Source organism: Cavia porcellus, unplaced genomic scaffold (assembly GCF_034190915.1).
Source record: "Cavia porcellus strain 051 isolate PalLab524CR breed Dunkin Hartley unplaced genomic scaffold, mCavPor4.1 scaffold_7, whole genome shotgun sequence".
NCBI lineage: Eukaryota > Metazoa > Chordata > Mammalia > Rodentia > Caviidae > Cavia > Cavia porcellus.
In genome coordinates, this window is record NW_026947490.1 from 95,305,325 (window position 1) to 95,844,998 (window position 539,674).

General features: G+C 43.1%; 3 protein-coding genes and 3 long non-coding RNA genes across 15 annotated transcripts; 3 read left to right on the top strand and 3 right to left on the bottom strand.

The window, feature by feature from the left end:
- Window positions 1–6,977: 6,977 nt before the first annotated feature.
- LOC134477064 (uncharacterized) lies at window positions 6,978–15,858 on the bottom strand. The gene is made up of 2 exons (XR_010048981.1): window positions 9,961–15,858; window positions 6,978–8,249 (listed from the first exon to the last, which is right to left on the bottom strand). It is a non-coding gene; the product is annotated as an uncharacterized LOC134477064 (long non-coding RNA).
- LOC134477065 (uncharacterized) lies at window positions 7,065–19,733 on the top strand. Of its 2 annotated transcripts, XR_010048982.1 has the most exons (5): window positions 7,065–7,192; window positions 14,434–14,469; window positions 14,795–14,904; window positions 15,814–16,040; window positions 19,605–19,733. It is a non-coding gene; the product is annotated as an uncharacterized LOC134477065 (long non-coding RNA). The 2 variants fall into 2 exon arrangements; XR_010048983.1 differs by lacking the exon at window positions 14,434–14,469 and having other exon boundaries at window positions 7,067–7,192.
- A 3,244-nt stretch (window positions 19,734–22,977) lies between these two features.
- Window positions 22,978–302,523, bottom strand: Pdss2 (decaprenyl diphosphate synthase subunit 2). 7 transcript variants are annotated; one of them, XR_010048980.1, is made up of 10 exons: window positions 301,948–302,519; window positions 194,670–194,804; window positions 162,830–162,934; window positions 135,701–135,899; window positions 112,662–112,736; window positions 82,029–82,202; window positions 80,929–81,060; window positions 58,704–58,736; window positions 29,433–29,645; window positions 22,978–24,303 (listed from the first exon to the last, which is right to left on the bottom strand). XR_010048980.1 is itself a non-coding variant. In XM_063253956.1 (10 exons), exons 1-9 carry the CDS (start codon window positions 302,226–302,228, stop codon window positions 32,058–32,060), a joined length of 1,281 nt encoding a protein of 426 aa, XP_063110026.1. In that variant the 5' UTR covers window positions 302,229–302,521; the 3' UTR covers window positions 29,526–29,645; window positions 32,037–32,057. The 7 variants fall into 7 exon arrangements, 6 of the variants coding, with proteins under 6 accessions (XP_063110025.1, XP_063110027.1, XP_003466080.1 ...); XM_063253956.1 differs by lacking the exon at window positions 22,978–24,303 and adding an exon at window positions 32,037–32,204 and having other exon boundaries at window positions 29,526–29,645; window positions 301,948–302,521; XM_063253955.1 differs by lacking the exon at window positions 22,978–24,303 and having other exon boundaries at window positions 28,883–29,645.
- A 33,460-nt stretch (window positions 302,524–335,983) lies between these two features.
- On the top strand, window positions 335,984–487,686 carry Sobp (sine oculis binding protein homolog). Of its 3 annotated transcripts, XM_063253970.1 has the most exons (7): window positions 335,984–336,168; window positions 348,134–348,272; window positions 350,017–350,202; window positions 372,847–372,998; window positions 422,218–422,313; window positions 466,930–468,891; window positions 485,764–487,686. In XM_063253970.1, the coding sequence occupies exons 1-6, from the start codon at window positions 336,073–336,075 to the stop codon at window positions 468,886–468,888; spliced, it is 2,628 nt and encodes an 875-aa protein (XP_063110040.1). In that variant the 5' UTR covers window positions 335,984–336,072; the 3' UTR covers window positions 468,889–468,891; window positions 485,764–487,686. The 3 variants fall into 3 exon arrangements, with proteins under 3 accessions (XP_063110040.1, XP_063110041.1, XP_063110042.1); XM_063253971.1 differs by lacking the exon at window positions 422,218–422,313; XM_063253972.1 differs by lacking the exons at window positions 335,984–336,168; window positions 348,134–348,272 and adding an exon at window positions 371,059–371,272 and having other exon boundaries at window positions 350,045–350,202.
- Window positions 487,687–519,434: 31,748 nt separating this feature from the next.
- On the top strand, window positions 519,435–528,795 carry LOC134477066 (uncharacterized). Its single transcript, XR_010048984.1, has 3 exons — window positions 519,435–519,663; window positions 519,856–526,671; window positions 526,811–528,795. It is a non-coding gene; the product is annotated as an uncharacterized LOC134477066 (long non-coding RNA).
- Scml4 (Scm polycomb group protein like 4) lies at window positions 525,183–536,176 on the bottom strand. Its single transcript, XM_003466011.3, is given in 6 exon segments — window positions 525,183–525,549; window positions 527,232–527,359; window positions 532,591–532,603; window positions 535,914–535,945; window positions 535,948–536,016; window positions 536,019–536,176. Coding segments are annotated over 6 exon segments (510 nt in total). The 5' UTR covers window positions 536,161–536,176; the 3' UTR covers window positions 525,183–525,423.
- Between the last annotated feature and the right edge of the window lie 3,498 nt (window positions 536,177–539,674).

A 539,674-nucleotide genomic window follows, 5' to 3' on the forward strand; every position in this document is an offset into this window, starting at 1 on the left:
TTCTAGGAATCTAGTCTGGGGAAATTCTCAAGGAGAGATAGATGGATACGGATGTTCACTGCGAGATTCTGTGTGATAGAAAAACCGGAGAGAATCTGGTAAACACATAAAGAATACGTGCTAAGGCATACTAGGTAGGTGCTACGTGTGTAAGTCAGTATGCGTCTGTGATCAAACCAGGCCAACTCTACCAGCTCCAAACTTTGGGGTTGTTTTGAGACAGTCTCACTATGTAGTTCAGGCTAGCCTTGAGCTTATTATGCTGCCCAGGTTGGCACGGAACACGTTTCAGCCTCCTGCCTCAGCCTCCCAAGCATCTCCAGCCCTTTCTATGTTGGCTTGTTTTTTAAATTTTTTTCTAGTACCTCCATTTTACCCAGCAGTAGGAGGCCCACAGATCTGCCTCCTCTCTTCCCCCCTCCTCTCCTCTTCTCTTTCTCCTCCTTCCTGTTTTTGGTCACTTGTGGCAGGTATGAGTCAGTAAGGAGCTGCTAGGCAGCCTGTTATAACTCAGCCATAGACCACTCAGGTTCCATGCCTGCACCGAGAGTTTAGTGTGCTTTTTCCCTCATGTTGCTGGCTGTTTCTATGCTCAGCTTTCTCCCTCTTTTGAGAAGAATAGTTATTGGTAGTTTGGTCTTCTGCTGAGTGGCCTTCTGGCCCACTTCACCTCTTCTGTGCTCCCCTTCTTACCTGCACCCCCTTTACCTCAGAGCATCCTCCCTGTTCTCTCAGGGGCTTGCTCCATCCCCGTCCACCCTTCCACGGTGACTGGCAGCCATTTGGGTTCATTATGTGAGTCGGTCACGTGGCTCAGACATTTTGGTTCATCCTGTGGGTTGGCAGCGTGGATGTGTCCACGTTTGTTGGCCATTTTACTTGATTATGTGCATCAGTTACACGGGTCCACCATGCTTATTTGCCTGTTTTTGTTGATTTCTTTTTAAAGTTGGCCTCGTGGTCACCAGGAAACCCCACCTTGGTGGACAAGAGCTGAGCTTCCAATTGTAGGGAACGCATAAGCCTTCTTCCCTTTCTGGTTTTGAATTAGATCCCTTCCATGTTTCTTCTTTCTTCCTTTTCCCCCGTGTTTCTTCTGACAGAAACTCAAGTAAACATAACATCTGCCTGGTAGTCTGAGCAGGACAACGGGGCAGCCAGTAAAGCTCGTGTCAAGTGACTGTGAATTTTATTTTTATTTTGATTCTGTCTTTGTCTTTTGAGACAAGCGCTCAGTATGTAATTCAGGCTGGCACTCAGTTCAGTCCGCAGTCTGAGTTGGCCTGGAACTTGTGACAATCCTCCAGCCTCGGCCTCCCACGTGCTGTGACGTGAGAGCAGAGGCACGTGCCACTGCCACCTTTTCTAGTGCTAAATGTAAGAGATGAGTGTATCTCAAATGATTCCACTATAACTGTGTCCTCTTTGCTTTTCTTCTCCCTTTTCTTTTGAGAGAGGATCCACAGTGTAGTTCAGTCTGGCCTCAAACCCACGATGCCCCCCAGCCTGGTCTTGAACTCCCAGCAATCCTCCTGCCTCAGCCTGTGGAGTACGGGGATCACAGGTATGCATGCACCGCAGCAGCCATTCTGCCTGTTTCTAAGGGAAGCCAGTGGGGCGCTCCACCCAGTCTCTTAATGGTGTGTCTCAGCTCGGTAAGACAGTCTACAGTTGAGAGGGGGCTCCAGCGGAATCCCACAGAGTCTCTCAGGGAGCCAGTAGAGGGCTTCCCACCGCTCCCTGAGGAGTTAGTGGGCCAAGAGAGCAGCAGGGCTCCGCTCTTCTGGGAAGACACTGGAATTGTCCCGGCATCAAGCAAAGACATCTGCTTAGTCAGCACTTGAGTCTCTTAAGGACCTCTCTGTGGACTCAGCAGGTCGCCTTCAGCATGAGGTGCTGTCTGAAGGATCTAAGACCTGGTTCCTCGTGGTGGCCAGTGTGCTCCCGGCAGTAGGGCCTGACTGTCACTACTCCCACAGAGGGGTCAGGCAGGCCCAAACCTCCCCTCCCGCCCTGGTGAGGACCGGAAGGCCCAGAGGGGCCTGGACCGCTCTCTCCACAGACATCTCCATCTTTTGTGAGAGACCCTGGTGACACTGGAGGTCATGGCCAAGCAACGCAACTCTTTCATCTTGCATTTTACCTGTCTTCCCTAGAAACCCTCCTCCACATCTGTAGCCATATTTGGGTTGAGCAAAGACCTATCAGTGCCTCTTGACTCCTGTTCTGACGTGTCACCTTAAAGGTCACAGGTTTAACTGTGAGTGTTTAAGTGGCTGACAGTGTCCTACTCCCTTATAGGAAGGAATTTACTAGCAAAATTAGGGTCAATTCCCAATGTCAGCCAAGGCCAAAACAAATGGGACTATTCCTGGCCATGCTGTCAGATACCCCAACTTTACAATACAGACCCAGAGTACTCTACCTCCTACCTCTTTGATGCTGCAGGAGATTTCCAGGTAGGAAACCTGTCCCTCCGAGACCCCAGAAAGGTGGGCTTCACTGATGGAAGCAGCCTTGTCCAAGAAAGACAGGTCATACAGCTGTCAGTTTGCAGCAGACCATCAAGGCCAAACCCCTACCCCCAGAGGCCTCTACTCAAAAAGCAGAGCTCGCACCTTTTACTTGGGCATTGATATTAGGAAAAGTCAAGAAGTAAAGTATCTGTAGAGACTGTGGTAGTCAGGGGTTGCAAGGAAAACGATTACATACAGGACACACAATTTGCAGTATTATTTATAATGGTCACCCAAGGAGTCCGATACAATGACAGTGCAGAAAATCTGTCCACATGCTAAGCTTAAGGAATCCAGCTGAGGGCCTGGTCCTGCATGAGTCCAGCTAAGACTCAGAGCCTTAGATTTCAATGATCTGTGCTGGAAAGGCCCAAAGGTCAGCAGTGGAAGCTAGAAAGTCTGTGCCAGCAGAATGAAGGAGCTGTGCCAGCAGGTGGAGGGCTTTGCACTGCAGCCAGGAAGCAATGCTCAAAGGAAGGACTAGAGCTCCCCGGAAAATGCCACAGCCACCCTCAGCCACACGGAGGTCCTGAGCCCCTCTGAAAATGAGGACAGCCGAGTTCCCATCAGGAAGCCATCGTGACAAGCTTCTCCAGGAGACTGAACAGCACACATCGGAGCCGGGAAGCAGGAACGGAAGGACGGGAGCCCCCCCAAAATGAACCGCAGCCATTCTCTGACAGTAAGGCCCCAAGCTCCTCTGATGATAACACACAAGCTGATAGGAAACAAGCTGGACGGCCTCCGCCAGGAGAACCCACAGCAACAGGAGAACCAATGGCACCAAAGAACAACACCTGTACCTCTGCGGGTCTCCTTTCTATGCTGGCAGCAGCCCTCGGGTGGGCCATCCACACTCAGCACCACGCGGATTGAGTTCAGCCGGTGTTTAAGCTGACCATTGGTTTTCAACCCACCACAGACCCTAAATGTCCCTTTCTGGTGCTCCGTGACCATGCAGCAATCCAAAGTGAGAGGGGCTTCTAAGTAATCATCATCCATAAAGCACAGGCAGGGAACTCCACCCCTCCTGAGGCAGTCTATTTTCTCAGGCAGATTGCTGTCATTCATTGTAAGGGACGCCAAAGAGACATGTCTAAATCTAAGAAACCAAAAGGCTCATAGAGAGGAAAGGACACATTTTTGAGACTGGATACTACTAGGCAGCCCAGGCTGGCCTTGAACTCACTATGTAGGAAAGGTGGCCTCAAACTCTCAGCAATCCTCCTCCTGCCTCAGCCTCTTGAGCGCTGGGAATACAGGCTGGTGCCTGGCAACACGGGCACTCTGACAGCCTCTTCAGACCCTGGCCTTTTTGATTGCCAGTCTCTGAGCAAGAGAACCAAGGTCCTTCCTCAAGGAATGCAGTGGAAAGCTATAAAAACCTCACCTGGACAGTGGTCACTAGAATTTTCACAGACTAGGAAGAAAGTTCCTCCTATAAACCTCTCGAAGCCCTGGGCTGCTGCTTCAAAAAGCGACTCCAGTGCCGTTCTGGATATAGGTAAGTCAAGTCACTAATAACCTCAATTCACCACAGTTCATCCATCCATTCATTCAGTTAGTTAGCTTTGTTTTTTGAGACAGGGTCTTGCTATGCAGTTCAGGCTGGCCTCAAACTCATGATGATCCTCCTGCCTCAGCCTCCTGAGTGCTGGGATGGTAGTCGTGTGCACCGTGCTGGCTGATTCACCATCGTGTAAACTGGTACCCAGGTTAAGGCTCCTGCTTTATCATTGACCCATACTGTGGATACCCCTGCTCAGGCCACAGTTCTCGGGCTCTCTGTAATGTAGCCAACACCCCTCTTCTCCATGCTTGTTCCCTCACCGGGAGCATGGAAATCTGAGCTCATGTTTGGGCCCTGCATTCCCACTCCACACTCAACGCACCTCTCTTTTCTCGTTGTCTTCTGACAGATTTCTTTTTCCTCGGCCACTCAGTGAGCCACAACACCCCAAGGCAGGTGGAGAGCACACGGTCCCCGGTAGGCACAGCCCGCACCCACTTTCTGCAGGGAAAGGCTACACGAAGTGAGAGAAGTCCACCCCCTCAGCGTCCCATGATGAACTATGGGGTATGTGTGTCTCAGGGGAAACTGAGGCAGGAGACCTGGCCATGGCAGACTAGCTAGGGAAGTAGGAAGGCTCTATTGATCACAAATTCCAGGACGCATGTGCAGAACAATCCCCAAACTTTGCACGGACGTCCCGAGCAGACTGGCTGTGGGATGCCCAGTGCCAGGCCGAGGGGCAGGAGCTATGACGGGGTGGCCGCTCTTACCCCGTGGGCTGGGCTGCTTTTACAGTGTTACTTGGCCCAAACTTGCTCTGCAGAGCTTGCGGTTTTTTGTGGGTTTCTTTCTTTGCCTATCTTTAATAAATGTAAAACCTTACCACTGTTTGTACTTGTCTCGATGACCAATTATTTGCCTAGGCCAGAAAGAACCTAGAAACTACTTCTAGAATGAGATGCTAACACCCAGTAACACTACAGGACCGTAGGAGAAAATTGGGACTGTTGGTCTTTCTCTTATACATTTTTTTTTTTTATCAGTACCGGGGATCGAATTCACAACCGCCTGCTTGCAAGGCAGGCGCTTATGCCGCTGAGCTAAATCCCCAGCCCTCTCTCATACATTTGTGTGGTTCTCAATTCTACCTCTTCCTGTGAATATCTACTGCTTTTGAGGCCTTTTTCCCTTCTTAAGACTACAAACAGAATTATCAGGTCGGCTTTAAAGAGCCAAAATCAAAGTGGCCCACACCTATAATCCCAGGTACTCAGGCAGCTGAGTCCCTTTTTATCCTGAGCAAAGAATCGGCCAAGACAAACTGGAGGCTAGTTTGGACAATTTAATGACATTTGGTCTCAAAAAGTGAAAGCAGCTGGGTGTGTGGCAAACACCTATAATCCCAGCTCTCCAGAGGTTGAGGCAGGATAATCAGCGAGTCCAAGGTCAGTCCAGCTACATTGTGTGCTCAGGGCTAGCCTGAACTACACGGTAAAAGCCTGTCTCAAAGAAAAGAAGGAGCCGGGCGTGGTGACTCCAGCTGTCACCCCAGCACTTCAGAGGCTGAGGCAGGAGGATGGCTGCAAATTCGAGACCAGCCTGGGCTAGAAAGAGAGCTCACAGCCTGCCTGACCTTCAGAAAAGACCTTGTCTCAAAAAAGGAGGAGGAAGGGCTGGGGGTTTAGCTCAGCGGCCTAAGCGCCCGCCCAGCAAGTGTGAGGTTGTGAGTTTGATCCCTGGTTCCAAAAAAAAAAAAAAAAAAAAAAAACGAGGAAAAGCAAAAAGAAGAGGAAGAAGAAGGAGACAGGAGAAGAGCTGAGGCGTGACTCGGCGTTGGGACGGCACCAGGCTCCAGCCCAGAACTAGCACAGGTAGCAGCCCCACTGGGCCCGGAGACCGTTCCCCTTCACCTACCTGGATTTGGGCCTCACCCCGGGGCCAGTGCTCCTCCCACTGCAGAAATAAAGACAGCAGAGATAAAAATAGCCGAGACCCAGGAAATCCCAAACCTCCAGAGCAGAGGCATGCCTGCTAGGTTTTGAGGCCTGGCCACCAGTAGCCTTTTCCCCCGCCTGGCACTTAGCAGGGAGTCACACCAAGAGACCGGGTCTCACGTGTGTATGATTGAATCAGTGGATTCTGGGAGAGACACGGCTGTCCTGGTGCCCCAGGTGGCTCAGCGGCTTGTCAATCACTCTCATCCAGAGAACCAATGAGTGGGGCCTGGGAGGGGGTGCACATTTTTAAAAATCTCAAAGCCAGACTTTTCTGTCACCCCAGTATCACTTTTTTTTTTTTTTGTCTTTTTCCTTTTTTCGGTACCGGGGATCGAACTCACGACCGCCTGCTTGCAAGGCAGGTACTTATGCCACTGAGCTAAATCCCCAGCCTCCCCAATATCACTTTTCTGTTCATATTTTTCTCGTTTTTTCCTTTTTTAAAAAATTTATTTTAGTATTTTGAGACAGGGTCTCTGTGTGTCTAGGGTGTTCTGGAATTCACTGTGCAGCACAGGCTGGCCTTGAACTCTCCGCCATCCTTTTGGCTCGGCCTCCCAAAGGCTGGAATTGCAGGCGTGGGTGCACCACCACGCCCAGATTACACCTAATTACTGCAAGCCTGATACACACCAAGAGCTGCAGAGCTGCCACTAGTCTCTCTATGCTGCCCCTGTGGGCTTGGCCGTTTGTGTCCCTTCTTCTGTGTCCTTCCAGCCTGCCCCAGCTCGGGTGGCCGACCTGCTGCCCTTGGTGGCCGCTCGGCCCAGCAGCAGGAAATCAGGCCGACTTGGTCTGGGCCCAGGTGCCCACGAGGCCTGAGTGCGGCTTGCAGAAGCTGTCTAAGCTCTGTGCTCGCTTCCTGCTGGAGAGCAGGGCGCCCCACCCAGGGCGGTTAGCAGGGCGGCCCTCGGCGCAGCCTGTGCAGAGGTTGGCATGGGGCAAGGTCAGTAAAGGAGAGCCGTTACTTTTATTGGTTACACAGGAGGCCAGGGAACTGGTCAAATAACCAGCCCACCCGCATGGCAGTTAGGGCTGGACAGTTTTTCCTGCTCATGCACACGTGCAAACCCCAAAGGCTTCGGGTTTAGCAGTAAAAGCACGCAGGCTAATCGGCCCGTTTGTAACTTACTTTCCACTTCATGGTATCCTTTCGGAGGCTCAAGGTAAGGGACTTCTGGGGACCGCACCTTGCAGGGCCCTGGCAGCCTGGCTCTCCCCGGAGGTGTCTGTCCTCAGCGCCCTGCGCCCCACTGCCACAGGCAGGGGACAGGGAGAAGGACAGACGCCGGACCATCCTCTCTGCAGAGAGCCCCCAGGCCAGCCCTCACGCTGCAACTCGAGCTATCAGGCCAGTCCGTCTTCTTTCATTTGTTCCTTGTAGTGCTGGGGTTCAAACCCAGGGCTGCAGACGTGTGAGGCCAGTGTCCTACCACTGAGCCACATCCCTAGTCCTGTCAGTCTGTCTTTTGTTTCTACATGGGTGGAAAAAATCTTAGGTAAAGAGAAGCATTCCTGCTGGCCCTGGTGGCGCACATCTATAATCCCAGCACTCAGAGGCTGAAGCAGGAAGATTACATTGAATTTGGAGGTCAGCATGGGCTCCATCGAGAGTTTGAGGCCAGGCTGAACCACGAAGTGAGATCCTGTCCAAAAAAACAACAAACAAGGAGCTGGGGATTTAGCTCAGCGGCATAAACACCTGCCTCGCAAGCAGGCCATCTCGAGTTCGATCCCCGGTACATATAAAAAAACAAAACAAAACAAAAACAAACAATAGGAACTTTCCTCTACTGTCTGGAAAACAGCAGCGCGAGTACTTTGATGAGTGGCAGCCAACCCTTGGACTCAGAGCAGGCGGGATGGCGGCATCCAGAGTTTATTCCTGCTGTGTTCAGATGTTGCTTAAGTTTGTCCCCAAAGGTTCACGCATTGCAAGTCCGTCCCCACTGTGATGACGTCAAGAGTTGGAGCCTAGAAGGAGAACAGTCTCTCTGGTCACTGGAGAGAGGCACCCTCAGGGAGGATTAAGGGAGTTTTGTGGGAACTGAGTTAGTTCTTGAGGGACTGTTTTCCTGTGTAGTCCTATGTAGTCTTGAATTCATGGTGATTCTCCTGCTTCAGCCTCCTGAATGCCGGAGTTACAAACGGGGCTGCATGATCTTGGGCTTCCAGCCTCCAGAAATCTCTTCCCTTCTTAAGCGTTCAACTTCAAGTGCATCACTATAGTCAGGAAGAACAGACTTATGTAAGTAAACCCAGGATAAACCCGGGAGAGCCAAATCTGCCATACTCAAGAGAAGCAGAAATGCATATTGCTAGGTAAAATCACCTAGATTTTTAAAAACTTATTTTTGGTCCTGCAGATCAAATCCGGGACCTGGTGCATGTCTGTGTACTCCCTACACTGAGCTTCAGTCCGAGCCCAAATTGCCCAGATTTTAATTATGAAATGACAGAAATTCACAAGGTTCGAGCAGGCCTTACCTGGCCCGCAAGTCTCCCATTGAGACAGGGGACAGGGGACCGTGGCAGCTCACAGCCACCTTTCCCCAGGCACAGCCCTGCCCTGCCCAGCAGCTTGGGGGAGCTGCCAGGACCCTGCTCTGCCTGCCATCCAGCCAGGGTGACTGTTTCTGTCTGGCACACTTGCTTAAGGCACAAGACCCATCCCTGCTGAGCCCTAAGCATTTAGAAACAAAAGCTTGAGGGCTGTGGCCACACTCAGCCCCATGTATCCCCTCACCAGGACAGTAAGCCAGGGGGACATGTCTGCCTGCAGGCAGGACAATCAAAGGACAGATTAGTGTTTAAAAAAAAAAAAAAATATATATATATATATATATTTAAATATGTATATATAAATATATACATATTGCCCACATAGTTGGTGGAAAGATTAAGTGGAGATAAAATTTTGTGGATTTTTACACACTGTAACCCCAAGGAAGCCTAGGAAAATGGTTTGCGGTCTGTGTGTCTGTGTCATAAAGTCTCACTATGCAGCCCGGGTGACCTTGAACTCGTGGTGATCCTTTTGCCTCAGTCTCCCAAATGCTGGAATTACAAGTGTGTGCTGCCACACCCAGCTACTAGGGAAAAAAAATGGTTTTTTTTTTGTCTTTTTCCTTTTTATCGGTACTGGGGATCGAACTCACAACTGCCTGCTTGCAAGGCAGGCGCTTATGCCGCTGAGCTAAATCCCCAGCCCCTGAGGAAAAAATTTTTGAGGAAAGAAATCTCAATTCAGCCAATTAACCAATGGTTTCATTTTATTTCACATGGCATCAACTTCATAGCGTATTATGATATAACTTTTGCTTCTCCTAGTAAAATACCTTGTTTTCTTGATTCTGCATGGACAATTTCTGAATTCACTCACAGGTATTTTTCTCATCCTTCTTGGTGTTGGACTCGGGGTCTCGGGCATGCTAGGCAGTGCCCTGCTCCTACAGTAGTACAGTTAGGAACAGGAGCACTAAGGGAGCCGCTCCCTTCCCCCATGTAATCTGTTTGTTTGTTTGTGATGGGAGCCCATTCCTCAGACTCACTATGTAGCTCGGGCTGGTTCTGAACTCTGGACAATCCTCCTGCCCCAGCCTCCCAGGTGCTGGGCTGACAGGGATGCACACCACACCCAGCACTGCATCGGTTTAATTTTAAACCGCACCTTGCAGTCATGATTTCTTCTACTGTCCTAAGAGAGGTCAAAATCACAAATAACTTGAGGGTTCTGATGCCCTAGGCATCATATGAGTTGGATCCCAGCATTGCATCCTACTCAAACCTCATGCACAGATGAATACTGCCATATACACCATGCATATAATTAAGACCAGAGTGAATTCTGGACAGGAATGTGCCCACCGCCCCGAGATGAATCAGGACCCTGTCAGTCATTCTGTCAATCACATCTGGAGGCTGGGCTGCATACCAGTAAATTCCAGAAGCCGGCTGTGGCCGGGTCCAGCGCTGTGTGCAGTCACCTGTGCCAGTCACCTGTGCACGATGCTCTTGCTCTCCTGTCCCTGGCCCTGTTTTCCGTTCATGCCCTGTCTTTTCCTGGCGCAGGTTTGCCCTAAGCACCACTTGCCGTGACCCTCCATCCATGTAGCTATCAGTTGGGTTGTAATTCTCTGAGTGTCCCGAAGAAGAACCTGGAAGCTGTCTGCTAAGCTCACCACTAGGCAACACTGCCTCTGGTGACAAGCTCTTGAAAAGACACAGAATAAGGTGCTCCTCCAAAAGGCGTTTAGTACCTTGGAGGGTTTATTCACTGAGTTAATGATAAACAGACGTCCTGGTTATTACTGAGCCCTCCGGCGCGTAGGTTTTCACTGAGGTTTAAAGCGCTGTGCTCCGGAACGTGACAGATTTGGGGGCAGAAGGGCATGGAAATTACCTTTGTTCACCATTTCTTTGGTGATGGGAGACAGAAGCTGGTCTCAGTGCAGCACTGACTTAGTGGCCAGGATTGGGGCAAATATGTTAGAAACACACTGGGAGAAAATGGTTCAAATAAATGACTCGATTACCCTCCTGACCTGTGTAATCAGCAGAGAGCAAGGCGGGCAACTAACCTTTGGAACCCGTCGGGTTCAGGCCGGAGGAATCCGATAATCCACACTCACCTGCTTCCTTTCTGTCTCAGTGGTTTACATGAGACATTTTAAGTTCATTAGTCTCCCTTCTCCAGTAAAATCAAAAACATTTTTAAAAAGCAACTAACAGCATCAGGAGAAACGGGAGAAACTCGAAAGTTTTGGTTTAGTTTAGACCAGTTTTGTGTTGTGATTCTCCAAGTCTCAAACATCTAGTACATGCCGAATTCTCTATTTTTTTTTTTTTTTTTTTTTGTCTTTTTTGACAGGGTCTCGAGCTATGTAGTTCAGGCTGGCCTTGAGCTCACTTTGTAGCCCAGGTTAGTCTCGAACTCGCAATGATCCTCCTGCCTCAGCCTCCTGAGTGATGTGATTACAGGCATGAACCACCACGCCTGGCTTACATGCTGAATTCTCTTCTGGAGAATTCTGGAGTTAGAGTCCAGGTTTTTGGTCAGAAGCACGGGTTGCCAAGAACCAGAAAGCAATGAAGTCCAGGGTTATAACAAGGGAGGTGACCAGCAAGGTGATAGTAAACCTCTGACAACTTCTGCTCTGATCTGTCTGGAAAGCTCACTTTATTCTTTTATGTATTTATTTATTTTTGTCTTTTTGAGACAGGGTCTCACTATGCAGTCAGGCTGGCCTTGGGCTCACCTTGTAGCCCAGGCTGGTCTCGAACTCACAACAATCCTCCTGCCTCAGCCCCTGAGTGCTGGGATTACAGGCGTGCACCACCACACCTGGCTATTTTGTCCTTTCTTTCTTTTTTTTTCTCCACATCCTTGGAATAAATATTTTGTCCTTTCAATGGGCCACTTGCATAGGACAGAGGCTAAGAGGCACCCGCAGAGGTACAGGTGCTTGCTATGTGCCTTGACTCCTCTCGTGCCCATTTCCTAGTCCTCTAGGTTGTCCGTCATCTACACTGGTGCTCGCAAGCCTTTTAGAGACCTAGTGCCCCGAGAGGGCTCCTGCATTCCTGGGTCCAGGGTCCTGGCAGACGAAGTGAGCCCCTGGAGCTGGGCATGTGTGTGGGCCCTGTGTGTGCTGCCGAGACTCTGCTGCTGGGGTGATGCTGGGCGACTCTGGTCCCCACCTCTGGTTTCCTCAGAAGCCTCCCAGCTCTGGTTATAAACCTAGAGCAGCAGGGTGTGGTGGGCACGACTGTGGTCTCAGCGCTTGAGTGGTGGAAACAGCATCACTGTGAGTTCGAAGCCAGCCTGGGCTACATAACGAGGCTTGGAGACTCAGAGTCCCCAAGGCAGCAGCCACTTCTGGGTCCCCTCCCTAACAATGTGACTGTCTCCTCTCTTCCTGACAAACAATCCTCCTGTCTACTTCCGTTGTCCTTAATTTAATTATCGTCAGAAGACGTGGACGTAGACTATGTCATCACAGTAAGAAACGGATAAACACCACACACGTCAGTACAGACCCATCATTCCAGCATTTGGGAGGCTGAAGCAGGAGGATCGTGAGTTCAAGCCCAGACTGGGCTACACAGTGGGTTCAAGGTGGGCTGACTCTGCGCTGAGCCTGTCTCAAACCAAGAAACAAACGGGTAAGCGATGTCCCTGTCCTCCAGGGCTGAGGAATCCATCAGAGCTCGGAAACTGGAGTACGGAGGAGGCAGCCCCAGAGGAGAGGTTCCTGCGAGGCCGAGCAGGGTGTGGAGGGGCTGGGTAAGGTTCTGAGCCACAAAGCCAGGAGAAGCACGTTGTGAGCAGGGCAGCTGGTGCTTAGAGAGGAGAATAGCCCTTCGCGAGCCCTGGGGAAGGCGGTGGCATTGAGGCCTCCCTGCAGCCTGGCCTGCCACCAGCACCCTGGTGCTTAGCACTTTCACGGCACACAAAGCCACCAAGACCCTGCTCCAAAAGCTGCAGCTACCTCAGTCCACCTCGCTCCAGGGGTAAATCAAGGGGCCGCGCTGCCCAGAAGAGGGTTGGGCACAGAGACACAGAAACATAGTACCTGCTACCTGACCGCTTCCCTGGGCAGCCCTGAAGGGGCTTTCCGAGGGGTTTGTGGGGGGCAACAGTAGCAGATCAGGTGCCCCACCCAGTGCACCCTGAAATGTAACCAAGAATTTCCCAGTCTGCTGAGCCGCCAGGGATCACTCACAAAGGCAATTTTATGAAACGCTGATTTAAAACTCCGTGGCTTTCACACCGTAGGACTCATCTTCAGTGGGCTGAATTTTTCCACTTTGTGTGGCCTGTGCCCTTGCCGTCTGGCAGGGCAGGTACCCCTGGGGGCTGGGATGGGGTTAGAATTCCATTTTTGTGGTGCATAGAGTAGACACCAAGGCCGTGAGAGCTGGGCAGAGGCCCCTGAGCTCCCAGGAAGACTGGGGAGGCTGGGCCTCTGGTGCCTCCTGCCCTGCCCTGGATGTGGCCAGCTCGCAGGGTCACTGCCAGTCACCCGTGCTCCCGGGCTGTTGCTGCTGGACTCAGAATTGTCTCCTGGTATTAAAAATGGGTCCGCCACTACCACCAGGTGGCATCAAATCACAACGGAGTCTGGCACAAGTCCAGCCTGGGCGGTGGGGCACCCAGAATTCCTCAGCACTGAGCGGTGAGGTGCAGGCCTACATGGGTGGTCCTGTGGTCAGGCCAACAGGCACCGTGACCCTACACGTCATGTCCTGTGCAGTTTTCTGATATTAGTTGATAGTCACTAACAACTGAAACAACTATTTTTAGTAGACAAAAAACTTTTATTGGCCAAAAAAAAACGGAGACCAACTTAGATATTGTGCTAATTATCTGATATCCTATAGTTAATTTAATGCCTTCAACAAATAAGTCATAAATTGGGCATGGTGGGCACATGGTGGTAATCTCAACACTCAGGAGGCTGAGGCAAGAGGATTGCCACAAATTTGAGGCCAGCGTAGGCTACAAAGTGAGTTCAGGGCCAGATTGGGTTATATAGTGAGATCCTGCCTCAAAAACAAAAACAAAGCCAGGTGTGGTGGCTCACGCCTGTAATCCCAGCACTCGGGAGGCTGAGGCAGAAAGATCATTGTGAGTTCCAGGCCAGCCTGGGCTACAAAGTAAGCCCAAGGCCAGCCTGAACTGCATAGCAAGACCCTGTTTCAAAAACAAAAACATGTAAGCTATAGATTGTATAATATGAAATGATCATTTTTATAGATCAAACATTGATATTTTCATTATTTAATCAAATGGCTAATTGAACAATTCTTTGGTTACAAAGTACCTCATTTAACTTATGTGTGCTACTAAAACTTTCAATGTATATACATTTTATGAATGCTTGATTTAATTTCCTTTTTTTTTTTTTTTTGTCTTTTTGAGATGAGGTTTCGCTGTGTGCTTCAGGCTGGCCTCAAACCTCCCAAGTGTTGGGATGGCAGGCGTGTGGCATCACGCCTGGCTCTTAAATCTGGTATGAGGGCCCAGGCTGGCCTCAACTCCTGATCTTTCCGCCTCAGTCTTCTGACTGCTGGGATTGGAGGTGTTTGATTTCTTGCCCAGAATTCAGCCACATTTTTTTGGCATTGAGGATCAAACTCATAACCTAGAACTTGCCAGGCAGGCACTTGGGCCGCTGAACTGCATCCCCAGCCCGCAGCCACGGTTTTGATGGTTTTATTTCCTCCTTTTTTTCCTCCTTGTTGGCTGGTTTTATCTTCTTGCTGTTCTGCTCATCAGCAATGTGCTCCTCTTTGTCCTTTATGATTTGTTTTTGTCTTATGATCTGTCTCGTCAGGTATTAAGATCTTTTCCTCCTCTTTTTGGTTCAAATGTTCTAATGTTTTCTCTCATTTTTATTTTCAGATTTTCTGTGTCAGGCCAGGGATTTAGCTCAGCGATGTAAGTACCTGCCTGGCAAGTGGGAGGTCGTGAGTTCAATCCCCAGTACAAAAAGAAAAATTTCTGTGTCATTTTTACTTATGTTTATGTTTTAGGTAACTTATTACTGGATCTGTTTAACCCAATGTGAATGTCCTTTTTTTAGACAGGATCTCACTGTGCAGTTCAAGATGGCCTTGAACTTAGTATGTAGCCCAGGTTAGCCTCAAACTTGCATAGATCCTCCTGCCTCAGCCTCCTGAGTGCTGGGATTTCAGGTTTGCTTGACTGTGTCCATTCTTAATGTCTGGTTTTTAAGAATGTATTTATTATCTCTTCAAAACAGATTGGGTAGGCTGTGGCCGCCCCAGGGGAAGAACCACCAGCAACTCTTGAGATCTGCACCATGTTGGAACTTAGGGTGCTGGGAAACCAAGCAACCCACTCACCCCCCTGGTAAGCGGTAGTGAGCACGAGGGCTGAGAATCAAACATCCCACCCCTCCCCCACCATTAGCAAATGGGACCCAGAGATCTGAGCATCTCTTGGGAAGATGACCATATGCAATATAGCAAATATCCTTCTTTTTTTTTTTTTTTTTTTTTTTTTTTGGTCTTTTTCATTTTTATCGGTACCGGGGATCGAACTCACGACTGCCTGCTTGCAAGGCAGGTACTTATGCCGCCGAGCTAAATCTCCAGCCCTGCAAATATCCTTCTACCATCTCTTTGAAGGCAAATATTTTTATCACTGTTTTGTTTTGTTCTGATTAATGGTATTGCTCTATTCAATATTCTACTTTGATAAGTTCTATAGTGTTCTGTATTTCATTTGATTTTTCTATCCCTGATTGAAAGAACAACTATTGTGAACATAACAAGATCTACTGTGACACCTATTACTGTGATCCCGGTAACCTGCTGTGAAGTTCTGTACCGATTTCACTGCACGGCCTAGGTTGGCTTTGTTCCGTCTTGTCCTGTTGCATTTTACTACCTTCAAAATAATAAAAAATTTAGAAAAAAAACAGATCGGGGCTGGGGATTAAGCTCAGTGGCATCAGCACCTTCCTGGCAAGTGCAAGGTTGTGAGTTTGATCTCAGGTACAAAAAAACCTAAAAATCCCTGACACAGATCCGGCGCGGTCTTGGCTGGCCTCGGCTCAGGCTGCCTGCTTCGGGGCTGCGATGGCGCTAGCTGAACTTCACTGCTTCACTTCAATGTGCTGCTTTCTGCCTTTTCCTGCTACGGTTTTCATTCACTACACATTTTATCCTCTTTCCCTCTCTGTTTTCCGCGGGACACAGGTTTTTCCCAGCTCACATGTAAGTGTTCTCTTCTACCTGGAATCTGTCTTACTTCCAGGATGTCTGTTGCTGCCCCATGAAGAGTCAGACGTCGGAGGAGCCTTAGAAGCTTATCATCCTCCGGTGGATCCAACCCTGGAGTCCGCAGGAGAACTGCCCGAGGCCTCAAGACACTGCAGACCCTTGAGCCTGTGTGGACCGCCTGTAGTCTAGCTACTCAGCTCGCTGAGGCAGGAGAGCTGCGGGGGCCCAGGAGCTGGAGGCCAGCTCCAGAATGAGACCCTGGTAAGACCCATTTTCTCTCTGTCTCTCTCTCTTTTAGTCCTGGGATCAAACTCATGACCTCACACTTGCCAGGCAGGTGCTTATGCTACGGAGCTAATTCCCCAGCCGAGACCCTGTCTCTTGAAAGGCCAGAGGTGCTTGCACAACAGCTATCATGCCAGCTACTTGGGCTGTAGAGTACAAATTTGATGCAGTTTGACAATTTAGCAAGACCTTGGCTCAAGAAATACAGACTGAGGAGGCAGCTCAGCGCTGCCAGGGGTCAACCCTCAGCACACACACGACAGTAGATTCTTGGGCCTTACCTAAGGAGATCCCGGGTCTACCATCTAGCCCTGATTTTGGTACAGGCAATCTCCTGGCCACACTGTGTGCATACCATTCCCATCCACACCAGTAACTTTTCAGACAGCGAGCTTTACACCTGTCAGTCATCTTCTAAACGTTGCTTTTGAAATCCAGAGGTTCCTTGATCCTTGTTCGTTGGTTCCAGAGGCACAACCAGTGCCAGAAGTGGCGACCATTGCACAAACCACTACGGCTAGAAAGGGAAACAGGTCCCAAGGCAGAGGGTGCCACGATGTTCTCAGCGACAACCAGGGAGTAAGGGACACTGTTCCTGAGTGCCAACAGGTGGCAAAGCAGTTGAGTACCAAGGACGGACTGTGGCCCCCGTGGGGTGAGCTCTCCTACCTCCCCGACCTTTCGCACTGTGTTTGGACCTGTGAGGTGAAGGAAGCCTCTATGTCTCTTTTATAACTTGTCTGTGAATTCCAGTTGGCAATCCATTGCTCTCACTTTTACTCAAGGTTACTTGCTTGCTTCACTGCTATAAAAACATTCTTTAACAGCATGTTCTGAGTAGCAACTGCAGTGACAATCGTAGTGTGCAGAGACTTGGCAGCCACTTTAGCAGCAAGAGGGCAAATGCAGCAAGCAGTTTCTAAGAACAAGGAGCCGCTGGGTCTGTAGCTCAGCGGCATAAGTGCCTGCCTTGCAAGCAGGCAGTCGTGAGTTCGATCCCCGGTACCGATAAAAAGGAAAAAGACAAAAAAAAAAAAAAAAAAAAAAAAAGAACAAGAAGCCAGCTACGGTGGCTCAGTGGGGGCGCCTGGCTAGCACAGGCCAGGTCCTGGCCTCAATCCCAGGCACCTCAACACATTGCACAGAGAAGGGTTTCAACCCAGCTCACTTCTATTTGTCATAGTCCACTGCTGTCAAAGGTGCCTTGGGCCCAAGAAGCCCAGGGTATGGTAGGGAGGACAGCAAATGCTGTGGTACATTTTTGTACCTAAGACTGCTCTGCACATCATAACACTTCATAAATGCTGGGAACCAAAGGCATGAACTCAGTGCAAAGAGGGCATGAGCTCTTCCTGGTTTCTTTCTTCTCTGTGGATGATTTCAGGTCAGGGGAATCACAATCTGTAGACAAAGAAAAAGTAAAAAAGACCAGGCAGCAAACTTGGAGACAAGCGGAGAGAAAGACCTGCGTCCCCGCCTCTCCCTGGGAGGACTCCGCGCATGCCGTCGGAGCGCATTTTGTGATCCTGTGCATTTTAAACTAGGGCTCCTCTGGCTTCATACTCTTTAATTTCTTTTTCTAATTAAATCAATATAAGTCTTTTTTTTTTTTTTTTTTTTTTTGGTACCAGAAATGGAACCCAAGGCTTGCGCCTGCCAGGCAGATGCTGTCACTGAGCCACCTCCCGCCACCGAAACATGACTTCTTCTTTCTCCATGCAGTTTTAATACGTTTTCTTTTTCATGTGCTCCGTTGTGTAATGCGGACGTTGAGCATAACGCGGCCAGCAGGCGTGTGTCACTGCAGAAACCTGGGCTGGGAATTTGCATATGAAAGGGACACCTCTGCCTGCCTCCCTGGCTTGTTAACCGGGTTCTAAATAGCACATCTGACACACTCACAGCGAAAACGCCTTCTGATGGGCACACGCTACGGAGGGAAGAAGTGTTCAAACACAGCGTTTGGGCTGGCAAGCCTTCATTAGGACTCGCCAAGGGGGAACGCGGTTTATTTCCTAATGATAGCCTTGCTTAAGAATCCAATCGTATGGAAAGGCTTACGGTGGAGCTTTCTAAAAACAGACATTTATGCTACCATTTGTGTAAACAAATGATATGTTCAGTCTATAAACATTCTGTGATAATTTTGATGGGCACTTTTAAGAAAACTGAGCTGCTCCTCGTGGATTAATCTACCATATAAATGTGGAGAGGAATCACACAGAACTGAAAAGTGCTGTCCGTATTTCTACCACTTTAAAAAGGTAAAGCTCGTAGCGGGTCATCCCGCTGAAGCCGTCCATTGGGATTTGAAATTTTATTTTTTATTTTTTATTTTTTATTTTTATTTTTATTTATTTTTTTTTTTTGTCTTTTTCGTTTTTATCGGTACCGGGGACCGAACTCACGACTGCCTGCTTGCAAGGCAGGTGCTTATGCCGCTGAGCTAAATCCCCAGCCCCGGGATTTGAAATTTTAAAAACCAGTGGAAAAACTTTAACTTTTGAGACAGGACAAAAAGACGCCATTCGTTTTGAATGGATGCACTTAGAAATTATAATTAATGGGGCCATATTTTTGCTGCTGCTTTATATTGCTAGAGGGTAAAAATTTAATAAATGTTTCTATGCAGGCTGTTTCAGTCATTACGAGGTGCAGGTACAAAGACTAGTGATGACTTTTGTAAAAGAAAAATATAAAATTTGCAGGCTGCATTATATTATTATGGGATACACTAATTTGACTGTCAAGCCTGTTTTGCTCTGTTAGCAGCAATGACACGATTTAACACTGAACCATTCACCCAGATGAGGCAGAGGGGAGGGGACCAGGGCAAGCTTTCCTTCCTACACATGTTTTTAGGCACCTATATTTGCCCAAGGTGTCAATACCACGATGCTTAGCAACAGCTAGACACACACTCAGGTGATCTGTCACGGAGCCTCTGATCATTAGGAGACAGCAGGTAGGACACTAGGGAGAAAAATGGATGTTCAGTGGATTTTAAAAAGAGACTTTCTAAAAAAGAAAAAGAAACTTTATCCACAGTGGGCCACCTCACTGTCTCTCATTCATACTGACAGACAAGGGGGGAAAGTCTAAAAGAAACCCCAAATCAACCCCAGTATCATAATTGACTGTGTTAAATGAAATTTACAGCTGCCCTTCCCCAGTGCTGGGGATTAAACTCAGGTCCTTCACATGAAGCTGAATCTCCAGGCTCTTCTGTTCATTTATTTATTTATTAACGGGATCTTGTTAAATCACAAGCGGTCCAGCATGGGTTTAACTGGTAATTCTCCTGCCTCAGCTTCCTTAGTAGCTGGCATCTGTCACCAACCTCAGTTTACCCTTTCTTTGGTACTAAGAATCGAACTTAGAGCCTCCCGTTTGCAGGCAGGCACTGTGCTGTTGACTACATCCCGGGTCCCAGTTTATCCTTCCTTGAGCACGGATTAATGAGTATAAAGAAAAAAGTGTTTTGTAAAGTTCAAGAGGATTTTCCCTTACTACATACTCTATTCTGTTGATGGCTTTTAGGACAACAAAGTTGCACAAAATACAAAATACTTCAGCCGGGTGTGGTGGTGCATGCCTGTAATTCCAGCACGCTGGAGGCAGAAGGACCATTGTGAGTTTGAAGCCAGCCAGGGCTACCTGGTAAGGCCCTATCTCAAAAAGGAGGGAGGGGGAGGGGGAGGGGAAGGGGGAGGGGGAGGGGAGGGAAGCGGAGGGGAGAGGGTGCTCACGCATGCCCAGTGCTGCCTGGCGCATGCCTTGAGAAATATCCTGAGCAAAACCAGAGCGAGTGATCAGCCAGCGTTCACTGGGCTGGGGGAGTTTACAGGGGAAAGATTTGGCCACACTCGGGTACAAACAGTAAATGTGCTTTGTTCCACATATGCCATTAAAATGAATCCAAAACTTATATCCAGTTCCGTACCGTGATGGGTATGCCATAAACATTATTTTGGGAGGGATTATTTTGTTTAGCTTTTTTGAGGCAGAGTCTTGCTGTGCAGCCTAGGTTAGCCTCCAGTGTTTAGGTGTCTCCCACCATACCTGGCACATACTGTAAAAGTTTTTTTTTTTTTTCTTTTTGGTCTTTTTGAGACAGGGTCTCTATGCAGTTCAGGCTGGTCTCGAACCCGCAACGATCCTCCTGCCTCAGCCTCCCGAGTGCTGGGATTACAGGCGTGAGCCACCATGCCCAGCTACTGTAAAAGTTTTAAGAATCACCTGTAAGCCAGGTGCTCTAGACTGTGCCTCCAACCTCAGCATCTGGGGGGCGTGGCAGGAGGATCTGAGTTGGGAGATAGTCTGGGCAATTTAGCCATATTTTGTCTTAAAATAACAGAAAGGAACCGAGTGTGGTGGTGCATGGCTGTACTCCCACACTCAGGAGGCTGAGGCAGGAGGATCGCTGCAAGTTTGAGGCCAGCCTGGGTTACACAGTGAGTTCAAGGTCAGCCTGAACTGCAGAGTGAAACCCTGTCTCAGAATGACAAAAACTAAAAAATAAAAAGGGCTGAGACCAGTTCAGTGGGAGAACACTTGCCCAGAATGTTGAAGGCCCTGGGCTTGATCCCGGGACAAGAAAACAAAAACTAAACATACAGTCTACATATTGTGGCAAGCTGCTGAAGACCTCAGGAACCCGCAGGTCTCAGATCCCACGTGGTGCAGCCCATGCCCAGGACGAACAGAGGGCAGAATGTGCCCATGGGTGCGTGAGAGCTCAGGGTTCCGAGGAATAAGCAGTTGGCTCCCAGTGACAGCTGGGGTGAAGACTCCAGAGGTCCAGGGTTCTGTCTCTGCTCCTCCACAGAGCATCAAAGTCTCTCGGTTTAGGGACCAGGGACGTAGCTCAGCAGCACAGTGTCCACCTGGCAAGAGTGAGGCCCTGAGTTCGATTCCTGGTACCAAAACAAAACAAAAAAACCCAAAAAACTCCCAAAAACCAGTTTCTTGGTTGCAGGGTTTGGCCCTACATTCCAGATCTTCCAAAAGACATTGAGGGGCCGCAGGGAAGCTCAGTTGTGGGGTGTACCCTGGGCACTTCGTGTGGAGCCCTGCGTGTGCACACCCAAGGCGGGAGGAGGGAGGGGAAAGGAGAAGAAAGGAAACGAAGGCAGGAGTCTGGGAGCAATTATTTGCAAACCATAGCGCTGATGAAGTCGGTTCCAGAATATATAAAAACTGCTTGTAATTTTTCAGGTGAGCACCTGTAACCCCAGCACTTGGAGGCCAAGGGGGGAGGATCAGAATGAGCTCAAGGCCAGCCTGGCTACATAACGGGTCCCTGCCTCAAAACCAAGCCAGGGGGAGGGCTGGGGATTTAGCTCAGTGACGCAGCACCTGCTTGTCAGCGTGAGGTCCTGAGTTCGATTTCTGGTACCAAAAAAAAAGAACAAATCCAACCCAACCCAAGCCAGCCCAAGAAAAACCAAAAACCAAAAGACAAATGTTTATAATTTAAAAAGACAACCCAACAAATAGGCAAAAGATCTAAACAGACATTTCACCAACGGAGATGTACATAAATACCTATTACGCATATGAGCAATGCCTGGCATCATTATTTATGCAAATACAAACCATAGGCTATCACCCACTCCTACAGAGGAACTGTAACAATAAAAAAATGCATAGCAGTGTTGGCACGGATGCAAAGAAACTGGGGCCCTCTCCAGTGCGGCTGTGGAAATGTGAAATCATACAGTTACTTTGGAAAACAGTGTGGCAACTTCTAAATAGTTAAGTTGCTAATATGTTCCAGCAATTTTACTTATGGAGATCTACCCAAGAGAAATGCCAAACAAAGACCTCGGAATATTCACGGCAGGTTTACTCATAATAGGCAAAAAGTAGAAATAACCGCAAAGCATTTAAATGGTAAGTGGATAAACCCAGGGTGGCCTCGAACGCAGGGAGTCTCCTGCCTCAGCCTCCCAAGTGCTGGGATTACAAGGGTGTCCCACTATGCTCATCTGGATCTGTTAATTTTAAATTTTGCATTGTGGCGGTGCATGGAGGCACACTCCTGTAATCCCAGCACTCGGGAGGCCTGAGGCAGGTGGATCGTTGCAAGTTCGAGACCAGCCTGGGCTACAAAGTGAGCTCAAGGCCAGCCGGAACTGCATAGAGAGACCTTGTCTCAAAAAGACAAAAAAAAAAAAAAAAAAAAAAAAAAAAAAATTGCGTTGTGACTGGGCAGTAGCGCGCTTTTGTGACCCCAGGCTTTGGAGGCCGAGGCCAAAGGATTGTGTTTAAGGTCAGTCTGGGCTACACCGCGAGGGCCTGTCTCAAAAACAAAATAAAGCCAAAAAACCAACCTGCACTGTGAGGCCTACAGCTTTGTAAATTTCCTAAAGAACAACTGAGCTGTGAAGTTAGATTTCAATAAAGCTGTTTTTAAGAAATGCAATTAGAACCAAAAGACCAAAAAAAACCAAAAACCAAGAAATGCAATTAGAACAAATCTAAGCTTGAAGACAAAAGAGGGCAGAAGGCAGAAAGGTGAGCACGCAGGGAGGCGTCAGGGCCACGCGGGTCACACCCACGGGCCTGGGCGTGAGGTGAGGGCAGCCCGCAGGGTGGTGTGCAGTGAGCCGGAGAGGGCAGGCCGGGTAGGCCACGGGGCTAAGGAGCTCTCACTGGAGTTCACCGAGTCAGAGGGAACTGGATTCATTCTCATGAGAGTGGGTGGCACCAGTCTGCAAGCCCAGCTCTTGGGAGGCTGAGGCTGAGGCTGAGGCAGGAGGGTCGCTTTGAGTCAAGACCAGCCTGGTCTGTCTAGGAAGCTTAAGGCCGGCCTAAAGTGCTTATTGAGAGCCTGTCTCAAAAAACCAAAACCAAACAAAAAACCAGGAACAAAATCAAAAGACAAACACAACAAAACCATCAAATCAAGTAGGATGAAATATTTTTTTTTTTAATCGGTACCAGGGATCAAACTCTCAACAACGTGCTTACAAGGCAGGCACTTATGCCGCTGAGCTAAATCCCCAGCAGGATGAAAGATTTGAGTCACAGATTATTTCGGTTGGGTGTGGTGGTGGGTCCTGTAATCTCAGCGCTCCCGGCAGACCGTGAATTCCAGCCCAGCCGGGGGCAGTTTGGCAGGTTAGTTAGCTCTTATCACAGAAAGAATAGAGAGGTTTGGGAATGCAGCTCAGTCTCAAAGGCCCTGGATTCCATCACCAGTACTGCCAAAAGGAGAAGAAAAAGATTGTTTCCCTTGAACAAACCCTACCATCTCCCTTCCCCCGGGGCTTCCAAGTGAAGAGGGTTTCTCATTTTACAAAACAGTTTCAAACAAAAGAGAAGCAGCAGTTGGGTTTGGAGGTGACAGGCCTATAATCCCAGCCCCCAGGAGGCTGAGGCAGGACAGCAGGCTCAAAGCCAGCCCAGCAATTTAGTGAAACCTTATCTCAAAATTAAAACAAACAGCCTGGACTGGTGGCATATACATGGCTGAGGCAGGAGGATTGCTGCAAACCAGCCTGGGTACAGAGTTCAAGGTCCAATTTAAACTAAGTAGTGAGACTTAAAGCTCCAACCAACCAAACAAACAAACAATCAAACACACAAAAAACCTAAAAAGCAAGGGTTAGGGATGCAGTTCAGTGTGAAGGCCTTGAGTTCAATCCCCAGTATTGCAACAAAACAGAAGTCAAGCTGTGACAATGACACTGGAGTGAAGGGGGGACTGTCCTCACTCTGAGACACTGAACTTCAGGGTCAGAGAAAAGCACTTCAGCGGGCTGCAAGCTTGCAGGGTGCGGCGTGCGAGATCTGCAAAGTGCACAGAAGCACGAGGTCCCGCTGGGGCTGCAAGCTCGGGCTGGGTGAGCCGAGGACCACTCGGGAGGACTCGGGGTCATCTGCTGTGCTCTGTGCTGGGAAGGAGCCAGGGCCTCCCGGGTGCAGGCAGGCTCCTCCGCTGAGCTGCAGGCCCAGCCGGAGGTCATCGCTGCTTTCACCTGCACCGTGAGCCTTGAAGGCGGTTCCCAAGCCGCGGTCTTTCTTCAGTGGCTTCAGTGGTTGACTCACGCAAGCCTCTTGTGTGGACTGTACCTGTCACCAGACACACCGCGCAGGAACAGACGGCGCCTTGGCTGGCTCACGAGTCATAGTGACGGCAGTGCCACGGAGAGCAACCTTACAGCGCGTTAGATGAAGACAGGCCCCCACGTTGAATCTACGCCCTGGTTAGAACCGTGCAGAGGAAGATGGGCTGGAGGAGACAGAAATGAGGGGGTATCACAATTATTTCAGGGTAGTGATAGTGAATGGCCCCTCTCTCTTTTCCAAAGTTAATGTCTTTCTTTCTCTCTTTTTTTTTTTTTGAGGTAAGGTCTCACTATGCAGTTCAGGATGCACTTGGGCTCACTTTTTAGCCCACGCTGGTCTTGAACTTGTAACAATTTGCCTGCTCAGCCTCCTGAGTACTGGGATTACAGGAGTGCACCACCACCCCTGGCTCCAAAATTTCTTTAAATTGGTTATATACTTAGGTGTGTTTTAAAAGGTGAAATAGGCCAAGTGTGGCGGGGCATGCCTGTGATTCCAGCACTCTGGAGGCCGAGGCAGGAGCATCATGGAGACTAATCTGGGCTACACAGTGAATTCAAAGCCAGCCCGAACTACATAGTGAGACCATGTCTCAACAAACAAACAAACACACACACAAGTAGAAAAGAAATGTGGAATTAAAATGTAAAATCCCAGCTACTGATACAGTGACGGCCATGGTGGTGGGAGCCTCGGGCTTCTTCGGACAGTGACGGGCTCACGCCATCAGCACTGCAGGCAAGTGGCTCAGGCTGAGTGAGAGAGGCACGGTTTTCCATGAAGCCCGGGTGTCTCCATGAGAAGGGAAAGCACACACACTGGGGAAACGTCCTCTGCCTCCCAAGAGGATGCAATCTAAGTGGACCAGTGCTCCTGCAGGTGAGGCCTAACATCCCTCCAGAACACAGTCCGGGCTGCGTCTGGGGGTTCACTCCAGGGCCACGGCCCCTAGGGGACACCTCCTTGTTGGGTCACTGTTAAAATTCGGCCTGTGACCTTCCTAACAGAAAAGCAGGACTCATTCTGAAAGAACCAAACAGCCAGTGAGAAGAGATGGGGACAGAAGGCAGGGAAAGACTGCGGATTAGCTTGCCGGGTGCCCTGTGGCTCGGCTGGTTTTCCCCAGCAGGGACTGAACCCGGGTTCCCAGAGCGATGCTGCTGTGTGTTTCCAGAAGACGGCAGGCGACTTCACTACTAACAGTATGTGGTTAACAGCTGTGGACATTATCAGTAGGAACAGAATCAAACATTGTTAAACCTTTACCATTGTTAAAAGATGATGGCCAGCCATGGTGCACACCCCCGTAATCCCAGCACTTGGGAGGCTGAAGCAGGAGGATTGCTTTAAGTCTGAAGCTGGCCTGGCCTACATAGTGAGTTTAATGCCAGCCCAAACTATTTGTTTAAAACACGAGAACTTGTCTCAGGAAAAAAAAAAAAAAGATGTCCTCAGGGACACCAACTACATTAACTGTAAATCGGCACATCCTCTTAGATTGAGAGATCCTGTTTATGGTTCTAAAAAAACCCCCTAGTGCTCAGTGGTCAGAGGGTGATCACAGCCACAGCCCAGGGGGAACCAGGGCCCCTCTTCCCTGAGCTAAACCCCAGGCCTTCTCATTCCATACCTGGAGAAAGCATTTTGCTAAATTGTCCAGGGAACTTTGGTTCCTCCCACCTCAGCCTCCCGAGTAGCTGGGATTAACAATAGTGTTTCTGTTTCTTTTTGTACTGACACTCGAACTCCGGACCTCGAGCTGGCCAGGCAGGCACTGTGCCGCTGAGCTACATCCCTAGCAGCAACAGCATTTCAAAGTGCCAAACATCAGCCGCAGAGGATCCTCCAAAGCTGTGAGCTCTAGGAAAATGCTTGCAAAGGGTTTTCTGAACAGTTAGTCGCATCTTTTTTTAAAAAATACTCTTTAGCCACCATTTTGTTACCACAAGAGACCCAGAGACCCGGGTGTGTAGATCCCTGCCTGTTTTGAAAAGTCGTCTAAAGCTACTGGGATTCCTTTCTGGTCACTGGGCCTAAAGGGGGCCGACGTCTTTCTGGAACATGTTTGCTAATCCATTTGCCTGCTGGTCACAGTTTACAGATGTCCTTCACATCTCAGGCCACAGCATAGCACTGTCACAGATAAGACAGTCACCAGCTTTTGAGGACAAGGCCAAACCTACCCATGTCGGGCTCATTTATGTACAGGTGTGCCTGTCAGCCGTGTTCTATAAACAGGAAAACTGGGGAAGAGTTTAGTGTCACCACCAAGCAAACATAAGGGACGCACTTAGTGACGGTCGGCATCTCTGTCTTTCGAGGTCACTAATCACAACGGTCAGCAGGCTGCTATCTAATCGATGCATAATTAATATGTTTCTACACCAGAAAACAACTTCTCTAGGCTGGAGAATTTAAGATTCTGGGGTGTGGGGTGAGCTTGGCGTTAAACGCTTGCCTAACATATGTGGGGCATGGGTCTGCTCACAGGCACCTCAAAAATAAAGAAGATAACGGACTTGGTGGACAGGAGACTGTGGTTTCTGGGGAAGTAACAGATGTTCAGGGAAAAGTGATTCTGGGGTGCTGGGGAGGAGGAGAACCGGAATGGCCTTGCTAGGGGTGGGGCAGAGCTGGGGTAGGGGGACAGGGCCTGGCCTGGGGGCAGCTTCGGGACAGCCCAGGGTGCCTCACCAGAGAGGGGGCGGGAGCAGTGCTGGCCCATTTCCTGGGATCCCAGCCCTCTGGGAGGTGGAGGCCGGGGCACGAAGATCAAACCCTGGGCAGATTAGCGATTTAGTGGGACCCTGCCTCAAAATAAAAAATAAAATAAGTGGCTGGAGACGAAGCTCAGTTCCCTGGATTCAATCTCCAGTCCTGAAAAGCAACCACCAAAACCTAAACCAAACCAAGTCAACGAACCCTCAAAAAACAAAAAGTTCTAACCAACCAACCAAACAAAAGCACAGAACTCATCACTAATGGACCCTCTGTTACACTTAATAAAGCAAAAGCCTGTAGCGGTTTTCTGTCTCAAACATCCAAGTTAGTCAGTCAAAACAAAGGGAAGCCTGGCAGAGGGGAGAGTTCAGGGGGCCTGAGGTTTGAGCGGAGGAGGTAAAGGAAGGTAGGACGGTGGCCTGGCGGTTTATAAGCTGGTAATCCCAGTGCTTGGGAGGCTGAGGCAGGAGAGCCGCTTTGAGTCTGAGGCCAGCCTGTACGCTATAGCAAGACTGTGTCTCCAAACAGTGAATAACAAGAGAGCAGGACAATGCCTGGTGAATGAGCCCTCTCCTCTAGGGAGGAGCTCGGCCAGGGACAAGGGGACTTCTGGCCTTTTCTAGCCATACCAGGAGCAGGCTGAGAGGCAAAGCCACACCTCAGAAATAAAGAAAACAAAAGGTTTCCTGGGGCCGGAAACTGTGGTTTCTGGAAAAATAGAACTAAACTTTTAGGGAAAAAGTGGCTCCCAAAGAACAGAAAGATGGTGGTGAGCACCGGCGTCCACGAGGCCGGCTCAGGGAGGGTGGGCGTGGACACTGCATCGCCAGCTGGCCGTTTTCCTGCAGTCCTTAGAGCATTATTTTGGTTTCTGCCTTCTCTCCTGCTCCGGAACCTCACAGGTTTGCTATGTAAATAGCAGCAACGTAAACTCAGAGGAGATAAACCCCGGAAAGGGACCGGGCCACTGTCTCACGGTACGGATGGAGGAATTCCAGCCCAAAGGCAAGTGACTGGCTCAAGGTCTAGCAACCAGCTGGGACCGGAGTGCAGGCGCGGGCACAGAGCGGAGGCCGCACTCCCCCTGTGACTCCCCTGTGGGCGGTTAATGATTACACCCTGGTCGGGAGCCAAAGCTCCTCAGCCCCGGTTACTAATTAAGCCAGTTTCAGAGAGAAACTCAGGGTTCAAACCCAGAATGGAGCGCTCCTGCCCAAACCTATGGGCCTGCAGACTGTACTGGCGTACACTGTACACTGACAATATTTCAAGGATATATAAAATATTTCATAGTCCAATGCATCAGCCTCTCTAGCGTTCCATCTTCTGTGCACTGCAGTCTGCACGCTGGGCTCTGATAAAACTTTTAGGGGGAGGAATTGAAAGTAACTTCACTTAGCGTTGAGGGAAGCAGGTAATAAAATCTGTTTGCTGTGTTCGCTGTCTCCAGATAGGGCTGTAATTACACCACAGAAGGAAGCCAGGCAGCTGAGTCTCCATCGAGATCATTTATGTAAACTCAGCCTTCTTGTCCACCGCTCTCATGTTCTGTGTGTGCAAACCGCAAAGCTCATCTCCTGCGGGCGGCGCAGACTGCCAGGTCCCACCGGGACCGCCGGCCGGGCCTCGCAACTACTTGGGTTCCTTGTTGGATGTCTGCGGTTCAAGACCCCAATCTGACATTCTGAGGTTAAAAGAAAAGTCTAACCAATGAGCTCTCCGGTACAATTATATTTCTGAAACTTGTTAGAATTAGAGGTTTCCCCTAAACCAAAGTATTACAATGCATTACATCTCACCTGAAGAAAGCACCCTTTTCTGTCTTTTTTCCTTTTTTGTGGTACCAGCGATTGAATGCACAACCTTGTGCTTGCCAGGCAGCCACTTACGCCACTGAGCTAAATCCTTGGCCCAAAACAAAAACATTTCAGTGGAAGAAAAAAATTGGTTCTTTGAAATGTGTTTGGAGGAAAAAAACCTGACCTTCAAGAAAGAAAAAGACTATTTCTAATATAGCCACGTTAACATTTGATAGCCTTTTAATGTATTTCAAATATTTGGCAACTTTTCAGCAACTCCCCCACCCCCAAATCTTACAAAAAACACGATGCATAAAATATATTCACATTGTATCCATAAAATCAGAGCCCCCATGGCAAGACAAAGGCAGGTTCCCCCAGATCCAGAAGCCTCCTCGGGCCTGCGGCTGCCCCGGACTTGCCCTCCCGGTTGGTAGCCACAGTATTTCGCCAACACCTGCAGCTTCCAGCTTGCTGTGGCCACCGCCCTGGCGCCACCGGCCGGGCCAATCAATAAAGACTTATTTCCTGTCCATTTGCTGAGGTCACAGGAGGGAATCTCATTAATTATTTCTGCCACTGCAGCCTCAAGTGTGCTTCTGGCCTGACAAGTGAAAACCGCTTGACCTTTTTTTCTTCTAATTTTGTTTGCAGCCGATTCCAAAAAGAAGGCAGTATTCATTTAGCAATGTGATGAACAGAAGGAAAAATGTGTGTATATTCTTAAAGTTATCAATACAGTTAGCTATTTGTGACAAAGTGCCTCCGTCACCTTATTCCTCAGGTTTTCCAGTTAAGGAATAACAGTGTCTTTTGAAACTCAGTGTCATGAAAATCTGGTCACCGCAAACACGATGTTTTCCAAAGCTGATCTGGCCTCCGAGGGAGGGAAGCTCTCCAGGGCCGCCAGGGCCTTGTTTCCATGGTAACGACACAGGTCAATAGCTGAAGTCACACCTTTGCCAGCTTTGATTGTTTCTCGCAACTGTTAAGAAAAAAAAAAAACGCACAATAAAAATCAAGTTTTTAGATTTCAGTAAGGGTCGCAATTAAATTGGGGGCCAAGAAGGGGAGAAGCTGCACACTCCGTCTCTCGGCATCTCCCCTAAGCAGCTCCGGGTCTGGCTCTTGCAGCAGCACAACAGGCTCCAATCAGCCTAATTACACCTCCGCCTGACTCCCTCTCCGGAAGCTCGGAAGCTCTGAGATGCACCCCAGGGCGCAGGGTGAAGGTGGGGCGGTCACAGCTCTGGCGCCTCAATCCACAGCCTGGCCTGTGAGCAAGTCTCACTAGCCGCTCAGTCCATAACTTGCTTTTAAAACACCATGCTTTTGTCTTTATTTTACTTTACATTTTTTTCAAGGTCTGGATTAGTAGTTTCAGGCTGGCCCAAGTGGCCGTCACATCTCGGCCTCCCAAGTGCTGGAATCACAGGCGTGAGCTACTGTACCTGGCTCAAACACTGGACACTGATGTAATAATCTATATAAAGACTCAAGAAAGACACACTCTCTGATCCTAGTTTAAGAAAAAAAAAAAAAAAAGACACACACTCTTACACCCAACTGTGATGGATTTAAAAGTTTTATTTGAGAAGAATGAACCAAAACACCCTTTCTAAAAAAACACTCTGGTGCTGGGGGTACAGCTCAGCAGCGCAGTGCATGCCCGGCAAGTGCAAGGTCCTGAGTTCGATTCCAAAATAAAACAAATCATGACAGGCTTGCTGACAAACTAGGCTGACTTTTCACCCTTCTCCGGGCACAAGAAAGGATCAATAAAATGGTCACTCTTCAGAGCTGTCCGCTTTCCCTGGCTCCCCCTTCTCTCTCCTCCTCAGCAAGTGTGTGCCTTCTTCCTGAACCAGGAGTGGGGAGTCTCTGCCCCCCAGACTGCAGCTGGGCAGAGCCAGGTGTGAGTTGCGTTCTGTGGCTTGTGGACCCCGAATGAGCTTCACTGTGGGTCGCAGCACGATCGGTCCCCAGGGTCCCTGTGGGCTTGGAGCAGCCGCATTGGAAGTGTCCTTCACCTGCGTCTCTGAGTGGCTGCACAGAGTGCCACAGGCCTCCCTCATGTGGCAGGGGGGTGACTGTGCTGGGCTCACCTGCAGTCATTCTCTGCGACAGTCAGCGTGGCCGCCCTGCGCCCTCACGAGGCTCTCCTCTCTCATCTCACCTGGGTTCACTTTTGCAGACACCTCCTAAAGAGTCTTCCCCCTGTTACATGGCCAAGCTCCTGATGAAGTGCAGACAGGGTCTTGTCCGAAACCCTTCAGTGCCCCGAGGTAGACTTTAGAGAAAAGCCTGAAGTCCTTTCTCCAGGCAGCTGCTAACCAGCTCCATCTGCGCCGCTGCCTCCTTCCAACAGCCATGCAGCGGGACAGCTGCAGTTCTCAGAGCCCACCTGCTGTCTCCCTGCCCTGTCTAGTCCTCCTGAGCTCGCTGTCCCCTGGGCACACCTGCAGCACAGCATTATCATGTAGTGCATTTAAGTTTCCTACTCACTCTCCACGAGGCCTTCACCTGCGGACTGCATAATGCGTGAAACACATGAATTCGATGGTTTATGCTTCTGGGATCGGGAGAAACTCAGCGAGTGAGGACCCCAAGGGGCCAAGGGCCTGCTATCGTGGCCTTGCCCCAAGCTCCCTAACATGCAGCCCCATCATCACCCTCCCCGACGTCTCCTCTGTACTGGGACAGGAAACCATCTGCGCTTAGGTTTTGCTGGCCTCCTGTTGGTCACTAAAGGCAAGAAGGCACTAAAATGGTGCTGGGCAGCAGAGGTTACCAGATTCCCACTCCTACTCCGGCCACTTACACTCCTCGTTCTGAGGACAATCTCGGTCCTTTGGGGGACTACGGGGCTGCTGCGTGTCTGGCAGACTCGAGTCACTGTCCGTGCTCAGTGAGGCTGTGAAAACCAGGCACGGATGACACAGTTCTCTACGCTCTTAGCTGTTGCCAAGAAAGCCAATTTATCCATTTAGATGAGTCCTGAGGACAGACAGAAAGAATATTCCCCTTGTGTAATGTTTTCCGTTTTGTTTTTGTTTCTGTGGCACTAGGAACTGAGCTCAGAGGCTGTGCACGGAGCCGCGTCTCCAGCTTTCCCTCCCCTTTGCGAGGCAGAGTCTTACCAAGTTGCTAAGTTCCCTAGGCTGGGTTCGAACCCACAACCCTCCTCCTCAGTCCCAGAGTACTGTGATTACAGGTGTCAGCCACCACGCTCAGCTTGATTTATTATTTTTAATCTTCCAAAACAGATCAGGACAAGCCAGCATTCTCCTGGTCTCCACCGTAGGTATGAGCAGGTTAGAAGCTTGGTTTTCAAGTACTAGCTGAGCACCTACTAGTTATAAAGAGTAAAACTCACCTTCTTTGCTTGGATCAGGAACTAATTAAGGATCAACTGAGAAGCCGCAAAAGCCCGTGGTACCAATGTGGGCAGGACGGGAGCTGCTGGAAGGGAGCCTTGCCGGATGGGGTGGGAGGCAGGTCCTGTGAGGGCTTCAGATGGACATGGGGTCGGGTGGCCAGTGCACTGTGGGGAAATAGGCACCACGTGGGCCACAGCGCACAGTGTCCAGAGAACAAGGGCAGCGTGGCCCAGCTCGCAAAGGGCCAGGGGTCAGGGGACCCCGAAAGGCTCTGAAGGCCAGGCCAAGAAATGTGTACTTTCTTTTCAATTTTTTTATTGTAACGTATTTAAAAAACATAGGGCTGGGGATATAGCTCAGTGGCACAGCACCTGCCTGGCAAGTGCAAGGTTCTGAATTCAATTCCCAGTACAAAAAATACAGAAAAGTTAGCCAGGCACGCTAGTGTACACCTCATTGCAGCACTCTGGGAGGCTAAGGCAGGAATACTGCAAGTTTGAATCTAGCCTGGGCAAATAGTTCAACACCAGCTTGAAGTCCATAGTAAACCCTGTTTTAAAAAATACAAAGTAAATAAATGAATACATAAAATAAAAAAAATATAAAAAGAACTGGGAATGTAGGCTAGTGAAATTCCTCAGAAGCACAAACAAGCAAACAAGCCAGACAAGCTAAAAAAGCAGAAAGACTATGGCCCGGGCCTAAAGCTGTTTCTGTCCATAAAGTCTGGTTAGAACATAACCATGTCCACTCATGGTGGCTCGTCTCCGGCCTTTCCCGAGAGCCAGCTGCTCCTGGGCTGGCCCGGTGAGTCACCACATATCGTCAGCCTGGCCCAGCAGGTGTCATGCTTCGGTATCTTGTGCACGAAGGTCCGTGAGTCTCCGACGGTCAGCAGGGCTCAGGGTGCCATCGATGGGCTGGGTGGTGGCAGTTTCTGTGGGGTAACATTCTTCCCATGGCTGATTTCAGGCTGTGGAAGGTCATGGTGTCCTAAGTCCCTGCATCTTTAACAGGCTTGGCGTGGCTGGTGCTTGGCCTGGGTACATCACTGGCTGGGGATACCGTGCTTTGCTTTGAAGTGCATCTCCTGGGACAGGAGCCCTGCCCACACAGTCACGGCACTATCCCAGGGTCAGGGAGGTAAACTAGACAAGTCTACCTAGTCCGTATGCAGACCTCCTCAAGCGCACTGAAACTGTTCTAAGCCAGTTTTTTTTTTCTTTTTTCACAGTACTGGGGATGGAACCCAGGGCCTTTGCACTGAGCTACACCCTCAGGCCTTTTTATTTTTATTTTTTAAAAATTTTTATTTATTTATTTTAAAGCCAGTCAAATTTAGCAGTGGGGGTGGTGGTGGTGGTGGTATACCATTTATTTTTATTTTTGAGACAAGGTCCTGCTAAGTCACTAAGTTGGCCAGGCTGGGCTTAAAATTGTAATCGTTTTGTGTCAGCTTCCCAGGATGCTGGGATTACAGGTGAGCGCTGCCATATGCAGCAATGCTTTCTACCCTCAGCAGAGTAGGTAAGACTTTTTTGCTAAAATAAAGGATGATACAGTGGACACATGGAAAAAATGTTCATTCTGATTTGTCAAGAAATGTTACAGTTATATATTTTTATATCTTGTTTTTCCTTAAAGTAACAATTTTAAAACTTCAAAAACTTATTTTCACAAAATTGGATATCCTTTTATAATGTGCTTTAAATCTTGATTGCATACTGTGAGTTTATTACTATAAAATTGAGATATATATAAAATATTAGTGCCAACAAAATAAATAAGGAAATAAATTAAAAACGTACTTTTTTGGTACAGGAATTGAACTCAGACCTTGCATTTGCCAGGCAGGTGCTGTGCTGCTGAGCTATATCCCCAGCCCTAAAAGCTTATGGTTATTTTGCACAGATGTAACTCTCTATACAGCGAAGGCTTTCCTGGCTCAGATTTATTGGCTCACTTAACTCTAGTCCTCTACTGCAAGAGGAAGGGAATCTCCTATCCTTGAAGCTAAGCCAGCCGTTTTTTCAAACCATGATCAGTTCCAGCTGATCGTGGAGGCTACTAGAGTATTTAATCCTATGAGAAGGTCACAAACCCAGTATTTGGGAGGCTGAAGCAGGATCGATTCAAGTCTGAGGCTGTTCTGGACTACATATGTAGTTACATAGCGAGACCCTGTCTCAAAACCAAAACCAAACCAAAACCAAAAACCCTGGCTCAGTGCTTGCTTAGCATGTGCAAGGCCCTGGTTTGATTCCTTAGTACTGGGGAATAAATCTAATCCTATGAAGGGACATTCAGATTAGTATAAAACAGCAATCAGAAAGATGAGCTCTAAAGAGTCCACTTCTATCACATAATGACTATACCGAAGTCCACGAAGATACAAATAATAAGCCATAAATGAAACCCATTTTTTCTGCAAACGAGTACAGGTGATAGGGTTATCTTGTTAAGAATGACCATGTCCCTTAAGGTGGTGAGTGTTAATCCGGAGTGTCCCTAATCTCCTCTGGCCATGAAACTCACACCTGGGAAGCTTCAGAGTGAAGATGCCTAATCCCTCTTCCCTGAGGTGATTCAGCATGGTATGAAAAATGATTAGCCAATTTCAGAGTACCTTGTGTGTTATGGTTTGTGTTCGGATGGCCCCCCAAGCCTCATGCAACCATGGATGCAGCTGAATCCAGTGTTCGTGATTGGTTCATGGTCTAGCACTGGGGCTGGTGGTGTGAGTGCTGCACCCGCCCAGAGATGGAACCAGCATACAGCGTAAGGGCAGGAAGGGGGCTTGCATTGCTTTTTCTTTCGCACTGTTCACACTTGCTGTTTGCAGTGGCCATGAATGGTGGCCCTACCATGCCACTTTGCCTTGGGGCCAGCTGAGTATGGACTTAAACCCCCAAAATTGTAAGAAATAAATTTTCCCTTTCCTAGTTTTGAGCATCAGGTATTTTGTCTCAAAAACAAGAGAAAAGTAACCAACCAAGACACTGTGTTAAATTAAATGACTTAAAATTCCCTTTTTTCTAGCTAGGTGTGATGGTGCAGGCCTAAAATTTCAGTACTTAGGAGGCTGAAGCAAGAGTATTGTTGCAAGTTCAAGACCAACCTGGGTTACAAAACGAAGGGCAGCCTGAACTGCGTAGTGAGACCTGTCTCAAAAAGACAAAAATAAATAAATAATTTTTTTGTGTTTTATTTGAGAGAGTCTCACTAAGTAGCCCAAGCTGCCCTCAAGCTCACCGTCACCCTACTTTAGCTCCTGAGTGCTGGGGTACAGCATGGGCCATCCCCCCAGGCTGGCAATTTATTTACAGATGAGGTCTTGCTATGTTGTCCAGGCTGGCTTTGACCTCAAATGATCCTCCTGCTTCAGCCTCCAGAATATCTGGGACAATAGGTACATGGTACTATACCTGTCCACTGTTTTTTAAAACAGTTCTGTTGGGCTTATATGATCTTACCCACACTTTTGACTCCCCTTTGTAATGATCAAATTCAACTCAGCAAGCGTTTATTGGACACCTATGTGACCTGGGCTTACGGTAGGGGCTGGAGATACAGAAACAGTTGCTGTCCCTCAAAACCAGCTGTCTGAAGGGACAGAAATAGGCCTGTAGTTCCAGAGGGGGTTAAATGAGCCATCGAGCGATTAGACCCATGATCCTGTCCTAATTTCTCCAAGAGAAAAGACAACAATGAAATAAAAGCATTCTATTTCTTGCTTCCCTGAACATTTTTGACTGGAAAAAATTCAAACTTATGGAGAGACGGATCTTTCCGTTCAAGTATGCAGCTGAAAGTGTTAGTGTGCCCAGCTTGGCTCTGATGGCTGGATGAGTTTTCTTTCTTTTTTTTGTATCAGGAACTGAACTAAAAACCTCATGCTTGCCACACAGGCACCCGCCACTGAGCTACATTCCTGGCCCTACTCTGGTGGCTTGAGGATCAGCCACAGGACACACGGCACAAAATCAGCCAATGAGCCAACCAACCAACCAAACCAACCGAAAAACAAATATAAATAAGAAACACAAAAACATGAATTATCAGTCTGTGTTTTATTTCTCTGACACGTATAGCACTTCAGGCACTAATTAAGCCTCTAATTAAGTCAACTGAATAGCTGTATAAGTGCAGTATCACTTGAAATAAATTAAGTACAAATCCCCTGTTAGAGGATCCAGTTAAAGATACTAACAGAGAAAAGGATACAAAGTACTCAAAATTCAGTGCATTTTATTTAACATTTATTAAATATCTTTCAAATGATAAATCATTGAAAACATTTTCTTTTTTTGAGACAGGGTCTCCTTATGTAGTTCAGGGTGGACTTGAACTATGTAGCCCAGGCTGGCCTTGAACTCATAGCAATGGTCCTGCCCCAGCCTCCCAAGTGCTGGGATTGTAGGTGTGTACCACTATGCCCAGCTCTGAAAACTACTTGGATCAAAAGTCCTTTTAATACATTACAGAGCTAGGCCTGGGATTTAGCTCGATCGTTCAAAAAGCTTGCCTGGTGGGGCTGGGGATTTAGCTCAGCGGCATAAACGCCTGCCTTACAAGTGTGTGGTCGTGAGTTTGATCCCTGGTACGGATAAAAAAAAAAAAAAGAGCTTGCCTGGTAAGCACGAGGTCATGAGTTTGATCCCTAGTATATAAAAAAAATTTGTGCTGCTATAAACATGGGTGCACATCTGTCACTGTGGCATGATGTTTCAGCTGGGCGTGGTGACACACACATGTAACCCCAGCACTCGGAGGCTGAGGCAGGAGGATTGTTGCAAGTTTGAGGCTAGCTAGGGCTACTAAGTACACTCAAGACCATCCGGAGCTGCATAGCAAGACTCTGTCTCAAAAGACAAAACAGTCATAGAGCAGTCCTTGACACAGGTGTGAGGAGTTAGAAGAGAAATGGAGGCAGCAGTCAGAGAAAGACTTTAAGCGTTGAGAGACACTTCCGCGAAGCCAGGCCCATGGCACACTATTGCTCTGGCTCCCAATGACCCCCCATATGAATCTGTAAGCTCCCTGCACATTCACTGCCTTATTCCGTCTCCAGCACTGGAAGCAGGTGGAGATGACTCCAGTGCGTGCAGAGAAAGGTGTTGCAGCTTGTGTCTTGACGGCTCCCCAGAGCCTCATGCAGTCATGGAGGCAGGCTCCTGGAGTCCAATGCTGGGATTACGCGTGTGAGTCCTACACCCACCCTCGGGTGCGCAGCCTACACACAATATAAGATAGAGACGGTCTCCTCATGTGCTTTGCCCTTTTGTGCTCTTGCTGCTGTTGCTGTCTTTAGCTACCATGAACGGGCTGCCCTCTGCCACACCACCCTGCCTTGGAGCCAGCTGAGTATAGACTGAAACCTCCATAAACTGTGAGCTAACTAAACCTTTTGTCTTTCAATTTTGGGCATCAGGCGTTTTGTCTCAACAATGAAAAAAGTAACCAACACAAACAGGAAAGTGCAGATTCACCTGCAGCGCAGAGCAGCCCCTGCTTGGAGGAGACAGTGCAACGGGAAGGCAGGGTGCAAAGCAGCTCGCCAAGGTCTGGGTGGCAGAGGGGAAAGGAAAGAGGTAGCCTGTCACAGGCGGGAGCGACTGCGCCCCTGACAAGGCCAGGGCTGGCAGAAAGGCACTGCTGGAGACGTGGGTGCCTGCATGCTGGAGCCGACAGGTTCTTCCCGTGTCTGTGGGTAATCTTATTTATCAGAAGATAGCAGTGGCATCTTCCACGTAACTGTGACAAGATAGTTGGGTATAAAGATGGTCAGAATGTTGTCAAAAAAAAAAAAAAAGAAAAGAAAAGAAAAGAAAAGAAAAAAAAGGAGTAAAGGAAAATAGGAATGCACCTGCTTGATGTCAGAATCCGGGAAAGAAAGTACTAAGCGGCATGGTTCAGACACCCACACAAGAGGAGAAACGCACAGTGAAAGGGGGTTTAATGAAAGAAGTTCAGCTCTGAAGCAGAAACCGTTCCAGATGCTCTGCACCTCCAAGAAGTGACATTCCCCTGGTGGTCACCAGTCACATGAAGGCACAGACAGGGCGGTGCAGAACCAGTTCCTCTGTGTGCAGGCTTGGAGGTGCTCCCTGACTGAAAGGGCACACAAGGCAGGCACACGCAGTGTGCTGGAGGCTGGGCACCGTGCCACATGCCTGCACTCCTAGCACATGGACAGCTGGGGCAGTAGGGTCACCAGTTCAAGGCTCTGGATTACTTAATGAAACCTTGTTTCAAAAAAGCAAAACCAAAAACCAGTGATCTGCTGGGAATCCACTTTGCAGTCTGTGTAATCACCAGGGCACTTGCCATGAGCATTTAAGTGCTATTCCTACCCTGGTATGGTGGCACATGTTTGTAATTCCAGGACTCGGGAGGCTGAGACAGGAGGATCATCATGAGTTCAAGGCCACCCTGAACTACACATGGAGATCCTCTCTCAAAAAACCAAACCAAAGGGGCTGGGGATTTAGCTCAGTGGCATAAGCGCCTGCCTTGCAAGCAGGCAGTCATGAGTTCGATCCCTGGTACTGATAAAAAGGAAAAAGACAAAAAAAAAAAAAAAAAAACCAAAACAAGACAAAACAAAAAATCTCCTAAAAGTGCTGGTCCTAATTTTTAAAGAACGTTCACAAACTACCTTGTCAGGAAGGCCAAAACCCAGAACCTGATAAAGATCCACAAAGGGGGAGAAAAGTCCTCTAGGGGTGGAGGTGAGTAGGAAGGGTGGAGGAAGAGGGCCAAAAGATGAGGATCAGGGGCTTAAAAATGTAAAGGCTAGCTGCGCACACTGGCACAATTCTGTGATCCTAGAACTCTGGGAGGCGGAGGCGGGAAGACTGGGCAACTTCGTGCCATCCTGTCTCAACATAAGAAAGGGGAGGGGGCTGGGGGTATGTCTCAGTGTGAAGGCCCTGGGTTCAACCCCAGTAATGCAAAGAAAAAAGTAAAGGCTGTAGGCTAAGTACATCCAGCATTTGCAAAAGATAATAAATGGATGGAGAGGCCAAAGACGGAGCAGAGTAACTGAAGAATGAGCTATACCAAAGACTAAATGAAATTCCACGAGAGGAGCCTCTAAGGACAAATCGTGCACTCACACAGCGGCTCACAGGCTGTTAGGGAGGCGCGGATGCAGCTACTGGCTGGGGAAGGGCTGCCGGGCTCCTTCAAGGGACAGCATCACTCTCTGGGCGCATTTCTTGCCGCCCCCCTCACCGTGCTGCCCCTCCCTCACCAGGCATTCACCCCCGCCATCCTGTTCCGCCCAGAAGCACAGAAATAAATCCCTCTGCTGTGGAAAGGGCCCCAAGTGTGGCAGGTTCCTGTCTTGGAACACAGGACCAAGGACGAGGCATATTCTGGGACGCACAGCAGAGGACTTAGGGTACTTTTTTTTTTTTTTTTTTGGTACCAGCAATTGAACTCAGGACCGGGGCTTGCCAGGCAGGCCCGGTGCCGCCGAGCTACATTCTGGGTCCTAGGGGGTGCTTTAAGGCAGAATCCAGCAAGGGTGATTCCCCAGAGGGTGTGCCGAGGCGGTGGTGACGGGCCCTGCAGAGGGGTCACCAGGAGCGGGCCATGACAAAATGTGCTTTTTTTTTTTTTGCAGTACTGCTAAGGATTGAACCCAGTACCCTTTGTACACTAAATATGTACTATACCACTTAGCTACACTTGTGGTTTTTTAAGGGAAAAAAGAATTCTGGCCACTTGGCTGTTGGCTTCAGAAACAGCAAAGGTCTATAGGATTTTGGAAATGTCCTTTGGATGGATAAGGCAGAGGAATCAGCTCTGGGTTAGGGCACAGTAGTATGGATTTGAACACGTAGGCAACCACTCCTAGAAAACGTCTATTAGTGGATTTACACGGAACGGGAAAGCACCCTCTAGCATCACACCACCAAGGCCCAGTGTGTGCTTTCCCCTTATCACGTCGCTCCGAGTTGCGTGAACGACATGAAGAACGAATGCACATTAAAATTTAATTTTCAAATGTCGTGCAGCCAGGAGAAATAGCTAACCACGGATAGCATCAGCGTTTGCATGGTTTTGACATGTTGAACAATAGACTGACTGCAGCCAGGAAATTGTAACAGTGATAATTGTATAGTCGAGCATCTGGGTTTAAAAAATTAATTGTAAAAGAGTAAGCTTTGGTTTGGCAGAGACTCAGAAAAAGTGCTTAGAATCTTTGGTAACCACTTTTTTGTTTGTTTGTTTTGGTACTGGGGCTTGTACAGAGCTTTTACGCTGAACCACATCCTCAGCCTTGCATTTTTTTTTTTTTTTTGAGCCTGGTCTTCCTAAGTTGTCTAGGCTGTGCTTGAACTTGTGACCCTTCTGCTTCATCTTCTGGAGTGCTGGGATTATAGGCATGCGCTATCATGCCTGGCCAAGCACATGCTTTACATGTGCAAGAGTACGCCGGGCTTACGAGCAAAGGCAAACTTGGGAAGCCCTGGCAGCCGCACACGTCCGGAACCCCCTGGGACAGGCCCACTGACTCTCCCACACTCGGCTCCTGCTCCCTGGCTCCTGCATCTTCCAAGGTCTTGGCATGCCGAGTGGATCCAGCGTGAGGAGGAAGGAGGGTCTGGAAACGTGTGACTGAAGGAATGTTCAACCTAGAGGGGAGATCTGATAAAGGGCGAGGAAGTCATACTCCCGGCAATTACGTGGGGGAAGAAGCAGCAGCTATCTGTATGCTTCAGGGGCCAACAAACAGCAGCAAGGTAGATTTCTGGGAGGCAGATTTCAATTACAAATGAGAATGAGCTTCCAAATGACTAGAGTTGTCTAACAGTAGAATAATTATTTTTGACAAGCTGTGAGCTCCCTGTTACTGGAAGTACTCAGTGACTGGGTGATTGCACGTCACAGAAAACATCCCTGAAGCACTCAGCGCTGTGTACGGGGGAGCTAGGCTGCTTCTACTGGCCTGTGGACCCCAAGATTCTAGGTGAGTGCTCCACAGCTTCTGAGTGACTAGGCTGCCTACACACACACACACTCACACACACACTGTACACACACACACACACACACACACACTGTACACACACACACACACACACACTGTACACACACACACACTCACACACTGTACACACACACACACTCACACACACTGTACACACACACACAGACACACACACACACACAGTGGCTTTTTGGAGAGACAGGGTTTTGCTATGCAGTCCAGGCTGGCCTTGAACTAACACTTGACCTCTTTCTGCCTCAGACTCCCAAGTGCTGGGATTATAGGTATGTGCCATCATGCCCAGCTAGACTCGGTACAAAAGGAAAAAAGTACAATTAAAATAGTTCTCTAAGGGCTGGGTTTATACAGTCAGTTGTAAAGTTTAGGATGTGCAAAACCCTGGGTTCAAACCCCACCCCCCAAAAAAATAGAAATGAAAAAAATTAAAACTATTCTCTAATATAAACTTTTTTTTTTTTTGCTGAGAATAACCAATTATTTTCTTTTCTTTTTTTTTTTTTAACCAATTATTTTCAAGAGTCTATAGAGAAGAAAAATACATAATTTTTTGGTTTTTTGGTGGCAGGAATTGACCTCAGGACTTTGTGCTTGCCAGGCAGGCACTGTGCTGCTGAGTGTAGCCCTGACTTTTTTTGATTTTTTTTTTCTTTAGCTAAATACTTTGGCAAAAATAGAAGACAGAAATAAGGTAATTTGTAGTTATGTTCTCAATCATATGAATTCATATAGAAAGACGCACTAAGAATGGCAGTGCTAGCCGGGCGTGCTGGCTCACGGCTGTAATCCCAGCACTCGGGAGGCTGAGGCAGGAGGATCGTTGCGAGTTCAAGACCAGCCTGGGCTACAAAGTGAGCACAAGGCCAGCCTGAACTGCATAGCGAGACCCTGTCTCAAAAAAAAAAAAAAAAAAACAAAAAAAAAAAACCGAATGGCAGTGCTTCTTAATATTAAGATAGCACTAATAATGACAGCATTACCAACAGAGATAATTCTATAAGTGGTACTTACTGTGCAGCCAGCCCTGTTCTAAGAGGAGATATTAGCAGAAAATATGGTGAGTGCTCCCACTATCTTGTTTTGACTGATTAGACTCTGTTCCTTTCTGTATGATAGTATCAAGTTTGAGGGTATAGGCAACTACTTTGAAGGCAATAAGATTCACTAAGATGCCCATTCTGGTTTGACTATTGTCTCCTTAGGAAGTCCTGTAATGTTTACAATGCTTAAGTTTTATTGGTCTTGTTCTCTACTGTTTTGTTCAACTTTATAATACCCAATGAGATAGACAATTCTTTTTAAGGAAGCAAGAGGCATTATGGTAACCATCGTCGATAACCTTGTACTTTGTTTTTACATCATGTGCTATGTCTATCCTTGGTTTTGACTGACAGCTCTGTTTTGCCATATTTGACTTTATTCTCTTCCAAAAAAAAAAAAAAAGTAATAAGAACTAAGGAGTAATAAAACCCAAAATGTGTAAATTTTGTTGTAAAAAAGACAGGGGAAAAGAAGTGCTCTAAAGGATACAACTGCAAGTGTGTTTAGGGGTGTTAAACAGCTGACCATATTAATGTTTTTGGTTGGATCATTGAACACAACTGTTTGCAGTCTCACTGTTTGAATGTCCACTTTGTATGCTTTGATACTGTGACTTGAGCAACTATCTCTAAGATGATAATGTGTAATCTATTAACTGGTGATTTCTTACTGTATTTTTTTTTTTTTTTTGTAGTTCTGTATTACTTGTACCCTTACACCACTTTGTTTTGTTTTTCTCTTTTTCCTTTTAAATAAAATTAAAAAAAAATATGGTGAGTGCTGTTTAAATTATTGCAGTAAAAGACATACCACCCTTAAAGGCTGCCCTTTTGCCTACAATGTCCTCAGGCCACCATGCCCAGCTAGACTCGGGGTAAAAGGGAGAAAGTACAATTAAAACGGTTCTCTAAGGGCTGTGCAGCCCCTCCGAAGCAGCCCTGGAGTCCTCTTTGCAAGGGTCTTTAGTTGCACTGTCAAGCCCTGAATCAATTCTAAATATTTCTCTCTCTTTCAGAGTTATTTTGACTTGGGGGAGAGCCGGCAGTTGCACAGTGTCAGGCTGGGAGAGTACCGGGCACAAAGACACACGGTCACGTAGAATTTAACAGGAAAATGAGGAGTGCTCAAAAAATACGGTGAGGGTTAATTTAAAACCTATTATGTTAAAGGGCATCTTGCCATTCATCTTCTTTAAAATACTCTTTCACTTCACACACATTTGCCCCATGGTTCTTGGCAATGTCTTTTTTGGTCTTTTTGAGACAGAGCCTGTGTAAGTTCCGACCGGCTTTGAACTCACCTTGTGCCCCAGGCTGGCTTTGAACTTGCAGTGATCTTCCTGCCTCAGCCTTCCCGGCACTGGGATTATAGGTCTGTGCCACCATGTCCAGCCATGCAATATGTCTTTTAACGCAATAAGTTAAAACATTTTTTAAAAATCAATTTTTGATCACCCTGTGTATACTATCAGTCCTTATAACATCCCTAACACGTAGGCCCGGTTATAAAAGTACTATTACTTCATAAAGGAACAAACTTAGTTGAGTGTAAGTTGTCTAAGGTAACAGGGGAAATGCTCAAGTCATGATTTAGAGTTCTTGTGCTTTGTTTTATTTTTCCTGGGGTTCTTGTTCTTAAGCAGGGCTCTGTTTCTTTTTTCTTTTCTTTTTTTTTTTGTCTTTTTCATTTTTTTATCGGTACCGGGGATTGAACTCATGACCGCCCGCTTGCAAGGCAGGTGCTTATGCCGCTGAGCTAAACCCCCAGCCCCAGGGCTCTGTTTCTTAAGCAATGTACTATGATATCTTTCTTCCAGCCCTAAAGCATTACAAGTTCATTTAAAAAGTCAACGCCTACCTATTTCAATAATGTCCTATGCACAAGGGCAAAATTTTCAAATAAATATCACAGATTAAAATATGTATCATAGCTGGGAGTGGTGGCGGATGCCTATAATCCCAGCACTTGTGAGGCCGAGGCAGGAGGATTGCTGTAAGTTTAAGGCCAGCCTGAACTGCATAGTGAGTCCCTGTCTCAAACAAACAAACATCAAGTCACACAATCATATTTACAGAGATGACAGGAAACTGAAGCCATCATCAGAGTATACATTTCTACAACAACACGTACGTTTCCCCCCTACACTAAAAGTGCCACACGGTGGCAGAACAAATGCCAACAGGAGTCGGAGGCAGAAAATACCTACACTTTTCCTTATGGTAAACATCATACTCTGCCTGGGGAGATGCCTTGGTGGCAGAGCAATTTCTTAGCGTGTCAGAGGCCCTGGTTTAAAGCCCACACCAGGAGAAAATCAAAAACCAAAAGCACTCTGACTACCGCAGTGGTATTGTGGTTTCGCACAATGACAGGATTGAATTCTGCCTAGGTTGATTCCACTACCTTATTTTAGTTTGTTTTTTTGGGACAGGGTCTTGCTGTGTGGTTCTCTCTGGCCTTGAACTTGCCTCCTGCCTCAGCGTCCCTCAGTGGGATTCCCCGAGGACACACCACGCAGGGCTCACTTTCATGATTTTTAAATCCAGCCTCAGAACTGGTTCATCACACAGTATCTGAGTGGCTGGTAGATGCTATCAACTTCCAAATGCAAAACACGATCTGCGCCGTGCTTTAGCGTTTTGCTGTTCTCTGGTTTGTGTTTGTACAACAGCCTGTAAAATTCCTGCATCGCGGAGTAAGGCGGTCATGAGTCCCATTTGCCCTGTGCAATGCAAATCCTGCGTGTGGGTGGGCGGGATGCGCCGGGTCTTCTAGCGGGGCCCACCAGGCGGCGGTGGGTGACATGGCACCGGGAGGGATGCGATGTCCCTGCGCCTTTGGGCTGCTCTCCACGGAGGGTACAGCTGCCCATAGCTCACTTCTGCGTGGTTCCTGATAATATGAAAAGCAGTCGGGGGAGGCCATGGAGCAAGCTGGGAGGGGACTCGAGCTCACTGATGTGACCCTGGCCCAGCAGCTTCTCCAAGTCCAGATTCGCCCATTGGTAAAATCAGAAAGACACTTAGGCCACATGACAGTATCATAAAGAACAAATAAGATACAGTGTAACCCCGTGGGACATCAACGCAGTGCTCACAGCCCAGCAGGATGAGAAGGGTGGGGGCCGCGTCGCTGTGGACCTCGCATGCAGCGTTTACGTGGGGCGCCGGCTTCCCCTAGACACGTTCACAGACCGGCTCACAACGCGCTTCTGTGAGGCATTTTAAATAGTTCACGTCTCTCTCTGTCAGTGAACTGGAAACGGGCCTGGTTTTGAGAAATGAACTCCCAAATCATCTCAAATGTGTTATTTTCGGTTTTGTGTTGCTAGGATTGAACCCAGTGCCTCACACGTGCCAGGCAAGTGCTCTACCACTGAGTACATCCTCAGCTCTTGACCATTTAATATTCATCCTAATTTCTCTAAAAGAAAAAAGAAAGAAGGAAAGAAATGATAAAGCGTATTTGGTGTGGCTTTTTCTTGCCCTCCACACACGCCTGGTAGCCTCTGCCTGGCTGGGTTGCAGTCTCCTGTAGAAATTATTTCAAAGATCTCTGCCATGCATGTATGAGAGCATCCATACTCTCCACTGTCCTACTGTGCCTACTGTCCACAAAGAGCTGAACATAACCTATAATTCTTTTAATGCAGATTATCATATCTGAATAATACCCCTAGTAAATACACAGACCTGATGCATGCATGGATATATACATGGCTGATTTCATATACATCCATATACACAGAGGTGCATAACATTTTCACTGGGGTAATACAGATTTACCCAATTTGTTGGCACCATGGAAGAGAAGAATTCAGGCAGGGTGGTACTTGCTACTTTGAGGAGCAAAGATCAATTTGTAGCTCAGGGCATGAACAGACATGCCTGATTTTTGAATATAATTAAATGGGACAAGATGTGCAGTTTAATCCTTAATTTATGAACTGTCATCAACATTTAATAGGCTGGGCATTTGAGGTTAGTAATACGGACCTATATTAAATTTAGGATTAATTCTAAAGCAATCATTGCTTCTTGGTTATGTCTTCAAAGGAAAATTTGATGATTTTATACACAATCATAGATCTATCCTTATTCTAACTTAATTTCTAATTTTATTATCATATTCTAAGGGGGAATTTAATTCTACACATTGAAATTCAAAAAGCAAAGCTGGGACTTCTAGCTTTTTAGTAAACTAACAGAAATTCAAGAAGCAAAACATGTCATTCATAAGCTTAGACCGAAGCAGTGAGCTTGCTTTTGCCTTTAGCTTTTTAACAAGGGATCAATAAGTCGTCAGCTCCAGAACCTCATGACAAATTACCATACAGTTTACTTAATTAAAAAGAATACTCTGGGACAGAAGCTCTCATACCTTGCAGGTATCAGACAGTCTTGGGGGATTATCTGAGGAATTCATAAATTTTAGTTTACAGGCTGCTGGAGTGAACACATGGAATACATAAATAATGTAAGAGTTTGGGTTTCTATGATTTTGCTTGTGTTTGTATCTTTTACTTATAAATATGGTATATATATATATATATATATATATACATATATATATATATATATATATATATATATATATATACATATATATATATATATTTTTTTGGTCTTTTTCTTTTTTATCGGTACCGGGGATCGAACTCGGGACCACCTGCTTGCAAGGCAGGTGCTTATGCCGCTGAGCTAAATCCCAGCCCCCACCTTATACATTTCTTATGTCTTCTCATGTTCCCATTTCTCATCGGTTTTAGTACTTTTTTTTTTAACTACTGATACCTGGGGACCACTGGCCCCAAACTACCCCCCACTATCCCTCCGACCTTAGATTCCAAATACCCTAACGCATATCTTATGCAAGATGAGCTTAAACTATGTCTGTGACTTTACCAGAAGCACCTCCGAGAACAGAGAAGCTGTCTGCTGAGTGTACGGACGGTGCCATGAACGTGCCTCGCCAGGACTCAAGGAGACCGCAGGGGCGGGGCAGATGCGGAACAGCGGGAAGGGCCTCGGATCCATGGCCACGCCGTCCGGTGAACGGCTCCTCCAGGGGAAGGGGTTCCTGGACCCCTGCGTACCGCAGCTGGGCCGTGACGAGGACGCTAGTGTTTCTCACGTCGGCTCATCCCCTCCCTGCCTTCCGTCCATGCAGGGGACTGATCTAGGGCCTTTGCACTGATCTATATCCCCAAACCTGCCTTTTTTATATTTTTATTCAGAGACATGGGCCCATGAAATTTGCCCAGGCTGGGTTCAAATTATCCTCTTGCCTCAGCAAATAAAGTGCTGGGATTATGGGCATGTGTTATCATGCTTGGCTTTATGATAACGTTTCTGTTTTGTCTTTTTGGGACAGGCTCTCCCTATGTAGCCCAGGCTGTCCTCCAATTCAGTTTTCTTCCTGCCCAGCCTCCCAAGTGCTGGATTGCAGGCATGTACCACTACGCCTAGCTTGTGAGAATTTTAAAAGGCCATATCTAAAAAATTTTCTTGCTAGGCATGGTGACGCATGCCTGTAATCCCAGTCCTTTGAAGGCTGAGGGAGGAGGATCGCAGTGAGTTCGAGGCCAGCCTGGGCCCTGTCAAAAAATAAATACGATTAAAACAAAGACAGAGTGAAGGATGCTTACCAGTTTAACAGAGTCACAACAGTCACTACTGTGGCTCAGCAAACACAGAGCCAGTCAGCAGGCATCACATGTTTGAAATGAGAACTACGGCATGTTATAGAGTGACGCACAGTGTTTTCTAGATGCTCCCAAGACCAGAGCCTGTGCACAGGAAGACCAGAGCCTGTGCACCAGAGCCTGTGCCCGGAGCTCCCTGCCAAGCACAGGCGGTAAGGAACACAGCCGTGGAGTCAGCCGACTTGGGAGGAATCTCTGCTCAGAGCGGACAGCTAGCTGAGTGCTAGGAAGTTCCCTAAGTGGGTCCAGAAGGAGAATCTGAGAAGAGCCTTTGACAAAGTGACTTAGTGTATCTTGAATGCAGTGCAGTGCACTCTGCAAAACACACACACATGCAGTAGCATGTGACTTAGAGGGAGCACAGCACGAGAAAGGACGATGACATTTCCCCAACAGGAGCCCACAGAATCCTGTCGGAGCCACCGGACAGCAGGTCAGCCGAGCTCCTCGGGCTGGGTCAGGGAGACCTTCCACAGGGGGCACCCTTGCACCATTCAGGGCTCTGTCTGCGGCTTTATCGTGCTCTCCTGGAGAGACCAGGGTTTTCACCAGGCCAGAAGTCAAGGCTCGGGAACAGGGCAGGGTCTGCTTACCCACAAGCCCTGGTCAGCACTGACAGGTTGTTCAGCTCTGTTTCGGGTTCCCTGATCACTAGACCTCCGTAATCTTACTCCAAAACGGAGAAGCATGGCCCCGGCTGTCACAGGATAGAGGCTGAGCTTGCTGCCAAAGATCAATGCTCTGTCTCTGCTGTGCTAAGTGGGGAGCCTGACAGTGCCCGCCACGCTGTGGGAACACCCGGGGAAGGCTTCGGGGCACCAGGCAAACAGACCGAAGCTTCTGGTGGGCCAGGCAGCTTGAAGTGGCACAGATCCTCAAAACTGTGCAAAGTCAGACTGAAGGATTAGTGTATGCACTAGCAAATACAAATCTAGGTAGTTACAGAGACTTACGAAACCTACATTCAGTAACAACGTAGAAGTGTCTCTTTCTTTTCTTTCAAAAAAACATAGTTCTGGAAAATCCATGCCTCTTGGCTGTATTTTAAGATGAGTACAGAGTGCTACTTTTAAAAAACTGTCCTCTCAGGGATGAAACAGGCTCCTCTGGGCTGAGAGGCTGCATCCTCTGCATGCGGTCACGCGGCTCTCCCCGGGCACAGGTGGCTCTGGTACCACAGACTGGGAGCCATAATTGAATCCAGGGCTCCCACAGAGAACTGCTTGCCACGGATGCCCTGCAGGGCCTTCTCAGTCACCCTTCTAGATCTAGTCGAGTCTTTGTTTCAGCTAGGTGGTGCAAGGCATGAGGATACAGCTGTTTGATTAAAAATATACTTGGGAGGCACGGATAACAGGCACAAAGGTAGAGTCAAACACGCCTTGTGAACAGGAAGGGAGCAGGCACCACCAAGGGCCACTCCGAGTTATTTATTCATTCAATCATTCACTAAGGAGTCGTTCAACACACGTTTACTTGGTACCTATCATACTCTGGGCATAAGCTTTCAGGGCACAATGGTAAAGTCCAGACATGTTCCAGGCTTACAACAGGAGTTAGTTGCCGTCAGCCATCTAAGTTTGCCTGGCTTCACAATAAAAATTAGATATGCAGATATATACAGTAATATTTTAGGGCTCAATAATTCGGTGATAAATTTAAGAAATGAAATAATTTAACTTTTTTTTTTTTTTTTTGGTACCGGAGATCAAACTCATGACTTTGAGCTTGCCAGGCAGGTGTTTATGCTGCTGAGCTAGATCCCCAGCCCATTTTATATTTAATTTGGTAAAGCAAAGATCAACAGTTAGGAAAATGATGTGAAAATAAAATAGACTTCTAGCTGCCTATATTCCAACAGTATCAGGTGGGTTTGGGCTGAGAACTGAGAGTGGCATATTTTATGATGTCATAAAAAGGCTTATCATTGAAATTGTTTAATAATTTTATTCATGATTCACAAGGGAACAGAGATTATAATCATTAAATCTGTTGGTGCCACTGAGGTGTGTGGGATTGCTAACACCTCAGAGACAAGAATCTAATTTTAAAATAACATTAAGAAATTAGAGGAATAGATCATCAAAGCAAGATGAGACTCCCTGGGGACACATGCTAAATAATATACTCAGAGGCTTAGAAGGGAAAGCTGAGCTTGTTGAGGAAGGAATGCAGGTCCAGAGGGCTCAGAAGATGCGGCTCTGTGAGAAGAGTCTGCGTTTATGTCACGTGTGATTAGAATTTATTTTCAATAAACAGTTTCACATGGTTCAAAACCTTCTCTTGGCATCAGGAGTGGTGTCACATGCCTAAAATCTTAGCACTCAGGATGCTAAGGCAAGAGATCACCCTCAATTTATGGCTAGCCTGGGCTCCACAGTGAATTCAAGGCCAGCTGGACTACATAGAAAGGCCCTGTGTTGCTTTTTTCTCATTGTTGAGACAAAATACCTGACATCCAAAATGAAGGAAGGAAACGTTCATTTAGCTCACAGTTTATGGAGGTTTCAGTGTAAACTCAGCTGGCTCCAACGCAGTGACACATGGCAGAGGGCAACACCTCATGGCAGCCAGAGACAGAAAGCAACGGGAGCAGACGAGGAGGCATGCAGAGAGGAGACTCTTCCCGCCCCTTACTGTGTATGTAGGCCACACACCCTGTTCACACCCATAATCCCAGCACTGGACACGGATCGATTATAATTCCAGAAGCTGCCTCCATGACTGCAGGAGGCTTTGGGTGGACATCCAGACACAAACCAAAACAGGCCCTAGTCTCAAAAAAACAATGAAAAACTGAAACCTTCTCTGCTTTGCTATGGACAGAGACTGGTCACAGACTTTAAAAAGAAATAATGATGTTTTGAAGGAGATTTGGAATCCAAGCAGTAGTTGCAAAAACTGACTTGAGTAATAATGGTTTACTTCTCTTTTTGTTTAAAGACAGAATCTATATAGTTCAGGCTGGCCTTGAACTTACTATGTAGCCCAGTTGAATTTGCAGTGATCTTCCTGCTGGGATTACAGGCATGGACCATCACACCATCACACCCAGACTGAGTATTTGTTTTGGAAAACAGGTTAAAGAGACTCTATATGTATTGCTACAAAGGAAAACACTAGAAATATAACTGACTTCAGGAGACAAGGAGTGTGGCCTTCAGGACTTTGCTGTGTGTGCCGCATGGATTCTGCCCCCTCCTCGTGCTAGGCTGTGAGGTTGGCTCCAGGCACTCGCCTTCCTCTCCCGCAGTCCCCACTCTCCTTGAGACTTCAGAGATTTACAGTATACAAAGATCACACCTTCCAAAGTGCGTTTCTGCCTGTTGCCAAACCAGCAAGCAATTCTTGGGAGTCTAGCATTAAATTTTGGATGCCTCACTAAAACATGACTTCAATTTATTTTTCAGTTCTCAGCAGTTTGTCATAATTTGAAAAAAATCAATCAATCAAATCAGTCCTACAACAGAAATCTTTTAAAAGTATAATATATTTACTTATTTAAAGCACATTTAGGGCTGGGCATGGTAGCGTATGCCTGTAATCCTATCATTTAGGAAGCTGAGGCAGGAGGACTGCTGTGAATTTGAGGCCAGCCTGGACTATATGGCAAGACTCTAAATAAAAAAAAATCAGAATCAAACTAAGCCACAGACAGGCATGCTGGTGTGCACCTGGAATCTAGCACTTGGGAGGCTGAGGCAGAAGGATTGCTGCAAATTTGAAGCCAACCAGGGGTACAAAGTGGGTTCAGGGCCAGCCTGAACTGCATAGTGAAACCCTGCCTCAAAAAGACAAAAAAAAAAAAAAAAAACTCCAACCAAACAAACAAACAAATCCAAACCAAATCAAATGGTGGCACACATCTGTGATCTAAGCACTTGGGAGGCTGAGGCAGTAGACCTGCCCAAATTCAGGCTGGACCAGTAAGTTTAAGGCCAGCCTGAACCACATACCAAGATCCTGTTTCAAAATAAAACAAACACAAAAACCAAAAAACCTCAAATCAAACCAAACCAAAACATAAAACATGATTACATGTTATCAGTTAATGTCCTTATTTACATATTTACATGTTGTCTTCCAATATTTATAAAGCATTAAAAAATTTTTCAGAGTTGCATCCATGCCATAATGGTATTTGGAATTTTTTTCTCCGATTGTGTTATAAACATCTTACTGCCTATATTACAAGTTCTATCTGTCTGTCTGTCTGTGTCTCTCTCTATATTCTCTCTGGCATGAGGAATTAAATACAGGTCCTTTGCTCTGAACGATACCCCCAACCCATTTGTAAAATCTTTTTTTTTTTTTTTTGAGACAGGGTCTCACTATGTAGTTTAGGCTAGCCTTAAACTCACATTGTAGCCCAAGATGGCTTTGAACTCGCAGTGATCCTCCTGTCTCAGCCTTCTGGGATTACAGGCATGTGCCACCACATCAGGTTACATTTCTTATTTTGACACAGGATCTTGCTAAATTGCAAAATTGCCCAGGCTGTGCTTGAACTTACAATCCTCCTGCCTCAGCCTTCCAAAGTGCTGGGATTATAGCCTATACCACTAAGCCCACTTTGCTAGTTTTATTGAGACAGTGTCTCTGTGTAGCCCAGGCTGGCCCTGAGCTCCCAATGTTCCTGTCTCAACCTTGGGAATACAAGCCTGTGCTACCGTGCTCAGCCCAGAAATTCTTTAGGAACAAGATGGGACAGGGGAAGGCCACTACCTCTACATAATCTCTACTGTTATCACTAAAGCAGAAATGGTAAATGTTAAGACATCCTCAAGAGGCTGCAGGAGAAGAGCAATTCAGTGCCCACAATGATGCTGTATGGAATGTTTTATCAAGGAGCTAAAGTCAAGTCCCAGGACGGGAGCAGAGCATCTGCCCAAGGAAAGAGACGGGGAAGAGAAAACACAGCAACATCTGGTCTTGGAATGTGCTGCCAGGTAGCCAGGATTGTGCAAAAGTGCTGCAAATATTAACGGCTGGAAAATGAAAGAAGGGAAGGAGGGAGGGGTCTGGCTTAGTCCCGAAAGGAAGAACAATAACGTTTGTAATTGTTTTCCATATTAGAGGATCAAAAAAGGAAGCTTTTATACTCAACATGCAGCAAAATAGTTGAGGCATCTATGTCTGATAACAAGAAATAGCAATATGGAGGCACGGGCGGGGATGCTCTTCTGTTTCTTTGAGAGAAAGGAGGGGAAGGGAGGCGGGGAGGGAAGGGAGGCGGGGAGGGAAGGGAAGGGGAGGGGAAGGGAGGCGGGGAGGGAAGGGAAGGGGAGGTGTGTGATCTTGCAGGTGCAGATGTCTGTGAGCATCACTGCTGCTGAGAAGAGAAATGCACTGTGTGCTCTATGGGAATGCACTTTACAGTAAAACAAAACGTGCAAGGACTTCTGGAGGTGGGGAGGGCAGAGCAGAGGGCAGGAGCAGCTGCTAAGCACTGAGGTTGCTAACCACCGGCAGGACAGTGCCCAAAAACCAGCCCGAAACCCTGAAGCAGTTCTAGGAGGAAGTGCCAGTCCCCAACCTTGTCCTTTTAAAAAATCCCTCACACTGGCCTGGGAGCTGGACACTTATGGAATTATCATTTTTTGTTTGTTTCTTGAGACAGGATTTCATATGTATTCCGTGATGGTCCTGAACTCACTATGTAGCGCAGGCTCGTCCTGAACTCCAGGCTGCCTCAGCCTCCGGAGTGCTGGGATCACGGGCACGCGCCCCGACTGGCTGTGCTTACGGAACTGCCGTCTGTGAGACTGTTCTTTACTGAGTGCTTCACTTTGAGCTGTTCTCTATGCCTAGGGTGATCCTCCTAAGATGACATTAAGAAAACAAGAAAAACTTTTCTGTAATGATCATGGGGCAAATGACACGAAACACCAGGTAAAGAAGAGGTAAATATTAAGCAAGCTGTTCATAAACCATTTAGAGTGTTTCAAAATTAGCATGGATGTTGGGGACTAGGGATATAGCTTAGCGGCACAGTGCAAGGTCCTGAGTTCGATTCTCGGTACACCCTTCCTACCCCCAAAAGAATAACCAGAAGGCAGACTCCGCAATGCTCGTACAGTCTGATTTTGACCAAACGATATTTGTTCGTGTCTGTATTATCTGAAGCAATTATTAAAAGGAAGTTGGGAGCAAGTCTGGCTGTGTGTAACAGAGATATTTAAACAAGCCATTTTGAAAATGTTAAAAAATTAAAATTGCAGAAAGTCGATCTATAGGTGCCATGTATTGCCTGAAGTGGCAAAAATACCATCTGCCTCAGTCTTTTAGCAGCACGCTGATTTCAAGTCGCAGTGGGCTGAACTGCAGGCAGACGCTCAGCTCTAGCTGGGGAAAATACACAGACGCTTGTAGATGTTTTTCTAAGCAAGGGGAGTCAACACACTCATTTTGTTCTAGACATACGTATTAGTTACCATAGCAAACCAAGCGCGAATGTGTCCGAGAGCCTTCTCCACCGTCTCCACGCATGCCCAAGAATTCCTGCAGCTCAACAGGTGGCACTCTTTTCTCTAGCTCAGAACCGGATCCACTGTGCCTCCCCACTGGGCCAGCAGCTAAGGATCCGGAAGAGCCTGAGATTCACTCGCTGGAGTACAGACCTACAGACCGGGTGTGATTCAGATCTCACAGCACTATGCACAAGAGCAAAACTATTAGCACTAGCTGCTGGGGCGCGACTCACTTGTGGTAATTTGTCCCATTTAATAAATCCTTTCTGTGTAGTTTTTACTAGGTAAGTAAGATGCTCTCTGCTTTCCCATCCTAGAAGCTGGAACAGCGGCATATGGTTAAGCAGCCGCATCACCCTGGTGGCTGGGCCTGAGCAGGGGGCAGAGGGACTCCTTAAGAGGAAGGGAAGGGCCTACGGAATTATCAGCTGTCTAAGTGCTTGCTGGCTTAGCAGGAAGAGCACCACTCACGCACTCACACTGCGTCAGGCACCGCCACATGGTGGCCTGTGACGAGGAGGGTGATGGACAGACAGACGTGTTAAGTGTAGGATTGTGTAGTATAGTGAAGAAGGCAAAGAGCAAGCGACGAGCGGCTCCCCTGGACAGCAAGGCCACAGTCCAGGGGTTGTGATGCGAGGCCCACAGGAGGGCCGTTTGCAGCAGCGGTCACCTTAGCAGGAGCAGTGCCTCGGATGTCTTCTGCATCCCAGAACTGCTGGGTGGAGAAGGGAGTGAACTGGTCTCAGCACCACACAGGGGAGAATGGTCCCTCCCAAATTGGAGTGGGCTGAAGAGCAGGAGAGCATTATTCTAAACTGGTCTCTCCACTGAGAAGCCGAGGGCCCCGCGTCAGAGTCTGCAGTGAGCTTTGCACTGCAGGGTCCGCGGCACTCTAACCTGCTTGCCTTTTCCAATAGAAACCTCTTCCCCGTCCGCGTGCTTCTGTGATACGCAGCCCAGAGCATTCTCTGTGTCATGAACAAGTGTTGACACTCCATAGTCACCCTCCTCTGTTTCTATTTGCATGTTTGCTTTTGTTAACTGTCACAGAAAATCCCAGCCTTTATCTTCAAATCAGTTTGTGACTACTTAACCCTGTTTAGACCTGCAATGTGTCAAAAACTTTCCATTTCCCGCTGCACTGTGATTAAAAGCTTTTCTCCTGCAGTTTACTTCTTCCCAAATTACTTCCTGGGTCTTCTCTACTTCTTTTCCTTGTGGTATGAGGATTGAGTTCAGGATTTTGCATACTCTAGGCAAGCATCCTGCCCTGAGTCACACCCCGCAAACACAGGTCTAGTGGGTAGGCAGCTGGTGGTCAACTTAAACACCTGCTGAACTGAATCAGCATGGTGCTGAGTGTGGATGGCCCCTGAGAACTGCTGCCAGCATAAAGAGGAGATGTGGAGAGGAGCAGCAGCAGTGTGGGCTCTCCTAAGTGGTGGTGTTGTTTGGAGCCGCTGGTTCTCCTGGAGGAGCTTGTCATGCTGGCTTGTCTGATATGAATTCAGCTGTTATCATCGGAGGAGCCCGGGACCTTGTTGCTGAGAGTGGCTGCGGTTCCCTTGGGGGAGCTCTGGTCCTTACTTTGAGCATCGCTTCCTGCTCTGGAGGGGAAGACGTGTGCTGTTTAATCTCCAGGGGAAGCTTGTCATGCTGGCTTCCTGGTATGAACCTGGCTGTTCTGATTGCTGGAGGAGCTCAGGACTTCACTGTCGCTGAGGATGGCTGTGGTACTTCTTAGGGGAACGCTGGTCCTTATTTTGAGCATCGCTTCCTGGCTCCACTGCAGAACCCTGAGCCTGCTGGCACAGAGCCTTCACCCTGCTGGCACAAGCTTTCTAGCTTCGACCAGTGACCTCTGGGCCTTCCCTGTGCAGATCCGCAGGATAGACCTGCAGGGGTCATTGTCGTGGGCTCTAGGTTTGCAGCTGAGCTCATGCAGCCATGGGGTCCAGGCCCTCGGCTGGGTTTTCTAGGCCTGTAGTGTTGTGAACAGATTTCCTGCACCTTCTTTGTATTTGCCTCCTTGGGTGATCCTTATAAATAATACCATACATTATGTGTCCTGTCTGTAATTGTCCTCCTTGAAACCACCACAGGCTTATAAAAAAGAAAAAACATTGTCTCTGCCCCCAAGAGCCACCCACATCTACAATCTGCCACCTAAAGATCACTGTACAACGAAGGAGAAACTGCACTCCCTGAGAGCTGCGGGGTGCAGCCTGGGAAGGAGGAGAACACCTCGTCCAGCTGGGGAAGCCAGAGGACCCCCCCTAGGAGGCCAGCAGCGAGCAGGGGGTGGCAGACAAAGCAAGATGCTTCCCTAGGGAGCAGCTGGTCTAAGCAGAGGCACAGGACGGAAATGTTGTGTCCTATATTCTGTGGTGCCTGGGGTGGGAGACGAGGCCAGAGGGTCCCTGGGGGCCTCTCCTGGTGGATGAGGGCGGTGCCAGCACTGGGAGGAGAGAAAGCTAAGCGGGGACTTTGGGTGTGGCAGTGTAGGCTCACTGGCGAGCACAGCGACAGTGCTGCTGGGACCTGCTCCGTAGTGGGGCCGCGTGTCCGTGTGTGGGTGTGAGGGGTGTAGAGGATCCTTCTTGCTGGGCTGTTTTGCCGAGAACCTAAAACCGCTCTAAAAAATAGTCATGAAATGATGACAGCACAAAAGCAAAAAGGTGAGTGTCTCCAGGGGAGGCTGAGCTCGATTTCAGAGGCACCCAGGCTGCACACATGTGCAAGGCCCGAGCGGCTGCATCCACAGCCCGTGTGGGTAGAGGAGGAGGCGCAAGCAAACGCGACACAACGGACAGGGAGGCTGGGACACTCGCCACCTAAGGAAGGGGACAGGATGGACACCACTGTTCACTTGTTCTTAAAAGAGGCAAAAGTTTGGGGTGCACATAGCACAATGATGTATGTGCACCCATGTTTGTAGCGGCAGAATTTGTAATAGCCAGACCTTGGAAACAACCTAATGCCTACCAACTGAGGATTGGATAAAAAGATGCAGTACTTTTATTCAATGGAGCACTACTCAGCCACAAAGAAGGGGAAACTGGAGACTTTCATAAGTAAATGGATGCAATGTGAGACCACACTCATAAGTGAAATAAATTAAGACACATGTGTAAACATCGTATTGTCTCATTAGTGTGAGAAGCTGAGAAGCAGAACATATGTGTATGTGTATGTATATAAAAATAGTTAAGATAGTTAAAAAAAAAGTTCAGAGGCAGGTAAAAAGGAGGGATGGACTTTGGGCAAGGAGAACAAAGGCGCCGAGCGGTGGAGGGGTGGTGTGGGCTGGACAGCGGCCCTCCAGGCTGTCGCATCCACCACGCAGCGTGCTCCGGCAGCCAAGCAATGGTGTGCGTGTCACAGACCTGCAGCATATCCTCGAGTCCCTGAGTGGGAGATGGGACCGAGTATGTGGACAGGCCGCACTGTGCCCTGGGCGGCCAGCTCCTGCAGCAGCTTGTGGTTAGAACTGTGCATCGAATTATCAACACACAGCTTGACCCGCGCTGCTTCCCCACAGGGCACTTTGATCCTGGGAGAGGCTGTGATGCAGTGGTACCCAGGCAGGGGTATTTATAAGGCTCCGCAGGTGACCTGCTTTGTACAGTGTTCCCGAGATGCTACGGTTTGAATCTATCCCCAAAGGTCCCCATGCTGGGAACTTAAGCCTCCAGGTCAAGGGGTCATGAAGTGGGGCACAAAAGATGGCATAGAAGAGGCACAGCTGGCACGCCTCATTGCAGGTGGTCCTCTACGTGTGACAGAGACCAGAAAGGTCCCACTCGATGTTGGCACTATTCAGGGACTCCCAAAGCCTCCAGAACCATAAATCAGATAAACTCTTTGTTTGGTCCCAGGAACTGAACTCAGGACTTTGTGCCTGATAGTCTCTGAGCTATCTCCCTGGCCCCATGTAAACTTCTTTCATTTGTAAATTATCCACTTCTAGGCATTTTGTTATAGCAATAGAACACGGGCCAAGACACCTGCTATTCTTTAACAGTGTTAAAAGCTGTCTTATACTCACAGGCTGCAGGCATCTTTCCAACAGTGGTCAGCAATCCGGCCTGTTTTATTTTTCTCTATAGAACTTGCTGCCACTGACATTGCATTATCTGTTTAGTTGTTTATCTAGTTATCTGTACCTCTCGATAGATTATAAACGTCCTGAAAGGGAAAACTCCATTTGCTTGGCTGTACTCTGATACTGTGGTATCCGGAATGAAACAGCCACTCTCTGATAAACACACTTACAGCTGAAGAATGTCTTTCCACCTGCTAATGACTGATACTCAATGGGAAATCTCCCCAGCTTTAAATATGACTCCCTTTTGGCCTTTCAAATACAAACAGAAATTAAACATCACACTAACATTTTAAAAGAGCATATATAAAATCTACCTACCTTAGCATAGTCTAACCTTCCTTTTTCTTGAGCCTAAAATAAAAGACAGAAAATGAATTGTGTTAGTTCTTTGAAAAGTGTTTAGAACTCACCCTTTCTCCTCCTCCTCTTTATTTTATTTTATTTTTTGTCTTTTTGCAGGTCAGGCTGGCCTTGGGCTCACTTGGTAGCTCAGGCTGGTCTTGAACCTGCAGTGGTCCTCCTGCCTCAGCCTCCTGGGTGCTGGGATTACAGATGTGCACCACCGTGCCTGGCTCTTTTTTTAATACATACTGAGTCTTTGTTATATTATATCACATCGTATCATGTTCCAAGTAATCTCTCTCTGTTTCAAACAAAAAGACAATTGAAAGGACAGTACAATGAGCGAACGCCCACTGGCCCTGGATCTGCCAAGGGCAGGCATCATGAGTCCCTGCACACTTCAGCACACACAGCGTGTGCCCAGGGGACATCTCAGACACAACACTACACAGCGGAGACAGAAACAGTAATGCCACACAGTCTGACCCTCGGTCCCTATTCACCTTCCTTAGTTCCTACTCCCGCACAGAACACGAGCGCTTTACCTTAGGAACAGGTTAGGGCTTTTTTATTGGTATCAGGGATCGAACCCGCTGCCTCACACTTGCGAGGCAGGTGCTTGTGCTGCTGAGCTAAACCCCCGGCCCAGGTAGGGTCTTAAGAGCCCTTTTTTCTGAATCTAAAGTGACATTAGCCACGTAATTAATGTGGGTAGATGACCTCCACGAGAGAAAAGGAAATTTTATAATGCTGTTTTTTTGTGTGTGTGTCTTTTTCCTTTTTATCGGTACCGGGGGTTGAACTCACGACTGCCTGCTTGAATGCTGGTTTATTTTTAACATTGGTTTTCTAAAAATTTTAAAAACATTTTTCTAGGGTCCAGGGATTTAGCTCACCTGCCTGGCAAATATAAGGACCTGAGTTCAATTCCTAGTAGCAAAAACCAAAAATAAAACCATGGAAAAAACGTTTTTCCAAAGATCCCTGCATTTTTTTTTTGCCTTTAAATAACAAAGGGGCTGGGGATTTAGCTCAGCGGCATAAGCACCTGCCTTGCAAGCAGGCAGTCGTGAGTTCGATCCCTAGTACCGGTAAAAATGAAAAAGACAAAAACAAATAAATAAATAAACTTGTAACAGGTCTCTTCCCAGAGATAGCTATTGGTACCACCACAAACCACTTTAAAATTATGAATTGAATTATTCCTGCCCCGTTTTTTGTAGTGCTAGGCACTGAACCTTGAGCTCAATGCATGCTAGGCCACGTGCTCTACCACTGAGCTATTCTCCAAGTCCTTTTAAAATAATTTTGTTTTAAAACATATCTGAGATATAGTCTCACTAAATTGTCCATGCTGGCCTAGAATTTGCAATCGTCCTGCCTCAGCCTCCTAAGCAGTTGGGATTACAGATGTGAATCTGTGAGTTTGTCTCCAATGAGGCAAAATGTTTGCAACTAATACACTATAAGAAAAAAAGACAGAATTCAGAGTCTGTAGTCTACTCCTCAAAGTTTATTATTATTATTTTTTAAACAGATCTAGGATTCCTAGTATACTAAGAAGAGTATGAAGTTGGTATTGAGATACTGTAGAAATAGAAATAGGAATCGCCTCTTGAAGAAATTTAAAAACCAGACTATTCTCTCTGCTCAGATAGTTTACATTTGTCTGGGCATGGGTATCAGTTTTCAGGAAAAAATAGTTTCATCTACACTGAAAATCCCTTTTTCCCCCAGTAGCTTCTGCTGGAGATGATTTGCTTATGACCCGGTCACTCATTCGGATAATGCAAGGCGGTGGCTTCAATCCTACCGTAACTACCTTTCATTTCTTTGCGTCTATCTATTTATTGTTTGAGACTGAGTTTCGCTACGCAGTGCAGGCTGGCCCTGAACTAGCGGCGATCTTCCTGCCTCAGCCTCCTCCGTGCTGGGATCACAGGCGCATGCCACCATCTCCAGTTACAACCATGTCTCAGCAGTGTCACTTTCCCAGCAGGATGGATCTTGAGGTTCTCCAGCCCTCAGCTGTGTCTTGGATTCAAGCTGGATTAAAAGGCAGGTGACATCAAGGGCGACGCGGGAGCCTTCCGCTTTCCCCACTGGCAGTCCGTCCGTGCCCTCACCTCCTCCCGATGACTGCGGATTGCTCAGGCACAGCACCTGCTGAGTGATGTGCAAGCAGGGGTCCTAGGGAATTGGCCCAACCACCAAAAAGCTCACCCCAAACCCACCTGCCGTCCCCTCCACCAGCGTTGTTCTTAGCATTTGTCATCTCTCAGCGGCTGATATGCGGCAGCGTTGAGTGTTGCAAATAGCACTTGCTGACAGGTGCACATTGAAGAAGGTTTGCATCTTAAGATTGCAAGGTAAACAGTGAGAAACTGCACCTGTATCATAATTGAGGGGTGGTGTTTGCTTTTGGATGTACTGAGGCACTTCCCAGTTTGTCTAAAAACATTCAGTAGCAGATTCTTCTAAACTGAGAGACTTCAACGCTGCCACAGACAAAGCCATCCAGAGCAGCCCCATTGCTAGTTTTTGTGAATCCATGTTTCCTGTCGCTGACGCCTCCCACCTGCACCCCGTGCCACTGGGGATGGAACCCCATGTCTTTGTACTGAGCTACATTTCGAGGCCTTTTTAAAATGTTGAGACTACGTTGCTAAATTGCCTAGGCTGGATTTCAATTTTCTTTCTTTTTTTTTCTTTCTTTTTTTTTTTTTTTATTTAAGGAGAAAAGAAAAGAAAGAAAAAAAAAAACAGTGAAGGGGTACAAGTTATACAGATTTACAGAAGAAAAAAATGCGCAGTAGGAAACCACTAGTTAATGGGTTACATATTGCCATCTTAGAAATAATTGTTCAAGTCACAAAATTAAAGCTTGTAGAGTGGACATTCCAACAATGATACTGCAAACAGTTCTGTTCAATGATCCAATAAAACTCTGTGATATCATTTTCTATCTTATACATTTAAATATACATGCAGTTATATAGTTTAGAGCACTTTCTTTTCCTCTCTTTTGTACAGTGACTATTACACATTTTGGGTTTCATTGCTCCCACGGTTCTTATTGCTTTTTTGGAAGAGAGTAAAACCAAATGTGACATAACAGAACAGAATCGGTCAAGTCAAAAGGGTGGATATAATAGATAATATAAAAACATAATACAAGGTGATCAACAATGGTCACCATAATGCCTCCCGCTATCTCTAATAGAATTGCCTATATCATTAGTTGTAATACAATTGAACAAAACCGTAAAGAATAAAACCGACAAAACCAAAACATTGGAGATATTGTAGGTCTTCAAAAGTAGATAGAAGTCAACGAGAATGGGCGTTATAATGAATCTCATTATCTTCTCAGCTGATGCCTAAACTTTCGAACCTGATACTATCCAGCAAAACAGAATAGAGGAACCTCAGTCAAAAACAACATGGTGAGAGTAATACAGGGCTTCAAATCGAGATAATAGAAAGTCAAAGTGGGTTACTATATTATATCCTGCTATATTTTTCCCTTTAATTAAATGGATAAAAATTAAAAAGTAAATAATGGAGTGGAGATTGAGAAAAAAGAGGGCATAACAGCGAAACAGGGCAGATCAAAACATAACCATTTAAGCAGAATAGTGTTTCACCACCAGATATTTCCGACCCAAAAATAGTTACCATATTGACTCCCTCCCTGAAGTCCTTGAGTACAACTTCATATACTGTAGCATTAAGTATATCAAAACAATGTAAAACCATTTAAGAGAATGACAGCATTATAGAGTATTTAGAATCGACTAACAGAAAATGAACAATGGTCTCTGTATAATCTCCTTGTCTTTAAAAGGTTTTTTCTTATACTATCATACATAACAAAATCCAATTAAGATACAACCTGTTTAGACCATTGGAGACAGAAGAACAAAAGCTAGATGAGACTTCAAAACAAGATGGTACTAAATCAGCATTACCTATTAAGATGTCATTTTCTCCAAAATAGCTGTTCCTATCATCCAATCTTCTCTGTCTCATTTCTGTTGAGCTCTTTTTCCGTCAGTAGCTGTCAGTTTGTCTTCTTCATTTTGTTCTCTGCTCCATTCGTTGTGGCCTCCCTGCCACTATTTCTGGGTTCTTTGTATTTTTCTTTTTTTAGAATATCCTGCAATACTTTCTGTAGAGTTGAATTGGTGGTTGCAAATTCCCCCAGTTCCTCTTTATCCTGGAAGCACCTCGTTTTTCCATCAATTTCCAGGGACAGTTGTGCAGGATATCTCAATCTTGGCTGGAGATTATTATCTTTCAAAGCTTGAATTATTTCCCCCCACGCTCTTCGTGATTTGATGGTTTGTGCAGAGAAATCTGCTGTAATTCTGATGGGTGTTCCCTTGTAAGTGGTCTGTTTCTTGTCTCTTACAGCTTTTAATATTCTGTTCTTGTATTGAATTTCTGGAATTTTTATTATTATATGCCTGGGTGTTGCTCTGTTTGGGTTGTAGGTAGCTGGGGTCCTGTATGCCTCATACATCTGAGTATCTTTACCTTTTGCTAAATTAGGAAAATTCTCCTGGATTATTTCTGTGAGTAGCTTTTGTAGTTCCCTTGTTTGTGTCCCTACTTCTTCTTTTATGTTCTTAATTCTTAAGTTATGGATCCTCTTATCATCTTCTTGTCTTTGTATTATTGCTGTTTGTTTCTTTGTTATTTTTAAGAAGTTTTTCATTTCGTTCTCCCATATTTCAAGTCTGCCCTCCAGTTCAGATAGTCTGTCCTTAGTTTCTTTCAAGCTGTTATGCCAGTCTTGGATAGACTTCTTAATTTCTTGATAGTCCCTTTGAACCTGCTTCACATACTCAATGCTTTCTCTGTTTTCTCCATCAAGCAATTCTCCCCTCTTTTTCTGTTCTTCCATTCCACCATCTGTTTTTTCCTGGGTGGTGCTTAGCATTTCTCTAACTATTCTGCATACTTCTAGCTTCAGGTCGTTGATAACTTCATTCCTGAATTGGTCTATGAGGCTCTCTAAATGGCGCTTAATGTATATTGGTGCGGTGTCCACTATTGCCTGATTCTCGGGATTGGGGGTCGAGGAGCCTTTCTTGTTGCTTCCCTTCCCCATTTTTTCCTTTCCTTATAAAATGCAAGCTTACATAGGAGGCCCGGCTTCCCTGCCCGTCAGCCACAGCCTGATCAAATTGCGCTGGCTAGTTGTTCCCGCCCACCGCTGCACACCAGGGAGTCGCGGAGGAGGCAGCCTACGCGGGAGTCGGTCGCTCCTCCGGGCCACCGTCAGGCTCTGGGATCTGGGTTAGGCCAGCCTAGGGAGTCCGCCCGCAGCGACACGCAGGCCAGGCACTTTTCACCAATCCCGCCCGAGAGGGGAATGTGTGGCTGGAGTCGCCACCGCGCCCTGCTCTTACAGGACTGCCCGAGCCCAGAAAGTCCTCTGCTGGAGTCAAACTGTGGTAGGGGGTCAGTTTCTCACTCACCTCGCCACCAGTCAGTTTTCGTGTACGCCTCCTTGTCCGTCCTGTTTCCGACTCCGTTCGCAGACTCCCGTTCCCAGAGCTCGGCGCGTCTCTCCTTGCCGAGCCGCTGTGGAGGCAGCCAGCCGCCGGGCGGCGGGAAACCCAAATCGCGGTTTCCAATGGCGCGGGGTGGAGCCTCTACACCGAGTCTTTTCTGTTCCTATTTTAGCGCCAGGACTGTATTCTAAGTTGGTTTCTCTCAGCCCAGTTCGTTCCTGAGTCAGCAGAGCATATCTCTACTGGTTCGTGTCTCCTTAGTCCGCATCATTCCTGGCCTCTGAGCCGAGCCTTTCAGAGAGCCTCCGGTAGTTGCTGTTGTCTGTCCACCATGTTCTCCCGGAGTCCTGGATTTCAATTTTCAATCTTCCTGCCTCAGCCTCCCAGAGTGCCGGGATTACAGATGTGCACCTCCACTCCCAAAACACATTCTGTTGACAGACTAACTGCTCTGGAAAATTCTAGCTATTTTCAGATCTCAAACCCTCATGACTTTGTAGTCCCAGCTTGGCTCCTGCAGTTTCACCTGATGGAAACATGGGGCTGTGGACGGGGTCAGAGAAATACACTGTGTGTAATCTGTACCTGCACAGCTCTGGCTCCGCAACGCTTTGAAAGCTTGAAAGAGTAGCATCCTACATAAAATGACAGCGCGATTGATTACCATGGTCATTACCTAAACAGACCACAACTAACATGCAGCCTGCCTAGATGTCCCTTTTATCACAACACTTGAGTCCTCTGAAACCATTTCAGCCTTAATTGCTTTAGCTGGTACATAAAACTCTCATTTATTTTAGAAAACAAACATGGTAGATATTTAAACATTTATATAAATATGTATATATTTTCAACTGACCTATGGGTATCTACACATATGATATATACTCTTTTTTTTGGTGCCAGGGATTGAACTCATGACCTTGTGCTTGCAAAGCAGGCGCTTATGCCGCTGAGCTAAATCCCCGGCCCCTATGATATATACTCTTGAGAATAGACTTTTTTTTTTGAGACAGGATCTCACTGTGAAGTTCAGGCTGGCCGTGAACACACTATCTAGTCCAGCCTGGTCAACCTCTCAGGGATCCTCCTGCCACAGCCTCCCGAGTGCTGGGATTACAAGAGCGCACCACCTTGCCTGGCTGAGTAGATACACATATTTATACATAATATTTTATAAAATATTATCATACATATTTTCCATAGAAAGTTTAAGAGCTTATGGAAATATAGCAAGTTAGAAACAAATGCAAATAATTTAGTTCTCTACATAAGTAATATTTCTTATTAAGTAACACTTTGTTTTTGGTGCTGGGGATCAAACTCAGTGCCTCATGTACAAGGCAAGTGCTTTACTGCTGAGCTACATCCCCAGGACAACACCATCTATTAATGTTTTAAACATATTTAATTTGAGAGGTTTCTATGACGCCTACTGGTGGTTCATTCATTTACCAAATACTCTCTGAGCACCTACTTACCGTCAGGCACTACTCAGACACCAGAGACATGGTCATAAACAGGGCAGAGGGACCTCTGTCCTCCTGGAGCTCACACTGTGGAGTCTGCACACTGGTATTAGATGGGCTTCACATGAATCTCCCCCAGGAACTGAAGCTCTGTGACAGGAGGGAAATGTTTTCTCCTGCTCACACCGTGTTCTGTGTTTAGATCAGCCCCTGAAAGCCTAAACGGACAGATACACACAGGCAACTTACAGACCAAAATTAATTTTACTCTCCTGAGTTCTAGGAAAGCTGGCTGTTTTGTTCAGAGCAGGTATAGAGCTAATATGCATCCCTTTGCTGATGATGCCTCACAAATAACACTTCCTACACAGAACAATGCCATGCTTTTGTTTTCTTGCCTGTTTGTATTTATGAGTAGATAACGAAAGGGAATCCAAGCTTCCAACTATAGACAGTAACCAAAGATGTCACAGAAACTGAACAACAAAACAGGATGGAGGAGAATGATCTCGCAGCTTTAGTGCAATTAAAGGCTCCCATCTTGAAAGCACTGGGTGGAACATCCCAGAATGAAGTCAGGAAACCTCCATTGAGAATTGCAAGATGGGGATCTCTGAGCCTCAGGCCTTGAGCCTTGTGTTCTGAGGAAAACAAGTGACCTAAGATGTGAACTGTGATCATTCTCAGGGGCCCTGTGACCCGGGAAGCCAAACATACCGTTTCTGAATCTTGGTGGACTCAAATGTTTTTTCCCCCTGCCTTGGTGTTCAGATATTGAATATTCTTTTTTTTTGATTGAAACATTTTCCTTATTTGCAAAGTAAGAGTGCTGGGCCACACCAGAAGCTCCCAGATGCTGGCTCTCTGATGCTGCACAGGCTGCCTTAAATCATCTGAGTAGCTTCAAGAAATGCAGGTCCTTGGTACCCTCGCGGTGAGATTCTGACTCGTTTGAAGATCTCTGGTTTGGTCTGTGTGTAACGCCCTTTCCAATTTATGCTTCTGTGTGCACCAGTGCTGACTTCAAAGGCTAAAAGAGAACAACTATATAAATTCCTTAGGTCTCAGGAACAGGGTGCTGTAACATCCCCCTTTTCTGACGTCTGCCACTTATCATGCATATTTCTAGCACAGCGAGATATTATTAAAATATCTTTCTTACTGGGGCCCGAAATTGACTGATGCAAAATAAACGTAGACCGTGTCCCAAGAGCCACATCCCGAACCTCGCCCGGCTCCCGTCCTCCTGGAGAAGCCCCTGTAAATTCCAGCATGTGAATCCCTGAGGGCTTCATTATGAAGGTCTTTAAAAGGACTCGATCTTCTCTGGGCCGCCTGCAGGTACACTACTTGTCAATCCAGGTCACGAGAAAAGAAAGTAATTTTCCCCAGTCTTTAGCAGTTCACAGAGAATGTATGGCTTGAAAGTTGTTTCATCTTTTAAAAACGTGAGAATAGACAAGAGTGTGGCAGTGCTCAGGGCACGGGGGCCCTCAGACGCGGCGTGGAGCACTGTGAGACAATATTCACAGCAGAGCAAAGAGGCCAGCGCTCCGATCGCGAGGCTTACATACCAGTCTCTACAGACCACAGGCAAACACAGTCCCCGCTGGTAAGTAGTGGATGTACAATGTGGGCTTTTACTTTAAGAAACAAATGCTTTTTTATAAGTCAGGTAACAAAGGAGGATTAGGTGATGTAAATGAACTGTTTCCAATTTCCAACTACTGTTATCTGGACTTGAAAGCTGGATATGGGGACACCTTTTTGTAAATGCAGAAACTAATATTCTACAGCAGGAAGTCTAGGAATTGTTTGAGACTGATCATCTCTGTTTACTAGATTATTCTTCCCACATGTTACTGGCTGTTTTGTAATAAGTCATTTTTACAGATTTTCTTTTTTAACCTTAAAGACAGCCATCTCCCTTCTTTTAGTTGAGAGACTATAATGAACATTCATTTGGCCTCCACCTAGGTTTCCCAGTTGCTAATATTTTTAACACCTTTGTATGCTTGATCTTTCTCTAGATATCCATTTGCTATTTGAAATTTGCAGACACCATTAATGATCATCCCTAAATATGTCAGTATTTATTTCTTTCTTTACTGTCTTTTTTTTTTTTTTTTTTTTTTTTTTTTTGTCTTTTTCATTTTTATCGGTAACTCGGATGGAACTCACAACCGCCTGCTTGCAAGGCAGGTGCTTATACCGCTGAGCTAAATCCCCAGCCCCCCTTTACTGTCTTTTTGAGACAGGGCTCACTATGCAACTCAGGCTGGTCTTGAACTCACTTTGTAGCCCAGGCTGGTCTGAAATTTGCAAGGATCCTCCTGCTTCAGCCTCCTAAGTGCTGGAATTACAGGTGTGCATCACCATGCTCAATCTTGTCAGCACCTACTGCCTAAGAACAAGATATTCTTTCACAGAGCCATAAATTTGCAGTCACATCCAAGAAGCTCGTCATATATAATGACATCTAAAATACAGTTCATATTAAAATTTCCCAAGTTGAACCAATAGCGTCCTTTAGAATTGTTCTGATCTTATTATAAGACCAAATTAAAAACCAAGCATTACTTTTGGATATTAGCTTCTGAATCCCTTCTATTCTACAACAGCCTCCATGCCACTGCTTTTCTTTCTTTTTTTCTTTCTTTCTTTGTCTTTTTGAAACAGGGTCTTGCCATGCAGTTCAGGCTGGCTTTGATCTTACTTTGTAGCCCAGGCTGGTCTCGAACTCCCAGTGAGCCTCCTGTTCAGCCTCTGAGTGCTGGGATTGCAGGAGTGTGCCATCATGCCTGGCTGCCAGACTTTCTCGTCTTTCATAATATTGACATTTTATATAAACATAATGGCCAAGATCCTGATTTGATGGATAGTTTCTCATGATAAGATTAGTGTTAAACAATTTTGGCAAGACAACTACACAAGAGATGCGGTATCCTCCACGGCAGGAACAGTCACCCCCGCTGGTCCGACCCATTACCACTGAAATTAAGAATGCGCACGGCTTCCCTACTTGTTTTTTGTCCTGGGAATCAAACTCAGGGCCTGGGGCTTGTCAGGCAGGCAGTGTGCCGCTGAGCTGTATCTCGGGCCCGCTATGTATTTAATAAGTAATCTGTTGGGTCTTTTTTTTTTTTTTTTTTAAATGGAGATTGAACCCAGGGGCTTTGCACTGAGCTACCTCTCTACCCCTTTTAGAATTTTTCTTTTTAAATTCTGAGACACAGTCTAGCTAAGATGCCCAGGCGGGGCTTGAACTTGCAAGCTACCTCTGAGGAGGGATTATGGGCATATGCCCTTATGTCTGGCTGTTAGGTGCTGTGGGTCCATTAAATGTTTAGTTCTCTACTAACTACTCATCTGATTATGTTAACTGATCACCCACTGATGATCCTTCTTTGAACAAAACATTGCCATGAGTGTTGTAAACATAAAGTTTTAGAGGTCTTTTGCTTTGGCCCTGGAAGAAATATCATTAGCTCCTGTCATGGTTTATGTATGTCCCCCAGGCCTCATGCGTTTGCACTGTGCATTTGTGATTGGTTCATTGTCTAGCACTTGGATTGATGGTGTCAGTGCTCCACCCACCCAGGGGGTGGAGCCAGCATACAATGTCATGGCCAGAAGAAGGTGTGTCTGTCTCTCTGCCTTGCTGTTTGCAGCCACCATGAACTGCGGCCCTGCCATGCCACCTGCCTCGGAGCCAACTGAGTATGGACTGAAACTTCCAAAAACTGTAAGAAATAAACATTTCCCAACTTTGGGCATTAGGTATTTTGTCTCAGCGAGGATAAAAAGTAACTAAGACAGCTCCTTTCCAGAAAACAGGTCTACCTGAAATATATTTCAGTGCATTTCCACTGGGATTTAGAGGCAGAGTTTGGTTTAACTTTAAAGGATTTTGAGGGAAAAGAGGAAGATACTTTCATCATCTTTGAAGAACAGTCTGGTCAGTGTACGGGGCAGCAAAAACAAAGATCACAAATCTGAAATCCACTGGGTCTCCTTTCCCAACACCAGAGCTGCCTGCTCGGCTTCGGCCTGGGAGCAGCAGGTTTTCCATCGGCAGCTCCCATTACCAAGCGAGAAAGGCACCGCATCAGAAAGGGACAGGCCGGGTCTTCTCTGCTGTCCTAATGACAGACAGCACAGAAGGTGTCTCCAAGGCACCAGCCCCACTCACACCCGGACTGCTTGGCTCTCTGATGTTACTCTCTTTCACTGGGGAAAGCTAATCCACTTTTGGAGGGAAATGTCTATGAAATTAGCTGTTTCACGAATTCTTTTTTTTTTTTTTAGTTCAGTGGGAAAAGAGGAAATGACGGATGAAGAAGGCGATGGTACCTAATTATTATTTTCTAGGTACCTGGGATCAAAGTCATGACATGCGCTTGCAAGGCAGGCACTCATGCTGCTGAGCTAAATCCCTGGCCCGGATGGTCCGTGATTTTTAAGAGGAGGGCCTTGTGCTTTCCCATTAGAAATCTCTCTGCCCAGAGGTCTTGTTACGCCTCTGTAACTTGCTTTGCTTGTTGCACCGTCTTGGAACACAGAAGAGACATGAAGTGTATTATTTATTTACTTTTTGTCTCTGTGAGACAGGGTTTCACTATGGAGTTCAGGCTGGCCTCAAATCTGCAGCGATCCTCCTGCCTCGGGCTACCAGGTGCTAGGGTTACAGGCGCGAGCCACCACACCCAGCCACCATGTGGACTTTAAAGGTGCTCATTTAGAAGCTGGTTCAGTGCTGTGTGCCTACGATTCCACTACAGTACTTTGGGAGACTGATAGAAAGATCCCACGTTTGAGTTCAGCCTGGCCCCACTTAGTAAGACCCACCTCACAAAGTGAAAGGACTGTGAATATGGAGACATGCAAAAGCCCCAGGGTTCGGTTCCCGTACCTAAAAAAAATTACAAAGTACAGTTTTGACCAAGAGAAAAATCTACCCAGGCCTCAGACATAAACAAGGTGGTCAGGGTGTCCCAGGCCATAGCCAGCGTACCTCAAGCTCCCATGCTGACAGCTAAGCTGACATTAGCTTTTCCACCTAACTCTCTATTCCCATTGGAAAATTCTTCCTACTACGCAAGCTCAAAGTCCTGGCTTCGGTCTCTGATTGGTCCCCAGCCCACACCTGCCAGCTTCTCTCTATCCTATCGGTTTTCAGGTCCTACAGTTTAATCTCCTCACTGTGCTAACCCCAAACGGGACTCTTCCTCCTCACTGGTGAGCAGGTCCCCCAAACCTCTTGTCTCCAGGATCTCCCTGCTGCTTCTGTCCTGTGGGACGCAGCCAGCCTCTCTCAGACAGTTCAGACTCTGACACTGCCTGGTTTAAAAGCTTTGAATGTGTGCTTCATGACTTTTGAATTAAGCTTGTTCTGCATTTGCAAACATTTCAGGTTTTTTTTTTTTTTTTTTTTTTTTTGTCTTTTTGAGACAGGGTCTCTATGCAGTTCAGGCTGGCCTTGAGCTCGCTTTGTAGCCTAGGCTGGTCTCGAACTGGCAAGGATCCTCCTCAGCCTCCCGAGTGCTGGGATTACAGCCGAGAGCCCCACTCAACATGACTGCATGAGGCTGTGGGGGCGTCTGGATGCACCCCGGAACATCACCTCACGGCTTCCTCCACCTCGGAAGCCCCCCATTTCCATTCTTCTAAGGACTGTCACAGATCATGCACCTCACAGCCCCTCTTGATTCTCCCAGCTGGACACAGATTCTTTTCCCACGGAGCTCCCTAAATGTCATTAACTGCAGGACTCCTCATGCGGGACATGAAAATATGATTTCTTACATTAAAAAATTATTACAATAAAAGATCCATTTCCATTAGTTTCCCTCAAAATACCCTGCCTTGTTTTGACCACTGATTCCATCATTCTTGCCACTTCTTAAGGCATCATTATTTTTTTAAGTCGTTAAAGTCCTTTTTCATGAGTATCTTTGGTTAAACTGTCCAAGCTGCCCCAATGTTTGGAATCAACTCAAACACTTATCTTTTTTTTTAAATCGGTACCAGGGATTGAACTCACGACCGCCTGCTTGCAAGACAGGTGCTTATGCCGCTGAGCTAAACCCCCAGCCCCAAACATTTATCTTTCATGGTCATTTTGACTTGGGGAAGTGCCAGAGGTGCAGATCTGATGAATAAGGCAGATAAGGACGCACATTAAGGGTGTTTTCATTTTTGGTACCGGGGATCAAATCCACGACCTCGTGCTTGCCAGGGAGAAGTTTATGCCACTGAACTAAATCCCTGGCCCACTTTAAGGCTTTTAAGGGTACTCTTTTCCCTTGTAGGATCACACCTTATAAAACAGGAAAAGGACTTCCACTCCTTTAGAAAGTGATGAACAAGGATGTTTGAAGCAAAAGGGAAAATTTTGAGGGAGATTAATGTCAATGTGTCTTTTACTACAAAAATTTTTTTGAGACAGGTTCGTGAATTCACAAGGTAGCCCAGGCTGGACTCAAACTACCATTTAACCCTCCTGGTTCAGCTTCCTGAGTGCTGGGAGGTGTTTTAAATTTCAACATCACTGTGTATTTGGATTACTCCTTGTATTTGTGTATTTCTCCTTTTTCCCTGATGAGATCAGACAGCCTTCAGACAATTTATTGCTATATCTTTTTTTAATTTTATGGTTCCAGGATCAAACCCAGGGCTTTGTGCTTTACAGGCAGCAGCTCTATCATGGAGCCACATCCCCAGCTACTGTCAGATATGTGGTCATGTACTTTGTTTCTTTAAGTGCAGCAGAAAAATCTTGAAAAATTTTTTGACATGCAGTGTCATTTCCTAGTCTGTGGTCAAACGCCCACACTGTACAGCTTGTATGCTAGAGGACAGCAGTATTCTCACTGAGCGGACTCAAAATATCTTAAACCCAGCACCTAGAAAACGGCAGCGTGTGGTATTAGTCAGGACTCCCGGGGCATTTTCCCTTTTGTTTAAGCATCTGCATGTGTTATTTCATGCCCACTAGCCTGGTCTAGCAGGCTCTGTTTTATTTTTTGAATAAGAAGTAGGAGCAGGCCATCTAGGGACAAATGAGTTACAGCTTAGCAATGGTAATACGTGGTACACTTAAGGTGTTTTATGGCTGGTTTGACAGTGTCAGAATGTCACAAGCCTAAGTGACATTTCAGTACTTTCAGGAATAGCCAAGAAAATATAATCAAAATTCTTATTTCTTCAGGTGACTTATAATGGCAGCAGAAAACTAGAGGGATCATTAAAAATAAAGCTCACTGACCTGCAGCAGCCCCTGGACCCCCTGAGAGTCTGAGCCCCGTGGTTCTCTGAAGGATCCTACTTTCTTTTATTAGAAATCAAAATGAAAACTGAGTAATGACTTCACCTCCCCAGGGTGAATCACCCATTCACCAACCATGTTTTCACCTGATCATTATTTTTCAGAAGCTGCAAATTTAAATTTAAAATTAAAGCAGGGAGGGATTTGTTGAAATTAGTGTGGAGACAATGCACAACTGATACTCAGCTGTTCAGGAGCCTGGCCTTGTGTCCTTAGCTGCCTCTTGGAAAGGGGGTGCGTGGGGCCCAAGCCTGTGGCTGTGACAAACAGGGTTAACCAAGCCTTGGTCTGGGGAGGCCCCTGGAGAAGGACAGCAGGGCCAGTACGGAAGCCTAGCGTGCTCTTCCTCTGGGCTTACAATGATGTCCAGCAGCACTGAGAGAATGTGAGCTCCTGTCTTCCTAGTTGGGTCACTAACTCTCTCCAAGCAGGAAATCAAAAGAGCAGAAGGGACATTAACCTGTCTGATAGAGCAGGAAGTAATTTTCATCCTGGAGACCACTCTCTGCATACTCGTGGGATGATTACTCCAAGTAAGCCCTTACGCCAAGTATGATGGAGAATTCAAAGGTGAATTTGCTAATTCCCAATGAACGTACAATCAAGTTCAAAACTGGGGGAGGAGAGGGTCACAGAAATAGTCAGCAGAGGAACTCACATGAAAAAACCAGAAAGAGAACAAGAGTAATTTCAGGATTAACACGCAAGTGTTTCACAAATCACGTCCCCTATTTTTGACTCCAAACAAGACCATTACCTTACAGAATTTTACATAAACATGTTCAGATGAAATTTAGAAGATAAATCCAAGTACAGAGCCTTTAATCTAAAGATTAAGACTGCTTCCCATATACAACAGAAAGGAACTTCTTACAGGCTTTAGATGAATTCCCCTTCTTTTTAACCAGTGATCCCTTCTGATTTGGACAGGCAGTTATAAACAGAAGACCTGGAGCCCTACAGCAAATCAGAGCATCCCAGCAGGCATCAGGACAAGAAGTCAGCTCCCAGGCTTTGCTGAAAGGTGAGGTTTTTATTTTTTTAATTTTTTGAGGCAGGGTCTTGCTATGTAGTCCAACTGGCCTTGAACTCATGGCAATTCTCCTGCCTCAGCCTCCTGAGTGCAGGGATTATAGGTGTGTGCCTCCACGCCTGGGCAGCGTGAGGATTTAGAAATGGCCACAGTGGGTCTGGTGGGAGAGTGGAATGGCTTTTGCTCACATCATCTCAGGGTTTGCTGACCTCTACACCAGGTCGCTGACATACTTGACTTACTGCCCTTGCAAGAGACAGGCTTTTTCAAAGGCCATCCCTTTGAATCTAATGTGCAACAGAAAAAAATGACTTGGTATATTTCACCAACTATTTAGGAAATCCTGGACTATTTTAGTTATCTGCACTTGCGACTCTGTAGGTCTGTAAAGAAATTTGAGTTAAAACATATACTTTTTCTTTAAAACTCATTTCTAAGTTACTTCTACATGTGTGTGAATATGTGTGAAGATTCTAGAGAGGTATTAGCTTTCATTTAACATATCCAGTTGGATCTTTTCAACCAAAATGTAAATTTGCAATGTATTCTAATACCACCCAATTAGTTACTAATGCCATATGTATATATATTTTCCAGTTCAGCTGTCCAAAAACACACAAATACACCCCAGTAATATATATTCAATAGCTCAATGATTTTCATTGTTCTATACCTTTATAATATTTTTAAATGAGTCAATTTTCATTTTGTTCCTTTTATAATTAATTCTCAGTATATATTTTAATATGTAAGTCTTAGACCACATATTTGCTATGCTATTTTTCTTCGGGTTGACTCATAGAAGTGGAATTATATTATATTTAAACTTTATAAATTAAATTAGTAATTTTGACAATAGTAGGGACTGGGCCTAGGGCTTTGCATTAAGCCCCCACTCCCCCTTTTTCCTGTTTCTTGTTTCCAGTGACACAGGGTAAGGAACCCTGGCTTGGGTTTGAAGTTTGATCCTCCTTCTGCAGATTCCCAGCTCTCTAGGATCACACTTGACTTACATTTTGGAGGGAGGGGAGACAGGGTCTCATGAAGTAGTTCAGGCTGCCTTGAACTCACTCTGTAGCCCAGACTGGCCTCAAATGCATAGTGATCCTCCTGCCTCAGCCTCCCGAGTGCTGGGATTACAGGTGTGTACACCCCCCTTGGCTTTAAGTTTTAAAATAAAAGCAAACAGGGTAGTATTTAAAGGTCGAGTACTACAAGACTTCTAAGAAAACAATACAGCACACTCTAGCTCTTGGTGATGCTCTACTTTGATCTTTAAAGTTAGACAGTGTCCATTGTTGCTACATGAAAGGAATGTTCGGCCAAATGCTTTTAAATCCCTTCTTCCCATTCTATCATACTTTTTTGTTAAATCAATATTCAATTTTTGAGCTCAACCTTTTGTGACTTCAAACTGTCTCAAATACTGCAAACCCACTTCCCATGTACTGGAAGACGATGTCTTCTCTGCTCCTCAAGGAGCTGCAGAGAAATCAAAAACAAAAACAGTACCTGCTTCCCTCCCTTCCCACCTGCAAGGATGATGAAGTCTAGGTGTTTTTTATTGTTTTTGTTTGCTACTTAGTGTGTTTTTGAGATGGTCGTGCTCTGTAGCTCAGGCTGGCCTTGAACTCACAATGATCCTCCTGTCCCAGCCTCTGGAGTGCTGGGATCACAGCCATGTGCCACCACGTCCATCTAGTCCAGGTGGTTTGGAGACTCTACACAGTCAGCAAACTGGCAAGGTAGTCCAGGTGGACAGAAAGGTACGTGTCATCTACACCCAGCGAGGCGACCTGGGAAGGCTACCAGAACAGCTGTCCATGGCACTCACCTGAGCAAGGAGGCAATGGCTACAACAGTGGTGGCACACCCAGGGCACAAGTGCTGCAGTGGCTGTTTGCTATCACTGGAAACTCTCAAAGGTGTGCGGTAGTCTGGGCGTGGTGCCGCACGCCCGAATGCCAGCTCTAGGAGGTTGAGGCAGGAGGATAGCTGTGACTTGGAGGCCAGCCTGAGCTGCAGAGCAAGCCACTGTCTCTAAATAAATAAACAAAGTAAAAGAAAAGGCTCGCCATTACTGGACTCAACGGCACCCGGACTAGACTGGAAATGCCACCTTGGAAAGAGGACAGCAAACGTAATGAAGCACGTGCCGGGCAAGCGCCACGGTGAACGGAACCCGCTGGGCAAGCGCAGGCTGCTGCAGACTTCTCGTCTGCTGTGTTCTTCTTTGGAACATCGCAAGATGTCTTTGGAATGTTTTCCTGTCCCTTGAGTTTTGGCTGGATAAACCTGCTTTTGTAATTTTGATTAATAATTTTGTGAATAAAAACTGGAAATGTTTCCTAATTTCAAATGGTATTTGGATTGCTTTATAAATAAAATGTACTCATTATAAAAACCCAGAGTTTGCATTTTGGTTACATAAATATTATTCTCTATGCCATAAGGAGTCTTGTGATTACATCTCCCTTATAGATTTTTAATTTCTCCACCGTAGCAAATACTGACTTCATTCTGTTCCGTCAATGTGGGGTGGCTGTTTTAAAATGTGCCGTGGGGAGGTGAGGTCTGTGATCCCTGGCCTTTGTGCCGCAGGGCCGACGGGTGTTTTGACGGACCAGGAAATGGCCTGGCCTTCCGGGGGGGCCATGAGGAAGATGCAGGCCTGTGTTGCCCGTGGGAGAATCTACACAGTGTCCTGAGCAGTCTCCCTCTAGGAGGCTCTAATGAGGCCGCGCTGGAGCAGGAATGCCTGCCTGACGGAGGGCGCATGTGTGAGCTCCGCGTGGTCAGCACCTGGTCTTCCGAGGTCTCAGGCTGCTGGCAGGAGTGAATGAATGAAGAGCCTCTGGGGGGGCAAACCTATGGCACGTGTACCACAGAACTGCTACCGTGTCTAGCAGCTGGGTTTTCTGGGTAACGGCCAGACACCCCCGAGCAGGTCAAGTCACCCCACTACACCCTGTCCATACTCACAAGCCCAGCATCTAGGCACCTAATAATATGGTTATTTCTAAGCAGCTAAGTTTTGTTGTAATAGTTAATGAAGATTACGTTTTCTATGTACCTGTAATTAACTCATCTCTAATTCTCCAGCAAGCATATTAGGTGACCTAACATTCCATCCCCTCCATCTCGGGGTGGAGGTCTCTGAGCTCTTATTCCAGGGTAGCCTGGACACAGCCACCAGTCTAGGACTTGCTGGATGGCAGAGGGGCCGTGTGCTGTTGGAGGACGCGGCCCCGCACGCGGGCTGTTTGGATTTGCACACTGGGTCCACCACTTGCTGGTTGTGCGACCTGTGCACAAGCTTCATCTCGCGCCTCAGGCTCCTCATGGGAACATCACCTGAGTACAGGGCACAGGTGCGTTCCTGGTGCCTCCACGTTGCCCTGGGATTTCCCACCGCTTCCCACCTGTGTCCGGGCCTTGGTCCCTAGAGTCCACTATATCTCTCTTGTCAGGATGGAATACATGACTGTCCTCTGAAACAAAGCTGTGTGGAAGGGAAGTTTTGTGAGGTTTATAGATCTGTTTGTTTGTTTATTTATCTTTTTGAGGCAGGGTTTTACTATGCAGTTCAGGCTGACCTTGAACTCACTTTGAAGCCCAGGCTGGCCTCAAACTCTCAGTGATCCTCCTGCTTCAGCCTCCGGAGTGCTGCGATTACAGGTACATGCCACCATGCCTGGCTTAGATCTGTTTTAAATTGTCTTTAATATTACATTTGATGATATGGCTGACATAAAATTATCTGTAATTTTTTTTTTTTTTATGGGTACCGGTGTTACGGGCAGCTGAGCCAGTTAGAAATACAATAGGCAGTCAGACAGGGCTAGGCCCTCAAACCGGCACAGAGGCCAGTGTCTGATGACCTTGGAGGGGACACACCTCTGGCTGTGGGCCAGATCTCAAAACAGAAGGCAAAACAAATGCAGCCACACCCTAAGTATAACCCCTAGGGATTAAATCTGGGTCACCTTGAGAAGCGCGGAGTCACCATCCCAATCCCCACAGGAGGAATCACTGAACTCTAAGATCGCCTGCTCCCTATGTGACTTGCTTTCCCATTTGTCCCCAATTTAATCAATTTTACCTAAACTATTGATCTTATTGGCTAACCGCAGTGACGTCGCACCTTGCCCATCTGCTTTGTGAGTTCCCAGTCTCTTCCATCCTTTGAACCCATGGTTTTGCTCTTAAAAGTCCCTGGAAAAGACAGTCCTTGGCAACCTGCTCAGGACCCCTTCTGTCTCTCTCAGACAGAAACTTTATTTCTCTCAGCAAATTTACTCTACTCTTCACCTCTGTTCCTAAAATTCATTCTTCAATTTCAGAGAACACAAGCTCGCAGATGTACCAGGTTGGGAGTCTCATTCCCCTGTATCATTAGGTCGGGAATTTCATTCCCTTATACCACCAGGGATCGGGGATCGAACTCACGACCACAGGCTTGCAAGGCAGGCACTTATGCCGCTGAGCTAAATCCCCAGCCCTGACATGAAATTATAAACTGGAAACAATTTTCTCTTTGACATTTGGAGGCATATTCCACTGTTTTGAATCTTTCAGTGTCACTAGGATGTCATTATAATTCTTGGTTCTTTGTATGAAACGTAACGAAGACTGTTTCAGACTTTGATAAACACGTGATCTGGAGCAGGTCTTTCTTTCTTTTTCTGTGATGGAAATGGAACCCAGGACTTCTTGAATGCTAAGCACATGTTCCACTACTGAACCCCACCCCAGCATGGTGCAGGTCTTCTAAAATTTATTATTGAGGTCACCATTTCTATCTGGAGACACACATCTTTCAGATCTCAGAACTTTTAATAAATTTCATGATTTTTTTACCTCAATTTTTAATTTTCTCATAGAATTTTAATGAATCTGTCATTTTCCAAGTCTTATTTTCTTATCTTTTCTATTTTGTTGTTTTATTCAATTTTCTCATTTGTATCTTCTATGCTTCTGATTCAAAAAAGTTCCTGTGGTTGGCCTTTTAGTAACTATTGAAGGGATACAGAAGCATAACAGCAAAAAGGCTAGAAAGAGCAGATAGGATGAATATGTTTTCATATCTCAGGGGAAGAAGACAAAAAGCATAGCATTTTAACATCATCTAAAGGATGAACCGATTTGCTCTGTATTTATGTAAATTATGGAAAAACTGATAAGATGTAAATTGAAATTCAAACCCAGGCATGGTGACCCACATCTGTAATCCCAGCACTCGGGAGGCTGAGGCAGGAGGATCACTGCAAATTGGAGACCAACCTGAACTGCACAGTAAGACCTTGCCTCAAAAAAAGAAAAAAAGTTTCTGTGATTATATTTTCATATAATTCTCATTATACACACATATATACACATTATACACATATATATGTGTACACACACACACACATATATATTTTTTTTGAGACAAGGTCTTGCTATGTAGTCCTGGTTGGCCTCAAGCTCACGGTGATCCTCCTGCCTCAGCCTCCCGAGCACTAGGATTACAGACATGGGCCACCTTGCCCAGCAATTCCAATTGCATAATCTTTTTTTTTTACAAGGGGTTAAACTCTTGCTGAAGTGCTTCTAAAAACCCTTCCCTCTCCTCACGTGGTCTGTTTCCTTTGAGTCTCTTTTCTGTTCCCTGGTGGCGCCCTGAGCTCTTCTGTAACTCACTCTCCGTGCCACATGGCGGTTACGTGAGTGTCCACACGCTGAGACCTCTGGGGGGCAGGTCCCCCTGCAGGGGACAGCTGCAACAGGGCATGTTGACTGTGAGCACCCTGAACAGCCCTGCCTGCAGGTCTTTCTCCTGGCTTGATAGCTCCCTAAGAAAAGGCTTCTGTGCGTTTGTAGGTGGTGAATAGGAGGGATTATAAACTGGCCGTTGTCATGGTGAGAGTCAGTATAGGAAGAGGGCTGGGGAGCAGGAATTTCTCCTCTTCATGATACCTACTGTGCTCTGCTGTGAGTTCCATATCTACCCCCACTTCCCCAGCTCCTCGGGGCCCATTTTCCCCAGTTCCTGGGCTTTGGGTTAACCCAACCCATCACAACCACGAAGGTGAGGAAACCCATGAGGCTCTACGGAGAAAGGCAAGAGTTTTTACACTGGAGCTTCTGAATTAAAAGAAAACCAGTGCCAGGCGTGGTGGCACACGCCTATAATCCCAGCATGTGGGAGGCTGAGGCAGGAGAATCGCCTTGAGTTTGAAGCCAGCCTGAGCTACATGGTGAGACTGTGTTTCAAAAAATAAAAACTGTAAATAAATAAAAGGAAAACAGAAAGTTTCCTCTCCTACGCTCTCCCATACCTCTGAAAGGTAGATTTACCCAACCCAAGCCCCTTTCCCCTTCTCTCTTCATGCCGGTTTTTGTATTTTTTTTTTTTTTTTTTAATAAAGCCTCGGAATGAGCGTACAGGGTCCAAGTTTGTTTTAAAATAACCCAAAGAGCTGACAGACGGAGCTCCTGGAATTCTGCAGCTTGTGCTCGAGTCCACAGATGGGAAATTGCCGTCAGCTAAAGGGTGGTGCTATTACCACAGCCCGATGGCTGAAAGCCTTCAGAAAAAAATACCATCGGAGTTAATTAGCATTGGCCACAGGCTCTCGTGCTGTGCTGCAGGATTCGAAGAACTCAGATACTAAAAACACAATAAATAGTGCCGTGTCTAACTGCTAGTATCACCTTAAAAACGCAGATTATAAGGAAATAATTTTGCCTGTTAAATGAATATGCTTCGATGGCTGATCTACAGCCTTGAATCACTATGAAACATGAACGATGTTTTAAAATCAACAAAATACTGATGGCGCTTGAAATAGGAGCGATTTCATTTTACCTCTCTGATCTGCTTCATCCACAAATCTCTTCCAAGAAATTCCTGATGTAAAACCACAGGTGCTGAGTTTAGATTAAAAGTCGCGGACTCACTGGCCTTCTCTTTAATAAAAGGCTGGAGGTCAGAATGTATCTAGAAGGAGCAGTAAAAGAGTTACATCAGCGACGTGTGTGCACTCCAGGACCTGTTAGCCATGTTCACAAAGCTCCAGTTAGCACAGCGAAAAGTGAAGTTGTAGGAATGCAGCTTTAAAACGTATTTTAATAAACAGAGGACACTTTGGACGACTGACAGTCATCTCCAACGTTCTTCAGAGTTCATTTCCCTTCCTCCTCCTCCCCCTCTTCTTTTCTTCCCTCCCTCCTTAGGTGCAGGAGAGCAAACCAAAGGGGGCTCCACCACTTAACACATCCTTGGCCCCGTTCTTTTCTTTAGTTGATATTTTAAGTTTGAGGTAAGGATTTAGATAAAATGTAACAAATATAATTACTTAACAAACTATTATTTAATATAACATGCAAAAATTCATGCAATTATGTATATATTCCCGCTTATCAGCTATTAATGAATATTGGGAAAATAGATACTATTTTTAAAAATTTCAGATTATAGAGACAGAGAGAAAGAAAGACAGAGAGAGAGAGACACACACACAGAGAGACAGAGACATAGACAGAAGCAACACCACCTTTGGGCACTGTGTGTTATTTCATATGCCATTCAAATGAGTCAGTTATTAGAATTAAAGCTTTCAATTTTATTCACTATATTTCTAAATTTACTAACTTTCCATATTTATTTTACATAAGGGAATCCTGATGAAGATAACGGACAAATATTTGTCCGTTCCATGAACAGCAATATTACCTGTTGCTAACTGATGTGTATGCATGCCCTCAGGAGCCCTTCAGGTGGGCAGAAAAGGCAGCCTCCCAAGCACGGCTCACGTAGGTTGTGGCTTTCTGTCGCAATCGCACAGTACTGACCACACATGCTGCCTGCCTTACCTGACACTCACTGTCTATCACGCACAGATGTTAAACACATCACAAACACTTTCTGAGCCCGCAGCGCGGTGACAGGAGGGTGTGCACACGCACCTTGTGGCTCATGGCCACGTGCTTGCCGTAGCGGAACGCCGTGCCCTGCACCTCGGCACCGTGCCGCGCCAGCTCCATGGCAGCCTGGCAGCTCTTGGCCAGCAAGGCACAGTGGGAGAGAAAAGTCTGCTCCTTCCACGTGGATATGCCAATGTCGTCAGTGATGGCCTTTTCCTGAAAATGGAACAAAAGGCAAGACAAAAGGCTTGGTGGGTAATCTGTTTCTGTTTTTGGAGAGTAAAAGTTAAGAAAAGCACTATTCACACAGGTGGGCTCCTGCAACAAGACACAACTAAAAGATGCCAACCTTAGCTCTCCTTAAAAGAATGGGGAAGGCTGCTTTTTTAGGGTAATGGGGGAAAAGTGTGTTTTGATCTCAGGACCTTCTATTAAAATATATTCTATAGGACAAGCCAAAAAGCAGTGGCTCACCCCTCTAAATTCAATCACATTTGTTTTCACAGTAGTTCTTGAATGCTGAGTGGTATTTCAAAACACAAGAAGCCAACTGTGTTTAACTTACATGAAAGTGAAGCAATGGTCTTCTCTTATGCACAGCTAAACAGAAGAATCAACAAGGAGGTAACCCATTTTGATGGAATGATTGGCTTACAGAAGTCATGAAAGTTTAATCTGTTTCCCCCTCAAATCCATTTTATTTCAAAGAGAAAAATGGTTTATTCTGATAAGAAACAAGGTGATAAGGGAGGATATAAAATTGTAATTTAATTTTTTAAAGTATGAAAAGCACTGTAGTATCCATAAATAAGTATATACAAACCCCCTACCTCTAGCTTAGTGCTGTCCAACAGAATGTAGCCGGGCCTGGTTGCCCATGCCTGTATCCCAGCACTTGGGCGGCTGAGGCAGGAGGATTGTTGCAAGTTCGAAACCAGACTGAGCTACAAAGTGAGCTCAAGACCAGCCTGAACTGCAAAGTGAGACCCTGTCTCAAAAAGACAAAAAAACAAAACCACAACAAAGAAACCCAAACCAAACCAAAAAGAAATACAACGTAAGTCACATGTGCAACCTAATATTTTCCAGTTAAAGGAGTAAGTGACAGCAATTTTTTTTTCCTTTCCTGTGCTGGAGAGCAAATGCAGCGCTTTGTACATTGTAGGCAAGCACTCTGCTGCTGAGCTATACTGTCGTCTTAGAGCTCTGAATCAGCTCTCGAGAAGGATCCATTTCAGTCAGGCGTGAGGCCTGGTCCTGCAGTTCAGCACTGAGGCCAGCCTGGGTTGCACAGTGAGTTCAAGGTCAGCCTAACTGCATAAGAAGACCCTATGATGGGGCTGGGGATTTAGCTCAGCGGCATAAGCGCCTGCCTTGCAAGCAGGCAGTCTCGAGTTCGATCCCCTGTACCGATAAAAAAAGAAAAAGAAAAAAAAAAAATTAAAAAAAAAAAGAAGACCCTGTGTTTCCTTTTTTTCTCTCTCTGTTTTTGGTACCGGGGATCGAACTCAATGACCTCACGCTTGCCAGGCAGATGCTTACCCTGCTGAGCTAAATCTCTGGCCCAAGACGCTCTCTTAAACAAACAAACAAAGACACATTTTATCTATCCTAATAATCCAAACGATATCAACATCTAATCAATACAAAATTGTGAATTATTCTACGTTCTTCTTTGTACTCCGTTTTTGAAATCCGTGTGTATTTACAGTGCAAACATCCAACAGCCATAGTTCAAGTGCTCAACCCTGGGCAGTCGGCTGTACCCAGTGGGCTCTCTGAGGCTGAAGGATGGAACAGAATTACAGGAAAAGGTTCTCACAGTGTTCCTTTGAAACCGGAAACCATCTAAGACTCACCCAGAAGGGTTAACTGACCCCAGCACTTTTCTTGTTGTGCTCATAGGATACATTTTTTTCTTCTACCACTATTTGAAGACAAAATGCCACATACTAAGGAGAATTTGGGCAGGTCCCACTGAAAGGCCGCTCAGATGCAGCCGCGCTGCTCTAGCCGTGTGGAAGGGAGTCTCCTGCCTGCCAGTCAAGGGCAGCTCTCAGCGCAGTCCGACCAAGGCTCTGAGCACAGACACAGTTCCACTAACAGCAAGCAACGGCTGTAAATAGGTAAGGTAGCGCTGGAACAGTAAGCCATGAGGGAGAGGAACGGTGCAGGCATTTAAGACCCACTTTATGGAATAGGAGGTATAAATGACAGAATGTTGAACCTTAGAATTTGAGAATGTACTTTAAAGTATTACAGTAATAAATCCTATTAATAAGCTTTAGGAAGGCCATATTACCTTTATACTAAAGATACACTTAATAAAAATCAACGCCTACTCTTTTTTTTTGTTTTTTTTTGGCTTTTTCGTTTTTATCAGTACCAGGGATCGAACTCACGACTGCCTGCTTTCAAGACAGGCACTTATGCCGCTGAGCTAAACCCCCAGCCCCTCAACACCTATTCTTTATGAGAAAAAAAGAGTAAAGTAAGAACCCATGTGTATTTCTTTAACATGAGAGGAGGGAGCGAGAGAGAGAACTGAAAGCCAGCACATATTTTATTAAGAAACGTAAGACCTTTTCACTAAGATAAGGAATAAGACAGAGGTGCACACAACACCTGTGCTATTTAACACTGAAATGGAAGAGCCAGAGAGAGGCAACGGAGATTGGCAAGTTCATCTCTATCTGAAGGCACACGACTGCACATGGGAAAACCAAAAGATTCAACTAAAAAACTACCTTAAATAAGAAAGTGACCAAGTACAGCGTGTAACTCAGTAATTTATAATTAACACCAAAACCATATTAACCTAGCTTTCATACATAAAGACTAATCACAAAGTTGCCACAAACAGGGTCTTCTCTTCCATTTTTTTTTTACAAAAAGAAAGATTAAAAAGCTGAGAATAAACCTGATATATGTAAAACTAATATGAAAAAATATTAAGACCTTGGAGGAACAAACCATCTTGATAGAATATCATGTTCAAAAGACAGTAAGACCTATCCCAATAAAGTTACTCCAACAAAACTAACACCTTCCCCCCAAGTTGGGTCTAAAGTTCATGTGGAAAAATAAATAAGAATAATAGAGAAAACCCTGGAAAAGGAGGAGCAAGGTGCTACACTGTGCCTGGGTGAAGGGGTGGGTACGAAGGTCCAGTCTGGCCCAGCCTGTGGACACTGTAGACTCCACCAAGCCCTGGACGCTAGCCGGCTGTGGGGTGCACCCCTGTGATCCTACGCCCCGAGACTGAGAACTTGGTGACTTAGTGTGCCCCTGTCTCAAAATGAAAACAAGGGGCTGGAGATTTAGCTCAGTGGCATAAGCACCTGCCTTACAAGCAGGCAGTCGTGAGTTCGATCCCCGGTACCGATAAAAACGAAAAAGACAAAAAAAAAAAAAAAAAAAAGAAAACAAAGGAAGGGCTGGGGATGCACCTCAGCGTAAAGGCCATGGGTGATCGCCAGGACAAACAAACAGCCCTCCCAACCAACCAGCCGAGCAACACACAAAACAAAACGAAAACAGAAATATACTTGTAGGCCCAGTGTGGTGGTGCAACCTGTAATCTCAGTTTTCAGGAGGCTCAGGCAAGAGGACTGCCATGAGTTCAAGGCCATCCTGAAATGCATAGCAAGACCCCGTGTTAAAAACTACACACACGGGGTTGGGGGTTTAGCTCAGTGGCATAAGTGCGCCTGCCTTACAAGCAGGCAGTTGTGAGTTCAATCCCCAGTACCGATAAACACACACACACACACACACACACATTTCATAGACAAACAGTGGAACAAAACAGAAAGTCCAAATAGATATTATAATAATGAAAGGGAAAGAAAGTACTCAAAAGGAGAGAACAACTTGTAGGCATACACACACATTTATGTGTGTTTAAATGTGCAAGACAGATAACCATACTACTAATGCTCTGTTAGTTCATCAAAAAGAATAGTTTGTGCTGTCATTGAACAGTTTGACTGTTCAATTTTTATGCTTTGATTTTATAACTTGAATAACTACTTCTAAGATAACAATGTGCAATATATTAACTAATGTTGATTTCATACTGTTATTTTTTTTGAAATTCTGTATTATTTACTTTTTTTCTGTTTTACTTAAAAAAGAAAAAAAAAAAAAAAAGAAAATCCAAAAAGCAACTAAGCTACATATAGGAAGATACTATATTTTAGGGAAAAGTGGAACACTTCAGTAAATAGGGCTGGTACTGTTTCCTCGAAAGACTTGTGTGGAAACAAGTAAAATCTGATTTGTGTTTCACACTACTTACCAGGAAGAACTCCAAGCGGCAAAAACAAAAGCAAAACCACTAGTCAGGGGTGGTGGCTCACGCCTGTAATCCCAGCACTCGGGAGGCTGAGGCAGGAGGATCGTTGTGAGTTTGAGACCAGCCTGGGCTACAAAGTGAGCTCAAGGCCAGCCTGAACTGCATCGTGAGACTCTGTCTCAAAAAGACAAAAAAAAAAAAAAAAAAAAAAAAAGCAAAACTACCACAAAGCCGTAAGCAAGGTTAGGAGATTATCATAAGAAAAAAACAAAAAAATACCCACCCAAAACCCCAAAAACCAAGCGAGTGGCCCTCCCTGCACTCCCCTTCACACAGAGGTCCACATTCTAATCCTGAGACCTGTGACTGTCACCTTTATGGCGAAAAGGATGCAGCCGGTGTGGGTAAACTCAGGATTTTGGGATGAGGGAGAGACCAGGTAAGCAGCAGATAGTCACAGGGGTCTCTGCGAGAGGCAGGCATCCTGCCGAGTCAGAAAAGGTCAAGAACGACAGAAGGAGGAGGAGTTTGACGCTCTGCTGCTGGGTTTGAAGAAGGGCAGAGGAATGCAGGTGATACCCAGGAGGAGGGGACATCCTCGGAGTGTTTCCAAAAGGAACACGACCCCGCCACCATCTTGATTCTGTGACCTCTGACCAACTGGAAAAATCCCCACTTCCCCAAGCTTCATTCTTACTGTAGGGGCCATGCAGGGACTGGCCTCTCCAACCTGGCTGGGGAAGGGGAACCAGGTGGAAATTTTGCCATATGCATAAAATTATAAACGCATCGCCGTTTGACTCAGCAATCCCACATTTAGGAATTAAAGTCACAGGTTACACACGGTGAAATGGAACATGCACAGGGTTAGTCTATAGTTCCTCCAGTTTCCAGAGCGATCTTTTAAAAACATAAAGCAGAGCTGGGCGTGGCAGGGTATGTCTGTAATCCCAGCATTCGGGAGGCAGAGGCAGGAGGATTGCTGTGATTTCGAGGCCAACCTGGGCTACATAGTGAGACTGTCTCAAAAAAACAGCAAAACAAATAAAGCCAAACCAAAACAAAAAACAACAAAGAAAGCCAGAACCACACTGGCCTCTAAGAGGTTTCTCCAGCATCTGAGGCACTTCCTCCGTGACCCCCCTGTCCCCTCTGGGGAGGCTGCCAGGCCCTCCCAGGGTGCTAACACAGCAGGAATCCCATGGCTTTCCGGTCTCTCTGCAAATTTCAGAGCATCTTGGATAGTCGGCTTCCCCGCTCCATTCTTTTTCCTGTCTCTTCATCTTGCTTTAAACATTTCTCCACACAAAAAACTCTCATGTGTCTGTTTAATGGTTTATTGTCTGTCTCCTTCACTAGGATATAAACTCATGAAAACCAGAACTTTAAAACAAAACAAGACAGCCCAGGGCTTTGTTCTGACCTCAACTGCATGGAGGCCGTGTATTTAGGTGGGTGTGTTTTTGTGTCTTTATTTCACAGGCTCATATTCCTGGGCAGAGCTGGCACCCAGCCCAGCACCCCAGCTCCCTGCCCACCCCACCTCTGGACCGTCTTCCCCTGCCAGGAGGCTGAGCTCGTGCCTCCCTGTTCCTGTTTACTTTAGGTGACTATATCAGCAGCAAACACAGTGCGCTATTTAGGCAATATTTACTGAACGTTTTACCTTCTGTTCATCTATGTCTCTTCTAGTTCCCTCTATGCTATTTTGGTTATAACAAGTAGTTGAAATGACTTTTTTCTTTTATTTGGTGGCACTGGCCCTTGCACATGCTAGGCAAGCACTCTACCGTTAAACTCCATCCCCGGCCCGAAATCACTGACCTTTAATGCTTTCTCCTGCCCACGGAATAAGATAAACTTTATAGCATATTTAAGGTCTTCTTTTTTTTGTAGTACTTCTGGGGATTGAACCCAGGACATTCCCACTGACTTATATCCCCAGCCCCTTTTAAAATTTTTAATTATGAGGCAGGGTCAGGCTCGGTTGTTAAATTGCCCAGGCTGGGGTTGAATTTGCAAATTTTCCTGCCTCCAGAAATTTTCCTGCCTCCAGAAGGCTGGGATTGCAAACGCGCACCCCCATGCCCAATCGAGGCCTTCCTTTTTGCAGTGGCAGGCAACACGGTTTAGCCCCATTTCTCACCTAGTATATCCCACGTGAGGCCTGCATTTCAGTTACACGGGACAATTGGTTATTTGTTGAATAAAATACGTGCTATCATATTATCGTGACTTTAAACTTTCTCTTAGAAAGGGATATTGTTTCCTTGTATTCCCTATCCAGACACTGTATATAACCACTATCACTTTGTTTGATAAATATTTTCCTTTTGACAAATGTTATTTCTATCTCAACATAGCCCTTCGTTGTCTGTGTGGCGAGATCTTTATGCATTTCTCTAAAGGCTGGCCTTACTCACTTTTGTATGTTCTAATTACTTAGGCCATATTTAAGTTCCAACAGCTGTGTGCTAAATGAACATAACCATGCTTACCCATTGTTAAGTAGCTGTGTGTTTTCTTCTGGTAAAATTTAAAAGCGAATGTGTAGATATCTCCATAGAATGGCACGCTGTTTATTTATTTTTGAAGAGAGTATAGTTCAGGCTGGCCTTGAGCTCATGGTGATTCTCCTGCCTCCGCCTCCCTGGCGCTAGGATTACAGGCTGGATGGCACGCTCTTTAGCAATGCAAATAATGGACTATTGATACGTGCTACGCCATGGGAGAACCTCAAATTATGCTAGTGAAAGAAGCCAGTCCAAAAGATAAGGTACTCTGGATGATTCTACTTTGATGTCACATGGAGATTAGCGGTTTCCTAGGGCTACAGGTGGAGACTGTAAATGGGCATCAGGTACAGGAGTGTGTGTGAAAATGTCCTAAAAATGATTTACGTTGATCACTGTATCAGTCACTTGATAGCTACTAAAAATGACTGAATTATATAATGGAAGATGGTGAATTTGATATCTATTATAGTAGAGATCCAGAATTTCCTCAAAGAGCTCACTGTGCTGATTCTCGGCTGGCAGTGGGCTTTGGGGAAGCCACTGGGCCACGGGGGCTCCCACGTCATCAGCGTGTTCAGCTCTCCTGAGGTGCCCGTGACGCTGTTACCGGGAGCCGGGTGGAGGACTCTACCTGGCCCCGGGCCCCTGGCTCCTGGTCTTTTCTCCTCTCTCTGATCCCTGGCTGGCATGTGTGAGCAGCTGTCCTCCCCCACGCTTGCCACAAGGATGCTTCTGCCTCCTTCGGGCTCCAGATCAGTGGAGCCAGCTAACCATGGCCTAACAGCTCTGAAATTGTGACCCAAAATGAGTTCTTCCTTCCCTTAAAGTGTTTTTTTTTTTTTTTTGAGACAAGCTCTCACTATGTAGTTCAGGCTAGCTTTGAACTCACTATTCAGCCTACATTGAATTCATAGTGATCCTCTTTTTTTTTTTTCCACCAGGGATCTAACTCATGACCACGTACTTGCAAGGCAGGTGGCTCATGCTGCTGAGCTAAATACCCGGCCCCATCGTGATCCTCTTGTCTCAGCCTCCCCAGTGTGTACCACCACACCCAACATTTGCCAGGTATTTTGTCAAAATAACAAAAATCTTAACATAATGCATGAACTACATCTCAATCAAGTTGTTCAGAAAGAAAAAACTAACGGGGATAGAGTTTACATTTCTTTATCTCAAATGCTTATACGAACATTTAAAAATTTATAGGTCTGTCATTTAACTTTTGATGGTTTATACACTATTCTCATGCAAACCTTCGCTGAGGTTCTACCGTGGGTCAGGGTCTCTGAAAAAGAAATTTAGACCCAAAGATTAATAGATAATTTATCCTCAAGATGCTCACAGTCCAGGGGAAGAATGTGTATGTCAACTGTCAAAAGACAATTATCAAAATTAACAAATGTATCCAATTATCAAAAATTCAATTTTGTTCATTATATATTTCTTACTGAGATGTAGATATTTTATTACTCATCAGTCTGACATTTTAAATTATACAAGTAATAAAAAAATTAGGGAATTCAGATAACCAAGAAACAATTAAATTTATAGTCCCCTGAAATCTACTGCCATAAGTTAATTTGACCATAAATTAATAATTCTGTTCCTAAGTTAATTAGAAACATTATTCCCTCAACATTAAAACATTACTTATTATGAACTTGGCTATTAATAAAACAGAATCCCCCTCATTTCTGTGTGTTTCCCACTATGAGAACACGTGTGGTAAACTGAGACCACACTTGATTACAAAGGAAAAGCTGAAGTACAATTGTAAAATAGAGAAGCTGGTATAAAGCCACACTCATGCCTCCTGTTTTCAATAGTATTTGAGATTTTTTTTGGTACGGGGATCGAACTTACAACCACGCACTTGCCAGGCAGGCGCTTACGCTGCTGAGCTAAATTCCTGGCCCCACTTGAGAATTTTTTGACAGGTTCTTACTGTGCAGCCCAGGCTGGCCTCAAACTCATGGTGATCCTCCTGCCTCAGTCTCCCAAATGCTGGGATTACAGGCCTGTGCTACCACGCTCAGCCAGTGTTTGCGACTGAACCCACAGTTTTGTACAGGCGAGGTAAACAGCCTACCACTGAGCTGCATCCCCACCCGAGAACCACAGCTAAGGCTCTATCTTTAGATGTCAGACACTATGGTGTCTTGGTTCACAAGCTTCATGATTCTCAAACCGAACCGGAGAACTGAAGCAAATATCCCATAAGGTCAACACGGAGCCTGACCACGGTGTATAGAATCGGTGGGCAATGGGTAAATGCAGCCTGACTAAATAGGATTTAGAAAGAGCACCCAGTTATAAGTGTGCAGCTTTTACTGAAGATTTTTTTGTATCTAAAAAGAGGGTGCATTCAATGACTATTTGCTTTTGACAAAATTTCCTTTTTTCAGGGACATAACATATATGACACACTTGTATGTCAACATACTTAACGAATCATTGTAGGAGAGTATGTTAATTCAGAAAAATGTAGCTGAATCTGTCTTTTTTTTTTTGCTCAAATAAGATGGGTTCAAGTAGCCCAGGAAAAACTCTGAAGCCTCTAAAGTGACGTCCTCCTGACACAGAGGCCCTGGTGTTAACCTCAGACCCAACACGCTGCTCTATGGTTTCACCGTCTGGGAGACATGTACTTCGTGGTGCTTTTCCGTGGTGGGGAGACATTTGTGCAGATCTGTTCAGAAGAGACGGAAGTGCGTTTGTGTCAGTGACTGTGTGAGATTAAAGGCCACGGACACACAGACAAACTGGCCTGGGAAGATGTAAAAAGCTCAGCAAGAGCCTGCTGGACCAAACTGCTGCTTTCAAATGAACGGAAAGGAAGAGTTACAGAAACTCAGCCCTGGGCTCTTGGCGGACTAAAATGACCTTTTAAAAAAGTATACAGGCCGGGCATGGTGGCTCATGCCTGTAATCCCAGCACTCGGGAGGCTGAGATGGGAGGATCCTTCCAAGTTCGAGACCAGCCTGGGTTACAAAGTGAGCTCAAGGCCAGCCTGAAGCACATAGGGAGACCCCGTCTCAAAGAAGACAAAAAAAAAAAAAAAAGTATACAGATGGGCCGGGATATAGCTCAGTGCACAGCACCTGATTGGCATGTGCAAGGTCAGAGTTCAATTTCCAGTACAAAAAAAGGTATGTAGCTATGTTCTGTAGTTAAAGTAAGCGTGTACCAAGCGTGTGAGGACCCCACACATACACACAGTTTGCAACTTCCTGTTTTCACGCGCCCTACTTCAGATTCGTTTTCTGGGCCACTATCTTTACAAACACGTCCAAAATTTGGGCTGTGGAAGTGAGCAGATCTCTTCAAGGCCATATATCAATCTGCCCTAGCCCTTGCTAGGGACTGAACCAGGGGCTCCCACAGGTAAACAAGCACTCTAGCACTAAGCTAAATCCCTAGGCCTTGCATTGCATTATTCTAAATGCTTGCTTTATGTTGCCATGTTCAACTATTTTGAGAAGCTAAGCAAGACAGCCAATAGAGTTTACCGGCCTTATTTAAAAAAATAAAAAGATAGTACAGAGGCTGGGGATGTAGCTCAGCGCGTTTGGCAAGTGCAAGGTCGTGAGTTCGATCCCTTGGTCCACACACACACACACACACAGTACAGAACATTTTCTTTCTTTCTTTTTTTTTTGTCTTTTTGAGACAGGATCTCTCTATGCAGTTCAGGCTGGCCTCGAACTCACAACAATCCTTCCTGCCTCAACCTCCCAAGTGCTGGAATTATAGGAGTGAGCCACCACGCCCGGCTTGAAAAATTTTCAATAAATCTATTTAGGGATTAGGAGGAAGCAAGGAGAATGGAGTTTGTATTTCCTGGAAGCTAATTAACGATACATTCACATTATTTATCACACCAGCCCCCACCCTGAATCTTAACATTTATGGTAGTAGGTAAAGAGATTTCAAGAACATATTGTAACTAGGACGAGGCACTTGTAAGTGGCAAACACTAGTCTTTGATGTATAGGAAGAGGATTCTACTTTGCTTAACACAGAAATACATGCAATGCTTACTATCTTTCATGGTTTGAAAAGTAGGTTATGTTTATGAATAAATGATGTAGGTTATAATGTATCAAAGAGCATTTAAGGCAATAAATTAAGCCTTTTAGTAACAGCTATTGAAGAGACACAGAAGCATATAAGCAAAAGGACTAGAAAGAGCAGATATGCTGAATATGTTTTCATATCTCATGGGAAGAAGACAAAAAGCATAGCATTTTAACATGATGAAACAGGATGAAACGATTTGCTTTGTATTTATGTAAATTACGGAAAAACTAAAAAGATGTAAATTGAATAATGGGGCCAGGTATTTAGCTCAGTGGCGTAAGCACCTGCCTGGCAAGTATGAGGTTGTGAATTCGATTCCTGGTACCACCACCAAAAAAAAAAAAAAAAAGATGTAAGCTGAAATTCAAAGCCGGGCATGGTGACCCACACCTGTAATCCCAGCACTTGGGAGGCTGAGGCAGGAGGATCATTTCGAGTTCGAGACCAACCTGGGCTACAGAGTGAGCCCAAGCCAAGACTGCATAGTGACGCCTTGTCTCAAAACGAGAGAGAGAAAAAAATTGAAATTCAAATTGTTTAAAAAATACTTAAATATATAGAGCTCTTAAGAGTTACATTACCAGTTAGACACAATTAAAAATGTAGAAATTCTTTGGTGGAGGCAAGTGTGGCTTCTCCCTGCCCTCTGAATTAGTCAGCTCTTGCCGAGATGCCCGTGAGCCACCTCACTGAGCAGGTCTGGGATGGTAAAGTGGCTGGACAGCATGAATCCTTCCTACCACAGCAGGCACTGTGCCCGGGACAGGGAAGCTTGGGAACAGCTAGTGGGTGGCAGGCAGTGTTAGGACGGATTGCAAGCTAAGGGCAGGAGGGAATTTGCAGTAATTCTTGAGATGAACAAATGGGACAGCACCAACGAGAAAGCTATGACCTGCTGCGACGCCCAGGGCACACTGGTGCTTGGCAAACCATGTAAACGTGCAGTAGATTGTCGCTAATTTTTGTGCGTGCTTATTGTATGCCAGACACTGTAGATTGAGAATTATTAGCCATTACCCTTGACCTTTCAGAGAAGTTCCAGCAGGGAGAAGGGAAAATAGTAAATGATTCTAAAGCAGTTGGATATGTCAAAATTTCAGAGTAAAGAGTGAACAGTTCAGTCAAGGTAGGGCTAAAGGAAGCTGTAGTGGCTTGACTTTTAGCTGAGTTGGTTTGGAATAATAAATGGCAATTAGCTAAGAAGATAGAGTAGAGGATAAATTCAGGGCGTAAAGATTAGTTCTGTTTTGTTGTTATAGAGTGCTAGATGAAAGAGACTAGCCAACGGGTGGGAAGCCCTGAAACTTAGGTGCTGGGGAACTGATTTCCACAGGGCAGGATGTGAGCACCTGTGCAGGGCAGCTGGGCTAGGGAGGGCTGTATCCCAGGGCAGCAGGGATGGATGACCCAACAGCTAGCAGGGTTTAGGAGGAAAGAACAATACATGCTGCTTGCACGCCAAAACACGGTTGCTCCTTATTGTGACACACAGCTGCTTACCAGGATTGATCCTCCTACCCCCAGCTAGCACAGCCCTCATTTTGTTCAGGTATTCACTGATCGAGCCAGTGATAGGCTTAGGAATGAGTATGTGGTCCAGGTGGAGCAAGTGGGACAGGAGAGAAACCTTTCAGAGATCTAAGAAGCAGGAACTGCTTTCCCTGGAGGTCACTGCTCTGTCTTGATAAGAAACACCCAGGACTGCTGTAGCCAGACTGCTACCATCCTGATAATAAGCATAATGTTAGGGCGGCAGAGAGACAGACAGCACCCTGATGCCACGGAGTTGTTAACTACCCTGGATGCCTGACTACCTCTGTGTGTTCAGGTAGAGTAAAATACATTTTCAGGTAGAGTAAAATACATTTTCTTACTCTTATGTCCATTTAGTTGAGTTTTCCATTTTTGCTGCTGAAAGCATGCCAGGGAATGCGCTACCTTCCTGTCACCCTGCAGGAAGTCTATATACACCAACATCAACTACTGAAACATTTCAGGGAAAATTTCCTTAGAATGGCGCATTACTTGGAAAATTTCTCGAACACTTGGCATCTTAACATAACATTATTTCACTGTTTCTGAAGGTCAGGAATGGCCATGCAAGGTGGTTCCTGCCCAAGGCTTCTAAAGGCGGCAGTTACACTGCTGAGTGGGGCGACAGTCACACAGAGGGGCAGATAACCTGCCCCAGGATCACCCTGGTGGCTGCTGGCAGCAGGCGTGGGCAGCTGTCATGTGGGCCACTCTGCAGGGCTGCTCACATGTGACAGCTGGCTTTCCCCAGAGAGTGAAAGGACACCTAATCCTGGAAGTGACAAGCCACCCCTTTGGTGCATGTGATTGGTTCCTTGTGGGAAGACATCTGAAGAACACGAGGAGCTGGCACTCACTGGGGATGACATCGGAGGCTGCCTGCTGCAGACGGAGTCGCAGTGACAGTTACTGGGTCAACACCGCAGATTTGAACATTCTCAAGTCTCTTAACACATTTGCCAGACTGCTTTTCTTAAAATCCACTTGATACACATATCGATAAGTCAAGTTAGAGACTGTCTTACCACTGGGTAAAACCATTGCTTGGCCTGTGATAGCATCATGAGTATTATTACTTGGTTGCTGGAACAAACACCCGACACCCACAGCTTCAAGGATGAGAGGTTTATTTTGGTTCGTGGTTACAGCCCAGGGTGGGCCAACTCCGGGGCAGAATGGCACTGCGGCAGGGCTCAGTGGAGGAAGAGCTGCTCACGAGATGGTGCCAGGAAGCAGCAGCAGAAAGGGAAATGCACCTCCCTGACCCGGCGCTTCTGACCAGGCAGACCTAGCAGCCAGTCAGCCCTGCTGCCACTGCCCAGGATCCGATTAGCTTCCTATTAGCACCCAAGGGCTCTGGGGGACAGGCCTGACCAGAACTCTGACATGTAACAAGTGCGTATCTGGAATACTGCGTAACAGGTTCATTCACTGGGAATTCACTGCTTAGTCTTCTGCTTCCTCCATCTCTTTCCTTGTTAAAGAGTCACTAAGTACAGCGTCTTCTATGCACAATATATCATTCTAGGTGCTGTGCCAGTGGGAAAGGCTGGAGCCCAGGTTCTCAGTTATCAAGGTCAAGAAAAGAAGCCAACTGGATGACCACACACGCCAGGAGATGCCTGCAGTATATGATGACTCCATTTCTTGGGGGTCGGTACATGCCCGTGTCAGGTCTCAGCTCTTCACATCCCTTTTCTCTGCCCTTCCTCCCTGTTCCATCTCTTGATTCCTTTCCCATTTGAAAAAGCCCTCCCTACTTCCTAGCTTTTATTGGGGGGGGGGGTTCTAACTGTTTGAGTTCTTTATGTATCCTGGATATGAGCCCTAGCCCGTAAAGATTGTCTCCTGTCACGCCGGCTGTCTGTTCTCTCCGTGTGTCTTTTGCTGAGCAGTAGCTTTCTGATCTGACGTGATCCGCTCTGTTGACTCTTGGTGCAGTTTCCTGTGCGACCAAGGTTCTGTTCAGAAAGTCCTTGCCCATGCTCAGGGCTTCAAGAGTTTTACCCGTTTCATCTTCCAGCAGATTAAGTGTTTCTGTTTTAACATTTAAATTTTAGTTTAGTGCCTGGTGAGAGACAGAAGTCGAGACTCAGTCTTCTGCAGAGGGATAGGCAGTTTTCTCAGCACCATTTATTAGTTACATGGGCCGGGGGTTTAGCTCAGTGGCATAAGTGCCTGCTTGGCAAGCGCAAGGTCGTGAGTTTGATCCCCAGCACGCGCGCGCGCGCGCGCACACACACACACACACACACACACGTGATGAGTGTCTGGGTGCACTCCCAGTCTCTCACTCAAATGTCCAGACCTGATCCCCAGGGTGGCTGCCTTTGGAATGAATGAGTAAGTGTTGATGTTAAACTAAGTCAAAGGGTGGAGTGCTGATAAAGTCGAGGGTGGCTTTATCTGACGTCCTTAATTGCTTCTGACTCCAAAAGCCTGCTAGATCCTTTTGCCATGTAAGGATGCAGCCAGAAGGCATCTTGTCAGGAAGACAAGCCTTACCAGAAATCAAACTGCCTCAAACCTTCATCATGGACTTCTGGCCTTCAGAGATATAAGAAAATAAATTTCTGTTGTTTATGGAGCCCAAGCTGACTAGTCCAAGCTGGCCTCAAACTCATAGCCACTCCCCTGCCTCAGCCTCCTGAGAGCTGGTATTATAGATACAAACCACCATGCTTAGCCAATTGGTGAAGTTTTTGGAAGTATACTGTTTCTTTTGTTCTTTTTCTTTTTGGTGGTACTGGGGATCGAACTCACAACTTCATGCTTGCTAGGCAGGCGCTTATGCCACTGAGCTAAACCCCTGGCCAAGTACACTGTTTCTTCCAGCCTTTTTCGCAGCATGGTTTATAAACAACTGTCATGTTAATGAAATCACCTTGCAATATTTTGAGGGGACAGGTAGAGGAGCACACACCTGTAATGCTAACTACTATGGAGGCTGAGGCAGGAAGACTGCAAGCTGCAGCCCAGCTCCAAGACTGTCTCAAAGTAAAATAAAAAGGGTTGGGGAATGTAGCTATGGTGAAGTGCCCTGGGTTCCAGTCCCAGCACGCGTGGACACACACACACACACACACACACACACACACACACACACACGTTGAGAACCCAGGCATACTGATTCATGCCTATAATCCCAGCACTCTGGAGGCTGGGAGGCTGAGGCAGGAGGATCGCTGCAAGTTTGAGACCAGCCTGAACTACATAGCAAGCCCGGCTCCAAAAAACAATAAACAAATGGACAAACAAAGGAAAGATACATTTTCTATTTATCTGTTTTTGCATAACAAGCTATCTCCAAACTTGGTGGCCTATAATAACCACCACTTCATTATGGTCGCAGAATTCAGAAGAGCCAGGGGAGACAGCGTATTTCTGCTCTACAGAATCCGGGGCCCCAGCTGGGAAGACCAGAAAGCGGGGGTAATTCAGAGGTTTGGGGACAACTTGACTAGCGGGGGTGTGGAGCAGGTGCACAGGGATCCATTCCCGGTAGGATGGCTTGCTCAGGCATGCGCTGCTGTACCTGCGCCCTCCACGCGGGTGGCTGCCGGCCGGGACTCCCAGTGGCCGCGCAGTGCCCAGCCCAGCTCTGAGGGGCGCCGACAGAGGGAGTGGTGAGAGGGCAGGCAGCACCGGGCACCTGCGGGACCTGGTCTGAGAAGCCACCAGGCCCCTGCTGCGGTAAGCTGCCGGCTGAGCTGCAAGACTCGAGGGCAAGCGCCGCAGAGCCTCCCACCGATTGGAGGTGATGACGAGAGCCAAAGGGTCTTCAGCTTCTCCTCCGTTCTCAGACTCGGTCTGCTTCTGAATGGACAGCCCGGGAGAGCACCTGCTTGTCTGCTGCCTTTCAGCAGGAGTGAGGAACCCCGGGGTGAGGCTGCTGAGGGGCAGAAGCCCAGGGAGGACCCCTAAGTTTTCCTCCAGCAGTGCTGGATGAGTGGCCTTGCACTTGAAGAAGAGCGCGCAGGAGATGGTTTAGGAAGGACACCGCATACGTCCTGCGTTAGCTGTGCCGAGTATGAGCTGTGCGACCTCCCAGAAGAAACACTGCGTGAGCAGCTGCCCGTTTAGCTCTAGAGGTCAGGAGCGGTCTGGGACGGAGCCCATGGGCGCTCACTGGCACACAGACAGATGGTAGCTGAAGGCTTGGCTTTCATTTCATTTGATTCTGTTTCTTTGATCAGAAGGGTACTGTTGTAAAGAATTTTCATGATTAATGGTGATGTTTCATCTCCCAGGCAAATCAACTGCCTTTTAAGATGTTTCGCCGAGATAGGCATCAGTGAGTGACCCAGAGCAGTTCCAAATGATGCACAAATTTGATTTAAGCTCTTAACAAATGAAAACATGCACCAAGCAGGCCTGCTCAGGGCTGGAGGGCTCTGATGCGTACTAAGTTTTCGCGGACAGCTTCTCTACCTTCCCGAGACCCGTGCCACTTCACCCCACCACCGTCACGTTTAACCTCTTACTCGTATATTCAACTGCTGTTATACTTAATTCTCAGCATCTTTTTTTGGTTTTGATTTTTCACTGATGACTGAGCCCAGGGCCTCTCACTGAGCTGCACCCCCTGATCATGTTTTACGTTTGGAGACAGGGTCTTACGAAGTTGCCCAGGCTGGCTCCAAGTCCAGCTCCTCCTGCTAGGGTCACAGGTGTGCACACCACGCCTGGCTATCTTTGGTGTGTCTGAGCCTCCATTAAATAAAAAAGAATGTTTATGGATTAAAGAAATACATAACACCACTTTTTAATTTAATTTATGTAGTGCAGGCTGGCCTTGAAGTCACGCAGGCAGCCCAGGTTGGCCTTGAACTCATGGCGGTCCTCCTGCCTCAGCCTCCCTCCCGGGTGCTAGGATTACAGGTCCTTCTCAAGGCGGGAGACGAGTCCTGTTTACACCTGCCACATACACTTTTATATACTTAGTACATTTCATAATTAAAATGAATCATTTTAAACTGCTCTCCGCGGACTTCAAATTGGAACAATTTAAAACCTTTTATTTGGAACAAGTGATTTTAAGACTATTTCTATTTGGTAAAAAAAGGATGCCAGTAAAACGGTGGCTATTTATTATCATCGCTGCCCTAAGTGTCTTCAAAGACCTGGCTTTGTGAGTGATAAAAGCCGAACAGATGTCCAGTAAACAATAAAGCCTGACAGGGCATGTTTTATTAGCTCATTAATATTTGCCTGGGGCCCAGTGTGAGGGCCGGGCTGTGAGTAAATGGACCAGTGAAACACAGCCCAGTGTGCCTCACGCTTTAACACGGCGCTCGCTGCTTCATGGTTAAGCCTCTTAAAGCAAGCGTTCTTTTCCCAATGGCTTTTACATATATAGAAGTATTTTTAACTTCAGAACAAGGAAAACCATCGCTTCCTTTTCCTGTGAATATGAACTCTCTGCCGCGTCGGCAGGGCTGACTGTCTTTTTTTGACCCCCCACTCGTCCGTTCCTGCTCTGCCTCCATCCTTTTTTTCTGGGAACAGTCTGCCAAGCCCTGGACTCGCCCTCAGTATTCTCCTGTGCCTCTGTTTGCAGACGTGTACGATAATGGCTACATCCAGAACACTGCGGTGTGGCTGCAATGATACCTAAGACGAATTCAGGAAAAGTTCACAGAAATGTCAATGCAGACAGGCGTGGTGGCGCACACCTGTGATCCCAGCACTTGGGAGGCTGAGGCAGGAGCATCACTGTGAGTTTGAGGCCAGCCTGACCTATCGCAAGATTCTGTCTCCAAAAATGCCCAAAATAAAAACAAAACAGTACAAAGCCACACAGGATGTTATCTTTATATTTGGATTCAGAATCTACACTAGTGGTGGCAAGGCAATTTGTTTTGGCCTGACTTATTGTACTTTGGATTAAAAAAAAGAAAACTGGGAGCAAACACAAGTGAAAGGCACGGCCTGTATGTGAAGAAAAAGCCTCAAGAAAACAGTGAGTGTTCACTTTGGCAATACACATACTAAAGCTGGAATAACACATGGATTGGCACAGCTGTTGTGTGAGGATGACATGCATGTCTGTGAAGCAGTCTGTATTTTTAAAAGCAGGCAGAACTGCAATCCCCTCAGATTTCAAGTTATACTACAAAGTTATAGTAATAAAAACAGCATGGTACTGGCACAAAAATAGACACGTTGACCGATGGAACAGAATCAATAAAGAAACAACCTCCTGTATATTCAACCATGTGATTTTTGACAAAGGGACTGAAACCATATGCTGGAGGAAAGACAGCCTCTCAAACAGGACTGAGAAAACTAGTTGTCCACATGCAGAATAATGAATCTAGTCCTGTATCTCTCACTCTGTACTAAAATCAAATCAAAATAGATCAAATACCTTATATAAAAATGAAAATACAGAATCTTCTGGAACATAAAATAGGTAAAATTCTTTTTTTTTGTCGTATTCAGACAGGGAGTCACTACACAGCTCAGGCTGGCCTTGAGCACTCTGTAGCCCGGGCTGGTCTCCAGCTTGCAGGGAGCCTCCTGCTTCAGTTTCCCGAGTGCTGAGATTACAGGCGTGCATCACCATGCCCAGCTTAAAATAGGTAAAATTCTTGAAGGCATAGGCACATCAAGGGCATTCTGAGCAGAACCCTAATTGCACAAGAAATTACACCAAGAATCAACAAGTGGGATTATATCAAATTAAGTCTCTATACAGCAAAGGAAATAATGAACAGTAAAGAGATAACTTACAGAATTGGGAAAAAATTTTTGCCAGGTACTCCTCAGACAGAAGACTGGGGTATAGAACATATGTAAAAAACTACAAAACTAAAAACTAGGGGCTGGGGATTTAGCTTAGCGGCATAAGCGCCTGCCTTGTAAGCAGGCAGTCGTGAGTTTGATCCCTGGTACCGATAAAAACGAAAAAGACAAAAAAAAAAAAAAATTTGAAAAAAAAAAAAAAAACTACAAAACTAAAAACTAAAAAAAATAGGCGTCCTAAACGAAAGACCCAATTAAAAAAAAATGGCCTATTGAAATGAATAGATATTTTCCAAGGAAGCACGAATGGTCAATATATACATGAAAAAATGTTCAATACTTTGGCCATTAGAGGAATCAAATCAAAACAACACTGAGATTCTTCTACTGTATTCCCGTAAGAACAATTATCACCAAGGTCTGAAAAAAAACCCAGGAAATGCTTGTGAGGTTGTGGAGAAAAAAAGAGACCCTTTTATATTGCTGATGAGAATGTAATTAGTATGATCACTGTGGAAATCAGTATGGAGATTCCTTAAAAAACTGCAAATGAAAATTGTGTTTCACCCCACTATACCTCTTCTGGGTACCTTCTTCATGAAGGAGTCAAAGTCCTCGTGTTACATGGGTGATACATGCACATCCCTGTCAGCACAGCACAGTTCACAACAGCAGTTACCGAAGCAGCCTGTAGGCCCATTAACAGCTGAATGTGTAAAGATAATTTATATCCATAAAAGGAAGGATAAATCTGAGTTATCTGTTGGAAAATGGATGGATCTTGAGATCGTAACACTGAGTGAAATAGACCCAGAAGGCTAAATATTGCAGCTTCTCTTATACGAGAAACCCAAAATAATTTTTTTTTTTGGTCTTTTTCATTTTTAATGTACCGGGGATCGAACTCACGACCACCTGCTTGCAAGGCAGGTGCTTATGCCGCTGAGCTAAATCCCCAGCCCCTAACCCAAAATAATTTAAAAAGCAAAGTAAGAGAAGAGAGGAACCGGGAGGTAGGTTTTGCGGAGTGGTAGGCGATCTGAGTGACGCGAGAGTGGAGTTAACCAGCGCCATGGTGGGCGCGCCAGAGTGGGGACAGCCAGCCCCGGGCCTCTCTCCGGGAATCAGCGCCATTCACAGACTGCACAGGGAGAGAGAACCAGGCCTCACCAGGAAGGGATCCCCTGGAAACCGTATCACTGTCAGTGTTGGGGTGGGTTGGGGCTTATTCTCTTTTGTTTTCCCCACACAGCAAGACATATAATGGTGGCCATTTGGGATTTACTATTGGCTTGTTTTGAAGTCCTTTATTGCATTCAGTATTTTGTTTTTATTGTTTCTATTTTATTCTGTTCAATTTTTACTAGATCTGAAGGTATCTGCCACTGTTTTGAAGACAACAAAAGGCATTATGGCTGATTTTGTAAGGTTTTGAAGTCCTGTATCACTTATACTGGTTTATTTTGATTGGTTTTATTTTCCTTCGTTTAATTTAATTTATTTGTCTTTTGAGACAGCGCAGTTCAGGCTGGCCTTGAGCTCACTTTGTAGCCCAGGCTGGTCTGGAACTCACAACGATCCTCCTGCCTCAGCCTCCCGAGTGCTGGGATTACATGTGAGCCATCACGGCCGGCTCTATTCTCTTTAAAATAAAAAAGAAGTCAAATTCAGTACACTTGAAGCCACCCACCCTCCAAAACAAACCCATGCAAGAAGTACAAGAATAGGGTGAAGAATTGTGAGGGCTGAAGGAGGAGTAAAGATCATACAATGACTTTGGGAGCTTGTGTAGATTTTTCACGCGAGGATTAATAAACTACAAACATATAAACGGACGCCTCTCTCTTGAGGGCCCACACTCTAATCTGAGTGGGTACTTTAAACATCCAAATAAACCACTCGGTGCTTCTTTTAAAAGGACTCTAAGTGCTTCATGAATATTATAAGATGGTTTTCTTGAAACTCTAAATCTTGGCTTTCTCCTGACTGGAGAGGACACTTTTCCCCAGAAGGCAGCACTTGGGTTACTCCACAAGTTCCCAGTTCAGCTCCCTGAACCAGCTCTCTCACCAGACCTGGCCCCCAGTCCCCATCCGCATCCAACTCCAGTTTACCATGGTAAACGCAGCCGCACTCAGTGGCTTCAGACAGAGTCACTTACTGCTGCTCCAGTCCCTTTAGATCAACTGAACCAGCAGCTAATCTACATGGGCTCCGCAGCTCACTCGGCCGGCTGGGGAGGCCCTGCTGTAGTGTCTCCTTCCAGGACCTGTGGGCTTGGCAGGGCGTGCTCTCTCCTGGCGACAGCAGGGGTCCACGGGGCGGGGCTCAGATAGCTCAGCCCGGAGTTAAAGATCGGGGATGTAAAGCACAATATATGCTGATGATGGGCGGGCATCATGTCTTTGATGCAACAGTTGCCCATCGCTGCATAACAAATTACCCCAAACTCAGTGGTTTAAAGCACAATAAACCTTTTATTATGCCTTATGACTTCCGTGAGTGAGGAATTCAGGACGGCTCCGCTGGCTGTTTGTTTGGGATTCTCAGGAAAGACTGGAAAGGCTACATTCTGCAAAGATAGGGAAATGGACCTATTCAAATACTGTACAAGTTTACAGGCGAATGCTGTTTAGAAGGTACTTAGCACCAAAATAGAAGGCTGTCATACCTAAGGCACACGTTAGGAGATGGTGAACACTGGCTCAATCCCCAAAACACACAGTAAGCCAGTAATAGAACAGGAGACACCACTGCCAGGCACTAAGGAACCGAGAGAGGGGAGCTGCGGAGCCGAGGCCCCTGCCCTACAGCCCGGGCTGCTGCTCCGCTCCTGTTTCATTTCAAGTTTTCCAGCTGATCTCTGCATCTAATTTCTTTGGCTTCCAAGTTTTCCTATTCACAGGTTCTATAATAACTTTTTTTTAAATCGGTACCGAGGATCGAACTCACGACCACACACTTGCAACGCAGGCGCTTCTGCCGCTGAGCTAAATCCTCAGGCCCTTATAATAATCTTTATTAAAGATATTCTCACCAAATAAGGTCCCGAGGTGATTTCCTACTGCCTCGTACGTTAAATCTAACCTCCTCAGTACAAGGCAGTGTTGAGGGTCTGCCTGCTGGTGTGTTTAATCCCTTTGAAGCGACCGCCCACAAGACCCCAGCATTAGCTCCACTGGATCTGTGTCCCCATCTCAGCTCTCAGGACTACACACCCGAGTTTCCCAGCACAGCTGAGGACAGAATAGGTACTCAGTAACATTTGTTAAATGAACATCTCTTGAGGAATAATCAGGTAACCCTGAGAGCTGCTCTCAGCAGGGTTAGTGGAGCCCCGTTGGCATCCATACACCTCCTCACACCTGCCTGCCTCTCCGACTCTTCTCTAATCGCGTCATGTTCACCTGCGACGCTTCACCTGGACAGGTCTCCTTTCTATTCCTGTACAAATCCGGCCAGTTCTCTGCTGAGGGCTTTGCTTCGATTGCTTCTTCTTGAAATGTCTCTCCCTCCCCTCACCCCTTCCTCTACAGGGAGCTGGTTTTTTTTCATTCAGATCTCAGTTTACAGGTTATGAACATCTAATGTAAAGAAAAACGTTTAATCCTTCAGCATCTATTTGGGGTTCTGTTGCACAGTTATCAAGGTCAGTTTTCTCTCTTGATTTGATGTGATTACTCATTTATATTGGTCTTGGCCCCAAGATGTGAGCTCCATGAGGGCAGAGAAAGCTTGGCTGACTGAGCACTGGTACTCTAGTGCCTGGCACACAGCACACGTTCAGTAAACAAGTCTGACTCCCTAGTCAACGCTCAAAGCCAATTTTCTAACACCAATAAACTTCAACGTTTTCTCTTATTTCTCCTAATTCCTCTAAGACTCAACTTAGAAACCACTTCCTCCAGGAGGTGCTTTCTGAAAGTGACTCAATGCTGTATTTCTTCTGCATACGTGGCCCACCTTTACATATAATTTTGGCATATTTAGTGTGATATGAGGGAGTAGAAGACTGTTACAATATCGCCTAGTGTAAAAAGAAATAAAAAGCATCTAGTTTTTAAAACTAGAGGAAGAGACACACTTTTCTTTATCCACAGAGGTCATAATTGTCTTTGTAGAAATTCCAGTGGCGCCTACAAAAGAACTAAAAACTGCTAGAACTAATAAATGAGTTTACTAAGGTTGAGGGATGCATCCTCAATATGCGAAAATCAACTACGTCTGTATACAAACAACAAAAGATTAAAAACTAAAGTTGTACCACTTGTATAGTAAAAAAAAAAGGTATCTTTACAGGTAAATCCGAGACAAGATGTATAAGCTCTTTATACTGAAAACTGCAAAATGCTGTGAGATAAATAAAGAAAACCTAAATAAACAGAGAGCTATTCCATGTTCATAGATCAGAAGCTTTAATATTAGAATATTAATTCTCCATGCATTGGTAGATAGAATATAATTCCAGAAGCTTTCTTTGTAGAAATTTCAAGCTCACTCTAAAATTCATACCAAAACAAAAAGGACCTAGAATAGTCACAACAACTTTGCAAATAAAGAACAAAATTTGAATATTTATACTATGTAAATTTGACTGATTATAAAAGCTACAAAAATCAGAATAGTGGTATTGACTTAAGGATGGATAAGCAGGTCAACAAAACAGAATGGAGAATCTGTAACCGACCTTAGATGTAAATATCCAACTGAACTTTCACAGATCAGAGGAGATAGATCAGTTTTGGGCAATTAGTGTGGGATAATTAGATATTCACATCGCCCACCGTACACAAAAGTTTACTGAAAATGGGGCAGAGATATTAATGTAAATCTTATACTTTGAAGCTTCTTAACAAAATGAAGGAAAATCTTTGTGAACTTAGATTAGGCAACAAATTCTTAGGTATGATACCAAAAGTTGAATACATAAAAATCAAATTAATAAATTAGACTTCATCAAACTTAAGGAATTCTCTTAAAAAACACTGTGTAGATTAAGCAAAGTCCAGACTTGGAGAATATATTGCAAAACACATATCTGAGAAGGAACTTTATCCAGAATTTATTTATTTATTCAGAATTTAAAAAGTACTTTCAAACTCAATCATGTGACAGCAGATAACTCAGTTAAAATGGGCACAAATGTTTGAACAGACACCTAGCAAAGAAGATATATCAATGGCAAATGAACATACGAAAAGATAGATGCTCAATGTTCTTACATACTGGGAAAATACAAAATAAACCACATATTAGAATAGCTAAAATATAAAAAATGGATCATATTAAGTTGTAGTAAGAATGTGGAACAACCAGGACTCATTTGTCATTGATAGAAATGTAAAATGGTGCCGGGGTGGTGGCTCACGCCTATAATCCCAGCACTTGGGAGGCTGAGGCAGGAGGGTTGTTGCGAGTTCGAGACCAGCCTGGGCTACAAAGTGAGCTCAAGGCCAGCCTGAACTGCATAGGAAGACCCTGTCTCAAAAAGACAAAATAAACAAAAACAAAAAAAGAAAAGAAGAAAAAAAAAAAAGAAATGTAAAATGGTTTAGCCTGTTGGAAAGTGGTTTAGCAGTTTCTTAAAATGGTAAGCATATACCTATCACATGACGCAGAAAGCCTGTTAGGTACCTAATCAAAGAAATAAAAACTTGTGACCCCTCTAGGTGTTTATCGGAAAAGAGTGAAAGTATTCTATTCCCATATGAATGTTCACAGTAACTTTTTTTTTTTAGTTTTTAGGGTTTTTTGAGACAGGTTTTCATTCTGCAGCTCAGGCTGGCTTTGAACTCACAGTGATCCTCCTGCCTCAGCCTTTCAAGTGCTGGGTGACAGAGTGCGCCCAGGCGTTGTGGTGCCTTTTTGGATTCCTTTTTCTCTTCTCACTTTTCCCAACAGGCAAATGTCACCTTGCTCACGTTTTTATTATATTTTAGGTGGTCAAAGAGGGTTCTGCGGGGAGGACACAATCTGAAACTTGCTAATGGACTGAAGTTTTAAATTTTATTTGAAAGGTGTTTGATATCCAAGGAATGACAAATAAATTGACACGTTATCTTGCACCACAAAAACGTGACATTCCTCACAATTTACTGAACAATCCACTGACTAATACTGAAAATATAATCTGTGCTTTAAAAACACAGAATGGCTTTCTAATTTCAGCGACTGTTAAAAATAAACTATTTGCCAAGAAAATTGTCATTCTTCTAAAACTCTCTCACTCTCCTGGGTCACAGCCAACTCCAGGCTTGGTGGTGAGGATGATTTACATGTATATGTAATATAAATATGTACAATGTGTACATATGTACAATGTATACGCTAGGTACCATATATACATTGTACCATAATACAGGCACCGTAAATACTATCAAGTTATACACTGTAATTCAACCAAAAGGCAAAGAAAAAGAGTCGCCTTCCATGAAGTCTGGAGGAAAGCAGGCAGAAAGCAGTGGCCTTAGGCAGGCTGAGCCTCCTCCTCCCACGATGATGCGTTGGGAGGACGTATGACTGCTGCCTGCCAGGGAGCCTGCTCATGGTCAGTGCTCTGGGTATAATGGGGGCTCTTTGCCTGCCATGTCCTGACGTCCTGACATGGCAGAAGGAAGCACTTCTAGAAGGAAAGAGGTGTTTAGCATAAATCTCTTTATGCACAGAATCAGGTACCTTGGTCGCTTTTTGTTACTGCAACAAAGTACCCAAGGAAAATAATTTCAAGGAGGAAGAGTTTATTTTGGGTCACGGCTTCTGGGCTTTAATCCATGGCTTACCACTGTGGGGAACAGTATGGTGAAGCAATCCTGCTCCCCTCAGGCAGCTGGGAAGCAGAAAAAGTGAGACAGCCAGAGAGGAAGGGCCAGGGAAGGTACGCTCTTCAAAGGCACGCCCCTGGGGGGCCACTTCTTCAGGTGAGGTGCAAGGTCCTAAAGGCCCCACGTCTGAATAGTGTACACTAGAGACACGAGCTTTTTGGGGAACATTTTAGATCCAAACTATCGCACTGCAAACTATTCTCATCAGTTGGGAAAGCCAAGAATACTCTTCAAACTTAGGTCTCCAGATGATAGCTAAGGGCCAACTTTTTTATTTTTACAGTTTTGTGAAATTTTAAGAAATATGTAGAAATATCTAAAACTCAACTGAGTTATCTTCTGTTCTCAAAAAAAAAAATTTTTTTTTTTTGTCTTTTTCCTTTTTATAGGTACTGGGGATGGAAACCACGACTGCCTGTTTGCAAGGCAGGCGCTTATGCCACTGAGCTAAATCCCCAGCCCCTGTTCCCAAATTTTATTCCATTCCCCTGTAGTCTGGTCTTTCCATTTTTCTGTTTTTCTAAGTTTTTTTTTTTTTTTTTAAACTTCCAATTATTTATTTACTTATTTGTTACCAGGGATCGAACTCACAACCTCATGCTTGCCAAGCAGGCGCTTATGCTGTTGAGCTAAATCCCCAGCAAGGGCCAACATTTTAAGCAGGATTATTGTCCTTTTGCACGGGGATACACTGCAAATAATCATACGTTTTGATTCATGAATGTCATTTTCAGGAAGTTTTAAAGCAAACAGTATAAAACAGCAATATTATATACACTAAGATATAACAGCAATATTAGTTAAGCTAGTTAAAAGATGCAAACAGGCATCTAAGAATTGAAGAACGGTTCATTAAATTACAGTATAATACTGTGAAGAATTATTAAATAGTTATTAAAATTGTCTTTGAATACTTTCAATGGTGAAAAGATAAATTAAAATATTAAGTTATATATTTCAACTCAACTGAAAAAGAAATGCAGAATGAATCTAAAAAAGAGTACCCTAAAATATCAGGATTCATTCCTGAGGGACAGGTATATAAAATAATTTGTATTTGCTTTGATCTTTTCCTGCTTTTATTTTTTATTTAACGAACATATATTTGCATACAAATGGTTAGAAAATACGTTATAATAATTTAAAACTGTGTTAAAATATTTTAGATATTTTGGTCTGTGGATCGAGTCACCTTTGTTAAGATGAAATACAGGTATAAAATGTATTACACAGCACATGTAAGGCAGGGCTTAACTGAGGACCTCTTAGAATGGCAATATCCACTTGAAATGCCACTTGTCTACTGAATATGCTTCCGTTAGCCATCACAGGAAAAAGATGGAGGGAAGATTTTTCTTCTATAAACCCTAAAAAAGGCATAATGACTAATTTTTATTATAAAGAAGAGATGCAACATGAACTAGCAAGTGCAAACATTTCAATGGTCACAACAAAGAATGGATTTCTTAAATTAATTTGCTTGTTTTCATGATCACAATCCACCTACTCTGTGCAATATTAGTAATTTAACTCATTCGCATCTGCATGGGTTTAAGCAGAACTACGTAATCACAAATTTTTTTTGAGAAGGTGATTTCTAGTGTATCTTAGTTATAATTTCTCTCTCTCTCTCTCTCTCTAATCTCTTTTGTCTTTTTGAAACAGCGTCTTACTACGCAGTTCAGGCCGGCCTTGAATTCACTTTGTAGCTCTGGCTGGCCTTAAACTTGCAGTGATCCTCCTGCCTCAGCTTCCCAAGCATCGAGATTACAGCTGTGCACCGCAATACCCAGTTCTAGTTTGTTTCTTCAGCTTTGGTTTAATGCGTTCGCCTTTGTCACACAGACACCACTTCATAGAAAGCCAGGTCCCACTGCCTGCTCCCTATGACTGCATTAAGTTGCCATGTAGAAAAATTCAGACATTAATTGCATTCACTTGAGACGGGTGAAGTGGTTTGTAGCTTATTTTCAGTCACAAAGCTTTTGCGTATTGAAATGGCCCAGGGCTATGGACACTGTACAGCAGAGATCTACAGAGTCCACTTTCCTCCCTGCACCACCTCCACTGGGGCTGCGTCCCTGTCCTGCCGGAATGCGCAGACCTTGCAGCTGCTAAGCGTTGGGCAGAATGCGTGCTCGCTGCCTCTTGAGGGGTTCCTGGGCCACACTACAAAAAGCCACGTCAATGGCCCCTCCACTGGGGATGGCCTGGGAGGGCACGCGGTAACCTACACTGGCCTGGGCCACAGAGAGGCCGCAGGAAGCACGCTCGCTGCTGCGGTTCAACCATGCATGTCTGTTTCCACCGCTACGAAGAGTGACTCTAAATGGTTAGGTGTACTCAGAAACTTAATTGCTTAAGAGTGAAGTGCCTTAAAGGGCCATGTGCAGAGGAGGAGGGGGGAAAGAGGCCAGGGGAACAAAGCATTGCTACGGGTTACTTTGGGTAAAGTTTTATCAGCCAGTGAGAAAGTCCACAAACGGTGGCGGCTCAGTGGCTGTCCCAGAATGAGCAGCCCTTCTTCAGTCTTGTTTGCTTCGCCTTTTCTCTAATATAACGAAGCAACATCACATTGTACTACTGAAAGCATGGAACTTGGTATCCAAGACTTGGGTTCAGTCTTAACACGCAAACGTTCATTAACGAATTTCAGAAGCGATGCTTTTCCTAACCCTAACACTTACCCTAATTGTAACCCTAGCACTGGTCCTAACCCTACGTGGAAAGCATAGTATCCGTCATCTCTGAATTTCAGGCTTCTCCTCTATAAAATGGGGATACCAAAAAGGTCACCCTTTTATAGCCTACGTGACTGTGAACACAAAATGTTTAAGTAAACCGTAAAGTGCTATCGAAGCATGTATTACTGCTGCTGTTAGGGCTGCCTGCTCTGCAGAAAACACTTAACAAGTGCTCACAAAGCTACTAATGAACTGGTGAAGTTAAGGTAGACAATTTGTAAGACTGGATAAATTAAGACTGTAAACCAACAATAACACTTTCACCTATAACATTTACAGATATTTACCTGTAAAATACTGATATATGGAACTAAGCTGAACCACTTGAAAATATCCTGGGGGAAAACAATGCCTTACTTGCACAAACAGGTCGCCGTAATCCTCATACGGGAAGACCTCAGGAATGGCAGCTGGATGCTACTAAGTCAGGTTTAAAGTACAGAAAGAGTAGAATAAGGGTTAAGAACTGAAGTCTCCGCTAACAAATTGTATGATCTTGAGAAAATCATTTAATTTTTTCTAATTATTTTATTACTTTTCATATTTCTAAACAGGAATAGCAACAGTACCTCCTCTCAGGATTTCTATGAAGATTAAATGAAGAGGGGCTGGGGATTTAACTCAGCGGCATAAGCACCTGCCCTGCAAGCAGACAGTCGTGAGTTCGATCCCCGGTACCAGAAAAAAAAAAAAAAAAAAGATTAAATGAAGAAACAAATCCTTAACCACAAGGTTCGGTACTTAGCTATTATCAGCACCATCATACTATAGACAAGATGACTTTCTGTGAAAACAACTAGATCAGAAATTACCCGTTTTACAAGTTGAATTCACCGCTAAGTCTGTCTAGAGAAACATGCTTCTCTCTGAAAAACAGCAAAGCACGTCCACTGTGGTGCCACATCCGGGAGGTTCCCGCACACCAATGTGCTGCTTGGGCGAGGTCAGCTGTGCCCCTGGGAACTGTGGCTCCCAGAACCAAACGTGAGCAGATGTCCAAGGTGCAATTCTTCATATTCAACTAACCATCCTCTGAACCATCCAGATTCCCCAGGTTACACTTTTAAAATTTAACATTTTTAATCAAAATTGCTCGTGTCTTATATTTGCTTCTATTAAAATTTGTCTTTTTCTCTGATGGAAATGTTAATGCTTAGGCTGTGCACACATGCATATTTTTTCTAATTTGCACCGAGTGAAATCTTGTTAATACAGAACTTAGAATAATGAAGCCCTGAGAGAGGCATCTCTTGTAACAGTATATACCGTGGTAAATGATGGTGGTGCTCAGTGAAGCAATTACTTCCCATTTAATCTCCTATGGAAATGAAATAACTGCATTTAAAAGAAATAAAACCTAGCCTTTCTTGAGATGTCCTGCCAAATGAGTCAAAAACCTTAATTCTAGACCTATAAAATCAATCAAAATAATCCAACTGTGCAACTATACTATGTCTCATCACAGAAATTCTAATAAGGGGTAAATTCTGGATCGCGGCTATAGGAGACATTCTTCTCCACCCCCGCAGAGCCATGTTCTTGAGCTCACGGTCCACTCCTCAGGGCCCTGGGGGGTCCCTCCCCTGGGAAAGGCTGGGCCTAGCGGCCCAGCAGGTGCTGTCCTCCAGCTTGCCTGCCTCTCTGCCTCGTGAGCACGCTCACTGCCAGCCGGAAGCAGCCCGCTGTCTCCTGAGCTGCTGCAGACCGAACAGACTTAATCCAGCCAGAGGAGAAGAGGTTGTTTTAATTGGCTAAGTCTGCTGTGTACTAAGCGTATGGCCATAAATTTGTAGCCAAACACTAATCTTTAAAAAAAAAAAAAAATCATGTACAGTTTAAATACAAAACAAGAATGACATTTCTGCTCATCAATTCTAGTTTTGCCATGAGCTATTTCAACCTAAGATTTGACAGAGAATCCAAAATCCTGTACCTTGGCTGAAGTCGAATTTTCATGGTATACGCCTTGTACCAAGTCCATAAGAGCACTTGCTAGAAGTTCTACGACCTAAAAAAACAAGAAAAAAATTATCCCCATTTTTTTCTCACAATGCTTCAGAAGGCAGGATCTGTGCTTAACAACAACAACCAAAAGAGTTCTATGTGCAAAGATCCTGGCAAATGGCATTGCCCACCTGGATATTAAAGCTGTGATCCAATTTTTCTCAGTCATAACTCAAGCCAGAATATCTTATAAGCATAGCATTTAACTAATACACATGAAAATCCAGTAATAACCATTTTGAATATGTTTAAATTTCAGCTACTGAATGAAATCTTAATTTATTTGCTGCATGTTTATTTCTGTCAGGTGGGTACTTTTTCAGGATTCTCATTCTGGGAGCCATTACGAGGCTAATCTACATACTTAATGCAGAAGAGAAAGCAACAGCAAGAGAATGGGTAATCTTTCAGACGTGCTCATTTTGTTGTCCTTAACATGCACGGTGGGTATATTTGATGTAGGACCCTGGGGTCAAATGTACCATACACTGAAAATTTTTACAGAACTGCAATACTGAGATCATAGTCACAAACCTGTATTATTTTCAAGGCTCAGACTATTTAAAAAAGAAAATCAAGCAAAATCAAAAGCTTTGAACGTGTTCCAGAACGTAAAACAAGCAGAAAACAGTAAATGGTCTCTCTGGAACTAACGCACAATTTACAGTTGTTTGCATAAAGTGTCTTAATCCAAGAAGATAAAATAGTGCTATTAATGATAATGTTCCAGGCAGCATTTCAAACAAGGATCCCTCAAGGCAAGCCATTCGCTTCTTACACAGCCTTAATATCTGGTATATTGAACTTCCTACATTATGCAGTCTTGTATCTGATTTCTACTCTGCTTCCTAAAATTTAGCTTAGTCCTGATTAAATTAAAGGATTTTGTTTCAGCTTTTATCATTCGTGTAACTGAAGACATTATTAAGCCAAATGATACAGACCCAAACAACAAGATACTTTAATCTTAGGTAGCTGTTATTTAATAAACATTTTCCTAGAGGCAAATTATATTAATTGGTAGAAACACTTGCTTTAAAGTTTAACACATAAGCATTTATCTCCGATTTTCTATTTACATTCATACTGTGTAACATACACACGGCTGCTGATATGGAAATTTTTGCTGATTAAAGGTATGCTTTTTTTCTACCTCTGTAGATGGGTTAATTTGTAAGATCTAGTGCAACCTTTTTTTTTTTTTTTTAATCACATTGTCCTCTAGGTAACTAAATACTTAAGAAATATTGTAGCAATATGAGCTGCAGAGGAACCAGAAGGACAATGACCCTACAGTGTTACCAGATGTGTTGAGTTATTTAAGTGGGGAAGAGAGAAAAATGAATGGATTTTTTTCCCCTGAAGGTATCAGATAAGCCCTATTCCCAAATCCAGGAGGATTGAGTATCACCAACAGGGTCTATGAGAGACTGTAACTAAATGCCCCGCATTGGATTGGATTACGGTTTATATGAGCAACATCCCAAGATCCCCTGATGGCTGGACACATAATACAGATCAATCACTCACTAAGAAAAGTTATGGTTTTGAAACAGTTTGAGCTCTGAGAGTAGTATCAGTAGAGTGAGGAGGGATTTACAAAGAGCAAGTCCAATGTGAGATGTCAAATGATGGCATGAACCTTTACGCGCAGATCGGACTCTGGATAACCAGAGTGTTCCTTTCTTCCCTGAAATTCCAGACCAGGTAGAAGCAACAAAACCATTTTGTTCTCTGACTCTTTTTCTCTTAATACCATTAGCAAACATCGGCAGGCCTGACCTACAAGTTCATAATTTTTTTAGTGGGGGGGGGGCGGATACGGGGATCGAATTCGCAACCTTGCGCTTGCCAGGCAAGTGCTTGCACCACTGAGCTAAATCCCTGGCCTTAGAAGTCCACATTTTATAAATGACCCATGCTTACAAGTGACCATACTTTCCATACACCTCCACAGCCAAGCAACCATTAACATAAAGATTTGGACTTCTCTGGGTAACAAACTGAAAAGGGAGGTTAGGAAAAACAGAAATAACCTAGGAGAGCTGCACAAGAAATTCCTCCCACTACCAGAAACGTTTATTAATTTTAAAAATTGTACCAAGGAAAGATGTGTTCAAGTATATCCCTTTAAAATTGCAAGTTCTTAGAAAGAACACAGGGCTCTCCGCCACTCACAATCATACTCTAGTAAGACTGTTTAATGAGCTTTTTTGAATTACTTTAGCATCAAAGACAGTCACCTGTTTAGTTACCTGTTGTATTTAAAAATAAGAAAGCTCTTACTTAATAACATTTCTCCCACTTTGATTCTTGAAGAGTGACTTGTTCAAGCTACCAAGTGCTGGGAAGGGTAATGGCAGCCAAAGGAGAATCTAGAGACTCTTGGCGTACTGGACCAGAACAACCACAGGAGGATTTAAGGACTTCCATTCTGCAGGCCCAGGGGAAGCAAACGCTTTCTACCAGATAGGAAACAGGACAAGAGCCCCAGGGTCAGCCACCCTGGAAGCCCAGCAGATGGGAACTGCTAGGAAAGAATCCCAGGGCCCAGTTTTAGGGCCTGCTACTAATTTTTGTTGAGAGACTTGGCGAAAATCAACTCTGACCTACGGTTTTTCTCAACTATAAAGTAAGAAGAGTTGTAAAAGACGATTCCTTAAGTTCACTTCTAGTTCTAAAGTTCTAATCTATTAGAAACGCAATCTTACTATTTATAATTAGGTATGTAACCTTGAAAATGGGTTTCTTGTAAACCTGGATGAAAAATTTTGCTCACCGTGTTTTTATTTGCCATCTTCACGTGGACCTTTCCCTCCTTCTGAAATCTACTAATTACTTTGTGGAATTTTCTGTACCTGATCCATCTTCATTCTAGTACTTACTGTGACGGGTAGACTGGTAAAGGAATTCCCATTGAGTCAGTTTAGGGCAACATTAGTGAGCTGTGATCCTTGAAGGGCTCTCGTGGTTAGAAGATACATACTGAATTCAGAATGTTAGGCTTAACGGCCAAGTATTATCAAACAAATAATGGCGCTAGTTTGGCCATTTTCATCTCTAATTAGGAAACATATAGAGCATTTAAAATTTTTAAATTTTTACTAATACATGCTTACAGTATATAATGACTATACTCATTAAGGGGAATTGATACATATACATAATACATCTTTTTTCCTCTTACTCTCTAACTTTTATTTTAAAAAAGATTTTTTGCAAGCATCAGATTCATTTTATAAATCCTTATAAAATTAATTATCATAAACACAGATGAACAGCTAGACTAACATGCCAAAAATCACATAAAACACATAAAACGATCACAGTAAATCAAAATACACTTTTAGATACATTGGCCATGCGGGATTACAGTAACTTTTCCCTCTTTGTTTTTCTTATTGTCTTTTATTTTGCATTTTATTTAGTAAATATAGAGAGCATTTAGAAGACAATCTGAAACATAATAAGTCTCAGTTGGTATTATTCTTTTACACTTCTAGATTATTACTCTAGATTCAGTAAAAGTCTTAAGTGGATAAAGGTCATAACATGGACACCAAGATTACAGTGTCTTTAAAATTGTGTGCCCACAGCACCTGCATGGCAAGTGCAAGGTCATGAGTTTGATTCCTGCTACAAAAATAAAAATTGAGTACCCAAATATTTTGCAAGAAAACAAGCTTTAGTTTAGCAATAAGCACATGAAAGACTATTTTAAGCACAATTAGAGATTTCCGAAACATTGAATTCCTGTATCCTGAAACATAATGTCCAATTATATGACTGTTCACATCAATTTTTGTAAAGTTTACTTTGGCTGCCTTTAAGAGCAATTAAACAGGAACAAAACTTGTGCATTTCTGGCAATCGTCACAGTAGCAGCACTGCGTATTTCCATATGCAAATACAAAAATGCTTTCTTCAATTTGTGTCATGGTTAAATTGCACTCTAAGGCAGCGTCGGACACTATCTCTCAATCTAAAAGTAACATCCTCAGAATCCAGAGAACTGCACAGGGCAAGCCTACACTGTTTTGCGGTGTTAGCTGTGAGCTGGCTCTTCCTGCCACCTTCTTTTGGGGGGGGTGTCGGTGTACGGGGAGGAGGCTGCAGCTCAGGGAAGTACACAGACAGTGCACTCCACTGCTGCTCTCATGGCCCTCTCACTGAAGGGCAGGAGCAGGCAGGACCCAGTGCACCCCAACCTTAGCACGCTTACAGTGCTGCTATACTTGACCTTTGCAGTGAGTTTCTGAACTGGTTCACTTAAAGGACAAACTTTAGCAATTTTAAAGGAATATACAAGTACTTCCGTTTTGTACCTTTTGGCAAGAGTAATTATAATTCAGCGATTTTCTTTTTGTTGTTGAAAAACTATGATGACTACTCACATAAAAGTATTGTGATGACTCATCCCTGGGCTATACTAAGTTACATTCATAAAAAACCAGTCGGGAGCCATAGCTCAGTTAACAGTGTGCCTGCTTAATAGGCAAGAGGCCCTGATTTCGATCCCCAGCACTGCAAACAAAACAAAACAAACAAACAAAAAAATAGAAATTCAGAGAGGTAGGCAGTGGTTAGAGAAGAACAACGACCAAAAATAACCTCCTGCTGCAATATAAAGACATTTGTAACAGATTCTCCCCCCTTTTTTTGGTACTGGGGATTGAACCTCGAGTTTACCCCAAAAGCTCTTGAACCACTGAGCTAAATCTCCAGCCCCTTATAACATATTCCCAAGGAAAAAAGCTGATTACAAAACAAAATAGTATAAGAGATATTTTTAAAACAAAAGTGAGATAGTTATGCTTTTTTTAGATCCTGAGAAAAAAGGCTGAAAGAAACTAGTATGCCAGTAGTGATGATACGCACGTGACAGCGTCTGGATTATTTCTAATTAAATCATTTTTCTTCAACCTTTCTCCGCTAGCCGCTTTCTTCTTATTGGGACAAAGTGCGTGGCATCTTCAGCAGAGCGGGGCTTACCTTGGCTGTGCTTTTAGCCCACTGCCGGCCGGCTTGAAACATCACAGCAGAAGTGTGACAAGTGCTCCCTGGATGGTGGCTGGGAGGCAGGGCCACAGCGCCAGGTGGAAGGGCCGGGCCAGTGACCACCCCAGGGTCAGCTTCCATGACCCTCGCAGCTACACAAGATGGGTGTGTGAATAATCCCTAGCTGGCTCCCAAGCCACTCAAGTTGCCAAGGAGCTTTAACTATCTCACTTTCTGAATTGCTTAAATTCACCACAGCTAGATTTATAACTGCTTAAGTATACTGTGCCAGGTATTACCTTTTCTCTTTTTTATTGTATTGTTTTTACAATGAGATAAAACAATAAATCTGTTTCCCTGGAGGATGAGGAGGAGCACTGACTGGTTTTAATCTCCAAGAGGCTTCCAGCTAAGCTACACCCACAATTGACTTTAAAAAATAGCTCAGTCAATCATCTGTGGACTAGCAAAAGTGAGACTGTAAGTATGGTGGTGAGCATTCTGCGTAAACGAGCTGTGCCTTTCTCAATAAATGTGATTCAGGAGTCCTGTTAGCATCTGACAGATGGACTCAATTCAACAGTGCTGTAGATGTTTAAGATCCTAGACCATTTTGGTTTCAACAAAAGAGTTCCTATCCTAAATTAAAAGTAAAATACAACTAGATCTTCAGAAAAAAAATCATAACTACTGTATAAACTAATGTGGCTCAATTAAAGCTCGGTTCAGTAGGAGTTGATTCAATAAGGTGGTATGGTTGAATTTTAATTCACTTTTGAAAGATTGCTGAGTGACAGCAGTCGTTTGCTATATAAATTTTTGGAAAACTGTTACAGATCGATAATTTTCTCTTGAAAATTTGCCCTCAAAGGTTATTTTAATGACAGTTTTTACTACAATAATGAATAGTAAAACAACACGTGATCATGCTATTTACGAGAAGGAACACAGGCCCATCCGTCTCTCCCGCGAGCCAGGGAAAGCCGCGAGTTTGCATGTGCGCATCTGCACTGCTGATGGCATTAATTACACACTAATTTATTGCCCTCCTTTCTCCACCCCCAGGAAGAGACGGTGAGGTAGGGTAGCAAAGGTTAGAATACTCAGAGAGCAGTAAATGTTCACATACATAACAGATTAATTTAGTATAAATACGTTCACTTCAGAGACCTTTGGCATTTGAAGGAATACTGTCAGGATTTCTTTTTAATCCTCAAGAAACATGTTATAGGGGAAATATCTTCTAGAACTTCAGTTAGCTCCTCCTTGCACAAGTGAAGCACAGGATACCTGGGCAGCGCACGCAGCGATGGACAGATGTGCACCACCAAGGGACAGCGCCAGGAGGTGGGCAAGCAATGTCTAACATTTGTAAGCACTTCATCACTTTCAAAGTGGGTTTCAGCAAACCGTCTCTGGGCAGGTAGGTTAGTCCCCAGGACTCAGCCAGAGCTTCCGGCTGGCAGCCTCAGCGGAGCCGTGACCGCCGAGGAACACGAGAACAGCAGTGGTGGCCAAATCAGGGGGAAATCGGCTCTGCCACCACATGGGCACAGGCTGCCCAGATGAGCCCTGCTCTGCATGCTGAGTAATATAAATGAGGGCTTTGGTAAAGCCATGGCTGAAGTCTTGGGAAAGAAGAGCTCTCTCCTCCTTCCTAGCAGACAGGAGCTGGGTTTAATGAAGACAGTGATGACAGGGCTGTAGCAATCAACACACCACTAGTGCACAGCAGTTCTGCAGGACGCTGCTCGTCGGCTGTTTGAAGGCAGCCTTTTCAGCACTGCCAAATGTGGAAGGCCTCGCGCATTTGTGGGAGGGAATGGCAATCTGTTCTAGGGAGCTGGAAGTTCTTTTTGGCTAAGCGGGGACAGCAGAGATAGAAATGACACTATCACTAGGACAGGTGCAGCAAAAACTAAGCAAATTGATAATCTTAATTTTTAATTTAGAACAGCTGATACACGCGCTTATCCGCTAACTACTGGTAACATTTATCAAAAAGGTTTCAGGAAAATTCAGTGAATTAAACAAAAGTATTAAATTGCAACTGATACAACTTCAAAAGGAACAGGCACGTAAGTTCAGTAAAATGGCTTGAATAGAAAGTGCTGAGATTTAATTTTAGGTTGCTTAATGCATTCATTCCGTAAACACCTACCAATAGCCTCCAATGTGCGTGGCACTGCTCATTAGGCTGGCGTTACACCAAACAAGGGCTCTCAATGATAATTTCTTTAACCAATGACTACATATAAAGATGTAGGTGGTTAAAACTCTACACCACGGGGCTGGGTGCAGGGGGGCATGGTTGCAATCTCAACTATTTGGTAAGTTGGGGATTGCAAGTTTGAGGCCAGCCTGGGCAATTTAGTGCCCATTAAATTAAAATTAGAAGTTTTTTTAAAATAAGGACTGGGGTGACAGTTTGGTGGCTAAACACTCCTACGTGTCTGCATCACAAAAGCAAACAAACAGCAACAGAACAAAAAGAATCCCAAACCATTATAAGACCTTGTCTAAATAAATTCTAATAAACAAGTTTATCACATTTTACATTTGTACAGCTTATTTTTATTATACTAGTTGTTCTTTTCAAAGGACACATTTATTGTTTGGATGAAGGACCTTGTAAAGATAGAAAGACATTAATGTGTCTTTTCTCACTTAGGAGGTTGACATCATGAGTTGCACGACCCCAGGCCAGCTCCATCACCTTCTTGGGCCTCATGGGTTTTATCAATAATAAGCTCTATGATCAGAAATGGCTCAGTGTTCAGCTATATACACTGGTTTTTGGTCCCGGGCATCAAACTCAGGACCTAGCACTTGCCAAGCAGGCACTTAAGCCACTGAGCTAAATCCCCGGCCCTATACACACTTTTTATTCATAATGATTTTAAGATGCAGTAAACTAGCCAAAAATAGGGATTTATTTTAGTAACAATTAAAAAGTAATCCAAAAAATTGGGTTATTCTTTGAATGAAGATACATTATTTTTGGCCTATTATTTGCCATTACCAATTATTTATTAATGTAAACAATAATTAGGTTCCTGAAAAGGGGGCAGATAATTTAAAATGCTTTAGTCAAGAGGAAGATACGACTTTTACTAGGCTTCACAAGACAATGGCCATGTGACGTATTCTGCATTACTACAGACATTGTCAAAGCCATTCTGATATTGTTATATAGCACTTAGCCGATTTGTTTTCTGCCTTCTCTACTGTGAGAATTCCTGAATAGTATAAAGTTTGTTATATTTGGTATATCACACTGTCAGTATGTTGTAACTTAGTGGCAATGTTACAAGTTGTTCTAAGTAATTTTTGGCAGAATTACCATTTTTCCCCCTCTCCCCCCATCCCCTCTCTTCTCAGTTCTGCGGACCCAATCCATGGTCTCATGAGTGCTAGGCAAGTTCTTCACCACTGAACTAGACACCAGGTCCCCAGTTTTAAATAAAGCATGGGCGGTAGCCTCCAGTTTGCTTTCCAGTCTTCTTCACCTGGAGTCCTCTCAGTGATGTCAATGGAAAGGCTGCTGTTGGCTACAACATTGCCTCGGAGAAGGGGCTTGTAAAAGTGTGAAGTTGCAAACCACATTAAGTTTAATTATTTCTATACAATTAAAACTTTCATCAAATGCTTAATTATACCTCTATGTTCTTTTGCATTCCAATTTTAGAAAGCACTGATAGTGATTTCACCCTCACCAATGAACAAGTGATCTGCAATCTGAAATATTATCCTAAATTAAGCAAATATGTCATGGACAGCTCAGATTTTGATTAGTCATATAAGTTGCATGTAGGTTCTCTACCTTTTGCACAGGCAGTTTAAACATAGCTATTCTGAAATTGTTTTTTTTTGGTTTTGCTTTTGTTTTTTGGTACTGGGAAACCAACTCAAGGTTCACGCTTGCCAGGCAGGCGCTGTACTGCAGAGCTGTATCCCTAGCTGAATATACAGTATTTTAAAAGGTGCATGATGGTTACGTGCAAATGTGATCAGCTTGGAGCTTGGAGCTGGGTGCGTCTGGGTGGGCTCTGGAGACTTAACACTGGCGTCTCTAGGGCTCTTCCTCCGGCCTTGCTTTTTGGCTGCCATGAATGAAGCAGGTTGCTCTGCCAAGCCTTTCTGCCATATGTATCTGCTTTGGAGCCAGCTGACCATGGCCTGGACCTTTGGAATTCTCAGCCAAACAGACCAGTCCTCTCTTAGGCTGTGTTGGATGTTTGGGCCTATCAACCAAAAGCTACCACAGGTTGTTAATTTCTTTATCACTGTATCACTAAAACATGTAAATTAACTGACAGTAAACAGGCAAGATAAAAATGGAGTCACTCTTGGGTACTTTGGGATATATTCTGTTACACGCATTTCAAACTTGTAGGTTTAAATTATTAAAGTTTACTCTTTTTAAAAATGAGATCTTTCTGTCTGCCTGTCTGTCTGTCTATCTGTCTGTCTTTTTGAGACAGGGTCTTGCTATGCTGTTCAGACTATCTCAAACTTGTAAAGATCCTACTGTCTCAGCCTCCTGAGCATTAGGATTATGGGCAGGTACCAACATGGCGGGCTAATGCTGATTCTTAGTTTTGATCCAGTACAGTCATGGAAATAAATGGGCTTCAGAAACATTTATCCAAAGGGCTAAAAATTTCAATAATTATCTAGAATTCAAGAATACGTCTTGCAAGTTCCAGGACTCATGTACCTTTTGGGTAGCAAGGTTCACTTTTCAGTTCAATCAATTCCTCTTCAAGTTGAGCTACACAAAAGGCAGATGCTTGCAACTCAGATACCCCAAGGGTTGTACTCTAGACAGGCACAGAAATAAAAGCATGATTCATGTGCACCACACTCCATGCATCCTGACTAAAACTGTAACTGTATTTCTTCCAAATACCTTTGCAGCTCTTTGAAATCTATGATTCAACAGAATTCTAAAAGTAACTGACCCTCCTGGTACTGTGTTGTAGAAAATCAGGTAATCCTTTGTCCCACTTTTGAAAAAAAACAAAGTAGTAGAAATTTTTGACTGGATGTATTATAACCTTGGATCAAATAAGGGATACCCCTGGGCCATAAATTCTTCAAAGTATGCAGAAGTATAATCAGCTTATTCTGTATGCGTATGTGTTGAGAATTAAACCCAGGGCCCTGTATTTGCTAAGCACGTCTACCACTGAACAACTCCTCTAGCCCTGCAATTGGTTTTTAAGCTGGTATTTGTGCTGCACAAGGCACACAAAATTTATTGAGTCACAAATACCATTTTAATATACGGATTAGTGGTCCAAAGCTCAACTATTTCACAATAAGTCTGAACAATCATCATTGGTAACCTAATCACTATTCCAGAAACTTATATTTGCATATTACCATATGGTTTTCAAAGTATTTGAGCAGATGAAATCATGTAAGTATCTAAACACAAATCTGTTAGGAAGGCAGTGAATTCACTAATCTGAAGTTGCTTTTGATTGCTGAAATAGGCACATAAATCTTCGTATCTCTGATATGTGTAAAAGATTTTTAGACTCTCTATTGTTGATTTGAGTACTTTGTTTTTCTTCAAATATCATGCCATGATCTGATTCTATGCTGCAGTTTTAGACTCTACGACACTCAGAATTGTAAAATATAGAACTGGGAAGAATCTAGGAGATTAACATGATGTCGCTTTGATTTTACAGTCAAGGAAACTAAAAACATCAAGTTGCTCTTGCACATTAGTTACTTTTCTAAAATGTTTTATGCAGCCCCTGCTGAGGTTTATATTAAAATATTTACTCCAATGTTTAGAAACTAATATTTAAGATAGTATGTAAGTTTCGGGACTGCTAACTGCAAAAGTGTTAGCAACAGTATATCGTAGTCCTTTGTTGATTTATTAGTTTTCTGCTTTAGTTAAGCAAAAGAATTGTGAAGCCAAGTTGCCTGACACTAATAAGCTCATAAGCAGTGTTACCTGGAGGAAATTACCCTTTGCCAGTCCTCAGGAAATATTGAATGAGTAAATACACAAAGTAGCTTAAAATAGCTCTTACCGTAAAACAAACATTTGAAAATATGTCATTATTTTAAAAATGTTTGGCAGTAATTTCAGGAAAGATTACACTTTCTATGCTACGAAATTTCCTATTTAGATTTCATTTTAAAATTGGGGTACCGAGACATGAGCCTGGTGAAAAAGATTCATGAATGATTGAACTTGGAATCTTGAGAGGTAAAATGAGGGGTTCAGTGTTCAATGGCTAATTAAGAGAAAGAAAGAGGCCAGGGGGAGACACTTCAGGGTTCTTTCTACTTCTCTTTGTAGTATTGTGTATCATCTCTGGACTATAAAAATGCTAAGTGCTATATAGCATGACATTATGAAAACAGAAGTCATCAGCAAGAGTGTAGCTTAAACTGCTACTGGTAATGTAACAGTTAATCTGATACCCTAAACAGGGAAGCTGACCTTTAAAAATCAAACTGGACACAAAACATTTGGTCTGTTCCGATTTCTGGTTCAGTTACTATGCAGGGTGAAAATGGTCCCAGAACAAAGGCAATTAAGCAACATCAAAGAGGACAAGTAGTTTGATGCACTTCCCAAAATGCTTAAAAAGAAATTTACTTGACACAGCCATATTTCCCAAAAAAATCCACTTTAATGTTTTCAATTTACAATATCAGAAATGACCTCAGGGTCGGGCATTTGTCAGCTAATGACCTGTTGGGCTAATGGCCCTCAGCTTCGCCTTGGGCACACAAGTCCTCCAGTCGGTCATTAGCTGTCAGAAAAGGGTTCTCCCCATAACCACTGCTAAATAAATAAAATCTGCTCTCGGGCTTGGGTCCTGTAGAGCCACTTTGGCTTGGAGTGTATTTTTTCCTTGGCTGTTCACACCTCTAAAGAGTGAAGAGGATGGAAATGCTGAGACCAAAACCCTATCAACAAAAATGAGCTACATGTGGCTATTCATGAAAAGTTGTCTCATGGATCTTTTAGAATACTCCTAAAGCTTCTTTTGTGCACAGGTTAGAATTCACTATGAGTTTATTACTGTAGGCATTGTAGTTTATTACAATGCATTACACATGCGTGTACTTTGGAATTTCATCTGTAAGTCAGGTTTTGCTTTTTGAGACAGGGTCTCACCATGCAGTTCAGGCTGGCCTTGGGTTCACTTTGTAGCTTAGGCTGGTCTTGAACTTGCAATGATCCTCCAGCCTCAGCCTTCCAAGTGCTGGGATTACAGGCGTGTGCCAGCACGCCCGGCTGTAAATCGGGTTTTTTTGGAGTTTGTTCCACATTTTCCCAATAAAGCAAGGTCAAAAATGGTAGCAATGAAGCAAGATCTTAAAAAACGTTGCCCACAATAGCTTGGTGAGGTGAGGCCTGGGGCTTTAGCTTAGCAGTATAAGCATCTGCCTGGTCATGAGTTTGATCCCTGGCACACAAACACACAAAAAGAGACATCAATAGCTTGGTGAGTTCATGTTAGAAATACTGTGTATTTTTGTTGAAAGGATGACAGTAACACAGTCTTTCTTAGGCCTACTCCACTTCGTGTTTTGTTTTGTTTTGTTTTTGTACTGGGATTCAAACTCAGGGCCTTGTGCTTACCAGGCAGATGCTGTGCCACTGAGCCACATTCCGGTCCTGACCCTCTCCACTGTACATAATTTTCCTGTTTCTTAACACAAGAGTATACTAAGCATTACTCTGATGATTTTTTTTTTTTTTTTGGTCTTTTTTCGGTACTAGGGATTGAACTCTTGACTGCCTGCTTGCAAGGCAGGCGCTTATGCCGCTAAACTAAATCCCTAGCCCCTACTCTGATGATTTCTGACCCCCACTAAATGTTCTTGGCTTGAGAGAAGGCAAAACTGTGCACAGTGATTTGTTTGAAATAATAAGAGGACCCAGAATGAAACATCGGAGGGTTGAAGAGTGCGCAGATGTGTAGGGAGGCAAAGTGAGTGGGTCATGAAGAGCAGGAGGCGGCGGGCGCCAAGCCCACCCAGGTGTGGGGCAGCTCAGGTCCCACCCTGAAGAAGCAGAGGAAGGAGTCAGCTGGCGCCTAGTACGGCTCCCGAATCAGGAAGTCCCTGGTGTTCAAGGACACCAGAAAGGCGAGAGGAAAGAGTTTTACTCACAAACAGGAGCCCTGTCCATGTGCACCCAATCCCAGTTTTAGACAAACAGCATGGATGTCCACGAAAATGGAGGGGAAAGCTGCCTTAATTACATTTATTTCTGCAGAAGTAATGGGATTTACAAAAAATAGAGGTTGCTAAATTTCTTTAACCAGTGTGGCCAAGAATTATGTGAGATTTAACTCTACTTATATAAGAAGATGTGATTTTGTATAATACAGAGATTTTATAAATATTTAATTTTTGTGGTGCTGGATAGTGAACCTAGCGCTTTCATACGGACCTACATTCCCAGACCCTTTAAAATTAAAAAAAAATTTTTTGAGATAGTCTTCTTATGTCATTAAGTTGCTGGGCCCACACTTGGGAGTTCTCCTGCCTCAGCCTCCCAGAGTGCTGTGGATTACAGGTATATGCCATCAAGCCTGGCTGGTTTGTTTTTAAGGGAATTGCTGAATGCAAGACATGCAGAAGTAAATGCAAATTTCTCTTGCTCTTCTTTGTTATATTTATTTTTTATTTATACAGACACCCAGATACTGTCCATTTTGAACAGTGAAGCATTTTCCCTTCTGATGCCAAAGAGATACTATATTGTTTCTATTGTTTTTTAGCATCATAATAGGCAAAGTTTGAGGTTTTCCTGAGACAATAAAGACATAATACTTGTCTATTTCCAGTATACTTTGTACACACTAAATCATTTATCACTCATAATTACTTTAAAGATCAGGGAAACAGACTCAGTCATATAGTCTGTTTATATGTGACATATTGGTAAATGATAAGAAACTAGAGATACTAGCTTTTTGGAGCATTTGAAAATATTAATTTTATATTGGCATTCTGGTCTTTTGTATGGAGAAAGTAACTTTTATTGTTATGACACCCCACTTCTGGACCTATTTACCTACTCATGAAAATCTCACTTTAATGGGTTATATGTAAAGCACATTAATCTTGGGCATCAAACTAAAGAGATTAAAAGAGCAGTGTTGGATCTATGGCAGGCATACTATTTGTTACTCTCTTAAGATAAAAGATGTATGAGTTCTTTTCTAACCAAAACTTTAGCATTCAGGTTTAACTGCAGTGTTAGTGCTTTGTGATATGTTGGCTTTGGGGTGCAGTTTGGTCATTCATCTCTAAAATTCGTTAATTCCTGCAAGTAAAATAGTGCTAGAAAAACTATGAACACGCTGTCATAATGCAATTGACTAAGACAGAGTCCTACTATGTAGTCCAGGCTTGGCCTCAATCATAAACGATCTTTTTGCCTCAACCTCTGAGTGCCAGGATTACAGGTGTGGGACACTATTTTAGGCTTAGAGTAGCTAACTGTCTGTCTGTCTGTCTGTCTGTCTGTCTATCTATCTACCTATCTATGTATCTGTGTACTATCCCTGGTTGGTCCCCAACTAGCCCCGGTTGGTCTTGAACTCATGGTGATCCTCTTGCCTCAGCCAACTGAGTGCTAGGAATACAGGTCTGGCTCATAATGTATAATTTAGACAAATATGACAGAGAGAAAGTTCTGTTCTTAAGGATGTCGTATGTTTTTAAGTCACTGTCAGTGAGAATTGGAAAGAAAAATTAATAGATAAGACAAACATCAAATAAAAACAGCCTCTTTATTAAAATGTATAGACAGCATAAAAGATTTATATGCATAAATTGAACATATTTACACAAACAAACCTCTTCCTTGTAAACAACATATTTATGCCTCTGGGAAAACAAAGTTAACATAAGGAAATACATCAGCTATGTACGGAGTACATCTGTGCTAGTGGTTATTTAGAAATATAAATCACTGATGCTTAATAGAATAGAGCCCAAGAGTGCCATCATGACAGCATCTGGGGTGTTTAGATAAGACTCTGCCTCACTCCGTCTTCTGTCTGATGTACAGTGAAAGGTCCACTAAATGAAACGACTACACAGATTAAAGTCAAAGTAACATGGTGAATTTAGTCCTTTGGATACTAGGCTTGTCACTATATATATAAAATAAAAGACTTTTTAGAAGGCTGACAAGTAGTAGTGCATTCTTATTTGCGTTATGACTTAATCCTAGAATATAAATCTAGTCTCAATAAATCATTATGTACTGCAAATATGTAACTGTACAATTTAAAACAATAAATATGAAGACTAGAGAAAACCTGCAATGACCAGGCAGATTAAATTACAGCCCTTTCCCACTTTATCATTTTTTCTTTCAATTACTTAACATTGAGAGCTTGATATTCAAAACGAAAAGTTCCGGCATGAGCACATCATTAGAGCACTGGATGACATTCTACACGAACCCAGTGCTCAGCAGCTCATCTCGGTGGAGTTAGGAGATTTATGGCTTAGAGATGGCATTCTGAGGTCGCTTAGTCCAGGTCTCTAAACGGTAAAGGGCTAAAATGAAAAGTTGCCCCTTTGTTCTATAATTGAAAATGAAAAACCCATGCATTAATTTTTAAACTCACTACTGAATTCAAATGTTGTTAATCTGCACTTATATGACTCTAGTTATTACACCAAGAAGACAATTACCAGAGGAGTAATATGCCAATTTCTACAGTTGGAGATATTTAAAAATCTAAGAGTTACCTAAGGCAATTACCTTGAAGACCCCTAATATCTTTAGGGAAAAGCCTAAAGGAGAATAATTGACTTTGCTAATTTTACCCTTGGCAATTACAAAATAGCTCTGAATTTCATCTCAGGGAAGAACCCTTCATCTAATGGTCTATCCCTGGAGAAGTACAGAGGTAAACATGTCACACAGAAATTCAGACAAGATTCCAGTAGCACTGGAAGATGGTAAATTGGTAAAATGACTGTCATAAAATATTAAAGTTACTACAAATATGCCAACTTTAATTACCAAGTTAAATAAGCACCTCAAAGTGAAAGCAGGTCGTCACTGTGAAAAATCAGTGACATATTAAGCTCTGCCTGCTGCCTGATTGCTTTGGTGTCCATTTATGTGGCCCTAACTGATGAATTTTCTTTTTGATAAAGCTAAAACATCAATTATAACTTAACTACAACAACAAATTAACCATGTGTAAATATAAAACTTGATACTGTCCAATGAAATATCTATTTGCTACCTTCTTTTTTTTATTTTTATTTTTTTGTCTTTTTCCTTTTTACCGGTACCGGGGATTGAACTCAGGACCGCCTGCTTGCAAGGCAGACGCTTATGCCACTGAGCTAAATCCCCAGCCCCTATTTGCTACCTTCTTTAAAAAATACAACACAGCAAAACAAAAAACTCTAAGGGGGAGCATTACACTTAATCAACTGAAACTTCTGGGGGACTTATTTAATAAAAAAATCCTCTTCTGAGATACTGGTATCCTTTCCTTTAAAAAACCTACTCTGAAAAATTTTTTTACATTGCTGGAAAATACTTTGAAGCATTTAAATGAAAGGATCTGGTTTGGGATAGGGGACTTGTAGCAAAGTGCATTCATGACTTTCAAATATCTTAGTTACCTTTCACAATTTCCTCTGCTTAAAATATTTACACATGGTTTGGAAACTATCTGTACTGCTGAAAAGGGCTACTAAACTCCTAGGTTGTAGACAATCAATCGTAGACCCCTGGAACTGGCACTCCAGGTCTTGAAGAAGTGGGCTGGTGAAGCATCTTTTGAAACTTACCTTTCAGAGCCTTCAAGGGCCTTTTAAAGAACAAAAGATCCACGTTTTGGGTGAACAGGAGGGTTGCACAGGATGAAACAACGTACAACTGTGCAATTCAGAAAAAAGAAAAAACTACCACGGCCCAAAAAGGAAACCAAAATTCCTCACCAGAGAAGCCTGATAAACTGCAAAGATGAAGGGACGGGGCTTCCTGGAGCAGAAGGAAGGGCCCCCGATTCTCATGTCAGGAGGAGCTCCAGGCTGAACTGCTGCTTGGATATGCTGCTTCCCCCTTTGTAAATCACGCAGTGCTACTGAAATCCAGTGCCTAATGGAGCAGATGGTGCAGGTCTTAGACTCTGGAACATTTACAGTGATGCTTCTGAATGCAAAACAGCAAGAGTGGATTTCACGGCTGTGAATCTGATTTGATTTTGACGGGAGTAAAGCCTCCATTTTCACTAAACTTGAACCACAGTCAAAGAAAGAAAGTGTGACTGACAGTTATTTAAGGGGGGAAAACACATTATATATTATTCCCTTAAAGGGAAGTGCTTTAAGCCAGTGGTTATTTGTGTCACTATAGTGTGACTGTCTATGAACATAACACCATCTTAATCTTATGTAAGATTTCACCAGAACAGCTCAAAGTAAGTTCAAACTGATCACCAGAGAAAACAAACAAATTATTTATTAGTACGTGTTTGCAATCCATAAAGAGTACGTCCATTGTGGGTGTGTATCTGGTACATGTACATGTGACATCTTCATTTATTTTATTAAACAAGTCTCTTGCCCTGCTTCCCTCCCTTCCCTCCACCTCTGGGTGCTCAGGCCACCTGCAGCAGATCTACCTCTCTGTTTTCTTTTATTTATCTTTTATTTTGCCCTTCACTGTATTTATACTTTGGATTTTTCATGAGAGAAACATACCATAGAGTATTAGGCATGCATATCTGACTTATTTCATTAACAGTGTGGAAAACAAGTACGGTTTGTCTAAAGGCACCAAGCTTTGTTCCCTTTTCAGAGGTGGGGCCATGCTGGGCTAATTCCTGAAATGTGGACTTGGCTACCATGAAGCAACGGGTACAAAGTATCCCCTCCCTCAGGTGCGTGGTGCTCGGGAGTGCGGCTAGACTTGGTCACCAGCAGCTTAAGACCCCCAGAAACTCCACTGGACCTGCAGTTCTGGAGGCCGCCACAGATACAGCAGAGAGCAAAGATAAACTATACAGCCAGCGCCTCCCAGGGGAAGCAGGAAATTAGGGCACAGGCAGCTGAGCAAGTGGGATGACCTGGCAATCTCAGAGGTCCGGGACCCAGGTTCGCAAGTCCTGCACCTGGGACCACCCCATTTGGCCACCCCATTTCTTCAGCGTTTTTCCCCATGGATGTAAAATCAGTAGGTCTATTTGCATGCTAGCTCAAAATACAAAATGCTGTTTGTTTCCCAGTACATATTTCTGTACCTTCCAGAGTTTCGGTACCTTATTACGTGCAATAAAAGTTACATTTCCTAGCCTAAGTGTGGCCAGATCACTGAATTCTGGACAATGAGATATCAGCAGAAGGATCTTGTGTGACTTCTGAGAAATGTCTTTCGCTGTGGACACTACATAACTCATCAACCAAACTGGACGTTAAGAATAGAAAGTATTGCTCAAATAACTTAAAATTGTAACTCCTAGAAACATGTACTAACTGGCAACTGAACCTGGAAGACTCAACTCATTCTATTAAAAAATTCTTTTTTTTTTTTTTGAGACAGGACCTCACTATGTAGTTTAGCCTGGCCTTGAACTCACTATGTGATCCAGGTTGGCCTCGAACTTGTAATCTTGCCTCAGCCTCCTGAGTGCTGGGATTACAGGCCGGCATCACTGTGACTGGTAAAAAAATCTACTATCAGGAATGAAATTTCAAAAGAAATAAAAATAAAATATACTTATACATTAAAATGAGGAAAAATAGAATAAGGAACTTTTAAAATATGGGTTTTCCTCATTTAATGATTTGTTAAATGAATTTCAGACTTATGACCCACTGTTTGAGCTTAAGACCTATTGTTTTTCTTTTTTGTCTTTTTGAGACAGGGTTTTGCTATGCAGTTCAGGCTGGCTTTGAACTCATTTTGTAGCCCAGGCTGGCCTAACGCATGGTGATCCTGCCACCTTGGCCTCCCAACAGCTGGGCTTACAGCACTGTGCCACCTTGCCCAGCCCCATTTTTTTTCTGTCAGTGTCTTTTTTTTTTTTTGGTACAGTACCTTGTTTACACAGTAGTGTAATTTTTGCTGATTGCACTGTACAATGCAGTATAGTCTTACGTTCTGTTACATCTTACAGTACTTTCTGTAAGCATTATGAAAAAACCAAAGTCATCAAGTTGGAGCTTCCTTTGATCATTTCTTTGTTCTGAATATTGTAATGCGCAAACTATATACATTTTCTCATTCAGCAACAACTTCAATCAGTGACCTAGCCACAGGAACAGGACTCGGTTGTTAAATGAGAGATGTCTATATCGATCATCTGAACCCTAAAAAATGAAAGTACAAATATGGTTCTGGTGGGGCTTTTTGTTGTTGTTGTTGTTGTTTGTTTTTGTTTTTGAGGTAGTGGGAATTGAACCCAGAGGCTTAAACAGGACAGGCAAGTGTGCTACCACTGAATTATGCCCCTAGTTAATTTTTAAATTTTAGTTTGAGACACGGGTTTTGAGTTGCCTGGGCCGGCTTTAGACTTACAACCATCCTGGCTCGGGCTGCTGTAGCTGGGACTGTAAGCATGGCACCGTGCCTGGCTTCACATAATTACCTGGACGTATATACACACACGGTGGCCCATTTCCTTTTTCTTTCCCTTTTTTTTTTTGAGACAGGGTCTTGGTCTTGCTATGTAGTCCAGGCTGGCCTTGAACTTGCTTATGAGCCTAGGTTGGCCTGGAATTCACAGCAATTCTCCTAAGTGTTGAGATTATAGGAGTGTACCACCACACCCGGCTAAGGTGTGATATTTAAAATCACAACTACAGATTTAAAAATTTTAATCTTGTATATGATTTGTTCAGCTGCTTCCTCTGTTTGTAGGGAAATTTTCTAATGGAGGACTTTTTTCCCCAAAAATCTCATTTGGTGTTGTTTGTTGTGTAGTTAAGATTCCTAATTGCTGGTACAAAAAAAGTCACTACTCATTTGACGACTCATTTAGGACAACGTTCTATACGATTGCTAGACACAGGCTGATTTATAGAGATTTTCTAAAATCTGATTAATATCTCACAAACAACATACATACGGCTATGCTGACGTGTATTTTTGCACTCCACCCTATCTGCATCTCACAAAATTTACCATCAGGCACTTGGACTCTAAGATACTTGTAAATGTTAAAGTGGCCACAGCTTATATTTCAGAAGAATGTTGTTGGTATTTGGATGGCATAATAAATCATACGTGTGCCACAAACAATTCCAACTACTACACAGATTTCTTACGGTAGTAAGGATATTGTTTTTACCACAATCACGTGCTTCACCAAAATCTGTACTTGTACAGTTATCATAAAGTAATAATTTCACTTTCAATGTTGCACTTTTAAACAGAATTTTCAATCTCACTTGTAAAGCTTCCAAAAGCTTTTGCTTGATCCCATTCATACTCTTCTCCCATTCAGGTAGAAGAAAAAAATTCAAACCAATTTTAGGATTAGCTTGAATGAGTTGATTATTTGAAGCACCTGATGGCACAACTAAAGCTGTGCTTTATGGTTGCACAGTTCCACTCATGGGTCCAAAAGCACCGGAATTACAGCCCCCATTTCCTTGTGTGACATGAGGACGTGTGGTTCCAAGTGACTAACGGCAACTTACAAGAGCAGTTATGCCTCTAAGTAAAAGCCGTTTCACAGAGCGGCGTGTATGTAACACACACATTCTGCAGCTGCATGTGTTAAGTCATGATCTTTAGTGAGTTTTCTTAGTTTAACTGCTAGATTTTGAAAAAGATCCTGATACTTTTCCAGCAGATTTGACTTCCTGTTTTTATGCAGTTGGTCAGTGATACCGTAATGGTCTCTACCGTGGTTAGCAAATGTCAATAAACATTTTGGGTAAGTTACACATTTCTTCTCAACTCTCTTGAGAAACAAAAATTAAAAGAAAATAAACATTTGAATTTTTTTGACTTATGGCTGCCAAATGGATTAACTGCAAAAACTACAGTATTGTCAGCAATACAGTTGTTACGGATTTACATGATGCAGGCAAGCGTGCTCAGTCCACTATCCGCTCTACGGCAGAACTGACCAGTCCTACTTTTGCACACATCAGTATTTTACAAGCGTCAGACCTGTGTGTCCCACGAGTGTCGCTGTGTGGCTCGCTGGCCAGGCACGAGTCGCGTTCACACCAGGTGGGCTGCAGCGTCCCCGCCTCCCGATAGGGCAGTGCCAGCTGTCTCCGGGAGCCCGTGGCGGGCTGCACGCCGCGGTACCAGCCACCGCCTGCGTTCCTTCCTTGGCTAAGAGGTAGTCACCCTGTGGCCAAAAGGGCTAGGAAAGGGCAAGTTATTGCTGGTTTTCTTTTAGATTTAACACCACCTTAAAGTGAGAACTCTCCCTGCATAAGGGCCTCACAATTCCATTAGAATACACTAGACAAAACTAAGGCAGAGGCCACAAAAACAAAGAGGAAATCTGTCAAACCTGTCCTCGTTATTCTAATGTAATTATTAGTAATACGTCTTTATTAAAAAAAAAAGAAAAACTGGAACAGAAGCCGAGTCATGTGGGACTCAGACCCAGCCGGTCTGCACTGAGACTGTCCTTCACAAACTAAGCTGTGCCTCGGCTGGACTCAGGGAAAGAGATCTGCCCTTCTTTGCCCTTTCTCCTCCTTGTGCCTGGTGACCGGAGAAGACTTGATGGCAGCATCTTGGGCCATGACTGGTGAGACTAGCTGGCAGAGCGGTAAGGTGGGAGCTCAGGAGAGGGACAACGAACTTCTCCCTTGGTTAGGCCAGTGCCGCCTTATAGCTGACATCAATCCTGCCGGATGAGGAACACTCTGTAACTTTTCCAGAAATCAGCTTAGCAAAATGCGTCAAGGATGTTAAACCTGTTTAAATCCTGTAGAGTGCTCTCAGGTACTTCTTTTCTACCCTCTCCTTGCCTTTCCTTGTGGTGCTGGGAGTTGAACCCAGGCCTGCACAAACGCCCTGACACTGCAGTGCGCCTCCAGCCCTCAAGTATCTCTTAAATACATTAAATAATCTTCAATGGAGAAAGCCTATATATAAAAATATGTCTTATGAGTCTATTTGTGATAGTAATAAATATGAAGCACAATAAATGTTGGACAATAAGGAATTTGGTTTTTTTTTTTTTGTTTTTTGAGACAGGGTCTCACTATGCGGTTCAGGCCCGACCGGAATTCACTATGTAGCCCAGGCTGGCCTTGAACTCCAGCGATCCTCCTGCATCAGCCTCCTGAGTGGGAGGAATTTTTTAAATGACGTAATATCTAAATATCACGCAGTCACTGAAAAGTGTATGAAAGTTGGGTGTGTGGCGCACACCTGTCACCCCAACACGGGGGGGGCTGAGGCAAGGGAAGCGCCCCGAGGTTGAGGCCAGCCGTGGCATCAGTGACGTCTGTGGTCAGCCTGAAATGCAGAGTGAGATCTCCAAAAAAAAACTGTATGAAAATGCTACTACTATGCTGTGGGAAAAGCCCACATCGTAGCATGAAGTGGGAAAAATGAGACAGAATAAAGCAGAACAGAACAAAACTTTAGACATAATGAAGCGCTCACCCATGTTACAAATGTACCCCTATTTATAAAGGTGTGAATGAGGCACAACACAAGCCGAGGGAAATACATCAACATATTAACGAATCCACTGGCTAGTGAGGTTATAAATAAGACTTACTTATGCAGTTTAGCTTTTGCATATTTAACATTATCCTATAATTAATAAACAATTTTACCCACAATGAGAAAAAAAATAGAAATTAAATTCCGAACTCTTTTCTAGCATTTACAACTCCTCCTGCCAACATCGTCTCTATCAGGGCTCTCCTGAGCGCCTTGCCAAAGGGGAAGCGGGGCAGGAGGCAGCAGCCCTGAACCAGCCGGGCGGCGGGAGCCCGGTCCACGTTTACCTTGCTGTTCTGTAGCAGAGCCAGTCCATTGCAGGCATTTGCTAGAAGAAAGTCTCCACTCAGGATAGCTATTTTATTTCCAAACTGCATGTCCTTCAGGGGTCCATCCGAAGACTGCAATTCATTTAAATTTACTATCCCGCGATGCACAAGGAGAGCAGTATGGATGAGTTCTGTGATCTCTGCCAAACTTCTCTGACTAAAACATAAAATAAGACCTGTTTGGGTACCAAGCATATCATCGGTGGTGGTGGGGCGGCACTGGGATTTGAACTCAGGACGTCATGCTTGTCAGGCAGGCGCTGCAACACTGAACAAACCCCTGGCCCCCAAACATTTATTTCATCATTAATGTCAGCTTTCAGTTTCTAATAATAAAATATTCTACAGGTTCTTTCAGGGGGATTATTTCTTTTCAATGAACATTTTTAACAGAGGCCCCCTACTGAGTATTTCAGATCTCCAAGCAGATCCTGACACCTTTCTCTCTAAACATGCCCACTTGCTATCCCCCGTGTCACCGAAATGTCCTCGAGGGGCGCTGCCAGTGGAGTCACCCTCCACGGCTCTATGGAGACACTCTGCCCTCTTGTAATGTCAAGATTTTGGGGACTCTTTGATCGTATCTAATGGAATACCAATTCGAGTGGAATTATCATCTGTCGGACACAAGTCCAAGTACTTTATGTACATTATCTCTTTTAACCGTTGTGTCAGATGGGATTCCAAATGTTTGTTCCCCTTTTTTGTATTTTTCTACAGTTCATACATTTGTATAATGACAAAAGTATTAGTTTTATAATCACAAAAAATCCAATGACTAAAGACTTAAAACCTTATAATAACCCTCCTAGAGGTATTATTAACCCCTTTATAGGTGGGAAAATGGGTATGCAGAAGTCAAATGACTTTCCAAGGACACCCAGCAGTGCAGAGTTGGGAACTGATGGCACCTAACATCATATGGCGCCATATGCAAGCTGTGTCTCTGGACTTCCATGCTCCTATGTGGCCCTCTCCACACTTTTGCTAGGCGGGGCCACGTGACTTGTGCAGCCCTGGGTTCAGAACAAACCAGGGACATGGCTTGTGGGGCACGGAGAGCATTCCAGTCAGATGCCTAGAACTCCTAGAAAGTTTTAAAAGAAGTCGTATGAATTTGGGCTAAACATAACAGAACAGCTTAAAATAAGGGGAAAAAATGCTTCTGGACCCCTGCCCTGCTTACTAAATATAACAAGCAGGTTGAGATTGCCACTAACCTGTATGTTTGAACCATTTTTCCTTGCAAAGGAAGAGAGCTCAGGCAGCAGTCAGAGCTGGGAGAAATGGGCCGTAATAAAAAAACATTTTGTGGAAGGCGGGCATAGTGGTGCCACCTGAGGCACCAATGAAACGGCATGGAGGATGCAGAGACAAACTCAACACATCTGACTGTGCTTTAGTTACTTTCTCATTGCGGAGACAAAATAACCCAGAATTAGAGGAGGAAAGAAAGGCGAATCTTACTTTTTAGTTTGTAGAGATTTCAGACTTCACAGGGCAGAGTGGCGGGGCAGAGAGGCATGCAGAAGAGGCTTGCTGTGGGCAGGGAAGTGCCAGGCAGCAGAGGAAGGGAGGGGAGGGCTATACACACACGCACCCCTCCAGGCCACGCCACAGTGACTCCCTGCTTCCCACCAGGCATCACCTCCCAGCAAACATCACCGAGCTCTAAACCCTCAGTAGACGACCCAGTGGCTTCCCAAGAGCCTTACCTGTGAGTCTAAAACACTCTGAGGGGACACCTATTATAAATCATAACAAACTATTTATCTTTGACAAAGGAGCCAAAAATATACACTGTAGGAAAGATAGCTTCTTTAATAAATGGTGCCAGAAAGACTGGCTATCCACATGCAGAAGATTAAATCTAGGCCCATACACTGTACCTTACCCTGAACTAAACAAAAATCAAAATGGATTAAAGATCTAAATATTAAAACAGAAACAATCTGCTAGAAGATAAAACAGGCAAATAGCCAAGGATTTGCTGAACAGAAGGCAACTGCATTAAGAAATAGTATAATTAAGAGATATCAATCATAAATACATGTGTATCAGATACCAGTGCACCCAACTATATAAAACAAATATTAATGGACTTGAAGAATCAAATAATAATTGTAATACATCTGAAATACTCTACTGTCACAAATAGGTCAACTAGACAAAAAAATCAACAAAGAAATAGAATCAGAGATGAACACACCTTTGAACAAATGGCCTCACTACAATGGGTCACAAATGAAATTAAGGAAGAAATTAGAAAGTTTTGAAAATTAAATGATAATCCAACAAGACATACTGGAAATCATGGGACGTGACAAAATCAGTCCTATGAGGGAAATTTATAGCAGAGAATTATCACATCAGAAAAACTAAGTGAGCTGAAATAACCTGATGTTGAATCTCAAACACGAAAAACAACAGCAAGTTAAATCCAAAATTCATATGAGGAAGGAAATTAGAAAGATTAGAGCCAAAATTAATGCAATTGAGACTAAGAAAATAATACAAAGAATCAATGGATTGAAGTGTTGGTTCTTTGAAAGATTAAATAAGAGGGACATACCCTTAGCTAATCTTATTTTTTAAGAAAAGGAAAGCAAAGACTCAAATCTCTGCAGTTTGGAATGAAAGGGGTGAAATCATAACAGATCCTGCAGGGGTCCAAAAAATCATCAATCCCTGCTTTGAGATCTGAGTTTTAATAAAATGGAAAATGCCTAAGAAATGGATGGATTCCTTGATACATATGAATTACCAAAGCCAAAAGATACACAAATTCTAAATAACTCAGCACCAGTAAATAGAACTAAAGAATTAAAAAGCCACCAACAAAGAAAAGCCCAGATCCTCACTGCTGAACTGTACAAGAAATTTAGAGAAGATTTAATACCACTGTTCCTCATACTTTTTAATGAAACTGAAAGGGAAGCACACTTGTAAACTATTCCTGCAAACAAGCACTACCCTGACACCAAAAACCAGAAGAGGATCCAACCAAAAAAGAGAACTATAGGCCAATCTCCTTAATGAACATAGATGCAAAATCCTCTATAAGATACTGGCAATCAGAATGCAGCAAGTCATCAAGATTATATACCATGACCAAGTAGGATTCATCCCAGGGGGGATAAATGTAATAAACATAACAAACCCCATTAAGAGAACCAAGGACAGAAACCACCCGATCGTTTTTTTCACCTGATCATCTTAATAGATGCAGAAAAACCATCTGACGAAGTCCCAACATCGTCTCACAAAAACTTAAAAAAATTGGAATAGATGGTCAATACCTTAATCTGATCAAAGGCATCTATTACAAACCAACAGTCAACATCAAACTAACTGGTCAAAAACTCTAAAATCCCTCTAAAATCAGGAACAAAGACAAGGACGTTCACTATCTCCACTACTGTTCCAAATAGTTCTGGAAACAAACTACAGCAATTACACAAGAGAAAGAAATAAAAGGAATAAGACTAGGAAAGAAAGATTTGTTATTGTTTTATAAGAACTAGTCACATTAGCAGCTTTTTTTTTGTCTTTTTCTTTTTTATCAGTACCAGGAATCGAACTCACGACTGCCTGCTTGCAAGGCAGGCGCTTATGCCGCTGAGCTAAATCCCCAGCCTGAGCAGCTTATTGTGCAGTTCAGGTTGGCCTTGAACTCACGGTGATCCTCCTGCCTCAGCCTCCTGAGTGCTGGGATTACAAGCGTGTGCCATCACACTGGGCTTTTAAACCTATTCTTTAATTCCACTACCTAGTGCTGTTTGATCAACTTCTCTAATTTCATCATCAGATTAAGAAGTCCAGATCAACGGAATGGTGACAGGGAAGTGGTAACAGAATGAGATGTCTGGGACACTGCACCTTATTGTTACTTTACTAGGAGTCACAGCCATCTAGTAAACTTTCCAAGAACTGGGTCTCAAAAATTACTTCAAACAGAAGTCTTCATGCTGTTTTATGCACATATATTTTACTATTCTTGGATATTTCTCATGCTCAGTTTTGAATGGGAAAGTCACAAAAATACTGTTTATGAAGCAATTACCACATTGAAAGAAGCTCTAAGGTTTGACTGATGTTTTTATAATCTTTTTGGTTTATGTCTTGTACTCATCACAACTGCTTTGAATACAATGATGCACACTGTGCTATTCTTTTAGTTTGATTTGATGCATTATTTCATGAAATAAAAAATAAATCTCTAATACAGTATTTTTTGGTTACCAAATCACTTTCTTTCAATAGAGACAATTTCTACTTCTCATCTGGTCATTTTCTTTCATTATTTCTGCACAGACTTTTGAAGCATCCTAAGCTTCAGAAATACACACAGCAGCCCTCGCTGGCTACCTGCTCGGTCTGCCCTCTTTACTGACACTCCTGGCTGTGTGCTCACTTAGGAAGACCCCCCTGCACCTTGTGCCGCTAGGGGTGACCGCAGGACACCGTCAGGTCCGGGAAGAGCAAGCAGAATCATTAGGTGGGGTTTCTGAGAAATCTAAGTTCTTAATCTAAGGAGGCAGATTTAGTTGGCTATGTGACTTAGGCATTTTGAGTTTACTTCTTCTGGGATACAGAACTTCCCAGAGGCACAGTACAGACTTAAGGGTGCTAGAGAGCCCCCAGCTGGGGATGATGGGCAGGCAGGCAGGAAGCTCCAGCCCCTGAGAAGTTTTGAAGGCGATCCCTATTCCCATGAGCACAGCTGTAGACGTACCGTTTTTCTTTTCTCTTCCTGTGTGTGTATGTGTATGCACACGCATGTGTGCTACAGACTGAACTGGGCCCTTGTACATGCTAAGCTCAGACACCACTGAGATACACGTTCCTTCCTTAACCTCTTGAATTTTTTTGGAGGGGTAATAATTACAGTATTCTCTTATGCTACTCTTTGAGACCTGTTATATGTAGCTAGATACATTCCTGAGTCAAGAGAACTGTTCCACCCAAATGGTCAAGACGTTTTATGTTCGTATTTCTGACTCTGATTCTATTCATCTAGTGTTACCTCTTGGAGACAGCTCCACATTATTTACCTTATTGCTCTATCTTATATCTCCACAGAGGTCCACTGTCTGAAGGTGCCATGTAACTTTTGCTGCTGTACGGTGAGTAATATATTTTTGTTTTGTGAAGGTTTAAGAATCACCCACATGTCACTTGTGTGAAGCTTTCTTTTTTTTTTTTTTTTCATTTTTTTTTAAAATTTTATTTAAGGAGAAAAGAAAAAAAAAAGCAGGGAAAGGGTACAAGTTATACAGATTTACAGAAAAAAAAATGAACAGTAGGAAATCACTAGTTAATGGATTACATATTGTCATCTTAGAAATAATTGTTCAAGTCACAAAATTAAAGCTTGTAAAGTGGACATTCCATCAATGATACTGCAAACAGTTCTGTTCATTGATCCAGTAAAATCCTGTGATATCATTTTCTATCTTATACACTTAAATATACATGCAGTTATATAGTTTGGAGCACTTTCTTTTCCTCTCTTTTGTACCATGACTATTACACATTTTGGGTTTCATTGCTCCCATGGTTCTTATTACTTTTTTGGAAGAGAGTAAAACCAAATGTGACATAACAGAACAGAATCGGTCAAGTCAAAAGGGTGGACATAATAGATAATATAAAAACATAATACAAGGTGATCAACAATGGTTACCATAATGCCTCCCGCTATCTCTAATAGAATTGCCTATATCATTAGTTATAATACAATTGAACAGAACAGTAAAGAATAAAACCAACAAAACCAAAACATTGGAGACATTGTAGGTCTTCAAAAGTAGATAAAAGTCAACAAGAATGGGCGTCATAATGAATCTCATTATCTTCACAGCTGATGCCTAAACTTTCGAACCTGATACTATCCAGCAAAACAGAATAGGGGAACATCAGTTAAAAACCAGATGGTGAGAGTAATACAGGGCTTTAAATCAAGGTAATGAAAAGTCAAAGTGGGTTACTATAATATATCCTGCTATTTTTTTCCTTTAATTAAAAGGATAAAGATAAAAAAGTAAATAGTGGAGTGGAGATTGAGATAAAAGAGGGCATAACAACAAAACAGCGCAGATCAAAACATAACCATTTAAGCAGAGTAGTGTTTCACCACCAGATAATCCTAACCTAAAAGTAGTTACCATATTGTCTCTTTCTTTGAAATCCTTGAGTACAACTTCGTATACTGTAGCATTAAGTATATCAAAACAATGTAAAACCATTCAAGAGAATGACAGCATTACAGAGTATTTAGAATCGACTAACAGAAAATGAACAATGGTTTCTGTATAATCTCCTTGTCTTTAAAAGGTTTTTGCTTATACTATTGTACATAATAAAATCCAATAAGATACAGCCTATTTAGACCATTGGAGACCGAAGGACAAAAGCTAGGTGAGACTTCAAAACAAGATGATACTAAATCAGTATTACCTATTAAGATGTCATTTTCTCCAAAATAGCTGTTCCTATCATCCAATCTTCTCTGTCTCATTTCTGTTGAGCTCTTTTTCCGTCAGTAGCTGTCAGTTTGTCTTCTTCATTTTGTTCTCTGCTCCATTCATTGTGGCCTCCCCGCCACTATTTCTGGGTTCTTTGTATTTTTCTTTTTTTAGAATATCCTGCAATACTTTCTGTAGGGTTGAATTGGTGGTTGCAAATTCCCCCAGTTCCTCTTTATCCTGGAAGCACCTCGTTTTTCCATCAATTTCCAGGGACAGTTGTGCAGGATATCTCAATCTTGGCTGGAGATTATTATCTTTCAAAGCTTGAATTATTTCCCCCCACGCTCTTCGTGATGTGATGGTTTGTGCAGAGAAATCTGCTGTAATTCTGATGGGTGTTCCCTTGTAAGTGGTCTGTTTCTTGTCTCTGACAGCTTTTAATATTCTGTTCTTGTATTGAATTTCTGGAATTTTTATTATTATATGCCTGGGTGTTGCTCTGTTTGGGTTGTAGGTAGCTGGGGTCCTGTATGCCTCATACATCTGAGTATCTTTACCTTTTGCTAAATTAGGAAAATTCTCCTGGATTATTTCTGTGAGTAGCTTTTGTAGTTCACTTGTTTGTGTCCCTACTTCTTCTTTTATGTTCTTAATCCTTAAGTTATGGATCCTCTTATCATCTTCTTGTCTTTGTATTATTGCTGTTTGTTTCTTTGTTATTTTTAAGAAGTTTTTCATTTCATTCTCCCATATTACAAGTCTGCCCTCCAGTTCAGATAGTCTGTCTTTAGTTTCTTTCAAGCTGTTATGCCAGTCTTCTATAGACTTCTTAGTATCTTGGTAGTCCCTTTGAACCTGCTTCACGTATTCTATGCTTTCTCTGTTTTCTCCATCAAACAATTCTCCCCTTTTTTTCTGTTCTTCCATTCCACCACCTGTTTTTTCTTGGGTGGTACTTAGCATTTCTCTAACTATTCTGCATACTTCTAGCTTCAGGTCGTTGATAACTTCATTCCTGAATTGGTCTATGAGGCTCTCTATATGGTGCCTTATGTGTATTGGTGCGGTGTCTGCTATTGCCTGTTTCTCAGAATTGGGGGCCGAGGAGCCTTTCTTGTTGCTGCCTCTTCCCATGCTGCCTCTTCTTCTCTGTTCCTTATATATGCAAGCTTATATAAGAGGCCCAGCTTCTCTCCCAGTCAGCCACAGCCTGATCGAATTGCGCCAGTTAGGTGTTCCCACTCACCGCTGCGCACCAGTTAGTTACGGACCAGGCAGCCTTCGCTTCTCCCCTCCCGGCCACCGTCAGATTCTGGGATCTGGGTTGGGACAGCCTACCAGGTCCGCCGGCAGTGTCACGCAGGCCAGGCACTTTTCACCAAGCCCGCCCGAGAGGGGGATGGGTGGCTGGAGTCGCCACCGCGCCCTGCTCCTGCAGGACTGCTCGGGCCCAGAAAGTCTTCTGCTGGAGTCAAACTGTGGTAGAGTGTCAGTTTCTCTCACTCACCTCACCACAAGTCAGTGCACACCTTCCTGCCGTTCGCAGATTGCCGTTCTCAGAGCTTCTGCGCGTCTCTCTCCTTGCCAGGCCACTGTAGAGGCAGCCAGCCGCCGCGCGGCGGGAAACCAAATCGCGGCTTACAATGGCGCGGGGTCCAGCCTCCACACCGAGGCTTTTCTGTTCCTGTTTTAGCACCAGGACTGCATTCCAAGGTGGTTTCTCTCAGCCCAGTTCGTTCCTGAGTCAGCAGAGCATATCTCCACCTGCTTATGTCTCCTTAGTCCGCACCATTCCTGGCTTCTGAGCCGAGTCTTTCAGAGAGCCTCCGGTAGTTGCTGTTATCTGTCCGCCATGTTCTCCCGGAAGTCCTTGTGTGAAGCTTTCTCTCTTCTTCAGAATTAACTCATTCAGCTCATGATGATGTCTGAATAGAGCTCGGCCATCGATCACACTTTTCTAAAATCATTCTTCAGCCATTTATTTCCCTCACTGCGTGGTAAATTATGCCATCTACTTGCTAGACTGCCTATAAATGTTTGTCAAATGACTAACTCTTCGTAATCAGTTTTATAAAGACTAGAGGGGATTGTCATCATTTCTAATGGCGTCTACCTAGATGTGTCCCCAAAGTCTTGTGCTTCATGGTGGGGCTTTCAGGAGGTGGCTGGGGCCAGGGTGTGCTGCTGGGATGAGGGATGTGCTGCTGGGACTGATTCACGGTGCACTGCGAGGACTACAGCTGTGCCATCTTGGGTGCGGTGCGACCTGCCCCAAGCGTAGCCTGACAGGATGCGAGGGAGGACGAGGGTCGCTGCTTGTCACTTGCAGTTTGTTCCTGGCTGCTTCGTTGTTTTGCTACTTTGCCTCCTTCTGCGCACCATGAATGTTTCTGCTCTGCAGGACCTGTCTGCCGCGCCCCCCTCTCCGGGAGTCACTGACTGTGGACTGAAACCTCTACACACTGTGAGCCAGCTAAATCTGTTCTCTTTTAATTGGAGGGCTGGGTATTTTGTCTCAACATAAGAGAAAAGTAACTGAGAGACATTCTTACTTTCAAAAAATCAGGTTTACAGACTCAGTTGGAAGTGATCACAGAGGTCAACCTGGCCTCCAGTTAGCTGCCTTCAAGTGTGAGCGAAACTGTCTCACAGACGCCATGTCTGCTGATGAACAGTTTTAATTACTAAAAACTATCTTATCTAAGAAGCGGAAATCCTGTATGTTTTACACTGAGGTTGGTATAAAATAGTGGATATGTCAATCATGTTTTGTCCCGCCCACATGAGATACAAGACAGCGGAACCTTCCTTCTCTCTGAGAGGTTTGTTTTAAAAATACAGACTAGTACAGAGAATAATATTTACACAGTCCTGTATTTATAATAAATGTTGGCATGCTGTCAATTTTAACAGCTTCTAAAATGCATTTAAACAAACTTTTTGAGAATTTTCAAACGTATACAAGTGGAAAACATGCATGGCATCAAGAACCACGTGGACACATACTGGCTTCAAGCATCTCTAACCCAAGGCTGACCTTGCTTCAGCTACACCCTTCCCTTCCTTTCCGGTTATCCTGAAGTAAAGGCTAGTATCATGTCATTTCATCTGGAAATAGCTCAAATCTTCCTTTTAAAGACGCCTCGTGGTGATGATGGCTAGCACTTAACTAGCTACTTTGAGCCAATTAACTATACTGCATGCTGAACGCTACGAATGAAACGTTTCTGGAAGAATAAATTAACTGATTAATAATATAATGGAAAAGAACAGCTCTTTGAAGTAAGCAGTACCCAGCTGTACAGAAGGCAGCTGGTCTACTACACTAAAAGGAACTTGCTCAAGTTCAACAGCCGATAAACAGCAGAACTAGATTTAAGGGCTCTCGGACCCTAAAACCCTGGTTCTCTTTATAACAATAGAAATCTCATCAAAATCTCAAACATAACATGCTCAAAATTTAGTGTCTTTTAAAAGTATTAAAATGGGGCTGGGGATTTAGCGCAGCGGCATAAGCGCCTGCTTTGCAAGCAGGCGGTCGTGAGTTCGATCCCCGGTACCGATAAAAAGGAAAAAGACCAAAAAAAAAAAAAAGTATTAAAATGGTAGGAAAGAGTCATTTATTTAACTTTATTTTATTTCAATCCAAAACTTTCTTTAAATCGGAAAACTGATTTTTATGTTCATGTGGAAAGAATACATTTATAAACTGAAAAGAAAATAACTGATATCATTCTAGATTTCAAAATTTATTAAGGGATTAGGGATACACCTCAGTGGCACAGCACTTCCCTGGCAAGCGCAAGGTCAGGAGTTGATTTCCCCAGTACCAAAAAACAAACAAACAACAAACAAAAAAACTAACAAAAATTTATTAAGAAGCTGTTGTAGGTTTTTTTTTTAAAGGTAGGTTCTTGCTCTGTAGTTTACAGTGGCCTTGAACTCACTAGGGAGCCCAGGCTGGCCTCAAACTCCAGGTGATCCTGTTCTAGCCTCCCGAGTGCTGGGAGCATAGCACACCACCACGGCCAGCTACTGCAGTTTCAAAATGTGCGGTAATACTACATGAGGAGACTAACAGTGGAGCGGAATTCAGAAAGAATCAAATATATGTGGAAAATTATTTATAACAATAATATCCCAAACCATTAAGGAAAAGATGGACTACACTTAGAAATAACCCTGGGGCAACTGGCTATCAATTAAAGGAAAAAGAATAACTAAGCTAATCCCTACCACACACCATACATAGAATTTCTGTGAGGTCTCAGGAAATAAAATATATTTAAGTGAATTAATGATCAAAATATTTTTAAACCCCATAAATTATGGCAAATATTTTTATAGCCTTGGCATGAGAATTCCTTGCAAAATGAGACGGATGTCAGAAGCCATAAAGAAAATACGGGATAAATTTGAGTGCTTAAAATATAAGTAAAATTTAACAGTGAAATATAATATAAAAAACTAAGACAAATACTAACCTAAAGTATTTGTAAACGTACAACAGACAAAAGATTGACATTCCCTGGGCATGGCAGTGTGTCCCTGCAACTCAGCACTTGGGGAGGCTAATACAGAGGACTGCAAGATGAGGTCCTGTGTGGGCAACTCAAGGAGACAGTCTCAACATAAAAAGCTTAAAAAGTGGTCGAGGATGAAGTTCAGTGTTAGCGCGCCCTTGGGTTTTATCCCTAATAATACACACACTCAAAAAAAGGGGGGGATTCATATTCAAAATACATGTAGAACTTGTTCCAACTGGACAAAATTAATAAGAACAAGACAAACGGCTCAACAGCAAATGGCAAAGGGCACAAAGTGCTAGTTTCCCCCCAAAAGGACAAGTGGCCAAAAGCTATGCAAAATCATGCTCAACCTTACCAATAAGTGAAGAGGATGATAACGGTAATAATATTTGTAGTTGATTAGCTTTGCAAAACTAGATTGAGAAGACAGAACTTCTGTGAGGTCTCAGGAATGCTCCAAGACACGAACGAAGCCCACAGGCATATGATTTGACTGTCAGCATTTTCAAAATAAATTGGAACTCAAAGATTTTAGCAGAGCAACGCTCATCATTTCTACCATTTCCTACGCCTTACTACATACATTTGCACAGCCTGACTCTTAAAGGAAATCAAAAGGGAAAAATTTCCCTGATGCACTATTGAAGTTTAAGTTGCTATAGCTCATGGCTGTGGTGACGAACCCGCGGTACGCTCGCCTTGGTGAGCTGTGACCATCGAGAGCCCTAAAAGGTTTGCCATCACTGACCTATGCTAACCAAAACTATGGTCTCTGAAAAAATAAAAAATTTCAATTCTGCTCGATCTGTGATACCCTGCGGAAACACCATGAAGATTTACACATGTGTTTGTGTTTAACATCACGCATTACACAGGTTAGTACGGCAAAATGGTCCCTGAGTGCAGTTCAGTTCAAGGTGGCAACTACACAGCCGGCAGATCTACCCTCACTTGGAAAGCTGCGTCTGGTGCTTGGTGAGAGTAAAAGGCAAATTCCACGGGAATGACATCTTATAGTTCTTTTAAATGGCTGTTTCTCAAGCACCTGGATCAGTGGCTGGCATTTGTGAGTGACGAGCAGCGCGAGTTGGCGGAGAGGGGAGGACAAGGCGCAGGCAGGAAGGAGGCAGGCAGGCAGGGGCTGGGACTGCGAGCTGTATCAGCATTGTGCGTCTTTCAGTAGTTAACCTTTGAAAGTGGAGGCACGCATCAGCTGGTGAATGGGTAAGAAGACGGGGTTTTGGACAACACAGCACTCCTCTGCCGTCAAGGATGAACCTGAGACATTTCTAGGAAAATGGATGCATCCTGAGCGCATACTCTTAAGAGAAATAAATGGCACACGTGAATACTGCATTAATTCTCTGCTGTGCGAAACTGCAAGTTTAAATAGTGACCGAAGTATATTTTGAAATAGGAGGAAAATGTTTAAAAGGGGAGCAGAACAAGACAAATGGGACAGGGAAAGGAAAACACAGAAAGGGGAAAAAAATGAGAAAGGAAGGGAAACATGGAAATGAAGCTTTTAAATGGGAGGGCAGGAGGGGCTGAAGGCCGGGTAGGGGAACGCAGGAGAAAATCCAAGTCACATCATGTACAGGTGCAAATTCTCTTCAATGAATGCGGTCACTGTGTGTATCTCAAGTGAACCAATAATATCTAATTTAAACAACACAGTTGCAGACACAGAACAAGCAATTGCATGTCTGCTAGACAGCAGGTTAAGTGCGGCTGTAGAGAGACGTACAGATGAGGAGGACTCACGGACTAACGGGAGTCTTTAGTACAGCGAGCAGCTCAGGTTTTCTAAATCATAGTGCAATTAGGGAACTGCTGGACAACATAGAGATGCTCAGAGGACAGAACGTACCAGAATAATCCGCCAAGCCAAGACTGTCGAGAAGGCTTGGCTACCGAAGTGTGGTTTCAGAGAACTCTAGTTCAGTCCTACCTGAGGACTCACTCAGCTTCTGTTTGGCTGTTTTCAGTGTCAGGAGCTACTGATTTCTTCCCCGCCCCAATCCACTTTATTCAGGGATTAAAAAGGGGGAGGAGAAGGAGAAGAAGAAAACTACAACAAAATTTCAAAACATGTCAATCAGGGGGCAGCAATGACACACACATTGCGCACTTTTTTTTCACATTGTGCATTGTTATCCCCAAATCATTCACCAAAGCACAAGACATCTGCATTCAATTGTCTGAACAAACCAGCACAAATCTTTCTCTTTAGTGAACCCAGAGAAATCAGTAGCACAACTATCTTAACTATTTTCTCTATACCTACACATATACATGTTTGTTCTTTCAGCTTGTCACACTAATGAAGCAATAATGTTTACACATGTGTGTCATATTTATTTCACTAATGAGTATGCTCTCAAGGTGAATCCATTTATCTATAAGTGTCCAGCTTATTCTTCTTTATGGCTGAGTAGTACTCCATTGTAGAAAAATATATATATTTTTTTACCCATTCCTCAGTCGATGGACATTTAGGTTGTTTCCAAAATCTGGCTATTACAAACTGTGCTGCAGTAAACATGGATACACATATACCACTGTGGTATGATATTTTTAACTCTTTTGGGAGGATACTCAGAAGGGGAATAGCTGGTCTAATAGGCCCTGTAGTCCTAGTTCTTTGAGGAATCGCCACACTGATTTCCACAGTGGTTGTACCAGTCTGCATTCCCACCAACAGTGGAACAGGGTTCCCCCACCCAGCTCCTCCAGCATTTGTTAGTGCTTGATTTCTTGGTAACAGCCGTTCTTTCTGGGGTGAGGTGGAATCTCAGTGTTGTTTTAATTTGCAACTTCAGATGACAAGTGATGTTGGACATTTTTTCATGTATTTATTTTCTGTTTGTGTTTGTTCATCTGAGAAGTGTATGTTCATCTCTGCTGTCCATTTTTGGGTTGGATCTTTAAATCTGGGAGGACTGATTTTTTTTGAGTTCTTTATATTTTCTCAATAGAAAGCCTTTGTCTGAGGAAAAGCTGGCAAAGATTTTAGGAGCAATGATTTCATGAAGAAACTTGTTTTATTAAAAAGGCTTTGTAGTAAGATTATTCCTCATCTTTTTTTTTTTTTTAATTTTTATTTAAGGAGAAAAGAAAAGAAAGAAAAAAAAACAGTGAAGGGGTACAAGTTATACAGGTTTACAGAATAAAAAAATGCGCAGTAGGAAATCACTAGTTAATGGATTACATATTGCCATCTTAGAAATAATTGTTCAAGTCACAAAATTAAAGCTTGTAGACATTCCAACAATGATACTGCAAACAGTTCTGTTCAATGATCCAATAAAACTCTGTGATATCATTTTCTATCTTATACTTTTAAATATACATGCAGTTATATAGTTTAGAGCACTTTCTTTTCCTCTCTTTTGTACAGTGACTATTACACATTTTGGGTTTCATTGCTCCCACAGTTCTTGTTGCTTTTTTGGAAGAGAGTAAAACCAAATGTGACATAACAGAACAGAATCGGTCAAGTCAAAAGGGTGGACATAATAGATAATATAAAAAACACAATACAAGGTGATCAACAATGGTTACCATAATGCCTCCCGCTATTTCTAATAGAATTGCCTATATCATTAGTTGTAATACAATTGAACAAAACCGTAAAGAATAAAACCGGCAAAACCAAAACATTGGAGATATTGTAGGTCTTCAAAAGTAGATAAAAGTCAACGAGAATGGGCGTTATAATGAATCTCATTATCTTCTCAGCTGATGCCTAAACTTTCGAACCTGATACTATCCAGCAAAACAGAATATAGGAACCTCAGTCAAAAACAAGATGGTGAGAGTAATACAGGGCTTCAAATCGAGATAATAGAAAGTCAAAGTGGGTTACTATATTATATCCTGCTATATTTTTCCCTGTAATTAAATGGATAAAAATAAAAAAGTAAATAATGGAGTGGAGATTGAGAAAAAAAGAGGGCATAACAGCGAAACAGGGCAGATCAAAACATAACCATTTAAGCAGAATAGTGTTTCACCACCAGCTAATCCTGACCCAAAAATGGTTACCATATTGACTCCCTCCCTGAAGTCCTTGAGTACAACTTCATATACTGTAGCATTAAGTATATCAAAACAATGTAAATCCATTTAAGAGAATGACAGCATTATAGAGTATTTAGAATCGACTAACAGAAAATGAACAATGGTCTCTGTATAATCTCCTTGTCTTTAAAAGGTTTTTTCTTATACTATCGTACATAACAAAATCCAATAAGCTACAACCTGTTTAGACCATTGGAGACAGAAGAACAAAAGCTAGATGAGACTTCAAAAAAAGATGGTACTAAATCAGCATTACCTATTAAGATGTCATTTTCTCCAAAAAAAGCTGTTCCTATCATCCAATCTTCTCTGTCTCATTTCTGTTGAGCTCTTTTTCTGTCAGTAGCTGTCAGTTTGTCTTCTTCGTTTTGTTCTCTGCTCTATTCGTTGTGGCCTCCCCGCCCCTATTTCTGGGTTCTTTGTATTTTTCTTTTTTTAGAATATCCTGCAATACTTTCTGTAGGGTTGAATTGGTGGTTGCAAATTCCCCCAGTTCCTCTTTATCTTGGAAGCACCTCGTTTTTCCATCAATTTCCAGGGACAGTTGTGCAGGATATCTCAATCTTGGCTGTAGATTATTATCTTTCAAAGCTTGAGTTATTTCCCCCCATGCTCTTCGTGATTTGATGGTTTGTGAAGAGAAATCTGCTGTAATTTTGATGGGTCTTCCCTTGTAAGTGATCTGTTTCTTGTCTCTTACAGCTTTTAATATTCTGTTCTTGTATTGAATTTCTGGAATTTTTATTATTATATGTCTGGGTGTTTCTCTGTTAGGGTTGTAGGTAGCTGGGGTCCTGTATGCCTCATACATTTGAGTATCTTTACCTTTTGCTAAATTAGGAAAATTCTCCTGGATTATTTCTGTGAGTAGCTTTTGTAGTTCACTTGTTTGTGTCCCTACTTCTTCTTTTATGTTCTTAATCCTTAAGTTATGGATCCTCTTATCATCTTCTTGTCTTAGTATTATTGCTGTGTGTTTCTTTGTTATTTTTAAGAAGTTTTTCATTTCATTCTCCCATGTTTCAAGTCTGCCCTCCAATTCAGATAGTCTGTCCTTAGTTTCTTTCAAGCTGTTATGCCAGTCTTGGGTAGACTTCTTGATTTCTTGATAGTCCCTTTGCACCTGCTTCACATACTCCATGCTTTCTCTGTTTTCTCCATCAAGCAATTCTCCCCTCTTTTTCTGTTCTTCCACTCCACCATCTGCTTTTTCCTGGGTGGTGCTTAGCATTTCTCTAACTATTCTGCATACTTCTAGCTTCAGGTCATTGATAACTTCATTCCTGAATTGGTCTATGAGGCTCTCTAAATGGCGCTTAATGTATATTGGTACAGTGTCCACTATTGCCTGATTCTCAGGATTGGGGGTCGAGGAGCCTTTTTTGTTGCTTCCCTTCCCCATATTTTCTGTTCCTTATGAAATGTAATCTTACACAGGAGGCCCGGCTTCCCTGCCTGTCAGCTACAGCTTGATCGAATTGCGCTGGCTAGTTGTTCCCGCTCACCGCTGCGCCCCAGGGAGTTGCGGAGGAGGCAGCCTACGCGGAAGTCGGTCGCTCCTCCGGGCCACCGTCAGGCTCTGGGATCTGGGTTAGGCCAGCCTAGGGAGTCCGCCAGCAGCGTCACTCAGGCCAGGCACCTTTCACCAATCCCGTCCGAGAGGGAACCGTGCGGCTGCAGTTGCCGCCGCGCCCTGCTCTTACAGGACTGCCCGCGCCCAGAAAATCCTCGGCTGGAGTCAGACTGTGGTAGGGAGTCAGTTCCTCGCTCACCTCGCCTCCAGTCAGCCTTCCTTCCTATCCGTCGCGTTTCCGACTCCGTTCCCGAGCTCGGCGGTTGCGTCTCTCCTTGCTGAGCCGCTGTGGAGGTAGCCGGCCGCCGCGCGGCGGGAAATCCAAACCGCGGTTTCCAATGGCGCGGAGTCGAGCCTCCACACCGAGATTTTTCTGTTCCTGTTTTAGCGCCAGGACTGTATTCCAAGTTGGATTCTCTCGGCCCAGTTCGTTCCTGAGTCAGCAGAGCATATCTCTACTGGTTCGTATCTCCTTAGTCCGCATCATTCCTGGCCTCTGAGCCGAGCCTTTAGAGAGCGTTCAGTAGTTGCTGTTGTCTGTCCGCCATGTTTTCCAGAGTCCGATTATTCCTCATCTTAAATCACAATTTGCAAATCTATGTCAAAGTTATTTCAATCCGTCTAGTATTTGAGAGTGACAATGTGGACTTTAACGTGACACGGACAGACAGGCAGTGACATAGATAATCTGATGGAGGAATTACAGTACAGTAATACCCTTTATCCCGGGGATATGTTCTGAGATTCCCAGAGGAGATATCTGGAAGCAAGGATAATATTACACCCTATAAATACGGTGTATTTTCTGAATTTGAAAATACAAATTCTGACTTTTAAAGTGATGTGCAGTGGATTGAAAACGGATGGGTCAACTTAAATACCAGCTGAACTGTGTCAGCATGGTGCCCACCTGAGGTTTATTTTTGCCAGCATCTAAAGGGAGACCTGGAGAGGAAGAGTGCTGTTCGTTGGTGCTGTTGGTTCTCCTGGAGGAGCTTGCTGAGCTTCTTCCCTGATTAAAAACTTGGTTGTTCTCAGAGGAGCTCGGGACCTTGTCTCTGAGAATGGCTGTGGTTCCCTTTGGGGAGCTCTGCTCCGTACGCCGAGCTTCGCTTCCTGGCTCTGGAGGAGGAGACGTGTGCTGCTCAATCTTTTTTTTTTGTCTTTTACATTTTTATCAGTACCAGGGATCGAACTCACGACCGCCTGCTTGCAAGGCAGGTGCTTACGCCACTGAGCTAAATCCCCAGCCCCTGTGCTGCTCAATCTTGACAAGCTTGTCATTCCGGCTTCCTGATACGAACTCAACTGTTCTCACTCAACTGTTCTCACGTTGGAGGAGCTCAGGACCTCCCTGTCGCTGAGGACGGCTGTGGGACTTTACAGGGGCGCTCTGGTTCTTACGTTGAGCCTGGCTCCCTGGCTCCAGTGCAGAACCCTCAGCTTACTGGCACAGACCTTTCATCCCACCAGCACAGATTTTCTGGCTTCCAGCACTGACCTGTGAGTCTTCCCAGCTTACATCTGTGAAACACACTTCCATGAGTCATGGGCTCCGGGTCTTCCGCTGGACTCCTGCACGTTATTGCCATGGGATCCTGGCCCTTGCCTGGATTCTCTAGGGCTTTAGTGTGCTGACATATTTCTTGCACTTCTTGTATTTAACTCTTTGGGTGACTATTACAAATAATTCTGTAAGTTGTGTCCTGTATGTAATCATTTCCCCTGCAATTGCTGACTCCAACAGTGATGACAGTATTTCCCTTTCAAATACTCCCTCTTCATCCGGAGTAGGTGTCTGTCTCTCTCCTCCACCCTCAAATAAACTGTATGCTTTTGTTTAAAAATAAAAAACAAAACAAAAAATGGGATAAGACACCAAATCACAACCATTAACATCACAGTATCTGTGCAGAATTCTACAGAAAACTGACAACCACAGGAGACATTGTAAAGGAAAAACGTAGCGTGTTCATCTGTAACTCACGCTTAAAGTAGGTCGCTGGGATACACATTTGTATATTCACTTTTAAGAATTAATGTTATGCTGACATTCTGCTTATGTATGCAATAATGCTGGGATTTAGTATTAGCTTTTAAATCAGTTAAATGTTGTTATTTCTTCATTTTGCACCATGAATGAATTGAAATGTATCTCTTTACATGCCGGTAGGCTTAATGTTTTTGTAGCACTATTCTGTTTCTTTTGTTTTTAGAAACAGTTGGGTAATAGGCCATTAAAAACTGAATTTTTATTGTCATTTTCTCTCTAGATCCAATGTAAATTCAGTGTGTACACTACATTTTTCTTTCTAACAAAAGAATTCTTAAATTGGAAGTTATATTTTATTGGTGTATATACTTTACAAGATTTCTGTATAAGTTTTAGACAGAGTTTGCCTCTTCAAACACATAGCTTATCAAATATTGTTTTCTATATCCTGTGAATTATACTCAACATAATTATAGATTACATCCAGTAACAAATCAAATCACAACATCAGGGTTATAGGCTGTAGTGAAAGGGTCCCTGTGCAGTGATACAGGCACTTTGAGGCCGACAGGAGCAGCAGTCTGAGAAGGTCCAGCTCCACCACACACACTAAGTTGTCCCTGAGGGCACTGAGGCCGTGTCTCCCTCGGGAATGTTCACCCCATGCTTGAAGCCAGAAGACACAGGAAAGCAGCAGAAAACCGTCTTTGCGGCTGACCCCATTTCCAATAGATTAGATGCTGGCGTCTACACTGGAATCTTGCCACCTCATGAAAACACAAGGTATAAGGCACAGACAGATAAATCAAACGAAACACAAATTCCTAAGTACTACTTTGATAAAATTCTTTAAAACAAATAATTCCCCACTTAATCGTTATTTAAAACTACTTGTACTTTTGCAGAAATGTAAGTTTAAAATAACCACAGCTTCACGCAGAGACTTATGTTTATTCTCCCTTGATTTATTTCCAAAAAAGCAAGCCAGTATTGACGTGTTCTATGATTAATTCCGTCCATACCCACCACCAATACACGAAGAGGCGAAGTGCCTTAGGTGGCAGCAGTCATACCTGAAAGAGCAGAGCGATGTTGGCGCCAGCAAGGAGTCACTACATGCATCACTACAAATTAGCTGACCAGAAAGAAATCTGTATTACATTGTCTCTTTAGGGATGACACAATACATTTCTGCTTAGTGATCAATGGATATACCTATGAAACTAATGAACTAAAAAGAAAAACAAAGCTAGGTAATTTTAAGAATATTTTAAAAATATTTTTAATCACTTAGACATGAACTTGGAACTATCAACACGTAATTATCCTACAGATCAACTAGATGCTTATTATGAGGAGAGGGAGAAGCAGCTCACTAACAGGGTCTGGATTCTGGAAATAGTTAAAATGGGGTCTTTTCTGCCAGATAGGCAAAAACAAAGCCTGGCTCAGCAGCTTTCTCAAGGTCCATATAAATCTGGGTTTGGGTATCACAAAGGGGTTAAAATACTTGGGAGAACCAAAAGCCTAATGAGACCCCGGCTGCTCGGCTGTCCCTGGCAGGCAGCCCTTGGAGGGAGTACCACATCAACTCGGTTTATCCGATGGACAGCTGATCAACACTAAGCAGACTTGCTCTGGGCAGACCGAGCTGAGCTTCCTGACGTGAATTCCAATGAGAGCCCTCTGCTCTCTGCCAGTGAGCACTGCCACTTTTCACCGGTGCAGCTCCCTGGACATATGGGAATCCCAAGTGATGAGCACATAAAGCTGCCTCTAACTCAAGTGACGGCTCATTTCCCCTAGCTGAAGGCAGACATTAATATCCTGAGGAGATCAGCCCGCCTCTCTGACCCCCATCTACTGAAGCAAAACCACTGTCCTATTTCTTCATTTAATAAGCTTTTAATGAAGAAAGCCAAACCGCCTTCTCTGACTGCAGCACCATCCACATGAAAAGGTTATACAAATACATCAGATTCTGTGTCAGAGTTTTCCAAAATATCTGTCTCCTGCCCCACCAGAGAGTAGCTTCTGTCACTCACCCACCCAGGGAGCTCATTCTTCCCCCTCGGAGCAGGAGATTCAGGGCTCTGCTCTGATAATTACAAGGCTTCACCATGGCATGGCAGGTGGAGGATTAAAGAACTGATTACAAAGAGCACGCTGGTGTTTCCATTTTATTACAAACCCCTTTCCTTCAAGGGTTTGTCATTTCGCTATGAAACTGCTTCAAGCTCAAGTCGACTGGGAGAGCTGGCAGTCCAGCGACAACCCAGACAGTGTACCAGAAAACACTGCCGGGCAAAATCTGAACACCAGCAAGCTAAATATATGTGGGGGGGGTCAGAGCTGGCTGCTATGACCTGAACCTGACATGTCCCCCCAAGTCCCATGGGCTTGAAAGGTGACTGGCTCATGGGCTCACTGTATTCAGCTGGTGGACTGCTCCGCCAGGGCGTTCATGGCTGAATGTGCGGTGAGCAGGTGCAGGCGCCCATCAGAGGGGCTGGTCGCTGGGTGTGACTAGGAAGCATGTCCCTCTCCAGCTCTTCCCTTGCCTCGCTCCACTGCAAGGTGCCAGGACATGAGTCTCTGCCCAAATGCTCCCACCCTGCCTTTCCTGCACTTGCGTCTGCCAACCATGAATCGAGACTTGCAAACTGTAAGTCAAAATGAACCTCCCTGAAGTTGTGGGTGTCAGGTGTTATTTCCCAGAGAAGTACCTAAGACACTGGCATACACTGGCTTTCGTAGAAAAGATGTGTGACAGCAAATGAAGAAGACGAGCAGATTTTTATCTGTAATTTTAGAAACTGGTCAAAACACGACAGAGATCTGAATCATCACTGAAGTTCAGTGCTGGGCTCCGTACTATGGCCAGGGCTCCGTGTATGCCGAACAGCTTCACGAGAGGCTGGGGTCAGGATGTTCTGGCCTTTAGAGGCCAAGCAGTGGTGAGGAGAGATGTGCAGGCGGCGTGCTACGCAGCCACGTTAAGCACTGCAGGAGAGTAATGTCATTCTGCAAACCCTCTCAAAATAAGTAACAGAAGTGGTGATGGACCGAAGAGGGAACCTTAGCAGGCTCCAGTTAGAGCAGAAAATCTCCCAAGACTGGGAGATGCGGGAATAAAAGAGGAAAGATCTGTTTCCGATAAAAAAGAGCATTGAGGTTTTACATGGTAGGCTTTAAATTAGACTGTACTGCTTCCTGAAACCATGGCAAGTATCTAGAGACACAAACAAGCCCTAACTATCCCCCAAAATGTTTTACCACATTTCCTGTACAAAAGTACAGTAACACCCCATCACGTTTAACCACGGACAGGTACTCTGGGTACAGCTTAATGCACAATTCATAACCTATTGTGCCCAGATATTGTGATGTTTTAAAAGCTACAGTTTTTCATTTAACCAGCACCAACTTTAGTTATTAACTGTGTCTTACACATGAAATAAAGGAATCTCAGAGATGCTAATTGATTTGCCCTGGGTCTTCTGATGAGTAAGCTATGGGGCTAGATTTTGATTAAAAGACCTTTTACTGTGTGACATACAATTTACCTGCTATCTATCCAACTCCACTGACTCCTAACATGCAGTTTTCTTTGAATAACAGAATAACTGGTAGCATCTACAGTCTGTCGCTTAAACACACGGGTCCTGTTCTTAAACTGTTTACCCATGGGTTCCCCTGACAGTCTAAGTGAAGCCAGGGGACTATGCTCAGAATAATGCCTTTAAATACATAAGTAAGAGCTTGACAGAAGCCACTTATGTTGAAAATAAAGACGTACTTACTTTCCTACCCACGTTCACTGAGCCCGAGTCCCACCTGGGGATCCCCGTGGGAGTGCTGTGCAGCCGGCCATGTGGGGACAGGGCAGGGATGCAGGATGACGGTCCCCACAGCGGCTTTGGACTGCTCACACAGGCTGTTTTACTCCCTGTCTCCACCACCTGATAAAGAAGGTACGTGGAAACCATGGAAACTTTACATGGAGGTGACTTAAGCTGACAGAGGAGAAGCTACTTGTCCAGCACCAGCGACTACCAGAGCAGGTCTGACCTGTGAATACACGCCCCTCCATCTCACCAACCTGGCAACCAAAATGTTGAGAAAAGAATACGGGTATGCGGAGGCTTCATCTTTGTCTTTTTTTTAAATTCTCTATTAAAAACTTTTAAGACACATATACAATATCCTCCCACTTTGTAAATATTTCCCAAAAGAATCAAGAAAGCATATATAAACAGTATTTCAGGAGGTGGGTGTGGGTTTAAGGCTCACGAGGGGATAAAATTGAGATAAATATACACTGCAGGTTGAAAAAAAAAATCCCAAGGAAATTCGTATGAGGTAAAAGAAAATATGGGGAAAAAATGGGATAGCAAGGGGCTGGGGATTTAGCTCAGTGGCATAAGCACCTGCCTTGCAAGCACGTAGTTGTGAGTTTGATCCCTGATACCGGTTTAAAAAAAAAGGGATAGCACAAAAGGAAGTTACAAAACATGTACAACTTCTATTAAGAAATAGCAGGAAAGTAAGAGAAAGACAAGGTCTAAAAAGAGACACAAACACAAACACGTGCGCGCGCACACACACACACACACACACATCTCCATGCATCCTTGGTGAGATTTGGTGAAGGAACTTGAAATTCATAAGATCTCAATTTTCTCATTCTAGCAAGTGGCCCCTCTCCTACGTGATCTGACTGCAGTAAAGAGGGACTGGTGTACACGCACAGCAAATAGACTGATGAGCAGAAGTATCAAATAAGGCAAAAACAGGAAAATAACACGTCAGAACCCTTTTTGAGTTCTGTACCTAGATTCAAAGTGTGTTTTTAAAAAACAAAACAAAATTGAAGAACAAATCACTTAAACATAAGAATTATTATGTTCAAGGCAGAGAACCACAGCGATCTTTCTACTCAGCCCAGGCTTCTCACTGTTTTTACTATACTAGTTTTTTAGGATAGTAAAGGTAGAAAAAGTTAAAAAAAAAAAAAAAACCAACAGCTGCATACACTGGCATCCCGTGAATACACACACAGAAACAGACACACGAGGCGCGCACACACACACACATGTACATGGTGTATCTGTGTAGGTTTTACACCAGCTTGCAGTGGGTACAGCAATACGATACATTCCTACATTCCCCGACAGGAAACTGCTGGTAACTACATCCAGGGAGGAAATCAGGGCAAGCAGTCACTAGGAAATATTACCCAGGAGAGAGAAACTCTAAACATAAAAACGGAGTTAAGATTTAAGCTCAAGTGACATTCCTAAATATATTTTAAATAATCAGATCTTACAGAACACTCGAGTTACCATGTTGAAATTATTTTGAAGTTACAGAGTGGCTATAAAAATTGGGAGCAGACACTGAGGCTATTTCTTCTTTTTAAAGACAGCTTTAATGAGACATTACCTATATATCATAAATGTCACCTGTCTTTAAGCACATGATTAATTTGAGAATATTTCTGGAGCTGGGCTGAGGACATAGCTCCATCATAGCATGCCTGTCCAGTTTGCATGAGACTGAGGTCTGAGCCCCAGAAATGCAAAAAGAAAAATACTCCATACAGTATTTAGGCAGTTGTGGAATCATCTCTGTGATCTAATTTAAGAGCATCTCTATTACTCTCAAAAAATTAAGTCCATATAAAGTCATTCTCTAGGCTATTTTATTTAATGTTTATATTCCTTTTTGGAATTGTTAGTGAGATTAATTATAAATAGCAAAAATATAAAATAGAAATACCAACATATCTTTACTGAAAAAAATACTATAGTCTGACAAACAGTAAAATGTTCACACAATAGGTATGTTCTTCAAAGTGTTAACAACAGATCTATTAGGTGCCTGAGAATAATGCTTAACTTTTTAAAAACAAACTATCAGATATTTTAAAAATAGATACAATGTATTCAGCACTTCAGGCATCCACATACAACTTTCATGGAAATTACTCTGAAAGCTAAATATGTTTAATCACTAAATTATCTTCTGTCTATATGGTCACACTGCATACACCAAGTAATCCTTCAGATCATTTATTTAGCTGGTTTTTAAATTTATATCCACACAACAACAACAAAATGTTCAAAGAGCTGCCACAATCAAGCAAGAAAAGGAATAATACACACACAATTATGAAAGAAAAAAGTCTGCGAATCACAACTTCCTTTTTTTTGGTAGTGGTGGGGGGAACAGTCTTGCTATGTAGTTCAGGCTGGCTTTGAACTCACTACGTAGCCCATGCAGGCCTCAGATCCACAGGACTCTTTCTGCCTCAGCCTCCTGAGTCCTGGGATTAAGGGTGTGTGCCACCATGCGCAGCTATGAATTACAATTTACACGCTGTAAAAAATTTATATACATTTTTCAAACTGTATCACTGTACTAAATTCTAATATGGACTTAATATGTATCCACTAGGATGAAAAGTCATGAAAGCTTATTTCAAGGAGAGAAGGGTGCTATATGAATTTCTTTTATATAGAAAAGAGGATATAAGATTAAAAGATGAAATTAAAACTCACTTGTAAAAATATACGTATTGAATGATTTACTTAAAAATGTATCATACAAGTCAGGTAAGAACATATTTTTACTGTGCTAAATTAAACGATATAAGGTATACAGAGCTCAGCTGTTTATTATGATAGGCACTAAGTTCAAGTAATGGCTAAGCACTAAAAAGTCAGCACTTACCTAAATTCAGGTGCTGTCCAAGCATGGTGGTGCATACCTAAAATCTCAGCACGAGGAGGCTGAGGCAGGAGGACTGCCCTGAGTTTGAGGCCAGCCTAAGCTACTACTGAGTTTTAAGCCAACATGAAGTATACAGTGAGACCCCCCCCAAAATAAAACAAATATTTGGTAATTATAAGATAGTACAAAAATTTAAAATGTCAATAATAAATGCTTTCTATTGTTTACATGTTGGAAGATAATTTTAAAATTCATTTAAATAAAGTATTAAAATTAATTTCACTTGTTTCCTTTTGAATTTTTAGTATGGTTACTGGAAAATTTTAAACTATACCATACTTCTTTGAACAGAGACATAGTTCTCACTCCTACGGGTCCTACGAGATTCACATCCCTTTATCCTTAATAATGTAGCATGTTTTCCTTTAGAATTTTGCTGTTTTTAACATATGCTTACAAACACAGTGAGCGCTATACATTTTCTCATGAAAATGTGTATTATACATATAGTACCATAACTTGCTTACGTGACTTACTGTAGTTGAGACTATATCACCATATTTTTTTTTTTTTGTCTTTCTCCTTTTTATCGGTACCAGGGTTCAAACTCACGACTGCCTGCTTGCAAGGCAGGCGCTTATGCCGCTGAGCTAAATCCCCAGCCCCTTGTGTCACCATATTTAAACTAATCTTTTTCTTTTCTTTTCTCAGTACTAGGGACTCGCTTCATGGCCTCTGCATGGGCTACATCCCCAGCCCTACTTATTTATTGAGGCAGGGTCTTGCTAGGTTGCTCAGACAGGATTCGAATTTGTGATCCTCCTGCCTGCCTTGGCCTCCCAAAGTGCTGGGATTACAGGCATGTGCCCCCACCTTACTTATGAATTTCTTTTATATAGAAAAGAAGTAGAAGATTAAAAGATGAAATTAAAACTCACTTGTAAAAATATCATATGTATTGAATAATTTACTTAAAAATGTATCATACAAGTCAGGTAAGAACAGCTTACCTCTCTTTCTAATGATGGCTATTCTACACAGGGTGATGAGCCATAATATGCTTCAGAGGCCATTAATACATATTTAGGTTATTTCCCACATTCTACTGTCATAAACAATACTGCCAGGAATACCTCCCACACACATCTTTGTGCATATGTGAGGGTACTTCTTTTGGACACACTACAGAAGTGAAATTACAGGATCTCAAAATATGTCACCTAAATTGTGTCAGACACTAGTAAGTAGATTATTCTATTTCCAATTTTTTTTTTTTGGTACTAGGAATCGAACTCACGATCTCATGCTTGCCAGGCAGGCATTGTGCTGCTGAGCCACATGCCTGGCAATTATTCTATTTTTGAAACAAGAAGATTCTCTCCGTTTGAATGTCTACTTTGTATTCTTTGATACTGTGATTTGAGCAACTATTTCCAAGATGATATTATGTAATCTATTAACAGGTGATTTCTTACTGTTATGTTTTTTTTTTGTAGTTCTGTATTATGTGTAACCTTACACTGCTTTGTTTTGTTTTGTGTTTTTCTCTTTTTCCTCTTAAATAAAAAAAAAAAAAAAAAAAAAAAAAAAAGAAACAAGAAGATTACCTTGTGGTTTGTGTGTAATTTTTCTATGTGCCTCTGACAAAACAAAAATACAAGCTTCATGTCCAGGATTCAGTGAATAAAAACAATTCTAACTTACGCCCTGAAGTCAGCCCTGAAATGGCCCCTGCTGGCGGCTGGGGGTGCCTTCTTGAGAAACCCTCGATGAGGATTCTCTTCTCTGGAAATACTGTCTCCCTTTACCCTGCAGAGATCAGAAGTGAGTAGTCACTGGTGTATCTATTGATCCTCAGTCTCCACCCTGGCTGGGGCTCAAAGCCAAATCCCTGGGCCAATCAAGGGCACTCAGATTCTTTCTCCAGGGTTCTGAAATTCAAGATTCAGAGAGCATTTAAAACTAGTTATTCACATATCATTTTGCATTTCTGTACATGTCAGTTGTACTCTTCTATAAAGGTTTGTCTGTGTTTGACAAAACAAAGTCAGGTAGCACAGAACAACCAAATCCTTTTATTATGCTCAAATTATATTCCAGAATAATGTATGGTGGTCCTTTAGGTACACAGCAAAAATAGACTTATTTGTTTTTGAGCCAGGGTCTCATTATGTAACAAACTGGCCTTGAACTCTTTGTAGTCCAGGCTGTCCTCAAACTCACAGCAATCCTCCTGCCTCAGCCTCCTGCGAATTGGGATTACAGGTGTGTGGCATCACACCTGGCCCAAAATACATCATTATATAAGGACTTTTAAAAAAAGAACTATTACACTAGGTATGTGACACTTAAAAGTAAATAAACATTGGTTACACACTATTAAAATAGTCAAAGATGACAAAAAAAGTTTTATAATCAAATTAGTGATGTCTTTTTCTGCATAATAAACAAGAAAAGACTCCTGTTCACCTTGAAAACGTAGCAAGTCTACAAAGAAACTTCCATTTGCCAATTTTGCTTCAAATTCCCAATAGTTACAAAACATTAATACCTTATTTTAATTAAACATTTATATTTTAATTAAAACATTAATACCTTATTTTATAAAGACCGCTAAGTCCACCCTATTTTCGGTGGCAGCTTCTTCTCAACAGCTGTATTTCTCTTTTCCTGTGTCTGACCATGATTTCTGGCTGTGACATTTTGGATCCACAGTGCTTACCATATCCTGGTGACATAGCTTGTTAGATGTGCACACATTTTGAGAACATACATGCTTAATAGATAAACTATTAGAATGCACTTCTGTACTCAGAAGATGCCCAAACGTGCCCTGGGTAAGTGCCTGTGACGTGCTTGGTGAGGCTGTAACATCACAGACCCAGCAGAGGCCTCATCTCTGACGCTTAAACAACCGTAAGGACACAAAATTATACACAGAAACAAAGGCATCGGAAAAGGTTCCTCGTTCTCCTAGAACACACATGAACTTCACAAGGGTTATAAAAGTACCCATTCAGTTAGCAAGTATTCTACTCATATTTTAAATGAAAATACCAGGTATAGATGCTTACAAAGTCTGGATTCAGAGTTCCATGAAGAAACCGAAGCTCACCCAGCACACTTCCGACACACAGATGCAAGCGTCTACTCCATGAGGCTTCTTCTGTAAACAGGCAAGTGGGACTGTGCTCATCCGATCAATGCCTGTAGTTTTCCAGGTAATCTGACCTCTTCTCACTTCTTGTGGGTTTTATATTGCATTTCATGCTTTTATGTATGTCCACATCTAATCACCTTGGCACTGTCTTTCCTATTCACTATTTCAGTTAACTTTCGTGTCCACAGTATGATTTCTTTAAAGAAAAGCAGTTTCCTCTCATGAATCTGCATTCTTAAGACTTTCCTCCAAGCAAGCCCACTCATTTATTTATTTACATTTATTTTTTGTCTTTTTGAGACGGTTTTGCTATGCAGTTCACGCTGGTTTTAAACTGCCTTCAATGATCTTCCTGCCTCAGCCTCCCAAGTGCTGGAATTACAGGTGTGCGCCACCATGCCCAGCTAAGCCCACTTACTTAAAGTATAATCAGAATTTCAGTGCTCTTGGAAGACAAGAGAACTGCAACTTTTGAGATCAGTCTGTGCAATTTCTCAGTAACAAAGAAACAGCTTTGCAGCCCTGCTTCAGTGCACTCTGGGTTGAATCCCTCCTCCCTCCCCCAATCCCAGCTTATAGTAATTATCCTGAAGATAACTGATGACTCCTCTCTTTACAAGTATGTCTGACTTAAGCCTTAAAAACAAGACCATAAGGATTAAGACAAGCCTCAAGGATTTGAGTTATAAAAGCCACCAACTGCTCCTTTCACAAACCAATTTGGAAGTCAAAAGTCAGAATAACATAAAGAGAAGAGAGCAAGCCTCATTTAAGGAGCGCTCAGTGCGGATTGCTGTATTACCATTTACACCCTCGTCTGCAGTTTCGGAGGCCAGCGGGGAGCATTTTCAGATGTTTGGGTTTCTGTTTATTTTTATTCTAATATAATACAATCTAAAATATATATAAAATAATATAATACAATCTAAAGTAATAAAATCTAAAATATATACATAATATCATGACCACGTGAAATTGCTGATTTAGGGAGAACACACACTTCTACTATGTGTCAGATTCTAGAAATACAAAGAATCAAATGAATCGTTTTGCACTATCAAACCGTATATATCAAGTATGAGCCTGTTTCCTTCTTTTAAAGTAGTTTAGAATATGGTTTGGGCAGTCAGGGTTCAAAGTTTAGCTAACGATACAATGACATAAAAAAGATTTAGCAAGAAAACTACAGAATATATGAGTATAAAATGTAACTACTGTAGGAGTAGACGATGACAGTGCCTAAGGATTTGGGTCACATAAGCAGGTCCCGCAGGGAGGGAGCCAGGAGAGCTGGGTCTTCTGCGATGGGGGGCGCTAGGGTCACTGATGTGGGTGCTGCCTACACGTGGCGTGGCTGCAGCTCGGGGGAATCCAGGTGAGCAGCAGTTGCTGGTCCCATCAGGACTCACTGCCCCCGCCAGACAGTCGCAGCTGTCACGGAGCAGCCTGAGAGCGGCTGCAGCCAGCAGCCTGAAACTGAAATATGGGGGGACCACAGGCTTAGGACAAAGGCTTGGGTGTCTTCTCAGATAGGGCTTGCGAGGAAAAGAAATGAGAACAAAAGAACAGAAAAGCACAGGGACATCGTTTACTGTCTGGCCACAGCTACAAATGACTAGGACACATTAAAGAGAACAAAATGATTGAGTTAATACTATTTGCCAAAAAGTCATTTCCATGCAGAGACAAAAGAAAATTAACATCCTTATTTTATCTTTCGCTTAAGTAAGGTTACCTAAACTAAAGAAATGTGAGCTGACAGTCGGGCCTTAGATACACAGAAGAATACGCACTGCCAGTTAATTATCAGAATGTCAAGTCATTATGCCACCTAATTTCAGCAGCACACTTTCATCTGGGCACAAGTATGCCACTCTGGTCCAAAACAGAGGGCTGCGTATTAATCAGAGTGGCTTGCACAGTTAGCACAGTTTGGGAAGAAAAATCAATGAAGCTAACTTAGCTCTTTGTCTTTGTTCTCATTCTGAAGACAGGCATGCGCACAGACTGTAGGAAAGGAGGCTACAGACACACTGGCAAGCCTACTTCACCTCAACAAATAAACGTGTTCTGTCCAGCTTCGCTTGACTGTAGGTTTAAGTAATAATTTAGACGGCTCCTAATTAAACTGTCCCTCTATCGTACAGCTCTTGCCCTGTCATACGCGTCTCTCCTAGAAAATACTGAGCTAGGAATCCTGACAGCAGAGATCTGGGGAAGCCACAGGGCCCCTGTCCTGGGAAGGGACAGCTGCTGACCGGTTCCTCGAGTGGCTAAGGGCAGGTGGTTGTCAGGTGGGATCTCTAACGATACAAGCAATTCAATTTCTCTGTGTTTCCACAGAATTCTCACCTGATTATTCTTATATGATTAATGACATATCAAACTGTTATATAGTGCTTCCTATAGCCGGATATGATAGTAAGTGGTCAACTGTAAGCATTCCTTCAAACATTTGATTTAAATCCTAAAGTAAGAACTCGGGGATAACCTGCTATGCTAGACTGCCTGGTCCCCCGTAAAAAACCAGACTTGGGAGGTAGCTTACCAGAGACTTCACACAACGCTGGAAGCTAAGAGCCCATGTTCAAGGTGCCAGAAAACTCGTTTTCTGGTGAGGGCTTTCTGCCTGGTTTACAGACGATCCAAGTCCCACCGCATAGATAGGTCCTATGTCCAAACAGCTCATGAATGCCATTAATTTCATGATTCTGGTTGTGAACTGAATCAAATTTTCCTGTAAGGTTCAATGTAAATAAGGTTAACCATTCTGAGCCATATGCATTTTTTAATCACAGAACTGTGAAACAAAGTACAGTGCAGTCAGAATGAAGAGAGAACCCTGGCCTGCCTGGTCACTTTGTCACCGCTCTGCACCTTCTTTTTTTTTTGGTCTTTTTCTTTTTTTATCGGAACCGGGGATTGAACTCACGACCACACACTTGCAAGGCAGGCACTTTGTGGCTGAGCTAAATCCCCAGCTCCCCACTCTGTACCTTCTTTGGAGCCATGAAAAATACTAGATGTGCTAAAGGACGCAAGGAAGCTTCACAGCAAGTGTCCACAGGTCTGTCTGTGGTCATCATCGCAACCTGCGGAAGCCGCAGCCTCATGGCAGAGCGGGGAGGACGGCAAGCCATGTTCCTCAGGATGCAGAGTTCTGGAAGGGAGGCAAAATTTTGCCTACTGCTTCTGTTCTGAACCGAACTGTTTGTGAACAGGGTATTACTGTACTCATAAGGAGTTAGAGCTTCCAAATACAAATTTTGAGGGATACAACCCAGTCCATAGCAACTATCTGGAAAAATCTGTATATGGTTTTTACTGTTTGATAATATAGCAAGTCAAAAGAAATTATGTTAAACCTCAGCCCATTCTAAGAAACATCTAAAATTCAAGCACATTTAACAAAACAGGCATATTTTGATGTGTACGCTGTTTCTTTTTCCTCCTGAAGCACAATTTTGATAGGATCTGGAGTAAAAAATTAACACAATACAGTGCAGTCCTTGGGGGGAGTTTGGAATCTCACACATAAAAGCAGGTAATATAAATAAAATATGGCACATATGCTGCAATTATTAGTATGGAGAAGAGAGAGACCAGTTTAGGCTTTAGATCTATTACAAACTGGCTAGAGCTCTTGGCTCAATTATTTAACATCTCCAAGATGCTACTGTATTTTACTGTCCATACAAAGGGGCCATCATGACTGACCTTGCAGGAGTACCGTGAGACATAAACGTGATAACATGTGAGGTGTTTTCAGCACAATGCCCTGGTGCAGGTCTGTGCTCAGTACTCGGTAGCTATTACTACTATCATGCCTAATGTTTGCAGACTTATGCGCGATGTGCTAGGGGAGCCCGGAAAAGGGTACATGGATCAGACTCTGGGTGGGGGAAGGTGTCCTGCAGAGACCACAGCTATCTCTTAAGGGATAGATAAGGGCCACTGGCATGAAGGAAAGGCGAGAGCGCTGCCCCACGCAGAGGCAGTAACACAGTGGACACAGGGCTCTGAAGTACTTAGCACTGACCACACCAAGTCTAGGGTAGGGCAGTTATGAATCAGCTCCCCCTTGCCCTGGCACCCGGCAGCACAGGCCCTCCTTCCTCAAAGGTCTACCAACTATTCTCCCAGAAATTCTTGCATACCTTTGACAGCTATGTTAGAGTTGTCTCTTAGGACAATTCACCCCACTGAGGAAGGCAGGTGGGTTTCTCTGGAACCCTACAACTGTGTTCTTAGAACATGGGAAGGTGGGATAGTCAGAAGGGAGCCCTGCAGAGATAGAAGCTGTGGCTTAAAGGATGAGCTCCAGAGTTACAAGTGCACGGGTTCACGTTTCAGCCCCGCGGTTCCCACACTCGGGCAAGTTACTTCCCCGATAGTGCCCAGCGGTCCCTATCTGTTAAACGCCTACCTCTTAGTGGGGGTGTGAGGATTCAGCGAGTTAATCCATGCAAGAGAAGCAGAAGAGGGCCGGGCTGCTAGTAAGCTTTAGTAATTGTTACCTACAAGAACCGCTTCATGGACAGGAGGTCTTTGAAAAAATAGAGAGTACGCTAGGTTAGAAATACGGTCAGAGAAGGAGGGAGAATGAAAGGCAAACAGAAGAAAATTAACACGATTACCTGCCAGACATCTATGTACTGCATAAAGCGCGTCATATCCGGGCTTTTAAACACTGATCTTGACCACAGCTCTGCCAGAGATCCGGTGCTCAGAGAGACAGGAATCTGGAGCAGAATCAGGGCTCAAAACTACGAGTGGATGAGCAGAGTCCTGCCCTCCCCAAAATACTTCCCATCTCCCTGAGCCTCCACTTTCTTAGCTTGAAAACCACATCTGACTTCTAAGAAGAAACCTGAGTTACCTAATATTTCACGATTTTCTAGGAATATAAATACGTATCCATGTTCTAGTTTTATATGTTATGCTAAGGATTCCACCTCATCAAAATTATAAATTCTAGTACATAAACCAAGAGTATACTCACTTTTCCAGGAGTGCAGGAATACATTACAGTTATATACCAGGCAACAGAAACATTCTTAGGCTTCTGTTTTCAGAAATTATAAATTGACTAGGTCCAAATTTGTTTTATAACATGTGGCAGGGTCCAAGTACTATATAAGATACTCCGTGTACCTTTAATATGCTTGTGATTCATATTTCATAGTAATTAGTTTGTCAGGTATCTTTAGTTCTCTTATTAAAGGACATAAGATTCTTAAAATGAGAATAGAAAAATACAGTTAAAGAAAACTACGAGAAAGATTAATAATAAGAGACAGTCGAGACCAGCTTTTTTAAAGCCTTAACTTTAGCTCAGTTGAGACACAGAAACAAGTCCTATGGATCTCACACATGAAGGAGCTTTTCATGTTGCTTCTTCTTTGCAAAGAGATGCCTCCTCCTCTCCTCTTCTCACACATACACAAACAGACACATGTGTACACACACAAATACGCACACAAACCTTGTCATGTGTTGCCCTCTATACCAATAAAAGACCATCAATCCCTAGGAGAAGCTTCAAATTCTGTAAGACAAGAAGCTAGGGAGAAAGGGGGTAAGACAGCAGACAATCTTTTAGAGAGACTATACATAAAAATACATATCCTTTTTTAAACCTAAAAATATAATTTTTCCTGTAATTACAGTTTCTCATATATCCATTAATAGGTTCCAGCGATGCAAGGCATATTTATCAGAGGCAGTACGTCAGATAGGAGTTGACAATTACAGTCTCTATCAATACATATTATGCCAGACGGTAATGAGCCATCCACAAAGGGCTAGCCATCCAAAATAATCATGCCGCTTTCCAGAGAAATGTCGAAGAGGTTATGGTTTATTACACAGTGCTCATTAGATATACAGTGGCAGCATTAGTAATTTTTCCTTCTTTTGCGTCTCATTTAAGGATCTGCCCCCACAAGCACAGTCAAATTAGTACACAAGGTTAAAACCATTATGCCCAGAAAAAAAATTAAGTTGCATTTTATGTTACAGTAATGGTAGATCAAAGGTCTTGGGAATCCATTATTTGAGAACCCATTATCTAACACAGCATATTAACAAAGGGGATAAGAAAGGCAGTGCCCTGCCAGCGTAGCTTTGACAGGCACAAAGGCACATATTTTGAAATAAGCAAACACCACATTACTTAATTAAATACCCCTAAAAAACTATTTTAAAAATAACACTAAGGTTGTGACACCAACTGACAAAAGTCACAAAATTAAAGTTAATGATGAGCCACCAACCTATACTTTGAAATGCCTCGTTTACATAAACTTATTTTTATACTGCCTTTGTGCACAATTTGGTTATAAATTCACTGATTGAAAAGAAATAAATATTTATTTTCTTAAAAAGACAACCTGGTTTCTCACCTTTGTGACAAACCTACATTTATTAATATTTAATAAATTGTAATTTGCAGATATAACAAGTCAAGAAGGCGGCGGAATAAGTTACAAATGCTACAACGAATACTGCTAAATACTAAATGCTTATTGGGTTCAACAAGACAAACAATTATAACAAAGAAATCTTGTGAAGAGATTTCTGAAGTTCAATGGGACCACTTTAATAAAGTTAAAATTTATTAGCATTAGAAGGACAACATTCCAAGGACACTTCCTGGGTCTTATTAACAGACTAAGATTGCAGTGACTCTTCAAGGCTCTCTTGCTTTCATTCATGAACAATTACTGAGTTTGAGTCCCATGAAGACCCTCCGATAGGCTCTGAGCATTCACTGGGAGCGGCCAGGGGCAACAGCTCTGTGCTCTGGGAGCCCACGGTGATACCCGGAAAGGACTGGGCAGGAACCAGGGTACAGCAAGGAAGCACAGTGACACCTCCAGTGGGACCCAGAGAAGAATCCTACCCCGTGAAAACCACGGGAGAAATACACAGGAGGGAGGAGAGGCAGAAACAGTCAGCTGAAAAGGGATCCTTAACCCCAGATTATCAGAACATACAATTGTAAGGGATTTCTTGGAAAAGTTTATCCAAGTGAGAAGGAAACACATTAAAATTGGACTTGATAGGCATTATGAAATAATGTCAACAAGGAAACTCTAAGAGTTCAGATCATACTTTAATCTTTTGAAAAGGTATATTAAGGAGACCATTTTCTGGTCAGATCTACACATGGTCAATCACATTTCAGAGTGCATGAATGTATCATCCATTTAATGGTTATTTTAATTACCATTGAATAATTTGCCATGACTAAGATTTGAATTTTGATGGTTCCCTCTCTTAATCTTTACCCTGGGAAATGAGGTAAGGATTTTTATTCCTTTCCCTTTCAACTGACAGAAGTGTTAGCTGTATATAGCAGAAACTATTTAATTTTTCTACTATGCTAATATGTCTAACACGTCTATCTTCAAAACACCTGTTGCACTTTTAAAGGACAGAGTCATATTGGTTTAATTTTTTGGATACAGTATGCGGTATAATCCAGGTGAAATAAAATAAGATGCAAAGGGCTTTTACAAACAGTATAAATGGACTGGGGATACAGTTCAGTGGTACAGCGCCTGCCTGGTTAATGCAAGGTCTTGAGTTTGATTTCTGGTGTATATATATCTCCCCCAGTATAGCTAACTTATGATGGCTTGATTGAGGTCATTTTGACTCTACCATGGTCAAAAGATACACAGTAGAATTCAGATTTTGAATTTCAGTTTTTGAGCAGGAGACAAGGTTTTACTGTTTTTAAGTGGTTCTGAATTAGTAACGATTATCATTTCTATAGCATACACAACCAAAGTAAACCCTTTTTGTTTATTGATACTGTCTAGATCAATGGGTTTCCAGTTTGGGCTGCGAAGAACTTTACAGAGTTTTCAGAGTAAATGAATTCTCCACACAGATGAGTTGTTCCCCCTTTACAAAACAGCTAAGAAAAGCCATTCTCTTTTGGAAAAAAGTAAATCTACAAATAAAACTTTCTTGACCTGGTAAGATGAAAAGGCGGTTACCTAATGGTCATCAGATGCTCAGGCAGGTAATCACACCACATAATACAGCAGAGAAGGAGCTGTCACTTACACTAAGTGCCTGGTAACAGACTGCCTTGCGAGGTGGGCAGGAGGAGGCCTGCTGTCAGGGAAGGGAAGTGACCGTGAGAGCCTGCAGGGCTCACTTCTGCCCCTCGCCAGGCCACCTTCCCTCCTGACCACCAGCCCTCCCTTGCGAGGAAGCGGCCTCCACGAAGTGCAAGAGCCGGCCAGAAGGGGTCAGTGGAGAGCAGCGCTCCGCAGCGTCCTCCGGCCAGCACGGGGAAGAAAACGCGGTCAGACCCAGCCTTCTACCCTGATGCAATCTGAGATGACTGTAAAGTCGTTGGAGGGTTAAACTTAAAGAAAACTGAAGGAGGAAAATGCTCTTGTGTATCTGTTAAGGATACATTTTTGCTACAGAAAACTCTTTGAAGTGGACAATGACAATAAAAACAATAGTCCTTTGACACTGACATAAAAATTCTTAGTTTCCCTGAAAAGTAATTATTTATTTCTCAAAAACATATAAAGAGTTGTCAGTGCACAAAAGTTCCCACATAAATGCACTCAATAAATCGGGCGTGGGGGTGCACACCTGTACTCCCAGCACCTGGGAGGCTGAGGCAGGAGGCTCACCATGAGTTTGAAGCCAGCTTGGGACACAGTGAGTTCAAGGCCTCCCTGAACTGCATAGTGGGTCTCAGGAGACCAAAATAACTTGACCAAGTGCTACAAATTCCCAGATTTTCTAAATTAATTATAAAACAAATAAGAGAACAAAAATTTAAACACTTTTGAAATGTTGTAAAAGTTGAAATACAAACTTTTTCTTCTCTTACCTTCAGGAAAGTATATACAAACTAGATCTCGCACACCAGCACCACACAGGAAGTTAAAATTAGGAGGAAAAAGACTAAAAATACTAGCTGTTGAAGCCCAGGGTAGGTATGGCATCTAAAAGCCAGTTTAACTTACTTTTCCACCAAAGTCTGATGGAAGGTGCACATACTCACTGAAGCAGTGTACCAGGTAGGGAGGAACAGCGATCACATAGTTAATACGTGGCTTTCAGGGCTTTATAAACCTAGTAAGAGAATCCATACAGTTAGAAAATGCTAAGGACAGGTTTGAAATGGGAGGACATAGTCAGCAGTCCACAGAGAATTCCAAGTTACCTCGGCTACCATCTAATTGTTCCTGAGGAGGATTAACTTTCAGCCAAAGTACTTTGGAAACTTACCAGTGGCTTATAGACTCCAATATGTCAGAAACACAAGCAGGTTTTACAGTGTTGAAGCCATAAATTAAACTGAACCCTAACCATTTAGTCCTGGTCCATTTTATCTCCCTGACATTTCTGATTTTCAGCTTACTGTCTGTTGTGGTGGTGGTGGTGGTGATCAAACACAAAAGCGTGTTACACAAGTGCTCTACCACTGAGCCACCCCAGCCACAGCTTACTGTTTTTGTGAAATTAAAATTGTGCTGGCCTAATCCACAGAGAGAAAAAGTCCGTTTCTATTTTCTAAAGTTTCAAATTGAATGATATAAAATCAAACATAGAAATAGATTTTAAGTGCACAGTATCTGTCTTCTGTTGCCAGAAAACAAGTAACAAAGGGGAGTTAAATAACTTCGCAGTCACATTTTCTCACTCTCCTTCCCTGGGAACACAGGCATTTGCATGGCATAGTAAGTTGTAAATTATAAACATTTTTGCATAGCCTGCCGCAGTGGAAATTTCTACTATACTGCGTAGTCCTCAAGAGATTAACTACAGCTTTAGAAAGAAGGGGAGGAAAGCTGCTTTGTGCCTCAGGTTGTTTGTATGTGCAACCTCTAAGAATTTGTCACATCCTTACTTGCAATGAGTATGTAAGTAATTATGGTACTTGCTGCATAATCATCCAAGTATTGCCTTGGAATCATGTCTCCAATGAGTACGAATGTAACAGTTTTTAACCAAAATCTGTAACAATGAGCATTTCAGTACTAGTGACAAATGACATATACATACTTAAGTCTTTGTAAGGACAGTCCACTAAAAAGATTATCTGCTTAGGGCAGAAGCGCACTTACAAAAATTGTTCCTGTATCAAAGAAAATGCACAGGTATCAGTAATTGTACAACAGATCAAGAATCAATTAGTGAAAGGAAATGTACAGTAAAAGAAACATGACCTATGAACATAAAAGGCTTAACTTTAATTTTATAGAGCCTGACCATGATCCACGTTCAATCCCATAAGGAAACTGTGTCTCAATAAATCAACAATGGTAAGTAAATAGAACTCTATCTCAGCTCCCCTCCCTGAAGCAGCTGTGGTGTGGCAGGCTGTGGCCCTTCGGGGGGGGGGGGGACCACCAGCGGCTCCTGAGATACACGCCATGATGGAACTTGGGACTCTGGGAAACCAAGCAACCAGCCTGCCTCCCTGCTAAGCAGTAGTGAGCCTTCTGGTGCGCAGGCTGAGAGTCAAACATCCCACTTCCCCTACCCCCCTTTTTCTGTCCCCCCGTTAGCAAATGGGAACCAGAGATCAGAGCATCTCTTGGGAGGCTGACCATAGCAAATAAGAGGGACTTTCTTCTACCATCTCTTTCAAGGCAAATATTTTTATTATTGTTTTGCTTTATTCTGATCAATGGCACTGCTCTATTCAATATTCTGTTTTGATAAGTTCTATTCTGTTCTGTACTTCATTTTATTTTGCTATATATGACTTAAAGAATAACTAATATGATGATAATGAGGTATACTGTGATACCTATTACTGTTATCCCGGTAATCTACTGTGAAGTTCTGTACCAATTTCACTACACTGTCTCAGTTGGCTTTATTCTGTCTTGTTCTGTTGTATTTTACTACCTTCAAAATAAAAAAAAAAAATTTTTCAGAAAAAAATCAACAATAATGCTTAGAGCACTAAAGTGTCCATCACAGTCCTGGGGCATTGGAGACCAAAGAAAAAGTCTGTAAGTTGGTTTCTACCCACAGATTTTTAGATGAGTACAGCTCAGAGTGACTGAGATACTTGGCTATGGTCAAATGACTAATTAGCTACAGACCTGGGAGAAGAGCCTACACTGCTGGCCTTTACCTATGCCTTTATTACAGTGTACTGCTTACACTGGTGTCATGGTTTATGTGTGTGTCCCCCAGGCCTCAGGAGCTTGTATTGTATATTTGTGATGGTTCATTGTCTAGTGCTTGGATTGATGGTGTCAGTGCTCCACCCACATGGGGTGGAGCCAGGATGTGATGTAATGGCAGGAAGAAGGTGTGTTTTTCTCTTTGCTGGTCTGAGCTTGCTGTTGACGGCTGCCATGAACTGCGGTCCAGCCATGCCCACCTGCCTTGGAGCCAACTGAGTGTGGACTGAAACCTCCAAAAACTGTAAGAAATAAACCTTTCCTTTCCCAACTTGGGCATCAGGTATTTTGTCTCAGCGACGAGCATAAAGTAACTAAGACAACTGGGGTATCCTGAGTTTGGGTTTAAAGGATCAGATTAAGTTGTGAAGCTATTAAGCAGACTCTGCCTTTAAAACAATAATTTTTTTTTTTTTTAAATATGGGCTTGTTATGCTGTTCAGGATGGCCCTGAACTTGCAATTCTCTATCTCAGCCTCCCAGATGGAATTATGGGTAAGAGCCATGTTAAATATTGCTAAGTGACTGTGGTCCGAATATCAAGAATTACGCACTGTTTAAAATGTAGAATTAGATACTGAGCACTGCCTCTGCCTTTGGCCTCTTATTGCTGATCATACAGCTCTGCCTTAAGACAGAGACTTTTTAAAAATGTTAACCATTAAGACAATTCACACAGCTTGGTTTTTGCTGTACTACAGTGAAGCAGGCTAATCTATATCAGATTATTTATATACAGTACACTCAGCTGAGCAGATCAGTAGCTTAGCCCACCTACTTTTTGTAGTTAATTACACTTGTTGTGGAAGAGGCTGATCTTATTTTGTGTTTTCCCGAAAGCTCTGGTGAGGAATGACTGTGATCTACAGCACGTGGAACACACAGAGCCTTGCTCTCGCTCAACATATAATTGCTGCATTTGCGCATGCTGCGTAGTCGAAAATGACAATAAAAAGTTAATGAAGAAAATACGTACTGGTTGTAATGAATTAGCAACCTGCTAGACTTGATGTGAGTTAATTTTTACTGTTGTGAGGGGAACACGATCCTTAGGGGTGTGCAATCAGACCACACGTGCTTTCGTCTCTCGTGATCTCCCGGGAAAGCAGCTGACAGATCGCTGACGTTATTTTCAAGAGCTACCCTAGGATCACTGTTCAGTGCGACGGTTTGAAGTCACTGTCAGCACGCACTCATTCATCAGGTTTTCAAGAAGGAAAAGATGCCTTTCTCAGATAGGTTTTATTGCTTTACAGTTTATAATATTTTTCTAATACAAAATTAATTTTAACTTTAAAAGATTGTATATTCTTTTATTAAAACACTGAAGTCCCCCACAGACTATTCCCATATACTAGTTCCCGAAGCAGTATGCCCCCTTTCCCAAATATTATTATCAGGCGAGTGAGTTTCTGTCCAGACTCTCTCCTGTGCATTCTCATGTGATCTCAAATAAAACAGCGCTTTTAAAACTGTTTTTTAATGCTATGTCTTTCAATGCCACTTATTTCATATTTATGTAACTGAGCCCTTAAATATATAATGTGTTTTTACTTAAGCCTCATTTCTTTTTCCTTTTTTTTTAAAAAGTAAGGTTTCCTTAGTGCAGGCTGGCCTTGAACTCGTTTATGTAGCCCAGGTTGGCCTCAAACTCATGGCAATACTCCTGCCTCAGCCTCCTGAGTGCTGGGATTACAGGCGTTTGTCACTACGCCCAGCTAATCCTCATTTCTTAAAATGTTTTCTGCACTCACCAATTCTCAAGGTAAACACAGACTGTTAATACCATCTAGCATTTAAAGTGCCAGAAGAATTCCAATGTGTAGAGGGAATGTGGGGAATGGAGGTCACATTCTATTTTTCCATAACTAAAAGTCATCAAATGCTAAGTAGTACCACATTAAAAGGACACATTATAAACTAAAGTATTTACACAGTAGAGACTAAGTCCAGTTGATTAAGTTTAAAGACTTACAGAAGTAAACATGAACAGGCCTGTTTCACAACTTTTTATATTTTCTATCTTTCTTAACATGACTTCACACGGGCCTCTTGATGTGCTCCTCTAACACAAGCAGATCAATTTTTCACTTAAAGGAAATAGCAATGTTAAGATCAGTAATTTGATTTTAAGATGTTTTCTAGATTTGACTTAGTTATGTTTATAATGATTTCAGTGATAAAGTTGTAAGTCCAACAATTACCTCAGTACACCCACTATTAATTTAACCTTAATCAATTCAACAATATACTGAGTGAAAACTTAATAGTTGCGGGAAGAACATGGCAGATAGATAACAGCAGCTATGGAGGCTCTCTGAGAAACCACACTTAAAATCCAGGAATGGTGCAGTATGAGGAGTCCTAAGCAGGGGGAGATACACCCTGCCAACCCAGGAATGAACTAAGCTAAGAGAAACCAACTGGAAATGCAATCCTGGTGCTATAACAGGAACAGATAAAATCTCAGCACAGAAGCTAGAACCCGCCATTGGGAGCCGCGATTAGAATTTCCTGCTGCTATTGCTGCTGCTGCATCCAAATCTGCAGGGCAGGGAGAGAGACGCGCGAAAGCTCTGAGAGCGGAAATCTGTAAATGGAGTTGAGAGCGGGACTAGCAGGGAGCCCTACATCGACTTGTGGTGAGTGAGCGGATGGGGACTGTTGGGAGCCGCAGCCCCGAGCCCGGTCGCCTCACTTGGCGGACGTGAGGCCTGTAGTAAAGAGTGAGGCCTGAGGTAGATTACCCCTCCCATCGAATATGTTAGTTTCCTGCTTACCGCGTAAACAACCCGCTCAACAATATAGTCTGCCTGGCAACTGATGATGTTAGCCAATCAGCTTGCCTTGCTTACTTTAACATGATTGGACACTGTACCCGTATATATACCGGTGCCACCCCTGGGCGGAAGTAGAAGCCAGATAGAAGCCCGGAAGTAGAAGCCCAAAAGGAGCCGCGGAGAGCGGACCGGTAGAGGCTTTGGGGCAGACTGAAGCACAAAAGGAGCCGCGGGGAGCGGACCAGAGGAGGCTTCAGCTGGGAGAACCCAGGGCAGGCTGTACGGAGAAGGAAAATAAAAAGAAAAGGTTGTCCACTGCCAGACTTTGTCGTGTGTCCTTCCTGCCGGCCGGGAGCGGACATCGACATTTGGAGGCCCGCCCGGGGACTGATCACCCCCGCGACGTGGAAGTGGACAACGCTCCAGTACAGAGCTGCGAGACAGGTGAGTTGGGGATAAGCCTGGGCTCTGGGTGGCGCGCACCTACAGGGCTTTTAGACTCCCCTCAGGCTCACGCGTAAGTGGCGGATTCCTTGGGCCTCACGCGGTGAGTAACATATTAAAAAATGGGAAACATGCTAGGTAGCGGCACTAAGAGCGAGGGTGGTTGTGGAGAAAGCTCTCAAGAGCTTACAAAAGTACGCAGGGTATCTGAGCAGGCCCAGTCAGGGAGCTCCCGAGAGGGGTCCGTCAAGGGGAACAAGGATGCTAAGGAGGAGGACGGGGCTCTAGCCTCGGAGTCGTCTGACTCCGAGGACGAGGGAAAGTTGAATGGCAAGGAGGCCAAAGAGACCAGCTGTCAGGAGCCTAAGTCGCTCAATAAGGAGTCGCAGGGTTCTTTTCCAGCGTTGCCCCGCGAATTGCGCTCTGCTCAACCTGGTCTGCGGAGGAGTGGAGAGCTCCTGAGCGCTCCCCGGCGCGAGAGGGAGGCGAAGCCTTCCGCCCCACCTTGGGGGCCGTTTCCGGAGGCGATTCCTCGCCACGAGGCGGCCGCCTGGGAGCTCTCTCCCCTTTCGCCAGAACAGGAAGTGATGCACGGGCCCCCATTTTCCGCCCAATCACGGCCGCTGTCTTATGCTCCGCCGCCGGCGGGTCGGTATTTTTACAGGCGGCTTTGGCAGGGGGGACGCTTGTCTCATGAGGTACATCCACCTGGGATAGATAGTGGCCCCTACGAGATATTTCCTGTACAAGTAGCTATGGGCCAGGGACGCAATGCATGGGAGCCTTTTGAGATAAAGCAGATTAGAGAACTTAAAAATGCAGTTACAACCTTTGGGCCGACTGCGCCTTACACCATTGCCATGCTGGAGAATCTGTCTTCTGGGCCCCTCACCCCCGCGGACTGGATTCAGCTGGCAGAGGCGTGTCTGCCCTCGGGCAGTTACCTGGATTGGCGAGCCTGGTACGCAGAGTTCTCTGCAGAGCAGGCTGAGAGAAACGCCAATCGGGGAAACCGGGGGTGGAACAAGGAAATGCTTATGGGAGAAGGTCGGCACGCTGATGACCAGACCCAGTTCCCCGGCGCTGTCTATGAACAAATCAATGCCATAGGGCTCCGCGCCTGGAAACAGGTAAGTGGTGCTGGAACAGCCTCCTTGTGTCTTTCAAAAATAATTCAGGGTACCACAGAGCCATTTGTTGACTTTGTGGCCCGAATGCAAGATGCTGCCGATAAGATATTTTCTGATCCGGGAGTGGCTCGACCGCTGGTAAGGCAGCTGATTTTCGAACAGTGTACAAAGGAGTGCAAGGCAGCGATAGCTCCTCATAAGAACAAGGACCTCAATGCCTGGATTAGGATATGCAGAGAGATAGGGGGGCCGCTCTCCAACTCGGGAGTGGCTGCTCTCCTGGCCGCGGCTATACAGCAGAGGGGACCTCGCGGGTTAGAAGGGGAATGTAAGGCTAAAGGGTGTTTTGCCTGCGGGGAGCCAGGACACATTAAACGTCACTGCCCAAACAATGCAGATGCTAGGCCTCGCCCTAGGAATGAAGAACCATATGTTTGTGGGCGATGCAAGAAGGGATCACACAAAGCTGAGGAGTGTAGGTCGGTCTTTGATGCTCAGGGCAACCGTATTTGTGGACAAGATGCTAGAGAGCCAAAAAACGGCCAGAGGGGGCCCCCTTCGCAGGCGGGCCCCCGCCCCAGAGACAGGACAGCTCAGGATGGCAGCCTTCAACAAGGGCCACCCCTGGGTCAGCAGGTGTGGACCTCAGTGTCGCCTCCAGACTTATACAGAAGGTCACCATTAGGACGGATGGCGTTAGGACCCTAAATGACATGCAAAGGCTATTGGGAGACATTAATTGGATTAGGCCATATTTACATATACCAAATTCAGATCTCAAACCCCTGTTCGACCTTCTAAAGGGAGACCCAGATATAGCCTCCCACAGGAGGCTCACTCCTGAGGCAAGAGCTGCCTTACAGAGAGTGGAAAAAGCCTTAGGTGGGGCTACCTTACACAGAATTGAACCAGGGCGACCCTTTGATGTCTGTTTGCTACAGACTAGTCTACAGCCCACAGCGGTGATTTGGCAGAAAGGACCACTACTGTGGATACACCCTAAGGTCTCACCTGCAAAAGTCATAGAGCATTACCCGGAGGCAGTCGCTTCATTGGCCCTTGAAGCGCATGATAGAGCTGTCCAACATTTTGGCTCAGGACCACAAGCCATCCGAGTACCCTATACCGCCAGCCAGATCAAGACCCTGGCTGCCTGCATAGATACTTGGGCCATTCTGAGATGTGTTTTCCATGGGGATATAAACAATCAATACCCTAAAGACCCTATCTTGTCATTTGTCACTCAGCACCCTATAATTTTTCCAAAGGTTACTGCCTCTGAGCCATTAGTCCCAGCAACTACAATATATACAGATGGCTCCAAGACGGGGATAGGCGCCTATGTGATCCTAGGCAAGCCCCCGGTTACCATACAATTTGAACCAGATCAGCCTCAGGTGGTGGAACTGCAGATCGTTAAAATGATTCTTGAACGGTTCTCAGAAGCCATTAACATTGTCTCCGATTCTAGGTATGTGGTCAATGCTATGCAAGTGCTTGAGACTGCCAGTTTAATTAGATCCACTTCCACAGTGGCTGGACTGTTCCTGTCTATCCAGACATTGCTTCAGAACAGACACCATAAGGTCTTCACCACCCACATAAGAGCACATACATCCCTGCCAGGGCCTATGGCACAGGGGAATGCGGCTGCTGACACTGCCACTCGCCCGTTATGGATTTTTACCTTACTAACACCAATCGAGCGAGCCCGTGCCTTCCATGATAAATTTCATGTTAATGCCAGGACACTAGCAAACCATTTCCATGTTTCTAGAGCAGATGCACGAGATATCGTGCGACTATGTGACTCCTGTGCCACATACAAACCTGCCATACCGATGGGAGTAAACCCTCGAGGTTTGATCCCTGGTGATGTTTGGCAGATGGACATCACACATATACAGGAGTTTGGGACTCTTAAATATGTTCATGTTTCCACAGACACCTGTTCTCGCGTCATATTTGCAACAGCAGAAACAGGTGAAAAAGTGTCTAATGTGATCAATCATTGCCTGGCAGCTTGGGCCGCATGGGGCAAACCAAAAATATTAAAAACTGATAATGGACCAGCCTATATAGGCAAAGCTTTCAATGAGTTCTGCAAAATGATGGAGGTTCAATTAAAACATGGTATCCCATACAATCCCCAAGGTCAAGGAATCATTGAGAGGGCTCATAGAAGCCTCAAAGAAATTTTACAAAAACAAAAAGGGGGAGTAGGCCAAGGCCTGGCCCCAAAGGCACGATTATCCATGGCACTATTCACACACAATTTTTTAAATTTAAATAATGATAATCGCTCCCCAGCTGTGGAGCACTGCAACCCTTCCCCCAACCATAAAGGGTGGGTGAAGTGGAAAGATGTCCTGACAGGACAATGGATGGGCCCGGATCCAGTGGTCAGCTGGAACCGAGGCGCGGTTTGTGTTTTCCCACAGGAATCGGGACGAGAACCACTGTGGATACCGGAGAGACTGACACGGACAACAAAGCCCTCGACTAAAGATCAGACCTGCCCTACTGGAGATCCATCACAGACCAACCAACAAGATGAATAGAAATAGCGGTAGCCCGAAATGGACAAGAAGATCCTCAGGCATATGCATGGCTCGCTCGCCTAGCCTACGACCGAGTCTAGGGACGGTGAGCTTCCCACACTCCTCCTCTAAAAAATTATGATATAGCAGGGTAGATGAGTCAATGACGGGTAAGAGCGTGCCTCCCCAGCATGACTCGACCTAAGCCAGGCCCTACCCCATCCTGCACGTAAGCCGCTGGACTGTTAGATGCTGCCCAGGTCTAAATTTCTCTCCGAGGGGATTTCTTTACGGAGAGAGAATGAGTGCAAGCTTGTGTGCATCCAGGTTCTGTCCAGTTTGTGCCTGGCCCTAGAAAAAGGACGAGGGCCTCAGGGCCTTGGCAGACCATGGGACGGCCGACCAGGGTCTAAGCCAAGGACCTACGGTGGGCCTACGCATAGGGCATAAGCCTCTGCACCCAGTCCAGGAAGGGCTACGATGCGCACATTCATAAAAAATAAAAAAGGGGGAGATGTTGGGAGCCGCAGCCCCGAGCCCGGTCGCCTCACTTGGCGGACGTGAGGCCTGTAGTAAAGAGTGAGGCCTGAGGTAGATTACCCCTCCCATCGAATATGTTAGTTTCCTGCTTACCGCGTAAACAACCCGCTCAACAATATAGTCTGCCTGGCAACTGATGATGTTAGCCAATCAGCTTGCCTTGCTTACTTTAACATGATTGGACACTGTACCCGTATATATACCGGTGCCACCCCTGGGCGGAAGTAGAAGCCAGATAGAAGCCCGGAAGTAGAAGCCCAAAAGGAGCCGCGGAGAGCGGACCGGTAGAGGCTTTGGGGCAGACTGAAGCACAAAAGGAGCCGCGGGGAGCGGACCAGAGGAGGCTTCAGCTGGGAGAACCCAGGGCAGGCTGTACGGAGAAGGAAAATAAAAAGAAAAGGTTGTCCACTACCAGACTTTGTCGTGTGTCCTTCCTGCCGGCCGGGAGCGGACATCGACAGGGGACCCTTTCATAGAGTAGGAGGCTCCAGCAAAGGACATACTGGAACCGGGCAGACTTGCTGGAACAGGACACTGCAGTGACATTAGCCGCATATTCCCCTCTCAAGCGGGATTGGTGGGGAGTGCCTGGCCTAGGTGATGCTGCTGACTAAGACCCAGTAGGCTAGCCCAAACCAGGTCCCAGCGCCTGGAGGTGCACCCTAGCAGTGAAGCCTTTGGTAGGTTGACCTGGAGGGGCGGGTCCAGCAGAGGCTGCCCAGGTCTGCGTCTCCCTAGTACACTGCAGTAGGCAGGAACACCTAGCCGGCACAATTCAAACAAACTGTAACTGCAAAAGAGAAAAAAACTGGGCCTCCTATATTCGCTTGTATGGAAGGAACAAAAAGAATGGGAAGAGGAAGCAACAAAAAAGGGTCCTCAGTCCCCAATCCTGAGAACACTGATCCAGGAAAGGGAAATGCAAAGGAAGACAGAAAACATGCAATATCAGACACAGCACCAACAGACATAAAGTGATATCTCCAGAGCCTCATAGGCGAGTTTAAAAATGAAGTATTTAACGAAATAAAGCAAGATATAAGTAGAATAGTTAGAGAAATGCTAAGCACCGCTCAAGAAAAAACAGTGGAATGGAAGAACAGAAAAAAAGGGGAGAATTGTTTGATGGAGAAAATAGAGAAAACATAGAATACGTGAAGCAGGTTCAAAGAGATTACCAGGAAACTAAAAACTCTATTGAAAGCTGGCATAACAGCTTGAAAGAAACTAAAGACAGATTATCTGAACTGGAGGACAGATTTGTAATGTGAGAGCATGAAATGAAAAACTTCTTAAAAATAACAAGAAAAACAGCAATAATACAAAGGCTAGAAGATGATAAGAGGATCTATAACTTAAGAATTAAGAACATAAAAGAAGAAGTAGGGACACAAACAAATGGACTACAAAAACTATTCACAGAAATAATCCAAGAGAATTTCCCAAATTTAGCAAAAGGTAAAGATACTCAGATGTATGAGGCATACAGGACCCCAGCCACCTACAACCCAAACAGAGCTACACCCAGGCATATAATAATCAAAATTCCAGAAATCCAATATAAGAACAAAATATTAAAAGCCATCAGAGACAAGAAACAGATCACTTACAAAGGAACACCCATCAGAATTACAGCAGACTTCTCCACACAAACCATCAAATCACAAAGAGCGTGGGGGGAGATAATTCAAGCTTTCAAAGATAATAACCTCCAGCCAAGATTGATATATCCTGCACAACTGTCCCTAGAAATTGATGGAAAAACAAGGTGCGTCCAGGATAAAGAGGAACTAGGGTAATTTGCAGCCACCAATTCAACTCTACAGAGAATACTGCAGGATATTCTAAAAAGGAAAAATACCAAGATTCCAGAAACAGTGGCAGAGAGGCCACAATGAATGGAGCAGAAAGCAAAATGAAGAAGACAAACTGACAACTACTGACAGAAAAAGAGCTCAACAGAAATGGGGCAGAGAAGGTTGGATGGTAGGAACAGCTATTTTGGAGAAAGCAAGACATCATAATAGCTAGTGCTGATTTAGTATCATCTTGCTTTGAAGTCCCATCAAGCTTTTATTCTTCTGTCTCCATCGGTCTTAACAGGTTGTATCTTACTGTATTTTATTATATGTGATAATATAAACAAAAACTTATAGACAAGGAGATTATACAGAAACCATTGTTCATTTTCTGACAGTTGGTTCTAAATACCCTGTAATTAGTCATTCCCTTGAATGGTTTTACATTGTCTTGATATATTTGATGCTACAGTATACAAAGTTATACTCAAAGATTTCAAGGAAAGAGACAATATGGTAACTACTTTTATGTCGGGATTATCTTGTGGTAAAACACTATTTTGCTTAAATGGTTATGTTTTTTTCTGCGCTGTTTTGTTGTTATGCCCTCTTTTATCTCAGTTGCCTTTTTTAACTTGATGTGAAACCCTGTATAGCCCTCACCATCTTGCTTTGACTAATTTTCCTCTTTTTTTTTTTTTTTTTTTGTCTTTTTCTTTTTTATCGGTACCAGGGATCGAACTCACGACTGCCTGCTTACAAGGCAGGCGCTTATGCACTGAGCTAAATCCCCAGCCCCGATTTTCCTCTATTCTGCTTTGCTTGATAGTACCAAGTTCAAAAGTATAGGCAACAACTGTAAAGACAGTAAGATTCATTATGACACCCATTCCGGTTGACTATTATCTTCTTTTAAAGTCCTGTAATATCTCCAATGTTTTGGTTTTGTTCTTTACTGTTTTGTTCAATTTTATTATAACTGATGATATAGGCAATTCTTTTTAAGATAGCAAGAGGCAGTATGGTAACCATTGTTGATCACCTAGAATTTTGTTTTTACACTATGTATTATGTCCATCCTTTTGATTTGACTGACTCTGTTCTGTTATGTTACATTTGGTTTTACTCTCTTCAAAAAAAAGTAATAAGAACTGTGGGAGTAATAAAACCCAAAATGTGTAATTGTCATTGTACAAAAGAAAGGAAAAGAAAGTGCTCTAAAGAATATAACTGCATATATGTTTAAGTGTATAAGATAGATAAGCATATTACTGAGTTTTGTTGGATCATTGAACAAAACTGTTTGCAGTCTCACTGTTTGAAAGTCCACTTTATATGCTTTAATTTTGTAACTTGAACAACTATTTCTAAGATAACAATATGTAATCTATTAACTAGTGATTTCCTATTGTTTATTTTTTCTGAAATTCTGTATAACTTGTACCCTTTTTTCCTCCTTAAATAAAAAAAAAGCAAAAAAAGAAAAATTAATAGTTGCCAAGAGACTAATGGTATCAATTTCAATATGGAAAATAAACTTAAGAGAGGTAAACTAAAGGGACCAGTTGGCTTCACTGTTATTGTACTACCAAAAAAATATTTAAAATTTACTATTTTCACAAAAATCTAAAATTTACAGATTTTGATCCTGTCAAACAGGTCCAAACACAAAATTTCAATTCAGCCCTGGGACTCTAGAGTACTCATTCTAAAAAGTAGGACCCAGTTCCTAAGCTAACAATGTGTTCATGCCCTTGGTTCCATGACCTTGTGTTGTATTTTCTTATTTAAAAGGTCTTTTTTTTTGGGTTACGGTATCAGGGATCAAACTCATGACCTCACACTGGCCAGGAAGGTGTTTGTACCGCTGGGCTATATCCCTGGCCCCATTTATAAGGTCTTCATCTGATGTATAAGTTATAATTTAGCTGTTGGTCATGTGTATTGAAAATGGTTTTGTAATTTTGGCATTTGCTCTTTGACTGTATGGATTTTTCCACTGAATAATTATTATTTATGCAATCAAAAGTGTTAATCTTTTCATTTATAATTTCAGAATTTGGGAGTTTTCTGAGGAAGTTCTTCCTTGTTCCAAGATTAAATATTTAATAATCAGGTACGATCAAGTCACTGACTGCCAACCTGTGTGGTAGGAACATACTGAATGCTGGGCGATGCGGATATAACAGGCCTTCTTAACAACGTTTGGGAGAACAGGCACAGTCTTCTTTTATCAGTACTAGAAATAAATTCAGAAAGTTACTAGTTAAAAAAATCTTCGTGTGAGACTGGGAATCAAACACAGGATCTTGTGGGCAAGCATCCCACCACTGAGCCACACTGCCCCGTAATTTTGTGTTTATCCATCAGCTCACCTGTTACTCAGAAGTGATAGAAATAACAGGATGAAAGTACCTGTTTTACAAATACACTCAACATTCTGTAAAACCTGTCAGTGTCTACTGCGTATCCCGGGGAACAGGCCCCTAAAGGCAGAACACGACCCTCACTTCACTGCTGACTCACTTCACGTTCTTCATTCTGGCAGATTCTTCGCCTACCTGAACCAGAGAAGACGGAGAGACGGAGCAACACGGGCAAGAGGGCGGGCACCTTCCCCAGGTGAACTCGTGTGCCGTCTCTCACCACCACCGGACCTCTGATTAAACTCAGTGGCATGCTCAGAATTAGCAGGTGTGCTTTGCAGGCTGCTGCAGGCCAGGTGGTCGCCCGGGAGCAACTCTGTGGGCAGTGGGGCCAGCAGCTCCACACGGCCGGGCGCAGCACAGCAAGCTTCTCCTCCCTCTGCTGTGTAGTAAAGGAAATGGGGTCGAGGACAGCACAAGCCCCAAGCAGTCTAAAGCCTGCAGGGAAACGCCGGGCCTTGCCGACACCAGAATGGAAGCTGCAAACTGAATAGTGTGCAGGCTTTTCTTCTGTTGTTATGGTGTGTGTGTGTGTGTGTGCACGCATGTGTGTGTACGCATGCTCATGCATGTGTGCATGTATGTGATAGTCCACTAATACTTTTCTTTTTTTTGTTCCTGATCAGGACACCCTTCCTTAATAGCTTGGATGAGTTTTCTGTTGCTGTTACTCTGTTTTGTTTTTGAGACAGGGTCTTCCTATGTAGTTCAGGCTGGCCTTGAACTCAGGATCTGACCCAGGCTGGCCTCACACTCACAGCAATCCTCCTGCCTCAGCCTCCTGGGTGCTGGGATGATAGGAATGTGCCACCACACCAGACTACTTTTCCTATCTTTAAATGTTTCATTACAAATTATGTAACATAATGAAAAGGTCTGTTTGTCTAAAAGGTAAAAAATGTGATTCCAATGTTTGCTTTTATCTAGAACATTTGTTATACTGAAGATACAGTCATTCAAACAAAGATTTGGGGAAACACAAAGCAGTACAAACCTAAGTGGCTGCACTGAAGGAGTGATCAGCTGATAAGGGACATAAAGAGCATGACCGGAGTCTGGAATGACAACAGACACACCTGCTAAGCACATCTATGTTCACGGTTTTGTACATGTCACCTTTAACCCACCGGAGCACAGAGAGACTGCTTAACTTGTCCAGGGCCACATAACTAGGAAACGACAGAACAAGAATTTGAACTCACGTAATTTACAAGCAGTGAGACACATTTCTGTCTCTGTTTGGTCACCCTGTACGCGACCTTACAAAGTCATTTCCCTTTTCTAAGCCTCAGTCTTCTCACTGATGAAAGTGTGTTTCTGCCTCACTGACTTCCCACTGGGATTCACAGTTAGGCACCTTATAACTGAGCAATGTTTACGAAACATTTGCAGCATTCTGCTGCAGGGTTAAAGGGTTTGCAATTGCACAATGGGGACAGGGGAGCCCTTCTTAGAGCTTCATACTGGGAACCATCTGCACACAGCTCATCCTGAGAGTTCTGAAATGAAGGGCTATTTTAACTGTGCCTCTCACTTGGCACACCCATGCTTACCTGACCACAGATCTGCAGTTCAACTGAACACCCACTTACGCGTGGAACAGACTGGGAATTACTGGCAGGAAAGGCAGGAACTCAAGAGCATCTAATAGGTTTGAACACTGGTCCACGAATTAACCAAGTATTCTGGGTCATGAGGTCATCGGGTAGGCCTCGTGCACCATAACTAGAGTCCTATAAAAGGGCAATGCCGTGATTCCATAACCGTGAATTTTTAACCAAGTATCCCGCGGCTGCTCCAGGTCTCCACCTTCCCTCTCAGCTCTTGCCTAGACGACGTCAATAGCCCCCTCGTAGTTCTCCATCTCTTGGCGCTCACTCGCACGGTCACTTTATAAACACCAGCTAAGCCCGTTCCACAGCCCAGATCCATGAGTGTGACCCATGCAGTGCTTCATTCACTCATTTGCGTTTTTCAGTGTCGGGGCTGAACATGGCTAAATGCTCTCTCTCTCATGTCTACTGCCGGTCCGCTCACTGAAATGCGGAGCCTCCCCTGAGGCACACGGAGGCTGTCAGGGCTGCGAGTCGGGCTCCGGACCCCAAGTTCCCTCTGCAGCCTCTCAGAGAAAGCAAGACACAGCCTTACTTCCTGAGGCCCTTCCCACCCTGCCCAGCCTTTCTTTTCCACCTCATCGCCTCACTTCTGTTCTTTATCGTACAAGGTTGCTAGTGTTGTGGGCAAAGCATCTGCTCCAGCTTTTTCCTCTTGGGTCATGCATTTCCTCTTTTTCTGAGGACTCCAGTTATGTTGCACTGGGCCTACTTGAATGACCTCATTTTAACTTGATACTTCTGCTAAAAATCCTACTGTCAACTAAAGAAACACTGTGGGGCACGGGGCACAGGATTTCAAAGTTATGGATTTTGAGAGGACACAATTCAAGTGCTAACGCCTGCACACCTAACACTGAATCTGTTCCGTAAACTCACACATTCGTGTAACGGCAGTACTAAGTGCCCACCACACAGAGCGCACTGTTCTGGGCACTGGCTGGTACTGCCGGTTCCTTGCTTCCTCTTCCTGCAACACGACCAAGCCCCACTCATCTGCTTTCCTACGACTGACGACCTCCTAGCTGCCTTCAAAGCTCACCAATAACCCTACTTTATAAGGCCCCAAAGGTCCCCACTAAACAATCTCTCTCTCCTTTCCTCCTCTAGTACCCTTCGCTCCTCCACAGGACTCGTTCCCCTCTGCAACACTGGATCATGGGCGGTGAAAACCTGCACATTCCTTGGCTCGATGCTAAGAGTACTAAGGGCCAACACTATGCCCTCAATGTTCAGCTTATATCACCCGCAATAGGCTCAGGGCTTGCACCTAGTAAATGCTTAATAAATATTTATTTTATGAGCAATGAAAGCAGGACTTTGGGGTGTTCAATCAAGCAAGACCTAAGAGGTAAAAGTGGGTGGGGGAGCATCTACAGACAGGGAGACCAGAAGACAGCTATCATTAAAGTCAGCACATGGAGTAACAGAGGCCTGAATTGCAGAGGGAAAGCGACTGAAAGAAAAGGAGACCTGAAAAAACTTGTGAGTGGATGCTTTACTGTGATGGGAAGTAAAAGGGTGGGAGCAATCAAAGATTACCAGACCGATAGGGAAACAGGTGATGCAATAGCAGCACTAACAGAAACAGTAAAGGTACAGTAAGATAACATTCACCGCTGTTAACAGATTAAGCCCTCTGCAGGGAGTGAACTCATGGCCTTTGCACTGGGCTATATCCCAGACCTTTTTATATTAAAACAAAGCCTTGTTAAGTCACTAACTCGCCCAGGTTGGGTTTAAACTTGCAGACTTTCTGTCTCAGCTTTCTAGAGTGCTGGAACCTAAAATTTAAGTGGCTTAATAAAAATATTTTCCCTGTCAAACATTAAATCAACATTGATGACCCTGATGGGCAGGTGATTCTCTTCCAAGAATGACTTAGGGATGTAAGCATTTTTCATCGTGAACAGACCACCTTCAAGATCATCCACTTAAGAAGAAACATGAATGCAAGAGTTTTGTGGTTAGGAAATAGAAAACACAACCTCTGCTCATACTCTGTTGGCTAGACGTCAGTTGTATGACCCAAGGGAAGCTGGGAAACGCAGTCCAGTCGGGTACTCAGGAAGAAAAGAAAATGTGTTTGGTATATTTGCTTTGGTTTCTCTGCTACAGTTCAGGCATTTGGAATTTCAAAGAATGAGGGTAGAGGGAACATGTATTCAGTCTGTAGTCAGCTAGGGAAGAATGAACTCAGTCAGTTCTTGTAGAACAACAGAGAAGATTGAACCTTAGTCAAAACATTCACCTGAACTTCTTTGAACTTAATAATCATATTACATTCTCAAAGTTTGTATTTTTAATATTATCTGTTATTTAGATATGTTAACAATCTATCTTTTTTTTTTGTACCGGGGATCAAACTCGCAACCTCACAGTTGCCAGGCAGGTGCTTATGCCACTGAGCTAAATCCCCAGCCCTAACAATCTATCTTTTATATATGTGCCAAAATATTCTATGATCAATAGGATATTGTCTATTGATGACAGAATATTTTGGCACAGAGTGAATTGTTTTATCAATTATGGGTAGAGATACTTGTAAATTAAATACTTGTAAAATGTAATACATGTACTAAGCGTATTTAATACTTGTATATTTAGTAATAATACAGTATAGGTTGGTGGACTAAATCCTAAGCCCAAGGTCTTGCTGGCCGAAGGCTATGGTGGGTAAGTGTAGTACGTGTTTATAAATGTGTGTCTCCTGTCTGTTTTTCACAGTGCAGTTCTTACTTTTGGCCTCAATTCTGCCTCTCTTGGCCATCATGTGATAGGTTCACTGGACATATCCACAGCACCAGCTAGGTCCTTAGGCCAAATTAAACAGACCACCTCACTCATTTTAGTCCCTGAGGAAATCTACACAGGTCCCCTTATCTGCCATCAAAGTCGGGTTTATGAGAGCACAGCACCAACGGTCTAAATCCCAGCGGTCTGGAGGAGAATGACAGAGCTCCCAAATCACTATTTCTCTCAACTGTTAAATAATTCACTGTGGCATTTTAGGTGCAAGCCTCCAGCAAAAGTTATACTGGAACAATTAAGGAAGCAAGAGCCAAACAAAAGACTTCCAGTAGAGAAATCAATTAACGGCTTCTCCAAGTCCTGTAACAAATGACCTTTTCACATTCACAAGTGTGCAACACACTCAAACACACCACTGGCTGACTATTATATCAAGTTTGATTGCAGAAAACAACTTGGAACTATGTGACAGAACTATGCCCTAACAGTGTGTGTGGATTTAACACATTTGAATGGGAAACACACTGACGTTATTTAGAAAGTTTTTATGTTCATAATGCAAACCTTCTCCCAAAGTTCCTGTGCTCAGATTGCTCGTGTTACAATGACCATCTATCAAACATGTTACAGGAAGGATCTGAAGCAATGCAGTTGTTTCTTAGATAAGAAATTAGAAATATAAAGTGACATCATAATATAGCATGTACACACAGACAACAACACCTCAACTGTCGAATGACTCCATAAAAATAGGACATAAATCCCAAAACTTCAGCTGGAAGATTTTAAGACAAATTTTAACTTTGGAAATGGCTCTCTCTTCTGAAAAATTAGGATGATTCACTTCTGCAACAAGTATCAAACACCGACTAGGTACTAAGTAATACTTTCCAAGGGTTATTAAAACAAAATACAACTGGCATTCATCAGGCATGTGTAGTTACCCAAATTTATATGCAGATGATTGACAAGCCACAGTCAAAGTCAGCAGGCTGACCAATCAATGGACTTCCTAACTGCAACAGAGGTACACGGGATATTGGATAATGTGAGGGTCACTTGCTTTCCAGGGACTCCTGTGGTCAGCAGTCACTTCAAATTGTCTCCAGTAATTTCAGCAGAATCCAACCATGAATTTCCTACCGAATCTGTATGGTAAAGTTCTGAGATGTAATTCAATAGGTTTGGGGGAAAGATGTACATTTACTAAAAACTTTCCAAGTTGATTTCTGTTTGTAAGCTTTAAAAGACATTCTTATAAGGAGAAGATTTTTTTTTTGTATACTAATTTAATAGCTAGTCAGATCTACAAGAGAATAAATTCTTTGGAAGATACAATAAAGAGGAAAAGACACATTCGAATTGAAAGAGAGAAGATTTGAAAGAGAGAGGAGATCCCAGTTAGTGTTACAACTTTCCCCATTTACTAACTGTACCACCTGAAAAAACTCAAGGTTTGGGAATCTCAACTTTCTCACCAGTAAAGTAACAACTGTCACCTACGGCATTATAAGGATCAAATGAGGTAACTGTCATGAAAAATGACTAGTAACCCAAAAGGATTAAGCAAATATAATTTTTTTTTTTTTATCTTTTCCCTTTTTATCGGTACCGGGGATCGAACTCATGACTACCTGCTTACAAGGCAGGCGCTTATGCCGCTGAGCTAAATCTCCAGTCCCTGAGCAAATACAAATTACAGGATGAGTAGGAATGGAAAATGATTCCAAGATAGCCCTCTGCGTGAAGCTATCTGTATGGCTAATATACTTGTATGAGGTATAGAGAAAATGAGAAAGGTAGAGGAGCGGTCTGCAGCCATGACTGTAATCATTTTTACTTGTTTGTTAATGAGGAAGGATCACTACACTTTAGAGCTGGCAAGCAAGAGTGATCTCAAAATATTACAGGAAAAAATATTTATCGACAAGACTGCTAAGAATAAAAAAAGATTAAGATGGTTATATTACTAATTTCTCTTAGTTTTTGCCGTTATTGTTTGGGTAATTAAATGCCTATATCTTGTACTCCGAGTAATTAATGTAAAGATAGTAACATACAATGTACTAACCATTGGTACTTTCCTATTATCTTGTTTTGAAACTTTATTTTTTTTCTCTTTAAAATGAAACAATATGCCTGTAATCCCAGCACTTGGGAGGCTGAGGCAGGAGGATCGTGGTGAGTTCAAGACCAGCCTGGGCTACAAAGTGAGCTCAAAGCCAGCCTGAACTGCACAGCGAGACCCTGTCTCAAAAAACCACACACACACAAAAATAATAAAAACTTAAAAAAAAAAACTGAATGTGGATTAATTTTTCAAGTAAATCAATAAAATTGATTAGCCATAAGTTAAAGTTTCTAGAAATACTTTTTATGAGGAAAACTTCCTTGTCATCATATTTTTAGGGTAGTTGTAATTTCTTTTTTTTTTTTTTGTCTTTTTCCTTTTCATCGGTACCAGGGATCGAACTCACGACTGCCTGCTTGCAAGGCAGGCGCATATGCTGCTGAGCTAAAACCCCGGCCCCGGTAGTTGTAATTTCATAAGCCAAAGTCCACCTGCAGATAGCTACTTGTACTCAGTGCCAACCAACCATACTGGTAGGACTAAACCAAATTATTGCTGATATACTGTTACAAAAAATACATACAGTGATTTTTCAAAATAAAACTGAAAATTTTAAGTTCATTATAAAATTTAAGTTCATATGAATGATGCAAAAATGAGTAATACTTGTATACTTATGAATTTACATTTATGGTACATAATGATCACATTTATCACTGAGAGTCGATACATGTACATAACAAATCACTATAATTCTTTTTTCTTTATCTCCTACCCTGCCCCTCCTAACTCTTAGTCTTCTGTCCAAGTAGAAATGAAAGTATTTGACACAGATGTGTGGAGAAATGTATCAAGAGGATGCATGAACCAACTAAGAAAAGGAAAAATCTATTTTCAAAAATCAGCAATAAACTTTAATCTGTTATGGAATCAGAAAATGATAAAGAACTAAACAGTGATTCCCACTGAGCACTGTAGTGTAAAAGTCTAAAGACAGGGCTGGGGATGTGGCTCAGTGGTAGAGTGCTCGCCTAGCACGCACAAGACCCCGAGTTCAACCCCCAGTACCACACAAAGCAGCAATGGCATAGGCTAATTCGTTCTTACCATGAGTAGATCCCGCTGACCATGTCATCGTTCTGACATGCAGTGTCCAAGCCGCTGGGCCCCGCTGCTTTAGAGATCAGGAGCACCACCAGGCCCCTGAGCTGCAGGTTATGCCGGCTCTCGTGTACAAATCCCCTGCCAACAGGTCAATAGACAAGCAGGTTAAAAGGGCTCACAGGCTCAGGCAGCTCACATTGACGTCAATATTCTTCGGCTTTGTTTCTCATTCTTTTTCTCCTGCACTCTTCTCTAGTTTCCCAAAACTTGGGTAAGCATCCTGTGCCCCCCAGTGTTGCTTCTACTATACTTCTCCTCCTCCATCTCTCTGTTTGTCCTGTCCCTCGTCACCCTACCCCCACGGAATAAAAATCACTCCACTAAGGGGAGGCTCACTGCACACAAGTTGCTGGTATGTAGAGCTTGTTCCTGGTTACAGGCACCACATTAATGGTTAGTACAGTTTGTCGGCTGCGAGGCTGTGCTTGACGTTATTGCTGTTGCAACACCTTAGCTAGGATACTGGACCTGTTTAATCAGTTTTCTCCTTCATATGACAACACTGTAATGTTCTGGGGCCATAAGCATCATCATATTCCAGGATCAAAGCACTGGGTGCTAGGTGAAATACATAGCAATGTCTCATCCTTAATAAATTGGGAAGGTAGGTTCTTGGAATAGATACAAAGACCAAGAACCACCTACACCTAGAAAACATCTCTGAGGAACAGACACTTCCTAAGGAAGCCTCCAGACTAGTGATAAAGCTACCATTAAAGTATCAACACACACACACACACACACACACACACACACACACACACACAAATTAAATTAAATTAAAAAATAAAAATAAAATAGAAAATGAGAATATACAGAAGAAAAATGCAACTCAGACTTCCAGCCTACCCCAGAAAAGTCCCGAGTGTAATGAGATAGAGGAAATCACAAGCTATGAGCTGCAATTTGCTGAAATGATAGCTGCAGAAATGAAAAAACAGGGGCTAGGGATTTAGCTCAGCGGCATAAGCGCCCGCCTTGCAAGCAGGCAGTCATGAGTTCGATCCCTGGTACCGATAAAAAGGAAAAAGACAAAAAAAAAAAAAAAAAAAAAAAGAAAGAAAAAACAAATGGATGAGGTTATATAGAAAAAAAAAAGTCTCACATAAAAAAAGGTATATGATCAAAATGAAAGATATGCTCAATGAATTTAGAGTAGACACAGAAAAAAAAAAAGGAGTTTAGAAAAATGATGAAAATCACTAATGTCCAACAAGAAAGAAATGGAATCCATAAAACAGATGCAAACAGATATTCAGGAGATTAAAATCCCCATTGAAGGTATATGCAACAGAGTGAATAAAGGTGAGGATACAATGTCAGATCTAGAAGATAACTGTGGGTAGTCACCATGAAAAAGATGTCTTTAAAAAAAGCAAAAGACCATAAAAAATTAATCCAATAGCTGCAAGATGAAGCAAAAAGAACCACCCAAGTCTGATGGGGGTCAATGAAAAAGCCAGAGATAGCATAACCGCCATAAAACACTTCAAAGAAGCAACAGCAGAAAACTTCTCAAACACAGATAAAGAATTGGACATGCAAATAAATGAGGTATTTGGTCATGATCAAAATGAATCTACACGAAGGAATATAGCAAGATTCAAGAAATTCAGCATCAGAACTGAATTTAAACATGGTTTGAGAAAAGACAAATCACTATATTATAACCATCACTGGACCACAGTGCAAGAAAACGAACCTCAGTGGCAAAACCACCACCAATTCACCAGCTGCAAGAAACAGACTGGCAGAACAGATCAAGAAGCAAAACCCAACAATATCTTGCACACAAGAGACACATTTAACTCAACAAGAAACTCACAGACTAAAAGTCAAAGGCTGGAAAACAATGTGCCAGACAAGCCAAGACTGATCAAAAGAGACAAAAAAAGGTCAGTGCATACTTGTTAAGAACTATGAACTTACACACTTGTAAGAAGAAGAGAAAGCAATCATAAATATATATACAGCAAATACTGGTACATCCAACTACATAAAACAAATATTAATGGAAATGAAAAAGCAAATAAACACTAACACAATTGTAATGGAGGACATTAATACCCCAGTTACAAACAGACAAAATAATCAACAAAGAAATATCATAACTAGGGGGGCTGGGGATTTACCTCAGCAGCATAAGCGCCTGCCTTGCAAGCAGGCAGTTTTGAATTCAATCCCGGGTACCGATTAAAAAAAAAAAAAAGAATTTTAAAGAAATATCAGAACTGAGCCAAAACTTTTAACAAATGGACTTAGTAGATGTTACAGTGTTCCACCCCATAACATCAGACTTACATTGTTCTTCTTAGCTGCATATGGGATGTTCTCCAAAAGAGACCACATACCAGCCCATAGAACATGCTTAAGTAAATGCAAAGGAACTGAAATTATCCCATGCATATCATTGGACCATACTGCAATGAAAACGAAAATCAAAGGCAAAACAAACCACCAAAACTACATGATCACATGGAAATTAAATAACAGTCTCCTAAACAACCATGGGTCACAGATGAAGTTAAAGAAGAAATTAAACAGTATCTACAATTAAATGATAATGTCAAAAACATACCCAGAACTTACAGGATGCATTGAAAATAGTTTTAAGAGGGAAATTTATAGTGGTGAGTTCTCACATACAGGAAAACAGAATGAGCTCAGATAAACCATCTGATGCTAACTCAGTATCAATGAAATTTAAGATGTAATTAAAAATCTACCAACAAAGAAAAGGACAGGCCTGAAGGATTCACTGCTCAGGAAACCGAGAGACAAGCTAAGGCTGCTATTTCTCTAACTCGTTAATGGAACTGAAAGAGAAGCGATACTCCCAAATTCATTCTTGGAAGCAAGTGTCATGCCACCACCGAAACCAGAGAAGGAGCCCTCCCCAACATCGACAACAACAAAAACACCACAGGCAAATCTTCCTAATGAATATAGATGCAAAAACCCTCAATAAGATCCTGGCAAACAGAATGCAGCAAATCATTGAGAAGATTACATACCATGACCAAGCTGGAGTCATCCCAGGGATGCAGGGATGGTCCAACATTCACAGACTAGAAAATGTAATATACCATATTAATAGAGCTAAAGACAAAATGATCAGCTCAATAGGAGCAGAAAAAAAAAAGATCATCATCCCAGTGGTCAAGGACTGCCCAGCTCCCAGCCACACTACGCTGGACTCAGCAGATTTCAGGCCTGCCTGGGCCATGTTCAGCAACCTTCTTCAATCAGGGGAGTAGAGGGCATGTGAAGTGAGTTCCAGGGCACTGGTCCTTGCCCAGGGAGGGCTTTAAACCATCATCCACAGTGGTTAGGTGCCTGCCCAGCTTCCTGGAAACTGGAGGTGGCACGGGAGGGCTTGAGGGTCTGACCGGACCACACTCAGCCACCTCCAATCAGTCCTAGGAGCCCAGGGCATAAGAGACCATTTCCAACACACCCAGGGGAAGCTTGGAACAACACTTGAAACATGGAAATACAGGAAAATGACAAAACGAAAGACCAAAATGCAATCTTAAACCTCCAGCCCATCCCAAGAAAGCCTAGGAGCCATGTATATAGAAGAAAATATATGCCATAGAAGCAGAAAAAGCATTTGACAAAGTCTAACACTCATTCATGATAAAAACCCTAAAGAAAATTAGAACAGATGGTCTTTTCTCAATCGTCACCTATGGCAAACCAACAGCCAGGATCATACCAAATGTTCAGAACTAAAAGCTTTCTCTCTAAGATCAGGAACAAGACAAGTATGTCCATCATCACAATTCCCAGTCAATAAAGCTCTGGAAACATTAGCCAGAGCATTAGAAAAGGAAAAAAAAAAATATGGATAGGAAAGGAAAAATTACCATTATTTGCAGATGACATAATGCTCTCCATAGAAGACTCCAAAAATTCCACCAAAAGACTTGGAAATTTATTCAGCAAATTCAGTATTGTAGCTGAATACATAGTCAACACTCAAAAATCAACAGCATTTCTGTATACAAACACATTGAGAGAGAAATTAAGGAAATAATACCTTTTATAATAGCATCAAAAAGAATGAAATAGGAATCAAACTAACACTGGACGTGAAACATTTATACACTGAAAATTACAGTACTCTGAAAAAGGAGATCAAAGAGGATATCAGAAAATGGAAAGACATCCCTTGCTAAAGGACAGGAAGAACCAAAATAGTGAAAATGGCCATACTCTCAAAATTGTCACACAGATTTAATGCAATCCCAATCAAAGTAACATTAGCCTACTTCACAGAATTAGAGCAAACAATCCTAAAAGTCATCTGGAACCAGGAGGGACCTAGAATAGCAAAAGCAATTCTAGACAACAAAGGAAAGTCAGGGGTACCACAATCCCTGACGGGAAATTATACTACAAAGTTACTGTGATTAAAAACAAAGCAAAACAAAACAAGCATGGTACCGGCACACACACAAAAACAAAACAAAACAAAACAAAACAAACAGGCTTGAAGATCAATGGAATAGATTAGAAGATGCAGAAACAACTCCAAATACACTGTCACCTTATTTTTGACAAAGGAATCAAATACCTTCACTGGAAGAAAGATAGCTTCTTTAATAAATGGCCCTGGAAAAACCGGCTTTCCACATGCCAAAGACTAAAACTAGACACATATCTATCACCATGCACTAAATTAAAATTGAAGTGGACCAAAGATCTAAATATTAAAACCAAAACACTAAATCTTTTGGGAGGAAGAACAGGTAGAGCTCTTGAAGATACAGGCGTAGGCGGGGACTTCATGAACAAAGCCCCGATCACATGAGAAGTACTACCAAGAATCACTAACTGGGTTCTCAACCTACTAGAACATTTTTGCACAGCAAAAGCAATTGCCAATACAGTGAAAAGATAACCCACAGTGTGGGAAAAAAATTCATCCAGTTGTCCCTCAGACAAAGGACTCATATCCAAGACACAAAAAGAACTGAGAAAAATCAGACCCACCCCAAATTTAAAGATCCAGTTCAAAAAAGGGCATCTGAGATGAGTACACTCTTCTCAGATAAAGAAACAGAAACAGCGAGTACGTAAAAAAAACTGTTAACGTCACTTGAGAGGTGTCACTCGAAATAAAATAATGTTGAGATCCCATTAGGAAGATGGTTATTATCCAGAAATCAACCAGTATCAGTGCTGGAGGGGCTACGTAGAAAAACCCTTCTCCACTGTTGGTGGGAGTGTAGACTGGTGCAACCACTGTGGGAATCAGTGTGGAGACTGGTCCCATTCAACCCAGCCATTCCATTCTAGGTATCATCCCACAAGAATTAAAAACATCGGGCTGGGGATTTAGCTCAGTGGCATAAGCACCTGCCTTGCAAGCAGGTGGTCGTGAGTTCGATCCCCGGTACCGACTAAAAAAGAATTAAAAACATCGTATCAGTGATATATGTGCACTCATGTTTATAGCAGCACAATTTATAACAGCTCTATCTTGGGAACAACCCAAATGCCCATTAACCAAGGAGTAGATAAAAAAGATGTGTTTTATTTTTAATACAATGGAGTACTATTTAGACATAAAGAAGGATACGCTTGAGATACTTCTGGGTAAATGGATGCACCTTAAGATCATACTCTTTAGTGAAATAAACTGGACACAAGTATACATATCACATTTCTCCTTGGTGTGTGAAACTGAAAGAGTAAATAAGGACCCAAAAGTACAATGTATATTGTGAAATAGGAAGAGATTATTCAAAAAGGAGGAGGAACTAGGAAGGAAGGGAAGGGGAAAAGAAAAAATGAAAGAAGGATAACATGGAAAGAAAATTTTGTAAATAAGGAGGGGAAGCAAGGCTGAAGAAGGGAGGGGATTGGGGATAAAAAGCGGAATAAGATACATCATAAAGGTACAGATTCCCTAGGGTGACTATGATCATTATGTGTATCTAAACTGTACCAATAAACTGACTTTTAAAAAACTATGTGTCACGGTTTATGTCTATGGCCCTAGACCTTGTGAGTTTATGTTGTTCATCTGTGAATAGTTCATTGTCTAGTGCTTGGAATGGTGGTGTGAGAGCTCCACCCACATAGGGGCGGAGCCAGGATGTGATGTAATGGCAAGAAGAAGGTGTCTCTCCCTCTTGCTGGTTTCCGCCTTGCTGTTTGCAGCCGCCATGAACTGCAGCCCGCCATGCCACCCTGCCTTCGAGCCAGCTGAGTGTGGACTGAAACCTCCAAAAACTGTAAGAAATAAATCTTTCCTTTCCTAACTTTGGGCTTCAGGTATTTTGTCTCAGCAATGAGTAAAAAGTAACTAAGACACTATGGTATTTACATACTTTTATGGCTAGTACCTAGAGGTCCCCCCAAAGCCTCCTGCGGTCAGTGGTGAGGCTTACAGAGGTGGCTTGATCTAGAGTGTGTGATCACTAAGTTGTCCACTGAGTGGTTTGGCATACTTCCGGCAGGATCAAAGATGTGATGCTGGGATTGATTCATGGTGCAATGCTAGAATTAAGGGTGTTAGGATTGAGGGTATGAGTGCTATCCACACTAAGGACAGGTAGCCTCCATAAAATATATGAAATACATATATATTTATTATCCAGCAATGTGAAGAGAAGGCCTGAATCAGTATATAATTCTAGAAAGGGAAAAGGTGGTGGCAAGGCTGGGTGTGTGCATGTGTTGGTAGCTGCACTGGTGAGGATACAGGATATGATGGACGCAGAGTAAGACCCTAACAGGCAGTCCTGGGGACAAGTGCGACCGTGTCACACTGAGGAAAACACTCTGCCAACGCTTTGACATGTTTCTCAAAATCCTCCGAGATGTGACCTTTCACAGGGGATTAATAACACCACCAGCGGTGAACACGTAGCTGCTGCTTTATGTATTTTATAATGTATTAACTAAATGAATACACAACTCCAAGAGCAAAGTGCCTCAGTATTCTGATCCAACAGATGAGGTGAATCAGGCATCCAGAGAGACCCAGTGAAGGCTTCAGGTGCCACAGCTGCCAGAGCCAGTTTTGAGGCAGGAACACAGCCTCTCAGGGTCATTATGCTATAGTGAATCTCACCTGCTTCTTCTCTTGGACAAACTATCTGCTAGTCCACATTAGAACAGCAGGCTTTATGACCAGATAGGCCATGTCTGAAGATTCTTTTGTCATTCATTAGTTACAGGGCTCGAGAGGCCATCTGTAAAATGGAGCAGCAGTTTCTACTTTGGGTGGTTGCGGGACCCCCAGACTCCACGGGGAACGCGTGGCTCTGTGGAACGCTACGCGGTAGAGGATCGAGGAGTCGGCAGACGACAGTCAGCCTGTCTCTGCCTGCCACCCCCTCCCTCAGCTTCTACATCTGCTTTCTTCTCCTGCCCCTGTGGCCTCTTCTCAGTCCTCTCTACTTCTAAGAGCAAATACAATCTCCTACAAGTATTATTTTTCTGCCTCCCCAAATAATAAAGGATATGGACGTTTCCAACCTGCCCTGGCAGCATCATTCTCATTAAAACACTTTCTCCTTTCAGGACAGACTCCAGAAAACATCAGTATACAGTAGGTGTTAAAATTACAAGTCTTATACTGTCATTAAAGTATCATGTCTGAAAACGGCAAACACCTATGATCACAGCACTTTGGGAGGTCAAGGCAGGAGGATTCTGAGTTCAAGCTCAGCAAGGCCTTATCTCAAAATAAAAAACAGAAAGGATTGGGAAGTGGCTCAATGCAGAGGCCCTGGTTCCATCACCAGTTCTGCCAAACAAACAAATATCTGTGTAATCACTACAGTTCTCCTGAACTGTTTTCCTTTTAGCTGACATAAACAAAAACATCATCCATTCTTTCACCTAATATAAACTAAACACTCGCACACATCAGGCACAGTGCTAGGGACAGATGCAACGGCAGGCAAGGCCAGGCCTGGAATTTGTGCAACTTATGTATATTAGGAACACACTGTTGCTGATAATTAAACAGCCCCCACAAATGTAAAACAACAATAAATGGTGCGGAGGAACAGGGAAGCTAGTAGTGTACAGTGAGAGTTGACAACAGAAGAACTGTATTGGTAAATAGAGGCTTGAAGAAGTGATTACTGGGCTGGTACCCACAGGAAGACCAGAGGGCTTGGGGCAGAGAACAGGCAAGGGAGGTCTTCGGGACCAGGCACAGGAGTACGCTGGACCAGAGCACCACAGGAATGAGGCTGGAGGGCGGCAGGCTGGACAGGCCACGGCAAGGACCCCGGGGGCCAGGGATACAGCTCAGCAGCACAGCGTCGGCCTGGCAAGTGCAAGGGTCTAAGTCTGATTTCCGGTACCAAAAAAATAAAAATAAATTGTTCTTTATCCAAAGAATAATGTGGAGGCATTGCAGTGTTCTTTATCACTGGCGTGGAAAAACTTAGATGAAAAGAGGAGGAAACTGATTAGTAAAGGAGCCCAGATATTAAGCTTTTGCAGTATTTGGTGACAAATATGGGGCTAACCTGGTGGACATCTAGAGATATGCTAAGCCTAAAATAACAATCCCGGCTGAATTCAAATAGAAGCCCTAAAACACTAGTTAATATGTGTAGATGTATCATTCATTTTAAGTCACTTTATTCTGAAAATCCTGTGATTTGAATTTTAAAGGCCAAAACCCGTTTTGCTTCTTGTAAGACTCTGCTTTAGAAGTGTAACAGTAATAGTAAACCCTAGTGGCTAACAACCTTCCTGACCGAAGACGGACTAGGCGAGGCCTGGGTTAGCAAGACAGCCCGGCCCTTCTCACGGGCTGCTTAGGACGCAGCTGCAGCCCTCATCTCGGCCCTGCGCTCCCCTCAGCTACTGACTGATTTTCCTCCAAAACTCAGGCCTATAAGCATCTCAAACCCTCAGTCACTGCCATGACACTTTATACTACCCCGTTCAAATTCCATTTCAACACAACTGCACCAAGTGCAAGGCGTGAACAAGGAAAGAAGGCAGGCGTGGTGGGGCTGCCCTCGGCCGCAGCACGGAGGGCAGGAGGAGGGTCACACGCTGGAGCACGGCTGGCAGCACGCGGGGAGGGCACCGATACCAGCGGTCAGCGTGCTTCAGAGGCGCGGGGCTCAGCGGGTGCTGCTACTCCGCGGACACCCAAAAGAAAGCAATTCTAACAGTAAGCTCGTAATAGATTTGAATATACACTGAGCAACGTAAGGAATATGCAACAAAGACGGCAGAGTATTAGTACAGGAAAAAAGAAAATGGCTTGTGCTCTAAACTATATAACTGCATGTATATTTAAATGTATAAGATAGAAAATGATATCACAGAGTTTTATTGGATCATTGAACAGAATTGTTTGCAGTATCATTGTTGGAATGTCCACTCTACAAGCTTTAATTTTGTGACTTGAACAATTATTTCTAAGATGGCAATATGTAATCCATTAACTAGTGATTTCCTACTGCGCATTTTTTTCTTCTGTAAATCTGTATAACTTGTACCCCTTCACTGTTTTTTTTTTCTTTCTTTTCTTTTCTCCTTAAATAAAAATTTAAAAAAAAAAAAAAGAAAAAAAGAAAATGGCTTTTTGCTAGCGGTGGCTATTTTGGTAGCCCTGACAGATGGTCGGACTTCCTCAAGTTCAGAATGGAGAGAAGTGAGGGATGCCCGGAGGTTACAGAAGCGGACAAAAGCCGTACTGCAGGAAAACAAACACACGGTGGCAGGAAGGCCTGAGAACGGGGACGGGTTCAGGAGCTACGAGACCATCCGCTCGAGCAGTACACACGGGTGAAAAGCCCAGAAAAACAGACACTATGATGGACGGAGAGCTTCAAGCCAGCTTCTGCAGGCCATCGAGAGGACTAGACGGCTTGTTAGCAGGAAGAGGTCTGGTAGGAGATACGGACTCAACTGTTACTCCGGCACAGAGGGCTTGGGGCCGAGGAACGGCGGGAGGCTGAGTCAGGAGACACCTCATCCCGCGGCCCGGGTGGGAGATGACGAGGGTCTGCGCGAGGGTGCTGGCCCGGGATCGGAGGAAACAGCTGCAGCAGGACTGGCAGCAGCCTGGAGGTGGAACAGGCAGCCCGGCCAGCTCAGAGGGTGCAGGAGACGTTGGGAAGGGACGGAGAAGCAAAGGGCTGAATTAGGACTCGAGCGGCTTTTCAGGAGGGAAGGATTCAGTACTGAGCAGGGACTGGAAGGGAGAAGAGAGCTAATGGAGAATTAATGAGCTCAGTTTTGGACATGCAAATTTTGAATGCGAGAAGGACTTCCAGATGGAGTTGCCCAGGAGGAAGCTGGAAGAGCTGGGGATACAGATTTGGGAAGCGTCTTCATAGAACTGATGGCTGCAACAGCAGGAGCTGATAGATGAGGTTCTGAGGGGAAAGACAAGCGGAGACAAAGGAAGAAAGGGAGGAAAGGAAAAGAAAGGCAAAGGAAGAAAAAGAATTCCTGTGCTTAGGGGCCTGACGACGAGAAACAGCACAAAGGCCTGCATTGTATCCATAAACAAATAAAGGTCTCCTTTGGTGCTGATTAGGAAATGCGTGCGCAATGATAAAGGGATGTGTGCACACGGAGGCAGAGGACTCCAACAGCGCAGTGGACAGAAGCTAAGGCCAGCACTTGCCTCTTTCCACGGGACTTCATGGTACTCATCGTAAATCTCTAGCTTGGAATTATCACACTGAACAATAAAAACAGTAATAATGACACACGGTCAACAACTATAACATACTATGATGCCAGGCGTCTGCTATTTTCTCACAGAAACTATGCAAAGATAGTAGCGAACCTCTTCACAAATGAGGAAAATTAGCAAGAAGCCTTGGAAAAGTTAAATGATTATTAGTTCTGTTAGTCAGTCAGTAATGGAAGCGTCAAAATGTAAACAGAATTTGGACTTGATAGCTCAGGCTTGCTTAATGCTTTGCAGTCTTGCTATTTAATTATTGTCCAGCGGACTCCCTCGTGGGGCGGTGAGAACCTTGTGCTAAAAGTACGTCATGTAAAAATTTAAAAATAACCTACTACCAAAGGGTAACACATGTTAATCTCCATCTTACTTACTTTCCATCAAACAGATCACCCCACCTTTTTTTGGTACAGGGGATCGATGACCTTGCGCTTGTCAGGCAGGCGCTTGTGCGGCTGAGCTAAATCCCTAGCCCCCCTCAAGCAGATCTGTTAGTGTGCTTCCTCCTCTCTCCTTCTCAGCTCTTTAGTCTTGAGTTCCTGGTGCTAATTCATGACTGCTTTAAAATAAGTGACAGCTACACACAAGAAAAGCACTAACTCATTCTGAAAAACATGCTGGGATTTGTTGTTTTAGTAGTATACTAGGGGAAAAAAAGTTCCCATGAATAAAAATTAAGCCTCATCTAAGGACCTATTCTTGAGGTTTTAGAGACAATTCAATACACCGAGTGCTTCTGGGCCTTGCTTCTTCATTTGGGAGAAGAGAAGTGACCAAAACCACGGCCGCATCAGTGCTCTGGAGAGAGAGGTGTCCTCGCTCTGAACAGAGGCGGAGGTTCTCCAAGGTGGAGGACGGAGGTGGGAGGCAGAATGGGGACATGGGAAGACACTCTGGAGACCTGGCTAAGAGCTCAGAATTCCAGCTTACATCCGTGACTTAAATTACAATCTTTTGATAAACTTGTAATCTAATATTAAAGAAACAACTCACCACTTCTTAGGACCATTACCTGTAAGGAGGCTCAAAGCCCACTCACTGTGAAACCAAGTAGGAAAGTCACCTCATGAGAAAAGCCCCTCCAGTACTAAATTCTATAGATACTGAGTGTTTTACAATTTCATTACCCTCTTTTCCATATATCCAATCCTCAAAATCTACCTAGAAAAAGCATCAAAGATAGATCTCAAATCATAACAAAGGTGAAGTAGGTGGATTGATAAAGTTCCTAACAACAGCTACACCTGTGACCTCCAAATAAACTCTTTTAAAAACATATATATACTACTGAAACAAAAATATGGACTATCTGTACGGTTCTTGCTAAAAAATGCATAGGAATTTTTTTATTAAAAAAATTTTGACTTCAACTTGCTAAATTGATTTTGTGACCAACTAGTGAGGTGCATCTGCAGTTTCTGAAATATTGTCTTTTTGGGTACAGAAAAATCATATGTTTATTAAGAGAACTGGAAATGTAAAATAAATGTTAAATTAAATCATAATAGAATCATTGCTTTTTAAAAAGAGAAAATCCGGCATAAGCACCTGCCTTCCAAACAGGCAGTCGCGAGTTCGATCCCCGGTACTGATAAAAAGGAAAAAAGACAAAAAAATAAAATAAAATAAAAAGAGAAAATCTGGGCCAGGGATTTAGCTCAGTGGCTCAAGCACTTGCCTAGTAAGCGCAAGGTCGTGAGTTCAATCCTGGGTACCAAAAAAATAAAAAAGTAATTACAATAAAAAGAGAAAAATCTGTTCATATGCTTGCACAAATTTAGTGCTGCAACAAAGCATTAAAAGAATTTCATGGGCTGTGAATATACCTAAGTGGTAGGGTACTTGCCTGTGTGTAAAGGCCTTACAGTCTAACCCCAGCGCTATGGAAACAAAAACAAACACCTATCTTAAAACACATAAAATGTTCAACAAAAATAATATAGAACTGTATGAATAGTATTTCAATTTTGTTTCAAAATAAGCTCACACATATAAACAAGCCCAAAGACAAAAACTAGAAATAAATATGGCAAAAAACTAACACTTAAATGTGAGTATTCTATGTAGATATCTAAGACACAAGATGTTACTGCATTTTTCTGTGTGCTTGAAATATTTTGTTTAAAAATGAAGAGAAACATAATAGGCAGAAAATATTATCAAATAGTAACAAGTGTTAATCAATGGATTTCTATATTATTTCTGTATTCTCCAAATTCTATATAAAAGTAGATCTCTGTTTTAAATTTGGAGAAGAAAACAACAGAATTTTTAAAAAAGAGCTGAGCATTTCTTTATTTTAAGAACAAAAATTTAACTCATATTTAATGAACCCCAGAGCCTTATGTTGGATACTTTTTGAGATCTTATACTTTGCCTTTAATTTTTCTAAATTTAAGCACAGGGCCAGCGTTTAAATAGTATTAAAGAAGTGATGTTTAAAAATACCTATATAAAATATATAACATATATTATACATATACTTAGCAATTTGATGGCAGTAATATTACTCAATTGTAAAAGGAAAAAATAACACTTGTGAAAATTGTTTTAAAGCACTATAATTTGAGAGGGACTAAAAATAACCTCTATGGCACAGATTTTTATGTAAAATTAGCAGAACTGGAGGTTAATTTCCATTGACAAAGTGACCCAAATTGTGTATTACTGCCATATTATCCTGAGCGAAACTGTCCTAACCCCGAAACAGCTTAAGGCCCGAGGTGAGCAGCCTTCAGACTCCGGGAGCTGTGCAGCCACCTACATGGCTCGAGGGCCGCGCGCACAGCCCACCCGAAGGGAATCCCTGAGGACACCTGGGCCCAGGAACCATCTCGCCAAAGCCTCTGGAAGCTGCAATTAGGTTTGATGGGCATTTGTCAGAAGACAGGCACCTGGGGGAAAGAGGAAAACAGAAAGCTGTACGGGGTTGGGCACAGGGGTAGGGCACAGGAGCGGGAGGAAATCAAGACAGGAGTTTTTTACAAAATAGTTTCTGACCACCAGTAGCTTACTGAAAGAAATATGATTGAAATAAAAAGTCTAAAAAGCCATTACTGATCACATCTGCAGCTAGAAATGGCCAGCTACCCTGGAATTAAATATACTGCCAGAAAACAAAGATTTCCCCATGGAAATGATAAAGATTTACTTAAAATACTAATGAAATAAAAGTTTAAAATAATCAAAAAAACAGTATTTTGGTCACATTGAAGACTCTTAAAATCATCTCAGACAAAAATTATTGTATGCATAGGTCCCTTTTGTTTACATTTTAAAAAATAATTTAGTGTTGAGGCAAGCAGAAAAACTGAAAGACGGAATACAGACATCATCATACCACACAGACACACAAGAGTCATGCCACTGCTCCAGCAGTGACACTGGCCAAGCGCTAATGTGCTGTCAATTACATTCCTAGTACCACAGTCTGTCTGCACAGAGAATAAACAGCCGGACCTAAGGAAGTGTTTTCCAAATACGGCATGCTTTTCTCAACACTGGGGTCTCTTATTTCAACAGACCCTGCCACTAAGAAAACTTGTCAGATTCATCTTCTGTCACTCTATGGCTTTACTTACTTTTGCGTGTAGCTATGTTTTATCAAGGAGAATGTCTAATGTAGGTAACAAACATTCAGTGCTTGCAGACCAGTCCTGTTTGTTAGGAAGGAAGGGATGACACAGGGCCCAGGCGGGGGCCCCGAAATGAGCACGTGCACAGGCCGGGTTCAAGGGCCACCGTGCTCGGTCCTCCCAATGGTCCACCAATGCACTGGCAACGCGTAGAACGTTTGTACTTGAAAAAGATGAGCGAGGTCATTCGATTGTTATTTACATATTAGTTAGAGGCCAAAGCCAAATATAAAAGATACAACAGCAGATGGCAGCGGCCAGTAACACTCAGGAAGTGCGGAAAAAATAGTGATATACGTTACAGAGAAGTAAGTAATACCTCAAGGGTAAACTAGAGGGAAGGGCAATAATAGATGGATAAATACAACAGGTTTTTAGCGGAAAAATATATTTACAAATGATGGGAAAAATAAAACATAAAATTATATTATTGTAATTTGGTGGTTCAGAAAGGAAAAATTTTTAGGGAAGTTTCATTTATTTTCCAAAGTCAAGACTAACTCAACTGTAATCCCAGCACCCGGGAGACTGACGCAAGAGAATGATTACAAATTCTAGACCAGCCTGGGCTACAAAGTGGGCTAAAGGCCAGTCTGATCTGCATAGCGAGACTCTGTCTCAAAAAAGACCAAACAAAAGAAAAAAAAGATTGAGTTGAGATACAGGAGACAGACATAGGGAAATTTTAAGTAACAAGGTGGTGGGACTCAGACTGGTTGTATTCATTTTCCATGAAAAGTTTTCACCACAGAAAAAGATCTCAAGACTGGCTGCCTAAACTAAATCCATCAGCTCTCATAATCACCAATGTTGTCCCCCCAAAACAGTAAGACACTACAGGTGCTTAAAACAGCTACCAGCAGAGAGAGTAAACAAAAGTCAGCGGAAAAACAGGATTAAATTTTTAAAGTTTCATTTACATCTTTAACCACAGTTTACCCGTGCGTCACTTGGGTAGCACATTCCCTTATGCACTATCCTGAGTGTAGCTGGGAAGCTGTGATTTCAACCAGTTGATCCAGGTGTTTTTGTTTCTGTTTTTGACACAGGGTTTCACTATGCAGTTCAGGCTGGCCTTGAGCTCACTTTGTAGCCCAGGCTGGTCTCGAACTCGCAATGATCCTCCTGCCTCAGCCTCCCGAGTGCTGGGATTACAGGAATGAGCCACCACGCCCGGCTGAATTTGTCTTTCTTAATTGGAACATGGCATGTTATGGCATTGCAACTTGCCTACAGTTGTATCTCCACTGCTTAGAACAGTGCCTGGCACATAAAGACATTCAATAAATACTTGCTTAATGAATTAATAATATATCCTGCCTAAAAGCTCTGCACATAGCCAGTAAGTGAGCTATCCAGGATTCCTTCGGGGGTCTACAGCTCAGATACATCCTAATGAGGGAGATAAAGAGCGCAGCAGAATTAAAATACTGTACTGAGAATAAACAGCACGATGGCTTGAAATAAGGCCTTAAACACTGCGCTATAGCTAAAAGGTGTGAAAAATGTTTTAAAGTTTATTTTCTCTGAACACCTTGGGACAGCTTTTGATTCCAGTCTGGGACATTGCAAGCTGGACCAGCAGAGGGGTGCAGTCCCCTCCTTCCAGGCAAACTCTGCAAGGCTCCCGGGCAGCACGAGCCAGAGGACAGGCGGCTCATTAAACACTGTGCCTGGGAAGTGTTGAATAGACTCTATTCACACGGAGGCCGAGAGAGACAGTGAAGGCGCTGTCCAGGTTAAAACCCAAAGCTAAGAAAAACAAAAACAAAAACAAAACCTGACAGACTGCAAAACCAAGAGGGTCTCGGCCCCGGCCCAGGCGGGGGCCCTGAAATGAGCATGTGCACAGGCCGGTTCACGGGCCACCGCGTTCTGGAGGCTGCGACAGCCGGTCCTCCCCAGTGGTCCACCAGTGCACAACTTGTGGGGAGGGCGAGAAGGCCGTGGTGGTCTCTCTCTCCTCTGTCTCCCCCTTCCTTCCCCTGTGCCTTTGTGCTGAGCTCTACGCCCAGCTGTTTTCTGCTATGTTGAGACGGGGTTGCACAGGCTGGCCTGCAATCGTCTCAATAATCTATATACATTCTTTGTTTTTTATATCCAGGAATATATGAAAATAAAACGAAAAACCTATACCTGCTTTTAGAGATGGACATCTCAGCACGCTACCTAAGATGGTTTCAAATTCCTGAGCTCAAGTGGTCCTCTCCCCTCAGCCTCCGGAGTAGTTGAGAATTCCGTCCTAGGCCACCACGCTTGCTTAGGAAATCCTACTTGAAACCCAGTAACTTACAAACCTTAACTGTTCTAGTTGACATCAAAATGATCCATTTTTAAAAGGCAAAAGGAGTACAGGACAGCACCAGCGCTCTAAACCTTAGAAAACTGTAAATTCCGTGAATATTAGGTTTTGTTTCATCAGGATGCCATGTCTCTCTCACAGTTTTTCTTCTCCAAAAGTTGCTGGGCATGAACTGAAAATGACAGTCTTTATTTCAACAGAAATGAGAAAAAAGTAATAGGGGGTGTTACAGTTGGTAACACTGTGTCAACTTGAAAAGTTTACAAGTTTAATTGAGGGACTCAGCAGGGACCAGGTTCTCACTTTGTAAATATCCTCATCTTGTGCAAGAGGAGGGCGCAGAGATGGTGTGAGTGCTACACCTGCCCTGGAGGGGTGGCGGTAACCTATGTACCTCCTAAGGCAGGGAACCGGGCTTGCTCTGGCTGCTTGGCTGGCTGCTGCCCTGAAGTGTTGCCCTGTGCCACGCCACTGGGCTGGAGTCAGCTCATTATGGACAGAAACCTCCACAAACTGTGAGCTAAATAAACCTTTCCTTCCTTCATTTTGAATATTGGGTGTCTTCTCCCAGCAATGAAAGAAGAGTAACCAAGCCAGCAAAGTCACAGATTCTCCCCTAACTCACAAATAAGGCAATGGGACTTAGGGCATCTTCTACCTATCCTCTGAAGTGACTTTTTTGGAGACAAAATGATGGGCAATAGAGGGGTGGAGGAGCGTAGGGCACAAACTAATCCTTTTATGATGCATTCTTTATGTGCACACCACAACTAGCCGTCTCTACAAGTGATAGCTGAGGCTCAGAGATAATACTTTTGTTGTCCAAGGCCAAAGGTAAGTGAGAGAATCAGGATTCACAGTTGAGACAATTTGACTACAAGGCTACTAGTGTAACTGTGGGCATTTGTTGAAGTTCTTTGGCTCCCAGAACCAACAACACTGAGGCACAGATGCAGTGCCAATGCGAAAAGGCAGATAGAAGGCAAGCTAAAATAAGACAGCTGCTGCAAATAGTTTTTAAATTCTACAACTACCCCTCCATCCGAGGTCTACATTTATTTCAGTGTGGTGACCTACACTGTGAAGGGACTTTTTTTTTCTTTTTTTTGTCTTTTTGAGACAGGGTCTTGCTATGCAGTTCAGGCTGGCCTTGAGCTCACTTTGTAGCCCAGGCTGGTCTCGAACTCTCAACAGTCCTCCTGCCTCAGCCTCCCAAGTTTTGGGACTACAGGTGTGCACCACCATACCCCACTTTTATTTCATATTTCTATCTGAAATGTTTTCAACAGTACAAATGCCACTTTATTACAACAAACACAACAAATAGTACAAGATTCTAAATAACATTCATTGATTCATTAGAGACCCAGTCTTGGCTATTTTATTCTGAAAAGTTAAAAACAATAAATCCAAATAATGTAACAGTCAAGAGCTCCTTGGCACTGTTCTCAGCTTGCCCTTCCTGCCCGCCACCCTCTCTTCCTTTCTTTTAAGTGTACTCTATACAAGCTTCTATGGTACTGTCTTTATCCTAATTTCAGAGACAGGGAAATTAGGATCCAAAGAACTAGTAGGTGGTAGAGCCATGATTCTAATCTAAGCACGGGGAATCCAGAACCCATAGCTTTCCCCAGACTCCTTTTTGAAAACAAGCACAACAACCACAACAAAACCCTCAAACTTACAGAAAAATTGCAAGTACAGAACAAAGAATTTTTCTCCCTCAAAGCATTTAAGAGTCAGCTGCTAGCAAGGAGTGGTAGTGTATGCCTGCAAAAATAGTATCCTGGGAGGCGAAGACAGGAGAATCTTAAACTCAAGCCCACACTTGGCATCCTGTCTTTAAAAAAAAAATGATTGTGGAGGTAGCTGGGTGAGAAAATCCTGAGTTCAATCCCGTGTACCAGGGAGAAAAAGTTATCCTTAATGTGCCATGTCCTGCAAATAAAATAAACATTCTCTTAATAACCACAATGCAACCATCAATATCAGTAAGTTAATAGGAACATATTATCACTAAGTTACCGATTCAATTTTTACAAATTACTCCAATAAGTTACACACTGTAATTAGTTGCCAGGTCTCTTCGGTTTCCTTTTATTTTTAATGGTTTCTTGGTGACACCTTGACTTCCATAGTCTGACAATTTTATAGTTTCTAGGCCAGCTGTCTTACAGACATTTCTCATTCTGGATTTGTTGATGCTTCTTGGTGATTGGTTTTAGGTTATGCATCTTTGGCAAACACCACAGAAATAAGGATATGCTCTTTCCACCTCAAGGTCACTTTGTAGGAGCAGTTTGTTTGTTTTTATTTTTGTTTTGTTTTATTTGGTACTGGGATCAAACTCATGACCTCACACTTGCCAGACAGGCGCTTACACCACTGAGCTAAACTTTGGCCCCAACAGCAGATTTTTTTTACTCTGATCATTTGAAAAAGGTGATGTCACTTTCACATATTTTGCACTTAAGTCAATGTTTAGTAAATGGTTCTAAATGTTCCAAATTATTGAAAAGCTAGAGTCCTCTGTAGCATAAAACAAGCATAATTCCCAGCTTGTATTCTGGTTTCCATTCAATACGATCTCAAAATATATAAACATGGTGCAAACCACTGCCTATATAAAACATTATGGTAGTTAAAATTTCAGTGTAATTATTTTACACAACTTCTGAAAGGTCTAATATCTGAACACTTCTATAAAAACCTATTATTCTCCACATTTACATTCTTCCAAAATGTTAATTAATATTAGTGAGTCTACTAATTACCTACCAGACAGCATTAATAGCCATATACTGACATACACTTCTTTTTTTTTTTTTTTTAAATCGGTTCCAGGGATGGAACTCACGACTGCCTGCTTGCAAGGCAGGCGCTTACGCCACTGAGCTAAACCCCCAGCCCCTGACGTACACTTCTAAAATGATATCAGATAACAGAAAAATGTCACATTTTATAAGATTTCAGAGGCACTGACAAGTTTTGAGAAACTTCATAGATCATAGAACTGACTGCCAAATTCAAGAGACCTGCTGAATGCATTTCACAATATCACAGTGTTAAAATGTTTCCATGAAACGTCTTGTTTTAAAACAAGACTTCATAAGAAAATGCAACAAAGCAGTCATGCTTTGCAAAAAGAGCAGAAAATTAACTTTAAGATTAAATTGCCATTATTAGCTCATCTAAAAAAGATTCTTTGAGTTTTTTTTAATAGCACAGATAAGATTCACGCAAACTATACTAATATTTTTACCATAAGCTCATAAAAGGAAAAACAAAATAACCTTAGTTTGATATTATAGATAAATATGTGTAAATAACATTGGTTCACTCCTATTTTAAATAGCAAAACACCGAATTCAGTGGATTATGAAATTTTCTTAAAAATTCTTTTACTCATAGTATTTTAATCCAATTTACAGTAACTATGCCATTTGCTTCATCATGTGGTAAAAAGGTACAGCAGGTACCACGCTAACGGGGTTGCTTATTCCACTCACCAATGACGGAGCGAAACTGGACCCGGCAGGCATCAGAAATGACAGTAACACGTGTGAACAGCAAGAGTGAAGCACAAACTACGTCCACCAGGAAAACCAAACTGACTGATTCACCTAGTGCAGCGGTTCTCAACTGGGGCAATTTGGTAATGCTTAGAGATAATTTTGACTGTTGAAACTTGTGGTTTCTAGAGGGCAGAGTTCAGGGTTCTTTTTGAACAGCCTACAATATACTTGATAATCCCCTACAACAAAGTGCCAAGGTTCAGAAACTCCGATCTAGAGTCTACACGTAATTCCTGGACTCACACTGTAGCACGACTTTGAAGCTTAAACATAAACATATACAATGCAAAGTGTGCTCCCTATTGCAAACTACTGTATGTGCTCAGTATGCACTAGTTATCACTGTTATCAGCAAAGCTACTGCTAGCCAAACAGTCACAGATTTTGGTGTTAGTAAAAGGTAGAACAGATGCAATCTGGCTTTACCTGCCCCAGTGCAAAAATATCAAGGATAACTTTGAATACATTGAAAAACAAGGAGCTTTTTGAAGACCATAGTAAAAAAACTTATTGAGTCTATGTAGTCACAAAGTTCGTATAAACAAAACATGTGGGTGTACACAATCATTTCATATTAGGAAAAGTTAATTCTGCTTTAGTGAGAACAACCGTAAATCATACGTTTTCTACTTTCTTCTCTAGGTAAGATTCCTGGGAATAGCAATTTGTTTTATATTTAGTTCTTACAACAATGTATTTTTTTAATGGCAACTCTCCTCAAAGTCTAAACCATCCTGTTTAAAGTCCGTGCTGGAGTTTCCCCGTATTAACCAATATGGCAGCCATTGAGCGCTAGCCATTGTAATCATATTTCAACCACCTTCCCTCCCCAGACGCCCTGTTACTATATTCCTTACTTCTTCAGATTCCTTTTTACTGTTGTAACAGTGAAAAGTTGTTCTCAAGCAAAGTCTCTGAGCATGAAAAGAGATGGCAGCTCTCAATAGGACAGTTCTCTCCCTAGTTCTTGAACATACAAAGGATTCTCAAGTTAAGGCCCCCTTAATTTAATTTATGAAATCTTGGGACAAAATATTAGCCTAGATATAAATGAATTTCACAGAGAAAAGACTTTTAGAAAACAACTGAAAAATTTTAGATGTATTTTTCTATTCTTTTTTTTCTCAGTAAAAGCTTATGACTTTAAAAGACTGGAGAATTTAAGCAAACACTCAGTGGTTTTGGAAATGTAGTTTCCATAGCAACCAACATGGTCTTCTTTATATAGCATTATAAACAGATGGTAAAGAGTGGTCATGTTTGTTTCTTTGCCAGTATATCAATAAAACTGCTGTAACACTGTATTGAATACATTTAAACTATTTAGCAAATTTAATATACTAACCACAAGATGTAGTAATTCGAATGAATATAATTAACTAGTCTTTGGGGTTTTTTTCTTTTAATAAACACATGAAGATCTTGAACAGGGAAGTCGTTATACTCCATATATCGACAGTCTTCCTTGGCACGACGTTCCACAAATGTTTTCTCAGCACTTGGCATGCAGGCCATAGAACCACAAACACGACCCTGACGAGGAGCAAATAATGGGCTGAAATAATAAAGCTGAAATCATGTCTATGTTTATGTTCCTTTGCCATCTCTTCTTCAAGAACAAATGAGAGGTTCAGAAACTTAAGAAAGCAAATGGCAAGACTGTTGTGTGAAAATCAGACTCCATTCGTGTACATAGTAGTTGCTTGCAAAAATACAGGTGGTTTCTGAATTCCACCGTGGTAACTGGCAAGGTACTACTTGCTAGGAAACCAAAAGCAGCCAAGAAAATATAAATGTGATTAGTCTGGCAGTGAGAGTCTGAGTAGCCAATTCCTGCATGTGTTAATTAGAGGCGGCGATCCTGTAGGAAGGCAGGCAGGCAGGCAGTCAGATGGGGCTGTACTGGCAATCTCCTCAACAAGCTCACCTTAGAAATCTTTTCTTTTTCACGATAGGCTGAAGAATCTTTAAAAAGCGGAGATAATATTGCTACTTTCAATTAGGAAATGGCCATTTTTATAACACTTTAAGAAGTTTTTGATAAATGGTATAGTAATTGTCCTAAATTCTCCTTTCTATGAAATCACATTTTCATGTACCTATCCCTAGCTTGCTTTTTATTTTTGAGACAGGTTCTCACTGTGCAATTGAGGATGGCCTTGAACTGATGATGGTGATCCTCCTGGTCACTGTAATCTTTTTTCCTTTTTTATCGGTACCGGGGATCGAACTCACGACTGCCTGTTTGCAGGGCGCTGAGCTAAATCCCCAGCCCCAGTCACTGTAATCTTCTTGAGTGCTGGAATTACAGGCATGTGCTACTATGCCCAGATTACATTCTTTATAAATTCTTAACACTATATCAAGATCATTTGAAGTGAGATATATCATTATGTAGGACATTACAATCCATGATGGGAAAGTAGAAAATAGATAAATATATATTGATATATTTATAAAAGGAATAAATTAGAGTAAGATAAAAAATAAAATTTTAGTTAAAACATTTAAGACTGACAAGAGACTTTTCTGGCTTTACATAGGATTCAAAAAAAGGGAAAATGCTGGCATCTCCTTCAGGATCCTCCTGTTTCTTGGGAGTTACGCCTGTTCCCCACTCTGTTTTCCCAAAAATTTTATACCAAATAGGGGGGATGCTAGGTTATTTTAGATAAATTACTATAAATTTTATAGTTTATGAAACACTACTGCCATAATGCTATTCCTAGAAATTATTTAAACCTGAAAAATTTGGGAATGTGCTCCTATTTCATGAGTCTAAAGAGTCTCCAACCAGGTGTCAAGCTCACCTGCCCAACCTACCTACAGCGAGAGAGCACAAATACAGACCCTGGTGCCGAGTCTTCAGTCCGCCTCCTTCTATAGAATTTACAGGGTGGAAAGGATACCAAAACTGCCATTTAGCTTAAATGCTTGGATGCTTCACTTAAGAGGTGCCCATCTAAGTTTAGTTCTTAGCAAAAACCAGAATGACCAAGAGAGCTTTAAACGTAAAAAACTGTACTTACATCCCAGAATATGCTGGTTTAGGAAAAAACTCTGATGCATGAGTACTCCTTTCATAAAAGATTTTAAAGAGAGAAAAAAAGAAATTTCAAAGGAAGATAATAGGAGAGTAACAGGGATTAATACATTGCATATTGTTATCTTTAAATTAGTTACCCAGAGTACAAGATACAGGCATTTAATTGTCCAAATATTAGCAAAAGACTTCATTTTTAATGAATTAAGAAAAATTAGTAGTGTAACCGTCTTAACTCTTGCATACACACAAACATACTTGCTTTTCCCTCCCTTTTCTGTCTTCCCCCTCCCAGTTTCTCCTTCCCTTTGAACAGTTGCTTCCCACTTCACAGTATCTGCTGCACATTTTGGATCTCATTTATTCTGTCAGCGTCTCACACTAGGAAGACTATACGCTGCATACATGTCATCTGACTTATTCCACTGTATAAAAGACCACATCTTTTCTTGTCCATCCGTTGGTGGATAGGCATTTGGGTTATTTCCAAGAATTAGCTACTATAAAGCTAACAGCTATAAACATGTGCTGCTATAAACATGGGTGCACATATATTGCTGTTGTACAATGTTTTTAACCCTTCTGGGAAGATAGCCAGCACAGGAATAGCTGGATTGAAGGGGACCTCTAATCCTAGTTTTTTGAGAAATCACCACACAGATTTCCACAGTGGTGGCACCCACTGTGGCTCCACCAGCAGTGGAAAAGGGTTCCTTTTTCCTGACAGCCCCTCCAACATCTGTTGTTGGCTGATTTCTTGATGACAGCCATTATTTTCAGGGTAAGATGGAACCTTGATGCTGTTTTAATTTGCATTTCTCAAATGATCACTGATGTTGAACTTTTATATTTATTTGCTGTTTGTATTTCTTCATTTGAGAAGTACACATTTATCTCAGATGCTCATTTTTTAACTGGTCTTTAAATTTGGGAGGTCTAATTTTTTTTGAGTTTTTTATACGTTCTTGAAAATAATCCTTTTCATGAGGAAATGCTGGCAAATATTTTTTCCCACTTTGTGGGCTGTCTCTGCACTCTGTTGATGGTTTCTCTTGTTGTGCAAAAGCTTTTCAATAAGATGAGATCCCAGTTGTTGATTCTTTGTGATAGCTCCTGTGCAATTGGGGTTTTATTCATAAAGTCTTTGCCTACAACAATGTCGCCAAGAATTTTACCTAATCCATCTTACAGCAGACTTAATGTTTCTGTTTTCATATTTTGATCTTTGATTTATTTCAAATTTAGCTTACTGCACAGTGAAAGATGTGGGTCCAATTTTAATCGTTAGCATGTACAAAGTCAGTTTTTCCAGTGTCATTTATTAAAGAGGCTATCTTTCTTTTATCTTCTTCTAGTGAATATGTTTGGCACCTCTGTCAATGAGAAGGTGGCTGGGTGTGTCTCGAGTTGTTTCTGTGTCTTCTAATCTGTTCCACTGATTCTCAGTTTTTGTTTTTTTTTTTTTTTGTTTTTTTTTTGCCATTACCATGCCCTTTTATCATAGTGCCTTTAAAGTATAATTTAAGTTGGGGGTTGTGAAGCTCCTTGCCTTGCCTTTGATGTCCTGAACTGCCTTTGCTATTATAGGTCTCTTCTGGTTCCAGACGTTTTCTCTAACTCTGTGATATGTACTGTTGCGATTTTTTTTTTTTACTCAAAATTGCATTAAATCTGTGTAACAGTTTTGGATGGATGGTCATTTTCACTGCGTTGGTTCTTCCTACCCAAGAGCAAGGGACATCTTTCCGTTATCCGATATTGATTCCTAAGTATTTTTTTTTTTTGATACTATGGTGAAAACTGTTTAGTGAATTTTTCAATTCAAGTACAGGAAGGCAATTGATTTCTGAGTGTTGGCTTTGTATCCAGCTACATTATTGAATTTGTTTATTGTATCCACCAGTCTTCTAATAAACTTTTGGGGGTCTTTTATGTAGAGCATCATGTCATTTTCAAAATAATAATATTTACCTTCTTCCTTTTCTATCCTTATTCCTTTCCTTTCTCTTGTCTAACTGTTCTGGATAGTTTCCAGAACTATATTTAAAAAGAGTGGAGGCAAGGGGCTAGGGATTTAGCTCAGCGGCATAAGCGCCTGCCTTGCAAGCAGGCAGTCGTGAGTTCGATCCCCAGTACCAATAAAAAGGAAAAAGACAAAAAAAAAAAAAAAAAAAAAGAGTGGAGACAATGGATATCCTTGTCTCGTTCTTGACTTTAAAGTGAACGTTTTCAGTGTTTGCCCATTTAGTATGATGTTGGCTATTGGTTTTTGATAGATGGCATTTATCAGATTGAGATAAACACCACCTATTCCAATTTTCTATAGTGTTTTTATCATGAATGGGTGCTGAACTTTGTCAAAAACTTTTTCTGCATCTATTGAAATGATCATATGGTTTTTGTATTTGGCTCTGTTACTATGGTACATTACATTTATTGATTTGTATATGTTGAACAATCCCTGTATTCCTAGGATAAACCCAACTTGGTCATGGTGTGTAATCTTCTTGACTATTTGCTGCATTCTGTTCACCACTATCTTGAGAATTTTTGCATCTATGTTCAAAAGAGGTCTGTAATTCTTTTTTGTTTTGTTTTGTTTCTTTTTTTTTTTTGGTGCCGGGGACTGAACTCACGACCTTGTGCTTGCAAAGCAAGCACTTATGCCTCTGAGCTAAATCCCCAGCCCTGTAATTCTCTTTCTTAGTTGAGCCCTTTTCCAGTTTTGGTATCAGGGTAATGCTTGCTTCCAGGAGTGAATTTGGGAGTATTGCTTCCCTTTCAACTTCACTAAGGAGTTTGAGAAGTAATGCTATCAGGTCTCCTTTAAATTTCTTACAGAATTCAGTAGTGAATCCATCAGGGCCTGAGCTTTTCCTTTTTGGTGGGTTTTTAATAACATCTTTGATTTCACTTATCGATACTGGTTTATTTAGGACTTTTATATCTTCTTGATTCAGCTTTGGTAATTCATACATATTTAGGAATTTGTCCAGCTGCATTTTCCATCTTATTAGAATACAAGTTCTCTAAGTACATACAGATGATCTCCCGGATTTCTGCAGGGTCCATTGTGAGTTCACCCTTTTGATTCCTGATTGTGTAGTATTTGGGTCTTTTTACTTTTTTTTGGGGGGGGGGATAAGATTAGCTAAGGTTTTCTGATTTTAATCTTTCAAAGAACCATCTCTTCAATTCATTGATTCTTTGTATTGCTTTCTTGGTTTCCATGCATCGATTTGTGCTCTAATCTTTGTAATTTCTTTTCTCATATAAGCTCTAGGCCGGGCCTGCTCTTCTTTTTCTAGAAGTTTGAAGTTCAACATTAAATTCTTTGTGTTTTCTCTGTTATCCTGATATAGGTATTCACCACTACACATTTCTTTCTTGGGACTGCTTTCATTGTGTCCCATAACTTTCAGTGTGTTATATTGTTGTTATCATTTAATTGTAGAAACAATTTCTTCTTTAATTTCATCTATGACCCATTAATTGTTCAGGGGGATGTTCTTCTAATTTCCATGTGTTTTAAAGTTCTTGTAGTTTATTTTGCCACTGATTTCCAATTTCTTTGCGCTATAATAATATGTATGGGATAATTTCAATTCCTTTGAATTTACTTAATCATGTTCTAGTATGTAATCTGTTTTGGAGAATATCCCATTTGCTGTAAGAACGTGTATTCTGATGTTGTGGCGTCAAACACCCTGTAGACATCTACTAAATCCATTTGGTCAAAAGTGTGGTTCAGTTCTAATATTTCATGATTAATTTTTTGTCCAGTTGATCCGTCTTCTGTGACAGTGGGGTACTGAGATCCCCAAATACAATTGCATTTGTGCTTTTTTGATTTTTCGTATCAATTAGTATTTGTTTTATATAGTTGGGTGCACTGGTATTTGTTGCATATATATTTATGACTGCTTTGTCTTTCTCTTGGATTGTTCTATGTACAAGAATGCAGTGACTTTCTTTGTCTCTCTTAATCTTGGTTTAAAACTTACTTTGTGACTAGAATAGCTACCCTCACTTTTTGGGGGGTTATTATTGCATGGGATATTGTTTTCCATCTTCTGACTTTCAGTTTATAAATTTCCTTTTGAATTAAATATTTCTTATATGCAGCATATTGTTGTGTGTTGCTTCTTGACCCATTCTGCTAGTCTGTGTCTTTGGATTGGTGAGTTGAGGCCAGTGACATTGATAGTTATAACTGATACGTAGTGACTTATTCTTGTCCTGTTTTCCTGTTGTTGGCTCCTACCTAATCTGTTTGTTTGTCTTGCCTAGTGGATTCCTTCTGTTGGGGTCCATGGAGTTGTAGTCCTTGTTCTTTCTTTCTAGAATATTCTACAAAACATTTTGGAGTCAAGGTTTGGAGGACATAAATTTCCTCAAGGTGTTCTTAGTTATGGAAGTATCTTATTTCTCCATCAATTTTGAAAGACACTTTAGAGGGGTACATGAATTTGGGTTGGAGGTTGTTTTCCTTTAGTGTTCCAAATACTTTACTCCAAGCTCTCCTTGATGGTTTGTGCTGAGAAGTCAGCTATGATTCTGATGGGCTTCCTTTATAGATGATTTTTTTTTTTCCCTAACAGCTTTTAAAATCCTATTTTTGTGTTGAATTTCTAGAATCTTGACTATGGTATACATGGTTGTAGGGGTTTTGCTTTATTTGTGTTTTGGTCATGGCTAATTGGAGGTCTATCACCTCACTTATCTGTATGTCAAATTCTTTTTCCCTGCCATGGAGGTTTTCTGCCATGGTATCTGTGAACAGTTTTAAAAAAAATATTACTTGTGCCATCTCCTGCTATTTATTTCATTGACTCCAATCTTCAGTTATTCTTCTTTGTATCATCTGGCAGCTGCTGCATTGACTTCTCATGATCCCTTGCTATTTTTAAAGTAAACCTTTTTTTCATGATCACTAAGTGCAAGCCTATCTTGCTTATCTGAGATTCTACCGTCACACTGGCTGATTCTGCTGCAGATCCTTTCACTGGAATTCTTGTTGTCCTGGATATCAGCTTCAATCTGTCTTATGGATTCCAGTTCTTTCCTATGCTAAGCATTCATGACATTCATCATTTTCTTAAGTATCATTTCTTAAATATTTAATTCAAAAATTATTCTTTCTTTTTTGTATCAGCTCTAGAGTCACTAAGCATGGTTCTCATTGTGGACACCATCTCTGCAGTTGTCTGAGAAACTATTTCTTTTTTTAAAAAAATTTATTTCATTTTATTTCTAGGAAAAAAAGGAAGAAAATTAAAACAAAATTTCAAAACACATCAGTCAGGCCAGGGATTTAGCTCAGTGGTTTAAGCGCCTACCTGGCAAGTGCAAGGTCATGAGTTCAATCCCTGGTACAAACAAACAAACAAACAAAAAAACCATCAATCAGAGGGCAACAATGTTACATACACTGCACATCCCTAAGTCATTCACCCAGGGTACAAGACATGCTTACAATTGTCTGAACAATACAGGCAAAGTCTTTGGGAAATTATTTACAACTGGATTTTTTGTAGAGCGTCATTCAATTGCTTTGTTACAATTACAGAGAGGCCAGGTGAGTGGCTTTCGGCCTGACCCACCTCACTGTCCCCTCGATTTGTCTTTGGTGAGCTGGATGTCTAGGGTTGCATCTTGTTTAAGTGTCTTCTCATTTTCTTTTCCTTTTTTCTTTTTTTTTTCTAAGTTTAATTCCTGTAAATTGCCTCTGGTGAGCTGCTGTACTGCTAGTACTTAGAACTCTTAGGAAATAACTAGCGCTCCAAGGCATCTTCCAGATGTAGCTTGTTTTTGGGCTGCATATTTGTTGGGGATGAGAAGTTGCTACATACTTGGCCCTACTCCCTGGTTCTCTGGAACTGTCCTGCAGTATTTTCTATGACCGTTAGTCGCTCTCAGTCTTCGAATACAGGAAGAAAGGCTGGTTAGAACAATTATGTCACTTTTGGCTAACGTGGTACTATTAGCCCAATAACATCAGACACAGCCTAGAAAATGACAAACTGAAGTAATCATTAATTTGTCACCTTTAACTGTATGAACTAGATTTGTGGTTATATAATAAAATCTAATAAACAACAAAAATATATGCAGTATGTGTTCCTTATTTAAGAGGGATTAGGGAGAAAACAGAAAAGTAGAAAAGAGGATGAGATTAGAAGTCAGGCTGGAAGATAAAGGGGGATCATGCACCAGGTCAAGTGGTGCCAGAGACTCGAGGGAAAGACAAACGCAAAGAGGCTAAAACCAGGTTGACAGCTATATAAAAACAAGATCAATGAAGGAGGAAGAAACCCAAAAAACTAAAACAAAACCACCATAACAAAAAGCAAACAGGAAAACAAAGGAAGAGTCCACTTGCAGGTTTGTCTCTGTGGTCACTGGTAGATAATGTGTGGGGACTTTGTTGATTTATCCCAGAAAGCCTGCAGTAGCTTCGCGGCCGGAGAGTGGATGATCCTAGGCAGCCTGCACCTTTATTTCCCCTGAAGTTCAGTGTGTCTCCGGGGAGGCCGAGGCCAGTCCCAGCCTGCAGCCCTTGGCACACCTGCTGTGGCTCTGAACTCAGCTGGGAGCCACTAGATGGAGCCGGCAGCCGCTCTGAGTTCCGAGCTCAGCCAGCCCATCTCTTAGATGGCTCCCAGCCAGCAGGTCTCTGGTGGACACCAATGGGGGCCTCAGACTCCTCCCAGCTAGTGCAGTCCTTCAAGTCTGCTGCTCCCTGCCACTGCCGCATCTCTCTGGAGGCCTCTGGGTTTCCAGGAGTGCAGTGTGTCTGCAGGTTAGAACCCTCCCCCTGTACGGTGAGTCTCGGCTCAGGGCAGCGGCTCTGCCAGCGACCTCCTCCTCCTCCTTGGAAGTTTCCCTTTTTACTCTCTCCAGGGGCTTCAGTCTCACTGCAGATCCTTCCGGGGTCCAGGGCCCCACTTCCCTCCTCCTCACCTTCCTCTGTTGCTGTATTCCAGCATTTGGATGGTGACTCTCAGAGAGGCTCTTTCTCTGCCGCTTGCCTCTCTGACATTTGGTGTTTCCCTCACCGCTCAAGTGTCCTTCAAATAGTCCTCAGAGGTCAGTGGAGACATGTTTCCCCAGCATGTGCAAGGCAGGGAGTGCAGCAGCAAATACATACATAAAAACACCCCCGTTGTGATTCTAATATAATATGTAGCCAGAGTTTTAAAAAATATCAGAAACTAAGGCTTGTGTTTTTCTTTACCCATCAAGAGGAAGAGATCTCACATTGCCACTTCATCTGTACACGACACACAATTCAGTGTCAGATTTGCTTTTCAGTATAGAGAAGTTTAAGGCTGAAGAAAAAGAAATTGTGCTGAACTAACCTGATATAGTAAATTTTATTTTTAAGGAGTTCAACAAAATACGAGTCAGAGGTGTTAAAAAAAAACTTTCCACATGAACTACCCCAAATACCCATTTGGTAGAAAGATCATCATTATCAAGAAGACTTGTGGCAGTGATTTATTTCATTCCTTTCGGGATGCACACACAGTGTCTAAACTGACTATGACATATTCTCTCCACATCAAAGTAAATCTTTCCGCTTTTATAGGGCAATTAATATATTCTGAAGTACTGGCTGAAATGACCAGCCGTATAATTCTCAGTAATAACTTCACAAGAATCATAATTCCCTTCTTTGAGAATGACCTTTATCATCAATAGTAATGAAAATGAAAATGTTTGCAAAAAGTAAGAGCTCCAGATGAGCAGGAGACCTTATACTTTAAGCTCAGCTATGCACGCTTAAAACATGCTGTTGAAAACCTACTAATACACTGAGCCCTGAAAAGAGCAGAAATGGATGATATTTCACATCTTTCCAAGTTACACATTCATAATAAAATTTTACCACATAAAAAAACTAGTATCTGGCAGATTGCGATACTAGCTTTTCTCTATATGGTTTTCTCCTTTCAAATTATTTACAGGAAGATCAATGCACTATTTCCTTGACATGAAATTGTGAAGAGAAATTGAGAAATCTGATTTGGCTATTTGTGTATCTGGTGCTATTAACTCACCATGATTTTTACATCAAATCTTCATAACAACCTGATTGAGGTTTAATTCTTAAAAATTTCAAGACACACAAAACAAGAAAAAAATACCACCCTAATGCATTTAGGAAGAAATAACCTATTAAAGAGAATAAGTGTGTCTGGCAGAATTCTAGAGATGACAGAAAACAAGAGGAAACAACATTTCTTAATGTCATTTAAATATGCACACAGGAGACAGGGAGATATGCTAGGACAGAGAATCAACAGGAACTCCTGTCTTCCTGCACACATAATTGAGTTTCATTAACAATAAAGGAACAGGTGTCTTGGGACCCATTTATATAGGCTATTAACTATTATGAGCTGCTGATATCCACATTATTTTAGTACTAGATAACTGATTAAAACTAAATACAAATTTAAAGTCTGTCTATTAGCATATGAAAGCAATACCCTACTTTATAACTCTAACCTAAGACACAGGTTATGTTTCTACGGTTCTGGTGAGAGGAGGTTACTGAATTCATACACAACATTTCCAAGTTCCAAAACAAAGACCACCTTACTAAACTTTACTTGAAGGTTAAAAAAAACTTATTAAAAATAAACGTCGTTTTGTCTTGATTTGAAACTAAAAAACTTTATTAGGAACTGAATTTTTATTCTAATAAAAATGACACTAAGGGCCGGGGATTTAGCTTAGCAGCACAAATATCTGTCTGGCAGGCTCGAGGTTCGATCCCCGGTACCAAAAAAAAAAAAAAAAGAGATACTAATATGCATTATTTTAAGAAGTAGGGGAGGGATCATATAAACAAACTTCCTAGTCTAAACTCAATGTCTTTCACCACAAACTATTCTGAAGAGCACGAGTGGCAGTGGCTATCCTCTGGTAGGTTGTTAATGACTCATGTATAAAAAATGTCTAAGAAATTGAGTGTTTGAACTGTTGGAGGGAACTTTACATCTTACTACATTTAGAATGTTAGAAGAACACTAATCTAGTCCAATATATTTTTTTACAGGACAAGAAAATAAGGAACAGCACGGATAGTTTATTATATTAAACAGCAATATTTTGACCACACCAATTATTAAAATATTATTATCATATAAAATCAGTATGGGTTGGGGGCTGGGGATTTAGCTCAGTGGCATAAGTACCTGCCTTGCAAGCAGGCAGTCGTGAGTTCGATCCCCAGTACCAATTAAAAAAAAAATCGGTATGGGTTAGTTTTAGTGATGTCATTTCAAACTTATATTTACCTGCATCTAGTTTTAATTTTTCAACTTGGTCACTTAATGTTCCGATATTGACATTTTCTACTATTTGTAGAAGTATGAAATGATATGCTTCTTTGTGCCATACTTCATTGAGATTAACACAATACCCTAGGAGCTCTGTGGTGAGTGGTTGTGTACCATGGGCTGTTAGGTTCACAGCCTCAACCTGTATCTATTAGATGACAGTAACACTCTCAATTTAAGCAACCAAAAATGTCTACACCCATTGCCAGTGTATCCAGGAACACAAAATCACCCTTTCTGGCAATCACTGACTAGGCAGACAGTTATGCTTGTGTTGATTCTCAAACTAATGATACCTACCAAACTAGAAGCAAGGCAAATTAGGAGCTTTATATTCTTTTAAAAGGCTTCAGATCAAAGGCCGAATTATTATTATAACCAAAAAGAAAAAAATTATGAATTCAAATTAAATTTTTTGCTTTTGACTTTTATGGTTTTGTGTCAGTAACTGCCAAAAAAGTTCAAAGGAATGTAAAATCAGGAACATGGGTTCCTAAGGAGAGACTGGAATCTCCTATTAAGGCCTGTCAGATTAGAAATAGCTTCTCCAGGGCCTGGGATGTAGCTCAGTTGGACAGCACTTGCCATGCTTGAGGCCCTGGGTTCAAATCCCACTACCATAAAAGAAAACAAGTAGCCCCTTGTTCACCTAATGTACTCTTAGAATTCCTTCTCAAAACTTGCTATTTTGCTTATGTACAAATTTTAAGTAAGTACAATTCTAGGTTGGTGTCCAGGAGCAAAACATTAGTTCATGTTTAACCTATCCAATGACCTAGGTGCATTAAAACAACATAGTTTTGATTTGTTCTCTGTGTATGAATTTGTGAGCAAAACAAATTGCTTTAAAACCATTCTCAAAGATACATCCCAAAGACTACAAGACTATCCAGGCTTATTATGCTGGAGATTGCTAAAATGTTAAATCAAGGACCAAAAAAATGAGGTGGCAGGCAAACATCAGGTCTACCTAACACACAAAGGGGAAGAACTGGCCTCTCTCTCATGCATGTTCCTCTGTATTCTCTCTCCTCTGTCTTCCACATCTGCTGAGTATGAAGTGCTGAGCACTCGCTTGTTAATGGGAATGCCCATTAAAAATGGGGTGGGGATGAGGCACATGGAGTACCACACAAGGAAACACCAAGAGAAAGGACAGGAGTGTTTGAGGATGACTGATCAAACGTGTTGGCTCACGATCAAAGTTAAAAGAATCAGGTGGGCTGTAACAGGCTATGAGACAGATTTGCTCTCCCGTTTCCTTTGTATGCACTTTGAGGGACTTACAGGCTCTGCACTGAAAACAGGTAAAAGCAGACTGGACGCGTGATCAGTGCGAGGGTCACAAGCATCGAAAGGCCAGTGTTGCTCACTTTGGATCTGCCTTCACTTGAAAAGTCACCAAGCCATCTCAGGTTCTTACACTCAGCAAATGTTGTTTCTTCAACATTGTGAAAGGAACAGCGATCTGTATTTTCACAAAAGGATGCCTACAGTGTTGCAAACTTCTCAATACTGTTTTGTTTTGACTCTATGTGTAACAATGTTTCCAGCATTAGGAATTTGGACATAACTTGCTACATCTAAATTTACATACCAGGCAGTTTTTGCTTTAACATGAACAGCATTTTATGGTACAATGAAATTTAATTTCAAACATTAGAGGTTACAAAGATATCTGATTTATAGAAAGGACAATTTATTTTTAGTTGGAAAAACTGCAATGCCAAACTATTTTGCATTTAGTGCGATAATTTACATATATTATAATATTCATGTGTGTGATAAATACCCAAATCCTATTTGGAAAGCATTCATTGTGCGAAACTTAGAATTTTAACAAAACGGTGCTTCACATTTTAAAGAACACTCTTAAACTGTAAACATACCAATTTCCAAATGGTATTAAACTGTTCCTAATAAATTCTGTTTATATATCTTGAATAATTTGAAGTATTGAAAATAAATACAATATAAATGCAAATGAACTTCTAAATTTAACACAGGTACAAGATTAATCTCATAATGGAGTCTTTAGTTGTGGGTGTCAATGTGCTGCCGCAAGCTTCAGAGGAAAATAGTTCTGAAATAATTGATGCTGATTCATTTCATTTTTCAATTTGTCTCTCAAGGAAAACTTTTAGTTTGATATTTTTGACTAGATCTAACAAATATCTTTTCTCTAAAGTGCTATTTCACTTTAGTAACAAATTACCTTATTTCTACACAATGGAAATCAGGCTTCCAAAGACTAATCAATTGAAATCTCAATTATAAGGAATACAAACATAAAACTTAGGCTAACAAATGCAAAACCACTCAAATCATTGATGCTTTTAAATAGTTTCCAATCATCATCATGATGGAATAATAGTTGACACATTTTCCCACAAAAAAGCTTCTAAAAAACTAGACAAAACAGTCAAAAGCAGTAATTTTTGGCCCTGCAATTCAACCAGAGACATGCACTTTGGGCAAAGTACTGGACTGCAGATAAGAACAGAATGAGTCTATGGAATCCTTGCCCTCACTTGTCCATGAAGCAGTTCAATGTGGCTCGGCAGGCTGTGAAAACCAGCACTCTGTCCCCTCTGCCAGAAGAGGCTCAGTGGATTTGGAGGACTGTTAGCTAAATAACGATTTTTTGTGGCAATCAGAGATGACCTGTAGCTCCATATATCAAAATAAACAAACCTGATGGGGGCAAGCAGCAGACTAACAGACTAGCCAGGGACTTAAGCGGGAGTTTCAGCAGCCAGAGGGAGGCCGACCCCCACAGACGGGGTTGACCAGAGTGTCTTGCCACGAGACCAGGGGAGACTGCAGGCTTACTGCTAAGTCATGAGAGCGCCCGAGAGACAGCAAACGCCACAGCTGCTCCCCACCCCACACAAGCATTCATCAGGAAAGACTGGAAGCCTTACTGGCCAGCAGAGTGTCTCAGCATAACTTCTGATCCATCTTTGACGATCGCTAAGCTATGCAGACACAGAGGCAGTAGGTAGGAACACAGGAGGAAAAGGGAAGGAGAGACGGCACAGAGAACAGAGATGCTGCAGCTGTCCACCAGCCAGCAAGCAGAAAACAGACAAACCAACGGAAACTAGTGCTGCTACAGTATATTATCTAAATGTCCAGGGTTAGTACTGAGGCATGAGTCATGCAAGAAATAAGAACGTGTCTTTAAAGAAAGCAGTCATTAGAAATGTGTTTCTGTTTCTTTAAGATATTATATTTAGGAAAGATTTCCAACTAGCTATATAAATAAGCTTTAAAAAACCAAAGAAAACCATGTTTAAAAGAATTAAATGACTCAGTGAATACAGAACCCTAGTGTAAGGACAGACATTACTTTTAAAAGAACCAAATGGAAATTATGCAGATAGTATAATAATTAAATGAAAAAATCACTAAAGGAACTCAACAGTAAGTCTGAGACAGCAGAAAACATATTAGTGATCTTGAAGACAGAATAATAATAATGATTCAATCTCACGAACACAGGGGGATAAAGGACTAAAAGAAAACAGTCCCAGACATTTACAGACAGTATTGAGTGTATCAATATATGTACCCTAAGAGCCACAGGGAGGAAAAATAAAATGGCAGAAAAATTCTGAAGAAAAAGGTAAAAACTTACTAAACTTCATTTTCAAAAATTCACTTCTAAATCCAAATTCAACTGGATTTTGTCATATACAAACACAAAAGATACACACTTGGACATATCATAGACAAACTACTGAAAAGAGATCTTGAAAGCAAGAGCAAAGTGACTTCTCATGAGAGAGAAATAACAATATAATTAGTGCTTGATTTCTCATCAGAAACATTGGAGGCAGGAGGCAGGGCAATGGGGCGCTTAAAGCGCTGGGGAGAGGGCACTTCACTGCCAACTGAGGGCCGCACATCCTGCCAGACTCCTTTAAAAATAAAAGTGAAACACAGATATTCTGAGACAGAGATGGAGAGGATCTGCTGCTACCAGACTCTATAAAACACTAAAGGAAGTGCTTCAGGCTGAATGGAATTGATACTACATAGCAATATGAGTTCACATTGAAGAAAAATGCACAAATGTGAGTGTGTGAATAAATGTAAGAGACTATACACAATTTTCCCACTTCTTATTTTTTATAGAAGAAGTGATGTTAAAAACAAAAATGATATGCATTGGTGGGCTTACAACATAGAGATGCAATGCATTCACCAATAAAAACAGAGTCAGGGGGCTGGGGATTTAGCTCAGCAGCATAAGCACCTGCCTTGCAAGCCAGTAGTCATGAGTTCGATCCCTGGTATCAATAAAAAAAAAATTTAAAAAAATGTCAGAAGTGGAATCCTATTGGAGTAAATTCCTTATTTTGCTGAAATTGAAACAATTGTTACATTGAAGCAGATTGTGATAAATGAAGACACATCTGCTATACCTAAGAACAATCACTAGGAAAAAAAGTCATGTGGTTTAAAAAAACAATAAAATTACAATGGCACAGTAAAATATCTATACACAAAAGAAGGGAATAAAGGAGGAATAGAAAAACATAAAACATGAAACAAAAAATTACTAGCAAAAAACGATAGACACATCCCAACTGCATTAATCATCAAGTCAGGTGTGAATGCACTGAGTGAGCCACCCAGAAGGCAGGGACAGTCAGGCTGGCTTTATGATGCAAGACCCAACTACATATTTTAGATAAAAAGATTTTAAAAATTAAAAGAATGAAAAAATTATATCCCAGGCAGACACCACCTTAGAGCTGGAATGGCTGGCTATATTAAATTGGACTAAGTAGACTTTAAAGTAAGAAATATTAGCTGGGTGTGGTGGCACACACCTGTAATCCCAGCAATGGGAGGCTGAGGCAGGAGGATCATGGCGAATTTGACACCAGCCTGGGCTACAAAGTGAGCTCCAGGCCAGCCTGCACTGCATAGCGAGACCCTGTCTCAAAAAAAAGAAAGAAAGAGAAAAAGACGAGAAAGTTTTCAGAATGAAGACCATTTCATAATCATAAAAGCATATCATAAAAATGGAATAATTACAAGTGCATAGATACCTAACAAAAGAGGCCCCAAACTAAATAAAATCTGAAAGAATTAATAGTTATATGAAAACTCAACAAGGATACAGAATATTTCAACAGCACAACTAACTAGCTTCATTTAATATACTTACAGAATAATAATTATTCTTATAGAATAAGTGCAGAATACAGTTAGTATTCTTTCAGGTAGAAATGGAATATTTTCTAACCCTGGAACACAAAAATACCTCGATGAATTTACAGGATGAAACCATAAAAAGCATATTTTCTGACTAAATAGAATTATGGTAAAGATACAAAATAGAATATGGAAAAACCCAAATATTGGAAAATTAAAGAACATACTTCTAAACAGCCCAGGGATCAAATGTGAAATCATACAGAAAATTTTAAAAAATATTTTAAATTGAATAAAAATGAAAATGTAATATATCAAAATTTATAAGATATAAATAAAGCAATGGTTAGATAAATTTATAGCATATAATCAGAAGTCACAAGTCAAAAATCTAATTTCTGTTAGTTCATCAAAAATAACAGTTTGTGGGCTGAGGGTTTAGCTCAGCAGCATCAGTGCCTGCTTGGCCAACGTGAGGTCGTGGGTTCAATCAATCCCTGGTTCCAAAAAAAAAAAAAAAGAATCGTTTGCACTTCCATTGTTTGATCATTTCTTCATGGCTATATCTTATGATGTGAGCGACTACTTTGAAAGTAACAATATGCAATATATTAACTATTATTAATCTATTATTTTGTTTTGAAATTCTGCATCATTTTTCTTTTTTCATTTTAAAATTTAAAAAAATACCTGAAGAAACTAGATTTTTTAAAAAAAGTGAGGTAGGCCTCAAAGAGGAAAACAGAAAAGTTTAACACAAATATCAGTGAAACAGAAAACAGGAAAACAACAGAAAAAAATTTTTAAAAAAACATGAAATGGCTATTTAAAAGATTAATACAATTGGCAACTCCTTAGCTAAACCAAGATACAAAATAGAGGAAACAAATTACCAAATTTAGAAATGAAGAAAAGACTCAAGTACTGTGCCAAAAGGAATTAAAAACAGAATAAGGGAATAGTATAGAATCCTTCTCCCAATAAATTAGATAAACTGGACAATTCCTAGGGTCATTAAATTTTCAAAATTGCCTCAAAAAGAAATATAAAATCTAGACAAAACTATAATAAATAGAATTTTTAATTAAAACTTTCATACTAAGAAAAGCCCAGATCCAGAAGATTTTGCTAGCAAATACTACTGAATATTTTTAATACAGATCCTTCATAAACTCTCTTAGAAATGGAAACATTCTAACTTATTCTATGAAGGAAGTGCTCCCCCAAAGCAAAGCCAGACAAAGACAGCACCAAAAAAAAAAAAAAATTAAAAAAAAAAAATAAAAACAAACAACAAAACTGAATCTAGCAATGTACAAAAAGGCTCATACACTATGGCTAAGTGGGATTATCCAAAGAATGCAAAATTTTATATTAAAAAATCTAATACAATGGTTAAAGGATTTTTAAAAACGACTACCTCAAAAGATACAAAAAAATCATTTAACAAAAATCTAACAGTAACTCACATATGATAAAAGTTATCAATATACAAGAAACAGAAGGCAATTTACGGTACCTAATAAAAGATTTCTAGGAAAAACCTGTAGATATAACATGAAAGATGACACACTCCCCTTAGGATTGGGAACAAGACAGAGAAGCCAGTCCCTGCCAACTCCATCCAACACTGCACTGAAATTTCCAGCCAGGGCACTTAAAAAAGTAATGACATCTACTGTATTTCCATATACTAGAAGGAAAAAAAATTGAAAAATAAAATTTAAAAACAACCCATTCACACTAGCAATTTAAAAATAAAACAGGAAGAAACTTTAAAGAAACGTATGTAATATTTGACACTGAAAACTATAACATTTTATTAGGAGAAATTAAAGATCTAAATAAATTGAAATATATTTCATTTTTACAGATAAGAATATTCAGTATTATTACAATAGCAGTTTTCCCCAAACTGACACGTGGTATAATCTGTCCTAGAATCTCAGAAGGCTTTGTGTGCGCGCGCGGCACTGGGGACTGAACTCAAGGCCTTCCCTGCACTATGCCCTCAGCCCTTGTTAAGCTTTTTTTATTTTGAAACAGGGACTCACTACATTTCTAAGTTGACCGGACCAGACCCTGCAGCAGCCTCCTAGAGGCATACAGGTAGGTGTACACCACCCTGCCAGGCTCCCTGCTCTGGTTGCAGCTGAAGTTTGATGACTGAAAACTCAAGACCTGCCTAGGCAAATCAGTAAGACAGTCTTAAAAAGAGAAGAGGAGAGGAGAGAAATAGAAATCAATAGGTGCAGAGAAAACACTGGCAAACTACACATTCGATAAATCATCCATATATAATTTTAAAAGACAAATAATACAATTAAAAATAGGCAAAAGATCTGGCTGATAGGGCCCTCATCAAAAGACATAGCAGTAGCTAATAAGCATGTACAAAGGTATGTAGCACCATTAGTTATTAAGGAAATGCACGTTAAAACTACACGAGATGCTACTAGAATAAACAAATGGCAGATATTCGGTGAGGGTGGAGACACCTGGAACCCAGAAGTGTTGCAATGGAAACGCACGATGGTATGGCTGAAAACAGTTCAGTAATTTCTTAGCAAGGTACACTTAAACTTACCACAGCAATCCCATCCCTAGGACTCTGTCTCCAAGAAATGTGGCTACGTCTAATGAAAACTGTGTGCATGAAGTTCACAGCAACATTATCTATAATAGCTAAGAAACAGAAACCATTCAACTGTCCGCCGACCTGGGGGACACAGAATACTATTCACAAGCAGGAAGTAAAGCATGCTGACGTGGCCAGATGCAGAAGCCTGCGCGTGGTTCTTTTCATAGAAATGTTAGAGACACAATCTGTAGGGAGGAAAACAGGGCGGTTGCTTGGGGTTGGCGGGGGAGCAAGGAGGCGACGCCAGCGGGCTGGAGGGGACTCAGGGGGTAACGGAAACGTTCCACATCTGCATGCTAGTAATGGCTACACAACTGCAAATTTAATAAAAAATCACTCAACCTGTGATAAATAAACATACTTCAAAGACACTATTTTTAAGAAAGTAACCAATACAAAACTGATGCTGTCCTTCCCAATTAAGAGCAGGAGCTGCTAACTCTGAGTGCCTTGCCGGTAAGCAAGGTGGTTGGATCTTACTGTAGCGTGGTGGTGATCAAATCACTCAGAAGGCACTACTCTTTTAAAAGAGACTAACAATGATTTTTGCTCCTAATTCACTGAAATAAGAATGTAAAATGGCCACAGTTCTCTCACTTTTAAGTTTTTCCACCCATAATGTATTTTTGTAGTATAACAACACTGTTTTATTTTGTTACCTCTGCCACTAGGTTATTTCACTATCTGAGGGAGGGACGAGGGATTTGAGGGAAAGGGGATGTAAAAAAAAAATTACAATATGTTATGATACATGTATTTTCTCCCTACAATGAATGTAATCAATACATACTACAAACATGTACTCATAAAAAAATAATAAAAATCTAAGAGAAGGTTTATATTTGTAAAGAGCAAAAAATTATGTCAATATTTATTTTTACCTTGATTTATTCTATAAAGGATTTATTAGGCAGCTTTTAATAGTACTATTTAAGAATTCCATTTTTTTTTTTTTTTTTTTTTTTTTTGGTACCGGGGATCAAACTCATGACCTCACATTTGCCAGGCAGGTGCTTATGCCGCTGAGCCAATCCCCAGCCCCTCCATTCTTCTTAAGTAGCTAAGGTATAATAATTGAACATGACCACTGGGAAATACTAAAAATAAAGGGCTGTATCAATATAATTACCAATAACCAAATTGTGTATTGGTGAGTTCTTTTTCTCTAGTCTCAGATAAAATCACAGCTTATAGATCTCGAACTGCTTGATCTCCAGGCAGGCTCAAGTTGGTAACAGCAAATCTGAAGAATCAGGGTTTTCCTGATTAAAAGAAAAAGTCAAACTGGCAAAAAACTTTTTCAGCGAAATATCTCCCTATATTCCTCCATAATGTTTTCTTAAGATGTTAATACCTAACTGCAAAATAGACCACAACCTTGAATTTTTGAGCCGTGGAACTTCTAAAGATACAGAGTATGAAGGAACAAGAGAGACCTTTATGAACATCACTACACAACCTGTTCTTATATTTTAGGATTATGCTCAAGATTTTGCTAAACCTTTACAGCAGCAGCATCTTAAGGTCTAGGTATTTTCAGCACACATTACTGGCAGGTAATTCAGACTCACCATTATTAAATGGTATGCTTCAGGGAAAGCATCGGCAGCTTTTCACTGGACCATTTACACAAGATCACCTTCAAAAGTGATTGCAACCAGAAGAAACTAGATCGTGCCAAGATCAAAATACACTACCAGACTCTGATACCCACAAAACAATCTCATCAGTCAAAGTTTCTCGATCTGCGGTTTTCACTTGGGAATTTTATTCAGTAGCATCTGCAAAATTAAAGCATCTCCGAAGATAGCCTGGTGTGGTTTTCAACACTGAATCTGAAGTCTGCGTGTAAGCACAGGTGGAGTGGATTTCAAAGACAAGGAAGTGCGTGTTGAAGAACAATGGAATGTTAATTTCTCCTTCTCCAGTTACAATCAGAGTACTCAAGTACCAATTCTGTTCTTTCCCCATTTAGCAAACATCAATTCTAGACATACAGATAACAACTCTAGAAGAATTTATTTTGTTACTCCCTCTCAAGTGGCAGAAGGCAAGACAGTTCTTGATGATGCTAAGAAAATGTAGGTGCTTTTGAGCTGCAGTTTCTAGGTCACCGTTAGAGCAACCTTCCTTTCTTTACCTGTTTAAGTGTAGATATAGTAAATACAGTAAGAAAATGTCCATCACCAAAAGTTAAAGAAAATCATAAACATGAGATCTGCCTGAAAAAACATCAGTAAGAAAGGCTTATCTTGTAAATAAGTTGCCAGTTACTCAACCCAAGGAAGTGCATCGAATTCTGTTTACAAAGGATTGAGGTTTTACAATTCGGGTTTATAGGAAAAGAAAACCGAATATTCTAGGTTTTCTCTTTAGGGTCCCATAATCAGAAGACAAGGTGTAAGATGAGTGGAAGGTCAAGGTTCACCTCTAACACGTCCCGAGGCGTGCAGCTTTGCTCTGTCATGCTCCTCTGCCCCGGTGCTCCTACCTTAAGGCCAGGTGACCGTGAACTGAAATGTCGGAAGCATGAATCGAAATGAGTTTTTCTACCTACAGGTGGTTTTTCTCAGGTGTGCAGTCAGAGGAATGAAAAGCTAATTCACCACAGATTGAAGGACGGTCTGAAAGTGGCACAGAACTATCTGTAGGTGACACGCTCCCAGGTTTTCACTTATTTCAAATGATGGACTGATTTCAGGTTTCCCACGTATACCAGTTTTTTTCTTAGAGTAAATATTAAATTTTCCCCTGCATATCAAATTGTCGTTTTAAAATGAAAATACTCTTCAGAAATATAAAGCTGACAACATATTAGTAAGCATGAAAGAACATGGACAACTCCTAGAACAAAAAAAACCTATCTGGGTCTTAAAGCATCCTAGGGCTACTGCAGAATTATAAATCAATCATACAGTCCGTCAAAGGCTGTAACAAGAAATAGATCTAGTATCTGTTGACGTCCTATTCTAATGCAGGCATATGCTAGAAATATATTCTATACTATGTAATTTTTATAACTACTCTGACAAGCATTTTTCTGACTTATAATAGATTTAAACAACCTGATATCAAGAAGAACTACATAACTTGCTGATAGCTGCACCAAGGCAAAGCTCAAACCATGAATGTAGGTTTTATTATTATTTACTTGCAACTTACTACAACCACTTAGCGTATTAGGAATTTTAAGATTTAATTAAGAAGAAATAACTATCATTTCCTGATGGTTGCATAGAAAGTCAGGAAGGGCAGTCAACAAACTACATGGGAGAAGGAAAGGTGCCCATGCCAAGCTCTCAGCTTGCTCTCTTCTTCTCTTTATTTGGGGGGCTGGGGATTCACTCTGGTTTTTCATTCTCTCTCACCGTTGTACACTGGCTGTTTAAAAAGAACCATGGTCAGCAGGGGAAGTGAGTCACAAGCTCTGAAGTACGGCTACTCCAAGAAGTTCTAGGCAGACTGCTTTCAGAGAAGCTCACAGCAACTGCGAGTGACCCTGAGAATAACGGACGGCGGGCAAAATTTTTTTTGTCCTTGGCAGCAATATTTCATCAGTGTCACACAATTCATGCCAATCCCTAGTTCTTCTATACTTGCAAATGAGAAAAAAGTGAATTATTAGATTCTAATCACACAAATAAATTTAAAGCAAAATGCAAATTACCTCTTGCAAATTGCAGGTTTCAATGTTTCACATTTCCCAATGCATCAGTAACTGTAAGAGTTCCCAAACTAAACTTGCACATTTGACTTTTTTGCCTGACAACCCTAAATACAATTTATAAGTATGTTGTTGAGTAATTTGATCTTTGCGGCAGAGTGAAAATAACAGGTCTTCAAAAGCTTAAAAACTAACTTAAATGAGCTGAACTTAAGAAAAACACTTCCCTTACTTGTAGTATTTTACACTGTCAAATCGGTGTTAGCACTAAGCAGGAAACGAGTGAGGTCCGTGAGGGCTCACGGGGCGTCCCAAGGTGCCCCGGCGACCTCAGACTCACAGGGACTCTTCTGCTTCAGCTTCCTGAGTGCTGCAACTATGGGCATGTGCCAGTATGCCCAGTTTAAACAACTGTTTTATAGTTCCTTCCACATTTCTCTGTATTTCAGGTTCCTGAGTTGCTAACTCTCCTGTTTACTCATATTTATGGTAGGTAACGTTCTCATATATTTATAATTTCTGTTTGGAGTTCCCTGTTAAATATGATTTCTCTATGTGAAGTCATCTTAGATGGCCTAAAGAAATGTGACTCCAAATCCCTTTTGCCTTTGTTAACACTGGAATTCCAGGAGACCAACTCTGTGGTTATACAGGAATCCCCACTTCTGATATGCCACCCGGGGTAAAATCAGACTGAAAGACATTCATTAAGACACAGATTTTGAGGATGGCAGTATTTCTGAAATTCAGCTTTATCTCCCATCCCAAATGTTCTTCGCCCAGATACTCTTGGCCCTGATATTCCTTCCATTACTTGGTGGACTCTACTTCCCCTTGAGACTACACAGGACTTACGATTGCCTCCACAGAGTATGGTGGGAGCACCGCCTGGGACCCCACAAGCCACATCATAAAAATGCCACATGCATCTGCCTTGCTCCTTTAGGATAAACGCTCATTCTTTCAACTCAGACAAAGGCTGCGGAGAAGTCTGAAGGGTACCAGGAAAGGCCTTTTGGGGAGGAACTGCAGTCTCAGCTGAGCTAACAGCAGACAGCTGCCAACATCTGTCAGCCATGTGAGGGAACCATCTTAAAGGTGAACTGTCCTGCCTCCTGTGATCCACACCGATGACACATGGGGTTCAGCACCATCAGAATTAATAGTCTGTGAGCAAAATGTCCATTGTTATAAATCACAAAGTTTCAGAGTGGCCCACGATGTTAAAAACAGATAATTGAAACAGTTTCCCTTTTTCACAGGAAATCAACCCTCCTCTAGTACTGACAAGCAATGCGACTTTGTTCAAATATTTTATCAGCTCCATACTAATTTATCTTTTAGAAGTTTCTAACTTATGACAACAAAGTTCATCTTACCTTTTCCATGGACCTGTGGCAAAGTCTTTCTATTTTCCACCTGAATGTCAGAGTTTCACTCAACAGCTTTTGACCATGAGGCAATTCCTGAGGTGCAGGAGCTATCGTCAAAGGTACTTATATAACCAAAAGCCAATTATTTTGATGTATTCAAGAGCCAGACTTCAGAATGTATCAAAACTGGTGATGTTGGGTTTGCAGCTTTATTAAGGTCTAAACTGTTAGTTTCTCCCAGTTACTATTTTTCTTTTTATAGTCAAAAATAATCTTTTGAGTAGACACTTTGAAACTATCAAACAGTCTGTTACTTTTGTAATTAAAATAAGCTGTTGAGTGGATACTTTGAAACTATCAAATAATCTGTTACTGATCAAGCTGGGACATGCTAGTTTGAATATCTATTAATGACTCTTGCTTAAAATAATGATCACTTTAATGGGTCCAAGTGATGATTTCATTTCTGTTTTCCCTTCTACTGTAATAGCTGGCATTACAGTTTAACAAAGAAATACCTCTTCTCTCATGATTTATTTATATCAATATGAATGTGGGTTCTTATTTGGTTCAATGAACTGCAATTTGTTGTTTTTACTATTTTGATACTCAACTTTTTCGAGATTTGACCAGTAACAATTCATTCAATCTGGCGCCTGTGTCTTTTGGACACAACCTCATCATTTTTTGAGCGCTCCCTTCTTTAGGTCACTGAAAGATGTTCCCAGGTTATCTTGTCATTTCTCAGGGACTTCTGGTTCTCCTTAGTGAACGAGATATTTAAATATCAATATCTGGCATGAAGTGTGATCACTGATACTGGTGTATCACTGTTTCTAAGCTCTCTTTGAAATATAAGTTAGAAATAGATGTGTATATACACACCCACATGTGTATATTTATTTATACATCTATATCTATGTATCAGTGAAGCTAAAATATTTTTTATGAATTATCTCCACTTCCAAACTCCTGAAAATGGTACAAAGGAGGATAAGTAAAAGATTTTATTCTTATAACCATTCAAAAAGAAAAATGAGAGTCCAAAGCAAAAAGACAAAACATAACAAAAGACAACAACACAATGTTATAACATTTTAAATTTGTATCATATATATAAAGTAAAATACAGAATAAAATAACAAAAGATGGACTGAGGAACAGAGTGTACAGCTGTAAAGCTCTTAGACTATATTAAACCTACAGCAGCACAAAGTTGTTTGGAAGTAAACTATAGTCAGTTAAATAGAGAACTTCCAGCAAGACAGTAGATTGAGTGTGACTATATCAACAATTAAATGTGAACAATCTAAAAGACACAGATTACCAAGACAAGATTAAAAAAGCAGGATTCAATTATATGTTATTTACAAGAAACTTACTTTACATTGACAGACTAAAATTAAGAGTAGCACATGCCTGTAATCCCAGTACTCAGGAGGCTGAAGCAGGAGGATCTTTGTGAGTTTCAGGGCAGCCTAGGCTGTATAGTGAGTTCAAGGCCAGTCTGAAGACATAGTGAGATCCTGTCTCAATATTTAAAAAAAAATTTAAAGAGTGGAAAAATATATTATCCAAAGACTAATACAAAACCTGATGGCTATATGTTGATTTTACATGGATATTAGAATATCCTTTAGATAATAAAAGACAATTAAGAAAGATATAATAATTCTCAATGTAGATGAAATCATCATTTGCTTCAAAAGATATGAAGCAAAAACTGGTAAGGATTGAGACAGGAAATATCAAATCCAGAATTTCAACAGAAGAACTAGACAGCAAAATCAATAAAGATACAGAAGACATGAACATCATTATTGATACATTCAATCTATGACATATGTACAGAAACTCCATTTGACACTAAAAGTATACATTGTTTTCAACAGCGGATGGAACATTCGTCACAATATACCTCATTCTGGGCCATATGACAAGTCTCTACAAATTTAAAAAAACAAATCATACAGAGAATGTTTTCTATTATAGAACTAAAGTAGCGATCAGTGAAAGAAAGATATCTAGAAAATCTCTTAATATCTGAAAATTAAACAAATTTCCACATACCCTAGGGACAAAGACATTGTGGCCAGAAAATCAGAAAATACTTTGAATTGAATAAGAATGACTGCAGGTGGGCGTGGTGACACACACCTCTAATTCTAGCAACCATTCAGGTACCACCCAAGTGTTCCTGCCAGCTGGTAGCTTATATTTCTAGTGAGCTTCAATTCTTTGAACTCATCTGTCTTTCCAGTATTCCAGAGTGGTAGACCTGTGGCTTCAATCATCTGATAAATCTATGAAAAATCAATTCTTAGTTTGTGTTTTTCTTGTTAGGAGAATGAGAGTGACAACTTCCTAGCTCTTTCCACGTCTGAGCAGGAACCAGAAGTCTCAAAAAGGGCAGATTTATCTTTTCTGCTATTCTTTCTCCAAAAGTCCTTACTCAACATTAAAGAATGGACTGCACTTTAAGGGAAAAAGGACAGCTTTACCAGTTTATTCTGGTGAGGGAGGAACATCAATCCCTGGACTGTATCTCATGTCTGCCTCGCTTCCGGGGTCAGTGTGTTGACCAACCCTGGGAACAGCAGCCGCAATCACCCGGCCACACTGCATCTCCTGTGCCCAGAGCAGTCCCGGGCCCACGGCAGGTACCCGAGTCCCATCTCAGACGAGAGAGCCCAGTGTGAAGGTGCTTTTCTTGACTCTCAATCATCACACAACTCTGGAAAGCGCCCAGATTGAGTCATCACCCATGTTTTTCATGTTCATCACTAGTTGAAAAAGAAAACAGTTTTAAATCAAAGCACTTTTAAGTGGATGCGAAGAGCTTTGAATTCTAACACAGAATTTCTTTACAACAGAAAACTAACTCATCTTCTTGGTGATTTTGGAAATGAGAGGTGTTTTTTTTTTTTTTAATTCATTCATAGACAAGTTCCATTTTGTATAATGATACTTAAGGTTATCTAGTATAGTCAATAAAGTAAAGAATTAAATTCATTAGATATTGTTTAAACAAGCCAGGCAGTATGGACAGAGACATGATTTATTCTTTTAGAATATCTCGCATATCCCCAGACCAGAAGAAGACTATTCTGGTTAGACAGGTTGCGATTCAGTTTCATGCCAACTGACTAGAATACTTTTACCATCAAAGAGCATCTCAGCTATTCCTATATTGAGATGCCAATATATCCCTTTTAATATATCTTATCTCACTTATAAATATTTCATTAAATTGACCTTTTGTAAACGTATATTACAATAAACAAGCCAATATTAGAAATGTGCAAAATATGTTCAATATAAAGACAACTACTAAAAATCCTATAAAGCTATACTGTATAAACACTATGTGCTTTATATGCCACATTAGTAAATACAGCATATACACCATACATCGTATACACTACATATACCATGTGTGGTATAGATATTATACATACTGCCTGTAGTATATATACTACACACACATACATCCTACCTTTATTAATGAAAAGCATCTCACATATAGAAAACTTCTACAGCAGAGTAAAAGCAAAAATACCCCAAACATCTTGCTATTCTCTTGAATCAAAGAATGGAATACTCTAGTTAATACCATAGTGCTATATAGGGCTAGCACCAAGAACTGAACAAAATACACAATAAATTGAACTGACCAAAATGTTCTTTCTTGGATAAATCAGAAAATCTTTGGGTTCCTGCACTGGCGCAGGGTCACTGTTACAATCAATGATTTTCCATGTTGGACTATTTTTGTGAATGTATTCAGTAAGGAAGTTTCAGTTGAAATAATGTCAAGCAGACCAACTTCTCTACAGGGCAGTAAAACCAGCAGAATGCAGATTTCAAGTCTGAAAGCCAAACATTTTAAACCCAATGCATTCCTAAATCATGACAGAAACAAAAAGCTGAATGAAAGCTTACTGAGGAATGCTGGCATTTAGGAATTCTTAGAAAGGGAGGCACGGAGGGAAGGGTAGTTCATGTAATCTTTGAAACATGCAATGTTTCTGGGGGAAAAACCAGAAAAGGCAGAAGGAGCTCTGCAAATACTGGTTCGATGAAGACAGAAGACAGGTCTGTTTGTGTCCGGGGGCGTTCAACAGCTCTCTCTTTGTTCATGCAAAGAAACAGACACCACAGTGGGTCAAAAGCAGGTAGAGTGCGGCAGCAGAATGCTCCCGTAGGGGTAGGGGTAGGTCAGAGCAACGCTCCCGTAGGGGTAGGGGTAGGTCAGCACAATGCTCCCGTAGGGGTAGGGGTAGGTCAGCACAATGCTCCCGTAGGGGTAGGGGTAGGTCAGCACAATGCTCCCGTAGGGGTAGGGGTAGGTCAGCGCAATGCTCCCGTAGGGGTAGGGGTAGGTCAGCACAATGCTCCCGTAGGGGTAGGTCAGCACAATGCTCCCGTAGGGGTAGGGGTAGGTCAGCGCAATGCTCCCGCAGGGGTAGGGGTAGGTCAGCACAATGCTCCCGTAGGGGTAGGGGTAGGTCAGCGCAATGCTCCCGTAGGGGTAGGGGTAGGTCAGCACAATGCTCCCGTAGGGGTAGGGGTAGGTCAGCGCAATGCTCCCGCAAGGGTAGGGGTAGGTCGGCACAATGCTCCCGTAGGGGTAGGGGTAGGTCAGCGCAATGCTCGCGTAGGGGTAGGGGTAGGTCAGCGCAATGCTCCCGCAAGGGTAGGGGTAGGTCGGCACAATGCTCCCGTAGGGGTAGGGGTAGGTCAGCGCAATGCTCCCGCAGGGGTAGGGGTAGGTCGGCACAATGCTCCCGCAGGGGTAGGGGTAGGTCAGCACAATGCTCCCGTAGGGGTAGGGGTAGGTCAGCGCAATGCTCCCGTAGGGGTAGGGGTAGGTCAGCACAATGCTCCCGTAGGGGTAGGGGTAGGTCAGCGCAATGCTCCCGCAAGGGTAGGGGTAGGTCGGCACAATGCTCCCGTAGGGGTAGGGGTAGGTCAGCGCAATGCTCGCGTAGGGGTAGGGGTAGGGGTAGGTCGGCGCAACGCTCCCGTAGGGGTAAGGGTAGGTTCACAGTACCCAGTTTATGCGGCCTGATGCTTTCACTGAATCTGTGAGTTTCCAAGTGCCACCAGCTGTGCTGATGCAGCCTGAAGACCCAGCCCTGAGGAGGCTGAGGCAGGAGGACCACTGTGGGTTTTTGGCCAGCCTGGGCTACACAGTGAAAACTCCATCTCAAAAACAAACAAATAAAGAAATAAATCCTCAAAATCAAGTACTGCTAATTCTACCTGTAAGAAGGCACAACTATACATCAAGAAAAATACAAACTATAGTCCAAAATACATAATAAGATCGCTCAGTGGAACAAAGGATATAATAGCAATAAATCTACAAGAAGTCATGCGCGGGGTTTATACATGATTATACAATGCCATTAATGATATAAAATAAATGTAAAACTAGCTTCCTTCTTTCTCATCCTCTTCAGTTTTCCAGACTGTCCTCTAAGCTTGTCTGTGCATGCATGCATATATATATATAGTACTGCAGATAAAACCCAGGGTCTTTGCATAGAGTTACAGCCCTTTTTATTTTTCATTCTGAGACAGGATTTTGCTAAGTTACTAAGTTGCCCAGGCTGGGCTCAAACTTGTCATCCTCCTGTTTCAGTCTTCTGGAGTGCTAGGATTACAGATGTATATTACCATGCCTGGCATCTTTGATGGAGGGAACTACAATTATTTCCCTTCAAGTATCAACCCAAGGTGGCATACACCTGTTCCCTCCCACAGGTAAGAAACAGTCATGGGAGAAAGTCATGAAGAGGGTACAGGCCAGACAAGACCCTAAGAGTAGTTTTGAGCTCAGGCCAGGCAGGCCCAGCACAGGTGGCTTTCAGAACAGACTGGATCTGAAGGTGGTGTCATTAAGGCCAACAGTCTGCTTGAACTCCTGCCCTGTGGCCTGCATACTGTGGAAAGTGCTGATCTGACTGCTCCACCCATCTAGCAACATTATAGGGACAACCCCGGGCTTGGGTGGGGGCCGCGGTACAGGGTGCACACATAGAGGGTCTGGGGGGTGGATGGCCATGCTGGATTCCGAGCCTGTAGAGCCTAGGAAAAAGGCACTCATTCAAAAATATAAAGAAATAGTCTTTTTTACTTAAGTTTTTTTTTTCTCTTTTCTTCATTGGTTTTACTAAAGTTTGGGATTTTTTTTCTCCTTTTGGTTTTTTTCTCATTTATCCTTTTAACTTTTTTTCTTCTTACGTTTCTTTTATTTTGCTTTTTATTGTTGTTTTGTTCTTTTCCGTTACTTTTATCTAATATTATTACCATCTTTTTACTTCTCAGTAGAGTTTTTTGTCTCACTTTTTTCTCTTCCCTCTCATGTGCCAGATTGTTCTAATTTACTTTTTCTTTTTCCAGTTCCCAAACCTCTGCATCTTTAAAGTTTGGCCATTAAGTTTTATGAATCTTTAGATACTAGTTAAATCTATAACTATTACTGCAAAATACTGTCTGTTAGTGAAGGACAGTTATTGCATTTAGTAGATATTTACTGTATGTTAACACTGGGTCAGTAATTTCAGATCTCTTATCTATAGTTAAGGGTGACACATTATTAGTACACATTATTAGGGTATGTCAATATCCAATTTGTCTTTGATGCTATTATTGTTGTTGATTTTAATGCTGTTTAAGGCACAGTCATTGGTACTAATTGGTTTTCTCTGTATATGAATATCAGAATTTCTTTTGTATCATTAACTACACTGTGGCCCAGAGTGGGGAATATAACTCAGTGGCACAGCACCTGCCTGTGAGTTTGATCCCTGGTACCAAAAACAAAAAACAAGTGACGACAATAAAAAACTATGGCTCACTTCAGACAACTGGGTGCCAGGCCAAACATGCTGCAGTCTCCTCTCCCAAATAAATAGAGGTAGTTGGATTTTGGAACAGAGACAAAGGCATATAGTTAGCGATGCCTAGAGCTCATCACTAAAAAGGAGACAGTGAAGAGGTAATGATACTAACAACAAAGTCTTCTCCTGTAATCAACCCATAAAACTCAACATAAAAACGACAGGAACAGGAGACGACAAAGCACTAAATTGTCTCTGAAAACCTTCCAATTACTTCAAAGCTGATCCATCAGGGCTGGAATTTAGCTCAACAGCCTAAGTGCTTGCCTGGCAAATGTGATGGTCTTGAGTTTGATCTCTGGTGACAAAAACAAAAATAACAAATTTGATCCATGGGGCACTGTGAGGACGTAAATTAAAAGCCACATGATGATATTACTCAAAAGGATAACACAGATTTAAAAAATCAATTATGTGTATCATACACTCAAAGAAGAAGATTACTAAACAATGGACCAAGTAAACAAAACAATCATCACGGTTACAGAAGACAATAATGAAAAGCTAGCTAAGCTAAACAAAATAATGCAAAACATAAATAGGCAGTTTTAGAATGAGTCGATGAAAAGGTATCAAACATAAATCTTGCAATAAAAAATTCTATCGAAAATACAGACAGCAGAAGTGACCAGCGTCAGGACAGGGGGTCAGAACTAGAAGACTGGGCTGATGCTGGCAACGTTACAGAGACACTTAAAAAGAACAAAACAATATGAAAAAAGGACCCAACACCTGGTAGATGACACAAAGATTAATCTAAAATTAATCTAAATAAGTGAAAAAAGCAGAAGGCGATACAAAAAGCATTTAAAAATCTGTTTACAGAAATACAACTTTCCAAATATAGGGAAAGAATTTAACATACAGATAAACGAGACCTACAAAACCCCAAATAACAACAATCAGAAAAGAACCTCTCCACAACACAACATGGTCATAATACCAAAGTCCAAAGAATGAATCTTAAAGGCAACAAGTCACATATAATGATAAACCCATTAGAATTACCGCAGATTTCTCAACACAAATCTTAAAGACCAGAAGCCCTTGGAATGAAGTGTTTCAAGCCCTAAAACAACTTTCAACACAGATAAATATACATATGCTGCAAAATAATCTTTAAAAATTTAGGGAGAAATAAAGTATTTCCATGACATAGAAGACCTGAAAAATTCATTACACAAACAGCATTACAAAAACTTCTCAAAGACATCCTAGAAAGACACAATAAAGACAGCAATGCCAGGTGGACAGTTAAGTAGAAGAGTATGCGGTATACAAGAAACACATTCAACTGAAAAATAAACTCACAGGCTAAAAAGGATGCAAAACAACATTCTATGCAATGTGAACTGAACACAAACAGGAATAGCTATCCTATTTTCTGACATAATAAACAGGCCAAAATTGATCAGAATAAGTACAGAAGGCCATTATATATTAGTTAAGGAAACAATTCAATAGAAAGAGACAACAATTATAAACATATATGTACTCAATACTGGCACACTTCAATTCATAAGACAAACACTACTGTGGACTTCCAGCAAGATGGTAGAGTGTTAAACAGTAGCAAATCAGCATCTCTGAGATTTGAAATCAGACATTACAATATAGCAGTACGTGGAAAAGAAGGAGGGAAGTGGGTTCTTGGGCCTCAGCAAGCATCTAAAGTCAGAATTGGAGCCCATGGGGAGAGCAAAAAGGGACTACAACATAGAAGAGGGAGGTGGCAAACAGCACTTTCTCCCTGAACCCCACTCATGGCTTGAGAGAGGCGGCTCAAATCTACAGAGCACAGCAACCAGGGGTGACTGCAGAGGCCTCCATGGAGAAATGCGTGAGTGGAATGGAGCACTGGCCACTGTGGGCTGCAGTGTCAAGTGAGTGATTCCAACTCAAATGTCCCCAGGACAGGGCAACCTTTTTTTCCAAAAGCCCCATTTTGGAAAGGGGCTAACTGAATCTGAGGCTCCGAACAGCAGAGAGTTGGCTCCACGTCAGGGCAGGGCACTGCCTTAGGAGATACCCAGGGTCAGGGGTCAAGTTCAAGGTGGCACGGGGCACCTAGAGTGCTGCGAGTTGAACAACTCAGGTTCCAGCCTCAGCGCCAGAAACCAGAATCAGCCTGGTCTTCAGTGGAGTTGAAAGCACAGGCTTGCTGGGATTACCCATCACGGTGCTGTAATTCTACTGCAGGCTTGCTGGGATCAACCCACACAGCTCTGGGCTCAGTCTGCCCTTTTTGTCCACCAGTGCAGCAGAGATATTCCTAAAGTGGACTTTTTTTTTCCCTTTCTTGATTGATTGCTCTTATTTTCACGAGAATAAACATTTATTTTAGTTTTTTATTGTTGTTTTGTCTGTTCTTGTTTCTGTTTTTTCCTTCTTCCCCTCCTATCATTTTCCTATAGATTAGATAATCTTTCTTTGTTCTTCAGCCTTGTTTCTAATCTGTTTCACTGACAACTGGAGAGAGCTTGGTTGGGGTGAAGTATATCAAGCCCTAAAAGAAAACAGCCTCAACCCAGACTGATGTACCCTGCAAAAATACCTTGCAGAATTAATGGAGAAATAATTTCCATGACAGAGCACCTGAAAAAAAATCCATCACCACCCAACCAACATTCCAAAATATTGTGAATGGAATTACAGAAAGACATATTGAAGACTACAATTCCATGAAACACAACAGCATGAATCTACCAGGCAAGACAAACAGATGGCAAAGAACAGGAAACAACAGCAAAATTATATGACAAGGACAAGTCAATACAGATCAGTTATATCATCAATGTAAATGGTCTCAATTCACCAGTTGAAAGAAACAGATTGGTAGAATGGATCAAGAAACAAGATCCAACATGATGCTACATACAAGAAACACATTTAACCAGCAGGGGGACAGTCTTTCCCAGTGAGTCAGCACCATTTGCAAACTGCAGGGGAAAGAGAACAAGAATTTACCAAGAAGCAAGTCCTCCCTGTGAACTGCCGCCATGCATGGGTCACCATCACTGCAGGGGCAGCCAAACCTCAGCTCCTTGCAGCATGCAGGCTGGGAAACAAGAAAAGGCAAACTCACCGCCACCCTGACCCCTATAAGTGACCAGCCGATCTGGAGAAACACAGGCTATGATAATAGCTACTGATGTGAAATACAATTTGATGTTGTGGTGTTTTGGTGTTTTATTGAACTTGCAGGTCTAGGGCCAGTGGTCTGATCATCTATTCAGAGGGTAACGGTATGCAGTGTGGCATTTATGGGGAATCACCAAAGATGGTAGCCAATGTTAAATTCCCTATTATATTATTTTGAAGTCCTTTATCATTTTCATTGTTTTGTTGGGTTGGGTTTTATTCTGTTTTGTTTTGTTTGATTTTGTTATACCCAATGGCATGGGAAGCTATTTCAAAGACGGCAAGAGATATTATGGTAGTTATTTTGGATTTACCTATGGTCTTGTTTAGAAGTCCTTTATTACATTCATTGTTTTGTTTTTATTGGTTCAATTATATTGTTTTGTTTGATTTTTACTATGTCTGAAGGTATCTGCAGCTATTTTGAAGACAACAAGAGGCATTTTGGTAATCATTGTTGATTTCCTATTGTTTTGAAGTCCTATGTCACACTGGTTTGTTTTGATCGGCTTTATTCTATTTTATTTTGCTTTGTTTTGTTCTCTTTAAAATAAAAGAAACACATTTAACTCAAAAAGAAATTCACAAACAAAGTCAAAGAATGGGAAATAATATTTCATGTGACAGGAACCCAAAAAAGCAGGGGAACTATTCTATTTGGAGACAAAATAAGATTTCAAGCCAAGATTGATCAAGAGAGAGAAAAAAAGGTCACTACATACTTGTTAAGGGAACAATTCAAGGGGAAGAGATAGCAATCATGAATATATATGCACCAAACACCAGCACACTCAACTATACAAAACCCATATTAAGAGACATGAAAATCAAATAAACACTAATATAATTGTAATGGAAGACCTCAATATTCCAATGTCATAAATAGCTTAGAAAAAAAAATCAAGAAAGATATATTAAAACCAAACTTAACCTTTGGACAAATGGATTTAATGGATGTCTATTGTGTTTCATACAACAACAGAAAACACATTCTTAGCTGCATGTGGGATGTTCTTCAAATAGATCACATACTAGCCCTTGGAAATGCTTAAATTTAAAAAAAAAAAAAACTTATAAAAAGCTGGGAATTTAGCTCAGTGGCCTAAGTGCCTGCCTGGCAAACCTGAGGTTGTGAGTTCAATTTCTGGTGCCACCAAAAAACAACAACAACAAAAAAGCTTAAGTAAATGCAAAAGAATTGGAATTATCCCATACATGTTACCAGATCAAACTGCAATAAAATTGGGAATGAATGCAAAAAGAACCCACAAAAACTAAATAAACACATGGAAATTAAATACTCTTCAGAACAACAATAGGCCACAGATGAAAAAGAATTAGACAGTTTCTATAAATAAATAATAATGCCAAAACAACTTAACAGAAATTATGGGACACAATGAAAGCAGTCCTATGAAAGGAAAATTTATAGTGCTGAATTTCCACATCAGAAAAACTGGGCAAACTGGAATAAACAAACTAATGTTGAACCTCAAGCTTCTAGAAAAAAAAGGACAAAGTCAGGCCCAAAGTTTCTTTGAGGGAAGAAACTAAAAAGATCAGTGCAGAAGTTAATGCATTGAAGACTAAAGAAACAATACAAAGAATCAATTAAATGAAGTTGTTTTTTTTTATGAAAGATTGAAGAGAACTGACAAAATGTTTACCGATCTTATCAAAAATAAGGCAAAGAAAAAACCAAATCAAAATAGGAAGAAAAAGGGTAAAATCACAAAGACCTGCAGAAATTCACATGATTATCTATACCTACCTTGAAAACCTGCATTCTAATAAAAAGCAAAACACAGAAAAACTTGATAAGAGTCCTAGCTGCACAAGAATTATCAAATCTGAACCAAAAGGATACAGATTTTAAATAACCCAGTATCAGCTAATGAAATTGAATATATAATTAAAATCCTACCAACAAAGAAAAACCTAGGTCCTGACAAAAACTGCTGTTTCCTAGAAGAAATTTAGAGATCTAATGCTACTACTTTTCAAACTCATTAATGAAAATGGAAGAGAAGCAACACATCCAAGTTCATTCCTAGAAGCAAGCATTACCCTGATACCAAAATCAGAGTAGGAACCAATCACAAAAGAGAACTACAGGCCAATCTCGGTGCAGAAAAACTATTTGACAAAGTCCTGCTTTCACAAGTAGGTCAATAAGGCAAAAAACAGAGAATAGAAGAATTGATCAAAACTTTTGAAAAAAAATGAATTTAATAGATAGCTACAAATATTCTACCCAACAACAAAAAAAAAACTTTCTTTTCAGCAGATGAAACTTTTTCCAAAATATACCACATACTAGCCAATAAAGCATGCTTAAGTACATGCAAAAGAAACTGAATTATCCCATACATATTATCAGATCATAATATAATGAAATTATAAATCAGCAGCAACAGAAATTATGTAATGCATATAAATTAAATAATACACTCGACTAATCAATGGATCAGAAAAAAAATCATGCAAAAGATTAGACAGTTCCTAAAAATAAACAATAAAAACAGTCTAACATATCGGAACTTATGGAACTCAATGAAAAGTACTCTATCAAACCAGCACTCACATAATTCTCAAGGATCTCCTAGGGACACTGCAGGTGACAATGCTAACAGGTTTAACAGAATTAATATATTAGGGCGTGTGTATTTACAGCTATGAATGCTGACAGAAAAACAGAGCCTAAATAAATAACCTGATGTGTAACTCTAGGTCCTAGAAAAACAAGAACAATCCAAGTCCAAAGAGAGAGACAGAGAGAGAGAGGAAAAGAAAAGAAAAAAGAAATAGATTCCTAGGTACATACATTACCAAAATGTACCCAAAAAGATACAAAAACCTGAATGATTCAATAATCAATTATATTGAAGCAGTAATGATTTTTTTTAAACTACAAACTAAGAGTATTTCAGGACCTGACAGATTCGTTGTTGAATTCTTTAAGAACTTTGAGAAGATCTAACACCAATACTTCTCAAACTCTTCAAGAAATTAAAAGTGAATGAGTCATTCCTGGAAGCTAATATTATCCTGATTCCAAAACCAAAGATCCAACAAAGAAAAAAGAAAGAAAGAATTACAGGCCAAATCTCTAGTGAGCACAGATGCAAAAATCCTCAACAAGTTACTGGCACATAATACAACAAATGACCTAAAAAGGTTACACATCATGACCAACAGGTTTCATCCAGGGATGCAAAGATGATTCAACAAACACAAACAATAAATGTAAAATGTCACACAAATAGAAGCAAGGCAAAAATTCCTATTGTCACCTCAATAGATGTAGCCAAGACTTTGACAAAAACCTAACATCTATTCATGGTTTTAAGAAAAACCCTGAAGAAAATACATAGAGTGACCTTATCGCAATCTGATAATAGCCATTTATGACAGACTCACTTGCCAGCAACATGTAAATGGGGAAAAGCTGAAACCTTTCTATATTCAGAACAAGAGAACACCACCCGCTATCATTACTTCTGTTCAACATGGTACTTGTTCATTGGCCTGTGCAATCAGGCAAGAGAAAGAAATACAAGGGATACATACAGGAAAGGGAGAAGTCAAATTCTCATTATTTGCAGAGGACATGACTCTCTACATAGAAGACCAAAAGAATTCCACCAAGCAAAGCAGGAGACATCACAATTCCTGTTACTGTACGAAACTACTATGCTTAAAACAGCATTGCACAGTCAGGCATGGCGGCAGGAGGACTGCTGTGGGTTAGAGGCCGTCCTAGGCTCCACATAGAGTCCACGGCCGGCCTGGGCTACATGTGAGACGCTCTCAAAACAAACAAACAGCACAGGACTGGCACAAAAACAGACAGGAGGGTAAATGGAACACAACAGGGGATGAAGAGGTAAACCCAAGTACATTCAACAATTTGAAACACACACTGGAGGAAAGATAGCCTCTACAGTGCTGCGGAAATCCACATTTTAGCAGAAGATTGACTCTAGACCCATATCTCACAACATGTTTTAAACTAAAATCAAAATGGATCAAAAAACTAATGTTAAAACAGAAACACTTGTACTGGAAGACCAAATAGGCAAAATGCTTGAAGTTACAGGCAAAGACTTCCTGAGCAGAATCCTAGTTGTACAAACAGGATCATATCAAATTCAAAAACTTCTACAAAGTAAAACTAAATGTAAACCAATAAAATAATCCACAGAGTGAAGAGACAATGTTTAGAATGGGAAAGAAGTTTTGTAGCCATTACTCAGGCATGGGACTCAGTGTAAACTAGCACTGTACAATCATGAAAATCAGTGTGAAGAATGCTCAAAAAGCTGAAACCAGAATTTCCACTTGATCAGCTATTCCCAAGAGCCATCATATCACAGTGACACACATGTCTATGTTTGCAATAGCACAATTCATAACAGCTACATCTTGAAAGCAGCCTTATATTGGGAATGTAGATCTCATGTTTAAAAAGTAAAAAAAAATTACTGAGCTAATCCTATATTTAAATGTCATCTGAACATGTCACACAACACTTTTCTACTAAGATGCTCATAGTAGGACTAGGTTTACATTTAACTCGACATTATTTGGTAGGTATTCATTTTCGAATAAAACCTATGTAGAGTTGGAAGGTACTCAAGAACCCATGAATTCAATATACCTCTCTTCTATAAAAGAAGAAATTATGTCTACAAGAAGTTAAATGCCCACTGATCTCACAATTAGTGCAGAGCATGCCTAAATTATATTATTTTATTTTTATTTAGAGAAAAAAGAGAAAAAAAACACTGAAAAGAAAACCAAAAAACAAGAAACATACAAACAATAACTACAAGAACAACAAAAACCAAAACAATAACAGAATCGGCTTTCAATACAAGACAATAGGAATTTAACAATGGTTGAAATGTTATATATTATCTTCAAAAGAGTTGCTAGATTACCAGATATAAACATGCAAAATTGATTTAATCATATAAATATTAACTGTTCTTTCCCAAGAACTAATAGAATTAGGATAGTCACCTTAGCATTTTATGTAGATGTAAACAAGTTTCTATCTTCCTCCTTTCCCTACCCCAGTTACTCTTCCCCTTTGAGCAGTTTCTTACCCTTTTACAATATCTATTAGAGATTTTGGATCTTACTCTTTTAGTTTCTTATACGAGGGAGCAATACGGTATTTACACTTATGACTATGGTCTCAATTCTCATCCACTTACCTATGAAAGTCTCTCTGCTTTTATAGTTATATTGTTTTAATGTTGAAACTAACTGAATCATATTTGAAAGGGATATTTTTTTAAAGACTTAAGTCAGTTATGATCTTTCATCAAAAACTGATTTTCTGAATTTGGGACAGAATATGAAGACTAAGAATCACTTTTGAAAAAGAAAAAAAAAAATTAAAAAAAAAAAATAAACAAGGGGGCTGGGGATTTAGCTCAGCGGCATAAGCGCCTGCCTTGCAAGCAGGCAGTCATGAGTTCGATCCCCGGTACCGATAAAAAGGAAAAAGAAAAAAAAAAAAAAAAGAATCACTTTTGGTAATAAAGTAAACCTTAAAATTATTCCCTTCATACCTAAAGCAACACGAAGTTAAACCAGGAAATCCCAATACTAGGATTCTCCTGTCTTTCTCCTATGGTAGCAAAATACAAAATGATTACGTTCAAATTTCATCTAAGGAAGGGAAAATCACACATGGAGCACCAGAAAAATTAAACCCACGAGCTGCTTTTGTTGTCAAACCCGACAGGTTTGTCAATTTTCTGCCAGTCACTGTGCTCTGCTTTGATATTCTGACCACTCAAAGGAGACACTCCCGAGGAGGGTGTGCCTTGGCCTGCTGAGACCCTGACATCTGGCAAGTTCACTTTCCTGGCTTCTCCCCGCCACCATGACCACGACACGGGAAAGGCACGGAGCATGACAGCAGGGTTGGAGTGCACTTGTGGCCTCTGATGTGTCGGGAGAGTTCACAATTGCAGGACTAACGGAAGCAGCAGACCAGATTTCTACAAATATTCATAGTTTTCACTTAGATGAATTTACTCTGGAGACCCATCTAGGGGAGATGAGATGAATGCGTGGCTCAACAATGTCTTCAGTTAGCCTTTCAATTCTCTTTCTGGCTACCATCTTTTTTTTTTCTTTTGGTATGAATGAGATCTCAGAAATAAAAGGAAAAAATTATCAAGAAAGAAAAGCACTATTTGCTGTTTTTTACTTCAAGATAGGCAAAAAAGATCAATTACCCCAGGGCAATTTGTAGCATGTTAAAAGTATAAATATTTTCATTGTGGAATCCAGTGAATAAATATGAAGATTAAAATAACATTCAGGTATAAAGATCTGAAAGATAAAGTTACCCATGGCAGGAAAGCCTAAAGATAAGATGGCTTTCTAGCACTACTGACCACTCCTAAATTTTGTTGGGAAAATACATTAGAAGGTGCAATGATTTCACTTCCTCCACCTTTTGAAGTACTAAGAAAGGTCCAAATTGCAGTTTTAGTGCTGTTTTCAAAAAGTACAAAATTACTTGTCATGTCCCTGAAGAACAGCATCAAAATAAGTAAACTCTCAAAGACTGGCGCTCACCTCATGATGGTCAATCCTACTTAATTAACTGAATTATTTTGGTCTGATTTCCTTGTCCACCATTACTGGAATTCAATTATCTAAAATGCCTTTAATGAGGAAAATCCTACTTTTCAAAAACAAAAACAAAAGCAAACCCTGGATGACAGACACAGTACATAGGAAGAAAGAATGAGGCCGTATATTTACTCGGTACGGCACGGTTTAGCCTCAAAGCAGGACACTACTGAAAATTACAGTGGAGCAGACACAGAGCAAGCAGAACTGTCTCACTGCTAACAGAAATGTGTAAATGTAACAGCCACTCTGCACGCAGGTTAGCAGTTTCTTACGAAGTCAGACACAGATTCGCCGTACAACCAAACTGCTAAGTGTTTAAAGGAACTGAGAACTTGGATTCAAGTGAAACCCTACATGTAAATTTTTATTACAGCCTTATCAATAGTCACCAAGAAAGGAAAACATCTGAGCTATCTTTGAATGGAGGAGATGAAACAAACTGTGGCATCATATATCCGTTCAGTAGAACTATTTAGCGGTAACAAGGGGATGAATCTTAAATGCATTTTGCTAAGTGAAGAAATGCCAGATTAAGAGGTTACATGTTATATCATTTCTCTCATATGACATTCTGGAAAAGCCTAAATCAAAGGGTCAGAAAACAGACCAGTGACTGTCGGGAAGTGGAGTGGCTACAGTGAAGGAGACATAAAAGGCAAGTTTACTATTTGGTACACACTAAGGTTGTGGATATATGACACTATGGCTTTGGCAAAATCTAAAGAACTTATTTTAACACAAAAAATCAAATGTATGCAAAGTTTAAAAATCACCCATGAGATTGGAGATCCCAAGATGAAATACAGACTGCAAAAGAAGAACCTAACTGCATTATAAATGAATGATATCTCACTGGGCTGCACAGGGAAAAAAAAAATGAGAGACTGACCTAAATAACTCTGGAGCATCACAGGAACACTAGAGGAGAAGGACTTGGACCTAAACGTGGTTTTCTAGTTGCTAAGCTGTTTTTCACTAGGGTGTGAGTTCACATTTCTCAAACTGCTTTACATGTATACTCTACTCACACAAATTAGTAAATACAGTTTAAATCATAGTTCTGAGTTTAAAATGGGTATTTACAGATAAATTAAGGAGGAAGATTAGCAAGGATCCTGCAGTAATGCATTAGAGGCCACATCATCGATGTGAACTGGCAGATTACTACAGCAATAATTACAGATATGTGCAAGTTAGTATATACACATGCCTTTTCTTGTTCTGTTGAGAGGAACTAGAAATGGTGACACTCCAGTAACAATTCACATATCCACCACCCAAAATCAGTTTCTAAAAAGCATCAAAAACAGGAACCACACTGTGCTTGCTTCGTAAGGGATCCTGGAGACAAACCTGCAGAGCCCAGCTTCCCCCAGACTGCCTCTGTCAGCACCAGCCACACAGACAAGCAACAGTGGCACAGAATTATGTTATAATTCTGTTATTATATATAATTCTATGTATATATTATATATAATTCTGTTATGTTATAATTCTGTTAGGGACCTCAAAGATACTTTTAAGTGGTTTATTAGGCACACGAGAAACATAAACAACATGTGAAATTAATTCTAACAGTATATCTTCTTTAACCCATTATGTCCAAAGTATTTCATAATGTAACCAACATCAAAAATGACTAATGCGGGCGGCCTGGGTGTGGCTGAGTGGTGGAGCATTTGCCTGGTGTTTGGTAGGCTCTGAGTCCACGCTGAGGGTGACAGGCATGGCTTAGACCGCTGGGAAGAGAGGTGTGGCCAGGTCCCAGAACCCAGCATGTGCAGCTTCTTATGGGTTCCCACAGGTAGGGACAAGATCACAGGCCACAGACGCCACCCGTGTCCCCCAGGGTTTATTTTTATTTTAATTTCTGATTTGCTCCTCTCTTCCTCAGCCCCACGTTCAGTCTGCAGAACCAGTTTCTCACTCATCCTCCACTTTTACTTTCTCAAGTAAACTTTGTCACAGTTAAACATAAACATACAGAGACAGAGGGAGACAGAGAGAAAATAGGGCATTTTATTCTTATGGAAGAGATTAAAGACAGCTCCAGCACACTGGAGCAACATGGCTTACTTACGATCACTGGTGAAATGAGAGGCCAGCAACTCTGGGAGATAAGAACGAACCCAAGAGGAAGAGTTTAAAAATAAAACCACTACGGTGATAAGGGGGCGTGACAGAAGACACTGGAAACTGACCAGCCTCCTTCTGTCTTGGCAGCAAACAAACTGCATTTTTAAATTAACTCTGTGTCTAACAGTCTGGTGCACTAAAGGCGAACAATATTCTTCTCAGAGTTCCTGCTGCGTGGAAGTTTCTGTTCCAGTGAAGGGGGAAAGTTACCGAGCGAGCGGCACAGAGACCATTTGAAAGCAAGTATTTTTCTTAGTGCCTCTCCCCTCTTTAAAGAAGAATGGCGAGGGCTGATGTTTTAGGGAGTTTGGGGTTCTTCTGGAATACTAACACGGTAGATGTTTCCTTTGTAGGAGGCAACAACCTAGAATTCCTGCCAAAATCACCTTCTCATATGTTTAATACATCAATGAATATTATAAGTGAATAAATATTACCTTAGTTTCTTCACAAATCCATTTTATTCATCCATTTATTCAATAAATACTTGTGTTTCAAGTGTAAGCACTTTCCGTAAGTTTTTAAAAAATGATATATTCTCATGAAGCTTTTGTTCTTCTGTCTCCATCGGTTTATCATGTTGTATCTTATTGGATTTTATTATATGTGATAGTATAAACAAAAATTTTTATAGACAAGGAGATAATATAGAAACCACTGTTCGTTTTCTGTTAGTTGGTTCTAAATACCCTGTAATAGTTGCATTCTCTTGAATGGTTTTACACTGTCATGTTGTTTTTGATGCTATAATATACGAAGTTATTCTCAAGTATTTGAAGGAAAGAGACACTATGGTAGCTACTGCTATGTCGGGTTATCTTGTGGTGAAACACTATGTTGCTTAAATTGTTCTGTCCTGACCTATGTTATTATGTTGTTATGTCCTCTTTTAATCTTAATCTCCTTCTTTCCTTTTTTTTTTTTTTTTTGTCTTTTTCTTTTTTATCGGTACCGGGGATCGAACTCACAACTGCCTGCTTGCAAGGCAGGCACTTATGCCACTGAGCTAAATCCCCAGCCCCCTTTTAATTTTTTTTAATAAAAAATAAAAATAAAACAAATAATAATATATTCTCATTATTTTAAAAACTCAAGCAATTCGTCTTTTTTGCCAGGAACATTAATAAATATTTTATAAAAAAGCACTTTAGCTACTTCCCAAAGAATTAAAAAGATATCCAATTTTAAGGTCTGAATTTTATAACTATTAATCCTAGATCTTATTAAAAAATAATCTGGGAATTAAACTCAATTACTTTACTTCACCTGATCATATACTCTTTTCTAATTACAAGTCTACACCCAAGATGAAAATAAACGCACAGGTCTATTCTTTAATATTGGCCAAATCTGTAACTCTACGTGAAGAAGCTAAGCACAAGGAGTAATTCTGTCTATACTGAAACAGATTTTAACCGCTGCCTATTTCTCCTGAGCTCACAGGAAATAAACCGGCCATCTGCTGCCTGCAGCAGTAAACGGTAACAGTTAAAACAAAGACACTGCTTCAAGTTACCTTAAAGGACACGCTGGGGGTCACATTCACAGTTGCATGTTTTTCCTGATGTTTCCATGTTCATTTTCAAAATTCTCAAAAGAAAAATTTTCAACCGTTTTCTGAGTGAACACAATTTTAAAGTAACTTAAAACATGACTCAGTAGTTCAAATCTGAGAATGCAAAATGACAACATGTGCAGCCCTCACAGTCAAAGACTTTTTCTTAAGGGAAAGCAAAGGTTGCTTCTTCTAGGTCACCTCCGTCCTCTGTTTCATGCTCAGTTAATCAATAATGATGACAGAGGAGGCGCTGATCCTTCTGACTCGCAGCCTGGGCTCCAGCTCAGCTAATGTGAGAGGTCCCGGCACACTCTGGAGCCGCCCTGAACCTGTCTCCGGGTCCCCCGGCTTGGAACCCCTCTCCTTCCGCTTAGCCAAGCCTGCCTTCTTTCTGTCCCGCACCTCACATGCCCCACAGGAGACCCCTATGCTCCTTCTTTGTGACAGCGATGGCTAGCAATCTTCTTTTTAACCAGATGTTGGTTCTATTAAATTTTTTCTCCACGGCTTATCCATTTTCTATTTCACTGATTTCTGCTCTGATCTGCATTACTGATTCCCTTCTATTTGCTTTAGGCCCACTTTGCTCTTTTCTACTTCGAGTAGGCAGAAACGGCCCATTATTCTCAAGTAGCACATTTCCCTCTAGCATTGCTTTAGCTGTATCACAAATTCACAGTCTGCCTGACTGCTAATCCTCATATTTTGGTGGATTAAGAAGTGCCTAGGGCGTTAGTAAAGCCTGCTCTTGGGTGCGTCTGAGTGGACATGGAGGCCACCGTGTTTAGCCTCTCACCTCTTCCCTCCTGGCACTGCCGCTCTGTGCTGCTTCCCAGCTGCCACCAGCTAAGCAGCTTTGTCCCGCCACCCACTTCCACTGTGAGATTTCTGCCTGAAGCCAGCGAACCATGGACTAACTCCCCTGAACTATTACTAAAGTGCTCCTTGTTCAAGCCGCGGGGCTCAGTTACTGTGTACCAGGGACAGGAAAGCTGATTCACAGATGGTATTTCTCATTTTTATTTGAAATATTTTTAATTTCCCATGTGGCTTCTTGCATTACTCATGAAATGTATTAAATGTCCAAATGTTTGAACAGTTTTAGGTTATCTTTCTGTTAGTGAATTCTAATTCTGGTTTTAGACATGGCATATATTCTGTGATATAAAAACTCTTAAATTTGAGCGGCTTCTTTGGGCAGGGGTACCGGGGACTGAACTCTAGACTTAGTGCTTGCCAGGCAGGTGCTGAGGCTGCTGAGCTAAATCCCCGGAAATCTTGGGTTTCTTTTTGTAGTAGTCAGTTTTTGATCCATGTACTTTGAAGCTCAGGCATCAGGTATATGCCAACTCAGGATCGTTGTAATTTCCAGAGGAACTGACTCCTTCTTCATTTTTAAATGTTCTTTTTTGTCTCTTGTAATTTTCTTTGTTTTGAAGTCTGTCATTAGGTTAACACAGCCAACTCTCTTGTAATTAGTATTCAGTACATATTCTTTATTGTTTATTTAAAATTTCCTGCAGGTGACAGGGTTTTCATGCTCTTTTTTCCCAGGCAGCCTGAAAATCACTGCCTTGTTAAGTGCAGTATTTCAACTACGTACAGTGCTTGTAGTTAAATTATTGTTGAGCTCTACCAATCTTTTTGCTGTTTGCTTATTTGTCCCACTCGTTCCTTGTTCTTTTTTCCCTCATTTCTTGCCTTCTTCTGGATTAATTCAATATTCCATTTTATTTTCGCCATTAGCCTTATTTTTTCCAAGTGGCTGTTCTAGGATTTACAGTATGTATTTTTTAATTTGTCACGATCTACCCTCAATAATATATTTTTTTCTGTATATTACTCTTTAAATAGTTCAGTATCCCCTCCTTATGTACGGGAGAAATAGTCCAAGATATCTGAGACCGTGGACAGTACTAAGCCCTCTATACCTGCAACACAACACTTCAGCGGGAAGCCTGCTAACTGAAATGACAATGAATTGCACACGGCGCTGTGCAAGCAGCACACAGCCTGGCTAATGCACACAGCCAGATGAGTCAGGACGGGGCAGGAGGGCAGGAGATGAGACCGCAGCACAGTTCTCCAAACGGTCCTGATTTAAGACTTCTGAGGTCTTCCTGGAACCTCTGATCTAGTATTTCCACACTGCGGTGGACCACAGGTACCTCCTACAGACATCAGGCTGTCAGAGAAAGACAGTATGCTTCCATTTCTTTCCTCACATCCTTTGCTCTCATTTCACACATTTTACTCCCTCAAATGTTAAAAATCCCAAAGCATGTTGTCAATATTTTTGTTTCAAAGAGTTAATTAGCTTTAAACATTTTAATGAGAAAAAATATATGTAGTGTTTGCAGATTCATTTATATGTGTAGCTCAAATTCCATTTGGTATCACTTTTCTTGTTTAGAAAACTTGGTTTAAACTTTCTTACAGCAAGTCTGTAAATGATGCCTTCTTGCAGCTTTAATGTATCCAAAAAAGTATTTCATCTCTATTTATGACACATAGTTTCAGTGAGAATAGTAACCCAGGTTAGTCAAATTTTTTTTTTCTTTTTTAATCGATACCAGGGATTGCACTCACAACCCCCTGCTTGCAAGGCAGGTACTTTATGCCGCTGAGCGAAAACCCCAGCCTCCAATTATTTTTTCTTATGAAGACTTTACAGATGTCAATCCACGGTCTTCTCATTTGTATAGTTTCTGGTACTTGTCATAATTACTACCCTTGTTCTTCTTCACTTAACGTGTCAGTTTTTTTCTCCACCTGATTTTAAGGTTTCTGTCTTTATCACTGACCTTCAGCAATCTGATCATGACACAACCTTCTGTTTATCGTCTTTATCCTGTTGGGAGTTTTTTGAGTTCTAATGGTTGGGTCTAATGGTTGATGTTTTCTATCAAATTTATAGATTCTTTTAAAATTTTTTCTGTCCCACTTTTTGGTGTTTCAATTATTCATACTTCAAAGCAGTTAAGGTTGACATAAAGATTAGTGAAGTTCTGTGAATTTTTTTCAGTATTCTTTCTATAGTTCTTTCTAGAAGTTACTATTTTTCAAAATCACTTATCTTTTCTTTTGCAATACGTAACTTGCCTATAATCCCACCAAATGAAATTCATTAAATGTAACTTACATTTCATCTCTGTAAGCTCCATTCGGTTCTTTATGCTCCCATTTCTCTACCTATAATGTTCATGTTTTCCTTTAACTACTGAGGACATTGAGGTACTTACTGAGATTGTTTCAACATCCTTGTTTGTTAATTTTACCATTTCTACTATTTTTGGATCTGTTCTCTTGATTTATTTTATTTTCCTGTTTCTTGGCATGTTAATAATTTGCCGAATATCTATTTTATTCTGTTGACTGCTGGATTTTGTTGTATTCATTTAAAGAGGACTGGACTTTGCTCCAGCTGGCAGCTGAATAACATGTAAACCAATTTGATTGATGTGAGCCAATCTGATCAATGCAGGGCCTGTGCTTAAGGAAACCTAAAACTATCTTCTGGAATTCAGTTCACCTAGAAAGGTATGACCCTTGCTGAATATTTCATTTATTTACTCTGGTTGACAGGAACTCAAATGATTTCTAGTTTTGCATAAGCTTTGGGAATTGCTCAGCCTATTATTTCCAAATTTTTCACAGAAACTTTTGCCCTCCCAGGCTCATGGAATCTTACATACCCACGTGCAGCACACCAGGGGATTCATACAGCTACGCAGAGCTGTTGGTCTCTGCTCTTTCCAGCCTCGTAAGCTGCCCTGCACACTGTACTCAGCAGGAGCTTCTTCAACTGTTTATTTAATGTTCTTATTTATTTATGGTACCGAGGATCGAACTCACAACCGCGCGCTTGCCGGGCAGGCACTTACACCGCTGAGCTAAATCCCCAGCCCTCTTCAACCCTGATCTATGCCTCACACGGCTCAGCAATACTACAGAGTGCGCCTTGGGTTTCCTTCCCTGAGACTGGAAATTGCTTCTAGGCAGTGAGCCCAGATAATCAGAGTCACCTTTTCTGTCTCTCTTCTCTCAGAAACAGTGCAGTGCTGCTTGTTATCCAACACACAAAAACAAGCAGTTCATGTTTTTTAGTTGTTTGCTGAGAAAAGGCAATTTCAGATCCTGATATTCTTCTATGGCTTGAAGCTTAAAACCATTTTTCTAAATATCTGATTGCATGTCACAGACTACTTATAAAATAACTGTACAGGCCATCGTTGATGACGAGGCCCACAGATATTGTTCTTTCCTCTGTTAGAAAGAAAGGAACTAAGGGTGGGACTGAAATGCAACTATAGATTATGTTCATCTCTATTTCCAAATGCCTCAAGGGTAAAGCTGTTAGTTGTGCCAATCTGTTAGTTGTGCAAATCTGTAAGGTGTATAGAACTCAACAATCTCGGACTTTTTTTTTTCAGGTGATCTATGAAATAAAAACTGTAGTAATACAAAGTGTCATTCTCCTGTCGAAACTGAATCAAGGCAGGGAACCAACTGTATAATTATATTCTTGGTCCTATGTACTCACAGAAAGAAGAAAATAGTTTTACTTCACGTCCTTGATAAAACATTAATTTACTGACTCTTGGCCCCTGCGCCCATGTCTTCTAAAATCCAACCTACAAAATGGGAAGTATTTACAAAGCATTCCTCTGCATGCCAAGGTAAGGCTGTTGTCTCGAGGAAAAGCATTCGCGAGTCTTTGAATGGTAAGCTGAAATACTTGTTCAATGTTTCAAGAAACACATATGAAAGAAAACCAATAGACAAATTAGGATATTTCAGCTTGGATATTTAACAGGCATGTTCTCAAATGGGAATGCAGTAAGCCTCCCACTTCAAGGAGAAAGTAACGTTTATTGCCAATGCTAGAATATTAACTTTTAGGCAAAAGTTAGAATTGTGGAAAATTTTAAATCAGTTGCTATAATCATGGCTGCTCATTCTCTAACACTTAATTTTTTTTAAGAGATCAGCAGTGACATTAACAAATGTGATTTTAAAAAGTATCATATAATGAAACATACCAGTGTTCACAAGATCCACGTACCTCAGTATTTCCAACTGGCCAATGCATTATGCAAAATTATGACCAGCTAGAAGGCAAATATAAGATAGAACAACAGATCTAAATGCAAGAAAGTACAAAAAGTTTACTGATGAAGTTTCAGATTTCACGCTGCAACTAACCTTTAAGAAACGACTGTGGGCATAGGATCAAAGAAGGATATTCACAATTATCTGAAAAGTTATTAAATTACTCAGTTTCTTTCCAACTACTTATCTATGAGAAGCTGGATTTTCTTTACTTACTCCAATCAAAACAACACACTGAAATGAATGGAAGGCAGCAGCAGCTGGCAATTCAGATGACCCCTGCTAAACCAGACGGCAAAGAGATGCAAAAATACAACACAACACTGTTTCTTAGTAACATCTTTTTGTTTGTTTGTTTAGGAAATCTTGTATTTTTTTAAAGTTTACTGATGTCAATATACATGGTGCTTACCTTTCTAAATTAATAAATTATTTTACTTACATTTAGTTTCTAAATTTCTTATATCAACAGATATAAGCCACAAAAGCAAAATCTGCTTGGAACTTTCAGTAGTTTTAAGTTTGAAAAGGAACTATAAAATCAAGACATTTGAGAATGTAGTCTCTCACCGTCATGGAACTGCAAGAGACTTTTTTCTTTACTGTTTTTCCAGCTTAGACCCAGCCTTCCACACAGTCACAAAATACTTAGCAAATGCCTAAAGGGAAAAGCATGTGTATTCTGTGCTTCTTTAGACTTACATATGTCAAATAAGTCCATACAATGTGAAAAGAAAAAAAAAAAAAAAAGAGTTTTTCTTCCTTTTTCCCTGTTGATTCTCTCCCTCCAGACAAACCTGGCAACTGCTCCCAGGATACACAGCTGGTCATCTCAGTTAACATACGGGTTCTTCCCTCTCCAGGGTTTGAGATTATCTCCTCCTCTTTGCTTTCACTGTTCCCTTGTAACTTTAAAACACTTTGGACAAGTTATGCATATTCTGCACAGCAGCTATAGTCTGATAGTACCTACTACATACTAGCCAGGGGCTGAAGTCTTTCAATCCACTATCAAATAACAAGAGCCAATACATCCGTTACTCACCACCTGTCCCACAATATTCTAAGCATATCACATAATATTAACTCATTTAATTCTCAAGGCAATATACGTAAGCACTATTACCGTCTTGAATAAAGTGACACAGCTCGTATGGAAACCAGGACTCACACCCAAGCAGCGTGTTTCACAGCCTCTTCCCTTAACCTCTAACAAGATGCCTTTTGACTTCTATGTCACACATTCCCACTGAGGAGCGCTGGTCCACTTTCATAATTAAGACCACCACCTCAAGGCTGAAGAGGCTGCAGGCCCATGCCTCGTCCCTACACCAGGGCTTCACATATGCCAGGCAAGTGCTCTACCTCCGAGCTACATCCCAGGCCACGGGGTCTAACTCTTCATCTCCAGGGCTAACCTCTCTGTTTGTCAAACTCCAACCTGCACATGAGCATCTCTCAAACCTTTGCATCTTCTTTGTTTCCCTGAAAACCCCCTTTCTAGAACACTGTCCTGAGCCCAACACCAATTCTTCCTCCGTCCTTCCAATCCTTGGCCAATAGGGACAATCAGAATTTTCGCTTTTGGTAAGGTGCAGAAATGCATCTATCTATAAAAGACTTGAGTCACAACCAACTTTACAATGGTGAATAGAAACACGAGAAAATGATAATACCATGTGCTGTTCAATTTTTTTTTTAAACAAGGTCTCACTGCATAGCTCAGACTGGCCTTGAACTCAGCTATGCTCCTGCTTCACCTCCTGAGTGCTGCGATTATAGGTGTGTGTCACCATATCAGGCTCAATGTTTTTATAGCATTGTGCTTAATTCTGAGGTAATTTCTACATCTTTTTGTTAGAATAATGGTTTTTCCCTTTTATGAAATAGGAATTATACATAATATTATGCTTTTAATTTTTTTCTTGATAAACTAAAAAGTCAACATCATTATAATGATTCCCAAAGTTGGCTGACTGATTTGGGAAATATACCGAATCAGGAAATTCATTTTATTTTTTGTTATTGTGATAGTATGTGTGCTTATTTAAAAGAGTATAAATGTATGCAAAAATCCTCCTCCCTTTTACAAAAGATTGAGAATTTTTTCTGCCAAGTAAAATATTGAAGAATTAATATTTTAGAGTCTTTAGATCTGAAGACAATAAGTCAATCATATACTTGTTCTGTAATTAAGAATTTTAAAACATTTTTGTGCTACATCAGGTACACTAATTTTTGATAAAAGGCAGTAGCATAAAGAGATGGGTGCAGAAAACTGACAACCTCACCAAAAATACATGGAGGGACAACTTTTTAAAAGAAATATTGTATTTGAGTAGGTATCACTATTAATTAGGAAAGAAACAACTAAACACTTTTTCCTTATTAACTAACAAGGATGGATACTAAAATCAATGTGGTTAGTTCATGTAAAAGATCAGCCACCAATTACAATTCTGCCTGATTAACTTTTCCAATGCTAGGGGCTGGGGATTTAGCTCAGCGGCATAAGCGCCTGCCTTCCCAGCAGGCAGTCGTGAGTTTGATCCCTGTTACCGATAAAAAGGAAAAAGACCAAAAAAAAAAAAAACTTTTCCAATGCTAACCCAAATTTTCAGACTTTAGGCTAGCAGGAAATAAAAGTTGGTTCAATGCAAACTTTACATGGGAAAAGTTTTACATGAATATTGCATTGCTACTATACCTCTAAGGTACAAAAGATCAATAATTTTATCTTCCTTTAAATATATTCTACATTCTATTATGAAAAACTCACAAAAACAGCAAAGAATGAACAGCATGAATTATATTTTCTTTCATAACACAAGTTATTTTTAATAGAAGAAAATACTTAAACTGCGTCCTCGATAAGGACAACAGAAATATTTTATATGTAAGTTGTGACAAATTACTGAAAGCAGAATTCTTGAATCAAATGGAGAAATTAATCACATTACCTGTGCGATAGTACACAAAACGATGATGAGAGCGATCTGCTCAAAAAATGAAGAAGAAAACAAATATCACCCAATGAAGAAAACGGACAGAGTACAGTTTTATAAAAATCTGGGAAATGCTTAAAAGGAAAAAAAAAGTTTGACTTTTAGGGATCTGAAAGAAATGTGGGTCTTTCTGCCTTAAGAACAACACACATGTTAAAGACGTACAAGGATCGTCTTCTTGGCTACTTTAACATACAAGCATTTCCAATCTAAAAGTCAAGATTCTTGAGCTCCTCAATCAGGAAATTAAAACTCCACGAACCATTGGTTTACACCAGCTACACTAACTTATCAGGAGCTGCCCGTGACACCCCCCCTCTGGGTTCCTGCTGAAAAAGGCCCAGCTGAAAGGAATCAGAGTAATGTTTGTGACTCAAGCAATGGGTTTTGAAATGCATTGAAATTGTCTCCAAATGTTATCAATTGACTTTCCAAAATGCTAAAAACAACAACAAAAATTCCTTGCTTACTGTTGGAGACCCAATCAACCACTTCTACAATTACTCCTGCCTCGCTATTCAGCAGCTCCTAACTAGGAAGGTATTAAGCCATTCATGCAAAAGCTTCGAGGAAGGGAAGAGTCTAACTGCCCAGAGCGGCCAAGAGGAGCACGCCAGAGGAGGAACCAGCACTCAGGAGTGTCCAGGAGCCAGGAAAACGCACTGGTATTGGATCACTCGCAGCCATGATAAGATCATTCTTCCCAAGCACTTTCTGATGCAGACTTCCTTGATCCACATACTCTTAAACAGATTTTCAAACATGTTTCATGCTTGCACTGACCTGATAACAAACAGCATGTTTTAAATGGAGAACACAGACTTAGATGGAACTTGAAACATCACCTGCTTCAAACTCTCCATTTCATGATCGAGAACAGTGTAGCTGAAAGCCACACAGATACTCAGGGAATGACACAGCAGAGACCAGCAAGCCGAACCCTTCAGACATGGAGGGCTGCACCAGGCAAGTCTCATCGTAGGAAAGCCACAAGCCAGACAGAAGTAAATGGAAATCACTGTTCTCCAACTCGGCAGGTGAGTATTCACAAGCAGCTTCACTCACGGCTACTTGGGTTCACAATGACCATCAAATACGCAAGGCTCCAAGGGAAACTTGAGAAGACTCAAAAGTTGATGGCAGCATTGAATCCAAAACACCTCTCTTATTTACCTGCTGATAAGGGGTACAGTGCAGATAAAAGACTACAGTTTTGGGTCATCAACACCGGACCAGATAAAGAAAAAGTGGTACATCCATACAATAGAATATTATTCAGCCATCAGAAAGGAAACAAATTCTGATATACGCTACAACATGAAATCTTGAAAATATTATGCTCCGTGAAGCCAGGCATGAAAGAACATTACATAATTTTGCTTATTTGAAGTAACTAGAATCAGCAAATTTATAGAGATAAAAAATAGAGGTTATAATTTTTAAAGGTACAAAAAAATTGAGTTTTAGAGATGCGAGAAATTTGTTTTCTATGCTATTTACTAATTCATCAACTTGTTAGTTATGAGTTATTTCTCCTCTAAATTTCTTTTTAAAAATTCAAACATTTTCACCAAAAGATGCCATCTCTGGACACTCGTAAAAGAATTATATGAACCCCCAGAAAACAGTCTGGGAAGTTTATACCAGTCCTAACTGGGGAGTACTGTATTCTTATTCAATGGCTACTTAACTGTCCTATACCTACTTTGAAAACACATCCATTATCATTTTATAAATCTCATTTACCAGGAGAGGGACTGTCTTAGTTACTTTATGCTCGTCACTGAGACAAAATACCTGATGCCCAAGTTGGGAAAGGAAAGGTTTGTTTCTTACTGTTTTTGGAGGTTTCAGTCCACACTCAGTTGGCTCCAAGGCAGGCGGGCATGGCTGGGCTGCAGTTCATGGTGCTGCACACAGCAAGGCGGAACCAGCAAAGAGAAAGACACACCTTCTTCCTGCCACTACATCACATCCTGGCTCCACCCCTTTGTGGGTGGAGCACTGACGCCATCAATCCAAGCGCTAGACAATGAATGGATAACAAATGCACAATTCAAACTCATGAGGCCTGGGGGACACAGACATAACCCATGACAGGGACCATGCTTAGGGGTAGAGCTCCTCAGAGCCTTTTTAACTGAGTCAGTGCAGCAGATCACTGACTTATGGCTTCCCTACTCTTAACCTGGTAGCGTTCCGTCTCCATATACTAGGGGGTCACAATCTCACCTCTCTAAAGAAGTCAGAGGCTAAGTTAAGAACGTAGGCAAACAGAAGGATGCATGCAGAGGGTAAAGATACCAACTATGGAATCTAGGATGCTTTTGCCACATCTACAGAGGTGCTGCCAACTGCTGCCATGTGGTAAAGCTGGGTTGTTTTTTTTTTTTTTTTTTTTTTTGGTCTTTTTCTTTTTTATCGGTACCAGGGATCTAACTCACAACCGCCTGCTTGCAAGGCAGGAGCTTAAGCCGCTGAGCTAAATCTCCAGCCCCGGTAAAGCTGTTTCTTCAGTGTTAATCACGTGTCTTGAATTTTCCTGCTATTACTATCCCTTCTCAATCAGAAGCTCAAAATGCCTATTTTTAGCATAGTCAATAAGCCAAGTGAAATGGGTCTGAGAACCTAGGTGGCTGACAGACACCCAGGCTGTGCTTTCTGTCCCTTGTACCTTCTTCAAACTATGAAGGAAAATGGTAAGAAACAAAATTTTCTAGTTATACATCCATAAACCTGATGGCTCCAACGCACTGAAAATGAAGCAGTAGGCAACATGTGTTACGGCCCGTGTGTTGATGTCCCCCACAGTGCCTCATGTGGTGACAGTTGACCTGTTCAGAGGTGACCAGGTCCAGGGTGTGTGATACTGAGATTAAGGGTGTGATGCTGGAATTAGGGATGTGTAGTTACTAAGTCCACTCGCTGATCTGGGACAGGTGTAGGTGTGGATCATGGAAAGGCCCACCGGGGCTTGGCTGGGACCAACCAAAGGGCGGGTAACCTAGACAGATGGAAAGGAACGGAAGCAGGCAGGCCTGCGATGCTGCCACTGCCTGCCAGGAACTGTTCGTCCTCTGCAATGCCCCTCTTAACTTTGGGTGTCACGTGTTCTGTCTCAGCACAAATAAAAGTAAAATAGTGACCGAAAATATAAAATAAAGATCAAAAGAATAAACTGAAAAGGCAGTTTTAAAGATACCTGCTTAATATATAAAAAATAAAATATGGAGTGCACAATAAAGTAATCTACCAACTTTCAAAATGCCAGGCACCAAGACTGAGTCAAGCAGCAACAAACTGAGCGGAATATGTAAAAAATCATAAAAACCCACCAAAAGGCTGAGCAAGATGTTTCCTAAAAGACAGAACATGGGCAGAACATGGGACACAAAATGACTTCAGGCTCATGGCTGCCGAGCACTAGGGGCCAATAAAAAGATGCTACTTTCAGCCCTTCATTTGAATACGGCACTGCTACAGGACCAATCAGCAGGCAGTATTCTCAACCCTTCATCTTTATGTGGACACAACCAAACAAAAGACAGGGATTCCAATTCTCATTTACATTCAGAACATTTTTCAGTAAGATAGTTCACATCTGGCCTGAGGCCAAGTGAGTTTTTAATAGGACAAATGTCTTAATGACTTATTTGCATGAAGGGGAGCTCAATCCAGGTGTGTTGGTTACAAAGCTCGCTTCTGCTTTACTCTCCAACTGATGTGAACCTTACATCAGCGCGCTCTCACCCTGCAGAGTGTACTTCTTTTCAGTCTTAATAAATGTACATTTCCAGTGTCTTTTCTGTGAGCCTTGTGCAATTCCTTGTTCAAGACACCAAGGACCTAGCAAGAAGCTTCTAGGATTCATCACCTAGTAACAAGATGAGGCCATGGTAACTGGAGAATGTTAGAAGAAACCATTAAGCTGCTAGAATATAACTTTTAAGACCTCTTTGAAGCCATCTACAAGCATGACCCCTGTGAGTTACCCAGTCCTGTTTGCTGTGCCACAACACAAACTCTCCTGGATCATCTTAGACTGCATCATCTTAAATTTTACCTGACATTTACAACTTTGGTTTACATGACAAATATAGATTTGTACTTGTACGTTTTAATTTCTCAGATTCCAACAGAAAACTTCTATTTGAAGCTGCCTATTTGATTAAAAATAATGAGAGAAACGCAATAGTAAAGGAAAAAATATCTTTCAGCAAAAAGCTGGTTTCTTACAGTTTGACTTAGAAGCAGAAGCAAAAAAAAAAAAGGCAAAGCACAGGAGCAAAGCTATTTTCTTTTTCTGCTCACAAAACAAGACTAAAGTAATCCTTCAAAGGCAATTATTTTTCCAAAGATAATCCTTTCTTTGACTTAAAGTGTCAGAATTCTTCCTTAAATTTCATTCAGTTAAGTCATAAACAGCACAATTACTTTCTACTAAAAAAAAATACAATCTAGTTCACATTACGTGTTCTACACTTGGCTAAGCACTTAATATATCAACGCATGTGACCCAATGAACGAAGGGGTGCTTTTATTTCAAAAGTAGACCTCATCTCCCCCTGAGGCTTACATTCTATGGGAAAGACAGACACAAAGCAATCTTTTGTTTTTTTTAAGGAAAAAAACCAACAAAAACAATGTTACAGAATTTCAAACAGAACAATAAAAAATTAACAATAGTTATTACTTATTATCTTCAGAGTAGTTGCTCAGATTACAAGACACAGGCATGCAAAACTGATCAAATAATACAAGCAAAAACCATTCTTTTCAATGAACTGAAAGAAATTAGTATTATCTTAGCTATCTTGTATATATACGTATACATTTTACTTTTTTCTTTCCTTTCCTTTTCCAATTGCTCCAATTCTTCTCCCTATTCCAATTGCTCTTGCCTCAAATATCTGTTGTACATTTAGGATATTAACACTGAGTTTCTTACACTAGGGAGACAACACAACACATGAGTGGAAACAATCTTAGTGAAAATGCACAACTGCATTTATGACCACTGTTAGAACGGAGATGAGGGCAGGGACAGAATTCAGCAGCACAGCGCCTGCCTGGCAAGCACAAGGTTGGGAGTTTGAGCAGGACATAAAAAGTCCGATGACATAGTTCAAGGCAGAGATAATAGGCACAGTCCCACCTTGCTTTCCCTGAACCTTTCTGTTGAGTTTGAACATCTGGAAGCCCCAGCGTCTCCCTCGTTCTCCTCTCTATCCCCAACATTTTTCAGTTCATTAATCACTACTTTCTTCAGTATTTTTATTGGGAACACTCTGTGAGTTAAATGAAGGAAAACTGATGTTTTATGATATTGAGATTTCCTGTTCAAGAAAAGGGTATGTTTGGGAGATGTTCATGTCTTCTGTGTCTCACAGATTTGTGGGGAGTACACGGGACAGAAGATGGGTGCATGAGGTCAGACTAACACAGACAATTCCTGATAACTGAGGAGCACGGAGGGGATAAACAGGGAAGGAACAGAATGGAAAAGCCCATTTCAACACTCACTCACCTGCCCGAGAGGCAGGAAGGAAGGGTAGGATGTGTGGGGAGAGGGAGGAAGAATGTTTTAAGAAAAATGAAAACTGTCAGCCATGCAATTAAAATGAAGACAGAAATGAATCAGTTAGGTTTAGTGATGTGAAAGTCATCAGTGATCTTAGTAAGATCTAGTTGGGGAGAACTATAAGGCTAAAAGCCAAAATGAGACTGACATTCCAGCATGGCCAAATACGGTTATTTGGCCCTTCTGTGGTTCTAAAAGGGATTTTTCTGAAGGTCAAAATGCCACTAATTTCAGAACATAACTATATAATAATCACTCCTAAAGTAAAGTTAAACATATTCTCAGAAGGCAGTTCCTGACTAATTCACAGAAAGAACACACAGACCCAGAAAATCCTGTCCATAGGAGGACAGATCAGGAACCCAAAGCTACAAAGCAAGGGACTGGCAAACCGGAAGCAGATTTCCTCCAAAGCCAAAAAGCAAGGAGGTGATAACCGTGGAGAAGGACCAGTTTTTGGTGTTGGTCCTCCCAGGCACACACATTCCCAGCACAGCCAAGGAGCTAGAGAGAATATGCGCTCCTAAACTGGAGGAATAGTAAGTCTGTCCTTCTGCCTCTGGACCACACACCACGCCCTCGTCCCTCCACGGATGTCAGTATCCTCATTGTGGTTTCTTTCTCATGTTAGTCCTGGAAGAAGCATTGAGCTTCACCTGAGAAAGGAAAGGTACTGAACATGGCCTGGGCTTATTCCTCAGTGCACAGCACCTGCCTGGCAAGCACAAGGTCCTGAGTTCGATTCTCAATACCAGAAAAAACAAACAAAGACGGAAAGGTATTGAACAGTATCCCCTGACCCTTGCTGATATTCAGATTGGACAGAATGCAGGATACAGACTCGAGGAGGCAGCAAGAGAGAAAAACAGAAGCATCTTAAAAAAAAAAAAAAAAAAAAAAAAACTGACAATGCCTTGATCAGAACCAAATGCCCCACTGCAAATTTTAAAAAAAACCCGGATAAACGGAGCTTGGCACCCAAGGACACTATTTACAGGACTGTAATTCAAAGACTGAGACTTTAGATGTTACCTTGTAAGGAGGCAAAGAGGTGATCTTCATATCACTCAAATTTCAGTCAAATAAAACTGTGACTCTCAAATGGAACTGATTAATAGAACAAAATATAGACTGAAAAAATCTTAAGCACAGTTCCTGCTAAATTCTTCAGAATGGAAAACTCTAAGCCTGCCCAAGTCAATTTCTTAAGTGGAAAGTGAGGTACCATGGATCAGTATCTTTTTTACCTTCCATTTTGGGTCATTCATGGGCCAGGGAGTGAGGGACAGGCTCACTGTGCAGTTCATGGCCGATTCTCCTGCCTCAGCCTCCTGAGCACTGGGCTTACAGGAATGTATCACCATATGGGCCTGACTCTACCTCCCATTTTAACACCATTTAGAGCAAGAATTAAATCACTATATAGCACTAAAATCCAGACAAGCTACAGACCTTTCTACCACCTACCAGCCACATGGCTATAGGTACTTATGTTATGAAAGCATAATGTAGAAACATTTGTGAGGTTCCTTCTAGGTGTAAGATCCTGCTGCATGAAAAGCACAGATGCTCTTGGACCAGGATTATTATCCTCTGGTTACCACAGATAATAAGCAGAATCAAATGATTCAACTAAAATCAGGGAGGTAGCAGTTAAAGAGAAGGGGAGGGGAGAAGCGTCTGCAATAGAGAACCCAACACACAACTCCTCATTGATGATTCAGCTAGGAGACTGGTTGTAGATTCGATTTGTTCTATATTACCTTGTAAGGGACTGGGGATTTAGCTCAGCGGCATAAGCACCTGCCTTGCAAGCAGGCAGTCGTGAGTTCGATCCCCGGTACCGATAAAAACGAAAAAGATAAAAAAAAAAAAAAAATAAAATAAAATAAAAATACTTGGATCAATTGGGAAAATCCAATGCCCTAATTTCTAAATCATTCTGTGGAAGTCTGTGGGGGTCTGTGGGGGTCTGTTCACCTGTGGGGGTCTGTTCACCCCGCCGTCAGTGTCGCGCGGGAGCATTATCAGCGCTGTGCAGAGCCTGCCTTCACCTACAGCATCCACTCCCAGGGCCGCTTCTTTCCAGGAGGGTGGCAGGCTAGTTTCATACTTTAAACTGCATGTCCTTTTTTTGAACCAGAAGCAATAGGGAATGTGAAAGGCTGTGGTGGCTGTTCTCAGGGGCAGGGGCTTTACTTCTTCATAGAATTAGAGCTGTGCTGCTTCTTGCCAGGGCAGCAGGGAATAAATCACATATTAGTTCATTACGGTGACACTTTATTCTATTTGCTGCTGGGGGTGGCGTCTTATGCCTGTGGTAAAATGTCAGAACTATGCTCCCAGGCACTTGCCTAACCCTTATTTGGAGGGGAAAAAAAAAGAAAAGAAAAATGTATAAGCACACTATTCCAACCTATAGCAGGATGGAGGCCCACGAGCCACGAAACAGAAAAAAATAAAGTAACAACAGGAAAGAGACTCGGCACAGGCATTTGAGGGTAATAAATATGACAACAAATCAGAAAATGAACAGTTCATGTTGTTTGTGATTACAGACCAATTATTCCTCTAAGTGCAAAGGCTAGCCAATAAGTCATATCTGCGCTGATTTGTTAGCAAGGTACTTTCACCAGATAATAAATTAGAATGTAATTAAAGTGCATTCTGTCTGTTTATCATGGACTAGGATGGCTTACTGTAATTCTCAATTATCTGCATGAACACACATCATGACAGCACAGAGAATAAACCTTCTAGCAAAAGGCAACAAACATTTAGGGTTACACTAAAATCGCTAGATTTCTTCTCCAGTTCCTTTAGAAAATTGTTTCCAACTTTGACAAACTGTGTAAATGGAAGGCAATGATTTTGATACTTGCTTGTCATACAGTTCTGCACCTATAAGTTCCCAAACTTCTTATCTTGTTAGTAATTTGCTAAGAACAGTGCCTGAGTTTCAAAAGCAGGAAAAGAAAACAGAACTGGATATTCCCTATGAATCTTTGTTGAGTGAAAAAACTATAACGTGGAGAAAAATAGAAGAATTACAAAGAAAGCATCATATCGATATTTAAAATTAAAAACTTGTGTTTTAAAGAGGTACCTGTAGCATATTAGACAATAATTTCACTACATAAAGAGCTTATAAGGATTAATTTTAAAAACTGAGGTCATAAGAGACAAAAGATTAAAACACAAGGAGAAACTAATAATCACAATATTCAGTAAGTCACATTCAATAGGGTAATTTTTTAGCCTAATTAGTCAAAGTCTTTTTAAAATGACAATGACCAACATTGGTAAAGACACAGTGACACTGCACTCTCACACTCTGCTGACAGCATTTTTAAGTTGGTTAAAGCGCTTCAAAAACCCAATCTGCCAATTTGAATTTTTTTTTATTTTATTTTATTTTTGTCTTTTTCTTTTTTATCGGTACCAGGGATGGAACTCACGACTGCCTGCTTGCAAGGCAGATGCTTATGCCGCTGAGCTAAATCCCTAGCCCCTGCCAATTTGAATTAAACATTACAAAAGTTTATAATTTTAGCTCAGTACTCCCACAACATGAAATTTATCTAATAAAATACTTATCACAGTATTTTTATCTAATAAAAATACCCTCAGTAGTAAAAACCTGAAACATACCAATTAAAGAGGGTAAAGATATGTGCAATATAAAATACATGTGATATAATCATGGAAGCAATGTTATATAACTATTTAAAATGGTGGCTAAGGAAACTAAGTAGAAAAGGATAGAAAATTGAACACAATAATTACATTCAGGTAAAAATGCACATATTAAAAAAGATGAGGAAGGGAAATGCCAAAGTGGTAATCGCTGTGTTATGGTCAATAACTGGCACTCAGAGATGCCCCATCCAAATCCCTGAAACCATGGACCCACGGAACATAAATGTTACTTTATGTGGCAACAAAGGAGACTGAGGGCTCTGCCTAAGACACGTGGAGGCGCCCCATCTAAGCACAAGGCCCCTTATCACGGGAAGCAGGGGGTCAGTGCCAAAGGAAGCTGCAACAGGTAGACCCAAAAGGATGCGGCTCTGCCGACCTTGTTTTTAGCCCCAAGAGCTTCATCTCTGGCTTCCGAACCTCAGAACCCAACATCATAAACTTGTAATACCCGTGTGCTGTTTTAAGCCACTAAAACTAAAGCTGTGACAGTCTGTTACAGCAGCAACAGGAACTAATACAGAACCTGTTTAAACTTTTCTGTACTATTTATTATTTCCATTGGTTTATCCTATATTTACATGCTTACTAAAATTTAATAATAGATGAAAACACTCTCTGCTGCAGTGTAAATAAGTAGCAAGCAGTTAGCTGGGAGACAGAAAAAGAGGGGACAGCAGAGAGACTGAGGACAAGTAGACACCAATGCGTCAGCTTCAGTTCAGGCCGAGAATTGTGTCCTACTTTAACTGATACTTTGGAGAAGAAAACATGAAATCACTTAGTCTGCTTTCTCCATGTTTTTCATTCACGGAGTTTAGGACTAGTTTTCTAAGAAAGAAATTCTTACTAGCCGTTACACCGAGGATCTACACTGGCATTACAGCCGTTCACAAGAATAAGTGTACTTCGTTTACTTTTCTACCAACGACTGAGCTCATTACAAAGCTACTAAAATTCTGTGAGACATTTAGTCTTTGAATTTTGACAGTGCATTTTTGAAATGGTACAGACAGGCCAAGAGAAAGTGAGCTAAATGCCCCAAGTAAAGTGGTTTTTAGCATCACATTTTTTAGGTATCAAACATTTACCAAGAAAAGTACATATTTTAGTATGTTTGCGAGCAAATGTACAAGGTAAAATTTTCAAATGTGAATCCTGAACCATAACAGAAGAACTGACAATCATACGCATCTCTTGCCCAATTCATAGCCTCACCTCATATTCTTTCCGCAGCAAAATCCACATAAGAAGGACACCGTTATCAACCAAGTGTGTGCTAGACTGATCTCCATAGCAACTGTAACTCTGCCACACGTGGTGGATAAGGCATCAGAGTTAACACCACATGCACGCAAAGTATTGGTATTATGCAGTCCAGACTGTGGTTGCTGTAGAAACAAACCTAAGTCCCTGATAGCGGTGGGCAACATGAAAACAGAGGGTCCTTGAGAACCTGTCCATTTGCTTGTTAGGTTTCAAGCGGGACAACACGTCCTAAAACTCTATAATACTTGCATTGACAGTCTGGAGAAAGACTTCCTACAAAATGACTTAAAATTGGTAAGTCTTTATCACTAGAAACCACTTCACGGTCCCTAAAAACTCCCTCATTATGTATATGCTGCATAAGTTGGTAATTATATCCTCATCTAAAATTTATGGTGGAAACATTCAACATCTTTTCCTCTAGATACATACATACACATGTATACTTATATACGCATAAATACACAGATCTGTATCACTTATTTTCTACAGTCACCCTACTTGTGCAGAACACCAGAATTTCTCTCTTCTAACCTCTCTTCTAACTTAGTACTCACTAAGCAATCTTCCCCCACCTCTCCTTCCCTGCTATCTTTTCCAGCGATGGTAACCACCATTCTATTCTCAGTTTCTATGAGCCCAACTTTTTTAGAGTCCAAAGATCACAGGGCACTTTTCTTTCTGTGCCTGGTTTATTTATTTAGCATAATGACTTTCACTTCTATCCCTGTTGTTGACAGGATTTCAACTTTTTTCTAGTTGAATAGCATTTTGCTGTGCATATATGCCACATTTTATCTATTCATCAAATGATGAACACTTACATTGTTTCAATTTCTTGGCAATTACGAAGAGTAGTGTAATGAACATGAGTGTGTAGATGTCTTTTTGACAGACTGTCTGCAGTTCCTTTGGCTACACAGCCAGCAGTGGAACTGCCAGATCATATGGTTGTTCTGTTTCTAGGGTGTTCCACAATTGCTAATTTACATTCCCACCAACAGTGTGCAGGGTTCCCTTGTCTTTACATCCTCATCCGCACCTGCTTTGTCCTTTTAATAATGAACACTCTAACTGGAGGAAGGTGATGTCTCATTATGAGTTTAGTTCCATTTTCCAGGTCATTAACAATGCTGAATATTTTTTCATGGACTTCTTGACCATTTGCCTGTCTTCCTCGGATCTTAGATTTATTGCCCATTTTAAAAATTGTATTATGTGCTACTGGTTATTAATTCTTCTTTAGATGCATATTTTGCAAATATTTTGCAGATTTTTTTATTTTGAAGAGGAAAAAACAAAACCCCAAAGTAATAGCAATGTAAGATTTAAAACATGATGATAGGAATTTAACAATGGCTGTTATAGTGCATATTGGTGTCATCAAAAGAGATGCTCAGGTCACCAAATATAGGCACTGCTGATATTTCTAAATCCTTGCTTATTCCAATATGCTGAAGCATTTTCTCTGATTTATTCTAGTAGTTTCATAGTTTTAAATTTTACATTTTGACTTTTTTTTTTTTTTTTTTTTTTTCCTTTTTGGTCTGTTTGAGATAGGGTTTTGCTATGCAGTTCAGGCTGCAGGCTGGCTTTGAGCTCACTTTGTAGCCCAGGCTGGTCACATACTTGGGACAATCCTCCTGCCTCAGCCTCTCAAGTGTTGAATTAACCTTTGTAGATAATGAGATAGGGATTTAGTTTAATTATTTTGCATATAGGTGGCCAATTTTCCTAGCACCACTTATTAAAATGACTGTCCTTTGTCTAATGCATGTTCTTAGGTTTTACTTCTACTGCAGGGTCTTGAATCTATCCCACTGTCCTGTGTGCCAATTTTTATGCCACTGCCATCCTGTTTTGAATAAGTTAATCTTATTGGTTAATTTGTTAATAACCATATTAACACGTATACTTTCTACTTGCAATAAAAGTTGAACAAGAAAAAGCATAGAGAGAACACAATGTCAACAAATGATCTTTCTTAAGGTGATCTTGAAAAAAATAGAATTACTTTGGTTCTAAGGCTAAGGAAGAAGGAAAGCATACAGAAAATCTGTTCCTTTCTAAATTGGAAACTCACATTAACATCAGAATCTCCAATGGTTTAGACAGACATCAGTTACCAAGGCTTGTCCTGTAGTTAAAAGTTCAGGTTTCTCTAATAAAGACACATGGTTTCTTTGAATTTCTTTACTCAGTTAAACTGCTCAAAATGTCTAAGTTTAATAAAATACTGCTGTTTTGGTATGAATATCTTAGACTGTATCAGTTTCCCATCTTTTCCAGCATTTTCAAACATGTTTTTGTTTATGGGCCTCAATCAAAGGGACTTCCAACATGCTGGATCACCAGTAGATGTCCCTGGGTTCACTGGATTAAAAATTCTTCTACATGATTAATGGTGACTTGGACTCAAAATTAAGATCACACTAACTCTCATCCTGACTTCCACACTTGCCTTTTTAATTATTAAAGGGAAAAGCAGAAGCAACTTCTTCCTAGTTTCTGCCTTTCCAATTTTTACCAATCTTTCAAGCAGCTCCCTACAATTCCTTTCTGCCCTTGGGTTAGTTCTCCTACAGTTGACTACCTTGAACTGCAATGTTTAACTCACTTGGCAATTAGTAAAAATCAAAATTGCTTCTATCTGGTAACATTTAAGGCTTCAAGTGCGTAAATTATTGTTTCTAACTAGATGCTCCCCCTCCCCAAGACTCATGTGCTGCCAGGCGGGGCTTTGAGGAGGTGACTGGATCATGGGAGCACGACACGGATCCGTGGATTAGTGGCTCAGCCCACTGATGAGCTCACAGCTGAATATGATGTTGGGAGGTAAACACTGGTGAAGGCGTGGGTCTCTGGACATGTGGCCGGGAAGGGTCTATTTCCCACCCCCCAGTTCACCCCGCATTTCTCTCTGCGTCCTGCCACAAGCAGTCCTCCTCTGCTAGATAGCTCTACCATGCCACCCGCCTGGAGCTAGCCAACTATGGACTCTACAAACCTCTACAAACTGTGGGCCAAAATAAGCCTCTCCTCCTTTATATTGTGTCAGGCATTGTGTCTTTCAACAAGAAAGTAATTAAGGCAGCTTGTATCTAGTTTTCTTAAGAATAAATTCTATTACAGAAATCCTTTTTTACTTCAACATATCCCTAACTTGCTTTAATACACCACTGAGGTCAATAAACATTTGACTCATTGCAACACAGATACCCCTTTCAATCACATTCCTTAACTGATATCAAAGCTACTTCCAACATCTGGCTACTGTTCTTCCCACTTACAGTCCAAAAGAACAAAACAAAGGACAGACTGAAGTTAGGGGCTTTGGGGCATTGCTTCCTCTTCATCTCCCTGCAGCAAAACTTATTTAAACACGTGAAAAGAGAATAAAAAGAAGTCTATACCTTTGGCACGTCTTTCAAACTAAACCACTGTTTATGCAAAAACTGGCTATTTTATTGGAGAATGTTCTAAGTTCCCTTAGGGAATAAAACTTGTAGACTAATGGTCTACTTTCTTCTCAAGGTATGTGAATAACTCAACTCCATCAGTCTTGTTCCCTAAGATACCCAAACTCCGTACTCATGATGAGTCTTTATGAATTCTAAGACATTTTTACCAACCATATTAATCTATCTATTTAAAAGCATTTTTTTCATTGCCATAAGGAGCTTTATGATCAGGAACCCATTCTTTTAAGCCTACTTCTGCTGCCTAAATAACTCCAGATGCTGTGCTTTGGTTTTTGGTTAGTCAGTGGGAGCAAGACAGCAGAAATCAAAGTGAGAGCCTCCCAGTTAGAAATGTTTGCCATTCCACCCCAAATAGGTCCTTTCCTACATTTCCTCTTGGAGGTTCCAGAATTTACACTTATCACACTGATGCAAATGCCAAAATATGAGGATTTAGATAAGATCGTTTTTTGAAAAATGATTTGTGGATAGGTTACATGTAAATTGTTTTTACAAATCACAATTATATGAACCAGAAATTGTATCCTGCATTTGTAATGAATTTGCCAAAAGTATGAAGCACTATTTAGAGACAGCTGTTTTTTTATAAAGGAACAAATTTTGAGATGTCATTTCTCCGTTTTTGTGTACCTGCTGATTAGAATTTGCTCTCAAATTCTAGCTATAATATTTTTCAAGTAATATATTTCTATACTGTATTATAGTCAACATTTTCTGAAACACTTGGTTTACTGCAGAGATTCATAAGGAATTTTATGTTACTTTCCCCGTGCCTTCAAAGTGTATGGCAATAGCATAGAAGATTTCAATATCAAGGGACGCAACAGCATTCCATTCCTGTTATTACTAGAAAAGTTTCTCGACCAAATTTTAATCAGCCCACTATACTTTAAGTGCAATTTGTCTTTAAGAAGCTGATCTCTATCTTCACTGCATAAAGAATATGTAATATGAACACCATGATCTAATTAAAGTAATGACTAAGCAGAGGTCAGGAAAAGGGTAAGAAATTCTGTTCAGGAAAGATTTTACTTCACTCATTTTGACTCGAGAAGTCCTTACTGATGACTTTGTGTGTCAAGTATATGTTGAGCAGATAAAGATATACAGAGAAAAGCACCTTTCTCAAAAAATTCAGTCTTGGAAACACACACAAAGTTGGCGATCTCAGCCAGGGGGCTCAGGTGACCTGCGAGGCAGTCAGCTGTAAGTGAGCAGCTCCAATTGTGACCTGCGGAACTCAGGCCCAAGTGCAGCCACCGTGTGACGCCAGCAGGTGGAGGTCACAAGGGAATGGAGAAGTCAGAACTTAGAAGGATGAGCAACTTAACCTAGAGAAACCAAGGAATGCAGAGAGAAATGCAAACGCCTGAATTGAGTCCCAGTCGGTGAGCAGAGCTTATTAAGCGCGAATCTAGATGGCTTAAAATTTCCAATGGCAGCTTAACAAAGAAAGTGAGCAAACAGGGAAGCAAGAAACAAGGAAGAAAACCTTGCACAAACCAAACTGCATCCAAAGAACACGAGAAACCCTGAAGCGTCACATAGCTCCACACCACTGAAGAGAATTTATCTATCTACAGCAAATTTTTTACCCAACGTTCAACGCAACAGCAACCTTTCAAGGCACTTTGCTTTTAATGCATGAAGCTAGACTGAGTACTCCCCTCTCTAAACAATCTCTTAGGCCCCGATCTATTAGACATTTAAGTGCCTGCGTGGTTCCAAGAGCCCAAGGGGCTCCGGAAACAGCAGCCGATGCAGCTTAAAGAAAGTACCCAATTTAGAAAGACTGAGCTACCACCCCCAGAAGTTTCCCCTCACACTAGACAAGGGTGAAAAATGTGGTAATACCTTATTCATTACTAGAATAACTTGAGAATTTACAAAACCTTGGGATATAAATTATCCTTGCCCATTCGACAGACACTTAACTCTGTTTCCTACTTTGTCTATATTAATAACTGCAGTCACATTTTGAATTCCTTTCTTTATACTAAGTCACTTTAACTTCCAAAGTTCAAAAATCTAATCCAGGGCCAGATGCTAACCAATACCCTTTTCTTCAACTTTCTAACTCATTAGTCAATATTGTTTTACTTGAAATTCATTAATCAAAATATAATCAACTTTAATACAAAATTAATCTGTATTTTGCTTCTAAAAAGGTGACTGGGTTTACCAAGGACATTTCCTTAGCAATAGGAAAGGATACTTCCCACTCAGGAAGGAGGAAAGAAAACTATTGGCCCTTATCACCTAACTGTCATTCAATGAACCTCACAACAAGATAATGTATTATATTCCACAAGACAGGTATTATTCTCATTTTTGTTGATGCGAACACTGAATGGTTGACTTTTCCAAAGAGCAGGTAGTAAATGACATACGCCAGGTGTGATGCCAGACCTGCTACTTCCAAAACTATATCCTTTCCACTACACACCCAATTTTTAATACAATAGTGGTTCCTCAGCTATCTTCAAGAGTTCCTAAAACTGGGGCTGGGGATTTAGCTCAGCGGCATAAGTGCCTGCCTTGCAAGCAGGCAGTCATGAGTTCAATCCCTGGTACCAGTAAAAATACAAAAAAAAAAAGAGTTCCAAAAACCATCCTCAAGAAAACTTAGGAAAGGGGCGTGGGGATGACTAACTTCAGATCACAGAGAAATGTCTTTTAGGCACACCTAATACCAGCTATGTTTATGAGGCACTTAGCTCAATATTTCAAAATACATTGTTTTGTGCAATCCATGTTACAATCCTGTAAGATAGGAATGAATCACTATCGTCTCTTTTAAAGATAAGGAAAACAAGGCTCCAGAAATTTTGAAGTTGACACCACCAGTAAATAGCAACATTAGAATTAAAATTCAGGCGTTGGTAGGCTCCCAAAGCCACCCATCGTCTTAAGCATCACACAGTACTGCCTCCCTAAACCACAGTGCTCTTTACAATGTTTTCACCGTAATTCAGTTAAACTAAAATTAGTTACAATTTCAAGTTGAAATTACAATCAGTCCACATTCTCGTACTACCAAATGGAACAGTGCTGGAACTAGCAAACAGCGGCAAGATAATAACTACTAGGAAAAAAAATAACTATGAGGAATTTAAAACACATTTTTCATTGGGTAAGAGACAGATAATCAGGAAGATAAATATGATTACGGGGAAATTAAATCATCAGGATGCTAAAATTGTCCTCTCTAGGACAAGAGAAATTACTCTGACCATTTAAGAAAAAACTCATTATTCTAGCAAACATTCAAAATTTAAAAAAAAAAAATCATTCAACTTACCCTGTGAAATAGTAAAATGATCCAGAACAGAAACTCTCAAGCCCACTTTTTTCCTAAGTTGACCTGGCATATTTTTAAGTAATTGTGAAGTTAGGTTAAAGTGCTAGGGTCAACACCAGCAACTTTCACATGCCCGTTTCTAGAGTTCTGTTTCTATCTACTCATAAAATTATACCATGTGTACTCTGTTATCACAGTTAGATATGTTACACCTCGCTTTAAACATAGTTACTATAGAATACAAGTGTGTCAGAAAATAAGATTTCAAAATAAACTACATGGAATGCTTTTAATGGAAGTTATGTATATATTATAGTATCAGTCAGTGAAAGTAGGTGCTACTCCCTTAGACATGCACTAATATGAAGGCAACTGCTAGGCAAAGGGTTGCATGGAGCCGCGTGTTTAGGAGCCAGCACTATGGCAGAAGGCATCAAGGCCAAAATTAAGACACAAGATTTTCAGCTTTGAAGACTTCCGGGAGAACATGGCGGACAGATAACAGCAACTACCGGAGGCTCTCTGAAAGACTCGGCTCAGAAGCCAGGAATGGTGCGGACTATGGAGACATAAGCAGGTGGAGATATGCTCTGCTGACTCAGGAACGAACTGGGCTGAGAGAAACCAACTTGCAATGCAGTCCTAGTGCTAAAACAGGAACAGAAAAGCCTCGGTGTGGAGGCTGGACCCCACGCCATTGGAAGCCGCGATTTGGGTTTCCCGCCGCGCAGCGGCTGGCTGCCTCTACAGTGGCTCGGCAAGGGGAGAGACGCGCAGAAGCTCTGAGAACGGCAATCTGCGAACGGCAGGGAGGCGTGCACTGACTTGTGGTGAGATGAGTGAGAGAAACTGACACTGTACCACAGTTTGACTCCAGCAGAGGACTTTCTGGGCCCGGGCAGTCCTGCGGGAGCAGGGCACGGTGGCGACTCCAGCCACACATCCCCCTCTCGGGCTGGATTGGTGAAAAGTGCCTGGCCTGCGTGACGCTGCCGGCAGACCTGGTAGGCTGTCCCAACCCAGATCCCAGAGCCTGACGGTGGCCGGGAGGGGAGACGCGTAGGCTGCCTGGTCCGTAACTCCCTGGTGCGCAGCGGTGAGCGGGAACACCTAACTGGCACAATTCGATCAGGCTGTGGCTGACTGGGAGAGAAGCTGGGCCTCTTATATAAGCTTGCATATATAAGGAACAGAGAAGAAGAGGCAGCATGGGAAGAGGCAGCAACAAGAAAGGCTCCTCGGCCCCCAATTCTGAGAAACAGGCAATAGCAGACACCGCACCAATATACATAAGGCACCATATAGAGAGCCTCATAGGCCAATTCAGGAATGAAGTTATCAACGACCTGAAGCTAGAAGTATGCAGAATAGTTAGAGAAATGCTAAGTACCACCCAAGAAAAAACAGATGGTGGAACGGAAGATCAGAAAAAAAGGGGAAAATTGTTTGATGGAGAAAACAGAGAAAGCATAGAATACGTGAAGCAGGTTCAAAGGGACTACCAAGATACTAAGAAGTCTATAGAAGACTGGCATAACAGCTTGAAAGAAACTAAGGACAGACTATCTGAACTGGAGGGCAGACTTGTAATATGGGAGAATGAAATGAAAAACTTCTTAAAAATAACAAAGAAACAAACAGCAATAATACAAAGACAAGAAGATGATAAGAGGAGCCATAACTTAAGGATTAAGAACATAAAAGAAGAAGTAGGGACACAAACAAGTGAACTACAAAAGCTACTCACAGAAATAATCCAGGAGAATTTTCCTAATTTAGCAAAAGGTAAAGATACTCAGATGTATGAGGCATACAGGACCCCAACTACCTACAACCCAAACAGAGCAACACCCAGGCATATAATAATAAAAATTCCAGAAATTCAATACAAGAACAGAATATTAAAAGCTGTAAGAGACAAGAAACAGACCACTTACAAGGGAACACCCATCAGAATTACAGCAGATTTCTCTGCACAAACCATCAAATCACGAAGAGCGTGGGGGGAAATAATTCAAGCTTTGAAAGATAATAATCTCCAGCCAAGATTGAGATATCCTGCACAACTGTCCCTGGAAATTGATGGAAAAACAAGGTGCTTCCAGGATAAAGAGGAACTGGGGGAATTTGCAACCACCAATTCAACTCTACAGAGAGTATTGCAGGATATTCTAAAAAAAGAAAAATAGAATCCAGAAATAATGGCAGAGAGGCCACAACGAATGGAGCAGAGAACAAAATGAAGACGACAAACTTACAGCTACTGACAGAAAAAGAGCTCAACAGAAATGAGGCAGAGAAGATTGGATGATAGGAACAGCTATTTTGGAGAAAATGACATCTTAATAGGTAATACTGATTTAGTATCATCTTGTTTTGAAGTCTCATCTAGCTTTTGTCCTTCTGTCTCCAATGGTCTAAATAGGCTGTATCTTATTGGATTTTATTATGTACGATAGTATAAGCAAAAACCTTTTAAAGACAAGGAGATTATACAGAAACCATTGTTCATTTTCTGTTAGTCGATTCTAAATACTCTGTAATGCTGTCATTCTCTTGAATGGTTTTACATTGTTTTGATATACTTAATGCTACAGTATACGAAGTTGTACTCAAGGATTTCAAAGAAAGAGACAATATGGTAACTACTCTTAGGTTAGGATTATCTGGTGGTGAAACACTACTCTGCTTAAATGGTTATGTTTTGATCTGTGCTGTTTCGTTGTTATGCCCTCTTTTATCTCAATCTCCACTCCATTATTTACTTTTTTATCTTTATCCTTTTAATTAAAGGAAAAAAATAGCAGGATATATTATAGTAACCCACTTTGACTTTTCATTACCTTGATTTAAAGCCCTGTATTATTCTCACCATCTGGTTTTTAACTGATGTTCCCCTATTCTGTTTTGCTGGATAGTATCAGGTTCGAAAGTTTAGGCATCAGCTGTGAAGATAATGAGATTCATTATGACGCCCATTCTTGTTGACTTTTATCTACTTTTGAAGACCTACAATGTCTCCAATGTTTTGGTTTTGTCGGTTTTATTCTTTACTGTTTTGTTCAATTGTATTATAACTAACGATATAGGCAATTCTATTAGAGATAGCGGGAGGCATTATGGTAACCATTGTTGATCACCTTGTATTATGTTTTTACATTATCTATTATGTCCACCCTTTTGACTTGACTGATTCTGTTCTGTTATGTCACATTTGGTTTTACTCTCTTCCAAAAAAGTAATAAGAACCGTGGGAGCAATGAAACCCAAAATGTGTAATAGTCATGGTACAAAAGAGAGGAAAAGAAAGTGCTCCAAACTATATAACTGCATGTATATTTAAATGTATAAGATAGAAAATGATATCACAGAGTTTTATTGGATCAATGAACAGAACTGTTTGCAGTATCATTGATGGAATGTCCACTTTACAAGCTTTAATTTTGTGACTTGAACAATTATTTCTAAGATGACAATATGTAATCCATTAACTAGTGATTTCCTACTGTTCTTTTTTTTCTGTAAATCTGTATAACTTGTACCCTTTCCCTGCTTTTTTTTCTTTTCTCCTTAAATAAAATTTAAAAAAAAAATAAAAAAAAAATAAATAAATAAAAAATAAAAAAATAAAAAAAAAGATTTTCAGCTTTGACAGCCACTGTCTCAACCAGAGCCAGGCCAGAACTGCTGGCAGAATTACATGAACTTCTGCTTAAGAAAGTAACAACCATGAAAGTCAGTAATGTCTCAACTCTCTGCCCCATATCCTGTGTTTCCACCCCGCAAACACGTGGCAGAAGGCACATTTCTGGGAAGGTCTGCACCAGCTCCACTGCCCCTCTCGGCTCTCCTGTGCCCTCCTCCCAGGGTGGTAAAGGGCGCATGGCACACATGGCAGCTCCTACCCTAGAACCCTAAATCATGACTTGGAATAAAAACTTCCTGGAAGAATCAGATAAGAAATACTGCCAGGCACAGTGATGCACACCTATAATCCCAGCACTCAAGAGACTGAGACAGGAGGATTGACTCAAGTTCAAGACCAGCCCGAACTGCACAGCAAAACCATGTCTCAAAAAACAATGAAAAGAGCTCAAAGTTAGAACGAAATCTCAACAGTCAATTTTCATGACATTTTTATTTGAAGAATAAAGTAAATTTCATTTATTTGGTGATATTTAACAATTTAATAGAAATAACCTGTCACAAAACCTCCATAACTGTTAAGTACTATAGAGTACGATATGTTCATACAAATTATCAATGTTTGAAAAGCTTTAACATATCACTATATTTTTAGAATATAACTTTTTTTTTTTTTTTTTGAGACAGGGCCTTGCTGTGTAGTTTGGGCTGTCCTTGCATTCACTATGTAGGCCATATTGACCTCAAACTCACAGTGATTCTCCTGCCTCAGCCTCCCAAGTGCTGGGATTACAGGCATGCATGACCATGCCCAGCTAACAATATTTATTCAGATCTATCTGTAGGCTCACAACACTAGAAATAAAACTAATTCGGTTCACTTGATAAAAAAAAAAATCTTTGCAGCAAATGAAGTAACATTCCAAGGAGATTCCGGGATAATAGTAATTTTTAAAGCTATTTTTAAGTATTTGTTAAAATTAAGTTTCAGTACACAAAAATAGAAAAACAATGAAAAGCTGAAGAGCCTTTGGTGAGTCACAGGAAGCAAAGTAAATCCAGCTGCACTGCATGAACTATAGACTTGTACCTAGAACTTCTGATGAGCATTAAGTCAGAAACGACTGTCTGGAGGATTAATACCTCGTACTTATTTCTAAAAACTATTCTAGGGTGACTGTTTTTAGAGAAAACAATCATTGAACTTTTCTTTAGACCACCAGCATAGATGTTTTGTTGTAACTAATGGACCTGTAAGGTGTTTTTGGAAAAGAGAAAAGTGTGACTCTTAGAACCACTAAAAAAAAGACGATTATATAATACAGCTTTGACCTAAAGTACCTGATTTAGGTTAACTACTTTTCAATACACTAGTAATGAGCGAGATAAGAAGAAAAAGATGTCTGAATTCTAACTCAAGAATTAAGTTTTAGGTGTGGTGATGCATGCCTGTAATCCCAGCAGTTGGGAGGCTACGTCCAGGAGTGGAGTTCTAATTCACCGTTTTCACAGTCGTTACCATAAAAATGCACACACTTTGCCCAGTTTTCAGACATTCCCAAATGTTGCCAGAATCTCCACAGTGGCTTCACAGTTCATGAAGAATGACTATTACGGTAAAATGTCCCCAGCAGTACGCAGTCAAATTCTCTTCCTTACCAATGTCACAGCATTTCTAGAGAAAATCTCATGAAGGAAGAGTGAAATGCTGTTAGAAGACGAAAGCCTGACGAATTCTGGGTGGGCACCCCTGCGTCTGTACCTGCTGCCTCCCCGGTTTTCTTCCTATATGGGCAACTAAAATACGTTCCAACCTAAAATGATTCTGGTTTGCATCTATAGTGAATAAAGGCCTTCCACGCTGTTTTGAACCATTTCAGCGAGCATCTGAAGTAACGATTTCCTTAGGAGAAGGAGCTCCTGGCCTGCTCCTTCTCTAGACACTCGTAAACACTGAACAGAACATCTGTGGCCATGCAGTCTAGCTGTCCATCATTAGCTGTTATTGGATGCGTTTAATTCTACATTCCACCAGGCCCAAATGGACACTCTGGCTACAAATAAAATTACCATCAGGTCACCCCCCCTGAGCGAGGCTCCTGAGAGCTGTGGAACCCTCAGTCTGTTCCTGGCTTCATGTGCATACTATGACGTGGCCTGAAGGCAGGACTAACTGGTGGCAGTTTCTGGCAGGTCTGATAAACTGGCTTGTTGCAGTGTGTGACGATGGTAGCGGAGAAAATAACTTGATTAGTCGGAGATGAGACATAGTTCAGTCACCAAGAGACCCCAGAGGGGCTCCTCAACCACAGTGCCCAGCACTAGCCAGACTCCCAGGAGAAGCCCCAAAGCCCAGACCGCTCCAGCTTCTATTCAGAATATCAGTGTAAGGATAAGGAGGTATCTCAAGGCAAAACAGTTCTGCTCGGGGAAGGGGACAGACAGTGGTCAGGTGCAACACCCTTCACTCTCTCTCGTGGTTTAACCATTCACTCCTCCCAGGCCGGTGTGCTTTATTTTGCCTCATAGTTTACCCCTTCACTCCTTGGCCACGTCCCCCACACTGGCTGAAGGATCACAGTTCAGAAGAAACAGCAATGTCTGGACGATGAGTGGCAGGGTGGTGGGGAACAGACGTTTGGCTAAATCTCTGAGAATGAGACAGCACCTGAGAATATCTGTGTCCTGCAGGACTATGAAACTGTCCCCACCGAGACGAAAAGAGCTCTTAACAAGCAGGTGCACATGGTAGCTATTAGTGACAGAGCGGGCCATTTTTCTGCTGGCCAATCTAGCACTTGGCTCAGTGGTACTGGTGACAGGAACTGGTGGCTCCACATATGCTCCCCAAGAGGGACTCCCTCTAACCAAGGCTGACTCGAGGGTTTCGCGGCTAATTATCCCCATAACTTACCAATTTCTAGATAACCCATTCACAGTACCTCACAAGGGATGCACTGCTGTGACCTCTAATCCTAGAGAGGTCAGTAGTTTTCCTTCTTTAGAAGAAACTCATATTCTGTGTTTGGAGTGCACACAGTAAACTATGGATGTGTTTGCTCACATCATAGGCTGTTCGACAATGCTGTGGATAAATAAAAGTCATTCCCAACAAAAGACAACTGGCCAGTGACCAAGCATCTCTTTGTCCTTAAAACTCTCCCATCTTCCAGCGCAGAAAGCTCCTGCTGCCTCTGACAACACAGCCAAACCTCCGCTGAGAGTGTCCACAGTCCCAGAACGCAACCGATGAGCTCCATCGGCACTTTTCCAATTGGGTATTGGACACGGGAAAACCACGGCTAATGGCTTCTCAAAACTTTGTTTCCTGTCTCTAAAATCGGGAGCTTCCTCGGTTCCTGTCCTTCCTAAGGCCTGATCCCCCTTGCTTAAGTGATCCAAACCAACTGCTTTGCCTGCAGCTAACGATGCTGGTGTAATTCTATACCCTCTCCCTGAGAGTTCATAAAACCTACAGCTTTCAATCCTATGTAGACTCCCCTGCGACTCCAGCTCCCGTGTCCACCTCCTTTAGAGTACCCACCTCACTCCTAACTGCATTTTTGGCCATTTCTACATGTCACAAAGACGGCAAACTGAAAAATCTACAAAATTGGCTCCTACACTCTGTACCCCAAGATACTTTCTGGTATCAAAATATTCAACAACTCAGCTTTGTTCAAATTTGTTCTCGTGGGGGCTGAGGAAATAGCTCAGCGACATAAGTGCCTGCTTATCAAAACACAAGATTGTGAGTTTGAATCCCGGTGCAAAAAAAATTGTTCTCTCACTCATCATTACCAAGTGCTGTCAATCTCATGTCATGAAACCACCTTGAATCCATTCTTTCCGCTTCGTCTCCACCACCACCACCTAAGCTCAAACCCCACCTTCCTCATCTCCCTAAACCCATGAACACCTCAATTTTCAATACTCAACAATCTCATGGGGGCCTCCTGATTCATCAGCGTCTGCCCCTGAACCGTTCAATGGTATCTTCACAGTACGTAGCAATACTTTTACCAAACAGACTGCCATGTTTTTTGAAGTTACTGTTTTATACAAGTTTCCCTTACTTGAATATAAATGCTGTTGAGAAGGAGGGGGACGAGGCTCAGCGTCCTTCACTAATCAGCTTAGAACCTGGACATCAAGGCACACACTTAACTGCGGAGAGAAGAGTGAATGAATGACAGCAGCCTTCTGCCATCGATTGTTCCTGGCTTCGCTTTTCCTTTCTGCAATTCGTAACTTCCTGAGCTAGCAACGTCAGCTTTCAAAAAGATGCCTATGCTCTATAGTAGCCATTGACTTCAAGATAAGAATAAACCTTTTTTTTGTCCAGTATTGGAAAGTGAACCCAGGACCTTTCTACTGACCTACATCCCCAGCCCTTTTTAAAACTTATTTTATGGTGTTGCTAAATTGCCCAGGTTGGGCATGAACTTGTGATTGTCCTGCCTCAACCTCTAACTGTTGGGATTACAAGTGCACATGACCACCACACCCAACTACGATTAAATCTTCCTAATATGACTGTGGCATTGATTTTTTTTTTTTTTTTTTTTTTTTTTGGTCTTTTGGAGACAGGGTCTCACTATGCATTTCAGGCTGGCCTTGAGCTCACTTTGTACCTCAGGCTGGTCTTGAACTCCCAAGGATCCTTCTGCCCCAGCCTCCTGAGTGCTAGATTACAGGTATGTGCCACCACACCCAGCTTGTAGCATTAATCTTGATATGCCCACTTCATTGGATAAGACACTCCTAGCAAATTAGTAAAGTAAACTCCTCAGCATATCGGGAGGGCCATGAAGTGTGCCCTTGGGTACTACTTATGGTCCCTCAATCATCCTTCTCTGTCACTCTTCTGCTCTGCTTCCTGGCCATCAGGAACTAAACTACTGGCTCCACCATGACCTCTGCCTTGGAGTCATCGAATCATGGCCTGAACCCAGGAGCAATTAAACCTCTCTTCTGTTGAGAGAGGTGCTAAATATTCTCTCTGGAATTAGAAAGCTAACACACACAGAATTCTTCAAAATTTGGCCCCCCCCCAAAAAATTTGGCCCCAACTTTTCCTTTCATCTTTTGAATCAACTCCCTTTATTTTATTGTGAAGCTTTATTCACAGTAACCAAAAACTGAAAAATATCTAAACATTTAAGCTGAATCGGTAAAGAAATCGCTCTACATGGAATGCCCATTAGTAATAAAAGTAAAGCACAGCTGGTTTCCTGTATTTTGCCTAGTTGTCCATCCCTTTACCACGGAGGGATAAGCCTAGACTAGTTACTCTATCATGGCAGAATTGCCAACCTATGCTTTTGCCTCATCTCATCCCATCCTAGCCCATCACACCCCACACTCTCCCTACACCAAATTACAAATATCCAAAGACTCTGCCAAGCAATTGCTGTGCCTTAATTTCTTTTCCTCCCTCGGTCATTTCCTTCTCATCCAGAATGACCCAACTCACACATCTCCTAATCTTTGGATCTCTTCAATTTCACCACATAGATCTTTTTCTCCTTCTCTGTCTCTAGAGCACACTGTTCACAGATGCTAGTATTTTTCTCAAATTACCGTGACTCGGTGAATGTGTCTCTCCTAAGGCAAATTTTTAACACTAATAATAATAACTGCTACAATTCTGGTTTGCTATAGGCTAGGTGCTTTTCTAAGCACTTTGTCTATGGCAACTCATTTAAAATTCACAAAGCCTCATGGTTTGGGTACAATTATTACCCTTATTTTACAAATAAGGAAACTAAGGCCCCAAGAGGCCGAGTACACTTTCTGATATCACATAGCTCAGTACTCCATGACGTGAACCCAAACAGTGTGATTGCAGACTTCATGCTCAGTACACCCTCTCATTAATTCCTGGATGCCAGGAACTGTGTCTTAAAGTCTTATTTGTATAACCCATGCCCAGAGCACCTCAAGTATTTGTGGAATGAATTAAAATTTATAATTTTCTCCTACTCATGTAAAAAAAATTCCTTATAAGTAATGTAGGTTTCCAGTCAGTAATTACAGAACTGAATCTGGAAAGTTTCTTCCATAAACATGGACGAGACTAACATTAAATTTCTAATAATAAATTCAAACGTTCTGAAGAATTTCACCACATAGAAAAGACTGACAAGATTCTTTGGGTACCCACATAACTGCTGTGAACCCAGAAACAAGAAGCCTCAATGAAGGAATCAATGCTCCCTTAGAGAAGAGACTACACGTCACTTTGTCTCCTGTGACTAGCTGTCACTACCGAATTAATCCCATCTACCGATGCTGAAACAGTGCAGCGTGTTCTGAAGGCAAAAGCAAAGACACAATGTTCAAATAAAGATTTAATCTTAAGAGCCAAATCTATGAAAAATAACAAAAATAAATAAAATCACTGCTCCAAGGAATTACCTACGTTTAAACAACAACAGAAATTTAGCCATTCCATAGTGGGAAAAGTATTAGTCATCATCTTTTAAACAAGTATCTTCCATATATTAAAAGCATTTAAGTTCTTACCAGTAGGTAGTACATGAAATGATTTACAAAAGCTAAAGCATTTAAATTGTAATGATCTGTACAGAAATAAAAGTGATACACAGTAAAGACGGAGTACTATTCAGCCATAACGAAGGTAAGTTAGAGGCAGATGAAGGACAATGGGTGCATCTTGAGACCATAAGACTAGGAGAAACAGATCAGACACTGGGATTAAATATCACAGTTTCCCTTCTATAAAAACCAAGATATGAATAATTTAAACAACAAATTAAAAGATGCTAGGAAACAGGGAAGTAGATTTTGTGGAGCTAGGAAAGGGATCTGAGGATGGGGGGGGAGACTAGGGAGAGACAGACAGACAGACAGATGTTCATACACAGGGGATAATTATAACTAATCACGGAGGTTACAATGAATCCCCAGGTACAGCCGCAGCGGAAGGAAGCAGAGCCGGAGAGCCTGGGGCCCCCTCTGCCTTCCCCCATACGGCCAGTCCAGGTCGGGTAGTCACAACCTCCGCACGAGCACCCGCTGGACAGACACACATGCCCTTATCCAAAGCCCTCGAGCCAAACACCTTCAGAACTTTAGATTTTTGAGTCTAAGAGGGTGCTTTCAAACCAGTACTCCCACAGGAACCAGGACAGCACCTTGTACTCAAGCACATCACCATTCCTACAACCAAGTGCATGGGTGTTCACATTCAGTGGGATAAACAAACGCTCTAAGTGGTTTCACATCACGTCAGACTTGGCGAAAAAATTCTGTTTTCTAAGTTTTTAGGACTAAAATTGTAGAAAAGAACTGAGTTGTGGGACACAGACTTGCATTTCCACATGCAGCCACGCTGTCACTGTCCCCCAGGGGACTGCCAAGGGCTTTCTCACCGCCGCCGTGCTCAGCACACTGATTGTTAGGTAAGACTAGACCGGGCAATACAAGGAAATCACCTAGCCAAAACTAGAACACAGGCCTCAGGACATCTGGCCCTACCGCTCTCCCTCAATTTTACAGGATTTAATTCTTCTGGGCTTTTGGAAATAATGACGTAAGTACAAACAGCAAGTTACAAAAATGTTCTAGAGTCCTACATACTCGAGCTTCACTCATTGGTGCCAAAAATCTGATGTCAGTACACTAGTATGGACTAAAGTGTGGGCCTTACCTCATTCTCAGCATTCCCCAATCTGTGCTCGCATGTAAGTGTGTACCGTTCCAGGCAACTTTCGCTCTGGTCCAGCTTCTGGTGAGCACCATCCCAATCAAGACCTCTAACTGCTGCAAACCACAGTACACCTCTTTGTATTTACACTCCTCCCACCCCCTACACTGTCCCTGCCTCTAGAAACCCCCTCTATAGTTTGACATTTTAAAAATGACTTGAGACTTTTTTAAAAGTCGTGGTAAAATATACACGCATTAAACTTACCATCTTAACCATTTTCAGGTGAACAGTGTTAAGTGCATAGTGTTAACTACAACCACATCACTAAGCAACTCATCACCAAAACTTTATCTTGCAAAATTGTAATTGTAGACCCATTAAACGAGTCCTCATTTCCTCCTCCTCTCAATTCCTTTGCATTTCTACATGCTGTTTCTCTGAATACGCCTACCCTGGATATTCACCTAAGTGGAACCACACAGTTATTTGTCTTTTTTCTAAGTGGCTTATTCACTGATGTCCTCAGTGTATAACCTGTCCCCACACTATACTATGTGCCAGAATCTCTTCCCTTCTCAGGGCTGAATATTCCATTTAATGTACACTATAGCCAGGTGTGGTGGTGCACACCTGTAATTTCAGTACCCAGGAGGCTGAGGCGGGAGGATATCCGTGAGGATCACCAGCCAGGGCTACATGAGCAAGTCCAAGGCCAGGTTACACTACATGAGACTCTGTCTCAAAAAAAAAAGAAAAGGAGAAAGAGAAACACACTGATGCACACCTGGGTTGCTTCCACCTTTGGGCTACTGTGAGTCCAGCTGCTAGGTACTTGGGCACACTCTGTCTCAGCCTTTCAGATACATGCTCCAGGGGAACTGCCAGATCACGTAGCAAAATTCCATTTTCCACTTATGAAGGAACAAAATTAACTTTTTCCAATTACTATAACTCCTTTGAGACTCATCCAACTTCCATATACAAACAGTTTATTTCTTTGTAACTGTCCAGCAGTATTTTATTGTTGTGCATGTACAAGTTTATTTAACTGTTTACCCACGAATGACACTTGAGTTGGTCAGTTTGGGGCTGTTACAAATAAGACTGCTGGAAATGTTCCTTATGGGTTGTGATATAGACAAAAGCTTTTTATTTCCTTAAATGCATGAGAGTATGATTCCTGGGCTGTAAAGCAAGTGTATCTTTCATTTTAAAAGAAACGGCTAAGCTGCTGTCCAGAGCATCTGTATCATTTCTACTCCTAAAGGCAATTAGGAGAAATCTAGTTTTTCTGTATCTTCACTTGGACTTCAGCACTCTAACAGGCACCTCAAGGTGGCTCTGCACTGCCCTCGTGGCTAGAAATGCTGCACAGCTTTTCAGAAGCTCACTGGTCACCCATCTTCTTACTCCGGCGCTTAGATGGATATAAATTCTTCAGATATGTGACTTGAAAATATTCTCTCACGGTCTACAAAGCTCTCTACAAAGCTTTCGATTTTGATGGAGTACAATTATTATTTTATTCTATCAATTAAGTTTTTGCTGGCAAGTCTGAGACCTATTTACCTAGCCTGAGATTCTGAAGATGCTCACCTGTATTTTCCTTAAGTTCTATGGTTTTGTGTATCCTATCTAAATCAATTCCATGATTTTACAATGACTAATTTAAAAATATGTGGTGTGAGATTTCTTTCTTTCCATTTTGTTTTGTTCTTTTTGATACAGGGTTTCACTATTCATTTCAGGCTGAACGTGAACTCACTTTGCAGCTCTGGCTGGGCCTTAAACTTGTAGCAATCTTCCTGGCTCAGCCTTCCCAGTGCTGGGATTACAGACATGCACAACACACCTGGCTATGAGGTGAGTTTTAGATCCAGGCCTTTTTTTTTTTTTTTGCCTATGAAATTCAACTGTTCTATTATTATTTGTTGAAATGATCCCCCTTCCACAGAACTGCTTTTGCTCTTTGTTAAAAATCAATTGGGGAGGGGGGCTGGGGATTTAGCTCAGCGGCATAAGCACCTGCCTTGCAAGCAGGCAGTGGTGAGTTCGATCCCTGGTACCGATAAAAACGAAAAAGACAAAGACAAAAAAAAAAAAAAAAAAAAAAGAATTGTCCACACCTTAAGAGACAGGTCCATGTTTTGGACTTTATAGATTTTTTAAACATTGAATCAATTAATTGAGAATTAGAACATGAGGTAGTAGAAAATCTATAAAAACAAGGGTAAAAAAATGAACTAATTGCTCCATTGTTACCAGTAATAGAATCATCAGCTCACTAAATTTCAAGATTTTTAGTTTACTTTTTTTTTCTCGACAAGAACTGAACCCAGGACCCTGTTCACCCTAGACAAGTATTCTACCATTGAGCTTACATCCCCAGCCCTACCCTGACTTCTGTTGAATTAAAGAGTATATTTCTAGACTGTTTTTCCCCTTTTCTAACAGGGTAAGTTAAAGAAAATAATGAATAATGAATCATGCCAATGTTTTTTTCTTCTCCTATTTGTCAAAAGTATAACAAATTTATTTAAATTTTAAGGATATTAAGCATTATTCATCCTAAACATACAGTATAGATTTACTCAAAAAGCAAACCATCTAAGGCATTAAAATTCTGATTTAAGCAAATAACAAGAATTCAGAATATAAAATGGATCATTTTATGATTGTAAAAGAACTGCCCAACTATAATTTCCTAAGGTTCTAACAGGGGTCTTTATGCTTTGGATACCATGCTGAGAGTATCTTTGCTGACAAAACTTGGAATTATCATGCACAGTATGTAAAACAATATGGCTGCTTCACCTATGTTTTTATCCCTAATTTATAACAGCTGTTACCTGAATCTATCGATCAAATGCCTGCTCCTTTGCTAAAACAGATGTAGAACTGTATATATATCCTAGATCCCCTCCCCAAATGTTTTCATATGGGTTTAGAAGAATCTAAGAAGAAATCTCACGGTTCTAGTGTCCTGAAAACATGGACTCACCCTAACTCAAGACAATGCTTGTTAAAGTAGTTCATTATGTATATATTTAATCGCTTTGGAAAACAATTTAGTATTGTCACCTAAAAGAAACAGTTAACATCATGACATATGCCTGTAATCCCTGTACTTGGGAGGCAGAGGCAGCAGGACTGCTGCAAAATCGAGGCCAGCCTGGGATACACGATGAGTTCAAAGCCAGCCTGAACTGCACAGTGAGACCCTGTCTCAAAAAAAATCCCAAAATAGGGGCTGGGGATTTAGCTCAGCGGCATAAGCGCCTGCCTTGCAAGCAGGCAGTCGTGAGTTCGATCCCTGGTACCGATAAAAACGAAAAAGACAAAAAACAAAACAAAACAAAAAACCCCAAAATAAATTAATTAATTAAATTGACTGAAAAATAGGAGGAAAAAAGATGGCTTTTGTCCTGTATTTCTCCACATTGGCACTACTGACATTCTCAAACAAAACTTTTCTTGTAAGGCTGCTCTGCCAACTGTAAGGCAGCACCCCAGGCCACAGATCTCTAACTTGTGATAAGCACAAACACCTCCACACATTGCACAATTACTCCACCATTCCTAGAGGGCAACGTTGCCTAAGTCGAGAAACGCTCCAGTCCTAAAGACCAAGGAGAGTCACAGAAGTATCCTAATGAAGGCATCTAGAGATAACAAATGCAATATCTGATTCTAGTCTGGATTCTACACTGCATGGTAAAGATTGCTAAATGGACATGTAAAGTATTGTATCAATATTAAAGATAAACCTGAGTTGATAACTGCACTTTCTTGTGTAAGGAAGTATCTCTATACTTAGAAAATACATACTTAAATATCTAGGTAAAGGATGTATACAATCTACCAAGTGATATAGCAAAACATATACACACACACACACACACACACACATCGACATAAAATGTATGTGTGAATCTGATTTAAGGGTATATAAGTACGTTCTCTGTGCTATTTTTATTCTTGTAACTTTTGTGCATGTTTGAAATTGATTATAAGTCAAAAGGTGCAGGGTTTGTCTTTTTTTTTAAGTGGAAAAGAGGTTTATAATACTGATGACACATTTCATAGCAGTAGTCCAGCATAAGTGATAAAAATTTCAAGAGGACAATGACTACCACCTGGATGAATTCCCACTTCAAGCATGAACATTCGTTGGCAAGAACCATTTCACCCCATTTCTCCCTCTACTCTTTCTGGAGAGGACTCCTTGAATAGTGCAAAACTGAAAATTAATATATCTCGCTTTCAAAGGCCGTGTCTATCAAGTGACTTAATAAACCTATATCCCTGCTCCATTTCTCCATAAATCACTGAAGCATCTTCACTTTCAACAGTTAAGCAAAAAAATCTCGAAAAGCATAAAAGTACTCCTTGTAAGGAAACCATTTATCCACTCAGCTGAGCATGTATATGAAGAGTATGTGAACCAAAAAGCAGAAAAGCAATGTGTAGAAGGACGGAGAGAAAAAAAAAGAAATAAAAGACTGGCGGGGAGCTAGTCTGAGCGAAGGGGGGGGGGGGTCCTAGCCAGGAAGAAGGATTTTAGTGCATCGGATGAGTAGGAGGGAGACGAGGTCGCTCACCTGGCAGTGGTAAGCAGAGGGTGTTGAGTCCCCACCAGCTTCCGCACCTGCATAGCGATGTTGCTGAGCTCGTCGCTCAGCAGGCAGCGGAGGCTCATGAAGGATGTGGGATAACCCACGATCTTCTCCGCCTCTGACACCACCTGGTTCCAGTGACTCTGGGACCTGGAGGACTGAGCACGCCAGGACCCCACAGTAGACGGGAACCACAACGGGCGACGTAGGAGGCCCAAGGGCCCCAGATAACAGGGCAAGGGTATCAGCAGCTGCCGAAGGCTCATAGTCTGAGTCTGGGAGGGTCAGGGTCCTGGGGTATCCGGAGGTGACTCCGGAAAGAAATCAGGGGCCAAGAAGAAACTTGCAGGAACTAAATGGAAGTGGCAGTTCCTATCCCTCAGAGGACGGTGGCTTGTATGAACCGTAATCCAAGACGAACTTTAACTGCTGTTAACTGCAGCCCGAGCTGAACGGACAGTAACCCGCGCTCACCTCTGCCCCTGACCACCTGCGATAGAAACCACGGCCACCTTCTATACGGGGGACGCCATATTGGCGGCGTGGAATGCGGCTTGCCGTAAAGAAGGAGGCGGGCTCTACGTCGGAAGGCAAAGCGCGCTCCTTACTTTACGGCGATCCGAGACCTCCCCAAGGGGCGGAGCTTTGTGGGCGGGCTCCGGAAGGCGAGGGTGGGGTGAGTGCCGCGGCTCGGTCTCCCCCAGCCCCGGCGTGACAGGTTAGGCCGTGGGGAGAGGCGGGCCGCGAACCGGCGGCGTGCCCTTCGCAGGGCAAAAGATCGGATGAAACGTGTCCACCCCCGGAGCCTCACCTCTCATTTTTCTCTTGTCCTGTTCTTGGGGCTCCACTTACCACCCGGGATTGCAGACTGAATCACTGGCCCCAGTGCTTTTTCACATATTAGCTCGTTTAACCCTCGGAACAACCGTATTGAACAGATACTAGTATTATTCCCCGTTTGAATGAGGAGACTGAGGAACAGCCCGTTTGTGTAAATTGCCGATTGACCACAATAGGCAAAGGTGAGAACCTAGCCTGGTTTTTGAACCACAACATTGCACTACGAATCTAGTAGTAGGCTACTATCTGTTCTCTTTACTACTACGGGAAGGCAGGCAATGTGATTATTTCAGTAATGCTACCTATTCGCTTCAGGTATGTCTAGCATCTTGGGCCCCTTTCCTTACCATGCAAAACAAGTGTTAATAAATCCTTGTTGATAACAAAGATATATTGCCAAGTCAGTACAAATAGCTTCTAAAACTCCAGATTTCAAAATTCAAATTCATGGTTGGTTTTTAAAATTCTTATTATACGTAATATTAGACTAGACATTTGGTTACCTATAAAAATTGTGACCTCGCATCTATGCTCCCAGGTGCTTGGGACGGTGAGGACAGAGGGGTTCTTGAGTCTAGGGTTTGGGCATCCAGCTGGGCAACATGCAAGATTTAGAAAAAGGGCAAATTAACTAGAAATTCACTTTTTAGAAAATGTGCTCTTGGGCTGGGGATTTAGCTCAGCGGCATAAGCGCCTGCCTTGGCAAGCAGGCAGTCGTGACTTCATCCCCGGTACCGGTAAAAAGGAAAAAGCCAAAAAAAAAGAAAATGTGCTCTTACATGGCTGACCTGAACCTGCTTCATGCCAGAAATACTCCCCTTTTAAACTATAACAGCCTGATATGTCTGCAAACAAGATGCATCTCTCTGCAAAAGGTTTAGCCTCAGAATCCCTTTGACGAATTTCTCTTGCGGTTAAAATTCCATCTTATTCACCAAAATTTAATATAATTGTTTAGGATACATTTTATTTTAGGTAAATTATGCTTAAAGATATTAAAGAACATTCTCTGTCCTCAAAATAAGTAAACCGAAGTTTGAAAATAACGCTTGTGAAAGAGATAAGCTGGCAATAAAATTCAACTCTGTTCCTAGATGAAAATAAGTACGAAACACGAGATATTTTACCATTCCAAAAAGCTCCAAGCCCTGAGCTTCTGGGTTATCCAAGGGGAAATAAGCCATGAAAAGCCAAAGATTGATTAAGGTTGAATGTGATATACTGGGCACCGGAGGCTGTCTCTTCAGATTCATGGCACCTTAAGAGTAACCTTCATGCAATTTCTTTAATACCAATTCACAGCATGTAGTTTAATTTCTCCGCAGAAGCCAAATGCATTATTCTCTGGTCATACTCTATTAACCAAGTTTTTGATTATTCATAGGACTTTTGGTCCCATTTACCTTAAATAATCTGCACTTTCCTTATACTTGGATTTAAAAGGTTGCATTATACTTAATGATAATCAGTTTTTAGAAGGTTAAAATGGAATTTGCTCTTTAATCCTTCAGATAAATATGTGATTCCTTTTATCTTCATGATCAGCGAGGTTCCAAATTGCTAATGACTTATGGTGGCACAAGAAAGGATAGTATCTGTGATTCTTCCCTTCCCCTACCATGGATAATAGTTATTTTAAGGACATAAGTGACTGTGTGTCTAAAGCAGGAATACAGCATGGTTTTGAACCTTGGAGTTACTGACATTTTGGACCAGATTATTTGTTGGAAGTACAGGGGAGACTTCATAATTACTGTAAACTGTTTAGCAGCATCTCGCCTACCTACTAGATCCTTCTAAATATGACAGCCAGATATGGCTCATCACTTTGTCTGGGGCCAGGGGCAGCCCACTGGCCTATGAGAAATGCTGAGAGAAAAAACAGTGTCCATGCATGACATTACTCCTACAAAGCAGCAAAAGAGGTCCTAAATGTTAGACGCCCTCTTGAATTTTAAGTCATTGTACAATCTGTAGAAACCTCCGGGCATTCACAGGGACTTAATCCTGGGGTTGCTCCAGAGACCAGGTAACAAGAAAAGGTTAAGATTCCTCCTCCACCTTTCTCAGCCTCTTTTCTCAGTAAAGGAGTTGTGCTTTCTTACCTCTTTGTAGTCTACTGGTCTTGGAAAGGTCATATTTGATGTCCTTATATATTTGGCTGGAAACTCAAGCCAACCTTTGGAAACGCAAGGTCTTACCTAGGACAGTGATGCTGTGGACTTTGGCAATTCCACGTTTAGGAGAATGGAAATAGAAATGTTTCAGCCCCTCTCTTCCCACTCCTGTCAACACAATCACTTATTGTTTATCCTGAGAGAGTTCTTCCAAAAGCAGATGAAATCATCTTACTCTGCCGTGGAGCAGAATGATAATGGAATATTACTCAGCTATAAAAAGGATGATCTTGAGGTTTTTATAGGTAAATGGAGGCAACTTGAGACTATTCTCATAAGTGAAAAAAGACTCTTATTTGTAAATATCACATTGTCTCTCTAATGTAAAAATAATAAAAACTGAAGGAGTAATAAGATCAAAATGTACAATAGATATTGTAATAATGAAAGGGAAGGAAAGCGCTCTGAAGGATATAGCATGTATGTTTCAGTGTATAAGACAGATAACCATACTACTAAGTTTTTGTTGGATCATTGAACAGCATGTTTTCATTGTCACTGATTTTTCACTTTCTATGCTCTGATTTTGTAACTTGAACAACAATTTCTAAAATGAGAATATGTAATTTATCAACTAGTGATTTCTTAGTGTTTTTTTAAAAATTCTGTATTATTTCTACCCTTTTTTCTGGTTTGCTTTTTTTCTCTAAATAAAAAAGAAAAGGAAAGGAAAGGAAAGAAGTAATCAGATTAGCAAAACTCCAAATGTTTGACCACCTGTTTGGTTGGCACACTGTGGGGAACAGGGGTGGTGCATCATGCCACCGAGAATGCACAGTGCTACACAGAACCTACACATGAGGTTGATCGGATAATCATTAGTGAATTTAGATCGGATAATCATTAGTGAAATTAGACATGCATTTTCTTTTTGACACAAAAATCCCAATTCTAGGAAGTTATTCCAAAATACAAGATGACTTATGCATAGGTTTTTCTAAGAGAGGTGAACTATGAATATATATATTTGCCTATGTTTGGGTCAGGAAAAAACACATAAAGGAGATTAACATGTAAGCTAGACTATTCTGAATTAACACAGACTATAGAATCATGCATATACACACGATTATATATACATATATATATATATATATATATATATTGCATACTCAAAACAATTTTAAATCTAAATGTCATTTTTTTTTTGTCTTTTTCCTTTTTATCAGTACCAGGGATCAAACTCACGACTGCCTGCTTGCAAAGCAGGTGCTTATGCCACTGAGCTAAATCCCCAGCCCCCATATGTCATTTTTTAAAATCGGTACCTGGGATTGAACTCATGACCTCATGCTTGCCAGCCAGGCACTTATGCCGCTGAGCTAAATCCCCAGCCCAACAAATGCCATTCTTAGAATCTGAAAATAAATTGAACCAAAGAGTCTAACCATATATTAAGTTGATAGCACAATTACATCAAGTAAGTAATTAAATGACAATAAAATACTGTGTTCACTATTCATTTGTAGTAAAATATATACATATTTTTTTTTGTCTTTTTCCTTTTTATCGGTACCGGGGATCGAACTCACAACTGCCTGCTTGCAAGGCAGGCGCTTATGCCGCTGAGCTAAATCCCCAGCCCCCGTAAAATATATTCTTAAGATAAATAGTTTTACAAAGATCTTAAACTTCACTCAAGAGTCTTATTGCTAGTAGAACTATAGATACTATTACTCTACTTTTAAACCCTTCCTGTGTGTTATAGGTAAAAACAAATATTAGGGTTATGAGGAGCAATAATTTTCATCCATATAATATGAAAGTTGAATTCAAAATATTGTGAGCTGATAATATTTTTTTCAAAAACAATTTTTTATGTCTTGATAGTTTCATATTTATTGCAAAGAAGAAGTATTTGCTTTCAGTGTCCCTTGAAAAATCTTAGAAATAATGGAAGTATTATAGTAATAAGCAATTTTAGTATCACTTACTTTTAATACATCATTTTCTATGAAAAGGTATGAAGCTCTTTGGAGGAACGGCAGATTTCAGCACATCCCGGGCTAGACACCAAGAATATTCTATTCAAAGTCTCAAGTCAAGTGGGACAGTTCAAAGGTACAGAGGGGTCAGCATCAAAAGCTCCTGACTAAAAAGGGAACAATATGAGATTTAAAAAACAGAACTACAACAGACTGAAATGCACTGGTTCCATATGAACCTAGGAGTTTGTGATTAGTTGTAGCTAAGCAAAACTCTGAATATTTTCACTGTAACTGAAGAATTGAGCACTTATCCTGCCTTTCCTGTATGAATTATGTTTAATGGTGTCTTTGCCTGGCTTGCCCCTTGGAAACTGAACCTGACAACAAGGGCTTACTTTTTAGGTAGTTGACTTTGGACAGTGATCGCGGGAAACAGCAGTGGATGCCTGGGGAATGCAAAAGAAGGAAAGTCAATACAAGATTGTTCTCAAATTAGTCATCGCAGTGGCAGTGCGGCCTTGAGCCACGCAGAATGTACACAGCACTCTGTAATTGTCAGCTTGATGCGAGAGCTGGGCACTTTTTTACCACCATTTTCCACCAGTCCAGGTTCCTGTCTTGAGGGCTCGGCTTCCTGACATCTCCAAGGTGTTACTGAGAGTGCAGACATCCCACCCTCCTGGGATGAGAGGACCAGGGTGGGGGACAGAAAGATGTATGAATGCATTTGAGGAGAGGTGCCATCAGGTTACACTGCAATAGCTGCAGTAAAAGGGGGCTCCCAGAGGACGTGAAGTAGAAAACAAGCCTTTGCATAGGGTAGCCATCCTGTGTAGGCTGGTGAGGGAAAGTTCTTTTTTTTTTTTTTTTAATAAAAAGAATTCTATTGGGGGCTGGGGATTTAGCTCAGCAGCATAAGTGCCTTCCTTGCAAGTGTGCGGTCGTGAGTTCGATTCCTGGTACTGATAAAAACAAAAAAGACCAATAATAATAATAATAATAATTCTATTAAAAAGAAAAGGTGAAATTAGGAAATCACTCATTGGTAATTCCTTTTGAATTAATGGATTCAGGTAATGATCACCAATCTAGGGGAGGCTGCTGCGGGACCTCACCCGAACTACTAATCCATCCCTACACCACTGGGAATGGAGTCACACACAGAAGTCCCTTCTGATGTGCTGCACGCTGAAGCATACCACATCATCTATAAAATTTTGTTTTGTTTTTTTGAGACAAGGTCATACTGAGTTCAGTACATTGTGAGTTCATGCTCGAACTCAAGGCAATCCTACTGTGTCAGCCTCTTGAGTACTGGGATCACAGGGGTGCACCAGCGTGCCCAACTTCATTTACAAAATATTTTAACTAAAATAATTCAATCTAAGTCTCAACAAGCCGTTAGGACTAACTTCCAATCTTCTAGAAAACAAGATGGGAGTGAAATATTATCCAAAGAAAGCTAACAAGTGGGACATTCTATAACCTGCCTGGGTTTCTCCAACAAAGTAAGAGGATAAAAAGGAAATAAAGTGACTCCTCTAGACTGAAAGATTTTAAAAGATATGAAAAATCAAGGATAATGTGTAAATTTGTTTAGATTTTCATTCTAACAAGCCAACTGTAAAAAGTAAGTTCTGAGAAACTCAAGGAAATTTGGAAATAATTTTCATAGATTAGATATTGCAAAGGAATTCTTAATTTTATGTATAATTTTATAAGAAAATGTCAATTTTTAAGTGATACTAAAATATATAAGCATAAAATAACACAGTGTCTGGAGTTTCTTTTAAGACGTTTCAGGAAGGGTAAACAGGTGAAACATATGCTACAGTGTAGGAAGTTACAGCTTTGGGGTACAGCACAGTGGGTAGAGGTGTTGGTTGGGACCCATGGAGCTCTGGGTTAATTCCCTAGCACCACCAAACAAACCAGGAAGTTGTAGATTCTAGATCCTGGGCACACAGTATTCAATATATTATTCCATTTTGTGTATTACGAAATAAGTACGTAGAGACTGCGGCCCTTCCAGGGGGAGAACCAGCAGCAGCTCCTGATATCCGCGCCATGTTGGAATTTAGGACGCTGGGAAACCAAGCAGCCAGCCTGCCTCCCTGCTAAGCAATGGTAAACCTACTGGTACACGGCCTAGAGTCAAACATGCCACTTCCCCTACCCTCTTCTCCTGTCTCCCGATAGCAAATGGGAACCAGAAATCGGAGCATCTCCTGGGAGGCTGACCGTAGCAAATAAGGGGGATTTCCTTCTACCATCTCTTCAAAGGCAAATATTTTTATTACTGTTTTGCTTTATTCTGATTAATGGTACTGCTCTATTCAATATTCTGTTTTGGTAAGTTCTATAATGTTCTGTATTTCATCTCATTTTGATATATGTAATTGAAAGAACAACTATTTTAAAGATAACGAAATATACTGTGATACCTATTACTGTTATCCTGGTAACCTGCTGTGAAATTCTGTACCAATTTCACTGTACGATCTTAGTTGGCTTTATTCTGTCTTGTCCTGTTGTATTTTACCACTTTCAAAATAAAATTAAAAAAAAAAAGAAAGAAAGAAGTACGTAAGTTCATCCCTATTTTACAAGTGAAAGAAGTCAAATGACTTGACCCAGGTCAAGGTCCCTAAATTGGAGCATGGGAGAGCCAGAATTAAAGATGACTCATCTCTTCCCATGCCCTATCACCTTTCCACTAGATGCATTTTATTTATTCATTCATTTGTTTTCCAACCTCAGGTATACACAATTTTTCCTTGCTTCTGTTAGCATCAGGCTACACATTGTTCTTTTTCGTTGTATTACAGGATTGAGTGACCCCTCCCTCCCTCTAGTCACATGCTGAGTCCCCTTCACACTGTCCCAGGCTTACTCTTTGTGATCAGTAGTATCCACTGAAGTGGTTGCGTGGCACCTCCTGTGTTAGCTTGATGGGAGATACTGTTTCTTCAATCTTGGGCGTTCTCTTCCTACGTCTGTCTTTCCAATTGCAAGTTCTGGGAGAAGTCATGTCCCCAGCAGCCTTGGCACACAGGATGAAGACGAAGCTTCATGCAAACAGCCATATGAGTGAGCTGCATTAGAAGTAAATCCTCTGTCTCCTTCAGGGACTGCAGTCCTGCCCGGAAACGGGACTGTAACCTCAGGAGGTACCCTAAGCCAAACCACACGGTAAGATGCACCTGTACTCCTGATCCTAGACACCGCACAAACATACAGGTTGGTATGCCGTAAGATAATTTGTTATGCTGCAATAAATAACTCATGCAATTTAGCCACTGATCTCTGAAATGTAGTATATAAAGTAAGCCCACAACTAATACAAGCAGTCGAATATCAATCATAGCTTACTTCTGTGTGATTTTTTTTCTATCCCTTATTTTCCAAACATGAAGTTGTCTTCTTCCCACCTTTTAAAAAAATCATTTCATTTATACATATTTCTAAGCATGTGTCATTTAGCTTATTTTTAACTTACAGGGAAAGTGCCGCTTTTTTGCTAGGTTTTTAATTTACTCAACATTATTTTGCTGAGTTTTACTCACATCATCGTACGTAGTATCATACCATTTGTTTCCACTGCTGTGTAATATTCATCACGTGAATATGCCACACTTCGTCTGTTCACTTGTCACTGGACATTTGGATTGCTTCCAGATATTTTTCTGTTAGAACCATGGTGTCATGATCAGTTTCACAAATGCCTCCAAACGCATGTGCCAAGAAGGTCTATCTATTACTAGAATGATGCAATTATAGGGCTTGTGACTATTCAGCAGCTTTATAAAGTGGCTCTACCAGTTTACAACTCCAGCAGACACCTAGGAGAGATTGTGATGATCATACCAGGTCAATACTCAATGGTGTCGAGCTTCTAAAAATTTCTAATAAGTGAGTATAAAATGGACTCTAATCATTGTAAAGACCTGCATTTCTCTTCTCTCTAGGAAGATTATTGAACATCCTTTCCATTTTGGAAGTTAGTTTTCAAAGTGGACATGGGAAGGTATATATAACTGTAATATTTCATTCTAATTTTTTCTTTGGTTTAATTTTTAGGTCTTGCTTTCTCAGACCCTCACATTTACAATTGTCCTTCTTTGCCATTTCCTTCCAATATTCTAAATACTTGACCTTATACCAACTGTAGTTAGGAAGGAATTGGACCAAGACTTGTGCTTTTCTTCTAGCTGCTCTGCCTACAGGGCAGCAGTGTGGAATTAACACTGGTGCTAGTTAATTTCACACTAGGGTTAGCTCCACAGGAGAAGTTGGTCCTTTTCTTTTAGGAAGGCTCTTTCCAGGGGGCTATTTTCTTTCAGAAACTTGAAATGAAAAAAAAAAATCCTCTGAGGTTTTTACCTGAACATAGACAGTATTATAAAAGGTCAACCATCTGCATTTTACAGCTCTGTCCTGAATAATTACATGATCGTAGGCTGAGTTTAAAATCACTCATCTATACACAAAGCAGGTGATCGTTTTTGTCCTCTCGGTCTCCAGAATTAACCAGGAGACTGATTGGGCCTTAGGATCACTTCAATCTGTCCGTTCCTCTCCTCCTTCCTCCCCTTCTCTATTAACCTAATTGATCCTGGTGTTAACATAGGTTGAAATTTGAGGTCTGCAAAGAGAATTGCAGAGGGGAACCCTACCACGCTGCTTTTGTGGGCCACTGCACGCCAAGCACTTACCACCGCATCTGTTGAAAACAAGGCTACATAAATAAATCTCTATGAGTCTGGTGAATAAATATTAAATAGACGAGCTGGTTCTTCTTCTTCTCCACCTCATCTTCACTCTGTTAATTCAGTTAATTCAGAAGTTGAATTCTTTTTACATAGGTAGAGAATATTTTTGCCACTGTGAGTTTTAACTGGCTCCCCATTGCTCCTTAAATGTTTCTTCATGAAGGCCAAGTTTACTACATTTATTCAAATCAAATTGTCTGGGCTTGCAGAACAGGTATCAGCGTTTTTCAAATACTCCTGGAGAGAAAACATCTTCCAAAGTAAAAGCAATCCTATTTGAAGTAAATTAAAAACAAAAAATTTTTTTCAAAGCCATGTATCTGGAAAGAGAGAAAGAAAAATTTTATTATTAACTTTAGCAACATAAGAGCAGAAATATTAGCTTGCTGCGCTGCAAAGAATTTGCTAGAGATCTGAGAAAATTAGATGATCAGGGAAAATCAAGTAAAACTATGTCCCAGAAGCTGACACCCGCAAAGGAGACATAATCTCAGAGCTATCTCTCAAAATTGTCCTGGTTTAAGTCACCCAGAAGAGCTTACTCTGATGTATCCTGTTCTTTGAAATCATGCCTTAAGTAAACATCTGTATTAAATCTGTTTGAACATTATGGGGCCTGTAGGACTATGTTGGTAGTAATAGGTTTGAAGTGCATGACAAAATAAAAGGAATATGCTGATGTCAAAGTCACTAAGACTTGCTTTATTTTTCTAAGAACAAAGAACCTGAGTCTCCTAAGTCTAAACAAAGAAATAACTCCACAAAAGATGCCCTTTCCATGGATATTGACAGAACTTGGTGATTAAGGACTCAGACACTGGAGCCAGATGCCTCATGCCTGAATTCCAGCTTTGCTATTAATCAATAGCCCAACGCTGTCCAAAACTGCATATACTGTCAATATGGCAGTTTTCGTATTTGTGAAATGAAAAAAATGGTCATACTTGCATCTATGGGAAATTGTGCAGATTAGCATGAGCTCATAAATATAAAGTACTTAGATCAATATGTGGCGTGGCACATAGTAAGCTTACAGCACACACCCTGAATATTCTCCACTATCCAAGGGCAGGGACTGCAAACCTCAAGTCCAGAAAGATGTATACGTATAAAATGCTTTTCCTTCTTATACTTTAAGAATACAGATGTTTTAAATTATAGAACAAATGATATAACTCATGTAGCATAAGCAATAGATATATTTTGAAATTCTGTTGAAATACTGTGTTGTTTGTGAATATTGTGACATTGTTTGAAGGATGCCTCCCTTTGTACACTTTAGTTTTTTGTTTGTTTTGTTTTGTTTTTGCTACCAGGGATTGAACTTACTCTTGCCAGACAGGTGCTGTGCTCCTGAGCTATATCCCTGGCCAGTTGTGCCGTTTAGAATCTATGATTTTATTTTTACAGAAAAACTGCTAAACTATTGAAGACATTATTTGAAGCAGACTTTTCTGACAGTAGCCTTTTTGTGATTTTTCTTTTTTTACTTTTTGTTTTAGAAATTTCAAAATATTACACAAAAGTAGAAAAAAGAGAATAATGAATCTCTATGTATTTATTATCCAGTTTTGACAATTATCAACAGTTTGCTCTTCTTTTGTCAAAAGTGCTACAATGTTCTGAAGCAAATCTCAGATATAATGGGGTTTTCTTTTTTTCTGTAAATATCTCAGAATTTACATAAAGTCTTCCTTTAAAAAAAAAAGTAACCGCAGTACCTAATTACCTAAATTCTTCATTTTAAAATACTGTTAAAAGTATCTTGATACAATTCATGCATTGAATTGAGATCCAAGGCAGGCATGGTGGTGCATATTGGTAACCCCAATATTTGAGAGGCTGAACCAGGAGGATGAGAAGTTTAAATATCATGTAGGTGATGAGCGAGTCCAAGGCCACAGTGGATTACATAGTGAGACCAGGCTCAGCCCTGTCTGCAAACAGTGTTAAAAGCAGTAATCATGGGGCCTAGGGATTTAGCTCAGCGGCATAAGTGCCTGCCTTGCAAGCAGACAGTCGTGAGCTCAATCCCTACCTGGTTAAAAAAAAAAAAAAGCAGTAATCATTTGGCTTTATATATTAGAAAATGTTCCCATTATACACTTACACTATGGTTGCAATCTGAAATGGACTATCATAACAGAGCTAGAGTAAGAAACAGGAGTCCCACAGTGGGTTTGAGTTTTATAATAACACTGATCCAGGGATCTATTATCTGACATTAGATTTTGCTACTGCAGATAGAAAAAATTAATTATTTTAAAGCATTATTGGTGTAAAAAGCATAGGCAGTTCAAAAATAGCCTGTCTGTGGACTTTGCAAGATCCTGAAGTATGGGAATCTGGCCAAGGTCCCAGTCCTTAGAAATCCTCTGGGGATGGATTCTGCTGCTCCTCCACACTCTGGTCTCTTCCTTAAAAATTTTTCCAAAGGATTGTTTGTGACATCTGAACCACAGTTTCCATATTTTATAATCATGCTGCAGGTTTTTCTTTCTATGATGGGCCATTGGCATACCTATTAAGTCATAAATCTGAAGTTTTCATTGGATCTCATTTTTTAAACTTTTTATCTTATTGGTACATTTTAGATATACACAGCGATCACGCTCTTCATAGGGAATGTGTACCCGCACGTGGGATATTTCAAGCCCTCCTGTCCCGCCTTTCCACTCCCCTCCCTTCAATCCCACTTCACTTCTTTACTTACAAAGCTGTGTTTCCATTTTATCCTTCTTTCCTTTCCTTCCCTTCCTTTCTCCTTCCTGCTCCTTTGGTCACCCTTTTGTTTTGAGCAACGTCTTCCTATTTCACAATAACTAATATACATTTTGGTCCTTATTTACGCTTTCAGGTTCTCACACCAGAGAAACCATGCAATATACACGTGTCTGATGTATTTCACTTAAGAATATGGTGTCAAGGTGCATCCACTTAGCTAGAAACATCTCAAGCTTGTCTTTCTTTATGGCTGAGTAGTACTAGAACGTATAAAAACCACATCTTCTTTGTCCATTCATTTGTTGATGGGCATTTGGACTGTTTTCAAGATTGAGATATTGCAAACTATGCCGCTATAAATATGGGTGTGCATATATCAGTGTAGTATGATGCTTTTCATTCTTTTGGGAAGGTACCCTGAAGGGTGGACACAGGATTTAGCTCAGTGGCTCAGCGCCTACCTGGCAAGTGTGAGGTCCTGAGTTTGATTCCTGGTACTGCCCCACCCCACCCTAAAAAAGATACTGAGAAGAAGAATAGCAGTATCAAGTGGAATCTCTAGTTTTAGCTTCCTGAAGAGTCTCCACACTGATTTCCATGGTGGTTGGCTCAGACTACATTCCCCTAAGAGTTAAGAAGGGTTCATTAACCCCACAGCTACTCAGGTATTTGTCACTGGTTGATTTCTTGATGATAGCCATTTTTTCTGGAGTGAGGTGGAATCTCAGTGTTGTTTTAATTTGCATCTCTTGAGTGACCAGTGATATGGAATATTTTTTATATACTTATTTGCCATTTCTACCTCTTCACCTGAAAAGTGTCTATTCATTTCAGATATCCATTTTTGGACTGGATCTTTAAATCAGGGAGGGATGTTGATTTTTTTGTTTTTTATTTTAAGGAGATTTAAAGAAAACAATACAAACAAAGCAGTAGAAATGATATAGGATTTCAAAGCAAGCTGATAGGAAATTAACAGTAGTCACTATATTGCATATTGTTATCTTCAAAATAGTTGCTTAGATTATAAGATATGGGCATGCAAAAAAGATCAAATAATATAAGCAATCACAATTTCTTTCCTTGAACAAAGAGGATCAATAGTACAATGATCTTAGCTATTATACATATGCATATATCATATTGTCTTAGTTACTTTTTACTCGTTGCTGAGACAAAATACTTGAAGCCTAAGTTGGGAAAGGAAAGGTTTATTTCTTACAGTTTTTGGAGGTTTCAGTCCACACTCAGTTGGCTCCAAGGCAGGCGGGCATGGCTGGGCCACAGTTCATGGTGGCTGCAAACAGCAAGCAGGAACCAGCAAAGAGCAAGACTCACCTTCTTCCCACCATTACATCATATCCTGGCTCCACCCCTTTGTGGGCGGAGCACTGACACCATCAATCTAAGCAGTAGACAATGAACGAATAACAAATGCACAATTCAAACTCATGAGGCCTGGGGGACACAGACATAAACCATGACACATATATATGTTCATATATTTCCCCTTCTTTCTTTTTCTTTTCCTCCATTCCAGTTGATCTTTGTTTTTGAGCAGTTTCATTCCCTTTCACAATATCTATGGTACCTTTTGGATCTTATTTAATCTTTCAGTTTCTTACATGAGGGAAACAATATGATGTTTGCAAAACATGAGTTATACTCATTGTATAAAAGTACCACATCTTTTTTTTAATCCATCCCTCAGTTGATCCATTTGGTTTGTTTCCAAGATTTAGCTATTACAAATTATGCAGCTATAAATATAGGTTCACATATATTGATGTGATATGATGTTTTTAATTCCTCTGGGAAGATACCCAGAAAGGGAAGTGCTGGGTGGAATGGGACCTCTAATCCTACTGTTTTGAGGAAACTCCACGCTCATTTCCCCAGTGGTTACACCAGTCTACACTCCCACTGACAATGGAGGATTCCTTTTCCCTCACAGCCCTGCCAGCATTTGTTATTGGCTGATTTCTTGATGATAGCCATTCTTTCTGGAATGAGATGGAATCTTAGTGTTGTTTTGACTTGCATTTCTCAAATGACCAATGATGTTGAACATTTTTTCGTATATTTATTTGCCATTTTTATTTCTTCATCTGAGAAGTGTGTATTCATCTCAGAGGCCCATTTTTGGGTTGGGTCTTTGAATTTTGGAGGCCTAATTTTTTTATTTCTTTATGTGTTCTAGATAGGAGTTCTTTGAGACAAAGTTGACTAAGATTTTTTCCTAGTTTATGGGTTTTCTTTTAATTCTGTTGGTGATTTCTTTTGACATGCAAAAAATTTTTAATGAGGTCCAGTTGTTGCTTCTGTGAAGTGGATTGATGTTTTATTGTTGTTCTTTATATATTCTAGATATTAGTGCTTTGACTGAGGTATGGCTGGCGAGAATTTTTTGCAACAGTGTGGGTTCTCTTAACATTCTTTTGGTGGTTTCATTGGCCTTGTAGAGGTTCTTTAATAAGATGAAATCGCAGTCGTTGATTCTTTGTGAAAGACAGTTCCTGTCCAGTCAGGGTTCTGTTCTTAGTCTTTGCCTACACCAATGTCTTCATCTTCCAGCAGATTTAGTGTTTCTATTTTAATATTTACATATTTGATCCAATTTCAATTTTAGTTTAGTGCATGGTGAGGGCTACAGATTTTTGATACGTGGAAAGCCAGTTTTTTCTAGCACCATTTATTAAAAAGGCTCTCTTTCTTCCAGTGACGTATTTGGCTTCTTTATCAAAGTTCAGGAGGTTGAATGTGTTTGAACTTATTTCTGCATCTTCTAATCTATTCCATTGATTCTCAAGTCTGTTTGTTTGTTTTTGCCATATCACAGTAGCTTTGTAGTATAATTTCAAGTCAGGGATTGTAGACATCATTGTTTTTAATGTTGATTTAATATGACTGACAAGGCCTTCCTTCTAAGGAGGAAACTCATTATTAGTTTGTAGATTACTCACAATTATCAGAATAAGTCAGTCTCTCTTTCAGAGTTGGTAGCAGAGATAGTACTTGAGTAGATAAAATGTTAATATGTTTATATTAGGGGATTCTAAAAATAAATACAACAACATCTTTCTGTGGATTCCTACAATACATATTCTTGCAGGTAGAAAAGCTAATAAGAAAATTATATTCATTGATTAGAATCTAAAAATAGTATCTTACCATTCCGACTCTTTTCCTGTGGGCCTGGTTTGCTACTATAAAATCACCCCTGGCGTGTTTCTCTTTGTAATGCCTTCTGGAATGTGGTTTGATAAAACCATTCATAGCAATAATGAAAAGACTCAACTCTGCAAACAAGCGGCCTGTATTCAAATCCTGACTTCCCTGCTTCCTAGGTATGTTGGGAAAGTCATTTAAGTTTTCTGTACATTGATTTCTTCATCCAATAAAATGAGTGTAAAATGTGTACAGATTTACCTTAGTAGGATTTGATTATAGTGCGGCAAATACTCACTTCTATCTTCCTTGAGGCAGAGTGCCGTTTCCTCTTAGCGGTTAGTCTTGCTCCCAGGGTGTGGGTAGAAGGGACAGTATGCCAGTTGCAGGCTTGGCATCCTGTGTTTCCATTGGCTCTCTCATACTCTACCACCCCAGCATCTGTTTGTCCCAGAATGATAAGAGACCTGTGGAACAGATCAGATCTGAACCAACACACTCCCTGAAGTCTGCTCTGCCTGTAGCTTGGGAAAGCTTGCAGCAGAGCCCAGCCTACATTACACAAGTGTAATCACCCTGTGGGCTGATAGAAAAGACAGTAATTTATTCTGCAAGTTACTGATGTGAGAGTTTATTTGTTACAAAGCTTTATTTTTTTTAGTTAATTAATTTTTTTTGTACTGGGAATTGAACTCAGGACCTCGTGCTCGCCAGGCAGGCACTATGCCACTGAGCTGTATTTCTGGCTTTACCAAGCTTTATGGAAGCAAGTGATAACTAATACTTGAAATTATCATGAGAAACAAATGAGACATTTAACATTGTTCTAGGCATAGAGTCAACACTCAGAATTAGTAATATTATCACTGTTATGAGATTAATATCGTTACTATTAATATTTTGTGTTTGGGTAAAAAATATCAAAGCTATATATTGAGATTAATTTATAACTCAGTTTTAGGTTGACAGCAGTGGGTTATTTGTTTTGTTTTTACCAGTACCCGGGATTGAATTCACGACCGCCTGCTCACAAGGCAGGTGCTTATGCCACTGAGCTAAATCCCCAACAGCAGTGTTTTGAGTTGGCACCCAAATGGCTCACAACCTTGATAGTAGATAGAGATTGATAGTAGATAGAGCTCGATCTCGTGGCTCTTATGGTTTCCCTGCTTCCCCTCCCCCGCAAGCCTCTTTTGTAGTCTGGAGGGAAAGCTTGTCCCACAAGCATGCACCCAAATATTTTATCTTTTATATCAGTGGATTTTGAACTCCGTGTTTGTCACCTGAATTCTGCAGTTTCCATGGAGAGAAGACTCAAGTCTAGGTCTACTGGCTACGAAGGGTGATAGAGAGAGGAGGAATTCCTCTGGGGTACATGTCAAGAAATTAGACAAAAGAGTAGGCGTGTATGAACAGATTTGAGATAAAGAAATGATACAGCCAATTTTTAGGCTCGAACTGGGCTTGCTAGATAAATTTTAGTTTCCATTACTATTTATAAATGCAGTTACATTATTACAAACAATATGTTAAAGGGAAATGTTCTTATCAAGAAGACTTACTATAAATATGAACTCTGGCCTAGGGGATTAGCTCAGTGGCACAGGCCCCTGCCTGGAAAATGCAAGGTTGTGAGTTCGAGCCCCAGTAACAAAAAAAAGAAAAAAAATCAAAAAAAGAACTCCACATTATCATGTATATAATATCAGGTCAACAAATATTTATTGAGTACCAGATATTTATCTTGTACTGACACATAACATACAGAATACATACCATATACTATATTGATTTGTGCATTTTTCACTAACATCTGTAAAATCAAGGCGTAGTTTACACTGACGAAGTATAGTAGCTTGTCTTATCATGATTATCAATATATCAGTGGCCTTCAATGCCACCTTTGTTTTGTACATATTATGTGAGGACTGTGGGTTGGCTGTGGCTCCACTGGCTATTGTTTGGCTGATTTGGCTGTGCTGGAATTAACTCTGCACAGCTACACATGTTATTCTAGAACCCAGTGGAAGGACTAGTCACAATCTAGAGTGTTTTGGGAAGGAGCAAAAGCTGATGAAACCTTGCAAGCACATGTAAAGCTGCTCGGATATGGTCTTGGCCACATCCACTCACGTTCAGTTGGCCTAAGTGAGCCACATGGCCAGGCTGCCAATGTAGTGCAGAGGTGAGCCGTATCCACTGGGAGTGGGTGGGTGGTGGGGGCACAAACTGGAAGCAAAAACAAAGTCTACCGTGGCAATATTTTTCCTTTTCTCATGGTACATAAAACAACGGTGGGTTTCATAATAGCTGGCATTTAGGGTTAATGTCACAGCTGTATATAGTAACACATAGGCTCCTGCATGCTTGGAAAGTGCTCAACCACTGAGCTATACTCCCAGCACTTGGCGTAATATTTTTATGAGCAACTTTTTTTTTCTCAGCTGAGTTTTAAAACCAAAAACAGAGACTCATTAACTGTTTCTTTGTGAGCATTTTTCCTCATTAAATCAGAACACTTGATCATGGAGGGGAAAGAGATTTACTGACAATTTTTTCGATCCTTATATCATTACTGTTGCCTAACATTCTTTAAGATTAGGAAAATGTATTGGAGAAAAAAAAGGGGAATAGGAAAAGCTCCCAAGAGGTACGAGGGGTCCTGAATGGGTCACCCTATTGCTATCTAATTTGTCGGTAAAGGAGGCTGCATTATGAGAAAGTCACTCAAAGGACTGGGTTCACTGCATCATCATTTGTTCACTAGTATATTTATCTGCATAATACCTTATCAAACACCTACTATGTGCAAGCACTTTCTTGGCTCTAGAGATTCATCGGGAAAAAGGGCAGCCAGGATTTTTGATCTTACAAAGCTTACACTCCAGTGGACAGTGATAAATAATAGGCAGATAAATGAGGAAATTTCAGATGCAGATGACAGTCATGAAGATAGAGTTCATAAGTTTAAGGGAGAGGACTGAGAGGAGCACACTTTGAATAGAATAGTAAAAACCTATTGTATCTCGCAGCAAAGCGTTTCTGTTTTAACATTCGGATAACCCGAGGCATTCGTGGGTATAGGAGCTTTAGCGCATACTGTTAAGTGAACTAAGCCTGCACACATGTTCTACCTTGACGGTGTCGAAGACCTAAGACATTTCTTTCTTAGCGGGTTTCCATGTACACCATGCAACTTACATCGACCGTCACACTGGTATTCCAGCCAGCAAGAATGCGGTGAAGACAGACAGAAGTTGCATGCCTTCTATTTAAAGACACCACCTGTAAGTTGCACACACCATTCTGCTCACATCCCACAGGCTGAAACTTCGTTATGTGACCATATGTACATGTAAGGGAGGCTAGGAAATGTAGTCACTAACTTGGACTCATGTAACTGAATAAACTTTCCTGTTCTATGTCTATTGAAAAACAGAGACAAAAAGTTGTTAGGGAAGAGAAAGAGTGAACGGTAAAATTAGTGACCTAGGTAGCATCCTGAGTATATTGAGCCTTGCAGGATTTAGCAAGGAGTGTGGATTATATTTTAAGAGTATTCAGGTTTTTGGGTGTGTGTTGTTGTTGTTGTTATTTTGTGTTTTTGAGATGGGGTCTTGCTTTGTAGTTCAAGCGGCCTTGAACTCACTATGTAGTCCAGACTGGCCTTGAACTCCCAGTGATCCTCCTGACTCAGCCCCCCGAGTTCTGGGATTACAGGCATGTAACAAGCCTCTCCTGGCTTGTAAATGTATTTGTTATCTACTGTCTTATAAATTTCCCCCTACAGGTAGAAGCTTAAAGTCAACATTTATTATTGCATTGCTTCTGTGGGTCAAGAATTTGGGATACATAAATATTCCAAATATTGGATGGTTCTGCCCCAGGGTTTCTTAGATCACTGAAATCATGATAGTGGCCGGGACTATAGCCATCGAAGGGACTCATGAGCCAGCAGAGCTGCTCCCAGGATGGTTTAGTTATGTATTTATGAGCCAAAGCCTCGGTTCATCGCTGGCTGTTGGCAGGACACTTTAGGTCCTCGTCACATGGATTTCTCTAGAGTGTTTCCCGAGTGTCCTCATGACATGACATCTGACAAGAGGGAAACCACAGTGCCTTGATGCCCTCCCTTCAGACATCACGCATCATTTCTGCTGCACTATATTTCTAAGTGTAAGTAGCCTATTATCAATGGGGAGGGGGGGATTGCATTCTATCCTTCCAAGAGAAGGATATCAAATAATTGATGGACTTATTTTACTTTCTTCATAGTATGAAAGCAAGTCATTGGAACAGTCTAAGCAAGAGGTTCCTGGTCTATTTTATATTTTAAAGAAGTAGTTTGAACTGGGCATGGTGATACAAGCCCATAATAGCTGCTACTCCAGAGGATAAGGCAGGAAGAATTCAAGTCCAAGACTAGGCTGGGCAACACACAATGAGACCCCCTTTCTGGTAGGGGAGGAAAATGGGGAAGAAAAGGAGGGGGATGTTTTTGTTTGTTTTACGGAAAATGTTTTGCACAGGGGAAGAACTGAAGCAAGGATTCCAGGTAAGTGACTGTTACTTAGTTTTGGCAATTAACAAATAGGTTTAAGATTAGAGTGGACAGACTGGTATCAGATAGATATGGTAAGATTCGGGATAGGTCTCAAAGCTAGATAGGGCAGAAAAGATGTGATGTTACTGATCTGATGTCACTGGGTGTCATCTTCAAGAGCAGTGCTTTCTTAAACTAGCTGATTATTAGGAACCACGTTTTTAAGCGAGTACTTGAAAACACGGATCCTTTCACTCCCAGACAATCTGTGGCAACAAGACTAAGGTGAGAGATGGTCAGCTGAAGCTGGAAGCCATGTCTTCAGTGCGTGAACAGAGTGTAATTATTACAGTTTTTGCATGATGGTTATTACTATGGTTTAGATCTGGATTCATGGAACTGAATAAATTTTCCTAGTTCTATTTCTATTGAAAAACAGAGACAAACAGTTAGGGAACAGAAAATGTTAAGTGATAAAATTAGTGATCTGCGTAGCATCCTGAGTATTCTGAGGCCCCCAAAGCTTCATGTGTGTGGAAGGTGACTGGACCATGGGGCACTGTACTCACCAATGGTCTAATCCACTCACTGGCTGTTGGAATAGAAGGTGGAGCCTGATTTGAAGCTGTCACTGGGGCATTACCTGGAAGGGGGCATCTTCCTCTGGTGATCCTCCTTTTTCTGTCTGCTTGCTGGCCACCATGATGTGAGCAAATGCTTTCTGTCCAGGCTCTTACACCATGGTTACCATCTCTATCCCTCACATAAAATTTGAGCCTGCTAACCATGGCCTGAAACTTCTCCAAGCATGAGCCAATATACACCTGTCTTCCTTTCAATTATAGGTGTCAGGTATTTTGTCCCAGAGATAAAGCAAGGGACGAAGGCAGTTACTATGTAACGAGTCCTATCATCTAAATACTCAGGTCTTCACTATCACCGTGTCCAATCAGATCAATTCCTGCGTCCTTGAGTGCATCTCCCCTTCCTGTTTGTGCACGAAGAAAATGCCAATCTGCTCGTCATGCCTCATCAATGCCCGCCCTAACGCCACTCCGGTCAGAGGTTATAGTAGATCCCATGCCCTGCATTCCGGTCGAGAAAGCCAGGCCCTGGCGGTCATGGAGTTCTCTCCCTGTCCTCGGAGTAAAGGCTATTTTTACTTTATATTCTCTATTATGACGCTGAAAACTCTTTCAGTGAAGATCTGAAATACTTTCCTAGAGGTTTGTGAGTCTTCTTAAAAGCTTAATCACACCTAGTTAGGAATTTAAGAAGAATGTTTCAGTCCCTAACCATCCCAATTAATTGATGCTTAGCATTTGGAATTCCAAATTTGCCTTTTAAAGCTTGCATTTAGAGATTGCAAATATATCTATGAGGGTGAATTTCTAGGTCAGTAAGGTTTTGACTTGCAATATTTAATGTTCGCACATAATTCAACCTTTGCTTGGCTTTTCAAAGTTATTTCACAGACCTACATTTACTTCCCTAATGGAATGGTTTGCTGCTACAGAATGGCGACAGTGGGTCATCAGAGAAGACACTGTAATGCTGCTTTGCCTCTCAACTTCGAGGGAGTTACTGATTTAGTTTGGTTTTGTTGAAATATTGTGGAAGCCACAGGTTTTGAATCTCATGCTCTCCACCCCTGGACTACTGAGCATTAGACCCTCTCACCGAGGTCTAGAGATGAGCACTTTGGCACAACATGGTGTCTAACGGTGGTTTCGAGGAGGTGGGAGGTGGACCGAGTTTCCCTGAGCCCCTCGACTCTTATCTGCTTTCTAAGTGTGTTTTCCTAGCTTTCTTCAATCTAGGCACTCCCCATCCCCTTTCTTCCAATTAAGACATATTTATATGTAAAGTAATATGTATTTTACATGTAGTAATTGTGCACATGAAATGGGGTACAGTGTGACATTTAAACATTTTATACGGTCGGTAATGATCAGATGGGGTAGTAGCATTATCTGTCACCTCAGACATTTATCCGAATCCTCTCTGCTAGCTTTGTTTTTCAGTACTGATGGTTGACCACAGAGTCTCTGCTCTGAGCTATGTCCCCAGCACTTTAATTTTTTTAAAATTTATTTTGATGCAGTTGCTCTAACTTGCTAAATTGCCCAAACACTTTTAAAACTTGTGATTCTTCTACCTCAGCCTCCCAGAGTTCAGGGATTACAGGTGTGTGCCATCTATCTACAAGATACCTTTAAATGTTCAGTTAATTATCATCAACCACAGTCATCCTATTATACTATAGAACGTTAGAAGTTATTCTCCCTAACCAATTGCACCCGTACACCTGTTAATCATCCTCTTTATTCCTCTCCTCCACGTCCTTCCTACTTCTGGTAATCATGATTCTACCTCTACTTCTTTGAGATCAATCTTTTAGCTTCTGTATACAAGTGAGAACATGTACTATTTGTCTATGTTTAACTTATTTCATTTAGTGTTCCCTGATCCTATCCATGTTGCTGAAAGTGATAGAATTTCACTCTTTTATGGCTGAATAAAATTTCATTGTGTAAATTACACCATGTTTCATGTATTCATCCATCAGCGGGTGGACATCCGGATTGAGTCCGTGTCCTGGCCATTATGCATATTGCCACAATGAACACGGGAGTGCAGCTGTCTCCCCTACACACTGACGTCAGTCCCTCCAATAGTAGACTTCTAGTGTTTGCTACACTTTATTTTAGACAGAGTTCATTATTGTCTATTATTGCTAAGCAAGAACTCTGAAAGATAACATCTGTGCTTCAAAGAAATAGCCAGACCTCCAGGGTCCAGAGTCAGCCAGGGCCACTGATTGGGTGCATAGCTTCTAGCAGAGGAATAATCTTAACTCTCGGTTGGCTCATCTGTAAAACAGGACCATGTCAATACTGTGTCATAGAGCTGTTTAAGGGTGGAATAAAGTCACCTCTGTGAAGTACTTACAGTCCCTGATGCATAGCGTGGTATTTCATAAAAAACACCTTTTGTTATTACTAAAATTCCATGTACCCGCACATGTGTTCAGGCCACCAGATTCCACTGCTTGTCACACGGAAAGAGCGCTCCAGTGCAATTTCTGGGTTCAGTGCTGTACTTGAGTCCTCCCCAGCCCGGGCTGAGGTTTTGTTTAGTTTTGCTTCTTCAGCCACTTTGGGACTTGAGTGCCTTCTCTGTCTGCCTATTCTGAGAGTTTCTTCAGGGCTGCGACCTGGGTCACTACCAGGATTTCTTCTTAATCCTACCGGCTCTGCCCACATCCAGGCCTTCAAAACGAGATCACTTGCTGGAAAGACAAAACTGTTGAAGCGAGAGTCCATCTTGAGCATCTGGTATACAGGTTTCGGGTGTAAATACAATTTTAAAAAACCAAATATACCGTCTACATCCTAGTACATTACGGAATCTTTATCAATTTAGCTTTTGATGGATTTTTTCTTCTACTGAAATATATAATGCCCTCTCCTAGTTAAGCTGCAGAGTATTTTCCACTCAACTTCTTCCCTCTAGAACATGATAAAGAGACAACTTATGTTCTAACAGCACATCAGAGACAAATTTTCTGTGATAGAAAAATGTTTTTTACTGCATGTAATGTTTCTCCAAGGAGGCAGGTCAAAACCCAGATATCAATCTTCTGTAACCACTTGCTGAATACCATATTTGGCTGGAGAATATTAAAATGTAGTATGTTACTTTTGAAAGGTGGAGTATTTTGGGATGGCTGTCTTAGTTTCCCTAACAGCCACGTGGCAGTCAGAATAAAGAAGAAATTATAATTACTTACCATCTCTGCATGCTTAGTTTCCCCCCAAAAGCCCTAAAAGCACTGAGTGGGAAGCTGCAGCAGTGTAGAGCAGGCCAAAGCGTTCTCAGCTGGGGGGACTGGAGAACCGGGACTTTTTGTCTAAATGTACCAATTCGTTGATGGACTCTAGTCTGCCTCGCTTTCCTAAGGTGTAAAACGGGAACAATAGCTTTGTCAAAGCTGGCTGTGTGAAGTGAATTTTACCTAATGTGTGTAAAATTGTTGGTCCTAGTAGGGATGCAATACCTGATTATAGATGGTATTCTTCAACACAAGATTATCAGAGGCCATCAGAGTACTTGACTATATAGCCAAAGGAACTGATAGTTTTGTAAGTCTACATTCATGCTTGTAAAGATCAAATAGAGAGAAAGGCTTTAATTTCGTCATTGGATAGCATTAAAGAAGGCAATGATTCCACACAACTCAGATACTAAGTTAAGGTTTATATTACTCAGAGTATTAACTAAAAAATATGCTATATTAAAACTGGTCTTCATATAGTATTTCTTTTGTTTTTGCCGGTACTGGGGATCGAACTCACGACCGCCTGCTTGCAAGGCAGGTGCTTATGCTGCTGAGCTAAATCCCCAGCCCCCTATATAGTATTTCTTTGGAGAAATAAATTATTTTTATTGGGCCAATACTACTCATATAGTAAATAAATAGGCCCTGAATTTACTTGAAGAGACTGAAAACTCCATTTTTTAAAAGCAAATTTTAATCTTGGTAAATACATATGGGAGCTATAAGCTATAATGTAAAAACCTCGGGTATTTGCTAAATGTAAATTTTATTTTTGATAGCTCAGCTCAATCTCTATTTCACAGTTATCATATGAGGAGGCAAAAATGAAAGCTTCAGACAGTCTCAGCTGATTTGGAAATCTCTTCTGCCCATTTCCTGTATTTTCCCTCAGCTGGCTGGCATCTACACAGGTTGAAGAAGGTGGGCGGCATGCAGCCCTCAGCCATGTCATCACAACTTTATTTTTTTGGTTCTGGGAATTGAACCCAGGTCCTTGCCTTTGTCAGACAAGTGCTTTCGCTGCTGAGCTATATCCCCAGCACAAAGTCATCACCTTAGCTGGCATCCTCTGAGAAGGACGTTCTCATGCAGGTCTTGGGGAAAGTTTTGGGTGCAGGTCTAGCCCACGTCTGCAGCTGCCCCGCACTCCGTCCTGCGCTCAGTCACGTATGCAGTGCACACATTATGATGGGTGGAGGAGAGTACTTAGAGCCACTCCAAGACCTGCGGCTGCTGTGCCTGCCTGTTTGTGCCCTGTTGGATTCGTACATTCGGTAAGGCTTGCAGCTGTTCTGGGTTCCACCCTAAAACAAGGGTGTAAGTCACACCTTCTCTCTGTCCTCTGTCTTACATTCCCTTAAGCCTAGCAGGATTTCCACTTGTGCTCCCCACAGGACCCCACCACAGAGCCCTGGCTGGGAATATGTGGAGGGGTTCCTTTAATGTCTGAATCCTTCGCCAGCCTCCTCCATAGACTTGTGACTGCTTCCTGGATTGAGAAAATGGCCTTTTGGCCTCTTTCTTTTCCAAAAATCTACTTTTCATGGAGTAAACTTTATTATCTGAATCCTTCACTGGGTTTTGATACTGAAAATCTAGGCTTTTCATAGTCAAAGAAATCATTTTCTGTCAAGCTGTTGTTTCTGCCCTGGATTTCACAAGTCCTTTTTTTAAAAACAGGAATTGAACTCAGGTCCTGGTGCTTGCCAGGCAGGCGCTGTGCCACTGAGCTGTATCCCTGGCCTCACAAGTCCATTTTAAAGCTGAGCAACTCATTTTTCTGTAATTTCTTTTGTAATATCTTTACCCTGATGCAATAGATGCCAAAATCTAAATTTGAATAAAAGAATGTATTTGATAGAAAGGACTTAACAGGTATAAACAAACAAATGAAAATACTCTTTAAGGGGCTGGGGATTTAGCTCAGCGGCATAAGCGCCTGCCTTGTAAGCAGGCAGTCGTAAGTTCGATCCCCAGTATCGATAAAAAAGAAAAAGACAAAAAAAAAAAAAGAAAAATACTCTTTAATATGTAAAACACTATCTCACCAAAATGGAAGGTGCCTTATACCTTGATTTAGTTTCTCAATTGTTCAATGTAACTGATTTTCTAATTAACTGAGAGATTGGACTATGCAAATGGACAGTGGCCAGATCACACAAGACAATAGAACTCTCAGCCAAAACCTGCAGCAATAAGCCAGAGAAGCCAAATCACCATCTCTGACTGCCATGAAAGTAGTTAACACTTGACTAATCCTTGCCAATTTCAGAGTTCCTTACCACCAAATCCTTCCAACTCAGGACCAATCAGAGGAAGCCAAATGTGCTCCTCAAACCAATCATGTGGAATATCGGCTTTCTGTCTGCTCAGCTGGCCCTTTGATTAGTCCTCCAGCTTTCCCCGTCACAGCCTCCAATCAAGACAGAGCTGTAGGGGCTGGAGATTTAGCTCAGCGGCATAAGCACCTGCCTTGCAGACAGTCGTGAGTTCAATCCCTGGTACCGATAAAAAGGAAAAAGACAAAAAAAAAAAAAAAAAAAAAAGACAGAGCTGCATCTTCCACTTTTTTCTTTTTTCTTGTTCTGTTTCTTAATACTATGAAGCTTTCCCCTTCCCACGCGTGCATCAGAATCTCAGTCCCTCTAAGTAAATAGTTTGGCCCTATTTGTGTAGTCTCTATTTATTCCCACAGGCTTAATACACACAAAGCTATTATATTCAGATATACACATTGTTAGCTGAACTTAACGTTTTTTTGAGCATAGAGATGTTAGGAGTAAATAAATGCTAGGCTTTGATGAATGAGAATAAAAATTACAGTGTGAAATGACTTTTTCCCTAAATTTATAGGTGCTGGCATGCTTGCCTCAATGGGTACACGTAGGAGGTTTCGTGTGAGTTCACAGGGTACGAGGTGGGGGCTCTCTAACCCAGGTCTTGCATCAGGCAAGCACTCTACCACTGAGGTACAACCCCAGTCCTTAAATATTGTTTAAAGTGTACTTGACTCATTTTTGGGTATTTTTTGTTTGTTTTTTAAAAATTTTTATTTTAAAGAGGGTAAAATTAAACAGAACAAAACAGATCATAAGAAAACAATGTAAGAGACACAGATTTCAAAGCAAGACCACCAGAGATCACTATCTATCACATTGTCTCTTGTTTTCTTCCAAATAGTTGTCCATATCTTCACATACTGCGAATTCGTACAAAACATAATAGTTTGAAACTGATCAGAACACGATGATGAAGGCATTTTAGATCGTCAAGACCAGACAATAAGGAAGTCAACGATGGCTGTCATAGTGTCTCTCATTCTCTTCAAAATAGCTGTCCATGCCTTCATGTATATTGAAATTAAAAAAAAAAAACAAGACAGACTAAAATCACTCTGGATTTCACATCATGACGCTGTGGAATCAGCACTGGGTACCTTAGTGTCTCTTTTTCTTCAAAGTAGCTGTTCATTTCATTGTGCATTCTATAATCAGTTTTCATAAACTGTTTAGAAGTTCTATGGGTGTATGAGTCTCTACACGTATACTTATCCTTTCTGTTTTAGAGGGAAAAACAAAACAAAACAAGATAAAACAGAACAAATTCCTAGAAAAACACGAAACAAAAAAAGACATATAAATAAAATAGCAAAGAGCCCAGAACACTGACAGTATAGACCTTCAAAACAAGATGGTACAAGTGTAACTAGGGTTATTTTTCATAATGATCTTCAAGAGTTCCTCAGATCACCATACTATAATGTGCACAATTGTTCCAATCCTATTTGTAAACAAATTATCAATTTATTCACAGGAATTGTCTTGTACCTCAATGTTAAAGTGGAGAACATTTTTATAATGCAGGCAATTACTCCTCACGTGTCAGGTTTCCCTAAGTTGGTACATACATGTCTGCAGGACTAGGTTTATATAGTCCTCAGAAATATATAATAAGCCTCAGAAGAGCAAGTAATGCACTTTCATATACAGAAACCTGAGCTGTTTTATTTTTAAGTCATTATAATATATATTGTGATCAACACAATAACATTTCAAAGTGTAAATGAGTGTTCCCGTCTCACCAATGAAATGAAAGCTAAGGTAAATGACATGCTTAAGGCCTCCCCAGTAAGGAATTAAGTCCCACAAAGAGACTTCGGTCTCCAGCTACTGCTTAGCTTAGCTGGAGAGCCACAGGACCCTTGTGATGAAAGGAAAGCACCCCTCTCCCCCACCCTAGGTCGAGTGTTTACCTGGCATGGCGGAGGCGATCAAACAGGCCTTGGAGCAGGAAGGAGAGCAGGAGACTCCAGCCCAGCTGTGCTCATTTTGGGTCAACCTGGTATTTAATGGCAGAGCATATGATGGTCAGATGATGCACATACACACAGTGTAGAGCCACAGAGAAACCTGGGCCTTGCCATGGAAAGCAGAATGTTTCTCTACAGTGCATTTGCAGAATGTTTCTCTACAGTGCATTTGCCTTCCATGCCTTTCGATGAAATCCCAATCTTTATTATGGCCCAGAGGCTCCTGTCCACGTTCTCTTCCACTACTTCTTCGATCACTGTCAGTAGATGCCTTGTAAGTTCTCATAGACGCTAAGCACAGCCAGTCCACAGTTCCTTTAACGTTCTACAGGGAATACTTTTCTCCTGAATTTTAAGGTGTTTGCATGACCATTCTCCTCTCTCCTACTTCAGATTAAACTTCTCCTTATTGAGGTCTTTCATGGCCCTTGTGGCCTGTACCCTACTGCATCTTTTTATGTGACCTGTTTGAACCCAAGATCTTATTACTTGTTTGTTAACTTTCCAGACTATAAACTGGTATTTGGGAGCTTCTCTCTTACACTTGCTACTAGATCCCAAGCACCCAGAACAGTGCCTGATCTCTCAAAAAACATTGTTGTATCAATGAATAAATCAGAATGGGATGGGAATCTGATGGAGATATGCAAGCATTGCCCAGAAACAAAAATGAATTGAAAATTTTACACACAACTTTCAGAGTTACCAAATCCTTCGGGTTGATTAGACCCCTGGGAAAACCTTGCCTTGTGGTTCACCCATTTCTATTCTTTTTGAAACTGATTCCAGAATTTTGTTCTTTGCAATTAAACATGAGCATGAATTTGAAAGTATAAAACAAATCACAGCCCAGTTATTGTGGACTAGTTTTAAATAAACTAGATCCCCGACATTTATGTCAATGGATTCCAGTTACCAGGTACTAGATATTCATCTCAAGTTCTTTTCTCCTTCATGAAATTTGGAAGCATCAAACTTTACAGCTTCTGTAAAGTCAGGTTATACGAACTGGTCAGGTTATACGACCAATTCTAGACAACAGATAAGAGGTATAAGTGATATAATATACTGCAATGGAACATACAATTCCTGGGGGAGCCCAGAGCTCTATCTTCCACCAGACTGCAGAAGCATATGCTAGTATGAAAATGCAGGGCCAAATTATCACAGGGGAGCAGTTGCTCCTTAGCTGACTTGAGAAATACAAACCTTTGTTATTTTAAGTTTCTACGATTTTTCTAGAGACTTGTTACGGCAGCATAAATGACTAAAACCTAATATGCCATTGGTTGGGAAATTTGCTGTTACTTTTATGTGCCACTGAAGAAAAAAAGATATCATTTGTGCTGGGCATAGCGGTGTATATCTGTAATCCCAACTATTCAAGAGGCTGAAGGAGGCTTAAGAGTTTGAGGCTGGTGTGGGCAATTTAGTGAGACCCTGTCTCAAAATAAAATTTAAAAATCACAAGATGTAATTTTGCACAAGAATGCTTATCTAGCACATGCAAGGCTCTTGGTTCAATCCCTAGTATTGGAAAACAGAAGTATTTTATAATTACAAAAATTCAGTATAAGATGCATCTTAATCTCAGAGATGTTAAAATATAAAAAATATGGGCCTCTGATTAGATAAAATACAGATCATTAGAGCAATTCATGAAAGCAGATTAGCATAGCATTAAGAGCCCCAAAGTGGAGTTGGACACAAAATTATGAACTCAAATCTCCATGGTTTTTTTTAACCTTGGGTCTTAATACCTTGTGTAGGCTTTAGTTTTCTCATCTGCAAAATGGGGATAGCAGAAGTGGCCTCAAAGTTTTGTGAGACAATCTTACAATGTGTTCAATATAGTAATTACTCCACATATTTTTAAACCCCTGTCTTTGGCTAAATCACAGAATTTGTTCAAGATAATGATACAATCAAACCTATTTTCAAAGATTTTTTTAAAAATTTAAGGCATACAAATCTCTCAGGAATTACTAATCCCTCACTTGGCACTAGGACGGACCTCTGAGTTAAATACAGTATTTTTGAGGATAATAAACAGATTTGGAGGTGGAGGGACCAAGGCAGATCATCCCTGAGGTCTGCCCACTTGCCCTCTGATACGTTTTCTAGGTGAACTAGGCTGGACTGAACATCAAGAGCGGCCCTGAGGTGGAAAGAAATGTACCTGAGGAATGTAAGGAAGATCGTTCCTGTACCCATCTTGTGGACTGGAAGAGACAGTAAGGGAAAGCCGAGGGGTTTGTGTGTCTGGAGGCTCGTTTTCGGTGTGCGTGTGTGCACATACGCGGTACACAAGTGCACAGAAGGGAAGAGTGAACAGTAACACAGGCCGGACGGCACAACAGCCAGTCACAGCAGCACAAGTGTGGCCTTGCTGAGAGGCATTTATGTATTGCTCCTACCTGGGTACAGAGTATGGAATTGTCCAGGGAATGTTATTTCACTCCAAATTTCAAATCCCTAAAGCAGCAACTCTGTTATAATTGTCTTCATCTATAATACAGTACATTTGAAAAAAATCCAGTGTTATGAACATGTTAACAATCTTGAGCTTTGAAAATTTTCCATATATATACTTCATGAGCTTTTATTGTTACTTAAAATATAAATTGGGGGTTCTGATATAACATTTTTAGGTCAGTTTGCCTGCAGAGGAACAGGTGGCTGATTATTTTTATTAAATGCCTGAACCATTTCCTTTAAAGTCATTTTCTTTAAAGGAAATATAGCTGCCTCTAAATACAACTCTGGGCTAATGCTCGCTTCTTCTGTTTACTTTATTCTTATCTTGTGAAACTGTATCTTAAGACTTGGGGTCTATAATTTGTTATTTGATATCAGCTGAACAACAGTGAATCAATTGTAAAGGCTCTGGCAACCAAAGGAAACAGAGGGCACTTAAATACGTTTCCAGAAGACCAAAAGTTTCTTTTTGTGTACCATTTACAACGTATGCGTCCAGTTTTTGAATATTCAAAAGTTACAGAAAAGTTTCTGCTGACTTTATTTATTAAAGACCAAGAAGACAAAACAGAGAAAACCAATTCCAACTCATGTTATTTATCAGATGCTTTGGGTGAAATTCAGGTTAAAGCCCCCAAAGACTATCTTGCTACAGCAGCAGCATCGGAGCGAACTCTGGGCCACAGCCCCCACCCTCTGCTGGGGCTGTCACCTTAGCCGCAGGGAAGGAGTGGCGAGCGGGACAGGGGCTGTTCGTGCAAACGCTTTGGGCCTCGCTCCGAATCTTTACGGAGTGGGTCGTAGTCTGCCAGCGTCTAGCGCGGGCAGCGAGTCCGGGTCCGAGGACTTGGTGCTCACGAACCTAGAAATGCTCCCAGAGGCCACTTGGGAAAATCTCAGCGGAGAACACCACATCACAAAGCGCTCCTCCTTAAACCTCGGCCATGCGCCTTTCGACTTTTCTGCGCCCCTGCTAACGTCCTACGAATTTCAACTTTTTCGGGGCACGAGTGTTTCTCGCGGACCCCTTGCAAGCGCGGAGCTGGCTCGGCCCGGTTGCCTCAGGCCTCCCGGCTGCTTGGAGTCTAGGGAGCCACGCGGATCCAGGATCTGCTTCTTCCTGCGATCCCCATCCCTCCGGGGAGAATTCAGGCTCAGTTCTCGAGTTCACTCTCAAATATTTGGAATTGGGGTGTACAAACCCAATCAAGCTAAAACGTCGAATACGCAACGGGAAGGTGCCCAGCCCTCCCGGATATGCCCCCAGATATATCTAATTTGACGTTTAAGACACGAAACAATGCTAAAATGGAAATTAGGCATGTTGCAAGCAGAATGAGCTTCGTATGACAGGCCGAAATGTGATTTTAATGGAAAGCTTACTCACACCCCCGCACCGAATTCATTCTATCTTTTAAGTACTTAAAAATGTGTAATTTTAAGTTCCACCACTGTCATAATGAATACTCCATAATAACAAGCAGTAGAACAATGGACACCCCTTGTCACATTGTGTCAGGTGTTCACAAAGTGTCGCGGCGCGGGAAAGCTGAGCTGGGAACGTCAATGTGTCCCCTGCAGCTTTCGGGGACGCGAGTGTCAGGGAAGCCTCTTTCCACCGTTCCTATCAGTGCCTTCGCCTAGCGACACGGACAGACGCCATCCGATCTTTGTCCTAGGCCTGGACCGACAGGACCACAAAGGGGGCGCGTGAGGGCAGAGAACCCGTGCAGCTCCAGAGGGCAGGCGCAAATCCTGGGGACAGAGCGCGGTCGTGCGGGGAAGAGAAGGTCGCGCGGGGCGAGGGGCATCGTCTCCTGGGAGAATCCCACGCGGGACCTTTCCCCCGGCAGCACCCACTAAGCCTGACCTTTTGGGTTACACCTAGCGTGTGCGCCCCGGGTCCCGGGGTAAAGGTGTTACTTTGTAGCAGGAGTGGCAGTGCAGGTGTGCGCTGGGGGCAGCGGGTCAGGAACTGGGGAGAGGAGAGGGAGCCAGACGGAATGGGAACACAATGTAGCGAGCCCAGACCGCAGATGGGCAGCTGCAGGGCGGGACGCCCCGCTCCGGAGAGGTTCTCAGCAGGGCAGACCTCGCGTGCTGGAGCAGTAGGAGAGCGCGGGGCTCTGGGGCCGGGACCTCTCCAGGGACAGCCTGCGGACGCGCTCCCTGGGGTGGCCCCGGACAGGGACACTGCCCTGGCATCTGAGGGCGTGGGTTCGGGCTGGACTTTTCTCGCCCTTCGACCCAGGCGAGGCGATGCAGAGGCGGCCAGCGCGGTGTGCTGTCCCCGAGGGCCAGCGGCCCCCTGGCGTGGCCACCCAGGTCCCCTCGCCCTCCCAGCGCTCGACTCCTCCCCTCGCCCCTCCCCCGCCCATTCGGGTTTTCCTCCACGGCTTCCAGGACGGGTTCAAAACCGAACTCTAGAGCCGCCGGCGCCCACGCTCCGGAGTGCGGGAGAGGGGCCGGGGCTGGAGAGGGCGCGGACGCGCGGGGAGCATCCGGACAGGCGGCGGTCGCCAGGGGCGCCGCGAACCGCCCGCCGGTGCCCGCCGCGGATGCACAGGCGGCCGCGAGCAGACCCCGGAGCCGCGCAGCATCCGCGTCCACAGCGCCGGGGAAGCCACGCCCGCTGGCGCGCGGGGGGCCGGCCCGCCCCCGCCCTCCGGCCCCGGCCCCGGCCCCCGCCCGCCCGGCCCCCGGCCCGCCCCCGGCTCGGCTCGACTCGTCTCGGCTCGGCTCGGCTCGGCTCGGCTCGGCCCGGCTCGGCTCGGCTCGGCCCGCGGGGGGCGCCGAGCGCCCAGGCCGGCGCGCTCGCCGGCGCACTCACACTCACACTCGCATCCGCGCACGCTCGTCAGAGCAGCTCTCTCCGCGCGCGGCCCTCGTCCCCCTCGCCCATGCGGACGGACGGAGCGACGGAAGATGGCTGACGACTGCGCGGGGCCCCGAGGATGCAGCCCGGCGGCGGCGGCGGCGGCGGGAGCGGCGGCAGCGGCGGCGGGAGCGGCACGGGCGGCGGCCACAGCGGCGGCGTTGGCGGCGACGGCGGCGGCGGCAGCAGGAGCAGGCGAGGCAGCGGCGGCCGCATCCCCGAGGCTCCCCCAGCTCCCTTTCGCCCTCTCCGCCACTGACGCTCTGCGCCGCTAGGAGGGAGCCCGCTGCGCGGCGCCCGCCTCCCCGCCCAGCGCGGCCCGGCCCGGCCCGGCCCGCAGCGCCGCTACCTCGGCCGGCCTCGCCTCCATCAGCACCACCTCGGCCGCCGCCGCCACCGCCACCGCCGGGGCGGCAGCAGCCATTTCATCTCCACAGAAACCAGACACAAAAACATGGCAGAGATGGAGAAGGAAGGGAGACCCCCGGAAAATAAAAGGAGCAGGAAGCCGGCTCACCCCGTGAAGCGGGAGATCAACGAGGAGATGAAGGTACTCCCGGGCCCCGGGCGGGACGCAGCCCGGCCCGCGTCCGCTCCCCCTGGGCCGCTGCGAGGGTTCCCGGCGCGGGGCGCGCGCGGCAGCGCCTGGGGTGCCGACCGGGGCGCTCAGCCCGCCGCCAGGTGCCGGGTGGAGGCCGACGCGCCGGCTGCGCCCCCGAGGTCCGCCAGGCTCCGGTGCATGGGGGTGGGGAGCCACGCACCGCTTCACCTTGCACACCCTGGGTCGGCCCGGTGCGTCTCGGGGCGGACGCGGGCCAGGTGGCCCGGCGGGGAGGTCCTCCGAAGGGCGCTGTGGTTTTTCCACCCTTTTTCGGGAATCCTCTGTGGGACCCCTCCGCAAAGTTTAGAGCCTCCCGGCCGAGGCGCCTCGGGAGAGCTGGAGCGCACCTCTCCGCAGCTCACCCCCACCCCCGTACCCCAGGAGCCCGCTTTGCTCCAGGTCCCCAGCTGCGAGCACCTAGCGGCTGTCAGTGCCCGGCCAGCTGCGCGGTGCTGGGCACGGTCCTGCCCCCCGGCTCGCCTCGCCCACCTCCGCCCGCCAGTCCGCCGCTCTCTTTCGCTGCCCCCGCTCGCCCGCTCGGCCCTGCGTGGCTCACCAGCCAGCCAGACCCCGGCCGGCCCCAGCGAAAATAGCTGTCCGCAGGGCGGCTTCGCAGCGTGCCTGCCCATTGTTCGGAAAGGCTGGCCCGGAGACCTCGGCGTGGCCGGGCGCCCCGCCAGGCCAGCGGTGCTCCAGAGGTGGCGAGCGCAGCGCCTGGCGCGCCAGCTGTTCGCGTCGAAGCGGTTGCATAAGAACATAGTTCAGTTCCAGGGTCCTCTCTTCGCCCCCACTCCGTTATTTTCTACGGAGCCGGTTTTTTTTTTTTCGCCCCCAGCGAGGAATTTTGTGTTGATTCTCTGTTGATTTTTTTAAAAATTATTTTTATTTACCAATTTTTTCTTACTGTGAGTTACTAAAAGAGTAGCAAGTTTGCGTTTTGCAGCCTTCTGCATAGAGTCCTTCAGGACACTTTGTCAGATTTGGTTAAAATTATATTTAAAAGACAAACTGGGTAAAGATGATACGCACCTAGGTCGCATTTATTGCGTTTTGACGGCTTTTTGATTAGAACAAATAGGTTCGATGAGAGTGGCTTGTGTAAAGCCCACTCTTGGACTCGGGCTCAGGGATATACATCCTAGGTGTGTCTGTGTTAGGCGCCTGTGAATAGTTTTTTCTTCTCCCTGGAAATGTCAAATAGTATTTTCTAAGTTTTGGGATTAGGGTTTTATTTTAGGGTGAGGAATTTAGTTCCTGCAAGCATGAGAACGCAGTGTCAGTCCAAAGAATGAATATGGAAGATTTGCCTTGGAAATCAGTGCCATTCCTTGTAATGGACCACCATTGATTGCAGTGATAGACAATTTGAAAAGGAAAAGAAAGGAGGAGGGGAAATAGACCAATAGAAGTTGAGTTCTTTTAATGAGGGTGAATTTAATCTACAATAACCAACCTTCCTTCTCACTTGCCCTTCGTTTCCAGATTACTTTTCAATATCGTTTTAAATCGGGACTGGGGGATGAGGAGAGAGGTGAAGGCCCCTAGGAAATCCCAGCGTGTTCTGGCCCTTTAAAACGCTGTCTAATGTGATCTATATGGATGGCAGCTTTTAAGTTTCATAGGTTCTAGAATTACAAATTAGCTAATTTTAATCAAAACATGTGAAATGTTATCCCGGCTGGATATAAAGGCTGACTGTGCTCCATGCTTGGGGCTCGTGTTGTTGACTTTGGCTGCAGACGCACTCGGTGGTTTGGGAGATAGTTGTCCTTCTGCAGTATAACAGATGTTTGTCTGAACTGGTGAGGAAGAAACAAAAACAACATTGTCTGAAGGGGAAAAATTACACAATTTTTAGCCAGTGTGCAGGACTAAGTGTGGAATTAACCTTGGTGTACAGAATTTCCTCTTTAAAATGTTCTCTTTCTTCCAAATCACCACCCACTATTTGAAGTTTTAATCTTCATCCTTTCAGTTCAGAGTAGCATTGAACGAGAAGTTTTGCACAGCAGATAAGTCGGTTGCCTGTAGGACTGGTATTTTCTCTCTGGTTTGGAACCGTGCGGGAGACTGCTGGCCAAATTTTCCAGTCATGTCCATGCAAACAAGCCGGCATGTCTAGTGCAATTGTTTGTAGGCATTCCTGTCATATAATAGCACCAAAAATTCGTATTTAAAAAGTGGTTTCTCAAGGGTTATTTTGACCTCGTTAATTTTTTCTGCTTTTAATATGAATAACCACAGCAACAAAACCCCTCCCCAAACTCACGGCATTATTATCCCTCCGGCTCCCTGGAATGTCAAGTGTAGAGTAACATAACAAGTTGGTTGCCCTGTATAAAAATGTGTGCAACAAAATGTCACCGAGAACACAATGTGGCCTTGTGCAGCTTCATATCGGTGCCGCTGGAGCTGCCTGGCTGTGTTTGCCTTCTGAACGGCTTTCATCTGGACCAGTGTAAACTAAGCCCTGGTAAGTAATCACTGCCCGGCAGAAAGAAAGGAATGTATACAGCTAGCTCGGCCTAAGCTGTAAAAACGGAAACCTGAGCCCCTACCTCGGATCACATATCAAGGCTCGAAGGTAGGGGAAATGAAAGGGGGACGGAGGAGAGAGCAATGGAAAAGTCAGCCTGGGAAGTGGAGGATCAGGAGGAGGCCCCCTCAGGGAGATTTGGCCCAGGGATTAGGGAATTTTATCGTGGTGTACAGTGACCTACTCAGGTTTCAACACTGGTTGGATCAAGTTGCTTCTCTGTGAGCTGAAAGAAAAGGGACTGGTGTGTATGTGATTTTTTTTTCTCCTTAGAAAGGACATTGGTACAAGAGTCTATTTTAAGTACAGCAAATACAGGGTACCGAAAATGAGCTACAAAATTGCCTCATCTCAGTGACTTCCTTTAAGGCTCCCTAATTGAGATAGTCACATATATATTTATTTAAAAATGGCCAGAGAAGACAGACTGGCTGAGATCTAGCTGACACCAGTAATGGCATTGGAGATTGCCTTCGTGTGGCTGGGAGCTAATGTTGGTTGCTGTTTCACTAGATCAGATATTGAGTTACATTTTCGTTATCACTGGTTTAATGTACATAGCAGTTATAACAAATGTAAATTTGATACAATATAATTTTGTGTGTGAAAAATACATGACTTGGCAAAGCATAGGTATAGTGTACTTCAGTGGAAATATCTTCAAGTAGAAATGTTTGCTTCATTATGATCTTTGTAAATTTTTTTTATGTCTTATTTTTATTTGGACTTTTCTTGGTTTAAAAATAACTGATTATTTTGCTGTACTTACAAAGAAGATGCTTAATTAGTGATTCGAAGATTTTAAAAATCAGTGTAATGATTGGCGGTGTAATTTATATTTTGCCTACTTTTGATTTCTAAAATGAATACTGGGATTGTGTCTAACATAATATGTCTCTGATACACTGTTAGCTCACATGTGTCATAATAAATGGATGTCAGGAGGGAATTCCCACATGCGAGGGTTAGTTGGTTTCAGGTTCCAGAACATGGCAATTAGAAAAACTAGTTTGTACTAGTGAATGTGTAAGTATAATTATATGTGTAAGTATAAATATCGCTATACTTAAGGATGTTTATTTTGTGCACATAGATCTTAGTGAACTGTGATCAACAGCTACTAAACAATTAGAGAACTCAAGAAATCTAAACTAGTAGAGAGAATGAATCAGATTTTTATCTTTTAAAACTCTTTGACAAAACTAACATGATTACATCAAGCAATCTGTCCTGGAAACTTTCCTAAATAAACCATAATTAATGTACTTACAATGTTTGGTTTCTTTATCAATTGCTAAACTACAGGATAATCTCTGTTAAATGTCACAGGGTCTCATCTTTGCTGGAGAAGGTTTCTGTCTATAAATATTCTTAGTAAGTAATTTGTACGTAAAATTATGCTCAGTCCTGATGCCTATAGTTTGTAGGAGGCACATCTGTTAGAGTTTAGTAGGAAACTTACCACAGGATTTTCTAGTTTGGTTTCTGATGGTCTCCATTTAGCATTAAAAAATGACCTGTGTTGGTTGTATGCACAATAAAGCAAGTTGCAGAGCCCAGCATGATAAACAGCTGGATGTTTAAGAATCACTGGAAAATTAGTGTGGATTGGAAAATCAGTATGTATAGCGTTGAAATTAGCTCATTAATAAATGGGAACATTGTGAGTTTAGCTGCTGAAATGCTATTCTGCTGTCAAATGCAATAAATCTCAGGAACTTAGAAAGTGGGCTTGGGACCAGATCCTCCAAAGCATTCTTAAATTGTGTCTTCCTTGCTAAACAAGTAGCCTCAGGTCTGCAGTGTGGCAGGTCTGGCGACTGTCAGTTGGGATAGGACCCTTCCTCTTTGGGGCAGGTATGGGATTATTGTCAGTTGTCTACTGCAGGGTTCCAGGCTGGACCTATAAAAGAGGATCCTGGAAGGCTCTGACAGTGGATTTTTCTGTATTAAGTGGGGCTGGGTGGGTTCAGAGGCAACTGTTTTGCTCCATCTGGGAGCTACCAGTAGAGCATCATTCTCTAAGCCTTATACAACTCACAGGTTCCAGAGAGGAGGAAATGGAAAGGAACCACTCCACTTCCTCCCAAAATCTGAAATAAACATTTGAACTAGAAGAAAATGAGTCTGACAGACTCATTCCCTTCTGCGTTTCCTGCCTCTGTACTTGCCAAGCTGCTTTGAGAAGCCAAGCCCTGCTCTCACTGTGTGAAAGACAGATTTAGAGAAACAAGAGGTAACACAGTTTTTAAAAGAAAGTAAAAAACAGGGCCTAAAAGCGGGCAAATATTAGTGAGTGCAAGTGGCTCTCTACAAAGGAGAGATCCAAGGATGATGTCGCATCAGGGTGACCAAGCTCTTTCTGTCTTCTAAACAAATACTCCTTTTATTTACTCTTTATCTGCCCCTAACATATCAGAAGTAGTAAAAGACGGATCATAAATATCCCTGGAGTCTAGAACTTCCACTTGTGGATTGAGAATTCAGCTACATTCACATTCTCAAGTTTGTAAGATTATCGAATATTTTCCTGAAAGGGAGGGGATATTACGGGGTTGAAAGAGAAAAAATAGAGTACTTTGTTTCAGTAGTTCCAATTGAAACGTCTAAACAGACATGAAAGCAGATGGCGAGTGAGATTTGCTGAATGTGTATTATAGAACCTGTAGATTGATGAGTGTTAATATCTCTTATATAACCAAAGGCCTGTGGAACTCTATTCTGTGGTAAGGCACAGACAGGAAAACAATGTAACAAGTCTTGATACTTTTTTGGTGGGGGCAGTTGTGCAGCTGTGATAGGACACAGCTGCACACAGCTGTATACCTGCCATGCCTGCCACAGTGTTAGCTGAAGGCCAGTATCTTCCATCCTTCAGCATTTGTTTGACTCTTTTAGGACAGTTGATGTCTTGGAAGCAGATTAAAATGTGAGTATGTGATTGCTTTTTATCACAGAAAGACATAAAATGTCATAGATTTTATATGCGGTAGCACATGATTTTGGTTTCATATGCTTTGAATATATCAGTAAGACAACAAGAGTTTTGTCTCAGATTTCCTAGTGGAGTGTTAGTGTTATGTTCTCTGTATTTAGCGCTGCATTGAAATCATTGTGTTGTGGCTGACAGCAGTGCTGCAGAATGAACCGAAATGGAGCTCAGTAATCATCTTCAAAGGGTTTCAAGCTAGAACACTGTAGTTCAGGTGAAAACATCAGGGCTTAATGTGTAAGTCTGCACCCAGAGTGCGAATCTGACATTGTTAGTGTTTCACGCATGTGGATGACTCTCTAATGGGTGGTCCTTGGGGAGTGGCTTCTCTTTACCATGTCATCCAATGGGATTTCCAATGTGGACATACAGTATAATCTGTAAAGGGTTCTTCAGATATTTCTTTTTGCACAACTTAAATTTTACTTCATGACCCTTTTCTTGACATAACCATAAAGTGAAACTGGTTCATGGGATCTGTGTTAAAGGACAGTTGGACAGCCCTGGACCAGGCCTGTGAACACAGCTAGAAACTGACTTTAATCAACTTGGGTTTTTACTCTGGAACTTGAACGGGGCTGTGTCTGTCTTCTGCAGATTCCTCTTCTTTCTCTTTATTAGTGAGTCCAGTGATGCTTGATAGAAATTAATCCCAGAAGTCACTCAGAACACCTGGAGATGGCTAAGGGAAGAAAATATTTTCCAAAAATAACCATCATTATTTTATTCATAACTTTAGCAGAAACACCAGTGCTTTCGCTGCCGCCGTGCAGATCGTTTAGGATTGGGAGTGTCCCTTCCTTTTTAAATTATTTCTCGTATGCTCCACTTTTTGGATAATGCATGTCAGAATGTTTTGAAGTTAAGTAATGTAACTGACAGATCCCTTTTATTTTCATTAGGGCTGTGACTGTGACTGATGCAGTTGTCTAGAGTGAGACTGTGTGTTAATTTTTAATTAAAACTAGTTTTCTGTTTTTACAGAAATACAGATGTGACAGAAATGGTAGAATAAATAATAGAAATTAAAAAAAACAAAGCCTGTAATTTTCCCACTCAGACACAATGACTGTCAACATTTTGATGTATGCCTTTTCATGCCCTTTTCTGTGTATGATACACAGTTTTTTAAAAACAAAAATGATCTCATGGTGTACTACGTTCCCTTTTAAAACTCAATATATTGCTAATAGCTTTTCATGGCACTAAAATTTACAGTGTATAGTTTAGTGGTGAAATACTATTCCATTATATAAACTGTAATTTATTTAACCAAGTTACTATTGTTTAGAATTTAGTTTGTTTCTAAGAAAGCAACACGGAGATAAGTATTCCTGAATGTGTATATTTCTGTACCTGTTTTCTTAGAACAGTTCTTAAGTCTAGAATGTAAGTTGTTGAATCAAATGGTGTATAAATTTTTAAGCCTTTTAATGCATAAAATCAAATGTATCCTTTCTAAAAGTTGTATCAGTTTGAGTGCTCACTAATACTATGTCTTATAATTTTTTAAATTTTCCGTGTTTATTGTTAGAATCAGATTTCCTGAATTTTGATCATTTATGTATTTATAATTTTAAAAATATTTCTGAATGTACCCAAATGAATTAGCACATTTATTAAGTATCTTATAAGTGTTAAACTTCGTGTTGGGGAGGCATAAAATGAAAAAGTTTTCTACCTTAAGCTAATTTAGAGGTATTTGGGATAGGTGAAATACTTTACTAGAACTAAGAATTGGAGTAAAAATGGAATTGTGTTTTTCTGGAGAAGGAGGCCAAGATTGTCCCTCATTTGGGTAAATGGTTGGAAGCTCCTTGAATATTTCCTGCTATCTTGCAGGAAACAGATTTTCTTAAGAAACTTTCTTAAGAAACAGATCTGAAAACACACTGATATTCAGTTCCCACCCTTATTATGAAAGCAATCAGTTGTATCTACCTGTGTTTTAAAATTTGCTTGGTGTGGCCAAAGTAAATAAAATCGTCAGTCCTTTTTGAAGAGCTTGAATATTTATGTTGTAGAAATGTTTTTAGAATTTTTGATTATTGCTGTTTTCAAAATGCCTTTGGTGAAATTTTTAATTACAAACCATTTAGATTGAACTTCAACATTTGTGTAGCTGTTCTAGAATAAGGAGGTACCTAATGAATACCCTTGGAATTAAAGTCTAACAAAAGTAAATTTTTCTGGTATTAAAAAAAAGTTAGGAAGAATGAAGAAATAGCAGAAGCTCCTTTTGACATTCTCTGTGATCCTTTGATTTATTTATCTTTTTAATCCTCAGATGTGAGCAGGCTTTCAGACTCATGCCTTCCTTGGGTTGGGGGCCTTGGAGGTGAGAGAGGAAAATTGGAAGGAAAAGTAAGGGAATTAAATGTTGGAAGCACAAAGCGGTCAGACGCGATCCAAAAAACTGTGAAGTGGGAAGGTTCAGTTTTAGTTGACTTTTCAAGCATCTCTTCTGCAGGACGAGTGACCGAGGTGAATGGAGTCCAGTGATCACATCCCATAGCAGGGCAAGTGTCAGCCCTGGCAGACGCGCCCTGGGGGCGGGCGCTTCGTGTACGAGGTTGACGTTCAGTAACTTCTGATTGGTTCAGGGATGCAGTGTCTTTGAAATTGCTGACACGTTAGACTGCATAAAATTTACAGTAGATAGAAACCTGGGCTAAGAAACAGAAAGTATTTATTTTACTTTTGACTTTCCGGGTGATGCTTGTCTTTTGCCTTCATAATACTCTTAAGTTTTTCTTGTAAAATGAGAGTGTCACATAGGTTCACTAGAAGCTTGTAGTGGAAACCAAATACCTAATACACAGAGTTATTGAAAGGAATAAGAGCATTGAAGGACGTGGAAAAACTGCAGTGTGCTCTGAGAGTATTAGACATTATCATTACAGTTTTAGTGACCTATTTTCCAAACCTAAATTGGACCACATGGTATGAGAGAGGATTTTTGTGTCACTTCCAGGGGCAAGAGGCAGTGTGCAAAATGTAATTGGGGTGCCAGCATGTTGAAATTTCTGGCACATTTTTGATTGTTTATGGGAGCAGTGGTAAAATATTTGAAATAATGACTGTTGAGTAAAATTCCTCATGTGTGATCACTGTAATTATGTAATTTCTTTGCAAAAGGTATTTTATTTTTAATATAAGTAGAAGTTATTTGATTCCACAGAATCCTAAAGCTGGGAGAAACTATTAAGAGCATTTCAGTTTTAGTTTTTTGTCTCCAGGAGAAATGCTAGGTAAAGTTTTTTGGGGGGTTAACAAATTTCATAATTTCTCTTAGTATAGGAGCTTATCTTATTAGTGAATATCCTTACCTTAAAAACTTCTCTTCATTTTAACTCTTGTCCACATGTATTCATCTTTTTAAAGAAACTTAGGAAAGGTATATATATATAAATTTTTTTTTTTTTTTTTGGCTGCCAGGGATTGAACTCACAACTGTGCACTTGCAAGGCAGGTGCTTATGCCACTGAGCTAAATCTCTGGCCCGGAAAGGTATAATTTTTAATTAATTAATTTATTTTTGTCTTTTTAAGACCTGGTTTCACTATGCAGTTCAGGCTGGCCTTGAACTCACTTTGTAGCACTTTGTAGCCAGTGCTGAAATTACAGATGTGCACCACCACGCCCAGATCTAGGAGTAACTTTTTAAAATAGAAAAATCTTTCTTAAAGGATACACTAAAGTACTGAAAACACTAATTGTTGGAATTATCTACCAGAAAGACTTGAAAAGCCTTATGGGCCATAAACGCTAAATTCATTTCTCCTGGAATATATTATACTCTTGGATGGTAAATGCAAAAATCGATGTCATTTCCTTTGGCTTAGCACCATAATAAGCCCCTGTGATATTTATCATCAAACTCTACCTAGAAATTTTTAAAATTAGTTACTCGGAGTTCCTTGGTTTCTTGATAAACACTGTATACAACAGAGCTAATAGTCTGTTTCTTCTAGCTGCTTTATAACTTTGCATTCATTTTCTGTTTTTCATGAACCTTTTATGAAGGTTTGGAGACTTATGGGTTGAGCTTTTGTAAGTCCTTGTTTTCTGTTTTTGCAGTCATAGGGCAAAACATTAAAGTGTTTATTTTCAGTGACAAGAAAGGGAATGTTTTAGAGTTTATTTTCCTTGACATTTATTGTAACTTGAAAATCACAGGATAGATTGAGTTCTACTGATTGCTCCATGAAACCTCTGAGTTTTTAAAAATAGCAGAAACCATAAACTAAACTGATGCACTTAAGCTGCCCAAGTAATATGAATTTGGTGTTAATAATCCAGTTGAGATTACAGTTTTCATCCAAATATCTGAAACTTCTGAATGCCAACCCTAGTATTGGTTGTGCAAGACTGAATGGATTTGCAGCTGAACTAAAAACAAACTAATCTATATCCTTGGCTGGGAGGTTGATGTATGAATTACGCATCTGTAGCCTTCGTGTGACTTCAGGGGTGAGGGAGAACTGGAGAAGGCAGTTCCCCATAGGAATGGTGTACAACACTGGACATGGTAGCCAGGAGTTACTATACAAAAGATTTTCTGTCTTGTTAACACAGTTCTCTTAGAGATTGGGGCAAACAGTGCACAGACCAATAAGATAACTTGAATTTGGCTTTTAATGCTGTTGGAAATTGGTTTTTCGATGCAAAGTATAAGCTTCATCCGTGGAGATTTCTGCTGCCAGACCACTGCTGGAGGACCTTGATTTGTGTGTGTAGGACTGTCATTCTCCAGTCAGGCATTCAATTCAGTGAAAGAAATTAGGTGTTAGGGCAGAGTGACACCTCATTAAAGGGATCCCTTTTGATTGAGTAGAGCAGGATTTAGCTTAGTCTTCCTCAGTGTTATTCCTGAAGTTGCTGAGCTTATTATTCATATCGATCATATCATCTTTGTGCATTCATGAGAAGAATGTCTATTTAATGTGGACACGATCAGCCATCACAGAGAATAAGTGCCTCACTACGGCTTGATGTGGCTGACTGTTGGCCCTGTGAATGGTAAGACCGAATCAATCTGACCAGATTGCTTTTTTAATTGCTGGTGCACTATACCATCAAGATTGACCCAGTTGGAGCTCAGAGCCTAAGTGGGTGCTAAAGGAAAAGATGTAGCATCCTGTGGGTGGTTTGAAATGCCAGGTTTGTGTTTCTGGACTCAGGAGTGTAATATCTTTTATTTTTTTTATGCAACCCCTGTGGAAATCTAAAGTCGTAAAATTCAAGGAAACATGGAATTTATATGTTCAGGTGTGTGCATACTCTGGCTTAGCTGTGTGCTTTGTTTCAGGTATATAAATTATACTTCCTAGTGTAATTCAGAAATGACAGCTTCTAAGGAGAATAATAAAGGATTCTTTGAATCACGGAGGTTAGGATATATAGGCTTCCTAGAAGCTCAGTCTAGGAGGCTCAGGGTGCCCTGTCAAATAGATATTTAAAGCACATCCAAGCATTGGGTCATTAACACACAGTCTTACATCTCATTTTCAGATCTAACAACTGATAAGTTGATCAAATAATCACGATATAAAGTATTAAATCTGATCAACTTTACCATTATTTTCAAATTTCAATATGTATAGTAACAGTAATAATACCTTACTTTTATATGTTGATTTATAGTTCATAAAATAGTTTACACATTATTCAAAATCTATGCTGGCTGGTAACCTTAATGTTATTTGGTACTTTTATGTCACTTATTAGAAGACAATCATAGTGACCTTTGAATTCTTGGAGAAAGAATTTGTCACTAATAAAATGTATAAAGAAATTATGCATAGACTTAAAAGATACTCTTGCAAAGGGGAATTTAAAAAGGGAGACCCTGGTAACCTATTTAGCTTTCTGTATGGTAAGTGGTTGACAATTGAGCAATAATTTCTTTGTTGAGATTTTGCTTTATCTAAGATAAACGTTAAGAAACAATACCTTCCTCGGAAAGCAATTCTAATTTAAATTATTCTGAACCACAAAAAGGTTGATTGTTTTCAGTTTTGAAATCTTTTGTTAGCTATTTTTTGTGCTTTTCCTCAATATTTTTGTATGAATGTGGAATATAGGCTTTGTAAAAGATTATGCTAAAATAGGACTTCCTATTCGTAGGTAAAACTGACAAATACCTTTTTTTTTCTTATTATCTTTAAATTGCAAATGTCTGAAGGCCTGTCATAATTGGATGCATCATTCTGTGATTTAAATGCATTACAATTTTTGAACGTGATTTGAAAAATGAGCACCACTCTAGGGAAAGTGGGGCAGGGCTGGTGCTAAATGGGGTTGGGCAAACAATTCAATTTATGCTTTCTTTTTAAATGCCTATTGATTATAGAAATAAGTAGGAGCTTATGCTTCTCTTTCAGAACTTTGCAGAAAACACCATGAATGAACTCCTTGGCTGGTATGGCTATGATAAGGTTGAATTAAAAGATGGTGAAGATATTGAATTCAGGAGCTACCCTACAGATGGGGAGAGCCGGCAGCACATTTCTGTTCTCAAAGGTAATGACATTTAATGTCCCTTTGTTCATGTGAAAAAGGATTAACTATCTCATACTGCCAGAATTGAGTTGCTTTGGGACTCATTTTTGTTGATTTTTGCCATTGGTTGATTTAAATGCACATCTCAGTAGCACTTGCCTGTAAAGCACAAGTCTACAGGAAGTAAGAGTGCAGCGTAAAGCAAACATAGACAGAACGTAATCTCTTTCCAGACAAGGACTCTGGGCCGCAAGTGCCGCAGTCCCGCCTGCGAATGCATAGAGAGAGTCAGTGTTCCCTAACCTTCAGCTTCCTGATCACTTTGCTACAGCATCAGTTATCAGGGATTGGGGCGCTCTGTTAAATGCAATGCAGGATTACATTTTCAGACTGTGAGGGAGTCACTGGTACTAATACTACTTTACTTTTTATAAGTGCAAATTCTAAAAGGAACCCCTGTTTCCATTTTGTTTGAAATTTTCACTCTTCCCCTGTCCTATAGTTTTGAATAGGGTTAGAAAAATAGTAAGAAGTAGATGATGGCATCCTGTATTATTCTCTAAGAGTTTTATGAAGCCAACTAACCGGTAGAAGTTAGAGAGGATCTGCTGAGCAGAACTGACACTAATTCGACCAGTGGGCAGGAGAGCAGGAGGGCAGGAGGGAGAAGCCTGTGTGAGTACTGACAGTATGAACTTAAAGTTGGCACAGTGATTTGTTAAAAAAAAAAAAGGAGAAGCTTGTCAAGGAGCAATTTATTCACATAATTTTAATAATTTGTTTTAATAAAAATGAGTAAAATGAATTGTGCATCATCATCACCTGTAATTTGATCAGTATTTGTGTTGTATTCAGAATCTTTTGGCATAGACTACCTACCTGTTCAGGCATTTTATTTCTAGTCTTTAAGGAAGCACTTTTCTTTGTACCAAGCTGTGAAATGTAAATGAGCTGTGCTGCAGGCACGTGGAATGGAAAGCATGTGACAGATTTTATGTTAAGCTTGCTATGAAATCATACAGATCATGTTGGAAAGACAGTATCATCAATTTCACTGTAAATGAAAAGTGCAAGTCATGAATTTACATTCTGTAAACCAATAGCTCATATAATACTTGGCCTAGGCAATAATCTTTGCCTCTGGGGAGCATGGAAGGAGAGAGAGCCAGGATATCCTATTAGAAAAAGTTATTTTCCATGGTTGAGGCTTTTTAAAAAAATGATTTTCATAAGAAAATGCACAAACGTTGTAAGTTTTGTTTTCATTTTTGTTAATTTTTAATGGATAGCAATAGCTGATGTGACAGATAGCACTTTTCTTCTGAATCATCTGCTTCTTTCTCGTTGATCATTTGCGGATGTTACGGTTATTGTTTACAGGACAGTGAGACCTACTTAGTTAGAATGCCGGGATGAATGCTTTAGGCTTTGCCCTTGGTAGCCAGAGAGCAGTGCTGCCATATATCACCTTATATATGGAAAAGGTTAATTGCCTTTCAATTTTCCATGGAAATTTAGAGTGCTAGAATTCATCACCATGATTCAACTAGGATATCAGCTACCATAGTGGAGCAAATACAAAGGAGCTGATTGGAAGTTTATGGTAGCTAGATCAAAAAGCTCCACGATGGACTGAAGTTCTAGTAACTTGTTTAAGGTTTGTAAGGAAAAATTTGTTCCATTATATGATTATTTTATGAGGAAAGTTTTAATTCTACTGAACAAGTGCTTTTGTCACTGAGTGTATGTTTTTCTTTTTTCACAGAAAATTCTTTGCCAAAACCAAAATTACCCGAGGACAGTGTTATTTCACCATACAATATAAGCACAGGTTATTCAGGGCTGGCCACTGGAAATGGACTCAGTGACTCACCTGCAGGGTCAAAGGATCATGGCAGTGTGCCCATTATTGTACCTTTAATTCCACCACCTTTCATAAAGCCACCAGCAGGTAAGCACCGTGAGGTTTCCGGTGAACAGGACTCGTGGACAGTTGCTCTAACTATCTCATGAGTGATTACTAAATGCTTAAAAAAGTAGGTGAAAAATGTTTTGGAAACTTTGGACATAAGAAATGTTAGCACATGTATTATTTAAAGTATTAGTGCTACAGTAGGAAAATTTCCTTATCCTAAGTCTAAAAACGTGTAATTCATTGTAAACTTTCTTCTACCAGCTGTCTGAAGTTACCAGTTAAGAAAAGGATTAAATAGTCTTCTAGAAATAAGATAGATGCAGTGATTCGTTAGTATGAAAAAAAGTAAGTGGTTGAACTGGGTGGTGCATACGGGGCCACATCTCCTGGGGTTTCTGTGGAAAGGGTAGTTTGTTTTTTTTAATTTTATTTTGAAGGTAGTAAAAATACAACAGAACAAGACAGAACAAAGCCAATCGAGATAGTGCAGTGACATTGGTACAGAACTTCACAGCAGGACACTGGGATAGTACTAATAGGTACTATAGTATATCTCATTATCTGCACAATAGTTGTCCAGTCAATTAGGTATAGTGAAATCAAACCAAAAACAAAACATTGTAAAAAAAAATTGAAAGAGAATGTTGAATAGAGCAAAACAAACATAACAAAACAGTGAAAACCACCTTGGCCTTCAAACAGAAGATAGAAGGAAACCCCCATATTTGCTATATTGCATATGGTCATCCTCCCGAGAGATGCTGAGACATCTATCCCCAGTTGCTACCGTGTGTGTGTGTGTGTGTGTGTGGTGTGGGGGTGTTTGATTCTCAGCCTGAGCTCCAGTAGGCTCATGGGGGCCGCTAGTTCTCCTCTTGGCCCTCACCGGGGGTGTTACCAAGAGGGTGAACGAATAAGCTGCCTAAGTGGAAAGGGTAGTTTTATAAAAGGACAGGTGATAGACATGGTCCTAAACATCCTTCCTCCAGATCCGTTCAAGAAACAAGCTAAATTACGTATCGTCTCCAGAGAGTTCTAATTCCTGGAAGGTTGTCTTTCAGAGTAAAATATTAGAGATCTGAATTTCACTTGGATGAAAATGAGATCAGTGCTTTTATATTTTCAGAAAGTCCCATGGTAGTGTTCAGAACTAGGTGGTAATGGGCTGAGGGTTATGATACAGCAAGCTCAGCTACAAGTACGTTTCACGTACAGCAAGAAGTTCAATAAGATTTTTCTTGACTTGGTGTTATGCTAGAATGCTTAATTGTGACACTGCTTATTTTTTTACGTATAGAAACCAACAATGATACATGCTGTATTACAGTAGCAGTAGCTACTGTAACATACTAAGTAAGATAGCTTGTGTTTTTACTAAGTAGATAGGTATTTGGTTATGTTCTCAAAAAAGGTAAAGAAATTGTAAATGAAATTCCCAGGCTTATATTACAGATGGATTTATATTGTATTCGAAGCATTTCTCACATTTCTCCTCATGTTTATGGTCACATTCTCAGGTTGGTCTTCTACGTCTCAGCAGTAAATTGAGATCCTTAGATAGGTCATCAAAATCCACTTACTTGTTAAAAATGACTTGTAATTGTGTTTGTCTACTAATTACTAATATAGTTGCTATATTAAGTTTGCCTTTTTAATGTCCCTGTTTTCCTTTCATGATTGCTTTGTGAGACAGAGGCGACACAGATTTGTATCCTAAGCACCAAAGACATATTGATTTAGATAGCCAACTGAGAGGGAAAGGTGACTTACTTTGTAAATGTCAAGATCGTGTTTGAATGTATGTTCTGTGGCTTGGGTGAAGATGATGATGAGGGTATCGATCAGGTATATGACTAAGTGACAAGTATTGCTTCAAATTTAGAAAGATTGGGTTCAGATCTGGATTTCCACTTAGCAGCTGTGAACATGGAGAAGTTACTGTCTCTCCTTTCACTCCCCATCTGTAACATGACAGTCACAGTGTTCCTTATGGAGTCATTGTGGAGATGAGAAAATGCATGTAAAACACCTAGCCTCGTGCCTGGCGCACAAAACCATTTAGTAAGCACCAGACCTTTTTCTTTCAATCCTTATTCTGCCCTAGAGTTATCATGCATATAGTTTGTGCATAAAAAGGTGTGCATCTGAATGCAAATTTGTCTCTAAGATTTATTTGAGCAAAGCAAACAGCTTTAGAAATTAACATAGTTGAGGCTAACATGAGTTTTGCACGCCAAAAAAAACCTGCCCTGGAGTTTCCTGCTGAGCCAGCCACGTGGAATCCAAGCACACAGCTCCTATTTAACTCTAATTCCACATCAGATCAGGAAATAAATATGCGAAGGGACAGAGGCCAAAAACTGAGTCTTGGAAGTCTTAGACATAGGAACATTGAGGAATTAGGAGCCAGAGTAACTGAACACCAGTGGTTTTATGCTGTCTTCATGGAACTCTGAGGCGCTCATCTGTGGAAAACAAAAAGTAGGCAAGGATGTGTTTCATTTTCTGTGCCTGCTCCAGCCTTGCTTCTGTCCATCTTGCAGGTTCTAGATGACAACACAAAGGTTAGGAGCCCGCATACCTACAGAACTCTGCTTTTGGAGCAGGAAGGCAGTCATAGACAAAATATAAACTAATGGGGATGGCTGTGTTCCAGGATAATTTATTGACAAAAAAGGCAGTGGGCAGGGCTCAGCCTTAGGACCCTAGTTTGCCGATACTTCTGCTAGAGTGACATTAGCCAAGTCTCGTGACAGGAGGAAGATGAACTGTCAGTCAGGCTGTGGACTGGCAAGGTGTTCCGGGTACTACTATAAAGAAAATGGTGGCATTTCCTCTGCTGATTTTCAGGGTATTTCATGAACTCTGGCACACTAATATTTGTTGAATAAGTGACTGGTTTTCAATTTTTATTGCACAAATGTAAGACGAACGACTTGCTGAGAAAATGCTAATGTTTTGTTTGGGTTAGTGACAGCCTGTCTTACTTTGACCACAGTTTTCTTGATAGTAAAATGACGATTCTGTTGTTGTTAATTATCGAGGCTACATCAGCTTCACACATGACCCCAAAGCCTCCATTTAGTCACTGTAGCAACTCTTCCTTTGCTAAAATTTGCACAATAGTAGAATTTTTATTCAAGGTAATAACTGAACTACACTCCCTGTCAGTATCCTAACCAGCCTTTACGTAGGTTAGTGTGTATTCCTGAGGGGGAATTAACAAGGGTCCCTGGCCAGAGGCTAATGAACCCCTGCAGAAAGTCCTGAATAGTTCACAGGTGTCCACCTTTCAAGACAAGGAAGACAAGACTGATACGAATCCTCAGGACACTGTTGGGGTTCAAATTAACTTCTGTCGTACTGTAAACTAGCTTGTGCAAATGCTAGAAAGACTGCGTTAGGAGGTATTAAATCCTTTAGAATTCGTGAAATTCACCTCTAGTCTTTGTCTTATTCAATTTTGCATTTACAGTAACTCTGAGGAATAGTATGTCATAGACCATTATGTAAAGAACCGAAGCTCAAGGGAAGTTACGTAGCTTTCTCAAGATCGTGTGGCTCTGACCACTTGAGCCAAGACTACTGCTAGGTCTCCTGGCTCCTCGTCCAATGATTATTCTTTGTAATACAAGTTGCCTTTTCAGCCTGTTCAACAAAATTTCACTAGACCGTATCTTTTTCATGTACTGTTTCCGGATATCCTGGTGACAGGATATACAGCTTCTTCTTGCAAAAGGCTATTTTGAGAGGCCACATCTTTTGGGGAGGCTGCTCTAACTCTGACGCTCGAAGGGGCTATGGTCCTGATGGCTTCGTAAGGGAAATAGCCTAGCTGGGCTTTCAAGTACTTGCCAACCCAAGGCCATTACTTCTCTTTCGGGGTACCACAGAGTTCTATCTGGCCAGACGCTTGTTCCCAGGCGGGCTTCATGTGCTCAGGCAGACTCACTGCTCGATCTAGTCGGTGTTTTGGCAGCCAGTGGGCCCCATGGAATACGTGTGATTGGAACACAGTGACACCACATTTGCTTAGATTTCCATTTCTTTGCACAGCTGCATGCAGAAGTGTGGGTGTAGCTAACTTCTGGTCCTGTCCCCGTTTCCTCTGGAGAAGGAGAGCAGAGCTTCTTGTGTTTTGACGAGTACCACGGCATTGACCTTGCTATGGCCTCACATGTTTGTGTCCATCTTTTAAGACTAAGCTGCCCTTCCCCACTCAGAAACAGCTTCTGGCCCTGGGTATAACATTTGTGATATCACAGATGTTACTATGGCAACAGACTTGTTATAAACACAAGATAATAGCCCTGATTTTGCTTTTTTTTTTTTTTCCCCATGCAGTGAAGGGAATCACCATGATCCTTAAATAATAATCACAGACTTCTCTGCGCTCTAGGAAGTGAGCAGAGAGGCTGCAGAGCAGCCATTTAAAAATCTGGTATAAGACTACTGGAAAATAGTAAAAAGCATTGACCAACTCTGTCTTCATGCAAACAGGCCTTCACGCTCTTAGTTTGAACCAATGTGAAAACCTCTTCCTCTGCTAATTAAAAAAAAAAAAAAATCTATGTTGTGAACATAATCTGAAGAACCAAAAAAATCAGCAAAAGTTTTGAAGGCATTGCTCAGGTTAATTGCCACTTTTCTAGAAATTTTGCTATGATCTTGGCCTCTTTGGGACTTCATTTAGAAGGATTATACCCAGAAAGGGCATTGGCATGGATGGTGAGGACTGTGTGCTAGTGATTCTCCAGGAAAACATGTCTTCCCCACCCGCTTCCTGCAGATTTGATAGCTGGAGTAAAGCATAGAGTGCATTCTTAATAAAGGTTTTTACAAAGACCTTCAAATGGTCTTTATTGCTTTCTAAGCGCTTGGGTTTACTGAATGGACATCAGGCCCCTGCAGCGCTTGGGCAGGCTTGGGTCTCTGTATCTTATCAACTTCTGGTCAGAAAGATCAGGGTGAAGTGTGACATGGTTGGCACCTAAAGCAACAGTTTTTTCTTCTAGTTTTAGGCTTACTCCAAGACAGCATTTTACTCCCAAGAATTTTATTTATTTATTTATTTATTTATTTTTTGGTCTTTTTTCGTTTTTATCGGTACCAGGGATTGAACTCACGACTGCCTGCTTGCAAGGCAGGCGCTTATGCTGCTGAGCTAAATCCCCAGCCCCATTATTTTTTTTTTTTAGACAGTTTCATTTTGTAGTCCAGGCTCCCTGCTCTTAGTGGCCATCCTCCTGCCTCAGCCTCCTGAGTGCTGGATTACAGGCGTGCACCAGCTTACTCCAAAGAATTTTTAAAAATTTATTGGTATAATTATTTTTCTTCATAAAGAAAGATAAAGCAAATTTTTGTAGTGAGAGCTTCACGGCTGCAGGAAATACTGTGTATCTAGGAAACCACATTGTAGATTGGAGTTCTTTGACAGGTTTTCCCAGAGGCTTACAACTTGCCTATTCTGAGTCCAAAATCCCTGTAAATCCCTGAGTACTTTAAAATGAAATGAAATGTGAATTTAAAAAAACGGAATGTATTTCTTTCAGTGCATTTATGTGGCAGCTTTGAATAAAGTGCCTTTACTTCAAGTGAGAAAGTGCCCTTATTCGTATTACCCACTGTGATCCCAAGAGTGAGGTACAAGTTGGGTCCTTCCACGCAGCATGTGCTGGTTTGTGTGAGCGAAGATGAGGCCAATCTCCTAATATTAGCTTGATTTTCTCCGTGCAGGAATGTCTTGCCTTTCTTTGAAAACAACGACCATTTCCTGTCCCCTAGGATGGTTTGCATTCAGGGAGTTTTCCCAATTTATGTTCCAGCATAGTCATGGAAATACGATATATTTTTTCAGGCAAATCTGGAAATTCCTAAGGGGTTATAAGAACTGGGTTCCAAGGAACCATTAGCTTAACTGGGGATATGGAGACACCCACATGATCTGCTAGCTCTGTGTATGTAGCTGAGTAACCCCCAGTTAATAAGCATATTACTTTTTGGCTCTTATAATTCGTACATGGAGTTGTTGCTTGCAGGGAAGTATGAATCAGAATGTGGTTTGCATTATGGTCATTATTTATTTTATCTGTTATTCAATATTCTTGGGGCTTGCATATGAATGATGTGTTTCAAATAGCCATTGAGAAAACAGGATTTAATCAAAATTGCTTTGGTGTTTATTCATCCAGCTCTTAAGATATGATTATTAAATAAAATTACTTAGCATTAATAGGATTTGGATGACTATTTATATACTAGATACATTTCTCATAAAAAGGAAAGAACTGAACTCTCAGTTTTCCAAGTCATTTAGGGTAGGGATAGGAGAAATTTGAATGACAAAATAGGAATAGTTAATAGCATGGCATAGTTTCCATCATACTTAATAATTTTTGAACTATCATTGTGGACCAGGCATTGTGTTACTAGATCATCACTTAAGTTTCACAGCAACTCTATGAGGATACTGTTATTAACCCCGTCTTACAGATAAGGAAACTGAGACACAGCGCAGTAAAGCAGCTTGCCTGTCGTACAGGTGATAAATGGCAGAGCCCACACGTTATGCTTCACTTTTCATAACCATTGGCTTATCTAAAATACTTTGTCAGTTTTACGTCCATTCACTATTTACTGAGTGTTCCTTATTTGCAAACATTTATCACCATCCCTGACTACCAACAATTTACAGGTAGTTGGCGTGTCATTACAGCATCATCTCAGTGTGACTTTGATATAATCTCACCTGCATTTGGGGAGTGTGTGGCAGGAATACAAAGCTGTTAAAATAGGGCAGCAGGAGGTTTCTAGGCAGATCATCCGAACTGACATTTGTATTATAGAAATGGTACCTACAGACATGAGATAGGCCAGAAGATGATTATTTGAAATTAAAAGTCCCCAAAATAAATGTAAAAATGTTAGCTATTATGAAATAAGTCCTTTTATCTTTATACAGTCAAAGGTTTTTTGAAAAAAATGGAAGGCAAACTGAAGTGTGTTTGATCATTGTTAATTCTAGAAGGAACGTGCAGTGTGAACAGTGACGTGGTGTGGTGGGAAGACTTCCAGGCAATGACCAGGAGACCTGTGTTCATCCAACTGTGCCGTTTATTGCCCATATCTTCTTAGATAAGTCACTTAGTCTCTCTGATCCTCCGTTTCTTTATCTGCAAAGTGATGTGGGTAGCTTAGGCAAGCTATGGGGTTTCCCTACATTTATAAAATCTTGATTTTGTAACTTGTGTAGTGAATTGCTTACCTGATTTCTGATTTGAAAAGATTTAATATGCTTTTATATGTACTTGTTAACTGAATACGAAGCAAACTTCTTCACATGCATTTACAGCAGTCTAAAGTCTGGCCATTTAGGCAACTTCTAATGATTGTTGAAATAATAGATGTTTCTAAAAATGAAAAGTACTGGAAGTATGCAGTTAGAGAAAATAAAAAGACTGTGTTGTCCTTATGTCACTAAGCTTAATCACTCTGATGTTACATGTAAGTGATGATCACTGGAAGTAATATTTAAAATTTCAGCAAAAGAAAACTCACTTTATATTTAATTTAACTTACCAAATCAGGGACAAGAATAAATAAAAACCTAAGTAGTCCTATATCCACTAACAAAATCACATGATTAAATCATTTCTGCAGAGAATACTTTAGGCCTAGATGGCTCCTATGGTGAATTCTTGATTTCAGAGAAAAAGTGAACCAAACTTAGAGAAACTCGCCTAAAGAATAGAAAAGGAAAAAACACTTCAAAACACATTTTATGATTCAGGGATGAGGTTGATTATGTTACATGCCAAGGGAAATAAGTTAAGGGAAATGATCATTTGATGTAAGTTCGTTAAATTGTTCAGTGTCATTGTTCACTGTGGACATTGTTGTAAAAGTCTTGAACAAAAACCCTGAACAAACTGAAGTTAGTGATAAATACAAAAAGATAACAAATCACAAATAATTTGGATTTTTTTCTAGGAATACAAGATTGGCTTAAGCAAAATTTTAAAATTCAGTCAGTGTATTCAGCCACATTAACAGAAAAAGCAAAACTTCATACCATCTTCTTAAAAGAGCCCAGCAGTCTTAATTTGTTGTGAGGACTCTCCCTTTGGTTGTAGATGACAGCTTTCTTGCTGTGTCTTCTTGTAGTTCACAGAGCACAAGCTGTCTGATGCCTCTTATTTTAAGTTCACTAATGCAATCCCGAGAGCCCCACCTTCATAACTTCATCCAGCCTTCACTGCTTCCCAAAAGCCCATTTCCAGATGCCACGACACTGGCAATTAGGAATTTCACATGAATTTTGGAGGACACAAAACATTTGGTACAGGTCAGCGAAGATGACTCTGTAGAATAGTGAGGAAAGGAAAACCTTTTTAATCAATGCTTATAGGGAAAATGTTAATATTCTATCTTGCACCATTCACAAAAATCAGTTCTAGATGGATTGCTGTTACTAATGTGATTAGTAGAATATAGAGCTTTGAAAGAGAGCCTAGGATGTATTCATGATTTGGGTTGGACAATAGTTTTTTATTGTATTTTATTTGGGGGCTTTTTTTTTCAAGATAAGGTCTTACTATGTTGTGCAGGCTGGCTTTAACTCACTTATGTGCTCAAACTGGCTTTGAACTCACAGTGATCTTCCCACCTCAGCCTCTCGAGTGCTGGGATTACAGGCGTTAGCCACCACACGTCACATGGCTAATACTTTCTTAAACTATGCACAAAAACACTCCTATTAAAGAAAAAGGTTGATTAGATGTTATTAAAATGAAGCATTTCTTTTTTTTTTTTTCTAAGAGTAGAGTATATTTATTGAGAGAAAGAAAGTTCTGTCTGAAGTGAGACAGAAGGGCTCCCGAGTGGGTTGCCCAAAATGAAGCATTTCTGTTGGTTCAAAAAGATCTTGCAAAAGTATAAAAAGGCATATTATTGAGTGTAGATAATGTTTATATAATGCATGTCCCAATAAAAGATGCATTTTAAAATATATAAAAAACTTTTATAAATAAAAAAGAAAAAGAAAACTGCCCATATAGGAGAATGAGTACAGTAGTATTAAAAAGGAGCTTTACCAAAAAAAAAAAAAAAATGCCCTGGGAGGATGAATACACATATTAAAAGTTGTTCAATCTCATTAGTCATTAGGAACATAAAACTTAAAAGTCATGCTGAGATAAAACAGTTCATACATATTAGAATGGTTAAAATAAAAAAGACTAACATTACCAAGTATTGAGGAAGACATGAGACAAATGCAATTCTCAGATGTAGTTGCTGAGAATGTAAAATAATTTAACCAGTCTTGGAAGCTGACTTGTAGTACCTATTTGTACTAAATATACGTACGTCCTAATATCTGATAATTACATGTTAGATATGTACTCAAAAAAAATGTGCTTGGAACCCAAAGACACAGGATAATTTTTCCTAGCATTGATTTGTAAGAACTAGAAACTGGAAGCAGCCCAAATGTTCATAGTTACCATGGGATCCTCGAGGTGCCTCAGATAGGCTTAGGAGGGTGAGTGTGGGCCTTGAAGTGGATTGTGAAATCATGTGTGTATCACTTACGTAAAAGTTAAGGAAAGCTGGTCCCTGACTCTCAGAAAGATCCTTGTCTCACAAAATGTTAAAAATCCTTGGACTTAGAGAACTGGATCTCCATAGTTAACATTAACTCTCTAAAATTTAAGCAACTAAGCCCTAAAATATAATTTTAGCATTTTAATCCTATATCTAATCTGTTCCTAGCTATCTCAAATCAAGTAGAATGTTTAAAATCTTATTCCTTATTATTTCAAAAATAGCATCTAGCCAAATACAAATAAAGCATGGTAAAGCCGAAAGCTAAGTAATAGAGGTACGTCATAAATATCCTTAACTGTGTTCTGTTTGATAGTGGCTTTTGCTGTGAAGCAAAGTGGAAAGAGATTAAGGTAGGATGAATGAGGAGGGCAGAGTACATGATGCTTTTTTATCGCGGCGTAACTTTGTTGCTGGTATCTGGAGACATTTAGGTTGTCACACTGGAAGAAGGAGAGTTGCTGGTGTCAGGAGCTGGAGGTCAGGAATGTGGCTAAACACCTCTGATGCGCAGGACACGCTACAGTTAATTATCCTACCGAAGCTGTCAGTACTGCTACCCTGAGAAACTGCGCTAAGTGACGTGGTTGTGTCTTACTGCAGGACCAGCGTGGGGATGTGCATTCTGAAAGTGCCATGTCACATTCCTGTGGCGTGTGTCTCTAGCTGCCTGCCGCGGAGCTTTTCTGACATGGTTACACGGGCATAGCTGGTGGCTCCTTTGGCTGGCACATGTGTGCAAACTGAACGTATAGAGGAATTAGCACACTAGGTCAGTGAGGAACAGGTGCTGATGGAGAATGCGTCCTGCTTTTGTCCCCTGGGTAGGTGTTTACGAAATGTGTTTCATAAACTCCAAAAAATTATCGGTGTAACTGAACACTAACTTTCCTTAGTGGTGGCTAAATCGATACCATCCTTCTTCAGGCTCTTTCTCCCCGAGAGGTCCATATCCCTGATTCCTACTTTCTGGCATCACATGCTTAAAAGCCACCTGCACAGAAGTCTTTGTCTCAGATTCTGTTTTCTGGGACACGTAGTATAAAAATACCATGTGTGTGGAAGTCCATAGAGAGAGACCAGAAGTTAGGGAACAGAATTCAGAAAGTTAGACTCTTATGAATATTTATCTTTTCCCTTTAAAGTTCAGCATAAATATACAATAAAAGAGTAAAAAGAGAGAGTACCAGATTCTTGGTGGTGCAAATATTGCAGTGCTCTAAAGGGTCATTTCTAAAATTGTCCCGTCATCTAGAGCGTTTCCTAAGCCTCTTTCGGTGAGGGTAGGAGCCCCAGTCGTGGTCACACGGAAGAAGACACAGTGAAGTTAATTAGAGCAAGGGATCAAGAGCAAGAGGGAAGGAAAAGGAACAGCCTTGTCTCTGCTCTTCTAGGTGGGTCTTGTTATTTTCAGAAATTTGGACTCCTAGCATTTTATTTAAAAGGAACCTAGGGCTACACCCAGTTTGCTGTGCCATGAGAAAAATGAGCTCTAAGAGGCTAAAGGACCTGCTCAAGGTCAGTTGCATTCATGGTGGAACCAAGGCCAGAACTTACTTTTGAAGTGACAGCACCATCTAATCCTGGATTATAAGTCACGAATCTCTGTGATGCTGGAGACGCCTGAAACTTCTCCTGCATTCTCTAAACACTTCGGGGCTTATGACCTTGCTAGGGAACTACTTCCAGGATAAGTTTCCCCAGGCCACCTAGGAGTTAGTGTCAACAGTGCCTTTCCCTTGCTTGCTCTTTAGAGAGTAGCTGTGTTTCTGAGATTTCTTGTTATTCTAGGGACATTCCCAATGCAGACTTCTCAAAGTAACTGCTAAATACAGAAGGTTTAGATGGTGAACTTGGCCAAGGAGAGTGGAAATGATTATGCCGTTCTGTTCTGGATGGTATCTCTTTCTAAAGCAACTTTGTTTGGAGTGATTACCGAAGACTGTGCCCTCGGCTTCCTTTGGTGCCAACTTGGGCAGCCCACGGCCCATCCAACAGCAGTAAGAATTCTGCTTTTCCTTTTCCTTAGAGTGATGCCCAAGTCAGACATTTCATTCTGGTGCAGAGAATAAACGTGGTTCTTGTCTCACCTGGCTTGTAGTCTGGTGGAGGAGGCAGTCATTAAACAAAACCAAAGCCCAAAACAATTCATTGAAGTCTGAGGGTTGTGGAATCTTATCCGGTTTGGAGTCAGGGAAGGACTCCCTAGCATGAAGTTTAAGATAAAATAGAAAGGAGTTTTGGGATTGTCTTAGTGACTTTTCTCATTGTTGAGACAAAAGGAGCAAAAATTTGTTGTAGCTCACAGATTGTAGAGGTTATAGTCCGTAGTCGGCTGGCTCCAGGGTAGGGTGGCAGGGGAAACGGGCATCACAAAGAAGGAACAGTTTAGGGCAGGCAGGAGGTGGCAGAAAGGAAGGCAGTGGGCAGCGAAGGGGTAAGCAACAGTGACAAGCGGCTACAGCAGCCGCTTTCTGCCCCTTGTATTCTGTCCGGGCTACCGTCTTTAGTGCCTGTGGCACTCACGCCCAGGGTGGGTATTCCCATCACCGACTCCATCAGTGGACTCTTTTCGTAGTGACACACCCTTGCTCCCAGCATCACATACTCTAGATCCAGCCACCTCTGAAGAGCCCCTCCCGGAACCACACCAGGCTTTGGGGTGACTTCTGGATTCAAGCCACAGCAGGGACGGGTGGGTGAGGAAGCAGGATCTATAAAGCTCAGAGTGAGGAAGAGGCTCCAGGAAATGAGAGAAGTCGGTGCCCAGAGCTGCTCTGCTTATGGGAATGACGGAGACCAGGCCAGGGAGATCACAGAGACATTTGTTTTTTGAGCGAAGTGGTTGCCACACAAGAGTTTTGGTGATTGGATTTATGTTTAGAATTTAGGTGTAGTTTTCCATGAATGCAAAGTGGAGGGAATAGGCTGAGCAGGAGTAGTGTAGTGTGAGCGAGAGCTGTTGGTGGCTTCACTGGGATGGAGAAAAATAAACTTCATGAGAACGTAGTACTTGGAAAGAGTGCCTGGCACGTAAGTTGAGTTGGTAAATATTTATTGGATGACTGAACGAATGAATGGGCATATTATTAAAAAAATGTTTAGGATCACCTGGTGATTATTCAGAATGTGGGAGGAGAGAGAAAGGAGAGGCATATCAGTGGCTGTATGGAGTTCAGGTGCTGAAATGGGACCGTGGTGAACGAGGCTGGTTATGAGGAGGGGTGTGTGTGTAGCTTTGGACCTAACACCCTAAGGTGCCTGGGAGGCAGTGCTACATTAGATAAATTATCCTGTTAACAATGGTTAACAGCTCATTTTGGTTCTTTTAGCATTTTTCTTGTTCTGATTTTATATAAAGCCATTTGACCCTTTAGTGCTAATATGCCTCCCTTTGAGTTTCTTTGGTGATAGTGACCCTCGAGGCAGGGTGGGAGTTAGAATTGCTTTCCTAGCAGCAAAGGACTGGTCAGTACAGTTTTCCATTTGACTTCCCTGCCCCTGCTCCTGTGCATTGGTGGACTCATTACTGAGCGGGATTCAGCCCTGGAGAAGTTCAGCAGAGAAAACACAGTGATTGTGGCCCTGTTGTCCCAGAGCATTGTAGATTGCTGTGAGGGTCAGACCCAAGGCTTGGGAGGACGTCAGGATTTATCTTGACTCTTTGTCTGTGGCAGTCAACCTGTGAAAATTCATTATTCTGTCTTTTAAGAGCAGTCTTACATTCCTTCACCTTATTGTGGATCTCTGCTATTTTTTTCTCTTCCTGCCTGTGAAATAAGTGGTCTGTACTTAGTGCATGGAGCAGACACCATGGGGCTTGGTGACCGTGGGTCTCTTTGGTTAGACTGGTGAACAACTAGGTGTTGGTCGTGTGCGTGGCACTGGACATAAGGCTGTCTTCCTGCCAGATGCAGACAAAGGATTCTGGCAACTGAGGATCCAGTTCTGGGCAAGGGAGGAGGACCTTCCTGCCAATTAACACCCCCAGGGAAGTGCGTGCGCTTGGTGCTGATGTAGGGCAGCAGAGCAGCACACCCCAGGCCGCGTCCACTGAGGTTCCACTGTGTGAAGAGTGGTGTTTCTGGTCAAATTTGTGAAATTTCTATCTCCCTCTTAAGAGTTATAACTACACAATGGTGGAACCAAATGGTTGCTTAACTTTTTAGTCTTGTCTTTTCCATATATGTTTAACTACAGAAGCCTTTCTTTAAAAAAAAAAAAAAAAAAACAAACCCAGTGAGTTAAATAGTAATCTCATGAAGGTTAGTGTATTGTGGAATGCGCTTTGGGAAATGTTTCATATAGGAAGTTCTACCTTTTCCCTTTCCTATTTAAATTTCTAAGGGTGAGTAGACAGAAGGACCCTGCAGCAAATACTGAGAATCAGAGACCATAAGAAGAAGCTCATTCTGTGCAAATCAGAGCAAGCGTGGCGGAACAGTCAAATTAATGACAAGGAGCCAGCGCCCCGGTGCTTAGACTTTGTGGAGACAGGAAGGGGTTCTGTTGTCGGGGAGGAGAAAGGGAAGTAAATTACTGAGATACAATATGTAATGTACCTACTCCCCAATAAGAACATAATTGTAATGTGTCTCAAAAATATACCCACAAGATAAAAATGAGAGCTTAAGAAGATACAAAGGAAAGAATAAAATAAAACTTCAAACCTGAAAAATAGAAATCCAAGTTCAGGATACGATTTAAGAGAGAATTACAGATTTAATATCTCTTATCAGGAATTTGTAGGGCTGGAACTATTTCAGAATTTTTCCGTATTTTGGGATATTTGCATATGCATAACAAGATATCTTGGGCCTGGGACCCATGTCTGAAAAAAAAGTCATTTATGCTTGATGTGCACCCTGCAGCCCAAGTGTAATCTTACACAGTAGTTTTGGTTCGCCTGTGTTTTGACTGCGACCTCAGGGCGCTGTCCACTGTCGCGTGCCGTGGGCTCTCAGAAAGTGTCGGTTCTCGCAGCATTTGGATTTCAGGTTTTCAGGGGAGGGATCCTCCGCCTGTGCTGTTTCCGGCCATGGTCTCCTTGTTTTCCTTCCTTGTTTGAGGACTGTGGAAGTGAGTACAAAGGGAGCTGGGGGAAGGCAACTTCGTTTCCTTTGAATTCGATTCCAGGGTCCGCTTGCACTCTTGACTTTGCTTGGATCTGCTTTGACCAGAAACACAGGAGGAGGAACTCTGTAGTTCCCATTATTGCTGGTCAGTTCCATCCCGGTGTTTTGGTCATTTTTTTAGTTTCACGGTTCCATCTGTCCTCTTCTTTTCCACACTAGGCTCAGGACCTTGTCCCCGCTCTTCTGCATTTATCTGCCCTCTGGCCAACTCCTTCAGCGTGGTCTGAGCACAGCCACATGCAGGGCACTAAACACGCGAAGGTGACCGAGGCCTTGACCCTGCTCTCACCTTGCTTTGGGGGCCAGATTACAATGCTCCCTGCTGGAGTACTATTCCTCAGCACATCCCTGATCCTGTCCTGATCTCTAGAAACATTCCGGAGCTTCTTGTCACCTGGAATAAAAATGAGCCTCCTCCTTGTCCCCAGCAAAGTGCCACTGCTTTGGCCGCAGTGCGAACAGGTCTAATCTCAGACTTTCCTGTCACACATTCTTGGGAACACTGCCCGCCTGCTGCACGTCTGCCTCTCCCTGGGCTTGCTTGTTGTATGTAGTTCTCCGTCCTTTCCATTTGGTGAACTTCCTCCAAGCCCTCCAGACCCCATTCAGATGCTGCACTGCACTCTCTCCGCCGTCTCTCGCAGCCCCTGCAGCCTTTGCCAACGCCCTGTGCCTTTGACACCTGGAGCCACACACCTTCTTTTTTGCTCACAAGCAGGGCCACGTCCTATTCACCCTAGTATCCTTGACTGGTCACCTAACGCAGGGAACTGCACATAAATGTTTATTTCTGGAATCATATCTGGTCTGTTTACTGATTTACCTGTCTCTGCATAGAACACATATGTAAATAATTTTAAGTTGCTTGGAGGGTTCAAAGAGAAAACAAATTTAATTTTAAATTCTGTCGCTTTTGAGTAATTAGTGTTTATTTATCTGACTTACTGTTTTGTTTTCCCTGATACTGGGAATTGAACTCACAACCTTGGACTTGCTAAACAAGCAAGCTATATCCCCTGTTCTTTGATTTATTGGAACCTAATTTCAGTTTATGTATAGAGATTAGATTTTATTTTGGGGTTAAGTACTATTCAGAGGTGTATGGGCTATTTAAATTTTTACACTGATTTCAAATCTACTTTCAAAAGATAATTAGGGATATTTTAGATACTACAAAGATTCATGTAGTTGTAAGGGCTTCTATCATTTAATTACATATAACCCTCTTAATACAAAGTAAGTTCAATAAGTTTTGGTTAATTTGGACCCCACTATTTGGGAATATTTGGTGGCTCTGTTACCAAGGAGGCAAACAGTCTTAGGTGTTATTCTGTTAAAGAGTAAGCCGGTGAGGCCCTTAGGAAGATCCACCCATGTGGATGTGACGGTGACAAAGAATTCCCATCTATTAATTACAGAATATCTGGCAGTGCAGTGATATATTTGGCAACATCTTGTCAACTATTCAAGCGAAGTAATCTTTAAAAACGAACTGTAAGGCTTTTATATTTTGAATGGTTTTGCTCTTAATCAGAATTTTTGAAATTTAACTAGTTCCTGGGTTGTTTCTTGTATAAGGCCAGTGGAGAGGAATGGTTGAAGAGACTGGCTCCTGGTTTAGCAGGCCTCACCCGGCTGCGTGCAGCTGATGTTTGTCCTTTTCTTACAGCTGTGGTTGCCAGGAATTCTAACGAAGCCTCATTGACATAAAGAAAGTGCCTACGTTCTCCATGATGCCTGTAGTTAGGGTGGGCATCGCTGATCGTATTGCCAGAATAGAATGGGTAGTATTAGTACAGAGCCTTGACAGTGTCTCTGTCTTTTGAGTAGTAGTGAGTTAGGTTTGCAAAGCAGTGCACATCTGTTACCTCGTTTGCCTTGAATAGTCACGCCCTTGGGACTGTCACGCGTGGATCTGCTGGCTGCTTTTCTTTCCTAGCAAGCCCTAGCAATAAGCCATTCTTCCACACTCGCTTCAGGGCCCCTGTGCTTTATATTCACACTGGAAAGCACTGTGACAGTGAGTGATGTGGTGCTCCCTTTTCTTCTGTCCACTGTCTACATTGGGCTACCTGCAGGGTGCCCTGGCTATGGGAAATAGTGACCAGGGGCTTCCCGGGCCTCTGCACCTCGCTCATTGGAACTGTACCTCAGCCCTTTCCCCATCCCCTGTCAAGTCATCCTGCAGAAAGAACTGCTCCTTCTAAAATATAAGCCATTCCCTTCAAATACACATTGACCTCCTTGCTTTGGCAAAATTTGTATTTTAACAGGAGGTGAGAAACATGTAGCCAAAGAAATATTTGCTAATGGCGGAATTCAGTCTTGGCAACTGAGGGGTGATTGTTTGAAGGTTTGATCCTCCTTGGCACCCCTGAAGCTGCAGATGTAGGTGTTTTCCCACTTCCACCCACGTGGAAAGTTAATCTCATCCATGGCCAACTAAGATTTCCCTTCCTTAAAAAAGAGAAGGCTGCGAGTGAATTGGCAGCCTGTGGCTAGACGGCCTGCTTCCTGAGACCAAGTGTTACTCATTGTCTTATGATGTGGTGTTTAAGGTCAGGTGAACTGTTGGTTCACAGTCATGGTGAAGTAAAGGCTTGCACCTGGGCCTTTCACTTGTTTTTCAAAAAACCTGTCAGCAAATGTTGATTGAATAACACTTCAGCTGTCTCCTCAAAGAAGCTCTGACCTCTTTGATTTCATTTTCTTTGTCTACTGGTGTATCACTGAGCAGTGTGCTCTGTGGGTATCAGAATCTGTGACGTCTTTTAATCCTTTTTGTGGAGGGAAGTGTGGATGGCATGGATCTCATTTGCTTAGGAAAGGGCTGGGCTCAGAGTCAGATGATGTGGTCTCCATCCAGGCTTTGGTATGTGACTTCTGTGTAAGGTGGAGCCAGTTAACCTCCAAACTCGCTTTCCCTGCTGCACGGTAGTTGTTGATGGTTGCGATTAACATTGAGTATTGCTGGATGATGCTTAAATTCACTGTTCGCAGGACCTACCAAGCACTGAGTAATGGCTAATTATGAGTATTTCCTTTCAATTCAGTAGCCCAATTTCCCCCCAGCTGTCCTTTTCTGTTCACTTTAGAACACATGGAATTGTGTTCAGAAGCTCCTGGAGGACTCTTAGGGACTTTTAATTTGTAGTGTCTTCAAGTATTTGGAATTGGATTATTCCAAACAGGAGTTTCTTTCTTTCTTTGCAGAAGAACTACAAAGAAAGCAAACTGTAAGCCTAGCTTCTTGCTTGCCTTCCAGGCCATGTCTTTATTCTATTTTAAAGAATTATTTTTAATTTTTTTGTTGTGTTAGGTATTGAATCCAGGACCATGCACATGCTAGGCAAGCACTTTGCTACTGAGCTACACTCCCAGCCCCAGTATTAAAAATACTCCCACTCCCAGTATTAAAAATACTGTTTTTAAAGTTAGTTGCTCCAACAAATAGATCGACAGAGGCCAGGGATTTAGCTCAGTGGTAGAAGCACCTGTCTGGGAAGCACGAGATTGTGAGTTTGATCCCTGGTACCCAGCAAAAGAAAAAAATATCCAAATAGATACACAGAGGGCTCGTCAGGTCATACTTTCATTTCATGTGTTTATACGGGGAACATACCAAAGTCTCCTCAGGCTGCTTTATAATTTGTCTTAAATTTAATTCTCTCAAAATGAATCACTGGACGTGTGCATTCTAGGAACTGCTGGAAGAGATAAATATCACCAGAAAATACTTCCAGAATTTTTCCTTATTCTTGGACTCCCTTGAAAGTTACATGGAAATTAGAGTTTAACAGCTTGGTGTTCATTAAAGTCCTCCTGATTTTCTCTGGGTTCTGGCCAAGTAAAATAGTATGTATGCTTATAGCCTACAATTCAGATACCACAGGAAGTCCACTGACCAATGAAGAAGGCTTATTCTTCAAAGTCACCAGAGAAGGCAAATTCTGATACAGTTTCAGCCAGGCATCCCAGAAATGCTTGATCTCATACTTCTGTGCACTATAATAAATAAATACGTTTGATTTCATCTTAGAGTAATTAACCTAAACTTTCTCTTCTGGAATGTGAAATAGAAGTGTTCTATAGCTCCTTGAACGTTAGATCGGAAAGCAAATGCCCTAAACATTCTGGTTAATTAATTCCTAAAGATACGGGATGAACTTTTCATGATTAATTGAAACATGCATGTTTTGATGATGCGTATTATATGACATCATATGAAAATGCTATTGTGTATACAGACTGTTCAGTCTGGGAATGTGATTTAATACTGTAAACATTTTGTATTTGCTATTGTGTTGTTCCTTATGAGAAATACACAGGCTAGTAACTGTGATAATGCAGTACAAAAACCTGCTGTGTGAAGCTTTGTTCAGGTAACATCAAGTCTTTAGCCTAGATAAAAAGTAGGAAATGAGGTTAACTCTAGTTTGAAGGAATTTTTAAAACTAAAAATATTTAAAGTAAGTCAATTTAGACAAACTAAATTGCTGGGATTTCTTATTTTGCCACTGTAAAGCATGAATGTCATTTCCAGGTTTCAGGTAAGAAAGGATATAGTTGGAATGAATCTTTTCACTGTAATTGCTTACAGAAAGTTCACTTTTTTAGAGGTGTATGAGTCATACTAAGAAGGGGCACAATGTCGTATCTGGTGGTAGAATTTGAACTGTGTAAAGTTGACAAAACTAATTCAGATAATAACCGTTCTTTTCTAGTTTCTTAAGGATAATGTTAATATAAATGACTTCTAAGACTGAAATATCTGACCTATCCGAAAATGTCGTCTTAAATGTTTGGAATGACCTTTTTGGGGATCATTTGCTGTTAACAAATTAAACGGCAGAAAAAGAAAAATCTGAAGGAAGATTGCCAAAGTGTTTGCCTTTATGAAACAGAATCTAGGGGCTGGGGGTTTAGCTCAGCGGCATAAGCACCTGCCTTGCAAGCAGGCAGTCGTGAGTTCGTTCCCGGTACCGATAAAAATGAAAAAGACAAAAAAAAAAAAAAAAAAAAAAAAGAAACAGAATCTGATGAAAAATGGGTGGGACACTGATTTATTTAACAACCACTCGAAGGGTTTTCCAGCTGTCAGATACGGAAACACAGTTCTTTCATCTTCTCAGACTGTTGCTTTACAGAAAGACTGACCTAGGAAGCGAATCCACTTTAAAGCTTTACTTTTTGTTTGTTTGTTAGGTCTGTGGTAAGAATGCATCCTTGCCTCCCTGTAGGAAGTGAAAGGTGGGCTGTCTGATGACGAGGAAGCCCGAGAGGCCTGAGCTGTCCAGGGCCCGGCGCACTCCTGCAGGCAGGCCCCGCAGCGGCTGAGAGCGGCTTTTTTACAGTGTTGCCCCTGCCCTTTCTCTCACTTTCAGTTCATTAGAATTAGAGATCCAGGGCTTCAGAAGCAAATCTGATGTCTTATTTCTCAAATTAGACTATTTAAGAAGGAAGCTACGAGGGGAGCCCAGTGGATGTTCCTAAAGGACTTCTTGGGAAATTGATCTCATTAAACCTGTGAGACCAAATGATTTCCTCCATAAAACAATTTTTTTCCTTACAGATCTCACCAGAATCAAGCTTATTGCCAGTAGATCTTTTGTGAGGGTGTTCTGTTGAATCATTTTCTTTTTCAGGAATTTAAGACATTAAAGCATTTAATTGGGAAAAATGGAAGCTATTAGTGGTAGTTAATTGATGACTGAAAATTACGATTAAAATATTGCTTCTAAGAAAATTCTGCCTTACTTTAAATGTACTGTAAATTTGTTAATTTTTCCTGCCATGTAATACCATACCAGTATGTAATACCATGCTGTAGTGGAAATCATATAAAATATAAATAAAAGCTTTCCTTCAGTAGAACAAATTACTACATGCAGTAATTTTCATTCAAAATGACTTCATTTAAATGAAATTGTTATCAAAAATGTTTGACTAATATCAAAAAATAATGTTTTACAGTCTCATTTGATAATTAAAGTAGATCACAGTTTATAATTTATGAAATAGAAAAGGTCACTAAAATGACAATATTTTTTCCATTAAGGTACATAAAATGCTGCACGTAGTTCCGAATGATGAGACTCAGGGGGAAAGCAGCCATATCACTGCATTACAAATTAGTTTGCTTCTAATTTTGCAGGCTGATGACCACACTGCCTCAAACCAAATCTTTTCCTTGGAAATGGAATGATTGCATGAGAGACTCTATGAACCATGAACATGTCAACAACTCATGGACCAGACCTTGTTTAGCAATTAGTCTTTGGGGGATTTTATTCAGAAATCAGACAACACTATACCAGAGCTTGTTGAGAATTTTGTGATTACCATTCTTGTCTGGAGCATGAGTCTGGGTTAGTACAAGAAACAAAAGCTAAAACAAACAAACAAGCAAAACCCAATTTCATAGAGGAAGAAGAGTTACGGCGAACAGTGCCACCAGTCACACACACACACACAGAGGTGGAAGGACAGACAACACTCAAGAGGCAGCAAGAGCCCCTACAAAACAGCAAGGAAGTATTTCTTAGGGTTTTAAAGTTCCGTTCAGCTGGGTACAGTGACACACACTGTAATCCTAGCCCTTGGGAGACTGAGGCAGGAGTACTGCAAGTTTGAGTACTGCCTGGGTACCTTAGTGAGACCCTGTCTCCAAAACAAAACAAAACAAAACACAGTTGGGCTAAGATGGAGCATAGTGATAGAGTGCCTTTAGGTCACACACAAAAAATCTCTGGCCCCCTTCCTGCACCGAGAGACCAGTGTTTCCATTTGAATATGACCCTCCTGATCCCATCCCCCTATTACCCTCTTCTCTGTCACATCTTACTGGTGATTGGATGCCAGAGCTTTCATAGTGAGCTGAGCTATGCCTCCTGCTCTGTTTTGTTTTTTATTTTGAGACAGGGTCTTGTTAAGTTGCCAGGCTGGGCTCAGCCTCCTGCCTCAGGCTCCCAGAGTACTAAGATTACAGGCATGGACTGCCAGGCCCTGCAACCATCCCAGTTTTTGTCATAATTTTTTCCCACCTGCACTGTGATTGAGTCTATGTTTTATTAACTGACTCTCTTTAAAAACTTGTCTTTGTTTTAATCAGTAATGGTTGTGATATCATTGGCTCATTGTGCTAGTCAAATTTGCTTTCTTCTCAAAGGAAAAGAAACGCAGCAATTTGGTTAATAGAAATATTCACATACTACCTGAAATCACTCAAAGCATCCCATCAGTCTGTCTGAGAATGAGCATCATCCCTCCATCCAGGGACCACAGACCACGTCACACGCAGGAGCACATCTGTTGGGCCTGCAGGTCCCTGAGGACAGCAGCTCTGGAAAGCTGCCTCAGAGGAAACTGCTCGGTGAGCCGGGCCTGTGCGGTCCAGTGCCAGACTCTGGCCACTCACCACTATGCTGTCTTTGACTAAACTCAGGGCTTGAAATCCTCATATTGCAAGGGTAAACAACAGCCCGTATCATTTAACAGTGACAGGGAACGGGCTATGGTAGAGCCTGGCTCGGCTGTTGAGGGTCAAGTGAGGGCACCACTTTTATAGGTTGGCACTCTACGAATTGTCCCACCCAACACGGATCTGGTGGAAAAGTCTTCAGTAAGACTTCTGTAGAAAATGGGTCATTAATTTTACAAGCTTGATCACTTTATTCTGGGGGCTGGTTGAAGAAGGCAGTGGACACTAGGTCCTAGGAACTCCATGGCTCTGCTGTCATGCTCTGGTTTTAAAGCAAAACGTTTTTAGGAAGCATTAGTTCTCCTCCTCATGGCTGCAAGAGCCAAGCATCTTAGTTGGCCAGAAGATGGGTGAGGTCTGGAAATGAATCTCACGTAGGAGCTCTAGGAGGTGCAGGTTATGTCTGAGTTTGAAGGGATGTTTGCTTCTGATATGAACATTTTTCTTATACTTTTGTTATAGAAGATGATGTGTCAAATGTACAGATAATGTGTGCCTGGTGCCAGAAAGTGGGGATCAAGCGCTATTCCCTGAGTATGGGAAGCGAGGTGAAAAGTTTCTGCAGCGAGAAGTGCTTTGCGGCCTGCCGGCGAGCCTACTTCAAGAGGAACAAGGTAAGCGTGGGGGTGGCCTGCGCCCCTGCCCCCTGCCCGCGCGCATGCACCTCACAGCCGGCAGCCCCACACTGCGCCCTGGCCTTGCTGCACCCCCATTCTCTGTCTGTCTGTCCTCTGTCCTGCTAAAACTTTCGGAATAGGGGACCTCCTTCTAACGTGTAACCTGTTCCTCACTTTCTCTTGGCTCGGGGTTTGAATTCTCAGAGGGAGAATGAGCTGGATGAGGACACCGTGACTGCAGTGGGTGTCCCAGTGGGAAACTGGTTTCCTGCAGGGCAAGGTGCAGTGTAGGGCCCACGAAAGAGGGATGGCAGAGGGGGCTTCCGAGAGCCGAGCAGCTAGCTGCAGAAGAATGGCCAGAAAGCTTCAGGCCACCCAATTCCTGTTCCTGGAGGGGAATATTGCAGTTGCTTTTTACTAAAACCCGAGCCACAAACTCTAGTCTAGAAAAGTGTCAAGTCTCTCTTGACACTGTGTTAAAGTGGATTGATCCTGACCGGAGGAGAAATTATGTTATATAAACCAGCACTGCTCACACAGCCAAGTGCTTGTGAGAAGCATGGTGAGTAAACACAGGAATAGCCATGGGTATAGTTCCTGGTTTGTTTTTAAAAAAACGGACAGACTGTCTTCTTAGAATAGTACTAGCCAGCACTGATGAGAAATGAGATGCATGGTCACACGCACACACACGTGCACACACACGTATGCACACACACATCTCTTAATCCTTAAATGCTATACGTAGCGTTTTCCCACCAAGTACTGAAATTGCCAGTCCTTGATTAGTTTTCATTGATCTGCAAAGCTTCCTTAATTCATAAAAATGGTGCACATTTTGCTAAGCATTTCCATAACACAACACCAAAATCTGCCCTTTCTTGAAGCAAGCAACCTGTTTTTTTTCAACCTAAGATTTGTAACCCTGAAATGCTAATCATGGCCTCACCGCATTGCAAGAAGCACTGTTGCATCAAATTATCTCCTGCACATTTGGGTCACATTCATTCTGCCAAAAAACACAATGCCTAGAGAATTAGGCTGCAGATTTCAGCAGGGCAGAATTTTAGTAGCAGTCTCTAAGAATTAGGCTCATAATCTTCACTGAAAGAGGGAGACAAGTAAGGAAATTGTTTGAAATTCTTCTGGGATGATCGACAGACAAGTTCACTTTCCCTTGGGAAAAGCCAGTGATGCTCTGGAGGAGGGTGGGAAGCAGGACACATGGGACACACGTTTTGTTTTAATAAAGGAGGATTAAAATGATCCTCAAAACCTTGGGGCCCCTATTTTGAATACTGAGCACTGGGGTTACAATCCCAGGAGCGGGTCCAGAGCTTTCTTCTTCAAAGCCCAACTTACCACAACAAAATACTTCACATTCCAACTCAGAAGATGGCTAAAGAACAGGCCTTTTGGTGTTTCTGTAATTCTGAGGAGTCAAGGGTCTGAATCTTGATGGACTATTGGTAGTAAATAGAATCAAGCCAGATACATTGTTACGATCTGGTGATACAGTCACACTTTGCAAAGTGACTGTAGTTTGTAGTAAGTCTTTAAAGAAATATACCCATAGCTTTGGGAAGAGGAGTCCAGCTTTTAACAATCACTAGAGAGTTTAAAATCAAACTAAATTTAAAGCTTTCACAGTACACATTTTTAAAAAATGGATACTTGCAAGCCAAGATTAGCAGGTAAAATCTGCAGTGGGAGGAGGACCATTTATATCTCACTACTTTCCAGGAGTAACTGGGGCAGATCTCAGAACATCTTGAAAAGCCTGAGAGTTACAGCAGTTTGATGTTTAGCCAGTGACTTTGTGGGCTAATCCCAGAACCCATTAGTGTATGTACAATACCTGGCTTCTCTGCAGTCTTCACTATTATTTGTGTATTGCAAAGCTCTGCCATGCTATGCTTTCTCATTTTTCCAATAGAGAAATAAAGTTCTTGCTGGATTCTTTTAAATTTTTGAAAAATTTTAAACAGTGTTATTTCTGCAACAATATTATGTCGTATTAGGATAAACATACAGTGGCTGCATTTCTGTTAATAGATAGAATTTTGTTGTCATTTCATTTAGGATTTGGGTTTCCTAGTGGATTGGATTAGATACCAGCCTCCATCCTAACATTTCTAAGAACTGATGTAGTAAGTCCCAGGGTATTTCCTTGAAGGCAATATCAAAAGGCTACTTCTCTTATTGTATCATGTAACAAAGTCCTTAAGGCCTCATTATTAAAGTTGTGAATATATCTTAGAAAAATTCTTCCCAATTATACGTAATAAGTTTTTTTTTTCCTCCTGGTTAAATCTATACTTTAAATATTGAGAAATAGATGGAAAACTGGGTGAATTTAATGCATGTAGAATATAATTTGTCTTAGGTATATTGTAGGTTTTTTTAAAAAAAACATTGAAAATTAACTATGCTGTAAATTATGCTTCATAATGACAGCCCGTTTCTTGCTGGATAGCATGCTGGGATCTAAAAATGGTCTCTAAGTTGAACCCAAATTGCGTGCATAACTTTACAAAGAAAAATCCTAGTAGAAAAGGTAGCTAATTAGGAGCAGTGTTCAGCTGACCTCTGTTTTGTGTCTGAGCAACACCTGCATTTATGAATGTAAATCGGACAGCTGTGCCTGTGGTTCTATGCCTTCCTTATCTCACATGCTCGGGAACAGAAGCAGGCATCATTTTGCTGCTAAAAACAAAGGCAAAACAGCCCAACTCTCGGAGTGAAGGCCCACCAAAGTGGACTCCAAATTCCTGCTTCTCCAGCCTTTTTTCTTTGGCTCTCTGGGTGTGTTGACTGGAGCAAGCTGACAGTCATCCTACGAATACTGGCTCTGTGAAATCAGGTGGAGCAGAGGGAAGCTAAGTTAACTCTTTGACTTGTAGGTTACATTTTTTTTAACTGAATTTTTTTTTTTTTTTTTTGGTCTTTTTCCTTTTTATCGGTACTGGGGATCGAACTCACGACTGCCTGCTTGCAAGGCAGGAGCTTATGCCCGCGGAGCTAAATCCCCAGCCCCTTTAACTGAATTTGAAATTTTGTTTCAAATTGAAGTGTTGCTTCGATTGCTACAAAGTATGTATACTTTTTAGATACTACTTCTAAACATTGCTGGGAAAGGATGGTGAGTCACAGCTGTACTCATTTAAGGAGTCTAACTACAAGTTAACACATTTCAGGATGTTGGCTCTGAGGAATGTATAGTGTTAATTCATAATGTATTTTGTAGAATCCTTATTTCCAAAGGCTCAATTGCTGGCTCAAAAGTTTTTGAACAAATAGGGGAGGAAAAAATCCTCAAGAAACTTACCCAGTCTGTGAGCACTGAGTGAACAATAGGATGTCCGTCCCGTTATTTGAGATGTGAGAGACTTTTCAGGGGACTAACCATCAAGGCCTTTCCCAGCCTCTTGTGAGGCCACAGTAAAGCGGACTACAGAGTATTTTTAGCTCACTGATTGGCTGAGGAGTCAGAAAGTTGCAAAGTCTGCTTAATGGTTTTCCAAGAGATGCAGAAAAATTGAATCTGGCTTTTTAATACTAGTTTTACTTTGCCTAATAACTGAACCTTAAAAATACGCTTTGCAACCATGATTCTTCTAAAAAGGAGAGTAATGAACAAGACCTTTAGATAGCGGTCATTTTCACATGGCTTGTATTTGGTCTTTCCCCTTTTGCATGGGATTTGCCTGTTATCTAAAATAATACTGAAAAAATAAGAAGTCAAAATTCAAGGAAAATGGACAATGAAATCAAGGTAAAAAATTTTTTTCTTGGTCAAATCTCAAGTTTATAATGTTCTTCACAGGTAAATAGCATTGATGATTTAGTGATAAACATAAGTTGCTAAAAACTCCACGTTTGCTTCCTTGTTCTTGTTTCTCACAGTTTGAAACTGTAAACTGGGTGTGCTATTGTACACCTGTAATCTCAGCACTCAGGAGGCGCAGGCAAAAGGATTGCTGGGAATCTGAGATCAGCCTGGGCTCCTTGAGAGTGAGATCAAGGCTAATATATATAGTGAGAGCCACAAAACAGTAAAAATCCAAAACAGAAATAGATAAAAATACTTCTTCAGTCTCATGCTTTTTTTTTTTTTTTTTTTTTTTTGTGGTACTCGGGATCGAACTCATAAACTCAACCTTGCCAGGCAGGCGCTTGTGCTGCTGAGCTAAATCCCTGGCCCCAGTCTCATACTATTGCGGTTCCCCAGTAGACAGGCCATAGTGGGAAGAACCTTATGTTTATATAAAGATGGTGATAACAGTACATTAGAAACAAAGATTTTGTAGACAGAAACCAAGTTTGCATATAATGCCATTAAAATTTCCTAACACATATTCAAATGGGAGGAATATTAGATAATAAGCATTTCTTTTACTTTTATCCTATATTCCTGAATACATAGGGATCTCATTAAAAGTGAACTCCTTGGGGGGAACCCGTTGCTAGTTAGCATGTATCGTATTATTTGTAGTTACATTTGGCTGCAACATAAACTATATTATATTACAATATCTTTATATATTTTATATATATAAATAATCCTAGGAAAAATTTCTTGGTTTCAGACCTGATTGTAGAATCTTGTGGTACAGAATAAGTGTGTAACAATTGCCCTCCTCATCTAGTGATTAACTTGTCTACTTTTTTCCCCTTTAAACACGTGTAAGACTTAATTTGCAAAATGTCTATCGTTCATGAAGGTTTGGAGAAGAATATTGAGCAATCATTTGAAATTAATGTCCCCTGACTGCCTGAAGCTCAAACTACAGGCTTGGTTTTGCCATTGCTTGTGTATATCCTTGGTCCACAAGCAAATGATCCCAGAGAGCCTACGAGTTCTTCCTGTGGTTCACCTTTTTTCAGGGGCCAGGGAGCCCTTTGGGTCCGTCTGCAGCTTGCATGCAGGATAATGGCCTCGGTCCTGCAGTGTCTGTTGACACGATGCTGTAAGCCTGCCCATGCCCTGTGTGTGTGCATGTATGTGTCGAGTGGCCTCATTCTCCCTGGGTTTTAGTCTGCAGGTCAGTCAGTGACGACTCCCCTTTTAGGTACAGTTGTGCTCAGGAAGCTCTGGGAAAATACAGCAAACCCACTTGTTTCCTTGTTCTTTCGTGTTTTGAAGTATGGAGTGGAATGTTGGTGAGGTGCTGTGCAGGAGAGCTCGTGAAAAGCAACAGCAGAGCACGGTAGATGTGAGTCTAGGAGGGCACGGCAGGAAAGTTCTGCCAAGTGAAGTAAAGTACAGGTCAGTTTAAAGTTAAAGCACAGGCTCCTGAAGGAAGCAGAAAGGGCTCAAGAGCAGCAGTTGTGCGAGTGTACAGAAGCCATCTGAGCCTTGGGGGTAGCAGGTAGTCTTCGCGCTTACCAAAACACTTGCAAATCACTTGAGAAAGCCTAGTCTGAAGGATACCTGGAACACAAGCAGAAAGGGGCAAATGGGTTTGTACTAACAGAAAGGCTCAGCAGCGTCTGCTGGTTTTTAATGGACCACGTACATTTTGGAAGGTTGTAGGGAAGGCAGAGAAATAATTATAACCCATTATCCAGAATGGATGTCAATTTCTGAATGATATTAGGTATTTTAGATTAAATATAAGGAGATGATTAAAACTAAAATGCTTCAAGTTCCAATCTGTGTCCAATATTTCTTTCAGTGAACAGAAGGTAGAGGGAGGGTTTTCATAGATCAGAGTCTGGTCACCTGGGAATCAATACATGGGGCTATTGACGTACATGGTTGGAATGTTACTTTTCAGACACGGTAAATCCTAGCAGTCCTTCTGGTAATAGCTAGTGCTATTCACTTAAATCAAGTTTTTCTCATCTGAACCGCCGGTAATTATCCAATCTATCTCAGAGACATGCTCGCTTTTAACATTAACCACAGTGTCAAATTGCATCAACCACGTGCTCTTCTGGTGACTTGGCTGCAGAGTGATGAATGTGGGCATTTTGGAGTTCATAGTTCAGCTGTCTGTTTGGGCGGTGGGCAGCTCAGTAAACAATTGATCGGTAATAGGGATTTATTCATTTGGAATGTGCATTCTCCTTATTGATCCAGCCATTGCATTGCCAAGTTTCTCATCTCGCCACTAACAGAATTCAGGTTTATCTAAAGAATGAGTAAAGAATTATCTAAGGGGTTGTTATGAGGTGCTTCTTTGATCATAAGCTTTACTCAGCACAGAGTTACTTTTTGTATCCGAATTTTAAAATGTGACATTTTAAAAGCCTTATTAATAAGACCAGAGGAAAGAGAAGAAGGTTCTAAGGCTACTCAGTGAGCTGTCCAGAGAAACCAAGATTGAATGATTATGCATTTTCCTAGAATTCTAGTTACGCTGTTAATTCTGGTGCTTTGTTAAACATGTTAAATATCTAAATAAGTGTATGCATAAGAAGGCCAGTGGCTTGCCTCGAGATATTTTAAGGCAGTAGGTTGAATCCAGAATTTCTGTCATACACACTTGCACTGTCTAGTCCCCAAGCCTAGTGTACTCAAGAGGGTGGTACCCAGCAGGTCCAAGCAGTAGAGGTGCCTGTGATTACTGTTAGTGCCCCTCTGTTTCAATACTGTGGCTAAGTGAACAAGGCAAGCCATGTGTAATTCTTTGTCTCTTGGGCTCTTTGTTCATATTATCACGGATTATGATGGAATAAGGAAAGAAGTGCTACTGAGCCCTGCTTGATTTCCACCCCAGCAGTTCAGACTGAGTGGAAATTCCACGTGTTAGAGTCCACTCTTAGGAGGCCGTGCACACAGTGGAATCTGATATATGCTGACAGTCTGTCTTTGAAGGTTATAGACATCATTCTGTTGCATCCTCTGTAAACACAGTCTGTAGGTCAGAGCTGGGCACTACTACAAGCCTGCGAAGACAGATCAATGGTTTAATGAATCCATAAAAGATGCTTGGACTCTGCTGCAATTTGCTGAGCATTCCAGTTAAATGAAACTCCCGTACTCTTTAACAAAGATAGAGATAATCAATGACTGGAGCTGGAAATCAATGTCCAGTAATCACAACCTCCCAGAATTTGTGTTGTCTCACTGCTAGCAGAGAATTAGTCACATTCAGGCTTCAAGGCTTACTGGGTAGACATGCATACTTGCTCAGTGGTTGAGAGCTGAATCTGACCCGGAGGTGACATCAGCTTAGTCATGTTGCTTTTGTGAGGACTGTTTTAAAGCTAAGGAATATGATTTAAAATAGCATTTCTTTAAAGTGATGAGATTAAGCTCAAGAATTACATTTATTTTAACATGTAATGTCTTTGCAAGTCGTCCTGATGATGAAAAGCAGATAGGGGAATAAAATCCATTCGTGATTAACTCCTTAAAATGTCAAGTTGCGTAGTGTTGGAGAGCCCTGATTAATCCTTCCTTAGTACAATATTCCTCATTAGTTTGCAATGGTTAGGGGTTAATCTCTCCTACTATAAATTCAGGTATTAATGTATTTTCTGCTTAATTCATATTCAAATAGAGGAAATATAGTTAGTAGATATGATTTTCTTTACTTCCAAATGCGCTTTGGAAACATACTGATTTATGAGAGAAGTTCAGAAGCATATGGGAGAATTCCTGCATAAAAATGTTGAAATATATTTAAAAAGTATTTAACCATTTTGATTGTGGAAAAATAACTGCCTGGTCTTTGAAATTGTTTTCCCACAGAAATAGTAGAATTTATGACATAAATCAAAGATTTTTGCATCCAATTTTTGCTTCAGATACTTAAAATTTTTTTAATGTTTAACTTTTCTGATCAGTTAATTAACATTAAGAGCTGGATCCTACCTTAATAAGTATATTTTAGGGATCCAGTGGGTAATAGGAATCTATACTATGACTGCTTATCTCCCTTATAGGTCTTTTGCCAAACTCTCCAAGATAAAGTGGGAGTTTTGAATGGATTGAATAGCTGTTACTTTGTTTTGTAATTCTTTTTTCTTTTTTGGTACTAGGGACCAAATTCATGACCTCTGCACCTGCCAAGCAGTCACTTATGCCACTGAGCTAAATCTCCAGCCCTTATATTTTTAATAATATGGTGAGGTTTTATAACCTCATTTTTAATAATATGGTGAGGTTTTTGTCTTTTTCCTTTTTGTCCGTAGCGGGTATCACATCCAACTTTTTGTTATAAGAGTCTTTCAAGGCCCTGACACTTTCCGTGGTCAGAAAATGATCTATAGGGCTATATGTTCCATAAATTGGAGGAATTCACATTTGTCTGTGTCAATTTACATTGCCTGATAGAAGGTAAATGCCTCCCTTCTGGTTTTGTTTGTTTTTAGCCAAGGTTACAAAAAACTACCCTGTTCATCTGTTTATTCTTTGAAAAATAAAATAAAAAAACCACGAAGAACTCTTATAATGTATGTCCATGTTTTAGGTTTAGTAGATGCATTTTTTGAACAAGGTAAAACATCTCTGCCTTATAGGAGCTTACATTCTAGTACAGGACGGTGGCGGACTAGAAGTGTAAAATATGTGTACTGTAGGTACTAATTTCAAGTAATGCTAGGTGGTATAAAGGAATAGAGCAAGGGGATGGTCTGTCGTGGGTTCACCTCTTTATATCTGGTGATCACTGAAGTTATCTTGGGAAGGAGATGGCGTGAGGGAAGGACACAAGGGGGTGACAGAGCCAGCTGTAGGAGATGTGGAAGTTGTGAGACGGGAACAGGCTGGGCGTTTCTGACCAGCCCAAGCGGGATGGGATGTCTAGAGATGAGTGGGTACAGTGGTTAGAGCCGGAGCCTGGCGCCTGGAGGCGTCACAGGCTGGCTGTCACTCCAAGTGAGATGCGAGCTGTTGGAAGCTGTTACATAGAGTGGATGATCTGATTTTCATTAATGATTGGACTTCTTTGTTTAGTTTTGTTTTTGAGACAGGATCTCGCTGTGTGGTTCAGGCTGGCCTTAAACTCGGCAACCCTCCTGCCTCAGGCTTCTGAGTGCCAGGATCAACACCACACCTGGCTGTTGATTGGATTTCTATTAAAGTCTTAAGATCCAAAATGCAATGGGGATTTAGAGAAAAAGAAAGGCAATAGAATAATAGAATTACCATCAAAGTTGGGCGTGTCTGATAATAGACAGTTAAAAATATCATTTACTGAATTATTCATTAGTAGTTTTGAAATATTTCCCAGTAACGAAAGTGTGTTCAACCAAATTAGTATTTCTCTTCTTTTCCTTTTTCATAATGTAAGGGAGGAAAGAAGCCCAAAATGGACATTGTTAGTTAAATGTTCCATCAGTGATTTTCTTTCTGTAGTGTATATGGGCCTGCTTCCAGCTCAGTGGGAAGGTTAGGAGGTCAGAAAGCCAGCTCCACTTGTATTCCAGTTCTTCTCAAACTCTATTCCTGCAGACAGCGTGAAGAAAAAGGGCTGGTAACTTTGAAGGGAGCATCTTTGGATAAAAGTACTATTTTGGCTGGGGATTTAGCTCCGTGGCATAAGCGCCTGCCTGGCAAGTATGAAGTTGTGAGTTCAATCCCTGATACCAAAAAAAGTATTACTTTGAAGTATAAGCTGTATCTTAAGAGTAGACATAGTTTGGTGGTTACTTATAGAGTGTATCAGGATTTTTTTTTTTTTTTTTTGTCTTTTTCCTTTTTATCCGTAGCGGGTATCAAACTAACGACTGCCTGCTTGCTTACAAGGCAGGCACTTATGCCGCTGAGCTAAATCCCCAAACCCCTGTGTGTATCAGGATTTTTAAAGCAAATAACGTAATACCCAATTTAACTGGTTTAAACAATAAAAGACATCTTTCTGTAATGGAGTATAAAGTTTGAAGTTAGTGTATTGTTTGGGGTGGGTTAACCTAGTAGCATAGTGGTCTTATCATGGTCCCAATTTTTTCCCATACATTTCTGTATGCTTCTTTATAGAGTTTTGGCGCTGTTCCGAAGCAGGCTCCCCAGAGTCATGGGATTACTGCCGACAGCACTGGTGGCTGCAGGCTTTCTTACATATAACAAGTGCTTCCTAGCATTCCAGCATTCCACTGAGAAGGGGCTTGAAACTCACTTCCATTGTCTGTACTTACATCTCATGCTTTCATCCAAATGAGGGACTATAATGAGGGGTTGAATGTTCCCATTGTTTTGAGCCAATCAGGGCTTCCCACTGACGTTGGAGTTGAGCTCATTGTCTTCTATCCCCATGGGCTGCAGGGGGAACAGTCGTCATCAGAGTTGTAACTGATGATAGTTGATAGCCAGTGTCCACTAGAGAGAAGGCAGGGACGGGCTCATGAGGCCGTTTCATGAGCTTGAGTTCTTTACACAATGATTGTGTCATACCTATCTGTTCTTGTCACTAGAATAAGTAATCTGGAGTTCCAGTGGGCACAGAAAGGTAGGCATGCAGTTTGCATTTATCGTTGATGCGTAGATGAGCTACCTCTTCTTCCCAGGGCCGGCCCTTTTGAGAAACCCAATCTTTCGAGTATTGGCTCTCGCAGTGCTTAAAAACTGGCTCTTTCTAGTCTTTTTGGACTCTAGAAGATGGGAATGTATAGGACTAGAACAAAGGGATTGTGTTTAACTATTGGGCATCTCCATTTGTGAGGAGAAACAGTGGTGTCCAGTTCGTATGTCGTTTCATTAGTGAAGTGGCCTGGGAGAGGTCAGCCAAGAACCATGTTGGATGTGGGAGACGGATGCTTTGCGCTGGATATATGACGGCTAAGCTGCAGGGAGCCCACCAAGACTCCCCTGCTCACATACCGGAACTGCTCGTACTTTCTCTGTAGCTCAGAACTGTGTCTGCTAGACAGAAGGGAAAGGGGATGTTTACAAAGATTGTGATTCAGTCTGAGGCATTGAATGTATCAAGTTCAGGTGACTGAAGGACAAAGATTTGAAGGTTGTGACTTTCAGATATTAATTAATCTATTTATTTATTCAACAAATATTCATGCGTTCTGCCAGTCCGCGGGGATTATTGCTTGCTTGCTGGCCTCTGGCCGCCCTGACTTCTCACTCAGTTCCCGGCCCCACTGTTAGCATGGCAATTCACTTCAGAGCGTACTGACAGTGGGTAACTCCCGAGGGTAAACAAACAATGTTAAAGGTAGTAATAACTCCAAGAGTTAAGGATTTTTAATTATCAAGGGTATCACAAAAGTACTCATGTTAACAGGGAAAGAGTGGGTGGAATTTGTGATGTAAGAGGACAGTCGTGTGTGATAATTACTGTCTGGTAAATATGGTGGGAAGTAACTGGTGAAAGTCACTGTTGGGCGGCAGCAGCCACACAAGGGGCGCGTGCTCAGCACCCGGCTGTGAGGAGATGGGGTTTGCTTTTACATAGAGAGAACTGTGTAGCTATGTTAGCACTAATGTAAGGGCAGGTGGGAAGTTTGATACTAGGACGGAGAAATGCTGATTTAAACTCCAGTCCCCAGACCAGACGGTGGTGATTGAACGGAAACAACTCAGTGTGTGTGCTGGTGGGGTGACAGAGAGTGACTCTCATGACGCAGCGGTGTGGGTAGGAAGGAGCAGTTCTTCTCCCTTTCTTGGGGTTCTTTGTTTCAATCTGGTATCTAATTTTAGTGCCCAGGGTTAGGATAACAAGTGTGTAGAGATGTAGCATCCAATACGCAAGTAAACAATTGGAGTGTTATTTTCCTAGGCCTATCTGGGTGAAGTGGTGGATATTCTGAATGAGAAGGTCAGTATGCTTTTTGAGATACCGAGTGGAAGAGCTGGCCCTTGTCAAGGCTGCCCACACCTGCCTCTGCCTCTGGTGACCGTGCTGTGGGACCTCCAGTGTGGCTGGAGCTGGCAGCTCCCTCCCCAGTTCCAGTAGCTCCTGAGTACACATAGTGACAGTCGTTTCCAAAAGAGGCTGATTTTAAAACTGTGATGAAAATGGCTAACAGCAGGCTGAAGGTTAAAGTAAAAAACTTAAAACCATAAAATCTGCCTGGAGGCTATTTAAGCAAACTGTTTTAGAGGCACAGATGGTTCATATACCTCTGAGCCAAAAACAAAAAGTAAAAAGGGGACAGTAAAGCTGGCGTGATTAAGCAGGCAAGTATGAAAGTTTTATTAGTGCTAAAAAGGCATCCTTCAGAAAAGTGAAAAATCTGTCTCAGGAAGCTAGGAAGACGTGTTAAAGACCTATGGGAAGCAGAGAGGGCAAACAGATGACATTTCAAAAGCCGGTGTGAAGGTGCAGGCACATGATGCACCTGTGTGCAGTGGGCACCAGCAGCTGTGTTCTAAGGATGCAGAGAACGGTGGACGAGAAGGATGCATGTGCAGAGGATTGGGTGTGGCTCTTTTGTCCTGTGTCAGTCTGTGATGTAGACTGGATTTTTATAGGGATTTAGTGCAATTTAAATGGTGATTTGAATCTCCAAGCAATATCAGCTAGAGTAAATTTAAGAAGGTTAAGTGCCATGGGGCATAAAGGCTTTTATGCCTGTATCTTAGCACTTGGGAGACTTAAACAGGGGGATTGCCATGAGTTTGAGGCTAGCCTGGGTTACATAGTGGGTTCAGGGCCATCCTGACTCTCGTAATGAGGCTCTTTCTCAAAACAAAAACCAAAAACCAAAAAACCTATTTGCCATAAATCAGAAGGTCTCAAGAAAAAAAATGATGTGGCCAATAAAATCACGCAGAGCATGCATCTAGCCTCTAAGGTGTGCTGTGCACACACTGCACAGGGAGCCCTGGGATTTGAGATTAGTGAGGTTATCAGTTGTCTGGAGAAGTCAGGACAGAATGGAGATTGCACGGTCACCATTCAAAAAGGTCCTCTGAGGAAACACAGTACTTACTTGAATTAGCCTCAGTATAAACCTAAATGAGAATGGGCAAATCTAGCCTTACAGAAAGTAAGGTAAATTGTTTGTATTTTCAGAAACCCAAGTAATTCACTTAGATTTTGGGCAACTCCCTTTGAAGGGACCCTGGAGGAAAATAAAAGCTGAAGATAAGGAATAAAGCTTTGCCTTCGGTTAAAAATCTGGGTAAAGAGTGGGTAATATTTCTTGGAGGACACATAAATTAATTGTGTACATCTCAAGGGTGTATATTAGAAACACTGTTCCTCAATATAGAGTGATTGCTTATTTAGAAGTAAATGACAGAAAAGGGGGAGCCTTTCCTATTTTCTCTAAGTTGCTTTCATTTGAAAACTCACAGAATTGCTTCTTCATGTGTTCCATCCTCCAAAAGACTCCACAAATACATTTATATGAAGAAATACCCTTTTCTACAAATATATAAATACAATGAGGTCACCTGACTTCAGATCCAATTCCATCCACTTAGCGCAAGGAAACAAAAAGTTTGAATTCTCAGACTCTGATAACAGCTGATTCAGCTTCCCTGGAGAAGGGAAATTGATTTAGACTATTGCCTGCCTAAAAGTTAAAAACTAAAACAAAACAAAAACCTTTTAAATGATTGATTGCATTAAAGATATATTTTTTAAGTGGACAAAATATGTCAGGCAATATGCTGGCCATCAAGCTACATTTCTTTTTCACAGGAAACATGTAACCCTTTCTTCTTTAACCTGATTTTTATTTGTTTTGTTTTGTTTTGTCTTTTTCCTTTTTATCGGTACTGGGGATCGAACTCACGACTGCCTGCTTGCAAGGCAGGCGCTTATGCCGCTGAACTAAACCCCCAGCCCCTTTAACCTGATTTTTAAATAAGAGGCTAATGCTTAGAAGTGTTGACATAGAGGATTTAATATATTTTCATTAGACCCCATGCTGTATAAATACGGGAAACAAAAGACAGTAAAGAAATAGTGTTGTGGATGGAAGAACTAATGGTAAAACTAAAAAACTGGTGTAGATAAGCGAGGTGAAAATGGACCCTGCTTCTTAACCGTCAGGGTAACCTTTGTAGTCGGCCACGGTGGAGAAAGGCTGGGTCAGACTCTGTGGCAGATGGTTTAATACACAGTGCATGTATTAATCTGTGAAGGAGCCCTGGAAATGCAAGCGGGTTGCTAATGACCCTGGATGGCAGTTGGGGGCTGCTTCTGTCCTTGTGGTTAGGTATTCAGATGTCATGCTTCGGGGTGCGAGTTGATGAGTTTCTGGACTAGGAAAACGTTGCTCCCTTTGCATTCATGTTAGTTTCATGTCACTATAACAAATACAAATTGAGCTAATTAACTTAAGAGAAAAGGTTTATATTGGTGTACGTTTTGGAAGCTTTAGTCCATGATTGGTTGGCTCAATAGCTTAGGGACCTGTGGTGATGTAGCATGTCCTGGGGAGGGTACAGTGGAGTAAAACTGCTCACCTGACCGCCAGGAAGCAAGAGAGAGAGACTAGGGGATGGCGGCTCCACAGTGCCTTTGGGGGACAGTTCCTCAGTGGCCTAAAGTCCTCTGCTGCAGGATCCAGTGTCTCCGTGATGTCATCCTGGGGGTCCGCCTTTAACACACAGGCTCTGGGAAGATGTGTAAGACCCACACTGGCGGCACTGCGCTGCACAGCCTTGGCCACGCTTCAGGGAAGAGGTGGTGTCCATGACTCAAGTTGAGTAGAAGAGAGAGAAAGCAGATGCACGCACCAGTTTTCTGTTTGACAATCTCTCTCTTCTGGTCAGTGTGTTGCCATGGAGAGAGGGCGTTGTACACAGAAAATTTGTGAATGAAGCGTGAAGGTAGTAGGCACCACTGCTGGAGGGGAAAAAAGAATCCCCAAAATAAACAGAGGTGGAGCTTCCCTGCAGTGCCCATCTCCTGTGAGCACTTTTGATCACTTTTTTTCACACTTCCGATGCAGTGACCTAGTGCTTAGTAGATATCAGTTAATTTAACTCTTTATGGGCATGTAATTCATTTCTGGACAAGGGGATGTTTGACATTCCTAAAAATGGGTAGTCAGCTAAACGTTTGGCTGGGTGGGTAAAAGAGGTGTAGATTTCAATTTCTTTCTTCCTTCCTGTGTATGAGAGGGTTGATGGTGATGTGTTGAATGAAACCTCTATAAAAATGGTCATTATAGTTATCCCTATCACTTGTACACTCAGAGAGACATCAGGATCCTAGCAAGGGATCATCATAGCCCTGTTGCTCTAAACCAGCTGCGTATGGGAGGAGGTGAGGACAGATCAGCCTCACGCATCCTGGTGGCCCATTTGTGGGTGCCGTCCTCTCCACGCTTGGGAAGTTGGAGGGGATGGAAGAAAGTTGGTTGCTGCTATTAGGTCTTGGATTCTGGGACTCAGAAGACCCCTTCTGTGTCTCAGATCGCTCTCGGAGGCAACAGGAACAGTTTGACTTATGTGCTTGGCCTGGGCCAGAATGCTGGAGTAGGTTGGGAAGGAAAAGGCTACGGATAGAGAGAGAGAGAAAGAGAGTGAGACAGAGACAGAGAGACAGGGAGAGAGAGAGAGCGAGAGAGAGCACGCAAGCACATCTTCTGTTAGCACTTTTGCTCTTTGTGTCTGTGTGGTGAGGTCCTCAGGGGCTGGGACTTGTCTCAGGGCTGGTGCTGCAGAACAGACATCAGTGATGGGTTTCCGTTTGAAGAAAGGCTGAGTGTTGACCTTGCCTGAGCTTGTGTGGAAGTTGACTTCGTGCCGTACATTCAGTCGCTTACTCATTTATCAGCAAGCGTCGTGGGCTAGCCACAGCGTGCTAGGTATTGTTCTGTGCTGGGGATACCAAGATAAAGAACCTCTGAGGCACTGGCAGTTGAATGGGGAAGACTGACAAAAAGACAAATGATACATGAGGTGTACGAGATGATACGTGGGTTAGAAGAATCAGGGACCACAAGGGGACACTCAGCCCAAGACCCAGACTCTGTGCATGAGTGAACACAGCACACAGACCAAAATGTAAATTCAGGATATGCAGTGGCCAGCAAAAAGGCGGGGACAGCCAGCTCAAAGAGCCCCGCATATCACACATTGAAAAGCAAATGCATAACTCTCCTGTAATTCCTTTACTGCCTTTTAACATTACAAACTTTACAGGAATATGTGAAACAATATCATGTGATTTAAAAATTGGTTTTTGATGTCATTTTGTCTTTGAGTGGTTTTATGGAGTCTTAGGAGTGAAATGAGGCAGAGAAGTATAGAAATACACAGACAGGACTTGCAGCTGTGCCAATGCAGAGAGTGACCGAAGGGTGAAGGGTTTAATACCTAGCTGCACATGTCCTGAGCCGTTCACACATGAAGTGACACTCGAATGCTCCTCCACCCTCCTCCTGCTAGGGATGAGCAGCTGTGGTCCTGGGAGATGACCCACAAGGCTGTGGTTGGTAAAGGGTGATGCACCACAGATGTACCAGCACTGAGGCTTCCAGAGTCAGTGCCAAGAGAAGAATTGTAACAGCAGTTGCCTGAAGAGCAATAGGAACTCATCCTCTTCATTAGAATATCAATGTTTAGTAACTGTGTGCGTGAACTTTATAAAATGGCTATGCTAAAATAGCTATGCTAAAAATAGTTAAGTATGCTATTTTTCCAAACTTTTATTTACCGCCAACCAGATAAAGAAAAACATTTTTCTTTATTACTTGCTACACGCACATCCTGTTTAATAAAATTTAAGTTGCTTTGATGGCAGTGTTTTTTTAATTTTACCAGACAAGGTCAATGGAAGACTTTCACACAATTCTGTCATGGCTGCAACCTGGCTGGTAAGAATTGTAGACTGCATTGTGATTTCAGAAGTGTAGAAGTGTGAGTAATGTTTGAGTCTCAGGACTCAAAAAACAGGGCACATCTATTAAAATTGAAACAAAATTTCAGGAAACAACTCCTATTTTTCTATGTGATGCACTCTGTTACTTTGTTTTGTTCTATTTTATTAAAGATTGCAGATTAGCACTCATTAGTGAGTTGAGAGAGACACATTTGTGTGAACTGTCATTGTTAAGGGAGGTTAGGGGGCTTCAAGATCTTACCATGCATTTTTCTTGACTTGAACTTGTGCAGTTTCAGCGTGGTAAGTCGAGATATTACCAACTATTCTAAACTTTCATGGTGGACTTTCTTAGTAGAGTTGTACAGTATTTATTCTTTAAAATGCCCAACGGCTACTCCTCTGATTGTTTTTTTTTTAAGTCTTCATTTGTCTTGGAGAATTAGATGTAGTGGGTGTATTGATCACACAGTAAAAGAGAATGCTCAGATTTTAAAACGTGCTGTGTCAGGCTCTTTAGGCGCTTTCATGCAGTGATAACAAAGCAGAGCAAGTCGGAGGGAGCTTGGTGGGGAAGGGACGGGGCAGGAGAGCCAGACGGGTGAGGTTCTCAACTTTGAGGCGTGGGTGTTTTGGGTTCAGATTGGATAATACAGAAAATGTAGATATTGGAATTACAGATAATTTCATGGGTTTGTAGACCTTCTGAAACCTGCTCATGGACCTTTGGAATTCGGGTTTAGGATCTTGGAAGGTTTTTTTTCTTAAACCAGAGAGAGATGAGGGGAGGTTTTCTGTTGTATACAGCCTGGAGTGAAGGTTTGGAGCAGGTGGAGGTGAGTAGTGCCTTCATTAGCGGGGACAGCAAAGCCAGGCAGGCGGTGGATACAGGCGCTGCTTTTTGTCCTTGGGCAGACTTTTTAGCAGAGCCATCCCACAAAGCCTTGCAGGATCAGGGGAAAGGACAGAAAAGCCTGTGAGCTGGGCTGATGCTCCTCCTGGTGTGGGCCTTCAGAAGTCTGAAACACCCTCTTCAGGAATTTGCTCCAGCACTTGGAGCAGACATAGACCTCTTTCGTTGTTTTTCTTTTGGTTTCTTGAAACAGGGTCTCATTGTGTAGCCCAGGCGGGCCTCAAACTTTAGGCGATCCTCCTACCTCAGCTTCCCAAGGCTGGGATTACAAGTGTGCGCCACCATGCTGGGCAAGTAGACACAGACCTCTTGAAATGGATGGTATTAAAGTCACAGAACTGGTGATGTGATGGAGAGAGTCTTCTGTTGGCATGACAGAGGCGTAATGGATGTGGGGAAGCACCATTCTCAGTAGGATGGGGCTTGAATAATGCTCGCTGCTGGGTGTCCTGCCGGATGCATTGTAACACCTAACCGCACTCTGTGCTCCTTCTGCGAAGAGCTTAAACTGTCAGACCATTAAACGTTCATCTCTAATGTGAAATTTTTATATGAAGCCAATTTAGCTTAATTCACCAGGACATCTCTTCGTGTCGGGGAGAGCTGCTAGAGGAGATGGGGCTGGGGTGGATTGTCGCAGGCCCCAGAATGGCTTCTGTGGGACACTGTGGCCTGTGTCAAAGAAAAGCTGCATCCTTCTCCTGCTGCCTCCTGTTCTCTCTCTGGACAGAAGCATCTGTCACTCTTCCAAGGGTCCTGGGCACAATCTCAGGAAGCAGTTTCTCTTGAGGTTTTGGAACAGGCCCGTTGTTGCCGGCCTTTTCTGTCGAAGGCTGGGTCGAGGGGAGAAACCATTGTTCTGAGAACTTGTCTGGGGCTGCATGTGGAGGCGCTTGATCAAGTACAGCAGCATCTTTGTGTTGCAGTTAGTTTTACTTTTCTGTATCTTCTTTTTTAAACCCCCTTCTGAGGGAAATCTGTGATTACAATTTTTCTCTCTGCACAGGTGCTAGAATGCATTGAGCAAACACAAACATAGCCCACTTGATGAGAAAATTTGGAAGTCATTTTCCTCCCATCTGTCTGAAGTAGACTGTGCTCTAAAACCGGCCATCCACCCACCCATTCTCCCACGCACCTTCTCAGTGACGAGTGGAAGACATTGTAAGAGAATGAAAAAGAAAAAGGATAAACTCTGCAAGGCATTTACAGAGACAGCTTATTAGTATCGTTTGGACAGCTATGAATAACACATGATGGCCTGTGGGGCTGCGAATTATTCACAGAAGAGTGCCCTTAATTTTCCTCCTTTCCTTTTGCCCATTCCGATGTCCCTGTATCACAGATCCTCTTCTCCATCGAATTCTCAAATCCCGGCTGAACCCTAGTACTGTTTGACCAGAGATCATTTTCACATGTCCACGGTGAGGCCTTACCCCGTGGGCAGGCAGGCAGTGCATCCGAGGAGAGGCAGGCAGTGACTGCTCCAGGGGACCGTGCAGCTGGATCGCTCTGCACTCAGACAATCAGAGGCTCAGCAGGGCACCTTCCCTAGTGCAGCTGCACAGCTCTCCTCACGCGCTCTCCAAGGCACTGCTCCCTACGTGAGGATTCCAAGCTACATTTAACACAATTGCCCATCAGCACTTAGGAAGCAGTTACCACAGAAACCCAGCAGAGACCAATTAGTCACATGATTAAATTAATTAAAATAACCCAGGGCATCTGCCATCTTGCCTCTTTCTGCTACGGATAGCACATGACCCAGACAGAACCACAGTTGCTTAGCAGTACTGTTGTGTCTCCTAATCCTTGGATTGTCGTCTTATTTGTGAAATGGGGCTCTTCTACTTTGCTTTTCTTTCCTTAAAAACTCTTCTGAGTTTTTTTTTTTTTTTGCAAGATATTCCTATCCATAAACAAGGCAGTATTAAGTTTAGAAAACATCAGGTTTAATAAACAGGATCTCTTATATTGAGGGTAAGCAGATTTGGAAACGTTTTCCAATCACACAGTTGAAGACTGCAAGTTTTTAATGAGAACTTTAACAATATGTGCCAGAGGGTGCTCTGTAATATACATTTACACTTGACCTGAGAATCCTGTGACAAGTTGCAGGAACTAGACCGTGGCTTTCCTTGTTAAAGTAATAGGGATGTTACAACAGAGCACAGGCATCCTATGTTAGAAGATGGTCTTGAGTCAAAGATAGTGTGCAATAATTCCATTCTTCAGCTCATCGTTTATAAAAGGCAGGGACATACACTCTCTCCCAGTAAATCAGTGCTTTGTCCTTGCTATGCTGAATAACCCATTAATGGCCTCTCCAAAATATCCATGTAGTCACAGATTTTCTGTTGTACCAGGGCCATACTTCTTTTACACACATAATCAGCTACCTGAAATCTCACAGTGCTTACAGCAGCATGAGTTCTGTCATGTTAGACACTTTCTGAAGGCCCATCTTGATCCATCACGCTCAAGAGCAAATGATTGAATGCAATGTAGAGGTATTGACAGAGGTAATGGCAGGGTCGCCCCATGTTCTTTCTTTGTGAATGGGCTTTGACACAGTGGCATAAATTAATTATGTAGCTTGACTGCTCTGATTTGAGCCTAACAAAGCAAGTGGTCCAACCTCGTCTATAAGCTTTGACTTTGAGACAGGAGAATCATACTTGTATATGAATAAGAGGTAGCATGTAAATGATTGCTTTGGTCACATCAGCCAGCAGCTGTAGGCAAGGGTCTAGCCTGAACCTTACAGCTTCCTGGGTGAAACCCAGCCTACACAGACCTCGGAACAGATGAGTCCATCTGGTAATTCTGGAAATCAGAGGACTGATAAAAGAGGGCCATGTGGCAATTTATAAAACAGTGCCCTGACAGATTATAGAACAAGCCTTAAAGGAAATTAATTGATAGCCTGTCATAAATACCAGTAATAATAATACATATTTGAATAATGTTTTTGGTTAAATTTTTATTGTGGATCATGTTTATAATTTATGAGATACTCACGTATCTCTAGACTTTAATGTAATCTGTCCTTTAATCTTTACCAGTTCTCCTATTTAATATACATGTATACTTTGTATACATGTAAAACTCATTTTGTTAGTACAGTGGCTATTTGGTGGGTGAAATATATACGATAGGATTGCAAATCAGCTACAACTGAAGAATAGATAAATATATTTATATTTTAGAATTTTTATTTGTAATCAACAGAAAAACACATGAAAATTTATTTTTATAAGTAATAAGCACCTCTAGAGGTGATTTGAAAAGCAAAAATATGAGATATGTATCTAAAATCAAATATTAGCATTTCTTTGAACAATAGAGACTTGCTTTGTACAAATAATAATCTATTTCTGTATCTTCATATCATATTATAATTTTCTGAAACTATTAAAAATTATGGAAGACACAGCCATTTGAAAACCGTTGAGTTTTTATCCTTTTTTTTTTCTTTTTTTCTTTTCTTGTCTTTTTGAGACAGGCTTCCACTGTGCAGCTCAGGCTGGCCTTGAGCCCAGGCTGGTCTCAAACTAGCAATGATCCTCTTGCCTCAGCCTCCTGAGTGCTGGAATTACGGGTGTGTGCCACCACGCCCAGCCTATTAAAAACTGTTACAGGCTGCTCTTTTGCAAATGACAAAATGAACCCCAAATCAAAGTACACTGATGTCCTTTAGTTGTATATTGGGCTTGGTCAAAATAAGTCTAAATCACTGAAAAAGTTATTAGTTTCAGTCAATGCCAAGTAGGGGATTTTAAACAGATTTTGCTTTATTTGGTCACACTTTGTATGGAAGACATTTAATTCATCATGAATAAAGTTTTATACCAACATAACATTGCCCATCACCACCATTATTCTAAAGTCTGGTTGCCCAGAGGGATGTCTGAGAGGCTGAGATTGGTTATGGTGGGTACAGATGTTTGTGTTCTGTTGCAGGTTTTAGATTATCTTCTGTTTTGGGTCTTGCCAAGTCCTCCCATCCTACCAAGGCGGATCAGCCAGAGATGACTCTGTAACTGCTGAGTGGTCACTCTCTTCTTTCTGCTTCTACTCTCTCGTGTTACACTGACATTCAATTTACATAGATAAGCGTACGAAATTTACACATTTTAGACTTTGTATAATGATTCACAAGATCAACTCTGACATACTTTTAGGCTGACCCATTGTGAAAAAAGGTATCAAGTTGAATTTCTATAAAACTTGTGAATATAAGAAATAGCCTTTAATTTTTAGCCTTTTCATTTGATTACCTTTTTTGAAATATGCAAAACTACTGGATATCATATTTTTGTAGGCATTTGTCTGTTGTGTTTCCATTATCATAAAAATCTCGTGAAGGCAGCAGTTTTGTTCACTGCTGTTTCTCTGTATTTAAAAATGAGCCTGTCATATAGAAGATTAGATATTTATTGAATGAATGAACCAATAAAACAGGTCTAAGTTAAATAAGGAACTGGATAAACTAGCCTTTTTTCTTTTGGTCTTTTTCGTTTTTATCGTTACCAGGGATCGAACTCACGACTGCCTGCTTGCAAGGCAGGCGCTTATGCCGCTGAGCTAAATCCCCAGCGCCAACTAGCCTAACTTTTTGAAATAAATATTGAAAGGAATGTTAATGGGTTTACCTAGTAAGATTAGTTAATGTTTTTAAGCTAGTTTTAAGCTAGTAGATATGCTCTCTTTTATAATCAAGTGGTGGGTGCGTTTTTTACAGCTATGAATCCATACAGATGGTGGGAAGTGGCAGAAATAAAGGCAAGACCACTTGATTGTTGTGTTTTTTCCTTTCATTTATACAGATCTATAGCACAAAATTTGTAAGTGAACCAGAGATAAAAAATTAAGATATAATTTACTTAAAGAAAATGATAGTAACAAGCATGAAATATGAAAAAGAAGAGATGTTAGCAAAGACAGAATGATAATGTGTGCATGTCTGGAATAAACAGATCTGCGTGCACAGGGTCCTCAGTCTCCTGAGATCCATCCATAGATCTGTCACTGAATCACTGGCTTACACAACTCTTTGTAGATTAATTAATAGTTCTGCCCAGGCATGTGGTGGGAGGGGTGATTTTTTGTTCTTAGCCATTCAGCCATATTAACATATGACACCTCTGGTTTTACATTGCATAGTAAGGTAGATTTGTAAGACGTTTGGGTGGCATGGAGATCTGAGCATTTCTCCTTAATATCATCTACATGTACTTTGTCCATTGTAGCAAACACAGGCTCTTGTAATCTAAATTAGAACTCTTAGTCATCAGTCATTCAGTGGTTTATGATACACAGGCCAGTTTCGTTCTCCTGGTAGATAGAACTGAGTTCACTGCATTGGCTGACCTGACTTACGACTTTATGGTGGGGAAGGTAGGCAGTCTGATACTGGGTAGCAGATGGAGCTCAGGAAAGGACCGAAAATAACTAATTCAAAAGGACCTTTCCAGTAGTTGAAGTAAGGCTGTGTGCCCTAGAAGATAACTGTAGAAGAAACTTTTTTCTACAATCTGTCTTAGCATCCTCCTGCCTTCGCCTCACTAACCTGTTTTTTTTTTAAACAGAATTTCAGGAGTCTCAGCTAATCTTCCCCATCCTGAGTGATTCTAATGTATGACTCATGCTGTTCTTTCCTGGGCCTGCACTGTACATCCTTGTGGTCTGAATAGCCCTACCCCAGGAAGGGTGTGAGAATTTTCAAAGTGGGGATCTCACTAAAGGCCAATGCAAAGCCAGGGTGTCAAGTCAGCCGGAACATCTCTGGGAATCCAGTGTCTCATCTCTGCCAGCCACACATCGGTTCTACCTTCTTAGTCCTGTCCTTCAGCTGCTTGACTCTCTAGGTCCAGCCTCTTTTCTCTTTCCCCAGTACATGGTCCTAAGTCTCCCTGACCCCAGGGTCTGGTAGAGTAACACCTTCTTTCTCACCTGTGATACTCAGCGTTCTGCCATTTGTAAAGTTTGTAAAGTGGACACCATGCTAAGTATTTCATACTGTTTAACCCAGATGCTAGTGTCCCCATATCCTATGGTGGCAATGACGATTGGAGAGATTAAATAATTTACCCAAGTCAGACAGCCCAGGAGTGATGTTGGCAGGGAGTGGGCTCAGACCGTGCTGTCCACTCTGCCCAACAGCACAGTGGCCCAGGGTGGGTGCCTTTGGCAGGTGCAGGTCTCAGTACCTCATACCTGGCATCTGCTTTGTCCTGTTTCTTATCTTGTCTTCTGCTAACACAGTCTGAATCCCTACAAAAACCCAGCCACTTTCTCAGGTTTGATTTCTGAGAGACTCAGAAATGTGCCTTTACCTGAGAAGCAGCACAGACCACTGTCAATACTGTACGTGCTTTTGGCTTTATAAACGCTTCTGAGGCCCTCTCTTTTCTGGAACAGTCTGTGCTGGGAGTGTCTTACCCATCCACATGATACACCAGTTAAATCCATTGTAATCTGTGCATGCCCAAGTTACCTAATGGTTCTGGGTAACATCTTAAGAGCAACCAAGCTGGTCGATGGACACGTAGGTGAATGATTTTCCTGGCTTGAAGCATTTCAGTTAGATTTGTGCTGGAAGACATCACAGAGAGGGAAGCCAGGAGCACACACTTAATAGGTTTATTGAAATAAATAAATAAATTAAATCATCTAAGCTAAATATTTCATCCTTTTCTAGAGAGAAATTAGATTTAGGGGAGGAGACGTTTTCAGCCAGATGTATGATAGTTTCCCTTGAGTGGCAATTACTTTCAGAGTTTCTGTTTCTTTGGATATTCCACGGATGTGTGGAGTGGCCTGGAAGTCCCTTGTCCTGGCAGAAGGGACGTCTCCACCGGGCTGAGATGGGAAGTCACTCCGGGCCGGGGCGGCCCTTTCTTTTCTCTAGTTGTTGTGCTGGAGGAGCAGCCTGGTGGGAGCTCTGACGGGAGCTTGGCTGGTCAGATTCCTTGTCAGGCTACGAGGGCCTTTGTTTCTGTTTAGTTTTCTGAAACAAGACAAATTATGATATTTTCTGTTAATTTCTTTTCCTAATGAGTTTCATTAAAACCAAAGCTTCCGGAAGACTGAGCCTTGACAGCTGTCTAAGGGCTGTTTCATTTACCAGGGGCTGCTTAGACTGAATAATTATTATAGCTTGATAGTTTAAAAAGAAACATGAACATCAGGGAGAAATAGATCCCTTCAATGGCGTGTCATGTATTTCTGTGTCTTCCTGTGTCGGGGATGCTGTGGTGTTCAAAAGAGATCATTAAAATCATGTATTCTTTGAACTAAAATATTAAGGAATCATCCCACGCTTGCTTCTTAATGGCTCCCTGGTTCTTGAATACTGAATTTCACTTAATGAAGGTATATTAAGAGAAAGTCTTTTAGAGGTTAATAAAATACAATTTTAAAGAAAGATTGTCTAGATATTAGCGAGTTATTTGGTGTGCAGTGCCATGAGGTCTTGATAAGACTATGGGCAGCAGTATATTTTATGTTAGGTTGGCTGGGGGATACAGTTTGCATATTCTCTTGTGTTACCCAGATAATTTTTATATCTATTTATAATAGATATATCTTCTATATCTATTTAAAGTCAAATCTTTTTTTTCCGCTCCACAAAGTAGAGGTGATATAATATGACAAAAACATCTTGAAAAACTGAGATACCTTGAGGAAAGAAGTCAATGTTCCGAGATGATTTAGTGAAGAGCCAACCTGAAAAATCTCAAAAACCAAAATAAAATAACAAAATTTATGTAAAAGTTGGTCGGATAAAATATATGCTGCTGTACATGATATGACATGATGTCTCAGAATTCTCAGCAAGGAAAAAAAAGGGGGGTGAAAATAAGTGCGGTGAAAGTCTTAATAATTATTGAAGCTCAGTGGTGAGAATTTGGGAACTCACTACATCTCCACTCTTGCATATATTTTTAAAATTCATAATAAAAATGTTAGGAGTGATAAAATGGCCATAGACACATGCTAACAGTAATACATGGTAGAAGTTTAATGGTCCACAATAAGTTTTTTAAAAAGTTTTACATTATTTGGGGGAAAAATTATGTCATTGAGAAATTTATATCATTTGACAACATTTTTATTTTTAGGAAGTTTATATCATTGAGAAAAAATGAGATGCAATTCTGTAATCATTTTGAGCATTATGACTTTTCTCAGCAGATGAATTTTATCAGTGTAGGAGAAATTAAACTGGGAAAAGTCAGTATTTCTGGGAAGGCTCTCTAGGAGCAGATTTAAAATTTTATAAAAGGGGCACTATTAGTATAGGTCAGTTTAGAGACCCATGTGGGAGGAAGGAAATTAAAATGGAAACTAGTGAGGAACTAACCACAGAAAGGCATTTTCACTGTTCTCATTTTAAGCTTGTCACTTAATGATTTGCCACTGCACCCAGAAAAGCAGATGCTCTGCCCACAATGGCATGCGGCTTGTCGGGGATGAATTCTCTGAGTCTCACACTCCGCTGAGTTTCTGTAGAGGTTGAGGAAAACACAGGGAGCCTCCATAGCTTGAGACAGAGAGCAAACCAGCACCAGCTGCTGGGCGCAACCGGTCCTGGTCCCAAGGTGGGCTTCGATAACATGTCACAGTGCTTTTTGTGTGGCCCTCGTGAGCTCCTCCAAGGGCAGAGGCCTGCTTTCCATTGTTTTGTACGGTTCTACTTAGTGGTGAAGTAGGGTGGACAGGTGGACCAGAAAGTCTTCAGATTTCAAGCTTCTCTGATTATATAAGACAAAGAAAAATGGAAACGTTTGGATGCAAAATAGGTATGTCTGTGTGAAAGCGACTGCACATACAAATGTGTGTGCCTCTCCCTGTAAGAGAGGATGCATCCATATTGTGAGCCGTAGGCTGGCTGCCCACCAAGTAGCAGACTGCATGTAATCTGGCCTTTCTATTTCTTAAAGCTTTTAATATGAAGGAGTCTGGTCTTTCTCAAGAACTCCTCATTAAAGTATAAAACACTCTCCTGTAGTCTTGATGCTAAGAAAGTGCTCTCCTTCCATGAAGTCTATCACTATCTTATGGAAATCTCTCCCCCAGGAGGTCACTGAGCCCAGAGCTGCAGCTGTGTTTTAATAAGGGCTGGATAATTTTATGACCAATAACATTTGTCGTTACACATGCTACAAGAAGGTTAATCAAATCTCAGCCTTCAGGGCGTAATCTGGGTTCTCACGGGGATTTTCCTGCAGAATTCTGTGTTGGGCTGGGGAGGCCCACTTCTCTCCTCATACATTGTTGACCAGTGCACCACAACCCAGATTTGGTGCAGCAACTGTTACGCTTATTGTTACCAGAATGCTCCAGTATTGAACTAGGATGCGAAGCCTGAGTGACATGGCTTCAGGAGTCCGGCTTTCAGAGCTTTGTGCTTTCAGGCCAGTCTTTTATTTTTCATCTTGAAATTGCTGAGAGACTGGAACATTCGATCTATCTGTTTCATGTGCTTTGGGAAGCCAAAGTTTAAGGCAACTTGCAGACCTGAGATACCAAATATTTTTCCAGCATTTCTCTGTTGCTTAGGAAACCCATAAACTGGTTCAAACATCTCACTTGGGGAAATACTGAAGTGACATTTAACTCAGAAACAAACTGCCTTTGCTTTGCTAAGGAAAACAGCATCGCTGCCTGAAAGGGCAGCAGATCAAAATACAGAGGGCAGGAGGGAAGGAAGAGAGGGCTTTGGGAAGTTGGAATTTAGATGCCTGCAGCACAGACTTTGAGATGGTCAATGGTTTTTCTTTGGTTTAGATTTATAGCTAGAGCAAGATGTGACATTTCAGCCCATGCTGTAATGAGGGAGTAGAGGCCTCTTGTCATTTGGAAGGTACAGAGTGCCCACGAAATTGTCATCTTAAGCCTTGGTATTTAATGAAGCCAAAGGGATGGTGTAAGTAACCAGAAATACAGCGTAGCTATCGCTGGGTTCTAGACTCTGTTGGGGCTCGCTGAGGTCCTCTCTCTTGATTTGCTACAGATTATATCTGCAGCATGCTGCCTCTGCACACTGTCCAGGGCTTTTGCCCTGTGTCCTCACCATGATGGTGAGTTCTACATCCCACATCCTTTCTCATGTTAGATTTTCTGAACCCACTACAAGGCAGGTGTAAAGGGTATGACCCAGACCTTTCTGGTAATTACTAGTAGATGTGCGCACCCACACGCGTAGGTGTGTGTGTGTGTGTGTGTGTAGGTGAGATTGACGTGGGAGAAAGAGACAGAGAGATGATAGAGAAACTTGAAACCGTCCGGGAGGTGACTAGATTCCCAAGGACTCGCTGGCTGAGGCTGGAACCTGGTGGGTGGAGCCCAAGGCAAGGGGGCAAAGCTCTAGGGAGTGACTCTGTCTGCTTGTTAGCACTTTCCTGGACTTTAGCTGTAACTGTGGAAGTATCTGGAAATAAGTGGATGAAAACTAAAAAAACAAGGCTCTACAAAATCGTAGAATATACACCCAATCTCTAGGCATCTGTGCCAAGACAGAGAAAGTGGAAAATCAGAGTGGGCCTCACAGTAATGTGAGTATTCAGATTCACTGACTAGCTTCTTCAGCTTCCAGATCTGTCCCCAGGAACATTATGGGAATCGCAGAAGGAAGTTGGAGTGGGAAGGCGTCTTGGCCCCTGTCACCCCTCCTGTGCAGGGAAAGCAGGCGAAGTCATGTTCTCCAGTTGCTCCAAGCATAATCTTGTATTTTTCCCCAGCGAGTTTCAGCTCAGTTTGTGTCAGTTTATATGTACAAACGGGTTTTTAAAAGTTGTCCTCTGCAAAGGGAGCTGACATCTGCCACTCTCAGAAACTGGAAATGACAGACACCCTGAAGGGTGATAGGCTGTGAACTAATCGGCTGATTTTCCATCCAAAATAGAATCCACTCAGGCTCCACTGTTAACCAAACAGACAGCGTTGTCTAATCCATGCATTTAGTGGTGATTTCAGGTGACGAGGGGAAACAGACAAATGCGTTCCGATTGTCAACGCTGCTGTCCTCTCCAGTGTTTTTACCCGGGCTTCCCCCTTTCCAAGATTCAATATGGAGCCCAGTCCGCCTGACTCGGCTGCCAGTGTTGCTTTGTAATGAGACACTTGATGGTTGCAGATGCCTCATGTTTGTCACCTTTTGAGGCTCCTTTCATCTGATGGAGACACTTCATCTCTACACCGAGGAGAGGAAGAACCAAGCAGCAAGGCTTGGGAAAGGGATGACAGTGGAGTCAGGTTGAAGATAGCCGTTCCTGTTTTAGCCAGGCTTTTCAGGAAAGGGGCTGGACTTGGAACCAGGAAGCTGCGAGCGCGGGCAGCTTTAAGGCTTGGCTTCTCTCGCTCTCCCTCATTTTCTCTGACTCCATGTTCTTTCTCAGTGTCACCAAACCGCATTCCTTTGTTTCCCCGCAGTTCCTGATCCTCATTGCTTCAATGAGTACAAATCCACAGGGCCTGTCCAGCTTCCCTCCATGTCATGACCTGTGGTTCAGCTGCCTCCTTGAGGTATCCTAGTTTGTGTTCCTGGGGGTGGACATCTGGTTAAATCAGCTCATTGTTTTGTAGCAAGACACATCATGAGTTGTAGTGGCTGTCTTTGGATCATGTGCCCAAGCTTTCCCAGGCAGCTCAGCCTGGCTTCCCTGGTACAAAATGACTACACAGTCACTTTGAAGGGGGTGTGGCAGGAAGGCGCCCTGTCTGATAGCTCAAGTCCACTCCTCAGCATACGTTGAGCACATATGTCTGGCCCTGTGGCATCAAGGGTGATCAAAAGCTCTGAGTCTTTCATATTTCAAGCCTCACTTTCTCTTGCGTGTCCTACTTACGTTGCACAGAGAGAAGGAAAGCATCACCGTGGGCAGAAGTGAGCGAGAAATGGCAGTCAGCACATTGGGGTGATGGCCAGGATTGAAGGCATAAGAAACTGTAACCAGATTTGTATTTCTGACCCAAAATCCAGAGCACATTTTCTTCCTCTTCAGTCTTACTCTCTGACTATGAAATTGAGTGATGGAAAGATCCTTAAAAATGATGAAAAATCCTTATTAAAATCCAGCCTGTACAGCTTAGCTAGAACTTTTTCTGACCATGCTACCTAGGAGGCTGGCTCTGTCCCACTACCTTGGCAAGCAGGACACATATTTAAACACACATCTGTCATCTGTTTATTTCCCATTAATGTGTCTATGTCTAATCTTAATCTCACAGAAAACTTCTCAAAGGACCAGATCGTATGTGTGTCGTTCTCACCATCCCCACAGTTGATGTCCTATGAAAGGAAACAAAATGATCTCAGTGCTGGAAGAAGTTCCTTTAGGAAAAGCTTTATGTATTTGAAAAGTATTGCAACTCTAGAAGTTTGACAAAGTAAAATAATGCATGGTGTGCCCAGGACGGAAAATGTCTTGCTGCTGTAGGAACATGGCATTGAAAGCGCTGGCTCATATAAAGGGGAGCTCTGCACGGTGGAGCAAATGTGTCTCTACCCTGAGCGGCCTGGTACATGAGGACACTTCCAAAGGGGTGTCTAGGAAAGGGACCCAGAAAGTCACCCAGGGAATCTCTGCCTGGCTCCAGAGTGGGTGTGGGGAAGGCACAGATCAAATTTGAACCTAGCTGATGGTTCCCCGTGACCCTATTAAAAGGTCATTTTAAGAACCTGGGATTTCATCCAGGTATATGTTATTTCTGTCCCTTCAGTTTATATAGATTGTTTGGAAATCTCCATTAAAAGTTTCAGATGTAGCACTAAAAATCATCACGCAGTTAATACAGTTAAATGGCAAGAGTCATTTTCAGTTATTAAATTTATTTTATTTTCTGTATATTTTGACTCATTTAGGGAAGAAAGACAGTCACAAAAATACAACAAAGAAAAATAAACCTAGACAGTACCAGTACCTGACAATAGGAAGTATGGCAGAGGCACCCATGGCGTCTCAAAAAATGATCTTTTAAATATGTAGCTTAATGTTCCTAGCAACTCAACAAACTAAAACCATATTGAAAATGAACAAGTGACTCAAATAAGCTACAGCATGCCTCAGGCAACTCTGAGCTTCCCACTAGGTTGGGGTTAACCTCCATCACTCCTAACGTTTGTGAGACTAAATAACGTAGAAACAAAATTGTGAATTCTACACACACAATAAATGAGGAGCAACCCACACTTCTGGATTATTATGCCTCCTTTACAACTTGTGTTGCACCAGACAAAAGGGTGAGGGGAGAAGCCGCACTCCCTTAGATGAGAGGAGCTGCCAGCAGGTGGTTGGGACGCTCCTGGGCATTGCCTGGGCACCCTCTGCCCTTCCCTTTTACACTTCAGCTGTCAGCGTCTTGTGAAGAACCCGGTATTATAATTCCTATTCTGTGCCTTTGGTCACATCCCTGGCTACACCTTGGTTTCTTCATTTGTGAAAAAGAGAATCATTCTCAGCAGGCTGAAAAAACACTAGAAACTGCCATGCATTGGCCCCAGTGAATTTATTAACAAAATCTTTAAACTCCCACACGTTTTCCCCTAGCATATATAAGGCCAATAGAAAAGAAAGAAAGGCCTGTGATTTGAAGTGAAAAAGGATTTTTATATCACTCTCCTTTCCTAGGGAATGGTTGTTTTAAAGAGAGTTATTTTAAAAATTGTTATGAAGGGGGAAGGGAGAGTAGAAAGAGAAGGAAAATCAGAACAGTCCACCACTTGCCCCTTTCATGTCCCCAATACACAGGGAGTTGTGAGTCACAGAAGCAGCATCAGATTTGCTTTTAGAAACACTTAGAAAGTGACAGTGATGGCGGTGACTAGGGGCAGCAGCGTCCCATTGCATGACGCTAGGCTGAAGACCTTGGATGAGAGGATGAAAATAGCAATTTCATCTCCACCTTCTACCAAGGTGAAGCCGAGAAACATCACTAAATTGTCTTTCCATCAAAATTGCAAACGTTCTTAAAAAATAAGCATCGGTGGGTGGGTACTGAAGGAGATGTCCGGAGAGCGGTGCTTGTGGCGGGACCCCCCTCACAGGACTGAAACCTGACGAGAATGGGATGAGGGAAGGCTGGCAGTGGTCCCCACCTCGCAGAGCTGCCTTTGTTGCGAGGAGCACAAAGCCCACGCCTTCACTTTTCCTCCCTTTGGCTCTTTTTTGGCTGGTGTTGCATCTTATAAGTTGCAGTCTCCTCTCCTGTCCATAGTTTTTGCTGCACAGAAGGTTTCCCAATTTGCAAGCGTTTGCAGCATGGCTGGGCCCGGAGATAAAACAGAATGTGTATGTAGTACAGTATGCATTCAACTGATGCACAAGATTCTCTGCACCATATGTGCTAAGTAGTGTGCTTTTCACTTGACGTGCCACTGCCAGAATTGCCAGGAGCACATGAATAAGTGTAGGAGAGACGCCCTGTAAGTTCTCCCCACCTTGGGAGGAGACCTTGGCATTCAGCAGCCGCTGGCATTCTGGGCCCCCTTTCCAGTTGGTGCCTCACACTGTTTTCCATTTCCCACTGTTACACAGCTTACTCTCCTCCTCCTCCTCCCCCTCCTCCTATCTCCTTGACCATTCTTCCAGTCATTGTCAGGACAAGTGTGGAGTCCTGGTTGGACTTCTAGGAGGGAAAACGGGGTGGTGGTGGTGGTGCTAGTGCTCATGCTCATGAATTTAGCAGGACTGCGGTTAAAAACTCAGCAGCTACATAGGAATGATGCTACAGGAAAGTCAGCTGATGTGGTCTTTTCCCCACTGTACATTTATTATCCTTCACCTCCCACAAGGCATACTTGTGAATCATTTTTATAGGAAAATAGTATTGGTCTGAGTTTTGTAAGAGAACCCTCTAGTGCAGTGATGGTGAACCTTTTAGAGATTGTGTGCCAAACTGCAACCCAAAACCCACTTATTTATTGCAGAGTACCAACACTGCAATTAAACCTGAACACTGAGGTTTTAGTTTACAAAAAAGCAACATCTTTTGTCTGAAAAGAAAACCTCAATAGTGTATGTGCCTTAGACTTACCACTGCTGCTCTGCTGGGACATCTTTCATGATTAAAACAAAAAGCAGTGAGAGATATCAAAGAATTATTCTTTCTTTCTGCTCCCCTCTTCATGTCTCCTTGTATTCTTTTGCCTAAAAATACCTTTTCAGGGAACTTCTGCATAAGTTGGCTGTCTAGAATGTGAATCAGCGCTTTCTCTGACTTTACAAAAACTCTATGTTTATTTGTATTTCGGACCCAAAGATGCGAGTGAGTGCGCACCTCGGAATCTTTTCTTGAGTTTCACCATTTGTGTTGCCAGCGCTCTTGTATGCAACAAGATGTGGATAGCAAGTATTGGGCCTACTTTATTTTTTAAAAAACATTTTCCTTTTTTTATTTTAAAGAGAATAAAAACAGAACAAAGCAGATCAGAACAAAACAAGGCAAACAACACAGGCTATTTTGAAAAGAACTAGAGACACTATAGTAGCCATTGTTGATTTTCCTGTTGCCTAGTTTTGAAGGCCAGTAATTCTTTCATTCTTTTGTTTTGGTCAGTTTTATACTACTTTTTTTTAAATTCAGTGTACGTGAAGATATGGACAACTATTTTGGGGAGAACAGGGGACATTGTGGTAGCCACAGTTGATTTCCTGTTGTCTTGTCTTGAACCTTAGGCCTACTTTATAGAGGGGAAACAAAGTCACTGGGAAGGCCACATCCTTTCTCCTGTTCTTCAGATTCAGCCACCAGGCTGGGAGGGAGGGTTCTTCTACCCAAAGACCCCTGTGATGGAGTGTGTGGGACAGAGAGCAAACCTGGTCTATATTTGATGAAGAGTTACCTAAGTATAACAACGTTTTTCTAATCAAACCATTGTGAGTAAGTCAGTGTTTTCTCTTTGTTCACTGACTGAGTTTTTGTAGGCCTTCTTCTCCTGCATGGTAACAGCCTTTAGACCAACAGGGAGTTAGACAGCAGGCTATTGGTGCTTATCCCTTCATGCATGCTAAAGGAATCATAGTTCTTGACTGCATCCACAACCTTAAACAACACCTGGCTCTGTAGGTACCTGTGTGCTGCTCTTTTCTGACTGGTGAGTGTGGAGGATTGCATGACCGGAGAGACTTGGCTGAACTCTAGAGGTTCGGTTTTGCTCTTTGCTTCTTTGGGGTCTAGTGGAAGACCATGCTCATTTCAGGAGAAAGGCGGGGCTGTTGGGAGGGGGATGTTTCCCTGTTCCTGTGGAAATCTGGGGGGGCAGAAGGACAGCTGTGGTACTGGGTACTCCACAAACATTGCAGCGTCTTCTGAAAAGGTCAGCCAGGAAATGATGAGGACAGAGTTGAGTTGCCTGGTGACTTGACTGGCCCTCCATGGTGACCTGTTGGCATCTGATTAAAGAAAGCCAGGAACAGAACAAGAAGTTTCCTGCATTTTATATAATTTACTGTGGAATAGGAAAGGCTTCTTTCAGCCTAGGAGAGTAGCTTGGCTAAGGAGCGCTCTAGCCCTGTGCTTCGGATAACATCATCACTTTGTGATGGTAGAGATAGTCACATCCGAGCCTGACTCTCATTCATTCAGTAATTGGTTATTTTAACACAAGCTGTGACTGAGGAATATGATTACACACCTGTCAACCATATGATGGGAAAGAGAGCTGTCTGTGAGCCGAGGAACAGACCACATTCCACTCAGGTCTCTGTGGAGTCTTCTCCATCAAAGATGTCATTTTTCATTTTTACCCTGAAACAAGACAGACATTATTGCTACTGCCTTGTCTGTGTCATTTATAGGGATTGCTGCCACAGATGCTAATCTAAACTAATACAGTTTCATTTTGATTATGTATTTGTAGACATCGGGTCCTAGAGCACAGGAGAGCAGGATACAGCAGTAAGAAACAAATGAACATGAGCACTTCATGGTCCTGTAGAGCAGTTTCCTGTGCAAGGCGAACGGTGGGAGAACATAGAAATCGGGTGTTTCATACAACGAGGTCATTTCATCTTAAGATGAAATAAATTGATAAAATAAAAGAATGCCTTTTCAGGTTGCACAGATGATCAAGGGAGAGGAGTTCTCAAGTTCTCACTTGTGCAGAAGAAATTACCAGGCGATGATGAGTTGTATCTAAGGGTCGTAAGGAAGGAGTGATGTGACAGGAAGATGGATACATTAAAAGTAAATAGATAAAAACCAAAGCTCAAACTTGGCTTTGGAAGTGAATCCTAACCCAAATAAGGACCTAATAGAGGCTACAATGTTTAGTTAAAAAGAAAAGCCCTGATGCTTTCAAATAAGAACATATTTGCTAATTTGCACTTTGTGCAAAATGGTAAACCAGATACTCAGTTGTTGAGAAGTTCTTCCTCTCCTTTCCTTTTGCTTCCCCTCTGTTTCTTTGGTGAGTCTGTTTAGCTGAATTACAGTGTGTGTGCTCTACTACTTTTTATTTTAATTTTTTTTTATTTTAAAGAGAAAGAAGGCACAGGAAAATAAAAAAGCAAACAAACAAACAAAAAAAAACCAACAAAAGCCAAACAGTGACAACAACAGCAACAACACAACAGTGATACAGAATTTCAAAACAAGATGATAGGAATTTAACAGTGGTTGTTATATTGCGTATTGTTATCCTCAAAATAGTTGCTCAGACTATCAGATACAGGGATGCAAAATTGATCAAAATGGATTTCCCTTTGAGCAGTTTCTTTCCCTTTCACCACATCTACTATAACTTTTGGATCTTACTTTCAGTTTCTTACACTACTGAGACAATATGGTGTTTACACATGTGAACCTGATATATTTCACTTGTGAGTGTGGTCTTTAGTTGCATCCATTTGCCTATAAAAGCCTATAGTTTATCCTTTATAGCTGAGTAGTATTCTATTGTACAAAAGTACCAGATCTTTTTTATCCAGTCCTCAGTAGATGAACATTTGGTTTGTTTCTAAGATCTGGCTATTATAAATTATGCAGTTATATACATAGGTGCACGTATATTGCTGTGGTATGATGTTTTCAGTTCTTCTGGGAAAATACCCAGAAAGGGAATAGCTGGGTCCAATGAAACCTCTAATCCTAGTTTTTTGAGGAATCTCCATAGTGATTTCCACAGTGGTTTTGTGTGCTCTACTTTTGTTGAGTATGTAAATCTACAGTTGATGAAGGTGTACTGTGCTACTGAGTTAGGAACAAGTTAGTCACTGACAGATAAAGGAGGGAGATGACATGAATGCTAATCAAGGGAATTAACACTAAATCTTGCTTGAGTCGTGGGCAGAGGTGTAATGAATTCACCATTCCCCGTGGTGGAATTCACCTTACACCAGTATGCAAGAATCCTTGGCCGCTCACATGGCAGCTGCTAGGGGAATAATGTCTGTTTGCAGATGATGCCCAGGAATTGCCTAAGCAGCAAAGGGAAAAGGAACGCAGAAGGCTGCCTTACTTGCAGGAAGTACCATGGTTGGACAGATGGCAGAAGGGATAGAAGTGGCCATTAAGTGTGGGTTACGTGCAGATTGCGTAAGGGGTTAGGATTCTAGTCAGCGTTGTGTATATGCATTTCTGAAACTGCTCCAGCCTTCACCAGAGTTTTCTGAGTGGCATTTGCCTGTGGCTGCTGAGCATACTCTTCTAGCTGTGTGCAACTTAATTGTAGTCAAGACTTTGAAGGTAAGAAAAGATAGTGAATCCCTGTTGCCTTTCTGCCAGGTGAATTTTTCTCTCTAGGAAGGAAGGCAGATTTGTGAAATTTCAGTAGCTGTCATATATTGATTACATTTTTGCAAGGCCTTGTATGGAACATGTAAAGGATTGTCTCACTTAACTCTCACAAAAGATTTCTGAACTGTATTTTATTCTCCCATCTTACTGATGTTTATGCACTGCCCTGCCCCGTCAGTGGTGGTCCCAGGAATCAAACTCCAGTTGACGGGCGCCAAATGGCCTTCCTTATCCCTTTCTGTGCTGACGTTCCAAGCCGGGAGCTTGGCACTTAAGAATTTGCTCTCCTTGTTTCTCATTATCTCCTTATAATTTTTGTCAGCTTATGAGAGCACTTTTTACTCTTTGCTTTTTGCAGTTTAATTTACTTTTACAAAGCATAATCATTTAAAGACCAACATCTTAAAGAAGATAAATATATGATATTTGACCCTTTAAATTTTGTATGAGTAGTCCTTTATAAGGGACCATTTGATTTGTTGTTGTCACTGAACTTAAAATAATAAAATGTATTGAATTCGTAGGCTAAAAACAATTCATTGTAGGTGCTTAGTTACTCATTTGGCTACTATTGCTGGGCACATAGAAGATGCTTGATAAGTTATACATGATAAATGAATGAATGACTACCAAGGGAAAACATCATTATGTAAGTGTCCTTTCCCTCTCTGTCTGCTTTTTGTGGGGTCACAGTGCAGTGATATGAATGTAATGTAGTGGATTCTACAGTTTATGGAATTTCACAAAAATATTTTGTAACTCAAAGGTAAGGTCTGTCATCTCTTAAGGCAAATGAACAAAATTTCCTTGTTACACTAGGACACTTGAGTACTGTAAGTACTGCTTGTTTTTATTAATATGGAAGGTTAATATTAGTAATGATTGTATAGAGCGATAACTTGTATTCCTTTTTTACTGTTTTCCACATAAAACCATAGCAGTTTTCTGTTCCATGATTAGGCAAAAACTACGAAAACAGGTTTATGAGTCTAGGTAGTCCTGTGCCCTCGAAAACATGTCTTTCTCAAGGTACACAAGGAAAGATTTGCATTCTCACTGCCCTCTTGAAATACCTTCAATTTGTGGGCTGCACAAAAGAAATCAAAACAGAGTTCAAAACGAGTCCCCCCCCCCGCCCCCGGGTGATTGCGAGGGTGTCTTCTTCCCCATCTTTGGGGAGTTTCTTGCGCAGAGCTCCCCTGGCCTCGGCCCGTTTCCAGCTGCAGTCCCCACCCTCAGTTTCCTGCCATCTTGTTCAGGACAGATTGCTTGTACAGGCTGTTCCCTTCCATCCTGGCGGCCGAAGGTTCAGGTCTGCACAGCTGTTATCTCTGTTCTTGTTGCTTGGCTCCTTGAACCTAGATTTGTCCGCAGGCTTGGTGAGGCAGTGGCTGTCTCGACAGCCCGCATTTGAGCTGAGTTAGGAAGGGGGAAAGCCAGAGGGCAAAATTTCTCCTTCTCACAGGACCCATATGTGAACGTGAGCCACAGTGCCTCTGCCATCTAGTGATGTCTACATTTTTGTGGTTCCATGCCCCCAGACTTCCTGTGATGACTGTCTTTGTGTAGGGATAAAGAGTCCACAGCTGATCACAACACTTGCATTCAGAGCAGATTCTCCTTTTGAAAGCTCTTGAGCATTGGACAAGCTATTCAGCTTCTCTCCACTTCTGTTTCCACACTGGCAGTATGGAGACAATGTGGTAATAGAGATTTCATAAAGGCTTGGAGAACTTTAAAGAGCTGAGGTCTGTGAAGTGCTTTGCATGGTGTCTGGCACAGAAGAGTTGTGAAATCTCCGTAACCTAAGTGCTCTCAAAGTGACTTGTATATTGAGTACTCTTCCTTTGGGCCTGGAGACAGTTCCATTAGCAGGCATTGAGGTGGACTGGTGGGATCCAGTCTGTAGTCTGAGAGCCTGCCTGCCATATCTGGACCACTGGACAATTGAAACCAGAAAGATTGGCAGAGGGAGGAAGAGCAAACGAGGGGCCGGCTGCCTGCTCTACAGTGTAGAACATATCATAGTTGTCAGTTTATGCCAAGAAAAGATGTGAAAACTCTGGGCACTTTTTAATCTTCCTTTATCTGCACTTTGACCTCCAAAATATACCTCCTTCTAATGTAATAAAAATAACAGCAACAGTTGTAGTAGAGTGGCAGAGGACCAAGAATTGGCTAATGTTGCCATCTAGAAATATACTGATGCTTAGCTGCTGGCTTCCACAGGCCCATCTCTAAGCCCTAGTCAAATTCTGCTTAAATGATTATCCCTTTTAAACATGCACAGTCCCTCCCCTTATTACCTCCATTCATCATCGGCAGAATGGCTGGGATTTAAACTTAAGACTCCAGAGAATATCATTTGAGCAGAGGCCATTATTTATGAAGCTTTTTTACTGACATCTTTACATTTGGCTCCTCAAAGCAGCTGATTGGTCCTGGGTTTGGGAACAGGATAATTTATACTTTTTTCCTCTTTAAACCTGATGATGCCTCCGTTAACAGGTCAAGTGGCACATGGATTGTAATTGAAGCTGTCAGAAAAACCAGCCTGTTCAGAATCATATTTGGACTTCATGCTCTGAAAGACCCAGGGGCAAAGCCAATGGATGTGTCACCTCATCTTTCTCCTTTGCCTGTATCCACTGGCATAAATCACAGCATCACTGCATGTTGTATGGAACATTTGTGGGGATAACACCCAGTTAAAGTCAGGATTTTATCCCAGTCCTGGACTTTCTTCTTCCTGTTCATGCCTGATTTTAAATCTTAACAACCATTCTGTAATACTTACCATATTTCTTCCTAAAGAAATTTTATTTTTAAGACAAACTGTGCTTTGGACATAATTGTATGTTGCTGGTTATAAAACTGTCCCAGGCCAGAGGATGCAGAATGGGATAATCTCTTGGGATGGGTTAGAGTGAGGACCAGCATAGCAGGATTAAAGCCATATTTTTGGAGGACTTGCTCCAGCAAGGTAAAGGACACAGACCATAGGGCTCAAGACAGGGACAAAGGCAGGGTACAGATTGAGAGCTTTGAAGTTCTGAGGACCTGGGCTCAAAGCTGGAGCTGGTAGGGAGCCTACCGTAAGAGTGCAGGACTGAGGACAGCCTTGGGCGTCTGCAGGTGACCAGGGATGAGGTGGACTTGAGACAGGTTAGGAACCATCCATAAGGGATGCTGGCAACTGATTCATATCCAGACTCTGATGATGGCATTTCTGTTATTAAGTTGGCTGAGTTGATGAGCCCTCAGTACAGAAATAGTTGTAATATTATGTCTCTGACCAGTATTGCTGCTAGTTCAGAAGTTATAATCCTTGATCTCAGAATGAGAAACTAATTCAAAGACACCATTTGTTTCATTTGGGGACTTGTAGATATCCATGACCATCCTCATCAGGGTATGCCTATTGAGTTGTTTCTTCCCGAAGAGGTGAGAAATATGCAGTGATTCATCCATATTCTTTCACATTTTCCCAGGGTCTGTCTCCTCTTTACCAAGACCTGAGTGTGTGTGTGATGCGATAGGCCACCATGAGGGAGGGATGTGTTCTCTGGGTGGGACATAGAGCAAGCTAGCTTGCCCAGGACACTGACCTTAGCCTCTTGGGTTGCATTCCCACCAGCTGAGCTAATCAACCGCTGGCCTGCTCGGGACGCATTACTGTATTTCTGTCTCCAAATAGTAGAGGGTGTTGTGCCTTGAGCAGAGGATTTCAAGTGGTCCTTAGCTCTCTGAACATCCCTTGCCCCCCAACTTAAACAGTCACTACAGGCAAGGTCTGTTCCTCGGCAGGGCAAGTCCAGGGACATCATTTCACTAATGGGAATCCATTGGTCTGATGAACTGCACCATGTTAACCAAAGTCACAGTCACAGTCTGCTCTTATGTATCAGAGTACCATGAATGAGTGAGGTTAGAGATCATAGTTGCCCTTTGTAGTCTGTGTAGCATCAACCACTGTATTAAAAGTAATCCATAATATGAATGATGATTTTAGAAATTCACAGAGGCAGTGCTAAAGGATTTGAACAGTCGAGTTAGTACTAGAGATAGATGTACCTTTTCTGGAATTGAGGGCCCTCGGCATCATAATCAGTGATCAGCAGGCTATTTTAAAAGCCAGAGCAAAGAAGTTAGTGTAAGGCTTAATTTTGTGGGTTCTGAAGTTCCCTTTCCCTCCGCTCCTGTGCTGGGTACCTGCTGTCTGGAGCTGTGCTGCCTTTTCTGAGGCTCTGCGTACCCTTCACCCTTCTGTTACGTGAGCCACTGAAGTCCCTCCTTTCCTAAGATCACTGATGTATTCAGTCTAGGAATGCAGAATCGAAGAATTAGGAATATCTCCTTTAGTTAACAATATATATTTTAAATTTAATGACACCAGTATTTCCAAGTCATTGCACATTGATTTTCTTTTGTCCCTAGCTAGGAGTAGTAAAATCACAGGGGTATAGTGGCATGACTTTGTAGAAACTAGGTAACTACTGCGTACCTGGCTTCTCATAGGCTGGAGATAAGAATAGTATCTGCCTCATAAATTGTTTCAGGGTGTGTGTGCGTGTGTATAGGAATGCACATTAAATGTGTTAATATATTTCAGGTACTTAGAATGGTGCCTGCTGCATACATTGAGAGCAGTAGAAATGGTAGCCATTACTATTAATTCTGATACTATCCAGAGCAGTCTCTTAATCTGGTTAGTAGTGTGTTTCCTGATTCTGTTTGAGGCCAGGCTATTTCTAGGGGAGACAACCCTCCTCTGTATGCTTGTATCCTTCTTGAACCTTGCAGATGGGGTCCTGGAAACCCCTTGCAGCCTTCCTCTGTTTCACATTTTCTCTGATTTTTCAGGTCCATCATGAGGGCTGCATGTAAAGATATGAGACCAGCCCCTTCTGCCTAGGGATTTCAAGAACAGAGATAAAAGGACTAACTGAAATGTCTAGATTAGACCAATTATTTAAGCATTCTACGGGTGCCTGCCGCTGGTGTTTTCCTGCCTTTTGTTTCCCCTCACAGGTCTCTGGATAATAGATGCAAATGAATTGTGAAAAAGCCAAAAGGCAGGCTGGGGCGGAGGACAGAAGTGGGGGATGGGGAGCAATCAAGGAGCTAGGATAATCCGGTGTGGATTAAGGGTCCTGGGATAATCAGGCGGCAGGGTGTGACGGGGGTGTGGCTCCAAAGATGAGGGTAAAACAGAAAGGAGCTGTCTGCCCCAGCTGCTGGGCCTTACCTGTGGAAACTTTAAAATAACAGTTCCTACCAAACAAAGGCATTCGAGGGACCTAACAAAGGCAGTGCAGGATAAATGCAGAAGGCTCTCCTGCCCAATAGAGGAAAAATAAGATTCTAAAATACAAAGTAAGAGCAGGGATTTTTCAGAACTACTGTACTTAGAAACTGCTCTGATGATCCCAGACACCCTTGTAAATGTGCTGGGACGAGCGTGAGCTATTTCAGTCCAGGTGGCAGCTGTATTTGTGGAAGCCATTGCCATAACTGTTGTGCAATCCATTAGGGCCCCTGAGTGAGGGCAGCCATTAATCAGGCCTGGCGTCAGCCTCACGTGCACGCAGCTCTGAGCACTCTGACCTGACATCTTTAAGGAGATGCTCACAGAAGCCATAAACATGATTCAGTTCCCGTTATCTTCATGTTGCATATTTGTTACCGTTACTCTTTGAAGACTCCAAATTGGATATTAAAAATTTATGATATATATAAAGGTTTGCATGGAGTGAAAAAAAATAGCTGCAGCAAATAAGTTCTTCTCATCCATCAGAGGATGTAAGCTGTCAGAGAGGTGCCTGGAGAGGTGTGGAGGAAGCCTGCCTGCTTATTGAAGACAGGAAGCTGTTAGAAGAACTTTGCTGGGGAAACAATGTTTTTATCAGTCTACCTGCTAAATGGTAATTTAAATACATTTTGTTAAAAGAACATGTAAAATCATACCATTTTAAGAATCCTCACAGACCATCTACTACAAGCAGAAGATAGGCAAGGGGTCTTGTTGCAGATTAGTGGTAATGTGAGTTGAGCAGGTGCCTGGCTTCCAAGATTGATATTTTCAGGGTCCTGGAGATTCTCCAGATCTGGGAACCTGCTGCCAGGTAGGAGTCTGTTCAGCAGAAGGTTCTGTGTGGGAGCTGTGTATATTCAGAGTTGTGTCCACACTACTTTCTACAGTTTCTGCAGTGACTTTATGCTTCATAGAAATAACTCAGTACACAGATATCCACTTGTAGAGCTAGGCCATTCAGAGTGGAGAAAAAACACTTCTGGGCCCTGGCTGAAGGCACTGGAAAGGTTAATGAATCCATTCAACATTTCTTTGCAGGATGGGTCATTAGTCATGGCTGGAGTTTCCATTCTGGTAAGACACAGGTCGTAGTCAAGATGAGTTAACCAGCAGAACCAGACTCACCTGGGATACTGGGAAAAGAGAGGTCAGGAAGAGGGAACATCACACAGGGTTGGTTAATCGAATCTAGAAAAGGTTTTATGGCATTGAAAATTTGTTAGGAAAGACCAGAAAATAAGTCGAGGGATCAGGTGAACGAGAAGCACGTGGGCAGAATGATTGTTGGCTAATACCAAACTGAATGCAAGATCTTCAGTGAGGTTACTATCCTAGCTTCTAGCTAGGCAGGAGGTTGAGTGTTGTTGGGCAGGACAGAGTACGTGCCGTCGTCGGTGAAGGTCTGCTGTGGGACAGGTGTGGACAGAGCAGGTGAGCAGGACCCTACTGAGCCTCAGGTGTGGAGAGAACCACTGTGGCTCGGGGGCCTGGAGTGCAAGGCAGAATGTCCAGTGTCGGGGGTTAAGGCTGGGAGCCCATTCATCTATCTATTCACTCACTCATTCATTCATTCACTGAGTCCTCTTAACATGCCAGAGACTACACCAGGCTCTGGACATTCCCGCTGAGCAAGACAAAATCTTTAAAAAAAGAAGGACAAAACACACCATCTGTATATTGAACGACCTGACCGATTCATAGGAGGCAGTTACTGAAGGTTTCATAGTCATACAATGCGTCAATGAAATAGAAATACGTTCAGGGTCACAGGGTGCTGCGCTCAGGTTAGGACCAAGGAAGCGTTCACTAGGGCTTCCTTAAGAAGCTGCTGTCCGAATTGAGGCTTCCTGGGTGTACGAGAATTTGCCAGAAGTAAGCAGGAGAGGTGGAACATATTTTAGCACAGAAAATTGGATAAAGGACAGGAAGGCCAGCTGAAGGGAGCCGTGAATTCGGTCATGAGGGACTGGGCTGTAACGCCAAGGGAAGGCAAAGCTTCTCCTCAGACACCGGGTGACCTGTAAACTCTGCAGGTGTTTGCAACATGCTGAAAGCTTCTGTGTGATAACGCTTGTTTATTACTCTCTGAGCCTTCTCAAGAGAATCTGAGAAGCTCTACAGATGGAATATCAGGAAAGGAAATGCCAAAGATTTTTTGAAGTGATGCCCCATTCTTTTACCTTGAATTTTGAAAAGAAATTTTAATACTTCTGGTTCTATACATTAGTTATTGTATTAGTTGCATTCATATCTCTGGAACAAAATACCCAACATCTGCAACTTAAAGAGGAGAGGTTTATTTTTGCTCACAAGGTTCAGCCTACTAGCAGCTGACTCCAAGCTAGACACAGGATGGTAGAGGGGAACGGTGGAGAAAAAGGGAGCTCTGCTCATGACAGCCAGAAAGCAGGAAGAGAGGAGAGGAGCTGTGACCAGAATACAAGCCACTCGCTGAGACCCATCTCTACCCAGGCTTCACCTCCCAACAGGACTCAGCAGCCAATGAACCCACCAATGAGTATTGTTCCCTCATGGTCCAATTACCTGCCAGAAAACATATCTTTCAACATCTGAGACTTTGAGGGGGCATTTGTGTTTAAGCCATAACATTGTTATAAGACATAAAATTAATATTTTCTTTTTTCTTCCATAACCCTCCATCTGTAAACCTATTTCCACAAATCCGAGATGCACAGTATTTGATGTTCCCAACTCTGGTAATGATATTATTTGTGTGGACTGACATGAGCTACACGTGCTCATTGGAAGAATCCAGAACCTCTTCAGCCTCCTTAACCCAGCTCTGATTCCAGGCAAAACTTTTGGTTGTTTTCAAAAGAAAGCCTGAAATCAGAGTGGCATGGATATGAACTCCCATTCATCACAGGGAGGCATAACTCTGAGGGATCATTATCTTTCCACTTACATGGCAACCACGTTAGCCTTTCAGCTGAAATGAGGTACTTCTTTGGAGCAGGCAAATGGATCTATTTCTAGAGTGAATCACCTATTCTAAAGAGTTCTCTAGAGGAGAAGCTATCTTGCTTGAATATGTACCTAGCATCAAAACTTTGGCTTAAAGGAAGAAATGAATTCTTTGAAGGCAAGCTAGAGTTGGCTGTAAGAATCAAAATAAAAGAAGTGTTGATTCACAGACAGAGAGATGAATACCACACAGAAAGCTTTGAAGCAGAGAGATGATTAGCTGAAGTTACTCACAAGCTAATCTTGATTTAAATGTTAGGCATATGAAAATGGATACATGACTGTCAGCAAAATGGGAAAGTCCCCTTGTGATTTTATTAATAGATTTTTGTTTCTGTTATGCAAAAAGTGAAGTTTTCTTAGAACAATAGAGGTCAAAAATATACCTGTGACCTGACAATCACATACATCATTACACACTTGTATAGTAAAATGCCAAAAAAAATTTTTTTTCCTCACATTTGCATTTCCTAGTACTGGCCTAAATATCAAGCACATTAGTCAGAATAAAGCTGTTGGGAATAAGACACATGGAGAGCGTTAGTTCATCATGAAATGTTGACGTTCTTTCTTTTAGTACTTGTCACTCCAGAACAAAGTCAAACATCAGCCCAGTTCTCTGGGCTCCAGCGAGTGCCAGGAGCTGCCAGTGGGGTGGTCCACTCCAGGCAGGCAATTAGACAATGCATTGTCTGCAGAGAATTAAAGAACAATAATAAAACCAGCTGAAAGTTGGTCTGCCTTATGTTATTACCAGGAGGGGTGGTTCTGTGCAATTTCAGGGTTCCCATCCTCCTCCCTGCAAGGGTAGCTGGCTCCCCCCACCCTTCCCACCACTCCTTGTGTTAAGTCCTTGTCTGGCGCCCCAAGTAGGGCAGATGTAGAATAAGGCACTGGCTTTAACATGTGATAAACGTGTTCTGCAGGGAGGAGATCTGTATGGAGTCTGTCTCACACTGCCACACTGCTGGTAAATGGCAGGAGAGTTGATCCTGTGAGAGCAGAGAGTAGTGGGCGACCACCCTGCCCTCCCCAAGCTGCAGTCTTGAAGAGGAGGCAGAAATCATATCCGTAGTCACAGGATTGCAGCTGAGTCAATCTGGGACAGAGTGGAGATCTTGGCCTTGGCTAGAGGGTTCAAGAGGCCTTTGGGAAGAAGTGGTACCAGAGCTTTTCAACTATATTTGTCATACTGGAAACTCAAAAGCAAACAAACAAATGGGAAGTTTGGCCTGCAAACTGCTGGCAGTATAATCCCTTGAGTCTCAGGAGCCACGTCCTGTATCCTCAGGTTGTAGTGGTACACGCCAGTGGGCGTGGGACCAAGGTGGAGACCCTTATGCCAACCATGCCAAGGGGGACACCTGTGATATGCTTTCTTTAGATTTGTCATTCCCAGACCTGTTGATACATTCCAGTCACCTGAGAGCTTTTAAAGATTGTATAGAAAAAAGGAAAATACATCTTTGTCCAGGCCCCATCCTAGACTAATTAAATCAGAATGCTGGAAAGGTGCTGGCAGTGAGGAAGGTATCAGGCATCAGTATGTTTAACAAAGAACATGCTAGATGACTTTACTATGGAGTCAGGGTAGAGAATTAGGTGAATGCACTAAATTCCACCTAGTCCCACAATAATGATTTAATGTTTCACATTAGAAAACTTGAGAGTGTGAATGGAATTGCTTGGGTGAGGGGTGTCAGTGTTGCTGTGTTCACACAGGCACATGCATGTGAGAGTGCTGGTTCTGGGGCTCCTTGGCTTCCTGGACTTTCTGTTTCTGGTGGGAACATAGAAAATGCCTGGAATCAAGCAGGATGTCAGCGGGCCCCAGGTAGTGGGTGCTCAGTGCAGAGGACGACACAATGGCTCAGGAAAGAGGCAAGCTTCTGGCGTTTTCTCTCCACATCCCCAGCTTTTTAGTCCTCCTTTCTCTCCTGCTGCTTCGTGTAGCCTTATAAGTTATGAGGCTTCATGTGAAATTTGTACTTCCTTTGGAGAAGCACATTCAAATCTTAGCTAATGGGATATTTTTCTTTTGGACTTTTAACACATAAAAACATTGGTTGTGGGGCTGGGGATTTAGCTCAGAGATATAAGCGCCTGCCTTGTAAGCACACAGTCATGAGTTCGATCCCCGGTACCAAAAAAAAAAAAATTTGATTGTGAGCACCTTACATGTAAGTGGGATGAAAGTATTTTTGCCACTAATGTTGAAAATATCTTAGGCATCTGGTGTGTATGAATGTGTATACATAGTATATGCGTAATAAACATATTCTACCTTATGAATATTTATACACAAGATACATATATATTGAATATAGACATACATATGTAAATAGTAGCCCTTGTAAACTATATGCAAATTTGTGTTTCCAAGCATATGTATCTTGGTGCACCAGGAGTATAATAAATCTACTAAGTTTAGCATATTTTGAAGTGGCATTTTCCACAGAGTTATTTATGATAGGGTCTAGTTATTCTCTATATATGGGCTTTTTCTATCACTTAAACGTTTGTTAAGTACTAACTTAAAGTAAGTCACAGGACATGGCAGAGTTGGAAAGATGAGGTAAGCTGAGTGGTGGCACATGCCTGTAATCCCAGCATTTCGTAGGCTAAGGCAGGAGAGTTGCTGTGAGTTTGAGACTAGCCTGTGCTACATAGTGAACTGAAGCCCAGCCTGAATTACATCACAAAACCCTGTTTCAAAAAACCAAAAGAAAAAAGAGAAACAAATGAAATAGACATGGTCCCTTCTTTTAAGAGACTTACACCTTACACAGTGGCTTAAAACATTGCTACAAAGAATCTAACATTATCATTGCTATTGACATTTTATGACTTTCTTAGTCTGCCTTTTGTTTCTATGCTCCACTTCTGCCTGGACTAGTTCAGGTTTAAGATGGGTTCTCCAGTACGCTAGGTTAACTTACAGCCGGACGTGGCTGTGGAGCGGTCCTGATGCCCTGGGAAGGAACATCCCTGGTTCAGTTGCCTGGACGGCCACTGGCCATGAGCAGCACTCCTTTCTTTTCTGTCACTATAGCCAGCCCTATGATGACATTTTTAGTTCACTCTGATTTAGTAGAGGGGAAGGTACAATAAAAAGGCACTAAATCCCAGATATGTCCATAAATCTCACAAATAAAACCAAAAATACCGATCTCTTCTCCCCACAGACTTCTTGTAACTCGACTATTACTGTCATTTCACTTCCAAGTTCTGTCCAGTTCTCTCCCTGTGACGCGGAGCAGAAATCGTGATTAAAAACAAACGCAGTACATTCTCAAACGGTCAAAATATGGACTCCTCCCTAAAATGACAGGACCCAGATCAGCCCAGGAGCTTTGATTGACACTGGTCAGGGCAAATGTCACCCCGTTACAGCAGAAACAGCACATACGCATCATCATCGCTGCGCACGGCGGTGTGTTCATTGTTTTCGCCCGCTTCGATACATACATCACAACAGGTAGTTCTCGGCTGTTCCCTTGGTGCCAGACATACATTTTATCTCAGGAGACAGCAGACAGAACTACCTGCTGCTTCCTGTGCGGCTCTCCCTGTGCTTCTCTCCTTTTTCCTACTTCACTGGTGCTTTTAAAAATCAGCTGGAAGGGAGCCAGGAGCTCATCATTTTAATGCAGTGCAAAATGGAATATGCATAATTATATGCAAGCCATATGTGAGGGAGACAGCTCAGCTGTGAATTTCAGGAGGCCAGGAAAGGGAGAGCAGTAGTTAGGGCTAGGATGGGCTGAGAGCAGTGCAGAGGGCACGTGCCACCCAGATGGACAGTCTAAGGAGTTGCTACAGACACGCCCCCTCCACCTCCCTCTCCCTCTCACCCGCTCCACGCCAGAAACCGATGAGATTAGAAAGAGAAGACTGTATGCAAGTGGTATTGCTAATGGGTTCTGCTAATGTCTCCATTTAAACTTCAGCTTTCTTAATTAACAGTGTAGATCAAAATAACCAGTAACTTTTAATGCAGCTTCTTAATTAAATCTATTTTTTTACTGCATATGACTGAAGAATCACTGCTCTTTACTAGATCATCGCTCCTTTTAGATCTTTATTTAAAAAGCAAGAGGAATCAGTTTATCTCTAACAGTATTACAATGCAAAACTATAACTATGCAAATTGCTGTTCTTATGGCCTTGCTATTAGAATTTTTTAAAAGTGCATTATCTAGAGATTGCTTAAGCATGCCAAAAGTTTAAACACGTACGTATGTCATATAATCCTAAATGTGCAGTAAACTATGTGCACTGAAAGACGAAAGTGGTGGTCATTTTCAACCAAATTACTTGATTTTGGTGTGATTCATGTTGTTTTAAAATACTACACCACAAAGAATTTGCATGTGCAAACTAAACACTGTAAAGAAAAACAAATCCCAAATTTTGATATCTAAAAGGCATACTGCGTATTTAAACAGATTTCTTAATAATGTTGTTATTTCTGGATTCCCGTTTGTTTAATGATCTGAGCTGTTATGCTTTTAGCTTTTTTTTCTTCCATTATTTGTAAGTCCCTAAATAGGCCATTATATTTCCCTTCAGGCTAGAGATGAAGATGGACATGCTGAAAATTTTCCCCAGCAGCACTATGCTAAGGAAACTCCAAGGCTTGCCTTCAAGAATAACTGCGAACTGCTTGTAAGAATAACGTACTTACCACAAGTCTAGAATGTTACTTTAGCACAGTGAAAACAGTTCTGGAAAGGATTTGTTCATTATTACATGATTTATGAAATATTATAGTTTTTCTGTGTAGAATTCTAAATGCTAATTCTGATATCACTAAATATTAATTATAAGATCTCAAGTTGCTTGCAAATCTTTTTTATCTGATTATAGAGCTTGAATGGCCTTGTCTTTATTAGTTTGTTTTGCATAGAAGTGTTTAACAGCCACTGAGAGAATGACCAGTCAAGTTAAAGACACAGGACAGTTGATATACATAGTGTGGGGGATAGAACAACCACTCTGCCCTTCTTTCTGTGACCCTGATCCCATACCGTTGTCGGAGACAACCGCTGTGATATTTTGTTCTGCTAGGAAAGTTAGTGTAGTTGACACGCAGTACTGCCTTGAGAATTCAAGGGTTCCCCTTTCTCTTGCCAAACTCAAGCCGTCTCTCCTCTGTGGAAGGAGTCAAAGCGGTGACAAGGAGATGTTTACAAGTCGTGAGAGAGAGGACATCAGCTGTGACAGAACTCGGTTCCAACGCAGGGTTAATTTGCTGTTCATTTTAGCATTTGCAGTGAGACAAGATGAAAAGCAAGCAGGAATGCCTATTATATTTCTATTAAATGAATCTGTTGGGACCTAATGTTCTTGATTAGCTTTTGAAAATGAGTGCTCCACAATGCATTTTCTGTTTACCTAAAGTAAACAGAGAATGAATTGTCATTTATTTAGAGATTCAAACACTGCTTTTGAAAATGAAGCTTTATGAGGGATCTAGCTACGTTGTCCCTACTTTTTTAGTTACATTAAAGCAAAAACATTTGCTTCCACTAAATGAAGACAGGAAAAGAGAATGAGGATGCTCAGTTGTTACATTTAGAGGTAGTTTAATTTCTGTTTAATTTTTTGGCCAAATATAGTAGAGCTCTGCCAGGCCTCTGTATTAGGAAATCCCACGTGTAACAGTCTTTGGATTTAGCTCTGATAGCAACTGCATAAAAACAACATGTCCAAAGAGCAGGAGAAGAGAGGAAGAAGACCTTCCCCTTCCCCATTCTGGCTACAGTGGCTCCATACAGGCAGTAAGACCTCCTCTCCCCGGTACTAGTCTGCTGGTAATGACATTACCACTGCTCCGTGATGCAGCTCCTTGACCAGCCAGGCTGTGGGCAGACTGACTGCTAGTAAATGCAGTCTTTTAAATGAAGGTTTAACACCCTTTTGACTGTTTAGGGCTGTTTAGGGCTCCTAAACTTCCTGACCTGCTAGCATTCCCTTTTCTGGGGAAATTGTTTTTATTTCAGTTTTAATGTTTTTCTCCATACTATGGTTAGACCAGAGGGGCCATTTATAACTATGTTTTGGTGTCAGGATGCTTTTAAGAGTAGCTTCTTTTTAGAGAATTGTTATAAGTAATGTGTCATATTCAATATTTTTTGCTATTTATTAGAAAAGTGAATATGCTTGATCCTGGTTGTGGTCAGTTTATACCAGAGGAAGTTAAATATACATGAACATCTTTTCCAGCTATCTTTGGAGAAGACAGACATTTCATCTTTGCTGTGCTTAAGCATAATATTGTGTTGGCAGTAGTTTTGAGAGATTTGGTATAATCTTTATCTTCCTAGTTACTGTTAGAAATGCTCTATTTTTTCCGGCATGCTTTTCTGTGATAAAAGAAAAGGGAGAATAAAAAGAAAATATAAGTAAGCTTATTTCTCCAAAGAGAAGTTTAATTTTTTTTTCAGCTGCAAAAGTGGTGAACATAGCTGGCTGTTACGGAGCCCTGCGAAGTTATACTTCTGAATGGAAAAGATTTGTTCTTTCTTGAAAGAAATAGGAGGTCCTTGGGGTTTTCTTACTGCAAATTTGTTTGTTTATTGTTAAAGCTGTCAGAGAAGAGTGTAAGTTCCGCTCCAAAGTTTCTTAGCTTCCGATTGGTCCTGCTGTCTCCTTGCAAGATTTGCTGCAGTCAGAGCAGCAGCCAGTTGAGAAGCTGTGGGAAAAAGCACAGTGGGCACAGCTCCTTCTGGCTCCCATGTGGTCCAGAGGACAGGCCTCAGGGGTTAGCAAGGTCTGGCCGGGTAGATGGGACAACGCCTTGATTTTCTTACTGACTATCACATCCTCCCCACTCACCCGCCCTGCTCCTTGGAAGATGGTGGAATATTAAGTAACCTAGACAGAAGCAGAGTAAAATCAATGCCTGGGATATACAAGTTTATGTAATCAGAAGGCACTGACAAAGAAAGCATTGGCTGGTAGAGGGATGCTCTCCTGCATGGTATTGATTTTTCCATTTAAATTCCAAACTCTGATGTGTGCCTTCACATTTAATGTACCACATGGATGACTAGATATTTAACTTGATAGTCATGATTATTTATTTGGTGACCATATAACTTTGTATGCTTTCTATGTGAAAATGCAAGGCTACCAGGATGAGTGGCATTAGATAAAACAAGTGCTATTGGGGCATCACAATTCAGCATGGCTGTGTCTTACAGATAAGTGAATGTGTATATGTATATGCACACACACACACACACACACACACACACTGGGTTATATTGATGGCATAATTAAGTTCATGATTGGAGAAGACAACTTTCAGTAAAAGAAAATGTAGGAAATTTGCATCATGTTAATACTGCAGCAACGTGGCTTATAAGAGTCAAGAAGAGGAACATCCAGAGCCAGCCACGGGTAACGAGCCCTTTCCCAAATTTCAGCTCCATTGCTGGTCCTTTCGCATTCTGGCCTCACTTCTGCGGACTGCGAGGCTTCTTATTTTGTCTCATTCCTTATTTATACCATACTGGGTTGGGGTAGGGGGTAGAGGGTTTCCGAAGCGTATTACAAGTTCACACCTTCTCACCAGCCAGTTCTGTATCTCGATTCCTTTTGGAGGCAGGCAAGTGGACTACAAAAGTTGGATGTAGCCCTTTGCAGGAGAAAGCTGGCTGAGCATAAGACCTTGTAGAAATACAGCAGAATTTGTCTCTGTGGAGTGAAAAGATCACTAGCTAGAAGAGGAGGAACGCTGAGAGGTTTTGGAGGAGGAAGGAAAGATACCCGAGTCTACATCCCAAATTGTTTCAGGGATTTACTGTATCCAGAAAGGTCAAAATATAACCACAGAATAGCAGCAAGTGATACCATTATTATTTGGTTGGAAAGAAACCAGGGTTAGAAGTTCTGAAATAAAAAATAGGAGAAAGGAAGTTGGAGGGGGGTGGAGCCAGCTTGTCCCCCATTTCAGATCCCTGGGTCATTGCCTAGACAAAGTCTGAATCCCTGTGGCTTTTCTCAGGCTGGTGGGGTGAGGGTTTTGCAGAGGGAAAGGGAGGGAGCCCACAGCTGGGAGGCTAAATAAAAATAGTATGCAAAAGAATTCTTTCTGGTCACTAGTGATGCCAGCATTGGGAGATGATGAAAACTATTTCAGTTTGTGGCCTTGCAAACAGAGATGATGGGGAGGAAAGAGCTTAGGCTATTCTTCTGTGGGCTGATTTTTCCATCTCATTTCCTTTTGGAGGCAGGCAAGTGGACTGTAAAAGTTGCATGTAGTCCTTTGCAGGAGAAATAACCTGTGCTAATGCAGTCTTCACTTAACGGGACTTTACTGAGCATCTATGCACAGGGAATGTACTAAACCAGTGGGGTGAACCTGTGGCATGCACGCTGCAGCAGGCTGTTCGTTATTATTGAAAGCTCTAAAAGGTTCACCGTCACTGTGCTAGACAGTGCAAATGGAGGCACAAAATAGAGAAAGACAAGGTCCCTTCCAAAAGGAGCTTACAATTCAGTAGGAAGATTCAAACATCAAGTGTGTAGGCTGTCAGGTCAAAATGCTGGAAGTTAGCCTAGTTAGACTTTATGGGTGAGGCTCGTAAACACAAACGCTTAACATCTGTTGTGAAATACTTGACATGACACTGGACCCCTGGCTCACCTCTGGGCCTCTCTGAGGTTCACATCTTCATCTGTAAGATGTGATCATAAAAGGCAACAATGTCAGAGATGGTTGGAAGAACTGAAAGCATTTTAAAAGAGCTTGGTGCATGGTCAGCACAGTACATGTCTGCTGCTATCATTATGATTCTTATAACCATGATTGTTATCACACGCAGGCTGTCATGAAAGAATATCAACAAGGTTCTGGAGTAAAAGGAAAAGAGATTGTTTCCTTCTGCAGTCACTAAAGAAGTGAAGGTGGACACTGTTGATCTGGGCCTTACAGGAGTCGGATTTTGACAGTTGCAGCGAGTGCTTCAGACAAGGAGGTTTTCTAAACAGAAGGAAGCAGAATGAGCGAAGCAGGGAGGGCCAGAAGCTCTTTCAGCCAGTTACTATCTCAGGTGGCCACGAGCTGCGTGTCCAGACGCTAAGGGGAGCGTAGGCGTTTGTAAGTGGCTGAGTAACTGACACCGTCCTATGGACTCTGGATTTTAGTTGTTTTATGTCATGGAAATTCCTAGTGCTTCTGTAGATTAAAAATTATTATTCAAAGTAAAGCTTCTAACATAGGTAAGATCAGATCAGTGAGTTATGTCCTCTGCCCCCTGGAGCTTTTACCTTAGAATTACTCACTCGAGGCTAATCTTGTTTGCTCTATGCCTTTTTTCTTTCTCTTATTTATTTTGCTAGACTATTAGAGAATGTATGCTATATTGTTTTTTGGTGGTGTTGGAGGGTTTTGTTTTTGTTTTTGTGTTTACAAAGTCTAGCATCACTCTTCCTTGGCTCAAAGACTCCATTGCTACTGATTAAATTGGGAACTGGAGCTTTTGCATGCATAAAACAACTGACACTTGGTTATGTGATGTGCTTTTCCCTCCCAACCTTCAAAGGCCAGAGCAGTTAGACCAACTTTATGAAATTTTAACAATTACTTGAATACCTTTTACATTGAGGCCTTTAGTTTTAAATGTATTTTATTTTAAAATAAGATCAGCCCAGCCCCGCCTATCAGTACATGTCATTCACCTTCAGCAATGAGAGAAAATTTTGGCTTGCTGTCATATATTAACCATTTCTAGAACCTTCTTGCTAGACCATAGAGATATGAGAACCCCCCCAAAAGTGATAGAAACTGCCATACTTCATTTGAAACTTAATAAGCTTTCCAAAATAGGAAAAAAAAAATTGACCAAAGTCCTTCCCTTAGTACTGTTGTTCTAACCAAAGCCGGGTTTATGCCCCAGCTCGAGTTTTCAGACTATTATTTTGTTGTTGTAGCTAAGCAGCATTGAAGCTGAATGTTAAAATTCATGGTGAAACACTTGAACTCCCATCACATCAAATAAAACCGTATGTGACATACGCATACATAGCGTACCGTGTACTAGGTTCCTGCGTAGGAACCCCAAAGTACAGAACTAATCACTGTCTTGAGAAGTTTCCCTGTCTCACCACTTGTTTCTACCCATTCTCTGGGTACCTTTAGTCTAAGGCTATTCCTATCTATGCTCTAGTTGTTTCTTAAACTTTACAAAAAAACTTTCTGGAAATAACAGTGACAATCTTGGACTAAAGAAAAGGACATTTCCAAGAAGAGTGGCACTGTCTTCCTCTCTGGCAAGATCCATCTAGACTGTCATGCAGGTGGACAGGACAGATGCTGCTTGAGCGGTAGCCCTTACCCTGCCCATCCCTCTGTCTGTGCCATAGCTTCACCGTTTTCCAGCGGTGTCTGCTGCGACCCTCCCTGTTCCTTCCTCTCTCTCTCTCTCTCTCCCTCTCTCTGTCTCTCTCTCTCTCTCTCTCTCTCTCTCTCTCTCTCTCTCTCTCTCTCTCTTCTCTCTCTCTCTGCTCCTGTGACTCTCATGGTTTTGTGACTTAAATTCTTCTTTGTTTGTTTGTTTCATGAAGACCCTCTGGGCCACAGTGGACCATCTCCTTTCTCTCTCCACCTGTGCAAGCTCTATTTTAACTTCCTTTTTAGCTCTTGTGTTTGGGGGAGCAGTCCCTTGGGAATGGCTAGAGTTCCTTCCTGTATCAGCTTCTCGTCTGATTTGGGGCTTTTTGGGGAGCAGAAGCCATGATTTGATCAGAGGCCCTTAGTTCCCAGCAGCTTTCTTTTTCCAGAACGTGGGAAATCTTTGCCTTTCTAGCTGCAAGGCCCTTGCACAAAGAAGGTCTGAGGCACAGCGATTTGTTTGTCATGACTTCTCACACATCACATCACAGGAGTTCTTAGAGCCAGAGACAGTTAGGGGAGACCATATGCTCTCCAGGATGACACTGTGGTCTGCTTCCTTCTCTGGGGAAGCACTAGGTTACACATTTTCTCATCTCAGGGTCTGAGAAGGAGTTCAATCTGCGGTTGGAGGATGAAGGAATTAATCACTTCAGAGTCCTCTTTCTAGCATCTTTCTAGTCACAATCCTTTGGTAGAGGTTTGAAGTCAGAAAGTACCTCTATGTTTGGGAGGCAGCTTATTCCAAAAGACATGTCAATGTTTTAAGATTTCCCAGTGCCTAGTAAATTGTGAGGAACAGGGCCAAAGTATATATATTTTTTAATTCTGTGGACTTGGGACATTAATATAACAGCTTAGACTGTAGAAAATATATTTTTCAATGTGACATAAGCAGTTGAGTTTGCTTTTAAATCTGACAGTTATAGAGTATATATAAGTGCTAAGTTTCCTCTTGAAGATTTTGATACTTTTGTATGATTACTAAGGTTAATTTAAAAAGGCTTGAAGTATTGTCCTGCTGTATTCCTTGTAGTGGATGGATTTGTTTCCTTTGAGACTTCTGGCCATAAAGTAGAATATGGGAGTCAGGTGTCAGTTGCACTTCCTCCTTGGTTTGTTTGCTAGAACTGAATGATTACCTAAAATACCAAAGAGAATTTGCTCTGATGGCTTCCAGGAAACTACAGACCAAACAAAACCAGGAAATTGAATAGGATATTGTAGATATAAAAACATACAGGTAACCAGTGAGAACTAAAGTAATTGTACTTGGTTTATGGTTAGAAGAAACTAATGAAATTTTTCTTGGGAGAAAAAGAGAAAAAAAAAAATTTAGGGGGCTGGGGATTTAGCTCAGTGGCATAAGCACCTGCCTTGCAAGCAGGCGGTTGTGAGTTCGATCCTCGGTACGGATAAAAATGAAAAAGACAAAAAAAATTTAGAATTGAGAAGAATGACGTAGATAATAAGGGAGGCAAGAAATTAGAGATGGAAATGTGGAGATGATAGAGGACAGAGGAAGAGGATTTTTAAGTGCAAAGAAAGATGATGGAAACCCAAAATTAAGCTGCAAATGAGCAAGTCTTTAAAAGACTTGCAAGAAAACAAGTCTTCAAAATAATATATTTTCTCTTTGTGTTTTGGCTTAAATATCTTTTCTGATTGTGGCTTTCGTATGCTTTTCTGGTTTGATGAGTCAGGCTTTCCTTTGAGAGCTCTGTCGTTGATTCCCCGCCCCCCCCCCCTTCCCGGTACCAGGGATCAAACTCAAGACCTTGCGCTTGTCAGGCAGGTGCTGGTGCCTGCTGAGCGAAACCCCTGGCCCCCTGGAGAACTCTTTCAAACTCCTCCTCTTCCCTCCGAATGGCTGCACCCATCCAGGAACTGAGCCTTGTCCGAGGGCTGTGCTCATTCTCTTTGATCCCAGATGAGGCTCCGCTGGCCCAGAGCTCCATAAGGCAGACGCTTTTTTGGTCTTGTTCGTCACTAGACCCTGGAGAACCATGCTTGGCTCGCACCATTTTTCCTGGATTCTTGCATATGCTTTCCCCCTAACATCTTAACAACTCAGAAATGGGAGTCGCATATTACAATTGATGACCTGTCATTATTTAATTGGCAATGCTTTCTCCCTAGTGGTATTAAAATAATGGCATCTTAACTACCCATGGTAATATAAATTCAACAAAGTATGCACGTGAAATGCTCAAGGATTATTTGTTTAATGAGTGCATACAATAACCCATCTTCCTGGTTCTAGGATAAAAATAAAATGCTTAAAAGTTGATTTTGGATTGTGCATCTGTTGCTGATGAGGTGGAGTTGGGGGACTGGCCTCTGGCTGTCTTGCTGAACAGTTTTGTTCTGTACACTTGACCATCAGAGGAGCTGATGGATCGCTTTGTTTGTTCTTGCAAATGGGATGCGAGCCAGTTAGGACATACCCAGTGGAGCAGTGTTTAAATTAGTAAACAGTACACTTGCCTTAATTATTCAGAAAGTTACTGAATGTTCAGCTTTGGGTTGTGCATTCATTAGTATTTCTCTTGAAAACTTGTGAAGATACATCACAAGAGGAGCCGTGATCTCTTTCTTTGACTATCTTGATAGAAAGTGCTGCCAATTGCATTAGGGAAACGTTTTATAAATTAAGATGTCCTTACTTCTCAGCAGTATCTCTTGGAGAAGTTCCCAACCTACAGAAGAGATGAAGTACATACAGATGAGTATATTTCCTACACTTCAGAATTTTATTATCTACATTTAGGGCATCAGCTTGTAGTACAGAAAAAGTTGTATCTCAAACTCAGTGTGTGGAATACTTTTATTTATGGTGTGTAGACCTCAATATAGTTTGGTTTCCTTTGAATGGAAAATTCAAATCTGAATTTGATTCTGACACTATAGCAGGATATGTTATACACTCCATCATGTGAATGGGGAGGAGAAGAGACTCCCATAAACATTTTTAAGTGGTTCAGTCTATGATGAGAAGGAAAGCAATGTATTTAAATATTGAACGTATGCTAGGAGAAGGCGTCCACGTGGAAAGTGTCCAGATCAAGTTATATGAAATATTTAGGGGGCCTACACTGTGTGGCCATTTCAATCAGTGGTGCTTTTAATTTCACATTATCTCAGGAAACTAAACACCAGTTTTGCTGTGGAGAAATATTTATGTGTTTACCAGGTAGCCTGAATTGTGAAAATGTACAGCACTATCATTTTATATATATATATATATATATGAATGATATATGAAGGCAATTTATATATCCTTTGTTGAAATGTGATTATATATAAAGGAAAATGAAATTAAACTAAAGCATAACTAAAGTGTTTATAAATCTGTGACATTTAACTCAAACATTTATGTAGTATTTTTCTATATTTGATATTTTACATGTGACTACATAAAAACAAAAAACATGGAAATATCAAGTTATGATAAAACTTTTAGTTTTCCTTAGCTTTCATTCTGATTTTTAAACAGCATTCTGTCATCAGATCAGCCACACTGAAAACTGAGCTGCATCATGAAGACAGACAATTTTGATAATTCAAACCCCAAATTACCTTCATTTGAGGGATATATTCTTCCTGGCTTATTTGGTCTGAATAGTTTCCTATATCTCTGATTTGTTCTTTTGTATATAGTGCATGTCTATAATGCAATGCAATATCCATAAAATTAAAACCTTTTTTAAAAATCTGGGTATTTAGTGTCATGCACACACCTCAAAGAGTACAGTTAACATACTAGTAAGTAGCTAAGGGTGTGTGTGTCACTTAGAGTTTGAAGACATTTGTCTTTCAGTATACATACATCTTATTGGGTACCTACCGTCACTCACGGCTTTAGTGCTGTGCTTAAAAGTAATTCGTTACAGTGCAAAATATAAATGTGGGTTCTTCTGAGAAGGAGATGACAAACATATTTACATGAACAATGTATTGCAGTGTAAATGTCAGATAGGGCAGTATGGTGATTAAAGAATACAAAGACATATTAAAATATGTGTGCAATTAGGAAATTGAGGGTCATTTAATACGAGGAAACAATGAGGTGGGATGATCTGAATAGGTCCTCAGAGGAAAGGAAGGTGGACTGAGCCTTGGAGACGGAGTGGCGATGGAGGCGCCCCAGGGGAGAGACGTGGGATGTAGGTGAGACAGGGGAGCAGCATACATATAGTGGGCCATGGTGGGAATGCCCGGACTATCATCTCAATTAGCTTGGTAGATCATGGTGTTCAGATGCCTAAAAACAGGGAGAGCCAAGCAGTTAAATATTACATGTGGTGTTTTATGCTACATGGATCTGTACTAGATACCTGAGCCAGGAGTACTATTATGAAAGTGGTGCTCTCCTGGATTGTAGGAGGGCTGGGAAATGTTTAGAAGATAGAATAGTTCGGGCGCAGTGTGGTGAGGACAGAGACCTCACAGATGGGAAGACGAGAAAGGGACTGCAAATGAGTATCCAAAAATAATGGCCATCAAGTTCTTATGACCATCTTAATGTAAATAACTGATGAAGATTTCACTTCAAGCTCATTTTCTTACAAATTTAGATTTTGGATGAGAGTGTTAATTAAGTCACTAGTTGTACAAAGTGAGAAAATCAAGAGTAGAAACAAAAAAACTTTAGTTTAAAAATATTTGTGATCTAGAATGGTTCGGTGATCACAGTGATTTAAACTGGAGGAATATAAATAGGAAAAAACATTCCAAATTTTAAATTATTTAAAGAGGGATAGAAGCTTCATCAAATGCACAGAGACCTTGCAGTGTAAGTGCCCCAAACCACCAAAGTTGGTTCACTTTTGGCTATGTGAGTCCAACCCAGGGTTACATATTGAATTCAAGGCCAATCTACACTACATAGAGAGATGCTGTCTCAGAAATCAAACGAAAACAAACATACCAAAAAACCCATGAGGAGTGAGAATTACTGTTTTTAAAAAATAACGAGAATCTTGTCCTACATTTTGATGATGTAGATTGTTCTTTACAATTTGCCCAGTAGGGGACGCTAGATGGAGAACTAGTATTTATCCAATAATAATCCTCATCAAAGAAAATTTTGGGCGGCCAGGGATTTTGTCAGTGCCAGGTTGTGAGTTTGGTCCCTGGTAACAAAAAAACCAAAACCAAAACAAAGAAACAAAAAACCCATTTTATTGAATGTACTGGTTTTACTAAATTAGATACTGGACTAATGTAAAATGATTTTGAGAAAAAAACCCTGTGTCACATCAAAGGGATTTGCTACTTAATCTTCCAAATTAAATTTATAATACTGCATTTATAATACATTCACATATTATTCTAATTAACCATTTAAAATTCTATGTTTCTTTTGGAAGTGAACACACTACCCATTTTTTAGAGTCATCCTTTTTATATGCTGATAGGTTTCAGAAAATAGCAGTGGGGCATTTCATTATTGATTTGATAGGAATCAGTTTTCCTTTGGTCTGTCTGAAATATATTTGGTACTTGGTTTAGTCATAAAAATGAAAAACAGAAAGAAAAACCCAAAATAACGTGAGCAAAGTGTCACTTGGTGGACTTGTTAGAACCTAAGAGCATCTCCCTTGAAGAAGAGTCCTCTTCAGTGTAGTCGGGATCTTACACACAGACCATGAGAAGCATTCAGGATTAGAATGGTCTGCGGGGCGACAGGGTTTGCATAATGACAGGACAATATGCAAACAGAGAATGACACCTGCTGTCTTTCTACTGTCCTGGCTTTTCTTCTTTTGAGCCTAATATACCTATTTAGTCTCCATTTAGTTTTAGCTTTAGTTAAGCTTGCTAAAATTACATGTGTGTAAGATTGGGAACAATTTTCCCCAACAGGAAGTGGAGTCCTTTTTTCTCCAACAGCAAGGGGAGTATGTGTAAGACCCTTTCCCTCCTCCTAGGTGAGCAGGGGGAGCTGCATGCCTGCTCCTCAGGGCCTGTGCATCAAGGCTGCAGTGTGGATGCCGTCCTGAGACCCTGCTGGGAGGGGTCCCCGGGCCCTCCAGCCCCACCTCCACCGCATGTCTTCAGCACCAGCCCCAGCAAACAATGAAAATGCAGTGATTGCTTTTAAGTGGTAAAACTAATCCTACAAAGTTATGTTTAGCTTTGGAAATCCAGATTTTAAAAATATGTGGTTGAATCTATTAGTCAACAAACTGACCAAACCCACAGGTTTCCATTTCCAGACTTCACAGTGGGAGGGGGTGCCAGGAGTACCAGGGTGCTAAAGCTGAAGCCTCTGTCACCCAGGCAGGGCTCTGCTCCAGCTGCTGTCACCTCCACCTGCAGCTTGTCCTGGCTGACACATTAACATTTCTACTCTCCACTGTGGTCATAAATTAAGTAGACTTCAAGAGGGTGCCACACAGCATCATGCTGTTCTCTTAGTCCATGTCACTGATTCCGTTACTGATTCAGCAAACTGTTACTGAGAACCTACTGTGTGCAGGGCATAAGATCCTTCTATAGTTTGGTACTGTATAATTGCACATTAAGAAAGTTATTGAGTATTTCAGCATGCCTGTCCTAAGGAGCTCATTTTATGTCCTTGAAGTATACAAATGGACTAGATTTTTATAGCATTCCACCTGTAGCTTTTGCAAGGTCATTATACATTTATGTTATTCTAAGAAACTATACATATCATTGTATTAGTAAACTATAGCGTATGTAAAATTATCTTACTATGAGCTTTGAATAGGCACTTAAGCACTTCAGGTACGAATAAGCTGATCTGGTGTGACTTCCTGTGGGACCCTCTCCACAACTGCTCTGACTCCCAGGTCTCTCCTGAGTCTAGGGAGTTGTCAGGGATGTCTGGAACGAATGTGGCTGCATTGCTGAGTTGTTCCTCTCTGCCACATTACTGAGTCATTCAGTTCTTGGGCAGAATGAACAGAGGTAGATGCTGTGGAAACCACCCTAGAGCTCTGGTAAGTGCCTGTGGCTCTGTCCCTGCTCAAAGGCGTACCCCATCCCCTCCCTCGCCCAGTAGCCCCGGTGTGTTTCCCCAAAGAGAGCAGCGCCCAGGAAGAACTTTCTCCAAATGCTTTCAACTGCCTGTATTCACTTTTACACCAAACTACTATCATATTCGATTATTGTATTGATTTAGAGAAAGTATCAAACATTAGATTTAAAAGAGGTTTTCTCTTTTTTCCCAACTATTTTGATTAATATTTTAAATGAAAACATTATATAGTAAACACCACTACACACTTACATTGAAGTGATATTGGGGAAATAATATAACTTCTAACTTGCTAGATGTCAGATATGCTGAGTTCATGTTCCCCAGAATCCAAGAATGAATTCTAGTAACCATGGAGATTAAGAGTAGGAAAAATTTATTGAGAGAAACAGCTCTTGACAGACTGGGGGACCCAAAAGTGGGTTGCCAAGGACTGCACTTCACAAAGGAAGTTTTACAGAGTAAATGATGAAGTGCATACAACATGGGTCAAAACTGTGATCAACCAGTAAGATTGCAAGTACAGCCGCTTAGGCAATGCTGATCTGGGGAGAAGCAGTCACATAGCAAGAGTACATGGAAAGAACAAGGGCCTTTTTAGAAAGAGATGGGTCAGAAGTCCTGGTCACCCAGGTGAGTAGACTGATGTCTGTCTAGACTTCATTGGACAAGGTGATACCAGTTAAAGTGTAATTCTTCAATTTATCACTACTTACCTCTTGGGAAAATGTGTAGGCTTGGTCATTCGGTCTTTATCTTGAGGCCTGGCCTCCAGCAAGTGTGTCTCCACCACCTCCACCACAGATGCTGTGTTCGGTGCTCTGCGGGCGCTTGCCCCTGTCCGACTTAGCTGTCTGGAATAAAGTGACACTGCTGATCAGGTCAGGTAGTTTGTCTGGAACTCCTCCCCTCCTCCTCCGCCTCCCTTTCTCTCCACTGATTTTCACACAGAATGTCAGTCAGTCCAAGGCAGTTTTCTTTGGAATCCTCATTCTGTTAAATTGGCCCCATAGAATTACTATAGAATTATACTTCTTTTTGAAATAGAACTATGCAAAGTCTTGAATTTTATCACAGAATTTAATACCAATAATTACTTAAAATTTAATGAATTTCACTACTGACTTAATTGCTTTTGAGTAGTTCCACTTAACTTATTAAAGAGAAGCAAGGACATATTCATTTAATGAGCGGCAGAAGTCTTGCCCTCACATCTGCCTACATTCTCTTTTCAATTAATCAATTATAGTTCGATGCTATGTAATTACACATTAAGAAAGTTATTGGATAGCGCTGCATGCCTGTCCCAAAGGGCTCGTGAATACACTAATATAACACACCTGTAATGACCTGTGCACAGCTCTGCATATTACACTCATTTCTCTCTCTCTTTTCTAAATTAAGATGAGAGCAATTACCATTAACTTTTTGAGTCAGATCTAGTCAATGTGACATGGGGAGAGAATGTGAAAGGAAAGACTGAAAGAAAAGGAAAAAAGGGGAAGGATTTTATTTGTAGTGAGCCTTTCGAGGATCTGTCCTGATGGAGCACGATGGCGGGGCTGGCTGGGGAGCAGGGCTCCCCCTCTGAACTGTGTGTATGAATCCTACCCAATATGGGGAAAATCAGCCAGCATTATTGGAACTCAAATAGTGACTGGCTCTCAACTCCCTTCCCTCTCTTGATGAGGGAAATAGGAAAACCTTTTGAAATCACATTTGGGCAAATCTGCTTGGCTTGTTTCAAATCAAACCAAAGTCTAGAACAGATCTCCATGCAGGAGCACTAAGCCTCTGCATAGCAGCTAAGCTTGTTGGGGTGGAGGGGAAGAGAAAAAATCACCAAAAATACAACACAAACAGAGCACATTTGACTACATGAATGGCCTAAAAGGTCTGGTTCTGCAAAGGAGTCTGTTCTTGTGTTGCCCTGATTTATGCGATACCAATAAAGCCAATGAGAACCTCTTAATTCAAATCATATAGTCAGACACATTCTAAATGCCTAAACCAATCGAGCGATTTTAAGCAAAACGCCCTGTTAAAATAAGCTTTTGATGTCTGCACAGCTCAAACTCAAGAAGCAATCTGTTGACATTTTCAGCAAATGCTATCTTAGTGTGAGACAGAGGCGGCCACGGCTTCTTCAGAGTATTCTTCAGGGTAGAGGGATTCTTCTCCCCTTCCCTCCCTTCTGCCTCACCAAAAACCCCTCTCCCATTGTCCCCTGAGTGAGGTACCGACAAGGTCACATCTACTGTGATTAATAGCTGTCCGTCAGAATAAAAAGGAGACATTGGTACGCAGCTACCAGATGCTCGTGAACATGCAAATGCATGTGGTGAGCCTTCTCCTAGGGTGGGGACGGGTTTGCTTTGTTGATGTTTTAAAGTCTACAGCCAATTTCGGGCACTTTGTGTGCCGTTTTCCTGCTAGAGCCCCTGGCCATGTACCCTCCTGTCTCATGAGCAGTGTCTGCCTCCTATGTGCCTTCAGGGATGTCCAAGACCCACCGACCCGTGTAGAGGATGTGTGTCAGCGGAGAAGCACCCTGTGTACTTTCAGGGCGGGGCCTTTCCTGGCACTGCTGGTTTGTTGGGACAAATGTCTCTGCCCAAGGGGCTGTCTTCCTGTGTGGGCTACATTTGTGGCATCTCATGGGCCTCCGTGGGGTTGAATTGTAAATAGTGGCTACCACATAAAACATGCCATCTGTATCCCTGTGGGTAAGAGGATGGGACACAGAAAAGATTTATTCCAGGAAAATGAACTGATGTTTACAGACATGCCAGGACTGCCTTTTAAAACGCAGTGGAAAACTGTCTCAAAAGCAGCTTAAGTACTGTGTAACAGAAGCCTGGCAGAAGGACTGTGGGGCCATAAAGGAAACCTCTGTGCTCAGAGAGAGGCACTGAGCGGGTGCGGTTGTCCACACCAGACCCGTTGCTGAGAGGTGTGCGACACCACGAGAAGTCCTGAGGCAAAGGGTGCCAGTCCTAAACTTTCTTTGAGGGCCTTGAGGTTCCCCAGCCTTCATAATCATTTTCAGAAATGGAAGAGAAGATAGGTTTGGATTGAACAACTTGGATCACCATGGGAAAGTCTGTTTTGCCGGGCTGGGATTTGGGAATGTATTGGCCCAGGCAGGGTGGGGGGTGGGGATCCCTTGTTGGGGCTGTTATACACACAGGAGCCTGGAGATAGTGTGATGACCGCATGTCCCAAGATTTGCAGAATATTTTCATAAATCAGTGGTCCCCAGGTGAATTCAAGTAGCCCAGCATTTGAAAATGGTGTCAATCTTTTGAGAGCACCGTGAATTATTTAATACCCATTGTGTTGAACTGGGAGTAATTTTTGCCATCTATAATACACATACGAAGTACAAAGTCACAAACAAAAGCCAACAGGTTCACAAATATATAATCGAGAAAGACTGTTTCTGGTTTTCTGTTAGAATTCCTATGCTGCTTGCTTGTTGGTTTTGTCACCTTTGAAATGCTTGTTAGCAGTTTCAATAGCCCAAGTAGATCTAATTTCTTACTGTCTTTGGGTAAGTTCCATTTTTGTGTGCTGTGGTTATTGTGATGTAATTTTGCTGTACTGTCCATTCTGTCATACAGACCTAGCCACTGCGTTTATAAATAGAGGAGGGTCTTGCCTGAAGGGACTGGGTGTCTCTGTCCCAGCCTGGTGCCTTTGCTCCCTCTACCCATTGTCACCGTCTCCCCGCCCCACCTCTCCCCTGTGGAAACTTAAGGACTGTGACAACAGGGAGCAGGCCGGTTCTCCTGGCCGTTACTACCTTATGCCTATAAGGTGCCCCTGAGAGAGATGTGGTAAAATAACACCCTCCAGTTTGGCCCTGAGTGAGGTGTCTGGACCCAGGCCTGCAGATTGTGCCAGCGCTTTGGAGCCTGTGAGTTTGATATTTTAGATTCTCTAAACCAGAGTCTGGCATGTGCTTGAGTCCTCACATGCGTGTGCATGTGCATGCAAGAACTTTCACTGAGGGTACATGTTAGCCAAGGGCTTTTATATCACAGCTCTATGAAAAGTAAGCATGATATTCCAATTCCTAAAAATTCTTTGCCCTCCTGGCCCCAGAAATTTCTACCTGCCCACGTTTCCCTCCAGGTCTCAGTCACACCAGCAGCCTCCTATTCCGGCTTGTTTTCTCTGGCCTCCCGGCACACTCAAATGCTCCTCCGTGTGCTGAACAGCACCCTAAAGCCCCGCCAGCCCCCTTCTCCAGACCTACACTGGCCAGCAGGGCTGAATGGGTGGCCAATGGTGATGGAGCGTAGGAATCCTGCCTCTTGCTTGGCCAGTTGACTTCTTTTTTTTTTTTTTTTTTTTTTTTTTTTTTTTTTTTTAAATTTTATTTAAGGAGAAAAGAAAAAAAAAACAGTGAAAGGGTACAAGTTATACAGATTTACAGAAAAAAAAATGAACAGTAGGAAATCACTAGTTAATGGATTACATATTGCCATCTTAGAAATAATTGTTCAAGTCACAAAATTAAAGCTTGTAGGGTGGACATTCCAACAATGATACTGCAAACAGTTCTGTTCAATGATTCAATAAAACTCTGTGATATCATTTTCTATCTTATACACTTAAATATACATGCAGTTATATAGTTTAGAGCACTTTCTTTTCCTCTCTTTTGTACAATGACTATTACACATTTTGGGTTTCATTGCTCCCACGGTTCTTATTGCTTTTTTGGAAGAGAGTAAAACCAAATGTGACATAACAGAACAGAATCGGTCAAGTCAAAAGGGTGGACATAATAGATAATGTAAAAACATAATACAAGGTGATCAACAATGGTTACCATAATGCCTCCCGCTATCTCTAATAGAATTGCCTATATCATTAGTTATAATACAATTGAACAAAACCGTAAAGAACAAAACCGACAAAACCAAAACATTGGAGACATTGTAGGTCTTCAAAAGTAGATAGAAGTCAACGAGAATGGGCGTCATAATGAATCTCATTATCTTCACAGCTGATGCCTAAACTTTCGAACCTGATACTATCCAGCAAAACAGAATTGGGGAACATCAGTCAAAAACAAGATGGTGAGAGTAATACAGGGCTTCAAATCGAGATAATAGAAAGTCAAAGTGGGTTACTATAATATATCCTGCTATTTTTTCCCTTTAATTAAACGGATAAAAATAAAAAAGTAAATAATGGAGTGGAGATTGAGATAAAAGAGGGCATAACAGCGAAACAGCGCAGATCAAAACATAACCATTTAAGCAGAATAGTGTTTCACCACCAGATAATTCCGACCCAAAAGTAGTTACCATATTGATTCTTTCCTTGAAGTCCTTGAGTACAACTTCGTGTACTGTAGCATTAAGTATATCAAAACAATGTAAAACCATTTAAGAGAATGACAGCATTACAGAGTATTTAGAATCGACTAACAGAAAATGAACAATGGTTTCTGTATAATCTCCTTGTCTTTAAAAGGTTTTTGCTTATACTATCGTACATAATAAAAGCCAATAAGATACGGCCATACCACCCTGAATGCGCCCGATCTCGTCTGATCTCGGAAGCTAAGCAGGGTCGGGCCTGGTTAGTACTTGGATGGAAGGCCAGTTGACTTCTCCTACCGAGAGATTATCTTGAAGGCTTTTAACTAAAAATGAGGAAAATACATAGGAGAAAAACATTTATTTGCAAAATCAGTGTATTAACATTTCCACCAGTGACCTCAAGGAAACAAAAGGGGTCTGATTTGCAATGGTGGTTCCAGCTGGTCTAGTTTGCAGACAGACAGAAGAACCACTATCTCAGATCTCCAAGAAGGCCCCAGGAAGGAACTGGTGTGGCTCCCAGACTGTCCTTGGCTCAGAAAACTGACCTGAGTCTTTCCTCAGACCATGAGCCTTGGTTTGGGATCCAGAAACTGGCTTCCATGGCTGGGAGCTGATCTAATCCCAAATTGGCTGTAGCCCCTAATTTTACCTGGATCCCTAGAGCTTTCATGGGCACACTACGCTACAGAACCTCTGGGGGAGGGTATGAAGATTGTGTTTTTTATCCTGCCCTTTGGGCTGGCTTCAGGGGCTTCTGACTGTTGTAAGGCTCACACCCACAATACATTCACACAAACCCCGAGACTCCTTCACAGCACTGAGAAACTTTTACACATCAGATGGAATCGAGAGATTATCTTGCTGGGAGTCAAGAAGCAGCAGGTTGGGGCGGTGACGTAGGTGTGCAGGTGGTAGTGGGGACATGAAGAGGGACCTCAGCTCAGTGGAACGTCCATTCTGCTGTTTCACTGCTTCTATGTTTGGTATTTGCGTTTTAGGGCTTCAGTTTTGGAGGGAAAAGTGAGGTCGCTATCCGGAAGCTAAACCCCGGTCTGCTTCTGTGTGTGGAGGGATTTAATTCCTAGGGCACAAAGGGGAGGTTTTGCTTCAGATGCTGAGTACGATAAGGGGGACGGGGCCCTTGCCCTGGGGTCTCCCCTTCCCACTTTGATTTCTGGCGGATCTCAAGGAGGTGGGGCTCCAGCAGCCTGTCCACCCCCAGTTCCCTGGGTCAGGTGTCCAGGGTCAACCCCAGCCTCTTCTCCGTGACTTTGGAGCAGATGCCTGTAGTGGCTCCAGCTCAGGGCTCACTGTCACGCCTGGGCACTGAACAGGTGAGGGAGCTTAGCACATGGCAGAAACAGCTGCCTCAGGTTTGGCTTATTCTGGAGGAAGAAGTCCCATTGTCTGCCCTGAGAAGGGGACTGGGGAGAGCAGCAGTGTGGCAGGGCATTTGACCTTAAATCTAGTCCCAGGGACGGATGGACAGACAGCTGGACGGACGGACGGACCCGAGTGGTGTTACTGAAACAAGGCCTGTACATTTTCCAGGACACCTGGCTTTAAATGTTCTGCCTAGTGTCACTATAAATCACCAGATGACTTGAGAGGCTGCAGCTACACTCCCGGATATGCCTTTCACATCCCGCCCACGGCAGGACAAACGTTGTGGGATAATGTGTCCTGATTCTTTGGGCAATTGGTGACAATTTTGTTGCACAACAGGAAATGGACAGTACCTTAAAGGATCGTGTCTGTGGCCACCTGGAATTTCTGGGACAGACCCAACATGAAATGCTCTGGTCTGTTATCAGTTCAGCCCCTGAGGAACACTGGGAGGCCTCCAGCTGGGCCTGTGGAGCTTTCTGCTGATGTCACATGCTGGCATTGTTGCAAAAAAAAATTAAGTTAATGAATATAATTTTTTCCATTTCAGGGTTTCTCTCCTACTTTTTCTTACATATTTGGCACCCGGCGCCTATTGTATTAAACATATGCTGGCGCTTGTGAAACCAAACAAGCAGTAGAAAAAACTGAGTACTGGTGACCTCAGGAGACCAGGTGTGGTTCCACAGCCCTCTGTGTGCGTGCGGCTGCGTGGGGCTGAGGGCTTCTGGATTATGTACTGCAGTGTGGTCAGTATGGTCACATTTTCTGGATATAATGTTGTTTTAAGTTTAGATGTTAGACATCACCATGTCAGTGTTTCACAGGGTCTCTAGAGAGCTTTCCTCCTGATCAGATAGGAGACCCTATGTACCTCCATGCCCAGTCCTCGCTGTGTGATATTAAAGTGTACCTTTCCCTTTCTTTTTAAAAAATGGCGAGCTAGACATGGTACATGTTTAAAATCTCAGCATTCAGAAGGCTGAGGCAGGACAATCACAAGGAGACCAGCTTGGGCTATATGGTGAGTTTTAGGTCAGTCTGGATTACATTGTAAGACCCTGTCTCACCCCCCTCAAAAAAAGTTAAAATTAGAGATAAATAAATAAAATGAGTGGCAATGATAATCAGTGGCAATTTCAGAAATGCCTGTAGGTAAAAAAAATACAGAACTGACACAGGGCAGCAGGCTTAAAAATTCTTTCTGCGCTTATGCTGACTCTGGACTCTAAAGCCAGATAAACACGATGTACTGCCCAGCGATTCACCATAGAAACGGGGTTCTTTTTCACAATGAAAGCATTGATTGTCTTTCTAAGAACTCTCCATCAGGTCTTCAGGAGATGAATTGAGACCAAACCTATGCTCAAGGACAAACAGGACAAGCACTCAAGTGACATCAGGAATGACAGTGACCTGTGCTTTGAGCAAGGGAAAATGCCAGAGAGCAGTCCCAGGGAGGAATGGCCCATGCCCTGGTGGGGAGGAAAACCAGGTGGCTCTCGCATCTGGCATCAGGAAGCTCCTCCTTGATGCAGAAGCAAGGTCATCCTGTGCAGTTGGTCTGCTCCTCACCCCCAGCCCATCACCCAGCAGGCTCTTTCTTCCCCTCCCTATTACATCTAATCTGGATCTTTCAGCAAGTGGCAGTGAGGTTAGACTGTGTCCCTCAGACCTGTGATCTCAGTGAGTGTTTCTATCAGACATCCCACCAGTTCAAACAAAATGAGCACATATCCACCGTGTTTAATTATTTGTAAGTGTATACAACCATTTTTTGGTGGTGGTGGGGGTTGTTTCTTGTTTTTGAGACAGAGTCTTGCTATGTAGTCCAGGCTGGCCTTGAACTCTCTATGTAGCTGAGGGTGGCCTTGAACTCATGGCAGTCCTCCTACCTAAGCCTCCCAAGTGCTGGGATTATAGGCATGCACCACCACACCTGGCACATGCACACCTGTTCTAATATCTGTATGTACATTGTGAGTTTCCATACAAATAGAAATGATTACCAGAAGCTGTAAGTAGGCATTCTAATACTTTCTTCCCTTACTTTATGGATATTTTGGGGGTGGGTTTTATCCCTCCTTGAAGACTACCACTCCAGAGAGATGGGCATGGGATGCTAAAGGAGTTGCGGTTGTGTAATATCAGCTCTTTCACATGGGAAAAATTAGTGATACATCCTGTTAGGCGGTATTTCCCATTCCTGAGAAAACCCCAAGAGTAAGTGGGTGGCCATGGAGAAATTACAGAGCCACTGTGGAACACAAAGCAGAATTAATCTTAACATGGTCACAGCGGGGCAGCACATCATAGCTGTCCCATCGAGTGCCTGGTACCAGAGGATGGGACCGCCCCACACGGCCTGATAGGACAGTAATACATGTACCACCAGTGCACTGTAGTGCAGAGTTTGTATTCAGCACATCAGTAATCGATCCATTTCCCAGGCCCTCTTTGCTTGACCTTGAAGGGTTTCCAGACTGGTAGGAGTAATGCTAGCAGTCCAGTGAGTGGGCGATTTTGTTTCCAAGCTCCATTAGACATGTGGAGCCTCCTGGAGAAGAAGATAGAGGACAGAAGTTCCAGGAAAGTGTGGAGTGGGAGAAGCCCTGCCCATCTCTAGGAATATGAAGCACCTAGGACCTGGCAGTGGGGTCATGTGCTAGTGTGTTAGCTAGCTTTCCATCACTACAACAAAATGCCTGAGATAATTAACTTAGAAAGAAAAATGAGTAATTCTCACTCCTCATGGGTTTTTTTTTTCTGTATGTTTGTTTTTGTTTGATTTCTGAGACAGGTCTTTCTGTGCAGTTTAGAGGGGTGGTGGTCGTGGGAAGAAAGGGCACGATGGGTCTGACATCTCAGGAGGTTTTCAAGTGCCACGTGGTCGTCACACAGCTCTCCACAGGCCCCTCCCTCTTGGGAGGAGCTAGATGAGAATCTAAGGAGTGGTGCCTGAGGAAGCTGTTCCGTTGATTCTGATGGGTTTCAAGGTGCTTGGAGCATCTAATGATATCCAGCCTAATTCCAAACAGCACCATGGGCTTTATCAGAACACACCTAAAGAAGTGTTGCTGTTTGCTCAAATCCCATGCCCACCCGTCTCCCCTCTCTCTCTCTCCCTCTCTCTCTCTCTCTCTCTCTCCACAGAGAGAGAGAGAGAGAGAGAGAGAGAGAGCGAATAAAGGTATTCGAACACTTGCCTTGAGAAGAGCTGAATGTTTGTTTGCTGTTTTAAACAAGCACAGTAGCTGCCATTTGTAGAGTGTGAATACCTGGAAGACAAAATGATCCTGGCACGGCCAAGGGGGCAGGCTGTCTGCTTGGCTGGTGCCACCCTGAGGATCTCAAACACAGAAACCTTGCCGTCCAGTTTTGCTTCCCACTCTGCCAGCAGGCCCGGCGACCTCCAGGCCTGTGCTTCTGAAGGTCAGATGGTTCTGCCCCTTGGAGCTGCCCCAGTTCCCTCTGCACTAAAGACCTCTGAGATGAGGCTGTGACAGTAGCTGGGAACCCACGTTAGGCCTTTGTGGGTCAGGCTGAGCCTGGGGTGTCCTGTATTGTTCTGAATGGTGTCCTCCCAGAGGGAGGAGACTCTGGCAAAGCCAAGGAACAGTAACCTTCAGGAAAGAAAGAAAAAGGCCAACAACAGCAGCAAAAACTTCCTGCAGATGTGGAACTTGAAGGAATCCAGAGAAAGCCAGCCTATTTTTAGCATGAGTAAGAGTGCAAGCCGTGATGGAGGCCACAGGCTGCTGTCACTAACATTTGGCCATAAGCAGCATTTTCATATTTAAACATGACAGCCCTGCAAATTGAAAAGAACCGTCACTGTCTGCTAGCTGAGTAAAAGTATGCTTTTCCTGAGTCCAGAGGAGGACCAGCTCCATGATGTCCCTATGGCCAGCACTGGCGCATCTGTGTTGTCATGAGCACTTACGAATTAGTGGTGGACGTCAGGCTGCAGCGAAGCGGTGATGGGGAGGCCATTCTTCCTGGGCAGAAAGGCCATGCGCTGTCACCTCTGTAAGGAAAACGTTCAGCACACTCTGCTCAGTTAAGCATGCATGTGTAGAAACACAACACTTGACTGAGCATGAATAAAAATATATTCAATTTGAAGAAGTTAAGTAATACCGTTGGGAAAACCAGTGAACTCGAGGTGAACCCAAGAATGTCAAAAAAGAGAATCCCAGAAACATGAGCTCTGCTGTACTTTACTAGACCCCAGAGGAGACATCTGCCTTCCATCCTCTGTGCCCTGTATGAATACCTTGCCCAGATCCATATCGGAAGGCTTGGTACACAAGGTCTTTGGAAACATTAAGCAAAGAGCACTTTCCTAAGTCTTGGTAGAAAATAGTTCACTGTTAATGTGGTGTGTTTGGATTTCGGATTTCTGAGAAAAAGGCCTGGAGAAAACTGTTCCCTCAATCGCTGCCAGTTCGGACTTTCACCTGTTTTTACCTGACCTCATGGGTGCTGATTATTCATGCTCCTGCTGGTCAACAGTAGTTTGGGACTGAGAAGAAAAAAACAGGAAAACGAAACAAAAACCCCGAGGCAGAGCCGATAGCCTCCAGTTGCTCTGAGTGCAAAATGACAGCCACTTTGATTATTTCCAGCTTGTGTTAACGCTGCTACATGTGCACAGCAGTTTGAGCTTTTCTAGACAATCAGTAAATCAAATTGAGAGAAGAGTTTGAGGGTTTGCTGGGCTCCCTTTTGGGGACTCAGAGCAGTGGTTTCAGTTCCAAAGCATCGTGAGGACCTGGGAACCTTTTAGAACTGCGGTTTCTTGTCCCCACCAGACCTACTGAAGAAATAGAGGGACTGTGTGGGTTAAAACTTATTTAAATTATCCTACAAAATGTATAGCACGGAATCTGCCATTTTGCATTTAACAGTTTAATGGGCTCCGAAGTGCTGTGCACCCATCACCATCTGTTGGCAAAAAGTTTTCATCACCCCAAATAGCTTTGTAATCATTAGAGAGTAACTCCTCACTCCCTCTTAATCTCTGAACTACATCGTGTCTCTAAGATTTGCCTGCCTGTTCTAGGCAGGCTTTTTGTATCTGACCTGTTGCATTTAGCAAAATGTTTTCAAGGTCCTGCCATGTTGTAGCATAAGTTGTTACTTTATTCCTTTTTGTGGCAGAGTAATACTCCGCTGGGTGGATATACCACATCCTGTTTGTCCACTAAACTGTTGACGGACACTTTTGGTGGTCTCTGTCTGTTAGCCGTTGTGAATAGTGCTGCAATGAACAGCCACGTGCAGGCACCAGCAGTGTGTTTCCACACCCCAGCACAGTCTTTGTACAGGAACTCAGAGGACTAGCTGAGGCGCCTCTCTCTGGCTAGGCGGCCAGGTTGTGGCTGCTTACATTTCATTTCTGTTGCTGAGATCAATATTTAGCATTTCTAGAAGGTTCTAGAAAGATTGGCCCAGAAAACTTGACTTTCTAGTTTAGGGGTTCTTTTGGACCTTATTTCAGGAATGATGCCTCAAAATATTTTGAAAAGATGACAGAAAAAATTTATTAAAAATACATAATCATTCAGTTGTTTTGATTAGATTACTGGAACTGAAACTCAGGTGTTATTTCACTCCCTGACTAGCTGCTTACTGCCTGCTGCTGGCTGTAGCAATGACCGAGTCTGCTCTCATCTGAGAATCATAGATGTGATGAGGGAAAGGACAAGGAGACGGAAAAATGTGTTTGCTGTGAACTATTGATAGAAGTTTCTGACATAGTTACAGTTCATTTCCATTTGGGGATTTGTCACCTGGTTACGTGTTTGGTAGGAACATCAGTTGGAGAGTTTCCCGGTAGCTGTGTCTGCCTCCGACCTGCTTACGTTTCCTTCTTTACGCTGAGAATTAGAAAATTCAAGATGGAGCCGCTGCATAGGTCAGGATCCTGCTGGAGCCTGAGCACACAGAGGAGCTGTTTGTGCTGTGATTCTTTCTATCCGGGACGCTCACTTTAGTGAGGTCTGAGGGTTTGGGAGCTTGGCACCGTCAAGGTCTTCAGACATCTGAAAGATGTAAATACCCAGAGAGAGGAAGGAATTTATTTAGCTTAAACCAAAGGGTGTAATTAGGGTAGGAGTAATGGAATAAAATTAAGGAAAGATTTAGCCTGAATATTAGTGGCCCACTTCCGATAGACTTATTAAGCTTTTAGGTATTTTCTTGCCATAGTTATTCTTTGTTTTCCAAGTCAGTTGAAAATCAGAGGGACAAAGGCCAAGATAATCTGCTTGAGGAAACCACAGCCTGTTTGGTGATCAGGCAAAGGGAAGGAGGCAGGCACTGAGCCTTTTTAGTCTGCCTTATGAATGTGAAAAGCTCAGTGGGCGATCCCTTCTGAATTACTCCTGCCCACCTCCTGCATGTGCTGGCTTTTTTTCTTCAAACCAAGAATTATTCAAAGGAGAGTGTGTTTCCCCAGGAAGAAACCTGAATGTGAGGATCAGGAGAGAGCTTCCACCTGCCCTGGGGTCAGAAGGCCCAACAGCTCCTGCTTGTTAGTGCCCCGGAAGAGGGGGCAGAATTGAATAAATTCCTGTTCTTGGGGGAAGGATGGGGAATGGGAGATTTTGAAAGTCTGGGTTCAGAGAAAATGCCTGCTCCAGGGAAATCTTAACCCTACCTGTTGAGGACCAGGGAGCTCTCAGGCAGCGTGGAGGCCCTGTCGGTCCAGGGCTTTTCTCCTGCTCCTCCAGCATTTCTTTGTACTCTGGCACCTCTGGCTAGTCAGAGAAGGCAGTTGGTCATAGCTTCAGGACTGCAGCCTTCCTGGCCCGGCCCTTCCTGGCCACCATGTGTTGCTTGGATGGGGCACAGGGACCGGGGCTTCCTTTGGAGACAATAACAGAAAGACTGGAATCAAGGTCTTTTGCACACGTCATCCAATAACACTGACAGGTAACACAAGAGGAAAATCCACTGAATTTGAAGAGTTTTTTGTGTGCAGGCCCTGGGGAGTTTCAGGACATCCAGCTGCCACTGTGGTCACGGGGCTGGGCACCAAGAGAGACTGCTGCCAGAGTAGCTCCCAAGTAATTTTCCACTTTGAATCCATCTTTTTTTTTTTTTTTATTAAGTAATATGGTATTTTGTGCTTTAAAACAGCCTTGTGCTGTGGCTGATATGTGCTGCCAGCTTTGTCTTGAAAGAAAATACAATTCTTGAAGTGAAACCAAATTAGAGATCATTCTGTACTTTCTACAAGGGACCAAGCACGGATGCGGGTCTGATGATCACTTTGACTGCTGACCTGTCCATCAGGCCCGTCATCCCTGGAGCAGCGGACCTGTGTAACCTCGTCTCCCATCTCTCAGCTCAGCCAGTCCTGATTGTATACCTGCCCCAGAATCCATTGAAGTCAGACCCTGAGTGTCTTGTCCAGCTGTCCTGTTTGCATCCAGACATTTGGAGAGCGCTCCTCTCTGCCTAGGATGCCCTGTGTCTGAGCCAGGGAACATGCACAGGCAGAGAACCGTGGAGCAGCAGAGTGGGGGTCACCGAAGGGGCTGCTGAACTGCTGCTTGTGCCAGAGCCTGGCAGGGATGATGAAATGGGAGGAGGAAGGGCACTCTGGAAAGCTGAGACATTCACCCAGGAGGAGGTCGCTTCAGAGCACCCGAGAAGAAGTGCTAGGGGCTGAGGGCACCGTGTGAAACAGGATTATCCCTTAATGAGGTTTTTATGAGTGCCTCTGGGTTTTGAATTTTTATGCTGCAGTCTCATCGCAGTGTGGGGTAATATCCAAGCAGACCCTTACGTACCGTCCACATCCATTTTCTAACCTTGCTTCTGAAGAGGGCAGGGTGCCCTGTGACCTTTAGGGACACTATGGAACTCAGAATCAGATTAATTTGAATTCTTGTTAATTTTAAAAAGTCAGTGTAATGTTGGGAAATGCATGAGGGTGTTAAAAAAAAGAATAGAACAAGCCGCTTCCTCAAAGGTGAGGTAATTATTGTGCAGGACTGGGCTGAACACAGGGTTAGTGTCACATTTACTGTGAGCGAATATCAAAGATGACTTAAGCTAAGAACACAGTTGTCTATCTCAGTGTGACTCCCATTTGCTGCATGTCAAGCTGTGGGAAGTCCAGCTGATGTAAATAGATTAATATTTAAAAAGTAATACAGAAGAATGAGGTCCCAAACATGTAACGTTTAATTATTAAAACCTCGTAATGGAATTCCAGTCCAAACTCATCTCTCACGTCTCACTGGTACTCAGCAAAAAGCTCAATTATCCAGTCAGGCTGCTTACTCCGCAGCTCATTTGGACTATCACAAGCCCAGTCCATGGCCGCTCAAAGTGTCCGGCCACACAGATACGGCAGCTTAGGAGGTTTTATGCTTTTTCATTACATTGTTGTTGCAACCACTTTTGTTTTCAAAGTTGATCAGTAAATAACTGTACAGTATTAAAGGACCTGGAAGAGAATTTGAGTTACTTCCAAGTGGTAGAACTTGAGCAAATGAAATTACTGTTTAGGCTCACAGGGCCAAGGGAATCCATGCACCTTTGGGTGTATCAGGACATGGAGTGTAAGTTTCCGGATGCCCGTGCCTGAGTGGAGCAGCTCACTTAGTCCTTGGGTGCCTCGTTACTTCTTTGCCTCTTGAGACCATAGTTGTTCTGGCCCTTCAGGACATGCACATCCCTCAGTCTTGATAGATGTGAATTTCCCAGAAGCTTATGAAAAAGAATGACCTAAAGAAGAGATAAAACGATCCACATGCAAGTAGAATAAGCCATCATGGACCAGTTGGATTTATTTCAAAGTTAGTGTGCCAGTGAGCCCTGTTGAGGTGGTATTTCTTGCGTTTATGTTTTTGTTCAGTGTGACAGGTAAGGATGGTGCTTGGTAGGAAAGGAGGAAAGCACTGATTTTCCATTTGTGGTGGATGTGGGTGTGCTTTAATGAGTGCATGAAAAAGGACCTGCTGCACTGTGGTGGCTCGGCTCTCCCAGAGTGCTCAAGAATTCATCTCTCATGCAGAAAATGCAGCTGTGTGACCCAAGGTGCTCTTGGGGGGACTGTCAGGGTTTGGAAGGTCACATTGTAGGCTACAGTATTTGTGACATCCTGTTGAGCTTGCGGGCTGTGTGGGGTAACTAGAACTGAGAGGACAGAAATTGAGTTTGTAGTGACTGCAGAGCTGAAACCACAGGGCGAAATGTGATAGGGCCTTGCTTCCGAGAGCACGGGAAGCTGAGAGGTGAGGGGGGGATGCGGGGCTGAGAGAGCGCCACAAAGGGACGAATAACCTTGGTTCCTGGCAGGACGGAGCCTGCTAGCTTGCAGGAGGGCCAAGCGTGGGAATTACCTCTCCTGCAGTCAGATACAGCCAACAGTTGTGTACCGTGTGTAGGATGGTTCTCTGGGGTGGAAAGGCCCAGGGCCACAAAAGAAAACTCGACTCAAAGGAAGTACGGTGAGGCGTAGCTCTCCGGGCCCTGTCTTGCATGTATCCAAGATGTTAAAGTTGCATTTTCCCCAGTATTTTCTGCTAGAGTCTTGGCAGGAGGTGGGTTGGGGGGAATGGTACAAACAAAAGTTGGGAGTGTTCTGAATAAGTTAAACTTGTTTTTTTGCAGAGCTTTGCAGAGGCTTGGGAGTCTTCAAAGAGGAGCCTTAAGGGTATAACGTTTCCCAAGCTTATTTGAACATGGAGTCATTTGGGGGCAGAATATTGATGGATTTGGCATTTCTCAGCATGTACTTTAGGCAGCAAAAGCTGAAGTGGAAGTTGTCATCTAGGATGGGGTCGATGGATGGGTTTAGGTATCGGCAAGGCCTAATGCATTCACATTGCCTGGAGGAGGAGACCCTTAAAAATAGTAGTGCTGTCACTCTAACCCGTCACCTTTACGCTTCCGAATCAGCAGAAGGCGTGGTGTCCTGACCCCTGCATGTGAGCTGGCTATGCCTGCCGTGGGCTGAGCTCTCCTAGATACCACACCTTAGCAGAGCCCGGCGTGGTGAGCCGAAAGTTGCTTCTTAACCATGAGGAGGAAGTGTTATGGGATCATTCAGGAACCTTGAGTCACTGTCCCTTCTGCGAATTTCTTCATCTTTTAGCAGAAAGTAATACCCGTCAGAGTTGAAGTTAGGATTAAGTGGAACAAAGTGTGTCCAACTGGATTGGACTCTTGGTCTTTCTAAAGTTATAGAGGGTTGGTTATTAAAAGCTCAGAGAAACCATGAAGATGGGAACAGCCATTACTGCTTATCCTGATGCATCTTGGACTGTTGTTCAGATAGTAAAAACGCTAAGAAGTGAACAACTGCACTGTCATACGGTCCCCGAGGAGTGGACACCGTTGCTTCTTGATTTAAAACGACCTTGCACTCCAGCCACCTTCAGCTGCTTCCTCCCCACTCTAATCGTGACCTCTGCTGCGCTGGGTGTTCCACGTGGTGTCTGCCTGTCTGGTCCTCTGGCTTGATAGCACTATCCCTGGCATTACTTACACTCCTGACGTTACTTCACCTTCACACTTTGCAAAGAAGAAAATCTAATTGGTTATTGAGTTACTGTCCCTGTTAGGTAGAGCCCACGCCATAGTCACCTGTGGCCAAGAAGGCCATGAGAGCATAGCCATAGATGACACTCATGGATTCTGTGTGGATGCAGACACTCGTGGATTTGGTGCCTCACTCACTTTCGTACTGCTGAGACAAAGCATCCTACAGCCACAGCTTCAAGGAGCAGCGGGGTATTTGACCTCACAGCTTCAGTCCATGGTTGGCAGGCTTCAAGGCAGGGACGCATGGCAGAGGGGCACGGTGAGGAAAACGTGCTCAACCACAGCAGCCAGGAGACAGAGAAAGGCGGGAGGAGCTAGGGACGAGGGTGCACTCTTCTGATCACAGCCCGAAGACCCAGCTCCTCCCAGCCCCCAGCTCCTCCCCGTGCGTTCCCTTACTGCTCTCCTCAAGGGTGAGTGCATGTGAGCACGGAGCTCCTCAGGGGTCCAGTCACCTTCCACTCCCTGAGAGTCTGGAGGGACATTTTAGATGCAAACCCCACAGTGTGTGATTCTTTTCCATTTCTATTTTGCTTCTCTTTACTTTTGCATCTACTAGTCTTTGACTGTGTCCAGCACTGCCTTTGATTTCAGATGTAGATACTAAACATTAAAAGGAAGGCCCCGGCTCACATTTTTGGATAATCCCTGAAGTTTCTTCTTTCTTTTGTGTCTCATTCGTCACACAGGCTATTTGGAAGGGGGAGCGCTGGCACACTCGTTGACCAGGAACCAGGAGTCCAGTTGTGTGATGGGTCAGATCGAAGTGTTCTCTGCACTTCATTTCCTTTCTCAGCATAGACCAAAAGTAATACAATCGATTTCAGGGCTGTTGAGATGGGGGCTTTTATCCCAATACTGACCATCTATCATTGTTGCTGGCTGTAATTTACTTAGCTGTAACATAAGATGTGTTAACTGGCTAAATGTTTTTTTACAGACTTCAGGTGAGTGGCACTGTGATACTGTCTACTGAGTTTATTAAAAGGGAGCTAGGATGCAGCATTCAGTCTGGATGAGGGGATGGGTGTGAGCTAACCCTGGACCGGCTGAGGGTGGAGTTGTCAGGGGGATGCTCAGTGAAGAAGCCAGTATTTGTGAAGTGTTGGTTTTCAACAAAGCAGTGAGCACAGCAAGATGGCTCAATTCACAGAACGCAGATGGGAAAGAACAAGGCAGACCAACAGGGCACAAATAGCCAGGACACTTTTCAGAAACAAAGGCACCAACACATGGTGCCTCCACCCTCGCAGCCAATGGGGTCCTGTGAGGGGGCGATGGAGGTTAAGAAAAAACCAGGCACCTACGGAAAGGGAAGCTGGGACCAGATGGGACCTGTCCTGTTTGATGGAGGGGCAGCGACTCTACATTTGCTCAGAGAAAGGGTGGACGCTAGTGCATTCAGGGCTTCTAGAGGCTCAGAAAAGGGGAGCCAGGGTTGTCCATCCACTGTAGGACAAGGGTGCAGTTGCCCCTGGGTGCCTCCGGCCAGGGCACACAGCCTGTTTCCAGCTGTGGCTAACATTCTGACAAAGCTTGCATTTGGTGTTTTTCACCTCCTCTGTCCCGGCCAGGTCCGGGCTCCTCAGAGCTCTCTGGCTTTACCCTGGCACTGCCGCCTTTTGCCCATTGGCCCTGCTCCTTCCCGCTGCACTAGGGATCCCTGAGAAGCAGTGAGAGGAGCAGAAAGCAGAGGTTTTTCCCCGTTAAATACCCCTTCAAAAGTCTGTAGAGGTCTAGATAGGTTTGTGCTGGTTTTTTTTTTTTTTTCCTAGCTGCTTTTTTTTTTTTAAAAACCTTCTCCTTTTTATGTAAATTTACCAGTTTCTTCTTTTGGAAACCAAGGACAGGTCTCTTGAACAAATTCAAGAAATTTAGCAAGCAGTGCTGACTTGATAGACATCCCTCTAAACTTAAATAAAGCTTAAAATTAAGCATTTTTTTAACATGCAAAGATCGATCTTCAATCTTTGGATTTTGAATTCTGCATTGTTGTACACCCAGTGATTACACTGAGCACCCTGGAAGTGTTTCCTCTCAGTTTGCTGGGTTGACCCCCACATTCAGGTCCCACATTGGGCACCACCTGCCACAGCCCACACACCCAGTGGGGTCCTAAAGAGAGAAGTGGGAGATTAAGAGAAAGCTTAATAGCATAACAAAGGGAAAGCTGGGGCCAGGTGGGACCTGAGCTTTCCGATGGAGAGACCAGGACAGCCCAGCATGGTCTGCATCTTTCTTTTTGCCCTGTTACACAGGGGGAGTGAGCGATGGGGCCGACACTGCAGGGGCTCAGTGTTTTGCTGAGGATATGAAGAGTGAAACGTTCTCAGAGCTCTCTGTGCTGAGGTTAGGCAGGAGCGTGCGGCCAGGTACCCAACGGGCTGGATTTGCTCCAGTCCTGTGGCGCCTTCCCATGGCTTGCCCCTTGGTGCTCGCCCCTGGTGCTCGGTGTCTCGGGCTGGCCCTGCTCTAGCCCCGAATGTGTGGTCGACTTCCAGCCCAGCCCCTCCCCACAGTGCAAGCCCACAGAAGCCAGAAGCAGTACTTCCCAACCCTCCCAGGCTTTCTCATTTAGGTCTTAGTCACTAGGAAAGACAAGGCAACCCAAATTATCTCCTCTCCCCAAGTTGGTGAGCCAAGCACACCAGGCCTTTTGAATTTGCAGTGTAGTTTACCAGATGCCACAAATGTCACATCTGTGTGTGACTGAGCTTAGGGAGCCTGCTGGTGATTCTGGACTGGCTGACTGGTCCTGGCCTGAAGCTGAGCCGAGGGCTAGAGCATCGTAGTGAACTGAAGACCACAGCCTGGCCCGAAAGCCGCCTCATTATTGCAATTACGCTGCTGTCAAACACTGGACAAGCACTGGAAAGGCAGTGCAGGGCTGGGGGCTGGGGGCGAAGTGTTTTGCTGCTTTGGGTTTCTGGGTTGTATTTTTGTGGCTTTTTTTTTTTACTTTGAAGTACACATCATAGGAAAATTCATGCTAGTGGATGTTCTTTGTTTCTTTAAAAAATAGATTTAATAGAGGAATAATGAGCAAAGGAGGGGATAGACAAACCAGAGGCTCCCTTTGTTAAACAAAAAGTTGTTATTGTCCATTTGTAATGATAAAATAAAAGCATAAGTGTCTATATGGCACTTCGTGTTCTCTGAGTGCCTCCAGATGTACCATGGTCTTACGGCAGGCCTTGAAGGGAGGGGGACCCCGCCTTCACGGAGCAGCTCCTGAAGCTGCAGAGAGAAGGCGACAGGACCAAGCCACACTGCTTCCCAGGGAAGAGCGGGCAGTTAGGCGGTGTGTGAAAACTGGGAAGCATGCACCAGGAGGGTTAAACCTAAAACAGTGTGGTAAGAAGGAGAGCTGACAGCTGTCCCAGAAAACACATGAGCCTGATACAGGCAGCATAGATGAGCAGAGAGAGTAGGATAGTGGAGAAGGGGCCACAGACAGGAACAAACGAATGGCTTCTGAGGTCCCTCTACCACTGCAGACAGTGGGAGGGACCAGGTTACAGGGCCAGGGTGAGTGTGTGTGTGTGTACACACGATTTCAGAGATCCTCCTGAGACTTGCTCAGGGCATATGCCTAAACTAGGACCAACATGCAGAACTAAAATATGACGGACATATCCTGGTAACATAGCTAACAAGTGGGTAAAATTCAGGAAAATACATCCTGTATAGCAATCCATTCATTTAAGAAAGGCTGTAAGATAAGGAACTTTAGGAAAGTGAAAGGAAACATCAAAAGATTAGCTTGGGATCTTTCATGTAAAACCTGGAGCAAATATTAAGAAATAGGTTAGTTAGCAAAGAAGTAAGATATAGGACAATTTACCTAAGTATCTGCTAAGAATAGCACATTCTTTGAAACAGGTATTTGTAATTCTGCCTTTGCCTCATGGGTAGTTCCAGGACAGGGAAGAAGCAGAGAGGGTACCCTACGTGGGCCACCATTCTGCTCGACACTGACTAAGGCTGCTCTGCCCCTGGATGGACATGTTGAGTGACCAACTGTCCAGAATGGAGGAGGACGGAATGCTGGGTGTGATCAGCTGTGTTCCCTTACATTTAGAAGAGCAGATTTTAAAAAGCAGGCTTCCGCAGAAAGGTTGATTTGGCCCTCAGGCAAGAGCCAGAGTGTAGTTGTTGGGGAAATGGGGAAGTTTTGGAAATGGCTGTGATATCAGCAAGGTGAGGGTGCAAAATAGGGCTCAACCCTGTGGGAAAACTCAAGTCACAAAAGAAACTCATGGGAGGGAAACTAAAGGGGAAATAGATGATCCGTGTTGAGCACAAACAGGGTGATCCCTAACGAGAGAGTGAGCAGACGGGCTGCTGACTTTGTGGTTTCTGTTGCCTCTATACCGAGGCCTTCTCTGTACGGAAAGGGTAGGACAAATGCCAGAAAGAGGAGCAGGCCCCCAAGCCAAGGCGAAGGACGGGTGGAGAACACCGGCATGCTAAGCGAGTCTTACCGAGTGAGGTAAGTTTCAAAAAGGCAGAAATGGGCAAATGTCAAGCGATTTTTTAGCACTGGGGAAGGTTCTGCACTGTGAAATTCTAAGCTTAGAAGGCTTGATGTCTTACGTTCAGGAGCTCTTAAATATATCATGAAACAAATGTTTGGTGGATACTTAGGAGAAAACGAGGCGGGCAGCACAGGGGAGTGAAGATGGGCTGAGGCTCAGAACTGGGATCCGGACGCCATTGCTTTCAGACTGAAATCTGAGAGAAATCACCTGGTCTCCTTGAGTATTTGCTTTCTCATTTTTCAAGTAAAATGAGAGAAAAGGTCACTGCTTTACAAATTTTTTGTTAGAGTCAAGGGAGATAAGTGAAAACTTCAAGCTTGGTGTATAATAGGTAATAAATGATCAGTTTTAAAAGCAAAAACCGAATGCTAGACTTGGTGGCACACAGCTGTAAGCCTAGCATGTGGGAAGCTAAGGCAGGAGGATCCCACAAATTGGGGAACACCCTTGCTGCATAGTGAGTCCAAGGCCAGCCTGAACTCTACAGAGAGATCTTGTCTCCACAGATAGAGAGATACATAGATAGACAGATAGGCCAGCAGACTGACCGACTGAACAACTGACCAACTGACCGATAGACCAACTAACTGACCAAGCAGGCAAGTAAAAACTGAACATAGGATGTGACTGCTAAAGCTTGCATGCCTTCTGGTGGCATTATCAGAGGTATAGTGTTCTGCATAACGGAGGAGAGGGTTTCACTGGACCTTTTGCTGGTCAGGCTACTGCATTCCGTTTTGAGTTGTGCCATTTAAAAGGGGCATTAACAAAGTGAGTTATGCCTGGGTACAAATAGTGGCTCCCAAGGTCACGTTCACAGGCAGGACAGACAGGAGGGGAGGGTTTAGGGAACTTGTTTTGGGGAACTGGGTGCAGAAACTAGGGATGCCTAAAAATAACTCCAGGAAATATGACAGCTCTTCTTAAGTGCTGGGAAGGCTGAGATTTGGAAAAAAACTAGTCTGTGCTGGGACGGAACATCAGCAGAAGGCAATGACAGGCAGCAGAGTGGTCAAACTCTGTAACAGTCAGCCCTGGATAGGCAGCCTCATGTCCTTCCCAGGGCTCTGCGATTCTCTGCAAAGTCAGCACAAAGGAGAAAGTTCACGCGGTGTGAATCTCTCTTGGCCTTGGGGACAGATCTAGATTCATGTCCATCTCGTGTCCATGGGAAGCGTAGCTGTCACCTGGACGACCACCTGCTCGTAAGGGAATCCCAGACTTGCCTGGGAAAGAGGCTGGGCTCCACCTGCTAAGTTCCTTGGAGTTTGAAATGTCTCTAATTTTGGAATTTCAAAACAGGCATTATTATTAGATGCTAATCAAGCATCTTAATCCTGTAATCTTGAGGGAGAATATGAAAAAAAATGAAACAAAGCAAAACCTTTGGACTTTGAAGCCAGACAGCTTTAAGTTGGAATCTGGATCTGACCTCTGTTATCTGCAGAAGTGATTTGGGGCAAGTGATTTAACTAGCTAGGGTGTGTGATAAGGTGCCTGGGTAGGGTAAATGAGGTAATCCATGCAGCATGCTCGAGTGCGTAAATAATGCTGGCTGTTATTACTAGTATGTTTGGTGGTGGTATATAAAGTTGAAATGTGTAATAGGCACTGTAAGGAAAGCCACGGCTTTCAAGGAGCGTCCCACGGAGAGTTAGGCAGACATGGACGCCAGCACATCCATGGTGTGTTCATTCCATGGCCCAGGGTACACAGCAGTGTGCAAGATCATTGAAAGACAGCCAAATGGGGTGATGAAGAGGACAGCCATTAGCCAGGTGCCTGGAAGATCCCAAGCAAGCCAGGTAGAGTTCGCAAATGAATAATAAACCATGGCTGCGGCCTTCGAGGAGCAGCTACAAAGTGTGCCGGGGCAGCAGGCACGAGGTGGGGGTGCCAGAGGGCCGTGAATTCTGCTCAGCAGCACCCTTGACCCGGGCCACCCGCATACACATAGTCTTGGCTTCACAGCCTTCCGTGGCTGCGACATGGCCGGCTGTGGGGAGGCAGAGAGCCAGAGCCACCTGACAGCTCCAGGGGGAAAGGCTGCTGCAGGCAGCACTCATGATAACAGCGCTCTTTCACAGAGTCCTGCTGACATGAGGTTAGCACGTCCATCTAAGGCAGAAGACCGTGTCTGTTGAAATGCGGTTCCTACTGTTCTCTGAACATCTTTCATGCGGGAAGGAGGGAGAGGGGTGACCACGGAGAGAAGCCAGGCAGCCGGCACTATCCTTCCCTCCCAGCTCCCTCTCCTTCCCCCTCCTTGCCGCTCTGTCCTTGTCAGTGCTGGGGATCAGACCTGGGGCCTCACACACCCCCAGCACCCCCATCCCCCCCAACCCCACACTTCATGTGTGACGCGCCAGCCTGCTGGCCTCCCAGAGCCTCTCTGTAGCTTGTCCAGCTAGAGACAGAGCTCTTCCAATCTCAGATGCTGAAACTTCAAATATCCAAATACATATTTAGAAAACAGGAAGAGAGAAATAAACAGTCAAAGATGTATTGGAAAGGAGATTCAAATGTGTATTGGAAAACAGGAGAGTTAATGTAAGCAGGGTAAATATACCCTGACACAAAGAGCTGCATTGGAGAAGGGCAGCGTGTCGAGTTAGGAGAGCAAAACAAAGTTTGGCATTGGACAGCTAAAATATTAGGGACAGTTTTTAGATTAAAAACCTAGTCCAGCTGGGTACGGTGGTGTACACTGAGGCTGAGACAGGGAGGTTGTGAATTTGAGCCCTCCCGGGGCTGCTTAGAGAGACTCTACCTCCAGCACTTGCATGAGTTTGACCACTAGGACAAACCGGTTAAAAGGACGGTGACAGTGGCAGAGTGTCGCTGGGGTGAGGGGGAGAGAAGGTGCTGGTGCTTCCACTGATGGTTCATCCTTGAAGGTGTGTGCGGACTCTTCTCTGCACTGTGCACAGCCTGTTCAGTGTCTTTTCGAGGGGAGCTCAGTGCTTATTTTTGAACTTTTAAAAAAAAAACCATCACAAATAGGAACTCAGTTTTAAAAAGTTTTAGTTGAAAGCAGAGATGGCTGAATAAAGATGAAGCCAAGCTCTGCCCCTCGTGTTTCCTGCCGTGGACTACCCAGATGAGGGCGAGGGGTGCCGTCGACCCTCCTCTGCCCCTGCTCCTGGCCCCGGGCCTGACTGCAGGGGCCCCACTTTAGGACAATGTAATGGCAGGTTTTCCAGGGCAGGTAGTAGTTATATCTGGAGTTGATGAGAGAGAGAGAGAGACCCCAAATCACTGTGCTGCATGGCACCAGCAAGTGAGACAGGGGAGATGGGGCAGAACACTGGTCTGCTTCTGTGTGGCACACCGTCCATGTGCGTGTCACTTGCTGGTTTCCTCTTTCCCGCCCGTCCCCTGACAGTACCATCACTGTTTTCCACCTCACTTTATAGGTGAGCCCCTGAAGCTAGAGAGATTCAGTGTTTGGCCTACCACAAGCTGGACGGACAGGATGGGATGGTCTCTGAGGTTCCTCCAGGGCTGACTTTATTGTTCTGAGGTCTCTGGCTGTGTTACTGCTCTGAGATCTCCTGGTCAAAACAGACAGACAGACAGACATGTGACGGCAGGTACTAAGTTTCCCCAGAACTGAATTTCTCCGTTTCGGTCTACATGACTGATGTAGTGAAGATGAGGGTGGTGTTTATCGAACTCACACCCAACTGCTTGCAAGGCAGGTACCTGTGCCACAGAGCTAAATCCCCGGCCCCAAGGGAAGCAGTATGTTTGATGATAGGCTGGCACTCTTAGGCAACCTGGCACATCAGCCCAAGAGAAGTCACCTTCTGAACCACGCGTTTGCCTATTAGGAAGGCCTAGTATCACTAAATTCAGGCCAGGACTCTACCTCTTGCTTTGGCCGTGGAATCAGAAACGTGTGGCAGTAAATGGCCATTGGCCAAAGCTCATTGAGATCCAGAAAACCATCTCTGATCCACTTCATCATAGGGCTCATGGCACACGCCCTAAAGAGAAGGCTCTGTCCCAGTGACCTGGACCAAGACTTCTGGGATCCAGCTTAAAATGTACAAGTTGAGTAGAACTTGAGTCACCATCTGAGAGTTCCTATGGGAGGGACAGGATTCTGGGGTTTTCAGTTCACAAAGATGCTCTTCACCCTCTCCCTGAGTTCTACAGAATTTTTTTAGACCGAGTCTCTCTATGCAGTTCAGGCTGACCTTCACCTCACTTTGTAGCCCGGGCTGGCCTTGAACTCACAACCTCACAGGCATCCTCCTGCCTCAGCCCCCCAGTGTTGGGATTACAGGCATGTGCCACTGCGCCTGGCTTCTCCCTGAGTTCTAAATCCTATTTGAGAGAAGGGAAGAGGGCAGAGAGAGGAGAGGGGAGGGGGGAGGGAAGCAGAGGGGAGGGGAGAAGAGGGGAGGGGAGGAGAGGGGAGGAGAGGAGAGGAGCAAAAGGAACTACTACTGTACACAAAACTATTGTCATGTTGGAGTCTAAACCTGCAGAAAGTTTCCTGCTCTGAAAGTGAACTTATTCATGAGCTTGCTTGTTTGTGAGGAGCCTTAGCTTGTCCCTCTCTGGATTCTGTGTGGCTTTGTGTTTCTGTGACTGCACATTCTTTTTTTCTTCCTTCAAGGTCAGTTCTGGTTTGCACAAAAAGCTGGAGCAGGGAACTCGCACCGTGCTGTGTCCTGCGGGGCTGGAGGGCTCTTCTCCTCTCACCCCTTCTGCGCAGGGTGCGGCGGCCTGATTGACAGGCATCTCTTCTGACCCTTCTTTTGGAGATAGCTCTGCTAGGGATGGAGCCAAGCAGACCGCTGTCCATCCACTCTGTTTTTTAATAAAACATGACTCGCACAGTTTATGGCTTCCACTATTCAAACAGCAGTTGAGCCTACCAGGGGTCACTCATTGTAATGGTTCTAACACTCGCTTTCAGCAGCAGTGCTGCTTGTGAGGCTTCTCCTGAGCTGGAGAAGGACTGGCCAGGAAGAGAAGGAGGCTCGGCAGGAGCTGAACGGAGGTTCTCAGGGTGGGGGCAGCGGCATGCACCCTAGACTGCCCGCTGGCTTTCTTGTCCCTGCAGTCTGTTACCCCAGGACAGAGCCTCCTGGGAAGCAGAGCCCAGCTGGTGTCTGAGAGACCCACCGTGAATTTATCCAGAGAACAGCAAGCCCCATTTGCTCTCAGAGTCACACATGCTCCCAGGAAAATCCGCTCTTTTCCCCCTCACTGAACTGCTGTTGAAGCATCGTCCTCAGAAAAGGAGTTTAGGTGGCATCAGCAACCATGATGGGAGGAGACTGGGAATTAAAAAGATAGGCTAATAAGGAGCTTAGTAATATACCTGGCAGGAAATGGTTACTACCATTAGTTCCATTTTGATGGATAAGGAAACTTGAGGCTGAGGTTGCACAAGGTCCTGCTGTTATTCAGTGGTGGAGTCTGGACTTACACCCACATCGGAGTCCATTTCCCATGTGATTTCTGCAGCATCCTTTGCCACTAGGTACACAGAACTAGGGGTTGCCGGAGCCACTGCCAAGACCCAAAGGAACACGGGGTTCTGGGACATGGCTCTCCGGAGCAAGACCAGGAGCAGGTGCTCAGGTGAGGTCATGCTGGGCGATGGTGACTACGAATAGGTACGGCAGGACCGAGGCTTTCTAAAACCCTGAGTGCCCCCGCCACATCTCCCCATGCTCCTTCACCTCACCCCTAAATGAGCTCATGATTCTCTGAGCCAGGCATGGACTACAAGATCAGTGCTACACTTCACATGCCAAGACCCAGGGAACCATCCTCCCGTGACAAAACGACATTTTGCTTCAGGAGTTCCATCGCCAGAGCTGCTGCCTAGGTGCTATGTTAGTGGAAAGTCAGATGCACAGGAAGATTGTGTGTTTTGTTTTCGAATCGTTGATGACATTCAAGCAGATGCTAATATCTTTTTACTGTTGCATTGCTGCAAATGTCTTTGCTCAGAGAAGAAAGATTTCAGCAAAAGGGTTTCTTAATTAAATATATCCTGATGCCAGATTACCACTCCAAAGGCAGCGGTGGGTTCCATTAAAGCATGAACTTTGCTTCCACAGCCGACAGCTGATTAATGTGTTAATTAGAAAGCCTGCCCCCTCCCCTGGTTACCCGGATCTTCTCTTAAGCCCAGCAGAATGTATATATCATGCCCATGTGGGTAACCTCATGGCATACTTTGGCTTTGACTTTGAACGTTTATATAAAAATGAAGGCTCGGTTGCCAACATGAATAGCTTTCTTTCTTTCCAGGGAAATACAAGATGGAAAGAGTTATAGGAACCAGAAGTCCTGCCTTTCAGTTTTCTGGTATCAAGAACAAGTGGTATTTCTGCTGAGGCAGTGTCTTTTGAGCAGCTCAGTGGTGTAGGTTGCCACACATTTATTTCACAGGAAAGGAGTGAATCCATCAGGCCACCGAGCTTATAAGTACTACCCTGGCAGCCAGCCACCAAAATATAAATACTCTAAATGGACTCAAGGAAATGTTCATTCTGTTGTTTAGAATTGGACACATCCCAGGAAGGTAAATTTAATCATTTTGAGGACTGCTGTTCTAGGGTTGAATGGAACACCCATTTGTTTATCTCCTTTGTGATCTTTTTGTCTTCCTGGTGATACATTATGTATTTGTGATACGAAGCATTTCAGCTGTCTTGCTCAATGGCATTGCATTTGCTGATTGTTCGGTTCCCAGATTGGCATCGTTAAACAGCGGCAGCCTCCATCCAATCTGGGACCTGTTTGGGAGAGAAAAGGAACCAGAGAGGCCAGGCTCCAACAGAAACAAAGCTGGGGGCGGGGAATTAGGGAGAAATCATCCCAGAACCCAGGGAGGTAGTTCTGCACTTCTTAATCTTTATCTTTGAAATGTTTGAAGGAATTTTGGTACTTCTTGGCATGATGAGGAAAAAATAGTGTCTCAAAAAGTAAAATAAAATACAATTTAAAGCTGTGTGTGGGAGGAAAGACTACCCCGCCATAGCAGAACTCAGAAAACTCCACTTTATGAGTCAGTCATGTACAGTGTGTGTCACAGGTATGCAAATGTCACTTTATTAAAGAGAGAGCTACAGTATATATTTTCACCCATCTTCCACATCTTAAGTAACCAGCTCAGGCTCTTAGGATGAAATCTTTAATTACTCTAAGTGTGTCGTTAGTTAGATGGCGAATGAATGATGGTCCTGTGTTTTATGGCCTCACATGATACAGCCATTTGTGCTATAAATTCATTGACCTCATCTTAAATGATGTGTCCTGTAAGACAGATTTGATTCATTATTTCTTAAGTGACAGTTGTTTCCCCTCTAATATTTTTTTGCTTCATCAGAAAGATTGCTTATCTGTATTTTTAGGTCAGTGATCTGAATTGCGTGTAACAAGGTGAGGCGATACACACGTTCACACTCGCATTGCCACAAACACGCCCCATGGATGGGCGCACTCCACCTGCACACACACTCGGACGTTGCAAGGAGCCAGGCTGCAGACATTAGGCCTCTGCTTTAATGGGAAAGCTTGGTAAAATAGGGTTTTGCTTTTAATTTTGATGTCTGTAATTCTTTTTATGGGGAAACAGATAAAATCTGGAGGAAAACTCTCACTTGATAGATCTATGAGCATCCCTTGTCCCTTAAACACTTAAATATACAGTATTTGCAGTTATATTATATTTTACTCCACTTGAAAATATTTCAGTATTTAGCCTGAGGGAACAGGAATCCTCTGAAGGAAAAAAATTCAACCTAGAAATTTAAAGCCCAAATAAGGATTTCAGAAAACTGTTCCCCCTTACAGTTAAAAAATAAAATCCCCCCAAAATACCATAAAACTGGATTATTATTTTAATTAGTTTAATCCATTGATACTAGTTTTAGCCCATGATTATAGAGAAATAGAAGCTTATAGATGTTTTAGGGTTTCTGTGGAGGCTGATGGATGCAGCTGGTTTTATTTCACAATGGAATTTAGCTGCCACGTCACTCTATGTTAACTTCATTAAAAAGATCAAGGTTTTTAAAAAGTAATGTATGTGTACCATGTTTTCAATACTAGTTTGCTTAACCTTTATCTAGATGAGAAATTTGAGGGTCTGAGGGATTTTGTGGGTTTCCTCTCACCAGAGGCAATCCTGCATGTATTTGTAAACTGGGCACCTCGCTTCCCTTCCCTTGATTCAGAGCAGTGTGAAACACTGCAGTAAAAGACTGGAGAATGCTAACATTTAAGTTATTTTTATACTTTAGTGACTACAGTTGTTTTGTTAACTTGATTGAAAGAACAGGCATTCTGATCATCAAATAGCACTCAGCAAGATATCTTCCCATTTTTGCAAGAAGTATTTTGAAAGGGCAATTTGATAAGACAGCAAACAAGAAAAACCAAGGAGCCAATAAGTGTATTTATTCACTCTTACACTGTCAAGTTTATTACCTATAAATATTGGTGAAAAAAAAAACAAGAAAGAGGGGATTTACACATACAGATGCACATCTGCCATGCCAGTGTTCACCCACACATCAGCATGCACACTGTTCACAACAAGGAAGCTCAGAGTTAAGTGAGGCGAGTAACCAAATGCCCAGCATATGTTGTTGTTGCATTGTTTATGTGACCAATCATTATTAAAATTTATCATCTTTTCTTTTTATCAGTTTATGATAGTTTTTTTTTTTTTTAAAAAATGAACTCACACCAACGGAACACACACTCTGCACAACCAAAACGGTCCCATTAGAACAATATTGGAACCAGTGTTTATGGGGGGGAAACTGGAATTCAGTAAGCCCACCACCGACTAATTTCACCATTCCTCCTCTGCTGCTCTGTGGCTCAAATGCTGAGGATATGACAAAAAAAGAAGAAGAAGAAGAAAAAGGTTGTGTGTGTAAAATTCTGTCCAAAAAAAAAAAAGTGAGGCATTGAAGGAACTATTGAAAATTTTGACATCTGTTTATCTGTTTATAGCTATGGCAAGATTACTCATATTAATTCTTGTTTAAAATGCCATATGAAGGAAAGACATTTGTGCAAACAACAGTCATATTTGAATTGTAGATCATGTCTTCACCATCTGTGAGAGCTGATGGTGTTGCAAAATTAATGTGTTAATGAAATCACAATAATTTCTCCAAAGTAATGGGTTCTGAAGCTGAGAATGACTATTTTTTGAACTTTGATGTCTAGTGATTTCCAATTGGGAAAAGCTCTCAGCCTTTAATTAGTTCTGCAGCCCAACTTTAAAATAAATTTGGCATTGTCTTTCTTTTGCCAAGAGTAGATTTGAAAAGGGGGGAAAAGCCATAACAACTTTTGGAAAATGTTCTCTGGTGTTTGAAAAGTTGTTAAATAAGACTGCCTGCCAAGAAATGTCACCAAAAATTCTGACTACTGAGAAAGAGTGGGCAAACAGCTCAAAAAATAATTCTAGCATGCTGCAACATCACAGGTTGGGAATAGCTAAACCTCACACAGACTCCATGATTAAGTCCAAGTTTCTCCTTGGAAGCCAGACACAGTGATGTTCGGTGCTTGTGTTATTGGTTAACACCGCACACCCTCTCCAACTGCATTATTGGACACAATCAATAGTTTAAAGTGACTCTGCATGAGGACAATTTTAAGGGGTTACATTTCACATCCACTGAACCTTCAGGAGAATCCTTCCCTCCAAAATTATTCAGATTTGTGTTCACAGTGAGCCTCTTGGGCAGGTGAAAATGTGGGAGCAGCTCTACAGGGAGGTCTGTGCTTTTTGTCAGTCATGCCAGACAGCAGTTTCTTACAAGAGAACAGGAGATGGTGACCATTGCTATTCCAGAGTTAATATTTATAAAGCAAAGCCATCAGTGCACAAATAGTTCAGAAGTTTACCTCTTAGAAGGAAGCACTTCAGCCTGTTTGAGAAATTGTGATAAAGTCTGAAAGAGCCTTTATGTGAGACGTGAAAGGACACCTACCCGAGGAAGTTGCTTATCTTACCTGTTGTGGTTTCTCGTTGCTGTGTTGTAGGTATGTGACTGGTGTAAGCACATAAGACACACAAAAGAATACCTGGATTTTGGGGACGGGGAAAGAAGGCTTCAGTTCTGCAGTGCAAAATGTCTCAATCAATACAAAATGGACATTTTCTACAAAGAGACCCAGGCCAACCTTCCAGCTGGGCTGTGCAGTACATTGCACCCTCCCATGGAAAACAAAGCAGAAGGTACCGGGGTGCAGCTGCTCACTCCAGACTCTTGGAATATCCCGCTGACAGATGCTCGGAGGAAGGCCCCCTCCCCCGTGGCTGCAACTGGCCAAAGCCAGGGCCCTGGCCCATCGGCGTCCACCACGGTCTCTCCATCTGACACTGCCAACTGTTCTGTCACTAAAATCCCCACGCCAGTGCCCAAGTCCATCCCCATCAGCGAGACTCCAAACATCCCTCCTGTCTCCGTCCAGCCGCCTGCTAGCATCGGACCTCCCCTCGGCGTCCCGCCTCGCAGCCCTCCCATGGTGATGACCAACCGCGGCCCGGTGCCGCTGCCCATCTTCATGGAGCAGCAGATCATGCAGCAGATCCGCCCGCCCTTCATCCGCGGGCCCCCGCACCACGCCTCCAACCCCAACAGCCCCTTGTCCAACCCCATGCTGCCTGGCATCGGGCCCCCGCCCGGAGGTCCCAGGAGCCTGGGCCCCACCTCCAGCCCCATGCACCGGCCCATGCTGTCGCCCCACATCCACGCCCCGAGCACCCCCACCATGCCAGGGAACCCTCCAGGCCTGCTGCCCCCGCCGCCCCCGGGCGCCCCCCTGCCGACTCTTCCCTTCCCGCCGGTGAGCATGATGCCCAATGGCCCGATGCCGGTGCCCCAGATGATGAATTTCGGGCTGCCGTCCCTCGCCCCGCTAGTGCCGCCCCCCACCCTGCTCGTGCCATACCCGGTGATCGTGCCCCTACCTGTGCCCATCCCCATCCCCATCCCCATCCCCCACGTCAATGATTCCAAGCCCCCCAATGGCTTCTCCAGCAACGGGGAGAACTTCATTCCCAGCGCGCCCGGCGACTCCTCGGCCGCGGCGGGCGGTAAGGCCAGCGGACGCTCCCTGTCTCCCCGGGACTCCAAGCAGGGCTCGTCCAAGTCGGCGGACTCGCCGCCCGGCTGCTCGGGCCAGGCCCTGAGCCTGGCGCCCGCGCCCGCGCCCCCGGAGCTCGGCCGGGGTGAGGTGGTGGACCTGACGCGGCGCGCGGGCAGCCCCCCGGGCGCGGGGGGCGCGCTGGGCTTCCCGGGGGTGCTGCAGGGCCCCCAGGACGGCGTCATCGACCTCACCGTGGGGCACCGCGCGCGGCTGCACAACGTGATCCACCGCGCGCTGCACGCGCACGTCAAGGCGGAGCGCGAGCCGGGCGCCGCCGCGGAGCGCAGGACCTGCGGGGGCTGCAGGGACGGGCACTGCAGCCCGCCCGCCGCCGGGGACCCGGGCCCGGGCGCCCCCGCCGGCCCCGAGGCGGCCGCCGCCTGCAACGTCATCGTGAACGGCACGCGCGGCGCCCCCGCCGAGGTGGCCAAGGGCGCTGAGCCGCCCCCCGAGCAGCCCCCGCAGCCGCCGCCCCAGCCGCCGCCGCCCAAGAAGCTGCTGGCCCCCGAGGAGCCGGCCGTGAGCGAGCTGGAGTCCGTCAAGGAGAACAACTGCGCCTCCAACTGCCACCTGGACGGCGAGGCGGCCAAGAAGCTGGCGGGGGACGAGGCCCTGGCGGGGGGCGACAAGTCGGACCCGAACCTGAACAACCCCGCGGACGAGGACCACGCCTATGCGCTGCGGATGCTGCCCAAGACCGGCTGCGTGATCCAGCCTGTGCCAAAACCCGCGGAGAAGACTGCCATGGCCCCGTGCATCCTCTCCTCGCCCCTGCTGGGCGCCGGGCCCGAGGACCTGGAGCCGCCGCTCAAACGGAGGTGCCTCCGAATTAGAAATCAGAATAAGTAAAAGGTTTGTATGTCCACCGAGGAGGCGCCTTGCTGCCCGGACGGGGCGAGGCGCAGGCGCCAGAGTTGTGTTGACCACGGTGATGTGTTTCTTTACCTCCGTGTTTTACAGTGCGCTTTGTGTGGTCTTGCACAGTCAGAGTTTGATCCAGCACCGATGAGGCGGTTGTTTAGTAGCATCACTCCCATTGTACAGCAGAGGAAGTCACTGTAGTGTGTGGGTGCCAAGCCCAGGGTCCCAAGGGCGAAGCCCACACTCTCTCTAATTACACTTTATTATTAGACTCATCTCATTTACCCTACCGGAGGAGAGGAATGGGAAGGGAGGCGAGATCTTGTGGAGAAACTGGGTGCCCCAGCTTGAGGTTGCAGGGCAGAGGTGAAGGCCAGGAACCTGTGAGCCGGGCCACATCCTACGAGCACTGACTTCGTTGGCACTAGGTTCCAACTCACCAGGTTGTAATGCGAACCATGGGTTCCAGCTGTAGGATGAGAATAAAAACCTCACACGCTGGGTTTTCAGGGGAAACCAGGCCACAAAGCAGCCTTTGCCTGGGGGGCTGATGGAGCAGTGCCCCTGACTTCTGGGCGCGGGGTCTTCCTTGGGTTTGTCACCACCCGGAGGTCCACAAGGTGAGCCTCAACCATCAGCGATCTGATTCCTGCTCTCTCCACCTCAGGGCTTCAGTCGCTGAACTGATGGGCTGCTTACCTCCACAGACAGTGGGAGGCTCTCCTGGGGCAAAGGGCGGCCTTGCTGAAGAGAGATTGTGCGTCTCCCACCTTGGGGGAAGTCCTGTTGAGTGCCGAGTGAGCCACTGACGGGGAGTTGGGGCTGTTGCACAGGACGGGGACCACGTGTGTGCTGCTGCAGCCCAGTGTGGCCTCATGTGCTCCTCTCCTGGTGGGAGGGGCACTGGATGCATGTTGCCAACGAGGCAGATGCAGCTTTGAGATGTTGGCCAAATCAGAGCTGCTCAGTCAGGGAACCGGACCCAGAGCCTGAATGCACCCCTCCATCCAAGTGGGCAGCAAACTAGTCAAAATTCGGTTGAATTTATCACTTGTTTCTGGAGAGCAGAGAAATGGCCATGTGTTGAGCACTTACGTTGTGCTGTCCTCTTTCTGGGATACAAAGTAGGGTGCCTTGCCAGCCTGCCTCTGTCCTCTGCAGTGTCTGTTAGGGTTCTAACCCAGGGAGGAAGAGACAGGAGGAGGAGAGGCAGGAAGCTCACAATTGCACAGGGCCTGCTCTCTTTTAAATGTTTTTCAAGGAGATTTATTTGGGTCCATAAAACAATTATCAAAACTTCATTCTACGGGTGAGAAAATTGGAACAGAAAAGTTTTATGTAACTTGCCCAATGTTGTCAAATTAGTAAGTGGCATCAATTCATACGCAGGCCCTCTGACTCCAGAGCCACATTTCCCTTATCTGCTGTGGCAGGATAGACTAATCCATTCCTTCATCATTCTACTTGCTAAGCCCCTGTAATCTGTTTCAGTTGTTTTGAGGAAAAGTTCCTAAAAAAAAAAAAAAAAGCCAAAACCAAAAAACTACCAAACCAAACCTCGACTTAGCAGCTTCCTCGATTTTTAAGACAATATTTAATTCTTGTTTTTCTAGCTACAGCCACCCTAGACTACTAATCTGTTACTCCACGGTGGGACATAAAAGCATGGAGCACAACTGTCCAGGTGATGTGCGCGTCTCTAAGCTGGCGCATTTACAGGGGCACCTGGCGTAACCAGAGGTCTGCTGGGGAGCGGGAATAGAGCAAGGACCTGGTTGGGCGGTGCAGGAAAGTTCCTCAGCTATTGTGCTGTAAAGTTTCCTTTTCCATTGGTGGCTTTGCCAGTTGAAGCAGAATACTAAAAATGAGTTCACCCCTCCTTCCTGATTTTACATCTGTAAGTCCTGCTGTCTGAAGACGAACGGCTGCAGCCTTCTTGTGGTCACCTCAACTGAAAATGCCCCTGGTTTGTTCAGCAGAGTAGTTTAATCTGGTGGACGAAGGTATGTAACAAAACTGAGCTCCTTCAGAAAGTCAGCATCAGGAATTGTCATTGTAAACACATCCAAGGGTCACCTGTTCAGATGATTCTGAGGGCGGAACAGGAGGGTGAAGTCCTTTACTACCATTACCAAGGTGAGCAGTGACTAGGTCGAGAATAGTAACACTAGCCTAGAGGGATCGTGGACCAGAAGACCATGAAAGCGTAAAATACGTGATGCTCATTTGGAAGATCGTGCTTCTGAATAAAGAATCAGGTGGGAGTCTTGTACATAGACCAGAATCATTACTGAGAATATTCAGCTGGCTTTAGCCAGCAACAAAATTTTCCAGTATCTCCTGAGATTAGAGAGTCATTTTCGTGATTGGTCTCCCCAGAATTTCCCTAGTCAGAAATATTCAGGCTTTGCTGACTACCGAGAGGTGATAAGACATGTGATTTAAGAGTGGGGAAGAACCTCCTCTCTCCCACTAACTCACACCTTCTCTGGGCCTCTGTGGTTCCGTGTCACCTCGTAGCACAGCCTAAACTGACATAATTCACTCACTGACTCTGGCCCTGTCTGATCCTGCATGCACGGTGCTGTTGTCCTTGTATACCTGCAGAGACGTGGCCCACTCACATAGTTGGGGAAGTTGGAAATACATCCATTAAATAAAGGACTGTGTAGCTTTTGTGCTCTGGCGGTAGACACTGTTTGGTGACATGTTAAAACCAAGTGGAAGCATTAAAAGCTGAAAGCAACGTGCAGGTTTAGATGGCTGCAGACAAGGTGGTGAGCATTTCCCCATGTGCTCCTTGGTAATTTATTACGTGATTTATCACAGGAGAGTTTGTCAGTAACTGCAGTCTGTATCCATCCTTCTGTGTCCGCCTTTCTCACGCTGTATTAAGATTTTCAAAAACCACTTAAAATAGATACACAGCAGACCCTACAATATCAGCAGCTGTCTCCAAAGAAGTCATATTTGTTAGTTTGTTGCAAATGATAGCCTTCCACTTTAATGTTGAAGTTGTTCTGTTCCTGCTTACCTGACTTTTATGCATTCTTGTTTGTTGATATGACTACAAATGATTTCAGTGGGCAGATACTTTCCTCAGATGCAGAACTAATTAATTTTAGAAGACTGTAAGCTCCCTTTAACTTTTCAGACTTGAAATACCAGTTTTGTAATTTCTATAGCTAAAGCCACCCCCAATAATAAGACAAACAATGTATAAACATTTCCCAAACTATTCTATCCACAAAGAATTCCATTTATAAATGGAATACTCCCTTCTTTGTGCCTGAGAGCTTGGGGGATAGCTGTTTGTATTTGTACATTTTCAGAATTTCTACAGTTTACAGTTGTTTATAGTACATCAGGGAGTTCAGAATAACCATTTGCAAATGTTTGAAGATATTCAAAAGAAAATACTCCCCCTCCTCAATTTTCCAGGGAAATGACATCTCTTGAAGTAAAATAATCAATGGAAAAAATGTGTTCCAGGAATAACCCTTTCACTCCTGCTCGTTCATTCTCCAAGAATAACAGGTCTGTACAGCTTCCCACATTGGTGGCTCCCAAATTTGTTATATGTTTCTAAAGCCCTAGAAACATATACAGAACATATACAGAAATACTGGGCCGGGGATATAGCTCAGTGGTACATGTGTCTGCCTGGCAAGCACAAGGTCCTGAGTTTGATTCTGAGTACCAAATAAATAAAATTTTTAAAATTTTGAAAAAGAGAAATACTAAAGCTTGGGCCTAAGCCCCTGACCCTACTCCAGGCTGACCGGTGGAAATGTGGTTTTATTTTCTTAGCATAATCTGAAGGAGACACCTGTGATTTTGGCTTCTTGGAGTTTAGTCTGTTTGGGAGCCACAATCCTAGAAGAAACTGTTTCTAGGCAAGGGATCCACTTCATCAGGGAAGCCAAAAGATGACCAGTAACTTTGTGGCAGTTTAGTTTCTCAGACTGACAAGTTTAATGCAGTAGGTTGTCATGGAGGAGACTGGAAAGAAAGTCCACGCACTCAGAATAATGCAGTGGGTGCCTAGTCTTTAAGCAAGAAAAACATAATGATAAAAGGAAATTGTTGCAAACTGAATGTGCTCAGATCTTAGGCCAGGCTTGACCTAATTAATATTTCAATTGACTTTAAAATGTTCATTTTTGACAGTGCCTAAGGTAAAGCTTAGGCACTGTACGGATGCAGTGGGCCACTTATTTCTAGGGGGAGGGACTTCTGCGAGGCATGGGAGCTACAGTGTCAGTGTCGTGCACGCCTGTGAGTGGTGAGGACCCAGCAGAGCACTTGCTGTGCTCACTGAGGTGACAACTTTCTAGAATAACAGTATCTCATTCGGTGAGCTGCTGGGTCCTTACTAACCCTTAGACAAAGGACTGGAAGGGGAGTGTTTGAATGTGCAAGCATCTGACTTTTAGGGATTTTGTCAACTAGATTACGCAGTAACCAGGTATTTATTCCTTTCTGCAGCCATAACCCTGTGTCTTCAGTAGGGCTAGAAATAGGGTGAGGTAAGAGAAGTGCATAATGCATAGACTTTCCAGGGGGACTCAGCCACGGCGGTACAGGTCACCCTTGTTCCGGCTGATCTCTAGAGCTTCTGATCCACGTGGCCGTTTCCTTGAAGCTCATCTCCTGACCTCCTGCACCAGTCCATGCATGGTCTGCAGCAGCTTCCCCTGAAATGCCGTGGAAGGTCAGGTGTTCTGCATAGAGGCACTGTCTTCGGAGGAGAGTTCCACAGATTTTGCTTTCAGAGAAAGTGTGCTCTGCCTCTCTGAAGGATTGTGTTACGTTGTTATTGGGTAGTATCTGAGTCGGAAGTTTTCTTGTTGCTCCAAGAAAGCTGAATCAATTGTAAGTTTTCCTTAAAGATTAGCACTTGTTTTGGCAGTTTTTGCTGTTGATTTCTTGCTGCAAAATCACATTTGCAGCTGTGCGATATCACGCTGGCCATGAAAAGGCTGCCCAGGTGACAGTACACACGAGGTTCAGGGGGCACCTCCCGAAGTACCTGAGGTAGAAGAAGAAGGAAAAGGAACCAAGGAGAGAGAGAAACTAGATGTTGCCCTCGCACTCGGACTCTTAAGGTTACACGGCACGGGGAGAGGCTGTGTGAGACTGGCTAGCGGGGCCCAGAGAACAGTAAGTGGACAGGTCAGTAACAGCAGGGCACCAAAAGGGTGTGTCTGGGAGTGCCACCCAGTGTCCGCGCCTCCCCTGACAGTGTACTTGCAGAGGAGTGGAAATTTGACCGGTTGCTACCAGCCCATCAACTAGAAGGACACACTAAATAGTTTCCAGGGAGTCTCTTCCCTGTCTCGCAGGGTAGCTGCCTGCGTGTCACGGGTGGATCTCTTACATTTTCCTTGATGCTGAACAGCACTGCAGAGGGCGGAGACATCCGAAGACCAGCACACGGAGCCGTGCAGAACACCTTCTCCTGGGGAGCGCTCGTCTCCACCGGCACTGCTTGCCCTTTCTAGACTCTGCCATTGAGATGGTGCCAGCAGAACAGAGGAGAGTCTGTTTTCCTTTACCACCGTGTCCTGGGCTTTTATATCCTGCAGTTGCCATTTTTAAGTGTGCAACACTTTACATGTGAGTGGATGTTAATGCATTTTGTGTGTGTAAACTTTTTAAAAAGTGCCTCAGCAGAATTCGTTTAGAGAAAAAGTAGACTAGCTTTAAGAGATAAAATAGTTGAGTGCTAGCAGAGCTTGATGAGGTCCCAGTCTCGGGTAAAAGGGATAGAGGCCAAGCGTAAATACCGTCGTGAGCTCTTTTGCAGGTTTGTGGATCCCCAAAGCATCAGGTTTGCGAAGGAGGAAGGATGGGTCAGGATTGAGAACGTGTGACCATCAAGGACAAGGAGAAGTGCCCGCATGAATGACTGCGAGGTTCATTTAGAAGATTCCAGTGACAGTGGTCGGGGCAAATGACAACAACAGCAAACATGGGATTAGTCTCTAGTGCTTTAACATAGTTCTTGAATCTAATTATTCTTAAGTTGGAAACAAGACACGATTTCCCTGAGATTGCCTACCTCTGCCACTCATAGGGCTGAATTATGCTCATAAGCAAACGAATGCCCATGCAAATGTGCCATGTCACCCAATGCAAAACCCTGACTAGTGGCCTAAGTATCTCGGGGCTCTCCTGCCTTCCTACGGATGAGGGACCAGGGTTGTGACATGTCAAAGCATTGTGGACCTTGGCCTTATTTCCATCCAGACACTAGGCTGAGGCCAGCACTGGCTGAACCATCATTTCCCCCTGCCAACCTGTGCTATTTTGTGTTATCTCTTCTTTGATTGCAAGTTGTATTTTGTTTTGTATAAGAAGAAAAGAAAGAATGCAAATGAAGTATATATAGACTAGAAGGATGAACATATTTTACTGACCCATTGATACAAAACTTTGACCTCATGTCACCAAAACCCAGTTTAAAAGGTCTTATCTCTCCCTCATTTGCATGGTTTGTTCCCCTAGACATGCTCTTGGTATGAAAAATGAATGGTATCCCAACCAACATGTGTCTCAATTTGTAATGATACCCTCCTTGCAGCTGGCTTGGTGCTCTAAGTGTTTCTAAACTGTTGCTGTCTTAAATTTGAGCCATCCTACAGTAACAAATTATTTGGGAGCAAAGTGGCCCAACTGTATTTGGTGAGAGGAGAGGAAACCCTATATTTCATCCTTCCACTCTTGTTTTGGAAATTCCAGCTGTAACATGATCTCTTTCTAAAGAAATCTATACACACATTTTAAAAATTGTACAGATCGGGTGTTGTGGGAACAAGAATGATCAGGTTTAAGTTTCTCTGCGAAGTTCTGCATCCCATCAGCAAGCCCTTTTGATATTTTAAACCCATATTTAGAGCAATTTCAAGATATTTGGAGCACATGTGGTTAAATGTAGAACTTTGTCATTATGATTTGTTAGATGCTTATACTTTAAATATTTATAAGCCATTTTTAAGTACTTTATCCAAAAGCCCTCTCCCTCTAGAATACTATAATTGAGTGGTATCCGAGCATCATTACTGAGGATGCAGAGAAATCTCGGCAGCATGCAGACATGCTCTTCTTGCTTTTCTGGTTTTAATTCAAATGTCATTCTTGGTGCATTCAGCTTAAAGATGTATAAAACCCCAAACCTAAACTTTCAGTTGTCTGTGGTTATAAAAAAAAATGTCCCCGGTTCTCAGAAGGCAGAGTAACCTGAGCCATGCTGAGGTCCACTTCTTTCCCTTATCCTGAGAGCAGTCGGTGAGCCTTGCGTCAGAGTGCCGGACCTCAGTCTGCCCACACGACTCTTCCTCACCTCCAGGCGTCTTGGAAGGTAAGACGTAGAGGCTGGTCTTTAATAGGTAGCCTGGCTGGGCACTTAAAAAGAGGAGGGAAAACTTTTTCCAAACGCAGAATCCATTTAGGCTTCAGAGGTTATAAATCTCAAACTGATCGCAGGCCTCTGGGGCTCACACACTTTTATGGCTAGCAAAATATAGCTTTCTGGTAAGAATGGGGGAAAAGAAGGCTTAAGAAGGCTCGTAAAGTTGCTCGGACGTCTAATAGCTCTTACCAAACAGTGTTTTCATGAGTTAAGTGTAAATGGGTCAGAAACATATAGATTGAATTTCTTTTCAAATACACATGGGCTTAAAAATTAAGGCCAAAGTGCTTGGCAAAATAAGGTTTGGTTTTAGCCAAACCCCAAATGTCTGAAAAAATAGTCCTACAATTTGCCAAACCAGAAATACACCCAGGTCCCTCTTCCCCTCCCATGTGACATGATGACATCATAGACATGGGACTCGGTGGCTATTTTCATATTCCTGCATGGCTTGTGCAATGTGAGTCTCAAGTACTAATTTAAAAAACTGTGAAAATTTGTTGGAAAAACGTTATGACCTGGCACATAAAGTGAAGGCCCCAAGTTCAGGGTTCTGCTCCTGATTTTGGTGGCCTTTCTCACTGTCTGATGAACTGATTAATCACCTTGTTCTTTGTCTCAGCAGTGTGTGCACATGAGAGTTTGTGGTTTATACACAGGAATAATAACTTTTTAAAAATCCTATATTTGGATTTTTATAAATACTTAATTTGTCCTCATTCCTATAGTACAATCCATAAGGCTTAATAAACTCCTAATTATACCCAAACAGGGAGGCAGTCCCTTTTGCTCGGTAGTGGTTCAGAAATAGTCTTCATTTATTTCTCCGGAGGGTCAAACATACCATTTTCCATTAGTAATATGTAATACTGACTTTGCTTAGATCGTTGTGCTATGAAAACATGGGGTTGGGGAGGAAGGATTGGGGTAGAGAAAAAGGAACTAAAGAATATGCGGAAAGAAAAAAGAGGACACGGCAAGAGTCCTTGACTTTTGGGGAAAGAAGAGAGGCCAGAGATAGCCAGGGTCACTTTGAGAAGCATTGTGCAGAAGCTGGACACTGATGCACTATTTCAGACAGTAGGCTTCGTGGGGAGAGGGGAGGGGACCAGTCCACTCACTGCTGTGCCCAGGTGCCCAGCAGAGGGGCCAGCAGATGGGCACATAAGTTATCTGTTGAGCACATGATTCCAAAGAGTGTCAGTAGAGGAATAGCTCATAACGTTACGCCGATGGTGTTTCTTTAAGCAGATGAGTTCAGAGTCAGGGCCTCAGCCCGCGCAGCGATGTGGACTGGGGTCAGGAGTGGAGGACAGAGCAGTGGTCAGCTGTCCAGACACACTGCAGCAAAGACAGTGCTGTTGCTGTGACCCTCTGGTTGCACTTGACTGGGGCAAACAGGGCTTGGCCACAAGGGGCAGAGAGGGAGGAGGGACAGGAGGTGGGGGAGCCGGTCCTCAGTGCGTTAGGCTACGGTATCCCTGAGACTTCAGCAGACAGTGACAGGATGAAATCTGGACCGGAGGAAAATTACTTTAGCAGCTGCTCATAGACTGAAAGGAAACGAGCGAGGAAAGACTGGCATCGCTGAGGCTGATCGCAGCATTCTGGTGACAGGCTAATTACCAGCGGTGCATTGTAAACATTACAGAATATCGCCAGAGGGTGAGGCCATCAGCTGCCACATCTGTCTTTAGTATGTAAAACCATTATAGCAGGACGGTGGGAAGCAGAATTTCTTTCTTTGTCCCAGAGTGGGCTTGAGGAGACTTTAGGGCTCTCGGTGAGGCGAAAATTCACATTCTAAGTGTGTTGAAAGGGATGCTGGGGGCCTCAGGTTGCCTTGGAAACCAGGGAAGGGGACAGCTCTGAGCTGAGGCCAGCAGGAGCTGATGTGGCTCAGGATGTTGCCTGGTGGCCTTGACATACTTTAGGGAGCTGCAAATGCTGGGTGCAGTGTCTCTCTCATTGCAGACTTCCCTCCGTGGGACGGCAGAGACGCCATAGCCGTGCCAGCCTCTGTGTCGCTGGACTGCAGAGCTGCAGGAGGTTGATGGTGTGTTACCCCCAGACATCTACAGAAATTTTCCCAGAATCGGGTTAAGAATCAGATCCTTCCAGGGCCTGCAGCTACTTTGGAGGGAGCTCAGCAATGTCTTGGCGAGGAAGCTTCCCCCTGCGGTGGCAGTGAGCTCCTGGTAGAGAAGGGAGGTGGCTTAGTGGAAAAGAACTGCCCTGCTGTTGGCCCAGCCCGGATTGGAATCCCAGTGGAGCCATTTCCTAGGGGAGGGAGGGGGCGGCTGCAGCTCTCTGAGGCTCCTCTCTGTCATGAATCATACCAAGATTGCTGTGAGGGACGAGTAAGGGAAGACACAAAGTGTGGCTTATCGGACGTGCCATAGGAATGGCAGTCACTGTCCTACTGGAAAAGCTAGGTTGCCGGGGGGAAGGCACAGGCCTTGAGCGAGACTTGCCTGCACTTGAACGCTGGCTGTGTTGCTTACTAGCTGTGAGGATTTGGGCATGTTTTATAGCTTCTTTGGTCTACATTTCCTCATCCAGTAATTATGATAGCTAGTGCTGATTGAGGCAACATTTGGAATGCTACATACCAGCAGCAATGCTGTAGGGTACCATTTAAAAACCCATTTTACAGATGAGGACACTGAGCCACATAGAGTGGAAGGAGTTTGCTCAGAGTCACATGGCTCGTAATGGCAGTGCAGAGATTTTGCTTGGCAGTCTGGCCCTAGAGTCTCCATGTGAAACCACTGTGTCAGACAAACAAAACATGCAGATAATAACCAACCCCTAGTTCGTACAGTTATCAGTTCCAGCATTAAGATGCCAGGGAGCTACCTGGCTCCTAGTGGATGTTTGTAAGAATGGTCGTGGTGGCCTGGCAGCCCACACTTCTTCCTGTGGCTATGTAATGGAAAACCGTGACATGCTACCATGGTGTCCAGCCCAGAGGTTACAGAAACCCTTGCAGAAATTTTCATAAGCTTTCTGCTTCCATTCGTTTCAAGTAGCGGCTGAGACAAACACTGCAAATGCTCAAGGTCACGGAGTGGTGCCATCAGGAGTAGAGCCCGAGTCCTCATCTGCCTTTCCTCAGTGGGCCGCGTGATCTGACGGACGCTTTCCGAGTTACGTGTCCTGTGCGAAGGACCAGAGTCACATGTTGCTACACGCTGCGTGGTTGTCTCGTGTGGTGCTGGTGATTTCAGAGAAGGCATAACATACCTGCAACCCAGGGCACGTCTGCAAAGGCAATTATTAGCTGCATGTGCCATCTCCTCTACTGTTTAGGGGAGAAATCAGTATTTTTGCTGTTAGTTTTCGTGGTGAAGTTTCCATTTAAAAGTACCCCCACCCCACCCCTTCCTGGTCTCTCCTAATGGCTGTAAAGAGTAACTAGCACGTAGGAGAGACCTAACTAAAATCTGCTATGGACCCTCCAGCCATAGATCGCTGCTTGCCACCTGAAGCTGTCTTTGTGACAGTGCTCCTTCTTTGTCACCGAGAATGCCTGTGTTCCAAGAGAAATAGCATCCTTAATCTTAACACAAAAAACATCTGAGTTTTTGTCTAAGGTAGAGTTTTGAAAGGCAACAGTCTTCAGAGACAGGCAGAAATAAGAAAAGGATATGACCCTGACCTTTTTACTGACACATTATACGAGTCATTTAGTTTATCTGGGACTTAGCTTGTCCCAATCTAACAGGGACATGGTCGTAACTGCTGTTGTGGTCACAGTGGGGCAGGAGGGAGCAGAGCTGCAGGGTACTGGCCCCGGGGTCACATGACCTTGCAACAGCTGGTTTGTGTCTTAGATGGGACTTGAATTAAAATGTATCATTTTCCTTATCAAGTAACTTCTTAAGGTTTTCCTTTGCAAAGCAGGGGAGCTGGACTGTCCAGGATGGAGAAGAGGGGATGAACGTGATAGAGGGCGGGGACCTGACTTGGGGTCTCAGCAGCTGAGCTTCTCTTCAGCCCACCCTTTCTAGCTGTCAACCTCGAGCAAGTAAATTCCTTAGCCTTCCTGGCAATGGCGGCAATAATAAATACTTCAGCATCATTGTTCCTGTGAAGCACTTACACAGATATACTTGTTTTCAAGTGAAATTAGTGTGTAACAGTGCCTCATACAGTATTTGACATAAAGAGGTATTCAATAAACTTGGACACTTTTCTTTGAAGACTCTGTACGTTTTGTAAACCACGCTAAGAAACAGCCTAAAAGTCCCCTTCTGAGGGCCCCAGGCCTGCTCTTCAGAATTTGCCATGAAGCATTAGCCAAATCATGTAATTTTTCTTTATTGTATTTTTCTTCCTTAAGACAAACACTTGCTCCATGTGTTTATTTCATTTTTTTAATTTAAAAAAGTGTACATTGGGGTTTTTTTTTTTAACGAGATCTTTTAAAGCTGCCAAGAAAGGGCAAGAGACAGACTCATTTTGTTTGCTTAAGCTTCCAGATTCCAGGAAGGAGTTGAGATGAGGATGAGAATCCCGGCTGAAGATTAAGTTTAGGTGCCTGCGGGAGGGCTTTCTGTGGTCCAGGGTTCTTTGACCTTCGGGAACTTTTAAAGGTGAGCAGGAAATTGCAGTGACATTAGAAGGGAAAAACAAAACCAGCCAAGCAGAAAGAATAAAATAAAATAAAAATTTCATCTGTAGAGCAAAGAATTAAAGACAGAGTTATTCCAACAGGGGTCTTGTATGGTCGTGAATTTTATTATTTTATTTATCTATTTTATGGCGCAGGCATGAGACTTGGAGCCTTGTGTATGCTAACCATTAGCTACATCCCCAGCCCTGGTTGTGATTTTTATTAAAAAGCAAAATAAGAGAAATAACCAAACAAGCAAATTATAAAATGTAAAAACCAGGGCCTTACGTTTAACATTTTTAGAAATATACATGAGCCACAGATTCAGCAGCTCCGTGGTGATAAAGCTGGGATTCAGACCGGAGCCCAGCGCCAAGGTGGCCCTCACCCGCTCGTCTTGCTGGGGTCACTTCCTGCCACAGTCACACAGAAAGAAGGACCGTTTCCATTATTCTAATCAGTTAATGAGCTGTGAGAAAAGGGATGCTATGCACCTCAAAAATAAAAAGTTTCTGTTCTGGCAAATGCCATTTCAGAATTCTTCATGGTTGACAGGAGAGGGGGGGAGCCACCTTCTGGCCCAAGCCTGCCAAGCCGTAGCCCTTCCCAGAATGGGTTTGGTGCAGGGACCACGATCCGATCCGATCCGGCACCACACTCGGCTCTTATCAGTCGGTGCAGGCGGCTCTGTTCATTGACCGCAGGGCTGTACCCTTGTGAGTGTCCCAGAATAGCTGCTGCTACCTGAGAGCGGTGTAGTCCTCAGGGACTCGTTATTGTCCCAGATAAACAGTGTGGCCACAGCCAACACGTAATGGCTGTATTTAACTGTGATAAGTGATGGGCAGCTGTGCCCAGGTGAGTGGAACTCTGCTAGGGCCTGGGTAATTGGATAGAGGCGAGCAGGTTTGGCAGTGGGCATTTCAGGCACATCGTAGAGTTGATGCTACAGGGCTTTAGACTCCCGGGACTAAATATATGCCAGACAAGAGGAGCTTGTCTTTTAAATGAGTGAGATAGGCTAGACCTACTAAATTTTGATGCAAATCGCAAGGGTGTCTGAGGAAGGAAAGACGGGGAGCTCAGAAACAGATTGGAGTGATGAAGCAGGCTTCAGGCAGAGGTGGGATCCATCCACACAGAGGCTTTCTTGGAAATGTGAGGCTGTAGAACAAGCCAGACATTTTTCTCCGCATGCGTATTTATTTTGGGGCGTGGTTGTCTGGAAATCCTATGAAATACGACAGCATATCTTACAGTAAGAGGTAAAGATGAAAATGGCCATATTTTGACAGTGTCAGCCTAGAAAAAAGTAGTTTTCTTTCATATTTTCCTCCTCTGTGGTTCTCTGGACATTTTTTTGTATGATAAGAGAAAATGGGTAAGTAAGTCATGTTCTTGGCATTGATTCCCTGATAAAGTGGGAGAGTGGCTCGCCAGGAGGGCACAGAATCTCTCGGCACTCCTAGTGAAAAGATGTTTTAATTCTCTGACCAGGTGGGAAAGGCAGGCCTGGGATTCTGAAGCTCGCTTGTCATCCAACTTTGACAGCGACCATGGATGGCGGTTCTGGGCTTGTGTAGTTGTGTGTGTGGTTCATGTCTTCATGTCACAGGGTGGGTTATCTGGCCTTCCCACAAACCCCCATTTAGAGGGAAATCTCATGTGAAGTTCAAGTATGGCTACCTTCCTTGAACCTGTTGTATTAGGGGCACCCGAAAACTCCCAGAGTGGGTTGTGTGTGTGTCTACATACATGTACCGTGAGAGTGCACACATCTGTGAAGTTGAGAACTTAAAGGAGACTGAAATTTTGGGCTTAACGGTCCAGAAATTAGTAGGCTTCTTTGTGTATTAGTAATACACGAATATCCTCCTGATCATGTTTAAAATACCACATATTTGAGAGAGCCTGCCATCACAGCCCATGAGAGATGGCAGATACGGTGGAAATCCTACCCGGACGTCCTTTACGTAGGGGAAGAATCAGCCTGGAGGAGGGGCTGGCAAGGAGTGGATCCCAGGGCACACGGCCGTAGTGAGGGCATGCAGGACTGTCATCCAGGTCTCTGCCTCACTCTTGTAGTAATTTCCCTTTGGCACAAGTGGAGAAATCATTTAGATGGAAAGGACAGGCTCTTCATAGGATCGATCCCTCTGCACGGCAAAGACCCAGGCCCTGGAACTCCCAGCCAGTGACCACTTTGTGAAAATGCAAGCTTGCTCCCTTTCACTGGCTCTGGTCCCATACCTTGAGTATACCAGTGAATCTCAAAAAAGGGAGCCCTCACTTGGTCCTTCACTGTCACTCATTCTGGATTTATTCCTGTGTCACCAAGAGGGGGCTGCCCCGTACCCCCCAGACCAAGGGAACCCACGTGGCCGGCCGGGGTCAGCATCGCCCCCTCCTCAGATGCCATGAGCGGAAAGGGACTCGCACTGCCCCCCTCTGGCCCTCGGGCTGTCCTGGGCGTGGAAAGTGTGCGGCGAGCAAAGAAGGGCACAAATGGTCTCTGCCATTCTGCTAAAATCAGCGCGGTGTGAGGCAGCTTTCAAAGCAGCAGGAGCAGGGCTGCAAAAAATAAAGCGCCGTGCAGCTGCACCCTTTAGAACTTTGGGGGAAACACATATTATTTACCAGACAATAATAGATACCAGAGAATAATAATGATTATTATAGTGTTTGGGATGGCAAATGCTGTAGTTAAGGTTCCAGAATGGCTCTCATTATAATCCCGTTTTCCCAGTCTTCTGAAAGCCTGAAAATTTCCTCCAAGTTGCAAGCTGAGGCTGGGCATGCTTTGGTCTTCGTCCAAAGGTGATTTGAATACAAAGAAACTTATCTGAGAGATATCCCTTTTTTTTTTTTTTCTTGGTAGTGATTACACTAAAAGAAAAAAACTACCTCATTGAAAAGGCAGTTGCAGTATTCTTAAGGAAGCAATTAAAAATGGTGTTTCCCAGTCACTGGAAGCAAATGTTTAACACCTGGGTTTCTTTTTCTTTTTCCCCTTCAAAGAGAGAATTTGGAGGCCTCCGTGGCCTCCAGGATTCAGTCACTCTTGGTCCCAGGCCCAGAGGTGGGGATGCTTTCCCTCCTTCCTCCACGGCAGCTTCCAGGCTGCGCTCAACACGAGCAAAAGAACTGTCCCCAGAGAAGCTGCTCGGTGACTTTGGGCCCACTTGTCAGTTCTAAGGCTCTTTCCCAATCTTTTATGGCCTCTCATTTGATGGGGGTTCTTGGTGAGAGGAGAGGAGAGGAAAGGGGAGGAGAGGGGAGGGGAGGGGAGGGGAGGGGAGGAGAGGCTGGGAGGGACAACTGAGCTCCTTACTCAGAGATAAATATTCCCATTTCCAAGTCTGACTATGCCAAATGAGAAGATTTCCACGGCCTTGTAATTCCACCCCTATTGCATATTTGTGGTATTTTGCATTTTCACTTTGGTTATTTAATATACATATTAAATGTGCACAGATCTGGTGATTTAATGTGATTTGGGGAACTCAGGCATTTCCTGTCACACACACTGAGATTTTCAAACCTTGTTTCTGGCTGATGATTATGGCCGTTGCCATTAACACGGATTCAGATAACAGGGTTCAAAGCACAGGCTTCTATTTGGTCTTCCCAGTGGGCATTTGCCCTTCTTGTGCTCATGCTAAATTCATGTTAGAAACGCCCTGAGCAAGATTCCAGTCTCTGTGTAGCTTCCATTTCTTCATCTGTAAAGTGAGGAGCTTGGAGTATATCCTCTCTGGGGTCCCTTCTAGTCCTACGTTCTATCGCCCTGACAGCAACCTCCATGACTGTAAAGACGTTTACAGACCTGTCCCCACCTTTCATTAGTCCGCTCACATTTCTGACGTCCCCACTGCTGGCAGGAAAGTGGAGGAGGGCCACTTTGGGGCCATCGTGGAGGAAAACTGCTTGATTCTCATTCGTTTGGCAAAAGTGCATTGAGCACCTACTGCGAGCCAGATGTGCCCTGGCGGTGGGTGTGGGTTGTCGGCAGGATGGCCTGGGCCTGGGGTTTCAGGGACCTCACACTTGGCCAAGCTTTCTGAGCAGCAGTGTCCTCCGCAGGCTGCATTTCAGGTGAGGGGTGCAAATGAAATGACTGGCAGGGACATAGAAGCAGAGCCTCCTGTCTGTGGTGGTTGTGGGCGTGGGAGTCCCTAGAAACAGACTTGCTGGTGAGCAGTCCTGCCGCCCAGGGCAGGGTGGGCTTATTGTCTTGGAGCTTGTTTGGATGTGAGGATCTGTGCACAGGTCAACACGAAGACCCACTCACAGAGTGGGCGCGCGCTTCCCCCAGCTCGGTGCCTCTTAGGGAACTTGGGGAGAGAGGGCCCAGGCTTTTCATTTCCCACAGAGTGAATCTCTGGGCTTCGCTCTGCAAACTTCGGAGCTCGCCACAGGGTCCAGGGTTGAGGGGTGGCCCTCCAGAGCTCCTGGTGACCTTGCCTGGCTTTGCAGTGACCTTGAGCGACTCCGATGAGCGGCTGCAAAGTATGAAGCATGTGGGGCTGGAAGCTGTGGCTGCTGCGGAGAGGCTGCGGTGGAGGCCCAGGGCGTGGTGCACCGCGCTCATTATGGTGGCTCCAAAGGCAGCTCCAGTTTCATTTCCTCACATAGAGCTAGCTGCAGGGCCGACGACCCAAGGAGACCGTGGATAAAACTCTGGCTGCAGTCATGCTGTGTTGCCCGGTTTGGGGCCTCACTGTAGGTCTGAGCGCAGCCTGGGACTCGGCCGGGTTGTCCCCTGCTGGGAGGCCTGGGTGGGCAGGGATCTGACCCATGCATTCTGATGGCCCCTTCTCCTTCTTCCCAGGAACGCTCACTCCCAGGGTACCTTGCATGGAGAGGGGCCGCAGAGGGAGCAAACGATGTCACGATGTCACGCCATCCTAGGACACCAGCTGGTCAGCTCACCACCCTCCTCTGGCTGAAACTCAAGCAAATACAGCCGCTTCCTGCCATTAAGCATCACACAGGAAGCGGCCCTCCCTCGGTGGCCTCTAGCCCAGAGAAGCCAGCCTCCTCTTGGACCCATCCAACGGGCCCAGCTCCCTGCTGCCACCACCTCCGCTTCTCCCCAGAGGAACTTAGGGATTCCGCCTCTGGTTTAAAGAACAGAAAAACACCAACGAGCCACAAGGACCAGTGTAGGTATCCTCCCCGCCCATCTTCAAGGCTGGGGCAGTGGGGCTAGAAGATGACACCGATTGGAAAAGAAGAATCGGTTTTTAACCTTTAAAAAGAAAAACTGCTGTGGTTTTGCTGCTGCTCTAAGAGTTGTGATTTGCATTGTATGGTTTGGACCTGTACTGTTCCCGTTTTGATGGCAGGGAGGGATGGCACTGGAGTCCACGCTTCGGATTCGTCTCCGCCCAGCCCAGGATGCACTTTTAAATGAAGAGTTAGAATATTTTATTGGCTAATATACTTTTCTTGTTATTTTTACAAAGGCCACCTTTATCCTTTTTGATGCCATATTTTCAGTGTTAAACTTTTATGGCTTTTAATTTTCAATTTGACAGATGTAAGAAGCAGCATGGATAGTTTATACTGTGGTTTTTCAGAGACTGAATGCCAAGAGAACTCGGTAAATGTTTATTCTTCTCAGCTTTCTCTTGAAATTCCCCTAAATAGCGCCCCATTTGGGAACAGAGCAGGAGTGTTGAACTGAAGACCAAAATGCCCTCAAGGTGTAAAATAATCTGAGGGGGAATATTTGCTGGGCGTCACGAAAGACTCGGATGAAATTTCAATCCTGATGGTTTTCGGTGATCCAGGAAGTCAGTGAGACAATCTCTCTATACGCAGAGCCCTTTCGTGATAATTAGAATGGTATGGACAAACCAATGGAAGCAAGAAGGAAAGTGAGAAAGATCGCCCGTGATTCTGTTTCACTGTTTGCTTTCTCCTGTCATGGTTAAGAGAAATGTGCAATTCGATCCTCAATCAGTGGGTGGAGGATAACAGGGTAGATTTACTTGTGTGCACTTGTACAGTTGTAGCTGGGAGTCCGGAGTCCTCTAGAGCCTGTGTACTGGCCCTGAGTGGTGAGACGGTCGTGGAGTACCCCATTCTGATGAGTACGAAAAAAAAAAAAAGAAAAAATTAAGAAAAAAATCAAAAAAAGAAGAAAACTAAAAAAAAAAAAAATCAAATCACCTTGTGATTCAGTGTATCTGTTTACTAACTCCAATAAAAGCAATTGCTCCCTCTGGAGGGGCGCAGTGCCCCAACCCACCAGGCCGAGGAGCTTCAGCTGGAGGGTGGTGGGTCACAGGTGGGCAAGGCCAGCACGGCCCACACCAGCCTTGCGACACCCGGGCCGTGGATTCAGTGTACATACTGTATTTCTATATTCTCCTTTGTACAGTCACTTAACAAGTCAAGCTACTGTTTTGCAGGTGCTCCTTATTTATTAGAGCCGTGAGAGCTTGGGGGACACACTGGCGAGTGAGCTCGCTTTTTAAAAATGAAATTCGGGGGCAAGGGAAGGGAGGTGGGAGGGAGGGAAAGCTCGCAAGCCCGAGAGAGATTTATAAAAGTGAACAAAAGGAAAATTTCCAGCAACCAATTCAACCAACCACCCGGCCCACCCCAACACCAAACCCACCCATGCGGGAGGCAGCAGCCTCCTGTCCGGGTGCTCATGTTCCTGCCGGGCCCCATAAGATTCTCCTCTTTCCCTGACTGGTGTCAGAGTCATCAAACAAAAATAAATCTCTAAGAAAAAAACGCACTTACATGCGCTTATTTGGCTTTTCTCATTATTATGACTATTGTTATTTTCCTTGTTACAGAAAGTGCTTATTTTTCACCCCCTGGGAGAAATTTTAAAAATGAAACTAATAAATTTTAAAAGCATGGTGAGACCCAGGGAGGCACTGGTCCTTCTGATGCTGCTGTGCAATCTGCGTGGACCGGACCAGACCAGACCTGCGCTCCATTCGCCAGCCACCCGACCACGCCCATCGTCCACTGCACGGCGCATGCGCAGGGGGTCCTCGGGTGACTGCAGACCCAGTGTGCGGTTCTGTCCAAGTGTTCCCCAAACATGGTCTTTTTCGACTCAGGGTTTAAGGTTCAAGAGGTACCGTCCCACGGACGTAAATATTCCCTGGAGATTCTATTCATTGCATAGTCATCTCATCCAGTGTCTGAAGGGCCTCCTGTTTCAGCTTTCCACAAGGGGCATGGTCAGTCTGGCTTTTCTTTGGCATGTGAGTTAGTTCCTAGGTGGGGCGTACACTACTACCAGTTCTCATAAATGCAGATCGAATCCAGGTCGCTAGTTATATTGATTGAAAAAAACAAAGCCTAAAAAGCAGACCAGTTCGTTCAGAGTCCTACAACTAGCCGATTTAGCTTATCAAAGAATGAATATTCATTCAAATCTTAGACACCACCAGCGGTTCCCCCCAGGCCTGGTCTTGTGCTCTGACTGAGCATGAGGGGTTATGCTTGTGTTGGCCACTCTGGGAACTGCACTGAGGCAGGTCCAGCAAGGACATGCCGGGGGCCAGGAGCCCCTGCGTGCAGAATCCCAGTACAGTTATTCATCTGGCCTTGGCCTTCGAGACAGCCATCCAGGATATTGATTGTGCTTTGTTTCTAGTCTAAGATCTTTGAGCAAACGCGTTGACCCTTTCAGAAACAAAGGGTACCTTTGTTTCAACAAGAAAAGATGGTGGCATCTCATTAGCCAGTGGCACCTTTTGCTTCTGGCCTTTCTTCTCCTGATCCTAGTGGTGTCTGAGTGAATCGCTCTCTTGGGCTACCAAAATCACATGTAAAGAACTAGGCAATTCTGGGAGCAATAGCTAATATGCATTGAGCACATAAATAATAGCCTCAATCTTTATAGCAATCCTATGAGGAAAAGACTTATTCTTTCCTTCTTAGTGTGGATAAAGGACCAGGGCGTAGGGGTTAGGTACCACACAAGGTCACAAAGTCAGTGAGCTGCACAGGTAGGTGGTTTGGGGCCGTGTCCCAGGTCCTACATTTGACCTGGAGAAAAACAGTCGACAACTTCATTTTGCCTTCTTGTAAACTTGGGGCAGTGATTCACCCTAAAGTGGCCTTCGTTTTAGACTAACCAAGCGGGTTTAGGGTTAATGGGTATTGCCCACTGCATCTGCCTGGATGGGGGTACCTGTGAGGACACTCACCTGATGAATGAACCAGGTTTTGTTTTCCCTGGCAATCGACGAACCTCCAGAGCATGTGAAGCCCGTGTCTAGTGCCGAGGGAAGAATGACGTAAGGAATAAAGCTCGCAGCCCCTGCCTCGGTGGTTTGTGCTTCATGGGAGAAGGGGGCTGTGGACAAGAGCGACCACTTGGTGATTCTGTCTGCGTCTTTTTCAAGCATATATAATTGCATGTCCGGAGCTGGGTCTCCCATTTCTCGCAGCTGCCCTCCCTTTTAAGGGTGCTCCCCTGGTCTAGACGGGCAGCCAGGAAGTGCTAGCTCCTGCTGCACACACGGCACAGTCGGAGGCACAAGCGGAGGCCGCAGCCCTGGCCACCTCGCCAGCTCTGTCCACTCCGGGCCCAGCCCGCCAGCCGCAGCTCTACAGCCCTGATGGAACACAGAGCTGATTCCCCGTGGCTTTTCTCTCCCTGTGCCCCACCTTCACACACAAAGCTGCCTCTGCCTCAGTGGCTTCCTTCTCCCTGGCCTTCCCGCTGCTCGGCGTGCTGACCTCCACACTGACCTCCACGCTGACCGTGTCCACGCTGCACAGGTCCCATTGCCTACTCGGATGCACCCCGGCCCTTACCTTGTGCAAATCCATAGTTTTTGAGAATGGGGGTCATTTCTTACCTGCTTCCTGTCTGTCAGAACTCTCACTATTTTAAAATTATTATTATTATTTTAAAAAGGAATAAACCACCCCTTCAAGGCTCATTTCACAAGCCAACCATTCACGAAGTGATGCTGGGTTGCCAGATAATGGCTTCTCTCTTGGCCCTGCTGTGACTCTGGTTTAAATCAACCTGGGCCACTTTTGGTGCTGTGCTAAGCAGGTTGTCCTGGCCCTGTCACTCTCCTAACTTTGCATATTTGAAGAGCTATTCTCTGCCCTTGGAATTAAGAATGTTGACTGAGTTGAAGTTCTTTGATACTCGTAGCCCAATGCTAGAGGACAGAAGAACTCTAAGAACCAGAATTGTGTTTCTGATACTCAGAGGAGGGCATTGCCCGGGTAAGGGGTCAGACTCAGCTGCGTCCCCCATTTCCGTGCAGAGCACTAAATCCAGGTCACAGCACTGATGCACGTTTCACTTAGGAGTGACTTAGAAAGGAGGTCACTTCCTGACCCATGGACCCATTTATGATGCTAAGTTGGCCCACGATGCCCAGGAAATACCTCTTCTTCTGTGGTCTTGCTGTGGGTGAAAAGAACACTTTCACTATGTGTGTCCTTCTTCCAGCAAGGGTGGAACCTCGCGGGGAAAATGGGTCACCCATTGGGGTGTTAGGGATTTGTTAGTAAGGGGGACACCAGGGACATCAGCATCACTGTCACCATCGTCTCATAGCCAAACAAATGGAGGCATGGAGACCAAGGGCTTTTCTGTCCAAGGCACAGATAGTGAGAGGCAGAGGCCAGGAGTGGTCTCTGGGGCCGAGCTGCCTAACGAGGGCCTGGATCCTTGACCTGGTGACGGAACTGTGACACTGAGACATCTCTGACCTTCTGTTGTGTTTGTAGAGAAGAAAGGTCGGCTGCTACTGCTTCTGACAGCTGGCTTTGGGTAAAACCAACAACTGCAACTGCGGCTGACTCCGTAGGTGATGGGTGAGGGGGAGCGGCCTCTGCCTGCAGCCCAGGGACGGAAGAGGAGCAGGAGGCCCTCCTCACGAGTCTCCTAGTGGCCAGGGGAAAAGGACACGTGTGGCATGGATGACATAGCGGTTTCCTCTTGTTTTAATTGTTCAAACTGCAGCCCGGGCTGTCTCCAGGGCACTTGTTTAGGGATAAGGGACGGTAACCGAGAGCACAGTGCAGCCACTGGGGTCCCTAGATCGTGTCACTCAGACTGTTCAGGCAGTTCCCACAAACGCTCACAAGGCAGGCAGCGTGAGCCTTGCTTTTGAGGAAAATATAATCCCGGAAGGGTCATTGTCCTGCTCCGGCTTCTGGGCAAGAAAGCAGCACAGCCAAGATCTGAACCTCGTGCCCTCAAGTACAGTGTCCTCTGAAGGCTTCAGAAAACCTGCCTTAGTTCAGCTTACAGCTCAGTTCAAAGCAGAATCAGCCACCGGGACGCAGAGCTGATGATGCCACAGCCACCTTCTTCAGCAATGGATGGGGCTTGCCTTCCACATCTGCCCCTCACATTCAGGTTTGGCCCTGTTGACAACAAACCCCTCCGAGAAGGAATGGAGACCAGCGTTGATTGAGGGAACATCACCCCAAACCTACCAAGTACCTCTGCGTGGCATGTTTTACATGTATTCCTGAAACCAGTGCTGTAAGGGCCCCACCGGCATCTCCATTTCACAGATGAGGAATCTGAGCACCGAGGGGCCAAGCAGCAGAGTGTTTGTGCAGACGGATGCCAGAGCCTGCCTTCACGAGCACGCTCACACTGGGGCCTGTGTGAGCTCACACCAGTCCCTTTCACATGTGTCATCCCGCCCTTGAGAGCGGAGGAGCAGCAACCCTGGGAGTGACGTGGAGGGACACAAAAGCGGTTCCCATCTCTTGAATTAAAAAAACAAATCATTTACCTGTATCTTTCTAACCTAACAAATCTGTAACACATTCCTGTTCTGGGAACCTTCTTTGTCAACGGCACCAACTTCATACTCTAATAAACAAGAATGTTCAAGGTGACTCACCCGGAGCTCCTCACTGTACTGATTTCTCTCCTTTGCTCTCCACCCAGCCCTGGAGCTCGTTAAGGAGAAGGATAATTCATTTTTGCACCCATTCGCAGGACCTGGGGCACACTGAGGTCCGGCGTTGGCAGGCTGAGCTGTTGGTGTGCAGGCCCCAGCCCCTCAGCCTCTTATCCACGACAGGAGCAGTACCAAGTGCGTGCCTCAGATTTCCTCCCTGTCCTCTGTCCTTCAGAATCCCCTTTCCATTCTCCTGGCTCCCCTCCAGCACTTCTGCGTGGGGACTGTCGGGGGCGCTCGTGTCCTGAGCAGCAGGTGAGGAGCAGTGTGGACAGGGGCAGCTCACAGGGCAGCAGAAGGGCCGCATGCCCGGGTCTCCGCTGGGAGCACTGGGTCTTGGGCACAAGAAGGACAACCTTGAATTATTTTCCCCTAGGTCTCGTGTAAGCGTGCTCCATTCCCCTTAAACGTTCCATTTAAAATAATTTCTCACTTCCGGTGCAGGAATACTTGCAAAAGTATTTTTGAGGGAAGGGAAGGCGATCTGGAAGGCAAGCCCTGTGACCTTGGTGTAGAAAGCAAAGCGAATGCTCACTATATTTAGCCAGAATCTTTACATTTCGAGTATTTTCTTCCTCCTTTCTAGGTTTATTTAAACAAAAGGGAAGGATTCTTACAAAATAAAAACCAGGATAACAATTACAAAGCAGGAAAGAGGAATTTTATAAAACAGCAGAACCCTACTGAAGGCCTTTGAATTTCATGCTCCCCAGCCCCCCAAACCCCAGCCAAGCCCTCCGTCCCCTTCGTCAACATGTGGCTCAGGGACGGCCACGTACAGTAGCTGGATTAGGATCGGGACCACAATAAGATACTTTTACACTTATTGATCCTCTAAAAAGAGTTTGTTTTCATGAAACTTTAATTCACTTTTTTTTTAGCTTTCTAGCCTAACTGCTACACATTTTATCCCTGTTCTTTGTGAAATGCTAATCCAGCCCAGGGTTTTCGCTTTCCGGGTGTAACTTTTCAGAAATTGTATATCTGCATAGCAACCCTGCAAGGGCTGCCTATGTCACGGTATCACATGTCAGAGAGATGAAAAGGACTCCAAATCTAAGCTCTCCACAAACTTGGCCCTCCAGTGCGGAGGCAGCGAGCTTCTTGGCCTAAACATAAATGGCAGCAGAGACATTTCAGGGCCAGAAAGGTGCAAACTTTTATCTTGTTGATGACAGAAAATGACACATGACCTCAGCTTGGCTTGGTGGGGACGATCAAACCAGAAACAAAGGCCGTATTTTTCTCTGCCCCTGTCCCTGCCGTCAGTTTCCAAGTGCAACCCGAGCCTGGATTCTGAACCCAGTGTCCAGATTAGAGATTGTTGACTCAGATTTAGTGGTGAAACGTGAGCCGGACCCTGTTGATGGCAAGCCTGGAAAGGAGCAAGTTTACTTAAGCCAAGAGAGAGATTGTGTGTCAGGCAAGAGCCTGGCTTTTCTTTATCACAAACTTCCTGGTCTGCCTCTGTTTTAATAGTTTCCACCACCACCAAAAAGAAAAAATAGAGGGCAAGAAGCAGACAGAGTGGGAGAGGAAGAGAGGAAGGACCCCTCTCAGCTCCATCTCTTTAGTGTCATAAATCAGGAAATTAACAAGAGTGTGACTGGCCTCTGCCACAGTCAAAGACAATGGACCTTTTGTATTTCTTCCCGGTGGCCAGCACTTAGCATAATCAATAGAGAGCTCCACTCAGAAAGGATGAAAAATGGGGCCCGATGTACCCATTTACAGGCTATTTTCCAATGCTCACGCACACGGCTTTTATGAGACTCAAACATGGCTTAGCAACTTGCCGTTCGGTCTGAAGGCAGGTCATTAGGAGAAATCATTACTTTGCTTCCCCGTCTCTGTCTCTCTCTCCATTTTGACTTTGGCATCCTCTCGGCTTTTCCTTGGCTTCTGATTTCATCCCTCTTTTAGATTCTCTGCGCCTTCAGTAATTTATGTGCAAGATATTTTCCCAACCTCCAAATGTTTTTCCATTTGGCAAACCTTGTCCCGAAGCCTCCACACAATGTAACTATAGAGTTCATTTATGCTACAAAACATAAGCTTGGTTCATGGAAACACCTAAGCGGCCAGTGCACTGACCCTGCAACCCTGGCCATCACCCATGGACCCTGCAGGCCACCCTGGGGACGGGAGGGGAAGGGCGTCAGGAGGAGTGTCTTTTCCAGGTTGCCACAGATGCTTGGTTTTCACCTTCTCTGTCTCCAAAAAGGAAAGAATTCCTTCCAAGCCCTTTCTCATATAGTTTTGGAAGCTTCGGGGCACCATATGGAGAATTACTTCATGATTCTCCTGATGGCTTTTACGTGATCAGCTATAAACTGGATGGTTTCCTTCAGGTCTGATATTCCTACAGTTCTTGTTATGGGAGGCTGGGAAGAGGCACTGAGTAGGTTTGTCCTGTGTTATTCTTCATGAGAAAGGATATTCATAACCCCTCCCCACAGCGGCCTCCGTTACTTTGGGAAATAAAGATGGGGTGGGGGCGGTTGGGGGCGTAGGGGGCCGGGTCATGAAAGCCTCCCCACCTCGGATCCCTCGGGTGATTCTACACATGACTTGTTCAGTCCACCAGTCTGGATTTAGGACTAAGCAGTGTTCCTTCCAAAGCAGCGCTCCCGAGCTCCCCCCAGGGCTGGCCAGGCCTCTTGGTGCAGTGCGCACAAGGTCAGGGGGCTGGTTCCCATCCACTCATTCACAGGACGTAGCTGGCCAACATCTGGCTTTTGAAATACTAGCTCACTTCATTGAGAAACTGGCACCTTTTCCCCCGAACAGTTGCAATGGTATAAACTCTCTACATTTTCCTATTTCAAGAGAGAGCGTGTAAAGTGCTCTCTCATTTTTGACCCAGCAAACTGTTGATTTAATAAGAAAATCAAAGTCATTCTAGTACGGGGAAAGCTTTAGGCAAGAAATACAGGGGCAGGGTTTTGTCCATGTCTAGTGTTTCCCTAACCATCTGAGTCCTTCGGCCGTGGGAGGGAGGGAGACCCAGGGCAGCAGAGGGGGGCTGGGGGGCTCCCCGGTACCAGTGATTAGTGAGGAACAGACTTACCCCGTCTCCCAAACATCTATGTAAAAAATCATAAAAATCACACCACTGAAGATGAGTTGGCTCCGGGAACTCATTCACTTAGATGTATTTTTAGGCTTTTGTTTATCTTTCTTGATTGATAAAGTAATTATCAAAATGCGTTAGAAAATAATAGCCAACTGGTAAGAAAAGAGAACAGTTGGAGGAAGCAAAGCACAGAGGAAGGCGTCCCCAGGCTCTACCTCCGGCGCTCCAACAAAACTCCATGAAAAATTCATCTTCTGCTTGTCTTGGGGGGGGGCGATGGGCAGCTGGCTTAATAAAGCCCCCCATCACCCAGGGTATGGTTAACTCCCTCCGAAGGGCTGCTCTGAGTCCACCGTCCCCTTTCCTCATCTCTTCTCCGCTCTGAGGTCTGCTGCTGGCCAACCAGAATCCCAGCAGATGTTTGCGTTTTATGAGCCAAATGGGAGCCTAAAGGATCAACCAAATACCAGCGCCACTGAGAAGGGGAGCGGGGCCATCTGACATCAGGAACGCAGAACACCGGCCCGTCCAGCAGGGGTGGGCTGCCAGGGAACAGAAGGTGGCTTAGATAATTAGCTGGCACTACCAAGGCACTGGCCCATTGCGCCATCCTTCTGAAGAGCGTGCAGGGACCTGCAATGGAGGCTCAGGGAGGCTGGGAGAGATCCTCCATTAGTCCACCCCCTGGCTGGCAGTCCTGGCCCATGATGGCTTCCTTGCATGCCAGAGCACCATGTGGCACCCTGATTGGCTCCTGGCACAGGAAGAAGCAGGAGGCTAAGGGCATCTACCCTAGATCTGGCTCAGAATGACAGTACTGCCTCAGTAACATCCCCAGCCCTCACCCCACTGCAGGGCCAAGCTAGGAGAATGGACAGAGTGCGGGTAGACAGATGGACAAGTTGCGTTTCTGTCCAAGCTCCACCATGACTGCTGCGTGCTGTTGGCTGGGTTGGTGTGGGATGTCTCTGAAGCTTGGTTTCTCCTCTGGTCATATGGAAATGCTGACACCTCCTCCTGGGTTACTTCTGGGATTAAATGATGGTAGTGTGCTGGCTCTGGGCCTCAGATCCCGCCCTGCACACAGAGCTCAGTCCAGCTCGTGGGAGCCTGGAGGTGTTTCTTCCCTTCTGTCCCTGCCTAAGACAGCTTCCCAGCGGCCGTTTCCTTTCTTCCTGTCCACGTCTCCTGTCCACTCTGGAAAGCCCTCCCAGAGGCTCCGTCCTCAGCACTGCCTCATGGTCCCCAATCCAGTTTCTCAGCTCTCTGTCACCTTTGCAGGCAGTTCCCTTCATAGCATTCTCTTGGATAGAAACGTGGGAGCTTTCTGTTTTCCTGGTGGTGCTCCCTAGAGATGGTCTCTCACCTAGAGGGCATCAGGTCCCCTAAAGGTGCCATGCCAGTAAGTGGAAAGGGCAGGCAGCTCCACTAAGCATCAGATTCAGAGTTGGGCTGTAACACCAGCACCTTCCTGGGCCAGCTGTCAACCTGAAACAATTTCCAGAGAGCTACTTCAACTTGGGACTTTAGAGAGATAGAAAAATAGGCTAGAACTCTATATAGTTTTTCTTTCTATCAGTTTAAACATAGGTAGCACCCTACCAGTGTCCAGTATACCTCTGGTCTCCCTCCACATACTGCTTGCTGAGAAACCTATAGGCAACGCGGCGTCCGTGTATCTGGACTCAGGCTCTGCAGATCTTTCTCTGCATCTCTCCCTGTTCCACATCAGGGAGCGTGTCTTGGACCGATCCTGCATTTCAGTGTGGGTTGCCTCTGTCGAGCTGCTCCTCTGCCCGTGGCCCAGGTCTTGCTGGCCACCAGCCCTTTATGTCTGCATCCTGTCTTTTGGTTCTGCTGTGCCGCGAGGGTGGGGACGGTTGTACTCCTTTTGGCAGGAAGAATCACTTCCTTATTGAAGTCAGAATTGAAAATGGATTTCCCCAATGGGCAGAGATAGAGGCCTGTGCTTCCCGTGCACTGTAATCAATCGGCTGCCCAGGCTCAGGCCCTCCTTGGTTAACCATTTCCTACCCAACGCTGGGAAGGCTGCAGAGGAGCTCTGGGAGCCTTCGTGTGTTTTCTGTGTGTCAGGTTACCAAGCTGCCTTGGCTCCCTGCTCCTGCCACCCGGAGGACTCAGAGCCCAAGCTCTGTGAACAGAAAAGGCGGAATCTCGAGGAAACAGGCCAGCAGGCCAGCAGGCTTGCTCGAGGGGCGTGCGTAGTGTTCCCCTATCACCCCTGCAGACAAACTTCTGTTATTTCACCCCAGACACAGCTTGGAAAGCGCTCACCGTGTGTGAGGCTTCTTTCGCCTCATGGGTGACCCGCCCTTTATGCAATCCCTATCGCTGGTTCAGTGACCACAACTGCCTGTGGCCTCACAGGGGACACTGTGCACTGAAGATGGGTTGTGCCGTTGGAGAGCCAGTCATGCCTGGGTTCTTCATAGAGTTCAGCACCCTCACTTTTGTGCCTAGGAGGCCGAGGTATGAGAAATGTGGGTCCATCCAGTGACACGTGGCTTGTGAGCGGCAGTGTCGAGGTGACAATCTGGGTCTTTGTGGACTCAGTCTAGTGCTCCTTCTGCAGTCCCTACGTCCATGAAAATGACAAAATTGACGGATATGCACTGTAGCCCAAAGATGTAAAGCTCAGGGAAGATGAATGGTGTGTGCTAAGTGCTTCACCACGGACTCTAAGGTGGAGGGGAGGGTGCTTCACAGATGCACGTAAATTCAGTATGAGTTTTGCCGTCACTAAGATCATATTGCAAACAATTTACAAATAATAAAGTATGCAATGTCGGCCTAAATTCCATGGAGCCAATTGATTCTCACTAAATGCTTTTGTTGATTTTTGCTGAGTTCTTGGAACCGAATCTGGCTGCAAATGCTGAATGAGTACAGTTCTGGCATTAAGGTTGAATAATGTTTTCTACTGTGTTAATGAATGAAATAGAAGTGAAACCAGCAAGACACAGGTTGGAACTTTGCTCATTTATCAGTGTCACGAGTGACTCATTTCCTAAATCAGATAACAATGTTCAAATGCTGGGAAGATAGTTCCTCTGCATTTTGTGTCATTCACCCTGTCACAGACACAGATATGTACACTTTTAAATTTAATCCTCATCATTAACACTTTCCATCAGTTTCTTCAGTCAAGGCAAACAAGAAAACGATAATGAAGACCCGACTTCTAGCATTTGCCAACTGACATCCATCTTATAAATATTCTCACCATGACAGACTCCAGATCATCAGTATGATGTCACTGGACTCAGAGCGCGCGAGACATGTGTGGTGCACACATTATGTAATAGTGTCACCTCCAGCAGATGCAAGGACAAGCCCGGAGAGTAATGTCACAGAGGAAAAGAACTGAAAAGCAATACGCTTTTAGCATTGCTTACCTTTATTTTAAATGACTTAAGTTTAAAATGTGGGTAACATCAAATAAGATCTACATTTAAAAGTGGCAAATTTACAGCCGGCTTTTGTGAGAGAATAGAGCCCCTTTCCAACCCACCGCTACTGGACGGAGGGGATGGACCTGCCCCTCCCTTGGCTCCTCCTCAGTGTGCAGCCCAGGCCACAGGACAGGGTGACCAGGACAGCCACTACCTGGATCGAGGCACAGGACGAACCCAGGCTGCGAGGTGGGGGGCAGATTTAAGAACTTGAGTCAGATTCCACGTAGTAGGTAACCAAAGATGTTGTTTCTGAACATTTTCCCAAAAGCCACAGAAAATAGTAGTAAATATTAGGCAATCAAGAAGATGAAAAAGGCAGCTATAAATAGACAAGGAAGAAGAAAATAAATAGCTGTTGATTTTTAAGTGCCTTTTATTAAGAAAACAACTCGCTGACACCAAATTCTGGGTTGGCTTTTGTGGACGCTCCCTGGATGCTGGTCCCACTGCCCTTCCCCACGCCTGCTGTGGTGACACGGCACAGGGCCCCCAGAGACTCTCTGTACAAAGATCTGACCTCTTTGGAAGGAGAGGATGAGATTACCAGAGCTTTGGATCCATTTTTGGATCAAATGGAAACCGCAAGCTAATCTTCAGCGTGTCCCTGTCCTCTTACACAGCTGGCCTCGCTGTCCGGGTGGGGTTGCTGAGGGCTCACCGACCCGGGCTGGGGGGAAGCGGAAGGTCGCATGCTCCAGAGGCCTGTAGAGCTCCCTTTCCACCGCAGCAGGACCCTGCATGCTGGAGAACCCGGAATCCACACCCGACTCCAACGCCCTTCCCTTGGCTGATGCCCAGGCAGAGCTGCCCACACGCTCCTCCTTTCTCCCACTGGGCTTGGCATTGGCCATACCTTTCTGTTGACCTGGTTCTCGGGAGGAACAGGGCTCCTCCAGGAAAAGGATCTCCTGTGTCAGTGCCTGATGTCATTTGATTTTATGGTGCTCAGACAGATGTGCAAAAGAATTATACAAAAAATCAGTGAAAGTGCCAATCCCAGGCCTCAGCCTGGTGAATTTCTCAATCTGCTTCTTTTAATGAGATCACATACTTTTTACGGTGCCTGTGTGTTCACAGGCCACACCAAGAAATCCAGGATTGTTCGTCTCTTTGGTGGGGAAACAGAAGGCTAGAATTACATGATCTGCGGCTCTAGTAAGATGGAGAGACCGTGATTTTGCAAATGGAACCTTTTCACGTTCTTACGAAGCTAACTAAGCGAGGCACAGCCACACTGAGGACTTCTGTAAGGAATATTAAAAACACCTTCAGCTGAAGTCATGACACACCACATTTTAAATCAGCAGCAAGACTCCACAGTTAGATGCTTCTGTTCAATTGGTTGGAATTCAGACCCCAGCATCCATTTTCTGTCTACTGTTAGTAGACTCTTCCTAGAATTCCAAGTGATTTCTTGCTGACAGAACCACTCACAGTTACTTGCATCAAGGTGTAGCCTGAACTCATGCTGAAAGGCAGATTTAAGAATGAATGAGAGTCCACGTAGTAGGTAACCAAAGGTGTTGCCTCTGAACATTTCCCCAAATGCCACTAAAATGTCATTTATCTTGATGGTGTCCACAAAGATCCATTCATGACAGCCATTTCTGCTGGAGGGTCCTTTGTGGCCACTGGGATGGGTCTCCAAGTGGACCCACTGTTTAGGGGACTGGTTTCCGCCTTTTTTTTTTTTGTAAAGCAAATCCTTATTTGCTAAAAATAAGCAATTGTCTGGAGAGTGCTGTGTGCTGATTTCTGCCTTGACAGCAGGTGCCACCTAGAGGGCCACTATGTCTTAGAGTGACACAGCCCTGAGAAGACTCAGCTGACCCCACTGGGCTTACGCCAGCCCTTATGCAGTTTTGATGCTGTGGGTGCGGAGAGGAGGGTTGCCAGGTGGGCCTGAAGGGACAGAGGAGGTCTGGTGCTCCTAGCGCTCCGAGCAAAGCCTTGCTTAATGCGATTCTGTAGTAGGAACCCGTCATGATAGGGGTTCTATTTCTTGCCACACGGTGTCAGTAGCGAGTTGGCCAGCTAATGCCTCCGTTAGCAGGCACTAGGAGACCCCCCCCCCCCCCCAGCACACAGGGAAGGAGATCCCTGATTGCTTTTCAAAATTCCTAGTGTGGAGATACTGCCTTTCCTGTTAGCTGTAGCCAGGTGACTAAGTTACCACACGCTCTTCGCTCGGATCTTTCCTCAATCCTGCCAGTTCACTAACCACCTACGTCCTGAGCACTCCTGAGCTGCAGCTTGAAAAGCATGTGGAGGATTCTGGGATAACACCAGAGACCACACTGCAGGGGGTGTGTGGAGACAGAATAGAGCAGAATGGCCGTTTTTTAAGAACCTGAAAGTTATTTTTTGCTTGCCTACTTACTAGTTGCTTACTGGCTGTCGAGCTTGTCTGCCTGACCATAAAACAGCATCTTTGAGATTTTCTCAACAGGCAACAGCCGAGGGTTGTTATTTGGATCAAATGAAATACATTTATTTGCAAATGATGAGGTACTGAGTAGATGTGGGTGCACTTGTTGGGGCTCCTAACCTGCACTGTGTCATGGTGCTCCCAGCAGATGAGGAGCGCAGACCCTGAAGCGGGGAGCAGTGGCTGACTCCTCTCTGAGCAGGTCACGCGGCGTCTCCGGGGTGCGCTGCCAGCCACAAACTTCTGATCCAGCCTGATAGAGTCATCTTCCAACTAGATTCTTCCTGGATGCCTTTCCGTGGCTGGGGGCCAAGTGGAAAGCTGGCAGAGGCTGCTTGCTCTTCCTTCCTCGCCGAGCCTGCTTTTCCATATTGGAAGAAGATGAAATGCACATTTTAGAGTGTAAGTTTTTCCTGTAGGACATTATCCCCAATGGTGGAGCGATGGAGAGAAATAGGAGATGAAGTCAGGGAAGAGCTGAGTAGCAGACTGACTTATAAACCATGGAATTGAATGAAAGCATTTTTTTCCACTGGTAGGGCTACTTATGAGGTCCTGGCTGGCTGAATCCCAAAGTAGATGAGACTTTGGTTCCTGAGCAATAAAAATAGCAAGAATTAATTTCCTCCTTTGTGCCTCCTTTTAAAACACAGAACCTAGGTCATGTGAAAATCCATCCCCGTTATAGGCTGATCCAAAACTCACCTTTGGGTGCATGGGGCGAGGACACAGGCACATGGACAGGGGTGATGGGGGCGGCGAGCTGAGGCGGTTGCTATGGTCACTGCTCTGCGGAGCCCTCTCTGTGGCCCACCGATGGTGGAAATGGACAGCCCCTGAAAACGGCCCCCTGCACAGTTCTGATGGGATTTTGACTGAAATTTTGCTAAGTCGTACAGAAATATTTGGAACTATGACATCTTCATGATGCAGAGTTTTCCCACCGTGGGCATAGTATAGCCTTCTATTTACTCAATTTCTCTGATTACTTTCAACGCAAGCATTACATTTTTCTTATAAACACCTTGGGAACTTCATGCTGGATTTATTCTTAGAAGTATTACCTGCTTTATGGATATTATAATGGAACCTTTAAGAAAACCTATATATTCTGATTGTTGCTTATATGGTATGCATGTATGTGCTGATAGCAATTGATGGAAGGAATTTTAGTTCTTATTGTTTTTTGTTTTCTGTATCTATGTGAAGAATTATATACTGATAACACTCATTTAAGATTTTTCTTTTAGATTCTAACAAACATTTGTGCATTTGTTTTCTTACAGTGCTAATTACAATCTTGAACTCAACATCGTAGGTGTCTTCATTCGAAAGGAATTTTTTTTGTAAATCATTTCATTTTGGAATAATTTTAGATTTATACAAAAGTTGCACAGGTAGTGCACACAATCCCCATTCACTCCTCACCCAGGCTGCACCACTGCTAAAGCCTGACATATGTAACATTCATGTCAAAACCAAGTTATTAGCTGACCCTGGACCTGTTCAGAACCACTAGTTCTAAAAGAACACTCTCATTAACTCCCCTCACACGCTCCTTAGCTCCCGCTGTTCTTGCGACCTCCTGGAGCAGCTGTGGAAGTCCTTTCCTTGAGTGTCTGTAGCTGTGAGATAGGTGGCCGAGGACGTACCATGGGCAGTGCACAAGCCTGCATTCCCGCTGAGTGGCACTTAGCGTCAGTCACCACATTTTAAAAAATCATACCTCACGAAGACACTCAGAGGAGTTCGGAACTGCTTCTAAAAGTGTCAAGAATGCTGTGATAAAGGAGTGCTAAGAGGGGGAATATTTTGAGGAATTGATTTTCCATGTGTCTTTTATTATAAAAAATTTTTAAATTTCAACATTCATTGTGTGTTTCCACACACTGCCTGGTATTACCTGAAATTCTTCTGTATAGAATACTTGTCTTTACTGCTCTTTGTGTATTTAATAACTTATTTTTATCAGTATGCATATCTGTTTATTTATTGCTTTTTTTTGAGACAGGGTCTCACTATGTAGTACAAGCTAGCCTTGAACTTACTTACGTAGCTCAGGCTGACCTCGAACTCATGTTGATTCTCCTGCTTCAGCCTCCCAAGTGCGGGGATTACAGGCACGTGCCATTGTGGGTTTTTTATACTTCAGACTATACTGCGTTATTTATGTTTCTGCTCAGATCGTCTCAGGTTGGTCGTTGGAGCTCTTTCAGGTTGACTCCATGTCCTCTGACATGGCCCTATCCTTTTCATTAAAAAAAACCATTTTTTACTGTCTCATAACACAGTGTGCTGTAAGCCCAGTTGTATTTTTCCTGCCCTGCTCTTAAAATTGGCCATTTCTCAAGGAGTCATGGTTCCTTTTATTGGTTGGAGATTGGAAATCGGAAACCAATATCTGGGTGATTTGTGTGCTCATTAGAACTGGCACGTTACTGCCTCTAAGCCTCCCAGCAGACACAACTGAGAATATGTGTAACATAATCCTGTGCACACACACAAGTCTGTAATTATGCCTGTAGCTATTCATTTGCATCTTTATTAAGCTCAACATGAGTTTCACACTGATGCCTCTAATAGTCACCCAGTTCTACATGGTTCTTTCTAGGCTTTTCTGCCCATCACCTGTAATTTCCCTCTCCAGCAGGGAGGAGCTTAGCTTCCACCATCCAGCACTGGTTCAATTATGAGGGAAGAGTTTTACATCTCGGGAACTATTCTTTAGCAGGTTAAAGGTAGTTCCTTTCCATTCCTAGTTTATTCAGAAGTTTTTAATCTTGAATTATTAGGTCATATATTTTAAGTCTGTCACTTACTGAAATGATACCATGAAATGTTAAAATGAGGGTATGACACGGTAAACTCTCTTCGTCTCTCTGGGTCAGAACCAACTTCGTAATGGAATGTGTTATTTGACTAAAGTACACGAAATGAGAGTTTCTGTCAGTCAAAAGAGGTCAAGTATCAGCGACCCAACACATTGCTGAATTCTGTTTGCTAATGAGTTGTTTAGAACTTCTGTACATATGCTTGTGAGATTAACACGTCTTTTCCTGACACTCACTGTTTCTACCCTGAAATATAAGGTTTTGCTCTGAGGAAGCCAGGAATATTTCTTAAGTGATCACCAATGAAGTTTGTAAGGATGAAGGTTATAACTCCTGAGGAAGGAGGCGGGTGAAAGAGCAGAGGAACGGAGGAAGCCGTGGTGGTGGAGAGGAAGAAGAGCCCGGCTGATTTTAGAGGGAGCCCAGGCTGCCCAGCAGCTGTGGGAACTTCTGTCATGGTACCATCAAGGCCATCAAGGCCATTCCCACCCCTCACATGTTGTCCCCACATCCTTAGAAGGCTGTGATGGCGAGGAGACTGAACACACTTCTCTGAAATGCGGCACCCTGTGCAGAAGCCTTGGGAGCTTCACCCCTACCTACTGCCTTGCGTGGACACAGACTTCCGTTTCCCAGCCTGCCTTTCTGCTTTCCTAGGGTAACAGCAGGTTTTCTTTGGAGAATTGCTCTTCCACGCCAACATTATAGATTCTGGTGAGGCCACACCCCTGCACCCTGCCTCACCCCTACTGCCAAAATATGCCTGCGGCTCAGGCTTGGTTGGTTATAAAACCCTCATCTCCAGCCTTAATGGATGCTGACAGGAGATTGAGTGTGTCCAGTTAGGGTGCCTCCAAGACAGCCAGTGTGTGGACGGTGTTACACAGTCTCCTCTTTCGCCTCTTAAACCCTGAGCTGGAGGGACATGCGTCTGGAACTGTCCTCTGCACCAGTCCCTGGAGGAGTCCAGAGACAGACACAGTGACACAGGTGCAGTGCAAACCTAGAGGTGGTCCTGCTGCTGTGCTTCGAGTGCCTGACCTACCTCCTCACTCCAATGAGATTAGCTATAAATAACTCCATCTTTTTTGCTTAAAGCTATGCTAAATTGGGTCTCCTGACACATCATGGTTAGATAAGCTGAGTAAGGTCAAGCCTGAGAGCGTGCGAACTGTTCTGATGTCCTCGGTTCATAGATCGCACCCGCAAGGTGACATAGCAGTGGCAGCTGTTGACAGTTCTTCAAGCAAGCTGTCCTTATTCACGGTGGGCAGTATGAGGGAATCTGGGGCTGATGGTGGCACTCGGTGGTAGAGCATTTGCCTGACATGTGTGAAGGCCTGGATCTGCTTCTTGGCCCCTCGAAACAAACAAACAAAAACAAAACAACCCCCAACTCCTGTGCCATGTCGGTGATAACACATCGAGCATGACCTTGATGCTAACCGTGGCACCGTAAAGTCCAAATGCTTGTGAAGAGGGGTGTATACTTGGGCGATCTTTTGTTCATTGTAGGCGTGCTTAAAGAGGACGTTATCCTAAAAGGAGTCCTCTCTCAGATAGGCCACTGCAGCTGAGGTTATCAATGAAAGAAGTCGGAGACCCACTTTTCTTTGAGGAAGAACCTTGTCTACCACATAATGTCCCCACCACTCCCCTCGCCCTAGGTCCAGGCTCGCTGACGCATATCTGGATTGAGTCAGTTGTACAGGCTCGTGCAGAAGAAGTTGTGAGATAACAAATCCTAGGGAAAATATCCCGTGAGCAGCACAGTGGTTCAACTTATTTTCTTCCTGAGTTGCATAATGTGACTTTATCATTACTGCACAGGAGACTCAGAAACATTGAGTGATTTATCTAAAGTTAGAGAACAAGGTTTTCTTAAATATAAACTTTTGATAATAAAAAAGTACAAGAAACTATTTTTAAAAACCAATAAAAATTAAGGAAATAAAGATCATCTTAAATCCATCATTCAGAGATAAGTGATAGTCATATGTGACATTTATATTTTTCTGTATATCACTCAGATTCATTGTTTTTTTCTTTTTTCCTTTTGTTTTTCCCTTGAGACAGGGTCTCTCACTATATAGTTTAGGTTGGCCTTGAATTCATTATGTAGCCCAGGCTAGTTTGCTAGCTTCCAAGTGCTAGATTACAGGTGTGTGCCACCACACCCAGCCTCAGATTTATTTCTAAGAAATAATAAGCTTCGTTGAATTCAGACCAGAGCCAAAAGTTCTTGATGTCTTTTTAAAAATGTTAAAAATGTTTTTATTATGATGTATCTCAGACATATAAGTATAGAAAATAACGCGGCAAACACTCATAAATTAGAACTGGGAGGCTTGCTCTTGCCTAGTTTGTGTGTGCAGTCCTGGGCCATTTCCAGTTCTACAAAAAAGATCATCGATACAAGGTCTAGTAGCATATTCTATATTTCATTCAGATACCTTTTGTTTTAATAAGCGTGACAGCACAGGTGGCTCAAGTCTTCCCTTCTGAATTCCTCCTTCATCCTCCTTTACACCTTTGCTGAAGACAACAATTATCCTTTCTGTATTAAATTCGTGGAATAATCCTGTGTGTGAGTGTGTGAATGTTGTGGCCTAGTTTTAACCAATGCGCCTCCTTCCTGTTCTGTATGCGCCGTTTCAATAGAGATTAAAATTCCATTTCCAGTAAAGACTTAAGTTTCAACTCCTTGTAAATGCCCCCCCCCATTCTTTTTAGATTAAGTCTCCATTTCCCATAAAGTTTCAATTTCTTGTAATCCCCCCACCCCCTTCAGGCTATCTGTAATAAAATGTGCTGTTCCTTAAAAAAAGGTTTAACCACAAGGAAATTACAGGAGATACCAAGAAGCCCAGATGCTATCAAACTGGTCAAAGTTCGCAACATTCCTGTGGTTTTTTTTTTTTTTTTTGGCTTTAAAAACCCAACCCTCTAGCTGTAAGATGCACAGTCTTCCATATTGGCTCCCAGAGGCTGCATTGCCGGCCTGTCCTAAAATAAAGTCTTTGCTCCCTAAATTTTAATTTCTTGCTTCCTTGGATTTTATTCCAGGGTCTGAGCTATCACAATGAGCATGTGAGTGTGTGTGTGTGGTGCATGTGTAAAGGGGAAAATCTCCCAAATCCCACCCTGCATCTCATTTTTTGTTCTCTTCAGGTTTTCTGCTGATTGCAAGATGGCAGCTCATGTTGGAGAGGGCCTTGCCCTTTACCGACCGGAATGCTGCTCTTATCCGGAAATACCTTCACAGACACATTCCCAGACAGTATTTAATCTAGGCACCTTGTGACCCAGCCAAACTGATAGATAAAATTAATCATTGTTTTTTATTTTTTTACATATACTTAAACAAAGTACCATTTTTGTGTCTTTTAAGAGTTAAATTATACTAATATATCTCTTTCAATGTTCATTTTTGCACTCACCACTATATTCCTGAGATTTAGTACAATTGATATATCTATTATTTGTTTGTTGATTGTGTAGGAGTCTACTGAGTGATACAGCAGAGTTCATTTAGTTATCCCTCTGTTAATAGACTTTTAGGTTAGTCCAAATATCCAAGGTTATCCTGATGTCTTGCTATCTCATAAAGTTTACTGTGAATGTGATTGTCCTCACCTCCTTGTGAATATCTGTGATTTCTGGAAGCCTAATATGGGGGCTGTCCTCTAGTCGTGTCTTCAGTTTTATTAATCATCTCCAAGCTGCTATCTAAAACAGTGTCACGTGCTGTAGATTCATGTTCTGGTCACCAACACTCACTTCTCCTTAATTTTCAGTCACTTTGGTCATCTTTTTGTTTGAAGACTGTTGGACACAACTCCCCTAAAGCCTCAAAAAATGGGGTGCATGCTCTTCAAGATGTTCACCCCACCCTGTAACCTGCAGGTTGAAAGCCCCGTTAGCTAACTGGAAAGTGTTGTCATGCTTCAGTGAGAAAGTGGTAGACACCGAGGCCTTTCTTCAGGTCTGTTGGGAGGTGTTGTAGTCAGGGGTTGTACACAGAGAACTACTAGGGTCAGGACATGGAGTTTACAGTATTTTTATAATGGTCACCGGAAGTTAACACAGGAAAGTGCAGGCAATCTATCCACAATACCAAAGACATAGATTATTTAGTCAAGAGCCTAAACCCCATGGCAATGTCCCACAGGAGTCCGGATGAAAACCCAGAGCTCAGGACAATGCTTCCACGAGTCCAACTGGAGGTCCAGAGCCCACAGCAAGGACTCACGCCGGTCTCTTTTATGGATCTGTGCCGGGAAGACCCAAGGGTCAGCAGTGGAAGCCAGAAAGTCCATGCCAGCAGGATAAAGGAGCTGTGCTAGTGGCATGAGGGTTCTACGCTGGAGTCGAGAAGTCACACTCACAACAAAGACCAGGGCTATTCTGAAAGGCACCACAGCCTCCTCAGCAACACGGAGGCCCCCCGAGCTCCTCCGACGACAACCACAGTCAGGTACGTGCCAGGAAGCAGTGTGACGAGTTCATCCTGAAGACCAAGCAGCACGCATGTCTTCCTCTCTGGAGCCAGGAAGCAATGCTTGACGTGAGGACCAGAGCTTCTCCAGGGGAACCAACAGCTCAGACAGCAACTCGTAGGAGAGCCCACAAAGCCTCCTTAACGCCTCAATCCTCCACACCTCCCTTCTTCTCCACCTATTTATCCTGGCAACTTTCCTCAGGTGGAGCATCTTCACTCAATGCATGCTGATATAATCCAGCTGGCGTTAAGTTGACCACCAGTTCTCAAACCATAATAGGAGGAACCCAGGAGAATGTGCAAGTGCATCTCCAGAGGTTAGGCCAAGGCGGCCAGAAGGCTGCCCGGGAAGACCTTCCCCACATGAGCCCCTCACCTGGGTGCCTCGGGACTCAGTGTTACAGTAAGGATATTACTGATCCTCATGGCTTTCTTCTACTGCCATGGACACAGTAGATCTGGATATTTCTGCCTGCCAAGCAGGCTTCCTTCGGGTGGGCAAGGTTGCTAAAATAAAATCTCTGTCCATTATCAGCTTTTGGATGAGGTTTTTCTATAAATACCCCAAGCAGACTTCTCAGCTGCAGGCCTTTGGGGAATCCAGTGCTGCCATCATATTTGGAAGGGGTGACAAAGGGCATTCTCTTCTCTGACTCCCAGCAGGGTCCTCATCAGGAGCCACGTAAGCCTTCATTCTTCCCAGCCGCCCACGTCCATGAGACCGGGTCTGACGATTCGCATTTACCCACCCATCTCCAGGATGCCCTTTTGTCCTCCTGTTACCCGCTGCTTAGATGGCTCGAAGACCAGGAGCTTCACTGCCAGAAGTGAGTAGAAATGACCCAAGGAGGTGAGGCCGAAAACACTCAGCCACCTGCATCCAGTAGAGTTGGTCACACAGCAAAGCGCTCCTTCCGTGGAGGAGCCGGAGGAGGCACGCCCTGTTTAACCTTGAGTTTCCTCCTCTGAAGTCTAGGTTTCTCTGTGCATTCATGATTTGCCACCTGCTCCATGCCCATTCCTATAGATGTAACGATTGTGGCACTAGTGTTAGCTACACTTTAATGTGTGCAGTGGCAGACACACCGGGGGGCTCACCAATTCCATTGCTTTTCCAGCCCGTATACATAAGAAGACAATGACATTTTTCACCTTTTCTTGCCACTAGATTGGGTTCAGGTCAATACAGACCGAGTGATGTAGGTACATTTCCTTCTATAGCAGAAGGAAGGGATGTGGCCCTTTTTCTGCCCTGTATTTCAGTCCCTGTTTGGAACTTTCTCATCCTCACGATATCTGAGTTTCTCTAATAATCACTCACTGTTACTTGTGTTCTACACTGGCTACCCTTTGTACATCTAACTGCGCAGAGATGAGTCATGTCCTTGGGAGGATCTGAGTGCTGCCTTCTGTGGATGACACTGAGAAATGAAACCAGCTGCCCCCCAGCTGTGGACAGCCCGTCTCCCCTAGGGAGCCTGGTGACCAGTGAAAAGGTTTAATAAGAAAGACGTAGTGAACTGACTTTGGGTTCACTGCCCACCTGTCCTCGAAATAGTCAGTCCTGCCTGCAACATGCTTCGGAGCACCCTTGTCTCCCTGAGGACTTCTTTTTGTAGATCTCCTTTCTTTTCTGTTTTCTTTTTTGGAATTGAACTCAGGCCCTCGCACGGGCCAGGCAGGCACTGGGCCACTGAGCTACATCCCAGCCCTGCATCTCCTTCTCTGTTCTTTTTGCCCTAAAGTAAATCTTTTACCTTTACCAACTGTCCTGATCAATTCATGGCTGGGAACAAATAAGAGCCCGGAGAATACAGCCGATCCCTAGCCCGTCCAGTACCAGAGGAGCCACGGGGGGAGCAGAGCCGGAGGCACCCCAGGTCCGAAGGTGAAGGGGCCACTGGCAGTGGAGGCCTCTCCTTTGAGGACCCAAATTCAGTAAATGGCAATGGGCACCCTGAGGAGGATGCGGCCATCCATCAAAACCTGAGCACCCACAGGGACGCTACATACTCACAGGTGGAGCTTCGGCCAGCCCCCGGGTGAGGTCACCTTCCCCAAGTCACCTGCCTGAATTGACGTCTACATGCTCACCTTCCCTCCAAGTCTGGCCACCAGGATGGGCTGCTGTGACACCTCCCCCACCTCCTCTTTCCGCCGTGCTGGACAATGGCCTTCCCAGGCCTGAGTTTCCTCAGGCCCTGCCCAGGAGTTTCCCCTGGGCTCGGGCTGCAGGCTGTTTGTCCAGTGAACCCCCCAGCCAGGAACTGGCTGGCGACAGTCAGCAGAGCTGTCTTTTAGGCTGCAGCCCAGCAGCATCATCAAACCTTAGGAGCCCGAATGCAAAATCACAGCTGGGAATTACATCCAGAGCCCTGGGCAGCATCTCAGGTCCATCAGTCACATTCCTGACCCAAGATGGGCCACTCAGGAGGCCCCACAGGCACCTCGCACCCTGGCCACCGCAGCCACGGTCACTGCGTGTAGACAGCGGTCAACAGGCAACCCGCTGACCAAACTCTCCGCGGGACACAGTAGAATTCTGTGTCCTAAAGACAGGACAGAACCCTGGTGTCCTGGAGCCTTGCCCCTCTCCTGCAGCTCAGGCCCCCTCCCAGGCTCCTGACCAGCACAGAGCTGAACGAAGCCCACTGAGGATTTTCAAAGCGTTCACTGGATGCATCTTGAAAGTGTCCACTTTTAATGAGGAAATCTTTCATCTGCCATCCTGTTTCCAAGACACAGGTTTGGAAGGAATTTTCACAAGTCACAAAGGCCCTGGAAATGTTTTCTGGTGGAAAATAGCGTGCTGAAAGACTTCCACAGAGATGTTCTCACTGGGTGGGAGTGGAGGAGGCCCGAGGAGGAAATAAAACTCTGAGGAAAAGCACTTCAGGGGCCAAGAGGGGCAAGGAGCAGAGCTACAACCAGAAGCGGGGAAGGGTTCAGCTGGAAATATGTGAACACTGACTCAGCCAGAGAACACAGAGTCCCACTCGGGGGAAATTATATACCGCTCTAAGAAATGCTGGGGCTGGAGGGTGTCACCTGGGAGGGGGGGACAGAGGGAAAATGCTGTCCACTGCTGGAGAGAAGCAGAGTCAGCACCTGTGACACCCAGAAAACTCTAATTCATCTCCTCTGGAGCTTTTTGAGCCAAAAAAGCAAAAATAAATCCAACAACAATCGCTGAACTGGAAAATCTGTGGAGATGGAACCACAGGTCTGCTGGGCGTACATCCCTAAGTGGGGTGTACTCAGACACAGCCCCCCTGGAGGCGAGGCCCAGAGACAAAGCCTCCATGCATGGAGAACATTCGCATGGTTCCCACTTACTTCCTAGGTATTGGTTGCCAGCTTCCCTGGCCGCATCTCCAAGAACCTCCACAGCATTTCTTCTGGGCTTCACGGTACCACTATGACCCCATATGGGCCAGTGGCGCCATCTTGGCAGGAGCATCACGTTGGCAGGAGCACTACCTGGTACTTCTCCAAGGTTCCCTCAGGAAACAACTGAGTGAACAGTCATAAACACATGCAGAGGAAGTTTGGCAGATGAGATCTTGGGATTTAAACACCAGCATAAGCCAAGAGACAGGGTGAGAGGTTAGGGAGACACAATTCATGGGCTTCTCTAAAAGCCCTGTCAAACAGTGTCAAGTGAGAGTCATGGGGTTAATGGAGGTTGACTGAAAGAGTGGCCTTCCAGGATAACTAAGTCCACGGAAAGCATCTTTCAAGGCTGCCGAGTAGAGGGACTTGGAGTTGCCAGTGATTCAGTGCAGGCTTTTACAAGCCTGTGAATTTATTCTCAGTGGACACGATAGCATATCATTTCAGTCGGTGATGAAACGGGTACCTTTTCCTGCCTCTTTGAGATGCACAGTCCAAACCAGCAGATGATGGGGGAGCGGGGAAGGGAGAAGAAACATAACTCTGCAAATTTTGGATCCAAACATCGATCTGAATTGTACACAACTGGCATTTTCAATGTGCTTCTGTTAATCAGCTTTTGTTAATGAGATGCTACTTGTAGATGCAGAATTTTAAGGATGTTGTCTTCAGCCCTGGGAGAAAGAAACTGTAATTTGCAGTTTCTGCTAAGAGTGATCCCCTTATTAAGTAATGGAATTCACTGATTAACTGCTGCTAAGGAAACACTGTGGCAAACCTGTGAGCCTAAAACCCCGCAACAGAGCTGCAGCCACAGTCACTCCTCCGTCCCGTCCCAGGGGAGGCATACGGCTATTTCTCATTTAAGTAGCCTTCATCTTTCAGTATATTTTATTGCTTCAACTAATAGGTTAACAATACGTTAGGAGCTACTCCCCACGGAAATCGAATCAACCTTGGCGAAGAGTTCAAGGAGAAAAGCATTTCCACGTAAAAAATGACTTTTTTATGAAAGGGGTAATGGGAAAATGTGTGAGTTCACTGAGCACTAAAACGAATGGCAGATTTCAGAAATCAGAAGGCAGGATCTGCCCACGCTCATCGCGCGCAGTGGCATTTTAAATTCCTAGAGAAGGGTGATACCTCTTTCATGGTGATTAACGTTGTATGTGGGAAATTCTCTTTTCTGGTAACTTGCCCAAGAAAATCAACCCCATTCAGGCCTTAAATACTTTGCCACTTCAATTCTTAGGAGAAAGATCCCTGAAGTAGGTCATCATTGAGTCCCAGTAATATAAACTCCTGTAATTCTTTTCCCCAAGACGTCCAATCGCTCCTCCCAGCTCTGGACTTAAAGGGGTTCTGGTCACACCCTATTGTTCTACTAAGTCAGAGGCCCCAAGACTGTTAGGGCCGGAGAGGGCAGGGGTCTGAAGCTTCACAAGTGAACCGACCTGCCCAGTGGGAGAGCCGGGACTAAAGTCCAGGTCCGTGGCTTCTGAGCCACTGCCTTTTTTGGCATTTAAGAGACAGGGAGAAGGGCTGGGGATTTAGCTCAGTGGCACAAGCACCTGCCTTGCAAGCAGGCGTTCGTGAGTTTGATTCCCTGGTACCCATTAAAAAAAAGAGAGAGAGAGACAGGGAGAGAGCGGGAGTCTTGTGTGTGCACAGGCAGGTTCATCAGGGGACGCTCTGCTCCTCGGGTGCACACTTCACCCACACGCCAGCTGGGCTGCCTCTTCCCTCCATGAGACCCGTCATTCACACCACACAGCCACTTTAATCCAGGTCGGGGGATCTCCCTTCCTCATGGGCTCCGTCTTTTCTTCCTGGGCCTCAAAGAGTTCAGGTACCAGAAGGTATTTAAGAAGAAAATATAGCGTTCATGTCAGGATTTCTTCAGGTAGCTTCGGAGTGTGTGTGCGTTCGGGGCCACGAGCTGGAAGGCATCTGAAAACCTGGGGGCAGAGAGTGCTTGTGGCAGGGTGTGTGTGTGTGTTCCTGTCGGGCTGGGCCACCTGAGAATGGCCCTTTACCCATTTGGACCTGTGCTGGTGGAGATCTGATGAGCTTGGAAAAAGCTTTGTTGGAAGGGTGGCAGATAGAAAGGTCCGTATTTTCAGAGCTTATTTGTAAGTGAACCAAGGGCAGACAGGGTGAGACCTCAGAGGGTCCTGGACCCCAAGCTCCCTAAGAGAGGCTGCCTTGGTCAGCCTTGCCCCCTGCAGGGCACCCTGGCATGGGACAGGGTTTCTCCCCCTCGCTGAACTGTTTTCTTTGAGAAGCATGCTGCCTCTGTCAGCGTCACTGGGCATTGGACAGAGGACAGAGACTGCTGAGCAGGTTCTCGGGTCAAGGTTAGGGTAAGATCAATGACCAGGAGCAACCATGACCCCCAAACTAGAGTCACAACCAACCAGGCGTCCAGATTTGATGGACAGCCAGCGAGACCGTGACCAGCACTGTGGTGTATTTTAATCTTCCTGACAGGAGGGAGTCCCTCTTGTCCATGATGACTAAGCAGAAAAGACTGACCCAAGATGACCAGAGCAGTCACTTCTCTGAGCTCTGATCAGATCTCACAGCCCTTCCCTCCATGGTCACAGCCACCCACAACTGGAGGTCAGGAAGATAAATGCTCCGCGGGGAACCCTGCGGGGAACCTGGGCTGCCTGGTGCAGTTCTCCAGAGCTTCCCATGCCAGGATGGGATGGCCGGAGACCCTTAGTGAGAGGATCCCTGGCAGAGGTGACTCGGGCAGTTGATCAAGTTACACAGCACACACAAGGTTCCACTCTTTATTAAAAATACAGGAATGTTTTTGATAGCATGAATGGGAAAATCTCATTGTGTGCTAGCTTAAGATTTAGAAATCCTCTTGACTCTCACTCAGGCCCATAATACACTGCACTAGAAAACAATCATTCATAAAACATGCAAAGGAAGACCCCAAACTTCAAATAATTAGGGCCAGGAGAATGTATTTAATTTCTGTATAGTGTACATATGTGATTGTGGTGTACCTACCACCAGTTTTGAAAATCCATTAAAAACAAAAGTCAGCCTCTAAATAATGAACAGATTGAACCAAAGGAGAAAGTTACAAACAATAGCAAAAAGGCTTTGAAAAATTCAAAGCTCACTTTGCTGTGGTGTCTTATACATCATGTCTCTACATTAAAACTCTGTGCATAGTAAAAATGGGTACAACTTCTAAAGAACATATTACACTTGCAGCCTGCTTGTTACCAGTGAGAAATCTGTAAATACAACAGTTAGGATAGTGTGTTCACACACAGATAATGTGTCGGCACGAACAGCACATGATGAAATTAGAGGCTAAATTAGTAAACTACATTTTGAGGCACAGAGGAATAGAATTCGTGTTGTTCCTAAGTTTGGACGCAGCATATTTCCCCCTGTTTTGTGTACCTTAGTGTAATGCCTGTTTCCATTTAACCTAGTTATCTTATGTTTGCATGCTTTGCAAACTGAATTACAGAACCAAATTGCCCATTACAATTTCTCATTATGTGACACAATTACATAGGAACACTGAGGTGAGAGGATTGTCCCAATATTAGGGAACACTGATTGCATCATGCTTATAAAGAACAAAAATTAAGAAGAGACTCTTTCCCCAAGGTGGCAGGCTTATGACTCCTTTTCTCCAATGTAAATGCCACTTGCTGTTGCAAAGAGTGCTATTCACCGCCATCCGGTCTGCAAAATTAGATCCATCAATGTTTTGGAAAAAAACCTAATGCCTCAAGCTACACCATTTTCTAAGAGACAAACTCTGAGCTCTTCTAAATAAAACAAAGTCCAAGTCATGTTTCAGGATCCCACAGTGTCCACTGTGTACATGAAAGCTAAAAGCACAATGACTTTTCAAGCGATTAGCATATCTGCAGCCCGTCTTGCACGCGTACCCAGCACAAACCATGGATGCACAAACGTTTGCTGAGTGATCTTTTTCTGAAATTCTCAAACCTAATTACAGAAGCGTCCACATGCACGTGCGCACTCACCTCCGCTTTCCAGATCTTTAATTAGAAGGGAGGAAAGACCATCTAGGTGGAGGCAAAGGGCAGAGTCAACCCCATTTTCCTCTGGAATGAGGACATGACCTGTTCCTACTCTTGGATTCCAGCCTTTTCCTGCAAAGCAAGATGAAAGAAAGAAGTGTGACCAGGGAGAAGTGCAGCTGCCACCCTCCCAGCGGGGGTGAGACAGGGAAACCTCCCACGTGAGCACAGGGGTAGCACCACAAAAGAGAGAGGAGATTAACTAAGGCTGAGTTGAAAGAAACAATTTGCAAATAAACCTGTCAACTTACAAAACACAAGGTGTAACATTTCAATCATCATCATTCTACCTTATGAGCTCAGAGAACAGGACTTTCCACCTGCTTGCTCGCCCTGGTTATTTAGCAAGAGGCCTGTCGATAATGACAGCCACATGTAACTAGTCAAACACACTTTTTGGCCCTGGGCAGCTTTGTAATGTTATAATGAGATGTAATTAACAGAAGATTTCCACTGTTAGCGAGAAGAAAAAAATAGCCACAGAAGACAATTATGATGAAAAGATTTTATTCAATCAGTTTAGTTTTCTTGGGTATGTAGACTAAAAGTAAGTTCATCCAAAAATGTATTTAAAGCATAAAATGTTTATCTTAATAAAATCATTCTAGGTGTATAGAAGAGAGAGAAATAATATAAATTAACATCTATCAAGTGGAAATATTTGCTATACACAAAGCAAATAATATCTTAAATTTTCTCTTTTTTCCTTTTTCTCCTTTTTTTTAAATCCTCACGTGACTAGGGAGAAAACTGGAAAATGACAGCAAATTAAATATTGTGCTTTTGAACACAACAGATAATAAAGGAAATAAAAATTCCCCTAATTCGTTCAGATTTAGACAGACTCTCAGTCCTGAAAAAGAAACGAGTCTGAGTTCTAGGAGGCACCTGGGGGTATGCTGGGTAAAGGCCAGGAATACACTATTCCTTTCACGGAATTTTTCTGGCTTTCTCCTGCCTCCGAACCAAAATTTCCTTTGGGAAATTTATCATCATCATCTTTCCCAACCCAGACACAAGCCACTTGATATTGCACACTTCTCAGCAGATTTGAAAAAGTCTAGAAACAAAACCTTAGCTAGGTGTGGTGGTGCACACCTGCAATCCTGGTACTTAGGTGGCTGAAGAATTCAAGGCTAACCTGGATTACATTGTAAGACCCTGTCTCAAAGAACAAAAGAAAACAAAAACAAAACTAGCTAGCCTTCACTCCAGATATGTGTGTGATCCAGGGCACTGTCTCATGTCTCTGATGCTGTCTGAACCCACGTCACTAAAATGTGAAGCTCTGTCTTAGCTTTGGTTCTAGAAGATTCTAGAAGGTACGTGACTGCTAAGTAGGCTGAGGCAAGGCTGTCTGTCCTGTACGGAGCGGTCGGATTCCTGCCCTGCACCCCGGAGTGTGTGAGCTCCCCATGGAGGTCTCGGGAGGCAGCGTGGCTGCCAATGCATCCAGGTCCTTTCACTTGAACCTCAAGGCTGAGAAATGCAAGAGGTAAGTGGAGACTGGCAGGAGGAGGCCAGGGTCCAGAAAGCCAGACAGCGAACGCCTGGCAGAGACTCACAAATGTTTCTGAAGTCATCCAGATGGTCTCCTTTTCCAGAGGAAAGCGTGGGGGTGATGGTGGAAAAATTTGGAGAGCTCGTTCCTTTTGCACGGCCCACACAAGTGATGTGGAACCCCTGAGGGAAAGTGGGGAGAAGCTTCTACCTGACGCGGGGCTGTGCCCCAGAGTCCCTCCTCCCAGCTCGGTGACTGGAGGGTTCAGGGCATGAGACTGAGCAACGCTCACAATGACCTCAGTTTACAGCGGCCAGTGATACAGCAGTAAGATTTCAATGAATGAATATGTTGAATGTTATACATCCAAATAATGCCGCCTTTCCAAGTAGTCATACAACGTGGCTCTTAATGCTGCTCCCTAATGCTCCCTCCGGTTGTTCTTGCAGACGGCTTGTACTAAGGAACGAAGAGAAAGCCAACCTAGCGCATATGGAGATGCATCTTTTCGAGGCGCACCTCCATTGCATCTGCTCTTCATGAGACAGGATCCCAGTGGCTTTGGCTTGGTGCAAAATGAAAAGAATCCACACTGAAGGGACAAGGGTGGACTTCCAACATGACTTCGAAAAGGACTTCCTAGCTAAAAGAGATGTATTAAAAATAGTTTGAGCAATGCTAACATCCTTGGAAGGCACATGAGGGCTTTTAAAGTGTCTGAAAGTGAAATACTAAGTTTGGTACTGAAAGAGTTTTCGGCGTGATAAAAGAGAGAATATAAAGTACAAATAGCCTTTACTCCGAGGACGTGCAGGGAACTCCATGACCCGGTGGCCTGGCTTTCTCTGCCTGAACCCGAGGCATGGGATCTGCATATAACCTCTGAGCAGGGGTGGCGCTTAGGGCGGGCACTGATGATGCTTGAGGAGCTGATTGAGTTTTCTCCGCGTGCAAACAGGAAGGGGAGTTGCACTCAAGGCTGAGGAGGAAGCAGGAAGCGGTAGGCGTCCTGCTTTGGCCCTCCGCCTCCTTAGGCCACCGCCATACAGTAATTGATTCTAGGGCAAGAACCTTTCAGGTATGATGATGAGAAACGAAGAAGGACAAGGAGAGGGAGGAGGAGAAATCGCTCACGTGGTTTTATTCTCAAGCCTCCTAGGCGGTGTGTGTGACCCGACCTGCTGTGGCCAGCGCTGGGCCAAGCTGTCCCTGGAAAGCCAGCTGCTCCAGGGCTAGCCAGGGAAGCCCTGCTTTTACTTCTGAGTTGGAGAAGGGTCCTAGGCTGAGACGTAAAAGGTCTAAAAGTAAAGCTGGGCCCAACCAGCTGTTGCTTTCTGATTCTGGCCGGAGAGCTCTAGGCCAGTCGCAATCTGAGAACCCCAGAGGAAAAGAGGGTGGTTGAAGGCAGGCCATTCCCTCTTTGTTGACATGCTGGAGGCGGGGAAAGCCAAGGACTTGCACCTTCTTCTGGCCTGTCCCTTTGCATCGCGCTCCTCTCTGAGGAAAGGTAAAACCTGGGATTTAAAGGTGAATCAAGTGGTGTCGGCCAGCCAGAGCTCCACGAGGTGCCCTCCAGGGGCAGGTGTTTCAACAGGTGCTGCATTCGGTCTGCTTCTCCCAACTATGAGAATCTGACATTTTCGTAGGGAGCCCACTGCATGATTCAAAAGTGTAATCACAAGCTACATCAAGTACGTGTCGTGTGTAATTTTGGTCTGATTTCTAAATCATCGCTAGGCAGTGCTGGACGAACAGGAATCTCCAGGAAGCACACTTTCCCTTTAGGACGCCTGCCCCCCCCTTCCGGCTGCCCACTTGTGTTCATGCTCACAGGACACACCTGCCTGTGTACCTGAACGTGAGCCGAGATCTAACTTGGGCGTGATCACACCTTCACCATAGACTGCGTTTTCTTCCCTATCAGCGATCATTATTTGTTTTGTCTTGGATCACAGCCTCCTTAACTCATTATATCACAGAGCAGTACAGTGAAGACACAGGGGCTCGCATCTCGGACGGCCCTTCTCACAGTTGTAAATGAAGCACGTGACCTTCTGGAGTTAATCACCTACGTGTGACCACGGTCAGATTTCCAACTATGTTGAAAATCATCCCAGGGCACTCCTGTATTTATTTGTTTTGCCTTTTGGAGAAGCTACCGAAATTTTACTAGGTTTTTTCAAGAGAGACCCGATGGACCCCAGGCCATTGTATTAGGACGATGAAGGCTGGATGCAACAGAGCGGCGAGCAGAGGCCCAAGGCGCATGCGCAGGACACAGACAACCCGCCCCGCCCCCACCTCCCCAGAATGCCTGCAGATTTGCACCGAGTCTGTGATACCGTGTTCCGTTCTTCATTTACATCTGATGCAAAACGAAGCAGGCCTTCGAGAGTACACAAGGCCAAGCGAGTTTCTGAGGAGACAACGTCCCAAATGCCTGTTTGCATGAGGAGAAGCGATGTAGGCATTTCGCATAAAAGAGCACTGCCATTTTCCTGGTGGCGCGGTGAGTCTGTTTACGGGCCAGCTGTCGCTCTGCAGAGCATATTTCTTTTCCATTGCCAAAAAAAGTAAATCTTCACTACCCTTTTTGCATGCATTGTCTAGGTCTTTGTTCCTAAACAATCTAGAGAGAATCTCTAGATTCTCTGCTAAAAAGCTGCTAACACTATGACCTGCCTCCTCTGTGTGCTTACAGGCTGCCTGGCTGTCACTGGTGTTCACTCCCCAGTGTCCCCAGCTGAGAGTGTGGGTTGCAAGGATGAGCTCTGTTGAAGAGAGGAATATTTCGGAAACGGTGTTGTCTCCACTCCGGCTGATTCACAGATATTTGTGTGAGAAGTAACTTTTTCCCAACCACAGCTGCCCAGTAGGAAAAAAAGTCACTTCCCAAGGGAGGCAACAGCAGGGGAGGAAGAGGGTCAGGCCGAGCCCATGTGAGATTTGAGGGTCCCGTCGCTGATGAAGACAGCCTCTGGCTGCAGTATTGTAGAATGACACGTATGAGGGTTTCCTGTTCTCCAGTGAGCTCTTTAGAGAAGCGAGGTTTTGGGTGTATCCCAAAGTCAGATGAAAGGAAGCATGTGTCTGTTGGTCTTGCAACAAGTATGGAACGTGTAGAATCACTGGAAGGCTCAGGCCACACGGTAGAGCTGCGGGACAGGGTGTGGCAAGAGCAAATCGAGTGCCACCTTGAGACTCTGGACACAAAGATGTCGCTCTTCCTGCACTGGCCGCCAGTGTTGAGTAACAGATTCCTGAGCCAGTCTTGGCGTAGGAGGTGTCTGCTCCCATCCACACTTGCCTGACCTGGAGGAAAGCCTTGTTCTTAAGCTCCACCTGCCATCTTCGCCCCCAGAGAAAGTCAGATTCCACGCTACGCTTGCCAGGAACCCCGGGTTCGTGGTGTAGATTTTAAGCATGCAGGTCTAGGCCTCTGCTTGGGAGATCAGAATGAAGGAAAGTGAACCCTTTTCTAAAAACGCTGCTTTTGCTTTCTTGGTGAGGGGCATTTCCTGGAGCCCAAAAGAGCGGGAGGGAGTGTTCTTCTCAAGCACAACATTTTGGTGAAGCCCATGTGTGATGATACCACTGTAACCACACAGGAATTTACCACAGGAAGTGTCCCAGCTGGTGCTTATTAGCATTAGAACAAATTACACAAAGCAAATTGTTAGCAGACATGTCTCCATAATCTTTAACTGGTGGCAATGAATAAGAGTGATCCTCCTTCAAGCAAATGCTAGATTTCCAAACATCCAGCCTCCAATTGTCCGTGAAGGGATCGCCTTGGACTAGGACAGCCTGGGAGGGAGGTGGCACCCCGGAAACCAAGGCCCCAGAGCCCTGTGCACCACAGCAAGCCCAGGATGGGCAGATACGGCTGCCCACTTAAATTTCACAAGATGGAACCAGGCACGTCTTTGACCATCTGCTGGGCTCCTCTTGGGGTACTCAGTGTGGTCCTCTCATGCCAGAAATGGGGTGAGGGTTTAAAGCACATGGCAAGACCACAGGAGAGGCAGGCGAGTGTTTGGTCTTTACAGTGTGTTTATAATTAAAAAAAAAAAAAAGCAAATTGGTCCCAGCACAGGTTTGCACCCACCTCAACACAGTATAGCAGCTTAAAAAACAATCAGCCTCTACCCAGTTCTGTGTCTTGTTACTGAGGTTTAGACAAAAGTGATGCACACCCCTTCCTCCTGTAGCCCCTGGAGGACAGTTGGAAAGGAGCCTCCATGCTGGGGAGTGGGCACGCCTGCCGCGTATGCTTGCGAAGATCTGGCCATAGCTTTAGAAAGAGAGCAGGATATTTCCATCCTTCAGGGCTTTCTGTCAATGACTAAATTCAAGTCCCCAGTCACTTCTGGCATTTCTAATTTTCCCCCAGGATTTGACAAAAATTCTTCTTAAAAAAAATCTCAAAGGCTAATTTAAAAAATAATTTTAATTAGAAAAATAAGATACTCCATACATAAACACAGACACAGGTCAATGCCACATCCTGGGTCAGGACTGTTAGAATAGTTGTTCTTTGATTTTTTTTTTCCCCCTTAAGAAATGTTAGATTTTGTTCTCCTTTTTCTCTCGAGGAAACCAAACCCAACCCAGTACTCCTTCCTAAGTTTAATCTTCACTCCTGCTTTCCTGCTGAGAAGAAAAACCTTGTAGCCCTGCTAAAGGGAGAGGGCGGGGCCTGGTATCCTCCCTGGGGTGCTCTGAACAAGCAAGGGCTTAGGAACTGCAGCCCGCCTGGAGCTCTACAGATGTCTTTTTTCTGTCCCGGGTGAACTGTCCAGTTTGAAATGTCCAGTTCCTGAGGGAACGGGCCCAGAACCCCAGAGCCCTTGTGGTAACCCAGCCGCCTGTAGGGCATACCTTGCTTGCCTAAAAGGGCACTGCTAGCAGTCACAGCCAGTGGGTGACAAGGGACTGGGACCTGGAGACAAAGGCCACTAGCATTTTAAACCAAACAAATGCCTCCCACCTTGCTGCCGAGACCTTTCCAAGGCCACATACACACACTCACACCCACCCCCCCTCTTTTACCTAAGGTCTTCACAAAGGAAATAATGTGCTTCATAAAATATTCAAAATGCCTTAGGCAATAGAATTGTCTCTTGATTTCTTTTCAAGTGTTTAACGTACAAATGTAATTGGAAATGTTTAGAACATGAACGCACACACTTTAATTTGAAATTATGCAAAACAGTATCATTATTCATTACAACCTGAAACCAAGCTACCACAATGGAATAACAAGCACCCTATCTGTCAAGTGTGAGGCCCTCAAGTAGCTCTCATCTGGGCCACCATGACCCCCTGGCCTGACCCTTTAAGGTCTGCTTCGGAGGCAATGGTTTGGCATGTTCTACATTTGAAAAGCTCTTTTAACTGCCTGGTTTGACAAGATTTTTGAGAGGGATGAAAATTAATTATAATTGCAGTATAGCTACAATCATTTGGTCAGCTAATTGCATTTCAATACAAAAACAAGCAAGAGGCATTTCCTCTCCAGGTTATTCTCCCTTATGGCAGCATTCAGTTTAAAAGCAGTGAGATTTTTTAAAAGTCAAACCTTAAATACCAAGGCTTCAGCAATCTGGCCTGCTTAAAGCTCCACTTGGATGGGACAGCACCTGGGTGGCAGCAACTGCACAGGGTGCCGTGCCAGTTTTCTCCTAGGCTTGACACAGGAACAGGACTCTCCCTGGAAAATCACCCCAGGCATGGCCTGGGGCTGATTTTATTTGGGGCACCATGGTTTATGTGTTTGTAGCCAGGGAGGCGCTGGTGAGGGTCACTGGACATTTTGAAAAGAAAAAGAAAGCTTAAGGCTGCAAGTCATTAAAGGTGGCACTTGCTGGTGGAGGAGGATGCACCGCAGCAAGGGACGAGCCAAAATCAAGGAGAGGAGCGCCTAGGCTGCCGAGGAATCTTTCTGGATCGCACTGTTTGCTTGCTTTCTTTCTTTCTAAAGAAAAAACAGAAAAACCAAGAAACAAACACACCAAAAAAAAAAAAAAAAAAAAACCCAACAAAAGCAAAATGACAATAATAAACCCAACAATAGCTATATAAGTTTTCAAAACAAGAAGGTAGGAATTTAGCAATGGTTGTTATACTGCATATAGCTTATCTTCATAACAACCATTCAGGTTACCAGATGATCACTCTGTTTTCAGGCAGGCAGTTCTGAATAGGTAAGCTGCCGGACCTTCTGGGGGGAATTATCCAAGTCTAGAGCATTAGGGAGCTCCCAGCAGTAACTAACCTTTGAGGGACAGAGTCTGTTCATCACTTTAACATTTGAAGATTCTGTCTGACTCAAGTTAGTTTTGCCTGTGCTGATTGAAGTCAACAGACTTTTTGCCCTATAGCACCCCACTCAAGCTCAGTTCAGTGACAAGTTTGGGACCTCTCTTCTTTCCCTTCTCTGTCACAGTCTAAATCAGCCACCATTTTTGGGTCCAAAACATTCTGTTATCAAGTGTTTTCTTCAGTGCTGCTCCTCAAAGTGGGCCCAGTAGCACAGTGTGGAATGTGTCTTATGGTCTTCATTTAAATTGATTTACAGAGGCTTGCTATGCAGACCCACCCAGGGCTGCCCTCAAGGCCATGCGGGTCATGCTCCACAAAGGGCAGCTGGCCAGCGGTCAGGGGAACGTGAGATCTCATCCAGTTCCGCTTGCCCGCTAAGACCCCCTTCAGGCTGCATCCTGGAGGAAGCTGAGCTTTTTCTGTCTTTTTTTGGTACCAGAATCAAACTCTCGAGCTTGTGCTTGCAGGCAGGCACTGTGCCGCTGAGATATAGCCCCTGCCCAGCGGGCCCTTTTCTAAGTCATGTTTGGGCCAGTGGAGATCCTGGGCTATCAGCGTCCCTCACCATCCCTTAGATGACAAGGTCTCCTCTCTGACTCTGCAGGTATTTTTTTAAGAAAAAGAACATCAAAGGCGTATTTATTGTGAAGCTATGTTTCCTTTCAGGGGGAATAAAGAAAGAATAAAGAGAGGAAAAGAAGAAAGAAAGAGAGAGAGAGAGACTAGCAGAGAAGAGGCTGTCTTCCTGCCTAGTAAATTGTGGGTTCATTATACTTCTCTGGACACAGCTGTGATGGAGTAGAAAATCAATTTTTTTCTATTACTCCATGGTGAGGAAGGAAACCTATTTGTAAATTGAATTAAACCCAATAATAGCATGTCTGTGTATTTGTGGAGAACTAGAAAAATTAGCCACAGATACAAATACAGAATCCAGCAATGTAATTAGAAATCAGAACTCTCCCATTTCGAAGCTTAGTCGAGACATTTTTCTTTTTACAAGAAACACCCACGGCGAAATGTCACTACGATCTTAAGTGTGCCAACGCCTGGATGCCACAGTGAGGGCTCTGACAAGGAAGGCATCCCAAGGCCCATCTGGGCTGTGCACGCCTCCCAGCTCATGCCTTTGCTGCCTGTCTGTCAGTAGCTAACGACTGGATAGGAGCGTGGACCCTCTAGGGGGTAGTTCCTCCCAGAGCTGCAGTGTGCATTGCTGACCTCGGAGTAAATTCCCTATTTTGGTGTAAACTGGACCGTGTTCCTGGAAACCCCAGCCCAGCCACCCAGTTCAGAAGAAGCAAGCAAGCGACTGCACTCAGTGGTAGTGAGATTTCATTAGCAATCTGCCCTCCAGTGGAGCAACGCAGTACTTCAGGTAACTAGGGATAGAAAGGATCTGCCTCCTCCCCTCCTTCCTTTTAGAGAAAAAAAAGAAAATCAAGTTTTCCGGATAGTGAAGGTGAGGGAGTCATCCTCAGAGGTCAGCTTCCAAGCTGAGTCCAGCAAGGCTCATACGGAAAGGTCCCCAGGTCAGAGGAGAGGCAGGGGTGCTGTGCTGTGCTGTCCCTGCACCATCCTCATGGACAAAGCTTTTCTTACAGCCTTTGGACCCTCCAGGGCTCACCTCGGGCAAAAGCATTCATACCCCTGTGCCTCCTTAGACAAAAGCACCCATCCCAGGAACACCCAACACACCAAGAGTGTCAACAATAACAGAGGTGGTTTTTTTTGTAATTTTTTTGGGCAGGTCAGTGACACATACAAGCCTTTCGAAAAAAGTATACTGAATGAAAAGGCAAAGGTACACATGTTTTATAAAAAGGCCAAGTCTCTGCGAGTGTGAGGGGCGAATCTGCTTGGTGATGTTAGCGGGATGCTGGTAAGGTAGAGGTTAATCTTGAGGTCTGTTCTCTTGGGTTTGGCGTCTGTCATTCAGATCATTTCAGAACTTGGCTTGCTTCAGCTTGTCAATGTGGTAACAGAGTTTCAGGGCAGGTCCCAGCTTCAGGCCCAGGTACTTCATGATCATGTCACTTTTCAGCAACAAAAGAGCATTGCCATCGATCTCCTGGTGGAACAGGATCAGAAAAGGCCCAGAAAATGATTAGAACAGTCAAAACGTGGCTAAGGTGCACAGTGCTCCCCACATATTCTCTGGGCCTGAGGGCAAGATCTCCTTTTGCAAAAAGTTAAAGTAAACTAGTACCCTGTGCTCCCCCCCAGCTCTGTTCCCAGTATCCCATCTATGATATTTGTTACCCACACAGGGGCTATAGGATTCATGAAGCTAGCCAGGCTGTCTTCTTCACTCAACAAACGTTATTTTTCAGGTTGGGAGAAGAGATACAGGGAACTCGCATCACTGAGCTCACCAGCCACTCCCGCCATCCATTCATTCATCCATCCATCCATCCATCCCTCCATCCCTCCATCCAATACTGATGGAGTGCCTGCTCAGCATGGCTGACTTTCTACACCCTTGGTAAAGTGACAGGGGTCGGGGGAGCCCATCTGTGGGTCCCCCTCAGGAGCCTCATTTCCTGATGACCCTTCTTTACCCTACCTTGTGGACCCCCACCATCTCCTATCACCCTGGGAAGAAAGCCAGACTGCCCCTGGCCAATCTGCCTACACACAGCCCCCACTGTCAGGCAGTGTTTAAAGTGTGCCTAACAAAATGTGAGTGTTGAATTAGAAGGTCCGCCCTGGATCTGAATTACCAAGTAAAATGAGGAACAGAGAGGTGGGGAAATTGGTCTGGTGACAGGCAGAATAATTAATGTCCCTTCCCCTTCCTCCGAGATGACTACATCTTAATCCCTGAACTTTGTGTGACTTGGTTAGGGGACTTGGTAAAGCGGAAGTCAGGCTAGGATTCAGGGTGCTGGTCAGCTGACTTCGAAGTAGGGAGATTAAACAAGGATTATGGGGAGAGCTGAAGGGTCCTTAAAAGTAGAGGAAAGTCAGAAGACAGGATCCCCAGAGAGGCAGCCTCCAGGGGGTTTTACTAGATGTCCCTGGCTTGAAAACTGAGCTCAGGGGGAACACAAGGAATGTGTTGTGTTGGAGCTGGCCAAGGACGGGAAACAGATCCTTCCCAGAACATCCAAGAAGGAACACAGTCCTGCTGACCGACACCTGGTCGCAGTCCAGGGAGACCCCGGTCAGGCCCTGACCTACAAACTGTAAGGTGAGAAATTTGTGTTTTTAAAGCCATTATGTTTGTGGTAATTTACAGTAGCAACGTGGAACTAATAGAGTAAGCTTGGAGATAAAATATTAATTCTTACCTTCATTTTTGTTCCCTTACCATCTTTAATATATTTCAGAATTGCCCGAGTAATTGTAACAATACCCGCTAACAGAAGGCTATCTACAAGCCAGCGCCACGCCGAGTGCTTTATGTGCATTTTCTCATTCAGTCCTCAAAGCAGCCGAGCATAGGCAGTCTCCCAGCCCTCCTGGCACACATAGGTGTGCGATAAATGACTGTTGGAGGCACAGACAGACGGATGGATGTGCAGGAGAGCAGGCGCGCCTGATGAAGGCCAAAATGAGAACAGATGGGACCAATAGCCCTTATAAACAGAATCAAGTGGGTGTTCCGTTCTGAGACGCCTGTGGCTGCATCTGTCTCTTTCTCATCTCTGTCTCCCTCGAGGGTGCCCCAGGGATCCATCCAGACCCCCACACCTGGGGATCCTGAAACACCCCCAACCCGCTCCCCAGCCAGCCCCTGCGCGAGCTCACGTGCTTTCTGAAGAGCTCCACGTGCGGCCCCAGGGCCTGCGGGTCAGCATCCTTCACAAACCGGACCACGTCCTCCACGGTCCAGGTGGCAGGGTTTCTGGTCCTCGGTGGCCTGGCGTCCTGGCCATCTGCAGGGAGGCTGGAGGCTGAACGGAGCAAGCAGAGGGGCCGGTGAGTTTCTGGGCTTCGGTGCCTACCTGGTGCTGCCTGCCACTTCTGACTGGGGAGGACTGGGTGAGGGGACACTTGGTGCCTTGGAGTCCAACGTGGGCCCTGTCTGCCCCATGGGCTTCACTCTGAGACACTGAAGACGCAGTGTGCCTATTGGTCTCAGGCTGGGCCTCTGCAGAATGGCTAATCCCCACCTCGACCACACCAGCCCTGATTCTGAGTTCTCCACCTCTGTCTGAACCCACGGCAGGACAGTGTGTCACTGTACTCACTGCCCAGGCGCCCGCGGAGGCCATCAGAGCACTGGTTCTGCTCTTCGCATGGCCCTGAGATGCCCAGGGCCACCCCTGCGCCTGGCCAAGCCGCTCCGTGGGCACCGTCTGTGAGCATCACTTCCCTTGCAGCGGATGGACGTGCTTAGGACGGCAGAGTGGGAGGGATCAGGAAGCAGCTGGCTGGGGGTGGCCAGGGCTCACCTGTTCTCGTGTGCACCCTAACCTAACTCATCCTCTGCCCCCAGGGCCAGTGCCCCCCTCCACTGTCCACCTCCTCCCTCTTCTTTGCTCCCCACATTTAATTCTTCTGCAGCACTGGGGAGGACACCTCTGGGTGCCTATCCCCCCTTTCTATCCCCGCTGAAGCTTGGCTCAGAACCTCTCGCCAACCCCTGTGACAGTTTCCTACAGGTCTCTTTGCCCCAGCGCAGAACTGCCACCAGCTGCTGCCATTCTTGAGACCCAGCTGTGTCTGGGCACATCTCTCAGACTCTCCGAGGGTCCCCCTAGCCAGACATTGTACCCCAAGATCAAGGGCTGCTTTTGGTCTCCGTGGTACCTTTCCTTCCTAGAAGGAGGGGGAGAAGTGTTTTGGTGGCAGAGACCGCCAGAGCTGCTGGCTGCTAACAATGTGAGCCGGCCACACCGGGAGTAACGTGGCCACACTCTCCAGCCGGAGGGCAGCTGTGAAGACCGGAACCCAGGAGTGCCAGCCCTCCGGCTGAGCTGGGTCAGGCGGGCCACAGAGTCTCCCCAAGGCCAGTGTCTCCCACCGTCTTCATCCTTAGCTGGCACCCTGGCTTCTGTCAGGAGACCTGCACCTCCTGCCTCCCACCGATGCCCACTGGCTGTCCCAGCCGGGGAACCCCAGCTGCCCGTGTGAGCAATGTTGCCCTCTCTCGCTGTCCGCACATCACCTGCCTCTCCCCTTTTACCCTGACCCAAGCTGCTGTCTACACTGTGCTTTGTAGACCAACTGTTTACGGGCTTTTCTCTGACTCGCAACCAGATTTTAATTTCCCGAGGATTCTCCCTGTGCCTTCCTAACTACTGACACCTTTTCTGTAAAGGGCTTGGGTGAAGTGTTTGGTGAAAAATAAAGCATGGTCTTCTGGTTAGAGGTCGTACATTACAATGCTCCATGGCTCCGCGTAGGGTAAATATAAGGTGAATCAATAGATTTGCTGAAACAGTCTAGGTCATTTACTCAGAAGCCTTGTATGGGAAATCTTTAATTCTATTTTTTATTTTTATTTTTTGAATTTATTATTATTATTATTGGGGGGTTCTAGGGAGTTCTGCAATATATTAACCATTGTTAATCTCCTATTATTTTGTTTTAAAATTCTGTGTTATCATTTTTATTCTTTTTTTCCTTTTAAAATTAGAAAAAAGAAAAAAAGATTTCCATCGGTCTTGGGAAAGTGGTGTACGGACACAGCACAATCATCTCCCGCTCTATCTTCCCGCGTCCTTCTTCCCCAGAGCCCTTCCTGTCTCCGCAAAGCCTGTCTTCCTCTTCCCTATCATGTCCCTTCATTTTGCTTCTGAAATTACTTATATTTTGGGTTTTTCATGTGACAAACTATGCAATATTTAACTTTTTGTGCCTGGTTTATTTTACTTAGACTTGTGGTCTCAAGAGCCAATCATTTTCCTGCAAATGACTCAAATCTACCCTTCTTTATGGCTGAGTAGTATTCCAGTATGTGAGGACACCATGTTTTTTTTATCCTCTGCCCTGTTGACAGGCATATAGGTTTCTTGCATAATCACTGCTCTTTTGTGCTTGAGAAGTACCAGGGCTTCATTAGTGCTGAGAAATACCTTAAGTAAATAATTTCCCAGTCTGTCCTAAGTAAATAATGGTTTGGTTGGGAATTGGATTTCCTCTGTGATTTTCGTTGTTTTTTTTCCTTGGACCTTGAAGGGCCCCAGAAGGTGGTTTGGCATAGGACATTTTGCTGAGAAACTGTTAATGCCACTCAGAGCCACCTGAATCCTGACCAATGCTTACTAGAGATGATTTTACTCCATTTGAAGACATCTGCCCTCCAAATGAGGATGAAGAATCATGGAAATCACATTTGTCTTTAGGGTCCACCCACCAGAGCTCGGGCTTTAAGCAGAGTGGTGATTGATGCTCTCACTACAAAGGCGGGAAGTCTGTGGACCAAGAATGATTTTAGAGTGATTACAGCAGAGGTCAAATCTAATTCCCTATTTTCCAGGAAGGGAAAAAACCAGAATATTAACAGGATCATTTGCAGGATCCTACAGTCCTTTGAGAGAGATCAGGAAAATGCTTTCTCATCAGCCAGAGCCACCAGGGCAGGCTGTCTAAGGTGGAGGCCTCTGGGTGATGGCTGTGGAGACCAGCGAACACAGTCAGGAGGTGTGCTCCGGGCTGCCAGCTGGAGCTGTGGCATCGCTCTGCTTTCCGGGACAAGCAGCAGCCGCTGCGGTGGGCTCAGGAGTGCTTCTGAGTGGGCCTGTTCGGCAAACAAGACAGAGCGGCAGGAGGCCCAATCACGCCTTGGGACTTGCTCCTGGCCCAAAGCACATAAACTCACAGCAGAAGGAAAGAAATGGAACTTTCCACGGCAGGCTGGCCAAGCTTGCACAGTGGTCTGTGCTCACAAAGAAAGAAACACCCTCCCCCAGCTGCTGCAGAAGTGTCAGGAAGGCGCACGGGGCCAGGCTGACACAGTCAGCGCGGCCAGATGTGAAGGGTCGATGGTGAGCTGCGACAGAGTGAACACCTCTGCTCCTGCGGGGACACCGCGTGCAAGTGCTGGCCACCCACCCTGAGAGACGGCAGCGTCCTCCAGTGGAGAACCTCGTACTTGGTCGTGCTGCTCCGAGGGCCGTGGAGACGCTCAAAACAAAGCTCGGTGGTGAATGGATGTATAATTACATCTTATTTCTAAAGCTGAACTTGTCATTAGCAGAAACAGAGAAAGTGAGTCATGTTCAAAAGCAATCCCAGTCGCTGCCAAAGCACAAGTGCTCATACCATGTGTGCAAATCTCTCTCTCTGTCCTACGCATACCCACAAGTATATACATAATTGCCTTTGCTCATTCATAATTCAGAGGAGACTTTAGTTAACAATGGAGTGTTGGGGGAGACTCGAATAAGCCATGAGCCGCGTGGCTATGGGGTCATCCCCGGGCTTCTCTGTGGTGCAGGAGAGGCACTGGGCAGGATCCCTGGGGTCCCACCCACCAAGGGCATTCTCACCACAGGCTGCTGGTGCAGAAGAAGTTACTTTTTCACAGTGCATCCACAGGTAAAACACACCACTGGCTGCTGGTCGCTTCCTGGCCCAGATATTCTCAGTGGGCCTCAGTTTCTTTCTGTGCCCATTGGGCCGATCATTTGTCGATTCTTCAGAGTATTTTATGAGTCACGTGAGTATGTGGCTCAGAGTTGGAGCCTGACAACACCTTCAAAGGGAGCCCACCATCCCTTGCAGGCTCCCCTTGGGCTGCTGTCATCCCCCAGCCTCTCTCTGGCAGCTAGAGCTGGCTGGAAGGGGATGTGGAGCTGAAGGGGAGGGACGGAGGGCAGATCCACGGCCGGCATCTCTAAGTGACCTGGTCCTGTAGAAACAAGGCCACCTCCTATGAGCTGCACACTCTGCCAGCTTGGTTCCCCTTCCTTCTCCCCAGCCTGCTCCAGCCAGTGCTACTGTCCCTGGCACGACCTCCCCCTCAGCTACGCACGGCTGCCACACTTCTGCTTTCCAGCTAGAATTCCAGTTTTCATGAAGTGTGTGTAATAAGCTGTCATTGTCTGTCTGACTGACTGTTGGGATTTGCACACACTCTGAGCACAGTGTCCATGTGTGTGTGGTTCGCAGCTCTATCGTGAGACCTTGGAAGAGGAGCCTCTGGCCTTTTCTGCCCAGGAAGCCATTTGTGGACTTTTGATCACAGCTTCTCTGAGTCAGGTACCTCGCCTGTACCACCTACACGCTGGGCTGCTGGGAGGTTTCAGTGGGATAGGACAGTGAATGTTGAACAGCCAGAAGAAACCATGCGTTAACTGCTTTCTTTTTCATATACATTATTTCCCAAATGGCCAGTAGGTCCATCTTCCTAAATCCCACAGCCATCAGCTCCTCCCTGCTCAGAATAATCCGGTTTATGGTTACTAGAGGCTTGGTGTGATCTGCTGGACATGGGTCCCAAATCGTCCAGCTGAGCTTCCCTCACTGTCCCCACTCAAACTCTCCCGTCCCTAGCATGAGTGAGTCTCATGCCTCTCTGCACCCCAAGAGCACTGTCCCCATTCTTTTTCTAGCTGTCACTCAGTGCCATACCCCACCAAGGCAAAAGCCAAGCCACAGGAAGCATTTGGGTTATGATAACAATGTCAGATTTATTTTGTTCCTGGATTCTGAGTCCTGAGCCAAGAGTTGTGGTTGGGAATTCTATAGCTTGTTGGGCTCAGTGCAGAAGGCAGGAAGCCCTTGCTATCTGAAGCCTCGTTATAGCTCCTGCTGATTGTATCTTCCTTCAGTGAGAGCCAGGGAAGAGCTCCTGAGCATGCACTACAGCCTCGGCAAACCCCAGGGACAGGCGCCTCATGAGCACAATCCTTCAGAGCCACTGGCAGGGAGACAGGGAGATCGATCAAGACAGCAGGAGGCCAGGGTGAGCATCCCGCAGGAGACAGGAGGTGGCTGAGAAATCTGTCATCTCACTGATACCTCCCCTCCTGCCTGCAGCCTCGTGCCATTTTCTGGCTTCTGTGGTTTTAGACCATTCTGATTAGCACTCTAGGGAAAAATCCGTTTCTAGGCTTCTTCTAGTGTGTGCGACTTGGGTCATAGCCTCTGAAAGAGGATTGGCTTCTTGTTGCCAACTGATCTGACTCGGGATGTAATTTCAGTGCCTTGAACAGGCCTCTGGAGGGTGACTTGAATGGCCTTCAGGATGCACAGTAGGGCTGCAAGCGGGCAGGTGGCTAAGAAGCCACTGAGCTCTCTCAGGGTCCTAGCTGAGATCAGAGTAACAGCCACTGAGTATATCACCACCCAATTGCACATAGTAGATCCTCTGGTTTCCCAATTAATTTTTCCCTGTGCGAATTTTGGCCAAGCAAGGCACACACAGAACTGCATTCTGCAAATGTGAACAGGCCCTGTTTAAGAGAGGTGCAGGGAGCCTGGAATCCTGTCTGTGCTCACCCACTTTTCTCCATACACTAGACCCTCAGGGGGACCTCTGGAAACCCTTTACATACAGCTGGAAGATCCCCGGGGGGAGTTTTGAAAGATCCAGACTTTAGAGGAGGCTGAAATCAAATCTTGGCTCAATCCCAGTCTGACCTCTGGATCCTGCTTTATAAATTGGATGTAATGCAATCAATTTCTTATTGTAAATTATAAACACGTTAACTTAAAACAAATAATAAATAATGTATGGAGAGCAGTCTGCAGTAGGTGCTCAATGAAAGCAACTTAATGTAGGCCTCCAACAAGACCCTGTGCTGAGGCTGCGGGGCAGGGATTCAAATCCTGAAATTGAAACCAAATTTCCCAGCTTCCCTTGCTGCTAGCGGCCATGTGACTAAACTCTGGCCATTGAAATACAAATGGAAGTGGAAAGCTCTTCCAGAGATGCTTGGCCTGACCTCGGTCCGCCTTTCTTCCCACTTATTCCCCATCTTGCTTCTGAGACCGTGCAAGGCTGAGGGGCTCGTCCCGGTAACCCCGGTTTCATTCAGAACTCTGTAGAAGGCGCCTGTTAAATGGACACTTTGGCACATGGAATAGTTTAGGTCCTCGCAAAGGCCAAATAATTTCATTTGCTTCCAATGTATCACAAAGACTCCCTTCAACCCTTACATCCTACAGCAGCTTTATGCCAAGGCTGGCCCTGTGATTTCCAACATTTTACAGGCCCAGCTTCAATGTTCAGCTTTTCAGTAAGGCTCTTTTTAATTTTTCTAAGTTGCAAAAAAGACAACCAGCTTCAGGACACAGTTATTGGTTTGCTTGTAGCAGAAAGAGGTGGGTGCCAGTGGGCTGTTACTCTGATCTCACCCCAAGAGAGCGAAGTCCTGAGCTCAGGGGCTCCCCTGGGTGTGACTGGGGTCCCACGGACAGGGCTTTGTAAAGCTGAGTCCTGAGCCAGCGGTCAGGCTCTCCTCCAGCAGCTGTCTGACCAGATTGCTCAGGGAGGTTATGTTTCAGGAGAACAAAGAGCTGCCATGGGTAAAAGGGAGGTGCAAGAGGCCCTGCTAGAGGAGATACTGAGGCACTGGGGGCGGGCACTACCTTGAGGCCCTGTGAAGGACGCCCAGTGTCATAGGCAGGTGGGGTGGGGCAGATGACGCCTGTTTCTCCAGCCAGGTCGTGCCCCTCTCCTGCTTAGACTCCTGCACATAAAGAAGCAGGGCCTGAGATGTCACCCACATGAATGGGACAGCGAATAAATATCCCCTTTGTAAGAAGGGGCAATACCTTCAGGATTAGGACTTCTTTCAAGCACTGCAGTGTCCTGTGACTGTCACCCTGAGAAAAATTGGAATTGAGTTGAGGAGAAGAGGGAGAGAGACAGGGACATTTAAAAGGCAGCAGGACACCAGGATGAAGGTTTTGACAGCCAGGGACACTGTGAGGCCACAGAGACAGTGCCTTCTTAGTGACCACTCCACTGTGCCAATTTTATGCTCCCTCTGGGGACACACCTATGAAGTAAATGCTGCCCCTCTTGAAGATATTGGTGCCTGCCAGATCTGACCCCTTCTTTCTTGGAACCAAATGAAATGATGTTTCTCTTCTTTGGAAAATGGGGCTCGGCCTACTTAAATCCTCTGCTCAGTCAGTGGCCCTGGGTGACAGTGCTGGGGAGTGATCTGCGTGACACCTCTGTGCTTGACGAGAGCCCCCACTGCTCTGTCCCTCAGAGCCACCTGTGCCTCACGGCCCGCTCCCCTCTCCATTCTGGCCAGCTGGGCCCGCCGGGGCTGTGCTCATCTGGGGTGGATGAGTTCTCTGACAGGACCGTGTGGAGCACCTTGCATCACACAAAGAACTCTTCAGTGTGGCTCATGGCAGGAGATCCATGGCCAGAAGATACAGCCACCCCAGGGGCTGCTACAGAGAGGCTGGATGCCTGACTCCTTGATCTGGGGACTCCTTTTGTAAGTAGCTATGGGCTGCAGAGTCGATGGGGCTGTGATTCACTGAAAGATGCGTGTATGGGATCGGTGACTATGAACATGCATTGAGCTCTTAACTATACGTAGGCCTTGTACTAAATATATGTACGAACGTCTTTAATCCTCCCCATAATCCTATGCAGTAGGGTGGTATTATCATCATTGCAACTTCACAGATGACAAACTGAGGCACAGAGAAGTTGGACTTGCGAGGGGCCACCCTGTTAGGAAGAGCAGATCCAGGATTCCTGCCCAGGATAACAGCCGTGAGATGATCCAATCTGCCATCAGCTCTGTTCATGAATGAAATACTGAAGCTTAAAGATGGTTTTGGAAATCACCCATCAGAAAGGCCCCCCGAGTTATCCCTATGTTGGTCCAAGTACTTCCCTATGTTGCATTCTGCAGTAGGTGACACAGAAGTACCTTGAGAAATATCATTTTAGGGTTTATACTTTTGTTTGTGTCTTCACAGGGTTCTTTACCAAAGTCTGGTTCCTCTTTTTCCTCAGCACAGAGCTACAGCTCCCAGACTTCCTCACAGTTAGGAGTGACAAATGACCAGCTCTTGCCAATGGAATGCAAGTGAATGCATGAGTGTCCCTGCCTGGCTCCAGGGAAGCGTGTGTACCTTCTCTATGTGGGCTTCTCCACTTCTTCTGTCCCCTTTTATCCACTAGATGCATGAGGCATGATGTGACAGAGGATGGTACTGCCTCAAGATGGGTGAGGCCTGGGTCCTTGCATTGGGACACACCTAGCAACTAGGAACACCTACGATGGACTCTTAAACAAAAACTTCTATGACATCTGAGCCAGTGCCCATTCTGGAGTCTACTGATGCTACCTACAGCTCAGACTACCCTAGTTTCCTGTTTGCTTTGTCCATGGTCAAAATTGAGATTAATTGGCTCCAAAAACAGCACAAATTCATAACAGAGTCTGTGGAAACCTCTGGCCCCTTGGTGGTCCATGTTCAGGCAGCCATGCCCTCCTCCCCTTGCTGTGTTCCCAGGGTGAGTGCAGGAGAGAAGTCACAGGGGGCCAAGGCATGTGTTACATTTCCACATCTGTTTCCTTCCAGAGAATTCCATTTCCCTTGGGGCTGGAGGCTGGGGGCCTCAGTCCAGGTGCTGAGGAGCCTCCAGAGCACATGGGGGCACCTGTGGAACACTGGTGGTGGCAGCAGAGCCTCCCCCGAGACGGAAGTCTCCAGAGCTCAGCTTCTTGCAGTACAGTGAGGAAGGAGGCCAAGAACCCTCGTGCTGACAGGTGGTGGAACGGGGGTCCATGCTGTAGCAGTTCATGCTGTGGGGCTCCCCAGGCACACTTCTATAGTGACTGTCTTGGCTAAGGAAGAAGGCCGTGCACGAGCAGAGGTCAGGCTGCAGTTCGGGGAATCAGCAGACTGAAGCATCTGCCTCCCCAGTTAAAGCACCTTTAATAGGAACTGGGAGACAAGTACCTCCGTGGTTAAAAGAAAAAGTCACTATCTTGGCTACTGATGACTTAGACCTGAAACCCAAACATTTCCCCCTCAGTGGCCCTGCTGCGGTCTCTGCTGGTGTGTCACAATCTCCTGGCACTCTTCTATCTTGTCCAACACCAGTACTTCCCTCCTCTGGCCCAGGAATGCAAAATTAGCTTAATATCCAAAAATAAATTAATGTAATACACTATATTGACAGGATAAAAAGACTACATGAGATGCAGAAAAACTTTCAACAAAATCCTGTGTCTTCTCATGATAAAATCCCTCAATGTATCAGGACTAGAAGGCACTTTCTTTTTTTTTTTTTTTTTTTTTTTTTGTCTTTTTTCCTTTTTATCGGTACCGGGTATCAAACTCACGACTGCCTGCTTGCAAGGCAGGCGCTTATGCCGCTGAGCTAAATCCCCAGCCCCCAGAAGGCACTTTCTTAACTGTACAACTGCAACAGCTAACATCACAGTTAATGATGAAAGATTGGATGCTGTTCTCTAATATCAGAAACAAGAGAAAACAATTAGATAAGAGGAAAAAAAAACCCAGGATCTCTTATACATCCCAAATCCTAAGAAATCATGGGTACTAATGAATTAGTTCAGAAAGTTGCTAGATAATAATCAATAAGCAAAACAATCAGTTGTATTTCTATACACTTGCATTGAGTAATTTGAAAAAGAAATTAAAAACAATTCTACTTACAATAGCAGTAAAAAAGATTAAGTAGTTAACAAATTAAACAAAAGAAATTCAAACTTATACTCTGAAAAGCTTTAAACACTATTGAAAGAAGTTTTAAGAAGTATAGTGTTATGGTTTGGATCTGGATGTCCCCCCAGAGCCTCACGCAGTTTTAGATGGGCCGTGTTCAGAGGTGCCTGACTCTAGAGTGTGTGACTGACTTGTAATGCAATGCTGGGATTCGGGGCGCTGTGACTAGGGGTGGGTGACGGCTGGATCAGGCCACAGTGAAAAAGGTACCGCCCTAATCCCAGCTGCCTGAATAGGATATGAAAGGGGCTGAAAGATGATGTTAAGGTTCTGTTGTTGCTTTTGCTGTGTTCCACCACCATGAACTGTTGCCCGTCTGCCATGTACTACCCTGCCGTGGAGCCAGCTGATTGTGGACTGAAACCACCACAAACTGTGAGCTAAATAAACTTTTCCTTTAACTGTGGGTGTTGGATATTTTGTCTCAGCAATGAGAAAAGTAACTAAGACATACAGCAAAATGCAAAAAGAAACATGTTACTAAGATGGCAGTATACCCAAACTGTACTATCATTAGAGAAAAATCTGTCAGAATCTTAGCTGATTTGTTTGAAGAAATTAACAAGCAGATTCTAAAACTCATATGGAATTACAAAGGATATAGAAGAGCTGAAACAATCATAAAAAAAGAATACTCCCACTTCTTGATTGTAAGTTCGATTCCCACCTGGGCAATTTAACAACTTAGAAAGACACTATCTCATAATTTTGAAAAAGGGCTGCTGATGTAGCTCAGTGTGAAGCCCCAGTGTCCAAGACGCAGTATTATTTAAAAAAAAAAATAGAGAAAGGGAGAGAAGGAAGGAGATAGAGCGAAGGAAAGAGAGACACACTGGGACAACCAAATGTCCCTATGAAAAATGAAGATAAAGCCTTGCTTCTGTCATACACACAAATCAAATTAAAAAAAATTTTTTTTTGTCTTTTTGAGACAGGGTCTCGCTATACGGTTCAGGCTGACCTTGAGTTCGTTTTGTAGCCCAGGCTAGTCTCGAACTTGCAATGATCCTCCTGCCTCAGCCTCCCGAGGGCTGGGATTACAGGCATGAGCCACCACGCCCAGCTCCAAATCAAAATTATTAAAAACCTAAATATCAATCAAAATCCACAAACTCTTAGAAAAAAATATAGTGGATAAATTTTTATGACTTTGGATTTGGCAAGGTATTCTTAGATTTGATACCAGAAATATGAGCAACCAAAGAAAAACAGAAAAATTGAACTTCCTCAGAATTGACAACTTTTGTGCTTCGAAGAATGCCATCAGGAAAGTGAAAGACAATTTGCAAATTGGCAGGAAATATTTGCAAAATTATATACATGATAATGGGCTTCCATCTAGAGTATATTAAACAGTACTACAACTCAACAATGAAAAGAAATTGGACAGAGGACTTGGATAGACATTTAAAATATTTATATATATACATCCATAAGCATTTGAAAGACATTTTACATCATTAGTCAAATGAAATAAAAAAACATAGTGTGGGCACTGTTTGACACCCACTAGGATTATTATCATGAAAAGTCAGATAAAAACAAGTGTTGCAATGTTGTAGAGAAATAAGAATTCTCATACCCTGCTAGTGGGACTATAAAATGGTGCAGCTACTTTGGAAAAGTGTCTAGTACGTCCTAAAACAGTTAAGGTAGGAATACCAAGGGACCCAGCAATCTCACTCCTGAGTCTACATTCAAAAAAGAAAGAAAGAAGGAAATAAAATATATTTATACAAAAACTTGCACACGGATGTTTACAGCAGCATTATTCATAGTTGCCAAATGGAAAAACTTAACTGGTTATCAACCGATGAACTCATTTTTTGAAAATGCAGTATATCGACACAATGGAATATTTGAGCATGAAAAAGAGGAGAGTGCTGACCAATGCACGCTGCAGTGTGAGTGGACCTTGAAATACCATGTGAAAAGAAAGAGGCCAACCACAAAAGATCATTAAAAGATATTAAATGATTCCATTTATGTGAAATTTTCAGGATAGGCAAATCTTTAGAGACAAAAAAGGAAATTAGTGGTTGCTTAGGGCATGCCAGGGATGGGCAGATGATAGCTAAAGAGGATGAGGGTTTTAAAGTGATGAAAATATTCTGCAAGTGACTGGGTTAGTGACTGCATGTCTCTCTGAATATGGGAAATGCTTCTGAATCAAATCTTTAAATGAGTAAAGTGTATGATCTGTGAATCTCAAAAAGCTGCTTAAAAAAGACGTTGGCAGAAGTCTAGTTTTGCAGACTAGAGGCTGTGAACACTTTCAAGATTTCTGTGCTGTCAAGTTTGACAACACTGCCTCTGTCACTGGGACATAGTAAGGTGAGCAACCCAAGGGCACGTGTGCTGAACAGGGCATTTGCACGGCTAACGAACTACAGCGAGATGTGTCCTGGACCCTGGAATGCTACACCTCTGCAGCTTGTCCCTTAGAGTCATCGGAGAGAGATTATAAAAAGACAGTTACTATGGAGCAGTGTATTGACTCCTTCCTGAATGGAGAGAAAGGAAGAAAAATGTGTGTTTATTGGATACCTGCTCTGCACCAGCGC

Coding starts and splice junctions, on each gene's coding strand:
- Sobp (XM_063253970.1), top strand. CDS start 336,073: ATGGCAGAGATGGAGAAGGAAGGGAGACCCCCGGAAAATAAAAGGAGC. Junction 348,273..350,016: donor GCACATTTCTGTTCTCAAAG/GTAATGACATTT, acceptor CTTTTTTCACAG/AAAATTCTTTGCCAAAACCA. Junction 372,999..422,217: donor CCTACTTCAAGAGGAACAAG/GTAAGCGTGGGG, acceptor ATTTCCCTTCAG/GCTAGAGATGAAGATGGACA.
- Pdss2 (XM_063253955.1), bottom strand. CDS start 302,228: ATGAGCCTTCGGCAGCTGCTGATACCCTTGCCCTGTTATCTGGGGCCC. Junction 194,805..301,947: donor CCTCTGCTTACCACTGCCAG/GTGAGCGACCTC, acceptor ACCTGTTGGCAG/GGGATTTGTACACGAGAGCC. Junction 81,061..82,028: donor ACGTGGCCATGAGCCACAAG/GTGCGTGTGCAC, acceptor TGCTCCTTCTAG/ATACATTCTGACCTCCAGCC.